Source organism: Motacilla alba, chromosome 9 (genome assembly GCF_015832195.1).
Source record: "Motacilla alba alba isolate MOTALB_02 chromosome 9, Motacilla_alba_V1.0_pri, whole genome shotgun sequence".
NCBI lineage: Eukaryota > Metazoa > Chordata > Aves > Passeriformes > Motacillidae > Motacilla > Motacilla alba.
In genome coordinates this window covers 16,256,499-16,821,256 of record NC_052024.1, presented here as the reverse complement: position 1 = coordinate 16,821,256, position 564,758 = coordinate 16,256,499, and the positions used below count along the sequence as shown (strand labels likewise).

At 46.9% G+C, this 564,758-nt stretch overlaps 22 protein-coding genes and 1 long non-coding RNA gene across 45 annotated transcripts in view; 13 read left to right on the top strand and 10 right to left on the bottom strand.

Annotated features, from left to right (window-relative positions):
• EIF2B5 (eukaryotic translation initiation factor 2B subunit epsilon) overlaps positions 1–8,431 on the bottom strand; it is an 18,375-nt gene extending 9,944 nt beyond the window's left edge. The window contains exons 1-12 of the mRNA XM_038146234.1: positions 8,279–8,431; positions 7,073–7,197; positions 6,516–6,701; positions 6,244–6,421; positions 4,993–5,073; positions 4,230–4,307; positions 3,837–4,149; positions 3,008–3,153; positions 2,580–2,715; positions 2,023–2,124; positions 1,278–1,385; positions 302–392 (exon numbers count right to left, since the gene is read on the bottom strand). Coding sequence (XP_038002162.1) covers positions 302–392; positions 1,278–1,385; positions 2,023–2,124; positions 2,580–2,715; positions 3,008–3,153; positions 3,837–4,149; positions 4,230–4,307; positions 4,993–5,073; positions 6,244–6,421; positions 6,516–6,701; positions 7,073–7,197; positions 8,279–8,431 — 1,697 coding nt within the window. The remainder of the gene's footprint in view (positions 1–301; positions 393–1,277; positions 1,386–2,022; positions 2,125–2,579; positions 2,716–3,007; positions 3,154–3,836; positions 4,150–4,229; positions 4,308–4,992; positions 5,074–6,243; positions 6,422–6,515; positions 6,702–7,072; positions 7,198–8,278) is intronic.
• Positions 8,432–25,706: 17,275 nt separating this feature from the next.
• ABCC5 (ATP binding cassette subfamily C member 5) lies at positions 25,707–70,033 on the top strand. Of its 7 annotated transcripts, none has more exons than XM_038145550.1 (31): positions 25,707–25,843; positions 27,018–27,192; positions 39,634–39,794; positions 40,040–40,195; positions 40,891–41,038; positions 45,706–45,939; positions 46,052–46,225; positions 46,539–46,686; positions 47,150–47,298; positions 47,871–47,978; positions 49,756–50,106; positions 51,594–51,665; positions 51,795–51,919; positions 52,530–52,602; positions 53,130–53,333; positions 53,996–54,139; positions 55,848–55,953; positions 56,618–56,802; positions 57,865–58,011; positions 58,312–58,441; positions 58,981–59,134; positions 59,249–59,377; positions 59,725–59,911; positions 60,873–60,962; positions 63,182–63,371; positions 64,085–64,244; positions 64,673–64,751; positions 65,330–65,443; positions 66,495–66,659; positions 67,361–67,444; positions 69,588–70,031. In XM_038145550.1, exons 2-31 carry the CDS (start codon positions 27,064–27,066, stop codon positions 69,720–69,722), a joined length of 4,431 nt encoding a protein of 1,476 aa, XP_038001478.1. In that variant the 5' UTR covers positions 25,707–25,843; positions 27,018–27,063; the 3' UTR covers positions 69,723–70,031. The 7 variants fall into 7 exon arrangements, with proteins under 7 accessions (XP_038001478.1, XP_038001480.1, XP_038001479.1 ...); XM_038145551.1 differs by having other exon boundaries at positions 25,708–25,843; positions 39,637–39,794; positions 69,588–70,029; XM_038145552.1 differs by lacking the exon at positions 69,588–70,031 and having other exon boundaries at positions 67,361–68,893.
• A 3,017-nt stretch (positions 70,034–73,050) lies between these two features.
• RNPEPL1 (arginyl aminopeptidase like 1) lies at positions 73,051–91,096 on the top strand. Of its 2 annotated transcripts, none has more exons than XR_005258016.1 (11): positions 73,051–73,916; positions 80,295–80,435; positions 81,090–81,241; positions 81,681–81,797; positions 82,976–83,211; positions 83,922–84,035; positions 85,058–85,170; positions 85,858–85,966; positions 87,354–87,581; positions 87,856–88,110; positions 88,674–88,809. XR_005258016.1 is itself a non-coding variant. In XM_038146210.1 (11 exons), the coding sequence occupies exons 1-11, from the start codon at positions 73,194–73,196 to the stop codon at positions 88,944–88,946; spliced, it is 2,349 nt and encodes a 782-aa protein (XP_038002138.1). In that variant the 5' UTR covers positions 73,053–73,193; the 3' UTR covers positions 88,947–91,096. The 2 variants fall into 2 exon arrangements, 1 of the variants encoding a protein (XP_038002138.1); XM_038146210.1 differs by having other exon boundaries at positions 73,053–73,916; positions 87,856–87,998; positions 88,674–91,096.
• Positions 91,097–95,438: 4,342 nt separating this feature from the next.
• Positions 95,439–109,319, top strand: CAPN10 (calpain 10). Of its 3 annotated transcripts, none has more exons than XM_038146265.1 (14): positions 95,439–95,551; positions 95,916–96,120; positions 97,494–97,625; positions 97,856–98,052; positions 99,318–99,535; positions 100,055–100,196; positions 101,699–101,865; positions 102,413–102,696; positions 103,166–103,368; positions 103,723–103,978; positions 105,032–105,231; positions 105,814–105,859; positions 107,227–107,252; positions 107,814–109,319. In XM_038146265.1, exons 2-14 carry the CDS (start codon positions 95,977–95,979, stop codon positions 107,815–107,817), a joined length of 2,019 nt encoding a protein of 672 aa, XP_038002193.1. In that variant the 5' UTR covers positions 95,439–95,551; positions 95,916–95,976; the 3' UTR covers positions 107,818–109,319. The 3 variants fall into 3 exon arrangements, with proteins under 3 accessions (XP_038002193.1, XP_038002192.1, XP_038002191.1); XM_038146264.1 differs by adding an exon at positions 95,738–95,813 and having other exon boundaries at positions 95,491–95,551; positions 107,227–109,317; XM_038146263.1 differs by adding an exon at positions 95,757–95,813 and having other exon boundaries at positions 95,495–95,551; positions 107,227–109,317.
• Positions 109,246–117,273, bottom strand: LOC119704625 (cytochrome P450 2J5-like). The gene is given in 9 exon segments (XM_038146116.1): positions 109,246–109,514; positions 111,263–111,404; positions 111,517–111,704; positions 112,371–112,512; positions 112,747–112,920; positions 113,776–113,936; positions 115,336–115,485; positions 116,000–116,198; positions 117,178–117,273. Coding segments are annotated over 9 exon segments (1,521 nt in total).
• Positions 117,274–121,803: 4,530 nt separating this feature from the next.
• Positions 121,804–133,014, top strand: LOC119704476 (cytochrome P450 2J2-like). Of its 2 annotated transcripts, none has more exons than XM_038145808.1 (10): positions 121,804–122,195; positions 123,471–123,584; positions 124,982–125,144; positions 126,663–126,812; positions 127,416–127,576; positions 128,285–128,461; positions 129,211–129,352; positions 130,702–130,889; positions 131,298–131,439; positions 132,624–133,014. In XM_038145808.1, the coding sequence occupies exons 3-10, from the start codon at positions 125,018–125,020 to the stop codon at positions 132,800–132,802; spliced, it is 1,266 nt and encodes a 421-aa protein (XP_038001736.1). In that variant the 5' UTR covers positions 121,804–122,195; positions 123,471–123,584; positions 124,982–125,017; the 3' UTR covers positions 132,803–133,014. The 2 variants fall into 2 exon arrangements, with proteins under 2 accessions (XP_038001736.1, XP_038001735.1); XM_038145807.1 differs by having other exon boundaries at positions 122,402–123,584.
• A 2,763-nt stretch (positions 133,015–135,777) lies between these two features.
• LOC119704477 (cytochrome P450 2J6-like) lies at positions 135,778–144,635 on the top strand. Its single transcript, XM_038145809.1, has 9 exons — positions 135,778–135,948; positions 137,519–137,681; positions 138,041–138,190; positions 139,068–139,228; positions 141,490–141,666; positions 141,831–141,972; positions 143,308–143,495; positions 143,718–143,859; positions 144,375–144,635. Exons 1-9 carry the CDS (start codon positions 135,778–135,780, stop codon positions 144,551–144,553), a joined length of 1,473 nt encoding a protein of 490 aa, XP_038001737.1. The 3' UTR covers positions 144,554–144,635.
• Positions 144,636–147,972: 3,337 nt separating this feature from the next.
• On the top strand, positions 147,973–160,360 carry LOC119704458 (cytochrome P450 2J6-like). Its single transcript, XM_038145771.1, has 9 exons — positions 147,973–148,155; positions 149,128–149,290; positions 150,220–150,369; positions 152,187–152,347; positions 154,760–154,936; positions 156,995–157,136; positions 158,911–159,098; positions 159,271–159,412; positions 160,055–160,360. Exons 1-9 carry the CDS (start codon positions 147,985–147,987, stop codon positions 160,231–160,233), a joined length of 1,473 nt encoding a protein of 490 aa, XP_038001699.1. The 5' UTR covers positions 147,973–147,984; the 3' UTR covers positions 160,234–160,360.
• Positions 160,361–177,993: 17,633 nt separating this feature from the next.
• Positions 177,994–188,118, top strand: LOC119704457 (cytochrome P450 2J6-like). Its single transcript, XM_038145770.1, has 9 exons — positions 177,994–178,164; positions 179,466–179,628; positions 180,764–180,913; positions 181,962–182,122; positions 184,047–184,223; positions 185,724–185,865; positions 186,067–186,254; positions 186,681–186,822; positions 187,912–188,118. The coding sequence occupies exons 1-9, from the start codon at positions 177,994–177,996 to the stop codon at positions 188,088–188,090; spliced, it is 1,473 nt and encodes a 490-aa protein (XP_038001698.1). The 3' UTR covers positions 188,091–188,118.
• A 14,011-nt stretch (positions 188,119–202,129) lies between these two features.
• On the top strand, positions 202,130–221,081 carry EIF4E2 (eukaryotic translation initiation factor 4E family member 2). Of its 2 annotated transcripts, XM_038146197.1 has the most exons (8): positions 202,130–202,282; positions 203,014–203,128; positions 204,261–204,395; positions 207,357–207,461; positions 210,283–210,435; positions 210,528–210,664; positions 218,018–218,096; positions 220,587–221,079. In XM_038146197.1, the coding sequence occupies exons 1-7, from the start codon at positions 202,263–202,265 to the stop codon at positions 218,061–218,063; spliced, it is 711 nt and encodes a 236-aa protein (XP_038002125.1). In that variant the 5' UTR covers positions 202,130–202,262; the 3' UTR covers positions 218,064–218,096; positions 220,587–221,079. The 2 variants fall into 2 exon arrangements, with proteins under 2 accessions (XP_038002125.1, XP_038002126.1); XM_038146198.1 differs by lacking the exon at positions 218,018–218,096 and having other exon boundaries at positions 220,587–221,081.
• Positions 221,082–225,045: 3,964 nt separating this feature from the next.
• On the bottom strand, positions 225,046–229,875 carry CHRNG (cholinergic receptor nicotinic gamma subunit). Its single transcript, XM_038145869.1, has 12 exons — positions 229,540–229,875; positions 229,016–229,152; positions 228,866–228,910; positions 228,562–228,671; positions 228,312–228,467; positions 227,986–228,083; positions 226,997–227,200; positions 226,594–226,708; positions 226,211–226,325; positions 225,691–225,895; positions 225,456–225,589; positions 225,046–225,378 (listed from the first exon to the last, which is right to left on the bottom strand). Exons 1-12 carry the CDS (start codon positions 229,580–229,582, stop codon positions 225,211–225,213), a joined length of 1,530 nt encoding a protein of 509 aa, XP_038001797.1. The 5' UTR covers positions 229,583–229,875; the 3' UTR covers positions 225,046–225,210.
• A 728-nt stretch (positions 229,876–230,603) lies between these two features.
• CHRND (cholinergic receptor nicotinic delta subunit) lies at positions 230,604–234,729 on the bottom strand. The gene is made up of 12 exons (XM_038145816.1): positions 234,537–234,729; positions 233,706–233,851; positions 233,484–233,528; positions 233,284–233,393; positions 233,013–233,168; positions 232,688–232,803; positions 232,235–232,435; positions 231,796–231,907; positions 231,559–231,673; positions 231,165–231,366; positions 230,941–231,059; positions 230,604–230,854 (listed from the first exon to the last, which is right to left on the bottom strand). Exons 1-12 carry the CDS (start codon positions 234,586–234,588, stop codon positions 230,672–230,674), a joined length of 1,557 nt encoding a protein of 518 aa, XP_038001744.1. The 5' UTR covers positions 234,589–234,729; the 3' UTR covers positions 230,604–230,671.
• Positions 234,730–235,011: 282 nt separating this feature from the next.
• PRSS56 (serine protease 56) lies at positions 235,012–240,272 on the bottom strand. Of its 3 annotated transcripts, none has more exons than XM_038145815.1 (15): positions 240,083–240,272; positions 239,518–239,571; positions 239,014–239,203; positions 238,808–238,916; positions 238,578–238,725; positions 238,320–238,462; positions 238,030–238,189; positions 237,757–237,945; positions 237,509–237,670; positions 237,301–237,364; positions 236,929–237,091; positions 236,563–236,716; positions 236,306–236,386; positions 235,947–236,062; positions 235,012–235,816 (listed from the first exon to the last, which is right to left on the bottom strand). In XM_038145815.1, the coding sequence occupies exons 2-15, from the start codon at positions 239,522–239,524 to the stop codon at positions 235,643–235,645; spliced, it is 1,860 nt and encodes a 619-aa protein (XP_038001743.1). In that variant the 5' UTR covers positions 239,525–239,571; positions 240,083–240,272; the 3' UTR covers positions 235,012–235,642. The 3 variants fall into 3 exon arrangements, with proteins under 3 accessions (XP_038001743.1, XP_038001741.1, XP_038001742.1); XM_038145813.1 differs by having other exon boundaries at positions 235,016–235,816; positions 238,578–238,737; XM_038145814.1 differs by lacking the exon at positions 240,083–240,272 and having other exon boundaries at positions 235,016–235,816; positions 238,578–238,737; positions 239,518–239,734.
• A 3,987-nt stretch (positions 240,273–244,259) lies between these two features.
• On the top strand, positions 244,260–254,525 carry SLC12A9 (solute carrier family 12 member 9). Its single transcript, XM_038146278.1, has 13 exons — positions 244,260–244,523; positions 246,599–246,733; positions 246,894–247,031; positions 247,260–247,559; positions 247,766–247,873; positions 247,980–248,091; positions 248,186–248,343; positions 248,617–248,699; positions 249,026–249,150; positions 250,495–250,687; positions 250,852–251,026; positions 251,737–251,883; positions 252,337–254,525. The coding sequence occupies exons 1-13, from the start codon at positions 244,343–244,345 to the stop codon at positions 253,167–253,169; spliced, it is 2,688 nt and encodes an 895-aa protein (XP_038002206.1). The 5' UTR covers positions 244,260–244,342; the 3' UTR covers positions 253,170–254,525.
• A 4,190-nt stretch (positions 254,526–258,715) lies between these two features.
• Positions 258,716–268,859, top strand: ECEL1 (endothelin converting enzyme like 1). Of its 2 annotated transcripts, XM_038146478.1 has the most exons (19): positions 258,716–258,938; positions 260,433–261,318; positions 262,965–263,033; positions 263,180–263,290; positions 263,873–263,965; positions 264,193–264,317; positions 264,724–264,946; positions 265,086–265,184; positions 265,282–265,356; positions 265,769–265,872; positions 266,084–266,142; positions 266,291–266,342; positions 266,452–266,519; positions 266,626–266,750; positions 266,987–267,052; positions 267,263–267,358; positions 267,879–267,955; positions 268,201–268,296; positions 268,406–268,859. In XM_038146478.1, the coding sequence occupies exons 2-19, from the start codon at positions 260,575–260,577 to the stop codon at positions 268,407–268,409; spliced, it is 2,286 nt and encodes a 761-aa protein (XP_038002406.1). In that variant the 5' UTR covers positions 258,716–258,938; positions 260,433–260,574; the 3' UTR covers positions 268,410–268,859. The 2 variants fall into 2 exon arrangements, with proteins under 2 accessions (XP_038002406.1, XP_038002405.1); XM_038146477.1 differs by having other exon boundaries at positions 268,201–268,859.
• Positions 268,860–268,994: 135 nt separating this feature from the next.
• LOC119704779 (intestinal-type alkaline phosphatase-like) lies at positions 268,995–272,464 on the bottom strand. Its single transcript, XM_038146479.1, has 11 exons — positions 272,264–272,464; positions 271,566–271,682; positions 271,329–271,444; positions 270,958–271,132; positions 270,643–270,815; positions 270,420–270,554; positions 270,267–270,339; positions 270,049–270,183; positions 269,747–269,938; positions 269,516–269,626; positions 268,995–269,427 (listed from the first exon to the last, which is right to left on the bottom strand). The coding sequence occupies exons 1-11, from the start codon at positions 272,325–272,327 to the stop codon at positions 269,165–269,167; spliced, it is 1,554 nt and encodes a 517-aa protein (XP_038002407.1). The 5' UTR covers positions 272,328–272,464; the 3' UTR covers positions 268,995–269,164.
• A 333-nt stretch (positions 272,465–272,797) lies between these two features.
• On the bottom strand, positions 272,798–275,856 carry LOC119704485 (intestinal-type alkaline phosphatase-like). Its single transcript, XM_038145826.1, has 10 exons — positions 275,591–275,856; positions 275,313–275,428; positions 275,063–275,237; positions 274,791–274,963; positions 274,584–274,718; positions 274,435–274,504; positions 274,184–274,322; positions 273,882–274,090; positions 273,624–273,740; positions 272,798–273,346 (listed from the first exon to the last, which is right to left on the bottom strand). The coding sequence occupies exons 1-10, from the start codon at positions 275,766–275,768 to the stop codon at positions 273,060–273,062; spliced, it is 1,599 nt and encodes a 532-aa protein (XP_038001754.1). The 5' UTR covers positions 275,769–275,856; the 3' UTR covers positions 272,798–273,059.
• Positions 275,857–277,665: 1,809 nt separating this feature from the next.
• DIS3L2 (DIS3 like 3'-5' exoribonuclease 2) lies at positions 277,666–459,621 on the bottom strand. Of its 3 annotated transcripts, none has more exons than XM_038145249.1 (22): positions 459,508–459,621; positions 456,417–457,133; positions 441,147–441,305; positions 440,713–440,855; positions 435,458–435,511; positions 431,244–431,345; positions 402,075–402,309; positions 389,715–389,821; positions 388,273–388,520; positions 381,440–381,613; positions 365,895–365,974; positions 350,722–350,834; positions 343,738–343,845; positions 340,122–340,355; positions 314,800–314,879; positions 287,639–287,822; positions 286,392–286,478; positions 282,284–282,431; positions 282,047–282,177; positions 281,715–281,819; positions 280,926–281,027; positions 277,666–278,210 (listed from the first exon to the last, which is right to left on the bottom strand). In XM_038145249.1, the coding sequence occupies exons 2-22, from the start codon at positions 457,111–457,113 to the stop codon at positions 278,112–278,114; spliced, it is 3,390 nt and encodes a 1,129-aa protein (XP_038001177.1). In that variant the 5' UTR covers positions 457,114–457,133; positions 459,508–459,621; the 3' UTR covers positions 277,666–278,111. The 3 variants fall into 3 exon arrangements, with proteins under 3 accessions (XP_038001177.1, XP_038001176.1, XP_038001178.1); XM_038145248.1 differs by having other exon boundaries at positions 456,417–457,179; positions 459,508–459,572; XM_038145250.1 differs by lacking the exon at positions 459,508–459,621 and adding an exon at positions 441,866–442,086 and having other exon boundaries at positions 456,417–456,548.
• Positions 286,867–300,902, top strand: LOC119704301. Of its 2 annotated transcripts, XR_005257923.1 has the most exons (4): positions 286,867–287,068; positions 290,317–290,368; positions 293,730–293,843; positions 294,742–300,902. It is a non-coding gene; the product is annotated as an uncharacterized LOC119704301 (long non-coding RNA). The 2 variants fall into 2 exon arrangements; XR_005257922.1 differs by having other exon boundaries at positions 293,730–300,902.
• A 10,406-nt stretch (positions 459,622–470,027) lies between the features above and the next one.
• NPPC (natriuretic peptide C) lies at positions 470,028–474,910 on the top strand. The gene is made up of 3 exons (XM_038146034.1): positions 470,028–470,574; positions 471,989–472,298; positions 473,692–474,910. The coding sequence occupies exons 1-2, from the start codon at positions 470,482–470,484 to the stop codon at positions 472,283–472,285; spliced, it is 390 nt and encodes a 129-aa protein (XP_038001962.1). The 5' UTR covers positions 470,028–470,481; the 3' UTR covers positions 472,286–472,298; positions 473,692–474,910.
• A 140-nt stretch (positions 474,911–475,050) lies between these two features.
• COPS7B (COP9 signalosome subunit 7B) lies at positions 475,051–492,670 on the bottom strand. Of its 3 annotated transcripts, XR_005258005.1 has the most exons (9): positions 492,477–492,670; positions 490,406–490,581; positions 489,159–489,234; positions 487,537–487,625; positions 486,750–486,952; positions 485,404–485,509; positions 479,271–484,131; positions 478,363–478,468; positions 475,051–475,434 (listed from the first exon to the last, which is right to left on the bottom strand). XR_005258005.1 is itself a non-coding variant. In XM_038146033.1 (7 exons), the coding sequence occupies exons 2-7, from the start codon at positions 490,565–490,567 to the stop codon at positions 483,973–483,975; spliced, it is 795 nt and encodes a 264-aa protein (XP_038001961.1). In that variant the 5' UTR covers positions 490,568–490,581; positions 492,477–492,670; the 3' UTR covers positions 475,051–483,972. The 3 variants fall into 3 exon arrangements, 1 of the variants encoding a protein (XP_038001961.1); XR_005258004.1 differs by having other exon boundaries at positions 475,051–478,468; XM_038146033.1 differs by having other exon boundaries at positions 475,051–484,131.
• Positions 492,671–497,144: 4,474 nt separating this feature from the next.
• PDE6D (phosphodiesterase 6D) lies at positions 497,145–531,755 on the top strand. The gene is made up of 5 exons (XM_038145901.1): positions 497,145–497,317; positions 524,473–524,561; positions 527,745–527,870; positions 528,661–528,766; positions 531,124–531,755. Exons 1-5 carry the CDS (start codon positions 497,268–497,270, stop codon positions 531,203–531,205), a joined length of 453 nt encoding a protein of 150 aa, XP_038001829.1. The 5' UTR covers positions 497,145–497,267; the 3' UTR covers positions 531,206–531,755.
• Positions 531,756–542,661: 10,906 nt separating this feature from the next.
• PTMA (prothymosin alpha) lies at positions 542,662–551,670 on the bottom strand. 4 transcript variants are annotated; one of them, XM_038146224.1, is made up of 5 exons: positions 551,512–551,670; positions 547,354–547,425; positions 546,566–546,662; positions 543,964–544,037; positions 542,662–543,533 (listed from the first exon to the last, which is right to left on the bottom strand). In XM_038146224.1, exons 1-5 carry the CDS (start codon positions 551,554–551,556, stop codon positions 543,486–543,488), a joined length of 336 nt encoding a protein of 111 aa, XP_038002152.1. In that variant the 5' UTR covers positions 551,557–551,670; the 3' UTR covers positions 542,662–543,485. The 4 variants fall into 4 exon arrangements, with proteins under 4 accessions (XP_038002152.1, XP_038002155.1, XP_038002153.1 ...); XM_038146227.1 differs by having other exon boundaries at positions 546,572–546,662; XM_038146225.1 differs by having other exon boundaries at positions 546,566–546,659.
• Between the last annotated feature and the right edge of the window lie 13,088 nt (positions 551,671–564,758).

Genomic DNA, 564,758 nt, shown 5'->3' with positions numbered 1-564,758 from the left:
TGGCCTTTTCTGTTCAGTCCACAGTTATTTAGCAGCAATTCAATCTCTTGTTATGGAGATGGGGCAGGAAAAGCCTAACCACAAAGGTGCAGCTGGTGCTCTCCATCAACTCCTGCTGTCATTCAGTCAACATGTCTAAGCTGCATTTCTCCTGCTCCATACTGATAAAATGTCTAACAATGGGCATTCACGTGGCTTCTCCTCTTCTTTTGACATGCCTGCTGTCAATCTCAGCTGTTCAGCATAAGGGACAACATCCCTAAGGACACCCTGAGGATCCCTAAGGACATCCCCGACTCACTTGAGGGAGTTGATTTCCAGGACCAAGTTGTCACAGGAAATGTTTTCTTCTTCACCCCTTTGTAACGTACCCAGAACCTCATTCTGGAAAACTAATGAAAGAAAGGACAGGCAGTTAGACACGAGGGAAAAGCACAGATTCTCCAAACTGCTCATTACTGAAGGAATGATGCCCTTCACAAAAAAGCATTCTGATACAGATGTTTATTTGTTCTCTGTACACTGACACAAACCCACAGCAACTATACTTATAAATAGTGGGATATAATTCAAACAAAGGAAACTACCTACGTGTCATTGATCTATCCACAGAAACCAGTACAAAGCTATTTTCCTCTGAAGACTTTTACAGCAGAGTTTCTATTATACTTTCAATCTGGCCTTTCCTATTCAGACAAACCTCATCTTCCAATAACTGAAAGTATTAATTCAAATCTAAAATTTATTGGTTTAATTTCCTTTGAGGCAATATTCCAACATGAGAAAGTTTTGGGTTTTTCCAATTTGGCCTGAATCTCTTTCAAATCCAGGTAAGCTTAACACAACAAAACAGAAAACTGAAACATCTCTGCCAAAAGAGGAAACTCCTGCAAGGACATTTATTTCTCCAGAATGATTAAAGTACTAAGCTGTCCATACAGAGAAACTCTGCTGGACCTTCCCATAGTCTCTAAAATTAGGCAATGACACTGCCATTTAAACAGACAGCTCAGAGAAGGTCTCTTTCATGAAGGTCCAGTGATGAGGAATGAGAAAGATGGAGACCCTTTGCTAGTTCCTCAACCTTGACTGCCTTGGGTTAACCAGCAGTGATACAGGGTATACTAAAGAACTCTGTAGAAAATGCAGGAAGTGAGATCAGGAAACAATGTATCACAGAGGTACACAAATTTTCCAATACACCCAGAGAAAGCAGCACAAACCTCACACACTGCAGTGTCTACAGAATCACTGTACTTTCTCAGAGCTCATCTCACCTTTGATGTCATCCAGCTGAGGGGAAGCTGCCCGACTGTCTGGCTCCTCAGAGCCCATGCTCAGGTCACTGTCAGATTCACTCTCTTCCTCTGAGTGCATAGCTGGGCCTGAGGAAGGAGAAGATGCAGCATTCAGCACTCAAAAGCTGCAACCATCACATGCCATGAGGAACCAGGTGTCCCAGGGACTTCCCAACCAAGTCAGCAACTATCTGTCCTTGCAAGGAAGCTTCTATTTACAGGTCCAGATGATTAGATTTGCTGCAGAGGGAACACTACAGCTGGCATGAGGATTAATGGGATTTTTTGGGAGTCTGCAGGCAGACAACAAAGGACACGGACAGAAGCAACTGCATTTTGCACAGACTGCTGAGTCACAATGGAGCAATGTCAGCAGACACTGCCATGGGCAGGAAGAAAGCCAGCAGCACCTGGAATAGCCAAAGCATATTCCCATCTGAGGGAGGGCCTGGTGTCCCATAGTGCAGCATTCCCAGCACAGACAGCTCTGTTTGTTAGTGCAAGGCAAATATCTAACAAACACCTTCCACAGAGCACAGGTAGAGAGAATCTGGTCCATGACCTGCTTTTACCTTCCCTGCACACATGCTGTTATCTGGAGCCAGTCTGCTTCACAAAGCCCAGGTCTTGCTCTAGACACAATCACCAGCATCCCACTTGGCCGGTTTCCCCAACACACACTTGTCTGTTCAGCCCCAGGTGACCACACTAAACTTTTCCTCACCCCATAGGCTTTGCCTCTGCTCTTCTTCATCCTCTTCATTCTTGTCATCTGCTTTCCAGAGATAGCCTCTGCCCTCTGAGCCTACATCCTTTTTATTGTAACCTGAAAAGGAATCAGCAATCACAGTGGGGATGTGGCGAATCTGCTTATGGGTAAACCTGAAATAGACTGTATAACCTGCATGTTACTGCCCCTAAAGAGCCTTCATCAAGAGAGAGCTGGGATTCCTGCAGATGCACGTGGATTTCAGCTTTCATTTTCTCACATGCTTTGACAAGTGATTTACTCCTTCTTACAGCAGCAACATTTGGCAGACCATGTTTAGATCCCTTGACAAACCCACACTGTAGCAACAGTACTTCACAAGGAGAAAGCCCTTGGACACAGCTGAGTATCCTTGCTTGCCCTGATGAAAACACATGGGTTCCAGGTTGAATGCAGCACTAAGCTCCACTCTGGCACTGCAGTGTCTGGAATTGTGCTGGTAAAGACCTCAAAAGATCATGGAAGATAAAACCTTCTGCACAGCTTTAGTGCACTGAGACAGACTCTCATACCTTTCAGTTTCACTTTGCTCTCCTTGTTCACACCAGAATCATCACTGAACTGGTCATCGTCCTCTTCCTCCTCATCTGGGGGGTGCAGAGAGATCACTGTGCCCTCAGAGAGAGTGATGCCAGGACCTACTACTACCTGAAAATATGTGAAACACATCTTAATGACAAACACTCTGACTGCCCCCTTGTACCTCCACCAGCAGCTCCAGACAAGCTGTCACTAGTAAGTGAAACTGAAGACACCAGCACTGCTACTTGCCAGACTATACTGCCCCAGCCAAGCAAAGGGAACAAAAGGGTGGGAGCAGTAGCACAGTCTCCACCTCGGCAAAAAGGCTTGGGGCAGCCCTGTGTTCTGGAATAGTACAATGTAAGATAAGTAACCTGCCAGGAAAGGCAGAAAGCAGAACAGACAAAAATCAGCTCACCTGAGAAGAGAGGACACAGCGGGGCTTTAGCTTTACTTTCTCCTTCACTTCAGCCTCATCACAGATAACAGAATGGTGGATCTCCACGTTATCTGCTATGTGCACTCGGTCCCACAGAACAGCTCCATCCAAAGTGACTTTATCACCTGTTACACACCACCAAGAACAAATATGTTGAGGAAGGCTGTCTGGTGCTCTCTGACACTGCTGAGTCTTATGAGTCTTACTGGCTTACTTAAGTCTTACATCTTAGTGACTCCCAACCCCCTTGATGCACGGTGGATGTTAGATGACAGGGGAAGATTTGCCTCAGAGGCCTACATCCACTTCTTACCCAAAGTTGAAAGACAAATTTGTTCTCTACAGAGACTTGAGAGTAACAACTGATGTCTCAGTTTTGGACAAATTCAGCCAAATCACAAAAAAAAAAAAAAAAAAGAAAATCCAGCCAAGGCTAAGAAAGAGTGAGCTAGGAGGGAGGAAGGTTAGGAATGATCTGCTAGGAAACAGCTCATGAAAATGGGGACAGATGTCCTTTATTTGCAGGATGGTGGTGGTTGATAACTCTAGATCAGTAAAGGTCCTGCATTCTCTGCTGCTGAAACAACTCATTTTCATGAAGTACTTTCCAGCTCCATTACGGTACCCTGAAAACTTTAATCTATTTCCTCTGCTGGAAAACCAAGCTTTTCTCCTTTCTCCCCATTAGCAATCAATCAGTACCCACCATCATTCTCTCTCAGTGCAAAAGGCACTTTTAAAAACTGAATTCCAGCAAATGTGTGCCCTGGCCTGGCAAGGCTGGCACATCCCCCACTCCTGCACTCACCTATCCTACAGTTCTGCCCAATAACACTGTTGGTGATGGAGCAGTTGCTGCCAATGACCGTTCCCTGCCCGATGAGCACGTTCTCCTCCAGCACGCTGCCGTGGCCCAGGCTCACATCCACCCCTCGGTAAATGTTGTGTTTGGAGTGGGTGTAACTCTGGTTCTTGTCATCAGTGAAGTTCATCTCTGGAGTGAGAGGATACACCCAGCGCCGGATGATGTCAGAGCACACAGCTTCGTACATCAGCAGGTTGCATATATGAGCACCATACTCTTCTGTTGTTACATGCATATGGATCTGGTTCCCCAGGACCTGGCAGACAGGCAGGAGCACATCAGAAGGTTCTCTAAGGCAAAGTAACAGGATCTCCCCTGTAACAACCCTCTCCTTACCTCCTCATTCACCAACAGGCCACGCACAAAGTCATCCCGTGTCTGGTAGTCAAAGTTGTCTGTAAACAGTTCAGCCACCTGCCAGAAATAAAGTACATGGAAATACTATAGTTAGAGCCAAGTTATACAATATAGGAAAGTGATGGTCTTGCCTTGAATAAAGCTCTGACTCCTTCTGCTAGGAATACTGACCCTCCCATCTCCTCCCCCTACTACTCCTCCAGAATCCAGGAACAGATTCTGATTTTCAAAAGGGACACGACATTGCTTTAGCATTTCCACGCAACTTTCCCAGCCTTACTCTGTAGTTTCACCCCCAAAGGAAGGCTGCAGACAAACTTTATCAGATCTGGAAGATATGTTAGCAAGCCTTAGCTGGAATAACCCTGCATGTTACCCTAACATGGTACCAGCTTAAAAGTACTGACACTTCTCCACAGCACAGCCATCACCTCTGCTCCACAGATGTTATTATACCCAAAGTGAAATAACTTATTTCCTGAAATAGTTTCATTCTGTGCCAAATCAGCCAGTCTCTGGATGCATCCACCATGTAGCTCTCCCTGGGCTTGAGCAGTGGATGCCAACAACAGACTGAGCCCCCATGGGCTCCACAAAGCAGCACCACATGATCACCCAGGCCCTCAGCTCAGCCATTCCTGTTTTACAAACCTGGTACGCAGGCCACACACACCCTGCACACCAGCAGTACCAAGAGAGCAGTGCAGACTGAATTTTGGACCCTTGGAAGGGCAGGGCTCACCTGTGGAGAGCAGATGCTGATATGACAATCCAGCAAGTCATGGCGCACCTCGACGTTCTCAATAGAGTTCTGGAACAGACTCTGAAAGAGGAAAAAATTCAGATGACCTGAGTGCCTCATACAGTATCAAACCCCAAAAGCCTTCTATAAGCCAGGGGCAGTATTGACTGAATTATTAAACTAGCTGAAGTTCTGAGGATCAGAGAAATCTACAATCTACACTAGACCAAATCTTAGCAGGCAAAGACTGGTCACACAAAGAGCTGAGTGTCAGCCAGCAGAGACTGTCCCTGCCTCTACACAGTGCAGGTCTCCAAGAAACAGTCTGCACTTCCAACAATCACGTTTCCTCCAGGAGGCTTCTTACTTCAGTCTCTGGGAACTACAACTGTACAAAACCACTGACAAATCCAAATGCAATTTTTACAGCTGGGAGTCAGCTTTGTATTGTTGTGTTTTGTTTCTTTTTTGTTTCCTACAGTGGTTTGTACTTCCATTTGAAGACATGAAATAACCTCCTGATTACTGATTTGGGGATGAAAATATTATACAATCACAGCCTTAGTTATGAGTTGAAGAATGAAACTGATCCATCTATCTCATGGAGAAAGTGCCTCCACAGACATTTACAGAGCATTTACTACATTATTAGGTGAACAAACAGGTAAAAGGAGATGTAATTCCACCCCATGTCAGGCTCAACAACACTTCAAAAAGGAAAAGGTTGTTAAACACTGGAATGGACTGCTCAGGGAGGTGCTGGTGTTCCACCCCGGAGGTGTTTGAGAAATGACTGGACATGCCATGGTCTAGTTGATAAGGTGGTGATCAAAGGTTGGACTCTGATCTCAGAGCTCTTTTCCAACCTAAATGATTTGGTAAAAATGGTCTATGTATGGTAGTGATATATGCACCCCAAACTGGGAGCCCCTGCAATAGCACACATAATCTCCCTCCCTCGTTTTACATCATGGAAAGGAAATAAAGGTCAAAACCTGAACTCTGAGAAATCATCTACCTCATGCTCAAACTGGAATGAAACACAAACATGCGTGATCCCAGCATGATCTCACCAAGCCTCAAATAAAGATCAAGGAGGAAAAAAGCCATTTACCCCAAGTTACTGCCTATCATCTGCTCCTCCAAGAGGAGCAGCTAGGACAGTTCCCCAGCCCTCATTCAAGGAGCATCTCCTTGGGTGGGCTGCCTCACTACCACAGCCCTTTACCCCCTGCCAGGCTCCAGACGCACCATAGGAAAGCGGAATCGTTTCAGCCCCTGCGTTCTCTGGTAGTGAAGGACACGGTTTGTGGCACTGTCCATAGCAATAACAATGTCATCCTCCTTGCACCTGGCATGGTGGCCAGGCGAGGACTCCTTGAATATCATCGTCATCACGGACACGTTCTTCTTCATCTTCCGACGCAACCTGAAAAAGGAGGGCAGAACTATGAGAACGCTCCTCAGAGAGCTACAGACCGCAGCTCAGCACACCAGGCAAGATTCACCCTTCCAGCACCTACTTGTGCTCTTCCAGGGCTTTGGATATATTGAAGTTGGACACCACGTCGCCAGTGACCAGGATGAAGTCGGAGCGGACGAGGGACTTGGCATCCACGTCGCGCAGCACGTCCCCGAGGGAGCGGTACAGGTCCGAGGTGACAAAGCGCACCGTGTTGGGAGACGTGTGCCGGCACCACTTGGATTTTCTGGGAGAAGGAAAAAAACCCATCAGGAAGGCATAAAGAGGCTGTTCCCACAGACACACTAGGACGGTGTCCCACTGTGTGCCACACCTATAAAGGGGTGCAAGGAGCATCCTGTGACAGTGTGCCTGCTATTGCCAGGCTCAGGTACACCACGAAGGTGAACTGAGGAGCAGCCCCACAACACTCAGCCCTTCTAGCACACTGCACAACCACCCTCCTGCACAGCAGGGATGGTCCTTTCTGAGATACGCTGGGAGACCACTGCTGAAACGGTGCCTCTTACGGTTTTCAAAAGAATCAGTGAGGCCTTTGAGGCTTGTTGGAGACAAATACCTTCCAAGATAAAACTAAAAAGGTGAAGAGATTCTTACTGCAAATGCTCCTTTATCTCAGCTGACTTCCAACAGCAGAAAACAAAGGTTTCTTCCACTCCTGTTGCTGTTAGGAACTCCAAGGTATAATCAATCATGGCCACATTTGCCATAGGTAAAAGAGCCTGAAAAAAAACCAAAACCAAAAAAAACATACAGATAGCTGAACAAACACTCAGTACCCCAACATCAGCAACAGCCCCTTCCAGCCTGGGGATATAATGACATTAATGGTACAAGAAACATAACAAAGGCAACTGCTCCACCAGGTTTTACAAAAATCTTTTAGACTTCATCTAAACAGTAAGAGCTAATTTGTGATACTAGGGGCAGATCCTCAATTCAGAATGGAAGGCATAAACAAGTGAAGTTATCACTGAAAACTCTTCAAGAAGACTCAGATAAATGACAGACACTGGAAAAGTGCTGATTCTGACTCGGGCTTTAACTGCTTCAAGAAAAACCTGTCAGACATGAATGATGAAGCCACAGGAATACGAGTGTCCAGAATTAAACAAGGGGAATAAAACCCCAACCTAAAGTGAAGTAAGTACTCTCTTAACTTGAGATTCAACTCACACTTATTAAACTGAGTTACTGAGTCACACCTGAATGATGGCATACCATTCCTTAATTCTTTTTTTTTTTCCTCTTTCATTTCAGGCCTGAGCTCGCGTGTATAATTACAAGCATCACCACCACTTAATCAGCAACCGAGGTGAGATAATTATTCAGACCTGAAGTCTCCAGAAGCCTTTTATGTTCCTTTAACACAGAGCCTTTTGAGCTGGGTATTTAAAGTACTGCCCCCATCCATTTTTCTGGCCATATTCTTTCACGCATTACAGCTGGCAAGGGCCAAGATTTCGTTTCTCTATCAGAAGCAAGCCCGTCCAAACCCGCCGCCGGTCCCGCACCAGCCGCAGCCGAGGAGCCAGCAGCGCAGCTCGCCACGCCATATGGAACAGCGGAGCGCCGCGACACAGCGACCGATCCCCGCCGCCTCTCCAGCGGGGACACGAACTCCTGCGAGCGAGAGCTGCCGGAGCGCAGGAGGGCGGGAGAAGCCTCGCCCCCTCCCGACCCAGCCCGGCCTCTCTCCAGGTCCCTGCGCACCCCGGCCTCCCGGGGACAGCGCACACCGGACAGGCGGCCCCGGAGGCACCGGCGCGGCGCAGGCAGCAGCACCCACAGGGGATTTCTCACCCGCGGCCGGTCCTTGGAGATCGGGAAAAAGCGGCGGTTGAAGCTGTCGGCGACCAGCACGGCCTGGAGAGGCGGCGGCGGCTCCTCCTGCGGGTCGGGGCCGCGGGCGGACCCCCCGCCCGCCCCGCGCCGCGCGGTGCCGCGGGCCGCCATCGCCGCACGCGGCCGCCGCCGCTTCCGCTTCCGCCCGCGACGGGAGCGGCGACGGGCGCCCGGCGGGGACACAACAGCGCGGGGCGGCGCGTCCCGGCGGGAGCGGGGCGGGAGCGGGGCGGGAGCTGCTCGTTGCCTCCTCATCATCTCCTTCCTCCCGGCACCACCTCCGTGGCGAAGATCCGCCGTTGCACGGCCTGAGGAGCGGGGAGAGGCGTTTCATCGCCATCCCCCGAGGAAGGAGCGGAGGTAGAGCAGCGCAGCTCCCTGCCGTGGCCGGGCACGGTCGGGACCCGGCCTGGGGGAGGCCTGAATGTCCCCACAGACAGCCCCAGGTGGCCTCGGTGTGTGTGTAGTGCTTTGATGTCACCCCGGTAGTGTCTGGTTTTGGGAGCAGTGATGTTTTCTGATACTCGTGTTTGTGCTGCGTTCCCAAATGTCCGGACGCTCTTCCTACAGAGGACAGCCTTGATGTGAAGCGGCCCCTCAGCGCACAGCTCACAGCTGCCACCAAAAAGCTGTCCCCGAAACCCGCAGCCCCTGAGGCACCCCTCGGAGCCCTCTCAGAGACCCTTGCACAATGAAGGGGATTAAGGAGACGTGGTTTCTGAGGGCGGGGGTGGCATTTTTCTTCCCCTCAGCTTGGTGAAGCAGCTGGGATGCTGCAGTGCTGGTGTCTGGCTGTCCCCCTGCTCGGACGCTGTCGCTTCCACGGATCCCGATCCCCTCCAGCCATTCCTGCCCTAGCCCAGACTCCGTCCTAGCACAGCTCTGATTGTGCTTCAGCACGATCCTGGTCCTCAGAAGGGGATGGCCATGTACAGCTCTCAGCACAGAAAACCTGCCCTCAGCTGGGTCCCTCTGCTGCCTTTCCCTGCCGCTCGTCCCAGGGCTGCAGGACTTGCCTGGCACAGTTCACACAGCACTGTCACCTGCTCATTTGTCACTCAGGAAAAGCTGTGTGATAAGCCTGCATTCAAAATCAGGGAAACAGGCTGAAAGACCTCCCTAGGGAGCTCCTAACTGGATGGCAGCAGAAGGGTTATGGAGAGTCCTGAGCCTGGCAGCAGGACGGCCCTTTCCAGTGCTGGCTGCTGCAGGACCTGGTGCTCGCTGCCTTGCCCCGTTGTGACATTTCTTCCCCTCTCCACATGGGACGGGCATTCACAGCCCCTGCTCTGTCACCTCACCAGCCTCTCTTGCTGCCCCTCGGTCCCCACAAATTGACCCACTGTGACACCCTGCTCTGGTCCTCGCTGCTGTCATCTGCTACTGAGTGACAAGCCAAAGACTCAGAGAGTCTCAAATTCAATTGTGGTCTGAGAGAAACACAGGGCATTTGCACCCCCACCTCTGTGGCAGGGCCTCTCCCAAGGGCGGAAGGTGGCATGTGCTTATCAGCCCAAGGCACACAGTATGGCCACAGGGAGGGCAATTAAGGGAGGCACCACTTAACCACAGACCTGGAGCACTGCCCCAATATCATGGGCAGTGCTGCACAGCCCTCGTGGCATTGCTGAGAGGTCTTTAGTAAAGGGAAGAAGCTGTAACAGACAACATGCAGTGTTCCTCCCCACCAACTGAATTGCAGGTCCGGGACTGATGTAGAAAACAAAGTCTCCTCTGTCTCCTGAAGGACTCTGCAGCATTGGGTATTCCCTGAAATTTCCCTGAGCAGTTAAAATGTTCAGGCATCACTTAGGTGGTGCCATCTGTGCCTGGTGACTTGTGACTGAGCCCTTGCTGTGCCGCAACTTGCGGCTGAGTTGCTTGACCTTAGCTAGTGGTCTGGAAAAAAGCAGCAAGGATGGACACAGCAAGAAAATAGAAATGAGCTGCCCGGGGGATGTAAATAATCCTCATCCTTTTCAAAAATAGGTATCTGCATACCCTTGGGAATTCTGTTGCCCTGGCAGAGGAACTAACCCCAGAACAAAAGCTCCCAGATGGTTTCAGTCCAGGGGTTACAGCCTGAGGAGTGATCCAAGAGGTGAATTTGTCATTGCCTGAGGACAGGACAGCATCTTAGTTCCTGCCTGTGTGGCACTAAGTGCATAAACAGCACCAGAAATCAGGTCTGATCCAGCCTGCACAGCCACTGCGTGTGTTGGGACCGGGCACAGAGAGGTTGACAGGGGAATCAGCAGATTATCTGGCTAATTACATCCTGTCCTCTTCAAATGAGGCGAGTTTCCAAGACGTTGCCCTGGTAAATTGGCAAGAACAGGGGAAGACAAATCAAGGTAATTGCTAATGAACTAAACTCAAAATCAGCTTGATAAATATTCCTCAGGCTTTGCAGACACATTTTCCTTTGGTCTCACCAGGAACTTGCAGGCCAGCAGCACCAAGGCCAAACATTTTCTGAAAGCAATATAATTCCAGGGGAGCTTTTAAAACTGAAATTACCTCAAGAAAATTGAAATGAGATGGAACTGGGTTTGGCTGGTCTGTCAATCCCACAGTGGCTGGGCAGGGTGGTGGGAAGACACAGAGACTGTGGGACTTTTCCTTGCTGTCTCATCCTTGGATATCCCAGGACAGAGCACACACCCTGGACAGGGCAGCATACAACGACTCTGGGAATGATGAGCCTGGTGGGGATGCTCTGCTTTCTGGGACATCTTTCTGGTCCCTGATCCTGCATTTTAAACCCTTTTCTCTTTTCATTTGGTTCTGAGCATTTGGTTCTTTCCTGGCTTTTCCTTCTGCAGACACAATGGTCCATGAGGCATCTCCTTGGCAGGTAGCTCTGGGTCTGGTCCTATCTTAGACAGCTTTGGGGCCCCACAGGGGCTGAGTGGAATCAGGGGGTCCCCAGAGTGGTGAGACTTGCAATGAGGTGGATCACAGGCAGTCTACATGGAAGAACCATGTACGGAACACGATGCTCATTTCCCCTCACATGTCCTGCCTGGTGGCCAGCAGCTCTGATGCCCTTAGAGCATCCTTCTGTGCCTTCAGCAGAGCTGTGAGACTTCTGTCATCTCAGCTCCAGGTCAGAGATGCAATTAGTGCCTAAACTCAGCTCTTCTTGGCCTGCTGCATGCTGGCAGGGAGCCTGGTTTGGTTGGGGCTATTCCCACATAGTGGCAGAGGTGACAGGGGCAGGCCATGAACCCTGGCACACAGAACCCTGGGCACGCAGGGCAGTGTCCTGGACTTACCCAGGACAGCTGACGCTCACTTGGCAGGTCTAGAGAGGGGTCTGCCTGCCCCAAGCACCCTTGGAGGAGCTCCTGCCCCTGGGACAAGAGGTAGGCAATGGCCAGGACTTGGACATTGTCCAGTCCTCTTACACATCTGAATGACTCTGTGCCTGGCACAAGATTTACCTGAGCCCTGAACCAAGTTCTGCAGGGAAAAAATAAAACTGCAGACCACAAGTAAGTCAGTAAGCATGAAAGCCAGACAGATTCTACACCCCAACCCTTCTGCCTCCCTCCCTCCCACGCCCTGAGCTCTGGCCAAGTAGGGACAGCAGGGATACTGACTCACAGGCTATTCATCTACTCTTTGCTCATTTGGGCTTCTCCTGTGCTTCTCAGCAGAGGGTTTCTGCCAGATGAACTGCTGGGCCTCTTCCACTCTTGGCTCCTGGGTTGACAGACTTGAGAAGGTGAACCAGACATGAGGCCACCCTATCTGCATCCCCCTGGGTTTCCAGCTCCTCTGGGGTAGTGCTTGCAGAACTCCCTGGTATTCCTTTCCACCACACGTGCCCAGCATCCCTCACCTGCTAACAGGGAGAATGCATTACTGCTGCCTCAGCTCTCAGTGCCACAACTCCCTGTACTCAGCTGCTGCTGTATCAGCTGGGACATGCAACGAGACAGGAGCTGCATCAGCACTTCCCCAGCTGCCAGAATATGGAGACAGGGCAGGAGGGGTGCATTTGCAAGGAGCAAAGCATTCACAGCACAGAGGTGCTGCTGGTGGATGTTCATCCCTGTCTCTGGATACCACACAGGTATGTTAAGCTGAGCAGGTTCTCCACAGGTGGCACAGGTATCCCTGGTCAGGGGACAGCAGAAGTGCCCCTCTGCTTACTTAGAGAAAGGACATCCATGTGACAGTCTGTCTGCCACTGACTAGCCCTACCTGGAGCTCAGGAACCTGAAATGAGAGGGAAGGCACAGCAAGGTCCCAGGGTAAATGTCTCTCTAATTTACTTCTTCCTGGGACTTTTCCTGGTCCCAGGCTCTGCCCTCACAGACACAGGCTGAGCAGTAGGATATACTGCCTTGGATATTTTAGCTGAGATTCCATTCTAAACCTTGCTCCAGTTTCTCCTGCTTGCAATGGTTTTTCTCCCTTCACATGGCCTCAGTAAGCAATAGCTCCTTCCCAAGTTCTTAGGCAGCTCATGGATGAATTCTGTGTGATGTGATTCATCCTTCAGGACACTGCTTCCATTATCCCTCCCAGCACCTCTCCTGAGGAGAAACACCAACCCCAGAGTGATGAGACATGATGATGCTTGTGTTCAACTAATAGACATGCTCTTGCCCAGGTAACCTTGGTGCAGATGCAGAAGCACCTGTGTGCTGCCCTTCTACTCTCGCTGCTCACACTCTGGCTCCATTCTCTGCTGATTCATCCCTCTGGTCACTCTCAGAAATTCGGGAGGCTTTGGCCATGGCAGGCACAGGCTCCTCAGTGAGCTCAGTGAGGACACCCTGTCCACGGGTGGAAAATGAGTCAGCGGCCATCTGAGCTTGGCATGTGCTCCAGCCACAGGGACAGCAGTCCCTGGAGGCAGCCACCCTGTGTGACCCCAGAAGCTGCTTAAGCCTGAAGAGCAAAGCACATTTCCCGTGGGGGACAGTGCTGGAGCAGTCACAGGGACGGGCACTCCCAGTCACATGGGGACTGCCTGAGCATGAACCCCCTGGAGCAAGGCTCCTCAGTCTGCAGAGTTCCCCTTTCTGAATTCCTTATTCACACACAATGTTTTGCACTGTTGCTGCACCAGCAACACCTCCTTCCCTAGAGTCTCTGGCCTTCAAGCCCTACCTTAGTCAGGGTTTACCCCCTGCTTTGTGCTCCTCTTTGTCTCTGCACTGAGCCATGTGAAATGGGGTGGCAGCCTCTGAGCAGATTCTTTTTCCCAGTTCAGTGGTGCATAAGGTGGGAGGTAGCAGAGCTGCCTCCTGTTTTCCCAGCTAACCCATTTCCAGCTCTGATATGTGTGGATATGTGTAGCAAGAGAAGCTGGGAAGAGCCCTCCCCAGGGAGGTATAGCAGGATAGCCCAGACAGGCTCACACTTCAATAATCTCTCCTAGGAAGAGATCTGTGGGCTGAGCCAGAGAAAAAACAGGAGCTGGGTAACCACAATCTTGGGACTATGGAGATGGGCAGAGAAATGCCATATTGCACAGCAGTACAGGGACAAGGCCTAGTGTCACCGGTATCACAAGAAGGGAGCCCATGGTGCCAAGTCGGGACTGCCAGGGGCAAGGAGGCAACTCCCTGTTTCTAAACAGGCAGGACAAATACCCAGGAGAAGGTTGGTTGGCCACTGTCTGACCCAGGCCCTCATTTCCAGAGCAGTTTATCTGACTCTAGCCTGTCCCTCTACTTCCTCCCACCTGGGGCCTTATGTCACCAACACAGAACAGGCACCAGCCAGAATTGATGCTCTGTTCCTGCTCTCTTGCTCTGAGATGGGGCTGCTCCTCCCCTGTGCAAGGGCAGGGTTACTCCTCATCCCTCAACTTGTCCAGAGGACGAAAAGGGCTCTTGCAGCATTCCCTTCAAAGCCACCCCAGCTTTGCCTGGAGAAGATGCTGAATGAGGAGGAGTCCATCCCTCTGCCTTTTCCCCGCTGCTGGCCCCAGATGCATCATTTCAGGAAGGAGACAGCTCTGCTTCCCACTGCCTGGTCTGCCAGAAGTGAGGGGGAGCTTTGATCAGGGCAGACTATCTGTGCTCTGATCACTGCCTTTCCTGCAAGGCCCTGTTCAGAGGAGAGGGCACATTTCCTTTAACCCTTCTCTCTCTGCGAGCCTGGAGCTCCACAAGAAAGACACATTTATTAGAACTTTCAGCCCAAAGGGCTTCACATTTCTAGGGAAGTCCTGGAACTGAGTGATGTTCAGTAACTGTGCCTTTTCAAGGATCCATTCAGTTGTTCATGCACCCAGGGTTTTGGTTTAGAAAATCTTTGTGCTGAGGCTGCCTACAGATCTAATTAATAGAGAGAATGAAGGCAAACTTTCTCAGGGGAACTCAGTGGCCCCCTTCCACCACATCAAAGCTGCTGAGAGATCACGTTATCTTGACAGATGTTGTACACTACAGATCTGGTTACTGAACTTATGTTTCCCATGGACTCATTCCAACACTTCTTTTAATTTGTCAGGGATATATTTCAAAGTGCAACATGCACATGGTTGCAGAAAAGTTGAAGGAAGTTGCTGATTAATGACCTTTTTCCTGGTAGTGTAGATGTGGTTGTTCCAGCTGTAGTAGATACTAAAGAAAAGGTAACACACTGGAAACCAGAAAAGATAAAGTATCTTAGATTAAAGATACTTTTTTTCTGTTTCTTCCAAGTCAAAGCAATTAATAATGCTATAACGCAATGTGCTCAGCCATGTGAGGAGAGTCTGTACCTAAGATACATGGAGGAATTCATCTCAGTGCTCCCATCACTTTTCTGTCACATCAGTGGGAGTATTAGGCACAGGCAGCTGGGATGTTTTTTCTCTGGGAACAGCTTCCCAGTCTCCACTTGTCTGCAGCTCTCTTGTTTCAATGCTGGTTTGGGTGCCCTAAACAGATGTGTTATTTCTACTTCTTTTCACCCTTTTGCAATCAATCACAATCTGAAACACTGGTGATACCACCAATCACAAGCTTTGACACCTGCTACCTTACAGTTATCTAAATCGTTTCTTGTCACAAACCTGAGATGAAATTATGATCTCCACCAGGTAGGAATGCACCCCCTTCTCAGAATTCAGACAGCTCCTGACCCAGCCAGATTTGATGAATGCTGTCAGAGGCAGTCTGGATTGCCTCTGGGGCTGTCTGTCCCCACCGGAGGGCCTCTACTTCCAAAGAGGAACTCCAGACACGACTGCAGTGCCAATACTATATATGGGAATAAACACACTTAGCAGGATCGTAATACTCAGCTTTGATCCCTGGTCCTTGGAGATAACAACAGCTCTGACCCCTGCAGTTCAGGGAATCGAAACCTCTTGGGTAGGGGGATTGTAAAAACCCGGCTTAGACTTTGAAAGGGTGTTTGCAATGACATAAGTGCAAAACAGGGCAAAGGTAAGCCCAAAGGTAAGCCCAAGTTACCATGGCTGCAGTAACTTCTATGTGCTGATGCAAGAAGAGAGTAGAGCCCAGAGCATGCAGCTCTAAGTGAACAGGCAGGGCCCAGCTCTTCCCCCCACAGCTGGATGCTGCAGGGATTCTCCCTGCAGAGACATTACCCAGGCCAACTCTTACCTACAGGTGACACAGGTGTTCGGCCAGAAACTTGATCTAAATCCTATCTCTGCCTGCAACCAGGACATCAGGGTGTTATCTGACTGATCTGATAAATGCCTGCAGTAAAATCTGTTTCAAACCATCTCTGTGCATCACTGCAAACACGCTGAGGAAACAGAAAGGTGACAAATGAACACTGAGACTTGAACTTAATTTAGACCAGACTGTAGCCACAGTAAGTGCACTGCAGAGTGCAGAGCCTGGCTCTTTTAAAGACAGAGGAGGCAGCAGTAGGATTCACAAAAGCTGCACAATGCTGGAGCTCATTTTTTCCCACCCACATGAGGAACTGCTGTATTTTCAAGTCAGGAGCAGCTGGTGATTGATGGTACATGTGCCTCACTTCAACAAGGAGCTGGGTCTGAATATTGTGTGTTTCTCTAGTTCAAACTGTTCAATCTTTTGTCTTTAAGAGGAAGCCAGAAGCTGCTCCCTCATGGAGAGGATCTTCTGCCCAGCAGTGATTTGAGACCTTGCTCTGCTGTTCCCACAGTGACTGTCCTTTGCCTCTATCACATGGTTTCCAGCAGTCACACATTTCTTAACAGGAGGAACTGAGCCACAGTTTGGAGATGTGGTACAGTTGTGGTCACATAACAAGCTGCTGACCACCCCAAGAATTCACCACTGTCTCCCTGCTTTCACTCTGTAATTGCATTCTGGAGGAGGTGGTCCTGATGCTTCAAGGGCTTTACATCCCTCAGCTCCCACGTGCTGCACTCCCAATCCTGGGGAGAGGGCAGGGGGAGTCTGGAGGCTGGCTATTTTCTGGTTGTCAGTATTAGGCTGTTTGTTATTCTAAGCGTTGTGGGGTTGTGGGGCTGTGCTTTGAATTAACCAGGCTGCGGACCCTTGAGCTGCTTCCCACTCCTCAAGCGCTGTTCTCATCCCTGCAGCCACTGCTGGGAGGGTTCCTGTCCTCCCAAGTTGTGATGGAGAGCAGTGCACAGCAGCTGGAGTGCTTTGTTTCCAGTTGACCTAAGCCATGATTACACAGGGGCCTTTTCCTATTTGTAGCTCAGAACAGCTGGGGGATTGTCCCCGCCTGCAGCACATGGGACAGGCACATGACACGGCTCTGTGTGGCAAAACAAACCTACACCAGACATATGCCTTCCTTTTCAGGGATTTCTGCAGCCTCAACAGCCTCTAAGTTTCAGACTGACCAGTATTTCCTTTTGGGGTAACTTCACTGCAGGCTTCACCATGGCTATCCCAGGCTTCTGTCTAGGCTTAGTCCCAGATTTTTTGGTGTCCCACAATGGCCATCCCCATGGTCCCACTAGTTGAAGCAATAAGAGGAGGTTTGAACGAGTGCCACGGCCACCCAGACTGGGAGCCAGCCTCCTTGCTCTGTGGCACTAATCCACAGCTCAGGGGCCAAGAGTGCACCAGGACACATACACTCATCCAGCCCTCATTGTGCCAGTCCCACACAAGCCCTGAAGGAGCTGGGGTCAGCAATGCACAGAGGGAAGCATGGGGCTCCTCAGGAGCCTGGGGGCTGTGATGGCAGTGCAGGGTGGCTGCTGGTGCTCAGGCAGCACTTCCCAAGGAAGCAAAAGCAATTAGCTCAGCAAAACAAGATGTACTCAGTGGGGTTGTCCGAGGAACCGCCAGGAAACCTTGTACTCTTTCTGCAAGGGGAAAGCAGGAGACAACTGTCTCTTCTGCTTTCTCCCCCAGCAGCAGAACAGAGCAAGTTTCCCAAGCCCTGACAATTACTCACTGCTCCTTAGAGTTCCCATCACCTTGCTTTCTGAACACAGAACTGCCTGCCTTCCCCTGCAACCCCAAGCAGGAGTTTCCAAAAAGCCCCAGCTTCTTGTCCCCATTATCCCTGCGTGCAGCCAGGCCAGCCTGGGGCCTGGCCACCCTGAGACCTGGGAGAGCCCAGCCCCAGCTGCAGCAGCAAGGACAGAGCTGTGTTGACCTGCAGCTTCCCCTTTTTCCCAGTTTTCAGCTGCACCGCGGCAATCCCAGAGGCCCAACGCTCCCTGACCTTGGCTGTCCTCATTTGCTTCTAAAACTGGCTGATCACACTGGTGAGCTCCAAAATTGGCATCCCAGACGGCCTTTTCTCCACCACGTGGGATTCCAGGCACCGCCAGGGGCTCCCAGCAGTTTTAATTATTTCTCTCCTTTTTTTGAAGCCTTTTTCGTTCATGCTGCTTATGCTGTTTCCAATGGGACAGAATGGCCCTCTCCCTACAGGCTGATTGCTGTGTGCTTGCTCAGGCTGGCTCATCCTTCCCATGCATCTCAGAGGGACACCTGGGAGCATGAAGGCAAATATAAGCTGGCTGTATCACCACTATGGAAAAGCCCTGGGGTTTTAGGACACATGAGGAAACAGAGACCTTGACTCCAGCTGTGGTGGCAGTCCTTGCAGTGCCTTCCCCCTGTATGTAATGACCAGCTGAGCTGTCATCAACAAGCAGAGGATGAGAATAGGTGGTGAGAGAGCTGATGGCACCCATGAACTGTGTCCTGGGGGAGGAGAAAGCAACAGAAAAAGGTGTTGGATGTCACTGCTATGCAGCATCCCCAAGACCCTTTGCTGGCAGGGTCACATGACAACAAATAGGAAATGGGGAGGATTTGGGGTAATGGGAGTGAAGACGTGGGTAGTGGTAAGCTCATCATCTGCTGGAAGGTGAATGAAGTGGTGTCTGTCCATGTCTGATTTGCAGCTCATGAACCAGGAGCTGCTCAGAGGAGCTGCAGTGTTGTGGGTGCTGGCAGAGAGAGCAGCAGGAGGCAGCACTTTGCGCTTTCACACAGGGCTGTCACTGCTGCATCCACACATTGCTTTTCCACGGTACATCCTGATGGTGCCCATCCAGCAGGCTCTGCACAGCCACACAAGCAGCCAACCAAAAGAAACCCACATCCCAATACTGGCCAGCCAAGTGACCTTGCTGCTGTGCCTGGCTCTGCTCTTTCCATGCAGCTGGAGGCAGTGACACTTTCACCTCAGTGGACCCACAGCTTTGTTTTCACAGAGGCAGATGAGGAGTGGACAGAGGGTGCTTTGCCCTGGCAGCAGACTGTGACCATGTCCCTGGGAGCCAGTGGGAAGGTCGTGCTGCTCTGGTCACCAGCTCTGGGTTTTGTGCTGTTTAAACCAGTTCCCCCGCCACAGCCTACATATGGCCCCAGCCATGGCTGCTTGGCCAACCCAAAAACTGTTTCAGAAAAGCAAACTGAACTGAGCATAGCATTCTGATGTGGCTCTTTCCCTTTTCCATGCCTTGGCTTGGGGACAATCCTGGGCTGCTTTTGGAGAGGGGTTAGAGGAGTTTTCCCTTGTGTGCCTCAGGCTAACCAAAGCCACTGCTGCACATCTGCAGACTATGGGAAATGAAGCAGGGGTCCAGCTGAAAGGACCTAACTTCCAAAGCCAGAGTGGTATAGTTAGAATGCATCCCAGCCTGTTAATGCTCATCCAGACACATCTCCAGCTTTTTTATCACAGCACTGTTTGTCCTTTCCACTAATTTCATCAAATAACCAGCCATACAACAGTCTGCTGTGCCAGTGAGAGCAGGCAGGCTCCAGCCTGACCCAAGCTGCTGACTTCTATCGATTACTCATTAGCCGTGGGTGTGGTGCGAGGCGTAGGAATCCCAAAACTTGCTACCCGTGTAGGTCTGCACCGCCTTCTGGTCCCTGGGCAGTGATTTGCCCTTGAATTGATCTTGTCCTTTGAATTATCAGGTTTATAGACCAAAAATCGAACAATCAGTCCAGGTACGAACTGCCTTGAACTGGCTTTCTGCACTTGATTACACTTCAGACGTTGCAACAGCTTTGAAACCTTCTTGCTTTTCCCTGTAAGAAAAAACAGTTCTGAATAAGTTGCTGCTAATTGTGTTGGAAGGGTTTTATTTGTATCCCACTTTCCCAAAACTCAAAGAAAGTAGCATATGAGGTAAGATACTTTTTCAGTGCTTTCTCCTCCTGACCTGAATGATGAATTACAAACAAATTTAATCTATGTGATACAGACAGCATTGCACCTTTTACTTTTGCACTTTCACAAGCATAAATGCTGCAGAAAGAGGGCAGGATGATCAAAACCTGAAAAAAGAAAAATAACACCAAGAGATATTTTGCAAAAGCATGGCTATTTGTAGAAGCTATTGAGAACGAGAGTAAAACACTGTTAGCTTGGCTAGGAAGGTTCATCCTCCTACCCGAACTGATGGGAAGGCCATGGGTGGTTCTGCTGTAGCCTGGAGTGGTGTCTCTGCCTGGATCAGCTTAAGAGCCTCATCCTCTGAAACATAATCACAATGCAAACACCCACACTACCAACAGCTTTGCACAAACATCAAGCAAGTACAGTTTGTTTCCAGGAAAGCTAAATGCACAGGTATATTAAGATGTTAATGAACTCCTGCTAAAACAGGTCAGGGGGAAAGAGAAAGATTCCTGTTTTCTCTAGTTCCAAATACATCATATCCCTCTTGAGTATTTTTCTGGGGAAAAGGTGGGGAAATAATGGCTCTCCACTGTGCTGTGTGAGCTGGCCCTCACTCTCACCAGTTTCTGATCAGCAACACAGATTGTTCAGCACTGAACCAACAGAAAGCACATGAACTTGAATGCCTGGATGAGTCATTTGCAGAGCTGTAAGCACAATGAAACTGCAGTAATGAAAAAGTGAGAGCTCAGAGAGTGCCCATTCTGTGAAGTGAGGGATGCCTGTGGTGTTGATTAGGTCTTGAGCATCCCACAAGTTCTTGTGCCTCACATGCCCTGACAATCAGAGCAGCTGCAAGGAAAACGCTGAGTTCCAGGAAATGTTTGGACCGTGGCACTGGGTGTCAGTGCTGCGAGCGTGCTAACCCCTCTATGCAGCTATGACTGGGATGGGGAAAAATTTTGGTACCATCCATGTAGGGAGGTTATCAGCCCCATGCTGTGTGTTTGGATGGAACCAGGTAGGCATGAATGGTGTATGGTTGCTGTGTGCATAGTCTTGTGGACAAGTATCCACGTCCAGCAGACAGGGAGACGCCTGGCACAGCATGGACAGTTGTGTCTATGCAGGTGTTGCTACAGGCAGCTTGGAGGGCGGTGCTCATGACCCTCTCCAGAGCAGTGCAGAAGGATATTTAGGAAGACTCTGATACTAGCAGCACTAAATATGTGCAGGGAGTATTTGTGCCTCTAGTTCTTCAATTGCAAGCTATGACCAAATCCATTGGACACCATAACTTTACTTGAATTGAAAGCAACCGTACCCAATTCTTGCTGTAACAATAACGACATATTGTGCAATGTTACTGATTATTATTAACGTCATTGTTTGCAGGAAACTGGACTGTGGTTTTCACGTGACAAACCCAGCCCACTGATGTCCCCAAATTGTATATTTTCTAGTGAGATTGAAGAGGGGAATGATTGAGCAAGCCACAGCAGTCTGTGACAGCCCTGTTACAAGTACACATTGACTTCTGTCCCCCTCCCTGTCTCCACAATGTGATGTTAACTCTATAGCCTAAGTATGATGGATTAAGAATGACTACCCTCAGTGATCTTGTTGATGGTTTTGCTACAAAAATTTTCTTTCCTCTGGAACTGTGAAAGTAGATACAAGATACAAAGGAAAATGAATAGCAATGTCTCTTTGCCCTCCAGTTGTTGGCAACATATACCTGCCTGTGTGTTTCAATCGGCCAAGCTGCCCACATGGATTGGTGGCTCATGTGGCCCAGCTGAGGCTAAGTTATTACTTTCCAGAAGAGTGATGTGAAATAGTTGCAGTGCGATGGGAAAATTTTCAGACTGCTCTGGGAGCTCAAAGTCCTGAACGGGCTGTGTATGGGAGGGAGACTTGGACACGATGGACAATAAAAGATTGGCCACTGCACAGGGATGGGGAATCATGAACAAGCTGACAATGCAGTCTCTTCAGACCTGCCTGTTTCTGGGCTTGTTACGGTTTGCAGTGCTACAGGCTAAATTTGGTCATGGGACTTCTACTTGAGCTGTCCAATTAATCTGTGAGTTCTGCACTTCATGGGTAAGAGCTCTGATCAGCAAGAGACTAGAAAACCACTAGCAAGCATAACAACTGTCAGCATGCTCATCAGGAGGGACACACTCAGGAAGCTCATGCTGAAAATGCAAGTGTCAGCACCCTGCACCAAGCATTCCAGTGGGGAAGGGTAAGAAGATGATGTCCTCTGCATATGAGGTACATAGGAAAGGGGATTTGGGAGAGGGGGAAGAATTGGTCTTCCCAGTGTCCAGATTTGTGTCAAAGGAAGACATCTCTTCAAGGACCATCCACACTGACCAAAGCATATTGTGTTCCCCAGACAGCTCACAGAGCCCACAGACCTGAAAGGAAGCAGTGGGTGCATGGCAAGTCTGGCCTGACAGTTCTCCACTCCTGTTAATCCTCCTGGTACTCTCCATAATTCCATGGACATCAGTGCAATCACATTGTGCTGCTTCTTTGGGGAACTACTTTTCTTTCAGGGCAAAGAGAAAAGCTGTTTTATCTCAGTGCCTCATTGCAATATTTTACCAGTAGTAAAACACTGACTGCACCATCCCATTAGTCACTCACCCAGCCTGAGTCTTCTGGGCTCACCAGGCACTTGCCTATCTTCAGCACATAAGAAACTCTCTGCTTCCTAGTCCTGTGTGTAACAGGGTTTTGCATGGCTAGTCTTAATTGCAATGATATGAACTCAAACACTGAGCACTGAGTGCAGCCATGCTCCTCAAGCTCAGATGTCCTGAGAAGTCTGTTTTCATCCAAGGTTCAGATCAGTTTATTCACCTGGGCAGTACCTGCTCCAGTTCCCCAAAAGGCAGAAGCATGTCCTCAGGTCCTACAGGGAAGATGTAATAGGAAAGACAGATGAACAAAGACCAGCACTCCCACAAACTGAACCTTGGTTTTCCTGATCGATCTGGAGAGGCTCCATTTTCTGCTCCAATGGCTCAAATCAGTTTGTTTCAAGCATTGCTTTAGGTTTGTTGCTGATGGTTGTTTTGGGGTGGAGGAGAGCAGCTCCCGTACACCTCTAAGAAAACTAATTGTTGCCTCCTCACCCTGGTCTGCAGGCCTTGGCTTTGAAGCTGCTGTTGGCTCTTTGGTTTGGCTCTGCTTTTCTTTTGCAGTCAGGTCTGATTACAGCAAATCCCAGATCTTGAATCAGGGCAAGTTTTAATACTGTACAGGCCTTGTTTATGTAACAGCTCCCATCCCTCAGGGATGAATCCAGGACTCGCAGCACTAAAAGCATTAGCTGCTGCCACTGGAGCTAAAGATGTAACTCCTCTGGCTGGTAGCACCAGTACATTTATAGCCTTTAGAACAAACGCTGGAGGAGACTTGTGACACACTAAAAAGCAGGTTATGCCTACTTAAGCATTTCATCCCACCGCCGTACTCAGGGAGAATGTACTCGTAGGACCACAGGTGTGAAAACACTCCTGATGCTGCTGCCAGTCCATTGCCCAGAGCTAGTCTGAGTAGAGTGTACACATCATTACTTACCAGCAGTGTTCTACTAGCACTCATGTCCTCCCTTTTACTCTCAGACCTCTTCCAGCACTGGAGAAATAGAGGACAGAACGAGTGTAGGCAGGGCTCTGGCTCCGTTGGCTTAAACAACAGTCTCTGCTCATCTTTCTGAACTCATTTTGTAATGACTTTGCCATAATGGAGGTTTATATTCTTCCTTTACAGGCATGTGATGCAGAGCCTTTGGGCTTCAACATGTCAGCAGCTCAAAAAACAGCCAGCCACCTCCAAACAGCAGCTCTGTTTGCCTCCACAGCCCAGGGCCCAAAGACATGCTCACACTCAGAACAATTTCAGGTCAACACCCGAAAATACCAGTGATTCACCTCAAAGCTTCAGCACAGCTTAATTTTCCCCATCATTCATTCTTTGTCCTTTCTGATTATGCTGTTTAACTACCCAGCTCAGTATCTGGACATCTACTTACCCCTACATTCCAGAGTGTTTGGTGCAAACAAACGTCAGTATAATGACTGTTCAGGGATTTACTGTAAATTGCCTCCTGGCTTCTGTCCTAAAATCCACATTTTGCTGGGACATAGCATTTATAAAGCATGAAGTGCACCTTGAGTGTCTTCCCCAACAAAATGCCAGTCCAATCTGAAACTGCATGATTGTGATTGTGCATGATTCCCCTGTCTGGGGAAGAGATTGCAGAAAAATGCAGCAGTTACATTTGTTCTTGCTTCCTGTATCTGGGTAAGGTATGTCTGTCTGCCAGTTCTCCTGTCCCAAAATGTTAAGAGCACCTGCAATAGAGCTAATTCTCATTTTTTCCAGAAATAGAGTCAGAGATCTGCAGGGTGTGTGACCATGTGTGTCAGGGACCTCTACAGGGATTCTCTGGTACCTTAAGGGTGTCCTTGTTACTTGCATGGTGACACCTTTTACCTTTACCTCTGGCTTGTGGGCTTGGAGGGAATATTCTGGTCCACTTTTATTTCCAGATTCCCATCTCCCTTGTTCACCTGAGGTCATTTCAGCATTTCTATCAAATTGACTCTCACACACATTCCTGACAGGAGAGCAAGGACTGCGGTGCAAACAGGCACTCGTTACATAAACCACTTAAATGAGACATCAGCCAAATCTGGCTGGTGGAAGGAGGATGTCAGCTGAGGACAGGGTATTTAAACGCAGCAGGGGAGAAGCTACAGCTCAGGGTTTGTTAAGGATATTTACAGCCCTTTGTGAGAAGAAACGCAGCTGTGTCCGTCTCCTTCACTGACTCCCCTGAGGCGGGGCCGGACACCCTGTGTCACTCTTTTGGGCAAGCAGGGTTGCTGGCCCTCAGCCACCGCCACGCAGGGACACACAGCCGCAGCTCCCATCCCTTTCAGCCGCCAAAGCTTGGCTGTGAAAACCCTGGGACAAGTTCCCCGTCCCTTTAGGTGGTCCGAGGGAGCTGGAAGGGCACGGTTGGGGCTTGGCAAGGGAACCATGCCCGGCTCCGTGGGAAGCGCGTGGCAGGCCTGCGGCACCGGCTGCCGGGGCACGGCCGCTGCGCACGGGAGCCGCTGCTGACCGCGGCCCGGCCAAGGTCACGCCCCAGAGAAGGGCACGCCGCACTTTCCCCGGCCGAGGGGCTGTACATGGCCGGCAGCGAGGGACCGGCTACTGCGAGCCGCGGGCCGGCCGGGAGGGGCGGACACCGAGGCCGCCGCCGCTGCTCTGTCCGCCGCACCGGCCGCCGCTCCGCCTCCGCAAACCGGGCAGCGCCCTGCGGCACCCCCGCTGCCGGGAGGGAACCGAGACACCCCTCGCCCTCTCCACTACCGAGACAGCCCTTCGGCCATGCGTGCCGTGTCTGAACAGAGCGGACCCCAATTCTTCCCACCGGCACTGGCTCGGTGGAAGGACCCGTCCTTCCCGCACTGCACGGTACCGCCCGGTACGGCACGGCTCAGCACGGTACTGCGTTGTACTGTACTGCACTGCACTGCATTGCATGGGGCTGCCGCTCTCCCGCGCGGCGAGGAGCGGCGAGGTGCGGTGCCCGGTGCGCCCGCCCCGCCGCAGGGCCGCCCCGGCGGGCGGCGAACGTTCCAGACCCCCCACGCTGCGGCAGCGGCGGCGGGACCGGGCTGGGCGGGGCGCGGCTAGACGGGGGAGGGGCCAAACGGAGCTGGCCCGCGCGGGGCCTTGGGGGAAATGTAGTTCACTATCGGTACCAAGTGAGCGCCTAGGTGTGAGGGATGGACTACATCTCCCGTGGGGCAGCAGGAAGGAGCGGCAGCCGCAGCGCCCGGCCGCAGGCGCAGTGGGGACGCCGGAACCGCTATAAGCGGCGTTGTTTGGGTTCGCGGCCGCGGAGCGGAGAAGCTGCGGCGGGGCCGTCGGCGGGTGGAGGTGAGTGCGGCTGGTGCCGGGCACGGGCGGACCTTGGTGTGATGGAGGGACGGCTTTGCTGTCCCCTCTCCTGTCAGGAGCCCGGCCGAGCAGTCCCCTCACGTCGCCCCCGGTGAGGGGGCTGCGCGGTGCGCTCTCCCGCCGCGCTCTGTCCCGCCTCGGCTGCGGCCGGGGCACCTGTCCCTGGGCGGGGCGGCTCCCGTGTTTACGGCAGTGCGGCGGGGACACGGGGCAGCCGGGGGAGAGCGAGGGGGGGGCTCCCCCCGGGCTGCCGGGGGATGTCCGGCCGGAGGGGCTGTCCCGCGTCCCCGCCGCGGGAGGGGCGCGGAGCCCGCGGGTGCCGCATCCCCGCCCCGCGGTGCTCTCGGGGCGATGCTGCGGCGGCGGGGCCGGGGCAGCCCCGCGCAGCCCGGCAGAGCTGCTGGTGCAGTCTGAGCAGCGCAGCGCAGCCAGGCGTCTCCCATCGCCTTAGTTGCAGGCGGGCGGCCGAATGTGCATAAGCTGAGTTATAAAACAGAGTCTCGCAGAGGGGGGTGATTTTTGTCCTCCAGGCTCTGGTTCTCCTTCTGACCTTTCGGTGCAGTTTGATAGACTGGGTGGAAACCTGCAGCACTGAAGGTGTGACTCATTCCTGTGCATGTCTGTACTTAATTATAGCTCAAGCCTATGGACTAAGTGAGCAATGCTATGGAGAAGGGACTTAGTTTTCTCCAGATACTAATATTATCAAGTGATCAGAGATGGGTTTTGCAAAACTTTGTGCTGATAAATTATTGGATATATGCAATTTCAAGCCCTTTACAAAAGATTTTGGGGATTTGGTCTGCCCAGGCAAGTTTCTCATGGTTTCAGCTAAATGCTGTAGCTTTTACTTTAATCTGTCAGATTGCATAATTGTATTTCAGAGATCTAAGGAAGGAACTATGACAGCACTCCAGTGCATTGAGGATCATTGTACTATTTGATTACCTCAGGGTATGTTTAAACTAGTTCATGAGAAGTTAGTCTTGCATGGACTTCGAAAGCCGTGTCATTACAGCTCTGTTGTAATATAACTCATTAACAATTGCTTATTGATTTTGGTTTTGAAAATTAACTTTAAAAAATAGGTGACTAAAAGTAACTGGTGTATTGGGCACAACACATAATGAAGGGAAATTTAATTATTTTTCAGATACTTGAGGTGAAAGTACACGTGTAAACCCTGGCGTTTACAGAAGATGAAAGACATCGACATAGGAAAAGAGTACATTATACCCAGTCCTGGGTATAGAAGTGTGAGGGAGAGAGCTGACTCGGTGCAGCATGAAGAGCAGGAAGAGTCTAATTTTCAGCATTCTAAACTTAAGGTCAGTTTCTTTTTCATTGTTTATTTTGCAGTCTTTATGCTTATTAAATTGCATGCAGCAACCTTTTTGCTGTGCCAGCTGTATATAGATTTGCTGCATTGAAGGTCAATAATGAGTATTGCCTATTGTGTGGAAGAGGTCATTCCAAAGAGTGCTGTAGCTATTTTGATAACAGGTCTTAGCACCTATTAAGCACTTTTCACTCTTAAATGTGGCTTTTCAGTAGCCTTTGAGCAAAACTTTTTTCTAGCATTCAGCTATTGATGTGAATCAAAGAAATTTTTTAAACCTTTGTTTTAGAGAATCATTACAGCCAAGGAAGAGCAGTGAAGCACTCGGCACAAATCATGCACCATTCAGTGTTGGCAGCTGAAAAAACTCTTAATCATGCCTTGGTTGTTTCAAGGATTAATTTTCTAAAACAGATGTCTAGCTTGCTCTACTAGCATGACTTTTTTACTTTTCCTCTCAGATGAAAGTCATTATAATTGATCACTATCTTGAACATCTGTGTATTTAACATGGTGAGGTACCATCATAATTCTAGTTTATTTTGAGAGCTGGGTCTTGAAATAACCACTGGCTTAGAGCTAGCCTGTCATTGTTCAGAGTGTCTAATTTTTAGAGCTTGTTTTCACTGCGAAGAGTGCGTATACTACCAAGTGCTATAAGGAAAAAAGTCTCAGGGAAATGGAAACACCCACGCGGATGAAAGATATGGTCAGAAACTAATAACCTCTGCCAGCTGAAGAAGGTTAAAGATATTCCAGTGCTAGCATTCAGAGCAGCTAATATTTTCTTGCATATCCTGTTCTTGACCTTTTCTGAAATACTCCAAGGACTAGTATATATATGTGTACACACAGATACACACTGTAGGTTTTTCTGAAGACAAAGTTAATAGCGCTTCTGTCTGATTTTTCACAATGATGAGTTCCTTGCAGATGTGCTGCTGGTCATTCCACATAGATTCTCTTTGAGAGGGTTGGAAATAGGGGAACTTGCTGTGTTAGTATGGAGGAATTATGAAGACCTGTAAAAAGGCTTAATCTTTGCTGCGTTATAGTAGATGCTTCTCTTGTTTCAGTGGGTTTGAGGTTTTCCCAGCGCTGTGCTGCTGAGCTGGGGCTGGGGAGCTGAGCTCTGCAGCAGCTGAGAGCAGCTGCAGGCCCTGCAGCTCCGGTGTCCCCGCAGGCTCCATGACTCAGCACAGCGCTGCTGCCGGAGTGCAGCAAGGTGCTGGCTGATTGCACTGGAGCAGGCGCTGATGCAGAGCCGGGAGCCCTCCCGAGTCACCGAGTGTGGGTTTTTAACGGCGTTTGTGATGTTGATGCCGTGGGCTTGCCACCCACCCTTCCCTGTCCAGTAGCAAATCTGCTCTGTCACATTACTGGTGACAACAGTGATGCCATTGGTGGCCAGCTCTGTTTCCTGACCAGTGGCAGTGGAGTTCAGCAGTAATCATTGCGTGTTATCTCTCCCTTTTGGTCTACATCATCTAATCAGGATTTAACTTCTAAAGGAAACAATCCTTATCTTACCTGTAAATTTTTAATTAAATGAAATTATGAAACCAGCATATTTGTGGGTACTTTTATTTTTTTATTCATTTTTTTTTCTTTTGTGGAGATGGAAAGTAAGCCAAATCCTGCATGTCTGTAAAGCCTGGAATGAAAATCTCTAACTCTGAGGCAGCTTCAGGTCAGCTTAACTCTGTTGCTGGTCTTTTTTACCTTTCTACCCCTACCATTTGATATGCTGCCTATGACTACAGGGTAGTACACACAGATAATTGATTGCAAAACAGGAGTTCTGTAAACTTATGATTACTGATGTAAGAGAAGGGCTTACCCAAGTTCATACATTGAACTTTATCTTGTTTGTTCTCTTTGAGTAGAAGAATGAACTGAACTTGTTTTGCTAGTGGAATCTTGTGGTTCTGATAGAATGCCCACTTTACTTGGTAGTTACCTTGTTCAATATGCCAAGGTTGTGTTAATTTCTAGCTCAGACACTGGTACAATTTTTGTTTTGCTAGCCTTGCTGCTCGGGTCTATATAGTCCACAGACACAAACGGCTCTGAATTTGTTGCTACATGTCAGTGAGATTAAATCCTGCTTGCTTGCAGAATACTAAGGTTAAGTAAAAGGAGAGGTATTCATAACACCTTATCTAAGTTAGCCATTCATGTTTGTGTACTGAGTTTTTCCCTTTCTAGTTGAAACAAGCTCTGGTTTCAGCAGCATACTTGGCTTAGGGGAGAGCAAAGACTTCCCTTTCATAAGGCTGAGCTTTGTCTGTTTGGTTAAGCACTTTCCCTCTGCATGTAAGAAAATGGAAGTAGCTGTGAAGAAAACGTTGTTTCAAGGGAAGAGAAGGAACACTTGTACTTTGCTACTGTATCTTTTATAGAACTTGGATTGGGTTAGATGCCTAAATTGGTCAGGCACAGCTGGTGACAGAACACAACGGAGGGCTGATGTGATGAGGAAGGGTAGGACCACAGCAGTTCAGATGGAGGGATAAGCTGTACTGGAACTCTGTCACTTGGGCAACAGAGTCCAGTGTATCGTCAGCAGAGATGTTGTGACTCTCAAATTTCTTGCAGAAAATCTGGCTCAGGATTTGAATTAGGGTGACCAGAAAATGACTAAGCTGTAAGCATGATCTGTATTGCCAGGAACAAGCTGCAAGCAGATGTAGGCTGTTATTTCACCACTGCCTTCAGATCTTTGTGGAATGCAGGTTTAAGGCTGTTTTGCAGCAGGCTTTCACTGCGTGAGGTAGCCTTGCTAACGTGGTGCACCCTTATGGGGTGAGGCAGGATCCTCAGTGCTCTGGGGACAGTAGTCAAGGGCCACTGGTTCATGGGCAGTGCTGATGACTGCTGCTGGCAGGGCTACAAGTACATTTGCCTGATCAATAATATGACTCATTGGGGGGTTTTGTTGCCTATATTGCTGCATTTTCTCCATCCTTCTTAACTTGAAGCAGACAAGTCTAGTTGAGTTTCTGATCATGATCTGTATAGGTGAAAGACCTGTTTTACTTTTGAGCCGAGGGCCCAGAGCTTTTTTGAATGTCTCTTGTTTGCATTGCATAAAGGCTATATTCAGCTTTCCATTTTCTGTCCTGAAACCTCCATTCTTGTGTTTATTTCCTGCTGAAAGGATGCTGTTTCAAACTACCACAAGTGTGTTCATGACAATAGTGAAAAAGAATTTGCAATTCTTTCCTTGGAAGCTTAAATGCTGCTTGGTCACAGCTTGAAAGATCACATCTCTGAAAGACAGGAGCTTTTTCAAATAGGCTTCCTGGAATCATAATTGAAATAATTCTGCAATATAAGTAGGTCTAATCCAACATTTCCTGGTACTTAATGGGAATGTTGCTATAGAAATATGGACCTTTGAAATAGGCACATTGGGACTGAAATTCAAGAAAAAATTTATTCAGCTTGTGAATACATATATTCACCTCATGAATAAGTGTCTGCAGTGTGTTCTGATAACAATTGATTTTTTTAAGTCTTTGGAGACCTTAATGTAGCTTACAAAACAGAATCTTAACTACATGTTCTCCCTGCATAGTACCATACTAATTGGGCTTATTGTTTGTGGGGACATGCCTCTGCTGGAGAACTTGTAGGTGCACTTGCTGCCTAGCACTACAGTGAGTGGTCTGCATCTGTAAAAGCTGTTACATGACCAGTGAGTAATAATTAAGGGATGTTTTGAAATATTGATTTGTACTTACGCCTTTAGGACTTTCTGTTCTCAGAATGTGCCTGTGCCCTTCAACTTGCAGCTGAAGCAATTGTAGGTAGTTTTTTTTTTTCATGAAAGCAGTGTATTCTGGGGAGGACAGACCCCACTGTCCATGAAATGTGCTATAAAATGACAGATGAGAAGGGAAATAATTTATTTTTGCTTTTGGAATAGGCTTGTCTCAAATGTAGATTTTGTTTATTTGATGGAATAGCAGGCAATGAATTTGACTTTCCTACCCCATTTCAGTTACATTAGAGGAGGATATGAGAACAAGCTGCTTCTACAATATACAGAGCTTATGAGAGCTCAATTCTTGGAATTCAACTTCCCATGTTAACGATGCTACAGCACTTATTTACAAATTGTACTCCAAGCTGTAGTTGGTTCTGGCTGGAATGTACTGTTCAGGATTAAGTTCTTGCTGCTGAAGGATCATTACTGCATCTGTGGTGAATCTCAAGTGCAAATTGCTGCATTTCAAGGCACCAGTCAGGGGAACTGTAGAGATCACTGCAAACATGCAGGAGATGTGTTACTAACTTTAGCTATCAAAAGTCCTACTAATATTCCTGTTCTTACCTTGGTCTCTTGTTTTTCAGGTTTGTTTCTGACATCTTTTGCCCAAGACAGCAGGGAATGTGATCAGAACTTGCTGGAATTGATGTAAATCCTTCAAGCACTGATAGCTTTGAAGTGATTTATCACTGAGTATTTAAATAGATCAATTCTGCCTCAACCTCTTTGAAGCATCTGAGTGTCTGAGTCAACTGAACAACAGGTTAAAAATAGGGGTGTGAATGTAGCCTGGGTACTTTTGCCTGTGTGCTCCATGCTCAGCGCAGTCCTAGGCAGCTTAACTATAAACTGTTACTTGTAGCTGAAGCTGCTGGATGTGTCTGTGTTTTTCGAGATGATTGCATATTTTCATAACCAAGTAAACATTTTTACTTTTTCAAGTCAAATGAAAGCAAAATTTTAAAATCTGGTGTTTGGTTTTTTTTTTTTTTTTCAGCAGTGCTGTTATCTTTGAGAACTTTGAACACAATTAGACTAGGTGCAGAAGCAAACATTTGTGGTGCTTTCTAAAGATACATTGATTCCATGATATCCCCAAAGAGCTGAACATACTGGTTACAATCATGTTTTGTTGTTTTACCATTGAACTTCTGCTAGTAAAGCAGTCACTGGCACAGTAATCACAGAATTAAGTGATTCTGTCAAGGATCACTTGATAGAAGATCCTAGCATTGTTTGTTGGTGAATGCATTAGGATGACCCTCTAACCATGCTGTAGAAGGGCTATCTCTACCTAGTCCTCCATGCCTAAATGCACATCTCACCGTCTAAGAAAGGAGCATATCCACAGCCAGTCCTGTATCAGAACTTTACCTGACACTTGGAGGGGGATTTATGGTATCAGAGAAGCCTTCCACTTAACAGGAGGAACAAAAAGGTGGGGTCTGTGACTGGGCAGAGACATTTTCTAGAGGACCATCAATATTCTGGGTAATTCACAGCTTCCATTGGAACTTGACTACCTTCCTTAGTGCACAGCCATCTTCTTTCCAAGTCTTAGCCACATCATAAAACCTCAGCTCTGACCACAGGCTGGTCTGGTCTTTGACTACTGTGGGTTGCTGTTCCTTTGTTCAGAGCAGGTTTCTAAATCAGCCTGCTCGTGACCAGAAGTGTGTAAGGAGTAGATTAGCCATCAGTGAAGGAAATCTTGCAGTGTCTTTTCCATTGTGGTGTTCTGTGTTAGTGCTGCAGACATTCTGCTCTATGGCTGTTTCAGAAACCCGGTGTACAGCTAGAAGCATTTCCAGAAATATTTTCTGCATCTATCCCAAACTACTGGTGAACTTGGCTTGAAGCAACTCAAAACTCACATATATGCAGGGGATTCTGATGTCTTGGGACACTGAGATGGTTATTAGTTTCTGAAAATTCGTATCCTAGTGATGAGGAATAGTCAGTTGTGCTCTGAACCACAGACGGCAAACAAGCTGTTCCACAAACAAAATCTGCGTTTCAGTTGTTTTTGAGGATGAAGGTTAGTGAATTTCAAAGTCAACATGTTTAGAGCCCTGAGATGTTTAGTTTGAGTCTCCTAGTTTACCGTTTGCTTTTGGAAGCATGTGTTCGTGCAGGAAGGTGAGTTCAATACCAGATTGTTGTATTAGGCTTGATAAATGCTGTGGTGCCAAGGCTTCTGCTGTCACTCATTGGTGATTCCACTCAATAGCAGTTGAAGTTCAAAGCCTCCCTGGATGCTCCAAGTGTACATTGTGGCCTGGATAAAGATTGTTACTGCAGAGCACCCCCAGCATATGGCAGGGTGTCGGGGTGGTTCAGGAGAGCAGAGCTTACCTGAGCAAGGCAGGAGCCAAATTCTCAGCCTGTGCTGTGCTCGGTTGATCTGCCTAGTGAGGAGTTGGTATCCCATCTCCATAGGCAGAGACATGTAGGGTGCCAATTCTAAAGCTGGTTATTAGCCATTCCACAGGAGTCTGCTGTCACTGCATGAGCTGTGTGGCTCCAGTGCTGGATGATCAATGCACAGCCTTAGTTTTGAATGAATCCTAGAACCTTTGCTTACAAGATCATGAATACTGGTTTTATTGCAAAACAAAGGACAGGAATTAATGGAGGCCACAAGCCTAAGCACATGCACAGCTGCTTGTCAGGTGCATTCATAGCAGCTGCAGTTGCAAAATCCTAAAACAAACACTTCGTGCCAAACTCTGTATTTCTTGGATTGCAGGAATAAATGGATTTGCTAGGAAAGAGTTGAGAACATCTCACCTCAAAGCTGATGCTGGCCAGAATTCAAGGGCAAGGTAAAATAAGAAATATTCCTGTAAGAAGATGATATACCTGTCCTCACCAAGGACTTCCTGTGCCTCAAGTGGAAGTGCTCAATATATGTGACTAAAACACTCAGGCTTAGCAGATGTACATACCCTGACCTTGTTTGGCTACAGAGCCTTGATATCAGCACCAAGTGCTATTGGGAAACTTCTGCTTTAATCTGAGGATGCATGAACCCAGGCTAGCTTTGAAACCATGGCTCCAGTGTTAATGCAACTTCTGCTAATCCTGGCCCAGAAAAGTAACAACAGATCTGATGTAATCAAGTCACATGTAACTGTTAAAGTGGACTTCAAGCTTTCCATCTCTGAACTGTTGTGGTGAATCAGAGCATGTTTCTGAACAGGTAATTTGTATCTTTTAAGAGAAAAATGGCACAGCTGTACTTATTTCTGCATTTGGCTATGTGTTGGTTCTGTGAAGAGCTGTTCTTCCAGGTAGCAGAAACTGGGAAGGCAGCAGAGACATGAGGTTTTATTTATAACCCTCTTTTCAGGAGGTTGAAGAAAATGGAGTCTCTGACTTCTTGATTTGATTCTTTTCAGCAGTTATGGAAATTGTAACCATAATTTCTAGGCATCTGACACTGTCTGATGGTCTCACCTTGGTGCTGTGTGAATGCAGCTGTGCTGTCTGTACTTTGCAATCAATGTGTGCAGGTGCCTAAAGGATCAGAGCCTCCTTCCTGAAACCCACTGTCTCTGATCTCCCCCAGTGCCTGCTCTTTGTTGCCCCAGTGTCAGGGAGACAGCTGGTATGGGTGGATGATACACCAAACTAGTCTTAAATAGGCTCATGTTTTAATCAGGCAGGGTATTATAAAGTATCCTAGCTACAGAGAAGGCTGGGAGACTAATGCTGCAAATCCCCTTGTTAATATTTTTATGGATTGTGTACTGCATCAAATCCAGTGAAAGGAGAAGAGAATTGTCTTAGCAGACCCTAAAGTTCATGGTGCACTTGCTGCTTCACCAGGCAGCTGCAGACTTGACAATGTTTGGACCTGCAAACCTATTTGATTTTCAGATGCTCTGGGGTTTGATGACTTGCAGTCTGGACAATGCTTTAGGAGTTGCTTGTGCTACCTGCAGAAGCAGTGTATATACCCCTTACTCCTTTCTAGTGGGAGTATTCTTGGACCCAGAGGAATTTCTGGGAAGAAGAATGTAATTATAACTTCAGAGAATCTTTTCCTAGACTCTTGTTTTATTTTAGTTGTGCTTAAGCTGAACAGAACACTTGGTTCTTATCTTCCCTTCCCCACCCCATACAAGCTAATCACTAATCTTGTTTTGTAACACCAATCTTTTAATGAAGTCCTAAATATTTTTAAATTTCTCTTCATCTTGGAGTTGTAATATGGCAAATGCTTTAAGCTCTGAGCAGAACTGGTGATGATATAATTCTCTTTCTCATCACATGCCCACCTAGTTCTGAGCTCTGCTGTTCCAGTCTCTAGGTTTCCCATTCGCCTCTCCTTGCTGGGGACTTTAAAGGCATGAGGAAGCCTGCTGAGCTCTGGCTGCTAAATGCAGGAGGTAGGAGTTCTGTTCTGCAGTGCTGCCAGCTCAGAGACCTTTACGACTTAAATCAAACAATTTTAACTTTGTAATAATAAGTCAACCACAGTAGCTTTAGTATTCTGTGTCAGCTGCAAGGATTAGTAAAAAAGTAGTTACAGGTCTGTTCTAGTTTCCTGTCAGCTGCTGGTAGGACCTGAAGAGATGCAGCTTCTTCCCTGCTGTGATCTGAGCCCTGGAAGATGTTCTGCCTTAGGGAAGGAGGGACAAAGCTGTTTGGTGGGGTTTGGGTTTTATGCACACATCAGATTCTTCCTCTGCAAAATGAGTAAGGGATGGCAAAATCTGTTTTGCTTTGCCCCTCAGTCTTGTCTGGCTTTGCAGTTGTGTGATGTTACAGTTGTCAAACCAATAATTGCTACCTTCTCTTAAATAGGAGATTGTTATAGGACTGAAAGGCTAGAATCTCCCTGGGTGGCTTTCTCCTTCCCATCTACATGACAGCTGCTTCCTTTTTCTTTACCTGTTCCCCATCCTCAGATGCCCATGTTGCCTGCTTAGCACATTTTCAGAAGTGTGCAAGTTCACATATTTGAGTTTACTTGCCTTTCTGACTAAGTTTCCTCAAGCCGTTCTAGCTTGCTATAGAACTTCTGACATCATGTGTATGTATATGACAGCTTTGTAGCTTGGCTTCTAAATTTCCTGCATTTTCATGACCTTGGATTGTGGATTTGGTTTGTCTGTCTCTAATTAAATGAGCAAATAGTTTCCCTTTGACCCTAAACCACTCATTTTCCTCACCTCACTCAGGCTTTCTGTCATATGCCTTGAGCCAACCGTGAAATCTTTCTGACTCTCTCATTACCTTAGGTGCTTACCATTGCTATGACCAATTTCTTGACAAGGAATTCATGCTAACAGGTGCTTGTATGGTTTTCTTGTTTTCCTAAGCTGTAGAAGGTCAGATGGGGCAGGTGTGCTTTGTGGTGGCAGCAACAACTGTGCTTCTCTTTCTCTGCCCCTCTGTGACCCACCCATGAAGGAAGATCATGTGCGCAGTGGTGCTTCCTTGGTGCTCACCCCACTCTTGGGAATTGCCCCACGATTAAAAGTTTAACTGTTTTCTTAATCTGGTAATTCTTATAGTCATCTATTGAATTGTATCAGCCTGTGCTCAGGTGTGCCAGAGCTTCATGGCATGTGGAGTGCATAACTGTTATGCTCTGTTAGGAGATGCCTATGGCTGCAAAAAATTTATTTGGCATGCACCAGCTATTAAAAAGATGCTGAGTCAATGATTGTTCTTGCCCTCTGTCATGTGTTTAGTAAGCCATGATATCCTATGTGAGTTTATTTTTCCAGTGTTTAGTCCATTTATTTATTTGAACCTTACAGCATCCTATGATAGAGACTTCTGAATTTAAGTGTGCCTTGTTCTTTTGTTGTAAGAGCGGTTGGTGGTCACTCTCTAGTTCTCTTTCATCAGGCTTTATGTACCTCTCAAATACCTGTACCTTTATTCCTTTTATCGAGCCAGCTGAAAAATCTTAACTTTATGCTGTTCCAAGCCCCATTGTTGTTACTGCTGAAGGAAAGTAAGTTGAAGTATAAATACCCTTTTTGAACCCAAGTGACAAGGGGCACAGTCTGGTGTTCAAAAAGGATGCAAACCCCTAGTTTGAGTGTTATGGTAATGCTGTCTGCTTTATTTATCCTTTGTGTCTTTTGTAACAATTTTTCATTGTTTTTTTGACCTTTTGTTGCTGAATAGTCATCTGCTGTTTCTCAATAAATGTCTGATTGAATCTTCCTCTTCCAGTTAGCAGTATCTGATTTAGATTGTTTCTGTGAGCACTTCTTTTGAGTTATCAGTACCATGTTGTATCACTCATTTAATTGCTAGTTTTCGCATATAAATAAGTTGATGAATTAGAAAAAGTGCATTTTAATTTATTTTTAATGTTTATTAGACACTTATTTCAATAGCAAAGCTGGAGCCTGTTGTAGCACATTAGTAAGGACTCAAGGCATTGGTTTCCAAGAAAACTGTGCCCGCATGCAGGCAATCAGAAAACCTAATCAGAAACCTAAGTTAAGTGTTGGGGCTGCTTTTTTTTTTACTTCAGTCTTTTGTTCCTGAAGTGCATTGTAGAACAACTTAGGAGCCTCACTTCTTCCTGATAAACTCTGCTTTGAAGATTTTCTAATCTTCAGAGAACTACACAGACCTGTGGAGTTGTTCTAAAATCTTAATTGTACAGTGGTGTGATGCATTTGTTTCTCGATAGTCCTACATGTGGGATTTTGACAATCTCAGCAAGATGGAGATGAGCAGTGCTCTCAATGAGGGGTTTGTGCTTGTATTTGTCTCTATGGCAAGACATTATAAAAGCCTTTCAAAGGCAGTGCCCTCATCTTTATCAATACAGCTTTTCCACATTTGCTGGGAGAACTCTTGAGCAGCTCTGGAGAATTTATTTTTCACAGTGATTGTTCATGAATATTATCTTTGGACAGCCTAAACCCCTTGAAATTGTGCTTACTTATTAAAAAGCTATTCTGGTTTCTAAGTGGGTGAAAACCTATTTTTATGCTCATCAACATAGTGTTTTCTGTTTTGGAAGATTTTTTTTTTTTACTTATAGGCACTTTTTTGTGTGCTCTGAAAATCGATGTTTATACAACTAGTTTATGGCATCACTTAGAAACAAGTGTGTTATCAGCAACAAGATGTTTGGGCAGATCTGCCCTGGGCCTCTTGTGAGGGTAACACAACAAGCCAGTTAAAAATTCCTCTGCTGTATCCAGAAAAGAGGTGGTGCAGAACTCTTCCCTGCTGCTGACTCCTTTGGAATGTTTATGGCAGGTCCTTTATTAATGCTGATTTGCATGGGTTTAGTAAGGCAGCGCTGCCTTAGTGAGTCAGTAATTCAATATAAATTGAGTGAGAAGTCTTTTAGTTCAGATTTCAAGTACTGTGTATTTTTGAGTCACTCTATGTGTCATAAGGTTTTAATGTTCTTTTGTTTTCATGTTATTTGGCTATCTTTTGTTATCATAGCTTTAGGTGATAGGTTAGCAAATATGTTTTTGGAGATAGAACCATGGATTATTGTCAACGTGCTGAGGCACTATAAGTACTTTGGTTAAGTAAATAAGGGACAGATTTGACATTTTGAGTTTCCTGTTCTCACCCTTCTCATGGGTGGAAAGTGTCTTAGTGTGCTGTACTATTACATGTTAACATAAGGAAAAAAGCTTACTTGGCTCTGATAAGTCAACTAATAAAGGTAGAATCATAGTATCTTTGTAAGACCCTCAGGAAGATTTTGACCTCAGAATTTTTTTCTTTTTTCCTACAAAGTAGCTCTGTTGCAATAAAGTAGAATACAAGCAGGTAACATGTTCATGCAATAAATGGCACATCAAGTTAGCAGAACCAGGCAGAGGGAGGGCCCTCGTGCCAGTACAGATTACAGGCTCATCTCCTCATATACTTTTGCCACATCTGGCTGCTCATCAAAAGATTTCTTTGACCTCTGCAACATTTTGACTATCTTTCTCCTCTTGGATTAGCATTTAAGTCTGCCTTTCACTGAGGCTGTGGAAACTCTCCCTGAGATAAGGTTTGCCTTTTAAGTAGGTGGCTGTTACCAAAGTTGCTGAGCCTTTGAGAAACTGTGTCTGGGAGCTCAGAAAATTGTCATCTTTGTTCCATTTAGATTAGGAAAAAGAGAAAAAACAGGAAACATTATAAAAGTAAGTACAATTCTGTTTGGTGCAGATTTTTTTAATCTAAAGTGCTTTTGAAGAAGGGATTTTAATAGCATTCTGAAGATACCTTGTATTTTCTGTGGATAAGAATATCGAAATTATACTAAGAGGGTGTAAATTTATCAAGAAAATGTCTTCATTTCACTGCATAAGCCTGTCATTGACTTCCTGAACTGATGCCATAGGTACTTGCTGTTGTAATTTTTCTCCATGGTTTTCCCTGTGGCAGGATTAGTCTGGTCTGTCCATTTATCCCTTGAGTGCACATGTGCAATACTGGTACTAATTTATGTTTTACAAATGCAGCAGTCTAACACAGATCTGTAACCTGTGCTTTCCATGGCTTTGCTGCCTGGATGAAGCCTGTGGTCTAAGACATTGAAATGACTGTGATTGTTGCACAATAATTTGCAGAAGAAAGAGGTGCAGAATTGCTGCAGATGGGAGTCATGGACTTCAAATGTAGTTTTGAAGTCTGAATCTGTTGTCTTTCTTGTAAAAGCAGATTGAATGCCAGGATGCCTTGGAAGCAGCAGCTCGGGCAGAGGGCCTGCCACTGGACATCTCTGTGCATTCCCAGCTGAGAATGCTGGATGAAGAGCATCACAAGGGCAAATACCACCATGGTCTGAGTGCACTGAAACCCATACGGACCACTTCCAAGTACGTCTTTAGGCTACCGCAGAACTCATACAGCATTTGCTTTTCAAACCAGTGACAGAGCAGAATTGCAGATGTGGGTCTGCTGACTGGTACTGGAAACATCAGAATTTGTTTAGCAAGTGTGGCTGGCATGGACCATTTGGTACTCTGAGTGCTTTCAATGAGAGGAGGCTTTGTTTTTCTTGAAGATTGACATTTCCTGTTTCCTTTTTCATTTGTTTGTGGTTTGTTTTATATTCTTTTAGACACCAGCACCCGGTTGATAATGCTGGGCTTTTCTCCTCCATGACCTTCTCCTGGCTCACTCCTCTGGCCCACAGAGCATACAAGAAAGGGGAATTGTTTATGGATGATGTATGGTCTTTATCAAGGCATGAGTCTTCAGATGTCAACTGCAGAAGGTAAAGACATGTAGTTCATTATTATTTTCTTGTTTCCATTTGTTACATGTTATTACACGCAGGCAGTGGTATAGTGTTGCCCTAGAGCAGCACTGACATTTTGTTTTGCCTTTCTCAGAATGGTGGAATTCACTTCCATCTTTCAAAGACAGCTTTCTCATTCAGTGCAGTTTCTGTAGCCTTGTCAATTTCAGTGAAATTAGGGGATTATATCTTTAGGAGCGTTTTACAATTATTCTGATTTTGCATGTCTTTAATATGTTTTTTTTTATGAAAACAATTTTTTTTCTCAAGGCTACAGTGAAAAATTCTTGAGCTAAAATGAGAAATAATACTGTCAGTAGCAAGGTGATTTGAATGTGTATAAGATCTTCTGATCAGGCTTACTTTCTATGGTTAAAGAGCATTTCTTCAGGTTTTGACTCTGCAGCTCTTCAGTCAGTTCAGCAGAGAAGGACTGTCATTATATTAAGATTGACAAAGAGACTGCAGGCAAAGAAAAAGCTTTGTGTTTTTCATCCCTCTGTCCTATGGAAGTAACACTACATAGATATTTCTCTTAATATTATTTGTTGTTGTTCTGAGCTAAGAAGCACTTAGAGTTTTAACAAAGAAGTATGTTTGAGACAGTACCTTCTCTCATGGTGAAAAATTTATGACATGAATAAATATCATAAATCTTCTGTTTTTATTAGGCTGGAAAGACTGTGGCAGGAAGAACTAAAAGAAAATGGGCCTGATGATGCTTCTCTCCGGAGGGTTGTGTGGATTTTCTGCCGCACCAGGCTCATCCTTTCCATAGTGTGTCTGATGATCACGCAGCTCGCGGGTTTCAGTGGACCAGTAAGTAATATCCATCCTTTTTTTAACACCCCCAGAGGGCTCCATCTCATGGCCAACTGTAAAATCTTAAGGTTTCATTGCAGAATCACTTAAACGTTTTGACTAGCTAGAAATTTTTGGGGTAAGATTCAAGAGCAATTCAATAATCCAAGATAGGACTTCTACAGCTGATGGATCAGTTGCTGTATACCCAGGCAAGTTCTTGGGGAAGGGAGGGGGAGTTTAGGTATCCTGGAGGAAATGGACTTTTTCTTTTTTCTCTTTGGTTTTGAGTATAGTTTCAAGTTCTTCCCTAACTGCATAAGCTTAACTGCATAACTTGCTTTTTTCATAAGATTCCTATGTGCAGGTCTTCTAATTGTTTTTCTCTCTGAAATTCTGTAAATTTATCTTGGAATAAAATTCAGTCTGATAAAACGCTAATCTTAAATTATTGGCACTAATAACAGTCTTCGAGAAGTGGACCGAATTCTGTGAGAGCACTGCTTAAAAACTAATGTGAGCAGGTCTCAAGAAGTCTGTGGGCATAGTCTTTACTGATCCTACAGAGAATGGCCAGACAGGTTTCAGGTAGAAGTGTTAGCAAACGTTGTTGCCTCTAGGAACGGCTGCTGTTTGTTGCTAAGGGTCGTATTGGCGATAACAACATGGGACTTGACATTCACACCATTTTTTGTCACCTGTTTGTTGCACATGCTGTGCAGATTTAAAGTTGAAATTTTGACTAAATTTATTCTCTACACATTTCCCTTGAGGAGTAGGAGCAGTATTACTGCTAGTAGTACACGTTTCAGTGTGCTGGTAAGCTGGAGGTTCATTTCTTGGGTAAGTACACTTGGGTGCGCTGTTAGGTGAAATGTCTTTTTAAAATGTTTTCCTGCTTTTAAATGTCTTATCAAAAAATGATGTTCTGTTTTTTAAGTCTTCTTAAAGTTTGCCTTGTTTCATGTAATATGAATAATAATGAATGTTTCTGTGGTGTTTTCTTTGTAATATTTTATAGTTGTCTTTATTATATAATACATGAACATACTTTGGTAATTAACAATACATTATGATTAAGGTTTTAACAGCACTAGCTTTTCCCAAGAAGAGCTTCTGTCATTGTTTCACTACAGGGCTTGAGGAGCTGCTTTTATCTTTAGCAAAGAACTTGCAGCAGGGTTACCCCTAATTTCTGTAGTGTAATGATCTCAATTTGTCTCAGCCAAACTGCTGAATGAGAGAGAGCCAGAGGGGAAAGGAGAAAACAAACCAGCTTGGTTATGTTGGGGGCTGCTGCTGCAATTGATGCTTGATATGGGTAACTTAAAATTATCTATAGACAGTTGCCCATTTACAGACAACCTTATTCATTTTTCTGAATAAGGCTCAATTCATTTTTGGTTCTACAATTTGGCATGAAACTAAGTCTTTACCATCCCTCCTCCCTGTTTTTAAAAATGGCATGCCTCAGGGATATGCCTATGCTGTCTCCTCAGAAGTATCAGTGCTTTCTTGTATTGTTACACCCTTTCAGTCACCTGAAGGTGAGAAGGGAGATCAGGAAAAGCACTTGACTTGACCTCATCTATTGGAGGAAAATTATGAAAGTGGAGTTAAATCCTATATAAACTTCAAAAATTTTAATTGAATGTGTACGATCTTGAAATGCCAGCAAATGGCTGTGGCTTTGCTAATGAGCATTGTGATGGTTATAACTGGAAAGGAATTGTTCCAGACTTCTTGTGAGGACTTTTTTGCTTTGGTTGGTTTTTGTTTGGTTTTTGGTTTTTTTTTTTTTTTTTTTGGTATCAGATCCTTCAAGGATCTTCCTCTTTTTTTATTTTGATACATTTTGCATCTGGCACAGAATCTAATCCTACAACCTGATGAGTCAGCTGCATATGTCAGACTGCCTTGTAATAACCATCAGAATGTACAAGTATAGGTGATATATTATTTATCTCAAAGAAATACTTGCTGCTATTTGATCAGCTACCAAAACTTCTAAGTTCTGGAGGAGCAAACAGGTTTCCTGATTACTAAACAAAATCGGTTTAACTCCAGGTCTGAACAATGTACCTGTTTGCTACTGTTCAGAGCTATTCTTCCCATCTGGGAGATGGGGAAACTTGCTATTTTAGTGGAGCACAGCTTGACAGTTTGGTCAGTTACTGGAGGGGGGAGTGGTAAGCTGTGGGAGGTAAGTTTTCCAGTTTCCCCGTTGGCTCCAGCTGCAGCCTGCCCCGTGCTGGGGCGCGCTGGCTGCAGCAGGGCTGCCGGCACTGCAGTGGGACCAGTGACAGAAGCTGTTCTTCAGCATTTTCAGGATGGCTGTTTTCTGCATCAGGATGAGGCTTTCCTGCTGGCCAGAGCCACCGCCAAGAGCAAAGGTAAGGTAATGTTTATTCCATGGGAATGCTTAAGACAGCCGAGCAGCTTGTACCAACCACTGCGGTAATAGCCACAGGAGCTCTTTCCCCCCTTAGCTTAGTTTATATGCTGTATTGTTTTTGTTTTGTAAATAACTTTATGCTGGATTCTTTTCATTAAACTAATATGAATTTCAATAGTACTTGTTCAGATGTAAATGTTAATTTTCTGTGACTTTTTTCCCCTCCCTTTTCAAAATTCTTTAATCTGCTGTTTCCTCTTTTCTTTCTTCCGGAACAAAAATAAATTGGGGTGTAATGTAAGCTGGTCTCTATTTCATCATGGGAGATGCTGAATCTATAAAATAGTGCTGCAAAATTGCACTAAAGTTTTGGGAGGAATAAGACCCCAGGAAACATCTGCTATCTTTATGCATCCTCTCTTGGAGACTTTCAGCAATGCTGTGGTGTGTGAGAAAATGCTTGCAGTCTGCGACCATGCTGAGTTACAGCTCGTGAGGAAAAAGGGGGATTTTCACCCCAGTTGCTCAGTGACTCAGTTGCATATGTTGGATTGAATACTGGAAAAGAAGTCAGTAATCTCCACAGTAACTGCAGACCAACTGTATGCAGTTGTGATCCAAACAGTCGATGTAAAATCAAATACAATCAGGAGAAAGTTGGAATGCAATAGATCTGTGAATGTGAGCTCCTCACATTTGTTCAGTGATCAGTATGTAAACTTTCTCAGTGGCCATTCTAGAATCTGATGGACCTCTGGCTTTAATTCACACCTGTGAAAAAGAGCAAAATTATTTACAGCATGTTTCCTTGGTTCTGATGTGCAGAATTATTTTCCTCTGAACAGATGAATTTGATCTCTTTTTTTGTTATTTGGTGCTGGGCTGTAGCTATCAAAACCTTTGGAGTTGTGGGGTTTTGTTTTTTTCCTCTCTCTTCAAACTATACAGAACTCCTACTTGCAAAACATGATTTAGCCAAGAGGACTTCAACGGACTGTGATGTGAAAGGCTTCTCGAATATTTTCTTTGGTCTCAGATTTTTTTGTTGGTTCTTCTTGTGGGTGAAGGTAGTTCTCTGTACTAGTGTATCAAAAGCGCCAGTATCTTTAAACATCATTTGTTGAAAAGCTCTCTAGGAAGTCTCTTGCTGTCTGTGAAGCCTTACTGTAGAATACTTTGGAAACCAGATTTCAGAATTTGTGCAGCCTCAGAAGCCTCCTCTGTTGGTACCTTCAAGTTTGACTTCTTTTGGACTCCGTGAACAAATACCATTTTGTTTTTGTATCTTTATGATTTTGTGTATAGAGTTAAATCTAATTTGCTAAGACTGACTGTTAGATATTAGCCCTTTATAATCATGCTGTATGTGCAGATTGTATGTTTATTCGATGGTCTACCTGTTGTATAGTGTTTTTGAGATGTTACCATTTAAGATGACTTTTCATTTCAAATAAAAGCCTATTGTTTCGCAGTTAATAATATTTAATGCTGGTGGTTGTGAATTGTATGATGCTATATTGTGCCATTGGACCACAAAGTGCTGGAGCTGGGAATTGGTGGTTCTGGGGGCTGTCCTCTTTCTGCAGGTGATGTTTGAAATGTGATTCCTGAGGTAAAGTGTTTATGTTCTTGGGGAAGAGGGTATGGGGTGGGATTGAATGGTTAATTTTTTTGTCTTTTTTTTTTTTCCTCCCCATCCCCAATGATTTGTGGTATTTCGTACCTTGTGCTTTCTGCTTGTTTTTTTCTTTACTATTAAACTGCTGATGTTTATTTCCAGGAATGTTTTGCAAATGTCCTTCTCACTCTTCCCCTCTACAACTGTAGGTACATTGTTCCTTTTTATCAAATAAGCACGTTTGAAGCAAACCAAAGATAAAATAAAAAAGGTCTTAATGTCACGTAAAGGAATGTTTCTTAATGTGTGCAGATGTATAAGTAGTGACTATATTTTAAAACTCTTCTATATGATAATGCATTGCTTTCAGCTAACTGACACATTTATGTTAAGTTAGAAGACACGGAGGATTAGGAGCGTGCTGCGAGGAATATGGTTCCAAATTAAACTCTCTTTACTTACTAAATTTGACTCAGTGCTTGGCTCTCAGCAGGGCTTGTGTTACAGTACTTCTTGTATTGACACCTTTTACTTCTGGAAAGAAGATGCTTTCTATTTCAAACGGCTCTTTTAAAAGCAAAGTAGCCTACTTATTTCTAACTTAACATAAAGTTGTTGTACGGTCTTCTGGGGTGATGGGGTGTTCATGCAAGCTTGCATTTCTTCCTGTAGGCATTCGTTGTGAAACACCTCTTGGAGTATACCCAGCAGAGTGAGTCCAACCTGCAGTACAGCTTGTTTTTAGTTTTTGGCATCTTTATGACGGAAGTGGTGCGCTCGTGGTCCCTGGCGCTAACGTGGGCGCTGAATTATCGCACGGGGGTCAGACTGCGCGGGGCTGTCCTGACAATGGCCTTCAAGAAAATTCTGAAGCTGAAGAACATCAAGGAGAAGTCTCTTGGGGAGGTAAGCTGCAGCCTTGTTTTGGAAATGGCAATGTGGAAAGGGATGTGTAATATATTCCTTTGAGAATGAGCTGTGCCTTAAATCTAAATTATCTCGTCTGTCTGTTTTTCAGCTCATAAATGTTTGTTCCAATGATGGTCAGAGGATGTTTGAAGCTGCAGCAGTTGGCAGTTTGTTGGCTGGGGGCCCTATTGTGGCCATCTTGGGAATGGTTTATAATGTGATTATTCTGGGTCCAACAGGCTTCTTGGGATCTGCTGTCTTCATCCTCTTCTACCCAGCAATGGTGAGTTGGAAAGAGTTAAGACTTGCTTCATTTTTCTGAGGTCAGACAAATGTATAGTTCTGAATAAAAGGTGTTGAAATGTGCTAGATTTAGCCAGTTTATGGCATTGTATTTTATTGAAGGCATTTACAGATGGGGCGGGAGGAAATGAGTGATGTTTCCAGCCTGAGTTTTATGTTAGAGTAGCAGTTGCCTGGCCCTATCCCTGAATCCCCTTTTCAGATTAAAAATTAATTTTCTCTGGTATTTAGGAATTGAAGGTACTTGCTTTTCCTGAGTTGCCATTAATGATTCGTGGCGTTTTTTGTTTCAGATGTTTGTGTCACGCCTCACAGCTTATTTCAGAAGAAAATGCGTAGCAACAACAGATGAACGTGTACAAAAGATGAATGAAGTTCTTAATTACATTAAATTCATTAAAATGTATGCCTGGGTCAAACCATTTTCTCAGAATGTTCAAAGTGAGTTCGCACAGTCTGGAAATGTCTCCTTTGCTGCAGGTGCCCCCCTGCTTTGTAGCCTGCTGCATCCTGACTTTGTGCTGTAGGTGCTGCTGCACAAGCAGTGTAAGAACTGTCATCCTTCAGGCTCCTCTGTTATGCACAGTGGGTTGGACAAACAGACTTGCTTCTAAAATTTCACCTTCTAGTGCAACGATGTTTGTGGCATGACACTAATCTTAAGTTTTTCAAATTTGTTCCTCTTCTATACTTTTAAAAAATCCCTATATTTGTGTGGAGATGAGACCATTATAGTTTCCTCCTCTAGAGTTGCTTTCTTGATGAAAATGTTTATAATGTGATAAAAGCTGAAGTGTAGAGTTAGGCCTCTTACTTACTGCTCATAGTGCTGTGGTTCTGTCTGTTTTGTGTGTGTGCCCCCTGAATCACAGTCCAAACGTGGTGCCCCTCTTTGTGTTTCTAGAAATTCGTGAGGAGGAACGCAAAATCCTGGAGCGTGCAGGCTACTTCCAGAGCATCACCGTGGGAGTGGCTCCCATTGTTGTTGTCATTGCCAGTGTGGTGACCTTTTCTGTCCATATGATCCTTGGCTATGACCTTACAGCAGCTCAGGTGAACTGTTGAAAATATTCTTTATGCTTTTGCTTCTGTAGCTTTTCTGCTGAGCCGTTTCTCGTGTGGCTGTGCCCATGTGGCCAGGCTGTATCCTGGCTCACAGAAGTGAATATCTGATGGCTGTGACAGCAGCAGGTGGAGTCTTGCACAAAAGGCTCTCGGTGCTCTTTTGTCCTGACCTTCTTCAGAACAGGTTTTGGGCTGAATGTAAATAAGTCTTCCTGTTTGGATGGGGCATTGGGGATTACTGGATGTTTTTGTTTTGCAATGTGCTTGGATGCAAACAGCACAAATGTCTAAAAATAGGATTTGAATTTGTGCCTTCACTAGTAGGTTAATGCAGAATTTGACCTACAAACAGAATAAATCTGTCATGGTCTCATAAAAGCACTAGAGAAGGAGTTGGGTAGACTTGCTGTTTGAGAATATGTTGAGTATGTAAGTGGTTGTTCTTGGACTGGGCCTCTTCTATGATTTTGACTTGCTGCTGTGCAATTTCAGCTGTTAGAAGGCTGGAGCTGTTAGAATGTTACATCCAAGTGTGATTATTTTCCTTGTCTCGTTTTTAGGCATTCACAGTGGTCACTGTCTTTAACTCAATGACTTTTGCTCTCAAAGTAACTCCATTCTCAGTGAAGTCTCTGTCTGAGGCATCTGTTTCTGTTGACAGATTTAAGGTAAGCAGTCATTTGGCCTCATGTTTTTCTCTAAGTGTGGAGTGTTGTATGTGTTCAGTGGATGCAAAGGGAACACTTGGAAGGTAATATGACTTTAATGGTAGAGAAGTTGTATCTTTTTACACTTAGCATTCTAGATTACTTGATTCTGCAAGAGATGCAAGTGAAGTAAAGGAATATTAGCAGTTTAAGAATAAAATTATACTAGTGTGAGATGCAAAATAGTCTGATTAAAAAATTTTATGATTTTGAAGTTGACCACAGGAAGAGATAAGAATGAAGCACTCAGTGGCTCACTGTATAATAATTTTAACTCAATTTTAAGAACATCTATATGAAAAGACTACCACATGTGTACAATGAAATTTTATGCTTTGCTAATAAAACTTTTTAAAAATATCAGGTGCTAGGTAAGCAGGTTGACAAAAACCAGTGGAGTTTTTTTATCTGTGGTCATAGAACCCTGAGGTTTTATATTTCCAGACCAGATTAAGTGACTGAAATTCCTCTATATCAGTAAAATGGAGTTGTGATCTGGCAAAACAGATCTATGGCAGAAAAAGTAAAACCCTGATAATGAACAATCTTATCTCCCATCATGGGGATTGGAGGATGAATCCACTGTGTGTACTTTATGAACTCAGAGGGGAGACCTTGGCTTTGTCTTGTCTCTTGAAGATAACAGTGCATTACACATTGTGGAAATTTCCAGAATGGAAAATAGCACTTTCCAAATAGAAACCTTCACAAGCATTGACAGATACATGGCTTCTGTGTAATGCATTCATGAAACAAACCTCTGTGTGAGAAAACCAGGATCTGTTAGAGTGATTTTGAGATTCCATTGCTTTTGAGCAATTTTGCTTCATCTTCTGAGTCAGCCTAAAATCAGCCTTGTTTAAATCTGAGTGCACTAAAGGGAGTTTTGTGGGAGGGATGAGAAGGAAAAGGAAATTGATTTTCTCCCAGTTTGCCTATAAATTGTGTAGGAAATGGAACATAAGGCAAGGATACTGTGACATTACAGTAAAAATTTGACTTTTTGGCTCTGTAAATGAGCATGAGCTTTCTTATGAATGTGTGATTCAGACATAGCAATTGCAAGAATAAGTAAGGCTGGGAATTGAGAAGTTTTAGTCACAAAAACTACTTGGTTCAAAACAAATTGTGTAAGTGGCAAACATTTTATCTTGTAATTAAACTGTGTGAAAAAATGTCTTCCTAATCTGTTGATTGTAAATACTGATGGATGTGGTGGAAAATGTGATACAGTTGACTGACATCTTGCCAAGCAGCTGAGATAGATCAGCTACACTTGTGCAAGATGACTTTTTCCCAGCAGAAAAGTTGATGGGTAAAGGCTCAAGTTAAAAGCCATTCTGTCTCCTTCCATAATGAGTTGGTGTGCAGGAAAAGTCAGTCACTTGGTCTTAAGTGACCTCTCCTCTCCAACCTGTGTTCTGCTCGCGTGTTTTTAATCTGGAGCACACAGAGCTGCAGTTGCAAACAGTGTCAAGGAAGAAGTGCCTGTCACATCACATCCAGAGTATTGCAGTTCTGTGAAAGTCGAGTGTATCCAAGTGCTTCCACCACATCCAGGAGTGCCCCAGCCACTTAGCAGACCTGGAGTTAGTTTACACTAATGAGCTACCTTTTGCTCTTCAGCTTCCTCCTACTGTATAGCCTGATGTGTTTTGCTGCGTGAGTGTGCCGTAGGCTTGTCTCCCAGTCTTGATCAGGTGTCTCATCTTTGCACCTCTCTCACAACTCCTATCAGAGTTTATTTCTAATGGAAGAGGTTCATATGATAAAGAAAAAACCAGCCAATCCTCACACCGCGATAGAGGTGAAAAATGCTACCTTGGCTTGGGACTTCTCCCATGCCAGCGTCCAGAGCTCACCAAAGTTGACCCCCAAAGTGAAAAAAGACAAGAAAGTCACCAAGAGCAAGAAAGAGAAAATGAAGCTGCAGAATGAGGGACAGCAAGCTGTGCTGGCAGAGCAGAAGGGCCATCTTCTAGTGGACAGTGATGACCATCACAGCCCCGAAGAGGAGCACAAAATCATCCACCTGGTTAGCCTTCGGCTTCAGAGGACTCTGTACAACATTGACTTGGAGATAGAAAAGGTAAGAAGAAATGAAAGGAGGAAATATGAGCTTTTCAAAGGCTTCATTATAGCTGCCCCCGGAACGGAGCTGTGTGCTGTTTCATTTTGCATGAAATGGAGCATATTGCTTTTGTGCACTCCTGTAATATCCATGGCAACTGCAGTATCCAGGATGCAGTGTCTGATCTTGCTGTAAACAGCTGTGCCGTTTTAGCAGCTACATCTTTGCAAACAGCTGTGAAACAAGGGCAGGCTGTACAGCTTCCACATCCAGCTGAGGGGTTTGCAGCTCCTAGGACAATGTGTGAACCACTGAGCTCAGAGAATCTGCAGGGCACCAGGTACCAGTGGGCTGCTGGTGAACAGTGTGTTCCTGCAGTGGTTTGATATTTTCCAGTCTCATCTGTGTTCTGGGTGAGCATTTTAGGTGATTAGGTGTTCCAGTGGAGCATAATAGTGCTTTTCATTGAAGAATGTGCAATTTTCTTCCTTGAGAATTTTTGTACAGGTGGATGCAGGTTTTCAAGAATTGTAGAAGCATTTGGAGCTATTGCTCCAAGGTGGGTAAAAGCATGTAAGATGTCAAAGAAAAAGCATTGAACTTAATACATGACATTACCTACACATACAAAAGCTTGGCAGTCTGGCAGTTGGATGCTGTAATATTGGGATCCATATATTTATGAAGATATTCATGGTTAAATTGTCTTATGTAGTTATACAAATAGAGGGATAGTTTAAGGTATTTTAAACATTAAAAATACCTATACTTTAAACTCTGGGGGAGAATGCGTATCGTTAAAAATATGCCTCAAATAGGAGTATAGTTAGTTGAAAATGTAATGGCTGTTTTTATCTCAGAAGTCAAAAAAAGCTGGTTTTGTCTTTCTCTGCTATCAAGAGATGGCCAGCAATGTGGTCCACAGGTGTCTATATACCTTTCTTGTTCACTTTACATTTTTTACAAAAGGAATAAAAATAGTTTTGATAAATTAATTTTTAATATGCGTATTAACTCACCCATTCCATTGCAGAGAAATTCTTCAAAGTGACTGAATTTTAGTATTTTCTTGGTGCATGTTCTCCAGCAAATATGTTCTAATTGGCCAGGAGTTTGACTGGACCCATATATGCTACATTCTCTTTTCTTTCAGACTTTTCCTCTTATTACTCTCAAAAGCATCTTGGTGTATTCTGTTCAGGCAGGCCTTGGTGCTTTTGGTTTATTGATCCTCTGGGCCTGTAACCCTAGTAAGAAGGAAGCTGATCTTCAAACACCTTTATTTTCACTTTTAGAGTTGATTTTGGTTTTATTTCACTGTGGGATTGTGTTCACTCTATACAATTTGTGCGTTGAGATGCTGACTCTTGCTTTTTCGTCTGTTATGTCACGTTAGAGCTGTCATTTATATCCTGCTGTCCTCTCAGAGGTACTAAAAGTATAAATTCTGAAAAGGATGATGAATGTAAGTAATTAATACCATAATTTTTTTCCTTTCTGCGTAGGGAAAACTTGTTGGAATTTGTGGCAGCGTGGGGAGCGGAAAAACTTCACTTATCTCGTCAATTTTAGGACAGGTGAGAAATCCTGTTTTGAGCATTTCTGCTCTTCTTTCCCATCCCCTGTTTCACTTATTTGTTCTGTGTAGCATGCAGTGTGTTGTAAGCATGGGGTAGCATGATCTCACAGCTGCTGTGTGACTGCAGATGACGCTGCTGGAGGGGAGCATCGCGGTGAGCGGGACCTTCGCCTACGTGGCGCAGCAGGCCTGGATCCTCAACGCCACTCTCCGGGACAACATCCTCTTTGGCAAGGACTATGATGAGGAAAGGTTTGTCACACTGCTTGCTGATTTTCAAAGCTCACTGGTTCTTGGCCCAAGTGTGGGAAAGCTTTAGTGCAGAGTACACTGCAGGTAAAGCCTCTGTGCCCTTCTGGAGTCTGTCTGTGTCTCCTCTGAGTCCCGTTTAGGATCTTGTGTCTCTTGCGTGTGGCCCTGTGGCTGGTGGCTGTCAGTGTGCCTGGCCCTGCTCCTTGCAGTGAGGCTGGGCCTCATCCTGGACCTCTGGTTAAAACCAGCAGCTGCTGTGAGCAGCACTAAAGTGATATTTGCTCTTGCTGTCCTGGCCTTGCCCTCTTCAAACACAACAACTGCTGTGTGCAATGTACTGACATCTTCCATGGGCCCCCTCCACTTGGGGACTTTTCTGTGGCCCTTAGCCAACTATCCCTGAAAATAAATGATCTCTTTGTCCTCACAATGCTTTTGAAGTAGGTGATTAATTATTACCCTCAGTTTTCTCCTGAGACTCCAAGACCGATGACTTGTTTTAGGCTGCTGGAATATCTGCTATTAGTGTAGAAAATGACATAATGCTGTACTAGTTAAATAATTGTGGGGAAAATCAATGTTCTTAACTATTTATCTACTTGTTTTTCAGATACAATACTGTGCTGAATGGTTGCTGTCTAAGGCCTGACCTGGCCATCCTTCCAAATGGGGACCTGACAGAGGTAGGTTTTGCTTATACTAAATTAATTAGTAGATGGAGAAAAGAGTTTTGGTTTGGCAGGGTAAACTAGAATGAGGGTACATCACTCTGAGGTGCATGTGAATCAAGCTGTTGAATGCATTCTCTTGAGCTGACCTTAGTGGGCCCTGGACTGTTAAGAGTTGTACTCTGTTTTTTACTCAGATGTTGACTTTTTGGGAATTTTTTTATTGTGTTGTAAATTTAGTTGCCTTAACAGCACCTAACTGAACTTGATTTAAAATAGCTAAGAAAAAAAATTGCTATGTTAATTCATAAAAGGTAAAATAAGCAAAGCAAGTGCTGTCACATTTCAAGCATATTAACCTTGAGTTTGAATGTATAACACACGTCAGAAAGTGGACACTTGAATACGTACGTCTATTAATATAAAATGTTCTTGGGGAGGATATATAAATATATAAAAACAAATATTATGGTCTGCTTTATTCTGGCCATCTGTGTTGCACGGTGCTGAAGAAATAAAATGATGGTTGTGTGTCTCTGCAGATTGGTGAGCGAGGGGCTAACCTGAGTGGGGGACAGCGTCAGAGAATCAGCCTGGCTCGAGCCCTGTACAGTGACAGGGACATTTACATCCTCGATGACCCCCTTAGTGCCTTAGATGCTCATGTTGGAAATCACATTTTTAACAGTGCAATAAGGAAGCACCTGAAGTCAAAGACTGTCCTTTTCATCACACATCAGCTTCAGGTACTGAATCTCCCATACTTTTTCTTGGATTTTCTTGAAAAGGTTTGTTAATCAGTTACCTTCATACTGGAAATCTGTGTCCTGACCTGTGACAGGACAACCCTGTCTGTCTATAGAATGTGTGGTTTACATTTATAAACTAGGTTTGCAAAGGTGCACTGAGCACAATTTAATTATTTGATACCAGTGCTGTTTGGTGTCTGATTAGGACTGGTAACCCTTGGGTAAAGAAAATTTACTAGGGAAATAAGTACCTGTTTGAAAATACTTTTGCTAACTTGCTGTAAAGCTATTTCATCACAGCAGAAAACAGTTACATTTGGTGTCAGTAAATCAGAATTTATGTACCAGAGATTTTTTTTGCTGTCTTCTGTGCACAGAAATATTAGTGCTTAGTCTATCAGTATTTGCAGTGTTTAAGTGTCCTGAGTCATGTCTTCCAGAAGAGATTGGTTTTATTAGGACACAAGAACTTTTCATTTGTGTAGTGTGAGTAATCATGGTGCTCTAGTCAGAGGAGGACCTCTCAAAATCAGCTGTCTGTTGTGTGGGCTTAGGTGTGCTGTGTGCCAGTGTCTACAAGCTGCTGAGCAGGGTTGTGTGGGAGTATTTGGTTATTGAAGATCGTGATAGAGACTTGTTCTTGCTGCCCCTTTCTCCAGTATCTTGTTGACTGTGATGAAGTGATCTTCATGAAAGAAGGCTGCATTACCGAGCGAGGCAGTCATGAGGAACTGATGAACTTAAATGGGGATTATGCAACTATTTTTAATAGCCTACAGCTGGGAGAAACACCACATATTGAGGTACTTGTTTATTTTAAAGTGCTCTGAATCTTGACTATTCTGAGGTGAACCAAGTGATGTTGTTGGAAACATGGAAAATGGCTTTGCACATTTTTGTGTGTTGACCTGACCAACAGATTTCCTATAGAGCAATCTTTGCTTTATTAGTGCTTTGTCACAGTTTGTTTTTAGGGAATGTGTGCTAGAGAGGACTCTGCCCATGAGCTGAGTTAATAATGAAAATATTGTAGTGTCTCCCCCGGTGATGCTCAGAGCAGGAAGTTCTTCTCTTATTGTACACTCCACTCCTTAATTTACCTCTGAATTAGCACAGATCTTCAACAACTCTGCCTGAAAAAATTCTTACTGTCTTGTTACTATGTTTTCAATGGAGAGTGACTGAGGCACAGCAGGTGTGACACAACTTGTCAAAAGTTAGATGTGACAGTATTTTGGAGGCATAACTGAAAATGCTGTGTTTTGGGGGAGTTTGAGAAAAAAGGTTTTGCCTTGACACTAATTCTGTTATGAAAAAAGTCTGTAAATGCAAATTTGAATATGAGTATTTCAGTTGGTGCAAAAATTGTAAATGTAGAAAATAACAAGAAACATTCAGTAGAACAACATGTAAATTTTCAGAATTTTAATCTTTCCCACCCTTCTGCTCTTTGTTTCCTGAAGTTAATCTCTAGAGCAGGGATCTCGGCATTTTGATTTATAATAACTTGTCTAAATTTTGTGTGCATTTTCACTTAAAGATAAAAAATACATCAACAGTTTATTTTTTAAGAGATGAGAAGCTCCTTACTCATGAGACATTTAAAACAAAACATTTCTGAGAAGGAAGCCTTATGAGAATTACAGATATAGAAGGAGTTTGATGACACATTCTCCTGGGAGATATTTGTGAAAGCACCACAAGGATATAATGCATTGCTCTGCATATCTTTTGAGGCATGAAGATAATAGTTCTGCCATTTTAAGACTAATATAGAATGATAGTGAACAAGAGATTCTCCAGTCTTCATGCTTCACTGACCTTCAATGTCACTGTAAACCTTAGCTGATGGAAAGACCATTAAATTGCATTCCCTATGGGATAAGAATAAAGGGATCATCACTTGGATTCTCTGTGGTTTGATCTCGTGTAAAGTGTGGGAAGGCAACCCTGAGCATGGTGTGTAAGGGGTTTCAGTCCATGTAGGCTGACTCTGAACAGGCAGTAACTCCCAGTTATGGGAAGATGGCTGGGTTTAGAGCAGTGCTTGTGTGTCACTTTAGTGTTTGGATATTGGATTTCTGGAAGATCAAGTTGACCTGACTTAAGAAAGAGACATTTCATGAGAGCTAAGTGCTAGGGTTCTTGGGGACAAAAGCCTCTTTAAAAAAATGTGAGCTATTTTTACAAGGGATAGGGAGATTATATCTTTCTTGCAGTAGTGGGGATATTGTTCATCTACCATGTACACTCATAATTTCACTGATCCTGGAAATTACCCTTGCACTCTACCTGTACAGGTTGGTAGTAGTTCAGATTAATAGAGAAGGAGAATTTAATCCACCAGAGTTGGCAATCATCTGTAATAACTGTGAAGTTAATATTCTCCTTGATGTGAATGCTGAACTATTGAAAGCCTTTGTCCTTAGGTGGCAGATAAATAAAAGTTTGTGTTTAGATATGAAAATGTCAAAGCCAACTCCTCTGTTTGGTGTCATTGTTTTCCTGCAGATTAATATAAAGAAGAACACAAACAATTCATTGAAAAGGCCCCAGGATAAAAGTACCAAAACAGGGTCTGTGAAGAAGGAGAAAGCTGTAAAGAAGGAAGAAGAGGGTAACTATGTAATCAAATTTCTGGCTGTAATTATTTTGTACTCCAATAAGCTCAAAACATGTGCTTCAAAGTATATTGTTAATGTACCTCTCAGGTTTTGGAAGCTGTCTCAATCCTAATCACTTAGTGTGGTTGACAGGAGACAGGCAGTGGGCAAAGAACATTCATTAATTCATTAAATATGGGAGCCTGTACAATGTTTTTAGTTCAGCCAGATGCCATTAGCACAAAGGAGGTGGTACTGCCTTGTCTCCCACACCACCTCTCCCTCCTGTCCTAAGAGGGCCATGTGTACAGTTTGGCACTCAGTCCTGGGCAGGACATGGCATTTACGGATGAAGGGAAGGTCTGACCTCTGTAGTTCTCTGTTTAATGTTAGCTTTGAACTTTGGGGTTTAGAAAGCAATAGTGAGGCTGATCCCAGCCTAACATTTAAGTCTGTGCTGATGAGGCTTTTTCAGCTGTACCATGACTTAAATGGTTCTGCAGAAGAAATGTGACTTCTTGAAAAAACTGTTTGAACCACTGAGTTCTAAGTGTGAAGTAAAATGTGTGTTTCTGAAAGTACTCTGCACAGTTTGAAAGACTAATTTGAGTGTTCACAAATTTATAGGAGTTTCATGGAAGAGCTTTCCTCATTCTCTCTTCATCCTCTGTTTCACAGGCCAGTTGGTCCAGCTGGAAGAGAAAGGCAAAGGCTCTGTCCCCTGGTCTGTTTATGGTGTCTACATTCAGGCAGCTGGAGGCCCCTTTGCATTCCTCATCATCATGGCACTGTTTGTGCTAAATGTGGGCAGCACAGCCTTTAGCAACTGGTGGCTGAGTTTCTGGATCAAGCAAGGCAGTGGAGTAAGTTCAATAGCTTTTCTACTCCTGTGTCTAATGGGCTCTGGCTGTTCTGCTAGACTACTCTCAAGTCCTTTGAGACCAAATGGTGCTTCCTAATTTAAATAAGTTGTAAGGCTTCCCAGGAGATGGTCTCACTAGGGAGTTCATCTCCAAGAATAAGAGAGCTCCAGTAATAAGGAAGATATAATAACTTATGTGGTTTAATGCTGCCCTCTTGTTCATTTTTTTGCTTAGTCTAAGAAAAGGAAGTGAAAATATGGAAGGAGCCAACAAGCTAATTTTAGTGTTGTTATTTGGTTTTTTTTTTTTTTTTTTTTTGTTTTTTTTTTTTTTTTTTTTTTTTTTTTTTGTTTAAATGTGATCTTATACCTAACAGGATAATTTTTGTAAATTGAGTCAAATAACTTTTGGAAATTGCTTTGAAGATTCTGATGACTTGGGATGGTTTGAGCTTTTTTCCCACTCTCAGGGCTTTGCTTGCAATTCTTGTTGCATTTAAAAATCCAAATGTAACTTTAGGAGTTTCTTGTGGGGGCACAGAGTGCAAGGTACTAATCTCAGAGATGAAATAATAAAGTGCAGATGGCCAACAGTATTAGAATCAGCAATGAGGTCCTTAAACATACTTGAAGAGCAAAAATAAAAGAATGAGAATGTCTAACAGTGTGACAGTAAAGAATTTATTGCATAGTGGCAGAAATAAGTGTTTGATAAAGATCTATCCAAGGTGAATATGGCTGTGTGGTGGTATCCAAGTATCTGACATTGTTCAGAAGAACACAAGAAATAAGCATGAAATGAGAGATTAGGAATCAAATGAAATAGGCATTGTGGGAGTATTTTGGAAGATCTTGTAGGAAAAAGATCAAGGGCTACAAATCTACAAGTCAAGCTTCTCTGCCAGGGAAAAGTTTCTGGTGTATTCAATGGCCACTGAAGTAGTTTAAACAAGACATCAAATATCATGGGAGAAGACACAAGGCAGTTAAATTCTGCCACATGTAGTGTATACATGCTTCATCCTTGTCTTAACCAACCTCTGAAACCTTGAATTTTCTGCAGAACACCACGGTAACTTTGGGAAATGAGACTGTCATAAGCAACAGTATGAAAGATAACCCTCACATGCATTACTATGCTGGCATCTATGCGCTGTCTATGGCAGTTATGTTGATCCTGAAAGCTGTTCGTGGTGTGGTCTTTGTAAAGGTAGGTGCCAGTGCTGGTGTTTCTTTCCCCCTCCTCCTACTTCTGCAAGTTGCTGTCACTGTGGTCTTCTCTTTTGAGCCAAAGTCAGTCATAGATTGTAATGTTTCCTTAGCCAGCTCTTGAGGCTGCACCGTGTTTCTGCTGAACTTCTGGTCAAATTAATAGCTTCCTCCATGGGGTGGAAGCACAGAATGCAGTAAAAAACCCTCTTATGGTTGGAGAGAGAAACAGAGTAGAATATCTGGGTGGCAGGAAGGCAAGCAGTGCTTTATAACCCTGCAATATTTCCTGCATTGTCAGGGAACTCTCAGAGCATCCTCAAGGCTCCATGACGAGCTCTTCCGACGGATTCTGCGTAGCCCCATGAAGTTCTTTGACACTACACCCACTGGGAGGATCCTCAACAGGTTTTCCAAAGACATGGATGAAGGTATCTCACTGTGCCCTGTAAATCCCATATTCAGACCTCCCAGTTAAGCCCTGAATACTCTCCAGTCTGTTGCTGTTGGGGTGATTGTACCCTGTGTCTGTTGCCAAATGTGCACCTGCAATAAACAAAGCAGGAATTGGGATAGACCTGGGTTATGATTCTAGAAGGCAGCTGATAGCTCAGGTCTGAGCATCCATGTATGAAGAAGGAAATGTGCTGCTGCTTTTGTACCTCCAGGCTGCACATGGGCTCTCAGCAGTTAATGCAGGAGCAACTTAAAACATCAGAGTGAAGCTGATGTGCAGCAAAGGTGGTAATTAGGCCAGAGTTACATCAGTGCTATTTCTGCAAACGGGCATCATTAGACTGTCAGTAACTCAGGAGGTAAAAACATCCCAATGAAAATCTACATTTTTAATTTGTATAAACTAAGAGAAATCTGTGTTTGTTACTGAGGTACAGCTGGACCGAGTTGATTTCTATGGGTTGTTTTAGTTTTCTGTTCTCAAGATCTTCCTCTTTTCCTTCCATTTCCCCAGTTGATGTTCGGTTGCCGTTTCAAGCGGAAATGTTCATCCAGAATGTCATCCTTGTGTTCTTCTGCGTGGGGGTGATTTCTGGGGTTTTCCCCTGGTTCCTGGTGGCAGTGGGGCCCCTCATTGTCCTGTTCACAGTTCTGCATGTTGTGTCTAGGTAAGTGCACCAGCTGCTTTGGCTGGAAGAGCAGATACTTTCACCTTCAAGTACAACATAGTGGTTAGCATGTGGTGGTTCTGCATGGAACTCAAAGTGCTTCTTTCCTTTCAGAGTCTTCATTCGAGAGCTCAAGCGTCTGGACAACATCACACAGTCTCCATTCTTGTCTCACATTACATCTAGCATCCAGGGTCTCTCCACAATCCATGCCTACCACAAAGGACAGGAATTTCTGCACAGGTCAGTGAAGATATCCATCTGGGAGTGGTGGAGCACAAAGCTGGATGCAGCAGCTTCTGGCATTCAGAAGGATTTATTACTAGAGTCTGATGGATCATTGGTTCTGTGACTGAAAGTTACTTTTCTGGGGAAAAAATTGGGAGAACAGAAGGAAGGGTAAGGGGAAACTGGGAAGAGCAGTGCTGGGGAAAGTTTGCAAACCCTGCCATCATGTTTTGGTTTGAAATGTGGTCAGTGATGAGTCTTCCCACCCTGGGTCCTGATACTGGAACAGGAGTTTAAGTAGGTCTCATATTTGTAGAACGTTGGGCTCATGGAGTCTATAACCTTTGCTGTGTTTGTTCCAGGTACCAGGAGCTGCTGGATGACAACCAGGCCCCGTTTTACCTGTTCAGCTGCGCGATGCGCTGGCTGGCCGTGCGCCTGGACATCATCAGCATTGCTCTGATCACAACCACTGGCCTTATGATTGTCCTGATGCATGGCCAGATCCCTCCTGCCTATGCTGGGCTGGCCATCTCCTATGCTGTGCAGGTGAGTGCGACCACATACTGTAATACTTAATACTTAATTTCTCTTTTAATGTAGGTACTGCTAATGAGCAAACAGCGTCCAGCGCTGGCTCGGAGGAGCTGCAGGGCTCCGAGCACTCGTGTTGGAGCTGCTGTTTGGCCTCTTCTGCCTCCTTGTGGCGCCGAGGGGAAATTAAAGAGCTTAGACACCTCATACTCAAAGCTGTTGCTCTTGGGACAAGTTTCTAAGCTGCTGGTTTCTCAAGGGATTCATAAATTATGGTGATTGTAAAATGAACTATTTAATTAACTTGCCTTGAACACTTTAGTTATATGTTGCCTGATGTCAAGAATATCAAATATCATAGAATTCTTTAGGTTGGAAAATAGCAATAAAGGTCATTGAGTCCAACTATTACCTCAGCAATGCCAAACCCAGCATTAAACCATGTCCTCATGTGCCACATCTACACAACTTTTAAATACCTCTGGGGATGGTGACTCTACCACTCCCCTGGGTAGTCTCATTGCTTGGCAACTCCTTTAGTTAAGAAGTGCTCCTAACACCCAATCTAAACCTCCTCTGGCACAAATTGAAGTTGTTTCCTCTTGTCCTATTGCTTGTTTGGTGGGAGAAGAGAGCAAACCCCACTTGGCTACACACTCCTTTCAGGGAGCTGTAGAGAGTGTTAAGATCCCCCTGAGCCTCATCTTCTCCAGGCTGAGCCCCTCCACCTGCCTCAGCTGCTCTTCACAGGACTCCAGACCCTTCCCCAGCTCTGTTGCCCTTCTCTGGACATGCTCCAGCACCTCAATATCTGTGCTGTAGTGAGGGGCCCAAAACTGAATACAGGGTTCAAGGTGTGACCTCACCAGTCCCAAGTACAGGGGACAGTCACTGCCCTGATCCTACTGGCCACGTTAATCTCTTAATTCAATAACAAGTCACAGCTCTAAAAATCTGTTTTCTTTCACCTCTTCAGTTAACAGGGTTATTCCAGTTTACAGTCAGACTGGCTTCAGAGACAGAAGCTCGTTTCACCTCAGTGGAAAGGATTGACCACTACATCAAGGTAGGACTGCATTCAACTGCCTGTTGTGAAATTTTGTTTGTTACGTTGCTGGCCTCAGCCATAGTCTGCCCTAGTACAGAATGTGCATTCCTGATCTTGGAAAGGCACTAAAGCCTGTGCTGTAACACTACAGTGAGTTTGTTTTGTGAAGCACATGTATCAGCACTGGGGGGCTGAATGGCCCCAGAGCTGGTAGGGAACTAAACTTAGAGGCATTGCTGGGTTTACATAAGCTATTGGAAGTTTGCTGACACTCACAGTGAAGAGTGGAGTGTGTGAAAGGGGTGACTGGGGGATTCGAAACATTATTTTACAGCAAAAGGATGGTGTTCTGGCATCCTTCATTCCAATCCTAATGGAATTCCTTCATTTAAACACAGATAACTGTTTGTTACTTTATCTACAAGTAATTCCACTTCAGCCTAATAAGCCTACTTTTCCACAGCTGTCTTATTTAACATATTTCTGTATGCTTGAAAAGTCAAGGGAATGCTCTTACTGCAAACATGAGAAATGTGCTCAGCTGAACATGATGAATGTGCCAGGCTAAATGCTTAGCAAGCTGCTCTGGTTATCTGTAACCCTTTCTTTGTAACTGGGATTTGTGTGTGCAGAGCTGGGCATAGGTCAGTGGGGAAGGCGTAGCCAGGAGAAAGCCTTCTACCGGGTTTGGTGTGTGAGGTGAAAGGCTTTTCCATTTAATGTTTCCTGTGACTCAGAGGGAGATATATTTATTTATTTGGTAAATCTGGGCTATTTAGTAGTTGATATTTGTAGCTTTTTTGAAGTGTGTGGGTTCAATCTACAGGTTAAAAAACAGAAGACAAAAGCCCCAAACCTGCCCACTCCCCCGGTTAATAAATCCTCTGCAGGCATCTACGTAGAAAATTTCTGGATATGGAAGACTTGGTGACCACACAAATTGACAACTGTGCCAAATACTGTATCTCTCACTGGGCTGAGATGGGGTTTATCACAGTCAGGCCCTTAGTGGCAAAACCTACAGTTGTAGGCTGTTGTTTGGGGTTTTTTAAAAGTTATGTGTCTCATTCTATATCACTATCAAGCAACTATCTGTGATTTAAAAAAAAATTCATCTCTAGACAGCCATTTATGAAACTGTAAAACTATTTTGAAGCTGAAGTGAAGGGTGGGTGGCCAGTGAAACACCATTCAGGTCCTGGGTCTTACCAAGGCCCAAGCTTGGCTTTTTTCTGTGGGGGGTCAAGGTTGCTGTTTTGAGCACCAAGCTCAAAGAATGGGAGCACTATCATAGCAGATGGCTGTTTTTCTCTCAAACCCCTGGTGTGTAATTAATCTGCCTCTAACTAGATGCAGATGTCCACAACTGCCATCCCTGTGGGATCTCTCTATGGTCAGTGTAGGAAATGGGTGTCTCTAGAGGGCAATTATTACCTGTTCCAAGTATTTATATTAGAATGAGAAAAATCACACTCCAGAAATGCTGTTTCACAGCATTTGTAGAGATCTCTCTTTGTAGAGCCTATAAAGGAGTTGTCATGGCCTGGTTCAGTTACATGAGGTGAATCCCATGATGGGATTGCTGCCATTCCTTGAGGGTGCTTGTGCCAAGTATGGGAAAGTGACCTTGACTTCACTCTAAACATGCTATGAAGCCTTGTGTTTGGCTTTCAGAGGTTCTGCTTTTCTTTTAATCTGTGAACTGCTCAGTAAGGGACAGCATGAAATAGCAAAAGTGAGCAGACTGGAAGGGACTGACTCAGTGATTCAGTAGGACAGGGGAACATGAGAAGGAAGAGAGTGGCATTTAATGTGTTACTTGGACATTCTCTTCTGTGTCAAAATCAACAGTGTATAACCCTGGTATAGCATAGCAGATGAGGCACAGAAATGCACCAGATTCTGCATCAGTCTTTGGAGTGCTGTGAAACTCAGTAGGATTGTACTGATAAATAATAGGCCTAAAATACATTTTGAATTCCATTGATGAAAACCACTGTTGTGTAGAAAGACTGATGTCATTACTGAGGCAACAGGAGGGGAATTAACAGTGTGGTCAGTGTAATACAGCAAACTTCTGGACCGCTGGGCCCACATCCAGCCAAACAGCTCATCATGAAACTGCCATAAATGATCTGGGCTGAGTCTGCAGGGAAGAACTGCTGAAAGCTGCAGCTGATAATTTTCCTTTGGTGCTTTGTTTACTGGAAACTGAACTTCTGTATCTTTGTTAAAAGACGCTTTCCCTGGAAGCTCCTGCTCGAATTAAGAACAAAACTCCTCCTCTGGACTGGCCACAGGAAGGTGAAGTTGTTTTTGAAAATGCAGAGATGCGGTACCGAGAGAACCTCCCTCTAGTACTTAAAAAAGTGTCCTTTACCATCAAACCGAAGGAAAAGATTGGCATTGTGGGGAGGACAGGCTCAGGTAAGGAAAAACACCAAGAGCTAAATTATTACTTTTACAGAATGGATTGGGGCAGTCATATTGGCTCTCCTGTGTTTGAGTAAGTTGGTTGCACAGGAGGGGTTGAGCACTCTGTCAGTGGACGTTTTCATTCCTGTCTGTACATAAGCAAGATCCCTGTAAACAATAGTGAAAACAAATTTCCATTTAAAGCACAGGGATATCCTACTGTGCTTGAGCCACTATGTTGATTGTAACAACTCCCCAAACCACTGACCAGCACAGATTGGTGCCTACAATGTGCTCGTTGCAGCTTCTGACTCTCTTGAAGGATTCTGTAGTGATGCTGCAGGCGGGTTTGGCTCTGAGCCATCTCAGAACTCTGTCATGTGAAGGTTCCAAACCCCTGTTTGTGAGATGACTTAAATCAACTTCAAAACGAGTTTCTAAATAAGTAATTTATATTGCTGTATTGGGTTTTCATGGCAGGGTTTTGGCAGTGGGGTTGGGGCAGAACTCCAGGCGTGGCTTGATTGAGAGATTAAGAGCTGCCCCCATAATTGCTCAGAAGTTTAAATGCTGAGCCTCAGAACTTACCAGAGCATTGCTTGCCAGGACTTTTTGGTATTTTAAAACTTTTCTTAGATGTGGGCAGCTTTTAAAATGCTTTCTTATCTGAAAAACAGTTATGATTCTATAGGAACACCAGTCATGTTTTCCTGTCTCATTTTTAGGGAAGTCTTCCCTTGGAATGGCACTCTTTCGTCTCGTTGAACTGTCTGGAGGCTGCATTAAAATTGATGGGGTGAAAATAAATGACATTGGCTTGGCAGATCTTCGGAGTAAACTCTCCATAATCCCTCAGGAACCTGTGCTGTTCAGTGGCACTGTGAGGTTAGTGAGACCATAAGAAGCCAAGAAGGGACTGAGCAGTCTTTCTGCTTGTACCTGAAATGCAATAGGTGCCTGGTGAGGTGGTAGCTCTCAGGCATCCTAGCTTCTGTTCTGATTTTGAAACAAAAAAAAAACCACAGGTGAATGATTTTTAGCCGGCCCAGTGCAGCACTGGGTGTGATCATCCGGTATGGAAGTCTTGCTTCCCTTTATATGTGGTTGAAGTTTTAGTATCTTGGTTTTCCATCTCTACTCTTGTTTTTTTGGCTCTTCCAGCCTCAGTGTGCTGGGAACATCTGATTTCCCTGGCAAGGAAACTGTTAGTGGAAGGCCAGATGGGAATCACCTGTCTGGATAAATTAGCACACTGTTGGTTTGCCATTCATTGCTGAGTTAAAATTCTGCTTGTTTTCTGCTTCCCCTTCCAGATCAAACTTGGATCCTTTCAATCAGTACAGTGAGGAACAAATCTGGGCTGCTTTGGAAAGGACTCACATGAAGGAGTGTGTAAGTATTATGTGCCCTGGGAGATTGATGTTTGCATTTGGCTTCCAAAGCAACATAATCTGTTAGTGGCCACTTTAGAGGTCTTTATCTAAGCTTTCTCTCTACATTTCCCCCCTTGTTCTCTATGCTGTATTTGACCATTTTTTTCCCTTTTTTCCTATGATTTTATCAGACTCCTATTTTTGGGTTTTTTAGGGACATGTCATAGTCTGTGGGGTTTTTTTAGTATATAGAATAGCAGAGTGCTGCTTCATCCACAGGATTCTTAGAGTGTTAAAACATTTCAAGTGATATTTTTCTGTATGTGCCTGAGGTGTGCATTCTACATTTCTGTTTGTGACTGTACATGTCACATGTGCAAACTTATACTGGACTTAAAAACCTGCCCTCTGCAGTAAGTCTTGCTGCCATGACATTTCCAGTTCTTCATGTAAGTCAGGTGGCAGCTATGGCTGCAGGAATTCCTGCAGGGACTAGGTTCACTCTTCTCCTGGTGACAAGGATTGTCAGGAGCTCTGTTTGTGTTCATATGATTTTGTGCAGTGCTCTAAGATTTTTGCCTCTTCTTTCCCACACAGGTTGCACAGCTGCCTATGAAACTTGATTCAGAAGTGATGGAAAACGGGGAGAACTTTTCTGTTGGAGAGAGACAGTTACTGTGTATAGCTAGAGCTCTGCTGCGTCGTTGCAAGGTGAGCACAGCAGGGAGAGAAATAGCTAGAGATAGTAGAATTATAGGATGGAACAAGCCTTTTTTTGTGCTGGATTCCTTCTGTCTGTCAGAGGAATCACTCCAATGATTATTGCAACCCAGAGAGGTGTAAGGTTAAAACAAACAGGAAGGTATCTGTAGCCAGCTCCTGCAGTGTCCTGCCATAGGAAAGGCATTGCTTGTGAGTGCTAACAATAATGTGTCATATAATCATTTCTTCAGTGTCCTGTTACTGGGGAGCATCAGATTCTTCCCTTCTTCCACCTTGTTGTGAATATGAGCCAAGTGTTTTTCTTCTACATGGTGCTCCACTATGGTCTCCAAGTGGAATTTGGGACTGTGCTATGCCAGCCAAGTGAAAGATTTTGCCAGAATGGAAAACAAACAATAATTACAGTGAGAAAGGAGTTTTGGATTGAGATTGATCAGGATTGTGGTTTTAACAACCTTTTTTTTTCTGAAATGTGACATATCATCATATTTTAAAGTTCACTCTGCATCTATTTTTAAAGTCAGACTACTTAGCAGAAGTCACTGCTGTCTCTGCAGTACCTGTACAAAGTGTGTCCAGTTCAGCTTTGACAAGAAATCAGTCCAAACCAGTTTATGTCTGAGGGGAAGAGACTTTTTACCCAGTGTAAGAAAGCTATTAAGCCTAGTCAGTATTGACTCATCCCAGGAGGAATGTCACCACCAGGGATGTGTCAAATCAATTTACTGGTAAAAATTCTGTTTGAGATTCATCTATGGAATATAAAAGTGAAAGCAGTGGAAACTTGAGGCCCATGTCATAACCCACATGTAGCTCTAGGATGTGACAATAAAATGTAAGTGCCATCTGTAGGCTTTGTTGAAGGCGATTACATAGAGGAAACTGAAAGGGTAAAACCTGTGTTTGTGCCCACAACTCTGTCAGGACTGCCAGCTGTGACAACACTTGGCTGTGGCCATTCTGCCCACCCATTTATTTTTATATTCAGGGAAGGAAGGTGTGACCATGGGTAACAGCCAGAATTCTGTGCTGCTTTCAGATACTGATCCTGGATGAAGCAACAGCTGCTATGGACACAGAGACAGACTTACTGATCCAGGAGACCATCAGAGAGGCGTTTGCAGACTGCACGATGTTAACCATCGCTCATCGCCTGCACACGGTCCTGGGCTGTGATCGGATCATGGTGCTAACACAGGGACAGGTGAGCAGGGAGGCCTCTCTGCCCCCGGTCTGCTGGTGCCATGTGTGCAGACTGAACTGAGGGAACAGCTGCACTGCAGGGTAGAAAATCCTCTATGTTCATTCATATCCTTGGTAATAATAGTCCAGTAGAATCAGTTGATCAGTTGATGCCCGTGACAAGATCAAAGATGGCAATTTTTTTTTTTCACACCAAGAAAGTACCATAGAATAACAGTCTGTCTTTAAAAATTTTTTTGAGACTTCCTTTGTAGCTTAATTCTGAGATGGGTAATAACATAAACATCTCTGCTGGGGCTCAGTGGCAGTTTCCCATTACTTTCATAAGGCCCTGTGCCATCAAGCACACCTATGGCAGACACTTTACCTATTTTTCAGCCTTCCATTTGGAAGCCATAAACAGTTAAATGCACAAACATTGGGCAAGGCTCTTAAAGGTAGAGAAGGCAAAAGCCCATAGCATCTGCCTCTGCCAGAACCACCAGAGGTTGCTTCCTCTGGGCTAGTTCCAATTTTTGAGCCAGTTTGAAGCATTCCAGGTTACAGTATCCCTAAAAGCAGGTACTTTCACTGCCTGGTGTCTCACCTAAAGATGAATGCTATGTTTTCCACTCTTTACCATCACATCACAAGTCCAAGGGGTGGAAGTCAATTCTCTGGTGAATTTTACTGACATACTTTACCTGCCTTGTTTGGTTTCAGGTAGTGGAATTCGACACCCCGACTGCCCTTCTGGCCAACGAGAACTCGCGCTTCTATGCTATGTTTGCTGCTGCAGAGAACAAGGTTGCTGTCAAGGGCTGAAATTCAGGGCAAAGTCACTTTAATTTTGGAGAGCTACGCTCCCTGCCTGTGGCAGGCCAGCTCTTCCTCCTCCTCCTCTCAGATTATTGTCTTCTCATCTTTTAATTTTTAGCACAATGTGTCAAGCCAGAGAGTTTTTAAAATCATGTCAGAAGATCTCATGTTTTTATTATTGTATTTATTCCATACTACTAATTTTTTGTTATTAAATGCACTCTACAAATGGCTCAGGGAGCCATAGTTATAAATGTATCAGAGGCCTATAATGAAGCTTTATACATGTAGCTATATCTATACATAATTCTGTATATAGCCTATATTTACAGTGGAAATGTAAGCTGTTTATTTTATATTAAAATAAGCACTGTATTAATAACAGTGCATATTCTTTTCTATTTCTATCATTTTTGTACAGTTTATGGTACCAGAGATCTGGCTGTGTTATCGGACTGTATCAGACAATGTTGTGTCTTTTACAGTTCGTCTTTTCCTAGTGCCGGATTTTCTGCGTGTCTGAGTGGAAGTGAAGCTTTGCAATAGTGTCCTTTATTGTCACATCTTTGTCTAGCGCAGCAGAGAAGAGCTCTGTGGTGTAACTATTGCATTGTAATTTATCAGAGCTATTTGGGCCATCGCTAGTGTTCACCACGGCAGCGGCTGCTGCTGCCCATGATGCTTTTCCAAAGCAGGGGTTTAGTGATCTGAATGGAGAGCCACTCCTGGGTCACATTAAGGCCTTGTATTTTCTCAGTGTCCTGACACAGTATTTCTTACTGTATCAGCAGAGTTTATTTTAATGCAAGCAAGCCCAAGCTCTTCCTGCTTCGCTGATCTAACACAACCAAAATCTTACTGTTTGTGGAATGATCTGTAACAAATTAATCATAAGGTTCAAATTGTACCCTGTATGCTGGCAGGAAAGCCTTTTCAGAGTTGCTTCAGCTGACTGACTCTTTATCTTGAAGCTGCTAACACTCCTCAGAGGTTTAGGTTGGCTTTCACTGGCATGGGTAACACTAACTTTGTTCTGCTCACTTAAACTAAGATTTATCAAGATCGATATTTCCTGTTTCTTTCTTGCACACTTGTTAAGGAAGCAGTCCTCGACCCCACGTCTTCTGGAACCTTAGAGGGGTTCCTGTTGATCAGGATGTAACACTGGTGTAGGACATGGTTTTCTTACTGTAAATGACCTACCTCAGGTTACTGGGTCCTGCGTAGTGCGTTGCCATGATCACTGTACACCATCCCTGTTTTTTGGGACCTGTGGCCCGGGGGACACAGTCGTTCCTGTGGTAGCCGTGACTTATTGAATGGTCAGCGTTGCATGTCTTTGTCAACTTGGACATTTTGTAGCCTTAGCATGTTTGCAAAATGTCTCATTGAGGCAGAAATCTGAAAAGTAAATAAAACTATTTTGGGTTTTGTAAATTTTATTGGCTTAAGTGGTTTGTTTTGGGCACATGAAGAACTTTGCACCTTTTTGAGCCCTGGGGAGCAAGTTTGCAGGCTGTTGGTTTATTTTTTCCTCTTGTCATGCATCATGGTCTGATCTTTCTTCCTTCAGAGTAAAGGTGTTTCTTTAAAAGTGAAGTGGGTGATTTTTGTGCCCTCCAGCATGGGGGTAGCTTGCAGTACATGTATGTTGAGTAGTACAGGCAGTAATAATTTATAGTGCAAATATTCAAGCCAAGTAGAAGGGCTGAGGGTCAAGTGGAAGACCTTCTTAGGCTCAGGTTTTCCATTTTCTTTACCTGAAAGCACTACTGTTTATAGTGTGACATGACTGCAAAGTCACAGAAGCATTTCTACCTACGAGCACCACAGGCAGATTGTGGCATTAACAGAGCTTGCACTGTAGCTTGAAGTAGCACAAAAAGCATTGTTGTGGGTGTTCTTAACTCTTGTCCAAAGCAAGAATTAACTAGCACAGACCTTACCCTGCTCACAGGCCTGGAGTTTACCCCATGGACTGCAATATTTCCCTTGAAGGAAATGGGCTAATGTAGCTGGTTCTGTGTGCTGCTGGGGTCAGCGTGTGGCTTCACTTTGCAGCTAAGGCTGAGCTAATGGCAGTCTAGGCAAAAGGGGAGCTATCCTGATCTTATCCTCCTTCTTCTTCCAGGCTGGGACTTCCTCTTCCCTTCCCGATGCCAGCAGTGGCTCTTGTGTGGTCCAGTTCAGAAAGCTAAGTTGCAGAAAGCAGGAATGCTGTACAAAGGAGGAGACAGGAAGGCACCACCCAGAGGAAGGGAGGTGAAGTGGGGCTGCTCTTTTCAGTAGGTGCTGGCTCTAACAGTAGCGTAGGTGTGAGAGGGAGCTGCTCAGCATTCACTGCCCCAAACTGCTGCTTCCCAGTTACACTCTCCTAAAGAGCTGAATCTTTGCTGCAGCTTTGGCCGGCTGAAACAGCTCAGCAAGGTGTCAAACAAGGGTCTGTGATGGAGAAGGTGAACAGTCACCTGTGAATAGCAGGGATTAGCTCAACCATTTTGTTAAACCTTGGCTGCAGCACTGTTACTTTGGAATTAAAGACAGAGACTGACAGAAGGAAATGTTCTTTCTGTTGTGATCACTCCTGCGCTTCATTTGGCACTTGTCTCACAGGTGTCCTGAAGTATTGCTGCTCACAGGGGGAGCTGTAATTTTTGTAATGAACTGACTTTCATCCTGAAACACAGCAGCAAGCTGAGGCCTGGCCAAGAGCCCTGTCACTGAAGTGGAAGGAAGAAACATGAATATTTACAAATCTGACTGAAATATCTGTATTGTTGGAGCATTCTGCAAGAGGTTGATGATGATGATTAGAATGTTCAGGAGTTGGATTCTGCTTTAGAATTTATAGTATGATATCCAGAGAAGACTTCATCCTATGAGGAATAGAGTAAGACACTGGGATTGGGACAGAGACTTTCTTTAAAGAGATCCTACCCAAAATAGCATGGAGATAGCATATGCTTCTGTTCTGGTTTAATATCAGCTGACAACTCAGCCCCACACAGTCCTGTGGGATGGGGGAGAGAATTGAAAGGGTGAAAGCTAGAAAACTTGAGAGTTGAGATCAAGACAGTTGAACAGGGAAAGCAGAAGCTACAAAAGCAAAGCAAAACAAGGTATTCATTCCCCACTTCCCATGGGCAGCTATCTCCATGAAAGCAGGGCTCCACAGTGTGTGATGGTGGCTTGGGAAAACAAGGACCATCATCGAATTTCCCCTCCTTTCTCTCCAGCTTTTTGAATGCCTTATGGTCTGGAATATCTCTGTGGTCAGTTGGGTCAGCTGTCCCTGCTGTGTCCATTCCCATCTCCTTAAGCACCCTCAGTCTCCTTGCTGGTCAGCTGGGGAACAGAAATGTCCTTGTCTCTGTGCAAGCCCTGCTCAGAAACAGCTCTACGACATCCCTGAATTATCAACACTGTTTTCAGCACCAACCCCAAACACAGCCTGATACCAGCTACTGTGAAGACAATTTACTCTAGCCCAGCCAATGTGGCCCAAGACCAGCAGGTGTGCAAAAGGAGAGATTTGCCTGGGATAACTGGTTACTGTATTGTTCTCTGGAATTTTCATTACATCTGTTTTGCTTATTCTGTCCAAACACTGTGAGTGCAGCTGATCCTGATTCATTATCAAAAGCTTAGAGCCTCTTCAAGAGAATGTGTTCTTCTTCATCTTATCTGTCTGATGAGTGGACACACTGCACTTGCTTGGGACTTCAACCAAAGCACAGGTAGAATTCTTCTGAAAGCACTGTGGAGTTAATGTGCAGTTAGATTGGTGTCATCAGGCCCTAAAGTTGTCCTGGCTTTAACACCCGAGGACATTTCACCCTTATCTGTGGTGAAGGTCGTGCAGGGTCAGATCCTGAGGTTGCTGGGGCTGTGCTTTGCCCACCACCTGTAGATGAAAGCCATGCCAAACAGGCTTCGTGCATCACTGGAAACAAAATTGGAGGGAGCCGAATTTTTTCAAAAGACAACTGGTATGAGTGTCAGAAGGATAAAAGCAGGACATTTGATTTATTTAAAGGAGGATGTGGACAGCAAAAATGGCAGGACAAAATGTTTTTCTTAGTTAAAAGGGGATTTATTGTAAAGACAAAATTTCTTTTTGAAGGTGCTTGAAAAGAACGCTGAGAAAGTGCAGGGTGCTGTAGGCAGCAACCAAAGAGCCTGAGTGCTATCTTGTTATTTTTTACTGCAACTGTAGCATATGTTTTACTATATATAAGTGATTACACAAAGGTTTTCTTTAGCTTCAGGTCGGTGGAGAGTGATATTGTGATTTGTTTAACCCTTGGTTGAGCCAGTAACTGCAGCCACAATGTGCTGAGGCCAGTTTGTGCCTCTGGTGTGATGATACAGTGGAAACTGAGTTGGAATTTAGTGCAGATGCTGCACTTGTTAGTGTAAGGCTTGGGAGGCTTTCAGAATTTACCACTATGGATTCATTAAACCCACAACCATGTGAGAAATGTTCCTGTCTTGTCTAAAATATGTGCCTTGAGGCCTCATCAGGCAGTGAGGTAGGCAAAGCATAACAGTGAAAATTAGAGTGAAAATAACTTACAGAACTGTCAGTGGGGCAGAGACTGCACTTCCCTTGGGCTGGTGGGAGTGCAAATCACAGTTACTTGCACACACCTCCTTCCTTCCAGCTTGCTGACTCCTGCTGTTGCCATGCAGAGAAACAAGTGCTTGTACAAAGCTGATAACTTTGTGATTTCTGCCCTTTCCCATTTAGGAAGGCAGCAGTCGAGGGTATGTGATTGATTATCCCGAGTTCTGGGGAAGATAAAAGTACATTATGTCTGACCTGGGCTCTGGGGCCAGTTTGCAGTGAGAGTTGGAGGCAGGAAACTATGGGCAGAGCAGCTGGGAGAGAAGGGATTTGAAAAACGAGTGTGGGGGGATGCAGGGAGAAGGGAGGCTATTTAGGGTTAGCTGTGAGCTCGATGTGGGGGTGTCACCAGGAGGAGTGAGGAAGCCAAACTCGTTACCGGGAGGATGAGGGTGCAAGAATCAGCGCTGCGGGGAGCCGTGGTTGGAGGGTTTGGGGGTGTTTGTGGCGGAGCTGGGGCCGGGACGCTCAAAGTGAGGCATTCAGGCGGACAGAGCTGGCTATGAGGGCGCAGGAGTGATCCGAGCGGGCTCTTGTGGCCAGGCCAAGGGCCGTGCCCAGAGCAGGAGCGCTGGGATCGGCGTGTCCGGGCCAGGCACCGGGGCTGGGCTGTGGGGAGGGGAGGGAAGCTCTGCGTGGGCCGGGTACAGCTGCCCAGTGAAACGGGCACGGCTGGACGGAGCGGCTGGCGCGCAGGGCGCGGCGGCACGCGCGGATCCCCGTGCCAGTGAGGGGATGAACGGGTGAGTGCCGCTCTCCCGGGAGCGCGGCCGGGATCCGGGACTGTCCCGGGCCCGCCGGGTGCGCGGCCGGGCCGGGCCGGGCTGAGGCGCCGGGGGCGGGGCGGGTGCGCGCGCAGCGGGCGGGGCGGGGCCGCCCTCGAGCGCCCCCCGGCGCCCCCGCGGCGCCCCCCGGCGGCCGCGCCCGCCGCTGCTGTCCGGGCCCGGGCCCTGCGCTCCTTCGGCCGGTCCTTTCCGCCTCCCCCTCCCCGCCCCGGCCGCTCCGGCCGCCGGGGCCTCCCTCCTCCCCGCCCGCCCATGGATTTCACATAGCAGCCGCCGCCTCCGCCGCCGCCTCCTCCTCCTCCTCCTCCTTCTCCGCCGCCGCTCCATGGCGGCTCCGGCTCCGGCTCCGCGGCCGCCCGGCCTGTGCTGCTGCCGCAAGGGCTCCGCGGCCGGGCCGGAGGCGCCGCCGGCCCCGCCGCCGCCTCCCGAGCCGCCGCCGGACGTGGCGTCGGCGTCCAGCTCGCAGCTCTTCAGCCTGAGGCACCTGCACCTGGGGCTGGAGCTGCGGCCCGAGGCGCGGGCGCTGGCGGGGTGCCTGGTGCTGGAGCTCTGCGCGCTGCGCCCGCAGCCCCGCGCCCTGGTGCTGGACGTGCACCCGGCGCTGCGCGTCCTCTCGGCCGCTTTCCGCCGTGCCGCGGCCGGGGAAGCGCCCTGCGCCTTCGCCTTCTCTCCGGCCGAGGCTGCCGCCGCTCCGACCCCGCCGCCCCCGCCGCCCTGCCCGCCGCCGCCGCCGCCCTGCGCGCCGCCCTGCGCCGCCAGCCCGCCCGCCACCGCCACCTTCCTCTCGGCGCCCTGCATCGCCGCCGGACCGCTGCCCCCCGTCGCCCCTCCGGAGGACCCGCCCGCCGGCCCCCCGCCCGCCGCCGCCGAGCCGCCGCCGCCGCTGCCCCTCTTCGCCCAGCCGCCCTGCTCCGCCTGCCCGCTCGGCTTCAGGGTGGACCCCTTCACCGACTACGGCTCGTCCCTCACGGTCTCCCTGCCCGCCGCCCTCCAGCCGCACCAGCCCTTCCAGATCATCGTCCGCTACACCACGGCCGACGGCCCCGCCGTGAGTACCGGGCGGGGGTTGGTAACGTGGGAAACCGGGTCCCGGGGCGGCTGGCAGAGCCCTCCCGTGCCGCCCGCGCCCGCCGCACGTCTTTGCTCCTGTTCGAAGCGACCGTCGGGGAAGCGCCCCGGCTCCTCAGCAAAGGCGGCGGGAGGTGTCTCGGTGCCAGCCTCTCCGGTCCTGCCCCTGGCCCCATCGCCTGGCAGCGCCAGCCCGCCGGGCAGCAGCATCTGTCCCCTGCCCGCAGGGGCTCTCGGTGCTGCCAGCCCCGCGGTCCCCCGCCGCGCTCAGCAGCGGTGCCCGTACTGATCCGCTCTCAGTCCTGTCTTTCCCCATCGCGTCGACCCCAAGGCTATTCATCCCCCCTCGCTCTAGTAATTTGAAAGTTTTTCGTTAAGGACATTGCAGTTGTTGGCAGGGTGAGTGAAAATTTGCAAACTCCTGCCGCGACTTAGTCCTTCAGGATAAATTATGTCATCCACAATGCAGGAGTTTCCCTGTGGGTTTTTCCAACTGCTAACAAAATCAGGCCTTGCACAGCTAGGCTGGTATTCCAATGAGCCACGGTCAGGAACTTTGAGAAGAACAGGGGTGATTCCATAGGTTCCTTCAAGTTTTCTGCTGAAAAAAGGGATGAGAAATGGCCCAAAACACCCCTTTGGATATAGCCATGGAGGTGTTTCCATGTCTGTGGGTAAACTTTCTTCAGCAGTGAAATGCTTTGTAAATTCTGTCATTTCTTTTAAACCTCTAGTATTTAGAAGCACTTTATTCCTTTATTCCTTCCTAAAAGAAGCCTTTTAGGTGCTGCTTATCACATCTTGTGTTTTTAAGAAGTTATGACAGGGAAAATATGAAGTTCCAACTGGAACATCAGTTGGAAATTAAGCTGAGGTGATTTTCATTATGTGGTTAATGAATCTACTTACAAAAGAGATGTATTTTTATAAGAGTCTTGCAACTTTGTTGCATGTATGTTGCCTAGAGGAATCGTCTCTCAGTCCTCGGCGTTGCCGTTGCACTGGTCAAAACCAGTAAATGTGTGGATCTATTTGACTTTTACAATGTATTTAACAAGAGCAGGAATTGAATAATAAAAGCTTCTTGCAACACAACCCACAGGAAGTAAATAGTAGGCCCTTCCTCTTGATAGGAAAGTCTTGCTGATAGAATGTGTTTGCTGGGTGTTTCTCTGTCTTCTCTGTCTGATTTTAATACTACATGGAAGATCACAAAAGTAATTTCATCCTTGGAATGATCTGGGTAGTCTTAATACATTGGCTCACTCGGAATAGTGAGTTCCACATGAAGACTTTTGTTGACAGAAGTTTCCTGTGGTCATATGGTGACTTTTTAATGTTCTAATCCTTCCCTACAAGTGCAAAAATGAAGGAAGATTGTGTCACTTTTAAAGTTCAGATCCACTTGGATATTGTTCCTTTTCACCTCTGGAATTCCTGACTTTAGTATTTCCTTGTACAATACTCTGCCATGTAGCTCACAGTGTGTTCAGAGGATTCCGTTCATTATTTTCCCCCCAGGTTTATGAAGAAGCCTGTTTCTTTTGTCCAGTCTCTGCCTTGTTTATGGTGAGAAGGCTTTAAAGCTAATTTGGCATTGCTGTGTGCTCTGTAATCGTTCTCAGTCTGGCGGAGCCACACCTCCCAAAGTACATGATAACGTGCTTTCCTCCTCTTGAACAAATTGTTTTATTTTAGGCCAGCCTGTGCTTTCCCCTGTGCTTTGCCAGCCCTGTTGCCAAAGGGGCAGCCTTCCTGCTGAGTCTATGGAGAAGTGATCTCAGTATGAGTGGAATACTGATCTGGCTTTGGGAATGTGAAAACCACTGGAAGGTTCAGGGCACTGATTGATGTGATATTCCTTTAGTCTCACCTTGTATTTATGTGTTGTCTCGTTGGTCCTGTGTGGATGCTGGAGGAGGACATTGCTTCCATTCCCTCTATTGTTGTCTTGCTCCCCATGGATCAGAGGTGAACTACCTATTCTTTATACTGTTCTTTGGAGTCTTTATTGTACCTTTAACAGCATGTCCTGCTTCAGCTGAACTGAAGCTGCAAGGGCTCATGTCAAGATTATTGATGGCCACAGCATTGGGGACATGCACTGCCCTTCCCAAGTGATCCTGGAAAGCAGGAGCAGGCATGCTCACTGACATAAATCCTACCGTGTTTGTTCACTCTCTGTTGTAGGTTTTGGCTGGCAAAATATTTGTCCTGGAGTAGCACCTGTTGTAGCCCTTCATGTTCAGCATGCTGAGCTATTTTGTTTGGATCCAAAGTGATTTGGTGCTATTGTAGTGCTCTCTGTCATCGCTGGTTTTTGGCCCAGGCCTGCACTTTAACAGGGATGAGTAACCCGTATGCGTATAAGGGTCAAATGGTTTATACTCATGTCTTGTAAATATTCTGGCAGTCCCTTTTCTCTGTCAGTGAGGCACAGATTTACAATGTCAGACCTCTCTCTTATAAAAGTTCTATTTTCTTTGGCCATTCTAGGAATGTATTCTCCTTAGGTCAGGGTTTATTTTCTGTGGGACCTTTATCATACTTGTGGGACCTATAAAACAGTAAATACATGTTACAGTGCAGTGTGAATGTGTTGGCAGTAAGATCAGCAGCAGAGATAGTCGTGTTTAAAATTGGAAATCTGTTGTCTTGATAGACTTGCTTTGAGCCATCTGGACATGTTATTTGACTGTCCCATTATTTCTCGTGTGGAGGAAGAAGCCAAGATCTTTGGTTGTTTGATGGACATTGAGAGACAGCTGAGAGATTAAATCTGCCTTTCACAGAGCATTCCAGCTCCCTGTGCTGTTAGGAAACCATATGCTCAGTACATCACCAGTTTCCATCAGAGGCAAGCCTGTCACAATCATTGTGTGTCTCTCCTGGTGTGGGCTGAAGGCACACAGCAATCAAATATATCAGGGACAATAGTCCTGTTCTTCCTCTCCATCTTCTGTCTTATCCCTTACTTATTGGTAATACTCTTGTGTGATATTTTATTTTTTCCTTCCCTAGAGAGAAAAATCTGCACCTATCTCTTGCCCACTCTGTCATTTCTCTGATTTGGCAGTGCACATCTTAACTGCAGTGCTATTTTCTTTCCTTAAATGCAAATCCTTGTCTGGGTTCTGGTACAAAAATTGTAACATTTCCTCATCTTCAGGATTTAGCAGAAAGGACAGCTCTCTTTGCAGTGCTAGAAAACTCCTTGTAATTCTTTAGATTTGTCTTGATTCCTCAGTCCCCATAGAATGACTTGCTGCCCAGGTGTGCCTTGCTTCTGTCACGTGCTCTGCATCTCAGATGTCTTGTTTACTTTGTCATCAGATAAAGCAGCTTGTTTGCCTAGAACAGAAGCTGTGGCTTTGCAGCTCTTCCTGCCACCTTCATCAATAATGCATGTAGAAACATGGAGAGGTTTAAAATTAAAAGAGGCTTAGCTAATTGCTTTTGTCATTTGCCAGATTTGGGCAAAAGATTATGATCTAAGTCAATAAAAATTATACTCTTGGCAGGTGTCTTATGAAGTGTGGACGTCTTTGCAGTATGTGGGCAGGGGAAAGCCTGGGCTGCCAAAAGCTTTTGTTCAGCAGAGGAATCATGCAACAGGTCTCTTTAATTGAAATGCACCACAGAACAGCTTTAATGTGTGAAACAGCTTTCCTGTATACATGAAAAGCTAGATAAAAATGAAGAGCATGATGATGATGATGTCATGTGTATTTCCCAAGGGGAAGTGCAGGAGGGATTTGCATGTGGAGTAGATGATCCAGCCCCCAAATACTGCTCTGTCCCTATGCTCCACCACCTGCCCCAGCAGCACCCTGCGCCTCGCACTCCTTTCTGGGGTGCTGCTTATACTCATTTTCCCCAGCCCATAGCCCTGCCTCTGTCCAGCAGCATAGCCTGGTCTATTTATGTTACAGATCTATTTATATTGTTTCAGGATAACTTTCATCATTGTTCCAAGTGTGTCTGGAAAGAGAGACAGAGGCTTGCCATGTAGCTGCAGACGTTAAAAAACAGGGGAAAAAAATACTTCATCCTCTGCAAATGTTTTCCCTCTTGGCTTGTGGGGCTGGTGTTTCACTTAACTTCAACCAAATGTCAAATAAAGCAGGACTGGTTGAAAAGAAGTTGTCCTTAATTTATGGAGTTTCTTGTAAACAAGAATCAACTCTTAGTTCCCCTTCCCTTCCTGCTTGTTTTCCTCCTGCACTGCTCAGGGAGAACTTCCCCTTGTCTCTCTGCTGTAAAGACATTGTCTGTCAGCCCTTTTTCCTTCCTACTCAAGTGTTGCAACTTAGGTGTGGTGGTGCCTTATCTCTCTGTTTTCTTTGTTAGCCTCTTCTGTCTCTAAAAAAGCAAAGGAAACAATGTTTAGAAGATGAGTCTCTTCAGCAGGGCCAGCGATAAGATTGGAAGTCAGACTTTGTGATACAAGCACAAAGCCACTGATCAGATGAGTGTTTTTAAAAGGCATTGGGGCAGATCTTTGAAATTTAATTTCTGAGCCTCTTCCCTGGATCGTTAGAAAATTACTACCCTGTATTAAATACAGCACCTTCATTTTTTTTTGTAAATATGTGTTCTGGGTGGAAGTTCCTAGTTATTGGTGACATATGTCCCCAAATGCCTTCTGGAACAGCTGTCTCTAGTTCCATAACGTGGCATTGCAGAAGTTACATTCATTGCTGTGAAAAGCAGGTATCCATGAGAAATGCAGTGGAAATCTCTGTAGGTGCCCCTGGGCTGTGACCCAGGGTTGTGAGCAGTGCTATGCTGAAATGCAGCACATGGATGTGAACAGACAGGGCTCCTCAGAAGTCCTGCTTTAGGCTTGTTTCTGGCCCTACAGGCTTGAAATAGAAGAGGGTAATCTTAAAACAAATTTCAAGAGATTAATTTTACTTTTAGATAAAGGTTTTTAATTTTGTAATGTCTCTCTCCTAAAAAGCCCCAAACATTTGCCAGCAGAAGTGTGAGACTCCATGGGAACAACTGAAAGCTGCTGACTCTGTTTCCTGTCCCCACCTTTCACTGGTCTCCGGGGGTGCTGCTGCAGTGCGTGATTTGGGAGAGGAGCACACTGGCATCTGAGGAAAAAGGTCTAAAGGCAAGGGAAGAAGATATCAAAAAGTAACCTTATAGGACAGAAGGAGACAGAGAAAACTTTAACTTCCAAAAGTTAACCAGGAGACAGAGTAGTAATATGTTGTTAAAACGTGAGCAGACTTAGTACCCAGGCTTCTCTTGTGTGTTTCGTTGCTTTCCCTTGAGGACCAGAACGGAACTAGTATTTGCACTAACTGCTGTTCCCTGATCTCAGATTTATTGGTTGCTTTGATCTAAGAATTCAGCAGACTCAGAAGTTTTATTCCTTGTGCTTGACTGTTTCCAAGACTTCCAGTGGTTCAAATTTTGTTGCAAATTTCACAATATTTGATATTTTTCGTCAGAGTTCAGCTCCAGAGTTCTAGTATTACAAGGAACTCCTTATTTAAAATTGCTCCTACACTTCAAAGTTTGAGGCAGGGAGCATGTGAAAGCACAAACATGTGAAACAGAAAGACTGAAAGGCAAATAATTGGACTTCTTCTTATTATTCTTAATCTATTCTAATTATTTGCTGAGGGTCTGACTTGTGATTTATTTGCTGCTTGGTACTGAAAATTGACGTGCTCAGTGGTGTGTTTTGTTGGTTTTTCTTTTGTGACCACCCAGAATCTCCTTATCCATTCTGTAAAAAGGGGCCGTCAGTGTCCTTGACCAGATGTTTCTTACATATACCGACTTTTTTGCATAGTGTCAAAATGTTTGATGCTTCAGCCAGGAGGGCAGTGTCAGGGTCACAGATAATATTGTGTACACTGTTCAGCTTCAGGGGTTTTTGGTTTGTGGATTTGGATTTGTTTTGGGTTGTTTTTTTTTTCTTCTTTTCAGCTTATGTTACCTGGCCCCTTTCTGTTCATATTGAGTTATAAACATGGAGATAGCCAGAGTACTCCCCTTGAGAAGAAGGTTGTGTGGATGTTTGTTAGGGACCTGTTATTAACCTAGCAAATTGATATAACAGAAATAGTGAGTGGCTGGAAGTCACTGTTACATGTCACCACTCAGTGTTCAAACAGTAAGAAATTTTTCTGAGCATTCCCAGCAAATAAACCAGAGTAGAAAGATGGATTGTTAGAGATGGAAATGTGCCCTGTGCCAGGTGTTCATCTGGGGAGCTAAACAGCTGAGCTGGTGCTTCTCCCCCACAATCCTCTTGATTTCACGTTTTGTTTTTGGCAGTTCAACCTTGTCACGTTGTCTGTTTCCCTCACCTCTTCTTCCTGTCCTATTTCAACAGATCTGGTGGCTGGATCCAGAGCTGACATATGGCAATGCCAAGCCTTTTGTCTTCACACAGGGACACTCAGTGTGCAACCGTTCCTTCTTCCCCTGCTTTGACACCCCTGCAGTGAAATGCACCTACTCAGCTACTGTCAAGGTAAGGGATGCCTGTGGATGGTTCACAGAGCTCTTAGTTGCTGTTAACTTGTGAAAGTGTAGTTACGTCATGTATTTTTAGCAGTTTACATCTGCTGAAAATGTTGTGATTCAGTGTTATAAAGAATACTGAATTTTTTAGGTCTAATTCTGGTTCTTGGGCCAGAATCAGGGTAGTGCCGCAAAGGTAACTCTGTTGTCTACCATGCTTGGGTCTTGCCTTCCTTGTACTCAATGCTGAAAGAGTAATTGTGAACTAAAAATATGAGAGAGAATTTGGCTGGCCTCTTCCAATAGTGGTTATTGATGATGATAATACTCAACTGTATTGTACCAAACTTTGAAAGAAAAAACTTGAAGTCTTTTGAAATGAGCATCAAATTATGTTGCATTTTGTATAGATGGAATAATTTAGTATGTGGGTGCTTTTGGGGCAGCTGGCATACAGGAGGAGTAATACCTTTGGTTGGTATGTTTTCATGTGTTGGGCTGATTGTAGTATAAAACCTCACAGAAATATTACATTTTGTGTTTTGTAAATGATCATTTTTAATGTACATCATCAGGCATAGGTAAAAATGAACCAGAGATCTGTGGTTAAGTCATTCAGCTGTGATTATCTGGTGAGTTGATGTGTATGATGATGATCTTCCAGGCTCCAGCAGGCATACAGGTGTTGATGAGTGCCACCCAAAGTTCCTACCTAGAAGAGGAAGGTGTATATCAATTTTACATGGAATATCCAGTTCCTGCTTACCTAGTGGCCCTGGTGGCTGGAGACCTCATACATGCAGACATAGGTCCAAGGTAAGATTTGCAGTGAGTTCATTCTGCATTTTATGTCTCTGTACAGTGCTTCATTCTGTAAAGTAGCAAGGATGTTGAGTCATTGATAAGGGAACAGTTGGGTTCATGAGCTGTGAGCACAGAGAGAGTTTGAAGTGTAGTTGGGTATAAAGAAATTCATGGCACTGCGCTGGCAAAGATATGTTCCTCTTTCATAAATGTTGCCTACTGTTCCCTGAAGTCATTACAGCTGCTTTCTCATTGCCTTGTTGAAGGGATTTTTGGTTCCCTCTTGCCATGTTCCATGGAGCATTAGTCTAGGAGGGCCTGGGTCTGGTGGGAGGTCTCCTTGCTCTATTACCATACATGGAAGTGTGGTAAGCAGTCAGGCTATTTTTTTTTTCCTGAGAGATAATTCAGTTTGCTGAAGTATCACCTGATGTTTTCTGTTTTCTGACAGGAGCAGAGTGTGGGCAGAGCCTTGCCTGCTGCCAACAGCCATCAGCAAGCTTTCTGGCATTGTTGAACGCTGGTTGACTGCTGCAGAGAGTCTGTATGGCCCCTATATATGGGGAAGGTGAGTTTAATTAGTCTCCTGGGAATCTGCAATGGGAACAAAATAAAACAGTATTGAGAAATGATCATGCTTTCTCCCTATAGCAGGGCAAACTAGCATTTCAGCTGGCAGCATTGTAGTAGTTGAAAACAGACTCTGGAGTTTTGTCTCCACAAGTGGCAGGAAGGACCATGGAGGCATGGAGGTGTTTTAGCTGGTTTGCAGTGGAAAGATCCACTGTTTAGGAGCTTCCAGTTTGAACTGGAGGTTTCTAAACAGCAGATCTTTCCTGAGGAATGAGGGTTTTCATACCACAGTGTTTTGTGATGTAAGTCCACCACTGGGCCAGACACTATTTAAAATATATGGTTGTCTTATTTATCTCATTTATTTCTGCATTTATTGTGGCATGCCTGAGACTACTGAAAATCTCAGTACAGACTCATTGAGAGTCCAAGTGCCCCAAACCAACATTAATAGCTCTTGAATAGCTTGACTATATATTAAAAAAGAGCGGTTTTGAGAGAATACTTACTTCTTTGGATGGGAGAAAATGTTTACAAAGGTTTCCTATATTTCTTTGCTAAAGGTAAGCCGGAAGATTGCCTTGTTGTTGACTTATAAAGTATTGCTTGAAATAATCTGAGAACATGGCCCAGTGTGCCAGTGCTGATTACTGGTAAAGAAATTTAGAAAACAAAACAAATATTACTATTGTGTTCCAAAGCATACAAATAAAGTTATTTTGATGACACTGCATGTGTAGGAAATTGATTCCTTCATTGACAGCTTCCTAGCCTCTGTCTTTCCTGGGAGCCTCTGGGGACTCAACACTGTCTTACACTACTGTTTACAGTGTAAACAGTTTTTGTGGCTCCCAGATATACAACTTGTGATGAGTTTGTGTGAGTGAAGAGAGCACAGCGCTTCTTTTGATGACATCAAAAGACTGTCAAGCCTTTATGTCCAAACATAAGCAGGTCCTTGGCCAACAAAATAAATTGTGATCCTCTGATCAGAAGAATTAGGCACCACTGCTATAGAAAGTGTTTTCCTGAAGTCACAGGAAGGTCTCAGAAGAGCCTTCCCTAAAGAAAGAAAAATGTAACTGTGTCTTCTGAAAACAGAAAATGTTACTGTGTGTCTTCTAGCTGCAATTTACTCATCTCCTTTCTTCTTTCTTCTCTCCCTAATTTTAGATATGACATTGTTTTTCTTCCTCCTTCCTTCCCTATTGTTGCCATGGAAAACCCATGCCTGACCTTCATCATCTCTTCCATTCTGGAGAGCGATGAGTTTTTGATCATTGACGTCATTCACGAAGTTGCCCACAGCTGGTTTGGGAACGCGGTCACCAACGCCACGTGGGAGGAGATGTGGCTGAGCGAGGGCTTGGCCACCTACGCGCAGCGCCGGATCACCACCGAGACCTACGGTACGGCTGCAGAAACTGCTCCTTGTGCTCCTTCTTACCGTAACTCGGAGCTGCCTGCTTGGAGTATTGGCCTTGGAAGCTCACAAGTCTGTAGGGAGCTGGTTTTCAGTTAGGTTTTGTTTTATTTCTGGAACACACCCCCACACAGAGCCCCAAACTTTGTGTTGCACATCTTGCCTACTTAGAATTTGACGTTTTCTTGGCTTTGGTGGGCTCAATACCTGATATGGTACCAGGGGCTTTGAGTGAGGTGTGTTAGCACAATGCTGTGGGGACTTGGAACTACTGTTGGGTACCAGGCAGGTGCTGATATGTCAGAGCAAGGTCAGCAGAGGATGCTTCAGAGAAAGATGTAAGAAATCTTACCACAGTTATATTGTGAAATAACTGTCCTCTGAACAGGTGTCCTTTTAATTCTGATCAGTTAGTAGCTACCTACTGTTAAAAAGAATGATGGCAGTAGCATTAAAAAAAGTGCAGATTTCTGTAGCTGTTTATGTGCTGGAGGCTTCCTGCAGGATTGTAAGCCTTGCCTTTGCTTGTGTCAGTGAATTTCACAGGTCAGTTTTATGGTGCCATCTTTAGAATATATAAGTAGTAAATGATTTCTTTAAGTTTAAGCAGCTTTTAGTTTGTCCCTGTGCCAGTCCTGCACAGATCAGCTTTTGCTGATCATTTGCTCACAACTAATAAGTTACTTTCTGGGTTAGGAGCTGCCTTCACATGTTTGGAGACTGCATTCCGCCTCGATGCTCTCCACAGACAGATGAAGCTCCTTGGAGAAGACAACCCGGTCAGCAAGCTTCAGGTTAAACTGGAGCCAGGTATTGCTTTTGGCTGAGGCTGCTCTACACATAATTATACACCTCTGTATATCCATGGTGGAATATTGACAAAAAATGACTAATATTTACATATGTTTTTTGGAAAAAAAAAAAAAAATTTGGTTTGTAAACCAGTCTAAAAACAAGTAAGGAAGTTTTGCTTTCAAGCTTTTTTCAAGGTTGGATAACTCATCTTTATAGATGTTGTTCTGTGTAAGAACAGACTTACTGAGTAGAAAGAATGTGAAAAACTGCCTTGAAAGCTGTGTGCGTTTGCAATTCTGGATATGTAAAATAAAGTATTTTGAAATGGAAATGTTTGGAAACGTAATATAAAATCCTCTGCTATTCAATCTTCCTCTCTTTATGTGTTCATGTAAGAACTATGTATATATTTAGCATGCAGATAGACAGGTACTTGCTTTAAGTTGAGCTGTGCTTATTCCCTGCGCCAGATGCATGACTGCAATCCAGATTTACCTGTCTCCTTCACTGGTAGTGCTCTAGTTCTCTGGTCACAGTTGGGTGGGTGAAGCTGTTCTTCTATCTAGATGATATTTAAAACAACCTAAAATGCAAGTGGAGATGATATTGGAGTCAAATGGAATGGAAAAGCATGTGTGAAACCCTCAAAAAAGGAGCAAGTGGTGATTAGCTTTTATTGTTATCTTTGAAAATTTGTGATATGGTGATTCCCAGAACCTGGCACTGAAAAAAGAAAAAAGGATTTGTTTTCAAGTTCCAGATCTGTTTTCAGTGACCTCTAGTTTGAAGTGACTTATTCCATTGGGAGTTACTACTTACTTTACAATGACTGATTTTTAAAAAACTGTTATTTTTTCAGGACTTGTCTTTGGACTGTATCTATTTATTTACTGCAGTAACTTAAATATACTGACAACAAGTTTAGGATTTTTAAAGTCACTATGTCTCATCTTGGTGATCTCTAAGGAGTCTGTATAACTCAGAAGGGCTGGAAATCGCTCTCCTCATTAGTTTCTTATCATGTTGTCTTCTTTCAGGTGTAAATCCCAGTAATTTAATGAACCTCTTCACCTATGAGAAAGGCTACTGCTTTGTTTACTACCTGTCCCAGCTCTGTGGTGACCCCAGACACTTTGACTCCTTCCTAAGAGTGAGTGTAAATATGTGTTTTCTTGAGATTTAGAGCTGGTTTTTTGTTGTTGGGGTTTTTTTTCCCCCTGATTCTTCCACTGTGGCTAATTGTTAAGGGTAAAGTTGAATACAAGTGTGTCAGAGATGGCGGAATGTTGTGGGCCTGTCTGTCAACTTACATGAATCTTTCTACAAGATTTCTGAGATTCTGAGCTCACGAGGTGCTAGATACAGAGTAGTAGTATATATTTCTTATCACTTGTTCTGTCCTCCAAGTAAGTAGAAAGCTGTTCCAGCACAGATTGTGTGTGACTGGAAAGATGTGACTTGATTCACTACTAAGAAGTGTTAACTTGGGTTTTTTTACCCAGGGTGACAAGAGGTATGGGTTACTATATTGGGGCAGGTTGGTGCCTGGAAGCACACTTGCAAAACCTGTAGAAAATTGTCAGCTATTGCCTCGTTTTGGAAAAGGAAAATGAAATGATACTCAGCTGTCAATGTATTTGCAGCTGCTCTCTTGTTTCTTGTTTCTTTATTTAACTGGGTGAGGAGGGAGAATATTTTTCTTCATTTTTTTAAACCTTCAAATAATTGTTCCTATTCTTATGCTTGTATTGTTGTTATTGTTGTGGCATGCAGTGATTCTGCAGCAAAAGAAAGCTGTCTTGCTCCTAATGATAATTTGAATGTTTTACTATTTTAGGCCTACATTGAGAAGTATAAATTTACCAGCGTTGTGGCTCAAGATCTTCTGGATTCCTTCCTGAATTTTTTTCCAGAGCTTAAAGAGCAATGTGTTGAGAGCAAAGCAGGTAGGAGATTTACTAAGTTAGCTGTAAGCACTGTAGAAAACCTGGATGATGAATTTTGTGCTTGGCTTGGAGGATGCACAGGGAAATGCTAAGGCAAACAAAATAGTTCAGCAAGAACCAGATGTTCTTGGCAGAATTTGTGGCCACTGCCTCTACACTGGGGAATGAGAACCTCTGAAATTGCTGATGATTTTGGCATTAATTAGCTGAGTGTCCCTTGGTTAACTTTTTCACTAACTCACCTTTCAATCTGCAGACAGAATGATCAGTGCTTGTGAGTTTTACACATGCTTAAATGCAGGGAAAAGGTGAACACACTTTGAAATGTTGTCTATTTTAATAACAGAAAACATGCTTTGAGAACTGTATCTTCCCCAAGATCCTACCCATACATATAAAATATCTTCCAGAATGTTTCACTTTCCCTTATATCCCCTGTTTATAGCTGTTGGTGGATTGTGGAAGGTCTGTGGCCTACCAGGTGCTTATTATTTCACTTTCTTAAAGAAATGAAACTCATGTTATCCTGCTATGTGTCCTTCCCTGTGAATAGCTATTGAGCCCATTGGACAGCTTAAACCAGACCAGCAGAGTACAGCTCTTCAGGATACTGGGTGCCTGCAGGCTTTGTGGAGAGGAAACTGCCTCTGGAGATGAGAGATTTTACTGTGGGAAAAGCTGCAGCATGAGCTCAGCAGTTCTGTGTTTGATTTGGCCCACTGGTAGGCTAATGAGTTAACCACATATGTTGCTAATTTTTGCCTGGCTAATATTCAGGGGATGCAGAAGGTAGGAGTTTTAGCATAGATGGTGTGGAACAGGAAGTATTGCCATGGGTTAGAAAAGTACAGAGGTGGTAAAAGGTCAAGAGGAGCAGCTCTGTTGGAAAGCAGGCTCTGCTGCTTGTGAAGAAACTTTTTTTTTTTTAATTAGTTGCATAAATAAATATAAATTGCTTGGGTTTACTGGTGGGTAGGAGGAGTTTAGTCATCCCTCTCACCTCCTTTTTTTTTTTATAAAATGGGTTTTCTCCATATTTGTCAGTCTTCCTCAAAATTCTGAGAGAGAAATGCAGGCACACAAATATTAGAGCATAATTTGAACATAGGTACTTGTCAGCCTGGCTGCCTCGAGAGCATGTGTGTTTCTTGTACTTACTGTATTGCTGAGCTCTGGAAAACTCACAGATTTGGAGCAGTGTTGCTAGCACTCTTCCAGGTGCTCCATAGGCCATCCCAATGAGGCTGCTAAGACTGTTGTGTCCTATAACTATTGGTTGCTGTTGTTACAACCTCCCTTAACTGTGCTAGAAACAGTCCTGAACTTTGAGGCAGCCAAGCCACCTGCAGAGATCTCTGCTCCACTTTTTTGGTGCTCCTCATTCCAGGACTGGAGTTTGAACGTTGGCTCAATGCTACGGGACCTCCGTTAGCTGAGCCAGACTTATCTCAGGGATCCAGTCTGACCAGACCAGTGGAGACACTCTTCAAACTCTGGACCACAGAGCCTCTGGACTCTGTTGCTGCTGCCAGCAGTGTTGACCTCACTAAATGGAGAACGTTCCAAACTGTGCTTTTCCTGGACAGATTGCTGGATGGATCACCACTGCCACATGGTGAGTACTCTTTCCAGGATAGTAGAAAATTATCCGTGGAATTAATTGATTGAATTCTAAAGATCCCTGCCTCTGGTTGACATTATAATTCACATAAAGTCAGGTTGATGTCCCAGGCCATGTCACAGAGGGATTGGAATAGGTGATCTTCAAAAGTTTTTCCCAGCCCAATGGATTCTATGATTCTGTGATTGGATGAGCTGTTATTATCTGATGACCCTCAAAACTGGCAAAATAGGTCATAGTTCTTTCTCTGTATATGTGCTTTCTTCAGAGGTGATAAAAAAGCTCTCGGAATGTTACTCCTCTCAGCTGGACTCCATGAATGCAGAAATCCGTATCCGCTGGCTGCAGATTGTAGTCCGAAATGACTATTACCCAGACCTTTACAAAGTCCGTCGCTTCTTGGAAAACCAGGTACTAACTGCTGGATTAAACTCACTGCACCTCTCAGTGCATGAGACATGTGCATGAGACATGCGACGTGAAAGACCTTGGAACTTCTGCTTCCTGGCCAAGTGTAGCCCAGGTGTGTTGCGAAGGGGCTGAGCATGGCTCACCTGCTAGCGGTGGGGAGGAATGGGCAGATGTAATTTCAAATGCCTACAGATAATCTCTGCTTTTCTAGCCTGACTCAATACCCTTGTCCCAGCTCTGCCCCGTGCATTTTATGTATTGCTTTGCAGCAGCCCTGGCTTTTCCAGACCACAAGTTTTTGCACTATTAAATCATGTGATTATTTGAATATTTACACTTCAAGCAAGGCTAGGGCTCATCGAGTTTTTTTCAGTAGTTGTTATTGTGCTGGAGCAAAAGGTTAATGCATGTGTTCACTGTGGCCTCTTCTATTTGGCCCTTAAAAATAGTTCTGTTATTTGTTGAAGTAGCTCAGTCTCAGAGAGCAAATTTTTTTTTATTACCATTCATAAAAATCCTTGCATCAGACTTAGAATAGACTCATCTGTCTTTTGAAGAAATGTATTGCTTGTCTCCAGTCTGAAGTGACTCAGGGCTGTTGGCTGTGTAGCTGTAGAAGAGCTGAACTTCTTGACTTTTATTGAAATGTTTTTATCTTGTTTTCCTTTTTTTTAGATGTCTCGGATGTACACAATTCCACTTTACGAGGACCTTTGCACTGGCACTCTCAAGTCTTTTGCCTTAGAAATTTTTTACCAGACCCAAAACCAGCTGCACCCCAATTTGCGGAAAACGATCCAGCAGATTTTATCCCAGGGCTTGAATCCACTTCCTGCCATAGACACTACAGCAGTCACTACAGACACACCAGCAATGGTGCTTGAGGACAAAGTCTCAGAGGCCACAAATGGTGCCATTTCACTCAGGGATGTCAACGTGTCTGCTTAGATCACCAGTTCATGCCAGCCACGAAGCTTGAAAATGGGGACAGGAACAGAGGAAAGATACCAAGCGTTGCCTCCTTTCCCGCAGCCTTGCAGCTGCAGTGTGTTGTAACTGGATTTCTCTCCCAAAACACAAAGCAAATGTGCCTTCAAGTATCCAGTGTGTAATACTGCCAGGTTTCAGAGATCTCCACCATCTGCGTGACAAAATATTTTGATTCAGTTTTTACTGGGCAGGGACTTCTGGGCTGTTGCTTCTCTATGGAAAGTGGGTAGTTCCCTTTCCTGAGGCTCTTCTGGATGGTTTCTTCAGATTTGTTGTTTGGTGGGAGGGTGTTCTTTTTCTTCTTATTTTTTCTTTTTTTTTGTCTGAGGCCACTGAGGCTGTGGAGTATGTCCTACTTGCTGTGTGTATGTTGCTGGGGAGTGTGTATGTGTCAAGCTGTCATTGTCCTAATATTTGGGCTAAAGTTCTGCAAAGGAGAGACTCAGGAATTGTTAGTGGCAGCAAACATGTTTTCATGTTATGCTCCTTCCTGTGACAGAGGTATTGTGATTTGGGAGGAAGGGGACTAATGCTTAAATGAGAAACTAATTTTACATAGCTCCCATTCCCCCCTGCCCATAGGTGGCTAAATAATAATAATAATAATGATGATGATGCTCTTTATATATATTAAAAATATATATAAAAAAGAACAGGGAAACATTACGATGGGTTTGAAATCCTTCTGCTAACCCTACCCTCAGTTTTCCCTTTGCACTGGATGGGACAAGCAATAAAGAAATGTGTAGGCTTGAATTTTCAAAGTTAAAATTAGGTTCCCAAATGCCATCAATTCTGGTACTAGCTGGATGCCTAAATCTTCTTAACTGTTTTGACAAGTCTAGCTGCAACCTTTGCTAGCGTGTCAGGATGTATGGCACATGCATCAGATGCACTCTGTGGGTTTTCTATTCTGTCCTTTTGGAGGAATTACCAAAACCTGTAATTTTTTTAAGATCCCCAGCGTATCTTGGCCTGTATGTCAGCGGTTAAGATATCCATGCTAAGATTTTACTGCCTTGAATAATGTTTGCCTGAATAACAGTGGCCCTGTCATACAATAATCTGAGGGAAACACCATCTTTCTCGATGTGAAACTTTTAAGTCCCGCTTTACCCAAGTCTGTTTTCTGACTTATGGTGGGAGTAAGGTGCCATTTCATTTCCCTGGCATGCTGTTTCCCTGGATCACTGGCCAGCCATGCAGGATGGGAAGACCCTCTGTGCTGTTTGGTCTCAGGAAGCCAAGGGCAAAGTGTCCTGGGGTGTTGCAGAGTACAGGCAATGGTTCTTAGACTCTGTGCCACAAACTTCTTAACATGTGGGTACCTGTGTGCTCTCTGTGAGCTCCCACAAGGCATCTCTTGAGCTGATGCATCACGAAGATAGTATGAACAAAAGGCAAAACATTTGGAATAGACTCGGCTAACAGAAATGTGAGAGAGAAATTGTTTTATACTTCAGGGCAAATTTTAGCCCTGCTGTGGGGATCTGCATAGACAGGAAGAGGAGGAAATTTGGGAGGGCTTTGTTTTCTTCACCAAAAGTATCTGTTTACACCCATGTGTGGATGGGGACTTAGGTGCTGTTACTGGATCTGCATTTTCTGGCTTTAAATTAATTTGGACTTCACCATAGCCTTAGCCTGGGCTGAACTGGGATAAAGCAATAATAAACTCAGGCCTCTGTAGTGCTTCATTAGTTTTAAAAATGGCCATCAGCATTTTTGGGCTTCAGAACTCCAATCTCTGCTCTTTGCTCCTTGAATGGGATTATCTTTTAAATTCTGTTTTGTTTTCCCAGAAAGGATGGAGAATGATGTTTTCTACACAAATCTCTTTCCTTTTTATTTGTTGTTCTATTGAAACAGATTTGTACAAGCTGACTTTACACTTCCGGAGCTGCCGCTGTTGGTGCTGCGTCTCCTGGACCCCACTGCCAGCAGCGGCAGCCTGGTCGAGACCAGGAACCACTAGCGTTTTTTGGAATCACGGGCCTCTGTTCTAACCTATTTTATTTAGTGGGAGAATGTTTGTGACCCTGGTGGGAATTTTTCATTTACATGGATGCCTTATGATGATTGTCAAATTAAACTAAGCTTTGTGACAAGTTCAGCCTTTTGGGCAGTTTTTTGGCGTCCCTGCTCTAGCTGTGTGGAAGAGCTAACTTGGTACAGTGTCTTTGTTTTGTTCTTTTCTGGGGTGCAGCATAGAGGGAGTTTGGAAGCTCTTTCAAAGCCACACAGGAAGGTGCTGGAGAGGTGGCAAAAGCAAACAATCAAAAATAAATATTACCTATTGTTACTAGAACTGACTGAAATACATCAGATCAGCTCTGTGTTTGCACAGACACCCATCAGAGCAAGGAAGTGCTGGCTGAACTGAACAGACTGTTTCCTGGTTAAAGAACACAAGATGTGTGTTAGTGTTTCTGCTCTCATCTCTGTGAGATCCCATCAAATGGCTTTTGACCTAGGACTTGTTTTCTGAGACACTGAAGCAGAGCAAGATTTTTTGAACATATTCCATGCATCCACCTCCAGGTACTTCTGTTTCTCCTGTGAGTGAGGAGTGCATTTTTTTATTTTGTAGAGACAAAAAACTGGCAGCAAGTTTGTGGAGATAAGCCTTCCCTTCGTTGACAGAAAATAAATTGGTGCTTCAGGCTACTTGCCGTCTTGATTTTTAGTAGACTTCACATTGACGGGCAAATTAGACTGTGATGAAATAGAAACTATTTGCCTTATCTTTGGTACATTCATTTCTGATCCATTTAAGTCAGATTAGACATCAAATCGGTTTTCTTCAAACAGATGCCAAGAGATTGGGTTATCTTATTTTTTTTTTAAAATGAAAACTATTACTTTATTTCATTGCAGTTTTGAGCAGGGCAACAGAGGATGTAGAAATATCACTTGTGGGAAAGCTCTGATGAGCCAAACCGTTTAATAGAATGGAATAGTTCTGACTTAATTTTTTAGCATTTCATAGCCATGTTGGTTGATACATTCAATATATTCTTGCTAGCTACAATGTACTGTGTTAAGCTTGTATCACTAATTTTGGTGTCAAGTTACATTGCAACATTTTAACCACAAACTCCATCAATCAAGAACAATTCTATGAAGTATCCCAAACATTCTGCTTCAACCAAGACATGTTCTTGCACTGCAGTGACCTTGGCCATTACCTTTTTTGGATAACACAGGACCTTCTGTACATCTAAGCTCATGAGCTGCACAATTCACGTAGGTCTAGTACACATCTTCAGCCTGCTCTCCCTGTTTGTCCAAAGATAGAACAACACAGTACAGTCAACACACTAAAATCATGTCACACTTATTTTCACACTTTTTACTATAGATTAATGAAAGCTGAAAGCCACTTTGAGCACAATATCAGATTTGGTGTATAAGAGAAACTGTACTAAAAATCACTGTATGAGATTTATCAAGCCACTGTCCTCTGAGACACAGAATTATTGTCAGTTGTGAGGACACAGTTTGACACTGATTTTGTTGAAGCCCCAAGAAAATTGGTTTAGCTGTTGATTACATGCATTCCTGAAATGCATACCTAATGTCTAGTTTGGATTTGTCTACTTCTATCTTCCAGCTCTGGAAACTACTGCTTTGTTTGTGAAAGTTAAACTACTTACTCACATATAAACTACTTACCTCTTTCTCATGTAAATACTTTTTAATTCTTAAAGAAAACAGATTGATTGGTCTGTTAGTGCAAGCTGTCTTCCACAACTTCATGTATTGATTTTGCTTGGGTGGAGCTTGATGTTTCAATATCCTTTTAAACTAGAAATTGCACATTGTTTCTCAAAAATTACCTCAATTGCTGCTGTATATTCCACATCAACTTTAAAATAATTTTTTACTAATATTGTCCATCCTGTTTTTTCCATTAATAACAGTAGTAATTTGGGCACCTGTTAGCATATGTCTTACCTGGATATGAGAAGTTTTAAAGATAAAGGAGGGTAGAGGAAAGCTATTCCATATTCTGGAGGTGACTTTTCACTCTACACAGAGGGATACTAGCTAGCTGCAATACATGATTGAGCCTGTGTGAACCCTTCCCTTTAGTCCTCTTCCTGCATGTACCTTCTGCACTGGAAAACTCAAGCCTTAGACCTCTAATTTCTTGTCCAGAGAATTATGATTTTGTTGAACATAATATGCTCTGTGTCCAACAAGGAAGGTGTTCTAATATACTAGAGACAAGTCTTTCTCTAAAAAGGGAATGGCATTAGTGGGGTTTGCAGAGCACTAGACTCTTCCAAAATCACATTTACTGAGGTGCAGCATCTTGTGTGCTGTGGTAGCCAGGCTGAAAATTTGGAGCTGTGCTTTGCCTCTGTGTGTGCCTGAAGCAATGAGAGAGGTCTCTAACCCCAAATACCCACTCCAAAATCTCCCTTAAATAAAAAGACACTCTGTGCTGTTCCTTTGATAGAGCTCTGATCACTGTCAGCTCAGTATTGCTGTGCCTTCCTAATCCTGGTATCAGGATTCAGAGAATTGGGAGAGCTCTCTTGCAAACAGCTTCCATGTGTCAGCATTTGCAGATACAAACACACACATTGGGCCCAGCCACTGCTGCTCCATTACTTTTACTCCTCTGCCTGTCCTTGAACCACTGGGAGTTGGAGACAAAAGCAAACATGGGATTGATGAAACCCCAAAACTGGCAAACAACCATGAAAATATCAAACACTATTCTAAAGGATCATCTTTGATCACATGGAAATGAGCTGGTTATTAAGCTGGACACAAATCCCTCTTAAATTTCTGTAGCAATGGGACTCAACTCCTCTCAGTCTTCTTTCTTCCTTTCCAATGAGAAATTGAGCACCTACATTAAAGTGCACTGAGAAACAGGTTGACAAAAAGGCAAGTATAATTTTGTCTTAAAATATTACCTTCAAAACATTCTGTCTAAATAGACCTGTGTTTTATCTTCAAGAAGAATTTAATCCAGCAGGATTGCCAAGAGGCAACAGGGAAAGTTCTCTTCTGCTCTCATTCCAAAGAGTTTCAGGTTAACAGTAAAAAAATCATTAATTGCATACTGTATTAATTCGCTCCATTCCAACCTTGCAGTGGGGCAGGGAAAGCGTGTCAGGTATCTGAGAGACCAAGATAATACCTATCTCTTTCCTTCTTCTAATAGCTTCATAAATAAATAGTTAGGTAGTTAACTAATTAATTGTTGCAGGCTGGACCTCCTGTATTTACAGTTAGAGCTCAACATTTATCCTGCTTTCTAGAATTGGTCCTCTAATGGAATTTATGCAGTTGTGTGATCGCTGTTTCTTAAAGAATGCAGGGGTGAAATCACACAGATCAGAGCCTCACTGTTCCTGACACAGAGGCCTTTTTTTCCCCTTTCCCTCCCCCAACAGAGCTCTCCTGTGTTGCTCCCTCGCAGCTGCGCAGCTGCAGCTCCCTCGCATGAGCCGTGGACAAGAGGGTTATTCTTACTGCCAGCAATGTTTCCTTTGCTCCCAAAAGGGTCAAAACTCCAACGTGAAAAGTCTTGTTTGTTGATTACATTTGCAGTGCGCAGGGGAGAAGCCTTGTGTCTGTACAACGGGCATGACCAAGGGGCAGAGAACCTATTTCTGAATGTCAGGGGGGTAGACAGCTGCCGTAGTTACCTGAGAGCATTTCCATCTGCTAAGGCTGGCTTGAGAGGAGGATTTCTGCATTAATGTCAGATAAAAACCAGTCAGACCAGTGTTTTCTGTGGCTCTCTTGTTCAGATGACCTCTCTACCCAAGGACCGGGTGACCTTAGACTCACCCAGCTCATCACAGCCAAGTGTGATGGCAGATCTTTTGGTAAACACCTCGTCCTTCCAGTGGCTCAGCAGCTTCTTTATTGATCACACCTGAGCTCCTGGAGAAACCCTGATGTGAAAGGCCCAAACATGAAAAAGACAGCAGCCTCCTTCAGCGTGCCCTGAAATCCAAAACCCTGGTGTGCTGAAGGATGGCCTCGTGGAGCCCTTATTTCTGCATTTCTGTTCTTTTTTCCTGAGCTAGGCAATATTTTTAAGGCAGTTTTTATATTTCACTGGTCAGCAGTAGCTATCAGAATATGGAAATGAACATATCTCCTTTGACGGTTTAGCCCGTGGATGACTATATGGTGATAAACTATCCGCAAATGTGATCTGTGCCATTAGGTCAGGAAAGCACTCGATGAGGGCCAGCAATTTCTCCGGGTTTCTCTGTCGCAATCTTCATGAAAACACTTTGGTTTCATTTTTCTCCGCCCTAGGAGCCCGTACCTCCGGTGCCCACGGCCGGTGCCCCACACGAGCAGGTTCCCGTTTCCCCCGGGTATTCCCGGCCAGGGAACCCCGCGCATCCCGGGAACCCCTCTGCTCCCCTCAGCCCGGGGGGCGGGGCCGCCGCGTGGTGCGCGCGCAAGTAGCGTCTGCTGATTGGTCGACGGCGCCGTCCGTCATGCGCGGGCTGGGCGGGGCCGCCCGTGCCGGCGTTGCCGGGTGACGGCCGCCCGGGCAATGGCGGCGGGGCCGCCCCGCGGTGAGGGGGAGCGGGAGCGGCAGGGCCGGCACCTCCTGTGGGGACGGGGGGCTGGTGGGCTGGAGGAGGCGTGTGCAGAGGGGCCCTGTTTGGGCTGGGTGTGAGGAAAGGGGTGGGGGGTGAGCTTTGTGTGGAGGGTGTGCGCAGAGCGGGGTAAGGGACCTAAGCGGGTGTGGGTCTCCTCAGAGGCCCCCTTCTCTTGCAGCTGAGCGGTGTGGGGTGGCTTCGGGTGCTGGAAGAAGCAGCAATGTGGTGGCTTCAGGTACTCCATGTTACAGCGAGAGGCTGTCCATCCCTAAATAAATCCGCCATGCCTGTTTGTTTCCCTGTTGCAATTCCCCGATAACACTCGCTTCTGTTGCAGGTTGGTGCCTGGCGATATAAAGTAGGAATAGCCGGCAAAGCTGCTTAGGACTCTGTTGAAAATGCTGGGAGAGAAAAAGCAGTTAATGGTGGCAAGAGACCTTTACACAGACCCCACGTTTCCGGCCAGTGATACCTCCATATTTTTTAATTATTGTACCCCACTTGCCCAATTCAGAGGCGAGATATCTTGGTTGAGACCTAAGGTGAGTTTTAAGGTATAAAAGGCTGATTTTAGCCGAATTTGGCTTTTAGGTAGTAAATGCAAGTTAGCATTGAATGACTGCTTCTGGGTGTTTTTGATTTGTTTGGAAATACAGAAGTGATGCAACTAATCTATGTCAGTGTTAACAATACATGAGTTACGGTTTTTAGTCTAGGTGCTTGTTTGTAGGCTTGATTTAAATCCTCTTGCAGAGCTTTCAAATTTCATGGCAGTAGGAGAAATTCTGATATTTTATTATAAATATGTTTCATTATGCAAATTATGTGCATACCAAGTTAGAATACAGCATTATTTCATATTTTTTGATATATTGCATAACGGTCTTGAAAACAAGTAGTTGTATTTTAGAATTTTTTAGAAGCCTATTGCTTTTTTTTTGTGGTTGCTTTCTTTGATAACAGGAAAGAAAACTTTTCAAGTTTATAACTTGTCATATGACTCGTATTGCTTTTAAACTTATAGCTGGGCTGCAGAGCAAGCTTTATTAGAGCTAAAAGCATTAGAATTCATTTCTGCAGTGCACCCATTTAAGGTGAAGTATTTATGATACTGCCTTTGTGTAGAGGGGAAAAAAGGCTATAAAAATGTAATGGAGGAAAAAGGCATGTTGTCTTGAGTTGTATTATTTCCCCTGTGTCTGGGGTTGTCTGTAGGAGAGTGACAGATCTGTTGGTTATCAGGTGTAATTGGCAAGCAAATGATTTCATGGAGTTGGGTGTGCAGCTTCCTGCTTTTCTTCTTTACACCTTGCTTGCTGCTGAGGGCTGATGAGTTAATTTGCATCTCTTGCAGTGTTTACATATAAGGAGAACCATTTAACAAACTCACTTTCAGATCAGATTAACTGTTCAGAATTTGGCATCTGAAATTTCCTCTTGTGCTACCAACTAATCTATTTTTCTGTTCCCTAGGAAAGGTTCTTCCCTTGTTCTAATTTTGAGAATTTTGTAACTTGGGATGTGCAGTTTAATGTGGATAGCATCATCCCTGTCACAGTTGATCATGAGTCTAGCAAGGAGCTGATGAATTATGTTGTCTTTCACTTCTTACTGCTTTTGGTTAACTGCTGATGGTGACAGTTGTGTACTAAAATTCATGTGGGAACTAGGTTTACATTCATTGAGTAGCTGCAAAATACTGCCAGAAGCCATTTATTTGTTACTTCTTGCTTGGGCTGTGGATGAAAAGGAAATTTTCTAGAAGTAAAAATTCCCTTATTTTCTGAGAGGTCTCTGAAGCCCTCCCAGTCCCTGAAACACTTCCTTAGAATGTCATGATTAGATTAAGGATGTCATAAGACTTCCTTAGAATGTCATGCAGGATTTGGCTTTAACTCCTCTTCTTTAATTTTAGGACATTTGTTCCTCTCCTCGGTTATTTTCAAACAATCTGCAGGATGTGCAAGTAAAACAAGGAATTCTGGGAGACTGTTGGTTCCTGTGTGCCTGTGTAGCTTTGCAGAAGAGCAAATACTTACTGAACAAGGTATGGGGAAGTTTCATGTTAGAGAAGTTTTCTTCACCTAATTGACATTTGTGTGTTGTTCTGCAGTCCCAAGCTGCCATGTGAGTATTGCCTTCATTATGGTTTTGTTATCATATTTTTTTCTGTGCTTACAAATGGTTCATATTCACTATGTTTTAAACTAGTTTTGTTTGCAAAAAATAAAATTCATTCATTCATTGTTTGCCTTGATTTTGGCTTTTGCCCTGCAGGTAATCCCTCCAGGCCAGCCCAGCTGGACAGACGAGTCCTATCAAGGCTGCTTCACGTGCCGGGTCTGGCAGTTTGGCCACTGGGTAGAAGTGACCATTGATGATCGCCTGCCTTGCCTTGGGGGCAAACTCTGCTTTTCCCAGTGTCAGACAGAGGATTTGTTTTGGCTTCCACTACTGGAAAAAGCTTATGCAAAGTATGTGAACACTGCTATTGATGGAAATAGAACTACAATACTTGTGTATTTCTTCTGCTTGCTTATTTTACCCAGCTGCTTTGGGCATAGATCTGAGCGTTGTGACTGCTGGTGGTCCCATCCTGGTATGTGCGGAAGTTGCTCTTTAAACTGTAGGTTTGGAAGGTGTGCTTCCAGTTGCAAATGAAGTAAGATAGTCTTAGGGAGGTAGTTCTGGTGAAAAGTAAGCTGCAATGAATTTTCAGGAATCAAATGATGTCTGGTAAGTCTCTGTCCATTAGTTATCTAATTTGTTAAAGGAAATTGTTTTACTAAGGAAGATGAGAGCTCAATGAAAAGCAGAAAGCATGCAGATATTTTCATGGAAAGCAACAACATTGAGTGAGTTTGTGCTAGTTGAGGCTCTGGTTGTGTGAGTTTCACTGCTCTTTTGTATAATTTGTTAGTTTACTGTTTTAGAAAGAAAATGCAGCTATTTAGTGGTTTATGGCACATCAGCATAAAAGCTGTTCAGACAGACAAAGCAATTTGGAGACAAAATGCACTGGTAAGATAGGCATCTAATGTCCCAAAGAATCTGAGCAGAAGATTTTGTGGTTGCCAGCAGAGGGCAGAGGCAGACCTTAATGATGAAGTAACTTAGTGAGCTGTAGATTGAGCAGAAGCTGTGAAGTACCAATATCATATTAAAGCTCCTCTGTAGGTTTGAAATGTAATATTTGTTGTCTGCAGAAGTCTTATTGTTCAATCTTATACTTCTGTTTTAGTCTTGACTTCTTTTGCCTTATTTTTGCATCTGCTACATCAGGTGGGGCAGTCTCTTGGTTTGCTTAGGTTGTTGAGGGATGTGCTGCTCTAGTTATTTGTGCAGAGTGAATAAAGAACAATTGAAGAGGAAGAAATAGTTTTATTTATACAGAATGCAGTTAGTATATCACAAAAGATAATGTAGAGCATGGATAATAGGGTACAAATGATTAATACTGGACAACAACAGGTTTTTGAATAGAACAGAGAGAATGTAAGAAACTTCCCGTCAAGCAGTGGAATATCCAATGGCTTACATATTCTTGAGATGTTGTGTTCTATAGAAATAAGATAGTATGTGCTTTCTCTTGCCTACTTTGGGTTATGAGGTCAGGCACAGTCATGATTGTGATATAGAGTAGGGTTGCAAGTGTGTAGGAATTGTGGTTTTTTTGTACTGCCGTGTGTAAAAACTATTTCTTCATGTTTTTTCTAATTTTTTTGTTTAAATTTTTTAGAGTGCATGGATCTTATGAGCAGTTGTGGGCAGGACAGGTGGCAGATGCTTTGGTTGATCTGACTGGAGGAATTGCTGAAAGATGGACCCTGAAAGGCCCTGGAAAAAATGTGGAGAAAGAGAAGACTGGCATGGTTTTGGAGAAAGCAGTGTTTAGAAGATTAATGAATCTGAAGGAACAGTGTGTAATAAGCTGTTCAGTCCTCAACTCCAGACAAGGTGATAGTAAATGTCTCTGTTAACAGGCTTCAAAGCACAAGGCAGCCAGCAAATACAAGTGCTGATTCTAGCACCTTGCCAGTTTCATGGTACAATTTGAAACATTTGGATAAATGAAGACTTAAGGATGTTACTGAGTTCAGGATGGGGGCTGCTTTGGAGGAGTGCTTTTTACATTAGAAGGTAATATAGTAAATTCTCAAAAACAAATGCATACCCCCCAAAATGCACTCCTTTGAAAAAGCATCTCAACAACAACCTTGAGAAGCTCAATTAATTTTAGCACAGTGAATTTGTAGGGACTTGATATTAAGGAGCAAGTTAATACACTTTGCAATGTTATTTTATTTCTTTATAGTCACTAAAATGAAGTGTTTGGAGTTTCTTTGTGCTGTTCTAATACAGATTTAAAACCAATTTCATTTTATCGCAAAATTGCCTTCTTTCACTAATGTGATTGTAAAATATGGAACAGATTCTTTTCTTTTCAAATTTTTTTTTCTTTTTTTTTCTATTCAGGTGCAAGTGAGCTAGGAGAATTTCATGCCTTTATTGTGATAGACACATTGAATCTCTCTGAAGTGTCAGGCAAGGAAATCTTCCTGCTACGAATACGAAATCCTTGGGGGAGGCGATGCTGGAAAGGGCCTTGGTGTGAGGGGTGAGCAGTTTTATATTCATTTGGAAAACCATTTGTGTAAGTTCTGAAGCACAAAGCTTATCTATGTATTACATAGGCAAACGCTGCTAATAATCTCTGGCAGAGGAGAGAGGCTTCATGTGTATGCAGTTCTTTAGAGAGGTGGGAGTTCACACAGCTCATTGGTTCTGAGGCTAGTAAAGTTGATCTAGTTCTCACAATCTAAATTTTTAATAACTTTTTTATTTATCAAATCATATCTTTTTATAGAGACAAACTTAAGGTGTTGGCTAACTTTCTGTTTCTGATTTTTGTGGGTTTTTTTGTTGTTCTGCCATTGATCTAAGTATCTTTGATCATGTTTGTTTCTTGCAGTCACTCAGCTTTACTTGCCTCTTCTCATTTGTTCCTGGCTCAACTGCAGGAAACAAGCAAAGGAGTAATTATAAAACTGTAGCAGAAGGAAGGATGCTTACGCTTGTTGCTCGTGTGATCTCATTTCTGTAGATTGATAGAAGTAGGAGTAGCTGGAACTGAGTCCATATAAAGTAGAAATAAAGAAGAGAACTGTTTTAAAGAACTTGCAGAAATATGTGTAGCAGCTCAAATAGAAAAGTAACAAGAATGAAAGGGCTGACCCTACTTGCTTATTTTGGAAAAAGTTAGCATGTTTTGACTATACAAAAGAACATGCAATTCTTGACCCAAGCAACAAGCGTTCAGCATTAAAATATGTTAACAATATGGTGATGTTCATGAACATTTTTGTAGAAATATTTTTCTTTCCTGAGTTAGGAAGATAATTTAATTGCATTTATTGAGATTTCAGCTGGTATTTTTTTCTTTTGAGAGTGTTTTGGTTATACACTTGCTCTCTTGTAGTTTCTTTATCAAAGAATAAATTGCCATATAGTTGCAAGAGTATAGGGTTTCATTGGATGGCCATAGAGCCCTGTTTTATTCAAGTGGAGAATTGTTCTTTTTTGCTAATGAAACAATGGAAAATGTTGAAACTACTAGCTTTTAATGAGCCCTAAATAATGAGGCGTTTAAATTCTTGGTTTATCAAGACTTGGCAAACAGATTCACAGGGGTAGTCAGTTGCTTAATGCAAATGGCAGTTTTTGTTGTAAAGCATTACCATTTTTTCAGAACAATGACAGCACAGCTTGTTTTACTTTTTTGCCTCTTTTTTAAACAACAGTTTAAAGCCTTTATTTTGCTCTCAGACTTCTTACTGTAGTGACTGTTGTAAACAAAGTACCTATTTCACCCAGAAGTCTGGTCTGCATCCAGTCTGGTGTTAGGCTGTTTCTAAGTTTTCTTTGATAAGTTATGACTTGTGTTTCCTATGATCCCTCTCACTGACTAGCAATGTGCAGAGAAATTTTCAATGCAATTATTTCACAATAAAATGAAGAAATCTCTTCTTGCTGTCCTGCTCCCTAAGATATTTGGTAGAACATTGTTCTTGAACTCTACTGGGCAAAGAGCTGAATGCTAATTTCTGTCTTAATGTGCAGTGGTCAAGGATGGAACCAGTTAGATCCAGTAGTTGCTTCAGAACTCCTCTCACAGATCCAAGAAGGAGAATTCTGGGTTGATGAAGAGGAATTTTTCAGGGAATTTGATGAGATTACCATGGGCTTTCCAGTCAATGAGGAAGGACAACTTCAGAGCCTCTATACAGGTGTGATATGAGAAGACATGTTTCTCATGCAAAAACATTATGTCGAGGGGAAGAATTGATTTGAATTGCAAATGGGTGCAACGAGACCATAATTTCTCTTTCTCAGTTTTCCCCTCTCCTGTAGATCCTTAGGTCTTTTCTGTCTCTACTGAAAAACAGAAGGACAAGAGAAATTAAAAATCTTTAGAGAAACCATTGATATTTCTAGGAAATCTAATTACTTGCTAGTTGGTTGAAAGATCAGGGTCATCTGTCTAGAAGGCTGTTATTCTGGACAGTCCTGTGATGTTTTGTTTTTAATGGTATATACACCTGAGATTTCTAGTAACAGTTTCTTGTAAAAATTATGTCATTAGTATTTCATTACCAACTGTGACATTAATTCTCATGCCTCTCAAAATCTTGGTCATGAATTTCTGCTTTGGGGAAGTGTCAGGCTATCACAGCTTGTTTTCTTGGGCTGGGCAATCTCTGCCATATGCCTGTTGTGTAAAATAAGCAGCTTCCCACGTCTGAAATCCTCACCATGGTTTTCTTATTTTGTTAGAGAAAGTGCTGTATCACTCTCAGAATCTCTTTGGATCCTGGGTGAGAGGCCAGTCTGCAGGTGGCTGCCGCAACAACAGCAGCTTCCCTACCAACCCCAAGTTCTGGCTGAGGGTCTGTGAGTCGAGTGAGGTGTGCATTGCTCTGCTGCAGAAACACAGGAAATACAGCACTGACTGGGCTGGAAGGATTCAAAATCCAGCTCGCTTAGCAGAGGGAAATCCATCTTTGACTGAAGGCATACAGGGAAAGAATTACCAGGCTGTGGGATTGCATGTCTGGAAGGTAATACAAAAGTGACATTTTTCTCTTTGCAAATAGAAGTTTAAAAGCAATACTGAAACGTTTGAGTAAATTAATTCATTTCTCATGCCAGTGATACGATTCAACTGCTCACAAATTTTCTATCTCTGGTTTATGCTAGAATGATTCTGTTTATCTCAGTTACTGACTGTACATACTATTACTGGACTAGTACTTTCTTCTTATCACTGAGCCCTTGGGATTGTTCCAAACTAGTGCATGACATTTTGGGCTGATTACTCGAAGCCATTCCTGAATTTACTCCTCCTGAATATTAATTCTTCCTACTTCTCTTTGATGTTCAAGTCATCTGCTGATACTCTTGTCTTTGTTTAATTTCTAAATTGATGCATGTTTAAAAATGTTTTAAACAATGTTTGATAGTTTTTAGTTTTATTACAAGCTAGTCATTTTTCTTAAACCACCACACATCATTATGCATCTATTCTAGGTGGAGAAGAAACGATTTAACCTTCCAAAGACCCTCTCTGCTCCTCCAGTTGTAGGTACTGTCTGCCATTCCTATGATAGAGAAGTCCACGTGTGCTGTGACCTTTCACCTGGCTTTTATCTTGTTGTTCCCAGCACTTTTCTGAAAGATGCAGTAGGGAATTTCTTGCTTCGTGTATTTTCAACGGGAAGGATCTCTCTCAGGTAGGTTTAAAACAAAACAGAACATTACTTAAAATTGTTGACATAAATGCAAGTGTAGCACTAAGTGGGAACGTTCAAAATCTTTTGAAGAATTGTGCAGAGTGCTGTGTAACAGCATTGTATTGTCTTTGAATTTATGCAAGTTTCCCAGCTCCTTGTTTTTGTCATGAAGCTGCTACTACCTCTTGCTAAAATACTAACAAGAAGTAGCATCTTGACTCTAAACTGCAGCTTAGTGCTATATGCAGAGGCAAATGTAGTGTTGGCCGATGTTTAAAAGCTGGTCAGATTTGTTTATATTCTGGTAGTATGTGTTTTATACGTTTTGTTTCTTTGCTTTCTTATGTTTGATAGTGAGCTAAAGCCACCACCCATGGATGCTGCCCTCTGTGAAGAACTCCCAGCTGGTGAATGGGAGACAGTGCAGCTGCACGGATGCTGGAAGAATGGGCTAAATGCTGGAGGTAGCAGGAACTTCCCCTCCTTCCATACCAATCCCTGCTTTCCCCTCTCCATTCCTGCAGGACCAGGGAAAAGCAGTGTGAAAGTCACCCTCCGTCAGCACTGCCTGGATAGCAAGTGCTGTCCGATAGGTTTCCATATTTTCCAGGTAAGGCTTCTGGTCAGTTTGGTTGCTTGTTTGCCAAGGGTGAAGTTCAGCCTGGCAGCACAGGGCTCCTTGCAGTTTGCAAGGGTCATGCTGCTTCTGGGAGAAACACCGGCTGACTCTGGAAGTAATGCCCATGAAAGTTATGGAATAACTTAGGTAGTTACATAGCATAGTAACCAGATAATTGGTTCCACTGAATTCTTACAAGGTTCTAAATTAGTTTTAGCAATGATGAACTCTTTTGAGGATGAGGCAAAGAATTCCTGGTGCCCTGGTAATTGAGTACCAGACCTTTTGGTAATTCATCATGAAAACTTACTTTCTTTGTGTCTAATAATTAAATGTCCGTAGGCAAATGATATTAGATCAAAAGGACTGTGATATCTTGAGCAGGTGATCAGAAACAAAACAAGATTTGATTTCTTATGGATAGGTACAGATTCAACATGTGTGTGCCAGTGTTCAACTGCATAAATCTAACCAGAGAAGCTGCTGCTTAAGTAACTATTTTGCAGAGAAAGGTAGCTTTATTTTTAGAAAACATGCTTCAAAAAAAGGTGTTGCTTCAGTGGAAAGTCTGGAGTTGGGCACAGAATTAATCATAAAACTTCAAGTATACTATATGTGAAGAAAGATTGGCATTTCTTATATTCCTATAGGAGATTGAGATGAAGTCCAATACGACTTTTTAGTACTGGAAAGACTACTAGATGTAGGAAGGACAGTTTGTTCAGCAGATCCCTGAGGCAGAAAACAAGTGCTTTAGGCTGCAGCAGGGAAGAGTGAGGTTAGAAAACAGAGAGAAAGCTCTACAGCTATGTGAATAGTGGGTTCCATACATTGTCTACAAACAGGCTAGGAATGATTCATCTGTTCTTAGTACTGCCATCTGGGTTTTCTGTAAGCTTTTCCATTCCTCTTCTCTCTAGCTCTGTACAGCAGAGTGAGTATTTGGAATAGAGACGGTCCATATCACACTGTGGTGTCCTAGGAATGAAACTTTGTGAGACTGAAACAGATACAACAGTAGGCATGTTCACATTCTTTTTGCAGGTGCCTAACAGCAGCTGGAAACCACAAACTACTTCTTTTGTACACTTGGAGCCACTGGTGAGCTGTGTTCCTCACTGCTATTCCCAGGAAGTCAGCCGACTTTGCAGGCTTCCTGCAGGAAGTTATGTCATTATACCTTCTACATACTTACCCAATACAGAAGGCAATTTTACAGTGGTCATAGCAACCAAAATAGACAGGTAAAATTGTTACTTCTCATTTGCTTTTCTAGTCTTTATAGTGCATATATTACAGGATGCATGGAAATGACTGCAGTAATGTGTTCTCTTGATGGAAACATTTTGTCAAGTCTTTGTATTTCTGTTGTTTGCATGCACTGCTTACCACTTTATGTTGGAAGAATGACTAAAAAAGGTAGTATTTGTTAAATCTTCTTGGATCGCTTGCTGAATATCAGATGTCTCTTGCTGGAGGAGATGATACTTAAGTAATTAATTACCAGCTGCATCATCAATGTTAGGATTTATGTTGAAAGTTACCAATGCCTTTTAAAATTCAGGGTTGTTTTTGAGAAAATGCGATGAGTAGCCAGCCTTATTCCATAGCTCTAACTATGATGTGAAAACAACAGCTCTGAATCAGAATTGTAAATTCCATAAGACTGCAGTAAGACTCAATAGAGTTGCAGAAAGACTTGCTAAGGGAAAGGATGCGGAACGAAGCCTGATATAACTTCTCTTTTTGAAGTGGGATAAATACTTGATATTTGCAAGATTCCCAATGCTTTGTGCAGAAATAAGTGTGGTTTGGGTTTTCAACAGGAAGCGCATTCACAGCCAGGAGACACTTGGACAAGTATTACAAGAGGTGAGTGATATATTTTGATGGATATATTTTGATGTATTCATTTGTGGTGTCACCACAGATCTGTGCTTGTTTTAACTATATATGTTGTATCCTTCCTCCATCTGATTGGTTTTGATAGTTGGTATCCTCTGTATTGCAATTTTAAAATTCTAATGATGTTATGGTGTTGTAAAGGCTTAAGAAACCACAGCAAAGTGAGAAGATTGGGTTTTTATTTGTTTCCCTGCAGTCAGCCCATACAGCACTCCAGGAGGGATTATAATGGTGGGATAAAAGTTGTTTTGATCAAGTAAATGACACCTATTTCAGATTCTGGTTTTGTTTTGCTTGATCAGATAGGCATGTAATATAAAAGGGTCGGATGTGAATACTGAGTAAGTAATACTTATGGTGTTTTTATTGGGTGCAGAGGAAAACTTTGGTTAAAATATTTTTAATTACAAAATGAAGTATTATTTTAACAGTGGTTTGAAGATACATTATTTGGTGGATGGATCAAAACATGTCTTTGGTAACTCTAAGCTTATTAGGTGGAACAAGACCATCTAGATACTTGGGTCTTTCCCTTTGAGGTTTGGACAAAACAAAAATTGTAGGAAAAACTCTTCACCCAAGTTTAGAACTGGCTTACTTGTTTTCTGAATGTGGGTCATGTTGACCCACATGTGATTACATTTTTTTCTTAAAACCATACAAACAGTATGAATTGTGCGTGCTTCACAAAAGTGGGCACAGACCTGTGTGTACTTTCCATATGGCTGCTGTAACTTTAACATTTAGGAGCTGAACTATGCAATGAAGGTCCTTTGTTACCATTGTTTTGAGAACAAAATGTTGCAAGGCCATTATATCAAAAGGAATCTATTCTAACTTATGTTTCTTTATATTATTTATTGAAACAGAATCAAAGAAACAAACCGTTTAGATTCTTCAGGACAGCTTCAAGAACCTGGAAATTGCAGTTATATTTTTCTTATCAGTGGGAGAAATTAATGTCTGAATCTAATCTTGAACAATATGGGTGTTTCTAAAGACTGGACTTTAAACTTCCAGGGATTTAGCTCCTGAGGGTTCCGGGCAGTCTGCCTTACTTTGGGCTAGTGATTTCTAGAAGATTAGTAACAACAGCAGAGCTGGAAGTCAGTGTCTTTTTCTAAAAGTTTGACTGTGTTCTCTAGTTACTAATGTGATGGGATTTTTGAGTTTTAAAGTTTTTGGATTTTTTAAAGGATGTTTCAGATGAAAAGCTTTTATTTTAACCTTAGTTTCTAAATCTTTCTTTTCTCTGATTCACTTTAATTCCTTCTTGACAAAAAAAAATCCTGATGAAATAGCTTTTTTTCTCTATATTGCACATTTTCTTATAGGTTTCCTTTACAACTGTGATGAAAAGGTAGTGTGGAATTCTGACATTGTCATTTCAAGAGACATCAGGAAGCTGAGGAATGCCTCATCTCTTGCTCTTCTCAATTTTAAATGGAGTGACAAGATGCTCTTAGCCCAGGTGTTTTTCACTGGTACCAACTGCCAGGCCTGTAACGACTTCTTTGTAAAAAATACCTCTTTTAATCATGAACACTCTGAATATTTGGTCTTCCCACATTTTTAGAAGGAGTATTGTACAGCAAATTATCATGTACCTCAGTTCTTCAAAAATGAAGGTGAAGAATATGTGCATGTTTTAACCCAAGCTACGGTTTTGGAAGAAAACCATAAAACCTATGTGTAAGGCCAGGTTGGATGGAGCCCTGATCACCCTGGTCTCATGGAATGTGTCCCTGCCCATGGCAGGGGGATTGGAACAATATGATCTTTAAGATCCCTTCCAGCTATAACCATTCTATGATTGTGAAATAATATGTTATTGGGGAAAAAAAAAATCAACCTGACAGAATAACTTCATGTGACTAAAGGGGTGGTGAACATAGAGGAAAAACTGGAGTATTTTTTTCAGGTAGGATATACCTCAAGAACCATCAAAATACACTGGAGTAGAAAAAGTCCAAGCTTTTATCTGACACTGCCAGTCCTGCTGCTGAGCACTTTACCTTGGGCCCTCTAAGGAACCAAGCAGATGGTGGGTTCAAAGGAAAGATTTTTTTTTTTTTGGTGAGTTTTTCTTTAATGAATGCCAGAAATAAAAAAGACAAGACTTGAAAACTTATGAACTATCCTGTCAGACTGCTTTTGTAAATCTGAAAGAATGTGTTTTATGGAAGAGCTGCCCTTGCTGCAAGAAATGTGCAGTTTAAGAGTTTTTTCTTAATTTATGTTTGAAAGTGTTTCTTATTCAAGCAGGATTTTTTTAATGTTATATTTTCCTCAATAAAAATAAAGTGACATTGAAAGTTTTAAAATGGCTTTTATTTAAAAAGTTAAATAATTCAATGATGTCAGATATGCATTGGTTCTGTGGTAGCAAACATTACCATGTGTTAGAAACCTGGGGTTAGTGGAAGGGAATAATGGGAAATACTTGCAAGGAGAATCAAGTCTTCCGTTAGTCCCAGAAATATGTAGTATTCTGCTTTTGCTTTTAACTACATCCTACCACAATTTCTGCTAGCTCCTGTTGAACTTTGAGAATTGAAAGGATTTAGGATGCTTTTGGCTGAATTTTAAGTGGTCAAAACCTTCCACATCTGTTGATGTAGAAAAAGAACAAAAGAAAACACCGTGAGTAATAAATCTTTACTGTACCTACTAAAACAACTGTTGACATCTTTGTTTATTTTCTTAATTTCTTGAAAAGCTGTTCCTTTCTCTTCAAATAGGAAATTATTGGATCATACAACAGTGATTCTAAGCAGAAGGAAAAGTTTGTGAAAGGGCATGGACCCGAGTTGTGGTGAAATAGGAATTGGATACTGAGGAAGTAAAAACAGGTGGTAAGGATTTCTAAAGGGGCTGTGGTTATGAGAGGCCCCATACTACAAGCATTTTTGTGTGTGTGAAGTTTATGCTACACTATATAATGCTTTTTGGGAGAGTGAAAGGCAAAGGAATCAACACTAAGTGTGTGTATACTCTGATACCTCCTGCAAGAAGATCTAAGGAAAGATCTGTCAACTCAGAAGTGTAATAGCTTACTGAAGAAAATTTTATTCAGGGATCCTTACTGAACAGTTGTCCCATTTTAAGAGTGTGATACCTGACAGAGCACACATGCAGGAAACTACTTGATACAGGCCACTTCTCTAACATCCTACAGCTAATTCACTGCTACTGCGAGTGTGAAAATACATGTATTTGGAAATATTGTGTGTTTGTGTATGCCTAAGACTCAATTATGTGAGTTTTGCAAATAGACTTACATTAATTTCAGAAAGTTCTGTAGATGAGGTCAGGCCTCCTAAATAAAAACACTATTAATTTGCTGTGTTGAGCTATCTCCATCTTAATAGAATTGAAATAGTGAAGTATGTTTTTGAACGATTTGCACCGGTTGAAGTCTCAGCATTGTAGTGTGTTGCAGACTAGCGTGGAATAGCACAGAGTTTATATGGATGTGGCTGCAGTATTGCACCCAAAATGTACTCCAGATTGATTTCCTTCACCCCCTCAGGGAGCTGGAATGTAAATGCCCGAAGGAGATTGGTAAAGAAGATGAACAGTTCAACTCGTGCCATTCGTTCCCCCAAACATACACGGTGCCCTGCGGAGGAAAATTAAGAGAGTTGGTTGAGTAAAGTTAAATTCTGTAAAAGAACTTTGCACAAAATTCTACAGAGTTCCATAAATTCTGTTAATGTAAGATAACGATCTATTTCCTTCTGTAAGGACAGAAGATGCTTTAGGAGGAGGGTGGGGAAACATTTAACTGAGAATCTGTGCACCTCTGTCAAGTGTTTGATTTGGTGTTTTGATTTGGTTTGTTTAGTCTTTTTTCATCCCTGGAGCATGTATGCAATTCTCATAATCAACATTTCCATTGTTGATTCTTTTTGTGAGAGCCTTTTGTGAACTGCTTTTTGTGAATTGCTTCTTAGCTAAGTCAGATTTTAAAAAGATTCATATACTTCAGAGTCTTATTTTGGTTGTCGAGAAGGGAGGGCTGGAGCATTGTGGGATGCAGCTCTGAAGCCAAGGAGAAGAATGTAATCAGGATTTCTTTAACAGAAATTCAGAAGGGTATGTTGGGTCCTTGTAGCCCTAACACTGTCAGAGGCAGATGTGTGAGCTAAGGCAGTGAAATGTGCAGTGATATATAGACTCAGTGACTCATTTTCCCATATTGTTTACACAGGATATTTCAGGCTATCTATATATTCCAGGATAAAAAACCCAAAGATAGATATTCAGAATATCTAAATACTCGGATTACATAAACTAAAAACAACCAGAGCAAGTTTAGAGTCCTATGCCACAGTTGAAATGGGAGCCCAAATTGGTTGTCTCGATTCATAGCCATTTGGTGAGTGAAGGAGGTAAGGTGATAAATACCTGTTTTGCAAAGATGATTTTAGGATTTACTGACAATTTAGAGAATTTAAAAAAAAAAATCTAGATTTACTACATTTAATCTGACCATACGTTACTCAGTACTTCTCTACAAGAGGTGTGTAGTAGTATAATGCAACAGTAACACAAAAAAACCCCTCAGCTGTGTCTGAGTGGTTCTACTGTGAATTTTTAGTAACTTTTGCTCTTTTGTGCTGCTGTTTTTCATAGTCAGTTTGTTGGAGAAACTGGTAGACTAGAGAAACTCGCTAGAGTTGTTGCATGCTGCTTTTCACTCTTTTTTCCCCTCCCTCCATGTCTTTGAATCCCTGCATTTTGCACTCTAAGTTAGTTAAGTTGTACATTGTAATATGCTTTTGAAAAGTTAAATTTTTTTTTGATTGCCCAATAATATTTTACTGAAGACCTACAAAATCTACTGGATTTTGCTAGTTTTCTACAGATACAAGAAAACATGGTGCTAGACTATTAATGTAGGATTTTGGAGACTGAGGTTTGGTTTCCTGCTTCTTCACAGATTTTCTCTGTATGTTTTGAAAAATCATATTCCTTTTGTCATTGGCCTTGCTTTTTGTAAGGTGAAAATAAATAAATTTCCTGACTTAGGGTAATTACCTTGATTTAACAGGGAATTACCTCGATTTAACACATTAGGAGATACGAAGCTCGGATATCCTTATGGTAGGAACCCTGCATATGCCAAGGAAAGAGCATTTTGCCTCCCAGCCATACTTATCCTCTGTTTGAATATATGAAAGATACAAAATGCACAATATTTATTGTGCTTACAGCAAAAGACCTGACTTTATATCGTTCAAATCAGTCAAATAGTCAATCTAGTCTAATACATTTTTATAAATGTGTATTTTAGAACTTAGAAATAGTATTTTTAATCTTGCTGCAAAACAGAGCAAGCAGGAATATTCAAGGTCAGGGTGTTACCTGCTGAGAAAGGCAAGAATGCCTCTTTGTTCACAAAGTTGCCATCCAAATCTAGGAAATGATCTGGGTTGAACTTCCAAGGGGTTGCCCAGTGCTCAGTGTCATACACCACGGAGTGCAGATTTGGCAACACAAGCGTGCCCTGCAAGGAGCAGCAGAGATCTTATTTTCCATAGATTTTCCTTCTTTCTATGTCATATAAATGGCAAATATTCACAGCTGAAAGATGTAAGAAATGGGAGTATCCTCTGTACCTTTTTAATGTGAAAACCCAGCAGAGTTGTGCTCCTCAGGCACTGTCGAGGGACCCCGACAGAGGTGACGTTGCTGTAGCGCAAGGCCTCGTGGATCACCGCGTTTGTGTAGGGCAGCTGCTTACGGTCTTCGTAGCTGATGACATGGGAGGGTTCCAGTACAGTCTCTATCTCTCTTTGAACCTTTTCTGCAAGACAAAGAAAATACTTTCATTTCCCACTCCACACCCATCCTCTTCCCACCTTTATTCCAGCAGATTTTTATGTGAGAATGTCCTGTCCGAGGGAGATAAAATAAATTATGTTCCTGTGAAATGCTTTGGCACGTGGTTTGACTGCTGTGTAGGTTTCAGTTGATCAAGGAAGTGCTTCTCCTTGAATCACAGGATGATGTCTCATTTAAGACACCTACTTGGTGATGAGGATAGTACAATTTTGTGTTTCAAAAAATGGATTAAAATTTGAAATGACAGGTATAATTTCCATTGTTTATAAATATGTATCCGATTTGGTATCTTTTAAAAACTTTTCTGCTTCGAAGGTTAGGAGGTGACTAGGTTGCATATGAAATGTCTTTAACTTGTTATTCTGTCTTGCTAACCCATTCTAGTGAGGTAAAACTGTGGCTACTACTAACTTCTGCTAGTGTCGCTGGTGAACCAAATGGGGAAGCACCTGTTTGTTTCATTTATTGACCTTCCATTTTCTGGATCCTAATTGCTCATGTACCACCATTCACGTGCATAGCTAAGGGTTTTTTTTTTATGTTTTGCAAGTGATTGATCTATATTCTTACACCAATGATGTTCATTGTGGTGTTGAATGCAGCTCTCTCTGATGGTGCTTTTGCTCACCTTGTATTTCTGGGTATTGTACCATGTAGAGCAGTGCCCAGAGAAGGGTGGTGCTTGTTGTTTCTGTCCCTCCCAGCAAAAGATCAACCACAGTCTGAACCATATTTTCTTTATTGAATGTAGAAGTAGAGTCGTCCTTGGTCTGTAGGGTATATTCACAAGAAGACTATGAAATAGATCATTTCAGATATTTCACCAGTCACATAGAAACTGTCATTGTTTGATTTGATGGGCTGCTCATTGTTATCATCAAGCACCTTCAGTGCTGCACAAATAGAGTGTGCGTGTAAAAATCCTTTGGCAGCTATTGGAACAGCAAGTGTTTGTAGTAGGCATTGAAGCCAAGGAAGGGAGAGTGTCATAAACAGATACTTACTTTTGTTATTTGAGCCAGGTAGAAGTCAATGAGATCCCGTGGATCACCTGTGTTCTGTCTCTCATGAGCCTGAACCTCCTCCATGACTAATCTGTGCATGAAGTCGTTGTATGCAAACACCTCCTGATGAGGCCCTGGGAGATGGTGCATGAGCCATGGGAAAGCATCGTACAGCTGTGGTGTTAAACAGAAAGCAAAAGTGTCAGATCCCACCTCTGGTTTCCTGGTAATTGTGAAGTCACCACAACCAAACTGGGATGAGAGGCAACAGACACAAGTAGGAGAGATTACATACTGGAAACATGATATATTTTACTTTTTGGATCAGTACCTAATAATGTAACAGGGGTTCTGAAAATGGGTGAGTAATTGAGTGCTGAATCTGACTCACAAACAGATTTTTCTCAGCCATGAATATTTTACTGTAATTTTTTTAGGCATCCCTTTATGAAGAACCTGCTAGTCTTTTAGAATGCCAGTGTGCCAAAATCTTCACAAGTTAAGCAATAGCTAGGGTTTCAAGAACTTAAAAAAATATTCTTCTTGGTGTGATGAAGTAGTAACCTGTATCTAATAGGAAGCTCAGAATAACTCAGATCTTGATGGTAATATGAATTATGAATTGAAGCAAGATGTCTTTTCAAAAGAGTATCCATTTGAAGACTTAGTTCTTACTAACTGCTTTCTGGATTTGCAAGACTAAATGAAATTTTAGAAGCTGCTTTAATTTTAAGAACTAAGAATCTTAAATACACAGTGTTCTGCAAATGATTGCTCATTGGAAATCTGTGAAAAGCAGTGATGATCTAGAATTTTAATTTTAGGATGTGATTTACAGACATAAAGAAGAATTAGAAGCCAATAATTACATATACAAAGTATGTATTGATTTATTACTTCACTGTGGCTTGTAGAACAATGATATATTTGGAAATGAAGATGCTTGTGAATAATCATCTCTGACTTTTAATTTCTTTTGACTTGTCAAGTGCAAATGCACCTGAAGGAACAAGAAAAATAGGTTCTTACCCTGCCCCAGATAGTCCCTTGAAAGTAGATCACAGAATAAATAGCTTTGATGAGTTTGCTGAAAGATTCGTCCTCACTGGAGAAGCAATGACCGAAAACAACAGCACAAATGATATTTGCAATTGCATGGATGATGGAAGTGTGGGGATCAAAAGGTTTGCCTGTGAATATGGGAGGTGCTGTGAGAACTTCTGAACAGACTACAGCAAGAAAAACGAGGAAGACTTTTTTTAAATGGTAAAAACAATAAGGGATCAGACTATTTTTAGAAAAATTTCACATAAATTAAGCCTAGTTTACTATATATTAACTGCATGAATTGTAAGTGCATGGAATCATAATTTTCAGTCTGCTCTTTCCTATTGTAAAACACAGTGGTAATCAGTTTTGAGTAGACAAACATAATCTCCCCTTCTTTGACTTGTGGTCTGGGTTGTGTGGATACACAAACAATTAATTAGGGCATATGCCTTCAAATATGGAGGTAGATATTTAAGTTTTGCAGTTCAAAACCAAAACAATTCTCACCAACCCCTCCCCCCAAAAAACCCAAAACCCCAAACCAAACAAAAAACCCAGGAAAAAAATTAGCATTTTCATTTCTTAGTTCTGTTGAAATTATCTCTTTTTGGTTTTCAAGTATCAGCTTAACAATCCAACCATAGATGTATTTTTTTCCACAGACTGAGAAGGCAAAGCTCAAATAATAGAGTCGAATACATCTCCCATTAGAAGGATTAACTACAGAAAAAAATAAATTAAGTACACATTTCAATGGCAAGGACAACCTTTGAAGTATACTTCTATGGAAAATACATCCCTGACTTCAGTCCAATGCTCTTGGTTGTTCTTGGAAAGAGTAAATACATTTATTGAGTTTAAAATTGAGAAGGGATTGCATGGTAAGTAAAGCTTTGGGCTGTACAGGGACTCGAGGTAGATGATTTTTTTCATCTCCTACATTTTAAAGATGTGTAAATGTTGCTCTCAGAAAAAAGACGGGTTTGGTCCAAGGAGAATTGGAGAGAGACCTCAGGCAACCTCTCTGTGTTTTCACATGGAAGAAGATGTGGGTGAGGGATTTGGCTGCTCAGAATATTTATATTTAATTGCTTTATTTTGGCAGCTTGCTAAAATTCTATTGGTTTTTATTTCATCCAAACCTTGAAAAGATGATTTTTTTGGATAACTGAATGATACATTCCTTGTTTTGAGGTTCTTTCTCTGCCAAATCCTGAAAGCCTGCTGTCCTAGAATGACTTCCAGCAGGTCATACATTGTGTAGTTTAAGGAGGGTTTTTCTATACTCCTTGAGTGTAAGTATCATTATCAGCTGTGTTGATAATAAACATTTTGTAAACTCTCCTTATTTAAAAATAAACAATTTTATATTGCCCACTGTGCAGACAAAACATTTTTTGCAAAGAATGCAGTTAAGAAGCCAGTGAAAGTTCTACTAATATCGACAATATCTATAGCACTTGTAAAAATGTACTGTGAAATTCACCAGCCCCAATCTTTCAGGAAAAGCTCTAAGTGTTGTTCTTCTAGTGAATTTACCTTTTGTATTTGTGAAGATATCCACAAGGTGACAGGCCTCTCTTTGAATTTGATGCTCCAAATTGTTCTTACCAAGTGCCAGACTTCTTATAACTGTCATGCCAAAGCGTCTCTGCTGCTTCCAGGTGTGGCCATTTGTCAGGAAAATACCTGAAAAACACACAAACATTTAGTTCATTGCTGGGAGGGGAAATCTTTTCACTGCAGGAGGCAAATTTTCATTTAGATGAGGTTGTATTTCACTAACAAGATACAATAGTTTTCAATTTTAGAAGCTGAGTTTTGGTCTCTGAGGATTTTATGACACCCAGCTGCTCCTAAATGCATCCTTGTAAACTGAGTGGGTTTTGGTGAGGGCTGAACAGCTTTGTCTATGGATATCTTCCACATGAGCAGTTTCCTGGTTTAGAAATGATACCATTGAAAGGCAACTTCTCCAGGCAAGTGTTCCTTTGGATCTATTGGGAAGGAAAAAGCCTGAGCGATGTGCTTTACAAGACAATAAATTTTTGTTTTTTCCTTAACGTGCTTAGCACTGCATGAAACATTTTTGCAGTGAAAGCCCAGTTATGCCCTGGTACAGCAGTAGCTGGTGTGTGTGCACAAGAAAACATCTTCGTTCTTTACACCTTGTTCTATCTCATTCTTGTGTAGGACTTTGTACCTTTCTCGCCCATCATATCCCTGTAGAAAGGGGTGAGAGGTCTTCCAGAAACTTCTTCTGAGTGGGTGACAATGCCATCTTTTACTGCTTTGTATCCATTGAGCACAACCAGAGGTGTCTGTCCCATCCACAGTGTGTAGATGTTTCCGTAGATGTTGGTTAACTGAAGAGTTGATAACAGGAAATTTGTAACTATAAACTAGGGAAAGCGTGCACTAAAATATCAATTTATTTAAGAGTTTTCTGTAGTTGTAACTAATCCCATTTGTTTGCATCAAATTAAATTGCAGGGTTTAGAAAAAAAATTATCTTTCTGTTATTAATATGCTTTGGGAACAGAAGATAGTTGTTCTTTATGGAATAGATGCTAAGGACATCTCTCAGAAGAACACCTCTGTAAATTTCACAGAAAGAAAACCAGCAGGTTACTTTGTTAACTCTGAATCAAAAAAACCAAATTATTACAGGCAAAATCCCAGAGCTTTTCTCTTTATTTTATTAATGTACCAAAATGATGGTATTTTCTTGTCTCTAGCATACAGAGAAAGAAATGTTCTTCTTTCTTTTCTATAGCTTCCACAGGATTTTTCTTATTTTCCTCTGCTATTAGTCACATCATGCTTATATTTTTCCTAGTAATAGTGGGAAACAAATTTCTTACTTTTTAAAAATAGTTTTGATTGGTTGTGCTGTAAACATAACAGTAATCAGATTTTCCTGCTTTGTTTTAGCAGTAACCTGTTTACAGCAGAGAAGAAATCTTTTTGTTGTAAAAACAAGGGAAAAAAGTGTCTGTTTAAGGTACATGTTTGGTTTTCTAATGGAGATGTTCCAGTGGCATTGGTGTCAGGAAAGGAGAGCTCTGCTAGAGGTGCCTTGATATCAACAGGGCTGGATATCAGCGCAGAACAGAATGAAAGTGCCAATGAAATGCCGTTCTATGACAGTGCTTGTGAGAATGTAACCAAAAGAGAGAGAAATTACCAAGGACTAAAGCAATGGTGATGTTTATTACTCAGAAATATTTTTAATAGTGCAGGGTCCTCAGAGTCTTTGAAACTGGCTGATAATCAAGCCTGAGGTTTAAAAAAATAGCATTTTAGGCCGTTTCTATGCCATGCACAATTTAAGTTAAAATAGATTCAGACTGATTTGCAACCACAGAGATAAATAAATACCTTACTGAGAGTTTCTCGGCGTAGTTTGAAGTCCAGCAGCCACAAATTTCCAATGATGGGGAGGGGAACTGGTCCTGGAGGAAGCTGGGTACGCATCCATTGCAGCTTGAGGAACTGCAAAATCAGGAGACACACTGCTAGAGCTATAAAAATCTCAGTAATCCCCAACATTTTATCAAATTTTAACTTCACTGGGTTCAGGCTTTTTTTTTTTTTCTTTCTTTTTTTTTTTTTCTGTGACTTCTGAAAATTTGGATTTGTGGAGATGTTTCTTCTACTGAATCCAAATTCTTTCTAAGGATATGCCTCCTGTAGCCATCTCTGGCAATCTACAGTTTTCCCAAGCTGAAGTCCCTAGAAAACCAAACTATGTGATTTTTTTGTGGTTAGCCAAGCCACACCCACTCTTTTTTTTATGATCTGTAATTGTGACCTGTCTCTTTTTTCACTTAGAATTTTTATTTTCTTCTTAGTCTTGATAGTGGGTCAAAGTTCCAATTATTGAATAGTTATCCAAGGTTTTCAAAAGTTTTGCATAATGAAAACACCTCAGGAAGTTTCATGTCGTTAAACCTTGAAATGCATTAGTTATTGTCATTCTGAAATATTACAATTATTGTGTGGTTACTTTACAGGAGAAGAAACATCTACACAGTATCTGAGGTCTCTGAGGTGTAAAAGAATGAGTTCATGCAGCATAAAGCTCAATTGTCTTTATTAAGAAAAACAAAAGGTAATTTAATAATTTGAAGAGTATCTTCTTTCCCCTTTTTTCATACGCTAGGTTACGATATTATGTGAACACTAGTGAGAGATTATTTTTCTATCCATCAGATTATATTATATTTTCTAACTTTTCTTTTTAAAAATTTTTAATTTTATGCTAAGTTTTAAAATCTTCTGGTTCAAATTTTGCAGATAAAACCATGCACAGGTTCTATTAGATCTGTGGAAAAGAACAGATAAATGGAAGAAATAGGCAAAAACTTTTAATCCTTTCTGATTTGTGGTTCCCATAAGTTTACCAGAGAGGTTTGTACCAGTGTGTAGCAAACTTTAACTGGAGACTTACTTTTCATACTTACTAATATATTATACAGTATTTTTCAACACTTTGTTCAAGAACCTAGCTAATGTTATCTTCAAGACTAAATAGGAGATTAAGGAAATCCATACAACTGTACAAGTTGTCTGTTTCAAATTTTATCATAATTTCTCTGAGCAGGCTTGCTGAATTTTTCAGCTCATTTCTGCACTTTTCAGCTCATTTCATCTGCACTTTTCAGCTCATTTCTGCAAAATCAAGGTTATTGATTGGAATCAATGTATGTTATGATCCTGAAATATAAAAGTTTAATGCTATCCATGAGCTTCTTAAGAACTGAATTAAGCTTCAAGAAACTGAGAGTTACAGGCATGCACACTCATTTCATTTAGATTTCTAATGAGCTCATATTTTGTGTGTGGGGGGGTTAGTAAAAGAAAATGTGGTAAATACAGTCTTGCATGATTCAGTCTTGAAAAATGTGTAGATGACAATTGGTGTTTTTTTCTGCAGTGGATTGTAATAACTTCAGGTTCTAAGAGGAAACCCAGGGGCAGTTTCACAGGGCAGCAGTGACATTGCAGCATTTTCTTGCTTTACCTTCCTGAGCAGCCACCTCTTGACTTCCCTGTGCAGTTCCATGCAACACTTCTGCTTTAGTGTGCTGCATGTGCAGATGCTTTTGCAAGAAGTGTGGAAGTGGAACAGCCAGCAGAAGCCAAGGACCATGCCTGTGTGCCTCTGTTATCTGTTTGTTTAGGTTTTTTTGGGCAGAGAAATGGAAACAGAAAAATTTGGTATAAGCATCATTTCCAGTAGCATGGTTCTATGAATCTTACAGTTGAAGAGTTAAATTGACAAAAAACTGAGGGAAGGAATTTGAAATTCAATAACTTTTATGGCTTTTTCAGCCAATTCTGACAGTTCCATATGTATATCAAAAATTGCAGTGTTACTGAGCTATGCTATTGAGCAGTTATTTATCTACCCATTTTTTCAGATTTTGCTGCTATTTGAGATTTTAAAATGACTTGATGAAACTATCTAACTTCACTTTCTGCTGGTGTGCATCAGAACTTCATTTCTTCTTTTGTTTTATTTCTTCCCAACTCATCCAGCTGGTCCTGTCTGGTTAAAAGGAAGTGAGTGCTGTTCTACTTCTTATTTGTGCACAGAATCACTTGTCAGGTTTGCAAGTTTTGCAACAGTTAAAGACCCCTGAAATCTCTTGATGTCTCATGCCCATCAAGTGAGGGTAGGATTTATAGACTTAAAATTACCAGAATTAAAATGAGTTAAGCCATGAAGTTGCCTATTAATAACAGTGATTATGATGTAACTTAAGAAAAGAAAACAAAAAGAAAGAAAAGGGCTTCATGTGAGAGAAATCTGGGTCCAGCTGAATAAGTCTGGGCCCACCAAGAGCATTAGTCTGAGCCTGACCCTTTGAACACTGTGGGCAGTGTGTTTTCCTGCTGCTAGGTGAGAGCTGTGGGCAAACTGAAATACACTGAGGCAAAGTTATTTCACAAAAGCTTGGGCTGAAGTTCACAAAGAGAGAAAAAGCAAGGAAGCTGTTCCAATACTGTGCATTTTTATATTTTCAGTACCTGTGAGTAGTAGCTGTTCACATAAATCTTGCTCAACCTCCTCTGACACAAATACTATTGCAAGAGCTGCATCTCCACTTAAGATGACAGGCATTAAGTTTGATTGTTTTGAGCAGATGAGGAAATCTGCTTTTGTAATGAAGGCTTCAGGCCAGAGGAGTGGGAAGCAAAGAAGAGGATCTTTAGGATGGCGTGAAGCAAAGGATGAATGTGTGTACTGGGGGTGGAAAGGGCTCCTAGCACACCTCTGCCCAGAGTTGTGTGTCATCTGCTCTGACAGAAAACCAGGGCTCATTTTTCATCTGTTGCAGGGACAGATGTATTAGGAAACACAGCTTGGTGTTCTTGCTGCCTGGCCTGGCCTCAAGCTAAACAGCACAGGTATTGCTAAGCTGGTTTTGGGATTTGTTTGTGGGTTTGTTTTTTGTTGTTGTTCTTTCCCCCCTGCCTTCCAGTGGAGACACTAATTTGGATTTCTCAACTTAGCCGTCTCTTCCTCCCCTGCAGTCCCTGATCTTTCAAGAGCTTCCTTACAGGAGCTGTTAATTGGTTGGAGGCATCAGAATTTCTCTGAGGGAGGAGAGTTACACTGACACTCTGTCCAGACAAGCACTGAGAGAGGGAGAATGTGGCTTGCAGCACAGCTGGAGTGAGCACAAGACTGGGAAATGCGAAATTCCCATTCTGTGTTCTGTTCAGGAAAAGAGAACTTTGCTGACATGTATTATAAATAAAGTATAGAGGGTTTTGCCTTCTGCTGTCATCTGTTTTGTTGGGACTTGAAGATTGATGAGCTTTTTAGTTTGCATAGACAAAGTACTGGAATGGGACTTGAATTTCAGATTCTGTTCCTAGATTTGTTCACAGCTTGTCTGTGACTCTCACGAACTTGCTTTATCTCTCTGGGCCTAATCAACCCTGATGTTCACTTTTTGAAAGATCTTGAAGGTTGACTAATGAAAGTCAAGTTGTAGATGGCAGGTGCGATTGTTTCTGTTCTGTTCTTTCCCTGTATTTTCTTCCTACTCCTCAGCTCTGAAACCTTTGTTAGAAAAAAGGGTTTTCTGAGCTGTCTAAACATCTTCCATCTCTGCCAAGCTGCCAAGGAGCTCTTGTGACAGTATTTGTCAGATAATAATGAGTAAGGCTTGCATGGAGAGGTGCTGTTCACAAATAATGAAGATATTGGAACCAGGAAAACTGTTTTCCCCCAAAACAATTTGCAGAAAGCTTCTCTGTAAACACCTGCCCCTACCTGCTTGATCTCACAATTACTTCATTTGTATTTTAGTCCTTAATTCGTGCACTTAAGTCCTGCAATTCACACACATTGATGGAGTTAATTTAAATTCTATGACTCTGCATTATAATGAATTGTAGCATCCATCTCTTTCTCTTCCTGCTAGTAATACATAGTCATCCCAGTCATCTCAAAATAAAACCAGTTGGTATATCTAATTTTATGGACATTTACCGACTTTTTGGCATCACTGGCATACAGTGAGAGCAGAACTAGAAAAAGCATGAGCTCTAGCTATTAGGAAGGAAAGTGACTGCTGTAAAATTTCCTCTTTTTGTTTTCCCATTGTTTTCGTTGTTGTTTGTTCTGTTTGGGCTGTTTGCTTGTTCAGTTTTGCCTGTTTTGGTGTTGTAAGGCAGTGCTGTTTAGGTGAAAGCAATGCAGACCTTGCAGCAGTGCTGTGGTGCTGAATGTCCTGATGATGTGGGAGCTACCAAGGCCTTTCAGTCTCCCTGGCTTGTGAAGTGCTGTGTAATCTTGGCAGTGTTCTGCAGTCAGCTGCAGAAGAACTGAACCGAGACAAGAATTTCATAAATGAACCATAGCACATACCCTTTTCTCACTGAAGTGTCAGGAAGAAATAATTAATGTTGTACAGACAGTTTTACTTCTGGCATTTCCTAATGTTTGAGTATTTGCAGCCTCAGCATTCTTTTTGACAATTTTCCAGAGCAGTATCTGTTAGCCCAGATGCTGCACTTGGAATGTCAGAAGCTGTGGACAGAACAGAAAATTTGAGCTAAGATTTGTTCAGATGAATTTTCCAGGGACAGAGGTTTAGAGACAGCCTAGGACCAACTCTTTCTTTCCTGGAGGACAGTATGGTTATTGCAAATATATTTGATATATATTGCAACTGATTCCTGAGCACTGGAAGAAATTTCTGGAATCCAACCCAGATTAGTTACTGTGTAAGGAAGGATTTATTTCTCCAGGGAAGTGTTCTTGCCCTTGTCAGCTGTGGTTGAGATAGGTGCCTTGAATGCTACTGAAGAACTTGGATGAGTTGAATAAAACGTGAAAAGAGCTTTCAAAACATGCGTGATGTCCTTTCTGCCAGGTGGTAAGTGACACCAGTGGATTATGCAAGTGGAGTTGTGAGGATGAGTTGAGTTTTTTTAGACAGCAAATCCTGAGACAGAATGACAGCCTGCAGGGACATTTCTGCTGTGAGAGGAGCAGCAGCCTCAGAGACAGCACAGGCAAGACAGCAGGGGTGTGGTGGAAACAGCAATTAAGATCAGTAATTGCCTTGTGTTTTTTCTGCAGGGCTGTGTATATTTTTGGGCAAGCAGTCAGCACAACGTGGAGTTCTTTGTCTTCTGCAGCCTTTTGCAGGTGTTTAGATTCACCTTGTCTGATGGAATTAAAGACATTCCTTTGGGGAGCACTGCACAGTCCCATCCCTCTAAGGTCTGCTGTTCTTCATAAGGCAGCCTGGTACCAATATCCCAAACAGCCTATTCCACCAGATGTACTCTAGAAATCTTCAAAGAACTGCTCCTCTTTGTAGGGATTTTTTTTTTTTGTGTTGAGGATGTCTTTGCATGTGCTGCTTCAGGTGCTGTGAATTAAAAATAAAGCAAAGAATTACAGGCTCTGGAATTAATTCTGCTGAGGTAGGCTCCTGCTACTGAGACAAGGCAGAAACTAATTCATAAAGCCTCATAGGGGACAAAACCTCAGCCCCAAAAAGGAGTTTAATGTGAGATCTGTTACACTTTTTGCCAATAGCATTAGTTATGTTTGATTCTTCACTGTGCTATTTGCAGTTCATTTGTATTGTTTACTGTGAAAACTCAAATTACAACGCTTCGTTGGTCTTGGTTCCCAAGTCTGCATCTCCACTCACTGTTGTACAAGGCTACTGGTTGCTTCCTTTTACCTCTGCCCCAAGAATGCTACCTGATGAGTATTCCTGCCCTCATCTGACAGCTGCAGCTTTGTACCTGAGTTCTTGGCATGCAGGTAGTCAGTGTTTTGAGTGACACATTCCTCAAACTGATTGCTCAAAGGGATGTTTCTGGCTGAGGTTCCCACCTTCTCTGACCCAGCCTCTGCTGGATCTTAAAATAATGGCATCTATTAGCATATTGCAGCATAGTGATGTATTAAATAACACTCAAGAATGGAAATAATCCTCATTTTCTTGGATCAGGAAGAGTGGTAGGAAAGAAGAGAGGGGAAAATTCAGAAATCTTCAATGTGACAGGGAAGAGTGCAGAAGAACAATTTCAACAGACAGATTTGTAGAAATTTTATAATACGAGTTTGGAAGTGTGAAATGATGATAAGTGTAATTCTCATATCCCTGGTTTTGTTTCTTCTGAGTGCACAGTTCCTGAATTTGCAATGGAAGAGTCGTGGATTTCCTCCTGGACCAACCCCATTTCCCATCATTGGAAGTGTCTGGTGGATAAACTTTAGAGCTGATCACAGGAGCCTGAAAAAGGTATGTATTTGCAGATGTGAACTAAAGAGCTATTGAGGCAAAACCTGGGAAAAAATGGTGATGGTTGTTGATAGGCTGATGTGGTAACAGGGAGGACCCTGAGAGAAGGTGATTTGTGGAAGTGAAGTGCCTAAACAAGTTAAGGTAAAAATCCTGCAGACAGTCTAATTCATATGAAAGCCTAATAATTTCATATGAAAGTCTCATTTGTATATGTGTGCAACTTAAACAGAACTGAACATAGTAATTTTGCCTCAGAAAAGACGGGAATCTTTTTAGGGGAATCTTTGGCCTTGAATGAAAAAAGTGATTCTCAGATTTCCTATCATAGGCATATATTGAAAATAATTTTAAACTAGGTGTCTTAAATTCAGAGGATGTGAAAAACACACCAGAATATTTTCTGTTCTCATGGAATGGAAACAAGATTGTATCTCATATGCAGCCAAATCCTTTCATCCATTGTTTCTCTGAAGTCCAGTCTGGGATGTGCTCTTTGCAGATAAACTAAAGATGTAAATGATGGTGAAAGGGAAGAAGTGATGGGAAGAATTAGGTCCATGCTAAGCCTGTTAATACAGATTCTTTCAGTTTTCAACATCCTCCACTGAGCCAAAATTTCATAAGAGAACCCAGTGTGTTAATATATTTTTCAAATTGCTGCCTTTCCTTATGTGCTAAGTGCAACTTGCAGGTCAGAGGGTACCTGGCTGCAGCTGAAGGGTGCTTAAAAAAAGCATGATGCTAAAATTTTCTGATGGGTACATGTTAAGGACTATGACAGGACAGATCTGTACTGGTTCTTGGTCTAGCATCAGGGACTTTGTCCTTGCAGAATACCCATGGCATTGCCTGAGAGCAGTCCCCATCAGTACCCAGAGATGGGATCTATGCTTAGATGCCTCAGTTGACAGTATTTCAGTATAAGATGGGAAGAGTTCTTGCCATTGAAATCTGCAGTACTCAGAACTCTAGAAGGGGAGTTACACCTGGAATTCATAATTTCAAGAAACTTCGGTGGTTGTCTGAGTCAATGAAATATGGAGTTGAAAAATGTAACCAAGAATGGACAGGTGAAATTTCACAGGAAACCTTGTACCAATCCATAAGTACTCAAGGACATTTACCCTATGGTTGGTATTGCAAAGGTAACCCAGGCCAAATTCTAGAAAAGGACCATTTATTCTTTCATTGCTCACATTTCTGTGGGTAGTGTGTTCCCAGAGAGAGCCCAGACCCTTCCTGTGGAAAGCACCCCCACCACAAAACACAGCCAACTGTCCCTTTCACTTCCTGAACCTCTGAGCAACGTTGTGCTGAAGACAGCAGCCCATCCTGTGTACATGTTCTTTGATGTTACTCCCATGGGTTTTTTTGGGCACTGATCTTACCTGCAGCTGGCAAAAACCTATGGCAACATCTGCACCCTGTGGATGGGTCACAGACCTATAGTGGTGCTCTATGGGTTCCAAGCTGTGAAGAATGGTCTCACCAACAACTCGGAGGATGTTTCGGGGCGACTGCAGACCTACATTTTCAACCAAATGGCAGATGGAAAGGGTAAGATGTTCATGTCTGTGGAAGGACTTCACCCTTGGCTTTCTTTGTCTCCTCTCATGTTTTTCCTACTGGAAAACCCTTAGTTCCCAACTGACTTTTTCTGTCTGCTCAAGGTGAGTTATATAATTCTGAAGCATCGTCCTAAGTGGTCTCCAAATCCCACTGTCACACATGTGTTTGAGAATCTTATCAGAGCAGCATGGGCAACATTCTTAGTGTTGTCTGCGTGTCTGATTTGAAATAATCCTGAGCCTGCAGCCTCCTTTGCAAGCTGAGACCAAAGTAAATCTTTATGCTCCCAGTTGTTTGTTTACAGTAAAGGCTGCTGTAAGGAAAGCACATACAGAACTTTGTACTTCGGAACAAGACTAGGTCAAAGTCACAGGAAGGTCAGTGGAGCTTTAAATTTATTAACCAGAGTGCTCAAAGTTTTGTATTGTGTTATCAGAAACACTGCTGAATCACAGTGGAGGGAGAATAAAGAGAGTGATGTGTTTAAAACAGGAATAATTGAACTTGTTTCCATCAGCCTCTTATCCAGAGAATGTACAGCAGATGCCTTTACACTCAGTCAGGATTTGTTTAATGTGAACTACAGTCTGGAAAGCTTTAATTTGTAATATTAGCTAATTTAAGTAGAGAAAAACCACTTAAAGGTATAGAGATGATTAAGTCTGGGGCCATTTCAGTCCATTTGGAAGGATCTGTATTGCCACTTTTTGTCGGAGTGCTGTGGAGAAAAGTAGCTGGGTTGTGACACTTGCCCTAAAACTTGCAATTCGTAGCAGAGATGGCTTTAACCAACAGCTGCAGCTCAGCTGCAAGTTTGTGACTGTGGCACAAATACCACTTGCCTATCCCTGGTTCCCAGGACAGCAGAAGGAATAGGGAAGAGTTGTCCCAGTCTTTAGAGAAGCAGCTGTCTCAGGGAGCGAGCTGCCTTTCCCAGGGGGAAGTGCAGGCTAGACTTGTGGAGGGAATTTCCCCACCAACCAGATTAAATGGTTCATGCTGGGTGGTCTCTGCTAGAGCACAGACTCACAGCAGAGCAGCCTGGGATTCCTTTCTGTCCCACGGGAACTCTTGATCTTAAGAAGCTCTTTGCAGTTTGGCTAAAGCCTATTTTTCCTCCTCGTTTTGGCTGGGTGGTTCCTGCCCTGGCTTCATTGTCTTTCCCTTTCAGAAGGGACCTTTTCAGGATGAGAACTTGATATTTGGTATAAAGATCCTGGTAGAACAGGATCCCTCAAAGACCAGAGACAGATGCTTCAGAAAAAATAGGACTAGGTTTGAAAGGCAGGTGTGTGAGTCCAGAGGTCCAAGTGGGTTTTTTGCAGGGATGGTAATGTCTTAACCAAGGTGTTTTCTCAGCCTCTAACAACATTCAATTCAAAGAACACTGCCCTGATGTGTCCCTCCTCTTTGAGTGACAGCATGATGAGATGACTCTTGCTGTGTTTATCTTCTACAATTGTATGAACTTCATTATGACATACAGTTCATTCTTGATGGCTAAAGGTATCTTGGTCTCAAACGGTCTCATCTGGAAACAACAGAGACATTTTGGAATTGGAACTCTCCGAAAACTGGGAATGGGGAATAAAGGAATGGAGCGTGGGATACAAACCGAGGCCCGTTACCTGGTGGAGTTCTTCAGAGACAAGGAGGGTATGGCATTGACACAGTGCTTGGGGGCAGACACAATACAGACTGCTTGACTCTAAGGGTTAACCCTACTTTTGTTACAGAATAGAGTGGATTTGGAGCACACCTTAGATTTGCAAATTTAGGATATGGTGCTAAAGAACTGCAGACTACACATTCTATGGCGTCTGCTAACAGACTGGAAAAAGAAACATGAAGGAATACAGCAGGGAAATCCCTGAACCCAAAATAATGACGTTTCTTTGCTTATTTATTTTTTGACCAAAAAACCCCTCAGAACCCTTGAGATTATTGTACAGTTGGACCTCAGCAGTTTGTATTTTGGGATCAACACCAAGATTGAGCTTAAAAAAGAAAAAAAAGAAAAAAGAAAGTAAAAAGGAAAGCAAATAAAAAATACAAAGCCAGGAGTTAAAGATTTGAGGTTTTTCTGTCCTCATTTTTGAGTGAGATTTATCTTTTGTTACATTTCCCAGTGAATTTTGGGTGTTTCTGAGTAACAGTATAAATATCATAGAGGACATCTATTACAAAATGTCACTGTAATCTTGTTCTCCTAAATAGCAAAGAAGGAAGCACTTTGAAGATCTTTTTCTCTGTCTGCAGGAGAAGCTGTGGACCCTTCCTTTCCCATTGTCCATGCTGTCTCCAATGTGATTTGTGCTGTGGTTTTTGGACATCGCTTCTCCCTGGAGGATAAAACCTTCCGCCAGCTGATTGAAGCCTTCAATTATATAGTGGCTTTTGGGAACAGCCACTTTTATTATGTGAGGATATTAATTATGAGATTATATATTAATTATTATAACATTACTAACATGCAACTTATTTGATTATTGGGCTCATTATTTGTTACAATATAATTATATCAGTGTGTATATTATTAAATATTGCATTATTGGATGCTGACAAATATTCTGACTGTGAATATGAACTGGACCTGCAATGCTTTGGGTTTGACATGATTAAATTATGAATATTGTATTAATAATCTTTATTAAAATGTCTTAGTAAAGGTAATATGCTTGGGATAATGACCTTTTCTGTAATGGAAATACCAGTATGGTTAAGGTGAAAAGATGATACTCTGTGAGAATTAAAGAGAATGATTTTTTGTTTTAGTTTGGTTTTTTTTGGTGCTAAGGTGATAGACATAAATGTTTATTAACATTAGATTTATTAATATTGATACATCTATCTGCAAAAGTAGATTATTTTGTTGGTGAATTAAAAGGGCAAATACAAATGGAGTTATATAGTAAGGGTGGGGAAAAATCTAGGGTGGAAACTGTGCTGTCCCTAATTTGTGATTTTAATGTGTGTTTGTGTACCAAACATTTCTTTTGATGCCACAGGATTTTTCTCAGAGAAATTAATTCAGCAGTTTAGCACCAAAAATGTCCATGCTATATCTCTATTACAAGGCTTCTCTGCAGTCTCACTAACTGCCTCTGTGCTGAATTCTTGCTCCCCAGATGTGTGAAATGTTCCCGTGGTTTGCAGAGCACCTCCCAGGACCTCTACATAAAGCAAGATTTTCCCGGGATTTTGTTCGCTCCTTTGTAAGGCAGGAAATCAAGAGCCACAGGGAAAAAGGCAGAATCGATGAACCAGAAGATTTCATTGACTTTTACCTGAAGCAGATAGAGAAAGTGAGTGATTAATACTGTACCTGACACAGATCCAACCATAATGAGTTCCCTGCCCCTTCCCTGCTGTTGTCTGTCCACAACATTACTGCAGAGCCCTGCAAGCACAGCCTAAAAACTCTGCTGCCAAACTCAAAATATGAACTTTGAATAGTTAGTTCAATAACTTGTTCTAGAAGTACAAATTATTTACCTTAGTTTGTTATCATATTTTGGAATCCTTCGTGATGGCTAGGCAGTAGGGAGGATCTTGTAAAGGTGCAGGTATTTAGATGGCTGCTGAATTCTGATTATTTTTTGCCTTGTATTATTTTTGTGCTTAAAGTGCTGTATGAGTATCATGACCATCTTAAAATGTTGTCAGTCTCTGCTCTGAAAAAAAGCCTAACTCTTTAAAAGGATCACATTATATATTAGACAGATTGCTGAAATCAGCAAATGTGCTGAAAATGGCATGGGTGGGATAAAACTACCTAGAAATGTGCTTTTCTGCTGTGGAAGTTAACAGAAGTCAACATGCCACTTTAGAAGGTAGCACAGCAGGACTTATACACCTGACACATTCAACAGCACCTGTAATTTAACAATATCAGTCTACTCATTTGAGTAAAGTCTTTGCCTATATCTGTGTTCTGCTCAAGTATCTGTATTTTCTTTGTCCTGTAGAAATCTTGTTCCTTTAGATACAGCAATCACTGTCAGTGCTGTTACACAGCTACACTCCATTTTACCTTTCTCACTGACACTTGTAGACTAAAAATGTCCCCAGTTCTACGTTTGATGAAGACAACATGGTGCAGTCTGTTTTTGACCTTTTCCTGGGTGGCTCAGAGACCACAGCCACCACTCTGCGCTGGGCTCTGCTCTATATGTTGGTTTACCCTGACATCCAAGGTGAGTAGCACACAAGAAACATGGAAATTATTAAAGTAGAGCAATTTTCTGTTATACTTTTTTTTTTTGGCTAAGATCAAGGTTTTTTTAAGATCAAGCTTACTTTAAAGACAATTTTTGAGCTTTGCTTTTAATAAAACAATGTAGTAAAATTTTTTCAGTCAGATTTTAAAATAATTTCAAGGATATTCAACTTCTGATACTGTATTGGATCCTGCTGATTTTTGTCAGACTCTTTCAGCACTGTAAGCATATAATGTAAGATACAGGCTGAAAATACACAAGGTGAAATAAGGGTTTGAGTTAGGGCAAAGTGATGCTTTTCTGGTATCCAGAATGTGTAATAAGGTTATATTATTTGAGTTCATTAACTGAGACATCAGTCAAATTTCTGTAAAATAGATATATTTATTCTAATGCATGGGAATGTTAAACAGAGAAGGAAGACAATAATGGGAAGACAAAAAGATGATCCAGAAATTCTGGACAAGAGCACAGTTGCACACCAGTTTTAAAATTTTTGAGTGGTTTGGTAGAGGATTTTCAGAGATGATGAATTACTAAGCCAAGTACATGTTCTTGACTCTCAGGCTGAGGGCTAGAAATTCTTTTCATGCTTGTGGTGCTAGAATGCTTGAAGAGCCCTCTGCACACACATGCACTTCAAATTCTGATCAATTATAAAGAAAAAAAATTCCTCTTAGCTTACTAGCCCAAGTTAGTATGAAATCTGACCCCAAACCATCTGAGACTGTATGAGGTGTGTTAGTAAAGATAGCAGCCCAAAGAGATTAACACTGGGTGATGATTTAGTAATATGATCCTAGTTCAGTTCTCAGCATTGCACATGTGTCAGCTTGATGTGATGGCTTGCTTGCAACACCCTCATTAGTGTGCTGTGAGTCTGTATTTACCTGAAGTAAAATCAACAGCTTAACTGAATTGATGTCTTAATAACTGTTATACTTACAGTTTTCTCCCCCTCCTTTAAATATAATGTTCCATAAATCTGCTGGGTTTGTGGAAAGAGGGTCTGAACATAAAACCTATCAACTAGAAAACAGAGTGTGGTAAAATCATAACTACCTGGTTATGATTTATACAAATCATACATTTATACAAATGCATTTGTATAAATGTATGATTACACTAATACATACATTTATATTAATATAAATGCATTACATGTATACATTTATACAAATGCATTTAAACTTTAGGATATGGTAAGTATAAATTATGAATATATTGTAATTTTTTCTATCATGACTATACCCCAAAAAGGAAATGAAAGCTGTTTCACCCAAAACAGCGTTCTTACATCTATAACGGATATTTAATTATTTTAGACAAAGTCCAGAAAGAGCTGGATGCTGTTCTGAGTCCCTCCCATCTCATCTGCTACGAGGATCGCAAGCAGCTGCCGTACACGAATGCTGTGGTTCACGAAATCCTCCGCTTCAGCAGCATTGTTTTAATCACACTTCCCAGAGAAGCTGTGAAGGATACCACTGTTTTGGGGTACCATGTTCCAAAGGTACAGATGTCCCCTCTGTTCCAATGATCTTTGGCCACCAGTAAATGTTTACCATTAAACCCTTTCCCCTCCAGCTCAGGACAGGAAGATCATTTCACTAGATTTAGGATACGGTGCTAAAGAACTGCAGACCATACATTCTATAGCATTTGCTAACAGACTGGGAAAAAAGACAGGAAGGAATACAGCAAGGAAATCTCTGAACCCAAAATAATGACGTTTCTTTGCTTATTTATTTTTTGACCAAAAAAAACCCTCAGAACCCTTCAGATTATTGTTTTCCCCTAATTATGTCATCTTTCATTTCTGCTGTCTTTCCATGTGCAGAATTATAGCTGGAATCTGTTTGTGTCCTTTTATTCTTGCTGTGTGAGAGACAGAACTCTGCCAACAGCCTCTTCCTTTCAGGGCACTCTAATCATGGCAAATATAGACTCAGCTCTTTTTGACCCTGCCTATTGGGAGACACCTCACCAGTTCAACCCCGGCCATTTCTTGGACAAGGATGGAAATTTTGTGACCCGAGAGGCCTTCTTGGCCTTCTCAGCAGGTGAGTGCACTGAAAACTGAGCCCAGGTGTGTGGGTTAGATGAAGCTGTGTTATTTTCATTGTGGAGAAGGCCAGAGGGGAGTGTAACCCTAAACTGCAGGAGCACATGGTTTTTCCAGCCCAGAAAATTGTTTGACTGCAAAAATAAGTTGTTTGGCAATTGTATAAACACTTGATCTTAGATTTTTGTGAAAATGCAGAGAAGGTAAAATGAGTAAAGTCCCAGAATTCCCAATCACTTAGGAACTTGAGTCTAAACACTGTTGCCCTTGCTCCTTCTCTATATATGCTGGGCTATGCCATTACAATGGATATTCTGTGGCAGGCTGCTGTGCTGGAGCTGATTTATTTTGTATAAATAATTCAATATTCATCAGTGCAGAGAGATGAATGGGAGATCCAGAAGCTGGATCAAATACATCCAGAAGTCTTTGTCTTTCCTGTGGAGTTTCTGGAATCACTCTTTCACCAGTGTGTGAGTTTATAGAAGCTTAAACAAACCAAAACTCTTGGGGATCATGCCAGGAGGGAATAGCCTGGTTGTCAGAGCTGTCAGCTGAGATGGGAAAATGTCAGGCTTAGGTTTCTGGTCTAAATTGGGCAGAAGAGGAATTGGTTTCTCACATCCAAATTGAATGGTCCGACCGCTGCATTTCAGAGTTTGTCACTGTCTCTGGGAGTTATATCCTGGACTGAGTTAATTGATAAATTGGGAAGAGATTTTTCTTTAACATGTTGTTTTCACTGAAACCATTATGTAGAAAAATGTTTCATCAGGTGTAGAATGTTCTCTGTCTTCTGATTTTTCACTGTTATTAGGGAAGATAAGTCAGCCTGTACTAAGCAGAAGCTGTGAGGGAACCTAAAGGTGCTTTCTTGTTTGTATTTGGAATCAAAAGACTGAAATTCCTTTCATGAAACTAGGGAGTCCTATAGATTAGGAAGGAAGAATGAAACTTCTGAGAAGCAGCATCTCTGGTATCTTTTCCATAATCTGGGCAGATCTTGCAAAGATGAATTGCAGACATCTCGGTTGTAAGTCCAGTTCAGTCTGAGATGAAATTGTCAAATTCAGCAAAGCTCTTTGTTTCGTGATGAGCAGTGCTCCTGAGAAAAGCTGGGAAACAGGTGCTGGTTGCAGACCTCAGTGGGGACTGACTTCTCTTTCCATTCACCCCTTGCAGGTCACCGTGTTTGTCTGGGAGAGGCTATGGCCAAGATGGAGCTTTTCATCATGTTCTGCAGCCTGTTGCAGAAATTCAAGTTCACTGTACCAGAAGGAGTTAAGGAAATCAACACAGACATTATCTTTGGGAGCACCATGAAACCCCATCCATACAAGCTCTGTGCAGTTCTGCGCTAGGTTGCTCAGCATTAGAGATTTAAGAGGCACAGACACAGGTTTGGTAGTGTGCTGGTATTTGTGCAACTTTATGGTTCTCATTTTTAGCTCGAATTCAGTGCAAATCTCTCCTTCTTGTGTTATATGTCTTAGAAGCCAGCCCTGACAAATACTCTGGTTTTCCTGTGTCTGGAAAGTGTCTGTATTTCATTTTTTTTTTGCTGTGTTACAAATGAAATAAATGTAGACAATTACTGCTCTGTCTGGTCTCACTAGAAACTCAGCAGACTCTTACTGGAGGGAGGAGGAGCATCAGAGCCAGGCTCTGAGCAGCCTTCCCCTACATTCTCAAATCCAGAATGGTGTGTGGGAATGCTGTTCCCACAGGTGGTGGCTCTGGACATTGCCAGAGCTCCCAGGTGTGGTTGCATGGGAGCTCAAAGCTGTGGAGGGGCATCTCAACTTGCTGGGAGCAGCTTTGTCTATTTAGCCAAGAGCCAGGGGCAGATGGGTGCTTGAGACTGGAAGTAAAAGAGAGACAGCAGCGCAACTCTTCATTTGGCTGTGAGGCTTGTGACTCAGGCCAAGAGCAAAGGCAAACCCCTCCTATTGCCTGCTGGAAGTTGCAGAGGGAAGCCCCACTGCTGGTGAAATGCAGTGGGTGGAAACAGGCAAGGACCAGTGGGCTGGCCTGGAAATTATTTTTTTTTTTTTGACATATACTGTTGTGGTGAATTTGAGAAGCATTTCTGTGAAGGTGGGAGTTCTCTCACACACCAGGGTTTGTAATGACAATGATGTACAGCAGATTAGGTTGGCCATGTCTCTTCATTGATGCCCGAAGCACAGTTCAGGGGGCAGCTTGCAGTCTTTGCAGTCTTGAGCAGCAAAGCTTGTTGCCTGCAAAGGAGGGGCAGGGTAGGTGACATTGATATAGTGTTCCCCAAAAGCTGTGGGAGAATCTAATCTCTTGAGAGTTTCCTGTGAGCAGAGGGGCAGCTGCACACAAGCAGCCTTCTGACTGCTGAGCTGAGCCTGCTGAGTCCAAATGCACACTGAGGCAAGAGCTGTGCAAGGTGCAGCTGGCAGGAGCAGTGCCCAAGCAGGGCTAGTGGATGGCAAGTGTCAGTAGCCACTCTCACTGTGACACTGGCCTTGTTACCCACCCAATAAGATTCAAAACCCAAGGTCAGAGTGAGGGTTACTGTTGCTCTACCAGCTTCCTTTCTTGAATAAAAGACTACAATTGTTATCACAAGCATGCTTCAAGGACTAGTTGGCATTGCCCTGTTTATCCATTGTGTCATAGGCTGAAAGGAAGGGGGAGAAGAGAATGGGCCAGCAAGAGTGAGAGGAGGAGGATTCACTTGTTAGAGGGATACCTTTCTGTTCTTCTGAGCTGTCAGGCAGCTCTAAGCCCTGCTTCCCCAGGAATTCAATTCTCTTCATGGAAGCTGTGGCAAATACAGTTTACAAAACCATATCAGGCTTCTCTCTTCCCAATCCTCCAGCACCATCTTGTATGAGGAGAAAAGCAATTTGTATTCCCTTGACATCACTCCCAAAGACTTGGCAAAGCTGTTTGGCAGCTGCCTTCCTACAGGCAGGCAGTTTGTGTCTAGGCTGAGAATGTGGCTAATGTGTGTGGAAAAGTCAGAGTGAGCCTGGAGAGCCAGGGGAGATGCAGAGCAGCCAGCCAGGACTGTGCAGGGGCCAGATGGGGCTGCAAGTGGGCAGGGCAGGCAAGCCTTGGGGCTGTGAGTCTCCTCTCAGAAACACTTTGGAAAATACTAAACTCAGAGTTGGGAGCAGTTTGAGATACAGAAGATGCAACACCAGTGAAGGAACTAAAAGTCCCAAAAGTGGTCTCAAAATGAGTAATTCAGTTTTTCAGGTTGATCCTAGCTGTCAGTTTGATCAGTGGCCAGCAAGATGAATAAATGTTATTTTTCTACTCTGTTTGTGGGGTAAACCAATGTCCTTCACACCTCACAACTTTTATTTCTAGCTGTGCCAGTTCTGTAAGTTTGGTACATGAGCAGCAAGGCCTAGGTGACTTCCCAGAGGGCCACATGCTGCTGTCTCAGTCAGAGCCAAGTCTAAGCTAATGCTGTTCCTGTGCAAGTGCCAAGTCTGTGTTGATCACGTTCAAATGCCACCCTTTGCAGAGCTGGAGTTGCTCAGTTGCATGAGAGCACTTGTGAAAGAACTCAGAGGCAGCTGTATGTCATCTTTGCTCCTGCTGCAGGCAATCCAGGGGGATTAGCCAAGGCAGGTGGAGGGGTGAAGAAATTTCGCTTTGTGCTTGGTCGAGGAGACTGCAGCCCCACTTCCCTGTGCAGCTGGGCTGGGAGTGGGAGGACATGTTAGCCAATGATCAGTTGGAGTCTTTTATGGTCTGTGTGCGTCCTAGGCACAAAATTGAAAGGTAGAGCCATCCCCCAAACACCTTTCAATATAAACTGTGAGGAAAAATATTAAAGGAATAGCAGAGAACATCAGAATCAACAGTATGGGGTGAGTTAAGTAGCAGAGCACGTGGTTGGTGCATATGATGGCTGTTGATGAGCCTGAACTTTTCAGTAACCCCACTGCCCTTGGGTGTGCAGCCAACCCTCAGGAAATTTTTTATTTATTTCTCATTCTTGCAAGAGGTTTTTTATGAACCCAGGATCTTGGGCAGAGATTTTTGTCACAGCAGGAGTCATGGCACAAGGAGGTGTATAATTAACCTACATTTTGTGTCCCTTGAAGAGGCAATGATTGACAGATGTGTAGCTGCAACATAAGGATGTTACATATGCTTAAAAATAAGAACACTTAATTATCTGGGATGGGGAAGTAGAAGTGATAAAGAGGGAAAGAGATGAGTCACAGAAGCATCAAGTGTTTTTTCTCTTTTTGGGGAGGTACCCTAAAAGCAAGATAAACTGATCTCTCCTCTGTCTGCAGAGCAGTTGTAGAGAGACAACATAGCTGTGTAAATCAGAAGTAAAATGTTAACAATGAGTGAGGTGCTGGTATTTTTTGTGGTGTCTCTGCTGTTAATCCAGTTTCTGAAATTGCAATGGATACGAAGACAATTTCCTCCTGGGCCAACTCCATATCCCTTCTTTGGAAATCTGCTGCAGATGAACTTCAAAATTCATCATGAGCATCTTAAAAAAGTATGTATATTCTGGCAATGTATTAATGGGCTCATAAGCTGATTGAAAAGTAAATGTGTTTAATATAATCTTATTTTGAATGCTAGGGAGGGATTTGTTCTCAATTGCCTAAATGTGGAAATAGGTGGAGATAATTAAAATATCTGTTTCTTTGTGAGAAAATCTGCATTTACTATGAAATAGGTAGTTTATACCTTATGTGCATATGAACAAAACCATAATGATGACAGTAGTCCTATCTTACACATAGGAAGAAGATGTATTTTAAAGTAGACTCACTAATTCTGTGCAGTCTTTTGGATGTCTGTGTTTTGACTGTCGTTGCACTGGCATTTTCTAAGTATCCCATGAAATATCTGCCGAGGAGATGTGTGTTTCCAATATAGAAAGGATGATTTTTTAATACATTTATTCAATGGATTTTTGGAAAGATCTTAGAATAAATTATTTTCTGACATACCATTTGGTCAGATTTTCACAAGAGATTTCAGGCTGCTTAGCAAGACTGAGCTTCTAAATGGCTAAAATAATTCATAGTATGCTCAAACCTTTCTATGTCCAAGTGTAATATGCAGCACTTCTAAACTTTGAATCCTGTTGTTTTATAGTTCTTATACATCTATACTAAATATTTAACATTTAAATATGTAAGTAATAGCACCTCACTCTTCCTCTTCGTTCTCAACCTTCCCTTTTCCTGGTTTTTCCAGTTCCATCCTCCTGAGCTGTATATTTCAAGGAAAAGTGTTATTATTCCATAACATTAAATAGTAGCTCGTGCCTGTCTGCTGTGTTTTCTTCTATTTCTGACATCCCAGACATGAAGAGTAGTACTGGTCATCCCAAGGTTTCAAAAGCCATGAACCGGTCCTTATGAAAATGAAATTAAACACAAATGTGCAAGTACAAACACATACATTTTTGCTCACTGTGCATAAGTATTCCCTCTTGTTTGCTCCCAGGCAGCAAAATTTTGTTATCCTCTGGTCCTGCATTTCTTGGGATGTCTTGGCAACACACCACTCTTTCCAGCCTGTTCTGCTGCTTTTCTAGTTCCAGATTCAACAGCCAGGGGAAGGACAGTCCTGCCCACTGCCAGGGATGCCTGCGTGCATGGCAGCTGAAGAAAAGGCTGTCACAGCTGAGCTGGAAGGGAAAGGGTGATTCCTGCATTACTCAGCTCCTCGACTGCTTTTGCTACACTTGACACACAAAGGGGAATCTGTAGATGGTTCCTATCAAATTCATGAGCTACTTCTGTCTTGTAGCAAGTGGTGAGAATGGAAGAGTTCATCTACAATGAGTTTGAATTGTAAGACATAATAAATGACATCACAGACTTTGACAATATTGGCTGACATTTTAGAAACATCATGATCTTTAAAAAGTGAGACTTTAGATAGAAACCTGACTTCAAACTATATTGTATGTAAGAACATACCTGATGCTCTGTTCTCAAAGTCAATCACTCTCTTAGGGCATCTGCCCAGGGAAAAGATCTGGCTCATTTTGTTTGATTTAAAAGTACCAGTTCTCACTCCTGTTACTCTGATTCTGCCTTGTTCTACAGATGGCCAAAATTCATGGCAATATCTTCACCTTATGGTTTTCAAACACTCCTGCAGTTGTCCTGCAAGGGTTTCAGGCAGTGAAGGAAGGTCTGACTGCCCGTGCTGAAGATGTTGCTGGAAGGCCCGAAAACAGAATCTTTCACATTCTGACACGTGGAAATGGTAATTTTTATTCTCAGAAATTCTTTTAATGTGTTCTATCCCTAGTTTTGAATACTGATTTAGAGCCTCAAAGTCCTTCATTTACATCAGGAAAAAAAAAGTTTCTATTTTCACAAGTTTTTTAAAACAGTTCTAGTCTATATTCTGTCAGAACAATAATGACAGCATAGAGTTAATGTAAGAGCTTCTATATAGAAGATAAATGGCTAAAATACAAAAAGAAAGAAAAGAGGAATGTTGCCAGACTGCTGGAAAAAAATTTGAAAAAAATAGAAGAAAAGAGAAGCTTCTTGGCTGTATCAACTTTACTAATCCATCATTTTTAAGGTATTGACAGCATTAATTTGTTATGATTCTAGGTGTTTTGTTCTCTAATGGTCATCTCTGGAAGCAGCAGAGGCGTTTTGGAATGGCAACAATGAGGAAGATGGGAGTAGGGAAAAAAGAGCAGGATTATCTGCTGCAAGAGGAGGCTGCTCACTTGGTGGAATACTTACAGAAAACAAATGGTATGTGAGGTGGGCAGGGCAGTCTGTGCAGTGGGAGAATGGGGCACTGGGAACTTTTGAAACGATTTGATTACAAAAGTAGATTCAAAGTGTATGTGCAGAGCTGAGTCTTAAAAGTCTGTATATGCTACCTGCATGAGATACTAACTTGTGGAAGTGTGAAACCCCACAACAAGATCTCAGAATTAGAGATTCCTGTCTTGTTATATATACATCATATACATGTCTAGTTATACCTTTATAATATACCAGTATATATATATATATATATATATATATATATATATATATATATATATATATATGTATATATATATATCAGTGTTATTACTTCTGAGTCAGTTCTATGTTACTTATGGTAACAGCATCAGGGTAACAGCAAACAGTAAAAAAAAAATCAGTGTTACAGTGCCTCCTATTCCTGTGTAGAAAAAAAAAAGCATAAAATATGCAAAGCTTTGGCCAAGGATGCAGAGGGTAGGTTGAAATATTCTAATGCAAAATGATATGAGCAAAGAATAGAAGGTGATTCTTTTCTCAACTCATCTGTGTATTTAATGTCTCAGCTGGTTTTGTACCCTGGTTATTGCCAAATGTGAGATCTGCTCATGCCAAGGTTTGATGAAATCTGGGTATTTTTATAATTAATACTACTAATTCCATTCCCACCAGCAGTTTTTCATTTTTTTAACCAACAGTGTTTTTAAGATGCCTGAAGTTCCTTTTTTACTCAGGCCTTTTACCAATAAATTACAATTTGCCATTCAGTGATCTAATTAATGTCAGAAATGTTGATGAAATTTTATCAGCTCTCCTGTCAGTGGGAAAAGCAGGATCAGTAAGTGTTAATGGTGAATGCAGTCCCTTGTGTTTACAGGAAAACCTCTGGACCCCACTATGCCTGTTGTTCATACAGTCTCAAATGTAATTTGTTCCATCATTTTTGGACATCGTTTCTCCAGAGATGACGAGAATTTTCACCGCCTGATTGAGTCCTTTGACACCCTGGCAGCATTTTTGAACAGCATCTCCTTTTTTGTGAGGAAAAACAATTTGTTTGTTTGCTTGGTCTCTATAGATAGTGCAAAAGGGCAACTTGCTTGTTACTTTTGTAACAAAAAAACCCCAAAAAACAGAGCACATCAGAACAGTGCTTCAAGATGCCTAGTTCAAAACTTGTTTCAATTGCTCATGCTTCACCGTAGCACAGAAATTTCCTGTGTACAGGGGACAGGGGTGAAAATGCAAAGATTTGTTACGTGGCTGAGAGATGTACAAAGCACTTTCTTGTAAAAGTGCTACCTGTACAACTCCAGGGTTTGAAACTATATCTGAAATCAGTAGTAAAATATGGGTTAAATTATCTGAAAAGCTCTGAAATAGGCTTATCTTAATTTCTGTCTGGCAAGCTGGCTTTCTTCACTCTATTATATGACATGGCTGTCAAAAAATGTCAAGAGTAAATGGGTTTTTACTGCCTCCTTCTCTACTGCCAGCCAACCTCATAGAAACTGGAGTAGAGCAACTGTTTTGTGCAAAGGTAACATGGCATGAAATTGCTTAATGGCAGCTTTTCCCTACAGTTTTTGGCAGCAACCCCTGTACCACATCTGCACATCCTTACAAGAGTACAGTGACACTGCAGGTCCCCCTCCTTCAGCTGCTGGATGATATCTGTCTCCATTCAGGGCACAAACTCCCAACTTCTCATCTGGTCCACTGGAGAGAAAAATTCTCTCTTGCTTCTGTATGCGTATCTGTGACTGCAGCAGCCAAAGCAGCAGAACAGGTGGCCTCAGACTGGGGCAGTTTTGTTATGAATCATTTATGAGGGGGAACCCCAGTACTGTGTGTAGTCAAAAAGTGATTTTACCCATGCACGAGGCAGCTGCTTCTGCAGAACTTGTGGGAACTCATCCAGTTCTGTGTCTTGTATGATTTCCACTGGAAACTGCTGTAAGCAAGGTCCTAGAGAATGTAAGGACTATTTTGATACTTTGGCTAGATAAGCTAAAATAAAATTACTTATTAGTAGCTATCCCAGAAGATGGCAGTGAAATGTTTCCTAAGCTACCCTTCTAATCAGGGTAGACACAGGTTCAGCTATTTCCAAACTGCTCTCAGTAGGTATTTGTGTAAGTTTTTTTTAAAACACATTAATACTGTGTCCAGAGCCAACAAAAACATTCTAGTCCAACATTTCATTGTGTCCCACTCTCCCCAGTGTTTCCAAAGGAATGTACAACCCCTCAATGACTGGCTGTACTTTACCTGTTCTCCTGGTAAGTGGACAGGAAGTGCTGAGGAAAATGATGCAGTAGGGCAAAGAAGAAATAGGACTGGGAATCTGAATAGGCTTGTGGGGAGATAAATCTTTGTAATGCAGCTGCCACTTAAATAGGTGAGCCCAGAAGTTATGGCCGAATGGATAATTTCAACTGCAGTAGTTCTGTAAATGGAAGGACATGATGCAGTCTGTGAAAGGGGGAAAAAGAAAGTGAAATGAAGTAGAAGGATGGAATGGATGTAAGAACTGTTTTACTTCTTTTCTGCTGATATGTGGCTTTTTAAGAGTATAAGGACAAGAAGGTGAATATGTTTAGAACAATGAATAAACAGGAGGGAATCCACACAGCTCAGTATTTCTGGGTCATTGAGTTGTTTTGCCCATCACACAGATGTGATCGATTTGCTTCTTATCTATGAGAACACGAATGTGAGTAAAATCTCCATCCATTCACTATACTACTGTAAGAAAATAAACCTGGGTTTGGATAGCTCTATTTTCACTTAACAGATGTGTCAAGGAAGTCAGCCTGGATCTGTTTTTTTTAGTGACAAAACATAAATTATATGTGTGTTGGATAAAATGAGACTAGGGAGAGGTTTCATGGGAGATCCTTGGTTCAGCTGACCAAAGTTCAGCCTAGTAAAGAATTGGGGTAGAGAGGAATTTCATTTATTCTTTCTACATCACATTTATATTTATATAATCTCTCTTTCTCTCTCTGTACATATATATATGTGTAAATATATATGTATAAAAATAAATATGTAACACTTTATAGTATAAAACTGAGGGACATCTTAATTTTGCTCCAGGGAAAAACAGAATTAAGAAAGGCTTTAATCTTTAATGAATCATGGGATAGGCACTATCCCTTCAATCTAATGCTGGTTCAGTCATCAGTCTTCTACTTTTTCCACTACCCAGAAGCCTGTATTAGGATTCAAATTTAGTTTGCTAAATGCCACATATTTATATGTACTATCACATATCTAAAATATCTCTTTTACAGATGTATGAGTTGTCTCCCTGGCTTGCTGGTCACTTTCTGCCATCAGTTAAAAAGATGAAGTCCTGCAGAGATTTTGCGAATGCTCTGTTAGCAAAGGAGCTTGAAAGTCACAAAGGAAAAAGAAACCTTGATGAAAATCGACATTTTATTGATTACTATTTGGATGAGATAGATAAAGTGAGTACTTCTGAACTTCTCTCACACTTCACTAACAACAAGGGATTTTAAGTGTTTTATTGATTATAATGATGTCTAATATAAATTTAGAAGTGTATGATTTCTCCAGGTGGTTTACTTCTTCTTTTGTGCACCATAACTTTCTTTTCAATTCATATCTGCAGACTAAAGGAGATCCTGATGCAACTTATAATGAAGAAAACCTGATCCAGACTGTTGGTGACCTCTTTGTAGCAGGCATAGAAACTACAGCCACCACTTTACTGTGGGCATTGCTCTATATGGTGATTTATCCTGACATTCAAGGTAAGAACATCCAAAGAGGCCTGCAACTCTAGCAATGATACAAGTTCAAATAGTGCTTGTGCCTGTTTAAAGAAAAGTAGAGGAACTAATTATTAAAGTATGAATCAGGTGAACTTTATTAATTTGTTTCTTGCTGTATCCTTTCTAACATACAGGCTAATCATTCCAGGTTTTGGGGTTTTTTTAACAGGTCTAAACAGAATGCAGGGTGTGATTAATTTAATCAGCTGCAGGAATTTAGTTTCAGATGAGATGAGATAAATTACACCATTACCCCTTGACAGACAGTAATGTTAGATTTCCACTAAGGAGTCTTTGGTTCATCCTTTTAAATCCCTGACTCCTACTCTTTGGTTTGCTCTTGGCCTCTTGCAGCAGAAATAACCTAAATACAGTGTGGGGTTGCTAATATTGGGGTGAGTACCTTGAAAATATGTGCTTTTAATAGTGATATTCACAGAAGATCGTTACAGGTTGGCAGAGTAAAACAACTGAGGAAGAAGAGACAGAGTGTATGGGATAGAAATGATTAGAAGGTACAAAATTCACTTTAAAGGCCTCATATTTGACAGTTTAAGCTGAGTACCAGGCACAGCAGGAGCCTGGCAGTAGAAAATGTGGAAGTGTTAAGGAGAAAGGATCTCCCATTTTTATTACCTTCAAAAGACTTGAAACTGGGTTGCACATACTGAATTTTCACATGATTTTTCATCTTCTCAGGATATATTAACACATTCTTAAGTTTTGTGGGGGTAATTCTAATTGCAATGACAGTCTCTAGTATTAATAAAAAAGAATCAGAAATTACCATTTCAGCTTGGACTATAAGTGAAAAAAAGAAGTCCTTGGGAAAAACTAATTTGTATAAGTGCTTCCCAAGGCAAGTAATTACAGAATAGCAGTTAGGAATCTGTAGATGACAAGCAAAATCTATGTGCTTCTTAATGAAGAACAATCCTTGATCAATTACTAAACTGTTCCCCTAACACACGATTAATATTTTTTCCAGTTGACTCCCTGCCTGTAGAAATAACTATTAATAAAAGTCTTTTAATAAATTACCTTGGAGCAGTAAATGTAACAGGAACCCACATATTATTATAGAATGACCTCATCCACTATCTTATTTTAAAAGTATATATGCAACCTATAAACAACCTCAATGTCAATTTTTTTCAGGTCATCTGTATGGGAATTTGAAGGCATTATTTTTTATAAAGTATCTTTTTCATCTGGTTGGATGCCATTCTGTCTGCAAAAAGCAACAAGAAAAATGATGACTATAGAGTTTGTAGATTGTTTGCTGTATATTTAAAGCTGAATATTCCTCCTCAGAGAAAGTCCAGAAGGAGCTGGATGCTGTTGTGGGTTGTTCCCACGTATTTTGCTATGAGGACAGGAAAAGGTTGCCCTACACAAATGCTGTAATTCACGAGATCCAGAGATACAGTAACATACTCTTAATTGCACTGCCCAGACTGAGTGTGAAGGACACCGAGCTGCTGGGATATCACATTCCAAAGGTACAAATGTGCTGCATATTTGAATCAATTTGATCTTTGGTCCATTAGATGATTTTAGAAAGGGTTTTGAGTTTTTTTTTCTGACTGGGGATATGAACTGTTGTTCTAGAAGTGCCTCTAAGGTTGACTCTTTCTCTGGATGACCTTTCACAAGGCTTTGTCCTAGGTATCAGTAGACGCTACAGTCACAGTTTTGTAGAAACCACTGCTCCTTTTTTCCAGAACACAGTAGTTTTAGCAAATATTGACTCTGTTCTGGCTGATCCTGGAAAATGGGAAACACCTGATCAGTTCAACCCAGGCCACTTTCTGGATAAAGATGGAAACTTTGTAAACAGAGAAGCATTCTTACCCTTTGCTATAGGTAAGTGCACTGAACAGGGATTTATTTACTCCTTGTGGTAACAACTTCAGATCCATTCATTCCCCAAAATAACTGGGAAGGCACCTACAAATGGGCATATACAAACTGTTTTAAATATCTCCAGGAAGAGAGAAGTCTAGTTGTGTGAGGAAAAGATAAGAAGAGAAGGAATGACACATAGAAAAATCTTTCTTGGAAGACAGATCCAGTTTCTATCTGAGAAGAGATCTAGCTATCAAAGCAGTAGCAGAAAAATGCATGTTGCTGGGAAGACTGTAAATGTGAACTATGCCACCCTGGTGACAGTTTCTATAATGTCTTACTGCCTGCTGTAAATGTAGATTAAAGCTTCTTGGGGAAATACAAGCAGCCTTTCAATTATGAATCATTAAATGACAAACTTAAGAGAAAAGGATAAAATCTGCAGAAAACAGGCAAAGAAAATCCCAGGCAGTTTAGAAAGGAAGGTGTGATAGAAATCCTTTGGCTGAAGTGCCTTTTCTGTTTCTTCACAGGGCACCGTGTGTGCATGGGGGAGCTGTTGGCAAGGATGGAGCTCTTTATTGTCTTTTCCACCTTGCTACAAGCATTCACATTCACCCTGCCAGAAGGAGTGAAGGAAGTCAACACCAAGTTTGTTTTTGGGAGCACGATGAAGCCACCTCCCTACCAGCTCTGTGCCATTCCTCGATAGGAAATGGCAGATTCAGGGAAGAATCGCTCTGTAAAACTGCTTCTGTATGTGAATTCCTTCTCGCGTGTCCTAAGATTTTTGCTTTCCTCTTCATTTGCTTAATCACTACCCTGAAAGATTCTTGATAGACAGTTGCATCCTGAGCATTATAATTAAAAAGGGTTGATATTTTGGGGGTTTTTTTTCTGTTTGGAAAATATTGGTAAATTTCTTGTGATGTGTAACAAATAAAAGAATTAAGGGAAGAATTAGAATTGGGACTTATATATTACCAAATGGAAAGAGGTTTTACAGAGAATGATCTTGAAGTGTGGTCTTATGAATTGGAAGTCTCATAAATAAAGATTCTTTCTCATAAGCCACGGTTGCATTTGTGGAGATAGGCTTAGAGGTATTCCAGTCTGTCTTGGGATATTAGTGGGTGCAGGAGGTAAAAGAAGCTCTTGGAGGAAGTTTTCTAGAGGCAGACAGTATGACCAGTGATAACATATTCCCTTAGACTGATATGGTTTGCTGTTGAGCAAGTCTGTTGTATACAACTGTCACTTGGGAAGACATTCAGGGTTTCACCCACTAAACCAGGTAGCATTTCAACCCTTCTGATGAAAATAGAAGAGTGGCTTCATCAGGCAGTTGTGGAGAGCTTTTCATAGCACAAGCAAAGAGCAAGGACAGGAAGACAAATTCCAACAGTAAGCAGTTACAGAGTGTTGATAATTTATCCTTTTTTATGAGCCCACTGGTTGCCAGGGCCGTGGGAACTTCATGCCAAGTAGTCTACTTGTGATGATTGCTCCAGATCCTCCAAAAATTTATTCAGCTTAAGTTATTCTTTCATTTTTAAAAATGGATTCTTTATCACAGTTAGATGACTTCACTTAGCACACCATGACCAAGAGCACATTTGGCACTACTGAAGAATTCTGGAAGCCTTCATGAGCCAGGTGCCTAAGGACTTGGCAGAAGTGCAGGTTTTTTTGCTGGTTTGCTCCCTGGCAGTTAACAAGGGATTTTCTTTTATGGCATTGGGATACATTCTTCTTGTATGAGGTACAAATTGGATACTGCATGCCAACACAGGAAGGATTATTTTTATACTCTGATTAGCTGACAGTGCCATCTCCAGGAATGACATCATCATCACAGCTGTATTTGTTTCAGGTGCCTCTGCCCACCTTGTGTTTTAAAGCACCCCAGCCTAACAGGCAGGGATGTGCATACAGGAGGAAACCTGGGTTGGCAGTTTCTTCCCCCACAGGATTACCTTTATGGGATTGTTCTACCCATGTCCTGGCATGTAAGTGGTTGGTATGAAGTCCCCTCAAGCTGGACCTACAAACATCCCCCTGGCAGTAGCTCCACACTGGTAAGAGAACAACTCGTTTGTATCCATCTGGATCTGGGAGGGGAGGCAGCAGTTGCTTGCCTTTGGCAAGTTAAAAATCATTAATCCTAAAGAATAGCTGGTAGATAGTGCTGAAGAAATGCTGCTGCTGGCTGCATTTAGTAATTATTGAGAAAATGGAGCCTTGGCTATCTCATAAATACATTTTCCATCAAATAAAGTAAGATAAATCCCGTGCCTCAGATCTGAACCAACCCACAGTCATCTTCCTTTTCCAGTGTGAGAGAACTGTATTCCAGGCTGGCTCCAGCTGAACACTGGCTAAAGTTGTGGGACTGCAGCCCTTGTGGGGTGAAGGCACTGGGGCTTAAATTCCAGTGGGCAAAAATTACTTTTCCTGATGAAAAATCATTTAGATGGGAAATTTTCTAATATCTAAAAGAAAAGGAAATGTATTATATTGATTCAAAATGGAAAGTTCTCATAATTTGGGGAATTTGAAGCAGAGTTTGTGAGATTACACTGGAGACAGAGAAGGCAAAACTTAACAAATTTATTTTCAAAGAGAATTTCACTTTTCCTGTTGAAGGGGAGAGATAAATTAGAAATGATTGTCTTGAAAAATCACTTTTAGTGTACACAAAGAAAGCCTTTGTGGAAAACCATAAACATCCCTTGGTTAATACACATGAATCAGTTATGCATTAGTGGTAACGAAGGCTAATTGATCTGGAGGTTTGTAAACTGTGTGCTGGCAGACTCCAGGCTGTTCTTTCTGGATAATGGTCTTCTGTGTTCCAGAGCCACAAAATCTGGAAATAGTTTCTGTCCCAAAGTCAGCTTGCAAGAAGCGAGCCGGTGCACAAGTCTTGGCAGTTTTCTCAGAAGATTAGTGAAAACATGTTTCTTTTACAAGTGCTTTGCTCTCAAGGGATGGCAATTTTGAGAGGGAAGCATTTCAGTCTGGATCTGTAACAGGTCATGGTTATGTGGTGCCCGGAACCCCATCTGCAATGGTCATGGTTATGTGGTGCCCAGAACCCCTCGTGTGAGGTTTCCACGGTCTGATTGCAGCCTATGAACTCCCCTGGTGCTGTGTTTGCGGTTCCTGCAGTGCTGAGGCTTGGCAAAGAGTCTTGGCTACAGAGTCTGTTTTCAAGTTACCAAAGATCCACACTCATGTCATGACTAGTTCTTGCTGAGGCCCTTCGTTCTGGCAGTAGCTCAAGATCCCTACTAGGTTTTTCCCATGTTTTTTGTTTTTTTTCTTGTAAGTCTGTATATTTAACACTAGGTGTACTTTCTCCATGAATATGCATTATTTATCTCACATACTTTCTGATGATTTCTCAAATCATGAAGGGTACCCACCTTATGTCAAGATTGAACGGGGAAATGCAGAAGCAGACAAAACCCACTGTGAGTTTTCCTAGTGCTAACATGTTAGGCAAAAAAGTGAAGTCATACATTAATCCAGTTATGTTTTCAATTACATCCAAGAGTGTAACAAATTTTGCTTTTTGTATTAAGCATTAGATAGTTGCATATGTATCTTAAGATAAATGTGGGCTTTTAACTTCTATCAGCCTTGCCATTACTAGATATAACGTGTACATGGAATATATACAAAGCAATTTAAAAACTCCAAGATTTAATATCCACTTACACTTGCCTGCTTAATTTGTATGTATGGCTATTGCTTTTCTAAAAGCATTCCTGGAGTATTTGTAGGAACACATACCATTCAAAATTGGCTCAGAAAAACTAGATGGAGAATTTACGCGCCTCTCCATTGCCTGGAAAATCTTGGCCCTAGTCTTTTAAGATACCATTCCTACAAATCCTGTGATCCATATTGAATAAGTATAATCTGGAAGAGAAGAAGAATCTATTAATATGCTGAAGCATGAGAATGTAATGAGTGGAACAAAAAGGGAGTGGTTGATAATAAAGAGGTAGGGTTAGAGGCGGGGAATATTTATTATGTGAATTCAAGCTCTTATGAAAAAACTGGTTTAGCAACCAGCCTTGATAGCTTCAATAGACAATTTTGAATAAAGGCAAGCTGGTAAAGGCAGGCGCTAAAATGTTGAGCATGAGTGAAGCTCTTGTGGCAGTGGCTGTATTTCTTCTAATTACACAGTTTTTAAAGTTGCAGCGAGTGCGGAGACAGTTTCCTCCTGGACCAGTCCCTCTCCCAATCCTTGGGACACTGATACAGCTGAACTTTCAGTTTAATCGTGATCGTCTCATGCAGGTACTTATTTTCAGATACTCCTAATTGTCTAAAAGTCTTTGTGATTTCTCCTTTCTCATGTGGCTTGCTATGTGAAAACATCCTCTTCCAAAACTTTATTGGTAGTACCATAACTGTTAACTGGCCACTGTGATATCCAAAAGATATTTGCAAAGTAAGAAAAAGATATTGCAGTGTAAAGTAGTTTGCCAAGCTAAGAAACCTGGTGTTAGAATTTCTGAATGTGTGAAGATCATTCTGGTTTTTAAACCTATCTCCTTTTAACACTAATTTTCACTGAAATTCATGTGAAACTTGGTATCTTTCTGTCACCCCTTGCCACTAAATTTTATGAATTCATGTGAAAATGTATATAATTTAGGATCAAATATCTTTAGGGATTATTTATCAGATTTGGAGTTAGGGAAAAAAAACTTTTTAAAATAGCTTTCACAGCATGGATTTGTAGTGTTCTGTGCACTGGCACTCTCTAGCTCGGGCAGTAAATAGATACTTCCCTGCACTCTGTGTGTATCAGCTTGTTTGTATTGACAGGATCAAAAACAGATGGGAGGAAAGAAGAAAGTCCAGTCTCTAAGCTAATTACTCCTCTGACAGTTCTGTGTTTTTTTGTGCTACTTTACTTGTACAGACCATAGAAACCCTCTTGAAATAAATTAATAAATAGAAAATACCCTTTATCCCATGAATGATTGTGAAATGAGCCTTGGCTTATTTACAGTAATAAAAGGTACGTAAAGTTTCTTGACATAGGCATGGCTCTGAAAAGTGGGAATACACAGGTGTTTCCAACAGTGAATGTTGGAAAAGACATTCATGCTTTCTCAGTGATAATTGCAGTCTGGTGGGAAAGATGGAGAACATCACTCCACCTTAGGGCTGGTTCTGTAATCAGCACAAAAACAGGTTCATCCTCTGTTTGCAGTGTGTGGGATTTCATCTGTGCTTTCCTGGCTTCTCTCCCATCTCTAGCTGGCAAAAACTCATGGCAACATCTTCACTTTATGGTTTGGATGGGCCCCAGTGATTATACTGAATGGATTTCAAGCAGTGAAGGATGGTATGACCACACACCCTGAAGATGTTTCTGGCAGGCTGGTGTCACCTCTCTTCAGAGCACTGGCCAAAGGAAAAGGTGAGATTTTCCTGGCATAAATAGTGCATCTTGACAAATTGCAGTATCTTTTGTAGCTTGTGACCACCTTCAGAGGTAGCAGGGAGGCAGGGTTTGTCTGTGAGGAATGACTGCCAGGTGAACGACAAGGTACAGAGAGGAAATAGCTTTTGAAGACCAGCAGGAGGAAAATACTAGCAAGAGGAAAAGGATTCGTAATATCTTCTATGGAATATTCACTGGGGCAGATTCAGAGGTGATGAGATGAGGCAATGGTAAGTTGTGCCACCGAGAAATTGAGGAAAAGCAGGACACAACCCAATTCCTTGTCCTGGACAAGCTGCCTCCCACTATGACATTTTCCATGAAGAGTGAGTTTGACAGTGGGAATCTTCTTCCCATTCCCTTCCTTTTGGGAATATTTTCCTGATGGCACAGTTGCACCTAGAAATTCAGTGTGCTTCTGTTTCAACATGCTGTAGGTCTTATACCACCAACCACACTAGAAATTCCCAAAGCCTGTCACAAAGCCTAAATACTGAACTTTCCTGCCCTGCAGACAAGTACTTTTCTCCCTGACTGTGGACAGTCAGAACTCTTTCCCATTTTCCCTTCATGAGAATCATTACCCTGATTCAGGTGAGCTTCAGGCATAGGAGAAAGTGTGAGACAAGCAATGCAAAGAGCACCTAGAGAAGCAGCTGAGATGTCCTGGGGTACCTGAATGTCTGGGATCAAACTCAATCCTGCAAGTCATCTTATATCCAGCTGAGTTTGCCCATTTCAGCCCTACCAATATGATTACAGGTCAGAGCTGTTCCTCGGTGCCTTTGTGTTCACAGGCAATGCAACAGGTTAATTATGTTCTCTGGCTTAGCAAATCCTTTGATGTAGTCTTTGTCTATGATTAATATTAGCATGATAAAGAGCTCTTCCTTTAATGGACACAGGAATTATGTTGGCAACTGGTCACACCTGGAAGCAGCAGAGGAGGTTTGCTCTGAGGACTTTACGCAACCTTGGTCTGGGGAAAAGAGGTCTGGAGTACCGAGTGCAAGAAGAAGCTCACTACCTGGTAGACTTCTTTGCAAGTATGAAAGGTATTTCTGCAACAAATATCAATACATTTTTGCCATTAGTCAAATGTCTTTAGTGTATGAACTTCTCTGTCCTGTCCTGAAACTGAAACTCCCTCTTGTTCCACAAGGGAGTGTGCAGGGTCTTACATTGTCTGCGTGGAATGGACTGAAAGTGCAAAGCCACCAGTCCATCTTGTGTTTTCAAGGAGACAATTCTTGCTTAAAATTATTTATAAAACTACTAAAATTGAGAAGAAAGAGCTTATTGATTATAGAGCACCCTAAGTGGATAGGGATCTCTGAAGATGGTCTAGCCTAACCCTCTAACCCCTACTCAAAGAAGGCTCAATCTGAGCAGGTTTCTTAGGGGCTGATTTTAAATATCTGCAGCAATGGAGACTTCACTATCTCTCTGAGTAACCAGTTCCACTCTTCAGTGAGCACTATAGTAAAAGCATTTCTTGTGTTTATGCAGAATTTAATGTATTTACATTTTTTCCTGTTGCCCCACTTGATACCACTGAGAAAAGCCTGGTTCTATCTTCTTTATATCCCTCCACCACGTATTTATACATATTTAGATATCTCTCTAAGTCTTCCCTTCTCCAGACTCAATAGTCCATCTCTCTCAGCCTCTCTCATGCCAGATGCTTGAATTCCTTAATTGTCCTTGTGGCCCTTTGTTTAACTTGTTCTAATACAGCGATGTCCCTCAGACTGGGGAGTCCAGAGCTGGACCCAGAGCTTCAGCTGGGTCTTGCCAGTGCTGATCAGACCTCCCTTGGCCTGCCACCAATTCATTTCCTAATGCAGCCCAGGATGACATTGGCCTTTGCCTCAAGGGCACATTTTTGGCTCTTTTATGGTGCTGGTGCATAAAGAGACAAAATCAATGCTGATGAATTAAGTCCTGTAATGCCATTTGCACACACTCTGTAAAGCACTGACTAGAATCTTGTCTTCATTACAAGAGTCTACCCTGATCAACCCAGTTAGGATCATGTGAGTTGGATTTCCTAATACTGATCATTATGCAAAGGCACAATAAATCAGGACATGCTGTGGCTAGTGTTGTATAAATTAAAAATAATTGTATTGAGCCCAATCCCATGGTTTAACAGCTAGGAGAGACTGAGATGTAACCGTGTGTGCAAAGAAAAAAGCCCAGAACAGTAAGCTGCTAATCAGAACCATGCCTTGGCTGCTGGGCAGTTGCATCAATACATACACAAATGGAATTTTTTATAGCCATAAATTCCATAATCACAAAATAGTTTTCTTGGGATTAGGTTTCAAATAACTGCTTTAAAATTAGTTATTATACTGTTGACACAATTGGTTGAAAGAAGTTTACAACATTTTATAGCATTTTATCTTACTGGAGGTTGTATGTCTCTAGCAAGGTCAGACAAAACAGTAGCCTTGCCTGCCTCTGTGTCCTTGCTGAGAAAAGCTGCCTCTCTTCTTGCCCTTCTACCCTCTGGTTCCCTTTGTCCATAGTGTTCTCAGTCATTCCCAAGCTTGAGACATATTTTGATCTTGCCAGAAAGCAAATTTGCATCGAATTTTTTTTCCTTTACCTCTGAATTTTCTCTATCATATGATGCAATATTTTTCACAGCTGGCATTTTTTTAGAGTGCCATACATTCCTGGGCTTAGGGGATTGCAATGTGGTTGTGAGGAATCAGTTTGATATTACAATTTTGAAAAAAATATTGCTGCTTCTCTGTGAAATGTAATGCCTTCTTGAAAGTTCTGTGGGCAGCTTGGAGGACTCTCACATTTCACTAAAGCAGGAGACATTAACAGTGATATTTATTATTTATTATGATTGCAGGGAAACCTGTGAATCCTTCTTTCCCTCTTGTCCATTCTGTCTCAAATGTAATTTGTGCTGTCGTGTATGGACATCGTTTCTCCAGAGAGGATGAGGCCTTTCATGAACTGATCAAAGCTACAGAACATCTTTTCAAGTTTGGGGGCAGCTTTATTCATCATGTAAGTCAATGATCTGTTGTATTTTTCTGAGTAAGACAGAGAGAGTGAGAAATGTAGACTTGAGAGCTCTCAGGCAAAGTTTTAGAATGGGTGAGTGAGGCCCCATGCAGTTTTACTGGGCAGTGAACTCTCTCAAAGTGTGATGGTGAAGCTCCACATGCCAGCCTCGGGCATTTGTGTTCATTCTCCTGCCTTTGGGTACTGTGGTAGTTTGCCCCTAAATCTTTGCAATAAGGCACAGGTCCATGGACTGCTCCTGGGTCATGTTTGTTACTTGGTTTCTCAACCTCTGCACACCCCAGGGGTTCCTGCATTGGACATCATGATCCCTAAATATTAAATGTCAGGTCTGAAAGTGTGACTCACATGCTGAGTTGAGACTGTTTTTTATACAGTCAACAGAGAGGGGAATGAGTTAAATACCAAAGTGTTTTGCCTGTGGCTACTTATCTCCATTTCTCCTGGAAGACACAGACTTAAAGACTTCCCAGAGAAATTCCACTCCTTCACCCTGAGTGAGGAGCAGCTCCAGGCACAGGCAGCAGAAGGCAGGAAATGCTAAGACAGCAAATACACCTGCAACCTTGGCAATCAAACAGTCTGGGAGTCAATGATCCATCTGACACTGGAAGCCTACTTTGCACAAAAGTAATTAAAAATTTCCTTGGAGTTCTGGTTCTCATTCCCCTGCTAAAGTTGTCCCAGACATTTTATGAGTACCTTTGTAATACAGAATACATAAGCAATTCCCAGAATACAGATGTATCCCCATATCCCATGGAACATTCTTCTCACTGAGTCATGCTCAAGTTGCCTTTTGCTTAGTTTAGCTTTGGTCCTGTAAGTTGAGTGTAGTAGTGGCAGGTGACACCTGCTTTTAGGACAGACAACATACCTCCTTTTCTTCTCTGCTTCCCATCCTGGCTTTGATTTGATTTAGTCCAGTGAATAAAATACTGTTGGGGAAATAAGAACAGGAGTTCAAACCATTCCAGAGGGATGGCCACCATCTCCACACCTCCCAGATGTGACGAGTACACAGTACTATGCAAAAAAAGTGCATATTGCTGCATCCATATCCTCATTTCTTATGTGGATCTCATGCTGTCAGGCACTGAACAGGGGGACACTGGATTGAAGGAAGAGTTTTGGCAGGAACCCAGGAAAGTGGATGGACACAGTTCCTGTCTTGAGCAGACAGCTAAATTCCACTTACAGTTAGAGTGCCATAGTGGGAGAGAGGGCAGACATTTGGGAGTAGGAATGCCTGTAATCTTGGCAACTTTATGTGATTAGTCAGACCACAGTTGTGTCTAAGGCTTCTGAACACATTTTGCAAATAAAAAAATAACGGAGATGGAGCTAACCAAAAAGGATATGAAGTTCTAAGTGAGTTTACTAAGGACTGGACAAGTACTTCTTTTTTTGTGATGAGGCAATCATTAATGGATAATTGGATGTCTGACAATAAGAACTGATTTCCCAAGAAGATACAAGTACACTCCAGTGAACACCTAACAACGTGCTTTCTGTAATGTGATTAAAAGAGTACAAGAAGAGCTCAGCAAAATGAAGACTGAGAAAGGATAAAAATTCTGCTGTTAAATAAACAATGGAATTATATTTTGAGCAGAAAAAGAACTATTAAGAGAATGTTGTATCCTGGATATACAAGAATAGACAGATTACCCAGACAAAAATGTAAGCTGGAAACCAGAATTAACATTCTAGCTACCAGAATAAGTCGAAATCAGCTATTTCTTAGGCCAAATTTTCCCAAATGGTAAAACAGAAGGAAAAAATAATCTAGTTGTGCCAGATAACCCTGTCTGTCTTTCTAGAGGAGAGTACTCAAAATTGTCAGGTAGCTGTTCCTTAGTTTTTCTGGGTTTCAATATTTGCAATTTCATGAGAAGTCGATTGAGAAGTCGATTGGGAGAGAGTACTTTGGGGGTTACTCAGCCTGTAAAGCAGCCACCGGGAGCCAGTTCTTGCTTTGGCAAGCATCCTGGTGAGGAGTTTCCAACTTTTGCTTCTCCCTTCCCGGTATTCTCCACTGGAGGGCAGGAGCTCACTTTTAAAATGCCTGAATGCAGTTCATAGCAATTGAAGTTATGAATAACTGTATGAATAACTGCACAGATGAATACCATTCATTCTAGTTACAGTAATTCCAATTTGGCTTGTGATTGAGCTGAAAGCCTGTGGAGCTCTGAATCTTGCCATCAAAACTAGAAATTATATAGTTTACTTTTCACAGCTTGAAAGGCCAAGAGCAGTCTTTGTCAGGATATTTTACTGAGACCCTAATCCCAAGCTAACATGAACGTTACCTCTCTTTGTAGCAGGCCTCCCTAGTGCATTTTCTCGTGATAGAGACTTTGCAGGACCTCTTGTGTGTCACTCCCACAGCTCTATGAAATCTTCCCCTGGCTGATGAGCCGCCTCCCTGGGCCTCACAAGAAGGCCTTGGCTTGTTACGATGTCCTGAGCAACTTCACACGGAGAGAGATCCAAATGCACACAGAGCGAGGGGCACCAGAGGAGCTGCAGGATTTCATTGACTTCTACCTGGATCACATTGAAAAAGTAAGTTTTTTCTGCCCAATCATACAGTCGTGGGGAGAAAAGTCAACATGGACAATTGAATCATCACAACCAGTCTGAAGTGTCACAATCTCTTGCCTTTCTAGATATGGTAATGTGAATCCAATAACCAGGATCTTCCTAAATCCTTTCTGATTATTGACATGCCACAGCACCTTGCAATCTTTTCATTAACAGGCAGGTTAATACACTGTATTTTTTTTCATTGGCACAAGCTGAAAAATTATTGAAGGTCTCCAGGAAAGAGTCATGAATTACTGAGTGAACAGCAAGAGAGCTGGGAAGGCCTTTGGAAGACAGAGTGGGATGGTCTGGTTACAATATTTTCTCAGTAAAGGTTTGCCAAGAGAATTTGCAAGAGGACAGCTGGATTTTGAGAACATTTTATGGAGAAATAACTTAGGAGTCAGAGTGTTTCAGACAAGATTGGAGAAGAGAAGAGTGCCAGGGTCAGTGAAGTGTCAACCAGAGAAAAGAACTGGGACAAATAAGGGCATTTTGGTCAGGCAGGCATAGTAGACATAGGCGGGAATCCATAGGGCTGTGGGAGGTGTGCACAAGATCTCTCTGTTTTCTAGGCCACACCAGGATCACTTTGTATGAATCTCTTGGGTACTGGATCCCAGCCCTGATCCCTGGACTCTCACTTGCCCTTCCCCTCTGTGACTCTAAGCTGCACTTAAATCACTTTTCCTTTCTTCTCTCCTCCACTGTGGCAGGATATTTTCCTCTTCCTGTTCTGCTTGGTGACAGGAAGAAAAAGGAGAAAGAGGAGGAAGTGACAAGATAAGACTGGTCTTACTAGGGTGTGGCAAGGCAAGAGTGGCCCAGAGAGCCAAAGGCCCTGGGAAGTGGGCAGTGACTGTTGTTCCTGGTGGCAGTGCTGTCCTGCAGGGACAGCCAGTGTCCCTTTCACCACTCTCATGTGCTGGTAGCAGCAACAGAGGCAGCCACAACCTGTTGGGCTGCAGCACTCACCTACCTCTCCCTGATAATTATTTATTGATCAATTCCCACATCAGCTGCTATATTCTTATGTAGGTGTGGATGTCAGCCTAAATGGCTTCTAGCCCCTTGAATCCTCTTGTTTTAATTTTTTTTTATATCAGCACAGTACACACCTGGCCTTCCAAAGCATTTGACTGTTTCTAAAGCTTTTCATTGCTGTTCTAGGAATTTATGAGACTTGAACATCAGTGTAGCAGAAATTGTTTCAGTGAGCTCTTCTGGGACTCTGCTGGGTGGAAATAACCCAAGTTTGTTTATTAAAAAAATTGAACTGTCTGTAATAGGTGAACAGGGGCAATAAAAAAAGATTAGATGATATTACAGCAGGGAGAAGCATCTTTCCTTCTTTTCAATTGCTCCACTGGCAAGAGAAATATTCAACACCCCTGAGCAAAACCTCCCTAAATATAGACAATGAATTCCCCCAAACCATAGCCGTGTTTATTCATAATTTCAGTGTATACATACACATCCTCACACTCCTAATTGAAAACTGTAAAACCCCAGAGCAGCTGTACATGAATCATTGTGTCCTTGTGTAGAAGAAACCTGAATGCCACAGGTAAGGAACTTTACTCAGCCCAGTGTTCACTGCCTGGTCACTGTATTGCTTGGTAGAACAACGGAGTGGACTTGAGAGATGAAGAATGACACACTGGCACACATCTTTAGAGCAAAATTTACTTATGAAACACTCTAAATTAACCACTGTTTGCACATTAATAATTATAATAATTATTATCAATACTAATTAATAATTGCACATTAGTAATCCCCCCCCCTTTTTTTTTTTCAAAGAACATGATTTAGCTTTATGATTAAGAGTGGAACAGACATGGCTTGTCTGTTTGTGAAAGGTTAATTTTTGTGTTGATAGCCATCTGTGGTGTCTAGCACTCCTTAGCAGTCTTTCTGTATCGTCCTATAAGAAGACACTGCAGCTTGTAACCAGTTATAAAATCCCACTTAATCTGATTCTGTTTTTTTTCTAACTGTCATGTGTAAGCCTCTAACTTTTTTTATCATTTGCAGACCAAAGATGAACCCAGGTCAACATACAATGAAGACAACATGGTTTATTCTATAAATGACCTTTTCTTGGGTGGATCAGAGACATCAAGCACTACTTTGAACTGGGGCCTTCTCTATATGGTGGCAAACCCAGACATCCAAGGTGAATATATAAGCCCATCACAGACATCTGCCATACAATAGAAGAAACAATTTCTATAACATTCTCATGGATCAGAGATTATTCCTAGATATTGATATGTGTCTAGTGGCACATGTACCTTTTTGTACTTGTAGGTCTGCCCTAGGCAGCATCAGTAGATCCAGGGATTAAATTAACTCTGTGATGTGTTTGAGTTTCTTGTAACAGAAATTATTCTAATTAGAAGTGGAAACAGATGGCTCCTCTGTTACATCTATGTGTATTTAAGAAGTTTGGTTTTAACTCTAGTTTTTAAATAACAACCAATCCTTTTCATAGAGCACTGAATGAAAACCAAAGGAAGAAAGATGTCTTGTGTTGGATAACAGAAATCTTAGTTAGGTTGCAGAATATGTGCGACTACCCAGAGGAGAACAGGATTTTAAATGGATGAAAGAGATGAAGATAAGAAAAATTTGGTCACCTTGTAGCTGTCAGACAAGAAATTCTGCTTAATCTCATGTTATCACATGTTTTGTTATCACTTACCCTAATTAAGCACTGTTAAGTTATGAAAGCACTGACTCACCTGTATAATTTTATGTAGCTAAATGTTGCACATATTTGGGAAAGCAGAGCATGTGCAGAGTGATTCTTCCTGAGCTTCTTGGGAAATACATTGCATCAGGGCTCTAAGAATGAGCTGACACCAGTATGTCTGTCCTCATTTAATTAATTGGTGGCTTCTTTTTGAACCCATTCATACTTTTCCTGTGTTGACATCTAGTAACAGTGTTCCATTCTGTACCATAAGGAGAAGTTTGGCCTTTTGCCTCTTCCCTGAATCAGGAATAGAAATGTGTGTTTATATGATGCAGTGACTGATTACTTCAAACTACCTGGATTCTCAAGTGCTTCTGCAAGATAGTTCTTCATAGAAGGAAGTTAACTTAAAAATATTTCTGAATATACATTTTAAATTCTGTAAGGTGCTTAAATCTCTGTTGTCAGTTTAATGAAGGACTGCTGGCAGTCACAGGGCACGCTTGATGTGAATGGGCACAGACTGATCAATGCAGAATGGACTTCCCTGCGTCTTACTGTTGCTTCAAAAAGCCTGAAAAAAGACAAGATCATTTATTAAAAATCTAAGGTATTTTTATTAGGTGTGTACTGCCTCTCTTGAAGTTTATAAATCAAAGGTTTTATTTTTGTTAATGCCCCCAAGACTACTGTGCAATAAGTAGTTTAAAACATGCTGTTCTTGATTAAAAGGCAGATGCCAAGCAATAGATCAATTTTTAAATGGTATTTGGACCTTGTTCTAGTTGGCATTGCTTTACTTAACAGATGCCCTGTGTAAGAACAATGTCCTTTTAACAGGAATTAGACTTTTAAGGCTCAGACTCACCTGGCATAAATTTCAGAGAGCTGTGAGCTTAATATTCTAACTGGCTGCAGGTGTTTGAGGCACCTAGGCAAAAGAAAACCCAAAGATAAATCTGTTATCTCTTGGATTTGTGGTAGTAAGGCAACACTTAGTTTTAAATTTTTGAGCAACAAATGTCTTTTCTTAATCTACAATCAAATTACTTCAGACCCTGAAGCAGAGTTCTCATAATGTTTAAGCTTTTGGAACATTCTGCTACTTTATTTTTCTTCATAAGAAGTTACTTACTTTTCTAAATAAATTGTGGTGTTGTTCTCATAGTTCTAAGTTGAAAATATCTTTGAAAATGAAATCACTGAAAATACTTGATATGTTGTTCTGCCTGAAACTGAGTATTTTCCACAGAGAAAGTGCAGAAGGAGCTGGATGCTGTTCTGGGTCCCTCCAAGGTAATCTGCTACGAGGATCGGAGAGAGCTGCCCTACACAAACGCTGTGATTCATGAGATCCAACGCTTCAGCAACATTATTTCAGTTGGCATGCCCAGGGTGTGTGTGAGGAACACAACCTTGCTTGGCTTTCCCCTCAAAAAGGTACAGATGCAGTTTCTCAGTTGCTCCAGACTTTTCCGGCATCAGTAGAGCATGGTGTAGATTAAAATCTGTTTGTGCCAGGGCATTCTCCTCAACAGAAGGGGAGCTGGATGCCTTTGGGTCATGGTCTGAATGTGAGCAAGGAACAGAATGAATGTTTTTCTCCTTTCAGGGCACCATAGTTCTTCCAAATATTGCTTCATCTTTGTATGACCCAGAGCAGTGGGAAACACCTCGACAGTTCAACCCTGGTCACTTCTTGGATAAGGATGGAAACTTTGTGGCCCAGGAAGCCTTTTTACCATTCTCAATAGGTAAGTGGGCTACAGCACAAGCATCAACAGTTTGGATTGGGGCTGTAGAATGAAGATGTCTACTAAAAACCTATTGGTTGTCTATTCTAAACCTTTTTGTGGAAAACAAAAGTGCTTAAATCAACATGATTCTTTTCATTAACATATGCTCTACTGAACAAATAATAATATGGGAAATCAGAGGTGTCCTGACAAACATATATATCTAACTTGCCCTATTTGTGGAAGGATATGCTCCGCTAATGATTGTGGCTATTGATTTCGGGCACTCATTTCATACCAGATATATGTATGGAAAGCACTTCCAAGCAGTCCTCTTGATTCTTTATGCCTTCAACACTAGAACTTGACATCTCCCAGGAAAAGCAGGTCCTTATTCTTCATTTACACGGCGGAATGAGTTCCTTTAAAGCTGTCAGTGAAATGAAGATGAGGCTTTTGAGGTAATTGAAGGGAGCAGAAGGGTTACATGGATAAAATTCTTTGAAGGAAGAAATACATGAAGCTTTGTGTCATTGATTGCACTAAGTCCTACAGAAATTCCGGACTCGGCAAAAATACCTTTGCACTGTGTGAGGATGAAAACAGCTGCTGGTTGGGTCAGGTTTGTTTACTCACTGTCCTTTCCTCTTCCCTCTGCAGGGCACCGGGTGTGTTTGGGGGAGCACTTAGCCAGGACCGAGCTGTTCATTTTCTTTGCCAGCCTGCTGCGGGCGTTCACCTTCCGCCTCCCCGAGGGCGTGACCCAGCTCAGCACGGAGCCCGTCATGGGGGGCACTCTGCAGCCTCACCCCTACAGGCTCTGTGCCATCCCTCGCTAGGCCGCCCGTGTGCGCCGTGTCACAGACCGTCCAGGAAACACCTTTCTGATTTTTCTGAACGTATCTCTTGAGACCATATAATGCTTTTTATATTGGATTTGAATTTCTAGTTTAAAAGCCGCCTTTTGTCTTCAGGAGGTAATTTTATTTAGACTCTGTTACCTGCTCATGAAAGTGATCTTTTTTTGTGGTAAAAATTCTTTTGATCTGTAAGACCTCATTATTCTCAGCTATTAAGGCATCTTGCAGTTGCTGTCTGGCCTGGCAGGTATAAATCTGTGAGCATATGACAAAACTGACTGCCAGACTTCAAAAATTCATTCATTTTATCTGATAATGAATTATTTAATTATCCTGTTTCCAAAAGCAAATTGGGAAAACATACCTAGAAAATTCTGCATGTTGATGTCATTATCATCAATAGCAACATTTCAGTCAACTTTTTGTTGATGGTCACTAATAAAAGATATGAAGGAAAAATTAACAACTGATTTTATTTATAGATGACTTACAGCTCACTGAGAGTGTCTAGATTTGATGCAGCAGAACATGTGTAAGGCATCTTTAAACCTGGCAGAGAATATCTGAGTCCAGCAGTGAAAAGCTGCAGGCTGAAACCTGGGCAAGAGTGAAGATACAGAGAGAAGATTTCTTTTGGGGTACATACTTTCAGCATTTTAAAAGTCTGACAATCAATTTTTGGAAAGTCTTTTCTAACAACTGTTTACTCCCATGCCTGACTCCTTTTAGGATCAGCAATGGGCAGCTGCTATACCAGGTGCAAGGAACTTCCCAAGGGACAGTTTGGGTGAGGAACCTGCTTTGGTTTGAGATGAGGGTAAATTGAAAAATGTTCATGGAAAATGCCAAAGATACTTTGTAAACCCCTCAGCAGCTCGGCTTCCTGAAGCCACAAAGGGTTGCCATGTACATAAATACTAGTCAAATGCAATTAAAGAGTCTATAATTAGTGGAAAGGAAAAAATTGGTTCCTATGTTAAGTATTTATACTGTTTGGAAAAGTCTTGTAAAGCATAAGTGAACTTGTCCTTCATTAATGATCCTGTTTCTGGGAGAGAGGACAGGACAGCTGAACAGATGATCATCTGTTAAATCAGTTATCACTCGATGTCATCCGCTGTGTGATTGAGATTAGTTTGGGCAGTTCACCATGAATCACAGTTTTAGATTTGTCCCATTATTTCTAATTCAATGGCTGATGGAGCACAGCATCAAAATAGTAACCACTTGATATTTAGCTGTTATTAAATTAAATGGCAGGGTAGCACTAGTGAAATATGGAAGATCACATGCTGACATTTTATGTGACAGAAAACTGTGCCCTGGTAGAAACTGATGTCAAAACCTGTGTGGATTTGCATGTGTGCATGGGGAGATAAGGCAAAGCTGAAACTTTGTGATTTGGGGATGTTGGAGCTGTCATTGCTGCTTAGAAATGAAGTTGGAAACATCAGTAGCATTACAAGCATTAACATCTCTGTTTTGTGATGCTGTCACCCTGATGGCCACGTGCTTCCCCAGATATCCTTCCAAAAGGGAAGCTCATAAAGGAGCCTGGGATGGGTTCATGGCCAGGAGAGCCCTTACGCAGCTGGAGCAGGTTGAGTTGCCTGAACCCAAGGGAATGGCACAACCCAGAACCAGGGCCAGGAACACACTGGTGCAGTGTGCGAGAGGGGACACGCAGAGCACCCTGCACCTCATATTGGGCAGGTTACTGGTGCCTGTCTGTGACAGGAACTGCTCGTGGGTGGTTTCTATTCCATCGTGCAGAAATGTCCAAGAGATGGAGCCCAGCACGTGAGCCCTGGCAGCAGCAGGATGTCAGAGGGAAACTCACAGCACCAAGATGGGAGAGCTGGGCTTTTCAGAGCCTTTGCATTTCTGTTCCTGCCTGATCTTTTTTTTAAAGTGAGTCATTTTAGCTCATCTTCTAATAAAGCCTGGTCTTTTTGAGCTTTAGAAAGCCTTTTCAAAGCCTGGCTGATGATGCCACAGAAGGCCAACGAAGCTGAGAGCAGATTTGAGAAAAGCCCAGCTCCCACTCATGAAGTGCCAACCCTCTCAGCTTTGGCTGTGTGATGTCACCTCCAGTCAGGCTGCTGGGCTTTAAGGGGTGTCTTGGAGACACCCCCTCACACGTACATCCTTCATTTCTCTTTCTTATATCCTTCATTGCTTCTATGTTATTTCTCATGTCTTCCTCAGGCTCCCTTTTTGTAGTGGTGCTTGCACCCACTCAAGCATACTGGAAAAGATCTGGCTAAAAAGGAAAATACAGAAAATGTAGAGAGACAAAGCTGAATTTTGGGTTCATGCAGCTCTTGGAGAGGCTTAGAGCCTTGTGAATTTGTGATGCTCATCCGACACCCTTTTCACTTAATGTTTATACACAAAGCAAAAAAAAGAGGTAAAGAAATAAATTTGTATTTCTAGTAGTATAATGAGGAAAAAGGAAGCTGGTGGTTTCTCAGAACTGCAGTATATCAGGAAGGCTCTCTGGCAGATGGGAAACTTGATGGCTTTTTTGGCTTTTATTGTCAATGAAAATGGCCAATGCATCCAACACCACTGGTGTTCAGGGAAGATTTCTGTCAAGGCTAGGAAGGAGAAGTTAGAAAATAGCTTTATAAACATGATATTTTCAAATTGGCTGAGCTGATTCATCCCAGGGCACTTAGGGGAACAGTATCAACCTCAGAGCTATTAGCAATTATCTATGAAAACCTGTGGAGGATGGGAAAAGGTCAAACATTTTCTTGTCTTCAGAAAGTAAGAGAAGTTGCAGTGCTATAAATCAGTCAGCCTGATTGCACTTCTCAGAATATCCTGCAAATAATCAGATTGTAAGCACTGGAAGGAAAGCAGAGTCAGTACTCACCAAATAATGTCAAAGTTACTTAGTTCTGTTTGATGACATTGCTAGAGGTCTGTTTTCAGGAGAGAAGCTGTTAATGTCATTTACTGCTCTTTAATGTGGCTTTGACACTATCTCACAAATTCTGTGGAAATGTGGGGTATCTGAAGCTTGATAAAACTTGATGGAAAATTCAGGAAATGCATATGAATAGTGCCACGTCAAGCTAGAAGGATGCACTGAATGGGATTCTGTCCTGCATCTAACACTGTTCAATATTTAATCAAGGACCTTGACAGTCAGTAAAAGCACCAGACCTGGGCAAGGCCTAATTTCTTGATGCCACCAGATCCAAACTGATGTCTGCAGCAAGGTAAGAAAGAGGTATTCACAACTTGTCTAAATTCAAAGAAACTTAAATATAGGCCAGTTTTATTTGGATTTCTTACCTTTGTAAAAGTGTGAAGGTGCCATAACATGGATACTTCTCCTTTGTAGTTTTCAATGTCACATAGCTGAAGAGGTGAGAGTGACCCTACTCCAGCATCTCTCATCATTCCCTCCTTCCCCTCTTCCTGGAGTTACAATTTTCCCTGGGAAATTTCTCTAGGATTTTTATTTCTTGATCATTGTGGTTTCCACAGAGCAGTAAGCTGCAGCAGAAGGATACATTTTAGTTTTGCAAGGACTCAAAATGTCTCTAAAAGCTATAGAATTCAAATTCAAGTTTGCTGTCCTGAACCAAAGTATTTCCTTTGGATATTCTTGAATAAAAGACTTAGTGAAAAAACCAGAAAGTTTTCATTAGGAATTTCTGAGACAGGTTATTTTAAACTGTATTAATACATTGAAATAATTTGACTAAAAAAATGCCAATGAACTGTATTTATTTGAAGTAATATTTCAGCTAAGTTTGGGATATCTTTCTCTTAGTGAAAAGCTTTTGAACTCCCCCTAATATCTGCAAAGAAATCCCAGCCTGTGCTATTTTTAGCCAAACACTCCAGGAACTATTTCTTTGCTGTCCTGCAGTGTGAGATTGTAATGTTAAAGGAATAACAATAAGAAAATTGCAGCTCTTTCCCTGAATAGTTTATGAGACACAGCAGATGAGACTAGAGATGAGCTAATAAAATGAATAATATTAATATATTCCATGGTCAGCTGATGATATGATGGTATTCTACAAAGCTGCATTTTAAGGAGCTTTACAGAGAAAATTGAAAGAAAAACAATTGGAGTGTTTTATATTATATTCTTTTTAAAGTAACTTTTTTTAGCACTTTTTTAAAATGTTCTTATTTCAGTGGTGCAGTCACATGAGCATTGGCACTGCCTTGTAAATTCAGGTTGGGCTGACAGCTACAAACTGTGGGTGACTCTGGTTTTTCAGGCAAGACAGGCAGCTTCCTTTAGCCTGCTTGTGGGTAGCTTTGGGAAGGGACAGATGCCACCACCCACCCCTAATATTGAGAGTATCACTAGTTTCAGCACTCACGGACAGCCAAAATCCTAGAGGAATGCAGGCCATTATGGGACCTGCAGGCTGAGGGACATGGGATTTCAGGCTTGCCACTCTATGACATCATTGTGGCATTGGCCCGTCCTGGCAAAAGCGAGCACAGCTCTGTGGGATCTCTCCTGTTTGGGGTTCTCCCCTGTTTGGTGATCTCTCCTGTTTGGGGATCTCTCCTGTTCGGTGATCTCTCCTATTTGGTGATCTCTCCTGTTTGGGGATCTCTCCTGTTTGGGGATCTCCCCGGTTCGGTGATCTCTCCTGTTTGGGGATCTCTCCTGCATGGGGATCTCTCCTGCATGGGGATCTCTCTTGTTTGGGGATCTCCCCGGTTTGGGGATCTCTCCTGTTTGGGGATCTCTCCTGCTCCGTGAGTTGGGTGATGCTGCAGCTCAGGGAAGCTGCCTGTCCTCCTGCAGAGCACCAGGAGTTGTCAGGAGCCGTGCTGCCTAACTCAGCCTGGATCAAGCGGGAATTGCACAGCACCAAGGATCCCGTGTGGGATTTCAGCAGCTCCGAGGCGCCAGGCAGAGGGCAGCAGAGGCTGCCAGCTGCTGGCAGGAGCTGCCCTTCCGCACGCCCGGGTTACCGGGGCATGCTGGAGCCCATCACGCCTTCATCTGCCGACAGCATGGGACTGGCTGAGCACGAGATTGAAATGCTACAATACAGAGGCATAAAAAGATTTCTTGGACATTTTGGTAGAGCACAGTGTCTGCGTGGTTTTTTGATTATACGGATATTATTCACCGTGACCATGCTCTTCTGCTCTCTGATCAAGATAAAAAGTTCATCATTTTCTCTGTACTCACAATCTCTGCCATGAAAGGGAATGCAGTACACCAGGGAAGCTCCAAACAAATTACTGTGTGCCTTGCACTAACTTTCATTTTCTCCAGGTGAGATAGTGGCATTTGACCAGGCCCAGACATTGGAAAAACAAAGTAATTATACAGTTTGAAATGTGGGAATCACATCCATGAGGCTTAGAAGCAGAATATTGATTTCATTTGCTCTGCCTCTCTCCTTTCCTTTCTGTTAAGTAAGAGAAAAAAGGCAAAATTAAAACAAATCAGGAAATATTGAACAAAATAATTATGGCTATTCTCCATCAATTTTAGCTTGTTGTTGGTCTTTATCCAGCTTGAGCTTCTGCAGCAGGGGAGTCAACTAGGACTAAAATTGACTTTTATCTTTATGATGTCTTTGACAGGATGCTTTACACAGAGCTGACCAAAGTGATTCTCCTTGAACAATATCATCCTCTGATCAAAGAAAGTCCTGTACTCCATAAATCTGAGCATTACAAAATGTCTCCCTACTTTTCCCTAATTATAGAATTATGGATTTGTTTAGGTTGGAAAAGACCTCTTAGACTATTGAGTCCAGCCATAACCAGAGCACTGCCAAGTCCACCAGAAACCCATGTGCCAAGTGCCAAATCTACACATCTTTTAAATATCTCCAGGCATGATGACTCCATCACTTCCCTGGGCAGCCTCTGCCAGGACTTGGCTACATTTTGAGTGCAGAAATTTTTCCTAATGTCCAATTTAAAGCATCCCTAGCATAACCTGAGGCCAGTTGTTTCTATCCTGCCGCTTGTTACTTGGGAGAAGAGGCCAATCCCCACCTGGCTACACCCTCTTTTCAGGGAGTTGTAGAGAGGGATGAGGTCTCTCCTGTCCCTCCTTTTCTCCAGGCTGAATAATCCCAGCTCCCTCAGCTGCTCCTCCTCAGACCTGTGCTACAGAGAAGTCACCAGCTCCATTTTCCTTCTCTGGACACAGCCCAGCACCTCAACCTCTTCCTTGACAATTGTACAAGAAGTTCTGCAGCCTCGGAGGGCACTTCTTTTATTCTCTGTCTCCAGGTCCAGAACTGTGACCCTGTGTGTTTGACATCCCCACTCTCTTCCATAAATCCTCACTCCAGCTGTCACACATAACCAGAGGATGCAGAGAAGCTGACAGGGACAATATGTAGAAGTGATGGATGTTTAGCAGGATACAGATTGTTCTCTGTGGTAGAAGATGGCTTTCGTGGTTTATGTGAGAAACTCAGAGGTCTCTCTCAGGAATATTAGTGCAAGAAATAAAATTTCTGGCAGCATAATATCTTCAGGAGGAATAACAGTTGTGACCTCAGGTGGTGTAAGACTCTGCCCAAGATTGCTTTCTCATCTGCCTCACGATCGTCGTGAAAGAAGACTGAGACCACCGAAAGAAAGAGGATCCTACATCCTGGTTTGGTGGGGGTTCGCCAAGTTCCCGGGACTGGAACTTGAGTTATTGTACCTCACGCTACACTGCTCCCAGTGAAAGGACAAGGAGCATCTTGACCTTCCTTCGCCTGCACCGCTCTGTAACAATGGCCTGGAGTTTTCCACCCCCAAGCCTGGCTGGACTCTCTTCTGGAATTACCCTTTGGTGGTCTCCACAGAAGACTCTACAACCACCGTGGCAGATGGACTGAGATGGGAGAAACCACTCCCTCTAAGACTGAGACATGAAATCCCTATGTGGACAAGACTCTTTTTCCTCCTCAAGGACTGAAACCTGTAATCTGGGGGGAGGAGGGCAGTGTGTGTGTGGGGAGAACAGCTAACTGAACTGATCATGTTTGCCTGCAGGCAGTGAACCAGGAAAACAATAGCTCTCCCCACTGTTGAGATTACAAGACTATTGTGCTCTTTCTCCCCCTCCTTCCCAACTTTTAACATAAAAGGCCCCTCAAGTCAGCTAGCCTTTCGAAGCTTCCCCAACGTAAAGGCGACTCCTCGACTGGACATCGACTGGACTTCGAAGAATTGCATCGCCTCTATGTTGGTAGATATACCTACTCTGTCTTTCCTTCCTCTCCTATAGGGTTCTTCTTTCTCTCTCTTTCTCTCTCTCTCTCTCTCTCTCCAATTCCCTCCAATGCATTTTGCTGTGATTGTTCAATAAAGTACACTGATTTTGTTGCTGCAAACCCCCTTGCCGTGTTGGTGTTTTGTACCCTGAGATCAGATAACGAACCATCACAATCTCGTCCATAAGGGCGGATCGTGACATAAAATTGGCGTCACGGACAGGATCCTGGTTGACAGACTCCACTTGGGACTCTGTCTCTGGGATTTCACAAAAGATCTCTCGGTGCAAAAGGGGGGAAAACTGTTGTTGTTGTATTTGTCTGTATTTGGACTGTTTGGGAGAGAAAGGGGCATCTGAGGAAACTAAACAGGGCCTCCCAAACAGGTTAGCCCCTTTGCCTACTCAGGGAAGTGAGGGGAAACACGACAGAGGTTGTGTGTTTAATTTCCCTGCAGTAGTTTTGATCCTCTCACAAAAACCTGCTTTTGTTGTTGTGTTTGTCTGTATTTGGACTGTTTGGGAGAGAAGGGGCGTCTGAGGAAACTAAGCAGAGCCTCCCAAACAGGTTAGCTCCTTCGCCTACCCGGGGAAGTGAGGGGAAACACGACAGAGGTTGTGTGTTTGGTTTTCCTGTGGTAGTTTTGATCCTCTCACAAAAACCTGCTTTTGTTGTTGTGTTTGTCTGTATTTGGACTGTTTGGGAGAGAAGGGGCGTCTGAGGAAACTAAGCAGAGCCTCCCAAACAGGTTAGCTCCTTCGCCTACTCGGGGAAGTGAGGGGAAACACGACAGAGGTTGTGTGTTTGATTTTCCCCGCAGTAGTTTTGATCCTCTCACAAAAAACTGCTTTGTGTGCATGTGCATGTGTGTGTGTTTGGACTGTCTGGGAAGGAAGAGACTCTCCTGAAGAAACTAAGTAGGGCCTCTCAGACAGATTTTGTCTCTTCAACTACCCAGGGAAGCGAAGGGAAACACAGCAAAGGCTGTGCGGTTTTTGTAACTTAAGTTGTACCTCCCTGTCGTAGTTTTGGTCCCTTCACAAAATGACTGAGAACCTCAGTGTAAAAGGTAAAGCTGAATTTTATGCTCTGCTTGGTAAATACAATGCCGCACCTTCTACAGAAGGAGAAGAATGGGCAAACTGCAATTGGTCTAATTTAGAAAATGTTATTAATAAAATATGCTCTCTGCAACATGAGAGTAGGCTAAAACTGGGCAAAAATAAGACTATCCTCTGCTCAGTTTTGGGAGCCTGCCTCACAGCAGCTGTAGATACTCGCTTTAAGCGAAAAAGTGAGGAAAATGCAATAATTGAATCCCTCCAAAATCTAGTTGAAGTTTTGCAAAAACAGTTAGATGAAGCAAGAAATGAAAAAAATTTATTACGGGCTGCCTTGAGAGAGGAACGTGTTAAAATCTCACATAATGCTGATTCCTCAAAAGAGACAGAGGAGAAGGAAACTCCTCACAGTAATCAAAATTACCCTAAAAAAGAATTAGCTCTGATGAAAAATTGTGGGGATCACTGCTGTTCTAGTATGGAACCTCTAATTAAAACAGAATATAACTATATCAATGATGAGGATTTTGACCCGCACATAACCACCAAGGAAAACCCATATACTGCTACTGAATTAACAAAACTTGCAAAGGAGTATGGGCTTCTCTCCCACAAATCAGAAACAGAATACATATGTCAAGTGTCTCTCCCTGGGGGAGATCAAAAGTCCCTGACTCAGTGCACAGCTCATCGGGCAGAGGGACTTAACCCCTTGGAAAGGGGAGACCTTTTAACCATAGCTGGTACCCCTGACCAACTCCCGGAAAACATTCACAAAGCTGGCTGCCTGCAAATGATTCATGAAAAGAAACTAATTCCTAGTTCTGAGTTACCAATGCAATCACCTGTAAAGCCTGAAATTATGGCCTCTTTAATGCAAGGGCTCCCAGGAACATTTGAACCTATAGCAATTTTCCCTCAAAAAACTATAGCAGCCCTGGACCCTATCCATCCTCCAGATCCCTACCAGGTGGAGTGGGAACTTGCCTCTTCACAACTATCGGTACACATCTTGCAGTGGGGTTCTGAGGGTCCGACAAAGCCTGTTTGTTTCTATTCCCATGGTTTCAAAGATGCTGAGAAAAGATACTCTACCTGGGAAGGGGGGTTGTCTGTGGTTAGCTTAACTCTTATAGAAGTGAATAAAAACTTAGCAATACCCAAAACTGAGAGCCTGGGTAGCAGCCAAGACAGACTTGCCTCTGTGATTAAAGCAACCCCTCCTTTCTCCCCCGCTTCTGCGAACAGAGAGGAAGAAAGCAGCGCACAAGTTAAAATACTGTTAACTATTTGGAGTATTTTCCAGCATGAGGGACAAAATTATTTCCTTGTCTGTATTTATACTGAGTCCTATGCTGTGTTTTTATTTGTGTTGGTCCAGGCCGATGCTTTCAAAGGAGTTACCAGAGATAATACTGTTAAAGCATTGCAGGGATGGTTTGGAATTTTCCTAAAACCACAGGAAATTCAATCTGATAATGTTTCTCACTTTACTGTCCAAGATGTGCAGGATTGGGCAAAAGGTGAAGGGGTTAAATGGATTTCTCACACCTCTTACTATAGATGGGGGGTTAATGGGTGTCCCAAAATCACTGCTTTTTGCCCAACAGCTCCAAGCATAATTCCTTCACTACAGGAACCAGATGACTTCAAGAACCCAGCACATTGCCCTGGACAACCTGTTTGGGTGGACTCCCCTGCTACAGGGGAAGTACCACTGATATTAAAAACCTTTCTGACAATTCCATCGTTCTAACTTTTCCTGCCTCTTTGTGGCAGAGCTTGTTGTGTTTGCTTTTACAGAAGAACTCCGAGGGACAACATGAAGACCTGATAAACCATGACAACACTGGCACTGGACGACAAAAATAATGTTTTCCCTTCCCTTTATGGTAACACCAGGTGATGATATTACATATAATGTGTAAATTATTTGAACTTAATTAAATTGGCTGCCACAACCAAAGATTTGACTAAAATTCAGCAACCACTGCAGTCATCCTTATTGGCTCTGGGAACGCATCAGTAGCTGCTATCAAACATTTTGCCGAATTGGGAAAAGGTAAATATAGATGACCACAGATTGGTGATTGATGTACTGAGTGCTACACAAAACAATGTTTCTTTGCTCTCAGCTGTATCCAGGCACAATTATGGATGCAGTCCGTTTCTGCCTCAATTATAAGAGAAGGGGAAGAATGCATCTTTCCTACTGAGATTTGGAAAATAATTTGGGAAAGTGCCACTGATTTTGAAAGAGAATTCCAATCCTGGTGGAACCTGGTGAACTTTACCTATGACCCCATTACAAACACAGCCACAGCTTTTGTGTTAACGATACGCAATGCTTCTGTACATTTCATATTCCCTATTATCCCATTAGGGCTGAATCACGACGGAGCCATTCTCTATCCTTCTGGACATAGGGAATGGGCCCGCCACGTTGGTAACAAATGGCAAACTGTTAACCTGGAATCTTGTATTGTCCGAGAACAACAAGGGTTCATCTGTGAAAGCAATGCAATAACCGCTCAAGATATTTGTTTAGACACAGAGCAAAACATCTGTCATTTTGAAATTCATCCTAACGAGACTTCTAAAACAGTTTTAATATACATAGGCAACGGATGTGCATGCTTTAGAACTGCTTGTGATATTGTATTTGTAGAAGATGTATTCGTAGATACCAGTAATCATTCAAATTTTTGTGCTTGTAACTTTACTAAGATTGCAGGATGTGATTTTTCCTATGAAGCTCCGGTTACGTCTCACTACCTTTTGCAATCCAACTACACGCTGATCCACAAATTAGAACCCACTCCCATCGGGATGAACCTCACATTGGTAAGACAACTGTTGCTCCACCAGGACCTGAACGAGATTTTGGAAAAGATCAAGAAAAATGGACAGAAAACCTTGGTGACTGTTCATCACAATGTAAAGCAGATACACCGTGTCCTGGAAAGAGTAAAGAGAGATGCCGAGCACCAGTGGTGGAACACTCTTTTCGGGTGGTCACCAACTGCCACAAGTGTCCTGAATACCATGTGTCATCCCATTGTTGTTCTTCTCATTCTAGTTTTGATTGGTTTTGTTCTATCCATAATTTTGTTTGTAATGAATTGGAGAATGATGAAACGGCTAACTAGGCTGACAGCTATAATCAATGCTCACAACTTGGCTGATGTTTTCAATACTGTAGACATTCCTAAGACTGTTGACACAAAATGGGTATAAACTAGAACATGTATTTTGGAACAATCATTAGTTATCTTTTAATGATTTTGTAAGAATTATTCTGATTCATAGTAAATTATTTTGGATAAAATCATTTTAGAGATTATTTTTTAAATCAATTGTGATTTAATTTTGCTTTTGCTTTTTAATTGTTTATGATTTATTGTGATTGTTTAAGAATATTGTTTTGAATTGATATTAATCATGTTGAACAATTGTTTCCCTTCTTTTTCTTTCTTTCTCTTTTCCTATTTTCCATTTTCTTCTTTTCCTCTCTCTCCCTCTTTCCCCCTTCTGTCATACTGTCTCTGTTTTCCGAGGTATACTACCGACATATGAGCCCCACTGATGAAGACAATCGTGAGTCACGGGGTGGTGTAAGACTCTGCCCAAGATTGCTTTCTCATCTGCCTCACGATCGTCGTGAAAGAAGACTGAGACCACCGAAAGAAAGAGGATCCTACATCCTGGTTTGGTGGGGGTTCGCCAAGTTCCCGGGACTGGAACTTGAGTTATTGTACCTCACGCTACACTGCTCCCAGTGAAAGGACAAGGAGCATCTTGACCTTCCTTCGCCTGCACCGCTCTGTAACAATGGCCTGGAGTTTTCCACCCCCAAGCCTGGCTGGACTCTCTTCTGGAATTACCCTTTGGTGGTCTCCACAGAAGACTCTACAACCACCGTGGCAGATGGACTGAGATGGGAGAAACCACTCCCTCTAAGACTGAGACATGAAATCCCTATGTGGACAAGACTCTTTTTCCTCCTCAAGGACTGAAACCTGTAATCTGGGGGGAGGAGGGCAGTGTGTGTGTGGGGAGAACAGCTAACTGAACTGATCATGTTTGCCTGCAGGCAGTGAACCAGGAAAACAATAGCTCTCCCCACTGTTGAGATTACAAGACTATTGTGCTCTTTCTCCCCCTCCTTCCCAACTTTTAACATAAAAGGCCCCTCAAGTCAGCTAGCCTTTCGAAGCTTCCCCAACGTAAAGGCGACTCCTCGACTGGACATCGACTGGACTTCGAAGAATTGCATCGCCTCTATGTTGGTAGATATACCTACTCTGTCTTTCCTTCCTCTCCTATAGGGTTCTTCTTTCTCTCTCTTTCTCTCTCTCTCTCTCTCTCTCCAATTCCCTCCAATGCATTTTGCTGTGATTGTTCAATAAAGTACACTGATTTTGTTGCTGCAAACCCCCTTGCCGTGTTGGTGTTTTGTACCCTGAGATCAGATAACGAACCATCACAATCTCGTCCATAAGGGCGGATCGTGACAGGTGGTATTTCTCAATCCCTTTTATCACAACACTCATGGAATTTTTTTTTTGAGAAAAGGACTTTTCTGGACATTGCTACTGTATTGCAAAAGTAATAATATCATAATTGGAACAATCAATAAAAATTAGGCATTTTTTCATATACTTTTCTTTCTTAATTTTGGGGATGTGTCTAGGTACTGCAGTTATTTCATGTAAAATCAGTTGGGAAACTTGTGTCTAAAGGCTTGCACCGACTTTGCCAGTACCAACTGCTAATCCCTAGATACTGTATAACAAATTAATATGTGGTCACTGCCACCCAGCTTGCCCTCTGGTCCATAAGTAATTGTCAAATGCTGAGAGCTGCTGAGTGTGCTTGCCATCTTTCCTGAAAGTCACACTAGCAGAGTTGCCATAGGTGCTGGAAGTTATTTCCTGGAGCAGGCGCTGGATGGCAGAGCTGTGAGCAGCATTGTCCCAGAGCTTTCTTCCACAGGAGACTCGGATAAATGTGGAGGGGCACTGGTTACACGTGTCCCTCCCTCTCTCAGGGAACTGGTAAAAAGCAACAAAGAACCAGCAGAGAGGCAGATGTTGAGACAGGGCAGATTAACGGGGCCTGTCAGGGCACAGTCCCAGCTTTAAGTTCAATTTTGAAGGGAATTTCTTGCCACACACAGTGTGTAACTCTAAATACCCTTGTTCCCTTCATATTAGCTCTATTGCAGTGCGAGTCCCCACCATTCAGCTTTCCTTGGAAGTGAGGAGGAAAAGCTTCCCTGGACGGGGAAGAAAGGCATGAATCAGACTTCTGGCCCCTGCACTTCACGCATGGCTAATTGTCACTTTGCCACTTTAATAAAACAGATGTTCTCTGCTAGCAGCTTACTGCACTTAGTGTCACACTTCAAAGGGCTGCTGCCCCTGCCACATGCTGGAGATTGAGGAGTGTGTGATGGAGGGTTATTGACCTTCTGGGCTGCTGCTTGGGGTTTCTGTCCTACTCAAGCTATAGAAAATCAAATACCGAAACGTCCCCTAAATCTTTCTCCAAAGTATTTTTGGATGCTTATTTAGGTTGCTAAATCAACCTCTCAAATCTAAATTGTTACAGAAAAGAGCTCTGCCTGAGAAAAAGCCTGTGAGGAACGATGGTGTAATTGAAGGCTGAGCTGCCAGTCACAGTTGGGCCAGAGGATGTGTTACCTCCTGTGGGTTCTGAGCCATCCTGACCCTCCATCATGGCCATGTGGCTGCTCCTATTTCAGTCTTCCCTTGGTTCTGCCTCATGTCACTACACTGAGTGAATCCCCAGAGCTGTTGCTTTCAGACTCTATTCTGTGAAATTTTAAGACTGTGGAATGACTACATAATGCTTTATTTAGATATCCTTGGGGTGAAAAACATGGGCAGCCAGCTACTGGTCTTGCTTTAACTTTGCCTTGACCAGCTCCTGACCTATGTTCAGCATTAGGTTTCAGTATTTTCTCAGCCATTTGCTCTTTGATTGCAACTCCCCTGGATTTGGAATTGGATGTATTTTTGGTGACAAACTGTTATGACACACACGTCTGGGTGCTTAATTTCTGTCAGACTTTGTGGGAATCACAGAGTTTGTTTATTTAGGCTGACTTCAAAGTGCTCTGCCATCATTGTCCTGTCATTGTGGCTTTCCTTTTCTTGGCAGTCATCAGTTGTGCTGAGAGGAAACCACTGAAAGAGATTGAGATGATAAACTGCTCCAGCTCATAACATCACCATTGCATTTTACAGTTTTTTGCCATATTTTTGCTGGTGCTTCTTTCAGACGTTTCTGAAAAGATGGTATTTGTGGACTTTGAACTTCCATTTTTACCCCCACAGGCCTGTACATCTTCCCTTACTCGCTAGCAGGAGTAACACAATGCTGTTGCCCTACAAAAAAGCTCCTAATGTGAAAATATCAGTTTCAGCCTCTTTTTGTGAAAACAGAAACCAGTTCTTTATGTCAGACTTGAAAATATATCCTCTAACATCTTTTTACTGTCTTTTCCTGTTGATTTTCTTAACCCTTTGAGGGCTTTTGTTTGCATTCTCAAGCTTGTTATGCAGAAATTATGAAGATGATCCCAGGTACTTTGCATTTTCCAGCATTATGAAAAACTCATACAGCTATTTCTTACACAGAGGTATCATGCAGTTCCCAGTAACCTACCCAGAGAACACCAAGTTACTCTTCTCTTAGGCAAACTCTCTGTGACTAAAGGTCTTGCAGCAATTAGGACCAGGGGTGCCAGTCTGGTTTCTGTTGCTTTTCTCATTTTTATTTTGCATATTAACATCAATTACATAATTTTCCCCCCACTCTTTGTGCCACTGAATTGCAGCCTTAATGCTCCCAGGTTTTAGGCTCATTCCACCCTGGGAATTTTGCAAGTTCCTGAAGACAACTGTGGGCAAAGATTTAAAAAGCATAGCAATGTGTTGTGCAATTTCCACTTCTAAATAATATTTATTTGAAGCCACATTCAAGGCACTTGACTGCTTTTTTTGTGCCCAGTGTATGAACAGCTCCTGTGCTTCAGAGATCCTAATTCCGATATGACATACCCTCTTGGCAAACGTTACAGTTTATTCTTCATATTGAAATATTGATGTCCCAGAGCTGAAATTAAACCTTTGCTTGCTCAAGTGTTTCAGGACCATACTTGTTTGATTGTTGCATTACATGCACAGCTTTACTTTTGCAAGCATTGTGCTAATCTTCCTGAGACTTACTTCACACTGTGCTTTTAAGTCCACTAAAAATCTTCACTTTGGCTTCCTGATAACTCTCATTAAAACTCGCTGGTTTTGCCTCTGTGTTCACGTCTTTGGACTGCCCTTTTTTCAGCTTACCACCTTTTAGGTAAGCTGAGCTTTCTGCCAAAAATACAAACCCAGCAAATATTGCTGAAAGTCTGTCCAGAAGAGGATGCAGCAGACAGGAACAGGTCCATGTGAACACAAGATCCTGATTTCCTTTCCAGCACAGCTCATCCAGTGACATCAGGTACTGGTGGAAGTAACTATTCATGCACGGGGCTTCAGACAGTTGGGGAAGTTTAAAAACACTGGAAAGGGAAAGCTAATGGTAACATCTGGCAGGATAAATTGCTGGCTGGTTCATTTGGCTTTGTCCTGCTTCTGACGCTGGTGATTTGATTCCAGTTAAGCCTAACCCATGTTCTGAAAGAACTCAATTCATTTACTGACATCAAAATACTAATACAATATCAATATGAAACATCTAAAATTAATTAATGGAATCTGAACTAAACAGAGAAGAGATGAACATGGCTGCATTTAGTTTATTCATAAAATGTATGTAATTTATTCTGGCTTTAGTTGTCTGCAACAGAACTATCTTTCTTCCTTTTTTCCTGCATTTTTTTAAATTAAAAACTGATATTTTGGTTTGAAGAAACAATTTTTTTCTGATTTCATGTTTTGCTGATTTCAGCCTCATAATGGGCAATGGTACCTAATTAGCACTGGTTTTAGCAAAGCCATGGAACCCACCACAGCCTAATTCCCACCAGGTTGCCCATTATATGCACACATCAGGTGATAAAAGATACTGGTCCGTGTTGCCTTCTCTGCATAACACAGGCACTTCTGTGTACCCACAGAAGCAGCAAAGCCTGGCCAGCTGAAGGAGATGGAGGTCTGTCACTGAATCACATCACTTTCTTCACGCTGCCAGCTTTGCAAAATAACACATTGATGTCTGCGTTGGAGGGCACAGCAGTTTCTTGTTCAGACTTGAACTCATTTTTAGTGAAGACACTTTCTGTTTGCAATGCAAGGTGAATCCTCTGGTTGCTGGCACACAGAGCTTTCCCCCTGTCTGTGCTTCAAACTCAGTGTGAATCCCTTCCTTATCAGAGGACAGATTTTTAATGTGTCCTGTAAACTCATTGAGAACTAGGAATAATAGCCAGGATTCTGAAACTGACTAAAAAAGTAGAAAATTAATCAAGGCGTGTGAAGCTTTCAATTAGGTTACATTTTTTAAAAAGTGTATAAAGAATTGGAATTTCATATTTTGTTTATTTTTGAATATGAAAACTGTAATGTTGTGATTTTTAAAATTATTTCATTGTGAGTTTTTAAGCACTGTGTCATTAGTGCTCACTTGGTGAAATGATTATTTTTTCCATTTACTGGAAAAAAAAAGTTTGAACGCTCAAGGCCAATTTTTCAGAAATCACATGTAGCAATCTCATCTTCTAATTGCATCTTTAGTCTGTAGCTACACTTGTTTTTGCCTGTGTAAACTGTGTGTACTGGCAGGCAAATTTGAATGTACAACCACATTTAAATAATGCTTGTGACTAAATTGCCTGGAATATCTTACCTATTGTAAGTACATACCATATATCCCATCTAATCTATTGCAAATATATACTCTATGCTATTGTAACTACATTCTATGGAACTGTGTGGTCTAACCTAAATGCAACACTCTTATTCTGAATTAAGTCACTGTAAGGCAAATCTCTAAGTATGTTTTTCAAGTTCCCAAAGCTGATGAAACTCATGTCCAGTGGTGAGCAAGGGCTCTCACCTGGTGTCACTGCAGTCCAGACCTCCCAACAGACACCAGCAGTTCCCTGACACAAGCTTTAGGAAAAAATACCTTGAGTACAAGGGATTCCACATTTCGATACCGAGGCTTGCTGAAAGCACAGAGATGTGCTTTTGATCAGGATCAGTTTGATACATCTCAGTATGGCAAACAGCTGGGGTGCAGGAAAAGGGCAGGCATTGATGAAGAGGGAGGGACAGAGGGAGGGAAAGGAGCTGAGACTTTGTAGAATCCAGTCTGCAGACAAAACTGGTGGAACAAGAAGCAAGATTACTTTTTCCCAGTTCCAGTACCTACTTTTTTGATAGAGACAGCTATAAATCAGCTGGCAAATTAGCTGAGAAATGCTAACAATAACTCAAGGTTTTATAGTCCTGATCATTTTTTTGTTAATTGTTGAGTTTTTCAGGCTGCAAAAAGCTTGCAAGCAATTCCCTCCTGGACCAACTCCTCTCCCATTGCTTGGAAACTTGGTGCACTTGAACTTTCAGTTTCATCGGGATCTTCTGATGGAGGTATTTCTTTTAATATGCCTTAATCAGTTATTTTTAGCCATGACTTTAAAAACTGTGATTAATTGAAGATTTTAAGTCTGTGAAAGTTACAGAAAAGGTGTGGACATATAAAGAGCAATTGATTCCTGCTTCTGAGTCACCTTCTTACATGGAATATGTCTTCTTCATGAGAAAGTTAATGTCCTTAAGAATCAAGTCAACTTGGGTACAGAGTTTATGACTTGTTATTAAAGTTGGAGAATACCAATAATCTAAAAGATGCTTCTGCACTGCTAAGTGTGAAGCTGTATTCACTATAGTGATAGTTATATCTGCTATCCTGATATGATACTTTCTAAAATTCTCACTGGCATTGCCTAATTTGATCTCAAAGTGGGTAATATGGTGCATGCATGCTTGTAGTACAGGAAGGCCATTTGTTCCCCATCTTTGCACAGCTCCTGAAAACTCTTTGTTGTTAGTGACAGCTGCAGTAACTCCTCTACTGGTTTGCAGCTGACCTCTAGTTCAGGTGATGCCTGAGAGCACACATGGGCCAATGAGTGCAGAGCAGACTCAGGCTGGGACGCTCTACCAGGGAGAGGAAAGCCACAATCTAAACAAATATGAGGAGAAGCAAGTGTCTGGTGTGATCAACTGGATGTAATTTTCATGGTACCTTAGACACTGTCTGCCACCTTTCCTGTATCATTGTGGGTGTGCTGGAGCAGAGTCCATGCTTGTACAAAGATTTTTCATTTATGATTGGAGTTCCTCTGCCCATCCCTGTTTGGATGCCTCTGCTGTGTCCAATGGTAAGTGCTCTCCTCAGTGCTGTAAGGAAACCCTGGACTCAAATGCAGCCCAGTGGCACTTCATGGCTGTTGGTTAATTTCTGTGTCCATGTCCTCTCCTGGAGCACACCGATGGTGCAGGTTTTATCAGCTTGTGTCATTTTGCAAAGGCAGGACTCGCTGGAGGCACAGAGCCCCAGGGTGATGCAGAGTGTGGCTGTTCAATTAACAAGGTACAAAATGTTGGGGTTGGAGGCAAAGCAACATAACTTTGTGCTTTATGTTGCTGTACTTTTTCTTTCTGTTGCTGCAGAGTGGCTGCAGAATGTGCTTTGAAAAGAAAATAACTTCCCCCTGGGGTAAATAAAATTGGCTGCTGAAAGCCTTATTCTCAGCAAAACAACTGCTTCTAGCTACAATTATATGCATGGGGATGATGTTTTTGGCACAAAACTGTCCACTGGGCCAGTTTGAGATCTATATATGGGGATTAATCTGTTCTTTTTCTGCCACCTTTTCCCCTTACAGCTGGCAAAAACTCATGGTAGCATGTACACTCTATGGTTTGGGTGGGTCCCAGTGATTATACTGAATGGATTTCAAGCAGTGAAGGATGGCATGACCACACACCCTGAAGATGTTTCTGGCAGGCTGGTGTCACCTTTCTTCAGAGCACTGGCCAAAGGAAAAGGTGAGATTTTCCTGACATTAATAGTGTAAAGGAATGTTGACTTGGAAACTACTCTGCCTTGTTAGACTCTGCCCTCCCATCCAGAATGATCTTCCATCAGACACTGTTCAAGTCCTCCACTGGCTTTTGAGAGTATCTTACTGTCTGCCATGGTGCCTTTTGCACTGAGCTTTCCCTAGCCTAGGAAACACTCCAGCTTGTTTCTATATGACCTTTTTGCTGTATTAAAGATGTAAATATGTGATCCAACCCAGAACCCAGCAATCTTGCCCTCATCACAGACTAATCCCTTGTGGTACACGATTTTGGTGTACAGCACACGAATGCAATGCTTGTTGGTAACTGCAGACATTATGGTTGCTAAACACTTCCGATTGTGAGCAAGAAACCTGTAAATCCCTACTTCAGAATTCACATTTCTGTACTTGCAGACACCTCCCAACATTTTGTGAATACCTTTTGATTGTGAGAGTGCCTGCAACACAGGATAGCCCGCTTCTTCTTAGAGTATTCCAGCAGTTTGCAGTATTTTTCCCTGTCCCTGCAGTTGCTTGACCAAAGCAGACACAGATTGTTTAAAGCTGGGTGAAGCCTCAATGCCACAGAAGCAGTTCAGGGCTCTTCAGGTGACCAGGAGTGGAATCTAACAATTAATGGAGTGTTGTCTCTTCCAGGGTAGAAACAGAGCCCAGATGTCACTTATCTTTCACCTTCATCACCTCAACCTACAACCATCCCATTAATTGATCTAGATCTCCACAAACATACCCTGTCCTGAAGTCTGTGCTGTGGGAATTCATCCAGTTATTCCTGTCTTGAGAATGATTATTTGAGTATGGCTAAAGCAGATTTTCTAAAAAGGCATCTTAAGGTGTTTCAGAGTTTTTTAAGACATCAAGAAATGGCACAGTCAGACAATCCTTAGATAGCTCTTTCCAGTTATTAACTATGTTCAGTGTTAAGAACATGGGGTCTAGTTATAGTTTGGATGTGTTTGGCTATGATTTTTTATTACCAATAATTTCAACTAAAGATGCTTGTATTCCCTGATTTATTCCATGTATTTTATAACATATATTTAAATGAACGGTTCCATGTCTGTGGCAAATATTGACATGCCAGGGAACACCCTCAGGTATTATACTTGCCAGTGGTCGCTCCTGGAAGCAGCAGAGGCGTTTTGGAATAATGACTCTACGCAATTTGGGAATGGGGAAAAAAGGCCTGGAGCATCGAGTGCAAGAGGAGGCCTCTCATCTGGTGGAGTTTTTTAGGAACCTCAAAGGTATTTTACCTGCTAAGAAATCAGGTGCTTTTCAGTCTGCATGTGGATCCATATCTCAGTATGCAAACTTACCTACCCCTTCTAGGGGATGTATCCAAACTTACCAAAGCACACAAGCAGATAGAGCCTGGAATCACAAGTGTTTCCTTCTTATATAGCTCTTCATGCACCTAGTGAAGCTGGAAACTTCTGAAATTCCCCCTCCATGGGTGGATAATTTGTGATTATATTGTGCAATTACGCAATGCTGCTGAACTGCACAGCAAGCCATTCTCAGGCTGCCTGCCATGGGTATCTGAACAGTATTGCAGGGCTTAGTAATTTCCTTAAATTTCAATGACACTGGGTGCCCTGCATATTTTAACGTCTATCTCTAAGCAACTATTGGCTAAGTAACTACTGGCAAGAGAAACAAAGCAGGAGGTGGGAGGGAACTTCAGTGGATTATCAGGTTAATCCTAGAGTCCATGACAGGATGATTTCTATCCAAATCACTTTTTATGAATATCTGTTTCATAGCTTTAGAAAAAATCATCAGACAGAGATATAATTTACTGCTCACAGCTGAGACTGTAATAGTTTCATTATATTTACTTTGCAGTTCTTGTCTGTTTATTCTTCTTAAACCTTCCCATATTCCTCCAGGTTTTCCTTGTAATTATTTTTTTACATTTTTGAACATGTCTGTCACTGACTTCCCTTAGTTCATGTCCAGTGGCACTACTTCCTTCCCACATTCTCTCCTCACAGCTGAAGACAGCAGACTTGATGTGATACTCTAGAACTGATCTTAGCTGTACAACATTATTTCACAGGAAGGGCTGTGAAATTGTTTTAGACCTATGAGGAAACTGTTTAACAGCATTCTTTATTTTAAGACTATGTTTTATTTTCATTAATTCGTGTTAGTGCCACATCTCTGTCCTCATTCACCCCCAGCTGGATAAAGAGAGCATTTTATTAAATCTTTAATAACATCAAGTCCTATCTGTATAAGGATCACCTGAAAAAAACCACTGAGAGTGAGTTCCAATTACTGTGTTTGCAGGAAGACCTGTGGATCCTTCTTTCCCTCTTTTCCATTCTATTTCAAATGTAATTTGTGCTGTGGTTTTTGGATATCACTTCTCTGATGAGGACAAAACCTTCCATGAACTGATCCATGCTACAGAGAAAATATTCAGGTTTGCAGGCAGCTTTGTTCATCAGGTGAGTAAATCATACGCTGGTTTTTTGGGTTTTTTTTCTGAAATAGGTAGAAAGTGAAAGAGCAGATACAAAAATGGGTCTTCACTGAATACAGAGCAACAGACAAATGTTGGCTGGGAGCTAAGAAGTGTCCTTGGAGAGGGACCTTATGACCGCATCCTTGGTTTTAAGGCCATTTTTAAGAACTCTCTTGGGTTTTTTGCAAACCTAAGGTCTTTAATTCCTTTAGTATTTCTGGAACTATTAACAGAAACCTCTAAATTTCATTTGAGACTGGAGTTGGTAATATATTTGAATTCTGAAGTGCTGCTCCTCCCACTTCTATTTACATCTCTCCTTCAAAAATGTATATAATTGGACTCATTCTTCTGTTTTTTGTCACTCTGCAAATCATATGCTGATTTTTTCCCCCTACCTCACAAATGATAAAATATTAATTATTAATTTATTCCTTACTGTGTTACAGCTCACCATTCACACATTGCAAAAACAATAGATGCATTTTCTGACAGTCTCACAATTCAAGTTCTGTCAGAGATCTCTTCATAGCTCCTTCCCACAAAACACCATAAAGATGAACTTTGCACTTGAAGCATTTTGCAGCACATTTGAGGCATTCCTCATGAATTAGACTTTGTGGTTTAGACCCTTAAAGAGGGACAAGGTCTGTGTAATGGGGAATGAGGATGGCATAGCAAATTTAATTGGCATTTGAGTTTTATAGGAAAAGGCAAACTAAAATGCTGATGTGGCAGTAAAGCTATTCAACAAATCTGTCATATAAGACTAGCATTATACAACTTTCCCATAATTAAAAATATAAAAGTAGAATAAATTTGTGGATGACCAAAACCAGGAGACCTTAACATACAGAGGAGGTTCAGGATATCCTGCTGCAAGAGCTTTTAAGCACTGTGGAATGAAAAAATTGTTATAGTACAAAATGAAATTACAAAGCATTCTAGGAAGTAATGAGATTAATTAATAAGATCAATTATCTAAGCTCACTTATTATGAGTTTAGAACATTTCAGTGCAAAGGTTAAGAGGAAAGGGATTGGTGTGAACTAACAGATAACAGGATGAAAAAGGCAAACAGGATCTTAGGGTATTTCCACCACTATTTTCCTTTTAGATCCAGTGAAGTGTTACAGCAGGCTCTGAAGTGTAATCTCATCTGTGAGACATTTTCTAGGGTCTTGGACATCTTTTGTTGGGATTCTGAAGGGAAACAAAGGTGAAAAAGTGGTAATGAAATAACCTACAAAGTGTCGCTTAAAATTAGAGAGACTTTGCTTGTTAGGTCTGACAGAGCAAGGAGAGGAGACAGAGCTGTTCTGTGCTGGGCCGGGTGGAATGGCAGATGCTGCACAGACAGAACTGTCCAAGGCAGAGGACAGTACTTAGAGCTGACAAATGGGTGTGTAAATACAGCAGGCTGAGGATGCAATATTGTTAACCCTGAGAAGAATTATTGCTCCTTAGCAGTCATGAAGACTCTGACTAGGAAAACTAAATTAGCCCTTATCTTAGAGGGATGCCCAGACCATCATTCCTTTTGTGAGCTCTGAAAATTCCAGCAGTTACTTGAGGCTGCAGGCCTGTTAATCTTAGCAGCCCCAGGGTATCCAGAAAGGATGTGCTTACATGTTGAGTGTGTGGGAGCTGGGGTCTCCAGCTGTGCAGGAGTGAGGTCACACAGTGATCTTCATTGGCCAAGCAAACTTAGAGGCATGAGCAGAGTGTTGTCAGAATTGCCTTGATCCCTGGAATTGTGTCAAATTTCTATTAAAGCTTTCCTACATGACAGCAAAAATCTGCTCAAAGCAATGCTAATTTGTTTATTCCACTATCAACATTTCTGGGCAGGACAATTCAGCCTTTTGGTGGAATTCATGGTACCTCTTGTGTGTCACTCCCTGCAGATGTACGAAATCCTGCCCTGGCTGCTGTGTCACCTCCCTGGGCCTCATAAGAAGGTGTTGGCTTGCTATGATGTCCTGAGTTCTTTTGCAAGGAAGGAGATCAGAAGACATGTAGAGAGAGGGATACCAGCTGAACCACAGGATTTCATTGACTTTTACCTGGCTGAGATTGAGAAAGTACGTGTTCATTCTGGCTGACCATGCTGCTATGATGCATAAGGTCAAACAGATCATCAAATCATTCAGTGTGACCCTTCCACCATAGCTTCTTACATTTCATAAGCTTCTTAACATGAATACAGTATCTTGGCACTTACTAACTCACAAGTCTCAGAAAGGCATCCAGCTTTGTATTTTGGTAACACGAATGAATTACCATCAGGTATGATGGGGGAACCCATGAGCTCTTACCTGCTTTCCAGAAATATCCATGAGTATACTTCAACCCTGTAATGAACATGAGACAATTTATTCCTTTTGGCCACATAACTTTGGTAGACTACCTCATCTTCTACAGCAAGGCTCATGTTTACAGTGGGATTAAATATACATGCTCAAATCACAGCCCTGAAATAGCAGGCATGCTTCTTTAGGATCCAGTGTGTGTGCTCCAGCGCTGGTTGCGCTTGTGCCACACAACTGGCTGGTTTCTCCCTTGGCAGGCAATCATTATCCCTCTGTTACCCCTAATTTCCCCACTGTTTGGGGCATGGATGGCTTGGCCCCTATAGTCAAATTGGACAGCCTAGAAAACAATTTCACAAACAATGCCATAATCAGCATTAATCTTCTTCCCTGCCCAGGCTATTATTTTCCATAGTAGGAAGTGACTGAGCCAGAGAGGCTCTGCCAAGAGCACTCTGGTTTCTGTTTCAAACTTTTCAGGAGGTAAAAGAAGCATCTCTTTCCTAGGGTAGATGAAGTTCATGTAGTTTCCACCTCTGGTCATAAGCTTTCAGCTAGTCAGGCTGCTGTGTCCTCACAGTGTTGGCTCATGGGCTCTGAAAGGAGCTGATACACCATCTTACAGTTAGTATCTGAGTGAGTATGATAAGATTTACTAAAATAAATATTTTAGAGGCAAAGATGCAGCTTTCTCTGGTGTCAGTGGTGCAATTTATTGCCGTCTATTTGTTTGAAAATGTTTTTGCCTAATGTATTTTCCCTAGTTGTGTTTTTGTTTTACTCCCTTATTATTTAGAAGGAAATACATGGGTACCTCTTACCTATCAGTTCACATTTATCCTGAACTGAGAAAAGAAATTACTCCCAAAATGATCTGTTGAAATCCTTTTATTCAGATATGTTTTCCTTTGGCATTTGCTGGCACCATCAGACACCAAGGTCAAGGAGTGACATGTTGTAAGGCATTTGCTTATAAGTGCACTCTAGGCCAACTGCAGACTTGTAGTGTGCTCTGAAGTTTTTGTGATTAGGTCATCAAGCATAGAATTGCCTTTTCATGATGCAAGAATAATCCACCTCATGAAAGACAGCAATGCAGAGTTACTGTGCCTATTTGGGAAACTTCTAAACTCTTAGCACACATCAAAACCTGTAATTTTGACTGTTCTTTGTGCACATGCCAGCTGTGGAACTCTCACAGCTCTCACACAGAGGGCATAGAGGATAACCAAATTTTCACACTTTAACTTCAACTTTTATCACCATCTACAGTCCAAAGAGGGGGCCAAGCCCAAGTATGATGAAGAGAATTTGGTATATGTCATAAATGATCTTTTCCTTGGTGGATCAGAGACCTCAAGCACTACATTGTACTGGGGACTGCTCTATATGGTGGTGAATCCAGACATCCAAGGTGAGAGTGGTGGGGTTTTCCTGTTTATTTTTATTATCCTATACTAAACTCAGGCATTAAATATTACTGGATCACAGGGTATAAACCTAATGTACGATGTACATTGAAATAATGTTTTTCTGTTTTCTGCTCCAAGAAAAGTGACCACCTGAAGTATTTAATGCATTTTTCTCCTCTGAAGTGGTGAATATTTCTCCACAGCGAAAGTGCAGAAGGAGCTGGATGCTGTTCTGGGTCCTTCCCAGTTAATTTGTTATGAGGATCGGAGAAAACTGCCCTACACAAACGCTGTGGTTCATGAGATTCAGCGCTTCAGCAACATTGTCTTTGTTGGCGTTCCCAGACTGTGTGTGAGGAACACAACTCTGCTGGGATTCCCTGTCAAAAAGGTACAGAAACACTTTCAGCTTCTGTTCTTTCTTCAGCAGAAGGCATTTCAGTTTTGTAACCAGTTTTCCATCTATAAACTACTCTCCATTAAACTCAGGAATGTGGTGCCTGGGGAGGAGTTACTATCTGTGGCACCAGGAATGAAAGAAGTCTTTTACTGAACACGAAGGTGGTCACACAGCTGATAAGGCCTCTGCCAGGGATGCCTCGAGTTTGTGCCCATCATCACAACTGCAGAAACCAGCTCTGCTTGGCAGGGGATGGACTGAGAGGAGAAACTGGTTTGCCAAAGCACTGGTTAAGGCATCCCTGCCCATCTTGGCACTCGCCCAAATGCCAACAAGCAACAGTTTCATCCTTTAGGCTTAAACTGATGGTGACGGGCACTACTAGTAGGAACTGAAGCAACAGTTTCTTCTTTGCAGGGTACCATTGTTATACCAAATATAGCATCTGTTCTGTATGACCCTGAGCAGTGGGAGACACCTCGACAGTTCAATCCTGGCCATTTTCTGGATAAAGAGGGAAACTTTATACCTCGAGAAGCTTTCTTACCATTCTCAGCAGGTAAATGCATTGACATTTGAACTGACCTGGCAGATGAGATGATGAATAAAGTATGAGGTCATGGTGTTTCCTCAGATAACATCTTCTATCTCTGCTGTTTGCTGCTTTTAAAGAACATTCCTGGCTTGTTTCTGCCAAAGGAGAGGCTTCTGTGCTGTCAGACCCCAAACTGTTCATAGGACACTGTGGTGGGAATCCCACTCAAACTCCCGAACTCTCGGGCTGGCTGCATGCTGCAGTCATGCACAAGTCTTGTCTGTAGTATTCTTTACACCTAGCTATTTTCCTGAGAAGTAATTTGTCCTCTGTGTACTGGAGTTATTGCAATCCCTTTTAAAGAAACAAGTGGAAAGAAAAGCAGAAGACATCCTGATAAACACAGGATTAATTCTTGCTTACAGAACTGAAAATCCAGTTGCAAAAGAAGGAAACAAGGTAACAATGCAGAGACAATTAGCAATCATAGCTAGCAGTAAAGCTCCTGCTGACAGCTGTTAGTTTGTTGATGGTCACTTAAACGTCCACACAGAAGTGGTTTCTTAATTCAAATCGCTTTTTCTTTCCTTATATTTGTTGCTATCTGTAAACGTGCATGTAATATTCACCTTTTCTGCTCACTCCATTGGTGCCAAGGAATGGGAATCCTGGGAAATTAACAGTAGGCCCCATGCTTTGCCTATAAAGTGACCAAGCCTCTGTTTAACTGCAAATGCCACTACTAAGTAACTTTGCTCTGCTGATGTTAACTCACTAAAGCATGTGCAGACAGCTGGCAGATTTATTGTGTGTGGTCCTGAAGTTGAACATCTTCTGTAATAGCAAAATGTTTTTTTTCTGTCAGGTCAGAAAGAAATTATGTTTCCACCTCATGGGTTTTCATTGAAATTTTCATTTTTTTGTCCCCTAACCTAGGACATTGGATGGGATCTTTTTGAAAGGGAATTCACACAGTTTTAGTTCTGTGGCTTTCATGTTGTTCTCCTTCAACAAAAACCAAAACCCACCTCTGCTTTCAACAGGAATGAACTAAGTGATTATGAAACTGAAAAATTCCTAGACACTCACTGTCCTTCCCTCTTCCCTCTGCAGGGCACCGGGTGTGTTTGGGGGAGCACTTAGCCAGGACCGAGCTGTTCATTTTCTTTGCCAGCCTGCTGCGGGCGTTCACCTTCCGCCTCCCCGAGGGAGTGACCCAGCTCAGCACGGAGCCCGTCATGGGGGGCACTCTGCAGCCTCACCCCTACAGGCTCTGTGCCATCCCTCGCTAGGCTGCAGCGGCCTCAGGCCAGCAGGAGACAGCCGCCTTTAGCTCCGTCATCCGTAAAAATACGGTTTAGGTTTTGAAATCAGGTTGCAGGTGTCTGTTCCAGGGAAATATGTGCAACTGGGTGTGTTACTTTTTAAACCGCTGTGATTGCTTCAGCTAAAAGCGAGTTCTTGTCACAGAACTGCAGAAGGGCTGCTGTGTTTTATATTTGCAGGATAGCAGGAGTGTGTGAATCCAGAAAGCCTAAAATATTTAATTTTGATGGATATGAAGGAGCTGCCTAAGATTATATGGTGCTCAGCTCTGCTAAGTTAGGGTACAGGAAAGCACTGGCAAGTTGTCTGCCGCCCAGATCCTCTGCTGATGTCTTTCTTGTGCTTTTCTTTCTCTTTCATGATGGGCCTCTCCTGGGTAGCAATATTCATGCCACAGCCGTAAGCAGGACAAATGCCAAACTCCGGGGAAGCTATTTACCCTGGCAAAAGGAAAAAGCAGACACTGGAGACAAAGACAGCCTTGTGTAAAAATTGGTAGATTCTGCATCCATCCAGAAATTAAAAGCAAGGGTTGATTTTTTCATTTCTTTTCGAATAAGTTGTTTGGGGAACTGTTTTGTTTCAAAGGCCAAGGCAAATCTGTCCCTGTGGAGGCTTCATGGAATGACCCAGTGAATCATTGGTGTTTAGTGGGGGAACCGCACATCTGTGGGATTACATTTTGAAAAAAAAGAAATTACTTGTTGCACCAGCCTATGCATTTGGGGAAACTATTTCTGTATTTGAGGAAGTTTAGAAACTCTTGAACAAACAGGAGGTGAAAGAACAGGTAATTTTTGCTGTCTCTCTGGCAGGTGACAAATGCAACAAAAAGGGAGATGAGTCAAAAGAACCAGAGGGGGTTGCACTGCACATGCTGTGTTGGTAATCTGAGCCTCATCACAGGATTTGTACTAAACCTCTCTTTCTGTTCAAGAAGCACTTGGATATATCTTCAGCAGGAAAATTACTTTAGGGTTGTTTAGTAACAATACAGTGTTTGGTATTTGTACTATTCTTACAAACTTTTCTAAGGCACCTGCAATCATGTGCTGTCAGGACATGAGACTGGCTGAACTTTCACCGGACACACCATGCCTGTGCTTGAGTTCTGTAACAGAATTAAAATATTTTCATATTAATCTTCATCTTGAACATTTATTGTCATTATTATGTCACACTCTTATATTTTCCATTTGAATAACTTCATCTTACTTTCAGACAGTGCCCTGACCAAGTGCCTGCTGAGACATAACTTGGAAAACTAGAAAAAGATGCTCAGCCAAGCAATTGTAATTCTGGAGTATGAGCCAAAATGCACTAATTCATTTCCCTTTGATGAAAAGTTGTGCCTCTGGCACGTTTCAAAGCTTAATTCATTCTTTTGCCAAATGCCTTCAGGTGAGAAAAATGCACTGTGAACGGGAAATCTGATTTTCTTCAGTACTAAAATGAAATTTCATGTTTAAAAAAGACAGATAATATGCTAATTGCATTGGTGTTACACACACTTCCTTTACCACATTGTTAAGGAGCCATTTGTCATTGTGTGTGAGATCTGCATTTAAGTCCATGTTGTAAGGGCAGGCTTGAACTGGGAACAGTGGGTAACGCAAGACAAGGAAATCCTTCCCCATAAAATCCTTGTGCTGAAATGTTATCTTCTCACTTCTTTTTTGTCTTCATTATATTTATATTATTATCTCCATTATATTTATAATTGTGAAATAGTACATTAATAAAATTTGCAGCTGAATTAAATTGAAAGTAACAACAAACTTGAGGGTGACACAAGAACAGATTTATGGATATTTGTAGACAGTTGAGTTTCAACATGTGTAAAATACAGTTGATGTACCTGCAAAAATCACTCTGAACTCAAATAGTCAGTGGAAGGGAGAGAGAAAGAGAGGTGTAGGGCTGCACATGCCCTGCAGAATAAAACAAGGGCAACCTTTTAAAAGTAGAACTGTGTAAGGAATACTGTGTTTATTTTGGGTGTTTGTTACAGCCAATGATATAAGCCAGGCAGATGAGATGAGCCTTGTCACACAGAGATTGGAGCACAGGAGATGTCAAACAAGGGGTCTGAAGAACAGCTTTGCCATTTCACTAAAAACATGACTAAGGCAGCTTGGTGTGTAAATCAAATGGTGGGAGATATAAGGACCATGATTTGAATCAGCAAGTCATGTTGATAGAGTTGTAAATTAAACTAGTACCTAGGAAAAGGTCAGCTCTTTAACCTTTTTCCAATATGCATGGGCAAGTTTCATTTCACCCATGTCACCCAGTCCTTTGAGATGTCTCTCCAGACTGAAATCACACTGTTAGAAATGGTTCTCATTTGTTGAGGTGAATAACACCTTAGTTTTAACAGTAACTCATAACCAGAGGTCTGGTCTAACCAGTTCTACCAAGAAGGTGCTTTCTCTGAGAGCAAATCCTACAAAGTCAAGAGCTTTTGCTTGTTGGTTTGGGGTTTTGGGGGAGTTTTTGCTTGTTTGTTGTTGTGGGTTTTTTTGTTGAGTCCAAACCAGTTCACAGTCATGATTTATGGAAGAACAGTAAGGGCTGAGTTTATGATTCTGTGCGTGTTAAGAGGGTATAGCAAATACCCAATGCACAGGCAGCTAGCCAGGCAGCTTGCAGGAAGCTTGTTCAGAGCAAGAAACACCAGTCAGAAGATGGAATGCAGCTTTGTTGAGGAGTCCAAATACCCCAAAACATCCCTCACGTTATTGGCTGCGTGGTACCCAAGGTTCCTGGCTGACTGCAGAGTAATTACAAGACAGCATGCAAGATTTGGGTGTCCCACCAGTGAACATCGTAAGAGGTAAGGTCCATGTAGCTCACTTACCAGTGTAACCATTAACAAACTGCCAATTTTTATATCTTCATTTATCCTTCTGATAGGGCAGCCTTAACCTTCTGATCTCATTCATCTTCACACCCAGCAGGAGTATCAGAGAGCTCAAGTTTAAGTGTTTACATGTACATTTGAGAAGGGAGATGGGGTAGCTGGTTCTTAAAAAGGTGTTGTACCACAGCCTGAGGGGGAAGTCTGCTTTCAGAGCACCTCCTGGCATCTAGATTCTCCTCCTTTACTGTATTCAGTGCTATGGCTAGCTTTGTGTTGGCTATTTTGTAACATTCAGTACATGTGTGGAAAATTAATTTCAATTAATCTCAGTAAAACTCACAGCCACATCTGCAAACTCACTGAATGAGGTAAGGTATATTTGCAGGGATGGTACAAAGGGATCTAGCATTAGGCTTGACTTGATTTACCATCCTCACTGGTGATTAAGAAGAGTTGAAGAGTAGAACATGCTTTGGAATGTGACATTTTAAAATTATTCTAAACTCCTTGCAGAACTCTTAGAGGAAAAAAAAGGGGTTTATGGGTCTGACTGAACATAAAAATGAAGACACAATGTAGAAAATAATTCATATAATAAAGCATAGACAAATGTGGGCACAATAAAACACAGGAAAAATAGTCCTAAATTATCTGGGTCATTCTCCAGGATGCTCTGAGGAGCCACTATAAATCTGTATGAATGATATGTTAAGGTGATTTCACAGAGCTCATATTAGCTGGGCAAAATCAATGCTTTATATGCACGTGGAAACATATCTTACAGAAATGAATAAAAAAATTTTGGGTTTCACTATAGATTTCTCCTTGCTCCGGAGACATCCACAGGAAATAAAGCAATCAGATTAAAAAAACACAGCAGCTATGAACCCTATCTTTTAGATTGAATCAAAAGGTTTTAAAATTTTTCTTCCTCTTCCTCCATGTACTGAGGGGAATCATTTGGATGAAATTTCCATTCAAAGTAGCTTTTACAATTTCCCCCTCGGGGAAAGAGGGAAGCCTCAGTAGGAGCTGAGAGACTACAGTGTGCTAGGTGAGAAATAGCTGGTGGGAAAGTGTCATATATTAAACAAATTTCATCTCAACAGCCCCTGCCCTGCTGAAGGTTCCAGAAAAGAAAAATTACAAGAAGTGCAGCGAAATGGTAGGAAGGAGAAAAACCTCTTTCCTACTGCTGGATAAAAGGAGTTCAGCTTTTGTCCTGAGAAGCACAGAGGACAGACAGGGAGCAGCAAGGAGTCAGGGGAGCATTCAGCTGCTCCCTTTTTAATTTCCTCAGCAGCAGTGTCACAGCTGTGCTGAGAAAAAGGAGACCAGACCCCCCCAAGCCAGCTCCTCTCCCCACCACTGGAAAGTGGCTGTGCTGGCTTCAGATAGCATCACAGCCAACACAACATCTGCAGGAAGTTACACAGCTTGGGTATTTAAAGTAGCTAGCAGATAAACGATAAAATAATCCAAAGATGCCATGTCAATAAGGGGTATTATATGTAGAGTAATGCTTTACCTGTAGCTTACTCTTGAGAAAACAAACATCACTGCCAGAGTCCATGGAAAAAAGCGTGGATTTAGGGGAAACTTCTAAGTCTCAGAGGGAATGGTGCTTTAGCCACGTATTTCTAAATGCTGCTAATTAGTGTCCTGAAACTGAACCATGATCATTGTGTCAAAACATATCTCTTGAAAAAGTTAAGCAGTAGATCTTACAGCCAAAATATACCTTGGATACTTCAATATTTAGAGATCTTCACAGGAAAGTATTCAGTTGTCAGGAGCTTGTATGTTTTGCATATTCTTTGGTAAAGAAGGAACGCATAATTGCTGCTTTTTCTGGTGTCACCAAGAGCTCTGTCCTGCAGGAGGGCACGGGAGGACAGTGGTGGGGGAATGGGATTCTATGAACTTGTCCTAAAGCTTTCTGATATAGGAAAATCCCATGAAGTGTTCTGAATTCAGCAGATCAGAAGATCTCTAAAAGAAACATCTGCCATTGAAAAACTTCCAGCTTGATCTTTTGCTATCATTCAAATCTTTTTAATGCTGCCTATGAGAAAGAGTGCTTTTTCAGACATGAGGAGACAGAAACTTATAAGACGCTACTACTTTCTACTGCTCTTCACATTTACTTGGTTTGGAAAATCAGAGATTCTGCAGACTGTTGTTTGCTGAAGTCATCTGGAGTTGATGACTGTATATGTTGTAATGTTGGCTGTACTCTAAACTCACCCCTCTCTTGCCTGAAGATTAAAGGTAACGCCAGCTCTGCAATATGACGAAGACAATCTGGTCTGGGTCCTCCACGTCCTCTTTTTGGCAGGAACAGAAACCACAGCGACCACTTTGCACTGGGCACTGCTCCATATTTTGACTTACTCCAGAAAAGATGGGAGACTAATGAAGTCACATGGAAAACTGCTTGGATTGTGCTTTCTCAGAGAACACACCAAGGTCAGCACAAAGGTAAACACTTGTAAAACTGCATCCAGTTGGAAATTCATACTCTCTGTGAGCTGACAAACACACCTGATTTATTGATCATTATGGGCTCACCCAATCCCCTGAGCTTCATCTTGCTGCCTTGCACCTTGGCAAGGAGTACCCACTCTTTCCTCCTTCCTTGAGAGTGAGGATGAATGCAGGGGAGCCGGGCATGCAACAAGCCTGTGTAAGATAACTGGAGAGTACAGTGTCTCTGCAGCTGTGCTGTGAGCACAACCAGTTCCCCAGGCCTCTCCCAGGGTGGTCCTGATGAGACAACAGCGTTGACAAATCGCACATTCACTGAGAGAGGGAAACTCCCATCCTCAACATACAGCTGCAACATGGGATCAAAGGATTACCTTCCTTACAGGCCACCATTGTCCTTCTCCAGTACAGCCTGTTCCAAGCAGTGGCAGACCCCCTGAATGTCCTTCCGATTCCTGATGCTGAAGATTCTGAGAGAAAAGTTTTATCTGGGGGAGAAAACAGTACTGGCAACTCCTGGGCCTTTGTGAAGTATTTTGCAATGCTTCATTGTCTTTCATAATGTTTCTGAGGAATAACAAATTCAATAGATTTGTTTTCAGTCTTCCATAATGTTCTCCCATTATTATGTCTCTCCAGTCCTGAGCCATCCATACACTTTATACCTGCAAAATCTTATTAGGGCATTAGCTGAGGATGTTTTAGTGCATTAGAAGGAAACAATCACCAGAGAATGTAATATCATTTCTGTTCAGGGTAGTTCTCTGTTTACTGTCACTGGAGTGGTTAACTGGGAATGTATTTGTGACTGCAGCAGCCCAGGGCTCTGTGCTGCAGCTAAAATGATCAGTGAGTCTGCCAAAAGGGGTGGTCCTGCCCACTTTTGTCCTTGGCCATGTTCTCACTGCTTAGTGAGGCAGCAGCCAGCAGGTGAGTGTGTTCAGACTGCTGAGCCAGCAGAAAACTATTACTGCAACTAAAACTGAAATGCTTTCTCCCAGATCAGCCAAATGATAGGCACTTCGTAGCTCTGTGCTGCTGGATCCAACCCTGGTGAAAGGGAAAATGAGGGGATGGGATTCCTTGTTTTCATGGCATCTTGCTTACAGGTAGATTACAGGCTATTACTTGAAGCTGCATGAAACACCTTGTCCAGGATCACAGAGGAGATCTGCAGCACAGCAGGGAACTGAATCAGGTCTTTAAAGTCCAAGCCACTGTCCAGAGCAGGGCACCAGCCTTGTTCTCATTGTGGGAGCTGAAGAGGGACCCACCTCAGGTCACTTGGTCCATTCTCCTGCTCACTCTGAGCACAGTGGAAGGGACACACTCCATTGCTGCCCAGATGCCTTTGCCTGGGACTAGATGTGGTTAATTTCCTGGGCTGTCCAGGTGCTCCAACATGGCTAAGACCTGTGGGAGTGTGGATCTGTGGGGATGCAGGCTCTGGGGCTAGCAGGTCACAACTTAGTGAGGAAGGACATGAGAACAGCAGTGTTTTCTAAAAGTCAGCTTTTTGTGTCTGTTTTTGTTTTTCTCTGTATCTGGATTTCTTTGACACTCCTGAACATCCAGAGGACCTAAAGGAAACTGCCTCCAAGACTGACACCTATCTCCTTAACCAGCTGTGGACACTGGAGTTTCAAACTCACCATGAAACACTCTTGAAGGTATTGGTGCTTTGTACAGTTTCGTTAATATTTCAGCTGTAGACTCCTAACATATTTTTGGCTAGAATGTAAAAGCAGTTTTTTTGCTCCTTCCTGGCTTCAGTCTGAGCTATGAGCTTTCCAAGGCAGAACTCAAACCCTGTGTCTCCTTAATAGTCTTTAGAGAGGACTAGTATTGAGTGGAATGGGCCTGTAGCAACAGCTGGAAGTGGTGTAAAGTAATGAATAGTCACTTGGCCAAAAATAATGCTTTAGGAATCCTGTTATTATGGCACAAGTTACAAAGAGGAAGGAAAGGAAACAGGAAGAATCAGCAAAACTCCTCCATGAGAAGCAGAAAGCAGAGTTTATTTGCTTAAGGAAGTTAATTCTGTAGCCTTTATTTTGGCAATACTGCTGGTTGTATCTTGGCACAACAAGGCCGTGGGATGCCCCTTGGCAGTGGCCTGACCTGGCCAGTGCAGAACCAGTTGAGCAGGTGAGACTGCAGCTCACTAGAGGTGTTACTGCTCCAGGCCAGTCTTTGCTGTTGAGAAGAGGAATGAAGGGAAAAGGATGTGGAAAAGTGATGTTGCCTGTTGTGTTACGATATTGAAGGTCGTGTTGAGACAAAATTTCCTCTTCCCCAGAGTTCTGCCGGTTTTGGGAGTGTTTTGCAAGTGTCAGTAATCCCCAGAGCCACTGTGCACTGCAAAACGACCAAGTGGATGGATTAAAGTCTTAATCCATTTAACTGCATAAATGAGCAGCTGCAGAGACCTGCAGCCAGGTGACATTGTCTGTACTCTTTGGTAGGGTAGGGTATCAACACACTGCTTTTCTGGCTTTTGTTGTTGTTGTTGTTGTTTGTTTGACAGTGTAGAGGCACATTAATATTATTACTGACAATCCTTAATATGGTCTACACACTGCATCTGCCAAGATGAGCCAGGAAGGATTCCTGCTCGGGATTCAGGCTATGCCCCCATCTCTGTCTGTCCTGGGAAATATACATATATTGATAAAGAGTTGAGTCCCTGAGCCAAGGACATGAATGAGACAAAATGCATTATTGAGGCTTCCTGTTTTTCTGTGTGTACAAAAGAAAAAGCAGGTTCTGTTGTTTCTTTGGGTACCGACTGGAATCCAGTTCAGGGATTCAGGCACTTGTTTCTTCTTCCCTTTCCACCTTACTTGGGCTATTAAGGTTGGACTCCAACTGCTGTGAAAACCATAATTCAAATTACTGTTCCTTATGGAAAACAGCCATTGTTCCTAGCAAGTGACATCAACCCGGTGCCCATTCATATTTGCATGCATTTTCAGTGTGGTCAGCATATTCCAGAATCCCTGGCTACATCTTTGTTTCCAGAAATTGCACATGCATCTAGAGAGATGCAGTCCTGGTTTTAGATGTTCTGAGTTCAGCAATACATTACCAGTGGATTCCTAACAGCAAGCTGGAGAACTCAACATGTGCTGAAACCGTGCTCAACCTCTTAACAGCTTAACAAATGCCATGTTTTCACCAGTTCCCTGAATATCCCTGGAGCAAAGAGGTGCCTTTTCATCTTTGAAGTGTCCAGCATATATTATCAAAGTGTTGCAACTGCCAAGAAAAAGGTCATGCTTTATATAAATATAGTGACATAAATATGTATATGGTTGTATATGGTGCAGGGATAGTCTTTATTCATTCCTCTGTTTTATACTTTAAAATTCCTAAAACATGTGTTTAGAAATCCTTACCTCCTATCCCATACAGTCACAGGCTAGCAGATATTGTTCCTATCTGAAATCACAAATCTTTGTGCAAGGTAACGCTATCTCGTCTTCCCTCCTTCTGTGCAATTAAGTCTTTCTCAACTACCTAGGTCAAAGAGTTTAAAATTGGTCTCTAATTTATAGTTGCCAGAGATTTGATTTTCAGAACCACTGAAAAGCGAGTGGCAATAAGAAGGATCTGTAAGAGTTAAATACTTCCCAGGCTGTTCGGGTGCTCAACACGTCTCCAAAGAGAATCTCCAGATCAATGACTGATTGAAAAGTTTACCCCACTGGCTTCACCCGATCCTCCAGCATAGCAGTGAGTGAACATTACCATCTAATGGCTGTGCCTGCTAATTACAGCTATAATTCCTATTTTAATGGTGGAGGGTGGTCCTTGTGTAAGTGCTGATGCACTGAAAAGGCTGTAGGATTGGAAAACAAATAAACATGGAAAGATCATAAAAGCAGAATTTATGATTTTGCAGTATCCATCAATCACCTCCGGTGGGCAAGGTGAATGGAGGAATCCTGCTAAAATGTTTCTGGCTAACATGTCACAGTGGCTGCACTGATGGCTACACGTGCTGCAGACACATGAAAAATGAGCACCATAAATAATAATCCAATGCATTAGTAACTGTGAGAGCCTTTTAAGATTCTAATAGTGAAACATGATTCCGGCCTCTTTTTTTCCCTGACAACAGGATGAAATTTCTCCCATCACGTCCCCAGCCAATGCCAAGGGTTGCACCAGTCCCAGGCTTCTCCCCAGTCCTCCTCCATTTTGTTGCAGATGTCATCTGCACCAGTGGGCACATCTAGAAGCAGCAGAGATGATTCAGGATAATGTCTGAGAAAGTTAGGACTAGGGACGAAAATCCTGGAAGCCTGGGTCCAGGATGAAGCTTGCTGCTTCACTGAGCTCTTTGTCAGAGGAAGAGGGGAAACACAGATCTATATGTGCTCATGACATAGACTCATTCTCCTTATTTCCAGCCCTGCTTTTTCTGTTGGAAGTTGCAATTTCTGCAGTAGGTTTGATGAGAGGTTTACACAGCTGATACTCTTACATTGGAGCCTAAAACATCACACCTGACTCATTGCTCTCCTGCTCCTCCTCCTCTCCTTTATGGGAGAAAGTGACAGGTGAGAGATTCCCAAATTGTGCTGATTCCGCACTTTCCTGTAGGATGAAGTCTTGCCCCCACTCATTCTAAAGGTGCTGGAAGAATAATCACCTAGTTTGTTTCTTGATTCCTGCAGTCTCAGCTATTTGTGTAATCCCATGCAAATCAAGAGCTCAGTGTAACAAAGAGTCAGAGCCTACTAAAGAAGTTAATTATGCAGCTTGCTTTGTTTGTAGGCATGGATCTCTCTGTTCCACTCCCTCCTGCCATCAAATGGATGTGCTTTCTGGATATTGCTTCACTACAGGGGCTGTCGAGTGCCAGAGGCTGCTCAATGATCCCACCCAGGCCATGGTAGAATTCCATGGCATCTCCTGGCCTCAGGTGAGTAAGGGCTTCCCTGTGATTGTATCAACAGCTGGCAGGATTCCTCAGTGAGCTGTAGCATGGAGTGATTGTTCTTTGCCAAGGCACAGAGAGGAAGAAGAGCTCTAAAATGAGCACTGAGCTGTGCTGCAGCCAGCACTCACCGCTGTGCCCTTCTTTCTCAATAATGATCCCTCTGCAACCATTCCTGGCTTACTGTGCCTACAGACACTTCAATCTCCTGTAACAGCTCTCTTCAGAGAGACTTACCCTGACTTTACATATATAATATACAGCATCAAATTTGCCATGGGGCCAGAATCAGGTTTTTCCTCTTAGCTTGTGCCTTGGAGGGTTTCGTAATAGCCCTATTTCCTGTGTTAGACTGGGCTTCAAGAACCATCCAGAATAAACAGGACAAACTGACATGAATGTGGCTTTGAGAACTACAGACAAGTGTTGACTTAAAATTTAGAAAGGAACAGGTCATTTGGGAAAGACTTCACTTAGAAAACTTAAGAAAAATTGTATTTAGGGGAATTTAAATCTGCCAGATCTGAAAGCTACCAGTGGAAAGCAGGCAATCCAGAAGTGTATGGTAATGGTCATCCTTAACACACTTCCCTACAAGATAATATTTTTAATAATTAAGTGGTCACGCATTTCCTATAGTCAGACAAGTAACAGTTGGGAATCACTGCAATGGTTAGGCACAGTTCAGCTGTGAACATTCAGCCTGTAAGTGCTCTTGAAGCCAAGATGTTCATGGCATTCCCCTGCTTGTATTTCCAGGTGCAGCTCCAGGACACTTTCCCATCATTGCTGAGGCCCTCAGGCCCTTTGTTGATGAGAAGGCTGCTGGCAGAGACGCACCTGCAGGATCTGTGAATTCTTACTAAGGCTGAGATCAGGCACCACCAGAAGAGCTGGGTGCCTGCACAGCCACAGGACTTCATTGCTGCGTGCCTGAATGAAATGTTAAAGGTAACTAGTAATTGTCTCTTAGGCAGCTGCTACATATTTCAAATGCTTCTAGTTAAAGTATTTCCAGCAGTACTCCTCCTTCCTCGCCTCCTTTTCTTCCTGAGAGACTGCTGAGCTATTTCTTTCTTTGAATTCAACCTAAAACACAAAGAGAGTGATGTTTTTCCACTCTAGACTGAAAGAAAACTTACTGTGTGCTGTCTTCCTGTTCTGCAAGATCATATTTTTTAACAGAATGATAAGGCTGCCGTCTTACCAGCTCCACCAACTCGGTATGGAGCCTGTGATAAAAACCAGATCTGTTGCTGGGAATTTGCTATGCTGTTAAAACAGTCTTAAATCTCAGTGCCTGTCTCCTATCTGCAGGCAGAGGATGGCATGCTCTCTACATTCAGAGTGCAGTGATCACAGATCTCTTCAGAGCAGGCTCAGACACCACCTTCACTTTGTGCTGAGCACTCCATGATGGTGTATCTGGAGGTGCAAGGTGGGAAATGTGCGTAGCTGCACTTAGATGTGACACGTCCTTGCTCATGGCTCTTGTTGATTCAGCTGCCCTGATCCTCCACTGTAAGGTGGCTTGGGAATTTCGAGGTTCTGCATAGAGTCTGCACATCAACAATTCTTGAATGCTCATTATTAGTCCTTTTTTTTAAAATTCAGAATGACTCCAAGAGGTGTCAGACACTGTCATTTTCCATCCTGTGGAATTGAATATAAGGTCTGAACAACCCTGCCATATGCAAAAGCAGTTTTACAAGAGCCGGTGTGCTACAGCAGCACGAGTGAAGCCAGGGTTTGTGGGGAGCCAGGACACCACACTGCAAGGCTTCCCTGTCACTGAGGTCTCTTAATGCCACTAAGGTTTGGGTACAACCCTTACACAGAGCACAGCCAGGCATCACATCTTGTGTTTACATTTTGTCCCAGGCTGCAGAACTACCCAAAGGTGAGTTTGAACAGCTCATGAGGAACTCTTCACTGGGAATAGGATGCTGGACGTTATCTACGTGCTATAATATGAACAAATCTGTTCTCAGTTTCCCTCTCTTGTTGCAGAGATGTTACTTTTATCATTTTTCCATACAGGATTTCAAGAGTTAGGTCAGTGTATAAACGTACCAGTATAACAACCTTTGTCTTTTAAACTGGTACAAGCTAAATATAAAACCCACAGAAATTTCAGAAAGACACTGCCTGTATATGCAATGTATTGTATTAGCAGAATACTTTAAATCTGTATCCAACCTGATGCAGGTGATCTTCCCAATAGATAAGACCTAAGTGGCTTTGGGGGAAGGTGGCTTTGAGAAAATCAAGGTCCACGTCAGGGGTTTTGATCAGTGTGACGCCTTCACTTCAGTGGGGTTTAGTGGCATTCTTTCTTTTTTAAGTTTGATAACTGTAATTACTGCATCCTCTGGTGCTCTAAAAATCAATCTTTAGGAGTGCCTAATAATTTCTAAATAAGCTATTAAGTAGGAGATAACAGAGTCTGACCCTGTTTCTCACCTCATAATAATTACTTGGCACTTGCATTGTGCAATTTCAAGAGAGTGATTGATATCTTGGCAATTTAAGTCATTAGTTTTTGACTCTGTGAGAAGGATCTTCGTATAAGCAGGTCTCCATAGTGATTTGTGTTACACATTCTTTCTGAAATATTTTGGTAAACTGCTGGTCTTCAGAGCACGCAGATCCCATTTAGGGATCCCTTTTGTTATCAACCAGGAAATTCTTCACGAGTTTTTGAACTATTTCTGCTACTATTTATTTCTAAATAATTTCCACGTCTTCTAAGGTTATGAACACAGGTTTGAGCCCATAAGGCAACAGGATGGGAAGGCCAGTGGTAAGGATATTTAGCCTAGGACTTGGGGAGCCCTTTCCCTGTTCTGCCATACTTCTGGGATTTCAGGGATATTGCTGAGACACCCATTGCCTTTGCTTTCCAATAGTAAGGTAGGAATACCAGCATTACATTACTGTGCTTTACAAGGATGAATACACTCACACACTATAGAACAGAGGATATGTAGTGCCTTATGTATGCTCAGTACCATTTTTTCATGTTCTTGATCGACAGACTTATGAGAGATGTTAGTATAAATAAATTTTAAGTAGACTGAGTTACACCGAGTTATAATATTGTGTGATTTAATATGGGGTTTTTGCTTTGCTTACTTAGCATGAGTACCTGGATTACATAGGCAATGAATTTTTTTACTCTTCCACATCACAAATTGATGAGAAACAGAGAGAAACAGAAACTACACTCAAACTATTTACTAACTCTGCCAGATAGCAGAAATTACTGGTCAGAGATTTGCAAGCCCTGTGAAAAGACACTGTGCTCATGGTGTAATGTGGAAACAGATTCATGAAGTGCAAGGAGATGCTGAAGGAGGGACTATGCCCTTATCCTCTATGAAGTGTCCATTATCACTTCAGAAGCTTGCAGGCTCTTAACTGGGACATTTTTCCCGTTTTCTGCAATCCCTCACTATACATGAAGGAACGAGCAATGGGGAGGGCGTCGAGCAGGGGGCCGCTGTCGCCACAGGAGGCAAGGTAGGAAAACTCTTTGAAGAGTAACTGCGTGAGTTTTCAAACTGTATTTACCGGAGCAAAATTTATTGCGTGAACAATTTGTAACGCTCTGGCTCGCTCCCCAGCGCCAGCCGCGCCACGCCCAAGATGGCGGCGCTGCCCTGAGGGGCGCTCCCGGCAGCGCGTGCCCTTCCCCGCCCGCCGTGCGCGGCGTCACGGCTCCGGGGGGAAACGCGGGAGGCGATGGCGGAGCCGCCGGAAGCGGCGGAAGGGTTTCGCGGTCGGACTCAGCAGGGCGGAAGTCGCTGAGGCGAACGGGGGTGGCGGCGGCAGCGAGCGACGATGAACAACAAATTCGACGCGTGAGTGTCACCCCCGAGCCCCCCGGCCGGCCCCCGGTGCGGGGCCTGCACGGCCCCGAGCCCCGCCGGCGCCTCCCGCCGCTGCCCCGGCGCCGGGCGGGCGAGACGCGATGAGTCACGGGGCTACGCACAGCCCCGTCCTGCAGCCGGGGCCCAGCCTGGCCCCCGGGGGACGCGGGACCGCGAGGTGTGGGCGGTGGGCCGGTGGCAGGCCCGCACCGGGGAGTCGCGGGCTGCCTCGTAGCCCCGCTTGTCTCTCGCCTTTTCCGGCCCTTGGCAGGGAATGGGGCGGGCGGAGAGACCTGTGGGGTGCTGGGTGCTGGCGCGGTGTGTGCCTGCCCCAGGCGCTGCCTCTGCAATGCTGGGGGGCGTGGGGAGCGGGGTGGGCAAGAGTCAGCAGAGGCGCGGTGACAGGTCTTCGTGTGGGGCCCCTGAATGGCAGAGAACCCTAACAAGTAACTGGGGTTTCCTGTGCCGGATCAGTATCCAGCACAAGCTAGTTGAGTTTGTTCCAAAGAGCTGTGTCATTGTTCTCTTCAGCTTAAAGTGCTTGCCCAAGATGCCTGTGATGGGCATGAAAGCAGAAGCAGTTTTTACCGTGTGCGTTGTCAAGTGTAGCTGTCTATGGTGGCCCTTGTACCACGGAGGAGCTTTGGAGCAGAGAACTGCCTGGGCTTGGTATGAACCTTCTCAGCTGTGCGATGGCTCTCTTTGCTGTTTTTCTTTACCAGATTGAAAGATGATGATAGTGGAGACCATGACCAGAACGAGGAAAATAACACACAGAAAGACAGTGAGAAGGAAAAGAATGATCGTGAGAAACCACAGAGTACTACCAAGAGGAAGGTATGGTGCTGGCATCTGCACTCCTCTGCCAGAGCATGGTGTGGCAGTGCTGGGGAGGCAATCCTCAGTTCAGGGATAAAGAAAATATGTCTTGGAGGGCTGTGGTCTCAGTGCATTGTTACTGCTGCAGTGAAGACAGAGGGACTGTGTTTGATTTCAGTAATTCAATGTCACTTTTGGAGGTCTCTCATCTGAGGGGTGAATGCTCCCTTCACTAACATAGCTGGTGCCCTGCCAGGCTTTGAAATGGAAATGAGAAATTAGGCTTTATTTTCATGCAAAAACAAATTTGGAAGAGGACATGGGGAAAGGACTCCTGTCTGGCAGAACAGAAGTGGCTTGAAGGTGGTTTAGCAGGCAGTGTTTGTGACACTGTTGAAATAACTTTTAAGATGTATCCCTGTGTGTAATGCAGCCTGGTAAAGAAGGCATAAGGCATATATCTCCCCTGGTTTGTTTTTTTGTTTTTTTTCATCTTGTCTAAGAAACAGTCCTTGTTTAGGATGCCTCCTGTGCTCTGTCTGAAGTAATGCAACCCTTGTAAACTTGGTATAGTTAAGAGGACAGTAGAGATTTAAGCCCTGGTAACCCCTGTAATGATATCAAACAGTACAAGATAAGGGTTTTGATTGGGGTTTTCTCTGTAAGTTTTGATTCTGTAAGTTTTGAGCTCTCATTAGCCTCTTTTGTGCTCATTAGAAGTACTTTAAATCAGAAATCAGTGTTTTGGAAATTGAAAAGTGATCACTGCCCACTGCTGGTGATGGGTTCTGCCAAAGCTGACATAACAAGTTCTTAGATTAATCTTCCCAGAGCACTGGGGTGTTGGTTGCTTGAGGCAGTTGGTGTCACCAAAGAGTTTTAATTGCATTTGAATCATGATTTATTATAAGTGGGGTTTATCCTTCCTAGAGGAGGAAAGGTTTTTTTTCCCCTTAATTAGAAAAAGTTAAAGGTCTCACATTTCCCTTTTTAGTTTGTCTTTTTTTTTCCTTTGAGACAGGCACAGGACTAAAAAGAATTCAGCCACGATGGCTTGAATGGTTGCTTTTAGATGCCGTAAATGCAGTTTTTCCCCTTGCCCTTTTTTAGAGGAGCATGGGAGGGCTAACCGAGCCTTTGTGTCGTGCAGGCTGTGGTGCCGGGGCCAGCTGAGCACCCCTTGCAGTACAACTACACCTTCTGGTACTCGCGGCGCACGCCCGGGCGGCCCACCAGCTCCCAGAGCTACGAGCAGAACATCAAACAGATCGGCACCTTTGCCTCCGTGAGTACCCCTGCTGTCCCCTGGCACCGCGCTGCTGCTCTCCTGGCCTGCTCCCTGTGTGCTGGCCCCGTGCTGGTGGCAGGCGGTGATTGGCCCAGTGTTGGAATTTACCAATATTGCTGATGGGACGTGCCTTGGCTTGCCTGGCCCCTGCGCCTGAGCCAAATAGCGGCAGCTGTGGTGCTTCCCCCAGAGACACTGTTGGCTAGCTGGATGGTGCAGCAGGGCACGTGAGGGCAAGTTCAGGCACGGCGGAGCTCTGGTGGTGTGGCTGGAGTTTCCTCTCGCAGGGGGTCACTCCTCAGGTTCCCTCTGACGGAGAAGCTTTAAGGCGAGGGGAAGGAAAGGAGTCGGTTCTGATGGAGGGTTTTAATCCAGAGCTGTTATTCTGGCCCGCAGGCCTCTGAACGTAGCAACAGCTCCAGCAGAACTCTCCACCGTGTGGTTTGCTTGCCCTTTTACCTGGGGGAGAGGGGGAGGGGATGGAGAGGAAACCCAGCAACCAGGCACGGGAGAGGAGGTCCCAAGGGACAAAGGACACCTGGATGGCCCAGTGCCCCCAGGGGTGTAGGGCATCTGTTGAACCTGCCCAATCACTCAATGCCCTTCTGGAATTCCAGGATTGATAGACAGTACTCAGCAGGGGTCATGGTGTGGAGAGGGATGGGTGATTGACAGACCTGGGGCAGGAATCTTCAGGGAGAAACCTGGGGTATCTGAGGCAAACCATGACATCACACCACAACAGCCAAGGAAAAGGAGTGCTTGAATTTCAGGAGGAGATGTGTCTTTGGCACTTTTCCTCTGCCCTGTGCCAGACCTCTGTGCATGGTACTGGTAGCTGATATAATAATAGAAAAAAAGAGCAGCCATGTAGTTAATTTATGGCTATAGCAAGAGAAGAAAGGAACAGCTTTTCTGTTCCATTTCTGTGCTGTTCCTCACACACTTCTCTCCACCCATATTCCCAGCGCAAAGACTGTGTTTGGAATAAGCATCCTGCATGCTGTATTTGCCAGCAGCTGGTGGCCTGTTGTCTGTCTCTGAATGATGGACAAGGTACAGTTTGATGTTGCAGTCAAGCTCATTGAAAGGCAAATTGTAATTCCTTTCTCCTTCCACTCTGTGGTTGCTTGTTCCTGGAATAAACTTGAGGGTGTCCTGGACAGGCTGTGTTGGGTTTTTGCATGGTGCTGGCAGAGTAAACCTGCCCTCAAAAGCTCAAGAACGTAAGCAGAATGAGTCCCCATTACTGTTCTAGAGGCCAGGAAGTCTGTTGGCTATTTTCTTCCTTTTTCTTCTAAGTCTGGTGTTTGCCCAGTTTTTTCAGGGTCTCTTATAAATGTTAATTTTGCTCACCAGTGCATATACTCTGTAATGTGATAATTTATAAAAGCAGCCCTTTATTCCTTCTGGAGGCTGCATAAAAATATGCCTGCCTGAGCAGCTGGGTTGTGTTACTGTATCCACACAGGATAAGGGTGGGAAGAAGAGCCTGTTGTGGGTAGTTGCTGCTCCTATTAGCCTGTGTGAGCAAGTGCTTTCAGGTCAGGGGATGAAAAATGTGGCTGCTGCTTGATATTCTGGCAATAACTTTTCAGTCTGATAAATCAGTGTGGACTTAGCATTTATTTTTAGCTCCTTAGAGGAAGAACATCCTGTTGAATATTTTGTTTTCTGCTCTTTGCTACAGAGAATTTGTATGCCATGATTGGCTGCAGTTCTGTTAGGATGGAGAGAGACTGGCCAGCCTATTTGATAATGTGTTTGGGGCCAAATTCTGCTTAAGGAGATGGAAGAGTACCCTTCAGAAAGAATTGTCTTGCTGAGTCTGTGTTCAGATTTATTCCTGGCTTTTCAGTGGGAAGCTCTAAAAGCTGTGAAATGTGAACCACTAGAGGGCACATTCCTTCACTGTGGGAGTGTGATTTCCCCATGGATATTTGCACGTGCCTGACAAAAATAGATTGCTTCTGACCCCTCCTCAGTCTTAGTTCATCATTTTATTGGCTATAAAAGCAAATTCCAGCTTGGATGGCAGAGGTCACAGATTGGAGTGGAATTCCAAGTGCTGACCAAGTCATTAAGGTCTGATAAAGTGTTTGGGGTGATGTCTGCCCCCTCCAACTGCACTGCTGGTCTGCTTAATAGCTATTGTCTTACTGAGTCTTCTAAAAATATGGAAATTCCACTTCCACTGCCTTGTTTTGTTTTACAGATCCATCCTCTCTCAGATCCTTTCTTACTCAGAGATTCTCAAAAGATAAATATACTACTTTTAAGAATTATAAAACATAAATCCCTTACAGTCAGATTGTCTCAAGCAGACACAGGGGTTCCAGAATGGAACTGGTCGAAGTGAAGTGGTCCAAGTGTACCATGGCAGTCTGTAAAAGGAAGCAAGAGGTATTTAAATAAAAACTCTGAATAGTGCTTCCCGATCTTAAACTAGCACCAGAATTTATATTTTGTCTTAAAATTTGCATACAGTAAAATAAAATTTAAAAAAATAAATGTCTTACTTGAAGGCTTCTGCAGTTTCCATGGTCACAGAGAGCAGTGGTTAAGCAGGTAAAGAGGCTTGGCTGTAGCTGATGCCTTTGACACAAACCCAGTGATTGAAAGTTTGGGCAGTAGGAGTTAAAATATATGTTTGGAACTGTTTTCCAGAGCAGCTGTTACCTTAGCACAGATTTCTTCAGACGAGCACTGAGTGACTTTAGAGGCTGTTGAATGTTTCAGGTGGTCACCTGGTAATGGAGCCAGTCAGAAACAGGCACCCAGGCTCTGACACTACTGTTGCCTTTCGTGTTGCCTCATCAACACCCTGGTGACAGGGAGTAGAGCAGAAGAGAGGAAGGTGGCTCTGGAGAGTTGGTGTAAAAATGGCAGCCTGTTTCTATAGAAATCTTGACTGTGAGCAGTGTGAGCAGCCTCACTGTGTGCTTGGTATTGTTGCAGGTGGAACAGTTCTGGCGGTTTTACAGTCACATGGTACGTCCTGGGGACCTGACAGGCCACAGTGACTTCCATCTTTTCAAAGAGGGCATCAAACCCATGTGGGAGGTGAGTTGGAGCTCTCATTTCTGCCTTGATATTTTCCCCACAATATTTTGGAGGGAGTCTTCTACAGTAGAGGGACTCTTGTCATTAAATGGCACTTCATTAGATTTTCTTGGGTGAAATCCTTTTGTCTGGGTTTCCTGTGAGCTTGTCCTCAGAACTCTGCCATGTACCCTAACAGTCCTGCTGCCAGAGAGGGAGGACGGGGAAGTTGCTGGCTGCACCCCCACAAAGGTTGCTGAACTGCCATTGCCAATGGAGGGAGTACCCATAGCTGCCCCCAGTGACAGCAGTGCAGGGATTTCCTCTGGAAGGACTGGACCTCTCCAACAAAGCTTATAAAAACCAGCCCTCCTTTTTCAGTCAAGGAGGTGCATATGGTTAAAAGCCTGCACACAGAGCTGGAGATAGAGAAACAGCTTTGCCTTTTATTTACTATTTGCTTTTTTTGTTTGTTTTGGTTTTGTTTTGTTTTGTTTTGTTGTTGTTTTAGTTTGGTTTTGTTCCAGGGCACTTTAATTTGCTTCTATTTCTATCCAAATCCATTAAAAGAAATTTTAAAAGAATCTTTGCCCAGCAAATCATTCTCCCAGTTCCTGGCCTGCTTCCAGCAATGACCAATAGCATTCACAATATGAGGATTTTATGTGTTTCTCTGAAGTACCTAATTATACTGCTTGGTCTTGAGAAATTTATATGTGACCCTCATAAGCAATTATTTTAAGCAAGCTATTTTATAGCCAGTTACTGCACATACTATTTATATGAAACGTTTAACTCTCTTTGCACTTCTGGTGAGCAAGTTCCTCAGACAATGTGTCGACCAGGGAGTCCCCAGGTTAATGATAGCAGAATTTCTATAAAGCATTTCCCAGCAGACATTTTAAGATGGAGGTGGAGAGATTCTTTAGTATTTTTACTTCTGGCCCTACTTCCTTCTTGTATTTCTAGAAGAGGACCTGAGATCTCACTTCTGGCCTTGCATTGCTGCATGCTTTGTAGGGCTTTGTTGATGCTTCTTTCTCTTCCAAACCAGTCCTTAGCTACTTTTATTCTTATAGGTACATATGTGCCTGTGTGTAGCTCTGATCTTTTTCTGCATCCATCTGTGCCTTTTCTGGTAAAGTCAGAAACACCAAGCATAATAATCCCTGGTGATTTACTGGGCTGCAGATCATTATTATTCTGGTGAAGGAAAATCAAATGCTTGACTGAACTGAAGCTTGTTTAACCTGAAAGAAAACTAACAACAACCATAAAGCACATGATGCAGCATCTGCCTCCCAATCACTGCTCTCTCTCTAGCTTTGAACCTGCTTAAGCCACCTTTGAGATATTTTTAGCAATATCACTCTCTTCTGATGCCCGCTAGTCATTGTGGAAACTTTGAAGAGTTAAACCCAGCTCCCAGTCTAAAGGCTGTGATGTTCACAACTTGGAAAACAAAGGTACTTAACAGGAAGCAGTTTGCTTCTCACAGGATTCTGCCACGTTCCTAGAACTTACGTTGATTTGGATGGCTCCTGTCATGCTTTGAGGTTTGTCTGGAGCTGACACCTTCCCCTTTCAGTCCAGCACATACCTGAAAAGTAAGAGTCAGGTGAATGATGACACTTTCACATTTCCTCAGGATTGCTTTGTTAGCACTTGCTGTCTCTGAGAGAGCAGACAAATGTTTAGTTTTATTTGAGCCCTAGAGAAGCTTTAAGGCTAAAACGAAATTAACTTTATTTCATTAAGAAGGGTTGGGCTGCCTTGCCTGGCATCTTCAAGGTGTGTCCCAGCTTGGCAGAGGGGATCGCTGGGGATTTGGAGAGGGAGGTCCTGTTTTGTGCAGTCCCCTCTGAGTCATTCTTTGTTCTCTGTTTCTGTCCTAGACCTGTCTTCCCTTACCCTTCCTAACTGCCACCTCTTTGACTTGTTCCTACCTCTCTGTCTTCAGCTTTGGACGGAATTTGTTCCCCTCTCACCTTGTAAGATTTCCCAGCTACAGTGTTGTACCAGAGAATGCCACAGTGTTCTGCACAGAGGAGGAGCTGCTCTTTGACATAGCTGTGCGTTCTGGGGAGCAGGGGAGGCTGTAGCAGTTTCCAGCTCTTTGTCAGCTTCAAGATGCAGAATCACAATATTGAGGTGACAGACTGGGTGCTTAGCATTAAATTTTTCTTTTACTTTCTCCCCTCATTTTGGTTATTTCCTTGGGTCACCACAGTCTGGAGCAAACATTCAGCTGTATGATGTGTTATAATGTCAGAAAACAAGGTAGTCCTTTCTGTGTTAGCACAGCTTGTGAGCCCATTCCAGGAAATGCGGAAGGAAAATGTTTATCAATTTTTTGCTTGCTTTTAAAGTACCGTTTTGCAAACTTTTTACTGGCCTTCCATGTCCTATGATGAGGGGCTTCTCCTGTATTACGGGGATCTTGTTTTACAAGCAGAACTACATAGACAGGGGATTAGACAAATGGTGACTCTGTCTCAAGTTTAGCAGTAGTTTTAAAGTCCTTGCCTCTGGGTCTGTTTGTGCAAATTGGTAGGTGTTAGTCTTTGCTAGTGGGATCAAAACACTAGAACTCAAGTCATCAGAGCACAGAACTTGGTCTGGAAGGCTGAGGGCCTTTGTTTCAAGTACTTTGTATTCAAAGTAAGTGGTTTTCCTCTGTCTCTGCTTATATGGGGGAGAAGTGAAATAAAATGCTTTTGCTTGAGAACACCTTCCTTGTCCCACCTAATCAATATCTGCTCCTGTTTGTGGCTCTGCTGTCTTGTGGGTAGCAGAAAAATAGCTAGGAGAAAACAAATCAATTTATTTCCCCTCTTCCTAGGATGATGCCAACAAAAATGGTGGTAAATGGATTATCCGTCTGCGGAAGGGCTTAGCATCACGGTGCTGGGAGAATCTTATTCTGGCCATGTTGGGAGAGCAGTTCATGGTGGGGGAAGAAATCTGTGGGGCCGTCGTCTCTGTCCGATTCCAGGTGGGTGCTTTTGAGAACCGGCACGTGCTTCCGTGTGGCAGGGCTGCAAAAAGTGCCCTGTGCTTACCCCTCCCTCCCATGCCGTTCCGCAGGAGGACATCATCTCCATATGGAACAAGACAGCCAGCGACCAGGCCACGACAGCCCGGATACGGGACACGTTACGAAGAGTGCTCAACCTACCTCCCAACACCATCATGGAATATAAAACCCACACCGACAGCATCAAGTACGTGTGCTGGCCAGGGGGGTGCTGCAGGTTGCATGCGTGCTCGAGCAGCTCGGTGCACAGCACGGGCCTTGGCAGAAGTGCTCGTGTGCGTTAGGGCTGTTCCTGCAAACTGAAGTGCAAACAGCAGCAGTTGTTGCCAGCGCGCTTTGAAAGCCAAATTCCTGTGTTGTTGTCGTGGGTGTTTGGTTCTATGAGCAAAACCTTTTTATTTTTTAAATGTGTGATCCAGGGTTATTTTAACATCCACCCAGCCTGTCACTCGGGTGATGGGCAGCCCGGAGTGGGACTGTGGCTCGATGTGTTCAAAGACAAGATTGCAGTGGGGGGAGTTGAATAATTTGAATAAATAGAGATTCTGGGGAATAAAGTGCGGAAGCTAACAGGGATTTATAGTGCCATTAGACTTATAAATGGTCTTGGGAAAGTGCTGTGTGAATTTACAGTGCTGTACAAATGATTTCTAATCATAATAAACGTCATATATTAAGTCTTCCAGGCCCTGGTGACAGAGGCTCTTTAACAAGACTAGAAGATCATGGTACCCAGAGAGCACAGCTGTATTTTTAAATAAATGTATTATAGCTTACCATATCAGGCCATTCAGGGTGACTTTTATTTCCCACAAAGTGACGAAAAATTGCATATATAGGTATTAGTTAGAGGTGAGTAATACGTGGTTTTCCTTTTTTCTTAAGTGTATTGTAAACTAATAGGTCATAACTGATTAAACTGTAAACTGATTAGGTAATATTGGTTAAATTAATACTTGAAAAGGTGCACACAGAAAAAGAAGTGAAATGAATAAGACACTGATGGGGCAGAGAGCTTTCTAATCTTGCTTGTAATGAAGGTGCAAGTATCTTTCATGACCTTCTTTCATCATGCTGGCTTGTTCCACGTAATCATGCTGTCATCAATCTGCTGTCAGGCAGTTTGATGGGATCCATCCTGGTTCTAGCAGACAGCTGGCTTCCAATTTGGAGTGTGGGTCACTAGTAATTATACAGAAATCTCGTTGAAACTGCCTGTAGGCATTTAGTGTTCCATGTGGCCTTCCCTCCTGTGTGTGTGGGAAAGAGAAGGGAAAGAGATGATTTTTTTCCATAATTTTGCCACTAACATTTCTCATGCCCTTTTTGCCAGGAGAGGGCACTATGGACTCTGTCCATGTAGGGAGATAGCAGCCTGCTCACGTGGACACATAGCAGAGTATTTTACTCCTGTTCAGCAGCAGCAGACTGCGGACTGTGGTGATGCGGCTTTGTGGTGAGAGCAGGGAGGTGTTTGACTTTTCTCATTCTCTGTAGTAAAAGCTGTGTGTGGAGCCAGCAGTGCTAAGCTGTGGTGGTGGTTCATGTAGCACATGTAGACTGGGAACAATGTGGCCTTTCCCTTGTGAGCTATCACCACCAGCACTTCCTAGCTCAGAGAATGCTGCTATAGCAGTGTTTGGTTTTGCTCTGGCAGGTGTAAGGCCTTGAGTGATGGTGCAGCCAGTAATGTGGCCTCATTTCCCTACACCAGTGTAACATGCTGTGCTTGCTGCCCTCTCTTCCTGCATAGCATCTGAGTTTCATTTTGTGCTGCTGACGTGTGGTGCAAAATGAGCTTGTCTGAGAATAACAGGTGTTGGAGGTATCAAGTTTAGTAGCTCAGATTACAGCTGGGAGCAATTCTTAAATAGAAGCCAACTGGCTTGTCTCCCACTCATTCTTCTGTGGGTAGGAGGGTTAGTAGGAATTGCTTTGATGATGTCCCAGTCAGGTAGGTCTAAGCAATTAACCTTCTGCCATGTAGGGCATCATAAAAGCCCCTTTTTTCCCACTGCCTAGCTTAAGCTGTAGCAGTCTGATTGCAGTGCTCTCCAGCATCTCCTTCCAAAGGCACTGGTGTAAATTCAGAGCAGAACTGCTGTCAGTGAAGTTTCTGTGTAGTGATGCACAGACCAACTTCTTGTGCCTCTCTTGCCTGGTACCAGCAGGCAGCGAGGGGCAGCAGCTGCAGAGAGTTGATGGTGACTGCTTTGTGCCACAGAAGAGCAGGACAGCCCCAGCTTTCAGTCTGACTCTGCTTGGATAAGCTTCATATCATTAAGGTTCTCTCGCTAATAAAGAATCTCTTGTGTAACTAGTTCTATTCTCCATGAAGTCTGGCTGCTTTTCCTCACCCATCTATCAAGTCCTGTTGAAATACTGTCCGTCATGAATAAACTCCACTTATGCTGCACATGTACCATGTGATTTATGACTGGGGAGGGCTTTCTAGCCAGCACTCTATATTCACACTCTGGCTGTGTTTCATGAAAAGCTCTAATGGAAGAGCTCTAGGCTTCGTCAGGGCTGCCTTTTGAGGGGGGCTCGTGGCATTTTTCATTTGTATGGGCTGCATCTCTCCACTAGAGCTCTGCTCATGTGCAGGGTTTGATTGGCATTGATTGTGCTTCAGGGAAGGGAGCATGCTTAGCAAGAAAAGAGCAGGCATTTCTCAAAACCTAGACTTTTAGGTAGTGAATTGACCTGGATTAGCTTTTGACACACTGTAAATGAATGCTTCTGTAGAAATTGCTAGCATGCCTCTCACTGTGGAACCTGAGCCCTGTGTTTCAGGTTTTGTATATTCCTTTTGTGGGGATGCATTTCATATTAAATCATTTCTAGACACCATTTTTCCATGAGTTGTCAGTGAGGCTGCAGCTCCCTTTGTTTCAGAAAGTGGTGGTGCTGCCAAGCTGCATCTGAAAAGTACCTGTTGGGTCACAGCTATTCCAAGGAGCTGTTCTGCATTCTGTCCTTCCTGCTTTCGGTGGTGGGGCTTGTGCATTTAGCTAGATAAGCAGATCTTTCATTGCAATTTTCCTGTGTTTGTCCTTTCTCTTGCTTGTGATATTGACAAGCTGCCTAAATCCCAGCGAGTAGAAGGGTCAGCCTAGTCTGTATGAATTTCCAATCTTGCTAGGAAAGCTAGAACAATCTCTGCTAAATCCAGGGGATTTATAGTACCTTAGACGTTACAGTGCTGAGCACCTGAAGAGAACATATGTGACATTTTGTGGGCTACCTTGTTTCAGTAGCTGGAGAGAAATTGCTTCTCTTTGTTCCCTCAGAGGTGCACTGAGAGAGGAGCACTCAGATGCAGTGAACCACTTAATAGGTTCAGTTCATCAGTGTTGTTAACCTTGGAGGTGACAAGGTCCAGAAGTGACAGTGACTTATGGACAGTGGTACTTCCTGTGGCTTGGAATTCAGGGCAGAATACCCAACCTCTTTTGCTGCCACAGCAAGTGCACTTTTTTTGAAAGCAGAGTGTTGCCAACCACGGCCTGGCCATGTCTCAGCAAAGCCACTGAAAATATTCAGGTATCTGCAGTTGGGAGGGGGGTGGAGGGGAAGTGATCACTTTCACATTTGACTTTGAGCATTGCAGCATGAAGTTCATGGCTGCCTTGCCCTGCCTGGGCTTATCAGCCTTTCTTTTCCGCACTGATAACTGTGGTCAGTGACCATCTCCTTTCTTGAGAGCTCTCACCCACAATATTGTCCAGGAATCCCAGGCAAATTCAGCAACACTGCTTCCAGTGCCAGGAGAGACCAGAGCAGTGGCCATCAGCAGGTTACCACTGAGCAGGCTGGTGTGAAAATGTTTTGGTTGCTGTGTGACGTTACAGATTGTTGTGTCAGCTCTAAAGCAAGGCTGCTTTTTCTGGAAACAAAGCTTTGCTTATTCGTGAGTGCCTGCTGCAGTGAGAGCTGAGCAGGGTATAAAACTATCCTTTCTTTTCAAAGTCACCAGTGATAACTAATGGGATGGCTCGAGTAAATGAGAAGAATAGTTGATCTTAATAGAGCTGGCACTGGGTTCATTTCACTGCAGGCACTTGGAGGAAATGGCCTCAGACTATATTGTAGGTAGGAAACAAGAGGATATCCTATGGAGGGAATAATGCACTATAAGAAGACTGCAGGGGGGAGGTTCTTAGCACAAAAAGAGAGGAATGGCAAAAAAAATGAGGAATTAAGAAGAGAAATCACTGTGGAAGTGACAGGCGTTGCACAAGAAGATCAGTGTTTACGAGACAAGTAAGCTGCTGGTAGGCTGCTTGTGAGGTCTCCCTTGTCACAGCAGAGTTTAGCTAATCCTGTGACTGTTGTGGTTTCAAAGCACTGGTTTCCCTTTGCTTGCTAATTTCCAAAACCTTAGGAGAACTCCTCAGTGCTGCTGTTCTACTTTTGTCACCTATGCCTTTGACTGGGTCTTAAATGGAGTGGGCAGGGTTAACCTTGCCTAAAGAGAAATGGTTTGCAGATGGGACTCTCACATATTGTCTGATGGCTGTCAGGGGAAGGCAGGGTGCCTTGGATCTTGCCAGCTCCAGAGCTGCATTGTTTCACCCTCATCCATTCAAGTCTGAGAGCAGGAATAAAATCTAGAGGAGAGCAGTGAGGTTCCAGATCTGATAGCTGTCCTCTTCTGGGTCTCTGCAATACTGGCTTCATTCATTTAGCACTCCATTCTCCAGTTCCAGTAATGTTTCCAGGTGCTGAAAGTCTAAGAGCACTTGCACAGACCTGGTCTTTGAATTTATGAATTCAGTGATTGGTTCTCCATCAACATAATATGTTTTACTCAGAAGTGTCCATAACTTTGTGGAAGGCTTCCTTATCTTGGTGGCCTGTCTCTTACCAAAAAAGTGCCTATAACCTGTTTATTTCATGGTTGGTTTTTTTCAAGGAGGTCAGTTTGGTTGTGTTTATTTAATTGTGTTATATTGCCTTTGCTCCAGGTACTGCCAGACAGGTGAAAGAATTACTTCAGGCTAGAAGACCACCCTAGATGTTTTTTTCAAGCTGTTAGTCACAAAGTTATTGTCTGGCCGTGAACAAATCCCAGAGGACTCACCCAGAAAGAGGTTGTGCTGCTCTGGACACCTGCAGAGTGTAGTGAGTGGTCAGTGTGCTGGGAGAGTCCACATGGGCTGGTGAAAGAGACAGACCTTGGTGCCCTTTGTAAGGTACCATAAGTGCACTCTGAGCTCTGAGTCTTTTTTAGCTGGGGAAGGAGAAGCTGAGGAGCAAGGTTGCACAGAGAAATACTGGAGGCAAACTACTGGGACTTAAATGAGGATGTTTGCAGAAAACAGCTAGTGATTGCACAATAGTGATTTGGAAACCCCCTTGAAGCAACTAAGACTGCCCTTCCTCTTTTTGATGGGGTCTTCATCTTCCTGTTTTGTTTTGGTTTTGTTTTTTTTTTTTGGAGATAGTGGCTTCTTTCCTCATTTTTTTTTCTTCCAACTTACTTGCTGGAGCTAAAGGGAGCTCTGGCTGTGTCCTGACCCTGGGCAGTGGGGAAGAAGGTGGGAAGTTTCTGCAGTTGTGGGTCAGGAATGAGTGTGGAAGAACAGCTCTGGCTGGCTTCATTTAGCCTGCTAGCGTTTCCATTTCCCATCTGTTCAGTAGGAATAATCTAAGTGTTGGGGATCAATTCACTGCGTATCTGATCGCTGTGCAGACAGTATGGCAATAAGGTACTAAAAATGTCTATACATAAAAATAACCTCTTAGACGACTCTCTGGCACTGTGCCTTTGGCATGTCACAGGTCATAAAGATTCTGCCAGATGAAATTAACTGGCAGCCTTGTTCAGTGTGGAATGAGAGCAGTTTGCTCTCCTAGCGTAGTTTAGGTACATTAGGGCAGACACAACCTAGTGGATTTTTTCAGTCAAGTCAGCAGATAGTTGGAGTCATTAGTACTGTAATACATATGAGGGTCTTGAATTAAAAATTCTTGGCTGGAAGAGCTTTTTCTCTCTGTCTGTGAGGACAGAGATGAAGGACTGTGCACGATGTTATTGGGATGTTGGAACAAGGAACTCCTTAGTGTGAAAGGGGTAATAAATTATCGATCATGTTGACAAGTAGTCTGTCCTTGTGTTTCTTCTGCTGAGAAGTTACAAGTTTGGGAGAACTATGGGAGAGGAAAGAGATGTGATTGTGGATGATGGGAATGTGGTAGAGATGCAAGGGAGGTTGGAGGGAAGACATGAAGGTGGAGACTCTTTGACAAGTCTGGAAATGTGCAAAGATTACCAGCAACTGAGAGGGCTTCAGATTCAGGGTTTCTCTTCTCCCTAACTTTCTTCTGGAGTAGGCTGTTGAATCCCAAGGTCTTTGTGTTTATTTGGGCTATGACTTGCTGGGAAAGAGCATGTGACACCTGGGCTGCATTTGCAAATGCCGTTTGGGAGCTTGACTGTGAGGCTCAGATAAGAGCCAGGCTGGTGGTCCGGTTGTGGCACAGGTGCTGACTAATACAGGGTTTCCATTTCTGGACTCTCCTGTTGTGTTGCAGTGGCCAGATGAGGCAACACACAAAACAAAATGTGGAGTAGCTGAGAAATACCAGCAAAAAAATCTAGAGGGTGGTCTGAGTTTATGATTGACCTGGGTTCTCTTTAAGGTCCCTCCAGCTCCATGGGATTCTGTGGCTTCAGAAAATGGCTTGGCGTGTGCTGTAGGCACCAGTACTGTTTTGCTGGGCACGGAGAACTATGAGGTTCTTTGATGTCTCTGATCCTAGAAGATAATAGCCATGCTCACATTAACCTCAGCATGTTTTCCCTGAGAGGGTTTTCAGTATGCTGCCTTCATAAAACCAACAGCAATTTTTCAGTCTGCTGCCTTCATCCATCAGTAACGTTCTCCACCAGGGAATGCAGTGTTGGACCTGCCCCTCTAACTTATCAAAAAACATTTTCATTTCAAATAGTTGCAGTGTTTTTACTAGGTTGACATTAACAATGCAGGTTTACAATGGGAGATGAGACTTCCTAATAACAATTGGGTTCTGCTGCCTGATCAAAGAATTTCCTAAGAACTAAGCTGTGTGTCATTGAAAGAAGCCCCTTTTGGGGGGATTACCTGCATATGCAGTATGTGGCAAAGCATGAGGCCAGTAACTGGCTGAGTTTAACCAGCCAAGGAATGTGATAATCCTCCAGAAAGACGTAACATGGGCTATTTTATGAGCAATAGGAAATGGATATTCCTTTTGAGACTAGGAAGGTCATACCTGTCTCTGGGTATTAATGTGGCTTTATCACCAGCAGCCAGTGGGAACGCTTCATGTCTGTGCAGAACGCTAAAGCTGCCTTGTGCTGTCAGATGTTTGGCTGGATTTTAAGGATGCTTCTATCCACTAGGGCTATCAGAGAATATTGCCTTGCTCTCTGAAGACAAGTGCCTTTTAAACGTTATTGAATGTTTCTGCTCTCGTTAAAAGTTAAGAAGCCTTTGATCTGAAGTGCTATTTTTTGGTTTTATTTCATTTTTTTTTCCCTCTGGCTTGCCAGGGCCTGGGAGGAGTTTCATGGCCTGGTGAACAGCAGTGGCCGCTGATCGAACGCTCCCCCTCCCTCTGTCACACCCAGGGTAGGGCCTCATCTTTCTTCCTATGTGACTTCATGGCATACCTCTCAGCTTCCAACATTCTTCCCATGGGCTGGCATGTTCTCTTGCCTCATGGGCCTGATGGTGGGCCCATTCTGCTATTTGTTCTTTTCCAAAGGTCAAAATTACTTTTAATTTTTTTTTTGACCAGACACCAGCATTTTCTGTTGAGGTGCTGTGTGCTATTTTGCTAATGTATCCTTCCTGTGTATGAGGCACTTGTATCCCAGACCTGGTCCCAGGAGGCTGAGAGGTATGTCTTCAGCTTGGGTGTGTTGCCTAGGGTTGACTGTAAGCAGGTATGGAGTGGTAAATGAATCCTAAGCACATCCAGAGGGTGGACACTGAGAGAGGCACCTGGGGCTGACACACAGCTCTTTAACAGTGGGCTGAAACAGAATAAATTAATTGGTCAATAAAAGCTTGTTCAGGAAGGACAGCCAGTAGCTACTGTTGGTAGAAATAATAATGCTGTGGCTAATGAGACAACCACCCTCCACTGCTGGTAGTCAGCCAAGATGTGCAGAGAAGATAGGCAAGGTGAGGCCAGGGCTGCTGGGAGCCCCACAGCTCAGATTGTTTTTCCCTGCAGTGCCCAATTCCCTGACAGCAGGCCCTTAAGAAGGGCCAGCAAGAGGCCAGGCCATGAGAGTTGGGTTGATCGTAGCCGAGTGGGATCACTGGATTGCTGAGTGCCAGAGCAGAGGAATCTACTGGAAGGAAGCATTTACATTGCCCAGTTCCCATAACTGGGCAGTGGAATGTAGCTGCTCCAACACAGCTGAGCTCTGAGGAGCTGCTGGGGATCCCAAAACCTCCCTCAAGAGCACTGGGCAAGCAGTGTTATCATACCTTGCTCTGAAGTCATGGGTGAAAATAACACCTCTCTCTCCTCACTGGTTTGGTTTTTTTGTGAGGATCAGTGTTTACAAAATACTGCACGGGCACTTGGTAGTGTTGTTATTGTTAGATGACATTCACATGTCCTTCTGGAAGAGGAAATCAGCTCACTTAATGATGTACCACGCTCTGAAGGCAGCAAATGTGCCAAGGGTACAGGAAAACAGTGGCAGAGTTCATTTAGCTCTCAGCTGTATTGGGTGGCCTGTGCTGAGCAGGGATGAGCAGAGGGCCTGGGGCACCCCAATAAAGGCAGAAGGAGGGAAAATATAGGGAAAAAAATCTGTCCTCTAAAGAGCTATCTGAAGTGTGCTGTCCTCCTGAGGCAGATGGCACAGGTGAAAGTCCAGTATGGGATAGAAAGCCAAAGCATCGTTTCAAATTAACCAGAATCCAGTTAATGAATCTTGAATCACATTCCCAAGTGGCAGCCTAGCCTGCTCTTCTACCAAGTGCAAAGGTGAGCCCCAGTCTTCTGCAGCATTGTTTTTGCTGTCAGGTCATAGCAGAGTAACTTTTTAAACTCTGAAAAGTGGTTTTTACTTCCTTCTGTTCTTCCAGTTCCCCAGCCCACCTCCTGGAGGTGTTCCAGCCTGTGCTGGTACTGCTGCCATGCAGCTGCTGGCAGCACACGATGATAGCTCACGGGTTTGAGTGGAATTTCACAGTCCTGCACAGCACCTTGCTGCTGAAGTTGCTGCCTTTGCTCTTCAGCTATTTGATGTGGTATGTCCTGGGGCATCACTAAATGTTTTGGCTTGGGCAACTTACAGCCCTGTCCCTGTTTATGGGAAGAGCTGCCAAACCTATCCTCTCAAAGAAATTGTAATCTCCTTTTTTTCAACGCACTACGTATTATTGTGGGAGTATGCTTTGCCTGTTGCTGCTGCCCATAGGCTGGCAGTAAGCAATAACAGATTTCTGTAACCTGCCCCATCTTCAGTTGCTGCAGTGCCATGAGACTGTACTGAGGGAGCTTGTGGACCAGCACTGCTTCCTTGGTCAATAGCCCCTGAGGCTCGTGGCTGTACTCTGAGTGAGTAGAAGCTGCTGAAGAAACTTGTCTGTTTAAACTTGAGAAAACACCCTTTTCAGATTAGATACTTTTAAGGTAGGAGAGATCAGAGAGCTAAACTTGTTGACAGTATGACTAAATACAAGGGACAGAGGCAGGGGGAGGTTGGTCTGATAGTATATTTGTGTTCCAAGCAGAATCCCCAAGATAAATGTTTGCTAAGGGAGAGACCTTGCAAGTTGTTTAAACAGCAGAATCCATCAGGGAGGTTTCCACATTCAGTCATGTGCTTTGCTCACAGGAGATGACAATTTTTTCTTCTCATTGAATGGGGATGAAGCAGGATCTCCCTCTGTTCCAAGGGTTCTGGAGTGACAGCTGACTTGTGTGAGAAGTCTGTAGTTAGGAAGATCTGCATGGGTGGTTTAGCAAGTGTTGATTTTGAGTGATGTACTGGGATGGCAACACCGGTAGCTATAGTGGGGAGAATGAGAAGGTGCTGTGATCTGAAGGAATGCGCATCTGTAACCACTTTTTTTCTTCCCTCTGTTTTCCAGGGATAATTCAAGCTTTCGAAACACAAAAATCACATTGTGAGAACAAGAGTTGGCACTAAGCTCCTCTCTCCGTGTTGAAAGCACTGGGAGTGGCCTCCGACCTCTGAAGGGACTCATGGGCCACTCTCGCACTCCTCCCTGGGGGAAGGATCCACCTGAAGCCCTCCAGCAGCGGTGACAATAGAGGCCGATTTTGTCTTACACAAACTTTTTTTTAGCAGTGGGGCGGGAGGCAGCCTTTCAATTAGCGGCGGGCCCTTGGGGCCGCATCTTGCAGCACTTTCCTGTCTTTCTCTACGTGGCACGCAGGATCTCTGGGATTCTGCCCCAACATCAGAGCCTTTTGCTGAGGGATACCAGTATTATAAATCTCTCTGCAGCTGGGAGAAGCATCCCAGTTGAGAGTCAGCCCTGTGGTTTTCAAATGCCCCTTTTCAGTTCTGCCAATAAATTATTGGGTCTCTTTGTTTCTTTCAGTCTCTCATTTTTTGGCTGTGTCTGAAATTCAGTGTGGTGGTATTTCTCTAGGCTGCTTGCTTTATCTTTGCCTCTTCTTTATACTCCCAGGTTAGCAGTGCCTTGTACCCAGCCCTGTTTGTTATGGAGAGGGATTTGAGCTTCCCTTAAACCAGGACACAGATGTTTGGTGTCAGTTGCGTTCACTCTGTCTGTCTCGATGGAGAGCCAGCAGCACTGGCTGAATTCAGGGCCAAGCCTGCTTCTGGTGTGCAATGGGGTTTGTAAGTCTCTGGCCACCTGGGAAACTGGGCCCCCAGTGGGTTTAGCAGAAGAGGGCGATGGCCCAGCCTGCTGCTCAGAGCTGCGTGACAGCTGTGACCAGAAGAGGGGCTGGGAGTGACCCCCTGTCCTCCGGGGTGAGCCTCAAATGATGGGCTGCTGCCTGGAAAGCCAGCACGGCTGCAATTTGGATGCCACGGAAACAATAGGAGCTAATTATTTCCTCTGATTCTGCTTGACTACAACACTAATTGTACTCATTAACAGCTCCAGCCTTTTCTCTTTTTCCTTGGGGAATCGCACAATTGCCTTTCATTTTTAATGGAGCCTTTGCCTTGGGCCCAGGAGGGGAGGCTGTGGCCAGTGATGGGGCACATCTCCTGCCCTGTGTGCTCTGTGCAGTCCCCCAGGAGAAGGGGCTGCTTGGGCCAATCTGCTTGTGACTGCAGAACCAGCAGCCCGTGTCTGGGACAATTACCAGCCTTGGGGCCTGGGAGACATTCGGCCTCATGACTCCAATTGCAAATTCCTTGTCTTACTATTGAAGTCTAGACTGAAAGCAGCCAAGACTGGCAGAGAAAAGAGTTTAAACTATTCTGTCTTCTGAAGGGTTTGTTTTCTTGGTTGAGAGTGTCAATTCTAGGCTGTCTCTAGGGACATTCCTTGCACTGACAGCAATGACCAAGTGCTCCCCATGGTCAGGCAGTTAGCACCTGGCTCCCCAAGCTGTAGTGGCATCCATCTGTGTGTTTCTTGAGACACACGGTCCTGTTCCTGCTTTTGGCACTTGTCACCAGCTCTCAACCAAATGCTCTTTTCCAGACACGGTTTGTTTTCCCTGCTGTGAGCAGGTACTACTATGGCTGCTACTTAAGATTCCTTTTAAATACAACTCTCCCCTGCTGCTCTCCAGTATTTGTTAGGGGGGGATTTAGTTGTAATTGCATTTTGGCAGTCTAAGCAAAAATAGCCTTACAAGGCAGGGCTGAAATATTAGCTGCAGGTACCTTTTATTCTCAGCACATTTAGCTTTTCACAGATGACATCACTTAGGGCTTTATCCTGTTGTTGTGCCCAGCTGTGCGTCATGTCCACCTCTGTTATTTCATGTACTCGCCCACTTCTCGCCTCCCGATGCCCCTTGCCTAAGCTGGTGCTGATGACTGCAGGCTTGCTATTAAATCTGAAAATGCTGTGGTCCTGCTGTGCTCGCCCTCAAATACGCTTTGTGAGTGAGCTGTGGAAGAGCCCTTCCCAGGGAGGCTGTTCCTCTCCTCCCACTGCCCCCGTGGTTGAGATTTAGAGGAACTCGGCAGAGCTTCCTCTTGCTCAGCCTTGAAGAGAGTGAGCTGGCTGGGTGTGGAGTTTGTCCTCTTTCAGGCTACTTTTCCTGAGGTCAGGAAAAAAGCAGTGGTTGATCAGTGCCAAGCCAGGGGCCTTCTATAGCCTGGAGGGGGATGGAGCCAGACTGGTTTTTGAGCTGGACTTTTTAGTTTGTGGTCCGCTGTGTCCTGCTAATGAGAATGGTGAAAACACCGGTGTGAAGTTGGTTGAGAAGGGAAGGAGCTTCTGTTGAGCTCTAGGAAAAGGTTTCAGATCCTCTTTATTCAGGAAGGAAGCCTCTAGCCATGGGAGCACCATATCTGCAGTGAGTCAAGACCTTTCCCGTTTTAATTATCCCAAAGGCTTTGAACACCCTTGAACTTTAAATCCCTGCAAAGTGGCCTTTGGGGAAACTGGAGAATCTTTGAGCCCTGGACCTCAAAAGAGAGCATTCCCTTGAGTTCTTCTTTCCTAAGGGGATGCTGAACTGTGGTGGGCTCATGGGCCCTGGTGACTTCAGCTACAGCTGGTCTGATGGGGCCTGATGGCTCTTCCCAGCCCACAGAAAAGAGTTGTGTCTCTGGAGGGGAGCAGTTGGAGGATGATGTTGCTTTGTCTTAGTGCTTCTTGATGGTGTGGGCACAGGAGGCTGATCCTGGGCTGAAGAAGCTTTTCCTCTCACTGCACTCCCCCCATAACCTCGGAGGGACCTACAAGGTGTTTCCCCACCAGATCCTGCAAGGCGCATCTGCTGCCCAAGATCTGTGACATACAGCTCTTGCTTTTGTTCTTGTCTCTGGAATGATATAACACAGAGATTTCCTGAGAGCTCATAAAACCTCTGCTTGGAGATGGTGGAGTGTGATCTCAGTTACGTGCTCTTAGCAGGCTGGAGGAGCTCATCCGTTTCCACTTGTGCTGTATGGACATGCTGGAGCCTGAGCTCGCTGGAAGAAGAAGCATCCCTAGAGTGGTAAGAAGTAGGTGACAGTACCTGGCCCTGGAGACTGGTAGCAGGGCAATAGTGACCCAATAATCACTGGGAAATGGCCAGGCAAAGACAGACCAGAGTGCATTAATTATGCATCTTCTTGGGGACAGAAGAGAGAGCCTGGGGGCTCCAGATATGCCTTGTGCTCTGGTTTGGGCAGCTTATGGCAGCTCCTGGCCCTCACAGGGCTGGCGACGCTGGGCCAGGAGGGTCTGTCCCTTCAGCCACTGAGAGGACATGGCTGTGGCAGGACAGAGTACTGCACAGCACCATCACTCACTGGCAAGACTGGCCAGGAGTACAGTGCCCCAAGACCTGGTCACCTCATCTGGGTCATGGCCATGGGAGGTGACCCAGGCAGGGGGCAGGACCCAGCTAAGGTCCTCTGAGCACCCCTGCCTGACAGGGGTGAGCACCATCCCCACCTCCTTCAAGGTGCCAGCTGGGAGTTCCATATTCACCTGCTGTTGGTGCTTGGGCACTACACATTTTGTAGGGATAGGGCAGGAAAAGCCCCTTGTAGAAAGCAGCAGCAGGCTGGCACAGCCCACAGGGGTTCCAGGCCGTGACCAGGCTGCAGACACCCAAGAAACGATGTCTCAGCTGCTGTGTTTTCCTCCCTGCCCCATCTGTGCCCACAGTGCCCTCACCCCTGTCAGGCAGTGCCAGGGGCAGTTGTGGGCAGTAACCACCTGGTTTTATCCCAGCAGCAGCAGAGGCAGCCAGTGCTGGGACTGTGAGGCTGATGCAGTCCTGGAGCCAGGCGCAGGTGACATGAGCTGGATCACAGAGGAGCAGATGCTGCTTGCCACCATTCCCAGGCTGACCTCTCTCATCTCCCCTGCCAGCAGGGACAAAGCCAGGGGGCCCCAGAGGTCACGGAGGGGCACAGGGGGATGCAGCATTGCTAGCATGGGGGAAGGGGCTGTGCTTGACAGAGATGATCCCATAGGGCAAGGAAGGCTGGTGGGGGAGGGAGTTGTGCTGATGCTCCCAGCAGGATGGATGCCACGGGGCACACATCCCTGAGGGTGTTTGGGGGCCTGGTGGCCCAGTCTTTCCACCTCAAGCTGCTTGCTAGGAATCAAGGGACAGCACTTCAGCTGTCCCCAAGACCCACAGTCAGGGCATAAATTGAGGGAAGAATTAGCTGTCACCAATCCCATCCATAGCTCCATTGTTGCCCCAGAATGGGCAGCTGTAACTGTGATTCCTGACCCACTGCCATGACAGGGATGGATGACAGTATTCCCATTTGTCCTGGGCTGGGATTTGTAAATTTGCAGTGGGGTGGTGTGGCTCTTGCTGCCAGCACTGCTGCATGGCCCGTTAGATGTCTGACTCTGCTCCGGTTTCCCCATGCCTCATCCCACAGGACTGTGCAGCCTTAGAGGTGTGTGGCCAGCCTGCACAGGGTGCACATCCAACCTCTGAGGCGGGTGGCCATGGAGCAGAGATGCCATGGAGGCTTGCAAGACTCACGGGCTTTATTTCCACACTCAGCACAGCATGAGCATGCCATGTTCCTCCTTCCCGCATCTCCACCACTTGGCTGGTGGGCACCTCTGAGCATCACTGTGGCAGGTACTGCTTGGGGTCCCCAGGGAAGGGCAGGGCGGGTGCCTGGTTGAAGTGAGCCACGAGGAAGATTCCAACAGTGCCGCACACAAAGAGAGAGGCCATGATGAAGAAGCAGACGCGGTCGATCACCTGTCCCACCAACATCCACTCTTCGCTCTCCTGCCAGTGGCACAAGAAGGGTGAGGGCTGTGCCCACTGCCCCCATGCAGATCCCTCTCCCCCCAGCCCTGACTCACGCTGCTGAAGTCATTCTGCTCCCGTGTGGCATTGGCGATGTAGTTGCAGGCATCCACGCAGGCGCGGATCTCAGGACCTGCCTCCTCCAGGCTCTGGCAGAAGTCCTGGGTACTGCCACTCTCCAGACCACGTCCTGTGAGTAGCAGAGCCAGCACAGCGGGCACCAGCAAGCGCTCAGCCACCTGGCACAAAGCCCAACCTCACAGGGAGGTGCCAGACCCCGGGGTCACTCACCAATCTTCTCCAGCACGGTTTTCATCAACCCATCTCTTTCCTTCTGCTTCTCAAAGAGCAGCTCGGTCCTGGCTTTCCAGAGCATGTACTCATCAGCTTTCACTATGAGCCCCAGGGAGCTGCGTCTGCGGATGGCTCGTGGAGGCCCTGGAGTCTCCTCTGGCACGGGCATGCCCAGGTAGTGGGGCAGGAGGTGCAGGAACACCTGGGCACAGTATCACCTGTGGGGATCTGTCCCCCTCACACTGCCCAGAGCACCCAATGGGTGTGACTGGTTTCCCTGGCATTGTTTGGAGCACGGTGCTATTGGGCTGTTGGCACCTGCTGCTCCCCAGTGTTGGCAGTGGCTTGGTGGTACAGTCTGGTCCATTGGGGACATCTGGGGCCTTCTCTTTGTGCCAGGACTTGCACTCAGAGGAAGGCATGCCTGCCACCTTACTGTGCAAGGGACATGGCCTTGGATCCCCAAATACCCATCCCATTCCCCCTGTATAAAGGATGGGGGGATGATGGCAGGTACCTGGCGCACTCTCTGGGACATGGAGTGAGTGTTGGGCGTTCTCAGGGAGACGTTGAGGACAATGACAGCATTCACCACAATCACCACTGTCACCACCATGAGGAAGGTCAGGTATCTGGGGAGGGGTCACAGAGCCTCAGTAGGGCTGCTGGGTCACAAGCTATGGTCGTGCAAGGTCCTTCTCTGTGCCCTCCTGCTGGTGGAAACTGGTGACAGGCAGTGAAACACGGGCAAGTGGCAGCCCTGTGTCAGCCCCATCTGGGCTGGGGCTTATTTCTGTACCAAGGTCCTGTCCCTGGGCACTGTCTGCTCCACAGCACCTGAGACCCTGATGGCACAGTGTGGCAAGAGGGCTGGCACCCCTATCCCAATGTGTCACTTACTTCCCGATGAGAGGCACAGCCTGGGAGGTCTCAGGCACCTTCTGGGCAATGAGGAAGAGGAAGACAGTCTGGGCCAGGAGAACATTGATGGAGACGGTGCATTTCTGCCCACCCGCTGCCAAGGAGGGGGAAAGGCAGAGTTTGGCACAGGGTAGTGCTGTGGGCATTGCCCTCTTAAGGCAAAAAACCCCCACCCAAAAGCTGAATTAGACAAGTCCTGCCTTGAGGCATTAACTATGGGATACCTAGAAATTTACAAACTCTCCCCAATCCAAATACTACAGGAGTGGGTGAGAGATGATACTGATGGCCCCCAAGCACAGAGGGGACAAGGAGCCCTTCCTGGAGTGTTGCTGTCCCATTGCACATCCCCATGCCTGCAGTGGGCACGGTCCCATTGTACCTTTGGCAGGCAGGAAGTAGACGAGCACAGCCATGGCGGAGATGAGGACACAGGGCACGATGATGTTGATGATGTAGAAGAGTGGCTTGCGCTGGATGATGAGGTAGAAGATGACCTGCTGGTACTGGATGTCATCTGGGGTGAAGTGGTCCGAGTTGATGATCTTCCGAGCGGGGCGGTGCTTGATGGCCCATTCGCCGTTCTCTGCATCGTGATGGTGCCGGGTGAGTCCCACTGCCCCTACAGGGGTGCTGGGCCTCCAGCCCCTCAGTCCAGGGAGGAAGGGGAGGACTAGTGATTGGCATGGGCCCCACAGGGCACCCAGGCTGTGCACAGTGCTAGAGCCACTTGTGAGGGAGATGAGCACTGCGGAACGTGCCAGGTACCTGGGCAAAATACTGCCAAAAACAGCTGGATGGGACAGCTGGGCACATATGGGGTGCCTTTAACCCCTTGGGGGCTCCCAGGGCTACAGCTGTGGGGCTGGGGTCCCCCCATCTCCCCATTTCCACAGTGCCACAGAGGGAAGCCAAGCATGACGCTGGGTGACAGCGCGCTGCTCGCTCGTGCTCTCCGCAGGAGCGATAGATTTTTTCCCAGTCAAGATCGCAACTCAGGCCGGTAATGAAAAAATAAATCTCGCTGCCCGAAAAGCATTTTGTTCCTTCAATATGCAATTAAAATGTGATGGAAAACGTCATTGTTTGGCCATGACAGCTACGTTCCCAGCATCAATCAAGCTTGCAGGAGCCGTGCTCTCCAGCAGCAGCTGCCAGGCTGCAAGAGCCCCGAGCTGGGGGGGGGGGGTTAGAAAAACAAATCTCTCCCACACTCCCGCTTCCACTAATAACTTAAGTGCCCATGTAATGGTGGGAGCTGCTAATAGTCCCTGAAGCCCTGCTTTTGGCAGCCAGCAGTGTAGCAGCAGACCTGCTGGATGTCCCCTGTGGTGGGACACCCTTGTGCCGTGGCTGTGGCTGCAGTGTTACCTGTGAAAGCCTCGGGGTCGATAGAGATCCACTCCACAGTCTGGCCATCCTCCACTGTCAGCAGCAGGTTGATTTCATTGGCACTGTACGTCTGGGACCTGGGGAGAGACAAGGTGGTGGCACAGGCTGGCATGCAGCAAGCTGGATGGACAAAGGGTGCCAGTGTGGCACTTCCAGCTCTTCCTTGGGGTGCTTGGCTTGTCTGTGGTGCCTCCCGCTATGTGGCAGGGGACAGGCAGGTGGCACTTATCTCCCCAGGGGCAAAGGTGGGCATCCCACGCTAATCCCTGTGTCCCAGGAGGAGCTGCCATGGTGCCCATGCTCACTGGAAGACCATGGTGCAGTTCTGCCAGTCGAAGGGGAAGTAGGTGACGTGGATGACGCAGACGCTGCGGTAGATGGCAGGGGGCAGCCAGTAGATGCTGCCATCAGGGGACACCAGCACGTTGGCATAGAGAGTGATTTCGAATGTCCCGTCGATGCTGGGGGAAAAAGGATGGGCTCAGCCCCAAACTGTGCCTGGGGGCCAGCTGCCAGCCCTATGTGGGGACATGTCCCCATTGCCCTGTCACCTACTTGTTCTCCAGGACAATGTCTGGCAGCCAGACCATGGTGGAGGGCACCCGCAGCTGCTGGATGTTGTCGTATTTCTCGGGGTCCCAGCTCAGGCGATAATCAGACCATTGCTGGGAGAAGGAGAGATGAGGAGGAGGGGTCATGCAGCCCCCAAGATGAAAGGGATTGTGAGCTGCCTCTACTATGCTGCCCGCAAAACGGGCTCATTTGGGGGTGCAGGTTACAGTGCCAGCCCCTCATGGGGTGCCACCCTGATATGCAAGCATAGCTGGGCATGATCCTGCCTAGAGGGGAGGGGTCTCACCATCTCGATCCAGACGTTGGTGGTGAGGGTCTCCTCCCGTTCATTCTGGCAGGGAAGGAATGAGGGAGATGGCTCTAGTGCCCTGCCTTCTGCCCCCCACAAGTGGGGGCAAATTCTGTCCCACTGGGGCTACCTGGGGGGGTCTCTCACCAGGGAGATGAGGTTGGTGAGGGTGAGCTTGAGGGACACATCGATGATCTCATTCCCCCGGGCCGGGCGCAGCTGTCGATTGTAGTTGGACATGAGGTCCTGGAGCAGCTTTTCCTCCTGGTTCCTGCAGCTCACACCTGGGAGGGCACACGCCATGCGACACCCCGGGGGGAAGGCAGTGGGGTCACTGATGGCCCCCAGACCCGATATGTTGAGGGGGGAGGCACAGGGGTGGGTGCATGGGAAAGAGATGCCCGGGTGTGTGTGGCTGCGGCTGTGTGCGCTCCGCTCCGCGATCCCGACGGTCCCGCCGGTGCCCCGGCAGGGCTGTGTCCCCGGCACGCCCTCACTCAGCTCACCCGGGGACCTCTCCAGGGCAGGACACGGGGGCAGTGGGCTGCCAGCACAGGGACAGCCCGGTGCCAGCCTGGCACTGGACTCCCAGGGGTGAGAAACCCCCCAGGTGCAGAGGTGGGGGGTGGTCAGGTGCCCTCCAGGCCTCTCCCTGGCCGGGCAGACCTTACCTGCCAAGGTGCAGAGGATGAGGAGGAGGCCGTGGCCGCGCATGGCGGTGCCGTGGGCGCAGGGGCTGGGGCTCCGCTCGGCCGCCTGCGCCGACGCCTTCTGACCCCGCTGTCCTGGCGCCCGCCGGGACAGGACAGCTGTCCCCTGCCACCGTCAGCTGCTCCCGACAGCCGCGGGGGCCCGGGAGGGACGAGCGACCACCCACTTCCCCCGCTGGTGGGGCGATGCCAGTTTGCTGGGAAGCTCCTCTGGCGTTTTGTGCCGGAGAGGTTGGAACTGGGGCAAGGGGCAAAATGAGCTCTGCGCCTTGGGTTCCCCGTGTCTCCCATAAAGGGGTGCATCTCCTTGCAGGCTATGGGAAAGGGGTGCCCCCCTGCCAGCACATCCTGTCCCTGCCACGGCAGTAGCTGCCCCCAGAATGTAGGGTGGGGAGGGGGCAGGCAAGTCCCATCACATCAGCCTGGGGAGTGATGCCCCCCGGGGGTTCAAATCCTTCCAGCCCCTGTGTAGGAGGGTCATGGAGAGGGGGGGATGGGGGTGTGGGGGTGTGGTGAGATTCCTGGCTCAGTGGAGAGGATGTGACAGCTGTCCTGGGCCACTGCCGGTGGGGGGACGTCAGAGGTGTCCCCTGAAACCAGAGCCCTGGCATGCCGCTGCTGAGCTGGGGAAGGAGACACCTCTCTGGGCCCCCTGCCTTGCGCTCTGGGGTGGGGTGTGCTGGGGGGAAACTTTGGGTCTGGATGGAAGATCAGGGGGGCAGGGGAGAAATGTGGGCACTGATAGCATCTCTGCCAACCGCAGTGGGTCTGCAGGGATGGTGGCATGTTGGGGGGGCCAACTCCTTCCCCAGCCCATCCTGCCCCAAGGGCTGAGCCCACAGGGGTAGCAGGCCCAGTACCACCACACCCCTTCTGGCCACAGCTGGGATCCACCACACTCAGGACATCCAACAACACCCATTTCCTGGGTGGGCATCACCCTCCCCAGGACACACACAGTGTTCAGATGGGCATCGTGCCCATTGGGGCACACTGAGGCAGCCACCAGTTCAGTGCCCCATGCCAAAAAGCTTTATTTTCCCAAACCAAGACAGGTGGGGGAGAGGCTGGCACATGGGACTCCCACAGCCCCCTAGATGAAGCGCTTGTTCTCCTCCCGGTAGTCGTAGGGGTCTCCAGCAAAGGGCAGTGGTGGCGGGTGGTTGTAGATGCCCATGAGGAAGATCCAGAGGGTGCCCACCACCAGCGTGGGGGTGATGAGGAAGAAGCACAGGCGGTCCAGGGTCCGGGCCACGCGGTTCCAGTTGTCGATCTCCTGTGGAGACAGCAAGAAGCCAGGCAGTGCGGAGGCACAGTGGGCACAGGGAGCTCCCCCTGCCCTCCTGGTGCCCATGTCCCCACCTCATTGTAGCTGTTTTCATCCCTCATGTGCTTGACAATGTAGTTGGCATTGTCGATGACGGGTTTGATATGCTCGTAGGGCTGCTCCTCACCTGAGTCCATGCCCAGCGGAACGAAGCCTGGGGATGAGAGGGGGCGGTGAGATGGGCCCCAAAAGGCTGCCAACCCTGGAGACCCAGCCCTGCCACCCTTCCCTCTGTCCCTGTGGAGGGGCCGTGGCTCACGGGCAGGGGTGATACGGCTGGTCAGCCCATGCCGCTCTGACTGCTTCTCGAACATGAGCTCGCTGCGGGACTTGACGCTGAAGTATTCCTCTGCCTTGGCGATGTAGCCGGCCGAGCTGCAGCGCCGGATGCACGGGGCGCCCGCCGGGCTCTCGGTTGGCTGTGTCATGCCCAGCAGCCGGGGCAGGCTCTCCAGGAAGACCTGGGACACGAGAGGGGGTGTCACGCCCCTTGGCCACCTCCCCAGCGCGTTGCTACCTTGTCCCACTTTCTGCCCACAAACTCCATCTGGCACAGGTGCAATGCCCGGGCTCTGTTGTCCCATGCCCTCTGTGGGGTACAGTGTGACTCTTGTACCCAGCAGTGCACCCACCCTGGCACACACCCCGCTCACCTCTCTGACCCAGTCAGACATGATGTGGGTGCTGGGGGTGCGGAAGTGGAAGTTGAGGACCACGACGGAGATGATCACCACGGCTGTCACCAGAAGCATTATAAAAAGCAGATACCTGGGAGGGAGCATGGTCTTGGAGCCGGCATTGTCGCAGGGACTGGGCACAGGCAGAGCTGCCCTCTGGCACTGAAGGACCCCACAATGCCCCCGCTGCACTCAGTGGTGCCCAGGACTCACTTGCCGATGAGGGGGATGGCGTGGGAAGTGGCAGGCAGGCGCTGGGAGATCAGCAGGAGGAAGACAGACTGAGCCAGGAGCACTGAGATTACCAGGGTCATCTTCTCACCACCTGGAGAACAGGGCAAACCTTGCCCCAGGTACCTCTAGCAGAGTCCCCAGTGCCAGGGTTGCCCTTCCAGGGTCCCATGATACAGTGCCCCATAAAGGGTTTTCTGTTATGGGAGCACCCTGGGGTCCCGCGTGGGATATCCTGTGCCCAAATGCATCTCTGCCAGGATGCCTGGCTGGGGTGATGGTGTTCTACATGGGATATTCCAGTTCTAGGATGTCCTCATGTTGGACAATGGGGTGTTGCCTTGCGCAGGTGTGGGAGACGCAGAGGTGCCCCGTGGATGTGACTCCCATTACTGGCACACATGTCACAGGGCTCACTCACTGTCGGCGGGCAGGTAGAAGACGAGGATGACCATGAAGGCGATGAGTATGCAGGGTATGACGATGTTGATGACATAGAAGAGCGGCTTGCGCTTGATGATGAGGTAGAATGTGATGTCCTGGTGCTCACTGGTGTCCAGGGGAATGTCAGGGTAGATGTTCTTACGGGCTGGGCGGTGGATGATTTCCCATTCCCCATTCTCTGCCGGGACACAGGGGACAGCACACAGCATGGGGGACACCTGCCATGACTGTCCTTACCAAGTCCCCTAGCACCAGTCTCCCCCCTCAGTGTGTGGATAGCATTCCAAGGTGGAATGAGTGCCAGGACACCAAAGCCCCAGGTAGTGAAGTTTCTCCATGGCAGCATGCCCCCACTCCGGAATGCCCCCCGCCCCTGACCTTTACAGGGTGTCCCACTGCCACAGGACATGACAGAGAGCACCAGCATTACCTGTGAAGCCTTCGGGGTCAATGATGATCCACTCCACTGGGTAAGACCTCCCTGTGTCTGGGTCACTGTCCGTCTTCAAGTGTATGTTGATCTCCAGGGCACTGTATGCCAGCGACCTGGACCACAGCCAGGGGGTCAGACAGTGAGGGGCTGCTGGGTACCCACCACCCAACCCACCCTGACCTCCAGCATGATGGACTTAGGCCACCAAGTCACCTACAGACCCCCACCTTGCTGCACCTCAACAGCAAGGGGAGGCGCTGGCAGCAGCAGGCACCCAGGCATGACATGGCCACATTGCTGCCCAGACCCAGCCACCCAGCACCTGAATCTGAGGGAGCAGTTCTGCCAGTCAAAGGGGAAGAAGTCCACGTTGATGAGGCAGGTGCTGCGGAAGATGGCGGGTGGCAGCCAGTAGACATAGCCCGTGTCGTAGATGAGGACGTTGCAGTAGTAGGCGACCTCGAAGAGCCCATCATTGCTGTGCCAGGAGGGAGACCAGGTTATGGCATCGCTGGGAAGGAGCCAGGGGAGTCCTGGACATGCACTGGGAACAGTTTGGAAGGATTGGGAGGGGAAATAAAGGCACAGCTCACTTGTTCTCCAGGACTATCTCCGGCAGCCACAGCATGTCTGGCGGCAGGCGGAGCACCTCAACGCCCCCAAACTCAGACTTGTTCCACTGCAGGCGGTAATCAGTCCAGCCCTGGATGGCAGGATCCTCAGGTCACCCCCTCTCCATGCTGGGCCACCCCATGGTGGCACAACTGATGCTGTGACACCTGTCCCTACTCACGTGCTCGAGCCATACGTTGGTGGTGAGCGTCTCGTCCACCTCTTTCTGCAAACAGCAACATGGGGCAGTGTGATGCCAGGGTGGCCCCCCAGCCCAGGAACCCCAACCTTCACCAGCCAGGGATGGGACAGCAGCCTCAGGGTTCCCCCCCACTCAACCCGCCCTGGGGGTGAGGCGTGGCTGGGGGACACCCCACAGTGGGCCCTGCCCTCTGGGGCTCACCAGTGAGATTAGGTTGGAGAGGGTGAGGGCCAGGTAGACATCCACAACCTCGTCAGTGGAGACCACAGGGCGCAACTCTTTGTCATAGCCCTTCTCCTCGAACAGGTGGTGGATGAGCCGCTCCTCGTGGTTCACGCAGAGCCCACCTGGGGGTGTGGGGTCAGACAAACCAGGGGGCTCAGGGGTTACTGGGCCCAGTGCCACCCCCTAGGATGCTCGGCAAGGGCAAGGTGGTTTAAGAATAGAGGGGAGAGGAACAGGCCAGGACACTGCATGTCTGTGCTGCACAGGAGAACAGACATGAACGTGCAGGAATGACAGACACGTGGGAGCACATGGTCACACATGGTCACGGGACAAGGACGTGGGCACAGACACAGAGGGACACACAGATACAAACCCAGCACAGAGAGGGACAGAGACGTGAGACATTTGCATACAGACGTGGTGGAACTGTGCACCTAGGTGGCTGTACACACAGAACACACATGGACTCATGGACATGGACCCGGTGTGTGCAGGGACACGTGGTCAGATTTGAGACAAACAGACACTTACAGGGACACATGGACACAATGACATGGTGCACTGACAGCACATAGCCCGGTCAGGGACATGGCTCTGGGTGGCACAGCCAGGAAAGAAGCATTAAGGACATGCAGTGAGCGGACTCTGCCAGGTAATATCCAAAATGCAGCCCTGGGGACCCTGGTGCCCAATTTGGACCCTGCCACCATCATCCCCCACCAACCCTCTTGAGGGGGCCCATAACCCCATGGGCACCCCATGCAGCAGAGCAGCAGGGCACCCCATGACCCAGACCCTGCTCACCCGACAGCATCAGGGCCCCGAGCAGGGCCAGCTGCTGCAGCAGGTTCCCCATGCCGTGCCCGCGGTGCCCTCACGCCGTGCCAGGCCCTGGCCGCTTCCCTGCCTGGCCTGGCTGAGCGGATGTCCGGCTGCCGGAGGGAGCGGGAGATGGATGACGCCAGGTGCTGAGGGGGAAGGGTACCGGCACCAGAGAGCTGCTCCAGCCCCTCTCTTCCGGCACCCCCACGTGCAGGGAAGGGGAGATGGGCAGGCACAGCTGGCCTTGCTGGCCCCACGGGTGTCAGCCCATCACCCTGAGCCTGGGTATCGCAGCACAGGCACTGCTGGGCACGGGGAGCAGCCGTCCCTGCCCTGCAGCTCAGCAGTTCCAGTGATGTTGTTCCGAGTGGCAGGGTCCCACAGCAGGGTCCTCAGGGCACCCACTGATGGCCAAGCACAGGGCTGGCACCCACCACTGACCACCGACCCTGGGCACACTTGGCCCCTGCATTGGGAGGTTTCATGTTGGTCCTGAAGAGTGTCACCAGAGTGAGCACCAGTGCTGTGCTGTGGGTGCTGCAGGGACAGGAGGGTGTCTGACCCCTGGGGAAGGGGCTGGAGAGTCTGTGCCAGTGCGGGCACAGCAGGAACCAAGGCTGGAGGCATCACTTCAGAGTACAAGGGGAATAGGAAGGGGAACACAATGGGATATCATAGCTCCCCTGGAAAGTCCTTCCACTGTCACCCAGTTCACCAGCACTGTGTGGCACAGCTATTGCTTCACATTCGCCAGCTACTGGAAAATAGAGCCCTTCTTTATTGAAAAATAAACCTTCTCTGTACAAATAAATAACAGCTCAGGTGCCTCTGGGGAAGATGGGGTGAGGGTGGGCTTGCCAAGGTGGGGTTCCAGGGGAGAGGAGGACTGTGATTCCTGGCTGAGATGCTTCAGGTACCCGCCAGGGGTCCATTGCCCTGGGGAAGTAAGGGAGAGCTGGTGCAAGAGAGACTGACGTACAATTGGGGAGAAAGGGGTGGAAGAGCCTAACACTGGGAGTGGAGTGTATTTGAAGGACATAAGGGACACCTGCCCCAGTGCCCTCTCCCCATGCTGGCACACTGCCCTATTAGGTTTTCAGTGCTTCGAGCGCCAGAGCGACGAGGCCGGGCATGCTACGGGCCAGTGTGTCACTCTCCAGCCCCACAAGGCCAGTGAAGGCCGTGGGGCGGCCCCCAACCGTGGCCCGAACCTGTGCCCGGTACAGTCCCTTGGTGTTTTTGGAGCCCAAGTCCACCAGGATCTGTGGGGAGACAACAGCACCATGAGTGCCAGGGGAGCCATGGGCAGAGTGGGACAGTGGCGCTGCCTGAAGGGGGTGGCACCGCCTGGCTGCCAGGGTGTGGCCTGGAGAGGCTGGATGGGGCACTCACCTCTTGGAAGGTCATGGCCAGGTCTGCCTCGGGCACCCGCAGCACCCAGGCGTGCAGGTCCCGCACAGCGCCCACCCGCAGCGCCGACTCGTTGAGGCCAGGGCAGGCTGCAACCCCTGGGACAGGCGGGAGAGACATAGAGGGACATCAGGGATCAGTCGTGGGGGCACCATGCTGCTGCTCACCACAGGGAGCACCATCCTTGCTCTGGGGACACCAGGGGAGCGTGGGCAGAGGGGGGGAATATAGCAAAAGACTGTCCCAGTGAAATGGGACAGCCCTGAGACAGGGGCGCAAGGCTGGGCTTGTCGCCGTTCCCTTGGTGATACCTGGCACCCCGTGGTGTCTTGGGAGCTTACCTCTGCCCACACCTGCCTCCTCCTCCTCTTCCTCCTCCACCCTGGGCAGCTCCGAGGGCACCAGTTCCCGTTTCTCCCTCCCTGCCACCGAGAGAGGTGTAAAACGCCAGCGGGCACTGGCCGGACACAGAGCTGCCCTGTGGATGGACACCCTGCTGCCCCGTGGATGGACAGCCTGCTGCCCCGTGGATGGACACCCTGCTGCCCCGTGGATGGACACCCTGCTGCCCCATTGTCCCCAGTCCCTTCAGGCTCACGGGGTTCATGGCTTGGCATGGGGGTCCCTGCCAGCTCTCCAGATGCCCGTTGTGGCTCCATGGCTTCCAGGGTGGTGCCAAGGTCCAGCTCTGCCCGCAGCTGGGTGAGGAAGGCTCGTCCCTGTGCCACCATCTCCTCCACCACATCCTCACCCTGATGAAGAGTGGGACAGGATGGGTGATTTGGGGAGGGTGAGATGCCCCTTCCGTGGTGGCAAAGTGAGAGATGCCACTTCTGCAGCTGCACAGAGGACAATGGACCCAAGGAACGGCAGGAGGGGACGCAGGAGAACTGAAGGGGTTTGGTCCCTGGTGGCCCAGTCGCAAGAGGACAGGGGTTCCCCCAGCCTGTCCCTCCCCACATACCTGCAGGAAGAGCTGCATCTCCCTGGAGAGCTGCTCCCTGTCCTGTGTTGTCACCAGGGGGCTGTCCCCTGCCACAGTCCTCAGAGCCTCCACCCAGTCCTGCAGCTGGGGTCCCACTACCCCAAAAAGCTCTGCAAAGGGGGGCAGCCGCCTGCCCCCCCACCTGGAAGCACAATGGGGCGAGCTCAGACTGGGTGGGCAGTGCCACCCTCTGCACCACACCTGGGCACCCCGGGGGAGTGCCCTGGTAGCAGCAGGAACAGGATCCCAATGCTTCAGGCTGTCCCCAAAATGCCGTGTCAGTGCCCACCAGTATCTGGACCAACTCCCCAGCCTCTTTAGCCCCTCATCCTGTGGCCCACCATGCCTCACCTGCTGAGGGGTCTCTGGGGTCCCACTGCTGTGGGGCTGGATTGGCCCCCTGCCACAGCCAGGCCTGTGAGGACAAGAAAAAGACAGGACAAAGGATAGAGGAGCCCTGTTGGGAAGCCAGGGCAGGCTGCTGGTGCTCCAACCACCAGCATAGGAGGGTCTGAGGGGACCCCAAGTGGGCACGGGGTGGTCCAGCCTGGGAAAGTACCTGGGGCATCCCTGCGGACACGGGGAGGGAACAAGTGCCCGTAGATCTTGCCCAGGAGCTGGGGCAGAGTGCGGGTGAGGAAGGAGAAATCAAACTGGTTTCGGATGAAGTCCCCAGCCTGGTGCAAGAGATCTACCAAGGTCTGGGCATAGGAGTGCAGCTCTGTGGGCATAGAGGGAGAGACGTGACCCTGGCTCCACGCCAGAAATGGGGTCCCTCCCCTAGCTCTGGCATGACCCCCAGCTCACCACATCTTCTCGTCCTGGCGTGGCAGGTCTCCTCGGCCAGGCGGGCACAGGCGGCCCGGCCCTGAGGTGCCCGACAGGACCCGGCGTAGAAGGCACAGAGGCGGGCGCGCTCCGGGGACTGCTGCTCGGGGGGCAGCTGCGCCACGGCCAGCAGGTCGAAGCAGCTCGGTTCTCGGCTGCCAGGGGCAGCTGTAAGAGAACCGACGCTGCCATGAGTGCTGAAAACCCCCTGGGCGTCTCCGTGCCCCCTGCGGAGCGGCCAGGAGCACTCACAGTCCATCTGGAGACTCAGCCAGTCCCTGAAGGCAGTGACACGCGTGTAGACTCCTGGTTTGCCCCGCTCGCCGCAGCCATCACCCCACGAGGTGATACCGTAGAGGACAAAGTGGTGAGAAGTGGGGTCCTCGCACGCCAGCGGCCCCCCTGAGTCACCCTGCAGAGGAAATGCCTGTGCATTGGGCTGGGCTGGGACCCCAGCCGTACGGACGGGCTGTGTACGTGCCCGGCACTGTGTGAGGGATTTTTGAAGCGGGGTGCTGACAGTCCCTCAGGCACGGTGTTACCTGGCAGGAGTCGATGCCTCCAGACAAATACCCAGCACAGAACATGGCACTGGTGAGAAGATCCTTGCCCAGGGCACCCCGGCACGTCTCCTGGCTGAGCAGGGGCACCTGTGCCTCCATCACCACGTCGGCTGCTGGTCCCTCTGCCAGGCAAGGCACCTGTTACGGGGTCCCCTGTGCCCGGACATCTCCCTTTTGGTGCGCTGGGGCTGGGCACCAGAGAGGGCACAGAGGGGAACACCCCGCGGAGTCTCTTACCTTCGTAGAGGGAGCCCCAGCCCGCGATGTAGCAGGGGGTGCCGGGGCTGGGCTCCGCGGAGCCGCTGGGAAGGCACACGGGGCTGACGGTGGATGATGGGGCCAGAGGCACCGCCAGCTCCAGCAGCGCCAGGTCCCCGTGAAACGTCTTGGGGTTAAACTGGAAGGAGATGTGGGGATGTCGGTGGGGGCCCCTGGGGCATGCACAGGGAGGTGGGGGTGGTGCCCACCTTAGGGTGAGGCAGGATGCGCCGGACGGGCACCGCCCGCTTGCCCGCTCCCGGCTTGCCCAGCTCGTGGTCGCCCACCACCACTGTCCAGGCCAGCTCGTTCCGGTTCCTGGCGGGTGGGGGGCAGCCAGTTACAGGGGTGACGGTACTTCCCCGTGCCCGCCTCTGCAGGGCATCCTCCCCGCGCTGCCGTGCCCCCACCGTACCCGCCAAAGCAGTGTGCCGCCGTGAGGACCCAGGAGCGCCCCACCAGCACCCCTCCGCACATCAGCTCCCCGTGCAGCCGCACCGACACCAGCCAGGGCCAGGCGCCCCGCGGGGCCACGCTGCCGCCCATGATCCGTCCTCGGGGGGCTGTGCCGTTGGTCTGAGGGACCCCGCGGCGCCCACAGCTCCCTGGGGGACAAAGTCGGGATGAGGAGGGCGTCCCGCTGGCCGGCTGCTGGACACTCCGTCTCCCAGGTGGGCTCGGGTGGCCGGGGATGGCCGTGGCAGGTGGAGGGGGTGGCGGGACATGAGGCGCGTCGGGCGCGCTGTCAAGCCTCATCGTGCTCACGGAGGCGAGCGGGCGGAGGGCCGGGGGCACCCCGCAGCCCGGCAGCTGCCGACGCTACCTCTGCCCCCCGGCCCAGCAGGCAGCCGGGGGCCGGGGGCGCCCGCCGGCGTGGTGGGGGGGGTGGCGTGGGCACGGCAGGGCCGCCCCGGCTCACCTGGCATTGTCGCCTCCGCTGTTGCGTCAGGACTCGGGGCTGCGGCCACCGTCTCTGCAGGGACAGGCTGTCATGGCATGCGGAGACACTCTCCCCAGATGTCACCACCACAGCCCTGCTGTCCCCAAGTCGCTCCAGTTCCTTTCGGTGCCCCCAGACCCCCATCAGCCCGAACAAACATCCCTGTACCACCCCAGGGAGTACTCATCACCCTCAGTGACTCAGTATCCCCAGTCTCCCCTTGCCCACTTCTCCCACTACAGATTGTTCATTGCCCCTCAGTGTCCCAGTCCCAGCCCAGCCCAATTTGTTCATCGCTCCAAATAGCCCCATCCCCCAAATCTCCAATTCCCTTCCCAGATCCATCTCCCAGCCTTCCATCCCACCAGAGATCCCTTATCACTCTATCATACCCCCACCTCCACCATCTCCCCACTCCATCCCAACACCCTCTGTCACCCCAACACCCCATATCCCTTCCGAGCATCCCCTGGGGATACCCCATTTGTTATTGTAGGGTCTCCCATCTCTGGGAGGAGCCGGGGGGGTGCGGATGCCCACTCACAGCACTCCTGGAGGCGGTGGCGGCAGAGCCGGGCGCTGAGCGGGGTGCAGCTGTGCAGGGCCCCCTCGGGTGGGCACAGGCGCTGGTAGGGGGCACAGGCCTGGCTCAGCGCCCAGTTGCGCTGGGGCAGCTCGGGCAGTGCCAGGGCATCCAGCAGGGCCTGGCAGCTGGGAGCATGGCAGGGGGCACAGCTGGGGCTGCAAGGACAGCAGGGCTGTGGGCATTGCCGTGTCCTCCCTGTGCTCCTCTGCCCAGGTCACCCCAGCCTCTGCTTCGGGATGAGTGGGAAGGGAGCGTGATGGGCTGTGAAGTCAGCATGTTTTGGTAGGTATGGGTACTGGGATATGTTTTTGGGGTGAATAACTGAAAAGTTCACAAGGGATCAGGCAATGATTTGGATAAGGCTCCAGGTGATTGGGTAAGATCTAGATACAATGGGAACTGCTTGGGCAGGGTTGTTAGCAGTTAGGGATATATTTCAGGAGTCAGGGCACTGTTTTGGTAAAAGCCTGTAGGCTAAGCCTGTAGGGGATGAGTATGGTTTGGGTAAGATCTTGCGGTATCATTTTGATAGGATTTCTAGGGAATGATGTAGCATCCAAATATTTGGGTAGAGTCTCCAGGCATAGGTGCAGGTTTTGGTAGGATCTTCTGGGCATGGGATGGTATTTGGATAAGACCCCTGGGCTGCGTTTGGCTGGGGATCCTGGGTTCTATTTGGATAGGGTCTATCCTGGGGACAGGGTAGGGCAATGGGGTAAACGGGGTTATGACTCACGTGGGCAGCGGCCGGTGATGTTGGCGCAGGGTGGGAAGAGGCAGGGGGCACAGAGCCCACAGGCACTCTGCTGCTGCTGCTCTGACAGCGCCCGCTCCAGTGCCAGCAGCGCGCTCCTCAGCGCCGCCTCCAGCACCAGCGTCCCCCGGCTTGACAGCGCTGATGGGTGCACACAGGGTGCTCAGACCCCAGAGCCCCCATTGCTGCCCCCCACCACAGCCACGGGGTGTCCCCATCCTGCCTGGTGCCTGAATTGCCTAGGCAGGTGTCAGGCTGGGAATGGCCTGTCACCCTTTGGAATTGCCTAGAGTGACAGCCACTAGTGTCACCTCCCTGCTGGAGCTGGCACATGCACACCTGGGTCTTTGCCCAGGTCTCTGTGTTCCTGTTTTACATGGAGACAGGGTGTGAACCCAGGCAGGTGTGCCCACATGTGTACCTCTGTGCACACTTTTGAATGAACACTTGTGTGTATCAGGGTTCTTCCGCCAGTGTCTGTGTGTTCCTGCATGTGCCCATGTGTGTGCAGTCCTGTGCCTGCCCTGGATGTGTGCATCCCCCCGTGTGCCCCTATCTGTGACCACCTGTACCCATGCAGAGCCACCTTCCGGCCGGCCATGCCCTGGCAGATTGTCCCCTGGAAGTGACACAGTGCTGGTGCTGCAGGGCATAAACCACAGCACTCCCTGCACCCCCTGTGTCCCCTAGTGCCACCGGCAGTATTTGACACTCAGTCCAGGCAGCACAGACATGCCCCGAGTTTTAGGGGGTTTTGATAAGGACCTGGCCATCTTGCTTGTGCTGCCACCCTACCTGAGAGTGAATCCAAGGGTCCTGTCTCCTACAGCCACCCCATCTGCAGCCAAACTCTCCCGCAAAGACGCCCCCGTCCCTGTGCCCCACTGACCTTGCAGGATGCTGGCCGGCATGGGGTACAGCCTCTGGCCCAGGGGAGCCCCCCCCACCAGCTGCAGCAGCGGCAGCAAAAGCACGGGGGGAACCAGCCGGACCCCGAGAAGACCGTCCCGTGTCCTCTTCCTTCTTTGCTCCATCCCCGGGCGGGCAAAGGGGGGCAGGCGGGGGGAACCCCCGAAATGCCCGAGGCAGGCAAGGAGAGATGGATATATACGGTGCCCCCCGGGCGGTGGGAGGAGAGAGGGGCCGGGGGAGCACAAACAGGCGAGTTCATTAATGTCGCGCCAAGATGCCAGCTCGGGGCGGGGGGCGCGGGGGGGGGCGCAGCCGGGGCCTCAATGCCGCCTTTGTTCGACGAGGCCTCCGGGCGGGCAGCATCAGACGGGCGCTGCGCTCCGGCGCTGCCCGCGGCCCTTGATCATTTTCACGCCAAGCCCCGGCCGCGCCACCCTCCCTCCTGCGGGCCCCGGGCGCTGGGAACGCACCGGCGGCTGCGGGCGCGGGGGGCCCGGGCTGGGCGTGGGAGCCCCGCCGGCGGTTTCAAAGGCGGGCAGCGGGCCGGGAGCGGCCGAGCGAACAAGGCGGGGGAAGGGAAGGCGGGGGGGCCCCGGGCGGGGGGTCCCCGCTCTCTGTGCCAGCCCAACCTTGGCTGAACAGATCGCCCCGCGTAAGGGCACTGCACCCCCGTGCTGAGCAGCGGCTCTGGGAATACCCCTCCGATGCCTCCCGCCTGAGTATGCCCTGTCCTGCCTGGGGTGCAGGAAGAAGGACGTGCCCCGGCCGGGGCGGGTGGGACCGTGTCACCGGCTGTCCTTCTTGCTTGTTCTCTTCTTCAGCAGCCGGCCCGGGCTGGGGGCAGCTTTGGCCCCAGGGATGGGAGGGCTACACTCACCAGCCCAGCTGGACGGTTTGCTACGTGCCTGCCGCTCGGATGGTCACTGGCGCCAATTTTTGGGATGACATTGCCTTGCCCCAGTTACCACCCTCCCGTGCCCACAAGCCCAGCCTCAGCTCCTTTGGTGAAAGTGCAGCTGCATCTCCATCACTTCTTCGGAGTGCAGCAGATGCCCGTGCCCCCTCCTCTGTAAAAGGAAATTGGGTTTTTGGATCCCATGTCCATTTGTGGGGTGCCCATCTTTGCTAGGGGGAAGAGATGGGTGCCCGTGTCCAGAGCTCTGTCTTTGCTAGGGGTAGGGGGTGTCCGTGTCCTCATGTCCGCTGGGGAACAGGGGGTGCCCGTGCACAAATCTCTGTACTCCAGAGGGGGTACTCACGCCCCGCTCTCTGTCCCCAGCAAGTGCAGCAGGTGTCCGTGTCCCCATCCCCATTTCGAGTCCGGGGTTCTCGTCCCCATTAGGGGCAGGAGCGGCTCCGTGCCCGCGCTCCCCCTGGTCCTCCCGGCCGCGATGGTGCCAGCGGGGCGCGGACAATGCCGCTTCAGTGGCACATCAAAGGCACGGGCTGCCCGCGGCTGGCACGGCGACAGGCCCGCCGCAGATGAAAGCCCCGGCCGCCCGGGCTCCCACCTCGGCCGCGGGGGCACGCTGTGCCTCCGCCCCACGGGGGACGGCGGGGCCGAGTGGGGGGACACAGCACCACGGCACACAGGGGAGCGCTCTCCCGCCCCGTCCCAGTATCCCCGCACGATCCCCCCCACCAGTGACACGCGGGGGTCCGATCGCTCTGCTGACCGCAATCGGCGCCCCTGCGGGTACTTGAGGCCGGAGTGGTGTTCGCCCCCGGCCGCACCGTGCCCCCCGCTCCCGGTGCCGGTGCCAACCCCATTAACCTAATTGGCGAGGCGCTCGGCCGCCCCGGGCGGCGGCGGCAGTGGGACCCCGGGGCCCGGGCAGATCCCAGCCCTGGCAGCGGGCGGGGGGGGACGGTGCCCCCGGGGCCCCAATTGTCCGGTAATTGGCGCGGGCAGCCGAGCCCGGCCGGCAGCGCCGCGGGGCGGGGGGAGCGGACATCGGCGGGGGCCGCACCGGAGCTGCCGCGGGTGCCCGGGGCTGCACGAGTCGGTGTCAGGTGTTGGCCACTGGGGGGTCGGGGACAGGGGGAGCGTGGCGACGCAGGGGCGGGTTTTGGGGTGCGAGAGGAGCGGGGCGAGTTCGGAGGACGCGAGTGGGGGGACAGTGCCGGGTACCAGAGTGGGGAGACCCCGGAAGGGCCGAGGGTTGGAGGTGTAGAGTGACTCGGGCTGGGGAGGAAGTCACTGTGGGGGTGTTGGGGTGGGGCTGGGGGGGCGGTGGAGGGGACCACTATGGGAGAGCATTTTGGGACAGGGGCCGTGGCAAGAGCGGGGGGCTGTGGGTGGGGCCAGCCAAGGGGCGTGGCCAGGGTGCACGGTGGGGCGGGGCCTCAGCGGTGGGCTAGCACGGGGCGGGCCTAGAGAGGGGCGAGGTCGGGGGCGGGGGCCTGGGCGGAGGGTCGTGGGCGGGGCCGTGTGTGGGGCGGGGCCCGGCGGGTCGGGACCGGGTCGGCGGGCGGGGCTGCCGGGGCGGGGCCGGGGCCGGGACCGGACGCTTTTCGGGATCGGCGGGGCCCGAGCCGGGCCGGGCCGGGCCATGGCGAGCTCGGAGCGGAGCGCGCTGCTCACGTACCGCCTGTGCGGCGGCTCGGCCGAGGAGGAGCGGGGCCGGGAGCGCGGCCGGGCCGCCGCCGCCCCCCGCAAGCTGCCCACATTCCTGGGCGTTGTGGTGCCCACGCTGCTCTCCATGTTCAGCGTCGTCCTCTTCCTGCGCCTCGGTGAGTGCCGCCGCCCCTGGGGCACCCCCCGCTCCCGGCCGCGGCCCGGGGCCCCCCGAGAGTCACCAGCTCTGCCTGGTACCCCCAGCCCGGCCCCCGTCTAATCCCGGGGCCCCTGCCTCTGGAGCCCGAGCCACCCAGTCTGGGTCGCCAGTGCCCTCCCAGTGCCCTCTCCTGGGCCTCCGTCTGTGCTGCAGTCCCAGTGCTCCTCTCCAGTGCGTACCCCAGTGCCCACAGTCTGGGGCCCCCGTGCCTTTCCCCTGCCTGCTGAGTTCCGGCCCGGGCTGGGGTCCCAGTGCTGTGTGTCCCCACCTGACCCCACTAGGCTGGGGGCTCGGGTCTCAGGACCCAGTGACAGGAACCTGTACTACAGGAACCCAATTAGGACCTTAGGGACCCGCGTAAGGGACCCTAGTTCAAAACCCTGGTGTTCCGGGAGTAGAATCCTGTGTCTTCCCAGTGCCTTCCCTAAACGGAATTCCAGTGCTTTCATGTCCACCTGTCCTCTAGTGATGAGACCCCGCTGCTTCCCAGGCATCCTCCAGTGGCAGGCTCCAGCACTCCAGTTCTCTCCCGCATCCCATCCAATGTCCCAAGGGCAGAACCCTGGTGTCCCCCAGCAGATACTCAGCTGTCCCTCTGTGTGTGTGCAAAGGGCGCATATTGTTTCCTGGTCTGCCCCCAGTTTGGTTATGAGTCTGATAGTGTGACCCCTGGAAGACGTAGGGGGCAGGATGGGCATGGATTGCGGCAGCTGGCAGCCTTTTGGGGAGCCTGAAGGGGTAGGTGCCCCAGCATGGCCCGGGGCAGGCGGGGCGGGCAATGTTTGCTCTGGTCCGGGAACGGGAAAAGCTTTTCCTCTTTCGCTTTCCGCCCACGGAAAGCCCAGGGCGGGAGTTGGCTGCGTGCCCGGGGGCCCCGCCGGGCCATGGGGGGACCTTGAGACCATTCCCCTGTCTGGGAGACCCCCAGGATGGGGGCGCGGCGCTCCCCTGTCATCATTCAGCCCTTTCCCACTGCCCTGCTTGGGGACTTCGTACCGGCTCTGGCTCCCCCAACCCCACAGCGGGCACCGGCCTCCCTGCCTGACCTGCCCCCGCCCGGGGCTGCGTTACCCGGGACCGCGGGGCTGCAGAGGAGGTGTCGGGTGGAGGGGAGGGAAAGCTGTCAGGAAGAGGAGCTTTCCCACTCCGGGGGGCCGAGGCTCTCCCTGTCAGCTCCCGGCTTCCCCCACACCTCACATGCTCCCCAGATCTCCTCCTGCTTAGGCCCACAGTGCTTTTGGGGCATCCCTTTATTTCCACCAACACCCCCACCCAACCTTGCGTTTGGCACTCAGATGCCCTCCGGCTCTCTGGGGACCACAGCGGGTGCCCTCAAACCCAGCCTGTCGCCCCAAGGGCTCCTTGCGGTGCCGGTGCCCCGGTCACCCCCCCTCGCCTCTCCCGCGGGCACATCCGCGGCCTGGCCTGTGGCTGAGATAGGGCATCGCCCACAGCCGCGGGCAGCCCCTTCCTGCCCGCAGTGTCGCCAGCCGGGATCGCTGCCGTCACCCCGGGCAGGCCCGGGGGGGCTCTGGGCCCTCTCTCTGCGGGAACACCCACCCACCCCCCCACCCCCCTGGGAGCGGTGCCGTGGCTGGCAGGGACACCCGGGCTGCTTCTACTTCCTGCAGTGTTGTAGGCAAGCGGGGCAGCAACGCGATCCCTGCGGGGAGCTCCTGACTCCCCGCTCTGGGGAGCAAGGGTGGCAGCAGGGCACGGGGGTCCCTGCAGCAGAGCCTCTTCCCCGTTTGTTTGGTTTTTGGGCACACCTGGGCCAGACACGGGTGGAAAATGGAGATACCCTGAGAGAGGGAGACACTGGTGTGTGCTGCTGTGGGTGGGAGGTGGAAGCATCCTCATCCTGGAAGGGAGGGGGCTGGCAGGACCTGGGGGAAGCTGTGGGCACAGGGATGGGAGTGGCTGCATGCCTCAGTGGGGTGAGGTCTGTGTGGTGGCAGTGCCCGGGGACTCTGTCCTGCAGGTTGTCCATGCTCAGCTAATGGGCACACTGGCCTCTCCCATCCTCGGCAGGGTTCGTGGTGGGTCATGCTGGGCTGTACCAGGCCCTGGCGATGTTCGCAGTGGCATATTTCATCATTGGCATGACAGTGCTGTCTGTGTGTGCCATTGCCACCAACGGGGCACTGGATGCTGGAGGAGCCTACTGTATCCTTTGCTGTGGGTGCTGCTGGGACAGGGCATGTGGGACAAACCCAGTGGCCTTGGGGTGCCATGCTGAGGCTGGGACCCTTTTGGCCTGGGAGAGAGGGGTGGGAGCATCTGATGGTGGTTTGTGCTGCTGAGATCTTCCTTTAACTCGAGCAAGATATGATCAGCCGTGCTTTGGGCCCGGAGTTTGGGGGCAGCATCGGGATCATGTTTTTTCTGGCCAATGTGTGTGGCAGTGCCCTCTATGTGCTGGGGCTGGTGGAGGCAGTGGTGGACAGCTTTGGGATCCCACCTGGTGAGTACCGCCCTGCGTGGTGGCAGGGGACGGCAGGTGTCCCTTACCTGAGCAGCCCTAGCGCTGTACCAGGCATGCCAAGCACCATGCCCGGCACAGCCAGCCATGGCTCACCCAGCCCTCTGGCCAGTGAGTTGGTGCCCATCATGCCTGACACAGTGCTAGTAGCTCTCAGCTCCCAGTGATGCCCCCTCCAAGCTTTGCTGATCCTGACTTGTCTCTGCCCAGGGCAAGAAACGGGCACAGGCGTCCACGTCCTGCCCCAGAGCTACTGGTACGAGCTGCTCTACGGCACCGTGCTGCTGGCGCTCTGCCTCCTCGTGTGCCTCGTGGGTGCTTCCATCTATGCCAAGGCCACCTTCCTCATCTTCCTCATCGTTGCAGCTGTCCTGGGCACCATCCTTGTCAGCTTCTTCGCCACACGGCCGCTGACGGTGCCCATCCACCTGCCCAACGGCAATGGCACTGAGACTGATAACGGCTTCTTCACCGGCTTCTCCCTCAGCACCCTGCGAGACAACCTGGGCGGTGAGGAGAGGCTTCTCCCACCGCCTGCTGTGCCCACTGGCACTGCCACATCACATGGGGCTTGCTCAAGGGTGGGGGCAGCGTGTGGGCACAAAGCAGGTGCTGTGGGGTGGTTTCTCCTGTAGTTTGTGTGTGGGGACATGGAGGAGAGGGCCTGTGGTGGGGCTGTGCCACCCTGTCACAGCCCCTGCCTGTGTGTCCTGCAGGTGAGTATAGGGTGGACTACACCACCGGGCAGATGATGAGCTTCAGCTCCGTGTTTGCAGTGATGTTCAACGGCTGCACTGGCATCATGGCAGGCTCCAACATGTCAGGTATGGACAGGAGGTACCTGGCAGGGTGGCACCAGGAACAGGAACTGTGAGAGATCAGAGGTGTGCTGTGCCTGTGGGCACTAATGCTGCCTGCTCCTGCCCACAGGGGACCTGAAGCGCCCGAGCTACTCCATCCCACGGGGCACCATCTCTGCTGTGCTCTTCACCTACCTCGTCTACAACGTGCTGGCTTTCCTCATGTGTGCCACCTGCAACAGGTATGGGCGCCTCTCCACATGCCAGGGTGTGCCTGGTGCCAGGCATGCTGGCCTGGGCCAAGGCAGATGCCAGTGTGTCTGTGTCCCTCTCCAGGATCCTCCTGCAGAAAGACTATGGATTCTTGCGTGACATCAGTATCTTCCCACCACTGGTCACTGTGGGCATCTATGCTGCCACTCTCTCTGCAGCCATGAGCAACCTCATCGGGGCATCCCGCATCCTGTATGCTCTGGCCCGGGATGATCTCTTTGGTGAGTGCCCAGAGTGCACTGGCACTCGTTGGAGCCCACTCAGCAGGTTGTCCCTGCTGGGGACCAGCTCTGACACCAGGGAACTCCCTTCTTGGTGTGGAGGTGATGGTTTGTGGGTTTGTGGGTTGGTGTGTGCCCATTTGGGTCACCTGCGTGTCCTGGAATTTGCCCCTGCCCCAGCACTCAGGGTGGGGATGGGACTCCTGGCTGGTGGTTGAACCTGTGGCTGCCTCCTGGGGTGTCCCAGCCCAGCCTCCCTGCTCTGCCTTGCAGGCCGGGCTCTGGCGCTGGCCAAGAAGACATCTGCCAGTGGGAACCCAGTGATGGCTGTGATCCTCTCCTGGCTGGTGGTGCAGGTGAGTTTGTCAGCCATGCTTCTATCCTGGCCTCTCTGGGTGAAGGTTGGTTGTCACCTGGGCTGGGTGTTGTGGAGCCTGGCATGTCCCCCTGCCCTTCTTCTCCCAGCCCTCCTGCCCTGGGTGTCCTGCTGCAGTTGTGCCCTTCCCTCCCTGAGGTAGGAGGTATCCCATAAATTAAGGATAAATCACAAAAAGGGAAAGGGATTCCTGTCTGTACCCTTACCCATCATACCCCTGGGATACACCCCTGTTGGACAGCGGTGGCTTGGGCACATGCCTGATGTGCCATCCCAGGGTATGCATTCACCCTGTGCTCTCTGCAGCTTGTGCTCTTTTCTGGGAAGCTCAACACCATCGCAAGTGTCGTGACAATCTTCTTCCTCCTGGTTTATGCCACTGTCAACCTGGCCTGCCTGGCACTGGAATGGGCCTCGGCCCCCAACTTCAGGTACCCACTTCCAGAGGGGAGAGAGACTGTGCTGAGATGCTTGGCAGGCACCCATCTCTCCGTTCTTCTATCTGTGATTCCCCTGCCACTCCTGTGCCTGAGATTTATGATGAGATGGTGGGCAGAGATGCTGAACACCCCTCTCCTGGGCATTAGAGGGACAAAGGCACTCCCATCCCTGGGGAGAGAGAAGGGGACATGTCCTAGAATGGCACTGGCTTGGCACGGTTCTTGTGCACTGGCACTGCTTTGCTGAGTGGATATGGATAAATCCAGCACCACTGGGTACCACCCGCCCCCTCCCCTCAGGCTTTCCAGAGGTAATTTATAGCCTGGGCCGGCCGGCATCCCCCGGGCGGTTTGCCAAGCAGTGATGGAGCCCACTTTCCATTAGCGCTAATTAAACCAACGGAGAAGGGGGAGGGAGGAAGGAGGATTCTGGGTGGGAGGAGGAGAAAATATCTTCCAGGAAGAAGGAGTATGTGTAGCAGGCAGGCCCAGCCCGTGGTACAAGGTGTGGGGTACTTTGGTGTGAGGCTGGGCTCGTAGGGCTGCCCAAATCTGGGGTGCAGGGAATGTATGAGGGGAGCCTGATCTCCCTCCTGGGTGATGCCCACTGCCCTCAGTGCAGGATGCTGACTCCACAGCAGGGAGAGTCCCCCAGGTGCGCAGAGGTGTTGCACAAGTAAGGCTGGGTGGCACTGCCTGGGAGTCCCCCAGAGGCCCCTTTCCCAAAGGATAGCTGATGTCTGTGTCAGGCTGTGGCTTGGCCCCCATCTGCCCTGCCCAGCTGCTTCCTTGACTTGGCATGGAATGGAGCAGGATCAGTGCCTGGGGGGAGCCTGCTGGGATGGGCAGCAACAGGCCCCTCACCCACCTCACATCTGGTGCCTCCCCCCTCCCCTCACTGAGGTCTGCATCTAGCACAGCGGAAAAGGATTTTAATTACCTTTCAGGAAAAACAGCAATTAGAGAAAATAACAGCTTCTCGCCTCCCCGCCTCTGCCTCCCCGCACCAGAATGAGCGGGCACCATGGCTGGCAGCGCTGCCATGCACTGCCCGTTACTACCTGGGTGTTCCAGGACAGTGCCAGCCCCGTGGCCATCACTGCCCTGTTTGCCCAGGGCTGGCAGCAACAGGCTGCCCACTGCCCTGGGAGATACCGTCTTCCCTCCATAACTTCTCCTCCGGGTGCATGGGGTGCCCAACATGCCCTGGGCTGGCACAGCAGAATCACTGGGGGTGGGTGGTATGGCCGTTTGGCACAGCTCCCCTTGCTGTGCCCTCCCCACAGGCAGCATGGGCACCACATGATAGCAGGTGTCCCCTCCTCCCTGCTGCAGGCCCACTTTCCGGTACTTCACCTGGCACACGTGCCTGCTGGGCATTGCAGGCTGCTGCGTCATGATGTTCCTCATCAGCCCTGTGTCAGCCTCGGCGAGCCTGGGCTTCCTCCTTCTCCTCCTCCTTGCCCTTCACTACCTCTCACCCAGCAGCACTTGGGGCTACATCAGCCAGGCCCTCATCTTTCATCAGGTAAGTGCCGTCCTCCTGTTGTTCCCTTGGGGGGTGGAGAGCCGGTGTCCCCATGGCAGCTCAGCTGTGTCCTGGGCAGCATGTCCTCAGCACTGGCATCCTCAGGGGGTGGTTTGGGGAAACAAAAAGGGTTCCTCACCTGTTTCCCTCCCTCTGTCCTCCAGGTGCGGAAGTACCTGCTGATGCTGGATGTGCGGAAGGACCATGTCAAGTTCTGGCGCCCGCAGATGCTGCTGATGGTGCAGAACCCGCGAGGCAGTGCCCGCCTCATCGACTTTGTCAATGACCTCAAGAAGAGCGGCCTCTACGTCCTGGGCCATGTGGAGCTGCAGGACTTGGGTGAGGATCTGCACTGTCTCCTGTGCTAATGGCTTCTGCACTTTGCTGTGGTGCTAGAGGACTCCTGAGCTTCTTGGGTTGTTTTGAGCACATGAGTGGCACATTGGGCTTGGCTGCTATGGGGGACATCAGTGAGTTGTGTCTGTCCCATGCCTCCTGTGCACACACACTTATACATGCGTGTGCACGAGCCTCCATCCCTACATGTGCACGTGGGGCTCCTGCATGTGTCAGTGTTGGCGGGCACATGAGGCATGTGCTAGCCAGGTTAGCACCTGTACACACCCAGCACACGCATGGGCACACACTTGGCACAGCCTTGCACACGTGTGTGCCTGTGTCCATCCTCACCTCATGCCTGCTGCTGTGTGTCCAGGTGTCTTGGGGGTGTTTGCACTCTCATGTGTGTTGGTTTGCACACATGTGCTCTCCCTGGCACATGTCATGGCTGATGCACAGGCTCTGTTCCCCCTTCTCTGCTGTTGCTGTGGTGACTAATGGCCTGAAATTGGGGAGTGGGGATGGGGCTGCCTGGAGGTTTTTTATACATTTATGTACAATTTTATATCTCTCTCTGTAAGCACCTACATCCCCCTCTCCATCTCATGGGTGCTGGGGTGGGCACAGGGTTTTGCAGCAGGGGTGGACACCAGGGTTAGCCCCGGTATGGGCTATCTGTCCCACTGATGCTGGTTTTGTTCCCCACCCAGACATGCTGCCCTCGGACCCGCTGCAGCCCCAGCAGGACTCGTGGCTCAGCTTGGTGGACAAACTGAATGTCAAGGCCTTTGTCAGCCTCACCCTTGCACCCTCAGTACGACATGGTGTCCGGCAGCTCCTCTTCACCTCTGGCCTTGGTAAGTGGTGCCTGGTCTGGACATGGGTGAGGGTCCATCCTGCTGTCCCTGTGGGTTGAGAAGTGCCAAGTGGTTTAGAGGAACCTGGGTGGTTGATGCCAGAGCCAGGTTTGCTCTTGGAAGCATCTGGGGTGATCTGTAGGCTGTTTGGGGTTTGGAAGCATCACTGTTGGCAGCGTTGAGGGGCTTGAAGACACCTGGATGAGATATGCCAAGGGGTTTGGAAGCACCCAGTGTGGGCAGTCCCAAAGCCAAGTGGGAGAGATATTGAGTGGGCAGTGCAAAAATCGAGCCAGGACTTGGAGCTGTCTAGGTGTGATCCTGAGGGGTCTGAAACTGGCAGGGCGATGCTGAGGTCAAGCTGTGGCTTGTTGACACCTGCAGTGCTAGGAGGGCTGGTGCAGCCTCTGCCTCTGCCTCTGCTCAGCTAGGCTGGCACGGTCTCTCTGGCAGGCGGGATGCGCCCCAACACCCTGGTGCTGGGTTTCTATGACGACGAGGCACCGCAGGATGGTCTGGCCCGGCACCCCGCCTTCACCAGCTCCCGTGAGGACGTTCCCCTGGGCTTCCCCCCGCTGCGGGCAGCCACCACTCCCAAACTACTGTCAGCCCGGGAGTATGTGGGCATTGTGGCTGACGCCCTGAAGATGCTTCGCAATGTCCTGCTGGCCCGGCAGCTGGAGAGCCTGGACAAGGCCTGGGAGCTGCGGCGGGCCGCCAACCCTCCACCCACCATCCACGTCTGGCCAGTCAACCTGCTGCGGCCCGACAGCGCCCGCTACGCCGACACCTGCAGCCTGTTCCTGCTGCAGATGGCCTGTGTCCTCAACATGGCGCGGGCCTGGCGCCGGGCCCGTCTGCGCCTCTTCCTCTGCGTGGAGGCGGGCACCATGCCCCATGCCCAGGAGGAGAAGCTGCGCCAGCTCCTCAAAGACCTGCGCATCCAGGCCCAGATCCAGCTGGTGCCCTGGGATACCATCACCCGCCTGCACTGGCAAACCAGCCAGGGACCCCCAGGAGGGCCAGCGGAGGAGGAAGAGGAAGAAGGGGTTGTGAACTTCCCGACCAACACCACCCAAGTGTCAGATGAGTACGTGTGTGCCGCCAACAAACTGGTCCTGGAGCAGAGCCCCGCGCCGGCTGTGCGCTTCCTGTACTTGCCGCGGCCGCCGGCTGACACCAGCCTCTACCCGCTCTACCTGCACCAGCTGGAGCTGCTCACCCGCGGGCTGGGCCCCACCGTGCTGGTGCACGGGGTGAGTGCTGTCACCAGCACCCAGCTCTAGGTGACCCCCAGGTCCCCCTCTGCTCCCTGCACACTCCTTTGCCCAGTGCCTTTAGCAGCCTTAGCCTGAGGATGGCCCCAGTGTCTCCATCATGGTGGGCGAAGAGGGTACCCCACAGTGAGAGGTGGGTGCAGGGAGGGGGTTTGGTATTCGGGGATGTCTCCTGCGGAGGATTAAAGCTGCCCTGGCAGGATCCTGGCACAGCTCTGGGGCTGGACGGGCAGCACGGTGCATTCACGGTGCCTTTTCTTTGGAGCAGGGCATAGCAGGGTCCTGGGGGGGGCAAGCCCTGGGTGCCCCAGTTGTCTGCTGGGAGCCCCTTAGTTGCACCCTGCAACCCTCTCTGTAGTTCCTCCCCTGCCGCAGCCCCCATCCTCTCCTCCGCCAGCTCCTCCGGGCACCCAGCCAGCAGCGGGGATTGATTAAAGGCAGCCTCGACCTTGGTGCCCCAGCTCCCCGCCATCCTCCTGCCTTTCATTAGGAAAAATTAAATGGGAAAGGATGGGGGAGGGGAGCCTGGAGGCCTGGGCTCCCTGTGTGAGGTTGGGTGGGTGAGGGAAGCAGTCGGGTGCTGGCCCTAATGGCTGCAGTGTATGGCACCTGGATCTTGCTCCGTACCCCCAATGCTGTTGGATGGGGGCCATCCAGATGCTTTCATCTGTAGTCCCCCCACCCCTATGGCTGCTGATCCCTTGGTGCTGGCAGGAAATGGGGAAATTTTTTGTGGTGGGGTCCTTACCCACACACCTGGGTCTCCTGACCTGTTTCTTGGGGCATTTTTATTTCCCCACACACATTATGACCTGGAGGGGGAAGCTGGCCTTGCCCCCTGCCCTCCCTTATTGATTAGAGGAGGGCAGGAAATTGCCTGGGTGCTGAACGATAAATCCATCGGGTGCCTGCTGAGTGGGCAGTGTGCCCAGTGCTGCCTGATGGATTGCTTCCTATTAGCCCCGGCACGGGGGGCTGCTCCCAGCCAGGCTGGGCTCCAGCAGAGGTGACAAGTGTGCTACTGCTGCCTGTGCCTGCTCTCACCAAACTTGGCATTGCCGGCTGGCAGCTCTGGTCAGGCAGAGGGCTGGCAGGTGCTTGGGTGCAGCTGGGGGGAAAAATGGTGGAGAGCCACATTTTGCTGTGGATTGTGCCCTGGCTGTGGAGGAGGGGGCTGGGGCTGGCTTTGCTCCCTGCTGCAGGAGCTGGGTGCCCTGGGGCAAGCACCACGCATCCCGCGGGATTTATTTACAAACAGTCGGAAGCTGGCACAGGGCAGCCTGGCACCAGCGGGACCCGGAGGCCTATAATGTTAATTATCACCACGTAATTAAAAGCCCATAAAAAGCCTCACACTTCATTAAATTAAAGCTTCCCCTCACTGTGCCCATGGGCTCCAGCAGAGTTAACCTTGGCCAGGCCGGGCACCAGCACCTCTGCAGGTTGGGTCCTGGGGCTAGGGGTGCATGGGACCCCAGGCTCAGGACCATGCAGCCCCCCACAGCATTGTTAGGGGGTGCAGCCTTGCCCATGCATGAGCACTCTGCAATGCCGTTAGTGTCACACCTGGGCCACGTGTGCCTGGGCACAGCCAGGGCTGCTGTCCCAGTCAGAGCTGCCCACGCACAGACGTGGACACGTGTGCCCATGGCAGCACTGCAGACACACTGTCACACACACCGCGGCACGGGCAGGGGCTGGCACGGGCACGCACAGGCACAGCCGGGCACAGCCAGGTGTGTTCGTGCAGCATCACGGCCGCTGCACAGGCAGCACCACACGCCCGCACCGCCGCTCCGGCAAACCAGCTCTGGCACGCAACGCCCACGCGGCACACACCTACACAAACAGCATTTTTCCTCTTTCCCAACAGCCAGAGGTGCAGACAAACAGCCACACTCACACCTCTGCATCTCCTCCAGACTCCCACCCATTGCTGTCTGTGCCCAGAGGGGATGGGCTGTGCAGAGAGCACCCATCTGTGCCTGCCCCCTCTGTGCCTTGATTTCCCCACGCTGGGCTGTGCTGGGGTAGAGCCTGGTGAATGGGGGACCCCCAAACCCTCCTGGTGCTCTGGATCAGGGGTGCTGTGCCAAGGTCTGGGAGGGGATACAAAGTGGGGAGGGGGCCTACCAGCACACGAACAGGGATGTGTGTGTGACTGTGTGTCGATGTTCAGCCAGGGATATGCATAAGCGAGGAGAGTGTGTGTGCATGTGCACATAGGAAGGGGTGCTGTGCTGGGGGCTGTACACGTGCGCAAGGAGTGTCTGTGTGCACACACGTTGGTGTGGGTGTATATACCCACCCCTAGGATAACACCCTGATGTGCACACAGGGCTCCAGGAAGGGGGAGCCAGGGGACCATACACCCTTGTGCACTCGGGGTGTGCAAACTGGCACATGCATCTGCCCAGAAGCCCCGGACTCTGCTGCCAAGTGGGGCCATGGGCAGGGGGCTGAGGGGGTGGGTGCCCATGCCCCGGCCCTGCGGGGGTGGGCAGCCAACAGGGCCTCGGCTATTTCTTGGAAATTTTGCAGCATTCATTTCAGTGCAAATAAAAGCTGTCATTGCCAGAGAAATGATACTGATCGGGGTCTGAAAAGACAGCAAATTACCCGCCTGAAAATGCACCGCTGGAAAAAAATGCATATTAAACACACAAAAAGGCACTTTGCCATCAGCCGCGCTTCCCCCGCCGCTCCAGAATAACCACACTTTACATAATTCTCCCTCTCCACCTCCGAATTAATTTCGCAGACAGAGGCAGAGGCAACCCTCTGACAATAGCAGAGGGGAGACGTGGCGGCGGCAGGGGGGAGTGGGGCTGGGGGCTGCTGGGGGAGTGCCGTGCTCTGAGCTGGGGGCACGGCAGTAATGGGATGCCAGGTTTGGAACTGGGGGAAACCGAAGGGTTTCCTGGGGAGGGGGGATGGGGGGGGGGGGAACGGGACGAACACGACTGAGGGGTTTGGGAAAGGTGAATCCACGGGTGAGGGTTGTGGGTAATGGGTGGATGTACCCAGCTGTGGGGCGGAGCACTCGTATCCCGCCTTGGGTGCTGGGGTTGGGCCTCCTTGGGGTGGGACTTGTGGGCTGATGCCCACCCTAAACAGGCAAGTCTTGGGCCAGGTGTTTCCTATAAGGGACAACCCCTCGCTGGTGCAAGCTTCCGCCAGGCACGTGGGTGCACCAAAAGGCCGTGTTGCCCACCCAGGCTGGCACTCCCAAACTAGCACCCCTCTAAGAAACCCCCGGGAAGCTGCCCTGTTTTATTGGGCGTGAAGGCACCGTGCCCTGCACCCCAGCACTGCCGAGGGAGCACAGCGGGCGGAGCGGGGGTCTAGAGGTGATGGTGGGGGGGCTCCATCTGGCCGGGTGCTCGGCACTGAGGGGCTGACCGAGGTGAGTGCGGATGGCGGAGGTTGGCACCGCGCTGCTTTGCATTTTCAATGACAGACCCATGCCGGGTGCTCGGGAGAGTGGAAAAATCTTATTTGTCACCTGCTGGCGATGCGCGGAGGCTCCCGCGCCGCGGCTAATCTTGGGGAAAATGAGGATGCCGGCGGGGTGGCCCGCGGGATGGGCAGGCGGAGCGGGGCCGGCGGGATGGGTGATGATGAGCACCGGGCCACGGGATGCTCACACCCTCCGGATGATCTCTGGGTGTGTTGGCCCCATGGCACGGATCCTGCTGTTGGGTGTGCGTGGGCTGGGCAGCGCTTGGACATCCAGAAGCAGGTGCCCTGTCCCCCAGCCCTGTCTGCAAGGGGGTAAACTCTTTTCTTCCATTCCAGCACCAGCAGCGGCTGCTTGCCTCGCAGTACCAGTTCCACAGGTTGGCATTGCCTGCACATCCTCTCGGGGCACTCAGCGAACCTTTTTTGGGAAAGCCAGCATTTGGAAGAGGGTGCAGGCACTGCCTGATGCCCCATATTTACCCACAGGTGCCCATCCCACAGCTGCTGTACTCTGGCTTTTTGAGATGCCAACACCTGCGGGACACCGCAGCGCTCTGCGGCCAGCTCAGATTTATCCATTATTTTATATCCACACGCCTTTAATTTTTACAGCCCTGTTGGAGCAATACCCAGGGCTGTTAATAACACCAGGCCCTCCCTGCCCCCCATGTGCATCCATCATGCTCCAGCCGAGGTACCAAGTGTGTCTCAGGGCTGGGTAAGTGCAGGCATGGGGACTCCCATGCCCCTGTCTTCCAGCCAGCACCCTCATGAGCAGCAGGGTTGGATTCCCTGTGCCCACTCATGAAGCAGCCTGACTGGGTATCCTTGCATCCCACTGGGGTTGGTGATACCTGGCTGCTTAGGGTGCCCGAGCCTGAGGTGTCTCTCTCGTGGGATTCATGATTCTCTCTGCCTTGGTGTGTGCCCCATGAAAGCTGAGCTGCAACACCTGAGCTTGTGTTTAGTGTGCCAGGGCACGCGTGGATGGCAGTGAGTGCTTGAGTGTGAGAATGTCTGTGAAGGCACAGTGTGTGTCTGTGCTGGTGCATGTCTGTGTGTGTGGGTGCACACATGATGTACTTGTGTGTCACTGCCTGTGCAGGTGGTGCTGGGTCTGGCTGCTGCAGAGGGCACCGTGCCCGGGCCGTGCCCAGCACCCCAGCACAGAAAGAGCAGCCTCAGCAGCCCCAGGCACCGAGAGCTGTGCCTGGAGCCAGCCCACAGTACCCACAGGACAAGACAGCAGGTCCCACATTGCTGAGCCACCTGTGCCATGACAAGCAGGGCCCCATGCCACAGCACAGCACCCAGTATGTGCTGTCCCTCCCCAGCACCCAGGAGACCCAGAGCCCCCTCTGAGCACCCAGGGATGTGCTGGCACGGGAGGGTGAGGGTAGCAGGGTGTCCCTGAGCACAACAGGCAGGACGGCCGCGGGGGGCCAGAGTACCCAGGCACGGCAGGGGGCCACTGTGGGAATTGCTGGCCTATAAATCTCCTTGCTGGGCCCCCCCGTGGCAGAGCAGCTCACGATATTTATGTTGGGGATTTATCTGCAATGCAGTTTAATATTCCCGGACCTTTGCGTGTGTGTTCGAATGCACGGCTCCCTCCTCGTGCCACCCCTGCCACCCCCGTGACCACCGTCTCACCCGGAGCCTTTCAGGCAATGTCTGCTGCCCACCCACAGTCCTGTCCCCTTGTACCCGCTCTGGCAGAACGGGGCCGGGCCGGGCCGGGCTCCCAGGGTGCCCAGGCAGAGAGGGGGTGCCGCGGGGCCGGGATGCTGCTGGCACAGGCTGTCGGCCGTGCCCACCCGTGCCCCTCCTGGGTGTCCGGCTGCTGGGGGGTGGCGGCAGGGTCCCCGCAAGGGGGGGTGCCAGGCGGACTGGCACTGCCAGCCCTGTGCCAGAACCCCCCCGGGGTAAAGGGGCCCAGGGACACCCCTGCCCTACCTCCCCGCCGGCGAGGATGAGGTAAGGCTGGCGGGTGGCACAGGGCTGCTTCTTTTGCATAATAATCTCGTTAATGGAGCCTGGCCTGCGGGAGAGCCGGGCTGGAGACACCACCCCCTCCCCGCCCCGCCGCCTCCCTCCGGCCCCGCCGCTCCGCCAGCCGCGGCGCGGGGCGCGGAGCGGAGCGCGGGGCGCGCAGCCGGACGGGTGGCGCGGGGTCGGCCAGCCCCCGGCAGCCTCCTGACACCCCCTGAGAGAGCCGGTGAGCACCCCCAGGGCCCCCCGAGCATCCCGGACAGCGTCCCCGAGCATCCCGGCAGCGTCGCCACAGCATCCCGGGAGCATCCTCCAAGTATCTCGGTGAGCAAACCACGAGCGACCCCCGAGCACCCGCGTACTTCCCCGGCAGCAGAAGGAAGATCATCCCCCCAGCATCCCTCGAGCACCTCGGTGAGCAGCCCGGGGAGCAGTCCCCGTGCCTGCCGGCGAGCTCTCCCCGAGAATCCCCCGAATATCCCGGGGAGCACTTCCCGAGCATCCCTCGAGCAACCCTCGAGCATGGCCCCGAGCACCAAAGGCACCATCCCGGCCGGCATCTCCCTAGCACCGCCCGAGCATTTCCCTACCATCCCGGCAAGCACCTTCCCGAACATACTGGGCGGGCAGCATCCTCCGAGCATCGCGGGCAGCATCCCCCGGGAACCCCCGAGCATTCCCTGAGCATCTCGGGCAGCGTACTGAGCAGCATCCCTCGAGCTTCCTGGGCAGCCCCCTGGCCCCCCACGCTCTGCCGTGCCGGCTGCCATCCCCGCTAACTTTCCGACGGCAGCAGCTCCCTGGCACGGGCACTCCCGGGCTGCGGCGCCGGGGCACAACTTTGCCCAAGTTACGGAAGGAACGGGGCACGGGGGAGCCCCGCTGCAGGGATACTGGCCCCCTCCCGAGCAGCTTTTTGTCCCCAAGCCGTCCTCTCCCACCTGCTATTCCGAATACCATTCTGCACCAAGCAAGAAGTAGGGTCTCCTTTTGAAGCGCCCCCCCCAAACCCATCTATGTCCCCACCCTCCTTTCCCCGTGGGCAGACCCCCTCCTCCCCAGCATGTCACCCTGCCTGTCGTGCACCAGCCAGTGGAGAGGGGTCGGGTGGATGGTGGTGGTGATTGTGGGGGAATGCTGTGATGTGTCCAGGGGGTGCAGGGTTCCCCCCAGACTGGAATTAACTTTGTTCACACATCACGCACCACGCCACAATTTGACACAATGCAATGCAACACGGCGCACCCCCACCCCACACAGCACAATGCAACACCGCCCGCCACAGCGCAGCGCCACCCATGCAGCCAGTGTGGGGCCACACAACCTGACCCAGCCCACGGCACCCCAACCCCACAGCTCCCCTCGCAAATCTCCCCAAAGCCCCTCTTCCCCAAGCTGCTCACCCCATCCATACCCCACCCAGAGAGGCCGGGATCCCTGTGCTCCTCCTGGTTGGGAAGGGTTCTCACCGTGCTGAGTTTGGGTTCACTGGAACACCTTGGACATCCACCCAACATGGGTGCTCTGGCTGGAGCGCTGTGTGGGTGTGGGGGGTGTGAGATTAGCGGTGCCAGAGACTGAAACTGGCCATCATGCAGGTGTCCTGCATGCAGGTGACCTGCCCTGTCACCAAAGGAACTGGCAGAGGGGGCAGCCATGGGGTAGAGGTGCCACTAAGCTCCTGGCAGTATGGAACAATCTCAGTGCCAGCAGTGGGGCACACGTGGGGATGGATATACAGGCAGCAATGACGACAAGAAGCAGCCCCCCCGCCCTTGCTCCTCCCAACCCCCCCTTATCCACCTCTGCCTTTTCCAGGAGCTTCCTTACTCACCCGAACATCACCACTTCCCCGTGGCAGGCACATCTCCGGAATGAACTGTGGGCTGCCTGAGCCTGCTCTCCACCTGCCCTGAGCCCCCCGCACCAGTGCTGCTGGCAGGGAGCCCCATCCCCGGCCATGGAGAAGACCTACTCGTTGACAGCACACTATGATGAGTTTCAGGAGGTGAAGTACGTGAGCAAGTACCAGAGCGGGACGCTGCCCAACGGCTTCGCCCTCCAGCTGGGCGCAGGGGCCAAGAAGCGCCGTGGGGGGCTGCCGCGCTGGAGCCGCCGCGAGGTCTGCCTGCTCTCGGGGCTGGTCTTTGCTGCGGGGCTCTGCGTCATCTTGACGTGCATGTTGGTCCTCAAGTACCTGGCGACCGAAGGGGACAGCTACTGCCTGGAGGGGTGCCAGGAGAAGAAGGCCTTCCTGCGGGCATCCCGCTTCCTAAGTGCCAACATGGATGCTACCATCGACCCTTGCCAGGACTTCTACTCCTTCGCCTGTGGCGGCTGGCTCCGGCGACACGGCATCCCTGAGGACAAGCTGGTGTACGGCACCATCGGGGCCATCGCCGAGCAGAATGAGGCCAAGCTGCGGGCGCTGCTGAGCCGCCCCGTGCGGCGCCGAGCCCGCGCCTCGGCAGAGAGGAAGGTCAAGGAGTTTTTCCGCTCGTGCCTGGACCGGGCTGAGATCGATCGGCTCGGCCCCCGGCCCATGCTGGAGGTCATTGGGGAGTGCGGTGGCTGGGATGCCCCTCCGGACCGCAGGGACATCAACGAGCTGCTCTACAAGACGCAGGGCGTCTACAGCGCTGCCGTGCTCTTCTCCCTCACCGTCAGCCTGGACGAGAGGAACACTTCCCGCTACGTCATCCGGGTGAGGGCACCGTGCCCCTGCGGCTGCCCCTGGCCCCAGCCACCCAGCGGTGCCGCTGACACCTGCCTGATGTCACTGTCCTTGTTGCAGAGGCACCGAGTGCCTGCGCGGTGTCTGGGCTCGGCTGTAGCAGACGGCTGGGGTGGGGACCCCTCCTGTCCCTGGGGACCCTCCTGTCTTTCCGACATGGGACCCCTGTGTCAGGCTACCCTGGGCTGAGGGTGGTGCCTCCAGGACAGGGCTGGGGACACAGGCAGAGGGATGCACCGAGTGAGGCAGTGACACCTGCCTGGGTGCTGAGGACAGCCCAGCAGGGCACCAGGGTCTCCAGAGTGCTGGCAGCCAAGCCCCTCACCTTGGCATTGTGGCTGCCACCTGTACACAGGGGGCAAACTCCAGGCAGAGGCAGGGAGATGCCCGCCAACTTCCCAATACTATGCCAGGGCATTTTCCCATGGATTTCTCAGTCTTTCCCACCCCTGCCAGACCACGTCACTCACCCTGAGGTGCCACCAGAATACAGGTGGGCTTTATCTGGCTGGCCAAGTCTCTTGGTGGGTGTGGGGGTGCAGTGGTGGGCATGGAGGGAGCACAGCCATGGCACAGTGGGGATGCCGTGGTGGGCTCGGTGGTGGGCACGGAGGGTGGGCGTGGGTGCGCATGGTGGCGGCGTGGTGGGGACGAGGTGGTGGTAATGGCGAGGGCAGCGGGGGGCACAGTGGTGGAGACGAGCCGCCCCGCTCCCTGTGAGAGGGGGGCAGTGGGATATGAGTGTGAGCGGGTGTGCGGGCCCGGGGGCTCGCTGCCGGCTCCGGGCCGCCCGTGTGTAACACTAGAGGGAGCGTGTGTCACAGGGAAAGGGTGGGCGGGCTGAGCGGGACCGGGAGCGCGGGGGTGGGACACCGTGGGCGTGGGGGGGAGATGGGTGTGACAGCCAGGGCTAAGGGTCAGGGCTTGGGGTATCGGGGGGGTGTGATTGGGGGTGGGTGTGCGATGGGTGTGAGTGGACAGGGTGTATGGGGAGCTGGGGGTGTGTGGGAGGGCTGCAGGCTTCAGCACCCGTCCGGGAAAGCAAAGGGGGCAGGGGTGATGAGGGTGCTGGGGGAGGAAGGCTGGAGGTGCCCGTGGGTGTGCGGGCAGCGCTGCGGCTGTGTGAGTGGAGGGGGGCTGGTGAAGTGAGTTGCGGGGAGCTGAGCCAGAGAGAGAGAAGGAGAGGGTGTGTGTGTGTGTGTGTGTGCACAGAGCAGGGGGACCATGGATGGTGCCTGGGTAGGGATGTGAGCATCCATAGGTGTGTGTCCAGAGGGGCGAGTTACCTGTGTGCTTGTGTGTGAGTGAGTGTCCACGTAGGTGCAAGTGTGCTCAGGTGTGTGCATGGCTTGGAGGCTGTGCCTGTGGTTACAGCAGGGGCCTGCTCTCTGCCCAGCACTCCCAGCCTGTTGCATGCTGCCTGCTGCAGCTCCAGCAGCCTCTAGTAGGAGGGAAACTGAGGCAGCAATGTGCCCATTCCTGGCGCTGCTCCAGCACACTGCCATCCTTCGGCTCCAGGGACACCAGGGCCACCCAGCGACACGGGGGAGGCGAGGGGTGCCTGGCTCAGCACAGCGCCCTCCCTCTGCTCACCCACTGCCCATCTCTTGCCCCAGATCGACCAGGACGGGCTGACCCTGCCCGAACGGACCCTCTACTTGGGGCAGGATGAGGAGAGCGAGAAGGTGAGGGGGGCACAACGATGCCTTGGGGATGCCAGGAGAGCCAGCATGGTTGGCAGACAGAGGGCACCCCACTGCCAGCAGTGCTGGGGACTGGGGTGCCACAGGACAGTGGGGGATGGCCCTGAGCATCCCCTCCCTCTGAACAGATCCTGGCTGCATATCGAGTGTTCATGGAGCGACTGCTCACCCTCCTGGGGGCTGAGAATGTGGAGCAGAAAGCCCAGGAGATCCTGCAGCTGGAGCAGCACCTCGCCAATGTGAGAGGGATGCATGCCATGAACTTTGGGGTGCCCTTGTCCAGCCCTTGAACATCCCAGTCACAGATTTTTGGGGACATCCATATCTGCTTCTGAGCAATCTCATTCCAATCCTTCCATGGGGACTTCCACTCCCAGCCCTTGGGGACCTTCATATCTGGAGCTTGGGGATCTCATCCTCTCGAGGACCTCATGGCAGAGCTTCAGGCACGCAGTCCCACATCCTGAGAAACCCCAGTCCCAGCCCCTGGGGCAACCACTCTAGCCCTGCATCTACTCCTTGTGAGACCATTCTGGGCGCTTGTAGACTCCATATACAGGTTTTGGGGACCTTAGTCTGGACCTTGGAGGGATATGTGTGCCCATTCCTCAGATAACCCAGTTCCTTGGGACCTTCTGACCAGCCTTCAGGGTCCCACTGGCAGCAGAGGGTTCCTGGGGCAGGGGGTGGGAAGGATGAGGATTGGTACCCACATTAGAGATGCCCTGTTGCCCAGTCATGTGCCCCATCCCAGTGTACTATCCCTGTGTCACCCTCGAGGCGGGCAGTGGGGTGGTGACAGCCATGCCCACCCTGTGCAGATCACGGTGTCCGAGTACGATGACGTGCGCAGGGATGTTGGCAGCATGTACCACAAAGTGACCCTGGCGGAGCTGCAGCGCATCACTCCCACGGTGAGTACCCTGGTGCCAGCCTGTCCGCCTGTCCCCCATCTGCCTGTGCCTCACATTTGTCCCCGTCCCCCTGCTCCACGCCCTCAATGCCCACCACCTGTCCCAGTTAAATCCACTTGAGGATAATGCACTCCTCTGGTGGGAGGCTGGAAAACCTGGAGGGGGTCCCCTCCAGGGTGGCATAGAGTGGGGGTCCCCATGCCCCCTGACAGTGCCTGCCCTGGCAGCTCAAGTGGAAGCGCTTGCTGGACCGCATCTTCCATGACAACTTCTCGGAGCAGGAGGAGGTGGTGCTGCTGGCCACTGACTACATGCACAAGGTGTCCAACCTCATCCGTGTGACACCCAGCAGGTGAGGGGGGCTGGTGCCCCCTGTGCCCCTGGCTCCTTTCCCAGCCTGGCAGGGGGCACAGGACAGCTGTGCCTGGAACCTCCAACCATCACCCTCCTCCTGGTGCGGGGAGCCTGGGCTGGGCACAGGAAATCTGGGAAAGCTTGTGGGAAAAGGCTGCTGTGAGCCCCACAGCATCCTGGTTGTGCCCGGACACCTGCTGAGCCACTCATGCCAGAGGACACCAGACTCATCGCACATCAGGGAGGGACGTGGTGCCAGACTGTCCCTGTGCCCCCACCAGCCACGGCCCCCTGTGTCCCCGAGCAGAGGTGTCCCTGAGCAGGGGTGTCCCCATCCAGGCACATGCTCCCACTCGCCCCTGTGCCTGGGGACATGCTGAGGGCTGGTGCTGTCCCTGTCACAGGATCCTTCACAACTACATGCTGTGGCGCATCGTGGTGGTGCTGAGCGAGCACCTCTCCACCCCGTTCCGCGATGCCATCCACGAGCTCTCCAAGGAGATGGAGGGCAATGAGAAGCAGCTGGAGCCGGGTAAGGTCTGCCTGAGCCAGGCCAACAAGCACTTCGGCATGGCCCTGGGAGCTCTTTTCGTTGAGGAACACTTCTCCTCTGCCAGCAAAGCCAAGGTAGGTGATGCTGCCTATGGGCAGGAGGCACCACGATCTCCCATCACCTTGGCAAAGTGCCTACTGCCCCCACCAAGGGCTGTCTGGCCGGTGGTGGATGGTGGGAATGCTGTGCCAGCACCATGGTGACCCACCATAGGTGCAGCAGCTGGTGGAGGACATCAAATACATCCTCGACCAGCGCCTGGATGAGCTGGATTGGATGGACGAGGAGACACGGAGAGCAGCCAGGGCCAAGGTAGTGGCCCCTAGCATGCACTCCTGTCTTTGGCCCCATCACCAGTGCAGGGGCGCATGGCATAGGGGCCTGAACCCACCTCTGATTTTGCCCACAGCTCCGGTATATGATGGTGATGATTGGGTACCCTGATTTCCTCCTGAAGCCTGAGGCCATTGACAAGGAATATGAGGCAAGGGATAGCCTGGGAGCATGTGAGGACATGGGCACATGGTGGGGGAAGATGGTGCCCACATCTGCATCAGGCTCTGTGGAGATGCCACCTCAAAACAAGCCCCCTCCTGGTGCTCACTGCTGGCAGGGTGCCCGACACCAGCAGTGCCATACAGCCTGGGATGGTGTCTCCTTCCCCAGATTGCAGCTGCCAGAGCTCAGCCCCATCCTTGGCAAGGCCTGGGGGTGCTGGTGTGGCCCAGGGACCTCATGGAGCTGACAGAGAAGCAGCTGCCCCTGTGGGCACACTGTATGGGACATGAGAACACACTTGTGACACATCTACACAGTCACCAAGGCTCTCAGGGGTGGGAGGACACCTGCACACTCTTGGGGCTGGCATCTCCCCTGATGTGGCTGTGTCCCCCCAGTTCGAGGTGGATGAGAAAACCTACTTCAAGAACATCCTCAACAGCATCGCCTTCGGCATCAGGCTCTCGGTGAAGAAGATCCGGCAGGAGGTGGATAAGTCTGCGTGGGTATCCCCTTGCCCTGGGGGGACATGGAGGGGCCCAGCATGGTGCCACCAGTGTCCCCTGTCCCCATGCCCAGATGCAGCCCACAGGCTGTAGGCAGAAGGGCACAGGATGCCAGGAGTGCCCCCCCTGCTCCCCAGCTGTGCGGAGGGATGGCACTTCCATGTCCCTCGGTGTTGTGCAGCCCAGCACCGCTGTCTCTCCTTGCAGGTGGCTGCTGCCCCCCCAGGCACTGAACGCCTACTACCTGCCCAACAAGAACCAGATGGGTAAGTGCTGCCCGCCCCCGATCCGCCCCCGGGGCGGGAGCGGGAGGATCTGGGATGGGGACAAGGCCCAGGGTCCTGTGGTGCTGGGTGATGCTGTGGGTGCATACAGGGCAGGGTGACACCCAACAATGTTCTCCTGCATCCCCAGTGTTCCCTGCTGGCATCCTGCAGCCCACGCTCTACGACCCCGAGTTCCCGCAGTGAGTGTGGGGCTGGGGGATGGCCGAGGGGTTGCCATGTCAGGGGGTCACCCCCATCCCTGCCAGCACCGTGCTCTCCACCCTCTCACCTCTGTTCCCCACCCAACAGGTCGCTGAACTATGGTGGGATTGGCACCATCATTGGGCACGAGCTGACCCATGGCTACGATGACTGGGGTGAGTGTCCCTCCTATACCCTGCCCAGATGTGAGGATGGGCTGAGGCAGCCAGGCAGGACGCCTGGGTCCCTTGGGACTCCTGGAGGTGGCGGTTGCCTCGGCAGGGGGACAGTACGACCGGCACGGGAACCTGGTGCACTGGTGGACGGAGCGGTCGTACAGCAAGTTCCTGAAGAAGGCGCAGTGCATCGTCAACCTCTATGACAACTTCACTGTCTACAACCAGAGGGTGAGACCCCCTCTCCTGCCCCAGCAGGGCACAGCTGCCCTGCTGTGGGGTCCCTGCTGCCCCATTGCTTAGGGCTGGGTGCCTGCAGGAGAACTGACTCTGCCCTGCGCAGCCCTGAGACCAACAATTCATCACACCTTAGCTTGGAAATTCCTCAGGGCATTGGCTGCAGCCTCGGTGCCAGCATGGGGATGGGGACACCTCTGTTCATGCTGTCGTTTCTCTTCTCTCGGCAGGTGAATGGCAAACACACACTGGGGGAGAACATCGCTGACATGGGGGGGCTCAAACTCGCCTACTACGTAAGTGTCCCCCCACCCTGGGTGTCACAGCCATGCACAGCTGCTTGTGCCATCCCCATGGAGTGGGAGGAGATGCCCCAAACCCTCCTAACCTCCTGCAGCCAGGGGTGGGCACAATCCTGATTGCTGGTTGGTGGGGGCTTGGGGGTGGGTCCAGGGTGGGTTTGGGGGAGTACCTGGGCCATGCTGGGGGCACTCCTTGTTCTCCAGGCCTACCAGAAGTGGGTGAGGGAGCATGGCCCCGAGCACCCCCTGCACCACATGAAATACACACACGACCAGCTCTTCTTCATCGCCTTTGCCCAGGTGAGCTCCTGACCTCACATGTAACAGCTATTGGGGCAGGAGGGTCACCTTGTGTGGGGCCAGCAGCCCAAAGGGATGGGGAGAGAGCCCTGTGGGACCCAGGGCCAATGGCCAGGAGCTGGGCTTGGCTGCATCAGCAGGTCCGGGGCTCAGGGTACAGAGCTCAGCCCTGAAGGAGCACCCCACTGTCCTGTGTTCCTGTGGACCCTACAATAATAAATCAGTGTGTCGCCCATGACTCCCAGAGGCTCCAGAGTGACATTCGATCACAAAATTCTAGGAAACCCTGCAGCCAGGCAGCTTACAACCCCAGAGACCCTACAATAACAAACATGACTCCACGCTCTCCCAACCCACTTAGACCATGCCCACAGGCTCCTGGGAGACCCCACAATAACAAATTGAATGAGGGCATCACTGCCCTCAATCCCTAACAGCCAGAAAAGCCATGGTGTCCTGGTGGCTGCCAGGACCCAGGGTGCCCCATGTGGCTTGTCCATGGAACTTTTGTCCCCTGTAGAACTGGTGCATCAAGCGGAGATCCCAGTCCATCTACCTGCAGGTGCTGACAGACAAGCACGCCCCGGAGCACTACAGGTACTGGGTGCTCCCAAAATGGGGGGGCTGGGGGCATGGTGGGTGCCAGCCTTCCCCACAGATGTCAGTGCTGTGCGGAGTGGAATGAGCACCCTTTGGAGTGCTGGTGCCAGCAGATTTTTGGTGATAGCCCTGGGGCAGGGGTGGGGTTCTGCTGGGGTGACCATGGGCTGTGAGTGGAGTGTGAGGCAGCAGTGTGGGGGGCAGGGTGTGCCCAGCTCTGAGGTCCTCCCCTCTCCCGGCAGGGTCCTGGGCAGTGTCTCACAGTTTGAGGAGTTTGGACGGGTCTTCCACTGCCCCAAGAACTCGCCCATGAACCCAGCGCACAAGTGCTCAGTGTGGTGAGGCTGATCCCCCTCCAGCAGGCTGGGACCCGCCATCCCCTCCCCTGCCTAAGTGTGACACATTGTGCCCACTCCCCAACTTCCCATCTCCCTTCCTATTCTCCAGGTAAAGGCGGCACCCTCGGGTGTCACAGGGGGTCACCCCAAAGGCAGGCACCTGCCATAGGGGTGTAGGCAGCAGAGACATTTTGGTTGGGCAGCTGCTTCCTGCCAATCCCCCTGCCATCCACTGCCCTGTGCAGTGAGGGATCCTCATTGCCCGTGGAGAAACGAGGGCATGCCCAGGCACCCCTGTACCCCCTTTTCTGTCCACCCAGCCCAAACCCTTCACCCAGCCCTACCACATCCATCCCAGCGTCAGTCAAGGCAGGGGGAGGACTCCAGTGGCTCCAAAGGGCTGCCCCATGCCAAAAGCCTCCCCTGCACAGTGCCCTCCCCACGCCAGCCCCTCCTGTCCATGCACCAGCCCCGCCAAGGTGGGGCACAGCGGCGCAGCCGGGCCGGGCGATGCCAGCCTGCCTGGGAGCGCGGGCACACGGACACTGCTGTATTTTCCGCTGCTGTTTCTGGTCAATAAAGCACTGGATATGCTGGGTGGCTGCCAGGGGCCATGGCCAGGGGATGGGAGCAGTGGGCAGCACCCCCAGCTCTGCCCACATGGCACAGGCACCCCCACTCCACGGACACCCCTGTCCCACCAGTGTCACACTGTGTGTTTATTCAACCCCCCACTGCCCGGGACTCGGTGTCCCCAAGGCTGCTGCGTCCAGACCAGGGATGCTTCAGAAAGCTGCCTGCAGGTGCCACACCGTGGGAAGGGAGGGGAACGAGAGTCTGTCCCGTGGGGTGCCCTAGGGACACAGGATCAGTGGAAGAGGGGCAGAAGGAGGGCAGGCAGGAGCAGGGCCAGGGAGGTGCCGCGGATGGCAGGGCCAGAATTCCGCTGGCGGCAGTCAGTGTAGGGCTCGATGCAGGCGGCGTAGGCCATGACATGCGCTACATAGGTCTGCTCCTGCACCCCGTGGAAGAGGTGGGCCATGGGGCCCTTGGCCAGGATGGCCACGTCCTCACCACCATGGGTCTCCGAATCCAGTGGCACAGCCGCCTGTGGCAGGTACTCGAACTGCACTGGGGAGGGGAGAGAAGGAGGTGAGGGGGGGCAATGATGGCCCCCAGCCCCACCCCACCACCCAAGCCACGGTCTTTGTGTCCTCACTGGCTGTTTCCTGATCCACGTTGGGCCGGTCAGGGCCAGGGTATCCTGGCCCATTCCCGTAGAGGATCGATGTGTAGTTCTTCCCATCAGTGGCTGTCTTGGGTGCCAGACCTGTGGAAGGGGTCATGGAGGAGGATGAGGAGGATCAGCCAAGGAACACCCGTATCATCCCTCTGGCCACAGTCAGGGTGCCACAGGGCTGGCAGTACCCAGGACAGGGCAGAGCCCCACCGAAGATGGAGGAGCCACGTAGGGTGTAGCCCCCGAAGGAGAAGACGTGCGAGTGGTCAGCGGTGATGACGGTGAGGGTCTCAGCCTCGTCTGTCATGGTGCCTGCCCGCTCGATGGCCCGGTCGAACTCCACTGCCTCCGTCAGTGCCTTATGGGCTGCACCGTCATGGTGGCCGTGGTCAATTCTGCCGCCTGCAGATGGACACCCATGGTGGGCTGGGGACCGACAGCAGCACGCAGACCTCCTACCCCCATCCCACAGCCCTCTCTCACTGGCCCCAGGGGCACGAGCCCCAACTTATCTTCCACAAAGAGGTAGAAGCCTTTGGGGTTCCTGCTCAGGATGGTGATGGCTGCCTCTGTCATCTCGGTGAGTGATGGGTCCAGGGTGGTGTTACGCACCAGGTTGTACTTTGTGTCCACGGGTTCAAAGAGACCTGTGAGGGAATGTGTTGGGCACAGCATCAGTGCCTGAGTGTCCCAGTGCCTGTTGGGTCCTGGCACAGGGGTCATTTGTTACCCATCAAATAATTCACGTTGGGGTCGGCAGCAGCAGCCAGCATCTCTGTCCTGTTCCAGACATAGCGGGCACCCTGTGGGCAAATCCCCCAGTGGGTGCCTGGCCCTGTGCCAGGGGCAGTGGGCAGAGGAGCGTCCCTGACGCGTCACGCACCGGCCGTGCCTCCAGCCACATGTCGATGAGGTTGTTCCCATCCTTGCGTATCCCGTTCTGCCTGCTGTCGGCAGGGTACTCAGGGTCCGGCGTCCCCACGGGGGTCATGTATTTCCGACCACCACCCAGGATCACCTGGATGGGATGAAGTGGAGGAAGTGTTAGTGGGGGTGCCCTGAGAGGGCTCCGTCCCTGCTCTCCTCCTCCCGTGTGCGGCGCTCACGTTGATGTCGACGTTGTGGACCAGCTGCCAGGCGATGTCCTTGCAGCCCTGCAGCCGCGCCTCCTGGGGCATGCTGGCGTCTGCGTACCAGTTCCGGTTCACCACGTGAGCGTAGGTTCCCGAGGGCGACGCGTGCTGCACCCGTGTCGTGGTCACGATGCCCACCGCCTTCCCTGCCAAACCCCGCTCATCAGGCCCCACCAAGGGCAACACAGGCTCCCCACCGCCAAGCTATGGGATGCTCATGGGGGGAAAGCCCTCAGAGTGCCACGCCGTGTCCCCACAGGGTCCCCCCAGCCCTGCATCCCCCGTTACCAGCTTTGCGGGCTCGCTCCAGCACTGAGATCACCTCGTTGCCAAATGTGGTGCTGCACTCCGAGTGGCGGGCGGCCGCGCTCACCCCTATGGTCTGGTAGTTGCCCTTCACCCCGCAGAGATAAGCTGTGGCTGTCCCTGCACTGTCAGGGACCTGCCTGTCCACATTGTAGGTCTGCCAAGGATAGAGGGACTCAGGGCAGGGGTCCCCAGTGGGGTGCCCCTCAGCACCCCGTGCCATGCTCCTTCACTCACACATGAACCATGTGGGATGGGGAGGGACCCCTGGGCTGCCAGGGCTGCACGTATAGGATAACCAAGGCCCCATGCCCAGGAAAACCATGGGCCCTTTCCAGCAAGCTGGAATTTACCTTAGAGAGAGCCACGTAGGGGAAAGCATCCAGGGCAAGAGGGGTCTCAGGGCCAGGCTTTCCCTGCTGCTGCCCCTTAAGGATGCGGGTGGCTGTGATGGTGGGGATCCCGAATCCTGGGCAGAGAGAAGGTCCTGGTCACCCTCTGGACCCTCTGGACCAGGTGCCCTGCACACATCCCACTCAGCAGAGTACTGGCCATGTCAGCCTGCTTGCTGGGGTGCCAGCTGGACTCACCATCCCCAAGGAAAAGGATGAGGTTTTTGGCTTCGTGTATCCTGGGCTGGATTTCAAAGGAGGCCTCGATGGCTGCAGTTGCCTGCTTGTTCCAGAAGGATGGATTCTCCTCCTCCGCTGGGACAGTGCAAATGCCCATCAGTCCCAGCTCACCAGCACCTGCATGCCTGGGGCACCTCTGAGGGGTACCCAGAGCCCAGGGATACTTGTTCCCTGCTGGGGCCTCATCTCACATGGACCAGGTGGTTCGGGGCTGTTTGGGGTAGGGGCAGACCATGCAGGCTTGCAGTGACTGACTGGCCCCAGGGTCCTGGGGCAAGGAACAAGGCGGGACAGCAACACCAGACATGATGGGGAGTTATCTGGTGAGTGGGATAGAGCCAAATCCACGGTAGGGAGTGGTGATAGAGGATACAGGCACTTCCCCCAGACCAGCCCCCAGCACAGAAGCGAAAACCTGGGGGAATACAGGTTCAAAAACCCGAGAAGGGCAGGGGTAACTAAGCCCTGTTGTTAGCTGGGCAGCCCCAGCTCCCCTCCCCAGTCCCTCCTTGTGGCCAGCCAGGCTGACACCCTGCTTCCCTGGGCACCCCCAGCTCCCCTCCCCAGTCCCTCCTTGTGGCCAGCCAGGCTGACACCCTGCTTCCCTGGGCACCCACCGCAGCCAGCCAGGCACCCAGCCCCGTCCTTGTCCCCACCTGGAATGACAGCGGAGCCGAGCCCTGCACAGAGGCAGAGGGTGAGGGATGCCAGGAGCTGCATGGTGAGATCTGACAGGCCAATGCTGCTGGCAGTGTCAGTAAATCCAGCAGATGAGGGAGGGACTTTGGACAGGGATCAGCCCCAGCAGGGTGTGTAGGGGTGTGTGTCACCAGATCTCTGCTGAGTGCAAAGGCCGCGGCCTGGGCTCGTGTCACCTCCTTGGCACAGCTCCCCGTGCCTGCTGGGCACAGATGGGCCTGGGGCATAGACAGGTGCAGGGACAAGAGGAAGTGCAGTGCTGGCAGTAAATCCTGCCTTGGCCACGGTGCTGTGGTGCCAGGCAGGCCAATGCCCTGTCCAACACTGCCATGGGCAGCTCTGAGCTGGGATAACAGTGGGTATGGGGAGCACCGGGGGTCACACGTGCACCAAGCACCCTGCTCTCTTCCCAGGCTTTCATGAGCAATAAATCCATGGATGTGGACTAAAACTCTGCTCCTTGCTCAGCCCTTGATAGGAATGAACCAACCCTTGTGTACAGTGCTCCAAGCAGGCAAAGCTGCCGAGGACATTGCCTCCCCTCACCCGCATTTCACCCTCTCCTGCACCCCAGTGCCTCCAGTGCTGGTCCCAGGGGAGAACCAGGAGCCACAGCCAAGTGGGGAGGCAGGCACAGGGCAGCACCTCAGGAGACGACCGCCACTGAGAACATTTGCAGGGCAGATGGAGACAAACAATCTGTGTTTATTGCATGCCTTGGTCCTGCCCACAGTGGGACTCAGCCAGAGCCTCTCAGCCCCTCACTGTGAGGGCAGCCATGCAGAGGGCCAGGAGGGCGAGCAGGGGCTGTGGGGAGCACCCTGTACCACGGGAGGCCCTGCGGGCTGCCCTGCACCCAGGCTCTGTGGCATAGGGCTCGAGGCAGGCAGCGTAGGCCATGGCATGGGCGATGTAGTGCTGCTCCTGCACCCCGTGGAAGAGGTGGGCCATGGGGCCCTGGGCCAGCACCACCACGTCTTCCCCACTGTGAGTCTCTGTCTCCAGGGGCACAGCTGCCTGCTGTCTGTAGTCCTTGTCCTCTGCAGGGGGAAGAGGACAATTGAGGATGGGGGTCTGGCTCGCTGACATGTCACAGGGTCGGGGGGGAAGCTCCCATCACTCCTGCATCAGTGTGATTTCTGCAGTGGGGTGGCTCCTGAGCCTCACGTGGCACAGGGACCCTGTGTGGCATCCATGGCCATGCCAGTGGGACACTGTTCCCAGCCACCCTGTGCCTCCACCCAGTCCCCAGCAGGATCACTGGGAATCTGTCCCCAGCCACCCCATGGCTCTGCCACATCCCCAGCAGACTGGTACCTGCAGCAGGGAGGCTGGCAGGTGGACGGGCCCCATCACGGATGCTGTAGCCAGGACCATTGCCATAGAGGATGCTGGTGTAGGCTCGCTTGTCCTTGGCTTTCTTGGGGGCCAGCCCTGGCACAGGGAATGACATTGTCACCCCCGTCCCAGCTGGGTCCCCCTCCCCAGCTCCCTGCCTGGGCAAGTTGAGCCTCCCATGGGAGCAACAGGGAGAGGTGGAAAGAGGGATGCTCACTGCCCTTCTACAGGACCCACCAAAGATGGAGTTGCCACGTGGTGTGCTGCCCCCAAAAGTGAAGACATGGGAGTGATCGGCCGTCACCACGGTCAGAGTGTCAGCAGGGGAGGTGAGCTCTCCTGCCCGTGCCACCGCCCGGTCCAGCATCACGGCCTCCATCAGCGCCTGCTTGGCTCGGCCGCTGTGGTGGCCGTGGTCGATTCTGCCACCTGCACAGGGAATGTGGCTGTCACCCTCTCCTTGGTGCCCTTGGATGGCCACCTACTCCCAGGACCTACATCCCACCTCAGCCCCAGCCACACTGCCCGCCTGGAGCTACTCATCTTCCACAAAGAGGAAGAAGCCATTGGGGTTCCTGCGCAGGATGCGGACGGCCTTTTCCGTCATCTCCACGATGGAGGGGTCTGTGGATGTGTTGCGGTTCAGCTCATACTTCATGTCCTTGGGCTCAAAGAGGCCTGCGGGAGGAGCGTGAGGGGGTCCGTGCTGGGGCTGCTTTGTGCCCCTGCCAACACGTCCAGAGAGGGGAGGAGGAAGCATTGCCACTGGGGCAGCCAGTGATGCTCCTACCCATAAGGTGGCTCACAGAGTCATCTTTGACCGCATCCAGGCCCTTCTTGTCCCAGACATAGTGGGCACCCTGCCAGCGAGAGCAGAACCAGTGCCAATGACACACACCCTGTGCCCGGAGTTCCATCTCCTCTTCCCCCAGACACTACCTGCTTGGCACTCAGCCACTCGGCAATCAAGTCCCGGCCGTCCTTCCTGGTGCCATTTTGATCCGGGTCCTCTGGATACTCAGGGTCCGGAGTCTGCTTGGGGGTCATGTACATCCTCCCGCCGCCCAGGATCACCTGCTGGGGAGCTCAGCAGACCCTCCCAGTGTTCCTGTGCCCCCTCCCTCCCGCTCCCGCTCCCCAGCTCACGTTGATGTCAGTGTTGTGCACCAGCTGGTAGGCGATGTCCTTGCAGCCGTCCCGCAGGGCCTCCTTGGGCATGTTGGCGTCGGCGTACCAGCCCCGGCTGGCCGAGTGCGCGTAGGCTGCGCCGGGGGACGCGTGCTGCACCCGCGTGGTTGTCACGATGCCCACAGACTTGCCTGCAGCACGGGCAAGGGTTTACAGGGAATCCCTCCAGCCCTGCGCGGCACCGGATGGCTGTGCCCGGTTTTCTGACAGGGTTTCCTGCTGCCCCGTACCCGCCAGCCTGGCCCGGTGCAGGACAGAGTCCACCTCATTGCCAAAGGTGCTGAGGCATTTTCCATAGACCGCTGCCCCGCTCAGTCCCAGGGTCTTGGCGTTTGCCTTCACCCCACAGAGGTAGGCAGTGCCCGTGCCAGCGCTGTCGGGCACCTGCCGGTCGATGGTGTAGGTCTGGAAGCAAGATGGGTGCAGTGGGGTTTCAAGCAGGGGCAGCATGAGTGTCCCCCCCGGCCCTGCCCCACTCACCTTGGCCAGGGCCATGTGGGGAAAGGTCTCCATGGCCAAGACGCTCTCCTCGCCCGAGCCACCGGCCAGCTGCCCCTTGTAGATCCGAGCTGCTGACATGGTGGACAGCCCCATGCCTGTGGCATATCTGAGTCACTGCGGGGCAGGGGGCCAGAGCAGGGACTGCCCTGCCCTCCCCAGGCACTACCTAAGGGCTTGCCCCAGCCCCATCTTCTCATCAGCCACATCCCCTGGCTGTTGGGGAGCTGCAGGGCCTGGCCATGACCCGGGGCACTCACCGTCACCCATGAAGAGGATGATGTTTTTGGCCCGCTGTGCTGCTGGCTGCAAGGCCAGGGCCAAATCCAGCCTCCTCCTGGCACCTCTATTCCAGTAGCCCGGGGTCTTCTCAGTATCTGGAGGTGACAGTAGAGCTGGGAGCCTCCAGGTGCACCCCTGGGGGTCCAGCATGCCCATCTCTACCCGAGGTGAGTTTAGCTGCTATAAGCCCCCCCATGGAGGACCAGAAAACCTCAGGAGATCAGCATGGTCTTTTGAAGACCAGCATTGCTCAGAAACTACCTGCAGAAGGGAAACTGAGGCACAGTTTGGCAGGGAAGTCCCTTGTACCTCTTGGCAGAGTGGATGAGGAGCCTGAGGATGAGCCACAGCGAGTGTGCCATGGCTGGGTAACCACGGCTGGCCGTGGCTATTGGGCCACTTTATCCAAAGTCAGGGATGGGGGTTGGGAGCAGCAGGGATGGGGGGGCAGAGCATGCTGGGGGGGGGGGGGGAAGCTGAGACCAACCCATTCAAAGGCTGTGGTCTCAGAACACCCTGAGGCGGATGTGAGGGTTCCAGTTTGCTGGCATCTCAAGGGGAGGTGACATGGTCCCTAGAGATCCCCAAGGAAGTGACACCAGCCCCAGCATCCCCCACCAGAGGTTCTTACCCCACTGTCCCACACGTCCCCTGTCACCAGAGGCTGCAGCAGCGAGCTGGGCGAGGAAGCAGAGGAGAAGGCAGGTTCCAGAGACACGCGGCTGCCCCATGCTGCCCAGCCCTGCTCCCTCCTGGAATGCTGCCTTAGTCCAGGCCCAGGGGACAGCCCTTTATGGCTCTTCCCGGTCCCGTGAGAGACGATGGGCTGATAACATTCACAGACTATCTCCCAGCCCTCCCAACGCCCTCGCCCCACCCTGGGGCCATCCCTGCCCCCCACCAGCAAGGCAGGACCTCCAGCCTGTGCCTGAGGACCAGGGCACCTCTGGGCCCCAGCTCCCATGGGGGCAGCTGCCTGCAGGACCCTGGGGAGTGGGAAGGAGAGCACAGGGCAAAGGGCTGTTTTTGCAGACAGGCTGAGCTGGGCCAGGCTGGATTTGCCTGGTTTCTCCTGAGACAAACCCGAGGAGGGGGACACTGGGCTGAGGGGTAGGGAGTGGACATATTGGCTTTGGTGTCAGTCTCCTCTGGTCCCCTCTCCCAGCAGAGTCACACGCCGCCTATCAGCTCCTGGGACAGCTGGTGCCTGACATCCTGGGTGCCCTGGGGCAGCCCATGCCAGCACACTGCACAACGGGGTATCTGAAGTGGGCAGGGAACAAACCCCTGTCACCAGCATTAGGTGACATCCACTTTTTACTGCACCAGGCCATCTGGAAGGACACTGCATGAGCACAAGTCCTGGGGACTACAGGTGTCATTGATGGCTTAACCAGCTCCTAGGAAGTGTGCTGCGCCCAGCCCTGATCCCTCATCCTGACCCAGGCAGTCAAGGTTTGGCCAGCTCCTGGCTCCGGCAGATGGCTGATGTGCTGGTGCTGGCCTTGCTGTCACCACTGATGGGGCAGAGTGATGCAGGGCTCCCTCCCTGCCTGGCACAATGGATCCATTCCGTCTTGCCAGATGTCAATCCCTTTACCAGCCACTGCTTGTGATGATGTGGAGGCTGCCAGAGCAGCCCATGCCCCCAACACATCCTCAGAGTGTGGGTGGGAGACGTGGGGACAGAGAGCAGGCAGAGGTGGCTGGAGATGGCAGAGGTCAGTTGGTCAGTGAGGCACTGGATGCAAGGACATGGTGCCATAGGGCGCCTGAGGTTAGGCTGGAGGCCAAGGTGTGAGGGACTGGAGCAGACACACAGGAACTCCTGGTGAAGTCAGAGGGACTGATGGAATAGCTGCAGGATCAGGAGCTGGGAATACCTGCCTTGATCTCACATCTTCTGGCCAAGCATATCTGAGGCTGGAAGAGGCAGCGAGGCCAAATTTCATAATGCCTGGGAAGTGGCAGGCACGGGAAGGCAGGGGCCTCCCCAGAGGTGAATTACTGCTGGGAACATGGAGGGCACAAAATAAAACCTGCACGAGCTCCACACAGCTGCTGACCCGGCTTTTATTACATGACACACAACCCTGCAAGAAACTCTCCTGCATGGCACCATGGCTGCATCCCACTGCATCCACATCCCACCTGGGATGGTGGAGCCAGCCCCTCTCTGCTCCTGGGGACACATATCCCCTCTCTCAGCCCTCACCACGGGCACTGAAGCTGCAGATGGACACCACTGCCTTAAAAAAACATTAAGAAAGCATCATGCTAAAAATACCCAAGAGTAGAAATGTTCTGCCTGGGGCAGGCTCAAGCCCTGAGCCTTGCTCCCAGGCAGAGTTAAAATCCAAACCAGAAATAAAACCACAATGGTTTTAAAACTCAAAACCCCAAAGTCCTTGTGGGTCCCTTCTGTCTCCAGCAGGTGCCGGAGTGGGGCCTGGGAGGTGAGGGAGCATCAGCAGTGGGGAGCACACACAGCCAGGGCTCTCACTTGTCCAAGCTTGGCCTCTTGAGCAGGGCACTGTACTTGAGGGGGCCACCATCTGCTGTCAGCACCACCTCCACCAGCGTGAAAATGGTGATCACCTTCATGAAGAGACAGAAAGAGAGAAAAGAGAGTTTTCAGGCAGCTTGGAATCACACCAAGATTTGCTTAAAGCTGTGTTGGCTTTTGCTGCCTCCATCAGTGCACCCAAGAGGAACAAAGGAATAGGGCAGGATGGATTCAGACAGCTCTGCTGGGGTCCAGGGTGCTCCTAGGGCTGGAGGCAGCATCCTCAAGGGCAACACCACGAACTCTGACACCAACCAGCGCACCCAAACCAACCTGAATGAGCCTCCCAAAACATCCTCACTTATCCCAGCCTGATCAGGCTCTTGCTCTCCACACAGTCTGGGAAGAATTGTGAGCATTTGTGCCCTTGGCTTTGGGTCCCAATCTCCCCTCAAGGCCACCCGTGCCTCCCCTCTCCAGCCGCAGAACCGTCATCCCTTAATGGAGCTTGGCCAAGAGCCAAGGCTGGCTGCGGTGAGAAGGGTTTTCCTCATGAAGTTGAGCATTTCATCAACATCCCACAAGGAGGGAATAATCTGCCTGCGCTCCCACAGTGAGAGGAGACCCAGGAAGGGAGCACAATAGATGAGAGAGAAGGGAACGAAGACCCCAGAAAATCAATCCCTCCTGTTCAGGATCTGCGCTGCCATCTCCCTGCTCCTCTGACCCCAGCTCTTCCCGTGATTGTATGGATTAGAAGTGGAAAGTATTGATCTGGTCTGTCCTTGAGGCACAGTAAAGGGGCTGGCTGGGACACTGGGACGGGCTGTCCTGGGGTCGTGCACAGGCATTTGGGGACTTTGCATGCTGGAGCCTGTTCCCTATGCTGTAGCAGGGCTCACTGGGGCCATCTGCTCAGGGCTGGCCCCATGAGAAGCAGGCTCAGAGCTCCTGGTGTAACCTTGTCCAACCCTTCCCAGCTCATCCAGCGCCGGCTGCTCCAGATTAATCATTCAGAACAGGAAAATCTCATTGAGACTTAAATGTACCAAAGTGGCCAGTGAGGAGCAACCTGCAGGAAAATCCTATCACAACTGGCTGCCAGAGAGCTGTGGGCTACTGAGCATCAGCCCCTGCCCGCCTAGCTAGCTGCAGTGCAGGGGGTGGTGTTCAGGGGAAAGCCCCCCACATATGGGGGAATCAAAGGGGGAAAATCAAGACTCTTCCTTGCAATCCTGCCTTATCCCTTTGCTGAACTGCCGTGAAACAGCACAATTTCACATCAAATATTCTGAGTCTTAGATCCACTTCTTCTTCCACCCCTGAGTGATGTCCACTGAGGTCATCTCCCAGAGATCAGAGAGAAATGGGGGCAACATCTGCACTCTATGGCAGGACCAAACAAACAGCCCAGACCCCAGACACCTCACTAAGAGCCTTCCCTGATGCTCCCCCTGCCTGGCCAGGCTCAGCTAAACCAGGAAGGGCTGAGGCCAGCTGGGGAGCTGGGGTGCCTGGTGCTATGAGGTGTCCAGGTGACATCTACCAGAGTTCAGCAAGACTCACAGGAATCTGGCTCATCCCAGGGCTGGAGATTTATAAACTCAAGGATATGCTGGCTTGGAGGATAGCTCAGAGCCTGATCCTATGGGAGAGCTCCAGTATTTTCTTAGGAGGTGTGGAAGGTTTGTGGAGGAGTTTCCTCTACCAACTGTTTGCTTAACCAAAATGGGCCCTGCTCACGCTGGGGCGTCATTTTTCATCAGTTCCCTGCTAGGGTGTAAGTGATCCCTGCTGCTGTAGGAAAGGGGGAACTGAGGCCACTCCAGGCTGCATCCACAGGGCTTCTCTGAGCCAAGCTGAGAGAGGAAAGCTCAGCTTCAAAGGGAGGGAGGCCTGCAGAAATGTTTGCAGAGTCAGATCCAGCTCTGATCACAACATCCACCCTGGGAAGGGAAGGACTCTTCAGCACATGCATCACCCCAGGTGGGAGGGTCAGCCCACTCCGTGTCAGGAAACCTGAGTGGGCAAGGATGGGATGTGCTGGGCTTGGATGGAATTGGGGCTCAACTGCAGAGCCCCTGGAGTGGTGCAGGGAGAGGCTGGGATTTAGCCCTCCAGGCAGGGATAGCAGCAGTCAACACAGCTGGGGTTTTACAGCCCTGCCAGACAAAAGCTGGCAAAGAAGCACCACTTAATCAAGCCAGACAAATGTGATTGCTCCCTTTGATTGAGTTACCAAGTTAATAGATGACAGGGACACAAGAGAGAGATATCTAGATGCTGTTAAGCCATTTGAGACTGCATCTCAGGAAGTCTGATTTTAAAAATTTCTCCTAATTGAGGCTCAACCCTGTCACAGGGATGGAAACCCCAAGAAAAAGCCACGTCAGGGGCAAAGAGTGCCAGGATGGGGGGAAGGGTGTAGACAAGAGCTGCCTTAAGCTTGATCTTACTTAACATCTTAATTGATGATCTGGAAGGAGGAAGTAAACAGCATGTTAATTCAATTCCTGGAAAAACCTGAATTGGGAGGCAGGGCACACAGCAGGCAGGGCAGAGACTGAAGGCTGTGGAGGGGTCAGATTGTGGAGGGCAGTGATGGGACTGGACTGGATGGCAGAGAACGATGAGGTTGAAGATGGGCTCACTGGGAAAGGGACACAGACAGCAGGACCTGACACCCTGCGAGGCAAGTCCTGCCTCCCAGATCTGTCCCTGCAGACATCACAGGATCCACACGTTGCCCACAGCCTCCATCCAGCCCCATGGTGTTGCGAGCCTGTCCCATGCTGTGGAGGTCTTACCTGGGGCACAGATTCCCCCTCCAGCTCCTCTGGTTCCCACAGGAGTGTCAGCTCTGGCTTCTTCCCTGCCTTCTGGAAGCGGAAGTCCACCAAGGGCAGCGCCTGCAGGCAGGGAGAGTGTTGGGAACGTGCCCCCCCAGCTCTCCTCCACCTTGCCTGGGGATGGGGCTGAGGCTGCTTCTGCCCAGTACAGCCCAGCTGCCTCTGCAGCTCTTCAACAACTGGGATGCAGCAGCCCGTGAGCCTGAGCCTAGCACGTAAATCAGGAGCTGCTGCCATACACCACCAGCCCATATATCACGCTCTATGTCCTGTTTAAAGATGTCATTGCCAGACATATAACCAGGTTATTAAGAGAGGATGCTGTCACCAAGCGCAGGTGCTGGCCCACAGCACTGCTGTCATAGCCCCAGATAAACCATCTGATTAAATGAAATGAAAACCAGCCTCGCTCCCTGTCCTCGCTTCAGATCCACGCTTATCTCTGTTCCCCTGAATCTGGCTTTATTCCTGTTCACCCAGCATGTTCACCCAGCATGTCACAGGGAGGAGCTGATCCCCAGGGACCGGGCTGATCCAGATCCCCCAGTCCCTTGTGCTTGCCTGGGCTGAGGGATGGAAGGCAAACTCCAGGAAGGTTCCCTCCCCTCTGGCTGGCCCAGCTCGGGCACAGCTCTGCCTGTTGCAGGACTGGCACAAAAGGGCACCAAGGCAGCCACTGCCTGCAGTGATGCCAGGCTGCTCTGGGAAGGCAGTGTTGGCACTGTCTCACACTGGTGAGGTACTTACATTGCAGTAGATGCGCTTCTGGACTCCAAACTTCAGCACCAGGACATCAAAGGCCTTGCTCAGGACACCCATTACCATGGCTTCTGACTCCAGAGGACCACATTCCTGTCAAGAGACAGGGCTGTCACTACACAGGAGATCTCATTCAGCAATCCCCAAGGGGAAACAGTGTCTCAAGGTCCTGGGATCAAGCAGTGGTGGTTGCTGAGTGTGTCCTCTTACTGTTTGCCTTTCTTAAAGCCAAATGGCAGACATAGCCCCCTGCCCATGTAGGCTGGGCCTTCACAGGGAAATACAGAGATGCCTTGGGAGAAAAGAGCCTTGGGTCTTACCCTGACAAAGACAGAGAAGAAGAGGTCAGCGCTGAGCTCCTGCACCCTCTTGGAAGCCATTTTCCGGTCATTGCAGTGCTCTGCCTGTTTCTGGATGGCCTCTTTCTCCATTTTGATGGGGGATCTGGCACCTGCAAAAGGGACAAGTGACAATAACATGCCCACGCTCGCTCCTGCTGCAGAGCCAGGCCATGGCCCCTGTCCCCAGTGCAGCCCATGGGGGTGAGCAGCACCCACCGAGCGAGGCGGAGAGCAGGCGGTGCACGACGATGTCGGCGTAGCGGCGGATGGGGGAGGTGAAGTGAGTGTAGAACGGCACGTTCAGGGCGTAGTGGTGAAAGAGGGTCTCGTCATTCAGGACGCCGGTGCAGAAGTAGAGAGCCATCTGAAAGGGGGAGAAACCAGGGAAGGGCGTGAGCAAGGGTGGTGCCATGGTGCCGGAGGGGTCTGGCTCTGTGAGACACAGCACCAGCAGCCAATGGCCCTTCTGAAGACATCCTGTCTGCTGGTGATCCTTCACCTGCTGCTCAGTTTGGGCTGCACAGGCACTGCAGAAACTGAGCACAGAATAAAAGGGGCAAAGCTACTGCAGGGAGCTGCTGGCTGCCAGCTGTCCCTGCCCGGCCCCAAGGACTGCATCAACTTTCACATCACCCATGGGTCTAAGCAGCTTCCTGCTTCTGCTCAGGCCCTGGGGCTCATTTGCCTTCCTCTCATCTTGCAGAGGAGAGCCCAGCTTGTTCTGTGCCCATATCAGATGCTCTTTGGTTCTGGGTCTGGCTGCAGGCTTTACACACCCACTGAGCATGCTTGAAGAGCACTGGGGGCAGCTATGAGTGGCTTCCAAGGAGGAGAGCCCTGCTGCTATCCTTGCTGCTCCATCCTACCACGACAGCTGGGGAGCTGAGCGGCTGAACCGCCCATCTAAACCAACACCAGGGCAACAGCGGCACCACTGCTCAGCAGCCTCTTCAGCAGGAACTGCTCCCGTGTCACCCCTGTAATCCCACAGGTCACAGTTTTTATTTTTACATCTGTGAAACACCAGCTCTTGGCGCTGGGAACACACTGGGGGCTGGGCCCAGGCGGGGAGGGGAGGCTGTGCAGGTCAGGGGGGTGGCGGCAGGGTCACGGCACAGTGGCGATTGAATGAACTCATTTAAAAATAAGAGCAAGTGATTTAAAAAAACAGGAGTAGCCAGCTCTGATTACAGAACCGTCCTGGGTTCCTTGGTTTGGGCAGCTGTATCCTCCACTCTCCAGGCCAGTGGTGCAGCCAGCTCCTGCTGAGCAGCAACACACTGATCCGGGCAAGTAAATAGAGCAGGTTAAAAAAAGCAGCATCAGTCCCAGCCTTATTATGAGACCCAAGAGCTGGGATAGGAGCTGTGGTGGCTGCCAATTTCCACAACCCAGAATTAAATTGTTTCTGATGGACTCCATGAAGTACGGTCTCCACTCAATTAGCTCAGCTCCCACAGAATGAAGCTGGGCAGGGAGACACACCGAGCTCCAGAGGCTGCTGCAGGGGGGGACGAGTGCCCTTGTGCTGACAGACAGCATGGAATCACAGGGAGCTTCCAGGCACTTGTGCCAGGCTTCTGGGCAGAAGGCAGGAAGGTCCCTACAAAGCCAGGCAGGCAAAAAGCAGAGCACCAGTCAAAATCCCTGCTCTGAGAAAGACACTGGGAAGGGCCCATCCCTGCCCTATGCCCAGCAGTGTTTTGAGTTATACCCCACCTTGTTTAAAGTTAGAAAAGATGCTGAAGGTCCTGTGCTGCTTGATGTTGTCTGGGGCACTTTGTCTTGAGTGATATACTGGCCACTGTGGGGACCAGCACCATTTAGACACCCTTTTGGCAGCCCATGGCTCTCGCTGACATTTGCAGCAGCTTGAGTATCCCAGCAAAAATACTCCCCTAGGCCATGGTAGGGCTGCAGGCTGCAGGGAGCCCAGTCCAGTGTGTATCTGACACCCATCCTCACCACTGTGACAGCACAACCCAGTGACATCAGCCTGGCATGAAGCAGATGTTTTCTCATTAACAGATTGGACTCACAAGAGGTCTCAAATCCCCAGAGTTTGCTGCAATCCCCAGAGAACTGCGAGGAGCCTGGAAATAAATCAGCCCCAGCCAACCAGGGGCAGCTTTGCTTTCACGGACAGATTGAACCCCTGAGTGACTGAGCCCCTGAAAAATGGTGTGTCACTGCTCCTTCATCTGTTACGAGGCTCCTGGCACGCCAATCCAGGCATTCCCTCAGGCACATGCATTACCAGTTGCTTCCCATCTCCCTCCTCCTCCAAGAGGCTGATGTCTTGACCACTAGCATGCAGTGAAGAGGGAAGACATAGGCTTGGCACGACCAGGGGTTAAACCTGTGGACGGGTTGTTTAGGCTGATTTAGCTGCAGCCTTGTCCCTGAAGCATCAGCTCTATCACTGGGAGCTGTGACACGAGCAGGGATACAGGTGACTTCTCAGCGCCCCGACCAGACGGTCTTGCTGCACCATCTGCCAGAGCAATGGCCCAGCCCTCACCGCCAGCCTGGGCCCCTCAGTGGCTGTGCTCTGCAGCTGCCAACACTCAAATCTGTCCTCTCCCCCATGAGGGACCACAACATCCAGCAGGATGGGCCTGGTTCTTCCATCTGTTCTCATGCTGGTGGCAGACAGCAAAAAAGTTACTCCTCTCAGGGAACACTCCTTTCTCCTGGAAGCTGTTTGCCCCTTTCCAAGTGTTTTGCCTATAATGGAAGTGTGCCAGGCAACAGGTTTGCCATGTATGGGTGGACTGCACAGCACACCTGAACACACAGGCACCTTTGTCTTCTGATGATGGAATGAGACTAATTCCTGCCAAAATCATGTCTCGTGAAATATCTCCTTCAAAAGTGCCTCTTTCTCTGTCTGGTATCTACTCTGCAGAAGACTTCATCTCCAAAACCTTGGCAGGTCTTTCATGTAATGAAATCTAACGTATTCACAAGGCTAAATCTTAATTACAGTCACTGTGTGGTATCTGAAAGCACTCCTACCACTTCTCCAATCACAGTCTCAGGACACCACCAATGGCAAGATCTCAGCAAGTCTGTGGGCCCCCAAAAGCCCATCTCCTCCTTGGTGCCACTGCAGAACTTTCTCCTTGCTCATCCATCCTGGCCAGCAGCCAGGCTTGCTCCATGTGCTGCTACTGGCAAAGCCCAGGCTTGTGCCACAGTCAGCAGGACCAGAGCGGGAATCAGAGGAACTCATGTCACCAGTGCACCTGCCACCAGAAAAGGACGATGTGACAGAAGGGAACTGGATAACCCAAAGCAGGATACAGGACCTGGGACGACACATCCAGCTCCATAGGACACTCCCTGCTCTTACAAAGCAGCCCTCCTGAGCTGGACACACGTGAGAGGGTGGTTTACTAAACAGCCTCATAGCCCAGCCCCAGCTGCAAACAAGCATTAAGTCCCAGCAACACAGCGGAACTTCAGGCAACTGCTAATGAGTAAATGAAGCAAATAAGCTAATTACAAGAGTGACAGTCAAATGAGTGATGTTGGGAAGATGATTCATTCCTGCAGTGATAAGCAGGCCACAGCAGAGAGATCATTTCAGGAACGTGCCCCTTCTCCCCACGGGGTAGGATTTTCCTCAGAAGAGGTTGTGCCGTGCCCAGCTGCAAATGCAGCTGATGCCTCACAAAAAACTTTTTACGATGGTGATAAACACCCAAGTAAGTGTCCTGAGCTACAGATGCACCAAACATGACAACTGGTGTGAGCAGCACAAGCCTCCATTGCAGAGACTGTCAAAGAAAGCCACCTGGGCTGGAGGGAGACTGAAGGGTTTCCAGAACTTTCCTTCTTCCAAGAGCAGGTACCAGACTGTGCTTATGGCCAGCTGCACACCCCTACTCTTAATTCCTTCTTTGGACCAGTCATGATACCATGATGTGAAGAAATGACACAAACATGAACCATGGAGCCCACCACCAGCTGCTCACAGGGCTGGGTCCTTGGGAGTCTGCTAACAGCCCTCATGCAACTTCAAGGGTGAAATATCCCAACCAGTAATAACAGGGACACTGTGGGCGAGGACAGACTCAGCCTGACCTTGCCATCCAGTGAAGCTTTGTTGCTCAAGGGATACTCCCACTGCCAGCTGCACAGGGCTGGCTGGAGGCACTGGAGGAAGCTGCTGGCAGCCCTGGAACACCACATTCAGTATTCATTCACTCTCTCTGTGTGCAGCAGCCAGCCTGGTAACTCAGAAGGGGCGAGGATTGAAGGTAGAGCCACAGCAGCAAGCTACAAGCAGACATGCCCAACAGCACAGTGTTGTTCTCACCTGCATGGGCCTGGAGAACATGTAGGTCAGCACTTCTTTCCTTGCTCTGGAATATTTGTCAGCACCAAATGTTTCACTTAAGCTTTTCTGGAGGAGAAAAGAGAGAGCATTCAGTGTTGGCATGTTTTGGTGGTAAAGGGACCCAGGCAGACCTTAATGGTGCTAACAGCAGCCATTCAAAGCCAAATTCCCCTTTTTCCTGAAAATCCCCTTGTAAGCCAAAAAGCGCACATGAAATTGGGCTTTGCTGAAGTACCAGCAGCCCCAGTAGGACTGCATACACACTCCTGAGCACTGGCTCTCCTCCTGGGGTCAGTGGCAGGGAGCACCAGGGCATGGGGACTGCTGGCTCTGCCCCCAGTTGTGCAGTGTGACAGAGAGGCTGCAAACCCTCTCCCAGCCTGTGCCTGGCTCCCATCCAGCTGCTGAGAACTTCAGCACAGGGACTAATGGGACTCTGGGGAGACATGGCTATGGGAGGTCACTGCCTGGGGGTAGCAGTGAGGAAGGGCTGGAGGGTTCAAAGTGCACGAGAGGAGCTGAGTGAGCAGCCTTGCATCTGCTGATATAGGCTGGGCACAGCCAGCAAGCAGGGAAAGCAGTCCCAGCTGATGGAGGGGTGTGTGGGAGGCCAGCAGGGATGGGATTAAAGGAGGATTATCCACAGTCCAGTTGTGGTGAGTAAAGAAAACCCTGGAAGCTGCGCGGTGCTGTTCAGCTGGAGTTCAGCCTCAGGACATGCTCAGCAGAGGAGTGGTTGGACACTTCTTGCACTGGCTGCATCTAACCTTTCCCAGCTCTGCTCTCTAGTCCTTCCCAGTCACCCCATTCCCCATCCTGCCCTCCCTGAGACCTGCACCAGCCCAGACAGAAACAGCCCTGTGCAGAGCTACTTTCCTTGTGCTAAGGAGCAAATTCCCTGCCCAGAGAAGGAAATCTGGGTGTCTCAATGAGTGCTCCTACACTGAAACATCCTTCCCATTGCAGGGAGGCCAGTGCAGGCATCACTTGCAAGGTCCTTCCCACCCTGCTCTACTCTGTGCACAACATGGCTGAGCAGGCCAGGCTGGGCCGCCCCTGCCCAGTGCTAACGGGATCAATAGCGAGTGAGGGAGGTGTTTTGTTTTGGCACGGCATAGCTGTGCTTGGGCAGAGAGGGCCAGGGAATAAAGCACACGCTGCCACGAACATGCCATCACGCAGCTGGCCACCCTCGCCCCCGTGCCCTGCCGGGCCAGCGCACTCACGTGCAGGGTCCCCGCGCTGCTGAAGTCGATGTCGAGGCCGACTTGGTTGCAAAAGTCCATGAGGTCTTTCAGCAGCTTGGTTTGGGGCGGGGGATGGCGGCGGAGGAAGGCCTGCTCGGGGAAGGAGCGGTAGATCTGATGGGCCACGGCCATGTTTGCCAGCAGCATGAACTCTTCCACCAGCCTGTGGCACAAGAAAAACAACCCCAGGCCCAGGTTAGACAGGGGAGGCCCCTGGGAAGCCAAGCCAGTCCACAGTGATGGGAACTAATATGACACAGGGGGACAGGGGAGCAGCTTGTAGCTGCTAACATAAGCACAGATTAGCTGTGAGACTGCAGCAAATCCCCCCCAAATTCTCACTTTCTAGCGGAGGTTTCCCCAGAGACTCAGAGTAAGTTGTCCTGCTGGCGCAGACAAGCAGAAGTCAGTGATAAATTGACAGCTTAAATTAGGATAAAATAATCTCCCTTTAGGTCATTTTATCTCCTGAAACACTTGACAAGCAAAACAAACGCCGTGCGAGAGATAGCACAGAAAACAAACACATATCTCTGTCTTCCCGAGCCAGAGCAAACAGCGTCTCGCTCGCTCCCCCATCCCCAGCTCGACACGTGTGGCCAGGCCCAGGCACCGAGCCCTGCCCCACGCCAGGGCCCACCCACAGCACAACACAGCACTGTCCCCAGGCAGGACAAGCCACCAGCGCTGCCCCAGCAGGGCTGCCTTGGCATCCAGGGACTCCACAGGCTCCTCCATACAATCTCCAGAGTGCTGGGGTATTCCAGGCTGGGGTGAGCCCCTCACTTTCCATCTCTGAATGTACACGCATTGAATGGAAACCTCTGGGGCTGCCCAGGGCTCAGGAAAGCGATCCCAGTGCCAGAGATCATCTTTGGCGTGTGTATGGGCTGTGCTACCAGCGGCAGGGCTGTGCCACGGGGGACTTGTTTAACTGGGCTTGATAAGCAAGAGATGAGCTTAACTGGGCTTCCTGCTATTTCCTGCATGTATTCCCAGGGCTCCTAACTGGTGCTAATTGCCAAAAAAGATAATAGATTTACAGAAGTAACCTCATCCTCCCAGCAATGCCTGAGTGAGCTATTGCTGACTGTGCCAGCTCAGCCTTGTTGCTCCTGCAGGCAAAGCAGTGATTTTGCAGGGCTGCCTGGAGGACCAGGGCTGCAGCCAGTGTTCCTGCAGCTCCCAACCCCGGCTACTGCTGGGGAGACTGGCCAGGAGAGATGTGCAGGGTGCTGCACTCCTGGGGTACTCCTACAGCAGTCATTCATTCTCAGCCCGGGAGTGCTTGCCAAGAACTAGAAAGAGAAAGGAAGTAAAGACAAGCCCAGAGGAGAAATAAGCACCTGACAGTGATCATCAGCAGTAGAAATATTAGTCTTATATTGAATATATTCAATATTGAATGGGAAGGAGCTCCCTTATTAAGAGCCCTGTGGATTCTCACAGAGGGTTTTGTCCCAGAGGCCAACACTTCAGGCCCCACAGGGAGGGCAAGAGGGACATCCCGGCCCAGGGACAGTGTGGGCAGGGCAGGGCAGGAGCAGCATGATCTAAATGGGAATGGGCTGCCTGCCCTGTCCCTTGGAACACCTGCCCATGGGGACATGCCACCAAAGGCCAAGGGCTGGGTCGCAGGTGGGCAATGCTGAGCAGGACCAGGACACTCTCCTGAGGGGCCATTTCCAAGGGGGCTGAGCCAGGCTCTTGCTGTTCCTGTGCAGCAGAACCGGCAGATGGCAACCTCGGTCCCTCTATGGCCACCGGCTCCAGGGGGTCCGGGACAGCATGGCCCGGGGGCACTGGGCATCCTGGCCGTGGGACAGCCAGTGGCAGCCAGCGGGTCACAGCATGGCCATCCCCATCTCCTGAGAGTGGGGGACACATCACCCTTTCCGAGCAGAGGAACAGTGGCCTGAGGACAGGGGTGAGGCTGTGCCAGCCCATGCTCACACCTGGGAAGCCCTTCCTGCCTGAGCCTTGTCACAGCGAGGACAGAAAACAGGGCAGACTGCAAAAGGCTGCACCTCTCCTTCCCATGGGCTTTGGTGCAAGCAAAGAGGGAGCATTTTCAGCATTAGAATCAGCTACACAGCTGCACGCTTGGGCAAAGGTTGGCCATGGAGTCCCCCTGCATCTCCCTTGAACTGCGGCCTCTGCGGAGGGAGATGCCAGCCCATTTTTAAGAACAAAGCAATAAACACCTGTGAACAAAATCTCCTCCTTGTCACAGGCAACATGTGCTCATTGCATGTCCCAGAGATGAACACTATGAGCAAATGCTGCAGCAGACCCCGGCGTTTCTGCTCCTGTTGAGCACTGGAGTGTAAACCCTTCACCTCTCATCTACAGTGACACTTTTGGCTGGATGCAATTTCCACCTGATCATTAAGTTCTGCATTTTGTTTTATCATTCTGTGGCTTACAAATTCCAGGAGATATCTTTGTTCTCATGTTGTAGGTACTAAATGGAAGCTCATATCTGAGCACCCTCCTGCTAGGGATGCTTTTATTCTTGAAGTAAAACTAACAGCACATACTACCCACTCTGCTCTGCAAAATCCCATCCTGGGAAACTTTGCTCCCACGACAGGGTGTGCAGGCTGTGACCATGGATATTCAGAATTAAAAAGCTATTCTTGCTCTCTCACCTACAGGCAGAGGCAGGCTCTGGGAGATGCATCTGCAGTGCAGGCTTTGAAGGATCAGGTAACATGGATAAGGTTGGACACTCCTGTATCTGGGGGGGAAAGAAGCCCCAGGATCTGATGGGTTGGTTTGTGTCAGCTCAGGGTAACAAACCAGAGTGCCCTGGAAAGGCTGCAATGCCCTGGGGGCTGATGCCAAAACCCCCTGCAGGGACAGAGGGTCCTTCCCAGCTCTGGATCACTGCAGGGTCATAGAGCTGCTCCCCAAATACACCCCACTGCAGCACTCCTGCAAGCTGGAAAGGGAAGAAGAGTCTGGGGCTGCTCTATAACTCCTAGTCAGATTTGCTCTAAACATTAGGAGTTCAGGGAGAGAAAAGGAGCTTCCAGTAGGCACAAGTCACAGCTGGGGTAATCCAGAGCATGTGAGAGCTTGCCAGGTTCAGAGGGAACAGGCTGGGGACAGTGAAGGAGCTGGCACCTGTGCCTGGAGTTAAGCCACACTACCTCTTCCAACAGAGCAACGGGGTCTGGGGCTCAGGACACAGACAGGAGACAAGATCTGCATGAAACAGCTTAATGTGGTGACCTCACTGCACCTGAAAGGAAAACTTAGTTTGAAGTGCTCACACTGAGACTGCATGGGATGTTGGTGACTCAGGAGGATGAGCCAGGGCTAGGACTGCCCATGAAGCCAGCAGAGCTTCAGGTGCTGAGGAGCTGGAGGGCACAGCAAAGCTGCTGCCTTCCTGCCCTCCCCACGTGGCCTTTCGGTTGCACTTTTAGCTCATGTTCTCACCAGGGCTTCAACTAAGCAAGCACTACACTGTGGCTTGGAGAAAAGCAATAAATGCTGGGCTGGTGGGAGCAGAGGCTGGCTGGCAGAGCATGGACCCAGCCCAGTGGCTGCTGCTGATGTTGCTGGGAGCTGTGCTGAAGCCCTGCTAACTTGTCAGCAAGTCAAACGACAAGAGGTTTTGGGGTTTCTGTGGGTTTTTTACTTAAAACAGCCCAGCTTGGAGTCTGGCTCAGTGCAGCTGGCAGACAGGAGTACAAAGAAAAATATTTAATGGCTAAAAAAACGGAGACAGAAAGACTGGTCCATCTGAACGCACGCTGAATGAATCCCATGTGAAATGCATTCTAACGCCATCGCTACAGTTTCCTCTGGATTAGCTGAGCTATCCTTGGCTCCTGGCTCCATAAAATCCCATAAACAATCTGATCTGAACTTTTGCCCTTTCTGTGCTGATGTGAGGTTTCCTCTGCCATCCCACAGAAAGGGCTAGGGGTCAACAGGTGGCTGTCCCTCCCATAGGTGCCTGCAGATCCCAGCTGTCCTGCTAAGCACGGTGCAGGAGGGAGCATTTCCAAACCTGTTCCATGCATCACTTAACATGTGCACGTGAGGGCAAGGTGAGGGAGGCATGGGATGGCTTTTGAGCTCTGTAATATGTACATCTCCTGTCAGCTCTTTCAATATCCAGATTCTGCTTGTGAGTTATGTGGATGAAACTCATCCTCAGCCTGCCTTATGCAAGACGTCAGCTGGAGCATATGGGCTCACACTCACCCAAGTTTCAAACGTGACCAAGGCATGCCAGTGCCTAAACCTCACCAACTTCTGTGGAGATTTCAAGCTCCTGAGATACTCTTAAACACAAGTCTTGATGCTTTTCAAAGTATTTTTGATAGTCATAGCTTCTGTAGGGAAACAGGCACCTGTGAAACCATCCAGCTGAAGAGGACTGATGACATCCTGATTACATCCCCAAACACAAGCTAGTGGACTGTAATTCCTCTCAGACAACTCCTGCCAGTGCCAAACATCTATGGGATGTGGAAAGAGAAGCTACACATTCAGACCCTTGACCTGCTTTAGTATCAGCATTACTATCTGCTCCATTAAATGTTAGGTAGACCCATCCCAATCTCCAGATAGCAACCTTGAAAAACTACTGACGCTCTCAGCAAGTTTGGTTGATGGCAAATAAAACAGTGTTTTTTCATGGCAAATCTGCAAAGAGAGGCAGGGCGAGTAAAATGCCTATTTGGCTGCTTGTCTCCATGGCAATGCAGCTAGGCTGCACAGCAGCCATCGAAGTGTCCACTCTCCCTGATTAACTTGACAAATGACATTAGCTAAGAAGGGTTTGCTGAAAGGGAGAGACAAGGAGTACTTTGTGTGCAATCCAGTAAGTGCAGGAAGGAGGCAGGCAGCTTCCTTAAAGCAAAAGGACACTAAAACACCTGCTGTTCCAGCAGGGTAACAGATCCAGGGGCTTCAGAGCAAAGGGCAGTGAGGTGGAGCTGGACAGATGAGCACAGCTGTTCCCCCGTAATGCCTTCTACACCTCCGTCCCCTCCTACAAGATGTAACTGATGGGTATATCCAGGTCTTGGAAGAGTTACCACAGCTGAGGCGTGAGAGATAAATCCAAAACACCCCACAGCTATTCCACGGCAGGGTTCTTTGCTTTTGAAGGGCTGGAGAAGTTGGTCTTTTCTTCACGTGTAGCTCATTGTGGAAACCTGCTCCCAAAAGGACAGAGCTGAACTGTTCTGAGCTGGAGTCTGAGCCCCCCTTCCAACCGTGGTCCCTCTGGCTGGGTGAGCTGCCACCAAGCAAATCCCCAGCATTCTTCCAGCAGTTCAGACTAGAGCCAAATGTGACCAACCTCTTCTACAAGGGTTACCGAACTTCTTTCTCCTAACCCATCACAATATCTCATCTGCTCCTCTCCATCTTGTCTCTCTCTCATACTCACTCCCTCCTACAAGAGGAACAAGACTTCTGCTATTCAAATTTCTTCCCATCTACTGATAGATTTACCATTCCAGATCAGCATGGGTTAGTGCTTCACCTGCAGTCAAAGGCCTCTTGTTTCTCAGCCCGTATCTATGTGCCTGCCTCAGGTGTGTCCAGCTCCATGCTGAGTCCAAGCAGGGTTAGGACAGTATAGCTTTGACAGCATCACACTCAAACCAAACAGTGTCATGGAAGGCTGGTGCTGAGAAAGGCAGCCCTGATGTGTCTGTGTGTGTCTGAGAGAGCTCTAAAGACACTGATGGATTTATGTCCCCTTGCTAAGGGCAGTACACTGCTGGGAACCCCTGCTCTCTGCTGGTTTGGAAGGGATTATTGTTACAGCACAATCTCATACCAAACAGGAGATCTACAGCCACCCCCTGCGAATGGGACTCTAAATCCTGCTGCATTCACCCTCAAAGTCACCTTCCACAGAAGGCTGCAAATAGTCCTGTTCATATCCAACAGGAGCAGCATCAGCTGAAGGAAAACAGTAAAGAAACAGCACCACAGCTCAACCAACAAACCCTCTCCAGGGGTGTTAGGTCCAAAGATGCTGGATGTGGTATGACTTTTTCTTCCTTAAATCGTGTTCGCTTATTTTTGATTACAGCTCTTCCATGAAGCAGAGGAACTTGAGAGGTTTCTATAAAAGCTCTTCTAAAACCAACATTAGCTAATCCCACATCTCCTGAGAGCGCAGCCAATGACACAATTATGCTCTTTGGTGAGTAGCTGGGCCGGCACTTGCAATGGCTCTTTTCCATGCAAAATTATGCAAGAGCAGTGTGCTGTTTTCTTGGTGACACTCTGCCTATCCAACAAACAGGAGCATCTTCAGCCATCCACTCTGGAACAGCACTGCTGCCTGAAGAGCCATGAAAATCAAATCCCCTATTATCCAAAAAAATTGGATGACAGTATTACATATGAGCCTCGCAATGTTGGTGCGGAGCTCCCGTTGCCAATGACAGTTGCCAAAAGACCAAAAGACCTACTTTTTTTTTTTGAAAGAAAAAGTAGTAAAAGGCAAGAATGCTGGCGGTTCCTGGCTTGATGAAAGTCATTTGTGCTCCTCTCACAGCTAGCAGTAGCCTTGTACAAAGCATAGCTGAATAATGGAATTACTCCACTTTCTGAGATTGCTCAATTAACTCTTGGTTAAAACTGCTACCATTGAAACTTGATGAGAATAGCAGCTCTGAGGCAGTTTTAGATTCATTTCTTACTAAGCTAGAATGGCTTTTCCCTATAATGAACACCCTTTCCGGGGTATAAAGAATGCCCTTTATATTAGCTATGGTGCCTTCCCAGTAATAGATGCCTACAACACAAATGCATGGGAGGGTTCTCTGAATACAAATGTCACTTATGGACCACTCTCACACCTTGAAGCTGGGAATGCCACAAGACTGCTCTCTTTGCTTTATCCAAATTATCTGTGGTGCAGTGGAAAACTGTTTTAAGTTCTCAATGCTGACGCTGGGCTCCTGAAGGCATTTGGCTTGATTAGGAATTAATTGCTTAAAGCCTGATGTACTGGTTTGCACACGGGGATTTAGCTTGCTAGAAAAACCTCAGCCATTTGCCTGAGTTTCTTTGAAATTATCAACGCCACTTTGCAGCCCTGTTAAATGAAATTGCTGACTACATCTGGCAGCACAGCGTCAGGCCAGACGTCGCAGCGCTGGACGGCACAAGCGGCCACAGAGCCTTTGGGACCCTTTGGCTCTCAGCTGTGCGGGTGGAAAAGGCCCCTTGCCCAGCCTGGAGCTTCTCACCCTCATCTGTGGTTCATATGGAAGGGATAAAGTCAATACCTGCCCGTCCTACCGTCCTCCCTCCTGTCTTGATTGGAATGGCAAAGGAGGCATCCTTGGACTGAAGTGTTGGTGTTGCAGAGGACGCAGTCACTGCGGGCTGTGCCTCTTCATTAAAGGTTAATATGACTGCAGTCTGCTGTTTTTCATGCTAATTGGTGACAACCTTCAGAAGTGCCCCTCTGTGCCAAAACAGTGTCTTCAGCTGCTGTGGGCCAGGGATGAAAGCTTAGACCTGCATGCATGTGCTGGGGCACACAGGATGGGGAGGCACAACTTCAGCAGGCTCCCTCAGTCTCAGCTCCACTGTTCTCCACAATTTTCTCAGGACTACCACATTTTTGAGCCCAGGGCAGAGGACTTTACTTTCAGCATCACACACAGAGGACGACCTCCATCCAGAAATGGCCTTCCTAGATCAAGACATCCCTTTTTTTCATGGGCCCCAAAGAAGCCCCAGGAGTGCTGCTCACTCAGAGTGGGCTCACAACCTCATATACGTCCCCTTCTAGGAACGTCTCCAGTCCTCGGGGCTGCCTGGCACTGCCACAGACCTCCCACTCGTGCTGGGTGTCAACATCAAAGTAACAGCAATGTTAAAAACCTTCCCTGAATGCACAACCCCTTCACCTTTGTGGGGAAGACAATGGGAAAGAGTTTGCAGTCCTTGCATCTCCAGAAGCTGTGCAGTTTGGGAATCCCAGTCCTGCTTTCCACAGATCTGTGTCAGATCCAGTTTGTCTTCCCAAGGAGCCACCAGGTCACCAAGATCTCGGCTCTCAGAGGCAGCTATGATGCCAAAGGCCCAGCTCCCACTCTGCAGAGCCACAGGGAAGGGATAAGGATGGATCACTAATGCACAGTGCTGTCCTCAACTACCAGGTCTCACGAGAGCAATGACCACCTGGGCTGGCAAGCCTTACATCTGGGAATGCATTAGGATGCTCCCAAGCAAGGGTACAGCCCAGCCACCTCAGGCCAGAGCAGCAGCCACCTGAGACCTGAGTTTTCTCCAGCCCATGGTAATTCTTGGTGGGTGAATGAGCTCAGAGACAGGCTGGGGCTGGGACGGGGCAGAGGAGAGGGGAGATACCTCAGAGCCAGTGTCCAAGCCGGGCAGTCCACATTCCTGAGACGTGCAGTCTGATATGCCACTGGCTCCAAAAGCACAGCTTATGACAAGACACATAATATTAATGTCATCCAGAGTCTGGCTAGGAGGAGAATGGAAAGAATTCCTGAATGAACGCAGACAGCCCCTGTGCTGACGGGAAAGTCTCCAGCCCCACACATCAGGCCAGCACTGCCTGTTATCAGACTGCCTTTCCCACTGGAAGGAGGAAACAGGAATGAAAGGCACTTTTCCTCACCATTAAAAGTTTATGCAAGTGATTTATGGGTCAGAAAAATTAGCAAGTGCGTTGCTGAGTGCTCCATACAGCAGCATGTGTTACGTGGCTGCTGACCAGAAATGCCAAGACCCATTAGGTGGAAGCAAAGGGCAGCATGATGGAAAGTTAAAGATGCTTTTTGCCGATTTAATTAATTAGCCAGGTCTTTTCTCCATCCCCTGCAGCCTTCATTAATGTAATGTTGAAGTGAAGAAATATTAACAATTCAGACAACACATTAATATTAACACAACACCTGCAAAATGCAAGTGTAAGTCCATTAGGTAAACATGATCTTAAGCCATTGAGGCAGAAATAATATTCTGACATTTCCTTGCACAAGTATCCTGCAGAGATACTGTCCATCATTTATGCTCCCTTATAAGCCATGGCCCCTGGCACATGGGGGGCTCTTCATCTGTTACTAGTCCCTGAAATGATGAGAAAAACTTACATTTCTATTAAGATATTTACCCGTTCCATATGGAAAGTGTCTTACTAAAGCCATGTTGTGAACCAGAAAGATCAGAAGGGATTTTTAAAAGGATTTTATCTCTGTGCCAGCAAGGGATGGAGATAAAACCTGAACCTGATAGCTTGTAAATATTAACCTACACTTGGGAATGCTCCAGAACATCAGCTTTCTATTATGGTGGTTTCATCTGAGACAAGTTTTCATTAAGGGAGGAACAAACAGTTAATCACCCAGAGAACTGATAGCACCACAGGGAGTCACAGACTGCTAGAACCAGCCTTCCTGTTTCACATTCCCCATCAGCTACTGTTCTCCCAGACATTCCTGCTGAGAAGATATTCACATCCTGTGTGTGTTACACCCTTCAGCCTTTGGACTTGCTTTCTCCTAGTCTACCTGGCATTAAAGAGTTGATTACTTCCAAAGCAGGAGATAATCTGATGGTCAAGGGGGAAATAAAGAATACTGGATGAACATTCCAGACTAGAAGCATACTCTGAGATGGTCAATGACTGGGAGAGCATACATCCACCAACCAGGATGTGACCCAGGGACAAACAAGAAAGAGCCTGCAGAAACTCATTAAGAGATGAACAACAAAAGATAACAAAAAAAGAGATTAAAACACCAAAACCATGGAAAGTAACCTCCATAATCTGGCAGCCAAAGGCAGCGGTGGCACAACAACTCAGCATACATCCTTGATGTTCATGAAGTGGAAGTCAGGCAGTGACTTGCTAAGTAATGCCCTCTTCTGGTGCAAGTCTCTGATCCAAGCAATGCAGAGTGACTTCAAATTTGGATTAGGCTGGCCTTTCCCCGTTGGGTTCTAGCAATCCCCACCTTCAACTTTCTCACAGCCTCTCTGGGTGCTTGTTCCAGTTCTTAACCATGCTCACAAGTGTTGTTTGGGCTCATGGGAAGAGACCTCCAGGAGAAGCAATCACCCAGACTGGCCAGCCTTCAGCAAGGGCCTTGCCAGAGGAGGACTGCTCAAGAGAAACTGGCTGCAGATCAAGGGAATCAGAATGACCTCTGGGACCACTGATTCTGAGAAGATCTGTGTCAGAAAAACACATGTAACTTAGCAAATTCCCAAGGTCCCCAGCAGACAAAACCCAAAGGTAGCTGCTCCCTGGCCATGGGATGCTCTGCTGGGGGTGCTGCTTTCCAGGCAGGGCCATGGGTCAGGGCTCACAGCACTGCCCAGCATTGCTCTGGTTCAACCTCAGATTTGCAGTTGTAGCACTGAGTGTGGGCAGGTTAAGGGGAACAGTTGTATCAATACAGAGCGAGGGATCCAGCTGGCTCTGGCTGTATTATTCTTGGTCTGAAATTATTGCAAAGCAATCGTGAACCTTCTAGTTACCAGGACTTTCAAAGACATGGAAACCCAAGGGGGAGGGAAGCAAGGTGCGGGGAACACTGACAGCAGATGGGGGTTAAAACAACCAATAAAAGTTGGCAGGGAAATGAAAGGGAAATGGGCAACAGAGAATTTGGGGGTGATGTTTTCTAAATATGCTACTGAAATACTCTGGATAACTTCTGCTTTCAAGCAGCCTCTTGGCAGATTACAATGTCCCAGAAGGTTTTATATCCAGCTCCTACGATCTTAAACTAAATATTAGGTGAGAAAAACATGCTTCTAAGGAAAAGTCAAACATAGCCCTGAGTGAAAAACAATGATCAGGAGAACGAACATATTGGGTTTGTTGAATATACGACCAACATCCGTTTTCTTGCCCAAAAAATAAAGCCAAGGGAATAAAACGCAGAGATGAGCAGAATGGAAAAGCTGCAGGAAATTTAGGCAGTCTCCCCCCACCCCACATATTTCCCCAGGCAGGACTCTCACCCTGCCTGGCCTCAGCCAGCAGGCTTGGAGCTTTGCCTTGAATTCCTAAGAGAGCCTTACCCCCTCTGCAGCAGGATGGGCTCAAGGTACAATGGGTCTTTTCCATCTGTAACTTCTCTCCCTTGACTTTTATGTGCATCGATTCAAAAGCTATTTGATTTACTGATGCAGGGGCTGTGAAGAGTCTAGTTTGGTCTAAGGACAGCCTGAGGTTAAAGGCAGCAGTGCAATTTCACCACCCTGTCCATTACAAGAAAATGTTCAGATCTGGATTTACAGTCATGTTCCAGTGAGCCCACACATCATGGCAGGCTGAAATTAGCCTCATTTTCACAATAGGGTTGAGTAAAAATGGATAAACATCCCACTGGAGGTGGACACCCCATGGAGAAAGCCATGGGAGCGGGTCCTGAACAGCACCTTGGAGGGCATGTGGCTGTGGGTGACAGAGAGCTCTTTGTCTCCAGATGGAGCTACTGCCAGCCAGATGGCAGGTGAGGATAGATGAGGCAGTTTCAATGAGACCATAACAGGTGAGGATGAGTGGCATGGGACCTATCACTGTAAGCAAGGGAGAATCGTATCCTTCAGGTCCAGAGATGGATATGATGACTCTCCAGAGCTGCACTGTAAGAAAGGACTTTGTAATATGTCCTAGTCCCTCTACTGTCTGCAAAGCCTCAAATGCTGCTGGGTAAATTTAGCAAATACCTCCATCCCTGACTGTCACAGTCATAACCTGGTTACTCCAGCTAGTTCCTCCATTGACTTTTATGGATCCCTCAGCTCCATCTAAGACCAGAGAAACCAAAGCTAGATCCATGATGATTTCCTGGAACTGCTCCTTTGGGCCAGGGTTTTACTAGACGAAAGGAAGCTTGGTTAAAATTAAGACCTAGGTGCAATGAAGAAGAACTCTTGCAACGTTATCTTCCAGCTCTTCCAGAGTTCAGCAGCACAGATAAACCTCCTGAAAAAAACCACCATGACAAGAAAGCAGACACACAGATCTGTCAGCACATTTGTGCTCCTGAAACTGACAGATCTCAGCACTGGATCATGGTAAGATTTGCAACACTGTCATCTTGCAAAGCCTTGGCAGTGCCTTTTAATCCTTGGAAAAGGAGCACTCCAGGCATCAGTTCTTGACTTTGCATTAGAATGTTGCAAAGCCAAAACAACAACGTCTCTTGGAGCATAGGGCATATCCTAAGATGCCCTGGAGCTTTCTTGTCCTACAGACATTGAGTAGCAATCTCCAAATGACAAAACAGAAATAAAACTATATATCCTCACGCTTTGGTGAGCCTCCAATCCAAGCCTGACAGATACCTGGCTAAGACTACTGTGTCTCTCAGACTGCTTAACCCTTGAATAAACAGGGGAAATGTACATTTAGAAGAAGCCCGGGTTTATCCCTTTCTCTTCCAATGAGCCCTATTAACTCTTGGGGAAAAATCAGTTTTCCCCTTTGAGACGTGTACCCTGTCTGTCACCAGCAGGCTTGGTGTTGTGTAGTAACCTCTCAGCAGGACAACCCCAAATTCTTCAGTGACCCCAGGCCTGGAGCCAGGAATTGACCTGCTGGTTCTTACTCTTTCTTCCCTTATCACTTCCTGTAACTGGAAGAATAGGGATGATATTGCCTGTTCTCCTGATCCCCATTTCAAACCACTGAAGTATCTCTTGAATGCCCTTGGACTTCTTGTTGCAACATCATTGCTGCCCATGTGAAAAATCAATAATGGGTCATATCTGAGGGCCATACCAGGGTGGGAAGTCTTCACTTTTATAACTTGGCCCCAGGGAGGTAGCAGACTTCCCTAAGGACTGGGTCTGATCTATCCATTGGGCCTTTGGCTCTCTACCAAGGGTGACTCAGTGTAACATCCAAGTAAAAGCTTTGGAAGCTTCCTCCAGCTGATCAACCTGTTGAATCTGGACAGCTGAGAAGGATGGTGAAGCTCCATCAGATACCCTTCCCTGACCAGTTTCAGCAGGGGACAAACCCACTCAGAACCACTGCCTGCAGCAGCAACATGACCGTGCCAAGAGTTGTTAAGAAAGGGGACACACAATAGTTAAAACAGACAATCCAAGTACCTGGAAAAGGGCAGGGATTACAAGAATCTGGTAACTCACCACAGGGGACACAACAGCTTCTGTTACTGCCCACACTTCATGTGCTCACTTACTGCTGCCTGGACATGACAGACACCAGCAGCTTCTGTGGATGCTTGTAGGAGCATGTTCCTCCACAGCAAGAGAGGCATCAACCCCATTTCAGCCTGGGCTTGCTCCATATCACACCAAGACAGATCCCATATGGAAAGGAAACAGCTCGGGAGTGAAGCATGGATGGGCTGAATGTCAAAGCATGGGAAATACAGCTTAGGGTACGTGCAATCCAGGCACATTATACCCTCTTTGAAACTCACGCTCCCATTGTTATTTAACATCCTGCAAGTTTCAGCCAGAGACTCCCATCCGCGCCCCAAACTGGCCTGGGTATGGCTGGGAAGAAGAAAGGGAGCTTGAAATGAACTGTGGAAAGATTTAAGTGCTCTAACTGCTGCTTTCCAATACAATTTTCCACTTGGGGGAGGGGAAGGGAAGGAGGAAAGCCTGACAGTAGTTTAGAGCCAGTCACAATTGTGACAGGTTCTTCTTTTCCATTTCCAACCAGCTCACAGGCAGAAGGAGCACTTTAACTTCCATTAATTATCACAGCCTTATTCCAGCCCAGGCTTTCAGAGCAGCAGTGGCAAACTCTTAGGACCTGTGAGGAGCAGGTCCTGCCTCAAAGTGTGCTACACTATGCAGTGCAGTAAAACTCTGTAATTCATGGAACCAAGAGCTACTGCAACTCTTCCTAGAGTACCTCAGTTTGCAGCTAAGGGCATCTCCTGTAGGTAGCACCAGTTCTGTCAGAGAAGAGGATCACACAAACAACTTCTTGCACTCCAGACTCTGAGAACAGGTTAACAGCCATTTAACAGATGGATCTCTTGCACACCCAAGCTGTACACACAGAAAAAAGGAGATTAACGGAGGAGTATATTACTTCTGTCTCCTCCCTGGCTACCAGAGACTCCTGTTGTAACTCTACCACCACGTGAAGTTTATGGCAGTTATCAGTACTGATCACTGGATACACAGCCTCAAAGCATGCACATGGTGTTTAGGGAGATGCAGGCAGCTCAAACACACAGCTCTCATGCAACTGGGGCAAAGCTCTTATGAAATATTGCTACGTGGTTTCTCCCACTTTTTGGCTTCATTACAAACTATCAATGAACATTATTTAAAAATAGCTGTAACTGAGATGTGTCTGTGCAGGGACTAGGATGCCCTAGCTCAGCATTTCAGCCCATGCTGCCCCATGTCCCTTCCTGCTCCTCTGCCAACAGGGCTGGTCCACCCTCAGCTGGTCTCCCCTGCTGAGACCCAGTCCCTGCTTCTACCCACTCCCAGCACTAGCTGCAGGTACCATTCCTTCATGCTCACTGATGACAAGATGTGCCATTTTCCCTTCCCCAGTTGATACCAGACCTTTCCAGAACTGCCCCCTCTGACACTCATGGCTTGCAAACCACTCACAGGTATTTTTGGCACTGAGTAATGAAAGCAGGGAGATGCTGCTGCTGCTGCTGCTGGATGCAGCCAGGCCTGCTTCCCAGGGACCCCACAGTCACCCCAGCAGATGCTGGTAAGCTGTCTCGAGATTCAGGTGCTTCATGGCTCTGAGTGGAAAACGAGCCCAGCCACAAGCATAGTTTCCCTGCCTGCACCACCTGAAGAGCTGATGCCTCCAGCTGTGGCAAATCTACCAGTCTGGAGCAGGTGAGGGGCAAGCCTACTGCTGCATGGACACATCCAAAAGGAGCAAGGAGGACTGACTATGAATTCAAATTTAGAGTGACTGAGACCTACTGCAGAGGTTCAGACAGAAGCTCCACATTCAGCTCTGAGTCACCCAGGAACCAGCCAGAGGAGCAATTAGTGGTGCACAAAAGCTCTTGAGCTGCAACAAAAGAATGGCAAGGAGCTTCTCATCAAAACCCCTTGAAATCTTTATCTTGCCCACTGAGGCTTGGGAGGATACTTCCTTCTGCTAAGACAAGTGAAGCCTCAGCAGAGCATTTGAGATGCTGGAGAGGAAATGTCCAGTGAAGTGAATCAGGGGTGAGCAGCAGCCACTGCAGCACAGCAGCAATGACAGCCCTGACAACAATCACCCCGTGCCAGCACTTGGGACTACGGGAACTACACTCCATTAGGAACAAGCTGTTCCCCCAATTCAGTCCTCCTGACTTCTCTATTAAAAGATTTACCTGAAACTGTGTAGGACATTTAAGCAAATGCACTTTGGCATCTGACTTCAGCCCTCTAGCTGCCAGTGCATCACGCCCTGCAAGCCCAGCCTGGGCTACTGAGAGCCACATGGCGAGAGGAAATCTCCAACTTTGAGAGCCTGCTCCCAAATCAGGTCTGCAGCACCAAGGAGCTCTCCACACTTCAATCCTCCTCCCTGCATCCTCACCCACAGATGAGCTTTTTATTCTACAAACCTCACAGACTGCTCTAGGACTGAAAGGGAATTACATTACAGCAAGCACACGCCCAGTTGTTCATTTTGTATGTGCTGACAGTCTCGTTTTGACTCTACTTTCTACGTTTCAGGTGTTAATGGGAACCTTGACGCATTTCAGAGGGAACGTGCACAGATAGAAGACAGATGCAGGAGGCTAAAACCTGGCTCCCAGGTTTCATATCAAGTGCTGGATTTGTTCATATCCATTTGACGCAATCTCCATAAATGCAATCAACTACCACCAAAAGGAGATGTTTCAGTATCTGCACAGCCTTCACACACTAGGCATTAGGTTTGCTTTTATGATGCAGAATAATATAATGGATTTCTTCCACAAGTTCCCAAATGCTGTTATTAAGTGCTGCTTCTCTAATAAAATATGCTGCAACATACAGCAGTACATGATGTGGCATTTACACAAGCCTTTTCTCCATATAGGACTTGCTGGCTTTTAACAAATCTGTCTCTTCTATACACTACAGAAGCACAAGATGAGTAATTATGTTCTCTGCTTAATAATGTTTTTGCACTGGCCAATTTAACAGCTAATCTCCACAAACCTATGAGATAGTCCCCCAGCAGCTACATTTGCATGTTGTAATCAAGTCTTGCTATTAAATCATACTTTGCAACAATAGCTGAGCTGTCAACGACAAGCAGCGGCTCTCGGCTCTTGCACTGGCACCATGCAGGCAAAAGCCCTGGATAAACACGCACAAAGCCTCACTGCTCTGCCAGCTAGGACAGCATCCCTTTGCAATTTTGGGAGCTTGGAAATGGCTACACCCATGATGGATCTCAGGACAAGCATCCTTTGTCTCGCTCAGCTCTCTGGTCAGTCAGCTTGCAAGCTGCTTTCTCCAGGCCTGCCTGCTGCTCTCTGCAGTGATGCAAAGCCAAACTGGTTTGGCTGTGGTGTGCTCTGTCATACTTCTCTGACTGCTTTTTATGGTGTCCTTAAAAATTGAGCATACTGTGTGCAACAGAGAGATCCCACTGTGGCAAAGGTCCTGCCTTGGCTGCGTGGGCAGAACAGCTTGTGTAGCCATGCTGTGATCAGAGCCCTGCACCCTTCAGGGTTAACCACGCTCCTCGAAAATGCCCTGCCCGATTTTCCAGTTTCTTTGCTGTCCTTGTTGATCACAGTGCAGCAAGAGGATGTGGCTGATAGAGGGGGCAGACCAGAACCAGTTCAGTTAAATGACCCTGTTAGTGTCATCACAGTTTGGATGAATAGCTGGTGTGACACACAGCATTAAACAGATGTTTGATCTTCCTTCACTGGTTTCGACCAGGGACTGATCCCCTGCTTTGCACTTCCCATTTGCCCTCACAAAACCTCATGCCCAAAAGACCCACATAAACTCCAGCTTAGCTCAGCACCATATTCCTGCTCCTGTACATTCACTGAAGCAACGTGTCCCTTCTCCTCTGCTTTCCCACAACCTCAGTTTTCTCTCAGTGACTGTAAACATCTGAGGGACCTGAGTGCATCTGTCAAAGACCAGTACCAAGAAGCAATTGCTCTGAATTCCTACAGCAAACATCACTGCTCTGGTCCAGGCTGTTACTGGTGCCAAAAACTCTTACTCTGAACCAGATTCTGATACTCTGCAAAATGCTGCAAATGTGCAATAAATAGCATAGTCCTTTTGAATCCTGCCTTTTGCAGTACCCTTACCAGAGGCAGAGTTTCAACACAGCGATGTGGATCAGCCCCAGCCCAGCCACATTGATGATGTCTTTCTGTCCTAATGATTCTTCCTAGGCATTAGCACAACATTTATTTCTACCTTGCCCTGTTCTTCCCATTTATCCACAAATCTGACAAGGTCTCCTTCCTTTTAACATGGAAACACAGGGAAAGGAGAATTTCTTGCTGGAATAGGCTCACTCTGTGAAAGTAGAAAGATCAATCTAGATTCAATCTGTCTCACTAATTGTTGGAGGCTGGAACTGACCTGGGGCTGGCCTGGCTGCAAGTGAGCGTGTGAGCACAGTCAGCCTGCTCCCAGCTTCTCCTCCTTTATGCTGCAAACAAGTCACACCAGACTTCTTTGTGCATGGTGGACCCTGTCTGCTCCTGTTACCTGGACACTTGTGCCCAGCCACACATCACCAGGCGGTGCCTGTCTGTCAGCAAGACTGCAAATGAGCACTGAGCTTAAATAAAGCATGAACCACTCCTTAACCATGACTTATCCTCTCCTCACTTTAGGTCCTATTTTACCACAAAGTCCTTCCCAGGAGTACTTCCAGAGGGGCTAAACCAGTGTGGTCCTTCTTGAAAGTCAGGACAACTGCACGTGTAGCTGATCACTGAATTGATTATGTTGAGATGAGCGGGGTTTGCATCAACTCTTTTACTACATCAGACTGCTTAACCTGGACTGTCTCAGCAAAATGAGATTATGCCAGAGATGCAACATGTACAAGAGCTCTGCCAGGGCTGGTTTTCACCAGGGGGATGGTGTGATGAGCAGTCGAGATGTCGGTCTCTGCTCAGCTCAGTGGAGACGGAAAGAAATATCTGCAAGCAGCCCAGAGGCAGGCAAGAGCTCTGCTGTGCAAGGCAGAAGTGAGCAGTGATCTGATCAGCAAGAGATGTACAGGAACAGCTCACCACTGCTCTGTTCAAGTGTCAAAGTTACTGGAGGAGCTGAAGGGCAGAAAGCAAGGAAAGTAGGAGGGGAAGTGGGGGATCCTGCATTGCTCAGCTCACCAGGCCAGTGTCCAGAGTAGTGTGGCCCTGCAGAAGCAGGAAAGCCAGACAAGACCTGAGCCAGGCTAAAACCCAGGCTGGGCTCTGCACCTGCCTGTACCAGCCAAACACCATGGGCAGGTTATTGTGCCCACAGCAGCAGAGCTTTGCAGAAACTGAGAGTTGAGTGGCAATGATAAGAGTTCACTCTTCTCTATTCCCTTCTTTTTGATGATGGCAAAGTGCTTTATAAATGCTAATAAAAAAGTCCCTGAGGATTCTTGCTCTTTTTTGCTCTAGGGAGGGTGGTGGAGCAGAAACAGATGATGACTTGCCAGAGACCATGCAAGGAACAGCCTCTGAGTTGGGAGCTGACCAGGGAGCTCCCACCCCATGTGTGATGAGCTGGTGAAGGGTCCAGTGGGATCAACAGAGAACAGGACATTCCCAGAGGCAGAAAAAGCTTGCAGAACATCTTGGCCAGTAATGAGGCTGCTCATTTAAGAGTGCTGCATTTCAGATGAGACAGGTGAAGGACACAAAATTTAAGATGTTTAAAGCTGATCTGAGGTATTTCAAACCAGCTTCCATTAAAATTAATGGAAACATTAATGCAAAGTACACTCAGATCCTCAAGCAGGTTCTTTCCAAGCAAGATCTTTCCATTAACTTGAAAGGAAGTTGTGCCCAAATCCTCTTACATCGCTGGGAACGTCTGAGACAGGCAAAGTCAGGTTACAAATCCATTAGGCTCCAGACTGAGTAATGCATGGCCAGCTGAAAGAGATGAAAGTGCTAAGCTGTAAGAGGAACCCCACTCGGGGTGACCTTGAGTGAGGAGCTGAGCACACAGAGCATGTGACTTGGAGTTCCTTTTTTCGACGCAGAGGAAGTAGGGAGAGAGTGGAATCCATTACCAGACTGATGTAGCTGCTCTGAACCGTGGAAAAAAAACCATTGAAAAAGCAGCAGGACCAAGAACAACGCACAGCAGTAGCTGGAAAAATAGAACTGGGACCTTAGCTGCTCAGGAGAGGGTAAGAAGAGATAGTTCCACTCTCATCCACAAATTTGTGAGGACATAATTTCAATAAGGTCCATGGAATGCCCAACTTAGCAGAGTATATGGAGAGAGAAGTGGTGTCAGTGCAAAATTGGTCTTTTGCATTAACACAGAGCAATGTGTCAGGGATTTAAGACTGGGAGGATTATTTCACCAGCTGATGCCATGTGCCTGGAGGCCTTTAGGTAGCTACTACTCCGTTAAAAAAGACTCGCAGGGTCTAAAACAGATTCCAGAAGTGCATTTGTCCTTGAAAGAGAATTCACTGTTCCTCTCTTGGCCCAATTTCCCAGTTAATCTCTCTTGCCTTTCAAACGCGTGTTTTATTTCTAATCTGAACCCTTCAGCTTTCAGCCAGTAGCTCTTTATGAGAGAGCAATCCCAGCTGGCTGACAATCCACCCAGTGACTCCAGCTCACACTACCCGTGCCCTGGGGAACAGAGGCACTCAATGCTGCACAGACTACAGGGGTCCTGCCTGTGGCAAACCAAAACCCTGGCTCCCTCTGGGCAGTCAGCACAGATCCAACAGCAAGCTGTCAGCAGGAATGGCAGTTTATCCCCAAGCAGAGCATCCCTCATCACAGCCAGCTCCAAGCACTCAGGATTCCCTCCATCACCTTCGGTCTTACCCCGCTGTCCATCCCTGCAAGCAACTCTCCATCCTTTGTACCAAAGCACCTCCTGACAAAGCAAAAGAAGGCAGCATATCCTCTCACCCACTGTCCCAGCATTCCCTGATTGTAACATCCCAGGGTGGCCAGCAAAACCTGCTACTGGCAGAGAAGCCACTGCACTATGCCTATACATTCAATGACACAGAGACCAGGCCAAAACAAGGACTCCGTTTCCCTAATTGTTAAGAAAAAGACATGCCTAGAAATCCCACTGGGAGAGGGATAGCTAGGGAGTCTGGTGATTTTTCCAGCCAGATCCCTGCTCAGGAGAGTGCCTTCCTTGACACAAAATCAATTCTGCAACTTGGGTTCATGATGAAATTGAGAGGTGCCTCTTGTGGAGGGATGATTATTCATTCTTTCTCACGTCACATCTGTCCTCTCCCATGTTCGTAAGGGCTAATCACAGACTCATCTAATTCAGGGCTGCTAAGAAACCCATATGCACAGGCTAGCAATTCAAGTCCAGATATAGCTCACTGCCTTGAGCATTAGTCAGACACATACAGGCCAGGGAAATGGTGCCGAAATGCTGCTGAGGGCTTTCAAACATATTGTTAAACAAATGGACATGTAAACAGATCTCTGGGATGACACATGGAGACAGCATCTCTGACTCAATTACAACTGCAGCTGATGTTCTCACCTACCTGACTGCCACCAAATACCCAGACACCTAACACTGACACAAGGAGGTTTTACAGCTCCTTCCCAAGCAAACACTGAAACAAGTAAGATAACAAACTCCTTTGATTCAGTCTAGGGAGAGAAGAGAGGTCCCACACTCACTGGGATTTAAGAGCCCAGTCCTTCCTACTTCTTGTGGGTGGGAGCACACACTGACTGCTCTGGAACCCTGTTGAGGATTTAGAGGGCTACTGGTCACTGTGGGATACCGTGTAAGTCACCAAAAAAAGCTTCAAACATTTGTTTGTAAGGGATACGGTTGTGTTCAAATCCCATCTGCCTGCTCAAGAAGAAGGTGAGTTTCCTTGACCACCTTTTCCATCTGCATCCTCTTCATTGCACTGACACTCCAAGGATTTGGCAGTTACTATTTCTACAGCTCTGATGGATTGGAAAACTATTATTAAGCAGCAGGGTGGCAGGAGGAGACAGGCCTGTGTCAAGAAAAGCAGCTATGTAGTACCTGTGCAGTACTTTTGCAATAGTCCTCTTACTCCAGCTAGGAATGGCCATAGGGCCCCTTTGGAAGGAAAGAACAACTCTCTGCTCCTCAAAGTCTCAAGTGACAAAGGCTGTTTTGCAGCTTATGTCCCAACAGCCATTGGAGGTGCAAGACAGAAAACCGAGCTCATGCCTTAGGCAGGAAGGATTACATACCTTTCAAAGTTTTAAAGGTCAACCTCCAGACTTATTCTCCTGGACAATTTACCCTTCACTGAACCAATGCCAAAACCAGGAGAACTGGTTTATCTCCATGTACAGTGACAGAATAATTCACCAGCCTTGCTGGCAAACTCCAATGCTCACCCTTTGGCAGGTGAAGGGTGCACTTGGCAGTTGAAGGGAGTACTTGAGTAAAGTTTAGCGTCAACAGTGAAACAAAAAACAACACATGGTATAAAAAGAAAAATTCCAGCGTGCTATTCTACCTTTTTTTGTCCTGGTAATGGCAATGATTTTATTTTGTTCTGAAATCTAAACAAAGCATTTCACAAGTTTCACCTGAATAACTGCTGCAAGAAAGCATCTGTCCAAGCCTGTGATGTCAAGGGTTATGTACATGGATTTTCCCCATGAAATCCCCATCCACCAGACAAGACAAATAAGAGAAGATGCCACTTTCAGAGACTTCTCTAGCCTTGCAGGTTGGATGGGGCAGAGCATGATCACTAACTGGGAAATCAGATGCCACCAGGGGAGTTCCTTTACACCAACAGAAGCAGTGCTGATTCACTGGGATGTGTACCATGAAACAGCCATGTAATAAGGCAGGTCAGGCACCCAGGGACCGTGTGAGCAGTGCAGCAGCTCCTTGTGCAAACAGCCCACTCTGCAAGCCTCAATTTCTCAAAAGGAACAAAAACATGGTAAACCTGCCAGCTCACTGCAGAACAACCAGGTCCATGCTAAAGTCCAACACATGAGCTGTATACCTGGGAAGTATCTCTGAAAACAAATCAGCAGCTGTGTCAGCTGCTGTGCATATTTTCTTTCTAGCACTGCCAGACAACATCTCTTCTAGCAAAAAAGAATAAACTCTGAACAATTCTGCTTTGCTCTTTTTCAGAAAAACAAACCCTCCCAAACCTCGACCCAAACTCTGTTTACACCAAAACTGCTGCAGTCCTGAATAGGAGCAATAAATGGAGTGAGCTAAAGTGTTTGTGACAAATAACCCATTCAAACGATTCCAGCATAATTATAGGTTGGCCCTCTTGATGTCACATTGGGTACATCACTGCAGATATTACATTCACCTTATGAAAAGATTGCACAGAGGAGCTCAGTTGGTAACCCAAACAGCATTATGTATCATGAGTCTGTCAGCATCAGGAGTGCATGCACTCTGGCATTTGAAGTCCTGGTGTTTCAAGTGATAATCCAATGTACCAGACATCACTGATCTCTATATAAAAGGGGGCACCACTTTTCCTTTCAACTGGAGCTGTTTTTCACTTCTCATTCTGAAGAGTTGTGTGGTGCTGCCCGCAAGTGGCTACACTGCACAGCAGCTCAATCTGCAGCACTCTGGGTCCCCAGAGAGAAAAAGTGATCAATACTCCAATGCTGCTTTTGTATGAGGTCTCTAAGTGCTTCCATGCAAGATGCTGCTCCTCTGGGTTTTGAAATTACTCTGAAGAGAATGTGAAAGCCCCCACTGCAAATTCATAATCCTGACACAAACTGCAGCTGCAGCACAGAATGAAAATGAAATTCATTGGTGAGCTGTAAGCTGGTCTATTGGCAAAGGTGGAATCTGGGATGTGGGAAAGGGACCTCAAAAACAGACCAAAACCTCGACGCTGAGGGAGCAGGAAAATCGTATTAGAGAAGTACCAGCTGGGGACAATAAAGTGTCATACTTGACAGGGATTTACCCCTCCCTGGTGGGTCTGGGATGGCAAAGACCCTGAGCACTGCATCATCTGAGAAAGGCGGCAGTAATCAGTGTTGGGAGGGAAGACAAAGGCATTTGAAGGATCAGACTTGCTGTGGGTAGATGGGCAGAGCCTAGAAGGTCTCCAGAGCAGCATGTGGATAGTGATGGTGAGTGCAGAGAACAGATTGCATTTTCTATTTCTTGGATACAGCCAAAAGACACTGGACTTCTCGCAATTAATTTCTTCCAGGGGGATCTCAAATTGGCTTTGGCTCTTCCTGCACACAGGCTGGAAGAAGTCTTTCATGCTGAGCCTTAACCTTTAGGACCTCATCCTTCCTGCTGCCTGGCAGCCCACAGGAGCAGGACCAGGCACGCTGGGCAGGCTGGCTTCAGAGTGGGCACAGCTGGCACTTCCTCAGCACAGCCCATAACACATTCCTGGAGCAGGGACATGGTGAGTGCATGTTGTAAGACAGGATTCATGAGCCATGGTGGATGTGAATGAACTTGATGGTCTTTTACTGCCTGGCTGGGTTTTGCAATTGGATCCTGTGCAGGATCAGAGAAATCCAGCCTATGTTAAGTGGTAGTGAAAGAAAGCCAGTCCCACTGTCAACATCTGACATGTGCTGTGTCAACACCTGACAGGACATCTGGCAGGGCCGTCCCTTCCTTGATGTCACTGCTCTAGGGCCATCTGAGGGTTGACAGTAGGCTCCTGTTCCAAATGTCACCCAGCACCCGTCACTGTCTGTCTGTGTCACAGCACAGTGCTCCCCTTGCAGGACAGCACCAGCCTGGGGCTCTGGCCACTACACTGACTGATCTCCATTAGGGAGAATTTAAGCAACATGGCTAAAAAATGAGAAAGCACACTGCTTGCCTCTGTCAGGTCAAGCCACTTCCTCTGGGGCAAGGAAGGACTGACAAGCTGGAAAGGACTGGATGCCCTAGGTCTGAGCAGGAGGAAGAGGAGAAGTGATGTCCCCTGGTCTCACCCCTGTGACTGCAGGGGCAGTAACAGCCCCGTTCCTCCATACAGCTCCAAGCTGCCACTGGGACTATCAAGTGCCACTGGATACCTATCTATTATAGCAGGGGTTGGAAGGGCAGGGCAAGCAGCTGGGTGCTCAGCACCTCTTTTGCTCTCAATCCAAGACTTCCAAGGTTCTGCTGAGTCCAGTCCACCCAAAGTGCTTGGCACAGAGGGTGGAGTGGTTGAGTGCTGTGCCCATGAATGTTCCTGCAGACAGGCAGGCAACAGCTGGCGGGAGGAGGAACATTTCCTTGGAAGGGTTTTATCATTTTAAAGGGAACAAATTCCAATTGATTGCCCTTGTAAGAACCTGCATGGTACTTGCACTTCTAGCCTAATCAATAGAAATTTTAATTGCTCTGGTAATTACACTTTCAGCAATGCTGCAGTCCTTTGTTCTCCAAGTGGGAGACCAATATCCGCTGTTCTCCGGTGGCCCCATCTGGCTGCAGCTTGGAACAGCATTTGCCACTTGGAGGGGAAGGGACATTCCATCAGTGACCAGGGTGACACCAAGCCTTGACACGCACAGCCTGGCTGGTGCAGATCTCTGGGGCACTGGGCACACTCCCCAGGTCAGAATGGGTTTCTGCCAGCCAGAATCACCTCAGCTTCCACCTGTTAAAGCTGCTGCTCAAGAGCTTCACACACCTGCACACCTGCCATAAGTCTTCCCCTGGAAAAGGTCCTAGGTTTGATGCTGAGGGCACTGGGCTCTAGGGTGCACGTTTCCAGTCCTTCCCATGCATGAGCTTGCAGTGTGTCACCAGTATTTCTCCTCTGGGCTGTAAATGGTTCCAAAATACAATGTAGACACCAAGGTTATGTTGCTTTAGCTTCTGGCTACATCTTCAGGAGGCAGAAGAGCTGTTACCCTCTGAATCCTGATGGGTTCTGTCAAAGCCTGACTACACTTGGGAGAACACCGGCCCTACAAGTTACCCTGGAAAATTACTATAAGGAAGAACCATCGTGACAAGTGCCATGCTACTGTATGGACATCAGATTAACCCTATGACAGGCCCAGTGCTTGAGAGGAACAGTTTCTGCTTGGCTGAGCAGGAGCCATGTCTCGTGCTTCCCAACACTATTCAAATTTAAAGTTCTTGTGCTTGGTTCCAGAACCAAGCACATGTTCAGCTCAAGGGTATTTTACCTGCAAGAATGAGTCAGCCGTAGCACAGACCTTCACGCTTCAGCTCCCCAGCCAAGGACTGTCAGAGCACTGGGCTGCACACAGGCTTTAGGGGGGGTAAGCGTGTGTGCAAACCTAGCAAGGCTCTCCCTGGGAAATGGGATCCTGCTCCCCCCAGGTTGGTCAAGCAAGCTATGAAATACAAAGTATGGGGGCCTGCAGGAAGGTGTAACTGCAGTTTGGATCTGTCAGGCACACACAAAGTCTGGATTTACTTGCAATTGCACTCATCCTGCCCACAATGTATTTTTTCAAGCCATGATCCTGGCTGGCATGGCCCAGGGTGGCTCAGCTCCTGTGCCTGCCAGAATCACAGGACACAGCCATAAATCTCTCAATCAACAGCTGTTAACGTGACACAGCTACTTTGTCACACACTGGGCCACTCACAGCTAACAGCAAGGTTTCCAAGAAGAACTGCTACTGGCCTTAGCACTTAAACAGAACAGCTCTACTCATGTCCCTGGAGCTTCCTCTAACAATGGCAGAAAACACCCACTGCAGCCTGAGGAGAGGAGGGTCTGTGGCAGAAAAACCACAGCTGCTGATTTTTGAGATATACACCACACAATTAGAAACACTGGTCTGTAAACATCCTCAACAAAGCCGAGCAGGTCTGGGGGGTTTCTTTTCCTCGCTGTTCATTGTGTGCCACTGCCTTTAAAACCCTCAAGAACAGACGCTCCTCCCTTGTTGATTTTGTGCTTTGGTGCTGAACTGCACGTTGCCCTGTGAGCTCAGTGGTGCTGGAGGCACCAGCTCTGCTCATACAAGGCTCTGGGCCTGGGATACTCGGGATGGGACAACATGTACCATGTACCACATGCTAATCACCCACCCAAAGGCAGGAAGGAGTCTGCCACATATGACCTCCCTTCTTGTTTAAATGTTAAGATTTCTCAGCTAAGACACTGCTCTGTGCATTTGCAGATGTCCCTCTTCCTTGCTGGGACTGCTCTTGTTGGCCTTTCTGAGAAGATCTAATTACAGGCTGTTCTGTTCATTGACAATTTCATACACTCTCATTTTTTAGGTTAACTTGAATAACTGGCAAGAAGCAGAACTACATGGGTGGAGTAACAAGCCATGGATTTATGACATGCTGGTATTCAGGGTGAACACAGAAATATCCTGAACTCTGCTGCTGCTGTCAATTTGATAATGAGAATGTGATTTGAAATAAAAACATCTTGGGTGCCAATTCACTACAGCAGCTAGTAAAAATAGGCAGAATACCTAGAAATAGAGGACTCTGTGCTCCAAACACATCCAAAGCTTGAATATCATATAGTATCTTACAAAAACAGAGCACGTGGCTGCACTGGGGCTGTGATACCACATAGGCCATTCAGTAAACCCCTGCATGAGCTTCAGCAGAGAGAACAGGGTGCTCTGTGGGTCTAGCTAAGCACAGGTGAGTGTGAGTTTCAAGTGCTCTGCAGCCTTTGGGTGCTTTCCCCCAGGCCATGCTCCCGGAGTAACCCCAACAGTGTAGAGTGTGAGTCTCAAACATCCCTGGGTAAAGCCTGGGTGAGCTCTGTCAGAGCCTGAGGTACCCAAGAGCAGGCCTTTTAGACAAATAAAAGCAGCTTTTAAAAGATAGAGAAAAAAAAAGGGCGCTGCAGGGCCTTGTGCATTTTAAGGAACCTGGCCTTTACAGGAGCTGCTCCCAGTTTCAGGTCAAGCCTGAGGCCTTCTTTGATCTACTTTTAAGTGGTACAAGCAATTGTGATCCCTTTGGCAGGAGGCAGGGCAGTCTCCTTTCACTGCACCTTCCTGAGTGCGATCTTCCACAGGACTCACCTGTTGCTGTCCCGGTACTGATAGATATAACAGCCCTGGGGCATCCCACTCTCCTGGTCCAAGGTAAACGAGAGCTTCATCTGCACAGAGGAGAAGGGGTGTGGGACAATGAAAAGAGAGAGAGCAAAAAAAAAAAGAAGCAACATTTTAGGCTTTTGGTCATTACAGCAACTTCAAGCAAGGCTTGTGGGAGAAAGCTTAACTCACCAAGGCTGACACGCAAACACCGTGGCCTGGAACATACTGTGGGGTTCCAAACCTCAGGGAAAAGTCACATGCGTTGCAGAAACCTCTTGCTTTTTCCACCCTTTGTTACTATAAAGTGTTCGTGGTTGCTCTGAAATGCACGGGTTGTAACAGCTCAGGCCTCCAAACCCACCCACACACACCAGCCTTCAGCAAAGCGGCTGCGGTTCCCCTCAGACACTACAGAAATGAGTTTCTCCATCGGCAGCTGGAGTTCCCACGAGTCTTTCTCTGAAAACTTTCCCGGCTCCATCTCATTCCTCCAGTGCATTAGAACAGAGGAGAAACCACAGAGAGAAAGGTGACAGATTTTTCCTTCTGTGCAGAGTTATTAAAGAGCTGTTAGAAGGGTTTGCAGCTTGGACCCGCCTCCGGCAGCAGGCTATAATGGGACCTGGAAGCTGCTTTGGTTGCAGCTCCAAGAAGGCATTCAGCAAGGGTTTTTGGATTTCAAACACAGCTTGTTTTATTAAGGGGGAAAAATTAATCCTCTTTCAACAAGCAACAGAATGGTTCTGTGGGGGGACTTTCTTGCTGAAAATGTCTTCAGTGATTTTATACACTGAGCTGCCTAGAAAACAGCAGAGAACTGAGTTCTGCAACAGCCCTGCCCATCCAAGCAGCTCCTCATTACCCTGGGGAAAGCTGCTGGCCCCCAGGTCAATGTCCCACCACTTCTCACAGCCATGAAGTGTGGCCCCTGGGCTCAGCTAAAGAGCTGCAGACCTTGACCAGGAGCCAGCAGGGAGGGTAAGAGGCGAAGCATCCTTTAGAGGAGGTAGCTGCCAGTCTTCATGCATGTTTTTGGGGTCACAGAGATTACTATCAGCAGGGCTGTTGCTGGATTGTGCAGGACTCCTGAAATGGTCTGGGTAGATGACCACAAAGGCTAAAAGTCAAAGGAAGTTTGTTATGATGAGCCCGACCTTTTTAAGCAAGGAAAGGAGGAGAGCAGTGTTGAGCCACTGCATTTGATCACAGACTCCTCTCCTCTGGGCTCCAAGAAAATTGCTAACTCAAATTAATGGCTTATTCAGGAATGAATACAGAATTAAAACATCTTTCTCCTTTAGGCTGTAAAGGAACCCTGTGTGCTGAATCACTAGATGATGCACTGATTTTCCCTTCCCTAAAGAGTAGCAAAGTCACACACTGTGCTCTCACTGACCCAAATAAAACTGCATGCCAAGAAATCATTGAAAAATTCACCACCTTGAATACTGAGTTAAGAACCAAGTACTAGGCTGAGGCCAAATTCAGCTGAGCTCCCTTGACATCCACAGCCCTACCAGTGTAAGCCATTCTGAAACACAAGCTCGTGTAACACCACATAATATGAGTGCCCATGGTACACACATCACAGTTCATAGACTGTCAAGACAGTGACCCCTTAACACTCTCCACAGCTCCCCTTCTTGCAAGCCCTGACCTTGCACCAAGCAAGATCAGTCAGAGCCACTCTGGAGAGCAATGTTCCTGGCAGGACCAGCACGGCTGGCTGGGGATGCTTCTTCTGGCCAAGATCCATGAAGCCTGGCTGTGGATCCAGCCTCTCCAGATGCTCTGATGGCACATGGCAGCTACCACATGGGAGCAGGAGGTCACCAAGAAACAAAGGAACCTCCCCAAGGGACACAAGCAATCAGCTTGCTGGCCATACGTGCTCTATAAGCAGAGTCCCTGGTTTGGGGAACTGAAGGAGGAACTGGGAACTGCTTAAAGCCATTTTTTTCTGGGCCACTTTTTCCAGAGCTTTCCTGCTAGGATATAAGGAAGCACCTCTGAGGCCAAAGGGACAGCAATTACTGCAGACACAGATCCACCAGATCCTTTTCTTTGGAAAAGGCACTGCACCAGAGAATCAGTGAAGATGACGCACAGAAGGAGTGCAAAATTTGGCAAAATTGTGGCTTTGGCAACTTTCAACAATAATTTTGATCAGGACAAACTCAGGAGTGCCTGAACCTCTTGCTTGCATCTCTCAGTTAAGTGAGCTCTGGGGTTGCACTAATTGAGCATCTCTGGTCATAGCTCACCTGGGCTCTGGGTGCAAGCTCAAGGGTGGAACCACCTCTGTGCAAGGACACAAGTCCAGGGGGAGGGAAGAGAGGAAGCAAGGAAGGAAGGAAGGAAAAAGGCTGGGAAGGAAAACAGCCTTGTTTTGAGAGGCTGCTAGGGAAAGCCTTGGGGTAATCAGGTATGGGAAGGTGACCTTTCCACTATCGGAGGGCATGAGGTCCCATGGAACCTGCCGACCCCAAAAGGAAAGATCACAGCTCCCAAAGATATCTGGTTTTCAACTTTCTGTTATTTTAATCCTTCTTTGTCTGCTCATGGTATTCCAAACAAATAAAACACACCCTGCTTGGCAGGCTCAGCCATCTCTGCATCATCTATCAGTGCCAGCAAGGCCTGCATAGTGGGAACTGTACATGGCTCGACCATCTGGGTCAGTGCTGTCAGGAAAGAGGATGTTGCCATCACCCACAGTGACAAGAGGACCACACTCAGAGAAAGGTCAGGGTCAGGCTGTCACACAGAGAGGTGTGTAACTAAAGATCTGTCCCAGTAACCAAAGCTCAAGGCAGATGTGCTGTCACTGATTCCCAATCCATGCTCTTCTGCAGATCTGCCCTGCTCATGCACTGTCATGGTCAGCCAGGAGGGGGAAGAGGGGACCTGTGCTTGTCACCAGGAGTCCTTACTGACCCCAAATGAACAGTCAAGCTCTGACTGTGCAGCCACCAGCAATGGTCTGGCTGCCTTTGCTCCTTTGGTGGCATTTGGCCTCTTCGGAGAGCACAAAGCCCTCAGGCAAAACTCAGGGTGGAAAGCCAGCAGGTAAGGCAGCTAGGGAAGAACCAGCTGTGCAGGGAGCACACTGGGAATGCAGAAACTATAAGCTTCCTGCTAAGCTTAACAAGGTTGTCCACACCTACTCAACACCTTGCAGTTGGGTCCTCTCTGCCATTGGAGCCTCAGGAGAGCTCCACTGACCAGACTCTGTCACTTCTTCACTGCCCTGCTCACTGTAAAGGCACTCATGCTTCCCAGCACATCAGTGCTTTGGAAGGTCAGCACAGATTTTTTTCTCTCACGCTAAAGCTATTCTATGAAGCTCCTGCTGTCACAGACTTCTGAAAACAAAACTCAAGTGTCCTTTCCCAGCTCTCTGCACCCCTACAGTGCTGCTTCTCTCTGGTCCTATCTTCTCCAGCAGATGCCCTTTCCTTTTGCCTTCACTCACAACACACAAAACCTCTGGTTACTTCTGAATCCCAGAAGGCTGCAGGGCAAGGCTGGGACAAATGTCAGGAGCTGATCAACCACTTCATCATTCTATCTGACTTTTGCCGCAGCAATGTCATGAGACATCCAGAACCTTCTGCATACACAAAGCCCTACAAATCCAGCAGCCTTTTGCAATTACCCCTCTGGCACAGCTTTAACTCTTAAACAATTTGACAACACTGCTCCAACACCACATTGCTGTTTGAAGCTCCTTTTTGTGTGTGTCACTGTTCCTTGTCAGAAGGGGCTTGCTGTAAAGCCAGCAAACAGGCTAATACCACAGCACAGGGAAAGGCACCGTTCCCAAAAATACTGCATTTTATACCTGCAGGGCCAATGGGGGACTGAAGTATCTTAGAGAAATGCAAGTGCAGGGTGACCCCCATCACAAGGGAGGTTCATCAGATCAAGGGATCTTCGCCATTAAACATATGAAATCATTTCATTTTACAAGACTCTGCTGGGCTTCCCTGGGAGAGGAAAGGGAGAGCAAATTTCCCAGCACTGAACTGCAGTGTGATTTGGCTTGCACTGCCCCTTTTGGTAGTGCAGCCCTGAAGCTCACATGCTAATAAAGACCCCTTTCCACTCCACTGGCACTGCACATAAAGGAGCGTTCGGCATGGTGTGTGCATGAACTCAGTGGGAAGGGGAGCTGGAAGGCAGCCATGCTGAGAACAGAGTGCTGCCTAACAGGAGAGCCCCATCAATAATTGTGACATCAGAGGCACAGGGAGGTGTGTGAATAAGAGCTGTCAAAAGGAGTAATTTGGATCTCTTTGGATACAGTGATGGATAGGCTCGCGTCACCAGACACAACTGCAGTACACCCGAACAGAAGAGGAGCAGAGCACTGAAATTCAAAGGGGCTGGGGAAGGTTGTTTGATGGGCAGGACGCTGTTGACTCCATGGATGGGAGTATCTCTTTTAAGACACCAAGCAGGTGTGAGCACACTATCCTGTGACTGGTCAATGGAGCAAGAGAATGTACTCACAGCACACAGAAGCCCTCAAAGATCCTTCATGCGGTTTGGTGGCACGTACTGCAAGCTCAAGGTGAAGGTAATGCCACCTTCTTGAGGAAAGCCACCTTGAGGAAAGTCATCTCCTGAGCCCACAGCACTGAGGGCTGTACACTTGTTTGTACAATTACTCTACTCTTTGGATTAGTAACATACTCCCACTCTCTATCCCTACATCCTTAAACCCAGCTGAGAATGCAGCTGGCTGACAGCAGGATGCTCCTGTTCCCCCATCTGCCAGACATTGACGTGCCTCATCTGCACCCAAAGCTCCCATCCCATCCCCAGCAGAGGTGAGCAGACACTAAACCAGTGCACAGATACAAGACACCAGTGAAGCAGAAGAAGCAGCTGCCCCTCAGTGCACTCTGTGCTGCCTGAGCCCTGGGGGGACCCAATGCCCTGCCCAGGCAGACAGGCCTTGGTGGGGGTGTTGGAGAAGCTCCCTACGTCTTGTGGCTTCTTCCACCAAGGCTAAGAAGAGATTTTCAGAAAGAGTGAACAGTGCTTCACATTGCCATGGACCTCCAGACTTGCCTGAGTTTCAGTGCAGGCAGCAGCCATCTTCATTTTAAAGGATGTTTTAGACCAGCAGCAGTTGGGGGCTCAGTCATGCGATAAAGCCTGGTAGCTCCAACAAGAAAAGAGGATGAGGAGCACTCTTCTGGCTGCTGAAATGCTGCCAGTCCCTACATTGACCTGACCGGGCAAATTCTGCATGCCCCTTGAGTAAATAGCTTGGCTTGGATCCTCCGTTCCCAGTCTTGGCTCTGAGCATCAAACCTTTGTCATGAGATGAAAAGTTTTCTCTACACATGCACTGTGTCAGAGAGGAATTATCGGTTCAGCCGAGGAACCAGGTCAGATCTGAGCTGTCCCAGTCATAGGGCGATGTAAGGGCAGCCTTGGTTGGAACTGGTCAAGGTAATTCCACTGATGTGGGGGGAATTCAAGCAGAAAGAGTTCACCCAGGGCAAGGAGGCGAGGCAGAATATGAGCCTCTGAGACAAAAACCAGGGAACTGGATCTAAAGATCACACCGAAAACAGTTTCCTGAAAGGCAGGGCTTCTTTTTCACCCTGGGTATTTAATCAGTTTTTACCCCATTTGCACGGAAGTCCAAAAAGACTGGTATCTGCTCTGAATTGGAATAAAGGCTCCCCTCTCCAGCAAGCTCTAGAAAGCTTTTTAAGAATAAACTTAGTCATCAAGCAGGTTTTTATGCCCCGCCCAAACTTTGGTTTTGACCCGAAAAAGAAATAGTCCTGAAGTCCTGACACTCACTTTTAAAACCACAAAAAACGAGCCATGCTCCAGTAACGTAATCACAGAGTTTTCTGGCACCTCATCCCTTAAAAATACATCCATCTGCCTCCACGCAGGCCATCAAACTCAATCTTGTTCACAATGGATTTCCCAATTCCTGCGTGCTGGAAGCACTGCAGCGGTGCTGGCTGTGCCGGCTGGATGAGCCCTTACAGCAGCACAGGCTGCAAACCTCACAGCTGTGTTTTCACTTAAAGAAGCTGCTCTGGAGACCAAAGCACTTCTTCCATGAGCTTTTCTATTTGTGCTGCAGCTGAAAATTGTTGGAGAAAGACCCTGGGTAGTGGATGAAGAACATGTGGTAAGGACAGGATGGGGGTAATAAAGGACAAACCAAAAGTCCTACAGTGGAAAAAAGAGGAAAGACAAGGAAACTTGCAACCAGCTCAACGAGTTCCTCTCACACTGGGTTGGAGGAGTCCTTTCCTTTTGGCTTTGTAGACAGCAAATCTCAGCACCTGATTATGGGACTGCTGTTGCTACTGGTTGTAAGTCATGAATTGGTCCTAAACTGGTACATCACACCTACTGCCTCCTCAGTGAGGCTCCTTCTCCCCATCCCTACAAGGACAATTTCCAGGTGAAGGTTTAAATTCTCAGAGGTTCCTGAACCTGTCCCTGCTGCCCCATTTCCTCAGCACATTAGCCAGCAAAGTGCCTCTGTTAACAGGCTACAAGATCCATGCATGGAGCTAAGGACAATGTGAAATCAAACCCCAATCCAGCCTAGGAGAAGGAGCTGAAACACATTTGGGGTATTACTCTGGTCTGAATCCTGCTGCTTACTTTTATTTTAAAATCCTATCATTTACTTAGCTGCTGCCTGCATTATACAGCTGCATAAAACATGGGAAAAGTCAGTGAATTCCTGACATGGCAGATGGAAAAGAGAAGAGAGCTCTTCCCTCTTAAATTAATCTGGAAACCCAAAGGTTCCCAGCCTGGGACCCAAAGCCACAATAAGCTATTACTAAATTATCCCACAGGCTGCAAGAGCTCTTGCTCTCCAAACATCAGCCCTGGGATGCAGTGAGGGGGTCTCCCTGTCACAGAAGTGAAGGCACCAGCACTTATTCCCTGGCACATAAGAGGGCTGCCCTATTGATGGCTAGTGGCCCCCAAAACCTCTGCTATGGGTGGTTGGGCAGCACAGCAAAACCAGGAAGAACTGTGGCTGGATCCTTTGCAAAGACAGGCAGATGCTGTCACCAAAATGACAAGCTGGCATCACACCCTTGGCTTTCATGTCACAGCTGCAAGTCAAAGCTGAAGAGCCTTTCCAGAAAGACAGGGCACAAGACTACTTTCACCACTTGGCAAAAATATAAACTGCAAATGAGTTTATTTTTAAGCATTCACACTTGCCTGCAACGGAGGTTTCGGATGCAATCCACAAAAGAAATGGATCCAGATTTATTTAGAAAGAAGAGCTGAATACTTCCGTTCATTTCATAAACTGGATGAGCTCATTCTCTACATGCACGATTAAGAAACCACAAAACTAAAATACAGATTATAGAATTGTGAAGAGCTTGAATTTGTGGATTAAAAATACCTTCTTCAAAAGCTAACAAATTGTGACACTGCACTGCATGCCCTAGACCACTAGGGAACTGTCAATGAAGTTAAAAGTATTTTCTACACATATACCAACTTGAAAATAGAAGCAAAACATCCCTAGGAAATGCCACATTAAAAAAATGTGACACTAACAAGACATATGCCAAGTTTCACTGCTTGGCTGTTTCATTTTCTGTTACTCAGAGCTTGTCTCCCAGCCTCCCTTTAAAGCATTCCCTGATCTTTTGTGTCTCCCAGTCCCATCCATGCTCTGACAAAAAACAGTTTTTCACTCATTTTGCCTTGTGCAGTAACAAAACCCTCACAAGCTGGGCTTTGCCATCCTCGGTTGAGACAAGAGATTTTGGGCTGCAGAAAATTCTTGCTTTTTGAAAACTGATGATGACTATAGGCTTAGCAGGAAACAGGGGAGCAATTTCACCCTGCCCAGCCCCAATGGTCTCTTCTTTACTTGAGAGATTTGGGAATTCACTTGGGAAAGCAGGAATTTGCGAGAGGAGGACGATCTAGTAAGAAGGTAGACAGCAAACAGGAATCTGAAACAACCCCAGAGACTCCTGGGGAGGTAAGACTGCCTCTTCTCAAACAATTAAGAGTTGATGGCAAATGAAGTTTCCCTGTCCATGAAGAAGTTGATGGCTGGAGGGAAGCACTCAGATCTCATGTACTTATCAGAGGGTTGAAATTCCCTAGGAGAGATCAGAGGCCAACAGCCAAAGGCCAGAGAGCAGCACAGGGACCTGTAACTGGTGTTAACAGAAACAGCCAAGAGCTGGGTCTACAGTTCCACAGCCCACAGGCACCTGCAGTTGGTGCAGAGCCTAGAGAAGGAGAATGACACCAGCAGCACCCACTGATATCCAGGACTGACACAGATCCTGGGCTCAGCCAGCAGGGGCTGGCAGAGCAGCAAATACATCCACTCCTCTGAAAATCCTGGAGCAAATACACCAACCAAGTTAAAGTAACCACATGAAAAAAAGGAAATACTTCTCACCATTAACAAGGAGAGGAACTTTGGGGGTACAGCTGACATAAAATTTCTCCTAACCTGACAGTGCCAGCAGCCAAAGAAAGGGTGTTTCTGTGCAGCCATGGCACCTGTGGCCCATGGGTCAGTCACAGCCAGAACCTGAGGGTTCTGTGGGACCAACACCAGCTTTGTCATAGGTTGGGGGTGTGGAAGTTGGTATGTATGCCACCTTGAGCTGACAGAGAAAAACAAAGGCTGGTCAGAAAGAGATCCCTAAGGCATTTCTGCCCCAAAATGGTATGTGAGAGCTTGAAAGAAAAGTAATTAGTGTGTTCTGCATTTGCTTTAGATGAAAAGTGACACAACCAAGTAGAAACCCTCTCTCAACTCGCTGCTTGGTATGCTGCTATTAGAGAGTACTACAAGGTAACAGGTTATTATCCCAAACTGCTATGATTTTAGACACCTGACAGCCATGCCTGAAAACAGGTCTTAACACTGACCCCAGGTTTAAACAGGGTCAGTGCTCAGCCCTGCTGTTCTGTGAGAGCCTGTGGCCAGTAGAGAACAGCATTGCAGAAGCCAGCAGCTCTCAAAGAAAGGTCAGATCCAGACCCTGATGGATGAACAGCTCTGCTAAGGCACACAGCACCACAAGGGAAACACAGTGGTCCCCACGGGCAGTTTTTTAATGGAAAACAGATCATGAACACCAGCAACATTAGATGAAAAGTGAGGGGGAAAACAGCCCTTCCCAAAGCACCACACAGTCTTTGAGAGCTGCCCCAGCCTCACGCCAGGAATAGAGCAGACAGCAGTGGTTACCTGGAGGAGGATGTGACACTGTGCTGTCCTCAAATGGCTCAAGGCATAAGGTAGGCAAGTTAAGAGCCCTGGGTGCAGATGTGTCTAGGTATGTGGCAAGAGAAAGAAAGGTTTGGTGTATTTTACTGCACCTGACTATAGCACAACTTTCCCTCACCCCACAAGCCTGGAGGATGCTGATACATGTTTTACAAATCAGCCTATTTTATGTCTTCCCTATGACTATTTTGTGCCTCCCTGTAATGTGCCCAGTCTTTGTCATTGCTACTGGGAGGATACAAGGAACCGAGGGCAGATCAAACAAAGCAAATCCTATTTTCTTAAGTTTGTTAATGGAAACTGCTTCCCCTGCTAAGCCACTAATGGGGCTGTGAGAATCTAGGAGCACAGATTAATTCAGTACCCAGGTACTGCCTCATGCCTGGAGGGATTTCCGTGGAGTCTCACTGGAGACAGATAAAGCTTGTAATACCCTCCATACAAGAGATAAATCCATTAAAATATGAACAGCCCCTGTGCTGACATGGTAAGAGCTCTACCAGGTAACAAGAATGATCACAACAGTATTTCTAGGTTTAGTTATATCTGCAACCCATTAACTGGGACTGTGAAGACCAGAATACCCTGATTACACCACACTGATCTCAGTTTGACAGACACACCATTCTCCCCCATCCCTTGGGGTGCTGCTGTGAAATACCTGGCAGTCCTGAAGTCCAGACCTAGTGCTGCTGACTCAAGCTTTGCCCAGTCCCTGGGGACATTCTGGACTTCCTTGCAGTATGTTACAACCTGCCAGGACTGCAGGCAGCTCCACCATGTCCTTGGCCAAACCTGTTCCCCCTGACACTGTTACAGCACGGGGATGGGAAGACATCTTCTGCCATACACACTCAGAGCTGCAGAGCATCTTCTCCTAAAGCTGCATGCCACAGAACACCACTCCACATCCCACCATGGCAGTGCTGGCACGCTCCTCCCTGGGCACAGGTCAGCCGTGTGCCATGACCTCCTTTCCCTGACTTCACCAAAAATCCCATGGTGTGTCTAAGCACAGTGGTTCAGTGCATGAGTAGGAGATCCAAAGCTTTCCATAAACACTCCTCTCCATTCCCGTGGACAGCACGAGTTGCTGCTGTTAGCCCAACTGCCGGGCTCCCCTGGGAAGAGACTGGTTGTGGCGTGGTTGAATTCTTCTGGCAGCAACCTGCTCCCGGCCCACATCTTCCTAGAGGCTCCAGGCTCCTCTGTCACAGGAAAAGAAGGAAGCAGGAGTGGACAGTGGCCAGGAGACTTGTCCTAGCAAGCCCAGACCCCATGGCAGTGAGACAGGTACCCTGCCCTCCAGCTAACCCATGGCCAGCTGTCCTCTGGCTCCAACACAGCTGTGCTTCAGCGGAGAAGCAATTTCTGCATGCAGGCACTTCAGAAAGGGCTCTGGCAAGGTTCACACTGAAAAGGTGTAAATTCTATAGCATTTTTGTAGGGCCAAATTGATGTCAGAGCCCATGATCCTGCTGTGGATCCCGGAGTTGGAGTGTGGGGAGTAGGATCAGGGAATCCTCTTCCAGTGCTAATGCACAGCAGGCTGTTACAACCCTCTGCTCCACACTGTGACTGAACATATGTAAGGGGCTCAATATGGTTTATGTTCAGTAGCTGTGGTTTCCAAGCAGTATTGCATTTCTTTAAAATAAAGATACATAATATTTTAAAACTATTTTTAAAACCAGCCACAAATCTGCAACCTTTTACGTCATTCCTCCTTCCTCCCATCAAACCTAAAACACAGCACACAGTCAGAGAAGATCAGCAAGCTCATGTGTGAGAACTTGGCTGCAGGGATCTCATGTGTGCCTGTGCACACTCATTCACAGAGGGAAACTCAAAGCTGTCATTCAGGTACAATCCATGTTTAAGCTTATCCAGGATGTATTCCACTATTTCCAGTGTGGGTACTAGCATGCTGTATGCAGGGCAGGAGGCTGTAAGAGCTGACCCAAAGCACGAGGTTGTCTATGTAACAATCTGCCTCAGCAAGTGTAAGGTTTCCTGCCTCTAGTTCAGCATACAAGCAACCTGATTTTGTATCACCCTAAAATCTCATCACAGCCTTCCCTTGCCAGGACTGCTCCCATCCACACCTAAGGCAATTCACAACACAACCGAATCTCAAATTCCCATTTTTAACATACCCCTCCAGAAGGCAGCATCAGCTGGAGCAGGGAAACCTTACCAAAATCCGTAGAAATTATCCTTATAAGACATTCTGCAAAGGTTGCTCCCTAGAAATGCCTGTCTGTGGAGTACAGCAGCTCTTGCAGAGCTCTCTGAGTTTTGCAGTAGTCTTGCATAAATCAGTCTTTTCAGTTTGCCAGCTTGATGGACTTGGGTATTTGTTGGGTTAATTTTGTTCAGTCAGCCCTGGAACAGGAGTTGTCCATACCAAAGCAGTAAGTTTTAAAGGCAGAAACCAACATCGTATTTTACAGACAGAGTCAAGTTCTTAAAATCAGTTATTTATTCCAACAATATTAAAAGGAGACACACCACTTTCTCAGTCATTTTTCCATTCTAGTATTTTTATTTTTTTTAAACCCATGAGCTTAATCCCTAATTTTTCTACGGAAAAGCTGGAAGGAAAAGAACACAGGGAAGAAGGATCAGCTTGCTAGAGCATCCACTGTGCTTGCTCTCCCTTTGGAGAGGTTGTTGGGCTTATGGCTGAAATTAAATTTTTAAATACTTTCTGAAAGTAAATAAATAAATAAAAATCGCTCCAGGCATCGGTATTAGCTTGTGAAGGAGACCCAAACAATGCATGGGAGGCTAGAAAGGAGCCAGTAAATTCTAAGGGTGTAGAACAGGAGAGGGGATTAAGCCTGGTGATTAAATTAGGCGACGCATGAATACATTCCAATGCACAACATCACTCAAGCACTGGACAAAACATATGGCAACAATGGAGAGGGCTGCCCACGAGGTCACCTTTAATATGATTAGCCATGGACGCCTGAAAGGAGATCTCTGGAGTACCAGCGTGGTAACCCCGCTTTGTGCAGCCTGGAGGAGCTCCCTGTGAAAGCCTTTGAGGCTCCCTGAACCCACACAAACGGCTGCTGTGTGTTCAGGGATGTGCCCAAGTCCACTGAAAGCAGGACACGGACAAAAAAAAGAGCCTTGAAGCCGGGCGAGCGTGCTGAGAGTTGTTTTTGTTCCCCACTCCCAGGGCAGCGGCGGGAGCGGTCCCCAGGGTGTCCTGCCTGACAGCTGGGTCACCACACGGGCTCTCCTGCTCCACTTGGACTTTTCAACTCCGCCGTCCCGCATTCACCGGCACCGCTCCTCGCTTTGAACGGGGGAGAAAGCGCCTCATCCATCACTGACACCAAGGCAGTTAATTCACTTCTTTACAACTGGAAAGGCTTTTGCTGCGAGCAGGAGGGAGTGCAGGAAGAGTAATGAAATCCAAAAGGGAGCCAAATGATGCTTTCCTCTGCTAGACGCCAGCGCTGGCAGTGCTTGCTGCTGGCACTGTCCGTGGTGGGTGAAAGGAGACTCTTTTGTGGTATGCCATTAGCTACATCCAAGGCCCCAGTTCATGTTTACCACAGCCACTGCCTTACTTCACTTGGTATTTTTTTCCAGTCCTGTTGATCATACTGCAGAACTGACCAAGTCCCTTTGGAAGCTTTGCTCACAGAAAGCAGAAACAAATTGCTTTTCGAAAAGACTATTTTTTTTTCTTTTGTAAACCAAACCTCACGCTGCTTTCCATAAACCCAACCTAAAGCTGAAATCCTCACTCAAAACTAAAGAGCAAAGGTCTGTGCTAGGCTTTGCCCACACTGCTGGGCTCAACCATGCCACTCGCCCACGGAAATGCCACAAGCCATGGGAGCATCCAGCTGTGCTGCCTGCCCAGACTGCACAAGAGGGCATCTCACACTCCAGCACTACTCTGCAGCCCCAGCAAGTAAAACCCCATCACAACTGCAGCCAGCAGGTTGTCACAGGATCACAGAATATTCTGAGTTGGAAGGGACCCACAAGGATCACCAAGTCCAACTCTTAAGTGAATGGCCCATAGGGGGATCAAACCCACATTATTACCACGCTCTGACCAACTGTCCTGTCAACTGTAATGGGAAGAAACACTCCATGACATCAAAGATAATCTCGTGTGAGTCACTCTGCATGACAACCTTGCTGTAATCAGGTGAGCCCTTCAGACTGCTGAACTCTACCCCAGAGGACCTTGGCACACTCAGCTGAGTTTCCTGCAAGATTTCTCCAGGCCTTTAGCATTTCAGATTCCAGGCAATGACTAACTGGGGACACGTGAGGGACAGGTCCAACAGCAACTTCTTTCACACACTTTGTATCTGCATGGCTGGAGGGTGAAAGTCGTGGAGACAACCCCGGGAGCAACTTGCTCTGGCTCACAGGTCCCAGCAGCTACAAAGGCTCAGTGACAGAGCAGCAACAAACACAGCACAGGACTGCTACCAGCTGAGCTCCTGCTACTGCCAGGAAAAGGATCATCTCCTAAAGCCCTTTCCAGTTTTACATTTCCAGCATGCCGTAACTGCAGAGCCTTGACACAACACACGCCAGGCACTGCACTGTCACAGCTGACATTCAATAAGCTGCGAGATTCCTACCCTCTCATACCATAGAGTCACCCTTGATCCTTCTAATAGATCTCTTAGACTCTCATGGAATCTGCCAAGACTGAAGATCAAGCCAGTTTCTAATGAGACAAGGCAGACCGTGCAGCTGCACGCTAGTTCTAAAAATATTTGGGGCAACAGGGACATGAAAGGTTTGGGGTTTTTTTATTTCAGACAAACAAAAAACCCCTTCTCCAAACCCTTCCCTCTTCCACAATGGAAATTAATGAGGGTTGGGAGAAAAGCCTATGGTAGCTCCCATCTCTTGGCCATTCAAACTCTTTTCAGTAAATCTTCCTCCTCTGAACTGTGTTTTGTACCCATTGCTGTGCTACCACTATGACAAAGGCTACTTGAGGCAAAACCACTGATCCTCAGTGCAGGGTCTAAAGTAAGTTACAGACAATTTTCCTGAAGGGATGATGCCCAGGTGATGTTACTTTGTCCAACTGCTCGGGGTTGGGGCAAGTCCTCTGTCCTCTGCAGAGCTCGGCTGCAGGTGGCAGCTGTGAACTCTGAAGAAAGAAGGTCATCCAGTTCACTCTTGAGGAGTATCCATGTCTCCCTATGAAGTGGGCACACAAGGACAGCTTTGACACATCTCTGCCTGCTGGATTTCCTCATGCCAAGAAAAATGTACATCTTGTTGGTCCCAGCATGTGGAGACCAACTGGCTTCTGCGCTGGGCCTGGCCCGTGGAAGCTCCATTCAGGTACCATATTTCTATCTGGCATCTCCCAGTGCTCACTGTGTGCTCTAGTCTTTACCTCAGAACTCCTGGGATTCTGAGCAATAGCATTCTTCCAGCGTGGAGAACCTCAGAGTACTCTCCTGCACTCTTTTAAGGAAAGTCACACCTGTTTATACTCTCTCAGCTGGTTGCAACAGCACCGTGTTCATGGTCTTTAAACTGATTTCAAGGAACCTCTATAAATGCTTGAGAATCTGAAAAGAGATGATCACACTGCCAAAGGATTTCAAGGTTGTCCCCCTGAGTAAAGGGTATTTGTCAGCAGCTCCCCCTGGAACAATGTTATGGATCCATCAATATATCTGCCTTTTACTCCTACCTAAACATGAGAAACCAATAACTCCCCAGCTCATTTAACCACCCGCATGTTGCCCATTGTCTTATTAAAAAAAAAACCAAAACAACCAAAACAACTAAACAGCAAGGCAATGTGAGCACAGAATTCACTTTCAGTAACGTTTTAAAATAATAAAAAACAGAGAGCTGAAGTGAGAATTCAAAACCTCAAAGTAATTTCAACCATACATACACGAGTAGGGAAAAGTTTATACATGATGCAACAGAAAAAATGACTCACTTTCTGAAATGCCAAAGCCTGTTTTAGTTCATTTTGTCTTCCATACCTGCTAAACACATCAATGACCAAGAAATCATTTAATAAATTGCATTTTTTCAAATCCCATTTTAGCTATTTAAGTATTTTATTTCCCAGTATTGTAGGTCAGGTTCTACTCTAACATGCTAATCAGAAATAAAGTGCAAGCTGGATCACAGGGTTTGCTCCTCAGAAAAACAAGGATAGTCTTGAGATTAAAACAGAGACCTTGAAATTGAGGTGAAACTACAACCCTAAAGTTAATGCAAAACCTCCTGCTGACTCATGGGACTGTGAATTTTTCAGCATCGCCATGAGACACCCAATGAGCAACAGCTCTGCAGCCCCCCAGTTCTGCAGGATCAGGCAGATCAAACCCATGACAGGGCAGGTTTACTTCAACTGTCAAGGATGCCACAAATTAAATTTTGTTGTATTCAAGCTAGGCTGGTTTTTTACAAAAAAAGCCAAGCAAGAGTGACTGCTTGGTTAGTTTGTATTTCTGTGACAGAAACAAGTTTTTCAAGCGCAGTTAAAGGAATTATCCACAAAAATCCCTCCACAGTGATTTTGCATGGCTGGTTTCTTCCAGATGTCTCCAGTCCCTCATGCCACTCAAGTCCAACAAACGCTTGAGGCTACTTTCTCGGTGCCTCTTGCTCAGTTTCCAAGTGACCACCAATTTAATGGCAGCCCATCACAGATGGGCAATGGACTGTGGCCAGCTTAGTTGGTAACTAATTAGCACAAATTCAAGATATTAGCTATCAGATGAGATCCAAAATAGAAATATGTTTCCTTCAGAGGGCAAAGTTTAGTAGTGTTGGCAGGTTTAAGGTGTTGACAATGCAATAACTTGTGAATACACATCTTTGGGGAGAGATGGGTGTTTGTGCCTCAAGATGGAAGCAGGAAATGACAGGAAATGTGTCTCCCACCAGTGAAGGCAGAGCTGCACAAAGGAGGAGCACACTCAGGGAGGTCTTCCTCAAATCCCAACTAAGGAAATAAGTGCAAAGTGGACAACAACCTTATCTGAGATGTCATGCTTCATGCTGCCATTTTACGCAATTTCATATTCAGGGGAAAGCCATACTCTGAATTATGTTTGTTTGCTTAAACAACTTCCCTGTTACCACATGAAGATGCAGAGAAGGGCAAGATAAATGATCCAGACTACTCAAGACAGATTCAAAGCCCCTTGCTTTCAAAACAAACCCAAGAGGTTGCTCAACAAAATGCACTCCAAATGAATCACTGCAAACTTTAACAGGACAGGTCATTTCAGAAGATGTGAGCTTGGACTTGGAACATTTAAAGATAAACCCAAAAGTGGACTTCAGCAGGCACTGGTTTCCTCAGATGGGGCAAGATCAGGTCTGTCCTCAGCTGCTGGGATCTTGGCTAAGATCTTGGCTATGCTTGGATCCTGTAGTCTCATTTCAGAGGGCTATGAAAACCACAGGTGCTTTCTGAGCTTCTTTGTACTGCAGCATCCTTATGCTATGAATGACAAAAGATAAAATACCCCAGGACTCAGAAGGAGTGATCATGCCCAGAAACACCTGATAAAATGAGTTGTGGCCATGAATATTTTCCCTTCTCACTTTAGAACTGAAATGAGAAATCACAGAACTCTAATGTCAGAATCTTTCATCTCCTTCCAAACGCCGTCTTTTGTTATTGTACAATTAGCCTTTCTTCTAGATACTGTTGGGTGAAACTGAGATGGCTCTGACGAAGAGCTGCTACATCTTCACCTATGGCAGATTGATCATATTTGCAGTTATATCAGTCAACACCCAGTGACTCCATCCAAAGAGGATGATGGATTAGCCTTGCAGTCAACTATAATTAATACCTGAAAAAAAAACCCTTGTCAAGTCTTTGTTCAAATACGTGATAAACAGAATCTGGAACAACAAGAGACTTTCTGATGACGTCTGTTCATCACCAGGGAAGAAAAACACCATTAAGTGGAAGGCAAGACTCTCAGAGCAAGATTGTTTCCTCAGCAGAAAATATAAAATAAGAATTTCCTCCCAGCACTCACCCCACATGCACCTCTACACAAACGTGTTTTCCTGGGTTTTATTTGTCTTGCTATCAGAGACACTGAAGAACCAGTTTGTTTCTGCTTCATCAAGAACCAGTTTTTCCATCCTGAACCTTTTTCAATATAGCCAGCAGAAGCCACTACTCTCCCTATCAACCTCAAAAACACCAGGGAGCAGCTTGCTCAGCTGGATCAAGCGCTGACTCCTCTGTTCACCTGAGCTATCAGCATCACGTTTGGGACACATTCCACCACACTAAGCCAACACAGATGCCCTCTATTTCCCCTAGACGTGCTATTTGGCACTGTGTGAGCAGATGACACCAGGATGTTTATCACAAGGCAAGGGCAAGACCCATCTGAGAGCAGTTAATCCACGGAACCAAGAGATGTGTACTTCATGTGTGAATCTGGAGTGCTTGCAAACAATTTCAACCTTGCTTGCAGGTCAGCATGCAACAACTGCCAGCTTCTACAATGCTCCTTCTACAATGGCTGATCACTTACTGGATTCAATCAACAGAAAATGCCAAGCAATTTGGAAGGTCTAATGATGTACTGCCCACTGCAACTCTGTCCCAGGCAAGCAGGAGAGACTTCCATGGGATAGCAGCCCACTGGCTTGGTCCTGGCACACAGAGGCAAAGCCCAAGAACTGAAAAGAATGGGGAGAGAGGCTACTTGTGAAACACACCAATTGCTTCTGCACTGCAGAGATGTTCTGGCCATAGTTCAGCCCTCATGTTTCTCTGCTCTGAATTGTGAGACATATCTGCTGGGGAACCAGAATAAAAAAACCCTGTCCTTAACTGGGCCAGCAATACACAGCAGAAAGAAAGAAGCACCGGTTCTTATTCAACAGGAGTCAGTAATAAACATGAGATGGAGAGAATGGTCAGCACTGGCCCAAGGCACTGGATTTGGCAGGGGAATCAGCTACAGTCCTGCCAGCTCTGCCACCAACACACCATGTGAGCTCGGGCAACTGCATCACCTCTTCATACCATTCTCATTGTCTGGAAGGATGGAGCCAGCCTCCCCTCTGATACTTGCTCTGAGGCTAGCAGGAGAAAGAACCACTAACACTTCTGCTGTGTCACACAGCACCTCAAAATTAAAGCAAAAGACCTGGTTTTCACAGAGAAGTTTCTCAGCTTGCACATCTGTGATAGTTTTATTAAAACTCAAGGGTTAAGTGTTTGTTTAGAAGAAAACCACTCGTACATCACCGGAGGTCTTGAATTTCTGAGCTAGTGGCTGAAATACTTTCTCCAGGAAGAATAAAGTCACCCACTCTTGCATTACTGATGGTAAATTAATGCCAGAGCACCACTGTGTGGGGAGCTCCTTCCTGGCTGTGTTTGCCCAGACATCTGGCTGCAGTGGCTCCCAGCACAACGCTCCACAGCCGAGCCCTGTGCTCCAGCGTCCGACTCTCCCCTCCTGCCAGAGCCAGCTCGACCATTTCACCACCTGCTCCTGCTGGGACACAGCTGCTCAGCTCCTGCAGAACCATCAGGGAATGGCGGGATGTGTGCGAGGACATCAATCCTACTCACACCCCTGGGAAGACTTCATTAAAATCCCAGGGCAAAAGACTAGATTCAGAGAGCTTTCCACTCAAAATCCCAATTTAATCAAATTATTTTAAAACCTCCTGGCAACGCAAACATCTCCATGCAAGCAGAGAGATGCTCAGCCAACACACATCCCCTCTATAACATGATCCCAGAACACCTCCATCCCATGTGGATCCTCGGGTGTGTGTGGAAACTTCCCGACCTAAGCTGTAGATGCTCCTGACCGCAGTGGTGACATCTCATATTCTCCTGCCAAGCACCATGTTCCTCTGTGGTATTGCAGGGAAGACATGCTGAAAATCCTCCCCACTTTGCTGACACACCTTTGTACAGGCATTTTGGGTACTCCTGCAGGAGAGCACCATTCTCCAGGAGGAAGCTGCGGCCTCAGATGCTTGTTTTGATGTATTAACTGGGGCTACACAAAAGACATAAAATCCCCAAAGGAAATTAATCTCCAAGTACATCCAACATTCTCCCAGCTGCCTTTTGTATCACACAGTATAAGCAACTATCCATAATGATCATATAGCACCTGCTGTCCCCATTCTGGGCTTCAGTGATGTCTCTTTAACCAGACATCAAAGAGAAGGAGCAGACAATGGTGGAATTGTGATAGGAAGTGAATAGTGAAAGCTGCTTGTCAGTCTGAGTTTCCATTTATCTCACAGCCCCATACATACTGCCCACCCTGCCTCTGCTGGCATGTTCATGCACTTTTGCTGTAACAGCCTCTTTAGGGAGGTATCATAGCAGTTTTCAGGCTTTTATAGATGGGCCTTTTGGATTTTCTCTTGCACCAAAGCCAAGTGCCCAGCAAGGTACCTACTCCTCAACCTACCCTGATGGAACCAAATCTGAGATGAGTTTGGTACCAACGTCACATGCCATGCAATGAGCACCACGACTTTGTTTTTGAGACTGACCAAGAGATGCAGCTCCAGTCAGGGGCTGGAGAAAAGCCATTTACTCTTCCCTTGACCAGTCCACGCACTCAGTGTGCAGGAGTAGCACATACAGCAGCCTTGGACAGAAAACGTAAGGATCACTCCAGGGAGTAGTCAAACCAGGATGAACCTTTCTGCCCCAACTGCATTTTAAGACATAAATTCAGAATATGCTATTAAAGGAAACACATCAGACTGAAGTCTGTGCAACATTATAGCCCTTTTCTGTCCCATCTAAACACTTCTTCCAACCTTAAGTCTTCCATTCATATACTAATTAACTATATTTTGCACACAATGACTGTTTAAACAGGGTAGAAATATTTATTACTTTCACAAAGCAAGAATAAAAGACCTGAATGCTTACTATACAGATATGAGGCAGGAAATATGACAAAACAATTTCCCATAATTATTTCCAGCAGTTGCTCATATTGGAAAAAGTTAATAATGAGAGTAATTCATTTGTGGTTCTTGAGATTTACAATTAACTAGCATTAGCAAGGACAGCTGTCTAAAAATATGTATTTCTGTGCTATCCCATTAGCCACAACCAAAAACTAAATTTCCCAACATACAGTGTCACAGGCAGTGTCCTTTCTCCTCCTTGCTTTCCATGAGTGAGTGCCCTGAGTCAACTTCTCAAAGCCATTTGCACCAAGCAGGCAGACTAGGTTCTGAGGGCTTCAAAAACTATACAGAGCTGGCTACTAAATCCCAGATGTCACATACCTGGGTGGTTTGGAGCTGGCATTCTGCACACATCTTGGTGTTTGGGACTTCTATGCTTGTTTCCCTATGTTTCCTGAAGCTCTATTAAACGCTCTCTTACTTTAGCAGTACCACCAGCCTTAAATAAACAAAGCTATTCTTGAAGATCACTGATTTCCTTATCCTCAGCAGCCATGGCACAAGATCATAGGCCTCTAGTGTGCTACAGAGCTACAACAATACAATTTTTACTACCTCGAAGTTACTGAAAACAATACAGACCCACAGGGAACAGCAACCCTTGCTCACATGACAAGACAATGGCATCATACACAGGCTGGGAGCAAGCAGAAGTGAGACCATTTCACTACCAATACAACACTCAAATTCCTGTAGCACTCTCACCTTTGTCATTTTTGTTATTTTTTTTCCTTCCCTTTTCCCACACACCTGCAAAGCTAAATATCTGTTTTGCAGAAAACAAGGAGAAAAGCTCTTCTAGCAAACAATTCAGTGCCATTAACTGGTACAATGCAAATGCACTTTGGGTTGTTCTCACAAGGATCTTTGGTCAATGCTGATGTTTTGAGCACCCAGGTGTAAATGTGCTGGTAAAGGTAGAATCACTGGCACAACAAAAGGAAATGCTTAGCTCACAGAGAGTTGTCATAGAGACAGATCAGCATCCCGGGGTATTCTCATTTTAAAAAGGCACAGAAATCCTTTTTAACCTGTCTTCCCGTAGGCATCTGTCCTCGTGATTCATTTCTAAACTGCTGAGGCCAAAAGAGAACCATTTATCAGCACGTCTCCTCTAGGCAGGCTGGAGCTAAGAAGCTTTTCCGCAAACTAGATGGTTTTTGTTGAAAGCGAGTTTCTATCTGATTCTCTGGCTAGTGTTTCTAAAAGCTGTGGGCTGGGGAAGTGATCCAGCTTCAAAGTAACCTGGCCAGGAAAAAAAAAGCAAAGCTGTGGGTTGCGCTCACTTTGCTTTTTAAACCAGGTCAGATCTCTGTTCCAATTTACAGACTGGGTACACCAGGAGCTGTGAGAGGACAGCACAGAGGTGGCATTTCATGGTCCTGTGCAGGAAGGAGGTATTGGGGGGGGAAGACAATATCGTAAATACCTGAACATTTTTTCTTAGTCACATACAAGACTTCTTGCCTTTGCACCTAAAAGCTGCAGCTCTGAATGAGAAGAAATACATTAATCTCTGTCTGTGTGGACAAAGTTTCATAAGCTTCTTAGCTGTTGAAGGTGCAAAGTCTTTAAACCTTTAAAACTCAGCTCAGCTGCTTTTTGGAACTAGGAAGCTGGTAGGCAGCACAGGAAACCATATTCTAGGGAAAAAGCCCCAGAAGGGGCCTATAGGGACAGCTGGATCCCCACGGAATGACTGATGTGTGGCTCTGGTTGCAAACATAGTCCTCAGACCCAAGGTCCAATGCAGCAGGATTCCCTGCAGTCCCAGCAGGATTCCCAGACCTCTGCAGAGGCATGAAAGGAACTGGGGAGTGGGGAGAAAGAATGGGTCACAGGTATGTAGGTTAAAGTCACAGCCAGGATTAAACTAAAGCAAGAATTCAAAATTGCACAGCCCTAAGAAACACACATATAACTGACACTGAACCCACAAATCCTTTCCAGACTGTGTACATTTTCTCTGTAATGTCTCATGGTCTTCTGTGTGACCCAGATATGTAATTCCTAAGTTATTAAAATATATATATATCTGTATATTCTTCATCCATTGAGCTATGGAGATTCCTGCTTCTAAAATTGCTGCTAAAAGATAAAACTATGGGCAAGCAGATGCTGCTCTCACTTTAGGTCATAAAAATTCAGCAGTGACATTCAAAGAGGAAACATTCTTCTCACCCCAGCAGGACCAGCCTGACACTGCTGCATCCTACTGGAGCCATCCTGTGTCACGTCCAAGGAGCTCCTTGGCCAGCCAATATTTCTGCTGTTACAAAAGATATGCCCTTGAATGGCTTCATCTGAGAAATGTTCTTAGTTTTGGAGAATAAATCCTAAACTACATGGATACTATGGGAGAGATCAGTATCAGCCTAAAGAGAAAACTGAGGCAGACAGGGAGAGCACCAGCCCAAAGCCACCACAGCCAGTGGCAAAGGAGGATGGGAGATTCTTTCTCCCAGGATTTTCTTAATACCACCAAGAAGCACAGGAACACTTCACACTGAAAAATGGCAGGGTGGAAGTAAGCAAAAAAAGTCATCACTGTTCAATCAGGAGTTATCTCATGGTAGAACTCCCAAACATAACACAATGTATAGGAAGAGGGCTCGCATCCCTTGGAAAAAAAAGCACAGGAGTCACCCATGCTCAGCCACCCCCACCCTTAGGACTGTGAGATGATCATTTCCTTCACTCACATATTTATTTGGAATCCGATAATTCACTGCCCCAAGCTTCCTGCTGGAGTTTGTCTTCCATTGTTCAGGATTGACATTACTCAACAGGAAATCAGCGAGAGGTCCAGTGATTAGAAAGGTGTGTTTCCCATTTGGACCCACCCTGGCTTGCTCACTTGGGGCTGGAAGTGGGACATGGCACACAACTGTGCCCATGGGAACTCAGGGAACTGGGGAAGCAAGAGTAGAGGAATTTGTTCCCTTCTGCTAAAGGACACAGATTGCTTTGTGCTGCCATATGCCACTGGCCACGTCCGCCAAACCTGTCCCTCGCACACTGCTCATACTCAGGCCTTGGAGCAACCACTTCCTCCATGGGCTGGGGAGGGTGTAGTTAATCAAAATAAAGCTATCAGGGCAGTACTTGACTCCACTAAATGTGGTGAAAGTGTCCCTTGATCTAAAATACGCTTCTTTCTCAAAGACCATTACTTTGACATTCTTGCCAGGGGAGAGAGATTCTGCACAGTGTAAAGTGCCACTTGTGACACATAACTCAGTTTATCATGATGGCTGGGAACTAGGCTGAGCAGGAATCAACAGCCTCTGGTGCTCTTAGCTGTGGCTTTTAATCCCAATCTCACAAATGATGCTCCAATATATTCTCTTTAATGGCTCCTCTGTAGGAGCACAGAGCAAAACAAAACACAGCTAATCTTTTATGGGCTATCACTGGAACAGGATGCTTCCCAGGCCAAATCCTCCCATTGAAAATGTCACAGCTGGTTTAAAACATATTTCCCCTGAGGTTAGTTTGATAACAGGTAACTCAGCTCAGGGGCACACAGCTAGCAGTCAGCACTACACTGTAACAGTGACTTGTGGAAGGCAGCTGGTGACCTTTCTGGGCCACAGCTCCCAGTCACCATGGACTCTTTTTCCAAACCAAATACCTCCAAGGCTTCCCAGGCAGCTAATCTCATGCAAAAGCTGTGATTTTTATGTTTCTCTAGCATTCAGGGTGTGCTTGGGAACAAAGGCCCAGTTTATTAGCCATTGTACACTAAACCTCAAAGAAGGAAGTCTCTGTCCCAGAAGAGGTTTAAAAAAACTTCAAAGTGGAAGTTTGATTTCCAAAAATAATTTTCAAATTAATTTAGGGAGACCTTAAGCAAATGTCCTTGCTCCAGGCTCACTTATGTGTGCTGAACCAGTCCTCTGAGACCTCCTACAACAGATGTAGGCAAGACAGCCCCAGACACTACACTGCCTACAGCAGAAGCTTTATCCTAAAATAAAAACTCCTCTGCTGAAACTCAAGATACAAATTTGTCATTCTGTCCACCTTAGAAATGGGGGAAAGCACATTGCCTCTTCTTCACAACAGCTCCACCAGAATGTTGGGGAAGGTCACAGATTAGAGACACTTCTTGCTCCTGTTGCTCTGCAATGACTTCTCTAAAATTAGACTTTCCCGCAACTGGAGACAACACTACAATGCTGAATAAAATAGAAGGGTTACAACATATGTCTTACATACAATAGCCCTGTTTACACCACTCCCAGCTTCTTTCTAAGCAATATCCTTATGTTGACTCACACTCGTTTTGCAAAATGAAACAATAGAGCTTCCTTATATTAAAAGATTATTTTGTCTCCTGCTCAGGAAGACCACTGGGTTCTACAAATTACTGGAACCTCCTATCCAAAAAAACTATCAGAAGCCACCTCAGAGCAGCTGAACATCATGCAAAAGTATTTTTTGCTGTGATAGCCTAAAATATCTGGATCTCCTTGTAAAATAGAAATGACACATACCACTACTGATACAAGATTATTTAAATCACCCCAGACAGAAAACCTCCTCACTAGCATTTTTTCCTCTGAAACACACCCAACACTTACAAGTATTAGCTTAGATAACATTTAGCCCTCTTCCCAGCAAAGAGAAGTGCTATGAAAGCTGTGGAAAACAAGAATATTGCAAGCACAGAAAGAAATGTGGAGGATGAGCCTTTCCCAGTGAAATGTGCACTAATATCTGAACCGCATGATAATGAATGACACTGTCATGATTTGTTTCACTGTATGAATTACTTACCCAGTCCAACAGGGTTTTAGGATTTTGAAAAATGCTGGGAAATGGATCACTCCTTAAAAACCAGGGATTTTTTTCTTTTCATCCTACTTACTGCTTATGGTACATAATTTGATGCCGCTCTTGAGACAACATTGGCGCTCAAACCTGCCTTTCTATTCCAGCCTTGATTTTACCCTTTGAGTTTTCAGACTGGCCAGGAATTTCTTAGACAGTACAAGGTGAAATTGCTTTGGTGAAGCCTGAAGGGGCTGGGCTCACTCACCTGGTCTAAGTGCAGGGCACCCTCGGTGAAGCGCTGCTTGCGCAGGCGCTGCGCGACTCGATGCAGGTTCAGCACAGCCTCCTGGATCTCGGCTATCGAGTGCTGGGGTGAGACAGGGGGGAGCTCTTCAGGTGACAACACCTTCCCAGGGCTGTCAATCATGCTCTGTGCATGGTCGTAGCTGAGCTTCACGCAGGAGCAGATCACCGTCCGCCCAAACCACTCATCAAGGATCTGCAAAATTGCCAAGTGTAAATTGATCTGAGGACGCGTTCTTGTGGTGCACAAAAGCTTGGGAAGTTGTACAAACACTGGGAGGAATGACAGCAGACTTCCCCACTAGCTGTGATCTCTGAGTGAACATCTTGTCCTACTGAGACCATCAGGCCTTTCGCCCATGCAGATTCTCTAGCATCTAGTAAGGTGTATATGCAAGTGACAGGTAACAATATATCCTGCACATACATAGGAGACTGCTCGGATCTCCCTCCTCTACCTGACTTCTCTCCTCCACAGATCTCCAAGAACTACAGACCATCTGGGAGTTGAACCCAGTCTGCTGACTCGCAGGTTATCAGGTGCAGGAGGGACAACAGGCAGATACACACATGCCAGAGAGGTTCTTCTGCCTAAAACACAGCAGAATGACTTAAAGTCTGGCCACCAGGGCACAAGGAGCTGGCCTTAAAATACTGTTTTCAGGAGTACTGCAGGAACCCCAACGTCTGACTAGCACTTGTGAAAGTGCCTGAGTAGGACTTCAGGGAGAGACTTCTGGAGGACTGGGAAGAGAGATGGACAGCCACTGACCCCTTGCTTCTCTGATCATGTCCATGGTTCTAGGTCCAAACTCAAGCCAGGAACCTTTCTGGGCTTCCAAACTACTTTGGAATTGAGAGGAAAATATTCAATAAATTGCTTATAAAATTATTTTATTTTAAACCAGAAGCTACTCCCATTTTAAACTTCCTTAAAGAATACCATTGTAAAAGTAGGAATTCAGAATTATTTCCTCAAGCAGACAGGAAAACCTATTTTCAGCTGAGATACATAAGTGAATCAATCCAACAGCTCATCAAGGCAGTGATAAAGCACTGAGGGACATGGGCAGGAGGATTTTCACAAAAGTAAAGAGCATTGGCATGAGGGCTCTGGAGACAGATGCAGTTTGTGATAAACCATTCAAAGCACAAGTGCTCAGAGAATGATTGAAGAATTGTAATTCTGCCTTAGCTGCCAGTGCCACCTTACCCCTTCATCAGCCCAACAGGACAAGGTAAATTCTGCAAGTGACAGTGTCCAGGGAGAAGGGCGAGCTCTCTATGACAGCCTCGTCAAGGACACTGCTTCAGAGATAAACCTTCCTCTTAATAGGAAGGGACTGATTCCCAAAATACCTTTGCTGCCTCCTTCCCTAATGCATCACAGATGTGCTGCATAACTCAGCAACTCAGAGCTCTGAAAGTCACAGGGCTTTTAAGGTTATTTCTACTTCGAAAGTGCTTTAATAGCAGAGATGCAGCAAGTAGCATCTTGCAATGTACAGTGCTCTGACCATCAGCTCATGGTTGTTCTCCATGGCTCTTCCTCTGTGCTGTGGAGAAAGAAAGGAAGAGAAAGCCACAAAGCTGGACAGAGATGTTGTGACAGTGGTGGCAGCACCTGCTCTGTGCTCTGCTGCATCTGTTCAATGCAGTTCAGCTTCTTGGGGTGATAGGGGATGCACGTCCAGTAGGTCAGCAGCCTCTGCTTTGGAAACCCCACCAGAAGAATGGGCTGGCCCATGTACCATGGGCAAGGAACAGTGGAGGAGCAAGATTTGGGGGTTGTGAGCTGGGACCTAGAGATTACAGTGAAAGGCAACAAGATCAGTCTGCAAAGTTTCCTCATCACAACAAACCTGGTGCACCCAGAGTCCACACAGAGCACCAGCATCTAAAGGATTTCTAAAGTTATGATAAGGTTTCCCCAGTCCTGCCTGCTTTTGAGAAAAACCCTCAGTCCTGAGCAACACCCTGTCCTCACTGTCAGTGCTCTCACGGCTCTCCACCAACAGCTGAGGTTCAAGGGCTGTGTTGGGGCCTTTGACTCACCTCCCTTTCACCCAGCAGAGCGTGGAGGAGCATGTGATCTTGTTTGCACTGAGATACAGGTATACTAACACCTAGAAATACCAGCTTTTAGAAGAATGCCCTCCTGGGCAAAAGCCCTACAATCACTTTTTCTCTTGGAAAGAATAAATTCTTCTCCAGCTTTCACCTGACATCCACATCAAGTGACCTTGAGTAAGGCTGCAACCTGAAAGGCCTTGTAGGAGAAACCAGTTTGCTGAGATGGCCACAGGCAGTCTGCTCTCCCAGGGACAGCACGGCCACAGCCCAGACCACTCCAGAGGTCTGCTCCCTGAGCTGAATGCTACAGCTCCTCGATTTTCCCTCTGGTCAGACAGGGTTGGACTGAGCACTGCTTGAAACACAACGGATATATCACATGGGACAAGAGACAAGATGTAATTAAAGGCTTATTTTAATTAAGACTTGAGTTTTAGCTGTTCAAAGACAACTCAGTCAATAAAAGGTCTACCTAGTAGCTACTCCTAGAAGGCCTCATGAGCAACCATGCTGTTGCTACAGGAAGGGGAACACTTTTCACAGCAGACAGATACGATCCACCTCAGTGCCAGATCAGGGGTTCACTGCAGAAATACAGAGTCAGGACTGCAACTGTATTTTGCAAAAGCATAAAGATAGATTCAGCATCCTTTAGAGCATCAGGGACAATAATAAGGAGGTGAATCTTTGTGGGAAATTACCAATTGGCACAAGAAATACTGTCCGCAGAAAGAGTTTTATATGTAACAACCATGGTTAAAAAAACTCTGAGTACAAAAAGTGTATTTTGCATAGACTAACGAGTGCTCTGGTACTGCCAGTCTATAGTCCTCCCTGATTAGTAAGCGGAGATTAGTAAGGGGACCCTGTGATCACCAAAGAGGAGATTTTAGGGTAACAAAGAGTGTGGGAGAGGAATGGGGAGAGAAATGAAGACCTGGGGAGTGGTGGCAGGCAGCTGAAGACAGCTCGGTGCACCAAAAGACAGCCTCCACAACTGCTCCCTGGAAATAACACATGCAGAGGGGACGGAGCCATGCCTTTGCTGAAGGGCTATCATGCTTTATTTGGATTGATGTAATTTGCAGCTCTGAAGAGGAATTAAACAGTCTGTTTACCAGAGAGGCCACAGAGGCGCAGTGCCGCATCCGCCGCACTGCACAACTGCCTGCGAGCTCGAGGGGCACATCTCATCCCACCCAAAGCATTAGCTCTGAATTGCTGCTGGAGGTGAGACATTAAATGGTTGGGTGACCTGGCAAGGAGTAGGACATTCTCCATTCCTGAGATTCATACAAATATTCATTCTTTCCCAGCCATGTTGAGGGATTATTCCAGTTAGAAATTCCACAATATGTATACAGGGACAGTCCTACATCCTCCAGTATTGTTCACCTTTGCTATCCACCTGAGTGTTGAGGGATGACATTTTTACCACTACGTGAGTAGGGGCTGGCCACGAGGCAGGACTGATTAGCAGGATGACTGCCTGCTGCCTAAGGTACCTTGCCTTCCGGAGTCAATTTCCAAATCACAGAGAACGTCAGTCTGTCTCGCATGGGATTGAGACTGCAGAGCTCCTCACAGAGCAGCCTGGGAAGCATTGGGATCACCTGCAAGAGACGAGAGCCTTGGTGAGACACAGGCTTTTAGTGTGGACAAGCTTCCCTGACTATCTGTTAAAGAGAAAATATGTTAAGCTGTCAGCATCATGTTCTCTGTGGCAGGAGTGGCCACGTCAGAGCTCTGGGATGCATCACCCATGCCAGAGCTGTATCACATGGCAGACAGTGTGCTGGCATGGAATGAGGAAGTAAACCAAATCCTCTGAAATGAGAGGATTTCAGACATGGCTAAGGCCACCAACAACCACACCAGCCCCATCCCTCAATGAGACCAGAGGCAGTTTTAAGTCTCCAACCTGGGAATCATTCCCAGTGCTCCCCTCTGAAGAATGGAGTAAGCATCCTGGAGTAATCTGCATCTTTGGTTATGCAAACACTTACACTGCAACTTTTAAGGTCAAAAAGTTCACTGTGTTTTCCCCTTCTTTGCCACTGCCACTTTGGCACTGGGAAGAATGAGGAAGGGCACATCAGGAAATTTAATGTTGAAGAAACATGGTCCTGGCAGTCAGGAGCTGAAGGGGTTGGATTGGGGAACTGTGTTTCTTGCTTTCCCACTGAATACCATGTAACCAAGAAGTAAAAGCAAGTCTGCTCTCTGCAAAGCATAAATGAAACTTCTCCCATGCAACACAGGAGCCGTGCTTGGCTTCAATGAAGATTGAATCATGCTTTACAGCACAGACAGGAACTTGTAGATGCAGGTGAGATAAACAAAAGTACCTGTGTTATGACTATTGACCATGCTGTTTGCAAATGGAGAACAATTACTTTATTATACTCAAAATTTGAACAAAATGTCAGCCAGCATAAATTTCTGCAGGATTTTTTAACCCGTGTCCTAATTCCTTACAACTAATCAATATTTCTGCTGCTGAACATTGAATTACCAAATTCCAAATCACTCACCTGACTACACCAACAAAGCTAAAGTTTTTGAGCATATTCACGCTAGAGCAAACTTGAGCAGCTGCAAGTGTTTCCACCATCCCTGAGTTATTTCCTAAGTGGTCTGTATTAAAGATAATCTTTAGCAGCTGCTTAATGAAGCAAAACTCATTATTTGAGTTTCACTTCTGACTTCCCTTCTCATTATTTACCTTCGTGAAGAAGCAATAACTGCCCTCAAAAAACCACTACTTTACTCCTCTAGTTTATTTTGAGTGGCAACATGGAATGGTGCTTTTCAGAAAAACAGAGAGAAATGCTCTACTCATGTGCCATAAAGTAATTTAGCTATTTAATTTACTTTCCGTTTTGACCGCTCTGTGTGCCAGACTGTAAATGTAGGACCAGCAGGAAGCTGACTGGCATACAAATCCCAGCTCTTCCAAACACTGACACCTATTTAGTGATTTCACAGATAACTTTTTCTACCTGGAGGCAGGAGAACCACTGTTCTTCAAAACAGTGTCAGGGGCCCATTTTCTCCTCAGGTGCACACACTTTACACTTACCTTTTGCTCTGAAGGAAAGACTTAAAACATTTAATCATATTTGTGGTTTGGCACCAGAAAATGACCATAAATCTCTTCTAACTGCGGTGCACACTAGTGCCAAAAGGTTAACTGTATGGTCTGGGGCTCTCAGGGAGTCACACCATGAATCAGCAGCCCTGGTTCTCCTGGAAGGTCACAAGGGCACAGCCTGTGATAAGCTGCTTCCCACAACACAAAGGCTGCCAACTCTGTTATTGCAGTTGCGAACAGAATGTTAACAATACTGCCACATTCATAACTCACTGCCCCAGTACGTGAGCTTGCCCATGCTGCCTGCAAGGACCAGCACCACAAGGGTATAAATTCAGTGTAAGTGATGCCAACCCATTTCAGAAAAGAGAGAAAATAGCTTTACAGACTCTCGGAAATCCCCGCCTGCCTAAGATCACCCATGACCACCTTAAGACCCCGAAGTTCAGGTCACAGTGAACAAAGTGCTGGTAATTTAATGAAAGCTCCCATGCCCCTTCCTACCCAAATTAAAAGCTGCTTTTCTTTCTCTCCCCAACTCTGATCATCTGATAATGGTCTGTACTTACTGATTATTAGTGTGCCTTTGCACATCCTCTTTCCCTTCACATCTCCTGGAGCAATACCAGTTTGCTAGAAAAATGCCTGCATGGAACACGAAAGCCCATTCTCACTTTAAGAGTACTTGAGCAGGATTAATATCCGATTCAAGAGGCTGTAATTCAATAGAAGGGCTTTCAATGATGTGAAACATAAGCAAAGCTTTAACTCAGATCATAATTACAGCACTAAACACTCACCAAGCAATTAGCTGTAACAAATCTACTGTTAGGGAAGCATCAGCCTGTGTTACCTTTGTTTTACAGGAGAGAAACTTTAGGCAAAGTAACTTAACCCTAAGCCATGGAGGAAGTCTCATGGGAGAGTAAGAATGCAATCAACCTTTTCCTGGGCTCAGCAAACACATACATAACATAACCTGACCTTGCACTGAAGGTATTCTAATTTATTCTACCTTACTGAATTAAAAGAAATCTGTTTCCAACACCACAACAGTCTTGGCTGACTGCCTCCTGCTTTAACATCATGATTCCTCTTCACCTTCTACATGGAGTATAAACCTACTGTCACAAGGCACAGGAGTTTAAGTTATAAATACACATTTCCTTTTTCTTTAACATGATATGGTCACAGCCTGAAAGGATTCCCAGTAAATGCAAGCCCAGCATTTAACACACAAAGATGTCACAATTGTGTCACACTCAGAGAGCGAGATGTTCCAGGAGTGATCCCAGGGGCTGCCCAGAGGAACTCTGGCAATAGGATTATCTCCATCTCTTTCTGACAGAGACACGGGATGAGAGATTTCCCTAAGCACATCTTTAATGTCCAGATTTGCAAAATATCAGAGCTGTGTAGAATTGCCTTGAATAATCCAGAGGTTGCCCGGCACCTTTTTAATGCTCTGCCCTTCCCATGACTGTCTGCCAAGAGGCAGCAGTGTCTGCCAGCTGTCCTGTGGAGTGCCAGGGCATGCAGGAATCCAGTGAGTGAAACGCTGCCGAGGGATAGAACCTCCAGTGGGAAGCGGTTTCCTTGGCAAATTGCAACGGATGTGCCTATGCTGGGGATCGCATCATTCAGCTTGATTTTACTGCAGATGGAAATCAAGTCACCTGGGCTTATACAGGGGTCATAAACCTGGAATAAAGGGGTTATATATGTAGCTGAATCTACAGCTGAAATGCAGTTGGAGAGGCCCAGCAGGGCTAGGTGAAAAAATTGTACGATATGAAAAAGGAGCTACACTCCCCAGGAAATCCTTTCTAATGAATGTGTCACAGAAACCAGGGCTCGGGTGCTAAGAGCTTGTCTGGTTTTAATCCCCCTCTATCAGTCAGACTAATAAAAGACATCATCTCTCCCCACAAGCCTAGCAGTGCCCAAGAGATACTGGAAAGGGCACTTCTTTGAGTGGAAGGCCGATATCAATGCTGGCAGCTGCAGGTCTGCATTTCAAATTACACCACAGACAGAGGATTTCTCTCTCCCTATTTCCAAGTCCTAAATGCAAGGTCTTCAGCACTACCCTCGAGACTCAGCAGTCCAGCACTGCCTGACAGCCTGCTCCATGCTACTGGTTCTCCCTGCAGGCAGCCCCACATCCCAGAAAGCCAAAGCAATGGCACCACTGGAAAACCAAAGTGAGAGAGAGCACTTCTGGGGCTGGGGAGGTCCTACACACCATCATGCTGGCATTATCAAACAGATGGACCTGTGACCATGGCTGGTCACACTGCTTACCAGCTGGCTCCTCTGGAGGGGAAGATCCAAATCCCTGCTCGTGAGTGCCCTGGGGTTTGTTTTGTTTTGTCTCTTCAATTAATAAAGTGCTTCCAGAAACCAAATGCGAGTTTCCAGTCTCAGACTCATTCTTAGGGAGCTGGGCAGGGGAGAGAGCAAGCACATGCATGCTGAGATGATAAAAGTTCTTGTTCCCTATAAAATCAGAAACATCTGCTGCAGCCAGGACTAACTCACTGGCCAGGTTCAGAGCAGGTTAGCCCAGAGCAGCTCTGATCAATGGACTCAATGCAGCAGCTTTTCAAGGAACAGAAGAGGAAAACTGGTCAGCCAACCAAAGGGAAAAAGGAACAAGCATAATCCCTTATCTTCCCAAAGTTCCATGAGCAGTTTTGCTCCCTTCCAACAACTTCCTTCTGCTGGCATCCTGCTTTGGCTGCCCCTTAATTCTTGGTTTGTTATGACCACCACTGACTCCCAAGGTGATCATTCTCCCATAATTAATCCAATGGGGAGAGATTGTATTAACCAAGAGTTTCCACTAGAGCTGGTAGGAGAACGCTGAAGTTCAACAGTGGAGTGGGCTCAGCAAATCTCTTGCTTGTACACTAAAAGACACTCAAAGGAAATAGGCAATTTATTTATGAGCCAAGATTTCTCCTCAGGAGTTGTATCAACACTTCCATGAATTCAGAGTTCGAGCAACTCTTTGTTACTCAGCCTGAAATTATCAAAATATCAACACCCTGACAACCTGCTGGTGTCAAAAGTGAATGTCTTGAAGTCCTTGGACTCAACATGAAGACAGGCTTACAGTTCTGATCTTTGATCTCCAGTAAAATAGGACCAATAAAATATTATAGGGATTTATGGCTGAACTCTCACTCAAGCTGCTTCACACCTAAAATAACACTGTGAGATGTGCCAAAAAAAGAGGAAACTGTTTAGGTTTTCTTGCTTCTTAAAACCCGATACATTCTTATTTCAAAAACTTTTGACTTGTATTAAATAGACCACTAGCAATTACACAATAACTCCCCTTCTGGTTCAGGAAAATTAAATATGTGGCTTTATTTAACTTCTTTTGGAGGATTAGCATGGTGCTAACCTCTCGCAGAATCACAGCTGTCTTAGGAAACAATTTCATCAAAGGAAAGCATATTTTCTACAAGAGTCATGCTACCATCTTGTTTCAGACAGCCTGGCTGCTTTCCTTTGCCCATCCCCTCGCTCCCTTTTATCTCTTGCAATTAAAATATTGAAAATTTCATCATCCAACCTAGTAAGCTGTTTTAAAATGTGTTTTCGGCAGGGCAGAAGTGTGGGTAAACACTGATCCTGAGTGCTGGGCCACAGTAGGTGAAGATGAATTGAAGATTAAGGGCAGCAGGTAACTTATGCTGGCATTGCACAGGACTGGCGGTGCTGGAGGGAAAAGGCACTCTGAAAGAAAATTCAATTAGCTTCTGCATCCAACTAGATTTTCATGAAAAATGTCTTCTTTCTTTATAAAAATCTTCCTTCTTCCTTGACTAAAAGAATCACATGGCCGCAAACCACAGTATTTTGACTTGGAAATACTACCACAACACCCTCCTGGAGTACAGCTTTGCTGTCCCCAGTGACATTCCCCCTGGGCCAGCCCACACCTCCCATCATCAGGTCATCCATCAGAGAGGGAAGCCAAGGGCTTATCACTGGAGAGACTGCAGGATTGGGAAGACTGGTGCCAGAACTGCTGCTCCCAAGAGATACACACTGCTTCCCACCTGCGGAGAACAGCAAGCACAGGAACTGGGGTCTCTCAGCACAGAGCAACTGTGTGCTTTTGGTGTCACTACCACTGACGCGGTAGGGACACTTTGGTATTGCTGTCACAGTGGTTCCACAGGGAGCTGAAACCTACCAGACTCCCTGAGAGCCCCCAAAGCTGTGCCTTGCTGTTTCTACCCAAAGAAAGCTATGGAACAGCTGCTGAAGGTAAACAGGTTGATATCAAACCATTAATTTGATTCCACTAGTGTAACATAAATAATTTTATCATCCAGAAAGTGAAGAGAGGACACAGGAAGCTACTGAAACAAGCATCATTACAAAAACCTCCCCAGATAACAACCCTGAATACATCCAGGAAGGGAAGGGACAGGAAGAATCACTCCTAATCCTGAGTACCAAGTAGGACATGTTTATTTACTATAGAAAAGATGTCCTGTCATTCCAGAAGGGGCTGTGGAGACAAGGACTTCAGCCTGACTGAATGGGAGTGTGGGGAGAGGCAGATTAATCTGCTCCATGAAACTGCTTCAACACTCCTCTTCATGCAGCTGATGCCCCAAGCCTGCACAGGACACTGACAGCCAAGTTTTCCAGCTTCCCTACATGCACAGTGCCACTGGTATCTGATGGGCTATGAAGTGTTCCTTCACATGCAACTGAAAATGAGACACACACAGACAAAGCCTACTCATTTCCTTTCCAACAATGTTAAACCTGAACCTGTTCATTTGTAAAGCTTAGAAGTCAACTTTAAACTTGAGCTTAACTTTTGATTCTGCTAAGCTAAAATCAGTATAATTTCAAGCACCCTTTCATTGCATGATGAAGGAACACTATTCCTCCATTATTTGGGATATCCAGATAAAGTAAGAGTGCAAACCTTTTGTTTTACCTCAAGATGTTTGTTTGTTTGTTTGAGTGTTTTACGCCCTACTCTGACACAAATCCATTTTCTCTGAGGGATTAGTTGGACTCTTGCACCAAAGGCAAGACAAAATCCTCCACATCTGCCAATCTGAAGCCCCCAAAGGCAAAGCAGAAGAGCCAGGTTGGGTGGGTCAGGCTTGGCTCAGGTCAGCACTGACCACAGTCAGAGGATCACAAGCTGCTGCTCCACCCCAGCCTCTCTCCATAAGCTCCAAGGTAGTGAGCAGCTCTATCAGCTTCTGTGTTTCCATCAACTTACTCATTTTTGGAGATGTCCTCAATAACAACCAGATTATGATTGTGAGCTTCTGAAAACAAACCTTGAAAATGAATTTTTGGTAAATGGAAGGCACAGTCATCAGACAGACAAAGGAAAAGCTGTCCTTACCTTCTGCACCAGATAGACACTGGTGGCCCTTTCGCTTGCTACTTTATCCAGTGCTGTCTCTTCCAGTACGAAGTAGCTCACATCTGCGATGTGGACTCCCACTTCCAAGTTCCCTGGAATTGCACAAGGAAGTCAGTAGGCTGCGAGCAGAAATGAACTACTGACATATTCAACTCTCTCCCCCTCCCCCAACCTTTTTGCTTTATGCCAAAATCTCACAAAACCAACACTTCTTTCTACTTCTTCCACCTGGGATGAAAACCGTGGTCTCTCAGGGCGCTCTCAAATTCACCATCACTTTGGCTACAACATACAAGCGAATGTACATAGAAGTGAATCCTCAAGTACAGAGGTGGAAATGTGAAAACTCTTCAAAATCATAAATCAGAAAAGGATAAATCTTTCCAGTTAGGAGCCTGTAATAGTGAGCCCAGTCCTCATCCCTTTGCTGCCAGACAACACAGGAAAGAAAGACGGAACCCCACCTCACAAGCACACAGGCAGTGCAGGATCCCATTTCCCTGCTATGGAGCAGTCCGTCCCACATGCTTTTGGGTTATCAGAACTGCACCAACCTGGTTGAGCCCAGTTTGCTGCTGGGGACATGGGAAGCCTTCAATTACTTTGGATCAGGCTATGCAGAAGTGCGGCTTTCCACTAGAAGAATATTTCCACCGTTACCCTGCTTTTCCTTTAGATTTGGCCTTTTATCCTTCAATTAGAGTCCAGTTTAAAAGCATCTTAAGTCAAAGTTAGGCTGGAGAGGAGTACTACTGAGGTTTATCATGAGGTTTTGGCAGTAATTTGGATTTGGAAGTAGCGATCATCCTCTGCTTTGGAAGTAATTAGTACCTGGGTCCAAGAAATTCGGGTTTGCTAATCCTCAAAGCAGCCTATTGACCTTTGTTTTCTCTGGAAGGACTAGGCTGGATTTGAGGTGCTTATTTGTGGAATAGTTCTAAGTGCAGCGGGTTCCTAATTATAACACTTGGTTCTTTAGAGGAATTCACTAACCTCTTGGTATCTATAAATATTTTTTCTTTCCTTAATTTTTTTTAAGAGACAAAGTAATAAGATCCCTCACTGGTGACAATCCTGTTTATTTATACACCTTGCTAAGAACATTATCAAAGCCCTTCTCTGGAGTGTCACGTTTTTGAAGGATAAATGGTTCATAGCTGTTGTCATTAAGCAGTACATGTGCCTGTGTGCCCTTCTGATGGATACCAGAACAGCATTTCAGCAGAGCAGGAGTGCAAACAGATGAAGAGGAAGCATGAGAGGGTTCAGCCTCCTATTAGTGGGAGACACCCAGCCCACTGTGGCCCAGCTGGGAACTCAGGGAAATGAGTAGCAGCCCACCCTGCAGAGCTGCTTGACTTCACAACGATTTAACCTCATTAAGCCATGTTTGCACAGCACTGTGAGTACGTAAAGCATAATCTTGCTTTTTGAGCAGCCTTTGTGCACTCGACAGCGCAGATGTAAAGGCAGCAGAAACACACACAGAGGGCATGGGGTTTAGATGTGCCCACATAACCTCCAGCACTGGAAGGGCCTGCAGAGACTAAACATGATGGCAGCAGGGAGAGAGGGCAGTAATCCCATCGCACACCAAGGGACAAATTCCACCGCTTGTCAGGAAGCTGGGAGCAAAGACTGCAGATTAAATGGTTCACCTCAGAAAGCTGCCTACAGCTGTGTTGTGATATTATCACATGCCTTGAAAGCTGCTCTACATGGATTAGGCATCCAAGCCTGAAACTACTTAGACAGTAAGTCTTAGACCAACAGTTCAACCAACAAGTTTAATATTACACATACTCGAAGCCAACACACTCAGAAGGTAAAAAAATATTGAATACTTTGAAGTCAATATTGTAACGTATTGACCCTGCAGGCAAATATTGACTAAAGGAAAAGGAGAGGGGGTCATTACATCATGCCTTTAATCGCACTTTAATCCAATATGTGCACTGTTACATACATGAACTTTTTGTCCTCAATAGAAAATCGACAAACCAAGAAAGATCTCATGGCATGAGATAATAAAACATGGAGTCAGCCAACGAAAACACACTGAGAAGAGTTAAATTTCATTCAGGTTTCCCACCAGAGCTTCTAAAAGCTGGGGTCAAAGTGAGCCCCTCGCTTTTGAACTTTTAATGGAAATTTTATCTAAATATTTTCTTACATACATTGACATAATGCAAACTGGCAGCTCTCGGGTTTGTCTTGCTCGTGTATGAATCACCCCATCTCCCTCACCCCCAAAATATTCAGACCAAGAGAACTTGAAGATACAGCAGAGTGATCAACCAATCTGACTTCTCTCAAATCGTTGCTTTTGAATGTGCTAGACAAAGTATCAGCCTAAGCCTGCACAAAAATACCTGCCTGCTGTTCTCTCCCTGGTTTATTTGCTAATTAAAGTGAAAGAGCATTGTGGATAGAGAAATACTATTCACTAGAATTCTGTTCCAGGTCCACAAACTGTTTTTCTAGTCTCATTAATTTTTATGACAAAATCACAAAAGGAACATTTCACTGTAAGTCTCATGTTATTTCCCAAGGAAAAAAAAAAGAGAAAAAGTGGCCTGAAAGGGAAAGCAAATTTAACCAGAAGTCATGGAGTAAAAAAGTCTTGTCAAAGAGATCAAAGGAAAGGGATAGAGGGTGGACACCACAAGGTCCACACACCATAGGCCACTACACATGGTCTACTTGACCTCCATTTTGTTGAAAAAATATACTTTTCCAGCAAAGAGAGGCTACAAACCTTGCTGTGTAGTTCTCCATTGTGACAGACTTTTTATACCCCAAATTTCTTAGAGAAACAAGTACTTATACAAACTACAGATTTTTTTTCATCCCAAATTCTCTAATAAGGAACTTAAAGCTGCACAACAACTCCTTATGCTCGGTATACACTACCAGTATAAGGTTAGGGTTTTTTAAAAGGAATTTACATAAAAATGTACAGAAGATTAAGCCAGACACTTCATATGCTGCCATTAAAGCAATAGCTGCAGGGAGCATCTATTGCAATGAAAAATGCTGAAGGCACTTGGATGGCTTCTTTAACTCAGGATCTCTGGGACTCTTTCATTTAAAATCATTTCATCTGAAAGAGGATGCAAAACTGTCATGCCATTCAAACTCTACCACTGCAAAGCTGCTCTTGGGAGATGTTTAGCAACGGGGAATGCAGTTTAGAATCAAGCAAGGCGTGTTTTATTAACCAGCTGAGCCCTGTAAGCTCCTCTCTGCAGCTACAGAGATGGAGACAGGAGCATTGTCTGAAATCACACCCCAGCACTGCAAAACCCAGTGAAGAGGCCCTGTGCAATGAGGAGATCTCCTGAGATCTGCAAGCAGAAAGAGACAGGGATGGGCACTCAGCCACCCAAACCCCCTTGGGCCAATGCTCTGTGCCAACTTCCCTTTCATTTACCATCACGTGCCTGTGAGAATGGCAGAACAGAACAGACCTGTGTCTCACCAACTCTCTGGAAGCCTGGACCCTTCTTGGAGCTCACCAAGTGACAGAGCCATGAAAGGCAGGTCTCCCCCAGCACGATGGGCACACAGTTGTTTTGGAGAAGTCCTCCTTGAGCTGAGGATCTGGCTTGTTTGAACCCACCCCAAAATCTCCTGTGCGTCAATGTGATGCTAATATCAGAGGAGAGCAGTGGCACCTTGCAGAAGAACAAAGAACAGGCTGTTTCTTTTTTTTCCTTTTTTTTTGCTGATGATCTCATTCTCTATGACAAAACAGTTCAGAGAACTTATTTCCTTCTTTATTGAAAAAATTATAAACAAAAAGGGATTAGTAAGGAGCTGGAAGAGAAGGAAAAGGCATTTTCAGCCTGTAAGTGCTTCATAAGAGCTGTCAACCCAGCAGGTCACATCAAGCACTTGCCCCTGTAATTAGAAAGTTGAGTTGAATGCATTTGAACAGTATGTGAGGGAACACACACTGGAAGCAAATCCCTCTTCTCTGTCTTCAGCAACCCTACTCAGTCATAGCACAAATCCAGAGACGAAGCAATTTCAATTCATACCCTAGCATATGTGAATTTTAGGGCCATATAACTGAAAAACACAGCTCTTCAAGGATAAAACATCAGAAAGTATTTCTCTACCATGCAGACACACTCCCATTTATTTCCATCTCACCTTCCAGCATCATCATTCTCAGGAGGGAAGTCAAACATGAGCAAACGTGTTAAGTCAACTTAAAATCAAATGCCAGGGTTTTTGGTATATACTGTTTCCCACACTGTCTTCACCCTTCAGTGAGATACAGAAGAGTTCAAAGCAAACTGCAAAGTGTTTGCTCTATCCAGAAAACAGCCAACTACCCACCTGCTGCCAGCAGTTCAAGGCAGTCCCAAGCTGTTCCCTGGTTAGACCAAACTCTCGCAGCAAATAATTACAGCTCTTTCCCATTCCACAGCCCTGGGGGTAACATGCTGCTGCTCTTATCTGCTAAGCAATATTTAGCACTTTGTAAAAGGATGAAAAACTTGCATAAAGAGAGAGAAATGAGGCCTATAATCTACATGCACATTTTGGTGCTATCGGCAGTGCTACAGAAGATCAGGAGTCTTCATCAAGGGGAAGGACAGTGTCTGCCACAGAGGGTCACAGTTACAGAGGGGACAGCCAGAGGAGCTGCAGACCATAAAGGGGTGGACACAAACCCAGTGTAAGTTGCACTGAAGCAGAAATTGGCACCAAGACTTGGGGAAGCTGCTGGAACCAGGAAGGGGCCATCACAGACCTTTAACACACACACTTTTAAATGAATGACATGACCCAAATATTTCTGCTTCTCTTTGGCATGTGTATGACCACATACAGCTCAAGGGTTCTGACCATCTTAGATGGTCATAGAAAGATAGAGAGAGAAGAGAGAAAAAATAATGACTGATTAGGAGAGAAGAGCAAATGGGAAAGCAAAGAAAGTGCAAGATGGAGAAGTGGAGGAGAAGAGTTTAATAAAAAGTAAAAGCAGAATCACAGAAAGAGCAAGTTTTTTGTCTGCTCTGGAGTCTCAAGACAGAGGTGGGTGGCTTTAATTCTCAGTTGAGGTTACTTTTCCAACAAAGGAAGCCAAGTTGTTGTTCAAAAAGATAGACAGTAGTGTGTTGTACTTATTTTAAAATAACAAGGACAGTGCTTAAATTTTACTTGTGTGCCCGAGGGCCATTTTGCTTTTTGAAGACACAGAGCAACTGAGCATAAACCCATTAACTTGTTTACCAAGAAACCAAATTTTTTTAAATTATCACATGATGGCCCTTTAGCCAACTGAAATGCAACTAATTGCACCCTTTTTTGGGCAAGTAATAGCTTTTTCCTTCTCTAAAGGTCTCTTCCTTGACATAACCTCACAAGAAGACTGGCAAAAGGACCAGATCCTGTATCTCAAGAGCAGGACAAGTGCCCAGGGCACAGAGCAGCAACTTTTCCATCCAAACACGTCCATCCACTTAGTAAATGTTGCAACAACTTCAAAACTGAACAACTGTCTGCCCAAACAAACAACAAACACCTCTAAAGGGTAACAATCAAAAAAATGCTGCATGCAATCAAACCCCTCTGCCACTGGTTTGCATGAAAAATGTCCCTCAGAAACAACCCACTTCACCTACCAGTGAGAGAGAGACTGAGACCACCAGGAACAGCCTGGGCAAGGTTTCAAGAAATTTCAACTCTTTGAACTATGCTTGGTCACTTTTTGGGGTCTGTAGCACCTGGAGAGGTGGCCAAGGTCAGACCCTTACCATTCATGTGACACACTGTGGGAGGTGGCACGTGCACTGTGTCAGCCTCAGGCTGCAGAGCACTGGCTGGGTCTGGGCTTTTGCTTTGCTCCTTAAATCCCAATTAAAACCTTCAATGTTCATGCTCTCCTTGAGGAGTCAGGCTGATGTAAAGATAATAAAAGCTGCGACTTTCCTCATTTAACTGCTGAAACTCAGGGATTGGGAGATGGACCAAATCCCCAATGTGAGCAGAACTGAGAATGGCCCCAGTTACTCCAAACTGAGGAACAGCATGAGATCACAAGAGAAGGGAGGGAAAAAACCCAAAAACATCTTTACATGTTAACTCCCCCCATACTGAAAGTCTAGGCACTTCCTCAAGTTCCACAAGCATCTGAGAAACTGCTGACAGGAATGGTGACATTGCAAAGTGATGCTTTTAGCAGTTCTAAGAGAACCAAAAAATATTCAGAGTTTTTCACAAAAAATAAACCATAACAGGGTATTTGTTACTTTCTTTTCTTCTTTAAGTTAAAAGGTCAATGTTGGACATCATTGAGTCTAAAATCCAGAATAACATGATTCTTCAAGTATTGTTTTACTCTGGTCAGCTACTCTGACCTTTGGCCATTTTGTCCCTTGCATCAACTGAACATTACAGAGACAACTACAATTGTGCAAACCAATTTGTGACTGGCTCTAGGTGAGGTCCAAAACAAAACTCATCTGTTCATTAAGTGCAGCAAAGGACAAGTGAAGATGAAAAGCAGAAATATTTTCTAGAGTTCTCCATGAGCTATCAGCAATCCTTAAAATAGTTTCAGAACCATGAGACTATATCTATTACTAAATTAAATTCTGGAAGCAGGTCTTTCATGTGAATTGCATAAAATTTTTGTCTGCAGCAGCTAATAAATTCAGCAATGTCCTAAAACCACCTTATATAATTTTAAAGCCACATTTTTACCTCAAAACAAAGCCAGGACACCTTCATAGGGAGGCATTTCATGCATTGTGCACTACAGAGACCTGAGTTTTACACACAAACCAGCACAAGATCCTGCAGGAAAGGTGACCTCCCCCCCATATCTGAAGGGGATGCTCAGAGATGGCTCTTGGTCAGCATGAGACTCTCTCAGGCTCTCAGGAGATCAGGAAGGTCAATCCTCCCATGGGAACACAGGGCAGATCTTTGTGCTGGTGGTGTTCTCCCAACTTCCAAACTCCCATGAGCTGGAGACAACGATGCTGGCACCAACCAGGTCTCCAGATCTCACAGATGATTTCACATCAGCGAGGCAGAGTAACACAGCGAGCTGCTTGATGAGCAAACCCACAGCAGCTCTTCATCACCTTGTGACAGAAGATGCTGCCACCCAGAAGGCACCTACTACCTACACCTGTCCTGAAAACTACCTTAAAACTTGATGCAAGAACTCTGGAGAAGAATGAAAGAGCTCTTCTGTGCAAGCACTACTACTGCACCATTAAGTTGGATACTTACATGAGGAGGGAATTCTCCTGAGGGAAAAACACTAAATACTCAGGACAGAATCCACACAGCATGTACAAGATAAAACATTTAATTGCAGACTGAAGGACACAGGCAATGATATCCAACAGAATAAGCACACCCAATAAGGACTTTTTTCACACTGCTGAGCAAGATGTAAACAGAAAAATACAGATACAAGTGGGGCACAAGTATTGCAACAGTAAAAATCAGGAAAGAGCACAGAACAATTGGGGCCAGACAGTATTATGATGGTAAACAAAGGGAATGTGACATTCCTTTGATATATCAAATGTCCATTGGAAGACAGACCAGATACAGTGGTTCCAGCAATGCCTGTGTCCCACCTTCTGGCCATGCAGGTTTTGTCCCCATTCTTGTGCTGGTACCTGCTTACACTGCAGAGGTTCACAGCAGAGCTGGTTTCCTCTGTGCCTGCATGAGTGATAAACAGACCTTGTGAGGTGCCAAAACAGAAAGTTCCACTGGGAGCTATTGTAAACTGTATTGATTTCCTTGCAAGACTCCAGTAACGAGCAACTTAAGAGGAGCTACAAACCCCAGACACATCAGATTTATCCACTGAATGCCATTACTAATTACATGGTCAGATCTGGGAGAACCTCTAGATGACTACTTACAACTTAGACCCAGCATGAATCTTTGTCATGCAGACTCAAATTCAACATTTGGAGGACGGATCTTCCACCCTTCATAAAGACAAGATGTCAAGACATAAGCACACAGAGGCAATGGCTGTGCTGCTGTGACTCAGATTCCTGGGCTCAGAAAGCAATCTCTGCTGGTGGGGAAGAGCTACCAAGGCAGACTGCCCTCAGCTCTCTCAGCAGTGAGGTTTACAGCCAACATGATGAAGGTAAAAGGACAATTTCTGGTATTCACGTCATCAATTGTTTGTATTCCAAGACTGATTCAAGAGGCTCTATCAGGAAATCAGCAGCCTTTGAATTTAAAGAGATGGGAAGTGACACCCAGCAGCTTTCGAGATGTACTTTTGGGTGTAGGATATCATCCTGTTCCTGAAATGAAGGTTTAGAGTGAGGAGGGACCAGCCTCTCTCTACTGTTAGGTCAGTTCCTTTTGTGATATCTCTGCTGTACACAGTAATCCAAGGCTGAGTGAGCATTCCAGGCATTCAAAGAGACCTTGGGATGTAGGGCTAGGCCAAACACATACAATGTACTTCCACAGAACGGCCTTGACATTTTTTCAACTTTCTGGAAATAGAAGGAAGTCACTGAGATTTCAATTTTAGCCATCCAGCTGTTTTGTTTATTTTTTGGAAAGATTTCCAAAACATTTCCATCTGCACCTGGTTTTACTCTTTCTGTGTATCCACATAATAGCCGACTATCAAGAAATACTGTAATGAATTACAGTGTGAGATGTTTTTCCTGTTCATCTGGGTTCTGAAACCCTGCATTGCAATACATAACAAGTTCAAACAATAACCCTGGGATTCTGAGGGATCCTGCCGCTTCATAAAGTTGATAATGAAGACAATATACAGCAGTAACTCCTTTGCTGCCTACATGTAACAGAACATGTGACTGAAGATAGCAATGTGGGAATGTACTGCCAGCTATTTGTACCCTTCTAAAGTTTATCTGCCTCACACAGCTTCTGACTTTCATTTGATACATTCACTGAAAAGTCCTGCTCTCTCTAGGTCTGTCTGGTCATCCCTTATCATTTGTGGTTCTTCTCCAAAGACTCTCCTGGTCCTTGGGGTTCTTTTTCATGAATGGACATGGCAGGCAAAATGCTTTTAGATCTGTTTGCACAAGAATTTCTGGATCTTCTTTCCATTATCCATCTACTTTAAGGCATTTTCTTTTTTTTTTCTTCAATACACAATCAGACACTCTCTTCTTTTAAGTTTGTATCCACAAATATCAGTGAGATCCACCAGGACACAAAACCCCGCGCCTCTAAATCTTTAGGGAATTGTCCCAGGTCCTGAATTCATGAACTGAAATGATCCGGAAGGCGACTTTGCCCAGAGCATCTCTCCTCCCTGCAGAAAAGTAAACTCACTTTTATGAGTAATTCTACTGGTATTTGCACATCTGTTTGCATGTTCTGCAGTCTTTGTTACCTTAGTCCTTCTCACACAATGTATCTTTTATTTTGTTTTAATCCCATGCCTCTTTGCTACACGGCTTTCTTTGCATACTGTAAAAGAAACAAAACAACTTCTGGGATAAGGATGAAATATTTATAAAATATTTATATATGGATTACTAATCACAAAACCTGCCCCAATTTTGCTTAACCAAGCTTTTAATCAACCTTCTCATAAGCAGCTTTCAAATATATGCAAAAAAAAAAAAAGTTTTAACAAATTATGTTCTAGCAATCAATGCTTTAACTAAATCCAAACTTCCTTAATCACCCCAGTGCCTTAACTCCCAGTTTAATGCACTTGTCTGGGGATTTGGCTCTTCCCTTTCAGCCACCAGCAGTTTGGAGCAACCTGCTCTATTCCCAGGGGAACTGAGGGGAGCCCCACATCAAGTTGTCCCACCAGTTTCAAGAGAGGTGTTTGGTGGAGAAAAGCTGACTCAATTCAGCCCTGATTCCATTCAACCCTGCACTTGGAAATTGGAAATGATGTGTGCTTCCACACACAACCCCACGTTACCTCAAAAGAAGAGACAAAATATACTGCACACACTGCAGCTCAGCATTGTGGGACACAGCAGGGATCTGGATTTGGCAGAGATCTGAGAGAATTTTGCATATTTCAATGAATCTGCAACCACAAGCCCTCAACAGGAAGAAAGAATACGTACCTCTTTCTATCGCTGCAATATGTCTTTTTCACTCTCCTGGTGACACAACAAAACATCCCCAGATTAACCAGCAGGTAACAGGAGAGATGAGCTAATTATGTCTGATACTGAAGTAAAATTTGACCAAATGTTTCACGCATTCCCACTCCTGGTGGATCTTATTTTACCCACATTTGACTCCTGCAGTAAATCTAAGCAAATTGTAGTTTATGACCATTTGACATTTGAATCATATGTCAATGTGTTTCTGTCATTTTCTCTGCAGGTCTGGTGTCTGTTCAGCTTAAATAGCTTACAAAGAAGGAAGCACAGTAATTTCATAAATTATTTTTGATAAATAAGTCCATACTCATTTCAAAAGTAACTTTTGATCCAACACTGGTTTGTTCTTCAGTGTTTATCTTAAGCAAAGATTTACAAACTTAAAAAAATATTTACTCCATTTACAAACTCTCCTGAAACTCTGCCCTGCGGGCGCCAAAGGGATTTGCTGAAGGGTCCTGTACCACATTTTGCAAGAGAAAATTTCACCCTGCAGTCCTTAAGTGCCCAGGGAGACAAAGCTGAATAGAAGAGGGAATGTTTACATCTTAAACATCAAATATAAGTGCACAGAACTTTGCAAAATTAAAACATTCTATGTGTTTGCAAACTACACCAGGAAAGAATGCGGGTCAAAGGAGAGGAAGACCACATGGTCTCCTGAGATGGTAGAGGACATCTTGGGGCTACCAGGGCTCTGCAGGCGTTTTTCAAGTGCAAGATTCTGGAGCTCACACACCAGGAGATGGCTACTAAGCTGTCCAGGCCTAAGAAAAGCAGCCCCAGAGCCTGGAGGCTTGCAGTGGACAAGGGAGAATTTTATCAACATTTGGCAAAACATCAGTTGGCTTTACCAAAATGTGTGAAATAGGCTCATTGAACAGAGATCTAGGTCTCAGTCTCTGCAGATGTGTTCCCAAAAACTACAGCTCCCAAGGAACTTTGTGCTAAGCAGAAAGGTCATGCTGCACTCTTCCCAGATTTGGGTCACAAAGAAAAGTTCTCTTCTTTGCTTATACCTCATTATGACACTTGCAGAAACATAATTGTTTGATGCCTTTATCCCATTTCCCTTAGGTACATTTGATTAAAATTCACCAACAGATTGAATGGATTTAAGGGAAACAGAAAAAAACAGGGGGCTGCACAGTGCAGAAGTCTCATTTCTTTAGATCATCAGGCAAACACTGGAAAGAGTCAATGATTGTATCTATTTATGGCCCCACTCCAAAATGCAGCCAGCCAGTGTCACTAAGGACATGGAAACCAGGGCAAAGAGTCTGTAGAAAATATTTCTATTCTGCAGTACAATAATTCCTCCTAAAAAAAGACGTAAATTACTTGAACTTAAATTACTTTGTAAAAGACTGTAAGAATATTGGAATGAAAGAAAAAACACAAGTGAGAACCATGTTAGCGATTAATATACAAATAAGAGTTGTACAGAAGCTCTGTCAGTACAGCCCAAAGCACTGCTTTGAGATCAGCAGCAAAAGACAACCCCTCAGAAATACTTCCCCATAATTTCTGCTGCATCTTTTCCCATCATGGCCTGACCTTTCACTAGAAGGAACTGTCTGCCTTGAAATGTTCCAAATTCCATTTCTACTCCTACCAGTAAGCAGCCTTCAAACATGACTGCATCAGTAGAGTACATTACCAGAAATACAAGCACCACTGGCAGGTAATGCCCAGAAGAGGTTTGGAAAGTGTGAGAAACATGCCTGGCATCACTGGGACTCACAGGTCACCTGCCATGCTGGGATCAGAATAAATCTTTAAACCTCTGCACTCTGGGTGAAAATATTCAGGCTTGAAAATAGTACAGCTGTTTTCTGCGACACCCGTACGACCTGAGAATGGTTCTGCTGTGCCTTCCTGGCTGCACAAATTTGCTAGAAGACGTGCAGAAAGAATCACAAAAGAGCATTGACTGAAATGAACTTGTTCAAAACCTCAAGCTACCCTGAAAGCTCCACAAAGGCTGTAGAAACTAGTGCAGGCCAGAGCCATCTTTTACTCCAAGGTTATGCTGAATCATCTAAATGGAGTACAGTTTGTTCATATTTCTGCAGCTGTTACATAAATAACCCTATTTTCCTTCTTTATTGGAGCTGATCTCTTTTAAAATATACACTCACAAATGTGAACAGCAAGCTCACCTCCCTACTGCTATCATTAAACAATAACGAGGAGCACGGCTGTTAATCAGAAACAGACTCCAATATAAAATCCTCTCAAAACCAAACTGGCCCACTTAAAACATATATCCCTGGAAAAGTTTCCAACTGCTGCAATATCCTACTGCAAGCTCCATTAAAAATACAGCTCTTCCCACAGCCATCCCATGCTTCCTCTGCTAGTGACACTCTGCTACTGGGTAGTTCTTCGTGACAGATTTGTGAACTACTTCAGCTAAGAACTCCTTTCCACCTTTTACTGAGGATGTAGCACGGGTGAATCCTCCATCCATTGACCAGATCTGATAAGAGGAGGCTGGAAACTCCACAAAGGTGCAAAGACAGTAGCTTATCTCTCTGCTTGTTGCCTAAGATCCTTCAAAGCATAGAAACTGTCACAGTCTTGAATAAATTAGCAATGAATGCTCAAAGACAATTTAATTCTCCAAAATCTTCTGTAATGCTCTGATTTAGCTGTCTGATAAAGGAAGTGTGGGCAATTAATGTGGTTTTTTGCAGAAATTCAGTGTGCTATACACCAACAGAGAATTCTGAATTAGGTTCTGCATTCTCTGTTGATTTTTGGAGATCTCCTGACATCATGAGGATGCCAAGATATGTGGTTTGCTCATGTTGGGATTTTTTTGGTGAGGTTTTTTAAAGTGTTTTACATATGGGCAAAAGGGATGGAAAAAATAATAATTTCTTGTAACCACGTTTACATTTGGAATAAAAGCTGCGTTAACTCTTAACACAACTTTGCCCTCATGAGAGATTCAGCCTTGCCAGACCTGGACACGCTCTTAACTTATAAAACAACTCTTTGTCACAATAATTGCAGCCATCATAGCAACTTTTAGAGCCAAAAGTTCACAGGGTACCTCCAAAACATGTCAAAAGACTCTACAAGCACAAGATTGAGGTTCCCATAGGGGCTCTCCTAAACACCAAAGACCTGCAAACAGCCACAGTTTTGCAAGCAAGTGAACACAAAAAAGTGACCCCAAAGCACTCCCAGCACTGGTTTTGGACCTGTCTAAGTCTGGAAATTCCTGAAAAAAATTTAAGCCAAAGTACAGATATCCTAGAAAATCTTACATATGCTGATGGACTTATTACCCCTGCTTTCTCCAGCCACATTTCATGGGCTTATAATAGAACCCTACATAGTGCCACAGGGGCCAGTGCACCACAGACTGAAAATCACTTGAGCAACATGCTCAATTCACACCAGCACAAAAAAGTAACAAGTCCAGAGAAATTCAATTTGCATGCAAGAAAATGTCCTAGGAACTTGGGACAGGAGATAGATCTGGGTGTCTTCTGCCAGCTGCAGGTCTGTGGGCTGAAGTCTCCTGTGCCAGAAAGTGAAGAGAAGCATGTTCCCAGCTGGACAGAGCCCATTCCCAGTCAGGAATAGGCTGATGGAATGAACTATTTCTAAATTCCCCATCAGGATGCAAATTAAGGACTGTGGCCACATCCCTCATCACCACCTATACCCAGAAGCCCCAAGCACGAGTGACAGGGCCGCCATGGCTTTGCAGGCTTCCTGGCAGAAAGAATTCTGAACAACTCTTGTTCACACTGATACTTTCTTTGAACACTTTCTCCAAATGGCTTATGGGCATGCACCACAAAGCAGCTCACTGAGTGGTTCCTGCAGCATCCGAAACCCACATGTATCTGAACAGTAAATGGTCAGAAGCCAGAGTTTCACCACTTTAGACCTGAGGACCTGTGGGATCACAACGCTGTCATAAACCTCCAGTGATTCAGATGACAAAGTGGAAAGAGGGAGAACAGAGCTCAGCTCAGGATCTCTGAAGAAGACTCTTTCAATTTTCTGTGAAACAGAATGGCATTTTTTTCTTAATCTTGCCTCAAAACTGCTATTGCAGAGTACAATTAATTTTATTGGCTTCAAATTGTCTTTCACCTCTGCTTTTTTATCCATTTTATAGCACTGTTATAGTACTCTGTACTTGGGTCTAAATGACATTACAATTCATTGGCCACATTGCACAGTATGAAATCAACTTTAAAAAATGGAAATCATGTCTTGGATATCATCATACTGTGATGATAAGCAAGAGCAAGAAAAACTAAACCCACACCAACAAAACCCACCAACTTTCATCTTCATTATTAGGGGTGGATAGGCTAATATAATCATGTGCTATTTCTAACCAAGCCTGTCACTGGATCTTATCAAACTAAATGAGCTGAGCTTGGATGGCAAAGTAAGCTTACAGGAGAAAAGTTCCTTTGGTCATAATCATCAAGATTTGGCTTCTGGAGCTTTACTTTCTGTTCTGTTGGCTTACGGCATAGTAAAAGTACAAATAAGGCAGAAGAGAAAGCTCAACAGGCAATGAGAAGAAAAACACAACTTATAAGGCACACTGTGCTCATCTGACAATTCCCAGCATCCCATAAACACCAAAAAATAATCAGCCAGTGACCTTCTAAAGACTGGATTCCTTTACCCACGGACTGTGTACACAAGGTCAAAGTTCCACTCGACTTTAGCCTGCAGAAGTGGTGCATTAGCTATTCAGCTGTAACTCCTGTAATGACAGGAGACAGCTGAGATCTGCTCAAATCAAATTACAGCTCTGATTATGCAAAACACCGTGGCTCTGCATTTTCTAACACCAAGTCTGAGTGCAGTTTGAAGACGTCTGCTCCAAGATGTCTAAAAACAAGCAATTAAAACAACAGGAGAAGAACTAGTTTATTACTATACTTATATTTGGCAAAGAATACTTCAGGACAAATTATGGATACAAGTGTGTCAACAGCTGAATACAAACACTAGAAGTATTTTGTAAAATATATCTCATACCGTCAGGGAGTTGTTTACAGGACAAAGCATCATCAAGATCTCTGGCAGTTGATGGGTCGATGGTGAAAATGCATTCTTTCCTATCCAAAGAAAAAAAAAGAAAAGAAAAATTTATCTCCCAGTCATGAAGAAGGTATCAAAACACAGAGCCCATCAGAGACATCCAGACAACAACAACCATGTTTTCAGAAGACTCTGCTGAAACATCTTCCAATCTAATCTGAATTCTAAATCTAATCTATTTTTTAAAAAACAGTTTAGACAAGTGAATCTCCTTGGGTATTTTTTCATTTTTCTTTGTGGTTTAACTGCTTGGTCTTAGGAGCTTTCATTTCATTACAGATATTTCCTCACAAAAACTAAACAATTTAGCCCATCAAGTTCACTCCAAAGAAACAAGCAGGAAAAAAGTCTAGATGCCTTGCAGCTAGAGTAAAAATAGATTGTTCCTAATTGCTAAGTTAAATGGAACACAAATAACCCTCATGCCCATGCCAAAGAGTAGATGTCACACCATCTGACACTCCATGCTAGCACAGAGCAGAGGCACTGAAACACGTACAAACTGAGCTGAATGTGACAAAACTGAGTGAGAGTTTTGGTCCCAGTAAAGACACCCAGGAGATGCAAGACTTCATAAAACCTACACTGCCAATTACAGACCAAAGGGAAAGGCAGATTCAGTAGGAAAAACTGAAAGTTATAGGAAGGGCGAGCTCCAAATCAGCTCATTGGATCTTGGTGCTCAGGAAAAGCTGACCATCCTTTTGCATGTGCTGTACCAGGTGGCACCTGGAATTTGCAGCCCTGCCCTGGAAGGCTCACATGTGTATGTCCTGTAGCAGTGGGTGGCAGAACACTGGAACACACCAAGTAGGACCACAGATATGGTCTATGGCCACACAGATGGGACAAATAAAGCACCTGACTCAGGAACCATCATGTTTAATAGAGGAGAGACTGGCACCAGTGAGACACAAAACCTGAAGCATTCAGCAAATAAAACCTCCTGAACTCCTCCTTCGGGGCCTTTCTTCATCCTGGGCTGTCCTACAGCAACTTCTTTCCCAGACCTCTGGACTACAGCAGAGTTTTCCCAAGCACTGTGAGGAATGTGAGACCAGAGCTGAGGAGCAATGAGGTCAGCACAGTAATGGGTTTGCTGGCTTATTTTGATTTATCTTAACTTTTAGAGTAGGTTCAGCCCCTCCCTAGCTAAAAGATCCCCAAGCACAATGGTATAGGCTGAGGCTGCCATGGAAGAGATCAGAACACTGCTTTTCTTTTTTTTTCTTTTTGCCACATAAAGACTCATACCATGATGGCAACTCCCTTCTAGAGATGTATAATGCAAACACACATTATTTTTCTTACAGCACAACCATTGGTATTATTCCTGGGGTAGGAGAGATGGGAGGATGGGAGGAGAAAATTACAGTGAATTCTTAAAGGAACAAGTGCACATGAAATTAGAAAGTCTTTTTGTATGGGTGCTATCTCAGTGAGAGCACTGTCTCCAGCTTTGCAGACCTACCACTTCCATACTGAAATGCTCTGAGTGGTATCTGCTGGTGTCAGACAGCTGGCAGCATTTATTTATGTGATTCCACCAGGCACACTAAATAGAGATTTTCAAAGACATAAAAATCAGTAAAGCACTTCACTGCCTTCTGAGACTTTGAAAATCTTTTGGAATATGCTGGCTTTCAGATTGGATAGCAAAGCTGCCTTAATCTCCAGAGGCACATTAGTTTCTGATCCTTTGCATGCATCTAAACAAATTAAGAGACTGTGACACTGAAAGATATAAAATCTTTCAACTACACTGGGACTTTGATCTGTTGGTGCCAGCACTAAAAATCAACCAATTTTTAAAGGTTTGCAAACAACCTTAATTCCATAAATATCTATTCCTTAAAATTCCACGTAAGGATGGAATTTCAGGATACCACCATTCCAAGGCACCATGCAACTCTCTTTAGGGAGCTGTGCATATGCAGATAGACACTCCTATACTACAAACAGTATGGGGACACACACATGTGCCAGCCTGCATGTATATACACCAGGTCCCATTAATGCACAGGGTATAAAGTGCCCTCTCCAGCCACATCCAGTAAATCTTCAAGTTATTTCATTTAAGAGAGTCAACTGAATGGACACAAATGGCTTGCTTCATCTTGCAAGTGAGCAAGGAAAAAAGTTAAGACCTGCTTCAAAGAGAATGTAGGTTCCTGTGTCAGGGGAATACAGAGCTTATCCCAGATGTTCAGGGCCTGCTACCACAAGCATCTGCCACCCATTATGAATTGTAGCTCCAGGCAGTTAAAAAATTAGCAGATTGGTTTCAACAAAGTGCATATTTGCAGCCTGCCCTAAACTGAAGTGAGCAGAAAAACAGGGGTACCAAATATTTTGCCACATTTATACAAAGGTAGCAACGAATGGGCTGTTTTGCTGGGATGTATTTGGCCAGTCAAGTCTATGGCAGAGGCCAATGGTGGTCCCAGTTCAGAGAGTCCAAACCTGTAAGTCTGGCGGGGCAGCCTCAGCCTCCCTGAGTGCTCAGCCCTTGGGGACATGCTGGCTGGCTCTGAGCTGTCTCTCAGCACAGGCATGGCCAGCACAGGCTCAGCTCACAGCTGTCTGAAATCCATGAACTCACAGGTGCAAAGCTGCAGTGAGGTCTAAATTCTGATCTAGCATTTCTCACCAGCTCGGATATGTTTAACCACCAGGCTCAGACCTGTTTCTCCTTTAGAACTATTCAAAGGACTTGGACTTGTAGCTTGTCACAGGCCGCTTATTCTGGGCACAGACTGCAAGGTGAGGTAAGAACGTCACTGAGCAAGTAAAACAAGGCATGCTACTCCTTGGCATAAGGATACTGCAGAAGTGTTGCAGAGCCAATGGCCAGGTAGTCAATGGAACAAGAGAAGCCAACCTCAAAGCAGAGCTCCAAGTCCACAGCAGTAAGATAATCCTGGCACACGGGCCTACACCGAGATGAAATTTTCTGAGTGAATTCAGCTCACCAGTAACAACATTATTAAGTGTGACAAGATTATTAAGTATTCTGGTTTTCAGTTTTTATTACTGAAGAAGTTTCAGATGACCACAGGAACAAGGGCTGGCATGTGAGATCCATGCAATGATGGGACTGCAGCTCTGAGCCTGAGGGCTGCACCCTGCACATGTGCTCCTTTGGGGCACGGTCTCATGTTCTCAGCTATCTCCTCCTGCTTTTCCTCCAGGCACAGTGGTACCACTTTTATCTCCAGGATGCTGCAGAGAGCTGTCTCTCATCCTGGAGAATCAGGCAATGCAGCGGAAGCAAGGGTAGGAAAGGCTGGGTGTGGGCAGCACAGCTTGCCTGCTGCTCTGCAAATTGTCCCCTCCCTTGGCACCTACACCAGCCACCCCTGCACAGCTGAAAAAAACCACCTGGGTGAAGAAACAACACTGCTCTCAGCTATGTGGCAAGTATGCCCTGTGAAGGGGAAGGGGCTGACCAAATTGCTGCCCTGACCATGCTTCAGGCTGTGCAATACCCCAAAGGCTGTGGCAGGAGGGATCTCAGAGAGATCAGACCACATTTCTGACTGTAACCAGTAACCAGAGAGAGCCTGCAGCAAATTGTTTCACTAAACCACAAGGGACAGAATGCTTCATGCACCTACTGGGGAAGATGTTACTAAAATCCACAGCTACATGCACACACATTAGCACTGATTGACTACAAGTATATACAAACTAACAGTGTCTCCAGCTTCTGGAGGGCCACCAAGGTGACCTTGTGGGTTAAGAAGTTTGGTCATCCCCCTCTCACCCTTCTTTCAGGGCCTCAAAGGAAGCATCTCTCATTGTCATCACACCTAATAAAATCCGGTTTATTCATTTCAAATTTTCAAAACATACTTGCAAAAGTAATGAGATGATCAAAGTCCACTTGTTCTAACATACAGGCATTTTGGTTAAAAGAAAATGGTTTAAGAGATAGAGACACACAGAGTTAAGAGATTTTCTGGTCCTCATGCTGGAAAAGACTGGAGATATTTATGTGCCTTTAAGAACCCCTCAGCACTGGTCCAAAAAAAAAAATCAGTGTGGAAACTTCCACTTTTTACAGGACCATCTTCAAGTAAAACAGATGTCTAATGCAGGTTTGCAGAGGTGAACTTGCTCTGGCATGGAGTTTCTGCCAAGGGACGAACAAAACCTTTCCTCCTTTCTCCTTGTTTCAGAGGTTTCAAGCACCAGATCCAGGCAAAGCCTGCAAGACTTTGGGAGGATCAGGGGAACTACTCACAACTGACCATGGTGGACCTGCAAGCAAGAGTCAGGAAAGCAGGAGCCACCCAGGCTGCCCAGACCCTGCCAGCCCCAGCAGCACTGGCCAAGCCACCCCATGGCAGGGACAAGGGTCCTGCTAAAGCTGTCTCTGTCTGGCATCTTGCAAATCAACCACCTGGGGAAAAAGAATTACAAAACAGAGCACTTAGTTTATTACACAGTAATGACAGTGTCAACCTATACAGGTTGGTATATCAATCCTAATTTAAGGAAAGCTAATTAAGTGCAGTGCTCTTTGCGCAGCTTCAGGAAGACTAATTAAAGCAGACAAGCATGTCTGCAGAGCAGTTAGTCTTTTTACCTTTAACAGGACCTAAAATAAATGGCTGGTGCAGCAGTAGAGGTAAGATAAGTAGTCTGTTGGTGAGCTGGAATTACCGTCGTGGTAATTAAAATGTTCACAGATCACAGGACTGCAACAGCAGTTTGTTTTACTTTGTGCAAATACATATATCTATGTATACATCTATGCTAAGGTATTCACAGGAATCAGCAGAGAAAACACTGCACAGTTGGTGCCTCAAAGACTGGTACAATATATTCCTTTTTGCCAGTTAAACTGTTCAGAATTAAACATACCACTTAGTTTAACCATAAAATATGAACACCTACGACATCAGGAGATTACAAATTCCAGTGGTCAGGGCTCACTCTTTGCTCAAGACAGAGGCCACCTGCATCAGGATGAAGCATTGCAATGGTAAGCCAGGAGCTCAGGCTGTATTAGAGGCAAGGTTTCTGGCATGACCCCACAGCTGGGCAAAGCTTGGGTGTTAACAGTGTAATTTTCTTGCTGCTTGGAGAAAAGTGCCAGCTCTGTACACAGGAGACAAAGCAGCACCCTACACATCCTTCTGTATAACTCGATGATCTTACCAAGCAGCAGCACATAGATCAGCCAACTCACCACAGATTTTCAGCACTAATAAATGCCAACAACATGAAACACCAGTCCAGAGAACTGCATGTACCCACCAGAGCATCAGAAAACCCTTCATTGTCCTCACCAGCTGGTGTAACCTCTCAAGGCAGGCAGAGGCCTAAAGAAGCAAAGTATGACCCAGCTATTCAGGAACCAGGCAAAGCAGAGGGTGGAGGAATTTCACCCCAGGCAGCACAAGCACAAGTCAGCTGGCAGCCAAACCATGTCCATGCTCCCGTGTGACACAGATCACCGCTCCTCCTGGTCCTGGCAGCAGCCACCACCATCTCAAGTCACTCGGGCTGAAGCCCCAGCTTTGGCATTTGTCTGAACCCGGACTGCTCAGGAATGAGGCTGTGGGCAGAGCTCAGACTGCCAAGTCTCATGGGAGAAAAAGAGAGATTCTTTTCAAGAAAATCAAAGCACCTAAGGAAGGTGCTGAGCAGGAAACCACTGGAAGTCCTCCAACTGGAAACCCAGACACAGGGGCTGGAATAGAAGGAAATGGAAGGGAAGTGAATGAAGTGGAAGAGACTAGAACTGTTTCAGTTGGAAGGGACCAACAACAGTCATCTGGTCCAACTGCCTGACCAATTTAGGACCGACCAAATTAAAGCATACTGTAGTTAAGGGCTTTGTCCAGATGCCTCTTAAACACTGACAGGGTTGGGGCATTGACCATCTCTCTAGGAGACCTGTTAGAGTGTTTGACCACCTTCTTGGTACAGAAAGGCTTCCTAATATCCAGTCTAAACTTCCCCTGGTGCAGCTTTGAGCCATTCCCACATGTCCTGTCACCAGGCAGAAGAGATCAGCACCTCTCTCTCCACTTGCCTGTGTTAGGAAGCTGACAGAATTAAAGCACCTGAACTTAAACACCTTATTTATCCCCCACCATTCTGACTCCCCTCCCACGGGCAACTTTCAGACCAAAGCAGTCTCCTGCGATGTTCACTGGACATTTACAAAGACCAACACATCCAAAACTACAAAAAAGAACAAAGAACACACCAGAAGCCTGAAGGTGGCTGAAACCTGCTGTCTGTGAATTCCAGCATTCAAGACTCAACCAGCTCACTGACACCCTGCCCTGCCCCAGGCTCAGCTGTCATGGCCCACAGTCCCTCCAGTCATCCAAAGGCTCCTGAAGCACCAAGGTGAATCTTTTGCAGAAGCACCAGCCCATTTTCAAAGTCCAGGCTGCTTCAGCTGGAGGTGAGACAGGAATGACCATTGTTTATTAAAGCTTCAGCAGCACAAGCCTTCTCTAAACCTGAGTAGGTCAGTGCTAAGACACAGTACGACTGACTGCATGTCTAGACACTGGCAGTGCATTTACATTCTTCTAGGGACTCCTTCGATTGTCCTGTTCTCTCCACTTTGTGAATACATACAATAGCCTGGTGGGAGTGAAAGCTCAGCCTCCTGGTTTACCCTCATTAACTCCAGCTCGAAGCTGGCATTTTAAAATTAAGCATAGCAAAGGCACTTTTTAGAATCTTAAAGCTCTTCAGGTCACTTCTAAGACCCTGCTGAGCACCATCTTGCAAAAGCTAAGCAGACACCATTTCTCAGAGCTGGAAACAGTTGTTTCGATTTGAGAACAGGCATCCTGGAGCTGTCAACTCACGCCAGTGAATGCTACTAACATTTTTTCACACAACAATCCCATTGTTATGGCAACCACAGAAATCAATCTCGTTCTTCAATCACAAGTAAACCCAGCTTGACCACAGTGTCAGTGCAGGTCTGTTACAAAGTGCCAATAAGCAAAGGATCAATCTGCCAATATTCATCACTCAAATGAGGACAAAGTACCCTTTCTCCAAGAGAAATTTCAGAGACCAATCAGTGCCTGAGCATGTGAGACTTCAACATCTCATTCCTAAAGACATTTATTACTTGTAGTGTCTACCACATTTGTCACACTTGATGCTGGCAGATTTTAGTTAAAACCCAAGAGTGGCTGCTTCCAAGACAGCCTCTTAAAAGGAATATATTTTTAAAATACGCCTGCAAGAGAAGTACCCTGACAAATCTCTCATGGCACACTGAATGCCCTGTAACAGACTGACAAAGATACTTGACACATCACAAAACTCTTCTGGCATAGTGCATAAATTTAAAAATGAACTATAATTATAAAATAATTGGAAGCAAAAACTAATCCCTCCAAACACTGAGTGTTATAAACCCCCAAAAAGTCCAGCAGAGCACAAAATGCATTGAAAGCCCAACTTCAAACCAGCACTACTCTTTAATTTCTCTGTGTTTATGTTTTAGCTAATGTCCTGTCCTGGTTCAGAAAACAGACCTCGGTCCAAGAGAGCAGCTGACAATGACTCCTGGTGTATTACACATCTACAACAATAAACTTTTACATTTTCACCAGGGACTGCTCACTGGATTGCTGAACCAGAACCAATTATTCCTTCTATTTATCCCTCTATTTCTTTCCTCCATATTTATGGCCTCCAAGTAAGAGGGAAGACAGAAAAAAAAAGCGCTGCAGTCTTATACCTATATAGCTTGAAAAGCCAAAATGTATTTATAAACGAGATCAGAGTCCCTGGGAGGCCAAGGACCAGCAGTATTTCCTACAAGCCACACTGTAATTGTGCCACAAATATAATGAGCTCTCTGCACCACCACTATCCCACGCAAGAAAGCAAAGTGTAATTGAAAATGCACTTGCATTATACAAACTATTTTAATCACAGATGCACAGGGCTGGAAATGGAAGAGATACTAGGTCATCCAGCACCCATAGGTCAGAGCCAGGCTGCTCATGACAATACATTTGCAAGGACTTTCTCCTGTATGGAGTCAAGCATCTTTAGTGATGGAGTTTCCAGCCCTTTAGCAGTCTACACTACAGTCTATTTTGGGCTGGACAGGAAAGGCTTCCTCTTTGTTTTACCTTACTTGTCCTTATAACACCCCTTTCTACCCTCCCACCATCATAAATGATTTTAATTTTTTTCATTTTGGTCCACATATTTTTAACTATCAACTACTATATCTTTCACAAACTTCTAGTTTCAGTGTTGGCAGATACACATTGAACAGTTAATCCTTCCTTGTAAATCAATCTCTTATCTCCCAGAATATTTTTGCTAGTCTTTTCCAGACTGTCCCACTTCTAATCCATGCTGTGATATCTCCAGGACAGCTCTGCCTCATACACTTGGATTTGGGCCATCTATGTTACAATTTATGAGTTGGTTGGTTTTGTTTTATGGAGTGATCTGAGAAAAACCTAGTAACAAAGATCCAATCACCCAAAAAGTGAGACAGATGGACAGGCTAAAGCATGTTTCAGATCACTCCATCAGAGTGGAACCACAAGGAAAATACTGTTCCTTGTAATGACCAGCCTGTCCTTGTGATCAGCTCTGAAATACCACAGCAGGGATACACCACCTCACCCGCTGGAGTAGTTCTGGGTTTCTTCAGCTACAGCACCAGAGACAGATACCTGGGTTGACACCAGGATTTGGACACTTGGACACTTCATCTCTTGTGCACCCTGTGCTATCTGACCTACAGTGAGAGCAGGGCACCAGCAAAGCACTGTGATATCAAGCGAAGAGGCAGTATTTGGCACACCTGAACTGCCCCACTTAACATATATAAACATGAGAGGCTATGGCACTTTCCTCTGCTCATCAAAACCCCACCTTGTGATCCAGTGGAATCCAGTAAGAAACACAGACACTGTCAGACTTAAGATTTTATCCTCATCTCCTTCTGTTATTCCCTCCACTTCTCTCCATAAAATAAATATCCAGGCAAGAACAAGACTGTATCATAACAATCTAGGTGCAAAAGTTATTACTTTTTTTTGTTACTGTTTCTTTTTTTTTATTACTGTTTTCCCCAGCTAAACAGATTTCTAACAAAGCAAGATTAGATGTGATGGCCTACAAGATCAGAAAGCAAAAATCCTATCCAACCACACACCATCAATTCTGCTTGAAGCTGCACTTCCAGTGATCACATGCACCTTGCTATAAGGAAAAAGGTGAAGTTGCCCTGTGTCTCTCTACACCAGGCACTGGTAAAAGCATCTGAGAGCACAGAACATGCATCATTTTGCTCAAAAGAGGGCCACCATAATTGTTGTATCTATACTGTGGTAGAAAATATTATGAAAACAGAGAGGAGGACCAAAAGAAACCAACCAGAAGCAAGGAGCTGAATCACCACTGGCAACAGCACCTTGAGCATATTTACTCCAGAGTTTTACTTACTCAGCTAATGGTAGGGAAAGGAGCTAACATGAGCTCTCCTCATCAATCCAAGAATGATACAGTCCCCCAAACTGCCTAGAAAGCAGAAGCAGCCAGAGCAGGTACAGTCACCATCACCAGGTTCTGGAATCAATCCTATTACAGAGGAATCTGATATGCTTAGACCCCACTGAGTAATCCTTTGTATGTCACCTGTGTATCTAATCCAATGTATCTCTCTATGGAGAACATTTAATCAGTTACAGAACAGCTCAGTGAGAGCAGAGATCACAATCTAGCCCTTTTTGTGTCTCCACTCCAAGATAACAGTCAGTTCTGAAGCAATGTTGCTTATACATTTGCTAAACAAGTCATTTCTCAGTTTCCATCAGAAACCAGAGCATATTTACATATCCTATTATAGCTGAGTAAGACTTGCTCTACTTAACACTAGCTTTTTGTAGTGGAAAATCTCCAGGAAACAAGCTGTTGAACAATGTTTTATCTGCCCTGCACTCATTCCTAACTAAAGTTGTCCACCTGCCTTGGAAAGACATCTGTTTCAGAGGCTAACTGCTTTCCTCCAACACCCCTTGCACAGCTCAAGGCTGCCATTTTTACCATCATCTCTAATTTTATCAGCCTATAATCTCCTCGGGCATCTACAGCAAAGACCATGCTGTCAACCCCTTACTATACACAGTGGTAATCCCTGTTACCAGCTGTAACACTCCTTGAGAAAGAAATAAATGCAAAGTAGAGCTGCAGTGCAGGTACCAACAGCGCTGCAGAGCCTCCCTCCCCAGTGGGCAGAGGGACACAGCAGAGCACCTCTGCTCTTCTTCCCTTATCAGCCAAAGGAAGGATGCCACATTTCTGAAGGGGCAGCCAGAATTACAAATTTGGCCTTCAACAACTTGGATCAGTTGCAATTGAGGTCCTGTGCTGAAAAGCAAGATGCAAATTTTAACTGAAAGCTTCATTGCATTCATTTGCCTGCAAGAGCAAAGTTCAGTAACTCTGGCCTGCAAGGGAAGCAAGTGAGCACTAACTGTCCCTGCCAATGCCCTGGATCCTGGCTGGGCCCCTCTGCTGCCCTTTCAGCCTTGGGGGAGGAGCGGCCCTTCAGAGAGACCCTGGCAGAGAAAGGGTCTGATGGGAATCTCATGAAGCTCAAAGGGAAAAACAGAGTCCTGCACGGAGGGGAGGAATAGCCCCATGCACCAGCACAGACTGCAGAAGAACCAGCTGGAAAGCAGCTTGGCAGAAAAGGATGTCCTGACGGACCAGTTAAACATGAACCAACAATATGTCACTGCAGCAAAGGCCGCCAAGAGTCTCCTGGGCTGCACTAGGAGGAGCGCTGCCAGAAGGCCAAAGGATGCATTCCTTCAATCCTTCCCCTCTGCTTGGCACCTGTGAGATCACAACTGGAGTGCTGTGTCCAGTTCTGGGCTCCCCACTACCAGGGAGATGGGCTGCAAGTTTGCTTAAGTGCCCTGATGATGATTAAGGAATCAGAGCATCCAACCTACAAGGAGAGGCTGAGAGAGCTGGGACTCTTCAGCTTTGAGAAGGGAAGGCTGAGGCAGGGAGATCTTTTCAATGTGAAAATACTCCTGATATAGGGAGTAAAGACAGCAAGACAATTTCCAGTGGTATCCAAAGGACAAGAGACAATAGGCACAAAACACAGGAGAATCTACTAGAAGGAAAAACCACACGTTTTTCTGAACCCCAGAACATGTTCCTCAGAGGGGTTGTGGAATCTTCATCTTTGGAGCTATCCAAACCCCAAATGGGCACAGCCCTGAGCAGCCTGCTCCAGCTAACCCTGCTTTGAACAATGGGGTTGGAGTAGATGATCTCTAGATCTGCCTTCCAAGCTGAACAAGCTGATGACTCTTCAGAGTTTAGCCCTGCTCAGCTGAAGTCAGTTTCTGCTCCTCAGAACACATCCATCTTTCAGATATTTCAGAGTTCCCTGCCACAACACCCTTTCTCTGCTCAGTATTTTTAGCTCATTGTTTTGTATTTTGCCAGCTGAGAAACTGCAGTTTGTAATTTTACCTTCAGCTTCATATTTCTTCTTAAAAGTGAATACAATGTCCTGTTTATAATAATAAAATCACTAGTTGGCAGGATGACATCAAATGGAAAAAGAGAAAGCAACTGGAAAATTTAGAGCAAGCAATTTTGAGTGCCAAGTTTCACATTTGTAATAGTCCAGCGGAGGTCAACAGGCTCACTTATTATTAGGCAAATGGTAAAGAAATAGATATCCTCTAGTTCTTCCATGTTAGACTATATAAACCATCTCTACTTGAACAGGTTCTAACACTTTCCAAAAAAGTGATGTTATACATTTTCCACAGTAACACCAACAATGGGAGACAAGCAAAAGGCAGAACTGCTTTGCAAAGAAAGGCCTTTTTTCTCTCTCCAATATTTAGGTTTTTGTTTCCCACTATGATTGGACTTTCCTGGCTTTACTTTCTTGTCCCAGTTAAGCAGTAAAGGAAACAAAAAGATATGAATGAAATTAGAAACATTTGGAATGAGTCTTAGAAATAGCTTTTGGGTTTCTTAGATTCCTGGCTAGACCTCTTCAAATGGCCTCCTCCTCCCTCTGCCCCCAGCTCCTGCACCCACCTCTGAAAGTTGTATTTTCTTCTTTGCCCTCATCCCTCTTTTCTACAGGGGCTACATTTTGTCCCAAAGCAAACATGGAAATGAAAATTACATGTTGTAACACTGGAAAGGAGCGGAAAGCGGTTGAAACTTTGCACCCATCAACATTTGTCTCTATGACATTAATCCTCCAAAGTTTCCCTAAAAGCAGAAACCAAACACTTCTCAAACTTCTAATGAAACAAATACCAACTCCAGTCAACCTGAATAAGAAAATGAGCACTCCAGTCCTATCTGTATGATCATATTTAAAGTCTCTGGAAGGGAAGTTTCCTCAACCACACATTCTGATACTTCATGAACCTTCATGCTGCTCTCTCTAAAATTCAACTGCAGGATGCAATGCCAACACCTAATATTTGCCCAGTGCTTTTCATTACAAGTTTTGGGTGCTCTTTAGAAACAAGTAAGCTGGGAATGCCTGTGAAATACTTGTCTAATTTTACAAATAAACCCGTGCAGGTGAGAAACAGATGTCCATGGCAAAACTGTGTAAAAGTGGCAGAGCAGAGTGTTAAGCCAGCTAAATCATGTCAAAGCCATCCACAAGGTTTGGATCTTTTCTGCCTTAAGTAATATTGAAATATTACGTAAACCTTTCTTTGTGAGCTATTACTGGAGAAGTGAAGGAAAAAAAAATATCTCTTGGAAGCAATTCTATACAGGCTGTGTAGGTGAGATCACAGTTGCTGTCCAAATAGAATATGCATAGCAAGAACAGGCTTCCTGTAAAACTGGAAGACTTGCAGGAAGATCAAGGAACATATTTACAAGATGGCATGGATAAAATGTTTTTCCCTCTTGCCCAGCCTCAGCAGCTTGGTGAAACACATTGTCTCACTTTCATCTATACCCACACTCACAAACACCTCTGGTGCAGAGTCACTCTCTGCACGCTCCAAACTCTGACTCCCAGAACACATCTCGGACACTGGTCAGCAGAACACACAAACTGCCTTTTGAGGAGGAAAGGGTCATTTCCCAAGATGAAAGGAAAAGTTATCTCAGGAGGAGGAAACACACAAAAATACAAGAAATGTTTTGGGCGTGTCAGTTCCAAATCCCACAACTTTTATACATGACACTGGAAAATTTACAGTCCTGTATTACAGAACTGCAGAGGATTTACTAGAGGTGAAAGTACTTTAATCTAAACTCTAACATGTGTTTACTCTAGGCAAGCAAGAAATGTGTAAACTGAATTAGGATGAGGTATTTACAAGTGTTAACACGGCTGTTTTAGGAGAAAATACGAGTTTTTATTTCACTGTAATGAATTTATATCATACTCTCAGACTACTGTACAGTAATCTGGGAAGCCTGACAGACCACCATGCACAAAGAGCTGCAAAGATGGGCACTCACAGAGGCAGGTGTGTGAGATCCCCTGGGAAGCAAGGCAGAACTCACATGTGCACCCAGAACAGACACCCAGGTTCAGGTGTGTTCCTCTGGATGCCATCCTGGCCCGTGTGTACTGGCCCTTTGTAGGACAGTGCAGACCACAGCACACTTACTGCTGACAATATGAAAGCTGATATCTAATAACAAGTTAAGGCCAAGCTACCTTGGGACTTGTCAAAAACAATCTCAAGGTCTTCTGGTCTCACTCATCAGAGATGCCAGCCAAGTCTCCAACTACCTGACACCACCTCCCTGTAATTCACACTGCATTTACTAATAAAATTCATCTTCTTTCTGGGTAGAAAAACCCCTTTCTGTGAGGAAACGACAAGTAAGACTCACCTGTATTTTATTTTCCATAACTAGAAGTCTCATGTTATCTCCATATGTGTTTAAACCACAGACTGATTAGTCAGCAGTGTGGCAGTTGACATTAAAAGGATTAGCAAATTAAGCTCAAATAATTGTCTTAAAAATTTTGACTGTTAAATGTTTATATTTGAGAGGATCAAAAGGAAACCTACTTTGTAGTGTGCACTGTGGTCAGGAAGGGGCAGAGAGGGATTTAAATGGCTTAACCGCAGAACTGTTATCACCTTGATAAGTCCCAGTGTAATAATTCAGCAATAAAAGCAAGAAATGCACTTGGAATTTGTTTCCAAAACTGACTGTCTGACTGGAGACAAGTCAAGCTCTTTATTTGCTTAAAAGAACTCGGTCAGAAGAAACAGAGAAGGCTACTGAACTGTAGTCAAGAATATAAAAATAAGCACTTTCAAGTGACATCTGAGCAGCAGCATTCAGGGTCTACTTTTTTTTAATGCTACCTGAAGCCTGCAGTCTGAATCTGGTATCTGAGTGTTAGCATTAGTCAATCAGAGTGTGATTCTCTGCTGAATTATTCCACTGTATGGCAGTGGAAATCCAGAGAGCTGAAACAGTAAGGAGGCTGCAGGCTCCAGAGCAGAATTAGGTCCAGAGTAACACCTGAAGTACAGGTGCAGATACAAATACATTTTCAGCCTTGAAATAAAAACGGCTGCAGTTTATCAGCTTACCTCCTCAAATTGTTAATGTCCATACCAGTAACACAGATAAAAGAAGAGGAAGAGGAGCTTGCTGCAAATATACAGTTGCTTGTACCAGTGCAGTGTCCAGAGGCATCAGCCTCCTAGGGATGCTACACCTCAGCATTACACAAGACACTCAACAAGACAGCAATGAGTCTGCCAGCTGAGTCGGGATGCTTCAGCATAAGCAAGGCTGGAAGCAGAACACATCATGTCTTCTTAATATTTTACTGTTTGCCTGCATCATCCTTTATTGCAAAGCGAGGTTCTCAACAAATCATTTTTCTTTGGTCTTTAAATCTTTTTTAGTAAGGATGACTCTGAAATCTGACACTTAGAAGTGTAACAAGTCCACTAGTTTTGGGTAGTCCAGCAATGTCAATGTCTGCCACTCAATAGGCTGTGAAGTTCCTGAAAGCTGGTTGGGAGCAGCACTGAATTGCAGGGATGGCTGAGATGAGGTAGGTGGACAGTCCTTATCTGTCTTAAGTCTCAGAGTAACAACATCCCAGATCATTGATCTGCCAGGCATTCAGAAAATCTCTGCTATAAAATTACCACTAAAATGCACAATACATTCCAGACAAAATCATAAAGCTTTCAGATTAGGTGCTGAACACCAAATTTTCAATTTTCAATAGTTCTTCTGAGAAAAAGCCTCTCTGTCTCACAAAATACTTCTCCAAGTAACTGATCTTCTGTGTTTGCCAGTACTTTCAAAAGTAGTTTCTTTCTACGCTTTCTAGCACGGGTAAGGTATAACATGATACACGTTATAAAGTCAGTGCCTTTACAAAATGTGATGAAAGCAAAACAAAATAGGACAACCCTGCACCAACCCAAGAAGTGTCAGACCATGCTTTTTGCTGTTACCTTAAATCTCTTCTTTTGGCCAGCTCTCCTGGTGAGATAACCCAGGGCAGGTTCTGGGGAAGACATTCCAGGACTTCAGGGGAAAAGTCAGAGAAATCCACACCATACTCTGTCAGGATCCCTTCTGATTCCGGCTCGATCTCTCCCGCCTGTCCAAGACTTTTGCACAACTGCCTGCAGAAAGAAAGGGATGCTTTTTTAAAGTGTAATTACTACTGTCATATTGTTACTGTCCCTGCAGAGAGGCTGCTGGGCCCTCAAATACATTCTTTCACCCATTCACTCCTCCCTGAGTTTTGGCAGAGGACTTGGCAGGAATTCAAACCATACCATGACCTGTGTCTGCTGGAGACACGAAACACTCACCAGGCACTACCCTGGGCTGTTTCTGTGTATCTCATTTGAAATAGATGTTTTAAATTATTAGGTTTTGCGAAGGTAGAAAGTTTCCAATTTTAGAGAAAAATGCATCCAAGAGGGATAAGAAAAGCACAGCTGTCCACACAGGCAGCTCTAGCTTTACACACGGCTGCCTTGAGACCCTCCCTCCTCTCCTCACCCTCCTCACCACTGAAAAAGGTGACTCACCTCTACTACCAAAAATGAAGAATAGATTCACACCAAATACCAGAGAGCTCCACGGGGAGCTCAGTACACTGCTCTCCATCCCAAAGGATACACAGCTCTGCCCCGGCAAGCCGAGGCCCTGTGAAGACAGAGGTGTGAAGAACCCACACTGCCTCCCTGACAGGAGTCACACAACACGCCCACAGATCATCTTTCCAACCATTTACCAGGCTTCTTACAGAACCTCAGCATTCCCAGTCATTTGTTCCTCCTCTCATGGCTAAGCAGAAGCCTCCGTACCCAGAGCTAACTGCAGAGGAGCCAGCAATCTAGAAACAAGTCCCAGACAGGGGAAATTGTCCCCCCATGCTAACAGTGCTTGATGAAGTACTCTGCACATGTGTGGATGACATTGCTGCTCTTTTGTGCTTGGAGAAAGTTTCCATCTGCTCCAGTGCAAACCCCAGCATGGATGTGTCCAACAGCTCTGGTGTCAGACAAGGCTCAGCTCTGGACACTGTGCAAGGCAGGACTCCAAAGGAGCGAGACATTTGTTCTCCCTCCAGCTGATTACAAATATCCCGTGAGAACCTATGTCACAAGGTGGCCCCCCCCCGTCCCCTTTCTCACCTTTAGATTGCTCTACAGTACACAGAGTTAAATTACTTTTTATTTTTTTAATATACTGCCATTAGGCGAATGCACATTACAGTCAATAGAGATAATGTTCCTGACCCAAGAAGATTACAACTGAAATTAAGGCAAATCGATCAAAATATGACACAAAAGAGAGGGGTAATAACACAGCACAAAAACTGCCACTCTAATAAGTGTTTTTCCACTGCATAAAATACACAATCATTATATTGATCCTTCTGCTTTCATTCCAATGAGTGAGAACAGACACTAATTACTTTCCTAAATTAGGGCCAAAACAGTGCACTTGTTATTTGGACAAGCAAGACGGTCTCAAGGCTTCAAATGTGCCATAAACCCACAGAACAAACCCCAAACTCTCAGCACAAGCGAGCCCATCTTCTTTATGGGAGCAAAGCTCTTTCTTCACAACGGGAAGGGCTGTGTAATAAACCTGTCACATTGTGTAATATGCTGGAAAGGATTGCTCGCTTCATGGTGTGGTAAATTGTAGAGTTCACATCGTCTAGCTTTAAAATAAAAATGAAAACAAGGATAAAAGATATTTCCCTTTATTGTTTCAATTTTATGTACAAACTGTATGGCAGAAATACGTGCGCATTTGGCATCGTGGCTGAATTCTCTGTTCCTGCAGCTGGGTCCCAGTCTAATCCTTATTTTAATGTAAATAAATGAGGCATCAGTTTTATCTCCCTCTCTCTCAGCAGTAACAATAAAACAGAGAAATCACCACTTCATTTCCAACGTCTGGTGCAGAGCTGGGACTGAGCAAGGATGAGCCTGTGGGTCTACAGACCCTCCAGCACTGCCAAGGATGGAAAAAACAAAACAGGAAAAGAGAGGACACATTGCCCTACCCAGGAGAAAGGTCAAGAACTTGAGTCTTAGGTGTCTCTTCTCTTGGCAGGGCAGATCTGGGAAGTGCATCAGGAAGGCGGCTGGACATCTACACGACAAGCCATGGAAAGCACCTCTGAATGCCAGAGTGCTTTCCAGCTCGCTCATGAAACCCATGCTCCTCTTGATCCGTTTACTGAAATTAGATTACCAACCATAAGGGGTTTACCCAGAGGTTTGATATAGGACTAATATTTTTTTAATAGTAATTAACATTTGATTTACAGTGTTCCAGGGAACATTTCCCAAGTACCTTGAAATAAAAAGTGTATAACTGACTTTAATTGGGGCCATGTTACAGTCACGCAGGCATGATGACTTGCATCAGAGCAAAATCTGACAGGACAGCATGTGATCAAAGGTAATGCATATAGGATCACCGATGGCCCCGCAGTGACAGCCAGGCTGCAAAACCGTTCCTGGGGCTCCACGGCCACCAAGGGTAGCAAGAATAGTTCAAGAGGCTTATAAACAACCAGGGGCACTGGGCCCAGCAGTACTCAGACGTTCACTCCCAGGGAGCCACGGCGTCTGTGACACCCTGGGCTTGCGTGCATCTCTTTTTTTTTAAATGTCAAAAGGTAAAAAAGAGTTACAATGGTTACAGACGTAAACATTTCTTTTCTGTGACGCTGATGGGAGAGCATTACCTCGAATTCCTTGAATACCCTTGGATTGATGTCAGACATGGTGTAGCTTGCACTGACTGGAACATGCCATGGCTGGGGCAGAACAGGGTATTTCTCCAAATCAGCCATAGCTGCAAGATTGCTGAACTGCTCCAAGGTGCCCACCCACCAGAATCTAATCTACATGGATGTGCACCTGGGGCAGAGCCATCCTCAAGCTGCCATGTTCCCTCTCATGGTGACACTCATCACATCTATTCAGCCACCCATCTCTAGGAACATCTGAGCTCTCTCCACTCCACTTCAACTCCACTGAGCTGAAACCGGCCAGTGTGTTCAAAGGTTACATGACAAGAACTCTCCAGAAAGACATAGCAGGATTACAAAAGGCTTGTTTCCTTTGAAAAGCCAGGCAGGCTCCCACACTGGAGCAAATAACTTCCATTGGGAATGTAACACCCTTGCTCAGTTTCTCCTGGAGCAGATTTGTCCAGTCATCCTACACGGAGGGTTTCTTTCAGCAGCAGAAGAACATCCCACACTAAGCCAGCAGTCCTCAGGAAGGCTTGTACAGAAGAGGTGACAGGGAAGAAGCCCCACTGAGTGCTCCCACTGCCCAGGGCCCGGAGCTCACAGGCAGAGCTGCACAGGCTTGACGAAGGCCACAGGGGCCAGTGGAGTCGGTGAAAGGGCTGCAGGGCTGAGCATCAGAGGGACAGAGAGCTGTGCCATGGAACCCCAGTGCTTGAGAGCACAGTCCAGCCCTGCTCCACAGCACACAGCTGCCTTCCTGCAGCTGCCAGGCCACGTCCCATCGGAGCGCAGGAGCAGCGCGGTGCTCCCCACACGGATGGGGCTGTCCCACAAGTTGTGGCCAAGGGAACAAAGCTTTACTGAGGGACACTCCCATCTGCAAGGAAGTGTTTTTTCAACAGAGCTACACTGCTCTGTTGAGAGGATTGGACTTTCCCTTGAGCCTTGCAGTGAACTACCCAAGGTACCTAGTTATTACCCCTCACACGAAATACACTTTTGAATTGAAAAAAAAACAAAACAACAGAATAAAATACCAGAGATGAAAAGAATTCCAACCACTCAAGTGGCTTTGGAAACAGCAGCAAGTGAAATAACACCCTGCAACATTTCATTTTATTGCAAAAGCTGGAACAAATCATGTCACCTTGACAGACCAATATCTAAGACCCCAAGCTAGAATGGTCACAATGCCCAATGTGACACAGAGGGAGTTGGTGATTCCATGCTTCTCTATTAGTAGTTTTTTTTTTTATACAGTCTCATCTCTATCCCCACATGTGGGGACAAAAGAATTCCACCTTAACCATCTGCAAAAGTGCAGAGACATCTGGACTAACACTCCAAACAACCCTGGACTCCAACACTGAAAACAGTCTCCAGAAAATAATGGTACATGGCAGTACTTGCAATATTTCTCTGGAAAAGGAGAATGTTTTGGAGCTAATTTGCTTTACCTGTTACCTGAAGCAGGTACAGTTATACAGCATTTCACTGCCAAGGTAAAGTCACTTCACATGCAGGAGGGAGCACAGCAGCTCAACTCAGGGCATGGCCAGCATGACCTGGAGCCATGAGTCCCTCCTCGCTCCCTTCCAGCACAGTCGGGGTGACAGGGTGGCCTTTGGAGGGGACAGTGTCACGCTGGTGACCACCAGGTGGCAATCATGACACAGAAACGCACCCCCCTCCCCAAGGGACCTCTGGGGACTGGCAGGTTGTCCCTGTGCAGGTGACCACCCTGGGTGGCCAATGCCACCATCAAACTCTTGGCAGGGGCATCTCACTTCTCCACCCACACATGGTCACTGTGAAGACCAATCTGTGTCATCAACTGTGCTTGGAAACCTGGCACTGAATTTCCCAATGGAAAAGGAAAGCTGAGGAAGATGCATGACCAGTCTGGGAGAGTTCAGCTGCAGGATGGAGAGTACCTATAAACACCCAAGGCATCCAGGGGACATGACTGCCAACTCTGGAGGGAGTTTCCCTTGTCACACTTCCAGCAGACAGTGCAGGGCGATGACCAACAGGCTCTCTGTCCAGACACCTTCAAAACCATGGTGGTGGTGCCAAAGGCATATCAGGAATTTTGTGGGCAGAAGTAAGGGGTGCACAAAAAAGTTCACAAAACAAAGCATGTAAACATGCTTTAGATCACCTGCTCTTCTCTCATTCAGGGGGGGCATGACCAGAAACACAACTCATTATAAACAAGGCAACATGGCTTAGAAATGAGCTTAGAAATGAGTCCAAAAGAAAACAGAATCCTTTGGGACCTTCAAGAGGCTTCCTTGTCTTTCAGTGTTTAAACAAGCATTACTTATGGCTGAAAACAAAAGGGGTCACCAAGGTTTTATGCTCCCATCTCCACAAGGCACTTAGTGGAGTGCAACCAACCGCCAGAGGAAACGACTGTGTATGAACACAATCATGGACATTTTCTTTCCTGACAACACCCTTTACATCTTGGAAACGATCAAACCAGACAGATGAGAATCTCCAATATTGTCAGAAGTACAGACTAAAGACACATACATTAGCCAATAAAAAATACATTAGCCCAAGTTCCTAATTTCCCATTTCTGCTGAAAAGGGGGTTGTTCATGACAAGAAGCCAAGCACTACAATCACCCTGCAGTCTTTTCTCAGTTGCAGTCAAAGAAGACAAAGCAAATCTCTGCCAGTAAGAAACTTATTCTCAGTGAAGTTCACAGCACAGCCAGACCCAAGTTAAGTGGGGCTCAAAGGGAGGCCACTGCAGTTCATGCACTGCAGTTTATCTGGGAAACACTGAGTGACTTCATGGTTCACGTGGCTCTCAAGGAGCAAACATGAAACTTGCTATTACTGGGCACACAAATCAGCTACAACTGATAAACTCTGTGAAATGGGGACTTGAGCTTAGTTCATGCTTAGTTCTAGAGCTGATAGATCTGTGCCATCACACGTATCCTTAAAACAAGTTTTCTCTAAGTTTTAAGCTTAACCAGCAATTTGAGCTGAGGACTCCCAAACCTGCAGTGCTGATACTGTACATCAGCTGTGCTACCCCATTGGAACTGCTTTGCAAGGGGAAGAGAAAACTGAACTTTTCGAACAACTCCCACTACTGCACATGCTCCAGATTACATCCAGATGCACCTGTAAAATCTGACCACAGTACGGCCACAGAGTTACCTACTCTGGATTATCAACTAAACCAGGACTACTCAGTATTCCCAAGGTAACTGAATAAATTGACCAACATCCTCCATTTCTTACTGAGACCCATTCAATAGAAACAGCCTGGCCACTCCAGGTGGGAGTTTGGCACCTACAGCAGTTCCAAAGAAAAAAGTGAAAATGCTGAAAACCACTGTCTTCTTCGTGGAGAGGCAAAATAAACTTGCAATCTGGATCCAGCCCAGCATAGGCCATTTGTGTAGCACTGGCTTAAAATTCCCTTCTTCACAGCACTGCCAGCAATTTGAACTCTGGACAGTGATGACTTTACAGTGCCTGATGAAACACACAGAGTGCAACACCCTTCTCACATGCTTCAGGAGGGAATGAATCTTCTCTTGATTTCTACTATTCCTCCTTGAACCAATGCAACTTTAAAACCACAAAAATCTGTGACTTCTTTCTAATTCTTACCAGCAAAGGCGTAAAAACTAAAGACAAGCCTCACAGCCACTGATCTTCCCCTGGCAGGAGGGAAATGTCTGCACACTCTGTACTACTCTTCCACACAGGGAGGAAAGACAGGAAGGCTGCCAGCACCCCATGGTGCTTGTGCTGGTCAGGCTGAGCACGTGTGTTCCCCCTAGACCATGCACTCATCAATGCTGTGATGCACCAGCACTGAAGCAAGCACTCGAAGAACTTAACATTTATGAGATTAACTAGTGATGAGCTGCCCTTCATCCCCTTAATTTACCCACCAGAGGGACACAAGACAAGCAGCTTGTTAACAGATTTCTGTCTCTCCAGTTTGTAACAAATTAAGAAAACAAAAATTTCAACTAGAAATGTCAGTCATCTCTACTTCTGATGGCAGGCACATACCCCGATGCAAAGTTGCTGTCTTCTTTCCAGTCCACGATGCGACAGATGAAGAGCATCTGGGAATAGGCCTCGGGCTTGGTCACAAAGTCTGGAGGGCAATCAGCCAAGGGCACATAGACCCTGGGCACTCTGTGATCCACAGGTGAGAACATGGCACACCTCTTGAAGAGTTCACTGTTCCTGTCAGCCAGAAGTTTGATGAAACCTGTAGCTGCTCGAGAATGCTTCTTTTCCAAAATATAGACCACCTGGGAGAGGCAACAGTTTCTACAATTAACACCTTCAGAGAAACTTACTTTATTTAGCACAATAAGGATACCCAAAGGCTCAGCAGAGTAACTGGAAAAGTCACGAGGTCTATATCTTGTTTTCCCTGTGTGTGTATATGCGTGTGCGCATTTTTTAACTGAGTACCTATTTACAATGTATTTTCCTTGCCATCTTGCTCATGGCTATAGAAGAGCTAAGTGCTTTCCAAGTGCTAGTTCTCTACAGCAATTTTCTTGATTACAGAACAAAACCAGACAAGAAGCAGATGCTTCCAAATGCAGGGAATTAGCCACAAAATACAAGCAACTCCTGTAAAATCTTTCATTTGTATTCTCGGCCTGTGATTTCAACAGTCAGCACAGAACAGGCCAGTCCAAAAACGGTGCTGCTGGCAGATCCAATGCTAACCACAGGAAAGGATGTGCTGTTGGGAATTTGGCAGTTCTCTCCTCCTCTCTGTGCTTTCTGAAGTTAGGGGTTATTTTACCTTTATACAAGATGGCTTTGAAAAGAATAATAAATTACAATATCACTAAATAATTGTTCCAGAGAGGTGTTCATCCAGGCTATATTTCTGTAGACCATAATAAATCACTGGATAACAGAAACATTATAGCCGATTTCCTAAGCTTATACAGAAGAGTCCTTCCAGAAGGTTTCAGGAGCTGCACCTCTGCACAATTCTGAGTGCTGGAACTGCCACACTGGATGAGACCAGAGCAGCCCAGCCAACAACAGGACCAGAATCAGAGGCTGCAAGGGAAAGCACAAGACGTGGAAGAGACCTGACCCAGTCTGACCCAGCAGCCCTTTTCTGGTCTCTTAACATTCAGAGATTGACTCAAATCTTGAATCAACAGTACTAGCAGCCTTTCCAAAGTCTGTAAGAATTAATTCTGACAACTTTGGATATCCTGACACTCATATTAGTATCCAATCTTTTTCCTGAACCTTGCTAAGTAATTTTGCATGACAAACAAAGGGAATTTAACCTAGAAAAATTGGTAAAAATAACAAGTCACTTGATTTTTATCAGATCAGACAATTACTCTCTCTGAAATAGAGAATGAGACTCAAAGATCAACAGATAGAGGCTACAGGGAGGCCAGGCCTGGTCTCCTTCAGCCTTTGGGAGCACACGCGTGCTTACTTGTCACTCTCCATGGATTTACCTTGGCTGTCCTTTGAAGAAACTCATCTGGGAGGAGCCTGGGATCATTGACCTTGGGCCCATCATCTTGCTTTGCTCTGTGCACACCAGTGACCCCAGCAGCCTTCCCTGCATCAAACACACAGGACAGTTACTGTAGCGCATTTCTATGACAAATTTGTCTCAGGCCTTTGTGCTAAGTACAACACAATATGCGCATAGGAGGCTTATTTGAAAGGAAAAAGATCTCTCAGGTGTTAGAATTGCCAAGCATGAAGTAATTATTACTGCAACAGACAGTAGATACACATTCACTTACCATGCAGATGTGCTGAAAAACAACAAAAATCAAAATAAGTCCCAACTTTGTAAGTAGGACTATATCAGTCATAACAAAGTGGTAGAAAACAAGTTCTGTTTATTAAATACTAAGGGCTAAGAATTTTATGGCATTTCTTAGTTGGAGTCATTAACATTATATAAGCAGTCCTTTCTTACAGACATTCATTTAATATTTAATTTCCTTTAAAAACATTATGCAAGGTTATAAAATGTGTGTTTAACTTCGAAACTTAAATTATATCTACTACGCTGACCCTCTTAAAATGTGGACCAGGCTTACAAAAAGCCTTATAGAAGTAATCACTAAATATGACCAAGAGATTCCTTCCCATGAGATCTCTGGACCAGATCCTGATAATATTAAAATCAAGTGTCAACTAATTTCTAGTTTGAAATTTTAAAATATCCAGGTGTGTGAATTTGGGAGCATCTGCCCCAGATGGCTGGCATTTAATGTTTACAAACATCCAAAGTGATCTTTGCTACAGAGAAGGCCGGGACAGGGCTGTTTTTGAGCTGCATCCCTGCTGAGAGCCTCTGGTTACTGCTCCGCCAGAATTTTTGCGATGGAAGCATCCATGTGCTCTTGTCTGGAGGGCTCAAGGGAGATGGCTGACTTTTTCCATTTGTATGATAATCACATTCATCTTGAGCACATGTGCTAAAATCAGGCCTAGAGTGTTCAAAAGAAATGTTGCTTTCCTAAAGAGAGTCCGTGGCACTGACTGCAAGTTTCAAGGGACGCAGCTGTCACTGCTTCTCTTAGAAGACATGAGATAAAGCAACGTTTTGCTGAAGCCTGTGCTGCAGGAGACCAACAGCACTCACCCGTGTGAGAAAGGCTGCAGAGGCTCTGTGGTGACACGCAGACCCTGGTCCCCAGATGAGGCCTGTGTGTCCCCCAGAGCCCCAGGACGGGGCTGGTGACATGAGGGACGGAGGGGCGGCTGCAGCAGAGCAGCGCCGGTGGCGGGGCTGGCGCTCGGGAAGGGGGGCAGGGGGACAGCAGCTTCCCCAAGGGTTTGGCTGTGCCCCACCATCAGCAGGGCACCTTCACAGATGGCTGTGTCCCCACAGAGGGCCTGTACTGCCTCCAGGCAATGCCACCCCAGCAGCTGCTTGACAATGACGGCTTTGCTCTAATGACAAACTCTGGTTCTCATATGCTGCTAATTATCCTCAACTTTGCCTTCTGATACGCTCTTCCTCTCCCCAGAGATCTTTTTCTAAGTGACTTTACTTTTATTTTATCTTCATTGACTTACTAGCAATGCTGAGAGGAGAACGAACAGGTATTCAGGGGTTTAAATAAAAATCTACTTTTCTTACAAAAGCCCCAATAATAGAAGCAGCAAAACCATTTCTGATTTACTTCTACTGAAATGAACTCAGACTTGCCAAAACCAGCATTACTACAGGATAAAACCACCCAGAGTTTCATGGTGACAAACAAGGTAGGGGAAAAAATTGCTTGTAAAATTGTAAGCAGTTAAAAAGTGGGGAATACCAAGGTTACCTGATTTGCTTACCTCCCCTAAGGTTTCTGCCAGCTAAAGGTCATACCAGGCAATCATTTTGCAAAGAATGAAAGCCAGGAGCCATTTTGTTTTCTTATAAATTTTCAAGCGATCAGTTTATGGTGTGTCAATCATAAAGACAGCCTGGGCAAAGAACAAAATGATCTGGAACAAAGGAAAACTGGATAGGGCAGAGAACATGGGGAAGTTGGGAGCCTTCCAAAGGCCATGCCTCCAGGCACACCTGCCACAAGCCCAGGGCTTTACTGGAGTGAATTGTCCCCAAGGAACAGCACATAGTGGTGGGAAGAGAAACCAGAACTAAACGTGTTTTGGAAAAAAGCAAGAGCTGCATTCACTGCTCTCCCAGCGTAGCAGAACAGCAGCAGTGACGCAAGGTTCAGCAGGCAACAATGAAAAAAGCACCCAGAGTCACACAAGGAACACATCCTTGTTAGCACTGCCTTTATTCCACTTATCCTTCCGATGCCCATCTCTCAGAAAAGTCACTTAGAAATTGTCACTGAAGCAGTTTTCTCTGGTGAAAAGAAGCCAGCAGGGATGTCCTGGGGAAGTCACACATACACACATGCAAAAGCACAGGAGCACAAGGATGCAGCTGTCACAGGAGTACAGCAAACAGGTGGCCAGGCCTTCCTGGGCCTGGGCTGGGGCACTGCCCCCCTTCCTGCTGAAGACAAGCCCAATGAGAACCCAGTACAGGTATCAGAAAGCACTCAAATTCCCACCATGGCAGATGATAGAACTTGCATGATAGAACTTCACGGTCAGCATCAACCAGGGCCCTCTGGCTGGCTAGAGAGTGTCTTCTTCAGTAGTCTCTCTAATTTCAGCAACCCTCCCAAAAAATCCTGGGATTATGAGAGACTCCAGCAGGCAGAGTCTGGGATCTACAACTACTCCATCAACAGAAAGAAAAAAGGAAGCTCATCCCAGCCATCTACTTCTTCTTACCCCTCTTTTTTAACCAACTTCAGTACCTTAAATACCATCACACACATTTACTAAGGACAAATGCTCCTGAAACAAAGGACAGGGAAGAAGAGACATGAGGAACTCTCTACTCCTGGAGCTAAGAGATGTAGACTTCCCTGTAGCTTGTAGCTGTTCCTTTTGAAGTCAAAATTCTGTTGGTATCAGGGCTACATCTGCTGCTCAGGGGTCTACAGCAGCAAAGCATCAGCCATGAGGAATCCCCGTGACAAAACCTTCAGCTCAGAAGGGACAACTACCCAGATCCAATGTCCACCTGGCTCAATTGTCAAATTACTGCACAGGAATCTCAGACACAGCAGCAATAATCTGCCACCAGAGTATGATACCCTAGTTCCCTGAACACATCTCTGACAGTCCCTCTCCCTCATTGCACATTCTCCTCCCCTTCAGTGGAGCTGAGCACAGAGGGGCTGTAACAGGGGCACACTGGAGACTGGTGGCCTAGAAAAACTCAGCTGGGAGACACAAACATCTCCCACAACAGGGCAGAGCCATGGAGGCAATCCTAAAGGAGGGATAACTTGTGAGAGGAGCAGGATTTTGTGCTGGGAAGGTGGGAAGAAACTCCTTGCATTATGCCAAACTAAAAATGAATTATTCTGACCCCTTTACTGCAGTGGTTATCCAATGACCATTCAATATTTCCACCCTAGGCAAAGACATGTTTTCTGAGAAAGATTTACTATGTTAGCTTGGGCAGTACTTCATAAGCTTATCTTACAGTGAAAACACACTTCAGCAACCAGGATCCAGTGAAACTGCATTATAATCTCAGTGTTTTCCTTTCAGTGATTATCTGACAAACCAAAACTGCAATAGCCTTACTTAAAAAAAATTAGGCACTAGACACAAAAAGCAACTCAAATTAGTTATGTTATTACCAATGAACAGATCCAGGACACTTGGAATTTGCCTCCCTCTGTAAGAGATCCATTTAGGCAGCTTCAATACACACTTAGATTTGCCTGACAGGCATTCCTAGGTCAAACATTACCTTTTTTTAAAGCCCCCCAAATTTCCTTTTGCAAATCAATTACCATCACATTAAAAGGTGGCCAAAGTGGACCAAAAATCATCAGACTAGAATTCTAATTTTTTAAGACAGATCCAAAATTATTTTCACTAGGTTTGCATTGGTCACTGTAGAAATTTGCAATTCTGTCCAAAAAGAATACAATTAAAGATGCAATATCCATTTGCAAATGAAAATATATCATAGTTTCAGATCTCAAACACGACTTACTGAAAAAAAAAAATCTCCCTTCCTGAATGGAAAAAGCCAAGTTTTTTAAGAAAATAGTTCAATGTTTGCTACTTCAACTAGAAAAAAAAAATGTACTTGAGAAGCTGGGTTACTCTACATGGGAGTATTTAAAAATCCCATCAGAAAATACTGTTCTTCAGCTCAGTGCTCAGATACCAGCAGAGCTGCAAACCTTTCAGTGGCAAAGCCAACAGCTTACTAATGAAGCACCAGCACTCAGCTGGTTCTCTGACGTCTGCTTCAAGAAGCAGTTTTCAGCATATTATGTTTTAGTACCAAATACCTGAGTGGTGTAAAACAGACTGATTTATTATAAATATCTCCTGACACTGTGTGTCACACACACAAAGGACGTGTTTTTGCAATTCTGTCTACATCAGCACACAACAGACACCAGGAAATGACACTCCCTTCAATCCAAAAGTGATATATGCATACCCAGAGATTTGCTCTGGGCTACACTATTCTGCTACAATCTTAATTTTTAGGGATAGCAAGAAGGAAATGTTGCTGTTTAGAAGAAAGTACAAGGACTCTTCATATTCTGCAACTGATGGTTTCTTGGCACAGAACAGTTTTTTTCTTCAGAACACAAACCTACCAAAAGGTTGGGAAGAAGGAAAGTGCAGTTTCACTTGGTGCCAGGTACTATCCAAAACTGGAATCTATTTTAAACACCCTATAAGTAGGGTCACCTAGCAAAGTATCACAGAAAAAGCAGTCCTTTGTATTTATACCTCCCCACCCAGAGCCTTCCACCTGTGATGGAGGAAAGACAGATATTTCACTGCAACAAGACTGAAGCCAAAAGCCTTGGAATTTAACACATGCTGCCTGTCCAAAATCAGCCTAACAGCTCCCATGTGCAGTGGAAGAGGGCTCTGCAGTAAGAAGCTCCAAACCATGCAGCACTCCTGAGCTGTCTCATGGCAGAGCTGTGTGTCTAATGAACAGGACTAACCTCCTCAGAGATGTTTATTTTTGAATACTCGTTTAAGCAAACTCACCCTGCCACAGCTGTTCATGTCTTAACACCTGAGCACGCACACCTGCCTGCCCAAGGGCACACTGAAGAGAGGACTGGGAGACTCAGATGATTAGCATCAAGATTTTTGGAGATGCACAGGCAGGAAGAGACCCTCAGAGAGGGAGAGGAAAGGCTTAATAACAGATGTGTAGAGCACAGACAAGCATCTGTAGTAGCAGCAAAGGCAATGTGAAGAGGTGAGTACAGCTGGCTCCCTCAGACATGCAAGGCAGCCAAGCATGTAATTATTTACTTATATTTAGCCACCTCCACAAGGAGGGATGGAGGAGATGGCAGAAAGATGAGACAACAGTGTCACTTTTCCTTAGAACCCTCCAAGTCTGATCCACAGCAAAGGCCAATATAATTTTGGGAAGCTGCCTTCTAGCCCAGCAGATCAGATCGTAGCTGTCTCAGTAGCCACATAAACATTGCTACAACCATAGCATGGCTACACAGACCTCCTGGCCCTCTCATGTCCTTGAGAAGCACTCAGTCAGCAGAGGGGTTGGAAGCCTTATTGCAACAGAATTAAACATACAAAAAATCAGGTGGTGCTGCAGCCTACAGAAACACAGTTCTGTTACATTAATAACAAGCAAAATTAAAATGTTACAAAAAGAATTCCATTGAGTATTTTGCCTATTTACTTAATGTTCTTCCTTCCTGCAGGTGCATTTGTTCCTGAAGTCTGTGTATCCAGTACTACTATTCCATGGAAAATATGTGAGCTGAATGAATCCTAATCTGCTTCATCCTGGAAATCATGCTGTAACAATGACCATACTCTGTTTATCTCCACACCCACCATTCACTCTCATGCCCTCTCATTCACTTGACCTAAACGTGTAACTCGAAGGAGAAACATAGGTGAACTCAGGAACATATGGTAATATGCTGAACTTAATCTAATTCCTGTTACCTAATTGCCTAAGTAATTTATTTTTTCCAGTACTTAAGAAGTCATTTGGGGGTCAAGACAACTTACTAGAGAAGAACAGTGTAAGGAACTTTCCCAACATTAACTCCCATTGTAGGGTTCAGCTTCACAACAAAAGAAAAACTGGAGCTTTTTCAGCCCATAGCATTTAATCAATGCAACCATAAAGCCCAGTTTGTTCAATACCAGTAGAACACTTTTCTTCAGCTGCTATACTGTTTATTCTGCTAGAAATGTATGCTGTCATTTAAGAAAAGTTACAGCAACAACCAGAAGAGCTAGATCCAGAGACCCACAAACATAAAGTTAGGATAAGCTAATCCAGAGCTGTCTCGAACCGCTGAAACTGCTCCAGCTTCTCTGCTGGCTTTCCAGGCTTCAGCAGAGTGAAACTGATCCGATTTTTGACAGTTCCACCTCAAGGATTTCTATTAAAAGCCATGTAACTGAGAAGATTTCCTGGTGAGCTTTCGCTCTGCTGTGGCCTAGAAATTTTAAGAGCTATGCAGTGGAGATGATCCATCTCCAGAAGGCTGCAGGCTAGGAAAGAACAGTGAAGCTCCTTAAAAGCACTCAGAGTGAACAGGAGCCTCTGGAGAGGAGGGAGAAGTGCACTTGTTTCTTCCAGCAGCCAGTGATGTTGGTGGACTCTAAATTCACCAGACTTCATGGCTGCTAAACTGAGAGGGTGAGCCTGAGCAGAGCTGAGGTTCAGCAAGTAATCCAGATTTTTGTCACCATCATTTCATCTACCAGACCTGGTCAAGGAGAGGAATAGCAGAAACTCTCTGAACTCTGCCTAGGCCAATATGAGACACTGGTAACTGCAGGACCCTGGGCCAGTATGAGACACTGGTGCCAGAGGAAGGCACAAAAGGCAAGTAGGCACCTTGTCAAACTTAAAAGGAGAGAGAGGACACAAAAGCACTAGAGGGTACATGGAAGTGCATGAGAAGTACAGCAGAAGTGCAATACAGAGACTAAACTCCGCATTATAAATGCATTTTTCTATTTTGCTAGAAAGATCCAAAAGCCCTTCTAAGCACTGACTCTAGAAAATCACCTGGAGAAAAGAAAGGCTCGATGTCATTATTACACAACCATACAATGAACTTACCAAACACCACCATTTCAGTTAAGCAATCCTGAAATACTCAAAATACAGCCTCCAGTCAGCAGCAGTGTGGACACCAAGCAATTTTAAATTATCATTTCTGATCTTATCAGGACTACTAGAGACTGACAGTCACATTTGACTTGACAGAGATCGACCTCTCCAACTGGTGAGTGCTGAACAGACAGGGAGACACGAGCAAATTCTGCAGCAGCTTCCAAATTCTGTTGACCCTACCCATTATCCATTGGTTACTCAGTTCATGTGAGTCTACTCTGCCTGTAAATGAACTATTTCTGTTCAAACTTCATTACGCCAAGGCAATGAGCAAGCTTCAGACATTCACATATCCAAGCTCTGATTTGCAGTAGGGTAGGTGTAAGTGGAAATCCTGAACAAACACAACTGTCTGATTGCTGCCAGGGCAGCCAGTCCACCAGCTTGATGACTTCCACCCCCGTGGGAAGCAGGATATTTTGCCTATCTGGTGGAGTAAGATCTCCCGTGAGAAGAGCTGAAAAAAGCCGAGCAAACGAGTTTGACAAGGATAGCTTTTGGCATAGTGACACTGTTTTACAAACTTTTATTTGAATATCATTTTGCTAAAGAAGGGCTGAGGCACTTTTATGAGAACAGCTGCCATTCTCATGAGTGCAAGTAGCTGCTACTGTTCAATTGCTGATGTTTCTTTATCAGAGAAATCTGATTCCAATATTTAACAAGAGACAGCTCACATTTGTAGGAAACTCAAGTGACTCACAGTCTGTGTAGGGATACAGTATCATAAACTATTCTGTACAGAACATTTTGCACTTTTCCCAGGTTGAGAGATACAGAGTTTCCATTTTTTATTACAAATTGAAATGGAATATAAAGAAAATCCTCCTACTGCAGTGAAAAGTCACAGAAGTAATGTATTCTAGGTCAGCAGTAAGTGATAAAAGTTACATGACCTCTGTTACAGTGGTCAATGTGAATGAGGATTAACAGTAACAGACCTGGCAAAGGTCATTTTGACAGGTGAATGAGTTCTGTGGACAGTAATAACCCAGAGTAAGCTGAGGTCTCAGGGTACAACACAGAGGACTTGCCTGTCAGTACCAAGCACTACAGGGAATTATTTTTTTCTGTGTACGCACTGGTGATTCAGACTACTGCCAGGATGCTATTGCCTTGCTCTCTGCCCACATTTCAGCAGGGCCCAGAAATCCCAGAGAGGGATTGAAGGACACTGCTAAGGAAGATGAGAAACTTTATTCAGGGTGCTCATTCTTACTGTCTTTTTAAGGAAAAAAAAAAAAGCAGAAAGTTTGTTCAGCATATAGATATTGACACTTTGGAAACACAGCTGAAAATCCAAGAGAAAAAGATGTTTTCAACTTTGCAAGACCAAGTACCAAAGCTTAACATTCAGACAATTTAACTGTGGAACAGGACAATATTGGTCTCTGTGCAGAATCAGGTGCTGGAGAGGAGAATGGCTGTCACTTCCTCAGCTAAAGACTTTTCGAAGATGATCTTTAACCCCAGCTCTTTGCAAGAAAAGTCCAGATAAGCAAAGTCATTTGACCAGGACATCTTCTGGCAGAGTGAAACCAATTATGAATTTCTATTTAAATATCCTTGAGCAAAGCAAGACCGACCCACTTTTATGAGCACAAGAAAGTACATGGGCTGAGAATTAGGCTGAATGCAATGGTCTCTTCACTTCCATGGACCTCCCTCTTGCTTATCCCATCCCTTCTAGGGACTCAGGAATAGAAAGGCAGGAAGCACAGCTCTCGTAACAGCAGCACTTAGTGAAGACAGATCCAACATGTGAGTCTAAGGCTGCAGACTTGTGCAAAATAACAATTTCTACCAGTTTGCCCTAAGCCCCACAGAGGCACAGGAAATCCAAGGTACAATGACTTCAGGGAAATTCAGTCCCTCAAATCTAGGCCACAATCAGTGTACACAATGTTTCATGCTTCAGAGCTTCTGACAGCAAGGGCCAACCCTAAAATTCTTTGCCCCAGCGTGTAACTAGAGATGGAGAGGGTGACTGTGTTCTGAAGAGGAACAGAGCCGTGAGAAGGGATGGGACACAGGCCAAGGAAGAAAAGACATCAAAACAGTCTGCACTCCCAGAGTGCTCTTATTCGAATGACACGTCTACTTTTATTCTTCATGGTTGATTCTGACCATGGGCATCAGAACAAATGAGCCAGCAGAGATATTGTGCAATCCTACGCCTGCATCAGGAAGGACAAAAGGCATCTTGCAATTGAGAGCAGAAGACTGCAGGGCTTGCGTTCAAAGATTTGAGCACACTGTCAACCTGGCTCTGGGTTTTTAGCCCAGAATAAGTAAAATGTCCTTTTGACTCCATTACAGTAGTTATGGATATTTTTCACCTCCAGAAATCTTGTGGGTTTTTTTATTTAGTTTGAATTTTGGGTAGGTGTTATATATATATTTGGATCTTTTTATAAATATACACATACACACACATGTATGTAAGCAAATACATACAATAAGTGCACAGGAGAACATGATAGCCTGTTTCTTGATTTTGTTTCACTAATAGACTATCTTCGATAGAATCTTTGGCCAGTTTGAAACCTTCAAAATACCCTTCCAAAAAAGGAAGAAAGCCCATCACAAGTGTTCATTTAAGACTTGTGCTGGTCACAGAAAATTCCTCCTGCTCCCTTCTGTGCATAAGACCATGCAATAGGACCGTGTGATAAGCCCTGCAAAGCAATGCTCTCAGGGAAAGCAAGTAAAGCACTGGGTTTGGTGGGTCAGGAAGAAATCCCCCTGTGAATCCCAACTTCCATCCACCTCTCTGCTTTACTGCAGTAGCTGCTTCCAGCAGAAGGGATGTAACATGAAAGAAAAGGCTCACGTGCAGGAAGTTCAGCTGGCAGCAGCAGCCAAGCAGCTCTCCCAGGAGAGGCCCACGTTACCGAGGGAAGGGCACCTGCACCCACCACAGCCCAACCCTCCAGTGCTCTCTGCCTCCAACACCAGCACCACCTTCCAGTGGATGGCCTTAGCAAGTCCAACCGATTTTACCCTCTCTGAGGTTCAGTTCTGCCTTGAAAAAGCATATGTTTAGTGCTTTTAAAAAAGCATTTTGAGCCACACCTGTGAAGGCTCAATTTGCCAGGAGTTTTTCTTTTTTTCACGACAGTTATCAGTGATGCTAGAATAACTATAGCTGTTTTCCAGGCAAGACTGAAAATCTGGGTAAGTGATGATATGAGAAATTGTATGAAGGACAGGAAACAAGCCAAAACAATCATCAGCTACTCAAAAACACCTTCAGAAAAATAGCATCATAAACTTTATATGTATAAAAAAGGATGGTATTAAAAAGCAGAGAAAGAATAAAGCAGGGAAAACTCCATATAGGTTATATGGCCAAAGAAGCTGAAGCAAATATTAAAAGAGGTGATACCAAAACACAAACTCAGCAGAAATCTAACTGGCACATCCACACCAGCCACAAAGCTTGTTAAGGAACAACATGGAAAGACTTTGAAAACAAAAGAAAACAGTTGGCTTAGGCAACTGCAGTGGAAAAGTTGGATTTCAACTGTGCAGACAATAAGCTGATCTCACATTTGTTCAACAAATATTCTCCAAAGACAAAATCAAATGGCAAAACCCACTCAGATGGCACAGATTTCTAGAGATGACTTGATAACTTCCAACACAGGTCACTCAAGAGCATCTCAAGGAACTATGATGCACCAAAAAAAAAAAAATAAGTCTCATCAACTCTTTAAACTAAAGAACAGTCACACAACTAAAGTAAAATACTGGCTCAAGCCTGTATTTATTTTAGATGCTGGTATCAAACTAGAATGTACTTCTACAATGTTTAACTTGGCACTGCTATCAGAAACAACAAAGATGCAACAGACACAACATGTGACTCAGGAGAATTGTTGAGTCAAAACAGCCCAGCGGTGTGCAGCTGCAATAGACTGCAAAACAGCTGGGGTTAAAAACCACCTGTGTACAACATCCACAGACAAGATGAGTAACTCCCAAAGCAACCTGTATCCTGGAAAGGAATAGAACAAGATATGAGTTGGTTCACGTGCCTTGGCAGGAACTCAACCGTGGAGATACCCAGAAGGAAACAGCATCACAAACTGGTGAGGTGGCAGGTCCATTCATGAGGTGAAACCAATGCTTTGTCATAAAAACTACAACACTTCCATCCAAATATTATTTCCTGTTTTATTAACAGATGGGTGTGAAAAATGGAAGTCTACCAACAGTACAGGCAGGGATCTGTGCATCTTCAAATATCTCAGAAAAACGCAAGGTATTAAATAGGACAGCTTTATAACCACCACCAAGATTTGCCAGAGTCCAACAACTACTTGGTCCTGAGTTACTGCCACCTCTTCTGGACAACTGGGGCAAGCAGCAGGAACACACCAGAATATCTGCCCTGGCAAACCTTTCATGAGCAGCTGAAGGCATACATTAAATGTGCCAATTGTCAGAATCCTTTCACCACACAGCTCTTCAGGAAGGGATTTAATACTAGAAAGGACATGCAAAGAGCTGCCTAAGCGTTAGTTTTGGGACAGGGGAGCCTATTTTATTTTGCCCTAAGCAACACTTGATGGCTTGGATGGAGTTCAGATTCAGAATAAAATAGATTTGCCTTCAAAACACATCGCATAATTGGCTTTAGGTTTTAGTGCAATTTTCTTTTTAAACAGACCAAATCTTTAAGTTGCTCATAACTCAACTGTTTGAAAACAGCAACAAACTTAACTGCCCCAAGGAAATATATTCTTATCCCCAAACTGAGACACATAGATTGGCCAGCCAAGCTGCAAGGAAGGAAACCGCTACAGCAGCATCTTGAATTGAAGAGCAACCAGCAGTCCCCAGACAGCCCCAAGAACTGCAAATCTAAAGGTGTGACTTCTGTTTCGCAGATTTACTTTGCATCAATCAAAGCTACATGAACCCCAGCCATTAATATCCATTCAAAACCATGAAGACAGTTTAGCAGAAAGGGATTGAAGTGATAAGGCATTAAGCTTTTATGCCTGTATTTTATATCGTGCAGCAGTCGAGGCAACCAAGTAACACTTCAGCTGTTTGCTCAAATAAAGGCCTAAAATCAGCAATCTGATCTACTCACCCTTTTCACCAGTATCCAGGGAAAGTTTCTTAATGTCATCAGTCAACATATCCTGCAAGTGGTCTTGTCCATGCTCTGCATCATTATCATCAAATTGAGCTTCTATAATGACATCCGGACTTTGAGCATCGCCTTTCGCTGTCTCTTGTGGAACGCAAGTCCCCAGCATATCCTCAGGGACGTCTGATTCATGTGTGACTTCTGTTTCTTTGTCACTACCATCTGGCTTTATTACCTGAAGGAACAGGGGATTAAAAAAACAGAGGCAAGCTAAATCACTGGACTGAAGAAAGAAAACATTATCTTTCCTTTTTCATTTGCATCCCCAAGGAGCTGACAATGAATTGTGGGTGGCTGGTGGCACTCTGCAATTGCCGTGTAATTAGCCACAGATATTGCACAATCAAAAGAGGTACCTCAGTAGGATAAAGACTGGAACAGCATAGCTTTTGCAATACCTCAACTGTGACAATAATGTATCCAGAGTGTATCTAGAGCATAACCATACAGTTCCTGCCAAGCCTCTAATCAGCTCAGCAGAAGTTAGGAGTAAACACAGGCAGGGAGGAGGATACACTACAGTTTAATAGGTTGCTCAGACCATTGTTCATTGAGATAGACTAATCATCCTGGGTTGTCCCAAAACTTAAGCAGTTCCAGTGAATGCTGGGATCATGTCAAAGCTCCTCCACACAATCAGGAACAGACTGAAAAAGCAGAGATTAGAGAACGTGGTGCTCTGTGACCTATGGAAGAACTGGACTGTGGCAGCTTGGTAATGCACCAAACTTTACATTTATTTCAGGCTGTGATTTTATTGTTAAAGGCACTCAGTTACTGCCATTACTTATACAACTGTCCAAATCAAATCACTGAAGAAGAGCCCAACTACCAGTGAAGCAGACACCAGGCCTTGATGGCATCCCTCATTGCATGTGACGGGGCAGAAACTGTTCCAGCTCAGAATATAATGACCAAAGTGACTGATACCTTGGACACACAAGGCTTTACCAGCATCCTTCATGCAACCAACAGTGAGCTGCAAACACCTACACAGCTGGAGTACCTGGATCCAGGTTTCAGTTTCCAAAATGTTTATGTTCAACTCAAGCTATGGTACTTCAGAGTGAGATGAAAATCAGTACAAAATAAGAAATAACCTACTAAATATTAAAATCACAAAGATACTGGGTGACTCCATTCCAATGCCCTCTGACTGAGCTCCCCTCCAGCTGGTACTGGTGTTTGCCAGGTAGGTAATTCCCCAGAGCTCCTCCAAGGTCCCCAGTCCTCAGCATCATAACCCAGTACATGAGAGCAGCAACTCATGCCACCAGCAAGGCAAGTGAAGGGCCCTTTAAATGCAATAAAACAAGAGAAACAACTTTTTGGTATCATACTTTATAGTTGCTAGAAATAAACATAAATAACCTCAACAGGTGCTACCTGAAGGCAACTGTTCCAAGTAAGAAAATGTAAGTCAAAAAAGCTCCACAAATTATTCTTTATTAACTAAAAAACAAATAAATCAAAATCAGACCTGTACAGGGAATACTTTTACAGCTTTACATACAAAGAGCTACAGTCATGCTTTCAAGCAGTATCCATTTCTTTGTAAGCTTTTCACAATACATAACAGAAATCAATTTTAAAATGGGGCTGAATTCAAGTCTTTAAAAATAAAAAACTCAAATGACATTGCTTTGAACTCTTGTTACCTTTTGTGACTCTTCTTTCCATCTTTATTTTCAGTTTTTAACATGTATATAATTTGTTACCATAGCAGATTTTGACTCAAACATTAAATTGTGACAAAAAAAGGGAAAAAGTTTGGCAGAAGGTGGGAAAATGGCCGATTATTAAACCTGGCTACATTTGGTACATAAAATACTGACACACAATGGTCTGGGCAAGAACAGTCTATTAGATTAGAGAGCTGACAAGGCTCCACACGCTAGTGACTCTGCCAGTGTACCTATCCAAAAAGAAAACCAGTGTCAACAGTAATGTTTGGACCCTACCATGGTCAGATGTGGATCTCTTCAGCTCTTAAATTTCAATTGCACCAGATGTGTGCAAGTGTGCAACTGCAGCAGGAGTTCATTTCCTTCAACCCTTTCAAGTTTTGCCTGCATTTTTTTCTCTCCCAGTCTTTCTTTGGAGAGTGTGAGATGTGCTTTGGGTCCTAAATTAGTATGTTTTCTATATGTAAAGCAGCAAATAACATCAAACAGATCTTAGGAAAGGAAACACTTCTCTAAAATGTGGCACTGGAAGGGTTATGCTTGAAGAGTTTATGTGGTTATTAAAGAAGGCAGCAGATACTGATTTCATTTTAAATGCTCTCTGCTAAAATCGCTGCACTTCCCCCAAGCTAGAGGACACACAGTGCTGCCACCAGCAGCACCATGATACTCCAGCTGTGACTACCTAAATCCCCAGTCACACATTTCCTTATGGATTTTCAAAAGGATTTTTCAGTAAAGTTTTCCAGAGTCCACAAAATCATAACCTCCACACACAGTAGATCAGCAAAATGTCCAGATGCTGGCAAGCCTGGATGATAGGATTTGTTTTCTTTTTATGGCCAAGATAGATCATTAAGACTGACCTCATACATAACAGAGCAGGGAACTTCAACCAAAATTTCTCATATCACCCCAAAAATTAAGGGAAGCTGTACATCAGAAGACTGGAAAGCTGCATAAGACTCTACAAAATCAGGAGCTCAGTGGATACAATTACTCCATTTAAGATGATCAGAGCTGCTGGCCAGCATGAGCTCATCACACAAATTCCAAAAAGCAGGATCCTTCTGTCTGTGAGCAGCAGAAAATCCAACCATGACATATTAAGCATTTCTTACAAGAGGCATCGCAGACTCAAGAATCTGGTGATATTGCACTCTCCTGTTTCCTCTAACATCATTGCAGCTTATCCATGGCATAATGCACACAGCTAGAACGGGTCAGTTCTGATCACAGACACAGAGTAAAGCAAATGCACAATTGGCTCAGTCTGTCATGTAGTCATATGTGCAGTACAGAGTCCCATTCCCTGGCAATGCAGCTGACCCTGCATGGATCTAAAAAAAATGAGATTCGCCCTTTTTACATATGCATGAAATGTATGACATGCAAACATCATTAAAGACCTTTAAAGGACCTTAACTTCCTGGTCTGGGAAGTAAAATGTCAACCTAATGGTTGTTATTTTTACATGCTCTTTAACAATAATTTAAAACAAGTTTGAATAAACATTTTGATGAAAGCCAATTGTTTGTTTGAATGCCTGATCCTGAAGACAGTGTCCAAGTATGTTTTCTTCCAGCTTAAAACAGACATCACTGAACAAGCACCAAGTGGAAACTCGATGCCCCACCGGTGATTGGTTTAGATTGTAAAGCCATAGCTGACAGAACACAAGATATTTGAATGAAAACCCCATTTCAACCATAAGTATAATAAAAAATAGCTAGTGGGCAAAACCATCCTGGCATGGACCTGTACAATCTGGACAGCAGAGCATCCAGCCCAGTCTTGAAGTAGCAATTGAATGACCAATTGTCCTTACTCAGGAGGAATTTGTTCCAACAGAAAACTGAACTGGGAATCTGTGCATCTGAAAGCATAGGGGTTACCTCCTGTGCTACAGAAGAAATGGCCTCCTCTGCCAGAACCAATCTCATATCTGTCCTGTTAGATCCCAGCTTTTCACAGACTTCCCACCTAAACCTCTACACAAAGACAAAGCCCAGGCCTGGTTACTCTCAGATCAGGTAGAGAGTTTTTGCTGTTGCCTCCTCAGTGCCTGTAAATTGAAACAGCTGAACATGACCAGTGATTTTCAATAATCTTTGAGCTATTAACCCCAGGCTCTTTCCAATAAACGTACCGAGCCCCCAAAGTGTTTAAGCCTGACACTAATAAGTTTGCTTTTTGTTCTTATTCACCTCTGATCCTTACAAGCAATCCATGAATCCTCAAAGATCTGAAGCAGTGACATGACTGCTGGATGACTGCTGGACTAGACACAGCTGTATGAATGCACCTTGCATGGCTAAAAACTGCTCAAAACTTTCCATGTAGGGTCACTGCTTTCAATGGAACCTTGTGCAAAGAGACCTCCTTCGCTGAAAGCACCTGGCAGGTAAGGAAGCAGAATTATCTTCCCTACTGCCAGTTTGGACACAGATTCAATAAAAATCAAATTCTTCATCTCACTCAAAAAGCTGGTATTAAAAAGAGCATTTCTAGAAGGATGCTGAGGCAGAATGGAGATTGTATTTCTACGTAGATCAGTCAAAACCCTGTAAAGTGTCTTCTAATGAGTACTCAAACCCAAAATGTGTAACTTGCCCAAAAGATTTTAGAAGTGACAAGCCATTAATGGTTAACTCTCTTCACTAGGACAGACAGACAAAGAGGCTCCTCATGCTTGTACAGAAAGGTGCAGTCAATTCATCAGCAAGTGAGAGCTGAAGAAGGTTCACAGTACACAAAGAACTCACATTAAACAGGAAGGACTGAATAGGAGAACAGTTAGAAGAGAAATAAGGTGTTAGCCCTAGTCTACCTTCTGAGGTTTGCAAACCAAGGTGAGATGCCTTTCTTCTGAAAAATACTTTGATCAAACACAAGTCCTGCTTTAGCCAAACAAAGTCATTATGCTCAATACTGGGTAGGGAGACAAAGTTAAGCTCAGAGCTGCTGGTCCTCTCTGCAGCTGAGCCTTAGTTAAGCAACAAGTCTCAGAACCAAGTTAAAAGCAGTTATTTCAAAAGGAGGACAGCTGAAAACAGGGGCTTTGGACCAAATTACCATCCCCTCGTTAAAAAGACTGTTGCTACCACAACACTAATACAAACACCACATTTTATACCAGGGCTGTGAACACCTGCATCTATTTGTCTCCCAGCTTTTGCCATATGAAACAGGCTCCACTTAAAAGCTGGTTCCCTAATGTTCTCTCACAAGAGAGTGGGAACTGAGCCTGGCTAACACGAGGAGGCTGTCACAGCTCCTACATACATACCAGAGCCAAGCTACCATAAATATTGTGAGGAAGAGCTTTGTTTTTCTGAAAAGAGTAACCAAACAAAGGCTGTCTCACTCTAGCTCCTTCTTAGATAAAGAAAGGATGGCACTTACAAGAAAAGAAACACCTGTCCCAAGCATCCTTCCTTCTTTTCATAATCCCACATACACCAAACAGTACTGGGAAGACAACAACTCAGTCAAAGTGACTAGTCTCAGTAGAAGCAATTATGGCATTACTTTTAAAATAACAATAATGTTATACTGAGGATGTTTGTTGTGGTTTGAGATTGGATTTTTTTCATTACAATCTTTTAATTCTAAATCACTGGAAACACTTGCTAACAGCCCCCAGGATAGCTATTTTATATTAACAGCACATTATAGCTTACATTTCAGGCATCTCATCGGATGCAATAATCATACAAACATCCATATTAAAATCTCTCCCTCTTGATTAGGAAAAGACTACTTGTTCCTCCCCGATGGACTCTGTTGTTCCCAGATGTCACACACAGTTTTGCCACAGCAGTCACTACAATACCATCCTGCTTGAGGATTCAAAGGGTAAATGATCTGAGTACACAAAGGCTTCTTGGAAACAGTGACTTTTCAGAATCTGCTCTGACTTGCACCCACTGCAGCAAGAAGTGGAAATGAGAAGTGAGAAAGAAACAAATGAAATCTAAGGCTTGTGTTTTGAAAACAAAATGCTGAGACAGATCTTCAGTATGGCCTTCAAACCTGTGGAAACCCCAAAGCCATCCTGCCTGCCCTGCCCAGAATCCAGCAACTCCTCTGCTCAGACTAACCTGCAAAGTGAGTTTTTACTGCAGAGTTAATTCAAATAATCAAACTGAACATCCATGTTTAGTCCAACCTGAGCAGACAGTCCTACATCCAGCCTTGTCAGGCAACTGCACGAGAAACAGAATTAGCTGCAGAAAAAACCCTCATACCTCGAAACAGCCACTTCAACTCACTACTTCTTTCTGCTTCTACCAATAAACCTCATTCCTGAGCTGTTCACTCATCTCTCTGTGCTTCAGGCTATACCAAAGCAATCCAGGTTACAGCATGTTCCCTCCAAGTCCATTTGAAGTCTTTCCCCAACCATCTTGCACAAATAACCAGAAAAACAAGTGGAAAAGCATCAACAAGGAAAATTCTCAAGACTGACCTTTCTGAATCCTAAAGCAGAAACAAGAACTGTCTCTTCACCATGTATTTCCACTCCCTATCTGGTCTCTGACCTGTCATTTGCCTCTGAAAGCTCCCCATTCCCATTCCCTGGCCCTCATCCCACACCTACACTCTGCTTCCAAACATGTTTATCTACACCTCATTATCACTGACCAGGAGACAGTTGCCTCTGCCCCTGTCTCTCCTCAAGTCTACTCCTGCCTTCACCTCCTTCCTGCCACTTCGCTCTGGTCTCCCTGGACCCATCCCTCCCAAGACTGGCTCTTGCTCTGGGATCAAGATCGGGTCCATTTCATCTGGTTCTCCTAACGGATAAACAGCTCCATCTGCACGCTCCTGCCTTTTGTACTCTCTAACAACTGCTGGGAAGCAGGAAAAAGCTGTCAGAAGTAGCTGTCCCTGCTCAGCACAGGTACCCACGTGTCGTGGACCAACCACTGCTGAGGGTAGCAGTGTCAGAGATATGGGGAAGAACAATGTCCTTAATTCCCTTGCAGGGAACACTCAGCCACCTCCTTTGTAGGCAAGCCAACCCTGTTGGGAGTTGCCACCAAAGAGCTGTGTATTTCTATAGCCAGATCAACAAACTTGTTCCACACTTTCCACTCCTGCTGCCACCCCCGGGATTTGATTTGGTGCTAAAAAAACAGCCTCTATTTTCAGAATACCTCCTTATATTGCACTGACCTTCCCACACACATTTCCCAAGGCACAGAAGTCCCTGGAGCAGAAGTGATCCAACAAACACCTCATCTCCCAGCTTCCCAGCCCACACGCTATTCTGTACAGCAAGATGTCACACTGATGAATCCTTAGCTGCAGCCCATCTCTCCAGTGACAAAAGTTTGACCCCGGAGAAGCACAAAAGGTTCACTTCAGCACCCAGCCTTTAACACCCAGGAATCAACCTCCCCCTGCACACTCACAAAATTCAAAGAAGCACAAACAGCTTCTTCATCTCCTACCAGCAAATTCTTTTCATAAAAGAGGCCCTAAAAACTGGCAGTCTCCCTGCTGGACCCCAGTGAAATGTTCCTTGTACCTTGGGTCTTTGTATTGCCTGCTCCTCACAAGACCTCCCACTTTGGTGCATCTCATGAGCTGAGTGTTGCACTCCAGGCCACAGCGAACTGGAAACAAGAGTGCAATGCACAGGGCCCAGCTCTGAGGTTGCCAGAACATATTGGTTTGAAACATCACAGAAAATATTCAGCTCCATATTTTCAACAGTAGCCAGGAAGAAAATGCATGGAACAGTTTTGAGAACTGTTTTTCAAAAGTCATTTAAATCAAATTATGCCCCATCCACACCGGCAAGCAAAACCCTCTCTACTAACTGGAACTGGTTTTCTTTTCTTGTGCGTGTGTTCTTTTCTTTTTGGTTTAACTTTATTTTTTTCAAAAACTGTCTCCCAGCCATCTTTTTTCTGGTAATGTGCACAGGCACTGCAACACTACAAGAAAGGGTGCCAGGACAAAACATATGATGCACAGCACCTAGAATAAATCACTCAAGAGGGGTGAACTAGAAGAAGAGAGTAACATAAGGTTACATCTTCAAAAGTATGATTCTCTGAAATCCCTGCATTTTCAGCAAATTACTGCAAAAAGATACCCAGTTTTCATCTGATGTAAAGAAGCAGACAGGCTTTTGGCTCATTTACAACTTCAAGACAATACCATGAATCAATACATATTTTTAAAGATGCAATAATTACACAGAGCTTGCATGTAATCAGAAAAGAATCTACTTGTGCTGAGCGTGTATAATTTGAAAGCTGCAATGCCAAGCAAATCCACACCGTTGGCTTGCACAAACCAAAGTATTATCCATTACTGCCTTTTTTTAAAAAAACAATACAAGCATGTATGAAAAACATATTTCCTGGAAACAATGATACTCTTTGAAGATTTATTCAACATTTCACAAACCGAACAAGCCTGTACCCGCACGTGCCCGTAAGAAGAAAGCGGGCTGACAATGCAAACTAATCAAAAAATACTGGAAGGGCTATCCAAGATATTTGCATACCTATACTTCCCAAGGGTTGGAAGTTTTCTTCAGAACTGTAAAAAAATTATTTCCCATGTGTCTAAAAAAATCTCTTACTGATCAACACTTTAACTCATCAAGGCAGGAAACAAATCAACCAACCATCTACATGTTGGGGCTGACACCTTCAGCCCCTCACTTGCAGCTTTTGTTCCTTTTGATTGGCTCTTAAGTGCCAGCTCCCAGGGGTCTCAGCCCCAGGCATGTTGTGACACAATTTCAAAGCCCAGAATGGGACACCCTGGGACAAAGCACATACTCTTCAGGAAGTCCACAAGGGCCAAGAAAAGCAATAGAAATTTCCACAGTTAACTTGCATTACTGGTTGCCAGTAAGCCTCTTATTACGAAAACCTACAATTGGAAACTGTCATATTATAGAACAATTTATGGAAGCTTTAGGACTATGTATACCCCAATGGGAACTTCCTTTGACTGGTGTGTTCCATCAGCCCAGGTCTGCCTATTTATTCCCACAGTGGGATAAGAGCATCAGGAACCTAAACACGTCATTGCTGAAGCGTCACTGAGACTCCCACTCTAGAAGTGCTTCAAATAGTTCTTCATTTCTTAGCCTTTCCAGTCATCCATCTTCATGGCTGCATTCAGTCAACTGCTGGACTGTCCTGTCTTTATTTCTTTTCATCTTCTACAGGAACATTCTTGCACTTGTTTTGTGTTCCACTCGTCCTCTGAGGATATGGAAGGCAAAACACAAACACAGCTGCTCTGAGCTGAGTGCATCCCACTATGCCCATCTCAACCCCATCAAAAGGGCTTGCCAAAATTAGTTCCTACTCCTATGGTTTCTACCTTGTCACACCAGGGAAACTGGCATCTACATTAACTTCTAAATCAGATTTCAATTGCATTAAAATATGGCTCCAGCCAAGAACAGCCTCCCCCACTGCCAGCACAACACTGTTAAAGTCACCCACACAAAACCACCCAGTGCTTCCTTTGCAAATAGTCGTGGCTTGGTGTGAAGGTAAGGAGATCTGGTAACAGGTGATGGAGACACATTCCAGGAAACTTTTAGCAACAGAAGACTGTAAATCCACTTTAACACCGTATTTCCCATGCAGGAGCCAGCAGGTACAATCTGACAGAGTGGTTCTAACCATGAGCAGCTCCATTCCCTAGGAAATGGGCTGAGCCATAACTCTACCTGTGTTTTGCCATGCTGCTCTGCTGCCACTTCCAGTCATGCATGCCAAGACCTCGATGAGTCCAGCACCTTCCCCATCACCCCAGGACAGGCTGGAAAGGATTTGTGCTCAGGGGAAGCTGTGGCAGAACAGGGGCAGCCAGGCTGAAGAGGACCACCCACAGATGAAAGGACTGGAGGAGATAATCCCTGCAAGCATGGTAAGTGGAGGAAAAGAAAAATAGATGATTCACTGGGGATTAAAGGAGAACAGCTTCCTCAAATGTTGAGACCTTTCTGTGCCCCTTTAAAATTGCTTCTGAAGAGAAGAGAAGCTGTGAGGTGAATGTACTATTTCATTTGACTTGGTATCAGCAAATTCTGTCCCTGGACAGAATCTCACTGCAACACAGAGCACCAAGGGACTGTGGAAGAGAAGAGGGAGATGCCAGCAGCACAATTTTGCTCAAAGATTCCTGCAAATACAGGAAATACAGGCTGGGTTATCAAACTGGGAAGGTTCACCTGTGAGCTAAAACTGCTACAAGTCCATTTATTTGGGCAAGGAGTCTTTGAATGCCAGTTAGAAAGTGCAGGTGGGACTGATTTCATATTAAATCACTATTACTGGCAGGAAATCCCAGGCTTCCATATCCATCTTAGACTTTCAACAAGTTCCTTACAAAGTACATAAGGAAAGTAATCCTGCTCAAGGAAAATAATCCTGCTCTCAGTTGCCCATGACTTTTGGAAACTCACTCAAGCCAAGTTGCCCAGTTTGCAGCACTTAACACTGTGCTAGGCAGACCTGCACACTCTGTCCTGAAAATGTTACACCTGAATTTCATACAGCTGGCAAGGCAAAGTCCAAGTGTGAAAAGAAGGCTGAAAGTACCAAAGCATGCACATGTGGCAAGGCAACAAACACAAATATCTAAACAATTTTCATATATTAAGTATTTTAGGTCACTCTGCTCCATAGGTATTAAAGAAAAAACAGGCCAAAAAAACCCACATTAGGCAGTTGGGGGAGGCAGGTGTCCCAGGAGAAATGAGGGTGTATTTCCTCACTCAGAAAATGGGGATGATATTCAGTTTACATGCACATGTGAGGATGAATGTTTTCAAATACTTCAAAGCATTACTTCACTCATGAGGCCTTATCAGAGACAATAACACATCAGTGAGGTTTCTATGAACAGAATAAGGCTTTCCCTCTTCTTCCCACCCAGGGACCAAGGCTTAATCACAGATCATGCTCAGGGTTTCAGATCCCCAGATTTCACAGCAGAAACTCACATAATTAAAGACTAGCATTAGCTTATTTACAACTGCTGCTGCTGCTTGAAATCAGGACAGAATAGAAAGAAATGTCACACAGCTCTAAAAACAAAACCCCAATTATAATTTATGTTGGGATAAAAAAAAATTCTTATTTCCACACACAACGCTAACAGGCTCATCACTAAACAGAGCAATTATTGAATTCCTATTTGAAGATGACCTGAGACATCATTCAGTTGCATCACATCTGGAAATATCATTAGAACAGCAAAACAGAGGCAAATCATTAATGATTCCACGCTTATAACCACAGCATAGCTATCTCTTCATAATTTTCAGGAACTTACTAATAAGAATTTTTGACAGTTTGGTTATCAACGCCTTTCCAAAATTAGTTCATACCTTGGACAAAACATTTAAAACCAAACTTTTAACTAGTTTAGAACCAAATTATCCGATTCCAAAATGTTTAGATAATTGTCTGTTACAATAACAAAAATCATTGTAGTTTTCATAAAAATTTATTCACTGAACTTGCCTCCAGCAGCAAAACTATTTCACCATGGTGTTCTCCAGAACCTTTCTGTGTGATTTTTTCTTATGCAGCTTCATCAATAAACACACAATAGTGATGGTAACAAAAACCTGATCTCTTTCTAAAAGTGAGCACAAAACCTGCCACAGCAGAAGACATTCTAGAAGGAAAGGCACAAGAGCACCATCACTGGTCTGTCTCCAGGGAATTGGTATGTCTGCCTATTCCTGCTGGAAGGCACAGGTTCCACACACCCCTGCCTCTGATAGAACGCACCCTTGCCAGGGTTATTTGATTTTCAGTTGTGCTCAGCTGCCCCAGTCAGAACAGGCACACACCATGCTGAGTGCTGCACCAAACCAGCAGCATCCACTACATAGGGGATGCTCAACAGAACTCTTAGGAAGCTTCTGTTAAAGACAAAGCACACGAACAGAGGGGAATAGAGGAGCACAAGGTGACACAAAGATTGCATTTGAAGGGAGCCCATCTTAGTGGAAGTTAAAGCTAACTAGGATCTCAAGGCATAATAAAGATGAGCGATGCTCAACATTTTGCCGAGGACTTATCTTGCTGCAGTGTTTTTTCTTCTTCCAGTGAAAACGATCAGTATCACCAGGTGTCCTCCTGAAATAGGGCAGGGAATGACTGCTGGCATTTGCGTCACCAGGATCTGCTCACATTACTCGGTGACGAATCTCATTAACCAGCAGCACCTCAAGCTAAGAGTCTACAGCTCAGTTTGTTTGCGTTTACCTTTAGCAACATGGCACACTTCATTAAATTTGGAAGCAGTGTTTATTAGAAGAGTAAAATGCATCAGCATCCACCAGCAGGCTTCTCAGCTTATTTTCATGACGTCAATAGTCAGGTTTATTTAATCCAGTGAAAATATACATTGATTGAACATGGTCTCAGATCATCTTCTGCAGCACTGAAAAATGGACTCAATAGGAATGGCATATTTTTACTGCTTTCCTTCAGAAATAGATTTACCATCACCATAAAAAAGTCTTTCCCAGTGGTGAGAAGGGCTGACCACTACAGAGTTCCCTACTTCTTGATGCCAGGTACCTTCTGGTCTGTTTTTCCTACCCGGCAATGAATGCTGTTCTGTCAAAAGCTTTTCCACAGAATGAATCAAAAGTTACACTCAATTGTTATAACTCAATTTAAAATGTAATGCAGGACATGGGACTAAAACTGGGGGTTTCTGTTGTGCTACTTCCTTACGAGCTAAGTTTCATCAACAGGAGATTTCAGGGTATACTTCACCTGTGTAACCTCAACTTACAAAGCAGTTCAGGTTTTCCTTCCCTCTCTCAAAATTCATTAAAATGTCTTACTTGAGCTGAGATGTTGTACACAAGTTCTCTGCCAAGAACAAATTTTTACAGCTTAGTTTTAAGCTTCTTTAAAAAAAATCCAGAAATTTATAATGGAAACACTGACAGTGCCCATAATCACAAGTACAGAAACTTTATTGCAATAGGTAGTTTGCATTCCATCCAAAAAGAAAAGTTGGTCTCTCAATCAAATTCCACATGCATTCTGTAACAATGGCCAATTATGAGATCAGTAAAAACAGGTGCAAATAAAAAAATACTGGGGATTTAAACAGTGACATAAAGCCATCACCTTGGTCATTAAACTCTGATTGCGCAAGAGGCTTTTTTTTTTTTTTAGAAAGTCTTGAATTACTTTATAACTCACTTCTCCTGGGCAAACTCTTCTCCTAGTGATCATCACAGGCTAACTTGGCAAATCTTTGAATCATGCTTCCAAGTCCTAACAGCTTGGCCATTCCCAGATATTAGTAATACAGGATTTATATTCAGTTTTGTCCGTTAGCCTCTTGGCTTAGCCTGATGAAGCCCACCACTACACAGTTCAGTCACACAACAGCCAGATATTTACACTGACAGACTCTACCCTACACCTTATCCTGAGTTCTCCCCTCTGCCTCAGGAGACCTTCTGTGTGCCAGTAGGAAATGGATGGCTGTACACTTGTTATTAATAAGCAGAAAACTGCATCTCACAGGCTATGCAAAAACAATGATGAGCTTCCCACATCGTACATGCCCAGAAGAGTGAGTTGTACTTCAAACAGAAAGCATCAGGATTCACCTTCAGCTATATATTCCTCTCAATATTCTGAACACACTTCCAAGTCTCTTAAACATGCAGCAAAGACTGAAACACAAAATGCAGAAATACAAGAAAAATTATGCACTTGGTTATACGAAAAAGGTACAAAGCCAAGGTGCTATTGGGCCATGTGGGGAAGCAGAACAGCAACAAGTGTTAAGCCCATTCAACACTCTTACAAAATAAATCTGAGAATCACAAAATTCAGAAGCGTGGCTCAAAAACATGTGACTGTGAACTAGCCTTGACACCTGCTTATGTCATTAATAAAATATTTAATATATGAAAAACACTGGGTTTTCAAAAGTGCCTTAACCAGTGCCGAAATGGGTTAGTCATCCAAGAAGAACTCTCACTTGAGCACTGGAAATTACAGAACAAGGAAATCAAATCTTCACAAGGAAGCCAGCTCAAATGCTAAATCTGGACTGTGCCTACCTGCAAACATTCATTACCAACAATGACAGATTGCTAATCCTTTTAACCAGAAGGGAAAAGACTCTCCCTCCCCTGCAATACATTGTGTACAATTATTGGATCTGAGACAGGCAGCTACACTGGGCTTTCAGTACGTTCATTAAAAAAGCCCAGGAAATTCAAAGCTGCTTCATACAGATCAAACTAACTCAAAGCAGTCTTCACTTCTTCACTCTCTCCCTCTGGGTAAAAGTAAGTATGGGATGACATTTAATAATTTTCCTTACCTATAAGTAGTTATTTGAATAATACTTACAAAGTTAAACTGTAATACAGTAAATATGTTAATGATAAATTGTTTAAGCAATTTGACAAAAGGAAAAAACCACCCAGCAAAAAAAGGCAGGCTGTTCCAAGAAATTAAGAAAGTAAATTTATGTTCATTACAACTATTTAAATATAAATTAAATAAGCTGATTCCATAACAACTTCTCCCATGTAACTTAAAATGTCTTCAAAAGTATATTCTTATAACTCCACAAGTGACAGCACTAAATCTCAGTTTCACTTCATCTCAGGAAGTTTGGAAAGCAGCCTCTGGAAACAGTACTGCTGCTCTGCAACTCACCAATGAGTTTATGTTTATCTTGTTAAGAAAGAAAAAATTAGCCCTTTCATACACACATACTTCTAAGATAATAGGACTTTCTTCACAGCTTCAAGTTAGTCACTGAAGTACATTGTTATGATTAGTTTTATCACATTGAATCCAAATGCTTTGGATTATTAACCAACTCTTCTGACAGGACTCCAATAATGAAACACACCATACAGCTTACACTGACTCACCATTCATCTTCGCTGATAAAACAGGAAAGGAAGATGGCCAAAACCTCAGAGCCTACCCAGGCAGTCCACAGCTTTAGGAAACCCCTTTCATTTGCTTTCTCACCAGCAAAAGCAGTTTATTTGTTGGCTTTAACATGGCAAACATCACACTTGCCTGCTCCCATTCCACCCATCGATGACAGGTACCATGTCTAAGACTATCAGTACCCAAAGCACCTGCACTGTCTTAAGAGCTAAGGACACATAAAAAGCAAGTTAATGTCCTCTCAAGTAAAACATTAGGTCCACCACTTCCTTCTTGCTTAAAACCTCCTTCATCCTTAAATTCCCTGCCTTGTTTTATAATACCTGTTGAGCCTTGAAGCTGATTTGGTGGTTTACCATGTACCCTGCCACAACTGTGCCATAACACCATCAGGAAAAGAAAACACCTCATGCAGCAGTTTGTCCTCAGGCTGCTCAGGATCCAAACTGAAATCCCACTGCTCCATTTGGGACCCAAGTTACCACCTCCACCTCCGTAGTTTGGCCACATTGGGCCCTGGCACTCTGACATGAGGGATGGAGGATGTGCAGAGACAAAGTAAGTGAAGGAAGTCACGGAGGGATGGAGATCGGCAATGTGAAGGTTGAAACATGTACTCCCACCTCAATCTACCCATCCTCACCCACAGACTGTGGAATAAAGCACTCTATAACCCCTACTGCAATTACACAGCACTGGGTGAAATCAAACGACAGGAGGAAGTTGCATGTAAGCCACTGGGAGCAACTGCATTTCTTGTGTTTCAGCCACTCTAACAAGCTGGGGAATACTTGCTCCATCCCTGCAACACCCCCTTCCAGACACCAGCTTTTACAGTCCCTGATCCAAAACAAATCAAAGGGACACAAGGTACACAAAATCATCCGGTGATAAGCGTTTGTTCACAGTGAAACAATCGAACGGAAGGATTTGTCTCTTTAAACACACAAAAGGTTATCAAGAACCCACCAGTTCACACCAACTCTTCCAGCTCCAGGGAGGGACAGGATCCCACCCCACAACAATCACCTGTGCTGCCAGCCATCAGCAGACACGGCCAGGCACCTCCACCAAAGGCATCCTTCCCCTAAGGACTCAAACATTCAAACCCTCCCAGAGAGGCTTCTGCAGAACAAAGAGTATTGGCAACACAAACTTCACACCAAGTGCATGATCAAACCTGCTTCCTTGTAAAATATTAACAGCACTCCACCAAAATAAAACTAAGCAAGTTCTCAGTTCTTAACTAATAATTTTCCTTCTAATTTGACCACACTGTAAAGTTGCCTTTAAAACCTCCCACAAGTTATTTCATTGCACCTTGCAGAGTCCTTGAAGTACAATTAAAATCTTCTACCCAAGCTCTGGGTTTGAATGGGCTTCAGAATTTCTTAACAGAATATTATTTGATTTGCCTAACACAATCCATACAGCCCCAATTTATCAAACCTTTAGTCTAGGCTTGTTAAAAATAAAGCCAATACTTCAGAAACTGGATGAAAACCAGTCTCACTTCTCACACCATTCAACTGTGTGCCTCTTGTTTCCTTCTCTCATCGTGGCCTTACGAGCTGCTTCCACCAAATTACACTGCAAATGACACTGAAGAAAGCTGTAATTGAAATCTGTAATTGAAAGATGCAACTCAGACATTTAACAGCTTAAAAACTACCACACTATTCAACAGTGAGCTAGGATCCTTGAGCCCTAGAAGCACTGAGACCTGACCTAAAGAAAAACAGAAAACTACTATGGTGCTTTAGGGGTTAAGGTAAATTAATACATAAAACAGTCTCACTGCAGAAACTTTCTCAGCAGTGTATTTGCAACAAGTCATATAAAATATATGGACATTGTAACTGAGGTACTGTGAAACAAGCATGCTACAGTCCTCCCAGTACAAAAAGTCGTCTGTCTTTGTTTAATGGTAAAACACTGAATTTTTAGTAGCTCAAGTTAGTACAGGATACGAGCTCAAAAACTTGCAAGCTTCAGTTCATGTAATTATGCATTGTTTAGGAATTTAAACCACCATTGTTTTCTTGGAAGAGTCAAAAATTGCCACAGAAACACCAGTGTACTCTTGACCTCCACAGGGAGTGGCTCATTCCCATCTAATATGCCAACAAAATGCTCAGGATGAAGTTTCCTCATCACTGGCCTGACACACTTATCTATCATATCAACACTGTCACGTGCATTTGTATGATTTACTACATCCTAAGGGTATCCACCTCTAGTGAACATTAACTTTTCCAAAGCAACCCCCAAAAGTTTAAATACATCCAAAAGACTACAAGTATTTCCTTTTCTTCCCCTTATAGCCAAGTGCAAGTACACGTGTTAAGATTCCACCCTGCAGTCACCAGCTGCAGTCTCATAAGTAAGAGAAAAGTCTTCAGGTAAGTCCTTCCAGAGGTACAACATGATGAAATGAAACATTTCAACAACAGACAGAACAAGAGGACAGTCTCAAGCTGCGCCAAGGGAGATACAGGCTGGAATTAAGGAGGAAGTTTTTCACAGAAAGAGTGGTTAAATACTGGAATCATCTGCCCAGGGAGGTGGTGGAGTCACCATCCCTGGATGTGTTTAAAAAAAGACTGGATGTGGCACTTGGTGTCATGATCTAGTTGAGGTGTTAGAACATGGGTTGGACTCGATGATCTTAAAGGTCTCTTCCAACCTAGAAATTCTGTGATTCCGTGATTCTGTGACAGCATTTTACTTTAATTTGAGAAAAGTCACAGAGTAGACTTACCAAACTTTGTCCATAAAACACTGACTTCAAAACAAACCTCTGAGTTCAGTTTGCTGCCCCAAACAAGCTTTACTGAAGACCTGCACTTACCTCTTTAATCTTGTAACACAGAAAGGTTGGCTAACCTCAGCTTTAACTATGGTGTTAACACAAGCATAAATATCCTGTAATGTGTAATGCAGTAAGGCATGATTTAAACATTTTTCAGCAAAAATTTTAAAAAATAATCTCTGTCTATATTAGTTTTCAATTATCAATGATACATTAACAGCTCACTCATTTATTTTGTATTTATTTCTGCACAGTGAGAATATCAGAGCAACTGTGCTGGAAAAATCTGTGCTGTTCTGACTAACCCTGAAAAACAGACCTGAAAAATTTTAAGAGGTGGCAGCAACTAATAAAGAAACACCTATGGCAAATTTATAATATAAGGTTGATGTTTTTCATCATTTGTTTTTTAGTAACATAACCCTATAATGTACAGTACATCCAGCTATGGATTCAGCTGGAAAAACATTTTACACTGTAAATGGTCAACAGAGTTTAAATAAAGACCATTTCCTGGGGTGCCTTGCTAGCCAGGACATAGGAACCATGCTACACCCTCTTCCCATCTGCAAAGGGAAAGAGGTTTTTTCTGTAAGAGACTCAAGGGCACAGAGCTGCTCATTAGAGGCAAATATTTTCTCTCATCCTGGTCCCTCATCTCACCCAAGCGACACGGACCAACCTGTGCAAGCAGCTATTTTATGCCAGAATTTAAGACTGAGGCACAGCGCAGGGCATGGTACTGGGGCCAGGAGGAGGGGTTGGAGGGAGCACACCCAGCCTTCTGGGAAGCAGAGGTGTTGAGGCAAGTCATGAAGACAAAAGGATCCGGATGTCAAGCATCCGAAGGAAGAGTATTTGACAAATACTTAATGCTTTCTAAAGTAATCAATCCTGAGCTGGTGAAACCACAGTGTTTAATCAGAGGCTGATGTGCCAGTGTTGGGAGCTGTATTTCCTAATACCTCAAAGCCCTGCACAAAGAGTTATGTCTATTTTGCTGTCTGTCATTTTGTACAACGCCCTTCCCTCAAACACCGGTCCTCAGAACGCATTAGACATTGTTAGAGGAGATTAATTTAACTGCAGATTATTTTTTGATTATTTTTTCCTTTCTTTCACAAAGCACTTAACAGAAATCAGTGCTTGGGAACTGCAGCTGTGAAGCACAGTCTATCCGTTTATTTTTGATCATAGCAACTAATTGCTCAAAGACAAGCCTCAGGCCCCAGGACCATTCCCATGTCACTGAAGTTGGCTGCTGCAATGATGTGCCACTCATCCCCAAAAAAACAGTGTGTTAAAGTGCTTGAGTGGCTTTGCTGGTCCAGAGGGCGGATAGCTGGAGAACTGACCACTGGATAATGCTGACTCCTTCAGTGGCAAAAAGACAATGGCGGGAAAAATAAAACATCAATTCAGACATGAGGTAGTGGTTTTTGCTAGCAAAACGTTTGCCCAAGGCCTCAATCAGCTCATAGGAAATTCCTGTGTAGCTGGAGACACTGCCCTGACAAGGCCAGCCTTCCCCTCCCAGCTTTTCCTTTACTTGACAGCCACTGCTGCCACCACACCTAGTCTTTGGACTCCGTTATATCTCAGCACTGATAGGAGTCACCCCATGGGAAAGTAGGATAGTGGGACTGATGTCAGGTACCATGAAGAGCATTTTCCTTTTCTGCTTCAAAAATTTTGAACCTTACAGGAGCCACCCACTCCTATGCTATTTTTTTTATTTTTTGAGTTCCTACAAATGAATTTTAACAATGCATATCCTGCCAGGAAACGTTACCATGCATTAGTGATAAAGCATTAGATAAAAAGGTAAATTAAGTTTCCAAGACACAAATCTCAGCTGATAAACATTACATCCACAGCTCAACAATTGTGCAGAGAAGAAAAGGAATAAAGCATTTTTAGAGAAAGCTTCAGGAATATGGGCGGGGGGACAAGAACGAGTAGATAAAGTAATGCCACCCTGTCAAAATACTGCTCAGACTATGCATGAAGCACAGCTATGAAATTAAACCAGATTAAACTAATGGCCATCCATTAACCTTGAGTATGTCTACATGGTACAACACAGACCTGAAGAGCAGCTCAGGCACCAGATGTCTTGCCAACACAGCACTCTCTCATGGCACCAGCTCCCTGCTCAGCTGGATAAATAAACTAGAGCCAGACGAGCCATTTATTCTCCTTCAGTGGTGATGCTGCTCAACTCTGCAGTCCAGGAGGCAGCAACTCTGCTCCCAGCCAGGTGACACAGCCAGGCACAGTCACCAGAAAGGAGCATTGGGACATTCCCTCTGGATGCTGCTCTAATAAGGAGATAGTGCAAGGAAGCTGCCTCTCTAACACTAGCAAGCCAGTTGTACATTTAAGGGCCAGCTGCAGGACAAAGGCTGAAGGGAATGGCATTGCAAAGCTTTGCAGCTGCCAGACTGCTCTGCCCAGAGCACGAGCACAAAGGTCAGGGCAAGAAAGAGACTCTTCAAATGGGCAGAGAGCTGCTCCCAAGGCAGTCGAGCTGTGCAGGATATTGGTCCCACAGGATTGTCAGCCACAGCTGAGCTATGCCCAGATCTGTTGCTCATAGACCCTTTAGAGAGGATGCTTGTCAAGGGATAAGCTCTCAGGCTCGCACCAAAGGGAGAAGAGCTACAAGTCCAAACCTAAGCCAGACCATCACAGCAGTTGTAGTTACTGCAAGAGGCTACAGCTGCAAACCTGATCTTCACAGAAGAAAAAAAAAGCCAACCTAGCCAATCTGACACCAAAAGGGATGACAAAACCTGGCGGAAATTTACTTTACTGCAAAAAAATTCAAGGAGGCCACAGAGGTGAGTGACCTAGCTACCGTCCTTGAGACTTTTACCAGAACTCCCCACGCCCTGAACAGTCATTAGGTCAGGAAGAAAGAAAAGCTGCTGAAATATTCCTTCCACTTCACACAAGTCCTTTGGACTTTCCCCAGACAGCACCAACCTGGCAAACATTACACCATGAGGGATTGAAAGAGATCACAAGAGAGATGCCAGTTTCTATAGAGCTTGCCAGCAAAAGTAGCCAGTGTTCATTCCAACAAACAAGCCAAAAGCAAGGAGACTGAGAAGAAAAGGACGTCCTGGCAGCTAATTAGCGAAAGCATAACAGTCAGGACTTCCAAGCACCAACAAGAACTAAGCAGGATATACAACTTTATGCAGGATTATTTTCAGACAGAATAGAGAACGTGTCTGGGGAATTCTTCACCAGTCACTTTTTGCGACCAAAATACACAAGCACTAATTAGATCGTGCCAAGACTTCATTTTCACACTTCCAAAGCTGCTCAATTAAAAGTATGTGTTTTGGCACTGCTCTCTGTTTCAAAACAATTTAGACAAAGCTAAAAACAAAGAAATGCTTCAACCCCAGGAGGTGACACAGCTGAAGATGGATGAATCAATAGCATACTGGAAACCTAAAAAGCTCATAAGCAACACAGACAGACCTACTTTCATGAAGCAGATATTGCCTGATATGACAGAACACAGAAAACAAAAATAAACCAACAATGAGAAAGAAATAAAAATAGTGAGAAAGTAAAGAAACCGCTTTTTCAGCAAAGTTGGTAGATCAGCTCTGCCTTGCAGTATTTTCTTAGATCATTACCAACACTTTTTAAAGAGCCTCCAGGTAGTTAAGGCTGGGATAAAAACTGGAAAATGCAGGTAGAACCTGGGACCTTCAAAAACCCACACCAGATGTCTTACCAGCAAGCACATGCTGGGGAACAATGTCATGTCCACAGCTACTGAAGCTGTGAGGAATTTGCAGGAAAAGATAATCAGGAGGAATTTTAATTTCTCTTTCAGTATTCTAAGTGACACTTTTTAAATATGAAACTTGATTCAAAGTATCAGTTGCAATTCTTCAAGATGCTGCAGAAACAGAGACTGTCACAGCTACAGGTTCCAGGACATTGATTTGTGTATTGAAGGATAATACCAAATAGGAAGCAAGAAAGACTTCCTGTGTTAGCAGTGTTAAGAAAACTGCTATTGATGCACTAAAGTCACTGACCACCTTCCACTGCATGACAGTGCACCAAGACAACTCATTCCCAGTTCCTGTGATGTGCACAGCAGTTAGGACATAAGCTTCAGAAATCTGAGGAGAAGAGATCCCCCTCAAAGCAAGTAACATCACAAAGCCAGGCCAAGAGAAAGTGGGAGGCCAGGAGATCTCCTCAACCTGGCTGCACTTCACCTCATCTGGAGAAAGACACAGGAACAGTATCTGCGAGAAGGCAAAACTGTTCCAGATCTCTGAAGGAGCAGCATGCTGACTCAAAACCTACCTATCAGACTGCAGATACCTTTATCTTAGATGGTTACAAATTACCAACAACAAATCTAATGCATCCCATCCCTGATGACAAATATCCTTCTTATCTCTGAGAACCACGTGGTTATAAATGAGATCCCACATCCTACCCCCAAGAACCTGCTGTAGAAAAATCCCTGTCACTCCTCCAGCTGCTGCAATTCTTCATTTACATAAATCACCTCTATTTTAGATTCCTTGTCCCTCTGATTTATGGCCTTAAGAAAAATAAACATGAGTGAAGGAAACAAGGGAGAAGAGTTAATGAGCCAACCTGAGTAGCTTTGACCACATGTAAATACTGCAGCCAATTGCTGTTTCTCTGACAGCCAATAACAAGAGCAAACATGCAAATAGGTATGTAGAAGTTTTCCTATTCTTCAGAACTGAGGGATACAGTCCAAAACCACATCACCTCAGGACTTAAAGATCATCAGGTTTTCAGTGTCGTAGGAGCTCTTCATTTCACCAGCTATCAAACTAAATTAGGAATATAGTCTCCTTAAAAAAACCAGAGTATGACATTCACTGTACCAAGTTTAGGCCAGATGAAACTTTTAGTATCAGTACAGTTGATTTAAATTTATTCCTAATTATGCAGATCAGAAAGAAACCCAGACTACAGAAAATCTGGACAGTCTCTCAAGAAAGCATTTATAAAAAGTTGAGTTTAATGTGCATGACCTTCTAAAAACCAACCCCATCACAGCAACAGGTATCCTGACTCTCATAAGGTGCAGGCTCCAAATACTCATGTGATATCACCAAATAAGTCTCCAAACTGGCAAAAAACAAACAGTTCTAAGAAATACTAATTCCACAGGAACCAAGAACTAAGAAAAGTCCAAAATGATAGTGGTTATATAAGAGATTGGATTAAGAATAATCTACTGTGATGTGTGCATATTTACAGAAGACTTGGAAGAACAAAGTTTAAAACAATCACTTGAAGAAAAGTTAGTTGTTAAAGGAAACAATTTGCTGTACTAGATTATATTTATGTGACCAAGAAAAAAGTAGTGAGCAGGAGCAGACACCAGGTATTAAATGCTGGCTTGACTCCTCTTCTAAAGTAAGATCAGATGCCCCAAGAGCATTCCCCTCAATGCAAGATGAAGCTCACTGAGCAACACACACTGAAATTTAGCAGTATCTCACACAGCCTAAACTCACCCCATCTGCTATTATTACACTGGGGATATAACAACTGACCACATGTCATGAATGATTATTTAATGTTTAATTGTTCACCTAAGAGAAACGTTTTTATCTTATTCTGTGCCTGTGCAGCCAAACCACAGCTGCAATGTGACTCTGTCTGCGCTGGTAGGACAGGATGCAGACAGTCAGTAAAAATAAGTTTGTCTTCCTACCTAACCAAACAATTTGCCTTTTAATATCACTCTTACTCAGCACAGAAGGATAAAAAGAATATTAGACTCTTCAAAAACTCTGTACTGTACCTTTTTTGTGATTTTATTATTCAGGATCCTGATTTTGGCTTTACCATCAGAGGGGCAGGAAAGGCCCTTCTCAGGAAGGCAAGGTTGCTCTCAACATCCAGAAGGCTGGTGTTTCTGTCTCCTTGTTTTCCACATGCAGGGGGAGCAAGGGCTAAATGCAGCACTGGGTCATGGCAATCTCACAGAACCCAGATCATTACAGTAATTATATCATTATACACCATAAAGAGCATGCCAGTGCTTGCTATTAAAACTGACTGTGTTAAGATGTCAGTTGATTCACCTCAAGTGATATTCAATTAACAAAGTGTGATAACGACATCTGTGAAAAAGCAAATGCAATGCCACATATGTCTCAGTGAGCAGCACTTCCTATTCTCTCAGCTTTTCTGCTACCAATCAACTGCATTGCTACTCCCTACCCAGTCAGTCTGCAGCTCAGCAAAGCCTGGGAAGAGCCATGCCAGCTCACAGTGAAGGCCCAGCAGTGTGGAACAACATGTGACTGTCCAAAGAATGGCACAATTAGAAAGTTAGCATGTAATGAAGCTTTTCCAGATTCCACCAATTTGTGGTTTGGGGTTTTGCCAAGGTGGGGAGGGATATGCACACACTTGTGTGTGACCATCAACTTACAGCCCTCACTGTAAAGCCTACAGCAAAACAAATTAAAAAACCAAAACAACTGCCCTTCCTCCCTTACAGCATCCATCAACCTTTCAGATTTGCTAGAGCTCTGCTTTTCTGGACATCTTCCTAGCTGGCTTCTTAGGCTTCCCACTTTACTCCTGAATATCATGAATTACACTTGAATGCTTTTAGTGTGCCAGGACACTTACTATTTCAATAATGACTTCTCCAGAACTTTTTTTTTTATTATTATGAATGTAATGTTTCCAAACAACATTCTTGATTGTTAGACTCAAACAGTGTTGCTGTGATAACCCTCTAAGAACCTCATCTCCTCCTGAGTTACTGTTATCCTTACATTAGCTGCAAGATTTTGAGAAGAAACTGAGTCTCAGAAGAATTTGGTTGAAATGAATTATTATTCAGCAGGGCAAATCCAAAGCTAGCATCCCCTCTGGACAGCTAATGCTTCATAGGTTTTCACCAACAGTGGGAGGCAGTGACTTGCCAGGATACGTAGCTTTGTTCAAACTATACGTGGTGATATTTGTGATGACTGCTTAAATCAAATTGTTCCTTCTTCACATTTGTTTGTAATTATGCCAATAGCAGTCACAGCTGGGAAAAGTGAATTGTACTTTATGTCTTCTGTACAGAAAGTGTTTAAATATTTATCTGTGATGTATGGCTCAGAAGAGGCAGCTTGAAGAGCTCCTGCTGCACTGTATCGCATCTGACAGCTCAGTGTTGAACAGAACATGTGCTTCCATGAGCTATGAAGCATTGCTATTTCTATCACTGTTGGACACTTTGTGACTAAAATGTTGGACCCATTATCCTATTATCCAGCAACACACACTGTACATAAGGAACAGCTCTATATCCTTGGCCTTAGAGACCTTCTGTCAAGATCAAAGGAACTGCAAATTGTGCAAAGAAGTACTGCAAGCTGATAAGGAAATTATTCATAAAACAACAACAACAGAGGCACTGATTTGCACTAATTTCTGAGAAACTGCAGGTTAATCAGGAATTATTTTATCTACATATACTGTATATTTATGCAAAACTGGAGACCTCACTGGCACATTGTAGCAAGCAATAGGGAGTTAGACCCCAAAATTCTTTTTTGTAAGTTTTGGGCAGCACCAAGTCCTTGTCTGGGTACTATTTTCAGACTAAGACTAAAATTTCAGCTGTAGCGTGCAATACATGAGACGGTTGTCATGAAAAACATTCCACGTTATAAACTACTACTCTAAAAGCACCAGGGATTGGGCCAGGAATCCAAGCCCCAAGTGATATCAAATGACTTATTATGCTATTTCCTTCCACAAAAGAAATTACATCTTGCAAGAAAAACCAAAACAGATACCTGAAATTAAACAAATTCTGTCTGGCAATTAAGCAGGCGGCAAAAGAAAAAAGAGGCTGTAAGGAAAAACAGGTTAGGTTTATCCTCTATACTGACACACTGCTTCCCTCCTTAATGAGCCTACAAAATATTGCTGTAATCATAATATCAACATATTCTTTGACTTCAGTAATTATACCACTGTATAACTGAAGCTTCTGAAATTGATGTAAGCACAACTCCCTAAAATATACTAAGGACCCAGGGGTGGAAGTTAAAGCAGTAAAAATCAGTCAAGAAATAAAGCACCATTTTTCTTCTTTATCAGAGTAATTAACAAGGACTGAGGCAAATCCTGTCACTGGCTATCTTTTATTGTTCTTCCAGAAGATAAAGGCACAGACTCAGGGAAACCCTACAGCTTGAAGTCGGGAGACAGCTTTGCAAACTGCAACGATACTGTGACTTCATTTGCTAAGAGTAGGTTAAGTACCTGGAAAAACAGCCTAAGTCAAATACCTTACTTTGCAAAAGCTAAATATTTGAAAGTTACCATAGCACCTCAATATTCCCAAGATGTAACACAAGAGGATAGGAGAGGAACTTCTGAAACGCAGACTCCAAATGCGGTCACCGCAACGCAGACCGCCCAAGCCTGGCAGGAAGCTGATGGGCACTTCCTTCAGGAGAGCAAGATAACAAGTTTCAGGGACAAAAAGTCTCTCCTTCGAGTCTGTGATGCCACACTGAAATTGTTGGCTCCTGATCAGAACTAATGGTAAGCAGAGAATTATGAACTGACAAACTGATCGTCGCTGAACAGTGCGCAGCTCTCCCAGCAGACGCGTGAACAAACAGAGCTTTAAGAGCAGACAGAAAAAGCTCAGGGAGGACCACGGTAGCTCATCCAAACAATTGATGCACATGCTGGGAAGGACACAATGTTGAGAAATTCAAGCCTGATAAATTTCCCACCACTGAGCCAAGAAGTAGAAGGCTGGAGAGAGAAAATATTGCTGTCTCTCTCAAGAAGGTATTACATAAAGTATAACCACACATCCAGAGTATTTCACCATCCCCTTCATTTCACTGTGGCATTGATACCTGTGTAGAGGGTAGCACAATTGTAGCTCAGTGGGACACAGTATGTCCATGAAGAAACTGCTCTCCAGTTGGTGTCTCTTCCATCACAGGCACTTCACCTGCAATGACCAACTCACCAGGGACAGGGCAGCTTCTAATTCTCTCAGCAATTCAGACAAACACACAGGTTTTTCTGTCCAAAATCCAGAGTTACCAGTCACACGTTTTCCCTTTTCCTCCCATTTACACATAAAAATTGAACGGAGGTGCCAGCTAAGTCCTGCCTTTACTGGAACACAGCAATACACTGCGACTGCAGGAGAAGATCCATGGAACCACCTCCACCAGCCACTCCCTCAGAGCATCCAGAGGCCATCCAGGGTGCTGGAAACCCTGAAGGCATAGACTGAACACACTGCTGAAACAACAGCCTTATCCTGTGCAAGAAACTGGTACAACAGCAAAAAGCCCAGCTCGAGTTCTCAGTGCAGCACTGGGTAATGTGTTGGGAATAGAGAACCATAAAAATAATCAGCACACACATCTCAATCCTAAGAAACCAATATGTACAGAGCCTGTAAAGCCTCCTCTGAGAGCATCAGTTGTACCACATATCTAATTTACATTTTTCAAAGAAACAACTGAAGCTCTTCAGCTTGTTCCAAAGGCCCAACGGGAAGGAGAAAACCCTCAATACACCTAAGTGGCAGCTTTGCAGCAGCATGAGACTAAACAAATGGAAAAACCTAAAATAGGTTGTGACAGTTTATCATTAATCAGTATGAATTACTTGGCAGAAGGCAGTATCTTTCAGTGCAATTTAATGGCATCTTTCCCAAAGAACTAATACAAACATGAGTACATAGCAAGAGATTTGGGGAGCAGGGGAAAAGGGATGTCATCGCTGATTGAGTTGTTGATGGCAAGAAACAAAAAATGAGACTACACAGGGCAGCACCTGTGTGGCTGAAAAACATGACTGGCATGTTCCAGCTACTTCATTTGGCAAGGGTAAATTCACCACAGAGGAATCATAATCATATTACAAAACACTCAAGTCTTTTGAATAGCTTCCTTGCAGTCAGATACCACTTCTCTAACAGTTCTATTTATTCACGCATTTTGCCAGAACAGGGAAAACATTCTGAATGCTTCCTCTTGTATTCATAAAAGATCACTACTGTTGAACATATGAAGGTATAAGAATAGAAGAGAGAGGGAGAGGCATTATCTTTGTTTAGAAATGGATATAAATGGAAAACTGCAGACAAAGCTTCCAGCTCAGGCAATCTCTATCAAGCCTATGAAGAAGCCTTTGTGCTGGCAGGTCCTGGCAAAGGATCCAAGCATCCAAACTATTCCATTTTTCCATCTATATGAAATGGTTCAATACAAAAGATAACTTACCTATATGGAATTGGTGACTAAAACACATAGTTATCAACATAGTTTTGGTGAACTCTGACTTGAAGTCTTGAATAGCTATTGAAGAAATTTTGTTTGACCCTCAAAACTGGTTCTCAGAGATTACCAAGATAGCAGCAGAGCTCTTTGTTTTATTTGTACATGGATATACCTGTAATACCTTAGAACCCACTTATGATTGCCTTTTGTATTAGGTTTAGTTTTGTACTTACGTGTGTCAATAAATACTCAGGTCATTCACTCATTTTATGCATACTTAAAAGGAAGAGACAAATTCTAATATGTCTCAAACCATCATTTCAATTGTTATTAGATTTAACAATAACAGGTAGAAGATTCAGCAAATGACCAGACTTGGCAAGAAGTCTTGCATTTGCAAGTCTAAAATCACACAGCTTCAAACAAAGACAGGCAGAGAAAGTAGCTAGACTGAATAAAAGCACCAGGCCAAACTAGCTCAGACCAGCCCCCATTCTGCTGGAAACATCTTCACGACAGTCTTTAAACTCTTAAGAAGAGTTCAAAAACCATGTTTGGAAAAGAATTTGTGGTGATTCTGTCATGTTTACATGTAAAAAGCCATGTTAAAATTGCTAATGGTAGCTTCACCTCCCAGCAACTAGAGAAAAGGAGTAAAAACTGTCCTTGCATAGTAGTGTTAAAAAATGAACCTGCAAACAAGATAAAATTATCCAGATATTTGAAAGGACAAAGTTTGATTAGGGAATGAAGTTTAATCAGTGGGGGAAAAAATAAAAAAAACCCAGACAGTGATCTTACTGAAATCCTCAGACATGAAAATGAAAGCAATTGTCCCATATTTGTATTGCTCCAGTCATTTCACACATGCTTCATTCATGTTAAGAAGGGTATTACCACAAAATCTGGAGCTGTGACAAGATAAGCTTTTCATGGACTGAGGACCCAAAAATTAGAGAGAGTTAATCATAACTAAAGCTTTGTGAACAACACTTGTCAAATACATGAGCAATTGCAAACACCTACACAGTGCTATCCAAAACACCACAGCATGAAGACAGCCAAACAGCACATACCAAAAGCCACCTCTGACAACTGTGCTTGAAACCAACTCCATCAGACTTCCCCATACAGTGATAATGAAGGCCATTCCATGCAAAGAATGAGGTGTCAACGCCTCAGGTATCACTTCTTCCAAACATTGCAATGTTATAATCAACAGCAGCATGAACTCAATTTAGCTAATGTGATTTGTAGGAAATTTTCTGTTTTCTGTCTCAGGCCTTACAAGTTCAGTCAAGAAAATTGTAATAAACTCTTTCTCTCAAATGACAGCAAAAATGTACTGAACTGACCTTCCACTGATCTCTGGGAAGCAGCTTCACCACCACGATGTCACCGTTCAGGGCTCTGTTGCGAGCAACCACTCCGTCAATAAAGATATCGCGGCTCCCATCCTAGTCAAAGAGGAGGAAAAGTAAGTGCCAGACCAAAACATATTAAATCATGGCTGTTATGAGGTTTAAAACACTGCCATCAAGAAAGTCACACACCCTGGTGAGGCAAACATCCTTCAGTTGTGCACAGGAACAAAATGGGTTCACCACATGCCCTTTAGCATGCAGGATCTTTTAGCAAGTGAGCACCTTTGTATGGATGTGCCAGCACAGTAGTTCCACACTATTTACACAAGACAAAGCCAAACCCTCAAGATGTGCTGTCTCAGTTCCTCTACAGTTACTCTTGGGAACAGGTAGAGAGTTTTCTGCTGCCACAGCTCTTGACACATTAATTTCCCACCTCTAACATTCAAAGCCAGTGCTCAGAACAGACAAGTGTTCAGAACTGTTTACAAGGCAGTCTCTGCAAAGTGCTCCACGCAGAGCTCCTGCTGCTCTCCTGGTGAGCTGGGAAAGCAGGGACATGCAGCTCCTGGATCAGGGCACTCTGTGAAGGTGGTCTGGATTGTGGTGAGGGATGCAATCTCTTCTTTTTCAAATGAGTTAACACCATATATTCTGCATTTGGCACAATTTATGTTAGAAGGTATCCCAAATAACGACAACCACAGATGCCAACTGCAAGCCAGGAGATCTTTTACTGTAACAGACATGTCAGGACACCTTCTCTGAATATTCTGGGCTAGCATCCTTGCACAAGAGCCTCTACTAATTGCACGCACCATGATCATCCACCCCAGACATGTTTGGCATTTGGTTACTCTAGATTTAGTTTGGGAGATTTTCTTCATGGCATGAACAAAGTTTCCTGAAGATGCCAACACAAAGATTTTAGTTTTTAAAGGATTGCCAGTTTTGTTGGGATTTTTTTTTTTGATAATTATTGACCGTGCTCTTGCTGCTTTCATTCCTGCTTTCCCATAATTCAGGATACAAAAAATCCCATGTGTCTGTTTACAGTGCAATGAACATGTCAAACAATGTGAGCACTTAGTATCAAAATAACCAGTTTAAACAGTTTTTCTGAAGAGAGTTATCTTTGCATGGTTTTGAGATACAAAAAAGGAGGTTGAGCTTCTTCAGATTAGTACTTCATTGTCTTTCAAAGGAAAAAAACTGTCTCACAAGACTTAAAGTCTTAATCGCAACTTCAGCTGTTTCTCAGACACTCCTGAGTTTCATATGCATGAATAAATCCAATCAGAACTACCAGCATGCTCAGTGTCCAAGAAAAACTTCTTTTATAACCTGAAAACATTAAGCCCAAATATCACATAAGTATCTTACTCTGCTTTGATACCAAAACAATAAAAGGAAGAACCCTGCCATGATGTGAAACTACGGCCGTCCTCCAAGAGACCAAATTACTCTTAGAAAGAAAAGCAGCAGCAGCAGCTCAACAGCTGTGTGAAAGCTGCCTCCCATGACAAGATGCAGAAAAATTGCAAAGCCTCTTGGACCAACATAATTCAAATTGGAAACCGTTCTCTTCAAAAAGCCAGATTTTTTACACATGGCCTTATTCCTTATTCTCCCCACCCTTTCGCTTCAGCTCCAACTCTTTACCTAAATCCATCATATACATAAAAATGAAATGTTCAAAGTCACTTTCTAAGGCAAATTCCTGGTTTGGGTTAGGGTTTTTTTTTTTTGGTCTGTACCTGTAGCTGCTCTGTGCTGCAGGACACAGGCTGGCACTCACAATAATTTGCTCTAGACTTTTTTTCCTCTTCTCCTGTGTCCATGAAAATACAAGACATTTTCTTCCACTCCCTGTAAAGGTGCCTAATCTATCACATCATCTGATTAAAGCTTCATCTCCACACTCTGCAAGAGTCTTGTCTTTAATTGCACCCACACACTCTCTTTCCAAACAGTACCTATATATATACATATACACAAATCTAGATATGTGTATGCACACCTATTTTAGAGCAGTTAATTTCAACATCTGCAACAAAGCTGTAATCAGAAAATTGCCATCAGTTTGGACTTTCCCTCCAAAAAGAAATATCTCTATATCTTGAGCTCCAGGCTCTCAACTGTTGGGTGAACTTACGCACTTCCAAGAAAATTCGTGCACTTTTTCCTCTGCACAGCTGACACTTCAGATTACTAATGCAATTAAAATGGCACTGAATGACAACAGAACACAATCACTTGCAAAGTCTCAGCTGTCCCTGGGGTGCATCTACTGTAACAGCCACAATGGCCTCAAGACTTCCCCAGCCCCCACCAGGGAGCACAGTGCTTTTTCTCGGCAAATATCTCCAGCAGTGCTCCCTATCCTACTCTGACAAGAGATCTGCAGTACTTCCATCTGCTCTGGAAGTGTCTCCCACAAGCACAGCACAGCTCCAGTCACTGTCATTCATGCTCAGCAGCACCACCCTTCACACTGACACCTCAAACCACACCACCCTGCACAGGGAACACACGAGATGCAAGGCAGAGATTTCAATTCTTGGGGTTCTCTGGGTAGCTTCAAGAAAAAAGCCCTGGGCCTTCCCCTCAGCTCTTCATGCAACAATGAGACAAGCAGACAGAGCACATGTGCAGCAAGAAACATGCAGGGACTTCTGGTGTCAGAAGGTGAACAGCTGTTGCATTGAACTCCGTGAAGCCATGGCCAAGCCATAGCTGAAGTGAAAGGGGTATAGTGCCCTCCTCAACAGCAGAAAAGAAAGGGTGATTTTTCACAGCTGCAGCTCTTGCAGCATCTGGCAATGATGGGAAGTGCTGCAGAACACCAAGGCTGCAACCCCTCCATTATGGTAAATCATGTTATACAAAAGATAAGCTTCCCAAAGCATCTGTCTTAAAAGACTGTGTCTACATAACCCAGTCATCATCATCCAGGTGTTGATTCTGCTGGTTCTGGTATTCATCTCCACAAAGGGCAGAAAGGTAGAAAGATAGTTGAGATAACCACCTCTGTTAGCCCTCCTTAATGTATGCATTCCTGCACACAGAACAGGCACAAGGCAACAGCTGGGCACCAAAAGGGCGATTAGGGGTAAAGCCTCACATCCAAATAACTCATGAGAGCAGCTAAACTTCTCTTTTAACCTTGCATTTTGTAAATTCAGAGAATATATTTAACAGCTTACACTTACCACACCTACAAGGACACCTGGAAGAGGAAGGATCAAAGTTCCTTTCACTTACACACTTTCCTCCTGATGTGCCAGAGAGCTGCTCTGTACTCCTTCCTTTAGTTAATGCTAGTGTATTCTGTGCAGCCCCAACCTTTTCACATCCCTGTAATGCCAACCTTCCCTAACAAAGCTCCAAAACATTGCCCCAAATCAACAACATAAACTAAAAACCACCACGAATTTCAAGGCTTTCCCAAGCCCCAAAACAATAGCACTGTCAGTAGCAGGGAGAACAACATAATCAGTGTTTCACTGTCTCAGGGCAGGCTCTGCCTTCCCATCCCCACACCAGCAAAACATTTCAATATAAAACTCTCTCATTAGCAGCCACACTTTGACCAAGTCAGTTCCAGATAAAAAGCTTTGGCTGTGCCAGCTGTGAGGTCACCTTCCTGACTGGAAGGCCCTGAAATTGCAAGAGTCCTTCTTTTCTGTCAGAATAAGGAAAGAAGAGAGAAGAGGTGCAAGGCAGTCCCATGTGGCAGAAGTACATCCCAAGCCAACCAAGATACAGCCCGTGCCAAAGCGGGCACATGAAAAGGAATCACGCGTATTATTTCTGGAATGACTTTTCAAATTAGCTCATGCAGCAGATCGAAAATGGAGAGCATATTTGTTTAGGGAAGATTAACTTAAATCAGTGGAAAATCTATAAAACCTCTGCAGCCATAAACCAAGGGTTTCTGATTACGCTATCTGGTGGTCCTCAAACCTGACTTCAGCTGGCCTCTGTGGGACCCTGCAGTATCCCCAACTTCAGCACAAGCAAAGCGTTTCTTAGAGGTATGAGAAAGGGGGATTTGGTTGGGAATATTTGATATAAAAGAAAATCCTGATTGTGTTCATTTATTCCAACTCATTCACCTCTGAGTGACCTTCTGTGCACAGCATAACTCCTATCTTAATGCACCTTTACTTATGAACTTCAAAGCATTATAAAATTACACTTACTGGAGATGGAATGAAGGCTTCATGGTACTTCTTAGGATTTATTCTCAAGGGTCCCTTAAAAAAAAAAGGAAAGAAGGAGAAAGATTATGCCTGAATCTTATTAATTTTATTTAACACCAGTTAAATTAGAGAACTGTGGGTAATATATCTACAGTGAAACATAAGAGATACATCTAAATTTCCATTATACATTTCAAGTCTTGACAACTTAGCATCCAGGCAATTTCAAGCCAAAAGGCAGTTTCATGATAGGCTTAAGCTGATCTACTGCAGTCTGTCATCAAAGAGATGTTGAATCATTAGTTGTTGCTGCTACTGGGTGAACTGAGGATCCAAGCTCTCCTGTTCCTTTCACACATTTTCTGCTGAGCATCCACCAGCTTCGTTAACAACTGGATAATAGAAACAATTTGGCTTGCTCTGTTTTGGAAAAGGAGAATGTTGGGTTTGCTTATTTTGGAGGATGCAAGGAAAGAGGAAAAGAAAAGCTGAGCTTGCATGGCAGCAGGTATCATTCTTATGGGGCTCTGGCTGCTTAGGCTGTTCCTGCAAACACACAGCAGCAGTAACTGTGATAATAAAGTACATTTCCAAAAAAGAATTTAAAGGATTTTCCAAAAATAAACATTTAAAGTCTACAGGATTAAATTCTGTTTAAACATACTTAAAGGCAAACTATCTTAAATACATTTGAAAATTCCATGGTCTATCTATTTCTGCTTTGTTATCTGCCAACTTAAAGACCAAGTCACCTGCAACAAATTCGTATCAACCTTCCAAAGTAAACCAACCAGTTCTGCTGCTTGCACTCATGTCCATCCAAGAGAAAGGCAGAGCCAACCAAAGCCTTATAGGTTACACATTTGCATCCCAGAAGTATCCTGGAAATTGGGATTCAGGTGACTGCAGTTCAAACTGACAGCATTTTAATCTTATGGGAATACAACTTAGGTATCATCTGCCTTCCAACAGGCTTCTGCTCTGGGAAGAAACTTTAGAAATTTCTCCACTTGTGTATTTGAAGAAATGTTAGCCAATTTATTATATGAACAGATTCCATCTGTTTGCACTTCTGTGTTAAGCAATCATAGGAGCATCTCACAGGAATTGCTTCTTTAAAACTTTACTGCAGCAAATAATTTTTTATGTATTCTGGGAAACACTCAGACAATAAGGAAATTGAGCTGATTACATGTGAAAGTTTTGCTGCCTTGAAGAATTCACAGATTTACGAAGATTTTCCATTGCACTTACTTGCTAAAGTTTACCAGCAAATACAGAATACCAGATTACCAGCAGCATGTATTCCATACTCTTTAGATACTATTTGAGTACTTTGCTGCAATATCTAAGGTCTCACATAACTTGTACTAACAAGGACACTCGCCCCCATGGCAGGCATAACCCAGGACAACAGCATGAAAACAAAGATGACCCACTGAGAGAAACCCTGGGGTATTTTATGCTTAAGCAAAGTGAGAGCTGACTTGCTGTCATCAGTTTCTATTAGCACTGGTACCCATTGATGGAAAACTCTCAATGGTTGCCCTCCACTTATTTCCCAGAATCAGTCATCAGAAGCTGCTACAGAGGGAAAGGAAAAAATGGAAAGGGATTGCTGCTCTGTTAGAGAATGAGTCAATTCCCATATGTGCCTCTACCTACCAGCACTAAGCAGATGAGGGGATGTCCTGTTTTCCTCTGCACAGTCCCCTTGAATAGTGTGGGACAGTTGTCAGTCAGTCAGGTGTAAATGCCAATCATGCACATGAAAAATCAGGGTTTGTGCCCATGGCCCAGAAGGCACCAGAGCAGCAATGTGACCATGGATGCCCAGCTTCAGCAAGCACACAGAGGAGCACGGTGTTACCACATTTATTGTGCAGCCTGTTTATCTGCATTTTATATGCACTACCTAATTATGATCAGCATTAGAATTCTTACGTCAAGTAATATTAAAAAACTTCAGCTCTTCCTTTAAGCAAGAAACTCACAAAATTTATCTTAGAAAGCAGATGGGCCCTATTATCTGTGCCCATGAAAATCCTATTTACAATGTTGTACATTTCACGCTGTGATATCATATCTGGAACCAGTCACTCTCCCCATCTGCAATGAACAACTGTTCTCATATGTGTATTAGGGGGTGAGGATCTGGCTGCAGAGTCTCATGATGTCACACTAATGTTGTATTATTTTACAATAGCTTGCAAATAATAGCTGCTATATTTATCAGTGTTTTTCTGCCATTAGGGCTTTTGTTATGAAAGGGAAGAACAAGGTCTGCAGGAAGGTTTCTAAAACATTTTCTGATGATTCAAGGCAGCTTCACAGGCTCTTGCCAATAAAGTTTCTAACCTTATTGAACTTTCCCAGTGAGACACAAAAGGGTCACGATTTCTCAAGCTGCTTTGCTAAAAGCAGGGCAGGCAGTACTCAGACTAAACTTCAAGCATCCCAAACCAAGCAGTTTATAACAACTATTGTAACACAGATGCCTAGGTTTGTTTGTATGTACAAAACACCAAAAAAAGGTCAGGGTTCACAAGTGATTGCCACCAAGGCTTCCTTCGAAAAAATAATCCATGAAAACCAGGGAAACCCCAGCTTTCACATCCACAAAAGATCAGCTTTCCAAGGAAAAACACCCTTTTAACAGCAAAGCAGGCTCTGCATCTCTGTTCGCTCCACCTGACCCCAGCAGCCCTGCAGGGAGGGTCTGGGAGACACTGGAGGCGTGGAGCAGACATGAGTTTCTGGCTGATGCTTCAGAGGATGATGAGAGTCCTTTGGGTCAATGCTCTTTCAGACACAGCCTGATTTCATCTGTTGTGTATAACCATCAGTGTGCGCTCACGGAAGGATGCCGGAGTTGTTCAATCTTGTTTGCCTTCAGGCTATGCCGTGTGATTCCAACCAACCTGACACGCCTGGGGTTTGCTCCCTGCACTTTGAAGGGCAGGGAAGTGGGAATTCTGTGCACTCATAAGCGCCTGAGCTCAGATCCCTTTTCTTGCAGAAGGACGCTTCCGGACACGTCGCATGACGAAATGAATCCAGGAATCTGCAGGTCACACTTCTGCTACTTATCAAAGCATGACTTATGTCACATACAGCACCAGAAGCCATTAAGATCAATATTACTGACAGACGTCAGCATCCATAAAGATAACCTTTCACTCTTCCTGATCTAGGGCTGCCTAATCGTGGCACTTGTGTCATCTGAGCAATCTCCAGGTCTGTCAGGAGTTTCTGTGGGTTGGACTTTCAGGAACACTTCATTGCACAGCTGCCTTGCCAAGGTCCAAGAATCTCAGTGTTATGGTAGGCTCTTTTCTCCCTAACAGAGCTCTTAAATTCTCAAACAAATATTTCCAGGATGCTCCAGGAGACAGCCCATGTTCAGAGAGTCATGCTGTCTGGGAGCACTCCAGTTTCCTCAGCACCATCAGATTCAGACCAATAGGTTTGTCCTCCCCTTCCACAGGCTCCTGTGGAGCCTTTTTGCAGGTTACCATGCCAGAACAATGCCCTGCTTCTGGGGATTAACACAACAGAGACGTGTTCATTCTGTCTCTTGCCATTGTAGCAAAAACCACTGAATATTCATCCATTCACTAAAGTTGCTCTCAGGATCTCACCTATCCTGGTTGAGGCTGCAGTGATGAATGGTCTTGATGAAATCATAAGGATGAATGAACTGAAGATGAGAAATACTGAGCTGGAATGCCCATGATCTAACACTCAGCTCTGAATTATTAAATCCAGCTTCTACACTCTCCATTGTTTCCCTGAGATGTGGAACTGGATGAAAGGAAAACAGACAGAGCCTAAGAAAGCACATATGACTCTTCCAGTTACCAGCACACGACCTGGAGCAGACACTACACATTTACAAGAATTAGGGATTCTTTTGCCAGGGATCATGCAATCACAGGTCCGTGGGGACTCAGCATTTCAATGGGATTCTCAGGTAGTAGTCACAGCCTGACGTGCCTCATCTGCAGCTGCACTTGACCTCATAGGCAGTCTACACACACTGCACTTAACACTATCAGGCTGTGTTACCAAAAATGGTGCCAAAAGCACTCCTGAAGGTAAGGCAGAAGCTTTAGTTGATGCCATATGCCAGCACAGCCAGGAGAGAAGTCACAGCCTAAGGCTCCCTCTTCCGCTCTCACCATTTGCTTCCCATTGCAGACATCTGTGATGGTCTTTAAAAATGCACTGGCCTAAGGTCCAAGTAGTCCATTGGACCATGCTGATCATCAGCAGGGATATGATTTCTCTCAAAGCTAAAAGTGCATGAAATTGCCTGATTCCATCCTGTAGACCAGTCTTTCATGTAAAATCCTCATCACACCTCCAGAGATTATGCCATTATAATGATATACAAGAATTACTATAAAATTGTAACAAAAAATCAGACAAAAATTGAGGTGATGTCATTTGAGACTCCAGTGTACTGATGAAAGTAAGTATCACAACCTCACCAGTACTACAACACTAATTAAATGGCAATGGACCTGTGTGTGTTTGGGTAAACAAAGCCTCAGTGTGGATGTCATGCCTTCATTGACTTCCACCTGACTTTTTTCTCCAGCCGGTCTGATCTCACTGGGATGCCAGGTGTGTCCTGAAGAACATGACACCATGTTGAGGACTACTATCAACACGGTGCAAGGACACTCTCTTCTCCTCCATCTCAGCCCTGCCAACCTCCACGTAAATCTTCTCTATCCAGCAGATAGGACAGCAGGTCCACCCCCACATTCTTCAGAAAAGAATTGCTGCTGCCTACTGATGGCTGCTGTTTTGCTGCTCCAAAAAGAAGCACAAACATTTTTGTGAGAAATTTCAGCAAGAGGTATCTTGCTAAGGGCATTTGGTCTTGCTTACACTGACACAGACAGAGGCTGCCAGCAACTGCTGCTGTTTTGAGCATCATTCGTAAAAGGAAGTGTCACCCCAGTAAGGACCACCATGGACAGGAGACTATTCAACACAAAATCTGCAATTTATCACTAGAGTGGATCAGGAATTTTACAGAACATGCAATCAAACAAAAACTAACTTCAGAGGAATGTAGAAGATACCATCCCACTTGTAGAACACCCTGAGAAAGGGAAAATATCTTCTTCTGGCATCTACAAGTGCTACATCAATTCCCTGTCATCAACTGCTGCTGATTTCCAGCAACTGCCTGTGGTTTCCACACTTATCACAAGAGCATGGACACTGTACATTTCAGGCACCTGAATTAGCTCTCCCCTTTTCAGTCCTGCTGAAACATCTTCCTTTGATGCGTAGGCTTCAAATATACTCTTCTTCCTCCCTCGCGTGGGTTTATTTAGATTCTTTCTGTCACTTGATGCTGGGACAGTAGCATAGGATCCTCCTGCAAACAAAAATTTGTAAACGTTACCTTGCCCACCAAACATGTCTGTGTATCTTAACAGAGTCTGTACAGAAGTTTTATATTCAAAGTTGAACTTCTGAACAGTTTGCCTAGAAATACTGGCACCCGACTTCAGAACACCGAAAAGCCTGGAATAATTATACTTTACAAATAATCAACAATCTTTTACAGCTCATTTTAAAGTCAAAAGCATTCATCCCAGCCCATCCTTTAAAGCACAGACTTCAAGGCAGCTTATTCCTGAAGCGTGTACACACACTGCTTTAATACCTCTGGGAGTTCCCAGTTGTCTGGGATTTATTCTGCTGTCTGAATTGTTCATTGTTTCTGTCTGCGATTCAGAGAGTTGCCTCTTCCTATCGAAGTTCTGGGGAGTTCTTGCAGATTCAGAGTTGTTTCTGGTCCTTGCAAACCCTCTTTTTTCTGCACCTGAAATCAAATACAGGTTTGAAATAACACGGAAGGGAAGAGGAACCCCAGTGCCAGCTTGTGGTCCTGGTGAAGCTCACGGTCTCTAGTTCTTCAATACAAGTTACAACCATGAGTCACAGTCTTTATCCAAGAGAAACAATGTCTTCATTAGTTCATTTGTAATCTGTCGGCTCTTTGGGCCTCATAATACACCACTAACTTATTTTAGCATAAATAAAACTCTGGAAATTACGATGCTAAAGTTGGATACAACCCTTCCAAAATCCTGGGAAATTCATTAGAGCATATAAAATGAAAAACTGTTAAACTGTTTCCAAAGTCTCCACCCCATTAAGCCCCCAAGTAGTGAGAAAATATAACCTCCCTACAACTTAATTAAGCAGGTCGGGAATCAAGGAGGCAGAAAAAAAATTAACAACCCACACCGGAGTTATTAACTTGGAGCTACCAGAGGCAGCACGGTACACAAGGACACCAGAAAGAAGTGCCAAAGCTCCAAATGTCCAGCCTGCTCAGAATAGGCCACAATCATATGAAAATATTCTTCAGAGACTCACCCCTTACTTCCCTGCCATCACCTCAGCCCCTTCCCTACAGCCAGGAGAGCAAGCAGCAGCTTCCAAAGCGTATGCCAACGCTGTTCCACGGATCAGCACATTGGAATGCAACCCAGCGCCGCGCAGCTGCCCTCTTGGCCCTCCACCTGGATACTGAACATGTCATCACAGCTTTGCCTTCCAGCCCCTCCTGGCTACGCTCCCTGGGTCCAAGCTTGTACCTGCAAGTCAGAAAACGTGCAACGCCAACTTATTTGCTACGGTGCTATCCAAGTTACAAGGCAAATTTTTTACCTATGGTATCCTTCTCAAATGAAATAGCAGATTGCTTCACAGCAGCGAGAAAAAAATGCTTTAAAAGCTGTACTTTAGCAGAGATCTTTAAAAAATATGGTGCAACAAGAGAAAACTGCTACTTTGTCCAATCACAGAGAAAAAGCAATTTTCATGTATATAACAAGAGGCAAATCAGCAGGAGGGAGGGGATCCTCCTAATTCAGGAGGGAAGACACCAAGACGGGCAGAGGGACAACTGAAGGTGCCAGCTCAGACCAGTTCAGGAAGAGATTACACACCACAACAGTGTCTGCAAAGGGAAGCTGAAACAAAGAGGAGGCTTCTGTTTTCAGTCACAATAACATAACATAGTTGGGCCTTTTTCTACACAATCAAGCTTTTCACACTCTGAGGGTGCTTCCAGGGTGAAGTCTGTTTGAGGAGGCTGCAGCTGTAACATGGCAAATTTAGCACAGCAGCAAATCTAGAATTCAGTGAGGCAATGCAACCTGTATGGCTCACATAATGAGATGGAACTAAAATTAACTCATTTGCAACTGCCTAATGAACTGATTTACAAATGTCCTAAGGGTCAAGTTAAGTTTAAAAACAGACACCAAAAGTAAAAATACAGACGAGAGAACTGGCAACACAATTTGCTCCTGGATACGTTTTCAGAGACATTTTGGTGAAGGAATCTGACTTTAACTGCAACAGGCGGGATTTTAGGCTGCTCACAGAGAGGTCATGCAATCTGCTTCGTTGGAGGTTCTTAAAAATAGGTGAGACAGATGTCTGCCAGAGTTGGTCTAAGAAGAGTAGTTTTTTCCTTGAGGTAGTGAAATGGATTACACGAGCTCGTAAGGTCCCCTAAAGCCTTCGTTTCTATGACAGCAAGTCACAGAAAATACTACTATGAATTAAAGAGCCCGGGATAAAAAGGAGGCTAAATCTTAACATGTAATTAAGAAGGAGCTGAAAAGAAATAAGAGAGCATAAAACTAAAATGCAGAGGGGGAAAGCAAAAAATATCTCATGAATTGGGCAGCAAGCTAAGAGCCAGAATTAGGCACTGCAGAGAAGAGTTGTCCAGCACTTGGCTTGTCCAATGGTTCAAAAAATCTGGGGCCCCTACAGTCAAAAATAATGTACAGCAACAGCAAAGGGTGGAGAGGCATCTTTGTGTGATAAAAGGTAGACATGCAGAAAGGCATCTGCACATTTTCAGCACTTTAACCTTGGGCTTGCTCTGTGGTGGGATTTTTCATTTGCTCAAACTCAAAAACAAAACTCAAAGACAAAATTCACTCAAAACAACAAATCGTGCTTCAACATGGCTGGCCTGCATGGCAGTTCACACACAGCCACTTCAGATAGTATTTGACCCTCCTGGCCATGACATTTACGGCTAAACAAAGCTACCCCTGTTACAAAGCCACAGGCAACTGTCACAATTAGCATTCAACTGGAACACATCAAATTCTGCATGACTGTAATCTCTTGTATTTCTTCTTTTAAAAGAAAGAGACCTAACTACAGGTCACCATCTGTTTCAACTAGAGTCAGTATTTGTTTCTGCAATGCACCTGTCCCCTAAAACTGGAAGTTAAAAATACCACTCAAGATGGGCTTTCCTGCTGCCCCCACTGCCCAGCATGGATATTCTGATGCATAAACAGACAGCATCCCACAAAGCAAACTGTAACTTGACTACTCTACAGCATAGGATATATTGAGACAATTCTTTCTGAAAAATTTATCACAAACATGGTTAAACCCTATTCCAGCACCACATGTGTCAATCTTACTTTTTCCTTGGTGTCACAGTTCAGTGATTTGTAAGACAGAACTAATTCTCTCATGGCAGGATGTCACACAAAGTAGTAACACATTCTAAGCATTAAAATAACCAAATAATAAATAAATTATTAAGCAATGAATACAAGAAAAAAATTGTAAATAATTTCAGTGGAAGGAATACTAAAGTGCAGAGCTGAGGTTGGCTGATCCATCCCAAAAGGAGACTTGAAGCAACCACAGAGCACCAAACACATCTGCTGTGCAGAACCACTCAGGCCTGAACACAGAGTAATTCTAGTGCACAACATGTAAATATTCACAACATGCAGCAAATGCAACACGTTGGGGTGTTTATCTGGCTGCAGAGATGATGCAGAGATGCTCCCTGTGGAAGAAGCAAACACTTGCCTGGGATTTCTAGATATTCTGCCATTTTCAATGGGACATGACAAAGGACTAACAATTTGAGGAAAGGTAGTTGACTTGAAGTCCTCTGGAGGGAGATTTGGGTTGAAAAAATCCCAACACCTAAATAGGACCAGCAGTGCCACCCAGGGAGCAGGGAAACCCTTCAGACTAGCCCAAGGGAAGCACCTGTGGGAAGCAGAAACACACAACTCCCACCTTCACAGCAAGAGAGGCGTGAGGGAAAAATGGGTGCATTCATGGGCTTTCAGGACAGTTCCCAATCAGTCACTCACTTTTATTCTCATCATGGACACCAGGAAAAGAAGCAGAAAGGATGCAGGGGCTGGTTGAGTTATGCTGGAAGGACAGCACTGGAGCGTCATCTGAAATCCAAACCACCTCATTTCATCTCCATCACAACAATGACATCACACAATGGCACATTTTGGTCTTTAAACCTAAGTACCTATTAATCTTTTCTCATTTGGGGGGAAAAAAGCATGCAGGCAGCTTCCCAGAATAATTGATCTGGCTTACAGTAAGAGAGGAGGCTAGATGTTTTAAATCAGCTTATTTGGATATAATTTATACAAAATCACTCTAGAGTTTAGCTTTTGAAAAGTACTGCATTTAATTAAATTTACATCTATTAGTCAGTTGATCAACTAGATGGTCATCTAAATCAACTAAAATGCTCAAATAAACATGAAGTTAGCAAGGCCAGAAAGTCTTTAATTTTATATTAAAATTTACATATTGCTTTACATGAGAAAGAATCAAGACCCTCAATTTTATTTCCCAAAAATAAAACATTCTAACTGCCCTCTCACACCTGACAATCTCTTTGATTACTACCGGCAGAGCAGGAAAGTATAGCTGAATCTTCATCAGCACATCCATGACAATTCCCACCCAGGATCCAGCAAGAACCAGTTTTACTTGAGAGATCCAAGTGAATTTCAAGATAAGGAGACCTTGGTATAGTTTCTCCCTTTCCTACCAAAGGGCATCTACCCTTTCACCAGGCATTTTCACCTCCCAAATTCCAGCTTTCCATCTGTATTATTTATGTAGATACCTACAACAGTTAGGCAGTTCCCTGGGATGGGCAGGACTGTGAAAGCATCACAGTGGTGCTGGGAACACCTCTGCAGCATCTTACCCCCCTAGACACTATCTCAGCATGTAATGGCTCCTTTTACATTAAAAAAAAAAAAGGAATTTATTTTGAAAGCATTGGACAGAACAATATTGTTACCATTTTTTCCAATACAAAATACTTGCATCTGCTATTTACTTTTATCAGTCCATGATTGGACACCAACATGTACACTAACTCTGCTATTGCTAAGAGGATTTTCCATTGCTTCCCAGCATTAGATCATGGTCTAGATATGGCAAGGAATCTTTGGAAAACCCTGTTTTCCAGTTAGCATAAGCATGAGAAGAAACAGAAGCATACCCCCAGAACTGGTAACATGCAATAGAACAATTTGTTATCAGTTAATGAGACGCTCTTAACACAAAGTTCCTAAATATTTGCCCATATTTCTACAATGTTCCATTTCACTGCTGACTCATTTTAATGACTTAAACCAATTTCCTTCAAAACTTCCAAGTAATTCTTCAAGACAACCCAGCTGTGCACTTAGTAAGACATGATAAGGACACGCCCGTGATCTTGAAGACCCGGCAGCTACCAAAAGAAGCATCACCCAACACTGCTCTAGCCCCAAAAGCAGAAATCAACCAACCAAAGACAACAAGAACTACCCTGATACCAGCCTGTGGTTAGTCCCACACTCCCATTTAAGTCAGACTAGGTTAAACACAGCAAGAAAGTTAAATAAAGCATGTTCCTGCTCATCCTTACTAGAGATTTAATGAATTAAGTGTCCAACCATAAGGCAGACCAAGGCATCACCTCACAGATCTGTCAATTCAAGTTGGCCCTTGACTCCTGGCAGAGCTGACAAAGCAAATTTTAGAAACCATCAAATTTGGTCTTTTAGCAAATGAATACTCTCCAAGAGCTGCCAGGAAGTTCTATCTGCAACTTTATGAGGCACTATGGATGCTGATGTGTAACAGGGTGTATTAATAGTCTCAATACCAAAGTTCAGCCAACACAAACTCTGCCTTGTTTTGGAAAGACATCTGGGACATTAAAAAATCCACAAACCTACACAGCCCCTGAACAACTCATCTCAGGTACTTTGGTGAATCTGTCTCTGCACAGCTTTGATGAGCTGGGGGGATGCAGCTCCTGGCTGGGAGCTCTGGGCAGGCACAGACCTACTGTTGGCACTGTTGTACCAGGCAACTGCCCCTCTCGTTCTCCAAAGGCAAATCAACTCTGCCAGCAGAAGATGCTTTGCCAGTACAAACTGCATTAACATCAGGGTGGTTTTGCTAGGATCCCTGTGTCTGCCCCTTTCATATACTTGAGCAGGCAATTTCAAAGCTATTTCATATTTTCTGCAGCTCAAAGAAGCCTCTAGAATAATTCCCTCTCAAAATTTTAAAGCCAAAATGTGTTTGTTAGATTGTTTTTGAATTTCTAATTCACCAGTGACATCCAGTAGATGCCATATTATAGAAGTGATGAAGTCAAAAATCTCCAAGCACTTAAATGACTACTACAATATCCGGGATCAAATTACCACACACAAGCAAAAACAACAGACAAAACCAACAAACACCATTGAAGTGATCTCAAATGTGAGTTATGTCAACAAAAACACTGGTCACAGGCAGGCCAGAAGTAACAAGCTATTTATGTTTTGCAAAATATTTTGCGGATTTAAGAGATTAAATGCCCAACCAATGGTAACAGCCAAATCCTTTTTTGTTCTATTTAGTTTTAAAAGGGAAAACACAAAGACAGCTGTTGGTGTAGTTGCTCAGGGAAGGAGTTCTGTACCAGCAATTAAAAAGACACTCCTTGGAACCAATCTCTGTGCTAGAGTCCCAGTAATACACATGCAGGACCAAACCCCATCCACCACACTCACTGAAAGCACAGCCCTGCTTCAACCTAGGTAAGGAACAGTCGAGCTTCCACATTTCTCTGAACATGAAGTAAAACAGTTCAGAGCTCTTGGACAGCCTTGGAACAGAACCACCTCCATGCATTTTACAGTATCTTGAAGCCAAGAGCTTAAATAAAGTAGATGGCTCAAGATTAAAGACAAAGCAATAGAGACAAATGAGGATGTCATGGGAAAGAATTCATTAGGGATGTAGGAGTGGAAAGGCAAGACTTGGTGATATGTTATCAGTTCAGTGATGTTTCATTGCAACAGAGACCTGCGGGAGATAAACGTGGTAGGCAATATTTCAGATGCTCAATCTGGAGTCCAAGAGAAAATCTGAGAATGTGTTCTCCTTATCACAAGCAACTAAAAGAAGATCCTTCTTCTCTCATGAAATGTAAATTCAAAGAATCTTAAACTGGAGGTTCTGCAGCACATTCCTCTGCTTGGTCCAAGCCAGACCATGATCAGCTGCAGCTTGATCATGATTAAAGCTACGAGTTCCTACAATGTTGCTCTGAGTCCTCCTCAAAAGTAGCCAAGGAAGTGAACAATTTGAAATTACCTTAATAACTGAAAAGGAAGGAAAGCTTCCGGGAAAGGGAATATCTTGGTGGAACTGGAAAAGAATGGTAATATAACAGCACCGTAGGGATTTAGGCAGATGGCAGATTGCATAATTAAGTTTAAAGTTAATTAAACAGTCATTCAAAGAAGAGAGACAATGCAAACCTACATTTACATGCAGGGGCTCAGCCAAAATGCAAATTCTATGCAAATGTCCTGAACTGAGTGGATGCTGTCTTGAAATCCAGCTGTCAGAAGAAGCTCCCAGGCCCCCAGCCTCACTAATTGACCCTTATGACAGGCCACCAGGGTCTAGCCACAGCATAAATCTAAATGTAACTTTCCACCATGAAGACAAATCAAAATAAAATGAGAAGGCATCGCGTTAAGTGAAGGCCTGTCCACACAGCTCTAAAATGAGTTCAGCAGTAATTCAAAGGACTGGAAAAGCCCAACTGGTTACCAGCAAGTCTCTACAACATAACACAGCTATGCCTGAGCCAGCCAGCAGGTTGTCTGTGGGCATGGCTGTGTTTGTGCACCAGCACACTGTGAGCCACGGGTGCAGCCATCCAGGAACCAACCCAGAGAGCTCTCTCACCCTGCCTCTTTGGAGAAGGTGATTCTCCAAACAGCTTTGGCAGAAAGTCTGCCAAAATCTGCACAGAAGAGTGGAATGTCCAACAAAAAAAGGAACAAAGGGAATTCTTACCACATGGGGAATAAGTTGGCCACAGACAGGCAGCCTATCCCCCAGCCAGTGACTCCAGGTGGGGAAACACAGGCTATCATGGTTTGTGAGGGAGTTCTTGGGGCCATGAGCTGCCTTTGGAAGTGACTGAGCCACTGCAGCTGATCATAAAAGATTCAGACATCCAACATTCTTAGAATGAAATACTGAGGAAGAAACACTCTGACTTAGGAATGAAGGTAGCAAAAAAGTGGCATGCCCACAGATATTAAGGAAAGTCAGGAGTAGAGACAGATGCTCATTGCCAGACTCATGAAAATGAGGTAGGAAGGACACATATGGTGGAAGGCACATGTTGCCACGGCTCTTTTGCTTTACGCTGCACATACTTATGAAAAATAAAAACCCTTGTGCTGCATGCCCCCAGATTTCAATATGGAACTAGGGAAAATGTTCTTGCTGACTCTGGCTTACAGAAAGGGCCTAGGCTTTGAAAAACTGAAATGAAGAAAAATGCACAATGGATTCTTTCTGCTGCTGAAAACAATGCTGTGGAAACTGCTCCTGGTCGCCAAGATCATGTGCTCACGACACCATGCTTCCACTTCCAAAACACTTCCAAGCATCCTCATGCTTGCAAGCTTTTGACTTCAGTAACTCTGACAGTAATTGCAGTTTTATTCAATTCCTCAGCAGGGTATGTGTTGTAGGAGTACTACAGGAGTGCAGGAGCCAAGGATACCATTCCAGGCTCTGAAGGAAGGGCTGGTGACGAAACTCATTTAGTAGCAATAGACTAAAAGTTTATCAAAATAGTTACTGTGCTCCAGCTGCGTGCAGCAGCGCAGTGGTGTTGTCAGGGAGGGGGTACATCTCTTTTGGTTTTCAGGACTCTCTGTGAACCTGCTCCACCCTGCTCCTGACCTCCTCACTACCTACTCCGCCTGATGACTGCACTCCTCCAGGCTTCCACTCCTGCCTTGGGATGTGGGTCAGGTCTGCTTCCACTCCCCCACATCCTTCCATCTTCCCTAAGCATGTTCCACAATGCCTTTTGCTCTTTGTTTTATCCAGCAACTATGCTGTGAAAAGGGTTCTTCAAGACTTCAAGGAAAACACTTTAAAAACATAATATTGTGGAAGTTCTGACTTTGATTTTTCTGGGCTTCAGTAGTTTGAGAGAAGCAAGTTGCTCAAAGATCAGAAGAAGGTAAGAGGCTTTGAAAGGCAAAATACCTGACAGGAGGTGCTAACATACTAGAAGACATTAACAGCTGAAGAAATCAAAGAACTGCCTTCAGATTCCTACATATCCTGAGGTAACCTAAGGTGCTGCTGAATGTATTCTTCTGCTGGTGAACCATTCCCCATACTATCCATTCAGTGCAGTAGGTACATAAATCACAATCCCTAGCAGTGTGGGGGAAAATGCCTAAAAACATACAAACTGAACAAAACCACATTTTGGCTGCTGGCTTTTATTTGCAGAGAGCCTGGAATATTCTCCAAGGCAGGACATGCCCCATACATACATCTGTGGGCTGCAGCTGCTAGTGTTGACATTTTCCTTCAGCACCCTGGAATTTTTTTTTTTTTTTTTGTCACAGAAGACATTATTTTGTGCAATAGATCACAACATTTTGTTTTCCACCCTGCCCCAGCCAAGTCTCAATTCTCTGTAGCTTGGCTTTCCCCACAAGAGGGAGTTCGGGACATGCAGCTCACAGCATTTCATGGTGCTGGTGAGCAGGGGATTGGGCTGGGAGGGCAAAAGATGGGCAACAGCATTTGGGACAGGAGAGGTAGGAGCAGAGTTAGAGAGGAAGGCAGCAGAAAAGTCCACAGCAGCCACAGGCTAGAGAGGAACCACAAGAGCAACTGAAATCAGCTGCAAAGAACCTGGCCAACATACCTGGATATCCATGGTGAAGGAGACACTTGGACATTACCTGAATAACAGGCCAGACCTGACCAGGGTGCATTGCCTGACTGACCTCATGGACAGCAGAGGACAGAGGGCTTTTACAAATTAATTCCTGTTTGAATGACAGCATTTTTCAGATGTGGAAATTGTTATCAGGGCTCCTAAACGTGCTGGTGACAGCCCACATACCACAAGCCTTGGTAAAACTGTTCCAATGGTCATTCACCCTCACTGCTAAATTGTGCTGTATTTCAAGCCTGGATTTGTTTAGCCTCAAATGCATTATATCATAATCTGCTCAACTGAGTAGCCTATTATTGAACATCTGTTCCCCATGTAGGCAATTTACTGAAAACTCCCCTCCCCCAAGCATCTCTGTGATAACTAAAGCAGGGTTCCTCCAATCACTCACTCACGATCCCAGCGTTTTCATCTTCCCTATGGCTGTCCTCTGAGTATTCATCAATTCATCACCATCCGCCTCAAACTGAGGGCATCACCACAGGATACAACACTGCAGAAGCTGCTGCTGCCGTGCCAGAGTCACACAGAGTCCATACTCCATCTTCCAATTCCCATGCTCATACATTACCCTTTTGGCCACATTTCACAGGAGGAGGACGTTCAGCTGATTAATCCATCAAGAGCTCAAAACTTTTTTCCAAGCTGTTGCTTCCCACACCAGGTTCCTCACACTGCTATCATGGCTCTGTGCTGGCAATCCAATAAATGGATTTTGTTCTGCCTGCTCCCAATCCACCAAGTGATCCAGATGGCTGCCAGTAACTACCCCCATTAGTCAATACTCTGCAAGTCATCAAAAAAAAACCCTCTTCAATCCTACTTATATATTTTCTTACTGATGACTGACAGACATATTAAAAAGCACAGGGTCAGGACATGACACTGCAAGAACCAGACACACCTGTTGGTAACAATTCTAAATTTATTGCTGCATTTAATTAGTTTGACTAAACAGGTTTTAAACCATTGCACATGCACTGTGATTTAATTAAGTCCACACACTAACATCCATATTCACAGCTTTGGCACCAAAACCCTGATCTCATAAGAAACTGACATTAAAGAGCTCAACAGGACCTTTGATAAATAAACTGATGACAAGTCACACAAAAGAAAAGATTTTAAATTAATTTTAAATCAATTCAATTCTTCCATGAGCATATTATTTTCCTAGGACCAACACCACACTGACAGGCATAGTTACCTCACTACATAATGGGAGCTAGTGAGTAGAAAAAAAAAAAGGTTAAAAAAATAGCAGGTTAACAGCAAGAAGTATTTCCACTGAGAAACATTTTCACCTAAGCACTAGTAGGTGAAAGAAGCTCCTTCATTCACAGAGGTGAGAGCTTTGCTGCTAAATGCAAAGGGCTCCTGCTGCAGCATGGAGTGCTCAGGACTCTGGTAAAGGGCACGGAAGACAGTTATTAGATCACACATAAAAAACACAGTCCCTGCAAGGGCAAGATCTCATCTCCCCAAGAGAGGATACATCAGATATTAACTCACATACTATAGCTGATGATGGCCAAAAACATTAGTTGCACAAGATTCAGGAATGCAACATTTTTTTCTCTCAAAAGCGAGAGAAATTTATGTTTGTGATGACGTTGCTAAACCATTAGAGAAAGGAGCATTCTCTTTTCCATATTTTTCATTTCTCAGATGGGGCCATACAGTAAATCCAGTTTTCCCTTCTCTCCCATATCTTATTACTATGATTAACGTCATCTAAGGAACGTTGCATTGAACCTGGCAAGATTAGCTACATTTTAAAGATTTCCACAGCAACCAACATTCTCCATTTATTGAGCCGATTCCATGGCCTTTAGTAGATTGCTGGCTCATGTTTACTGGTGCCAGATAGGGAGATAACAGCATTCTTGAGAGCTGAACTTCACCACACAAGCATTGGAAGACTGGCCACTAAAAAGTATCATTATCCCAAATTAGCATTACAAGAAAGGAAAAGCAGAAGCTGTGGTTCTTCCTCCAAAGTCCCCCCAGAGAAACAAAGGCAAACACACAATTATACTGCAGCGTACCATGGGAAGACAAAATACCTGAGATTTTGCCATCTTATTAAAGCTGATATTCTTGAGCAGCTGTGCCCATCAAACACACGGGAAAGCCAGTCCAGGATATTTCCTTTACCTATCCTGAACCTTTTAAATGTCAGGATTTCAGCCACAAGCACAACACCACCATCCAACAGCAACAATTGTTTTTAAAGCTCTGATGCTAAACACCAGCCTGCTTGCCAGCACCACTCCTCCGTGGAAGCTGCCCAAGTTGGTTAAGTACCACAGGCTGGGCAAATAAATGCCAAGTGTCAGACAGATGATAAATCAGAAAGGGCTGTGGAAATCTTCCACTGTTTCATGTTGTTACCCAGGAATTGTCTGCTTCGACTCAGGGGGCATGCTGACCCTAACAGATGGGCAAGATACCTCCATCACATCATAAACCTATGAAGATTTTACCTAGAGGAGCCTCAGGAGGATACCTAAGGAAGCTGACAGGGTTCTCCCCAAGGAAGCTGTCTGCAGATAGAGACTGAGACAATATATCCAGCCCTGCAAAATCTGAACCTATTTCAGAGCCATCAGCCTTGACCAGCATCCTGCTCCACTCAAGTTTCAACATCAACAAAGCCACCTCATTCCCAGGTACTCCAGCTCCCAAGATCCTCTGAAATCAAGCATGGCTGGGAGATGGTATTCCACATTTGGAGGACAGTCCTTTCCTGGAACTGTCTGATTTCTAGGCTTTCCAGCAGACTCGGGAATGTGCTATCAAACAGCAATTCTCCCTCAAAAAACAGGCTAGCAAATGCATGTCCTCAAATTGCAACTGAAATCTTGCTGTTCCAAATAAAACGCAGCACTTGTTCTAAACTACTTATTGACAAAGCAAAGCATCACAAATATTGAAGTTCCACATAGCAGCCATGCAAATCTCAACTCCTAGCATGTGATGGACAGATGCTGCAGAGTCCTCGAGAAAAAGGAGGCTTTAAGCCCTTTTATGACAACAATTTCAGTCAGTCTGAAAGAAGATTTTGATTACTAATTATGGATTGAGATGGAAAAACCTTAAGAGCCTTTGATCAAAGCCAGAAAACAACCCAAGGGACTTGATAATTTTCTGTTAAGGAAGTTTAAACCAAATTTAAGCACCCAAAGAATCTAAAGCATTGGAGATTTAAGTGAAAATACCAGGAGGAAAATTGTATTAGATTTAAAACTCTAAGCATCACAATTTAAAGTGATATTTTAGTATTATTTTCTGGTTTACTGGGTTTTGTTTGGGAAGAAATCTGAGAGCAGGAGGTTTTACGGTGATGCTCCTTGCAAAGGTTAAAACTGCACAGAAGGGAGCAACTGTGGGGTTCCTCTATCTGCAGCTTTGCTTTCCCAAATCCAAGAGTGCTGATGCCACAGAGGGAATCCAACCTGCAGTCTCCTGACTATGTCATGTTTCATACAAGGGACAACAAAGTTCTGTTCACACTCAGCTCTCTCAAAGCCTCCAAGAGTTAGGAAAAGCAGTTTCTATATGGAACTCCAGACGGGAACACATCAGCAAAACTGAGCTCCAGGGCTCAGAGATACCTGCTTGGGGCTCCATAAACCACTCTGCTTTCCTCTAAGACCACAGCAATCACTCTGCCACTGAAAGGACTTCACAGGGACCAGTCCCTTGCTGCCTACAGCCTGCCCCAGGGCACTCAAAGGGTTTTCACTGATCACTGTATCTGCCTTCACTATTAGCTCTGTCAGTTTTAGAGTCACTGCAAACCCTACCACAGCTAAGCCTGAGCTGAAGAGCTGTTAAGAAGAGGACAATGAAATGAAATGGTATAAAGAGAGATGCTTGCCTTTGAGATTAGCTCAAAGAGCCTTTTGGAAAGCCTACAACAGTGTGAAGAGAGCTAATTTGTGAGGAAATGTCACTCCTGAAAAGATGATACGCCTCGCTCTCATGACAGAAGCAATTCTTGCCTCACAGCTTCACAAGCCTTGATTTAAACTGATCAAACCAGACACCTGCCTATGCAAAATAATATGACTTATATCAGCATCAAGAGAGAAATACAAGCTTTGAAGTGAGCAAATACTAATCTGATACTGTGATGTGTGAGTTCTTATAACTAAGCATTTGCCTACTGCAAAATCTTCATTTCACTTAAACAAGAGTCCTAAAATACACTCAGACTGAACAGCAGAAAAGACATTCCTCTGAAACAAGTGACATATTTATTTTTTCCTATTTCTTTCCTCCCCAAGAAACTGTTTTTACATCCCTGCAAGCTTTCTGGAGGGTAACCAGTTGCAGCTACACAGGAGGGTGGCTGGGGAGGCATGCAGGGGGAAGAAGAGGAAAGGTGTCACTGCTGAGCAAATAACTTTCTAATAATCTTTCCTACAGTGTGGGTTTTCCACCTGGGAAGTCAAACACAAGGGTCAACATTTTCTGCTTTAGGTGTTTACACTAAACAAACAACCAGTTTTTAAAGGGGTTGTGCAACCTCACTTCCAACCAGAGCAGGAGGTCACTGGGGGTGTTTGCTTTTGAAAGCCAGGCTATTTTTACTTTATCCATGTAGGCACCTGTAATTTTCCTGGATATAAACTGTATGCCTTTGAGACTCTTCATCTGTCATCTGCTCTTCCTACGCTTCAAAAGCTGAAGGAAGTGTCTATTATGACAGGCTAGCAAAACAAATAATGTTACAATGAACCATGTAAAAAAAAAAAGCCCTCCCAAAAATCAAGCTCATCAACAAATTTTACCATAATCTGCATTAAATCTCTATCTGTGATCAGTCTCGCAAGCACTCATGGAAGTTTACCAACTTTAGCACATTATGTATCACCACAATCTCAAAAATAACCCAGAAAAAGCATATTACTTGCCCCTCTTGAGTCTTAGGGCTTAGTTTTTAAGACTGATTTAGCTGAACAGTTATTTAATTTTCAATTTAAGAGTTGTGATAGGCCTCAGGCTGATCTTACCCAGCTGAGAAATCCATCTCTCTTGTACTTGTTACAGAGAATTTAACATGGTGACATTTATGAGTTACTTCAGTAGTAGCACAGATCACACGATCAAAATATTTCAGTATAAATAACATTCAGAGAAAGTTTTAAACCATTACACTGAGAAAAAAAATTTTAAGTGTCTGGTTTTGGTTCTTTGCTCATGCTGTGTTCTGAGGTTCTTTTGATAAAAATTCTACTTATGTCCCTAAGTAGGCTTTTTGCCTTAAACATCACATTTAAGAGGCACATTCACTTCAGTACTGCAAAATGTGGTCTCTTTGTTACTAACAGCAAAATTTCCTGGAGTCAACACTTTCTATCAGGAATTGGCTATTATACAGACATCTTAGCCCCTGAGTGTTGGATTTACCTGGACCAAAAGCAAACCAGCACTCCAGATTCAAAGAAGCAATGCAAAGAAAAGCATGACTGTGCCCTGAGTCAGCTCAGATCCAGTGGTCTTATTAATTTGGACTCTACACCACAGAAATTGGGCTCTTCTAGACCTGAGCTGATCCTGGAAGCAGCACAGCCACAGTCACAGAGTTTAGGCCAGGGAATTAGGTCCTGCCAGCACAGAGTTGGCTCCACATGAAGGCATTTGCACATGCCACATGGCTTACTCGTAAACCAGGACAAAGCCACCCACAGGTAACCAAGGGCTGACTAACTTGGACAGAGCAGGACTGGCTCCTATTAACTCATTCATGACTAACACGTTGCATTCAATTCCACAGTAATTGTAGCAAATGGACCAAACAATTCATCAGAGTGAACTCACCTTGGGTCTGACCTGGAGACAAGTGACTGTTTTTTCTGGCATTCACTGCCAGCACATCCTCACCAAACTGTTCAGTCAACAAGTGTCCAGCTGCTGTATCAGTGTTGGCAGGATATCTGCCTCGTTTCTTCTGTTTCTTCCTCCACATGTCCTCCTCCTCCCTCTCATCAGAACCAGAAGATTTCTGCAGAGCCGCTCGGTGTCTCAGGCTGTTTGATGCTCTCCCACCAAGGCTGTCACTCACATTTAACAGGCCAGATGCGGCTCCACGCTGATACACATAATAGTCTTCCTCCACCTCCAAGTCTCCCCCTGGACTAACAATGGCATTTTTTTTAAGAGAACATCTGTTCAGAGCACTTTGGGGTTTATCGTTCTCAAACCCAGGCAGCGGCTGTTCCAGGTGAGATGTTCTGACTGGTGAATAGCTGTGCATGTTTATCCCATTCCTGACTGGATTATCCTTCACCAGGCCTCTCCTCAGAGGCAGGTCCAGATCCAAGCTGGGCTCATTGGAGAAGCCTTCTTCCAGCTGCATCTTCTGTGCAATGTGGTTCAGGTAGGACTGGAAGCGGCCGCTGTGGTGCTTTTGCACGAGCCTGGCGTAGGCGCTCTTCTGGGAGGCAGCAGCCTTGCTCAGTCCCTCCTTGGCACCTTGGGCAGAAGCTGCACTTCTCACATGCCCCAGCTGATCCATAGTGCAGTGAAAGGCCCAAACTTCTGAGAGTTATAAACAGATGCAGAGGGAAAAAAGTTTATTTTCCTGAAACAAAGTGTCGAATAATTGACTACACCAAATGACAGAAAAGTATAACATTTTTGCAGAAAAGGAATTCTGGGTTTGTAGATCATTCCAGTGTGGGGAAGGGGTTTCATAATGTACTCAACATCTGCCCTGCACCAAATCCCTGTCCATAACCTACGAGTGACCACAGCCCATAAGCTGTACCTGCTCACACACTACATAAAACAAGGATTTTGTCGCACCCCAAATACGCAGGATTCCTTTAATGTGCTCTTCCTTGCCTTTGAAAAAGCCAGGAAAATAAAAGCGGTAACTGACAGACTGACCAGAAGCATCAGTTTAGTGGTTATCAGAAGCAAAATCTTGTCATGTCCAGCCTGGAGTCCTCAAAAATAACTTCATCCTTACTGAAGCTCTTCACTGTTGCTGTCAAAAGCAAACACTGCCTGTCACCTCCCTCCCACAGTGACTGACACTTCTCCATTGTACAGGACAGCTCCTTCAAACACCAGCACTACCCATTTCAGCTTGTCTTTTTAGCCATGAACTCCCTCCCAGTGCAACAGAAGTAAAACAATAATTATCTTGCAAGAGCTCCTAATTCTGACTGACTGAGACACCCTGCCTGCAGCTCCATCCAGCACCAGTTTCTGCAGATGGTGTCACATCTCCACCTTTGCTGTACAAGTATGAAACTTAAGCAGATCAAGCATCTTTCAATCCTTTTTCAGGTGCTTTAGCTTTTAAGCTTTGGGAGCAAAACAATCTACTAAATTATGCTCAGCTACTTTGAGATAAATTACAGGTATAGACAGGACATAGCAAGGATTTTTGCTGTATGTAAAACCAAATAAGAATATAAGAATTTCTTGATAATGGAGCCCTGTGCAACTGCTGACTTCTGCATGTTTTCATAAAAATACCTCTTTTTCACTTCAGGACAAGTTTGAAGCTGAACAGCTGATTTTCACTCCAGCTGGTACTTGAAGAATTTCAGGGCTCACTGTCATGTCTGCTATCCTAGAACCGTGGGGCACTGGACTCTAAGTTTAAATCAAGGATACTGCCTGTTATACCAATCCCTTCCCTTCTCTAAGCATAGGGATGTTGGCAGGACAGAATACAGAGATCAGCAAAAGTGACACTTATATTCACTTCCCTACTCCCACCATGCTTGGAATTTTTTCTTTGCCCTTACTAAGCCCTCTTCTCCCTTTCACTATTGTTGCAGAGAGGATAAGCACCCAGGCAGTGTCCTCCACGCCCACCCTGCCTGGGAATGGGGCATTGCCCGGCAGAGACAGGGGCTGCAGAGCCAGCTCCTCCTTGTTGTGCCTGCTCCGGCCCTTTGGGAGAAGCAGCACGCATTGCACTGGGATTTACTTCAGTAACTGGACACGGATGTGAGCAGGCTTCACAATGCAAAGCAAAAATTAAAAATCCCTGAACAAATAGGAAAAATTCTTTATGTGGTTTGCGATTCTTGTTCCTAAGATTTTTCCATTGGTGCTGGCCAATAGCTAAACTCTTCTAATAGACTGACCTGCCACCGAGCTATTACCAAACACACACGGGTAGGCCTAGCTTTCTTTGAACGTCACCTTCTCCTGTTGCCAATGCAACAGCAGATAACATTTACAAAAGCCAGTGAGACTACTCTCCAAACAATGGTTTGGTTCCGGGAGACAGGAATTTGTCACTATTATTTACCAGTAAAGAACAAACATTCACAGCTTGCCCTCACTGTATTTTCTACAACTTTAACCACGTTAGCAGTCAGCAACTGCAGCACTGAAAGATACAAGCCCCTACGCATTAGTTTCATTATCAGTCTTCTGCGGGACACCAGGAATTGCAATATTCCCAAGAGAGCAGACGGAAGGCAGAGGTGGGTACAGGTGTATCCGCCCTGCACGGTGATGAGGACGAGTGAAACGCCACGATGGACGTGCAGAGGGAGGACACTCGCTGAGCCGGGCCCGGGGTGAAAGCCGTCCCTGTCATTGTCACCCGGCTGGCTCTGGGATCACCACCGGCCTCCATCACACGCCCCCCGGGCCGTCCAACTCCCCAGCCAACGCTCCAGCTCCAGCCGCACAGAACCCCCGGCACCCTCGCCCGCCGCCTCTCCTGCCACGCGTCCCCGGCCCCTCGGGAGCGCGGCCCGGGCCGCCAGCGCGCTCCTGCCGGGCCCGGAGCGGCCGGACGGGACGGCGAACGGCGGGGCCCGGCTGCGGCGGCACTGCCACCGGGCTGACCGCCGCCAGGCCGGGCTCCGCTGTCCCCCCTGCCCTGCCCGGTCGTGGTCCCGGTCCCGGCCCCGCTGCCGCCCCCCGCCCCGCTCACCGCCGCCGCGGCCGCTCCGCTCCGTTTGAATGTCCCAGCGCCCCGGCCGCTTCCGGGCAGCGGCGCCTACGGGCCGCGGCGGGGCCCAGAAGGGCTCAGCGCGAAGCGCTCGCTCCGCGCCCGGCGCCACAGGGCGGGCGGGGGAGCCCCGGCGGCGGCTCGGGGGTCCCAGCCCCGCTCCCTGCTCTGGAGAGAGGTCCGCGGGGCAAGGGAGCCTCCAGGCAGCCCCGGGCTCCTCTCGGCCAGGCGCAGGCTGTGAGGCTGGGAGCCCGCCGCGGGCTGAGCTGGGGCATGGCGGGGCCGTGAGGGGTAGGAGGTGCCGCCACCGGCCCGGACTGTCCCCGGCCTGCCCGGTCTGCAGCCACCGGGATCCGCGGCTTTGGGCAGCCGCCTGCTTCCAGCCGGGGCCAGCGGAGCCTCCTGGGGTGGGTCGCTCCCGTTTAAGGCCAGCGCTCCAGCTTCATCCAGATCAGCGAAAAAAGCACAGATTAGCTGATCTAATATTGTAAAGATCTGAGTCTGGTGCTGTTCCAGAGGAAATTCAAAGCTTTGCAAGTACCTGTACCTCCAACAGCCCCATGGGGAAACCTCCTTCAGCACCGACACGGCCTCACCTGCACTACAGAGAAGAGCAAGCTCCAGGATCCCGTTCCCTGAGCTCTTTGGGATCCCGTTCCCTGAGCTCTCTGGGATCCCGTTCCCTGAGCTCTTTCTTTGGGATCCCGTTCCCTGAGCTCCCTGGGATCCCGTTCCCTGAGCTCCCTGGGATCCCGTTCCCTGAGCTCTCTGGGATCCCATTCCCTGAGCTCTCTGGGATCCCATTCCCTGAGCTCTCTGGGATCCCGTTCCCTGAGCTCTTTCTTTGGGATCCCGTTCCCTGAGCTCTCTGGGATCCCATTCCCTGAGCTCTTTCTTTGGGATCTCGTTCCCTGAGCTCTTCCTGCTCCCCTGGCACTGGAAGTCAAGCAGCATCCAAACCCTCTGCTCCACTGCTCACCCACGCCACAGCACCCAAGGAGTGACCAGCCCTTGGTGCTGAGCAGCAGTGCCTGACCTCCTCCACGATAAGTCGGAGCCTGTGGATCAGAGGGTGTCATTAAAGCATGAGACCAGAGTCAAGAGCTGGAACTTTTATTATCTCCTCTTTCTGTGACCACTGACCTCTCACAAGGCTCTATAGCAGAGTCAGTCCCAGGCTCTGGCTGACTGAGAATATGTAGTTTGGTCACTCTGGTGTTACTGCAAACTCAGGCTGTGTTTGCCAAAGAATTTCAACCAGAAGGAAATCTGGAGATCAATAAACTGTCCTCATGGCACCCCCAGTCAATCCCACTTGAGCTGTCTGCCTGGAGAATACCCTCAGTAGATGGAGGAGGGATCCAAAGGGAGCTGAACTGGTGTCTCCAGGCAGGGTTCTGATGGAGAAAGGCTCTGTTTAGTCTTCATTTTGGCAGGAGCATCCATGCTGCTCCTTCACTTAGGGTGGGGAAGACACCAGCCCCATGGTCCTTATTCTTCATCCTGCATGCTGCAGATCAGTGCACACTGCCTGGTATCAGCCACCTCTGAAGGCCACGAGGCCACTTCTGCTCAGGGTGCAGCCTCACCTGTGGCTCCCAGACACCACGTGGCCCCTCAGCCATTCCCACAGCCAGCACTGCTGAGCTTCCACGAGGCCGAGGCAAGCCCAGACCACTCCAGCTCCAGCCCTGGGGGGGTCAAGGAGCTGCCCTGAGAAAGCACCGGGCTCTTGTGGGGACCAAGGGCAGCAAGCACAGACCTGCCTGCACAGGGACAGTCACATCCGCCCCAGTGCCAGGATGCCACCAGCAAAGGCAGCGTCTCGTTTGCATGAACCATGCAGAGCCAGCAGCCTCTGCCCACGATCTGCTGGCACTGATGCCAGCTCATCAGCTGCCCCACCCTGGCTGCTCTGGCCACCTCAAGGAGGGGAGTGAGCACTCAGCTCTGCTCTGCCATGGCTGAGAGGCAGAGAGTTGCCCCACGCTGGCCAAGAGGAAGCGAGCAACCATTCTCTATTTGAACAGAGCCACCAGTCACAGAGCAGCTGCTCCCACAGGACCCAAAGACAGAGCAGGGAGACCATTTCTGCTGGAGCTGGCCTCATGGGTACCATGGCCACATGGGATCACCCTGTCAGAGGCAGGATGTGTGCTCCCCTTCTTCTTCCTGCTCTCCTGGCTGCTGATAAGGCAAGGCGGTTGGCACTGGGAAGGTGGGTGCTCTGAAGGCAGGGTGGTGGCACAGCCCCAGCTGTTCAGGGCTCACCCATGCCATCCATTCAGGCTGCCCTTGCTGTATGGAGGAGAGCAGGGATGGGGAGGGGGGACCTAGGCCTCCAGCCCCACTGTCCCTCTCCCTGTACCAGCCAGGTGGGAGCAGCAGCTCCTCTCCATGTTGCTGAGTCACGCTGTGTCTCCGCTCCTCTTCATTCCAGTGGGGATGAAGCCAAACTGGGAGTTTGGCCAGGCTGCCCCTTGCACCAGGTGGTGCCACCAGCAGCAGTAGCTTCAGCATGCCCTGGTCCTTCCACAGACAGGAGAGGAAGCAGGGAGGATTCCGCGTTTGGAGGGGCCACTGCCAGCACTGGGGCCTGGAGCTTGCAGGGATATCAGGTGTGGTGAGAAGGATATGGCTCCACAGCTGGGTGCCTCTGTCACCCTCACCTCCTGCCTCCAGCTGGGGCCCTGCTGCACAAGGGGCCACGGTCTCCAGCAGGTCAGCAGAGCACTTCTCAGCCCTGCTCTCCTGGTAGCAGCCAGGGATTTGGGAATCTTGTCTGCTCCATGGGACAGGGCCTGTGTTTGTGCCCTCTTTTGCTCTAGCCCATCAGTGACCCAGACAAATGGGAGTTACAGCAAATCCTGTCTCCCTCCCAGTACCCTGTGGGCACACAGAGGATTCTGAGTGGCTGGGAGCACATGCATGTCCATCCTTCACACCCTTTGGAAGAGGTCACAGCAAGCTGGTGCCTCATGCAGGATCTCAAACACAATCCCTCCCAGGGAAGGGCTGGACTGCTTCAGTCTCACCTTTGGCTCCATCTTCCATCCACACCATCCTCGTGGCTGCTGAACAGGATGGAGCCATTGCCTCGCTGCTGCTTCCCTGACCCTCCATGGCATGTCATGGGCTTTCTAAAAGGGAAAGGTCCCTGAGCAGATTTTTCCCCTGCACTCTCATTTCCTGGGGTCCTGTAGCAGCAGGCCCAGCCCGGTGCCCTGGCTTGCTTTCCCACAGCACAGGATTATCTCACCATCTTCCCCCAGGCACTAACTGGTAGCTGCTTCCCGGCTTGGAGGCTGGAACGTGTTGCGGCACCTCGGCCGAGGTGAGAGCACCACATGGCTGCTTGGCCGGGAGCTCCCCGCTGACGAAGCCTTTGGCTCCTCTGCTCTGGTTTCAGCGAGGGCCCGCCCGGCCCTCGTTTACATCAGCGTTAATCAGGAGTGACTGGCCAAGGGGCTGGAGCCACCCGAGGTGACTCAACAAGGGGAACCCTGCATGGGAGCAGAACGGCTCCTCTGACGCCTCCGTGCGCTTCCTGCAGCCCACCCGGCGTGAGCCGACGCTGCGCGTGGGAATGCCCCCCTGCAAACCCGAATGTCGCCTCACGGAATTTCAGGTTGCAGGCCGTGGCAGAGGGATGGAGGGCAGCGGGGTGCTCTGCCTCTGCCTCCCTGCTGTTGTCTGCAGGAGGGACCCACGTGGCACAAGCATGTGCTCAAAGGCAATGCGGGGCTGTGAGTTTGCTCTGGAGCCTCTGAGCACCCTTGGAAATGTCCTGATTGCAGCAGCAGCACCCAGCATTAAGCCTGAGTCTGTCTCCTTTTGACATCTCTCAGGCACTGGGAGTCATCTGGGCACTTGGCCGGAGGACATAAGCCATGCTCAGGGAGGACAAAGGGGAGTGTGACAGATTTATTACCATAAATAAGTTAAAAACCATCTCTCTCGACAGTAGATATCATCTGCTGTGTCACAACACGTGGTCTTGTCCCACCCGTCCTTCAGCTTCTCCAGTCTTCTCCTGAGCCCTCCATACCTCTGGTTGGGAAACATGCCACCCAAGATCAGGATTGATGGGTTCCCATCGCCTTCATTGCCTGGAGGAATGTCTGCAACTCACCCCAGACAGGGGGCAAGGTCTGCCTTGGCTTTGTTTGTCCAGTGAAGGAAGAGAGAACTAGACCCCAGCAGAGAGGGACAGGCAGAGAGGAAGCAGGTGAAGGAGGCAGGAGGAAGGAGGTGAGAAGCCAGGGAGGAGCAGGGTTAGTGCCTTGCAACTGATTTAATTGAGCTCACTTGGATTTGTCTTCTGGATACCTTTAAGTCTCTTCCTCAGTAGTTCTGCTTGTTGTAATGATCAAATCTCTTTTACAAAATGTCCTCAGTTTTCAGTGTGGAGGGCCTTCCAGTGGCAGGACTGAGCCTCCCAAAGGTGCTCAGAGTGGCTATGGATGACACCAAAGCTCCACGGGTTACATCAGGAAACTTGGGAAAGGAGCTGTCCTGCGCTTACTGAGCTTGTGGGCAGCAGGGCCAGGGGACAGAGTGGGTCAGGAATGTGCAGTGAGTTCAAATCCCTTGTGATGCTCTCAGGGAACTGGAAAAGATACTTTCCCGAAGGGCAAGAACTAAGGAACCACACTGCTATGCAGTCCCAGGGGTAGGGACTCCCCCCACAAGGCCTGATCTCCCCCCTGCATCTCCCACTCCACACACCGGGATGGGATGGAAAGAGCCCCCAGGGAGACCACGGTGGAGACGGGTGATGAGTGGGGACAGCTCGCCGAGGGCACGGGGGCGATGCTGCAGTGGGGACCATGGGCTGAAGGCTCGGTGGGCACGTCCCAGCAGCTCAGGGAAGGCAGGCAGGGGCTGCTGCTGCGGCTGGCAGGCGGGGCACTGAGCGAGAGCCGAACTTATCAGTGTTAGCTCATGTGAAAGCTCGGTGCCTTTGTATCTCAAGCAAACACCGGCCATTATGCCCCAGCAGGCCGGCATTGTTATTCTGTCTGGTTGCTAAAGGTTAGGGCTGTGGAGCCCTGCACGTCCACAGCGGCTGCCTTGGGGTGGCAGCGGGGCCACCGTGACCCCCTGCAGCCGGCAGCGCTCCCCGGCCGCAGGAGCAGCCACCTCAGCTGTTCCCAGGCACGGCCACGACCCAGGCAGACCCTTATCGTCTCCACAAGGCTGCCCCGCCATTCGTGGTGCTGAAACCTTCTTCTTCCAATGCCAGCCCCCTGCCACAGCCAGGGTCGTTTAGTGCTCCTCTGCTGGCACCTGCACAAACTCCCTCCCAAAAAGAAAAAATAAAAAAGAGGCAAAAAGCCCAACTTGGCTTTAATGGGATCACAGTGGGATCATTTTCTTTAAGGAGGCCAAAGACTTGACCACCAGCACTGCCAAGAACAATACATTTGGCTCTCTGCCTCCCAACACTCCCCTGGGGTTTCCCACATCCCACATCCAGGCGCTCCAGGGCAACACTCAGGAAGCCCAAAAGTTTTGCCCTGAAGAACAGATGCCAAAAGGGACTTCCCACCACCTGGAGTGGGTTCCCAGGAAGCCAGTTCAGAGGAGCTGGAGGATGTTTGTGTCTGGCAGGGGGGCTGCAAGGGAGCTGCTGCTGATGGCTTCTTCGGGGGGACAGGGGTTTGCACAGCCAAACCAGGTGGAAGAGGCTCCTGCCAAGCCAGGACGTGCTGCTGCCAGAGCCATGGGGCTGGTGAGGACCTGCTCGCCAGGCCTGGGTGTGCACTAGCACAGGAGGGCACAGACATCCCTCCCCCGAGGCACTGGTGGCATCCGGCTCCACCACTGGGATGGAGATTCCCTGGATTCAGGCTGGAGGTCCATCCCCACAGGCCTGTTGGATCTCTTCTCAGGATCTGCACACAGCATGGCTCCCTGCAGGGACAAATGTGATATCAATAACTCATCCTGTGGCCTTTCTGGGCCATCACCCCTTTGGGCAGTTCCTATTCCCAAAGGAATGCTCGGTGCCAAAATCAACAAGCCTGGGATGATATTGGGACCCCGAAGCTGTGGGTGAAACACTGCCAGACCCCCGTTTCTGGGGGGAAGACATCTGCAATAAGGAGGAAAAGACAACTGTGGCATTTAGATTGGAAAATCCCAACAACCTGCCCCTACATCAGCTGCAGACCTGAGGCTGCCAGGAGCTGGAGGCAGTGCAATTCATATCCTCTGAGGACTGATGCAGAGGGAGGCTCGTGGTGTGGAGTCACCCGTGCGTTAGAATTGCTTCATTTCATTGACATTCAACAAAACCCTGAGACATTGTGTTCCTGCTCCCACCAGAGGAGTGAGGCATCCCAGCTCCAGAGCACAGATATCCCATTGTAGCCCTGGGAAAAACACCCAGAATGTCAGGAGGAGACTGTAGCATCCTCGGAAGCCCAGGAGAAATGGAAAATCCCAAAAGGCAAAACCCTGGGGAAAAAACACACTTTGCCTGTCAGGATATCAGCACTTCACCAGCAAAGACCTGTGAGTCTCTGCCTGGGGCTTGTCCTTTTCTCCTCAGCTTTGCCACTCTGGGAGGTTTTGGGAGGGGACAGAGAGGCCCTCTTGGTCTCTAACCCTTGCAGCACATGCAGCCCTGTTCTTGCCTGCCCCATCAGGGCAGCTCTGTGGGCTGTCTCCCCATCACCATCCCAGTTTGGGGAGAGGGGATATTGGCCATGCCTGTATCCTCAGCCAGACACTTTTCCAGAACCAAAGGAGATAGGGGAAAGTGCAAAATCCTGTAGTGTTTCCTATAATGCCTCATTTGACAGCAGCAGCATCTAAAACAAACAGCAGGGATGTTAAAACTGGCCAAAATCTCCATCAGTGTTTCAGACAACACCCCAGGAGCATCACACCCCACTGTGTGGAGCCACCCCATCCCCATGACAGCCTGGTGGCTGCTGGGGCTGGGGGCTGGTAATGGCCAGGCCTGAGCTGCCAGGCAGTGCTCCTGCCTCAGGGGCTACAGAGTTATTCCCCAGAAAACCTTTCTTTAAAGCGTCCTCAGGAGGCACATCGCCACAGAGTTGGGACCAGATAGTCCCCTGCATGCACCAGAAGCTGCTCATTCATCCCAATAATGAAAATTGAAATCTCTCTTCAAACTGCCTCTCACTGAGCTGGCTATCATCAGACCCCTAGAGAGGTACTCTAAAACCTGTAAGGAGAAGAAAACCAACTGTAAAAAACTCTTATTTTGGCACATCAAACCCTTGGTGACATTCTCTTGGTGAACACAGCACACATCATATTCCTGAGGATTGGTAGTTGCTGGCTGTGCAAGTAGGTCCCTGATCCTAATAGCTGCTCCATCTTTGTACCTCCTCCATCCCATTACCTGGGATGGTACTTGACCCACAAGTCCTTGGGTTGGCTGCTGGTTATGGGAAACCATCATCTGCAACCCTCTGGCATCACCATCACATGCACTCAGCCTTCTGATGTCTCTTTTTGCAAAGGGATGATTGGCTTTCACATGGCATCAGCTGAAAATCCTCATCCCAGGGTTATCCATCTCTTGGTCAGGAAATGCTCTCCTGGCCCAAGGAAGCAGAAGAGACATAAATCTGGCCAGTGATTTCCCAAATCAATAAGAAACATGCTCCCTAAGGAAAAGTGAGTTGAAGAAAATGGAGATGAATCACTGGCTGTTCACTGCTACAGTAGCAGCTTACTTCAGACTTGAGCCCACATTTCTATCCTGTGAACCTTCTTGACATCATCCTCCAGGAGGTGCCTGGAACCTGGCTCCTAATTTCAGCCAGGAGAGCCACGGCCCCACTGCTGCCCAGCAGGGTGCAGCCTCAGCGCTGGCATCGCTCACCGGTTCCTTGTGATGGGGCCAGAGCACCCCATGCTGCTGTCACACACACCCCCATGACCCATCTCCTCCCACTCTCCAAATCATGCTGGCACTGGTCACACTTTGATGAATCGCTCTCCATCTCAGACAGGGGACCTGTGTCCTCTCTCACACACACAACACAGTCTCTGCTCCCTTCCCCACTCCCTACACACCGAAAGTCCCCGTACTCAGGGCTCACCCCACTTCATCAAGATTCAGCAGCATCTCCACAGCAGCCCATTCCCCATAATCCAGGTCCAACGCTGGTATTTCTCAGGGACAGGCCAGCCCTGGTGCCCCTCTCTCCCCCTGACTCTCTTTGGACCCCTGGGTGCAATAGGGAGGGGTGTCACCCCCTCCATCCCACCCCACAGGTGGGATCCCTCCTTCTGCAGCTGTGCAGGATCCTCTTTGCTCTCCAGTGCCTGGAGAAGACCCCTGTGAGCCCAGCCCTATCTCTCCACTCCTCATTTTCCACACGTGCCTCGAGCCTGCCAGCTCTCATCCTGGGTGATCATCCCACAGGGCTGTGCACTAATGAAGGTCCATCCCTTTAAGGGTTAAAAGCTTTCAGGCCCCCACCCCACCAAGCAAAAGGGTTTCACACTCTTAACCCCTTCCTGCACACCTCTGCTCCAGCTTTGAGCTTTTGCCACCCCAGCAGATCCGATCTGGTTTGAGTTAAGTCTTTGTGTGCGCCCGGCTCCGACTTCGGCAGAGTAATTTGAATAACAAGACTAATTGGATTTATAAAGCAAGGCCCCCCCCCCCCCCCCCCCCCCCAAACCCGAGGCTCTGCACAGTGTGACAAAGAAAACACACTAATGAAAACCACGCTAGTGAGAGCCGAGGGCAGGGACAGCCTCCTGCGGGCAGGCACTGGCTGAGACCTGACCGCCTTGTGGCATTTGTGGCGATGCTCCGATCCTCCGGCCGAGGGGCAGCTGCAGCAGCTCCGGTACCGACCCCACCAACTGCAGCCTGCGAGGGGGCTGGTGGCAAGCGAGGCGGCCCTTCCTGCCCACACTGTGACATCTCTCCGCAGCCATCTGCCTGTCTCCTTCCCCACCCCGGGTCCACCGGGAGAAGCCAGGGGACAGGCTGCCCGCAGCACCAGGGCAGGAGCCAGTGCACCCAGAGCGGTGATGGCGGGATTCTGTGGGGGTTGCTGAGCTGCTGGTGGCCTCGGGCACCCCGACACTCCTGGAGAAATGTCATCTCTCACCCTGTGGAGACCCAGGGCTCAGCTGCTGCTCCCCTTTCCCCTGCAGAAGCCTTGCTGATGGGGGTAGTGGTGCAGAGCCTCCCATTCCTTGCACCCTGGTGAGGCTGGCTGCCGCATTCCAGCTACACTTCGCATGGGACAAGGACTGAACCCCGAGAGAAGGGGCCTCTCTCTGCTGCTTGCCTGCACCCACGGCTTTCTGGCACCCGGGGTCGGCTCTAATCCCGACTCCATCACTTCGCTCTGCCTGCATGCAGACAAATGCCCAAGCACAGCTTCACACTCCAAAAAGTCCAAGTTGTCTCCACCTGGCAGGCACAATGGAAAAAACACCGAGACCTTCTCCTTCCAGCTCCCGTTCACATGGAGCTGAAAAGCCGATCTCGTTTGAAGTGTCCCGTGCCCAGTAGCCCGGGCTGTGCAGGAGGAAACATCTCCCTGCTCTGGAGCAGGGATACTACAGCCCCTCAAAGAGCTGTGGTCCCCCAGCCGGGGCAGCTTCCTAGAGATTTGTGGAGCAGCAGAGCCCAGAAAGACCAGGATACAGAGCAGGAGGAAAGGATCAGACTGAAACAGACTCCAGGGACAGGGGGAAGAGGAGAGAATGTTTCCCTGGTCTCAGGGAAGGGATTTGGGGTGCAAATCCAGCTTAATTCAGCCCTGGATGCTCCTGCAAAGAAAGGGGTGTCTTTCCTCTGCTCTCATGCCGAGAGCATTCCCCCTGGACAGAGGGCCAGGGACGGTGCTCAGCTCCATCAGCAAAAAGCCAGCAGAGCTCCAGAGCTGCCCATTGCCAGCCCCAGCAGCAGCAGAGGCACAAATCCTGCCCTGCCAGCCAGGGAAGGGGAAGGCTGAGAGCAAGGGGCCTCCTCAGAGGCCCTGTGATCCACTGAGGCTAATCCCAGGATCACACCTTTCTCCTGTACCCTCTAGCTCTGGGAGTAGGTCAGAGGGAGGCCAGGCTGCACGTGGGTCAGCCAGTGAGGTCCTGTCCCCACGAGGGACCCTGTGACACTGACTGTGCCCTGCAAAGGACATTCCCAGGGTGCTTGAAAAGCCCCATCTCCAGGGCCAGGAACACCCTTAATATCCTCCCAGAAGCAGAGGGAGCAGGTCCGTGCCCCGATCCGAGAAACCCACTTAGATGCCCTCAAGAAGCACCACTGCCCCCTCCATCCCTTTGTGTCCCCCGTGTCCCCATCACGGAGGGCAGTGGCCCTGCTCCTGCCAAGTAGGGACCTGGGAGGCACAGTGTCTGATTTAATCCTGGATGTGGGGAAAAAAAGAAAAAAAAAAAAAAAAGTGCTCTTTGCGCTCTTTTGGGATGAATCCCGCACCGGGACCACCCCCCGCCCGCCCCGTGTTCTTCCGCGGGAGGTCAGCAGGACAGTGCGGGGAGCCGAGGGGCCGTGGGGCAGCCGGCAGGGGAGGGGAGGGCAGACAGCGTGCAGGGGGGAGCCGGGGGCGTTTGAGGGAGGGCGGGGGCATCAAGCCAAATGCCCCCCGCTTTCCCTTTCGGGTCTCCGGCTCCAGGAGCTGGCTGTCTTGTGTCATTTGTTACTGCCAGGGGAGAGGGGATACCACCACCCCCCCTTTAAATTCCTGCTATTGTGGAGTGCAGACCGGGTTGGACCTGGGTATTTAGATGACATCACCGAGCAGGTTGGGTTATAAAATGAATGAAGCAGAAAGCAGCCCAAGTTCACTAGCTCGGCACTTCGCAGGCGGCAGGAGGGACCTCGGGGCTCCGCTCTGAACTTTGACTGCCGTCGGTCCCGTGCTCTCCCCGGGGCTGCCCTCGGCTCCCCGCTGCCCCCCCGACCCCCCTGCCGCTCGGCCCCGCAGGATGCAGATCTCACCCTTGCTGGCTGGTGGACTTTTACTCGCGCTGCTCTCCGTCAGGCTGGAGGCGAAGCCGGCGTCCCAGCTCCCACAGAAGGTACGGCTGGAGCTTTCTCCGGCTCTTCCTCCTCTCCCGGTCCCGCTCAGTCCTAACGGCACAGGGGGAAACGTGGGGTGCTTGTGGGGTGCCAGAGTCAGTGCAAAGAGGGGTTCTTCTCTCCGCATGAGCTGTTTGACTGCAAGGGGGACTCACTGCTTCTCCAGGCTGTCTCGAACGTCCGGGGACATCCGCCCCAAACCCGAGGCTGGAGTGGGACGCGGTGTGCCCCGCAGCCCGCGGGATCGGGGCAGGGAGGGTGGCAGTGTGCTCCCCGGAGTCACCCTGGAGCCCCCTCTGTGCCGGGCACGGGGGAGGGGGAGCAGAGCCGGAGCGGGGCAGGCAGCAGGTGCACGGTGGGACAGGGTGCGAGAGCAGAGCCCTCGGGCAGCCCTGACCAAACAGGCCGGGCAGGGACACAGAGGTGGCTGTCCCGCCCCCGCGTGTCCCATGGGGAAGGGGTGCCCCGAATGAGAGTGTCCCAGGGACCTGGTTGTCCCGAGATGCTGAGGATGAGGGATGTGCCCGAGGCCACGGACGCTGGATGGTACTGCCCTAAAGTCTGGGCACAGAGATGGGGACACGGTCTGAGTGCCCCAGGGCAGCGGTGGGATGGGAGTGGCGGTGTCCCTGTAAGGCACTGGGGTGCAGACTGAAGAAAGTGTTGATACAGGGGGATGTTGGGAAAATGAATGAGGATGAACATTCCCAGGGCTTGGTGGGCAGCAGCTCTGAGCAGGGAGAGAGATGGAAGGCCTGAGAGATGGGGGAACAGTAAGGAAGGAGGTGTGTCCCTCTAATTGTGGGTCAGAATTGGAGGATTGGGAGGACACAGAGAGCATTAACTAGGGGAGGGAGCAGCAGGGAGGAGGATCCCTGATCTCCCCACCATTGCTAGGGACAGTTTGCAAGGCAGCGGTGCACAAGGAGCTGTGGGGCAGGACCCTTCCCCATAATCTGAAGAAGTCTGTAAACCGGTGAGGGACGCAGTGACTGAAGGGATCTGAAATGATAGGACCTGCCAGCTTTCAGGCCCCTTCAGATTATGGGTGGGGGGAGGACGGGACGGAAGGGGACGACAGGTTAGTGGCAGCAGCACAGGTGAGGTGTGCAGCACCACCAGCCCTTTGGAGGGGCGGTGTGGGTATGCAGTGACCGGGACAGGAAGACACCGCTACGGTGTGGGTCAGGGGGATGCTCTGACCCCAGGGAAGGGAGCACAGATTTAGGGAGGGGAGAAGATGCCCTGGGCACAGCAGGGGGAGATGGACCGCACTGCCGGGCACAGACCCAATGGCGAGTTCGCATCGCAGGGGGGAATACACCGACCCCTCTGCGCGTCCCTTACGGGGGATCCCCAACACCGATGGGGACCGCTGGGGACGGCGGCGCTCTGACCCTCTCCTCCCCACAGGCCTCCCGCGGGTCAGCGGCGGCAGCGGCGGCGGCGGCGGCAGCGGGTCCGCCCGAGGCGGCGGAGCGGGAGAAAGAGCGGGAGAAGGAGCGCAGCAGCGGCGGCGGCGGCGGCGGCTCGGGCCCGCGGGAGGCGCGGGAGGCGCGGGCCGAGGCGCGGCCGCGGGCGGGCTGGGCGCGGCTGCTGCAGGACCCGCCGGGCCGCCGCCACAAGGGCCTCCACAAGAAGGGCCTGGGCAAGGGCTGCTTCGGGCTCAAGCTGGATCGCATCGGCGCCATGAGCGGCCTCGGATGCTGAGGGACCCCTGGCGGTGAGTGCGCGGCCGGGCCGGGGCCGGGATGGGGCCGGCACGGGGCCGGGACGGGGCCGGGGGCTGCGCTGCGGTACCGCGGGGGTTGCGGAAGATGCCCTGCCCTGCGAACGAGAGATGCCAGCGGACGGGACTGCAGGTGTTCTCCCCGCTGAGCCTTGCAACCTCCGGCTTTGCTGGCGGGCAAAGAGGAGGACCCCAAAGGTGGCCTTAGTGCATTCCCGGCCGGAATCCACCGGCCCTCCCGCTGCCTTGCTCTGCAGAAGGGTCAGAGACCCCAGCTGCTCCTGCAGCAGCTCAAACTGGATTCCCCCTAATTTGAGCTAGACCCATAGGCTCCGGGGAGGATGCAGGAGGAGCTCCAGTGCAGCCACATGCTCCTAGCTGCCCCCTCTGCTTGACACACTTAGGTGACCTATGGATAGGTGTTAGGAGGGCAGGGTACCCCCTGTGTACCCTGAGATTTAGGGAGACTCCTGTCTCAGCCATGCTCCAGTGCCTTTAATTTAAGGAAAAACAACACGCAAGTTCCCCAGGTGTCTTCTAGGTGTAGTGACACGCACAAGTAGCACTTTCCTAACTGCAGCTTTGTATCTGAGCAGGTTATGGGAAGCTAGGAGAAATTCCTCCCACGGTGCTTCACAGCCACTGTGTAGCAACCAATGGGTGAAGGAGTGTCCCTTCCCCAAAGTGATGGGTTTGGGAAAAACATGGCAGTGCCTCCCCTGCCAGGTCTCCCTGCGGGTACTGGGGACAGTGAGGCACGGTTCTGGCCTGGCCCTGCCAGCAGGAACACAGAGATGAACGCACACTTTGGGAAGCACTTACCACTGCAGCCCAGGCCACTGTTCTTCTTCCCATGGCACAGCACTGCAGTAACATAACTGGGCACAGAGGAGACTGGATCCAGCATCCTGCTGCTCTCTGGGCGATGGGAATAGCACAACCCAAAGGAGCCTACAGGATGCCAGTGCTGGTCTATGACCTGTCCTGGAGGGATGGGTGCTGTTTCTCTTCCCTCATTTAGAGACTCCTCAATTTTGCCAAGTGTTGCTAGCTCAGGGTTCCAAGAGGAACACACGTACCCAGTGCAGGCAGGTCACATCCTTTCTCTCTCACTAAACCCATGAGAACAAGAAAAAAGACTCCAATAGACACAAGGGCAGGAGGAGCAGCAGCTTCTCTCAGCCTCTCCCCTGAACACCAGCCAGAAAGCAAAGGGTGCACTTCCTTTCTTGCTTTAGCTCAAGCAAAAGGCTCAGGGATGGCTTCTACTGAGTCCAGCATCCCCCAGCCCCAGGCCATGGATACTTTGGCAGGGGTTTTGGCTGGGGATGGGTAAGGGGTGCTGCACGGCAAGTACTAATGGGCACTTTGTTCTTGTTTTTCGCAGGGCTTTGAATCCGTAGTCCACTTTTTCCTACCACGCACAGCCAGGCACGGCCATCCCCAGGCAACACCTAGAGAAGCAGAGACCCCCTTGGAATGGACAAAAGATGTGGTTGTGTTTTTCTTTTTGGTACGAGGAGTCATGGCACCAACTGTTTTGGTTTTGTTATTTTTTTAACAAGTGCTCTCTATCTTATATATATTATATATACAAACACTCACCGAGACAAGGGACAGTGCTTTTCCAAGAGACTGATGAAGCCAGCTGTATAACATTGCTGTTTGTAAATTCATGTCATGCATAAATGTATTTATGTTGTAAAGCTATTTATATATTGTTTATAAAGAGATATTTATAAAAAATTATTTATGTAACTAAATGAAAAGTCAAGCATTGTAACATTTTTTGTCCTAAGTAGTTGAAAAACTTTAAAAAAAATCATTCCATGTGGCATTTTGTAACCTGTCTTTATTTATCAAATTCACATACAATTTAAATGTCAGATTGATTGATTTTAACAGAGCTAAAGAAGAAATTGTTCAGATGTTTTAGAAAAGTCAGGAGTGAGAGAAAGGCCAGCTGATATTTTGAGCTTTGATCCCATATGCAAAAGTAAACTTGTGCCCAATCCTGTGATGCTCTGATGGACTGAATCCTGCCTGGCGCTGCAAGACTCTGCAGACCCCAGCTGAGCTCCCTGCGAGAGCACACAGCCTTGGGCAGCACAGCTATGCCCAGATCCCAAATGGCACCCGTGGAAATGAGCCCACCGTGGTTAACAGCCGAGCCCTGGATCCACAGCAGCGTGACAAGGGCAGCATCTGTCCCAGACGTGCTTTAACTGCTTCTAGCCCAAGCTTCAGCCCTTAACTGCAGTTCTATCACTGGTGCTGGATGGAGACGCCGTCCCTGCTGACAGCAACAAAGAGCCCACGCTGGATCTGGCCCCCGGCTGTGCTGGTGGGAGCAGAGCTTTGTGCCAGAGGCACTGCTGTTCCAGGATCCAGTGGCCCACTAATTGTCTTGTTGATATTCTCATCCGCCAGCCCTTTGCCACTGAGCTGTAAAGTCCCTTCCTCCAGCAGAGATTTATTTAACTGAGCCAGGGACAATACATAGACAGACCAAAATATACCGAGAGCTGCCTGGTAAGGATTCATGGACACAGCTGTTGCTACAGCTTCTTGCTATGTAAAGTGCATGAAATAAATCGTTAAAATGACTTGGAGCTCCAAAGGAAACAGCAAGTGAGGGGGCGGGGAGTGCAGTAAACACGCAAACTCCTGCTTGAAGGCTCTTTGGTCTCATTCTTCAAAGAGGCCTTAGAAAAAAAGAGAGTGGCAGGCGCCCAGCCCAGCCGTGACAGGAGTCACAAATTATGCCCTGGCCATTGTAGTGGGCTGGGAAACAACGAGCATTATGTTCTGCTGGGCTCCGGTGCCTAGGACAGGGCAAAGAGAAAGTCACCAAGACCCAGAGGCAAAGCGATCCTTTTCCTTAGCAACCACCAGGAAACCATAGAAACCTCCAGCCAGACTCACCCCAGCTCTGACACAACACTGGGTGCACAGAACAAGAGGATTCATCCCGACACCCGACAGCTCAATCATCAGGTTAGGAGCACACAGGGGGGCGTCTCTGACCTCGCATGAGCACGGCTCCGTCAGAGACAGGTACCCACCTCGCAGTGCCCACAGGATCCAGCTGGACGGGGAGCAGCGGCTGATGGACCACATAAGATGTTGCCTATGGGGAACAAAATCAAGACCCTGGCAGGGAGGGAGGCAGGACGGGCAAATGGCAGCTCCCATAGGGAATGGCAACCCACTGTCAGGGCTCTGTAAGGCAAATAAACCTGTGAAGGTCACACTTCCAGCTCCACACATCTTTAGAGGGAAGGAGGGGCTGTATCAGGAGCTCCTAAAGAGATGCCCATTAGAGGGGACTGTCCACTGTCACCCAGGAAACCTAAAGGACAACAAGGAATCGCTTACTGTGCAGACCTTGCAGAGCCAGGTCTGAACAGAGGTGTAAGAAGGGGGTGCTGCAGGTCCTGTTCAGAGTCCTGGTCCTTGAGCATGAAGCCAGAGTAGTGACCATGATAGAGTGACAGGCTCTGACCAAGGTGGGGACAATTTGCCTTCCAGTTTTGGCTTTTTGCTGCAAGCCAGAGCTGAAATAAAACCACTTGCCTAGTGACAGAGGGGTTGTCCTCAACACAGCAGCAGGGACTCAGCCTCAGGAATTCAATCCACACAATCTAACCATATAAGTGAGGCAGAACCTGAGATAAGGTTGGGCGATTGAAGATCACAGTCTGAGGCCATTTACAGTCTGGATTCCTGTTTCTCCTCGGCAGCATTGTCCAAGAATAAAAGCACAGCCCACAGCATGGGTCCCTTCCATCCACTGGGCTTCCTGGGAAAAAGCAAGCCCAAAGAAAATGGCAAAGCTGTACAGCAAAAGGCCATTAGCTTGGCAGAGAAAAGCAATCAGAGCTAGAGCTCCTGGTGCAGAAGGAGAAGATACCAGCTTGTTTCCTCACTTTCCTGCTTCTGGTCTGACCAGAGAGCCACCTGTCCCTTAGGATGTGGATTCCCACCAGCAGGACGGGAATATCGTGCCCATGTGTGGTGATGATGTGCAAGAGAGAAGGCAGCACTCAGGGGTGAAAGAACACCTGGGAAAGCTCAGATCCACTCAAGCTCAGCCCCTCCGTGGCACAGCCAGGCCAGTGGGTCTGACAGGCAGAGAGTGGCACTGCCAGCAGAGGTCAGTTCTCAGAGCACTGATGAGCACTTTCCTGCTTCACTGGACAAACAAGAACGGGAATCAGAAGTGGCTCATTAGAACACAGCAATCACCCGAAATGGCCACAACTGGGTCTCCCTGACAGGGGCTCAGTAGAAAACAAGGGCAGCAAGAAAGAGGGGCCACAGGAATGTAATTAAGAGGCAAGGAGGCATCTTGTGCGGCAAAAACAAATTCATCTTGCATCACTGCCTCCCCTGATGGCCAGCTAGGTCAGATCCTCACAACATCCCATGAAAGGATCCATGGCCAGCCCTGGAAAACTCCCCTGCCACATCCCAGCCAGCATAAATGAACAACAGTTGTTCTGGATGCAAGGTGCAGCCTCGGGAGGTGGCATCTGATAGCTCAACCACGGCCTCAGAGAATGGCCTTTAGCAGAGGAGTGCACACACACCTGGAAGTGAGGGGAAAAGGAGTTCCAGGGTCTCCTGTCCATACTCAGGTCAAATTAGCACTCATGGGACTTAAACATTTCCTGCACTACCAACTGGATGAGCAGTAGCCAATTCAGCTTCCAAATGGGAACACTTGTGACATGATGTAGGAACAGCCTTGATTTCTCCTCTCCAGGAGCAATTCCTAGCAGGAGTTGAGCCATCAGCTCCTAGTCTGAAAAAGCACACAGCTTTCTAGTGGAAAAGGAAAAAGAGCTTCCTCCAGTGCTGTAGTACAAGTGCCTGGCAAAGCCCAAACAGGCTGGAGCAGACCTTGGAGCACTCACAACAGGGACACTGTTACTTTCTAATGTGTGGGAAACCCATTCTGTTCCCCCAGCCCATATTCCATGTTTTTCCCTGGTACCATTCATGCAACTCTTCCCAGGTACTTATTGCTGAAGGGTTCCAAAGCCCAGCTCTGGTGACAGCAAATCCCAAAGCAACAAAGAAAAAAGAGAAGCCCAGAGTCCCAGAGCAGGAAAGCAAAGGAATTTTCCATCTGGAAAGGGACTTGAGGCATGGAGCAGGAACTGCCAGGGGCAGCAACAAACATGCCCTTGCCTCTTGCTCCAGGACTTCTCCAAGCATGGGCTGCTTCCCTCAGAATGCAGAAAAACAAAGGGAAGGGATCACAGGGTGACTTCCAGAGGGAGCCTGCACCTGACACAAGTGTGAGTTAAAAACAAGAAGGGAATTGAATTCAGGCCCCTTCCTGTCAGTCAGCAACTAACCTTGTCAGGAGGGATGGCAGCACTAACTGAATCAGGCAATTCATTAGGTTGGGGCATGCAGCAAAAGCCCACGCTCTCTGGAGCAGAACTACAGTGAAAATCCAGGGTAATGAGTTGCAAACTGCCTTTGTAAATGACACTTCTGCAGCGACTCTGGCAGGGTGGGAAAAGAGCTAATAGGAAAATCATTAGGTAGCATCCCTTTGATATAGTTGAAAACTGCACAGGCTATTTTTCCTGCTCCCTCCATAATTAACCAGGTATATTACCCATAATACTCCAGCCTGATAGTCCCACAATGGGACCACCTTATCTGCATCAGAGGAAAAGAAGGGTATGCTACTTAAAAGGAAGACGACTCCTGGAAAAGCTTAGAAGGTGTTAAGATTTCCCCCCTACCGCACACGTGCATCTTCTTCAACTCCGTCAGCAACCAACCTCTGCCCAGCCAGGAGACCAAAAGCCTGTCACAGTCAGCAGGCAGGAGCAAGGCTGTCCTGGGAAATGCAGCTGCAGAGGAACTGACCTGCCCAAGGTTGCTCTCTGCAGCTGCAGCAGAGCTGGACACAGTTCTGTGCTTTGCCCCTTATTTACAACACTGTCCTTGTCCTTGATGTCCTTTATGCTAAACCAGGCTACAGCCTGCGCCTCCTGAGATGCAGAACAGCTCTGAGGAAGCAATGCCTACCCACCTGGCTTGTCTGCCAGCAAGGAGAGGTGTCATCTCAGAGTCGTGATGTAAAAGGTACAGCATCACAGCTGGCAGGTGATCCTGAAGGAACTGCTGCTCTCTACCAGCTGCGAAGGTGACAATGAAACACCGAGACGTTACTTACAGCATCAGCACAGAGCAGCCTTAGGACTGCACTAATCATGAGACAGCGAGTGAAACATGAGGGCTGGTGAGATAAACAGCATCTTTGGGAAGAATCTGGAAGGCAAGAGAACACTACTTCCCAACCTCATACCCATGAAAATACAGCCTATGGTCAGACAAGCCCCAAACACTCACAAAGAGGCTGATCCCTGATGGAGCGAGGCTTTGCTTACCCACCACAATCAGCTCTTTTGGAAACACAGAGCTATCATGTGTGACTAGGGCATTTCAAAAACACCCTAATGATACAGATTCCAAAGGCTCTTTGGAGATCTGGAGATGAGGAAGTGTGCCATCTTCTACTAGAATCAGAGCAAGCAAGGACTACTGGTACAAATTCTTTTGTTCTCTGTGGGAAAATACATATTTCAGGACGGTTAAATGACCTTATGGCATCCCATTACTGCCTGGAATTTCCAATGTGTATGTATGCACGTTCACTAGAGCAGGGACATCTCTTCTTATCAACAAGATAAAACTGTGGTCACAGCTACCACGCTCAGGCAATTTGCAGTGGGGCATGTCATGAGATGTACACACTGCACAAAGAAGCCTCCGTGCCTGTGGATTCACAGACAGGGAGCAAAGTGCTGCTCTGCCCATTCCTTTGCCTGGCTGACCAATTGGAGAGGGGAGTAGCACCACGGGGATGCAGAGAGGCAGGGTCAGCCCAGGCTAGGGGGTAAACACACACTCTCTTAACAGAGTACAATTATTACTTACCTCTGGGAGCTCTGTGGGAGGGCCAAACTTGAGGAACTACCAGCAAAATGTCAACAGTCCCTGAGAGACACGGACCTTCGTCATGGAGCAGAATGAAACAATGACATATTCCTAAAAACTCTGCCAAGAAATTCAATCAGACTGTCAGGCTAAAATTCCGTATTAAGAATACAAGGTTGAGGTTACAAGTAGGAACTGAGATATCTCTAAACTTTAATTTACCTTTCTTGATGCCCCTGGGTTACTCTCTTTCAGTTTATACAAAAATATGCTATGCAGACTCAGGTTTTGGTTCCCTTGCATTAGGTCAGGTGTTATACAGGACTTAGTGGGGTGGAAAAAAACAACAGGAAACTTTGTGACCAGGTGCCCGAGATAGGGCTATCTGGGTCTATTGTGTTTGTTGGGCAGGGTCTTAGATTTCTCCATTTCCCCATTATTTAGAATAATAAAGAGCAAGGTTGTTTTTCTGCATTGCAGTTTGCAGCAGGCTCAGACCAAAAATAGGAATCCCCAGCACCAACAGCCCCACAAATGCACAAGTTTGGGCTGCTTTAGTGTGCAGGGGTGGGCTTTCTGTGGTTTCTAGCTTAGCTGAGCTCATATAACCCTGTACAGAACTGAAAGTGTAGGAAAAGTCTGGTTTGCCCATGGAATTTATGTTCCAATACAGCTATCAAAGATAAGGGCACTGTTTCTTCTGCCTTCCCTGCAGTGAGTAAGCACAAGTCTGCTTGGCACACATGGACCAATGCATTTTGCCCTCATAGGATAAGAACACTAAAACCAAAAACATCCTCTGGGGTCTGCATCCTTTTACATTCTTTCAGGAACTGAAAGATGTTCAGCAAAATTCACTTTGCAGGGCTGGTGGGAAAATCGCCACTTTTGACCACTGTCTTCTGTAAAGAACAAAAGCTTTCTGCCCAAAAGCTTCACTCTGGAGAGCAGCTCTGCAGGTTCTACTCCTTTACATGATCCATGGAGAGAGACCTGCAAGCCTCAGAGCAGCTGCACAAGCATCCATGGGACTTCCTAGGGCTGCACAAGATTGATGGCAGGACAGGTCTCAAGTCTGAAGACAAGAAGGGTCTGTCAGCATCACTGATTTTCCCTCCTGCTCTCAACACAGGAGTGAGTTAGCAGCTAAGAAGGTGAGGAGGGAAGTAAAATAAGAGATTTTAATCCAAAACTTTTTTTTTTCCCTTTTGTTAAAGACTGACATCAGCACTGCTTTATTGTGTTCCAGAATTGCCTGGTGTTAGCTGCTATCAACCGAGTCTCGGCAGGAATGCCAGGGACATTTGTTAGCACGAGGCACAGCTTTAGGGCTAGGGCAGCCTACCAGCACTGCAATCAGCTGAGATCCTCTCTTCCATTTTCCAGCTCAGTGCTCAATTCCATATTAAACAAGCACTAGTACAAGTGGAGCTGCAGAACACAAAGCTAGACAATAAAGCCCTGAAGAGCAGAGGGAAGGCAGTTTCCATCCACTTTCTCTCCCTCTGGGTGGAAAAGGCAAACAGAAGTTCAATAGCTCAAAGTCTGTCCTGCTGCAGTCTTGGAGCGAGCTGCAGCTGGAGCATCCCATCGCTGCCATAAACCAAAGCAGGGCAGGATGCTCACCCTGCACCAGGGAGCAGCGTCCAGCAGTGCTCAGACAAGCTGTGTTAGCTGCCTCCAGCAGGCACAGGCAATCCAGGGGAGTTTGCATAAAATCTGCCTCTGCTTCCACCTCCCTCTCGTCCCCATAGCAGTTTAGCTCCCTGGGCACTCCCCACACGATTCAGCCCCTAATTCCCACAACTCTGCTCTGAGTTGCTACCCTTCCTGTAGTCAACAGGATGTCAATACAGTCTTTATCTGTTGTTCTTCTCAAACAGCACAGCACCTCCTGCATCCTTGCCCGTTAACAACTCTGCCTTCTGCTTCATTTCTGGAATAGCTTCTAACTCTTTCCTTCAAGCCAGATTCATTAACCAGCTGCTGCAGAGCTGTTTGCCTCCCCCAGGTACTCTGTGCATGTCATTTGTTAATGACTCATCTCAGCCTGGGCTCATTGCAGACATCCCCCTCCTTTTGCAGCACCAAGCCCTTCGCTGGCACACCAGGAAAGCCAAACATGCAAACAGCTCCATCCCCTCCAATACAGCAGTCCCTTCTCTGTCCTCTGTCACCATCAGACACGGGACAGCTCTTTATTCAAAGTGCTATTTCCTCTCTTGCTCCTTTGCTGATCAAAGGCAATGAGAACCAAAGCGTAAATAAGATCCTCACCCCAGCCAGGCTTTGAGAACAGCAAAAACATAAGAACAAACTCAAAAACTTCCAACCACTAAAGAAGCTTCAGTAAACTAATGTGACTCCTGTAACTGGCAGGGAATAAACAGCAAGGGCACCAAACTCACATCTACTTCCCCAGCAGACTGTGGCTTGATGAGGAGCTAAAATGATTCCCAAAGGCATTTGTATTCTTCCTGCCACTTTGCAGGACTGATATTAAAAATGGAAAGGACACAGGACCATAGAGCCTCACTAGTCAAATCCAGTGAGGAAACGGATGACCAGCACATTGCAGCTGTCCACACAGCAGGCTAGAAATAGACAGAGTCCATCTCCATCACACAGACTCGGGAACACAAGGTCCACCTGCACCTCCCGAGAAGCTGTCAGCTGAACACTGTGAGAAGCTGAAACAGGAGCTAATACTGCCACTGCTTGGGAAACAGTCCCACTGAGTTACTGGTGAAGGCTTCGTGCTCTGGGCTTATCCACTTAATATCCTTGTTGTATTTCTAGGGGGAGAGAGAGCTGGTAAAGAATCAGAAGCCTGACCAGAATCAGAAGAGTCTGGGACTTGACCCAGAGGAAGCTGGAGGGAGGGTATTTAGATCTTCCTCTCCAGACTGAAAGCTGGTGTGCCTGCACTGCAGGAGAAGAAAAGGAGAGGGATTTACTTTCACAAGTGAGCAAGTCCTGTGACTGAGGACTGCAAACATGCAGATGGCAAAGAGTCCTGGTAGCAATAAGAGGAAGGCACGTGCATTGCACGAGCAAATGCAGGTGACAGCTGGCTGCAGGACTGGAGCATTGTCACAGTCCTCTGCTTGAACAGCTCCCCTGCCTGCTCAGGGAAAGAGCTTCTCTTTACAGAAGTGAAATGCTGGAGCCAAACTACAAAGCAGCACTCTGCTACACTAAAAGGAAGGAACTGACTGGCCTAAGAGCACAACTACAAACCTTCCACAACCAGGCATCAAAGCTGTTTAGGCTCAGGACACAGAGCTCAGCTACCAGCTTTGCCACACATCCTTCTGCACAAATCTGGACAAAGATGAACTACTGACAAAATGTGAATAGGCTTCCCTGTCTCCAAGATGCATCAGAGAGATCAGTCAGACCTTTGGTCAACATACACCAAGAATCAAATAAATGCTCAAGTGAACAAGAGCCATTGGACAACAAGCCTAAACAGCCTCCAAGTCAAGACTCCAGACTCTGACATTAAATCAGCATTTTTAATTTTTTTCTAAAATGTACTTTTTTATGAATTGCTGTTCCAATGCTTCCCCCTTAAAAAAAACCCCACACCGTGCCAAACTAGGTGCAAATCACCTGAAGTTAGTTTGTAACAAATAAAAAAAAAAACAAAACCACAAAACAAAGGCTGAAATGCTTTAGAATCACAACAATGTACAAAAAAAAAAAAAAAGGAGGAAAATACAACCTGAAAATGTTCAAAATTCAGAAAAACTGGTCAAGTCCATTGCTTCAGCAAGGGGATGCTGCTGCGACCCCTGCCAGTGGATCCTGGGCCACCAGCCTGCCTCCATGCCAAACAGGCTCCTCTCCCACTGTCGCCAGCATCCAAGGAAGAGAGAATGCATTACCCTTTGAAGGTATCAATGGGGGAAACAACTCACAAGCAGCTCTGGGAGGTCACATCACATTCAGGAGGAATAGTTTCTAGCACGCCCCTAGCCACCTGCAAGGTCTGTGTGAAAGGGCAGCCTGCTTCCTCCTTATTGTACTGATGCCTCAGAGATGCAGAATAGTGCTTTAAATCTGTGAGAGATTAAAGGGCTTAGTAAGGGCAGTAAACAGACAGTTAAGTAAACAGCCCAGCACTGGAACTCATCTTCACAGAGCGAGGTAGTGTGAATTTCACCCCAGTTTAAAATAGACAGGGGTAGCTGAAAGGCTGAAGGCTTCCATGTAAAGCAGTTCCTGGCCTAGAAATCTTCCTGTGCTCCCTTTGGGAATGAAAAGATCTGTGTTGATGGCTTCCTCGCTCCCAGCCTGGCTTTGGTAGCCACACTTCAACCCTGGGATTCAGATGCTTGCTATAGAAGCTCTCCCATGATCTGATTCAGTAGAGCAGCTTCCTCAAGGTTAAGCAGCAATGAACTAGCTGGGAGGGAGCAAAACGGTCCACAGATATTTTGGTTTTTTCCTGCCCCTTTTGGTTAGTCCCATTCTTTAAAAGTCCCTATTGACAGGACCAGAACAGGGACACCCTGAAAACTCATAGGAGCTGCACAGTGTAACTTAGCCAGGTGCTGCTAACTGGGAGCTGTTCAAACAGGGCTTTTACTTGCCAGCTGGGAAGGGACTGGCCCAGAACCCACTGAAAAAGGAGACGCAGGCCCTTTTTGCTCCTCCTGTTGTCATTCCTAACTGAATGACATTTAGATGGCATGTTCTAGTGACGGCTGGAGACCAGCCCTTTGACTTTGGACATCTTCTTTGTGGGCTGCCTTTGTTCTGTGTGTGGAGGGCACTCTCGCTCTACCAGCTGCTGTTCCATCTCCTGTGCCGACGACGAGGCTGTAGCTTTTAATGTTTTCTTTATGTTTGTGACCTGGCCAAGAAGAGACAGTGAATCAGCACCTGCTTCTTCCTCCCCTCGCAGCAGACACTCTGCTCATAAACATATTGAAAAACCCCTGGAGTATAAGAGTGGAAATTATAAAAGAGATTCTCCCAGCAGTAACATGCTCTGCATTTGAGTTTAATAAAGGTAATGTTTCATCCTCATTTACAGACAGAGCTGATAGTATTTCCAGTCTGGAATAACTAGGGATTACTTTTTTTCCTAAGAGACAGTGGTACAATATTGTACCACCCTTCTGTCTGGCTGGAGGGACCTACTACTGCCTTGGTGGAGAAGGAGCCATCCTACCATTCTGTTAGCCAGAAGCAGGAAGGGGAAAGGAGACAGTGAAAGAAAAATTTACTCTCAGGACAGAACTGAAAAGCAAAAATGCCATTTGGTCTACCTGACTACCTGAGACAAAGGTTATTTGCTAAGAAGCAGGAACAGAAATTGGTTTTGTGGGAAGCAACAGTAATGTTTCTGCTACTCTGGCTGAAAAGGAGAGATACAGCACTAAGCACCACCCTTGATCCCTTGGAACTCTGCAGGGCTCACCACAAATACAGTGAGCAAACCTTCAAAAAACCCCCAAGGTTTGCGAATCAGGCGTGCCAACTCCAAGCCAAAGGCATGTGGCAAACCAAATGTGCTATGGATACCGATCAAGCCTCCAAGCAGGGAAGCCAGCCCCCGCTGCAGTGTCTCGGGAGTTCCATCCCCACCTCCCCTGCGGCCGGAGCCGGGGCGCGCAGGGCCGGGCCGCGGGCTCGTGCTGCCACCTAGCGGCGGGAGCGCGCCAGGGCCCGGCCCGGCTCGGGGCAGCGGCCGCGGGCTCTTCCTGCAAAAGCAATTGAGACTCCAGCGATTTTTAACTACACTTCCACGTTTAACAAACAGAAGTGGTTTTTACCCCCTGCCTGCCTTGTACGAAGGGAACAGAGTTGCAGTGAAGATTTGTGGTAAAAGCAGAGTTTTCCTAACGAATCAATATAGGAAACCACAATTAGTGCAGGCACGTAGCCTAAATTTATAAAAATTTATCAACAGAAGGTCCACTCTGCTGGATGTCTGATGTTTGTGGTCATAGTAGCACTCAGAAGCAGATGTGTTTTCTTTCTACCCCATGCCTGATTTGCATGATTGTTAGCCTTCTTCTGAGAGCCGTGACCATCAACCACGTGTTTACTATAGATTATTTCCTTCAGCAAACACACATTTATCCAACAGCACAGAGGCCTGAGATTACTCTGTACCCACCTCCATCTCTACCTGCTGCTGAGTTCGGTGGTGGTTCTCTTTGTACTGGTTGGCTCTAAGTACTTGCTGCTCAATTCCTAAAAGAACTGCTTCACAGCCATCACACCTGCAAGATACAAATGATGTCAAACAGTGTTTACAAATTCTCCCTGGAGCAGGCAATCGGAAAAGTCATGCTCATCTGAAAGTTTAAGAGATTATTAAATTTATACTTCCTGCCTAGAGTTGCAAAAAGCTGGCAAGAAAAAGCTTTGCTGTGTACTCGACGCATTTCTCAGCACTCTCTAGAGAGTCTGTGTTACCCTTACCATCAGAGAGTAAGTGCAGGTTGAATGCACTTTCATCTTCCTTTTCAGACAGGATTACAGCTCAAACAGGATGCAACACAGTATTCAAATGCAAGATTTTAAAATTATAGAAAAAAGCAATATTGAGATAATCCTCCTGCCTGTTAAGTGTTCAAATGACAAGAGCACTCAGCATGGAACTCAGAACTGGAAAAGACAAAAAGGGAATTGGCAGTGGGTTCACTGTTACCTTCCAAACAATGCTGCAAGGTCCTGGAAGCTGTCAGAGCCCTCCCACCGTGATGGGACTGAGGGAGCTGGAGCAGAGAAGCATAAAACCTGCCCCCACCACAGGACAGCATATTTGCCCAGCAGTTTAATTACTTTTCATGCACTCATTACCATAGCAACTAGGAAGCATTTCCCAGTCAGCTCAGGACCTGCCATGGGCTCCACAGTCTATGCGGGAATTTCTTTAGGTGGGAAGGGAATCCTACAGAAAGATGAGAAACAGCTTCCTGGCAAAGGTACAAAGAGATAACGCCACAGCCCCACTACAGTTGCAGACAGGCTGCATTTGCAGGAACAAAGAGAAGACAAAGCCACCTGAAACTTCAAACTTGAAGAGATATCCCATCCAAAGAGCTGTGATTCTCTAGACTTTGCCCACACAGTTCTCAACACAGTGAAAAAGGCTGAAAAGTAACAGTTCTGTCTTCATTATTAAGTGCTGCAGCTCCCACCATAGAACCATGAGTCCAGTTTGGCACCTCTTTCTGCAAAGTCCTTGACTCGTCACTGGGGCTCTGCCATGTAAAAGCTACAGTGAGAGCAGAAGCTCACAGTGTGGCAGAGTTTGGCTTGATACATAATACAAATTGAATCCCAGATGGGATCTTGGAAAACTTGCCCAACAGACTCCTCCTCCAAGTGCCTACTTATAGCATAAGACTCCTGATTAATGGAACATGGTGAAATTGAGCCAGCACTTGAAACTGTGAGGGGGAAAACAGGACAAGCTATGTACAAGGAACAAGGAAGGTGGAGAGACTGCCTCACCATTCCTGAAGTGTTTTGACAATGTTACTGATGTCCTTCTTCTGAATGTCTCTGCCAATACAAAAATCCACCTCTAACACCTGGTTTCGTTGATCCAACTTCCCCTGGATAATATCTGTGTAAACCGCTTCAATGATGAGATCTTCCAGCTCCCTCAGATTCCTCATATCCAGGTCCTTCAGCAACACAGAATAGGGAATGCACTAAAAACAGCAAGACCAAGAGTAAGTTAACAGTCCTAGAGCAAAAATGAATGGCTAAGTCTCAAAAGGTTGAGATTCAAATGTTTATTGTATCCTACACTTTGACTTGCAGGTGCAGCAGTGACTGATCATGGCAGAACAAATGCTTGCCAGGCTATGAAATACTGTGACACAACTTTGGCAATTCCTGAAGCTTTGGTATAGTATAGCACATTCTAGAAGAAAAAAAGGTAAATGGGATTGTAATAGGAATTAAGAGTGTGGCATCATTTTCTCTAGAACAAAAAGTCGGTGTTTTAAAGAATGATTCTCCATCTCCAGCAGTAAAAAAAGCCATACAAAGTTTCCCAGACCTTCCTGACTGATCTGCACGTCAGCTCAGACACCCCCACACTTCACCCATGGAAGTGCACTAAGTCAATATCCCAAATGCACAGGAGAGAACACTGTACCCCACATGTACCTTCCCAGTACAGGATTTTTTTGTGAGTACCCATGCAGTCTGATACAATTGTGCTCTGGAGTGGATGCCATTTTTAAAACAAAACCAAGAGACAACAGCTGTCAAACCCCACACGCTTTACCTTCATTCGGGAAGCCAGGCTTACGATCGTCAAGTGTTTCAGCTTGTTTTTCTGAGTCACTGTTAATTCAGGCAGGTTATCTTTGTTTGCTGTTAATGTCAAAAAGACAAGATTCAGGACTTTTCTTTGAAAATGACATAATCCAGGCTGCAGAACTTCAGGCTAGTTATGCTACACTACACCCTGAAATACCAAACACCTCCAGGTAATGTGGGTGCTGGCTGGTGAGCAGAGCGTGCTGCTGCAGATAAATTGGGACAACCAGGGAGAGAAGGGAAAAGTTAAGAACAACTTGGCAATTCCATTCTTATCTGCTTCTTTAGTAATTCTGGCTCTGGAATTATAAGGTAATTCATAACTGGTGCCCTGCTGAAACAGTTGGTCAATGGCTTTGTTTCTACCAAGTAATTTTTATTTCATTAACAAGCTGACAGAAAAAAATCTTCCCCCTTTGCTGATCTGGTTGCAAATACAGCTGGTTTTATTTCCCTGAAGAGCTGCAGAATTTAAAGTGCAAAGTACCAAGCTGAGGAAGAGAGCAGAAATCATTAATCTAGATGGTCACACTGTCACTGTATTATATCCATGTGCCTCATGAATATTTAAAAAGAAAAAGGAAACTGGCAGTCCTCCAAAGCAAAGAACTCTTTAAAATATCTACTTTAATGGAAATTGGTGTTTCAGGGCCACTCAAGTTCTCCCATCCATCCCACCTCATCCAATGCTCTGCATTTTGACTGCTTTTCCCCCTTTTCTCTTTCTTCACTAGAAAAGGAAGAACGAGCTGCGCTGTCACACAGTGACACAAGAGCCATGGACAGCAAGCACATCCTCTAATCAGTCACAGAATTCATGAGGCTCGTGTTGCTCCACAGACACTGGAATTTCCAGTCCTTGCACTTACAGATGCTACTGCTCCTTACAGGAACTAGATAGCTCATCCACCACCCTGAGAAACAGCACTATGACAGAATTATTTGTCACACTCTGTAATGGTCTGGATGAGGCTGCTACCCACAAATGAAGCATTAAATTGTAGCAGAATGGAAGCATAAGCACCAGAGATAAAAGCACATTTCAACAGATACAAAGATGATTCACACATAGTCTTTCTAAAGCTGTATAAAAGTCATTATTTCAACTTGTATTCTAGCTAAGAAATTATTCACTTTGCTTTAGCAATGCCGTCACGGAATAAAAGGTTATCTCACAAACCATATAGGTTTTTATAAATAATGCACAACAATTTTGTCTAAGTTTTCTGCAGTTTCCATAACTGGTGTCATCTAAATTTCTATAGAGATGTCTGAAATTTCCCTCTACAGAGGTAGGTGGCCTGTGAACGTCAATGAGCTCTGCTGCAGACCAACTCAACCCAGCGCTGCAGTCCCATCCAAACCAGCAGCACCCCAGAGTCTCTAACCCCTCCTTTCATTTTTAGCAAGCAAAACACACACATGACCCAGACCCCCTACAGACAATTCTCCTCCTAAGCAACTCCTGTTCCTGGATGCTTTCACCCAGCCACACTACACCAGGCATCTGAGAAAGCAAAGAATTGCCTCTGACAATCCTGAAGGGCAACCCAGTCCCACCCTGTGCAAATGGCAGCAGTCTCTTACCTACATAGTCCCGGTAGGTTCCGTATGCAAACAGGTTCAGCAGCTGGAAATAAGCAGCGTTAGAGCCCTCAGCAAGCTGGATGGGGAGAAAAGAAAGGTCACAGAAAATGGGCAACACAACCCTGAAAGGCACCTTCTCCAGAGAATGGTTTAAGTCTGCACAGGACTTAAGCACAAAAGCAATTAAATCCCAAGCTGGACCCTTTCTAAGGCCTCAAGAGCAGGAAATTTCAGCAGTTTTAGAGTCAAGATGATCCAGCCATTTCTATCACCGGAACTTAACTCCAGTTTGGACTGACAACTGCTTCGTGTGGCAACTTGGGAGGTAAAAGAAAAAAGCAAATCCTAACTTCAGCTGACAAGCTACAGGGCCAGCTCCTCTTATCAGGTGATAAGCAAGCAGGTAATGGTGATGGCTGGTGAGGATCCTGTGAAAGCTTGGACAGCTCACCTGCAGAGCCACCACAGCTTCAGAGCAAAGCAAGCTGGGACACTGTAACTGGAGCGCATTTGAAGGTAACAGCTCTTCTCCTGCTTGCAAACACTTCACTGGAATAACAGCAGCACCAAGCAGTGATTTTTATTGATTGGGTTTTTAATCCCATTAGCTGCACACAAACCCAGGAAAAAGCCAGCACTTGTGATTTGATACTGAATAACCATTGAGGTGCTTTTATGCATATTTAAGAGCCTGTCTGGAAAGCCAAACTCACTGTACACTGTGTTACTCCAGCTGCAGAGATACTCAGCTCAGATTCCTTCATGTAGAAGAGGTAGGGGCTGGCAAAACACTCTCAGCAAAAGCTCTGGAACTTGCTTTCCACCTTGGTTTGCAATGCTTTGGATTTGGTTACCACCCAGGCCTGATACACTAGACATCTGTTCACAAAGACTTTTGGAGAGCACTGAAGTTCTGCTTTCCAGGACAGTAAAGAAGTAGAAAGGGATTTTTTCCTTGTTGGCTGCCAAAGTGCCTTCTTAAAACTGCTACTGTGCTGCTGCCAGGTTTGTGCTGCGTTTGCAATTGCCTTAAGGTAGCAAAGCTTTATATAGGGATTCTTTAACACCTAACATATACAGGCAAAAGCAAGGTCAGCCTCTTATTCAAAAACATCTCTCAACCCAGGTAAGTTGCAACAGGCCCTCCTGGCACAGAAATTTCACCCACAGGCTGCCTGTGGAAACTTCTGGAGATCCCTTATATGGGTAGTGCAGAAGGGGCATTAGAATAAAAACTCAACTCTTACCTCTTTCACATTTGTTAACTCCAACAGCTCTCCAAAGACATAAACCCCAGGAGCTTCCAGCACTTGATTTATAAGAGCAGTCAGAGCTGAGCCACTTGTTCCTTTGGCTAGTAAAATGAACTGCTCTAGAAGATTGCAGGATGGCTTCTGTTCTCCTGCCATTCTAGGTTTTCAATCTGTCAGTAAAAGAACATCATGTTAACACATCCTTTCTCCTCTGCTGAGTTCTGCCCCGCAGGGGACCAGAAGGTGCTCAGCATAGCAACATTTCAGCTGCCAGCCTCTTCTTCAGCATTCCGAGGGTAGGCCAAAAACCCAGCAGGTTCAACTGCTGATTTAGCTGGGGAGCAAGGATGACTCCCACAATTTCTAAGCAAAATTTCTGTCTGAGCAGTTCCCTAAAAGGACCTGCTCTTGCAGATCCTTTCTTCTAAGACAGGAGTTTAGATTTCATGCTGTTTTCAGACTTTTCCTTCTAGTGATGCTGCCAAATAATGCCAACTGTAAAGATGCTTATTGATACACTTGAGACTTCCTCCTTCCTCAGGACACAGCTCCAAAGCAGCCAACAGAATTCCCTGTGAAGCAAGGATGCACACTACATGCCCACACATCCCACCTTTTCCCTGGACTCTGCCTATGATACAGTGTGCATCCACAATTCCCACTGCTTTCTGAGCCCAAAAGGCAAAAAGAACTGGGGCCTGTGAGCAGCTCCCTGTCTGCACCGTGCAGCTCCAGTGTTTGGGGTTAACTGGGAAGCTCAAGTGATAAAAATACCCTTTCTACAAAGGCTCTATTTAGGTCCCTGTAAAGAGAGGTCTTTGTCTTCAGCTGCTGCCTGACATTTCTGGTGTGCATGTTGTCTCCCAGCACCAAGATGTTGCTTCTGAAACGTAAACCACTATTTATTAACAAGCTCCACAAAATGAGCTGTTTGTTTACAAACAACTAAGACAAAACTTCCCAAGCATGTTATTCAGAAACCAAACAAAGGACTTAGCAGATAAGGGAGGTTTTGTGCTATGTTTGTATGGGATAATTATCAAGCAGAGGGTATAACCTTGATGAAAACCAAACACCAGAGAACTTGTCTGGCTCTGTGTGACCCACGTGGGCCGAGCCCACATCCACCCTTGTGGGGGCAGCACAGTCATACAGGGGCTTGGCTGTTTCACCAGGCATAACCAAATTAAGGCTTGTGAAGGCATCACAGCTTCCTGTATTAGTCAACTTCTAAAAATACACTTTACTTTGTTCTATTACACCTGCAGGTACAAATGGTCTCAGCTTTAGAGAGCAACCTTTAACACTCTCCACACTGAGCTATCTCAGCCCCCCAAGTCTCTCTGGGGTTCTTTCCACCAGAGGCACACGTGCAGCCTGGCTGAACAGCACCTCAGCTCTGACCTGAAATCCCTGCACTACACAACAGCCAGCGTGCCTGCCTGACACACCAGTGCGCTCCCTCTGCTCACAGAGAGGACGATTTCCACACAGAGAATATGGATTGACTGTGCTGGGAATGAGATTCAGATTTCACAGTTCTATTGTCCTCCCTCACAGGTGATCAAACCACACGCTGAGGTTTTTAGGAGGTCACAAAAGACTGGCGGGCTGTATCCATGCCCTGGTAGGGAAGAGGAGCCAATTCTCTGCCCCTTTGCAAGTAAATGTTTGGACAACTGCGGTGCTATTGCAACCTGTATGCACACCCGTGTCACAGGGAATACCTCGCTGCTTCCACAACCGATTTACCCCGGTGAGAAGTGACTGAAATACAGCAGACACTCCAACGTAGCTTGTCCAAAGGCTACAACAAACCAAGGAGAGGGACGAGCCGGGGTTCTCTGTCGTTCAGGCTTTTCTAAGGCAGCTCTAGGAGTTTCAGGGCGGGAAGCGGCCCGCAGACCCTGCAGCAGGAAGGCGGGGGTTTCCCGGCCCTGCCGTTCTCCCCAGACCCCCGGCAGAGCCCTCGGGCCAAACCGAGCCCTGCCGCAGGGGGTAATTTACTGGGGGTCCCCCACCGCCGCCTCTGCTCCCGGGAGGCTTCTCCCAGCCCCGGCATTACCTCTCCGCTCCCGGCCTCCCGTCCCGCCGCTCCCGGCGCCGATCCCGCCGCGCCTCAAGCCGCCATGATGGCGGCGCCGGTGTCCGCTGGCGGCTCCTTCCCCCCCGGAACGCGCGGGCCGCGCCGAACGTTCCGGGCCGATCCCCGGGGCCGCACGGAGCGGGACCCGCGCCCCGGCATCCCCGGGACACCGGCATGGGGCCGGCGGGCCGGCACCCGCAGAGCCACGGTGCAGCGGCCCACGGAGCAAACCGCACGTGCTCGTGCTGCAACAGCTGCTCCGCTGCGTCCCAGCAGCTGTTCCAGCATCAGCAAGTAAATTCCTGCCTCTCTTCTAGGGGATACGAGGTGCTGTGGCAGCATCACAGGGGTTTGCACCCCAAAATTACCCGTGCAAAGGGCTGCTGTTGTAAGGCCACTTCGTTATTAGAAGTGGGGCCATTATTAGATTGAATGGTTGCACGGGGCACTGGAACAGACTCCACAGGGAAGGGATCAAAGCCCCAAGCCTGGCAGAGCTCAAGGAGTGTTTGGACAACTCTCAGGCACACGGTGGGATTCCTGGGGCTGTCCTGTGCAAGGACAGGAGTTAGGCTCGATGATCCTTGTGAGTCCCTTCCCACTCAGGATATTCTATGATTCTACCAGCTGAGCCTCTCGGGCCAGTCCTCCTGGGAAACAGCAAGAGATGGAGTGAAGATAGAACTGATTTTGAACTCCACAGAAAAATGGTCCATTCAAATGATAAACCAAAGGGCAGAGCTCTGGCTGTGACATGGGGAAGCAGGGAGAGAACTGGAAGAGTTAAGATCCTCCCCAGGGCACACATCAGGAGCCAAAAGATGCTTGAAGGGGTATCAGAATGAAGGTGGAAACAAGAGGGAATAGGGGGTTGTTAACCTCCCCAAGGTTTGTAGGCTCATCCGTGCCATGTTGTGAATAAAACGTGCCTCTGTTAAAAATCCTTCAGCTGGGAGCAAAGTGCTTCTGGCTTTCAGTCAGCAAGTCCCTGAAGATCAAATCATGGACCAGCATGGTCAGGAGGGAGGAACTTTCAAGGAATGAACATCAGAAACTATTAGGGAAACTGCTGGGGCTTAGCCTGTGTTTCAGAGCCATCTACAGCAGGTCCCTAGGGTCCCATCATCCATCAGAGAAGGGGCGTCAGTCGAGTGCAGAGATGCAGGTGTTGGAATGCTGTTGTGACACTCTGGGCTTCAAAGCAAATTGGATGTAAAAAACCAGGCCCTGCGCAACAAGGGAACTCAGCCAGGGCTATAACGAGCCAGTCAGTAATTTACTTAAGCCACACTTAGCCCTCATCTGCACAGGGAGGGAGAATTACCTCTTTAATCACATCCTAACCAGGCCCTTCCCCACGGCTCCTGTCATCCTGCAGACATTCTGGAACAGTTGTCTTGGACAAGCAATGTGTGGCCTCCTTTTTCCCAGCACTCGCTAAAGCTCAAATTCCAGGCTGAAACAGAAATGGAAATAGATGATTGTCAGCTATTTTCCATGGATTCTGAAACCTTTTGCTAGAGCCTGAGGGTAAAAATCATCTGTTAGCCCCATGTAGGTCAGCCAGGAGTCCCTGTCCTGATACCTCCCAACTGCTGACAGCCAGCCTGACTGACCTGGACTTTGGAGGACAGCGTCAGCTAAGCTCAGCTTTTAGGACGGATTTTTGTTTTTAAGAGGAAAAATATGTGGATGTCCAGCTGTCTCATTCCCTTTTAAACAGCTATTGCAACCTCTTGCTCCACCCACGCAGCTCTCTGTGTGCCAGGAGATGTTAATCCATTTTATCTTTTAATGTTGGCATTATCTCTTGACTCGCCCCACCTCTTCCCCTTGTGATTCTGCAGCTCAGGTCCCTTTCAGGCAGCACATAATTCAACTTATTTCCCTGCACTGCCACAGTAATGTCCCCAAGCAGTGGGGTCCTGGACCCCCAGATTTTGAGGACACCTGACCTCACCAAGGAGAGAGCCAACAGTGAAAACACTTTTGTGTTTCTTGTATTTTTCCTTATTTTTAATTACTCACCTGTGTTCGCTTCCACAACCTTTCATCCATCCATTCATCCTCATTCCCTGCAGCTGCCAGCCCACACCTCCAGAGCACGGTGCAGGGGAGCTCCCAGGCCCTGCTGAACAGTTTCTGAACTCTCTTTATTTCCCAGGATCCAGGGACTAAGCTGCTTGCTGGACTCTCATCTCAGCCAGGCAAGGAGTGATGTCTGGGTGGCTGCAGATGTGAAGCTGTACAACCTCCTCCATCAGGTGTGGGGTGGGGTGAAACCCCAGTTGGGGCTATCTAAACCATCTCCCAGTCATGCTGCTCTGCAGAAACACCAGCTCCTTTACCTGCACCTTGAGAGAACAGCTGCTGGAGAAGCAGAAAGCAGGCTGGAGGCACCTTCTTGCCTGCAGTGGTAGCTCAGAAGCTGCCACACCTGCCAGAGATGTGAAAGAAAAGTTTTCAGTTCCAAGTGGCACCAAAGGATAGAGGGATTTGCAGCAACTTTCTTGCAAGGAGATTTTAAAGATGATGTGCTCAAGAGCGCTGTTTGTGTTAATGCAGCCCAAGGACTGTGAGAGATCCCAGGGGTTTTGTCACTCTGAGTTGTGCTGTCACGTGTTCCATGGCTGCTTGCCCTGCACTGCTCACAGGAGCTTCACACTTCAGCTATGAGCTCTTCTGTGATTTTCAGAAGTTCATGAATCAGAGGCCTGTGCCTCCCTGCACAGAAAGGTGAATTTGGGAATTCTGAGACTTGGCCAGGAAATGCAAAGGCTCCAGCTTGAAACTCCACAAATATCCCTTCCCCTGTGGTAGAGAAGCCCTTCAAAGCTGCAAGAGTTTCCTTCTATGAGATCCATTTGGTCTCTGGCTCCTTCATCTCTGAGGAGCCTGAACAAAGACAGGATGGATTTTCTTCTGACTTCTGTAAACCAGCATGTCCTACTTCCACCTGGCAGGCTCACTTCCTACATACAACCATTTGTCTCTGCCTTTTCCAGGTCTGCTTTTGTCTTGCTTGCCTTTTCTCCTCGGTAATCTTTAGTCCCTCCTCTTTAGACAGCATGCAATTCCAAAGCCTAGCTAAAATGCAGGATGGACTCTTAACAAAATATAGATATATATTTGCACAGCTCACCCCTGGCACTCTGCCCAGACTCAAAATGACCCCTTCATACACTTAAGCTGATGGTGGGAAATTGAGCATGGATGACATACATCAGGAAAATAAATGCTGCCTATTTTTATTACTAAGATCTCTTAGTGATACTGGCAGTGGCCTTGCCCTTGTGCATTAAATGCAGCCTTTATTAACACTCACAGTCTCCACTTTTGTACAGTGGGCGATTTGGAGGCAAGTGGAGCCATGAGTGAGTGTATTGATGGCACCCTGACTGTTCACTGGTTCTCATTTGAGGACTGGGTTACAACTGCTGGCTTTATTTTATCCATTACTTAATGCTTTTATCAGTTGCACTCAGATTGTTAAGAGGGGTTAATTTGCTCATGTTAAAGAGCAGCCTGGCTCCTGGGATGTGTAACAAACCTGAGACTTCCCCCCTCACAATCAACTCTGCTACACAAACATAAAGGCCATGAAGATGATTAGAGGGCTAGAGCACCTCTCCGATGAGGAAAGGCTGGAAGAATTTGCGTTGTTCAGCCTGGAGAAGGTTCCAGGGTGACATTATTCAGGCCCTTCTGTACCTGAAGGGGTACAAGAAAGCTGGAGGGGGACTTTTTACAAGGTGATAGTGTTCTAGTGACAGAACAAGGGGCACGGCTTCAAAATGACAGAAGGCACATTTAGATTAGATAGAAGGATGGAATTATTTCCTGTGAGGGTGCTGAGGCATCAACACAGGTTGCCTGGCAAAGCTGCGGATGCCCCATCCCTGGATGTGTTCAAGGCCAGTGTGGATGGTCTTTAAAGCCCCTTTCAACTCAAACTGATCTGTGATTCAAATTTCTGCAGCACAAAGAAAGCTGCCTTTGTTCCAGGGAGTAGCACAGTATTTATCTTAAACCTTCTCCACAATGCTGGTCCCGTTGGCTCCGGCCTCGGGACACACTCAGTCACAGAACTGCTGGGTTTGGGAGGGACCTCTGGCGATCATCCAGCCCAACCCCCAGCCGAGGCAGGGTCACCTGGAGCAGATGGCACAGAACTCGTCCAGGTGGGTTCTGAAGGTCTCCAGCAGAAGCTGCTCCGGGTCTGAGCACCCGGGTGCCCGGCACCAGCCGAGGCCACGGGCGGAGCTCCGCCGAGCACCCCAAAGGCGAGACCGGGGGACCCCCACTGCCTGGGGAGAAGCGCCAGCCAAGCTCCAGCCGCTCGGGGCCGTTCGGCCGCCGTTGACTGGGCCCGGGGCGGCTTCTCGCCCCCTCGACTGCTCCTCGCTGAGGCGTCCCGGGCCGGGGACCGCCCGCTGCCGCTGCCCGGCCATCCTGCGGCGCCTCCATCGCGGCCACGTCAGGCCCAACCGAAGAGTCTCGGCGACCGCTGCGCACCCACCCTCGAGTGAGGGAGAGCGCGGTCTGATTGGTCAGCAGCGCTGACATTCCTGCGCCAGAAGGCGGGGCGAGGAGGGGACAGCAGAGGCTGATTGGTCGGCGCGGCGGCGGGCGGCCGCTGGGGTTGGTTGCGCCGGGCAGTGGCGGGTGCGCGGGAGGGAGGGGCGGGGGGTCCTGAGGCTCCGCTGTCACCGCCGCGCTCCCGCCAGGCCCGGCCCAGCCCCGTCCGCCCGCCCGCGGCGCGGCAGGACCATGTCGGCCACGGACGAGCGGGCCAAGGAGATTCTCCGCGGCTTCAAGCTGTATCCTCCGTGCGGGGGCCGTGAGGCGGCGCGGGGGGCGCGGGGATCGCCGCCCCGCTGTGGCGAGGCGCCCGGGGCGGGAGGGAGGGTTGCCGTGGCAACGCGGTTCTCAATGGCGTCCGCGCTCCGGCGGTGGCGTGAGGGTCCCTCAGGGCTGGGACCGGCCCTGAGCCGGCTGGGGCGGGGGACGGGCGAGGAGGCCCGTGACGCCGGGGCCGGGGTCCCGTCCCTGCCCTGCGGGGTGCCGCGGGTGAGGGGGTCCCCGCGGCCGGAGTCCTCAGCCGGGTGGCAGCGACCACCGCCCCTCCGGCCCCTGAGAGCGGCTGGGCCGGGGGCGGCGGCCCCGGGCAGCAAGAGCCCCCCACCCGCGGCGAGGACAGCTTCCAGAGGGCAGGTGAAGTAGCTCTGCGCCAGGATGATCTGATCCCTTTCCCTCCGGCCTGCGCTTAAGCACTTCTGCTTGGAAAGGAAATACCTGGTCGTCAGGTCCAGGAGCTACTAAACAGCTTGTTCCTTGTCATACCGTGAGGTACTGGCACATGTGTTGGTCGTGCAGTGTCTTTTATTGCTGACGTATTCTGCGTGTAAATGCCTTTCTGTGCAGCTCGTTTAAAAACTTTTCATGTCGCGGCTTTCAAAATGCATTCTGATTTTTTGTCTGTGGTACCTGGATGTGAATTTAAAGCTGATGAAATGAGGTAGATCTGAGCTCGGAAAGGAGGCGAGAGCCTTTGTGCACCTTCCAACCCTGGATTTCAGCAAAGTAGAGAAAGACTCGACCTTAAGGCCCATGTTCAAACTAAGGGTGTGAGAAATAGTGTAGTTTTATTTTACATGTGGAATATTTTACTGAAGTAAATTTTTCTAAGCTTAGAAGGCAAATGCAAGCTTGCTATCTTGACCTTTAGACATCAGAATATTGTGAGTTGGTTTATATTTCTTTTTTTTTTTACAATAAAAAGGACAGAAGTGAAGGAAATATCCTCTTGATCAAAACCTGTTATTTCTAAACAGGGTGGTGAAGTTTTTTTGTTCTGTGAGATGTTCATAATCTCTATGCCAGCTGTAGCAGGATCTGATTTTCTGGGTTGGATTTAGACAGATAGCTTTTATCAAACTATAAGCAGATGCTTTTCTTTACTTTTTATAGAATCATTGCAGTCTCCCCCAGCTGTTAGTACTGCATCTGGTTCCTTTGCTTCTGCACTGGCACTATTGACAGTTCTTTGTATTTATGAAGATGTAGAATTTTAGCTGTCAAAACATAAATTAAAAACCTTTTGTGCTGGCAATTAGAAGAATAAGCTTCTGACAAGACCAGACTAAGCTGTTGGTAGAAGTGAGGAGTGCCTTGAAAGTTAAGTCTAGGGAGCAAACTTTTACGTGCTTTTTGCATGTGTTTGTACATAGTCTTTATTGGATAGCAGAATTTACATAAAGGCCTTTGTCCAGCTCTGAATGAAATAATACTTTTGGTGTTTGCTGTCTCAAAGAGAAAATGCTTTTTGCTCTTTGAGTGGAAGGATGTCAGACAACAAACTATGATCTCAAGCAGCCATAGCATGGACAAGAAGCTTTATTGGAAGCACTCTGCAGTCTGTGTTGGAGTGTCTCAAGCCTAGTCTTCCTTTGTTTGTCCTTGCAAAAAAAAAAAAAAAAATTAGTTCTGTAAGTCAAAATCTGGACCACACTTCTCCAGAAACATGGTAGAGTACATTGAGAGTTGCCACAGGGGCTGTGTAGTGCAAAGTCTGACAAACAGGAAAGTCTGGAGAAGCATTTCATAACTGAAACTTTTAGCGAGTTGAAATAGTTGAGAAACATCTATGTTGCCTTTAGTAAACCAGAAGAGAGGCTGAGCAGACATTCCTCATTTGTGAGGAAGCCTTGAGACGCCACACCATCCCCACAGGAAACTGCTCATGCCCAGCTGTGACCACGCTCCCTGCAAGGGAGGCATCAGCTCAGCCCTCCCTTCCCCTGTCCAGGGCCAGGCGTCTGTTCCAGAGACAATTGCAGGTCAGAGGTGCTTTATCTTCCAGCCACCCTATTGCTGCATGTACTCATTTAATTAACAGAAAGGAAGAGAGAAACGTGTTCTGAAAAACTGTTCAGTTCGTACTTTGAGTACCTGAAAACTTTCCCCTCTGCTCCCTCAAGGGAGGGAGTTCAGCTCCACCAACTTAAGCACATCTGCAACCTTGGCACTTCAAACTGGGCTTGCTTTCAGCACAAGAGAGGAGCATGGCTTTGCACCCAGGGGCTGTGTGCAAGGGATTCCTGGGGAGGCAAGAATAGTTGCTAGGGTCAGAAGCATCACTGAGGAAGCAGGCTTCCAAAATAATCCCTAATTTTAACACGACAGCAGACACTCTAGCTGGAAGTCCAGTTCACATTGGGTAATCAGAGTTTCCTCAAACGGTTCTGTTTACTTGTGGTTCCTGAAAAGGGGTTAATTACGAGCTTTCCGACTCATTGGGGCATGCTGGATGATTGGGGCATGTGGAAATTAAATTATAGCCTAAATCCACCCTCTAATTTCAGTGCAAAGATAGGTTTTCCTTCCTCTATGACACTAGTGCAGAAACATGTTGTGACTAATGTCCCAAAATCCAAGCCAGGAACATTTATTCCCTCTTCTCATGGATTTTACTATTTTAAAAGTACTAAAACCAAGGGAAATATATTTAATGCTTGCAGGAAAATGAGAATGCTATACCTTATTACACTTACCCTAAGAATTTTTGTGGCACCAGTTAATATTGAATATTAACACTCCAATAAATAGGGTGCAGAAAAATTTTGAAAGCAGACAACAAACAGAGCTCATCACTTGTTGAGGAACAATATTTGCTAACAGAGCTTGTGTGTTTGTCAACAAACTGTTCTGAAGGCACTTGTCTGAACAGCAGTTGTTACACCCAACACAATATCTACAGGTAGTTTAGTGCTATGAAAACGCACTTGTTTGGCTACAGGCAACATCAGTCCAGTTGGTAAGTGAAGATCCATTTGTGTGAAGTATTAGCCAAGTCTTATTTCTGCAAGTATTTATGCACATCTGGTCCTGTGATATCAAATGCATGAAATTTGATTATGCCTTTTTTTTTTTTTCCCCCTCTGGAAGATGGGAGAGTAACTCTGTCTGGCTACAGAAGGGCATTTTACTTGACTCTCACCCTTTCAACACATTCTTCAGATCTTGTTCTGTCATTTTATCTTCAGTGTGTACTATTAAATGTGTGTATTTAGCATCCTTTATCAAAAGAAAGTAACACCAGTGATGTACTTCCCCAGCAGTCAAAGTTCAGGGTTGTTTTATTTTGATGGCTCCCCCTTAACAATTTGTGGGTTGCCTCTTTACCTTTGTTCTGAGATCAAGTAGCACAGAATTATTTTTTTCAAAATGTGCTAGAATAAGGACCCTGTAGATAGTTACCCTGTTTAGTTTGGTTTGCCAGCATTTGGAAAGCATCCATGCTGTAGGTTAGAAATACCCAGTCATGGTTTGCAGCAGCAGATTCACATCCAGCTCTTGAGGGACCTCAGTCCAACTTCTTTAAGCAGTTCTTACTGTGAGATTTCAGTCAGAACAGCAAGGAGGAGAAAACCCAGATAAGCTGGTTGATTCTCACAGGATGGTTAAAGTGCCATGTCTTGCCTCTCAACACAGAAGTAAGGACATCTGCTTTCTATTTTAAATCTTACAAGTCAAACAAGATACCACCTTTTATTTGCTTCTGTACAGAGAAGTCTTATCAAAATCTCTGTAGTATTAATTGTCCTGTAGCTGTTTATCAGTTTAGGGTAAGTTTTTCCATGAACTTCATTTTTAGGCTGTGTAGTAGCCTGTTCTTCAGAAGTCTCCCGAAACAAGGTAATACAGTGAACATAAGCAAGAAGAGACAACATTAACTGACAGTATTAACTCCAGAACAATTACAGAGTTATGAAACTCATGTTTGTGGTCAGTGTAAATATACACCTGCAGCTCAAGCACTCCAACACTTGCAGGCAAAACTTCTCATGCCAAAGGCTGGCCTACTTTCCTACAGTCCTCAAAGTTCCCTGTGCAACATCTTCCCAGCTCCCAGGGCTTTGTCCAGCTTTATTCTCACCATTGTTTTTCTGCCTAGGAAGTCCTTCTAGCAGAGTATTATTCTCTTTGAAAGATGGGTAGAGCTGTAGTGAAAATACAGTTATACCAGAATCACTAGGAGTGTCTATGAACTTTATATTACTCTGCAGACAGGAAAACTTCTACTGGCAACTTCATCCTGGTCTGCTGTACACACAGGAGCTGAAGTTAATGACAGTCTTGGCCATCAATTTCTAGAACAGTCACTGGAATTTTGAACTAGTTTGATGCAGCATTCCAAAGTTGAGCAATCTAATTGGAAGCAACATTGAAATAAGTTTCCAGTTTCATTGTTAGGCTGGTAGGTGTTTGGCAGGTTATTCATTTGAAATGCTTACCTGCTGTGGTGTTTACAAAACTGACAAGGGAACAGCTTTAATTGGCTTAAAGATTCCCCTTTGTTTTGAGGTTTCCTCTGTGCACTTCCTCAAATCTCACTCTCTTAGACTCCTTACAGTGGTATAGAAAGACAAACGATCAATTTCATGGGTTGAAAGGAGACACTGGCCAGCCAAAAGATGGAACAGGACTTCCCAGAAGCTGAGACATGTACTCTGTAGAGACTCAAAGCAGAACTTGCACGTAGCTTGCTCTAATTCAATTTTAAAACACCCTGGAAAACATGAGTTTGTTCTCCCTCATCCATCCATCATATTTCTGGTTTTTTGAACCCTCTTACTTTCTACAGAACTTAAAGTACTTTACAAGCAAGAGTTGTCCACATTCCCAGTTAGTCTGACTGGAACAAATTCCCACCCTGGCAGCGTTGAGAGATCTTTGTTTCAGAGACCAGAGTTTCTCACAGAAGCTTTAGGCAGGTTGTAGTTGGTAGTTGAATGTCATGGTAGTCAAGGTACCTTTACCATATCAGAATTATTTCCAGCATTTGCAGAAGTCCTGCACTGTGCAATGATCTCTAGTTCTGGCATGCTGAACACAGAGTCATCATGTTCCTTATGACTGAGCCATGAGGCACATTTGCAAATAAAGCAAGAGCAATTTTACCAGGTTTGGTTTTACCTGCCTGTGTGAACACCAGTGAACACCTGTGTGAACACCAGTTCATTCCCGAGTGAACACCAAAAACTTCATGTCCTCGCCTTGTTAACTTTCATTAAAAAAGTGTAAATCTTTAATTGTGCTTAACCTGTGATTTGCATTAACTTGCTATCTGAGCTACAGTCAGATTTAATGCAGTCCCTGTGTAGTGTTGGAAGTGGGGGTTTGTGCCCATGACAGTGGAAGGAGCATCACAGGATCCAAATGAGTTGCCAGGTGCCACAGAGAATACATCTGGCATCAACTTAAAAGGGGAGGTTGACGTTGGAGTTGGGGTTTTTCTTTTTAATCTGCGATATTGCTTTAGCACTTTGTAGTTACAAATTTATGTCTAAGATTTATCCTTTGATCTCTCCAAAGCCTACCCATCCAGCATTTTACTGGAATTATGGTTTCAGTATTTTTAACTGCTTGCTTAGTGCCAGCCTAACGAAGTACTTAAAATAATGCAGTTGTCATTAGCAAAATTATTTCCCCTTGTTTCCTTTGTATCATATTAAGATATCAGTTACTCTTTGCATCCTTGGAAGTCATTGGTGCCTTATGCTTCAGCTGTTGTTACAGTATTTGAATTTCCACAGAGCAGAAGATAGTAATTTAATCCATCAAGTGAGAACTGGTAGAGCTTCTTCCCCCCCCACCCCCTGCATTTTCACAGCCAACATACAGGATAAAAGCCAAGCTTACACAGACATAGACAAGTAAGGGAGGTATCCAAAAATCCTCAAATTAAACAGATACTGTTCAGAGGAGGGTTTTTTAATATAGATGTCTGATGTGGTTCTTGTGTCTCTGGCAAAAAGTTTTCTGTTAGCTGAAGCAGCCGTAGTGTGGAAGCTGATTTGACTTGTTCTTATGTGTTTATCTCTGAATTTAAGCTGATCCTAGAAATAAGTTGAGTCCAAATTTTACTTGAAATTTCTAAGATAGTAGGCTACTATACATCTTATATTTATGTAAGAAAAGCCTCTTCTACTTGTCTAAGTTGGGAAATTAAGGCAACTTGAAATTTGAGCTCAGAGTCTCCATTAAAGATAAAGCAGTGCTTTGTTTACATCTAGCAGTCGGTGTTTGAATACCTCAGAAGTAGGAGGTATGCTGCATTCCCAGGTGCAGGGAACAAGCAGAAAACATCATGATCTACTAAGGTCCACATGGCAACATTGAATTTTGTCCTTTTTTCCTGCATATTAGTTTCGCAGAGTTTATAAAATTTAGTTATTTAAAAGGTGATTTTTGCATATCTGTTGCTCTCACATCTTAAGGAGCGCATCATATGTTGATTCTAGATGTGAAATAAACTGCAGCAGCAAGCACAGAATAGTAACAGCTTTTCTCAAGTGCTGCCTTTTTGTCCTGAGACTACATCAGGAGCACTCACAGAAGCAAGTTTGTCATCTGTGTAGCATCACTCCCCGAGCAGTTTGAGGGAGTATCCCCATGCACTCACTGGCCATTACTGTGAGGTTTCCAAAGCCATTTGGCCTCATGCCCAAGCAGACATTGTAGGACTATTGGGAGGCTCTGTCCAGAAGACACCTGAGAGTGTTCTCTTAGGAACCAGATCTCAACTGCACATTGCTAAATTCTAGTTGACAGCCAGGATTTTCAGCTGTGATTATGAACTCGAGATTCCATTGTCATCTTTCTCCTGAACAGAGTTCTCATTGTGACAGAAATGTTATGCATAGAGGAGACTTAAGGGAAACAGTATCAGATTAGTTCAGTCATGAGTGAGCCTTTGAGTTGATTATGTTCATGACTAGAATTTCAGGCAACATTCTTCTGGAAGAATGGCAGGCTTAGGTAGAATGAGGAAGAATTTTTTTTTTTTATTATTTTCAGTCAGCATTTGGGATAGCAGTGCAGAAAAGAATATTATTAAATTTATGCTGTATTGAAGGGATTGTAACTAACTGGGAGCAGGAGTCTTCCATTGGAGATTGAGAGTGCAGGGTCTTATACTTAGCAATTCTACAGAGGACTATTTCTATGGGTTGGTCTGTATGCTAACTGTACATAACCTTCAGCTACTCTGTAGCAAGGCAGAAGCTTATTTGGTCCTTGGGACAGCTAATTATATCCCATCTTTTCTTATGGATAGAAAGCAGGGAAGATCATATACTTTACTCACCAGTGAAAGCAGATTGCCTGCATGCCTCCTTCCTCCTCTTCACATGACCTAATTTAAGCCTTTTGAGAAGAAGGCTGCACGTTCTTGGAATCAAGAGTTGATCTGATGTTTTAAAGTGTCAGAGACTTCTGATCAGGGACAGCCTGCTGAGGAAGCAGAGAGTTAATGTCAAGTCACTTTGGTTTGGAAGGTCAAAGGAAATTGTATTTCAGGAAGCAGTGGAAAAGCTGGCTATTTGCATGACTTTATTAAAAAAAAATATGTGTGGGAAAATTCTTACAGAAACCCTTACTAAGGGGGACCCAGTTTTGATTCAAGTGTTGGCATGAACTGTTGCTAACGCTGCTTAAGGGAGTTCTGCAACACTCTCAACTGCTCTTGAAGGAAGTTTTGAAGAGAGAGAAGGTAAGGGAACAACCATTGTCCCCATTAATGTACTGCCATGTGGTGAAATAGACCAACCTATCTGGAAATTGGACGCCAAGAAATACCTACCAGCCTTTAACACAGGTGGATCTTCTGAAGGTACTTTAGACATTTCACTTTCAGTTTAGCTCCTTAGAGTACATTTGAGTGCATTAGAATACTGGCCTGTCAGTTAGAGTCCAACTTAAGATTTCACTGCTTCTCTAGTAAAGTTACTTCCTTTCCCAGAAGCTGAAATAAAGAGGGGGAAAGTCCTTCTGTTTGTGTTACTTTGCTTGAACCTTAATAGCCCTAAAGTGAAATTTAAAAACAGCTTAGTCCAGGAAGTGGCATCCTGCTTCTGAGCAAAGAGACATCCAAAAATACCTGCTCTTGCATTCTTGCTGCTCCATGCTTCTGTCACAGCAGCTGTACAGAGCATGGATTGCAATCCCCAGCTGCTTGTTGCCTCCTTTTCTGAGTCACTAGCCAGGCTGCTCAGATGAGCCCTGCAGCCTCCTGCATGCTGGCTTAAACAACTTCAGCCACAGGCTGAGCAGCAGGACCTGGTGCTGCTTGGCAGTCCTACCAACAGCTCAGCTGTTCAACTTGAGGGAGAAGTTAAGAAGCAGCTGGGGAGGGCTGTAAGCAGAGTCCTCTCCAGGCACTGCTGCTCTTGGATGTTATCCCCCCAGCCTCAGATCAGGTGAACCCAATGCAGCCTCGTGCTGTGTTCTCCAGCACTCAGCACCACCTTACCTGAGGAGGCTTCTCACTCTCCATGTTTAGTTATCCAGCACCAATTCTAAAAACCTAGCTTACCATTATTAATTGAGCATTTTAGCTTCAATATGATGAGTCTGTGGTCACATAATTTCTTTTAAGAGAAATGCATTTGAGATGACCTCAGTAAGGTAGTCATTTTCTCTTTGCCCTTGACCTGTGCAGGAAATCATCAGCATTACTGTGTGAACAGTTACTGCCTGGTCACCAGGCAAAGTCACAAGCAGGGTCTGGAACCATGCAGCAAGTGCCATTATTCTGTGCAGCTCTCCATGAACCAGACAGAGGAAATCACTGGCTAAAAACCCCATGCAGCCTTGGAGAGCAAATGCATGTTGTTTTTAAATATTCTTTCCAGGAAGAGACAGAGAAGCAAGCCAGTGCATTTCTCAACCCCATTTGGGCTGTTCATTTATGGAACCCTCATTAATCCACAAAGCATTGTTACAGTTGTATTGTTGCCATAAAAACACAGTATTTAAACAGCTCCAGAAAGGAATTCTTCTTTGTGCTTCCCCCCATAATTCCTTCAAAGGCAACTGCATTATTCTACTGCCACACTGACCTGAAGGGTTAGCTTCACAGGAAGGAAGAAACACCGGTTTCCTGGTTTTCTAAGCATCTTCCATTCTACCACTGGAATAAGTTCCTTTCCTCTCACCACTGGCAATCCCTCCATGACCAAATTAGAGGGGAGGCATTAACCAGGCAGCTGTAGCACAAACCTCTACTGCTGATCCCCCAGCCATGCTGCCCTCTTCAAGGTTCTCTTTCTCATATAACTACAGCCCTGCCAGTGGCCAGCTGAAAATGTTTCACAGTTCATGATGGTCTCTTGCATTGTTTGCACTGATAAAACAGTACCTTGTTTTCCTGCTTAGTAGCATTGTCTACATCACTCCTAGTGTTGCCAGTTCTGAAATAGTAAATGCAGTGAATGAGGCAGTCGAATGTTTGGAAAGATGCAAATTCAAATAAAAAAGGACTATATTTTAATGTAGGCACACGTGTAAAGGGTGCAGATAATGGCAGTTTTCCAGCTTTTTGTGTCTAACTTCTCCGCATTAGCATTCACCTTAACGCATGCTAATGAATGAATGCTTATGAAGTCCACACTTTGAAACACCAAAATAATATTTTATGAACATGATATTTGTATTCCCTCTAAGTCTAGCTTTCCAATAAGCAAATTTTTATTTTATTATTATTAATACCTATATTGAAAGAATCAACTTGTGAATTACAGCTGATTGTATTTATACATTCTGTCCTTTTTCACAGCAGAAATAAGATTGCTTGAGCTGAAAAATATATTAATATATTTTTACTGAAATTGCAAAAATCTGATTTAATGTATTCTGAAAATTTAACATACAGCAACAAGCATGTTAAAATAATAAAGTTTAAACCTTAGTGTAAACATAACTGTAGATTTTATTGACAGTGAAAACTGTAAGAGCTGCTTGGAAGCAGAGTAGAGTAATAGAGGTCATTGCCTTTTTTATTGTTTCAGTGGAAGTTTCATTACTCTGTCTCCGCTATAATGTTGGGGTTTTTTTTTTCTGAATTCTGATGCATGCTACAGCAGAGAGATGCTGGTTTGGGCACAGACCCTCTGTCTTCCAGATCATGGTGATCCTGGTGACATGCTCAGAGGTTCACATCAGTGTAGGTCATGTTACTGGAGCTCTAGAGGTTGGTCAATGTACAGCATTCTTAACTAGTTTTGGAGAGGAGGTATTTTTCCTCCTCTCAACTATTTGGAACTGAATTGTTTCCTTGTACTTTCCCTGTTTTGCTGTAGTGCTTTTCCAAACAACTCTCTCTCTTTTCAGACTGCCGTTCTGTTGAACACTGTGTAAAATGTTGGGATGGTTAAATTGTCAAATCACTAGTCCACACTGCCAATTGAAGCACTTCTCATATTCTGGAGATTCCTAAAAAAGCACAGTGGTTCTGATATGGAGTCCTTGTTTTTTGAGAGTTCTGCTTCAATCTGCATAAATCCTTGTTTATTCCTCTGCTTTGCATCCACTTTGAGCAGCCTCTGGTCCATTTACAAGATTAGTTTCCTCCTGCAACTGCCAATCGTTCCCTCCTGACTGTATTTTCATTTTGCTTTCATTCTCCACTTGGTCTGTGCACTCTTAAGTTTTCCTCCCTTCCTCAGAAGAGACAAGATAATGAACTTGTTTTCCTTGAATAATCGTAGTCCTGTCAGTTTCGAGTGGAAAACCAAAAATTGTTTGATCTGTATTTGCAGCATGTGATCCTGCCAGCATAGTACTCCAGAGATAAAACCACTTCAGTGTCTCAGATCCATGACTTTTCTTTCTCTTACACATGAAATAATTACATCACTTTGGTCTTGTCCTCTGAGTCTAGAGGGCACTGACATCCACCTAAGTATTCACATCTTACTGACTCCCTCAGCTTAGCATTGAGGCATTTGCTGCCCGTGTGCAAGGCTAAAGCATGCCCACTTCTCATGCAGACATAGTCCAAGTTAAAAAAAACATCTATCAAAACTGAAGTATTTGTAGCACCAGTGACATTCAGGCCAATACTATCCACAGGGACTGTCTATCCAAGGAACCATTTAAGCTAATGCCCGGAAAAGTGTGGCTTGTTCCTCTGCTGTGCTGTGTCAGCAAAGAGGAGATTGGCATTTGTCATTGTGGACTTTATGAAAGTGCTTGTTGTAGCTGTTCCTCTGGCTGATTTGAATTTTTATTTTGTTTATTAGGTGTAGAGTGTGAGTGCCAGGGCTAAATGCTGTTTTATATGAAATCTCAATAAGATTAAATCCCCTTGCCATTCTGTAATTAATTTCAAGGATATTGTGTTGTTTTCCCAGAGAACTTGTAGCGATCTCTAGATGCATTCCTGGTTACAGAACAGCTCTGGATTGAAACAGTGAGGGATGTGCTCTGTGTGACATACTGTGGGGCAGTTAAAGGTTGCAGAGGTTCAAAAAAAGCATAAAGTGCTTTGAGTGAACCACCTTTAGGAGAACTGAAGTGACTTGAGTGTCTTCTGCTCTACCAACTCTGCCACCACATTCCTGCCAGCACAGGTCCACTGGGCACAGCCAGGAGACTGAGCAAAACAGCAGTCCTGTGTTCAGCCAGTATTACTTCTGCTGCAATAGTTAGTTTTCACTCCTGTCATAAACAGAAACCCTTACAGACTAATTACCAGATGTACTGCAGCAGCAGCACTTGTCCTCTGAAGGCTGCAATTGGCATTTGCTTTCAAAGCTGTGCAAAGAGGATCTTCTTGGGATAGCATTCATTTCTGTCTTTTTCCAGCATTACTTGTGAGAAAGGGCAAATGAGCCCACCTGGAAAATGAAGTTCAGTTGTCTGGCCCATTTTTCTGAGTAGCACACATAGCTGTAATCTCACCTTGAGGGAATACACACCATCTTTATGCCAACTGGCTTGGGCAATATGGAATTTATTGGTGCCAGGATGAACAGATGTAGCTCCACAGTGTAAATGTGCTGCACTGGATAAAGCACTGTCTGTACTTTTCTTCCCAGTGTCAAAGAAGAGGTGGCTATGTTGTTGGAAAAAGCTCTAGTCTAGGTAAAACTACATTGTTCACATGCTTAGAATTTACCCCAGTTTAACCATTTCTGCTTGATTTCCCCACTGTAGATACCTTTATCCCAGTTCCAAGTCACATCAGTGCTTTGGAATTGGACTCTCTTGGTGGAGAATAAAAACATTCAGGCAAAGGTTAAATAAGGGATAGTTAGCTCAACTCTAAACTCACTTTGTGCATTAATCTGGATTGACTCGACTGGAGTGACAAAATCCCAGTTAAATCAACTGCCAGAGAAAGGTACTGTTCAAAAATCAACATTGTGGTGAAAAGGTGTTCAGTAAGGGGAGTTCAGACAGAATCAGTGTATGAATGCGAGAGAAATCCAGTGCTTGACCTTTTGTTCCTGCTTTCTCTTGAGACTGCCAGCAAGAATCTCTTTAAGTGCTCCCTTTGCAGTTGATTTTGGTGGTGTGAACACCTGCCTTTTAACAATTAGAATAAAACTCACAAGCTCATTTCCTGGAAGGCAGGAGCTATCATGATGACTGCAGGTTTTATTGATCTGATGGGGAGGATTTGGAGTGCTGACACACAGCCTGAAGTTTCCATGGCCCAATAAAAATCCCTGGGTCCCTGAAGTCCTTTGCACAAATGAATTCTTCCTCTTTTACAGACCTCTCTGAAATTGAGACCTGGTATCTGAAGACTGAGCTACAGATTTTCCCTAAATGTTTTTACAAAGTGTTTTTCAATAGTGATTTTTTTGCTTTGTTCTGTATAGGTGGAAACCCTACTTGACAGCAACACTGAAATCTCCCCTGGCCTAGTTTCTGTTCTCAGCAGCACAAAAGCGTGCTCTCAAGCACAGTTTTATTTCTGCTCTTTCCTGATTCCCTGGAAGACCAAACAAAAGCAACTTTATATCAGAAATGTAAAAAGTCAAGGGCAGAACTCTCTCTGTAGGGACAACCATCTCTCCTTCCTGTGAAAGACACCATTGAACACCTCTTGATATGAAGATGCCTCCTTTCATGTACCAAACATTCACCAGATGTTTAGGATTGCTGGAGAACAACAGGGTGTCATTTGAATCCCTTAAAATGATGGCTCTTGAAGACTTTTGTGGTAGCTGCAGTTGCTTGTGTTTCCAGAGTAGAGGATGTCTGCCCTCCTGTGCACGGAGGGGTGTTTTAAGGGCAGCTCAGAACAGGATCTCTCCCCAGTAATAGTGCAATGTGCTGTAGACTCTTCCAGCCTTTGAGCAGTTGACCAGAAGTAAAAAGTCTTTCAAATGTACAAAATCCTTGATTCTGCCCTGGCCAGTCTTTTGTTGAAGATTTTTAAAAATCACGGTTCCTCTTGTTGGCTGAGAGTGATGTTCAAGGACCTTTGTCAGAGTCCTTGCTAATACAGGTTGAATTGTCACGTCTTATACACTAAATCTGGGGGATTTTTTGTTTGGGTTATCATGAAGACTGAGAAAAATAATTCCATAAAGAGATGGAATATATATTTGTTCTTTGTGGAATATTTTTTGCCAACAGAAATTACAATAAAATTCTTGAGTAAACTGTATCCACCTGAGAGGTAACCAAACTAGCAGGGCTGTTGACTGCTAACACACTAATCACCTACTTAATGTTAATATAGAGCAGTAGAGGAATGATTAATAGGAGGCTTTACAAGCACAGGTGTCTGGGTAGTGCATGCATCCTGGGTGTGTGCACAATGTGGTGCTGATCTCTGACATGGGCAGCAGTCCAGAGGAGCAGCAGGAAGAGCCTGATGTTGTTGAGCTGCTGGACATGCAGTGGTGCTACTGTACTGTGCCTTTTTTATCCTTGGAAATGGAACAAATAAAGGCTCTCTAGAGAGGAAGCCCGGTTGAGTTGCTTGGAATTCAGGCACAAAGAATCCAGAAGAATTTTTGCACTATTGAGAATGGCAGCCTGGTAAAATTGTGGGTTTTGAAATAGAGCTGTTTTGGATTAATAAAGGACACCTTTATGCAAAGTATTTCTGTAATTGCAGCTCATGTTCTGATTGCCTTATCAGGGGAGATGCATCCTCAATGGCATCTTTGTTTGTGTTACAATGAAAAGAGATAGAAAATAAGCAATTAAAGCAGACTTACTGAAATACCATAAATCTGAGCATTCAGCTATGCACTTCTACCTAAGATTGTTGGTTAGTTTTTGTATTTAAAAAAAATTATTGCTGCGGTCTGTACTTGCTTTGTAGTATGGTCAGACTTATGACAGAAGAAAAATTTTCTCTTTTTGTTTCAAAAACAAAAAGATCTTTTCTTCTGTGATCTTTTCTCTCTTCCTGCTTCTCACCCTAAAGCAGTCTTTTATAATTGTGCACATACAAATTAGAGGTTAATTAACTCTGTCGTATATTTGGGATCCTTTTTATTGCAATGAACCTTGTAAAGAAATACTAGAGAATCTGACACTAGTAATTTTGAAAATAGATGGACTTATCTCTGATTGTGTATCAGCTGATATTTTAGTAGTGAATAGTGTATTTTTATTGAGCTTTATGAAAATGAAAAACAAACCCGTTGCTCCCTATTTTGTGGTCTAGTGCCACCTAGACATGGGCAAGTCCAACAATAAATTTGTTTCTCCCAGGAACAGAAGATTCCCAGGGAAAAATCAGCAGACATCTTTTATATAGTGATAAGCAAATATATTTTCAGAAGAAAATGGCCTTTGTTTATCCCGTAATACTTCATGACAGCAGTCTAATATTAGTAGAAGATTAACATTGTTCAGTCATTTAAATGTGAAATCCTTATGGCAAACCATCATAGATTTTGAGTTAAATCTCAAAGACTCTTGCTTTCTAGTTGTGTGTGTGTGTGTGTGTGTGTGTGTGTGTGTGTGTGTGTTGCTTAATCTCCCTGGCCAGTACAGGGGATGTTGTGATCTCCTCGTTAAAGACGTCACACTGAGAAGATTGGAATAGAGGAATAAATAGAACAAGTGCTAGAAAGCCAAGAAGCTCATCCTGGTTGAACTAAAATGCACTCCACACAAACCACCATCCCCAGAGATCTGTTTCTCCTTAGTAAAACTCAGGTCTCATTTTGTAGAGAATGAAACCAGCTCATTTGAGGCTCTGCTAAGTATGTTTACATGGCTTTCTGAAGTGTTGTTTTACCTAACTGTGCAACTCAGTAGCCAGTATTTTTTACAGGTTACTCCTCTGGTGGAGAAAGCAGACAAGGGCAATAGCTCCCAGAGGGCAAGAGGCTCAGAATTTGGCTGGTGAGTTTCAGTATGCAGCTGAGCAGTTAAAGTTCTGCTGTGTCTGGGCTGGCTGCGTGCAGCCCCATCTCGTTATCATTAGCCTGTGTTCCTGACCTGTGCACCAGAGTTAATCTGTCAGGGGCTGCCGGATTTGTCCAGGCTGACTCTGTATCTCCAGGTGCCAGGGGCACAGTCACAGTGTGTGTCCATGAGACAGGTCTGCTGCTTCTCACTGGAGGTGGCCTGTGTGGAGCAATAGGGTGTCAGATGTTCAGACACCCTTCAAAAATGGAGGAGATCCAAAAAAACAAATACATGTTTCTTCAGGGCATTTTGTGCAAAGAAGAATGGGGCCCTGTGTTTAGGAATTCAGTGACAGGTAGATAGCTAGGATTTGAAGGATTGCCCACTAAAATGTTTTAATTGTTTGTGATAATAAATTGCATAAAAAGAATTGTGCATTGCACAAGAATGAGTGGAAAATGAATCCTTGCCCATGCTCAGCAGGATCTGGTGAGGCTGGAACTACTGGGAAGTTTTTCAGGCAAAGTTAAGTTGGGAAAAGCTTGCTGCTGGAACTTACTGCTTTTTTCCAGAATTTTTTTTTTATTCCAGCACTGTGCTTAGTCTTTGTCCTCCTCTGCTCCCAATAGATTCTGAAAGAATATAATGAAAAAAGGAAACAAGGCAGAATGCAACAGCATGGACATTTCCACACAGTCACTGCTTGCAATCCAACTCTGGGAAGCTTTAGTGGATACGGAAACAACTAATCCCAAAGTATTACAGTGCAGTGCAAGGGAATGTCTCAGTGTCACAGGGCCATTTGTGGATCCTTGTAGAGCTGGTTGGGCATTTGTTCTGAAAGCACAACTCTGCCCAGCACGGAGTTTATTTTTAGTTTTTTAACCAAACAGCTTCAAGAGTTGGAAATTTCTCTGAAATATAATTTCTCAGCCACTGTCATCCTGTGTTCAAGAAGTCTGACTTGAGGCTGATGATGGGGTAACTCTGGTACCAGGCTGTTTGGACTTACTTAAGCAAAACGTGTTTACATTGGTTCATCTCTAGGAGTCCTTTAGACTCATAGTCCTCTCTGAATGTCATTCTGTGCAAAATTGATGGTCTCTTTGTACAAAATGGAGCCTGCCTGTCCCTGCCAGCAGCGAACAGCCATAGCATTTGTCCCAAGAATTTGTCCTTTTAGATTTACCGCTGGCTGCCTTTTGCAAAATTATTGCTGCAGTTCCTGGAGCTGGCAGTTGTGAGGACAATTTGAATACATGGAAAAGTGCTGTGTTTCTGCTCATTCACTGGGCTCTCTTTTACTCCTAATGAGCTGTGGAAGGAAACCTTGTCTATTAAAGCATGTTAGAAACTTCGTATCAGGGGCATCACTAGTTTTCAGAGCAGTGGAGATTTTTAAGCTTAGGTGGCTACTCGCCTTAAATCAGCAAAAAAGAGCTTGTGGTGTTGAGCATGACTTATACACTGAATTCATTGAAGCACTTTGAGCTCAAAATATACTAAATATACTTGAGTGTCCAGACTTAGAGCAGAAAAAGAAAAGGAAATTTCCATAGGAGCGGAGCTCTAGTTGAATTAATAGGAACTAAGGCAGGAACAAATGCTATATTTTTCCCCATGACTTTTCTGGTTTGTATTTCTAGTGTTTATTTAAGTTGTCTTAAAGAAAAGAATATTATTGATAAGTTTCAGAGGCTTACACATTTTTCTAATTTAGAACCATTTTCCTTCTGTTGTCAGAGGCAATACAGCCATTTTGCTGTCCTGCTTTAATATGACATTTTAGACACTTAAAAGTCCTTCTAATTCTGCAAGCAGTCCTCTTTATTTCCTTCCTTCTCCCCACTTCCATTAGCAATCCTTGGCAGTGATTCAGAACCACCCTGCATTCGAGATAGGGTGACTGAGAAACCAACAAAAGCAAGAGAAACAGAGTGAAGGAAACCACTGGCACCCACCCCACAGCATGATGGCAGCAATCTGTGCTCCTGCAGTCACTCCAAGGTACAGTAAGAGTTTCCATCAGCCACGGAGCACAGTTCCTGGCTGCCTAAAGAGAGAGGCAGTATTGTCTGTTGAAGCACAAGTCTTGAAGCCAAACACCTCCTGAGATGTCTTTCCTCCTCTCTTACTGATTCATTGTGTGGCTGTGGGCAAGTCTTCATGCTTATTTCCCAGTGTCTACAGCAGGCAGTTATTAAAAAGCTGCTTTGAGAGCATGAGTTGAAGTTTTTGAAGCACCATGTAGTACTAGGCTTGGTTTAAGTTACTGATCAGTGAGCTGTACTGTACTGCCTGTTCAGGGGGGCATCCTGGCTCTCCAGTTAATTGCTGAGGTTTGCCTCTTGTCTGGGGTGGCACTTGGTAGATGACAATGACAATGTGAAGCTGTGCACTCTGGTAGCACAGTTCACACCAAAGCCAAATCTCTCACCAATTTCCAATCTGCATATCTGTTCTTAGTAGTATATTATATATTAGTGCCTCCAGTAAATGACATATTCTTTTCAAATATGTGAGACTGATAAATCTGGACTATCAGAAGCAGTCTTCAGAGCTCCGTAGGCTGGTGTGCTAGAGAGCTCTGTACGAAGAGATGTGAAATGAAGGAGAGAAAAAAGACATTAAACACTAAAGGGGGAAAAAAGCACATAGTCACTACATAAGCGCAGGCAGCTGGAAGTCATGGAGGCTTTTTGTGTTGTCAGTTGCTTATTTTACCAGGGGGACACTTTCAGCCCAAGATACTGCTTGGAGTTGGATGGATGAACGGAGCAGCGGGGGGACCTGCTGATGCTCAGCTTTGCCATTCTCCATAAACATCACTTTGCTCAATAGAGAAATTATTGCAGGGGCCTTCAAGGAACAAAGGCATCGACTGGCCACAAGCAGTGCTGATAAAACTGCCTCTTTAGAGCCTTTTAGGTTTGCTTTTTCTCTACTTTTCACACAGGGCTACAGGTCATTCAAGTGAAACTGTATGAAAATGCCAGCTAAGCAGCCATGTTTATCCCTTTTAAAAATTTGGTCAAAGAAGTCATTGTTCCTCTGCTCAGGTCTGTGCCCTTTCAGTATGGAGAAGTGTGAAGATCCTTTTAGACATAAAAATTCCAATCCTTCAGTGTTGCAAAAATGACATGAAATCAATCCAGGCTTTCTTTTATAAGCAAGCCAATATAATGCATATTTTAAAACAGCTGAATAATTGTATAAAATAAAGAGGCATATTGAGGTTTAAAATGCCTCATTCCATTAAAGCTGATTTTATTGCATGACTGTCGTGACATCAGCTCTGTAAAGAACAATAGTCCATAGCAATTTACAGGGAGATAAATTCCTGTGAGGGCTTCTAGCTGCAACCTTATCTATGAAAATGAAGTTATGCACCAGAACCCCTTGATAGACTGTTTCCATGAAACTCCCTCTCGTTCACTTATTGCTGAGAACCTTGAAATGTTACCATAATAGTTTAGCTGTGAAGAAATTTTTGTTTTGAAGTAGTTAAAACAAAATAAAGTTATTTCAATGGCTGAATCACTTTCAATGCTCACTTGCAGAGAGGAAAATTGTTTGATGTGCTAAAATTAAAAAGTGGACAAACTGATTGCAATTGTTTTGGGGTTTAAAGAATGTAACTTAATTTTAAGCATTCTGGATGTGGCTCCTCCATCTGTCCTGCAACCTGTCTTACCTTTTGATATAGGCCAGGCATCTTCTCTAAGGAAGTTCCAGTGTTTTAATTGTATTTTTAGTTTCTCTTGTATACATGGGGTCTCTGTTAGCTTTCTCTGTACTTACATTCAGTTTTATTCTGAGCTACAAGGAACCCATTTTAAAATTATGTTCTGATAAAGCCCTGTGGATTTTAAAGGTCACATTCTTTTCTCAGATGAATACATCATTCCCATTGATTCACCTGCTGTTTCTACAAACTCAGAGTATTACTGATGACATTAATTATGTTAATATTCAAAGGGTTCTTAGCACAAGCTCAGGCTTTTCTAACATGCTCATTTGTGAGATGCATTTAAAATGCAGGGAAGATGGGAGGAGTTGGGTGCTACTGCACTGGAAAAGAAAAAAAAATCATTTTCTTTGTGCAATTCCTGGTCCTGCAAGGAATGATGAGTTTTTCCAAGTTATTGATTGTTTTACTACCTAGATTGTAAAGCAATTTCCAGATGTGATCACGTGTTGTTTTTCCTGCTGCGGCGTTGGTATAAAGGAACTCTGTCAAGGCTATTGAGATAAGCCAAAGAAAAGCCTAAAAAACACAGGCAGCAGAAAACAGCAGAAAGCCACTACATTGGTTCATCTTGCTTTTATTTTGGCCCTGGCCCTGGTTGTCTGGTTCTAGGAACCATTTTAACATCTGTCTCTAGAGGAAACAAAGCACATTTTTAATAGTAGCAAACAGATCTGGCACAGAAGGCAGCATGCTTGCTCTGACAGGGGAATTTGTCCCCCAAGCCAGTTTTAAAATTTTTGGTTAAGGATCTCAAATTTTAGGGCCTGGGGTTTGGTTTGAGATTAGAAGTTGTTTAGTCTCCTTGGGTTGAGCTTAGTTCCCAGAGAAGTGCCTGGCATGCTCTCCAGGAGCCTTGTCTTGAAGGCTTTGCTGGTGTGCCAGGGTAACAAGGCAGTCTCTTCGTCTGCTGCAGGAGGAGCTGCTCGGGAGTGTCACATGCTGCTTTTGTCTGAAGATATCAAAGGTTACTTGCAAATGCCTAAATCGGTTCCTATTGCTCAGGAGTGATAAAAATTGCTGGACTTTTTAAGAGTTAAACTTCTTCGGACTAGATTCATCTGAACTTCATCTTGAAGCAATAGTGTCTACATCCCTGATCAGCTGCTTGCAAACCATTGTAATTTATTACTTTTTCCCTTTTTCCCTCCTGATGACCCTTAGCTTCATCTTCAGTAGGTCTGTAATTCTTTCCTTTAAAATGTACATCCATTTGTTTCTTGCTCCTGTGGTTTGAGGAAGAGAGGAAGAGTCAGTGCAATGGAAGTCTGGTTTAGTTGGCAGTACTTGCAGGTATTACCAAAAAAACAAAACACATTCTCTCACCCTGCCTGCCTATGCTGGACGCTTCTCCTTCCAGATCTAGCAGCTCTCCATCTTCATTTTGTTTTATTACAGGTACCTGCTTTTGTTAAGACTACTATAAGTGTCACAAATTCTGATTTGAATATTTAAGATTTGGAGAGATTTCACTGAATATTTTCAGACAGTTTATTGCCAACAGTGAAAATTAAACATTAATTTAAACTCTGCCTTATTTTACTACCTGATATCACTAGGATGCTGTGGTGTAGAGATGGATGTTAGTTGTTCATTTTGATGAAAATACTGAATAATATTTGTGTCTTTCGGCCTAAACTGTTTGAAAACACAGATGTTTCACTGGATAAAATTTTTATTAGCAAATGCTGGATGTAGGTTTACTTCATTTTCAGTGTTTGTAGAGGTAAACAGGTTCTGTACTTCTCTAATTTATTGGCATCCCATTGCAGCTGATCTGGCTGTGAATGGACCTAGGCTGCATTTTTGTTGCAGACTTCTGCAGTGTGCCTCAGCATGAGCCCTGCTAAGGTGAAATGTATTCAGAGATTCAAGCAGGAAATACTTGGTGTGAACGTAGCTCAGCTTCAAAATGGTCACCCAAGGTGCAGGGAGGATGTGACACACAGCAGGGAGTACTGGAGCTTCACTGCCCAGTGGGAATGGTCCGAGCTCTGTCTGCTTTACACAATAGAAGGGTGCAATATTATTTTCTGCCCTTTTAGCCTAATCTATTGCAGCTAAGGTGAGGTTGGCATGGTGTGCAGTAACTTGTGTAACTGTCTTTCCAAATATGGGCCAAGAGCAGCTTAATCCAGAACTGTCTGATGGATGTTAGATGGAAATTCATCGTGTGATACCAGATCTGCGCAGAGACACACAAAGATGTAAGGCAGAAAGTATAAAGGGAAGTACAAAGTACACGAGTATATGATATTGTGTTGATCTTTTTGCTGTGATGCTGTAGCTGTTAAATATATCCCTCTGATTACATAATTTGCTGTGAAATTACTTTGTTGGTTGCTGAGGATTTTTGCTGCATTTTGTCATGTGGTTCACATTAATCTGTGGATCTCCCTGGCTTCTGTTGTACAGCAATTCGTTCTGTACAGGAGACTTTAAAAGCAGGCTCTTTTACAGCAAGTGGAGGAGTGCCAGGAGTGCTTTGAAGGGATAATTGGCTTCCTTCCATTTGAAGATTTAATAGAGCACCTTTCCAGCACCTCCCATCATTTTGGGAGCTCAGTAACCCATATCTTGTGCATCACTCCAGGAAAGTTGGTTTATAATAGATGAGTTTTTAAAAAGTTCTGCCCCTGTAAGACCTGTCATAGCATGTTTTCTGTCTAATCAGGAACTCAACAAAGTGTGCTGCTTTCTGAAAGCAGAAGTTGACAGTACTATACCCCAAGGCTCCAGTAATGTTTGAAGAATAACTTCCAGTTTTTGTGTTGGTATTCCTGTACACAGAATGGATGGGTGCTCATTCAGGAGATAGGATTTTGCACAGAATCTCATCCTTAGGCTAGGAGGAACACTGCCAGCATGTGTACTTGTGGCTTATTAAACAGCAGACAGCAGCATTTCTCATGAGTGTGAACAGAGTGAATTCAAGGACCTGAATCAGCAGAACATCTGTGCATATGCTTAAATTTAAGCACACAATTAAGAGTTCTGTGGAAGAGTGATTTGGGAATTGTAATAAAAAGTGAGATGGCATAAGATTACAGCATGAATGGCATGAGTGGAGAAGTGTAAGGCCATTTAGGTGGGCTGCTTTGTAGTCCTGTAGTTTGGTAGTTACTTTGCATAATTTATATCGGTCCTTATTTTTCAGACTGGATTGAAACAACTGAGATGAAAATATACTTCTGGGAAAATATGTCTGATATAAATATAATCCTAACATTTGATCTTTACTTCCCTGTAAGGTAACATGCTTTCCTATGCCATGACTGCCTGGTTGTGTCTGCTTTTTACAACAGACCCTGTAAAATCAGGAGTGAAGGTTGGTGAGTCCTGATCAGAAGCTTTTCTGGGTCTGCAACAGAGATTGTTGTCTGAATTGTTCAGGGCTTTCAGCTCCACCTTCTCCCAGAGGACAGGTCTCGTTAACATGTTATTGTTGAGATGTTTGTTTGCACCTGACGGGTAGTGAACTGTTTTTAATGTTGCATTTCATGTGGAAAAAAAAAAAAAGAAGCTGGCAGAGATGATGAAAGACCTTCCTTCTAGGAGTGGTTATGAACATTAGCCTTGTTTTTATTACAAAATGTAAGAGTACAGCAGTTCCTGAGGTTTTAGAATGATGTAGACAGACAGCAAGGAATAAAATGAAAAGGGGATCATTTTAACAAGAGGAACGATACCTACTGTTTGCCACTGCCTTTGAGATATTCAAGAAGTGCTGAAGATTCCAACATACAAATAATAGTCAGGGAGATTGAGGCAGAACTTCTTTTAATCCATACTACTTTAATGATAGATTTTGTTTGTACTCATTCTCTTCCTCAAGGCTACTCTTAATTACAAGTATGGTAATACAAGGCAATCTTTTGCAATGCTAATACACTGAAAGATAAAGGATGTACATTCTGATTTGTTTGAACCAAGTGATCTCTATGACAGATACAAAAAAGAAAGAACTCCTGACATCAGAGGTATTAAAGAAAGCAAAATTTGAATTTTGAAATGTACAAACCATTTCCCTTCATCAGGCTAAGCAAAATAGGTCTGTGAGGGAGCTAATTCATGTAATGTATATAAAGTGAGTCAAGTTCCAGCTACTACAAAGCTTTTATGTAAGGCTTTGCTGACCCAATAGGTGGTGGAATATAAATAGATCAACATACACCCTTCCTTCTGCTGTTCTACCTAATCCTTTCTTGCCTGCAGGATTGAAGAGCATTTGATCTATTGAGTGTTAAATCAGACATCGTTTCCAAAAAAACCCCACCCCAAGCCCCCAAAATACAAGTGAATGAAAATGTAATGGTGTAAGAGTGAGAAACTGAATTAGGAATACACTAATGTTTTTCCTTTCCCCCCCCCCCCCCCCCACTTATACAAACTTCACACAGCTGGAACTGCCTGCCTTCCTACTTGTTCTTAGCCCCCCCTCCTAAATGGCTTTTCAAAAAGAGAAATTGTATCAGATCAATATGATTTTACTTTCTCCTTTTCAATAATGCTTAAAATGCCCTCCTCATTCTGCCTGCAGGTCTCCACTGCTGCTCAGGAGGTGGAGCACTCTTTATTTTTAGTAACAATGTCTCGCATGCTGGGGTGGAAGAATCTTAAACCAATTAAACACATTAGAAGATAATAGTGTGTGTGGGTTTCGTTCAGGATCTCCATTTTCTTCACTCTGGGGTATGTCATATTACCAGCCTTCCTATCCAAGATGACAGAAATAGTGTTGATAAGCTGCTAACTAGGTAAGCAGTACAGCTGCTGCTTTGTCAGGTATTCCCATGTCAAGAAATCACTTGCGATGGGGTTTGCCTCTTTTTTTTTAAATTCCAATAAAGTTTTATACATTATCTCAGTTTTGACTAAAGCTTTTTTCAGATGCCTGTTTCTTTTTAAACGTTTGTAATTTTTAAAACAATTAACCTCTTGTACCTGAAGTGTTTTTTCCAACAGAAAGAGATTGTGTGTGTCTGTGCTTTTAAGATCTGATGATTTGTTCTTCCCTTTTAAAAATGTTTAGTTACTGGGAAAAAACTTGTGAACTGGCTAGTGTATTCTGATCCCTCCATATATGTCTGGGTCCACAAATTTTTACTCTTTGTATACACTCTGATTAGCAGGTTGATTTTGTTTCTTCATTTGCAGAAGTTGTAAAATCATGCCCTGAACCAGCACATGGACTTGTCAAGGTCAGAAAGCCTTTGACTACACTGACATTAAACCTTTATGTATTTGATAAGGAATTTACACAGACTAGCAATGTTCAGATTGTTTAAATACAAGATATTTTCTAGGAACTGTGGCATGCCTTGCTGCATGCATGAGGCATGGTGTCATCAGCAGGGGTAGAGCCTTCAGCTTTTTATTTGTTCTTCATCTTGAATTTGACAGTCATAATACAAAGCATGGGGCAGGCTGTCCTGCATGGATTTCCTTTTACAGTGGAACACCCATAAACAAAATACAGCCAGACAGCACTTTAGAGATGTCCAACACCCCAAATGTTAACATACATTTTAAATGTTACCGTTGTTCAGCACGGCAGCGTAACTTGTATCACCTTTCTTGGACTGGACCAAGAGAAATCCTGATAGGGAGAAGTTACAGAGGTCAGTGGTGTACAGCAGTGTTTTCTATCGCCAGAAATAGTAGGTCACCAACACTATAACTGTGTATTTCAAGTAAGGATCATAATTAAACTGTCAGGCTACTTCTCACTAAAGGGCACTTCTAATATAATACTTTTGAAACTGGGGAATGTGATTTTAGAGTGTGCCAAAAATGGACAAGGGAAGAGGGATGGGAAGGCAAGGCAAATCATGGCAAGGAAAAGGAATGGTCCATTAGTCAGAGTACTGATAGAGCAGCTGAGAGGCTGGATCAGTTCCTTTACAGTGCTGGGTTCGCTGTCCAGGTCAGTGTTTCATTTCCAGTTCAGTGGAACTCAGCTAGTGCTCAGTTTGGCACTACTCAGGCTGTGGCCAAACCTGGGAACTCCTAACTCTGACTGATATTGATTGTGAATAAACAGCAAATAAATACTTGTGAGAGGATAATTTTTTAAAGATAGTACAAGTTTTTGATAATCAAGTGCCCAATTTACTAAATTACTGTTCAGCTAATAGTTAAGAGTGTTTGTGTGGCAGAGTGTTGGGAAGATAAATGATTTTGTCAGTGAGATGCTCAGGTTGTCTCATTTGTTATTTTCCCCTCGTACATGGCATTTGATAGATGGCACACTGCTTTCTATGCAAATAGCTTCACCCTGGCTGATTTGTATGTTTGCGTGTGGGAAGATGTATGGAAAAATGGTGGATTTTTTTGGCATTTTAAATGACTCTTGGGGCAGTTCCATCCTGCAGGTTGTGTTGGCTGAGGACTTGGAGTTTTTCAGCCAGCACTACATGAAATGCCCAGCCCTGCTGCAGGTTCTTCTTGCCATTCTGCTGCTCATTTTCTCTCTCTGACTTCCCTGCCAGCCCCTGTCTCCCTTGGGTTGCTGGTCGGGGACAGCTCCACTTAGCAGCTTCCTGCTAGGATATGGAGGTGCCAAATGGAGCTTTCAGAGGATGCTTTTTGTCTTCTGCCCCTTTCTCTTTTGCCTTAATCCCAGAACAAGTGGTAGATACAATGTGTTTGGAACCAGCTTAGAAGGACAAGAGCAGGCTGCCCTGTGTTCCCTCTTTCCATTCTCTAAGTTGTTGCTAAGCTTTATGTGAACAGACTCTGTGCACGTATCCCTTTGTCTTTTCAGTAGGGCATGGAAAGTCTGACCAGCCTTCAGCAAGGGAAAGAATCCTCACATCTCTGCTGAAGCAGCCATCTTCCCTTCCCCTCCTCCACACACAGAATTTTGAAACAAATGTTCGTCTGTGACGCAAAATTTGCTAAAGCATCTGTTTCTTCCTGGGAACTCTGGAAAAATGTGATCAGTGTGATGAGTTTGTGTGAGTCTGCCTGGAAATTGTGTGTTAGAGGATGAGTTCAATATGCAAATCTCCAACAGCTCTTATTTATACCCATGTCGAGGTCCATATTGTCCCTCTTCTGTCTCTCCACCTCCCCAGGCAGTTCCTCGAGCAGTTGTTGTCGGCATTACTGCCTGCGAAGGGTGTGCTGCCATAAAGCAGCCAAAGGGAGCTCCTGGAAAGGCTCAGGTTTATGTGGGCTCATCCCACAGATCCTGCTCTGTTCAGTCTCTGGTGCTGACACTGGTGAATCCTCAGAGCCACCCTGAGGAGCTGCGGAGCAGGAGAGCCTGAGGCTTATGGATGGCTGTGCTCAGGATGGCATCATGCAGGTGTGCAGGCTCCTTGTTCTGAGCTGTCAGTGTTGAGTTACCCGTGAGAGATGTTTTCAGAGGTGTACTTAAGATCATTATTAACTGTTCCTTTGGAAATGTGAATATTTCCTACTTGCCTATAGATTTATTGACTAATTCACTGATCAGGGCGTTTTGGAAGCTGGCACAGCCTCATTTGCTAAGAGTGAAAAGAGAAGATCTCTCTTTGCTTAGCACTCAGCAGCTGAAGAATTCCCATGAGTGGCAGTTACGAGGTCAACAGCAAGAGAACAACCCTTGATATTAATACTTTGTAAGCTAAGAAAACAAGCTGGATTGGATGTTACTCTTTTTCTCACGTTATGTAGAAAGGACTCCTTTTCCTAGGGATTTTCAAATGCTGGAGAAGAGCAATTGTTTGTGTAACAATCTGTTATTATTAGCAATGGTCTTGCTTCTCCACAGCACGGTGACTTTATCCTTTAGAAGCAGTGGAAAATGATAAATGAGGTTAACAAGCTCCAGTCTAAAGTGAAAACTAAATCTGTGGCTATATAACTCTTGTTGGATTAATTCTGGTCAGGGGTTGGTTTGTTTATTTATTCTCAGGGAAAAAGCATCTCTTTTCCTTGGCCTCCTGAGAACCAGAAACCATGACTGAAACTCAGCTGGAGTAGCCTATTTCAGAACTCAGCAAAAAATGCTGCACACAGCATTTAGGGATATAGATAGCTTGTTTTCCTTATTTGCTTCCCAATCAGAAATTGGATGAACCTTCGGGATGCAGAAACAGGGAAAATCCTCTGGCAAGGAACAGAAGATCTGTCTGTACCTGGAGTGGAGCATGAAGGTACCGTGTGACTGCACTGTGCATTTGGGGCTGGGTGGTGCTGCGTGTCTGGGTCACCTGAATTGCAAACATACCCCTGCTTTGAAGGACAGATGTCACCTTTGTCACTTGGGCAAATCATATCACCTCACTGTGCCTCAGATTTTCATTGGAAATAAAACAGGAACTGTCATCTCCATCAGAGGAACTTGGGGAATTAATTAAAACATACTCTGGCCTGAGATTAATGCCCATTGTACAAGGAATTGTTAAGATCCTATCTGGTGCACAGTTCACTCATCCATCTAGAAGATGGATGACTGCAAACTGTGGCAGATGCAGAGGAGAGCTGTTAGGAGAAGCCACTGAAAAGATTACAGATGGGAGGATGGTCTTCCTTGGGAGAAGAGGCGAAAAAAGCAGTTCTTGTATGTCTTAGCAAGAAAAGAAATCTGAGGTAGATGGGTGATGCTTAATAAATAGGCTGAGAAGGGGGGAGACATCCAACCAAGCAGGGTAATCTGATGGTGAATTAAAAGGTGTGGGAAAATGCAGTTCTACAGTCCTGCAGTAGAAGCAGTGAGGACAAACAGAATAATTGCTCTAAAATTAAATCCATATGTATCTTAAAGTCATTATATAGTGATGTGGCAAACACACTTGTGTGTGTGTCTATGTTCTGTGGCCATTTGGGGCAAATGACAGTCTGGACATAGCAAACGAAGAACCAAATATATAGCAGAGTGAATAAAATACATTTTCTTCAAACAGGACTTCTATTTGCTTTTTAAACATGACTTCTATTTTATTTAAGTACAAATTTCTTTATAAAATGAACTCTTTAAGTTTCAAATCATGATACTGTATTACTACCTTAATTTACTATTACCACTTAGATGAAATAAAAACAATATTAATGTGGTGTTGGATTGCTGCCAAAGTCTTAGCATTAAACTGCCTTAAGTAGTAAAAATCACAGCCTGAGCACCTGAAAGTAGAATTAATCATCTAAACCAGCATTTGACAGCAGGAGCTTTTCCAGTCATCTCTCTTCAGTGACAGGGCATTTGAAACTGGGAGGCAATTTGGAAGATGCAAATCTGTAAGTTTGGTTTCTTCCAACATAGAAGCAAATCTCGGGTAAGCTGCTGAGGTGTAGCTCTTAGAGAATCTCCACAGCCAGCTTTCATTCATGACATACAGTCCTTTCATTATCTAAGAAAAGGTGTAGTTGAAAATGTAAAATCAGTTTGGCTAAGATAACTCGCTTTCTTCAAGGTTCCAAATATTTAAGGTAGCTTTATTTAAACAAAATGAAAACATAATTATATGAATATTTTAATTGAATTTCAGTTTCTAACTAAATGGCTGGACCCACAATGACTTGTGAGTAAATAAGATATGTGTCATTCAACACTTTCTAATCTAATCAGCATTAAGCATCTGACTAAATGTATGTTAACCATGGAAGTGCTTAAATAAATGTGCAGGTATAGTACATCCTCCAGTTAACAAAAAGCACTAGTAAATTTAGGATTAAGTCTATGCTTTTCTGCATCCCAGCATGTTTTAAAATGAATTTCACTGATGAGAATCAAACTTCCTTCTTTTCTATTTTTGATAGAAAAAAGAGAGAAATATAAGCAAAATGAGCTTAAAATAAATAATTTCAATTAAAATTTTTGCTTGATGGCATAAATGTAAATTAAAATGTCTTAAATCAGATGTTTAAAGACAACGCAGTCCTACTTTTATTAAAAGTAACTATTTATTTGGTAGTTTTACAGTGTTAAAGCAAACATTCTCAGGACTCTGTCTTGGGGATGAAAGAAATGAAATTACTAAATTGCAGAATAGTTTTAATGAGTCATTTTACACTTAACTGCAAAGGGATGTTTATCCACAATGGTGTAGTCTGTACTGGTGAGGACAGTACAGGATGGTGCCATGCAGGTTTCCATGGTGCAAAAAACCCCATTAAAATAATTAGAGATCTTTAACATTTAAAACTCTTGCCTTACACTTCTAATTTTCTTTTTCTTTTTTCTTTTTTCTTTTTTTTTTTTTTACCAAGCTGTGTATTTCTCCTTGGGGTAGGATGCTGGCTTACATTCCCTAAGCCTCCAGCTCTTGAGATTGGTGTTGTATCAAGGTCCTACTCCATAGAACTGTTCTACATTAGATAGATTTGCCTGGGGTTTGGGAGACTCCTGCATTTATTAAACACCAGCCTGCTCCCGGCTCATGGATGTTTTGATATGCCTTCCATTTTGGAACAGTCTGGCTCATAAAGCACATGCCAGCTGTCTTCCCTTCCCTCTTTATTTTTAAAAAATTCACAGGAAACATTCTCTAATATGCAGAAAGGAATTATGCACAATCACACCACTGAAGTATGACAGGCTTGGGATTTTTACTGGTTTGACTCCCTCCTCATATTCTCCTGATTAGGACTATTAATCAGTGCTCTCTAGCTGTCCCTTCTCTTACTCCTCCACCTCTAAAAAATCATCCTGTGAAATATCTACCAGGCACAGTTTGCCACTTGCTGTTGCTGTCTCACCCATTGCAAGAGCCCAGAAACCTGGATTGTCAAATTGCTTTCTTAAACCTTCCAGTGTGGTTCTGGCTTTGCAGCCCGGGCAGGTCTCAGTGTGAAGGGAACAGGCATTTACTTCTACAGGACACTTCCCAGAGCTCTGAAATGGCTCAGGAAGTGCTGCTGGGCTGAGAAACACACGTTTGTGGTTTGCTCTGGGGATGCACAGTGTGAAAGGGAAGGAAAAGTGAGAAGGGCTAAGAAGCTTGGTGTGCTAAGCAGCCCTTCGGCTGCCAGTGATCCTCAGCACAATTCTTAAAGCAAAAATTTAAATTGCATCTTGTATTTCAACTTAAAATATTACGGGGTTTAGTAACAAACAGCTAAGAACCAGGAGTCTGGTTCTGAGAGATCAGTATTGTATCCCTGGTTCTGTCATAAATTTCATTCTTGGCTGTGGGCAGGGTACTTAAGGTATTTGCATCTTGGATTTCACTCTTGCAAATGTAACAACAAATGTAAAAACAAAGTCCTTTGTGTTTGTATTTTTCCTGCTGCCGTGATCTTGTATTAGTTCTAGTCATTATTTCCAAGTATATAATAATAGTACCTGCAGAAGCTGGATTTTATTGTGTCCAAATAATGCTTCTTTATCTGTTTCACAGCTCGAGTTCCTAAAAAAATCCTGAAATGCAAAGCAGTATCTCGGGAGTTAAACTTTTCCTCAGCTGAACAAATGGAAAAATTCCGTCTGGAACAGAAAGTTTATTTCAAAGGGCAGTGTCTAGAAGGTATGGATGTGCTCTGTGTGCTGCAGCACAGGGACTGACCCCCAGCAGGGCAGGGATTAGAGTGACTAAAATGGGTTGAATGTGGCGATTTTAATTTTTCAGAGTAGCACTGAAGCACTCGTCAGGACTAATGGGCCACAGTATTAAGGATGGCATTTCATAAGTGTATTAACACTTCGTTATGTAAGCAAAAAAGCTGGGTAATCATGCCTGAGGGCATAAATCCACCACAGGCTGCCTGAGGCAAGGAAACAGGCTATTTCAGAGTCAGCTATTACTGGTATTCCTGAGTCTTCCTCAGAGTGCCAGGCTGGAGCCTCTGGTTTACCTGGGTTTCACAGTGCCACTGACCCCACAACTGCACCTCTGCCCCCCCTCCCTGCAGCGCTGCTCTTGCTCTGGGCTGGAGGAGGGGCAGGTAAAACATTGAGCTCCAGGTGCACACTTAACCTCAGCTGGATCCCAGGATGTCTGCAAGAGGAGGAGGGTGGTTTCCCTGTTCCCAGTCAGGTATGATGAAATTCTCACCGAATGACACGGAAGTGGTGTGACCTTGTCAGTACCATCAGCTATTTTAGAAAAGGAGTATCTGCTCTAAGAGGAGGGCAGGGTTCAGTGCAGTTTAAGCTGTACAAAGTAATTTAAATGTAAAATGTTGGCAGCCCAGCAGGACAGTTTAGGGAGTTCCCCAGCCTGTCAGGTAAAAAGCAAAAGGACCATTTGTGAATTTTCTTCTTTGAAATGCCTCTGGATCTTTTTTTTTTTTTTTTTTTTTTTTTTTACTTTGCAGAATGGTTCTTTGAATTTGGTTTTGTGATTCCTAACTCCACAAACACTTGGCAGTCCTTGATAGAGGCAGCACCTGAATCACAGATGATGCCAGCTAACGTTTTAACGTGAGTGCCTTGGGCTTGCAGAGTCTGAGAGCAGGCAAAGCAAAAGCAGTGCATGGCATTTCCTTGGGGGCAGCGGTGGGAAGAAGAGGGAACTGCTACCAACTCTGAAACACCTCTCTACTCTTAGTTGTTGAGAGATAAAAGGGGTTAAGCCAACCTCATTACCTTCCTTCCCACAGGTCCAATTTGCACTAATACAGCAATAAAGGTTTGGAGAAAGTGAAACTGATTCTTTAATAAAGTTGCTTAATTTTTTGGAAGGTGAATCGTGAAAGGATTTTAAAATGTTTTACAACTTAATACCTGTTATATCCAGGGGAAAAAAAAACAAACCAGCAGATTCTTGGTCCGTTTTTAAATCAGCTATTGATCATTGACTCTTGTCCAAGGTAGTTCAGTTCATGCAATATATCACGTGTAGTAGCTGCTCTAGTGTTTGTTTCATCACTGTAACATTTTGCTGAGCTTTGTGTCTTTAACACTGGTTTATACACATTTAGTGTATATGCATATATACACATTTATATACACTATGCACGGAGTTGTATCTGGGGCTAAAGTACCCTTAACAGGTAGGAATCAGTCATTTCACAGTCACCTGCAGGAAGGTTCACACAGCCTCCTCATGAAGTCTGCTCCTGGCTCTGTGTGCACATGGCTCCTGGGCAGGGCAGCGGCGCCTCCGATGTGTCCCAGTGACACTGCTGGGCATTGCTCGGTGTGGGCAGCCAGGCTCCAGCTTTGGGGGATGATGGAAAAGGCTCCTGGAGGGAGGCTCTTGGGAAGGGTAACCATCCTCCCTGCAGTGCTGCCAGGGAGTGCACTGCCAGAAACAGAAGGGTTTGGGAACCCTGCTGCCAACAAGAGGCAGACAGGGAGCAGCAAGGTCATGGTGTCCTCTGGAAGATCTCCCTCTCCAGCACTTTCCCTCTCATTCCCTGTCTGGAGCAAAGCCAGTCGCATAGAGGAGGCACTGGGGTGGGAGCTACCGTCACCGATTCCCATTCACAGCACGTTTCAAAGAGAGCAGGCTCGGAGGAGAGCTCCAGTGTTCCAACAGTGCTCCTGGCACAGCCTGCTCAGAACCTTGGAGGTGCTGCACACGCCCTCAGCTCCCAGAGCTGGGCACTGTCAGTACAGGAGGAGCCAGATTTGGGAACCAGAATAAAGAAAAAGACATCTGACAAGTTGCTTTTGATCATCTCAGGGATTCAAGACGTTTTCAGGACTGGGAGTCAAGAAGTTAGTTTTCAAATGACCTTGAGTATTTTCCAATGTCCCATTTGTTCCCTGAAGTATGTCCACTTGCAGTGGGGAGCCCAGATCGCTCTCTCCTATTTATAGAGGTATCCTAAAGTCATGCTTGAGGCTTTTCAGTAGAACCCCCCAGCTCAAAGAAATCCAGAGGGGAATTTGTGGCCCAAAGAAGTCATCATTTTACAGCTGCCAAGATTTGGAGACCCCCTCATTTTCTAATATTCCCAAAGACACCGCATGTTTGTCTTGGTGTTTCCAAACCAGGAGAGAATGGAGATGTGATACTTGGTGCTAACCAGGGCACTGTGCATGAAGAGTTCCCAAGATGACCAAGTATCACATTGAGGACATTCCCTGACATTTAAGTTCAAGTGTTGTCCACAACACAGCAAAACCACACTCTTAGCAGGTCCAGTGTTACAGACACCAAAAGCCACAGTGGAGGTAGAACTGCTGCTTTGCTTTTCAAGATCCAGGTTGTTTAAATAAGGTCAGATCACACTGCTGAGGTGTCCAGGTGTTGTAATGGTCCCAGAGTTCTAATTTTATGTACCAAAATCTCAGAAGTCAGCAAGTTAAATCCCCAGAGCTTCTGTCACACCCAAATCCACATTTCCATTGCTGTTTGTATAAAATATGGTTGTGTCTTTGCATTTAAGCACTTATTAAGGGAAATGACATGTTGGTTGATGTAGCTTGCTCAGCACTAGAGGACAGAGAAGGAGAATAAAAAAAAATTCCCATTGGTTTTCACAATTCCTGCAGGAGACAGGGGCCTAAAGGTGCTGGGACTGCTAGTTTATTTTTAGCAGTAGGAGTGAGCAGGAGTTTGCTGTCTGAGCACTCTGCAGCCTGAGCAGTACTGTGCTCGGACAGGGGAGGGATGGGAGAAACATTCCACACAGGAATGTGTTTGGGAGATCCCTGAGTCCTGGCTGACCCTGACCAGGACAGTGCTCACTGTGCACAGCTCCAGACCAGAGGGGTGAGGTTGTGGGGTGGCGAGGGTGTGAGCCCAGGCTTGTGAGAGTGTGGAGAGGAGCAGTCACTGTCCATGCATCCTTCTAACACCTCTTCTTTCTCCTCCTTTCCTCCCGCAGTGGTAATGTTATTATAGAAACCAAATTCTATGATGACGATCTTCTCGTAAGCACTTCCAGAGTGAGACTTTTCTACGTTTGAGATGGGGCTTTTTGGAGCTGTTTTAGTTTTCCTCCATACAGTTCTTGGTGCAGAACCCCCCCGACTATCCAGTGGAAGACACTCCTGTAGGCAGTGACCCTGGGGACCAGCTCAGCGTGGGTTGTGACCTTTGCCCATCAGTTCTTTTGCTTTCTTCTCTGACAAGACCAGACCAAGTCCTCAGAGACGGGGCCATCTGCTTAGCGATGCCCTCCGGAAGAAAGGCTGTCTCTGAACACAGGCAAACGATGGTCATGCAGAACCAATACTGTAAATTTATGTTAGTCTCATCCTTTCTACTTCTCTGGACCCTGTATAATCTCCCATTTCCACTCACACCGAACTCTCAATGCTTTTATTTTGGGGTTAAGTTAACCTTTTCATTTTTCTCATGTTGTAGATTTTTATCCTTTCGCTGGATTTCTGTGTAACTGGTCCACACATCCTCTTACCCCAAACTTGTAAAATAGACTGTGATATCACCTAATGTAATTAAAACAAATTTCTCAATTAAAACATTCCTACCGTCCAAAGAAGGGAAGAAATGTCAGTTTTGTGTGTTTTCCTTTCTGTTACAAAAATGTACCTCAGCAGGCACAAACTCCCATCGCTCAAGCCAGCGGCAGAGCAGGGCTTTCCACTGCTCTGCCCCTTCCACAACCCCCCTCTGTGCTCTTCCTCCAACTGGTGTCCTGACTTCTCTGACCAAGGCTTCTCCTTGGCCTCCCCTCTGGCTGTTCATCCCTTGGGGCCGATTGTCCCCTTGTCACTGCTTTCTCGAGCAGCACTGCACACTATTGTGCTTTTCCAAGTGCCTGGGGACACTCGAGCCCCTCTGGAAAACCCACGTTCCCCTGAGCCCAGCAGCATCACTCCCGTGCTGGGCTGGGCTCCCTGGAGCTCCACTGGGGCTGCAGTTGTAACACCAACACTCCCCACGTGTGGAGGCTCCAGTGACACAAGCAGCACTTTTTCTGTGACAGATTCCTCCAGCCCTGCTGGCACTTCTCCCTGCAGTTTGTAATCGGTTCTAGCATGTGGACATTGTGGGAAGGGGCATCTCCAGCTGCTGCTCCTGAGCATCACAGGCAGCTGTGTAATCACTCAGTGCCTTGATCAGCCCATCCTGTGGCTGGGCTTGAGATCCTCAGAGCCACAGGGAAATTAAAGGCATCATTTCACATCCTGGATTCAGCCGCTGGGTGTGTGTGGGAGGGACACAGAGTAAATATTGTTTAGGGGGTTTGCAGTTGGACCATTAATCCCCATTAGCCACAACAACAATTTTCTCGCCAGATCTCACTGATGGATCTCAGCCTGGAGCGCCTGCAGGGCAGAGTCTTGTCAGCAGCATGACATCCTAGGCCAGCCTTCAAACAAACACCAACCAAAACTGCACCCAGCACGAACGACAGCCACTGAGGGTGGGGCCTCTGTCCAAGAGGAGACACAAAGGTATCCAAAAAGGAAAAGTGAGAAAGGTTGAAGGTCTTGAGAGCAGGTGTCTTTGTGTTGTAGGGCAGACCCACACAGGAGGTGTCCAGCAGAGACAGGGAGCAGGCACCACCTCTGCCAAGCTCAGCTGCAATCAAGGACTGACCCAGAGCACAGGGACAGATGCTCCCGGTGGGTCTGAGCCTACCCTGCCGCCTTTTCCTTCTAATGGCCAATCGTATCCAGGGCTGCATCCAAAGCAGCACAGCCAGCAGGTCAAGGGAGATTATTCTCCCCCTCTTACCCACTCTTTGCGAGATCCCACCTGGAGTGCTGCATCCAGCCCTGGCAAGACATGGACCTGATGGAGGAGATCCAGAAAAATGATCAGAGGGAAGGGTCGGCTTGCCAGCGAAGATGGGCTGACACAGCTGTGGTTGTTCAGCCTGGAGAAGGCTCCAGAGAGACCTTTTTGCAACCTTCCACTGTTTGAAGGGGCCTGTAAGAGATAGGAACAGACTTTTTAATAGGGCCCGTAGCTATAGGACAAGGGGTGATGGCTTTAGAGGAGGGTCAATTTAGATTAATACAAGGAGGGAATTTTTCAGGATGAGGGTGCTGAAACACTGGAACAGGTTGCCCAGATCAAGTCAGATCAGTGGATCAACACCTGACCTGGTTGGAGATGTCCCTGCTCCTGGCAGGGGGGTTGGTGACTAGGTGACCTTTAAAAGTCCTTTCCAACCCACGTCATTCTGTGGCAGAAGCTGTGAATTCCCACACTCGCTTAACCTCCCCGGCGCCTGCGGGCCGCGCTCCCTGCGGGGCCGCTCACGCTGCGGGCTCCGCGGGGCTTTCAGAGGCCACGGACACGCGTGGCTGAGGCTCCCGCCGGGTGAGCAGCCCTGGCAGAGAGTCCCGGAGGGACACGGGGCCTGAGACGGCCCGGGGGCACCTCCGCAGCCGCGCCGTGCCCGGGCTGGCCCAGCTTGCCCAGCTTGCCCGGTTGGCCCAGTCGGATGGCGGGCCCCGCTCTGGCGGGTCACTGCCGCCCTCCAGTGGCTCCGTGGGGAGCAGCCGGAGCAGCTCTCCCGCTCCCGGTCCCGAACCGCCGCTCCAGAACGCGCCCCGGGCCGGCAGCAGCTCCCCGAGGCACCGCAGGAGCAAACGGCCGGGCCCCAGGGCAGGGAGACACCGCGGGCTGAGCAGCCACCACCCAAAACCCAGGCAAAGGGCCCCCGGGAGCTCAGAGCAGGAGCTCATTCTTGACCCAGGCAGCTGCGGGTTCCCTTCCCTGTGGGGCTGATGGGATTTGGGAGCCCTGGGAGAAGGGGCAGGAGACGGGTATGTCCTATGCCCGGGGCCCAAGCACGGCACAGTCAGATCTTGGCTCCCTTGCATGGGACAGCAAAGGAGCCAGTGAAGGGAAAAGCGGGGCTGGAAAGTGAGAGAGGGGAGCAGGAGGTCAGGGGTGCATGTGTCACCACTGCCACCAACCATCCATGTCCCTGTGGCAGTTCCCGCTGCAACCTGAGGGCAGCCTCATGCCACTCTCTGTGCAAAGTTTGGGGGTCACAAGCGAGTGCAAGGACCAACACAGCGATTCCCCCTCTGATTTACCAAATAAGTTCCCCCCGGAAGTTCACAGGCTTGGCAGGCATCTCTGGGCCACAAAGCTGTCCCCAGCCGGGTCCACATGCAGGGCTCTGCTCGAAGGAAAAGCTCCATGGTGGAAGAGAGGCAACTTTGGCAAGGGCAGGACCTGGCTAAGGCCCCTGAGGAGCCTCTCACTACGCAGGGCCTTGCCCAAAGCTCAGCCCACTCACAAACCCCCGGCTCACTTGGAGCTGCTGCCTCCAGGTCCCTGCTGGAGCCTTTGGCGTGGGCCGGCCACGCAGCGCCGGGGAGAGGACCCGGCCGGGCTCAGCAGCCGCCGCTGCGGGTGACTCCCAGCCATGAGCCACCTTCCCGGCCCGTGGCTCATAGCCGGGGGGTTCCAGCCTCCATAACTCCCACGGCGGGCACCGGTGCCTCCCGCCCAGCGGCACACACGGGGCATTTGTTCCTGCGAGAGCCTCGGGGCAAGGTGCTCGGGAGCTTGCTCCCTGCCAGCTGGGAATCGCCGCAGGGGTCTCGTCCCCCTCCTCGGGAGGGCTGTGAGCCGCCCTGGCAGCCTTGGAAGCCCGGCGGTGAGAGCAGAGCCTGGCAGGCAGTCAGGGGCCACAGAGGCACATCGGGAAGTGGAGAGAGCTGTGCACAGCTTGGGGGGCTGGAACACAGAGATCTGGGGGGAAGCTCCATCCTCACTACCCTCCAGCCATGTCTTGGCCTGGGGGCACTCCAAGCTGGGCTGTTGCACAGCAGCAGGGCAGCGAGGGAGGAGGGTGATGCACTTTTGGCTTCACGGGAGCTCCCTCTGCATAGTTCTGGGGTCCAGCACACCATAAGGCTCCCTGGAGCACGGCTGATGGCAATGGAAGCACCCTGCGGTGGGCTGCAGGGCTGGCTGCAGAGCAGGACCCTGCCCTGGGTGTGTGAGACTCTTCCCTGCGTGCTGCCATGAAGGTGAGGGGAACAGGGCCGGCTCCTCCTCTCCACGGCAAGCACCAGGCTCTCACACCCTCGGCACCCATCCAGCAACCCCCCAGGCTGTCACCCACCCTGAGGGCTGCTGTGGGAGCCCTCCGCTGCCCTCCCGCCTGGCAAAGCCCCCGGGGCTTCCGCTGGCCCGTGCCCCAAGGCTGCCCCGCCCAAACAAGGCTCGGGCGGGGCGGCAGAGCCATCCTAATGTGGTTAATGAGCTGATTCATGACAGTTGCTGCCGAACAAAAGGCGCACAAACAGCCCAGGGCCACGTTATGTTCGGTGTCTGCTTTGCTACTGTTACCTTCCCGCAGGTGCCGGTGGCGCGGGCAGGGCGCGGGGACAGCCAGCAGAGAGCGGTGGCAGCGACGGGGTCAGCAACATCTCGTCCCATCTCACCCAGTGCCATCCAGTTCAGCAGCACTGGGAGGAGACAGGAGGCCTAGGAAGGTTCGAGTCCCTCTGCTCTTTTTTGGGGGCACAGATCCTATCCCTGGATTGCCAAATCAGAGCAGGCAGAGCCCCAGGCAGGCACTCGACCACTCGCACACAGGGATTTCACTGCCAGGTGACTTCCATCTCTCCCCAGTGACAGGCAGGAGGGCAGCTGGAGCAAATACACGATTCAAAGCACCCTTTTTTCAGTCCAAGGTGTCCAATTCCTCCTGCCCTAGGGAGCCTCTGCTCACCAGCCCTCAGTGCTACAGGACCCGGCTGCAATCCCTGCTGGGCTCAGCAGCTGCCTCACCCCAGTGCAGGTCTGACATGCACATCCACAGCAGTACTCCAAGAGAGGGGCCAACCATCACCACGGCCCCTTTGGAGGAGCATTCCCTTCTTACGGCATCCAGCTCTGAGCCAAAATCCTTCCTGCACCACCCCCCTAGACCAGAATCCTGCCTGCTCTCCCAGCAGCTCAGTGCCAGGCAGGGTGTGGAGAGTGGCAGACACCCAGAAGGGGTGACAAGCTGAGACAAGCAGGGGACACAGAGCAAGGGAGTGAGAGGACAGTGAAATGGTGCTGGGGTCCTGGTGTCCCCAAAGCCAGGCTGGAGAGGTCTGACATTGCCCTGAATGTGAGAAAGGGGAACAGCGGCAAGTTGTGGGAAGGGGTCACGCTCTCACCAGGGATGGAAGATGGGCCCCAGGAAACCGCAGGGGTGGCAGGAGTGACGCGCAGGCCCCGAGGGTGAGGCACTGACAGAGCTGGAGTCACCTGGCTGATAGAGAAGCAAGTGTTCCAAGGAGAGGGCAGAGGCCCAGTTTCCATGGGAGGAGGTGGCAAACCCGGCAGCTGAGGCCAGATACATTTGGCTCAAGAACTGGGAACGTCTGCGCCCCTCGATATTTCCCGGAATCCCTGCAGGAAATTCCCTGGCACGGAGCAGGAGCACGGGGGAGGCAGTTCCGGCTGCCCCGGGCCAGCAGCCACGCTGTGCCGCCTGTTCATCCCCATCACCACCAGCCTGGCCGCCTTTCCTGGCGGGATGGCCTTGGCAGCAGGACCCGGGACGCGGGACAGCCGCGGCGTGTCCCCAGGGCGCTGCCGTGGCTCTGGGGGCGGCGCGGGGCTTGCCCACCCCGCAGCACTAGATGGTGCTGCAAGACAGCTCTGCTGCTGCTGCTGCCGCTGCTGCTGCCGGGCCCGAGGGCGCTGCTGCGGTCACCGCCCCGGGAGAGCCACCGAGGGCCAGCTCGGGCCGGCCCCACAGCAGGCAGGCTGGCGGGACAGCCGGGATGGGACGTGCCACCAGCCGTGCCCCAGGAGAGGAGCGGCCCCACCTCTGGGCTGGATATGCTGTTCCTCGGGCCAGCCCGGAGCTGGAATGAGGTGTCCCTGCACCTCCACAGGCACCGACAGCTCCGTGCCTCACGCCTGCTCTCATCCCTCTTTGGACCACGTTCCTGCCAAGCTGGGGATGCACAAGTCCCCAAGGCCGCAGCAAACAGGCCGGTGGGGCTCCCCACGGCCACACGGTTCCCAGCCTTTCAGCGCCGAGGGGTGCCCATGGCCATCCCAGGGAGCTGCACGGAGTGCAGGGAGCACCAGCTCCAGACCCTGCTTGGTGTCCCATGCTCATCTCTTCCCCGGGCAGAGTCCCACAGTCCCGCTCCTGCCTGCTGCTCACTTGCCCAGACTGCTCCAGAGCTGCAGCCTTGTTCCACAGTCCTTCCCAGGGATGGAGCTTTAGGCTGGGGGAGTCCCCAGGGAAGCAGCACACCCTCCTCACCTTGGGAGTAGGGATAAGGGGGATTAGCCCCAATATGGGAAACCAGCCAGCCCCTGCAACTGCTGTGGGTTGGTTTAACCAAAATTGGCCCTGCAGCCTGCACTGCACCATCCCTGCAGGGGCTGCACCCCTCAGCAGCTGCTCTGCGCCTCAGGGCCTCACCTGGTGGCAGAGAACCCAGTGTAAGGTGTCCAGCCCCATGCAGGACCACATTTACAGCCACATCCCTCCTCTGCCTGTGGATCCAGGCTCTGGCAGTGCCCTGCAGCTGGACAGGGAGCAGGTGCCTTGTTCCTGCCATGGGGCATTGTCCTCCTCAACGCGGCCTGTGGGTCACATGTCCACAGAGCACTAGGGTCTCCAGCTTTGGGCACAAGCTGCAGCCCCCCTCACACCTCCTGCCCCAAGCCCTGACACAGGGTGCTGCTACCCAGCTCCCTGAGGGAGCAGGGCCAGGAGCCTGCTCTGCCTGCAGCAAAGGAGAGGAACCCAGGGAGATGCCCACAAAGCCCAGGGCAGAGTGAGCTGGAGGACCCACATCCACACCAACACCCAAGCAGAGCCTCTCGCCTTCAGGCCTCTCTCTGGGTAGAAAAGGACACAAGTAAAGATCCCATCCCTGCTGGTTCTCCAAGAGCAAATCAGATTGTGCTTTCTCAACCCCCAGCTGTTCCTCTTGCACTGTGCTTTCTTAGAAAAGGAATGCAGGATCCTCTCCAGGTCCACATCTGCTCTGAAGGACAGCACTGGACGCTTACTCCAAGGTCTCTTCCTGGCCCACGCACAGCACAGCACTGTGGAGTGGCCTCTGAGCCCACCAACGCCTGCTTGCCCACCACCCCTCCCTCTGGGGCTCCCCAGTCAGCCACGAACAGGAGCCCCAGCCCTCAGCAGGGTTTGCAAAGCTGAGGGTCTCTCTCAGCCCTTCCTTCTGTTCTCCTGCCCTTCGGAGAGGACCAGCTCAGCCAGAGAAGATGGAGCAGCCATGGGCACAAGGATGGACACACGGAAGGATGGACACAGGGTCTGCACAGGAGGAGCTCCAGGCTGCCCAGCTCTGCTCCCTCTTCAAGGGTCCCAGCCCCAGAGGGGGTAAGGATTGAGGTGGTGGCCCCAAGAAGACCTGGCAGTGGGGGCAAACATCCGGCTGGTGTTCAGAGCTCAAGGACCTCTACTGGGCTGGGGACAGCCAGGACCCTCCAACTGCCAAGTCAGGGCCAGGGACAGAGCTGCCCTGGCTCGCTGGGAGGGACAGGCTGTGGGGACACAGCAGCCAGGGACGAGACAGGAACAAGATGTCCCACTTCTGCTCTTCAGCCTGGGCCGGTCTTTGCTGCCCACACCAGGCAGCTCTTGAGGCAAGTGCACAAACATTCCTGAGCCATTTAGGAGGCACATACTTGTTGGGTTGAGCCATGGCTGGCCAAGGCCCTGGGCTTCCACAGCCTGCTCCTAGGGAAGCAGGGACACCTGACATCATGAGCCAGGTGGCAATTGCTCCACCACAGGAGCAGCTCTTTGTGTCTATTTTCAACAGCAACCACTCAAAATTACTTCTGTGTTTGAGTTTGAGGAATCACACCTGGAAGGCAGTTTCACTCATCAGTCTCTTAAGCTGATGCTGATTATTTGCCCAGACACAAACTGCAGCAGTAACCAACCCCAGCCTGTGTCTTGCTTGCAGTCCCAGCCCTGCATTCCCCACAGGCAGGTTCTGCACTGAGCCCCCGAGGCGCTCCAAATTTCATGAGGGTTGTCAAGATGCAACAAGACGTTTTGGATGAGGCTAACCAAAAGCTACAGCTGGTGCAGGTCCACTAACCCACCATGGGCAGGTCAGGACTGGAGGCAGCCGTGCCAGCCCAGGCTCAGCCCAGTTCTCCACAGGGCACGGGCTCAGCCCCAGTGGTGCTGCTGGCCGTGAGCTGTGGCAGGACAGCTCCACTGGAGGCACGTGCATCAGGCCAACCACACGGGAGTTGCTCTCAGTCCACCTGGTTGCTGAGCACACAGGTGGCTTCAGCTGAGGTCTAGACACAGCAGAGTCCCTGGGAAGGGCTGGCCTTGGTTAAGTGGCCTCTGGAGCACATTGGCACAGCCTGAGTCCCTCCCGGCGCATACGAGGCTCTCCTGATTCTCCCTCCTGCAGCTCTCCCGATAGTTCCTGTGGGTGCTACCTCACCCTTCTTCAGAGGGCAGCAGCCACCTTAGGACAGCTTCATCCCTTTGCCTCCGCAGTCTCCAGGACCCGTGTGATCAGCAGCTCAGCAGGATTCGGATCCCTCACGACATGAGGTGTCTGCAAGCGAGGGGCGGCACTGGCAGTTCTGCTCTGCAGGTGACAGCTGGACGTGTGACCTGTGACACAGCTCTGGGTGAGGGCCCCAGCGCCACTCTGTTCAGGCACACCGTGGCTGCAGGCTCTTCACCTTCTGTCCTGCGGCGTCAGCCCCCTCAGAGCCCAGCTCTGGCCTCCAGGCAGAGCTGGGATCATCTGAACATCTGAGGCAGATGGGACTCTCCAGCTCCCAGCAGACAGACCCTGGCACAAGGCTGACTCCTCAGGAAGACAATCTCCAAAATCTTCACAGGCACCTTCAGCTCGCACGACTCCTGCAAAGCCTTCTCCTGCTGGGGGGACCTGCTGCTCCTGGTCCCTGTCCCACGACATTACCCAGGTGAGCAGTCCCTCAAGCATTTTGAATTCGCTCAGCCCCTGTAGCATTGGGCACCAAAAAACCACCGCGTTCCACCTACATCCTCCCAGGAGCCTGCAGGCGGGAGCCTTCTCCAAAAGAACCACCCTCAACAGGACCCCGACTCTGGCACAGCCCGGGCCGCAGGGCCTTTGTAGCTCCGGGCAGGGAGCGGCTGCCCCGGGCTAGCCGGGCCAGGGGCAGGCGGCAGCTCCTGATTGGCTCAGCACAGTCCCCCTCGCGCTCTGATTGGTGGGCCGCGGCTACAGGGGGTGAGGCAGCAGCACGGACAAGTGGCAGCACGTGGTTGGCTGTGGTGCAGTGCAGGTGGCAGCACATGATTGGTCAGACCAGAGTGTTGCTTGGTTGTGATTGGTGGAAGCAGCACGAGGGAGGAAGGGCCAGATGGCAGCACGGGATTGGCTGGTTGGCTGGGCTGCCACGTGGGGATTGGCTGGGGCTGGCCGCCCTGCGAGGATCCACGCACCGAGCTGCGCCCCAGCCCCGGCCCCGGCCCTGCCAGAGCGGCCCCAGGGGCACGGTCAGCCCCGGCCCCGGCCCTGCCAGAGCGGCCCCAGGGGCACGGTCAGCCCCGGCCCCGGCACTGCCAGAGCGCCCCAGGGGCATGCGGGGCAGGGGCAGCCAGCGCCACTAGGACCCAGCCACCAGAGGCAGAGAGGGGGCGCAGAGACGCCGGGGCATGCAGGGGTGAGGAAGTGGGGCTTGCCCTCTCCATCACCACGGGCTGCAGGGCTCACAGCAGCCGGGTGTAGACCAGGGGCTGTAGGGGTCACTCTGACCTACCCCCACACCGCTGGCTGCTCCGTGTATTAGTATGCACCCCTGGGAGGCTGGGGCAGCCTCCAGTTTTACCCCACACCGAAATGGACCCTATGACCCAAGACCACCAGGTTTTTGGGGGCTGCAGGGCAGACACATCCTTCTCTGCCACAAGGACAGTAAGACCACTGCTCCCCCTCTCCACCCCCTTGGCCCTCACACCAGCTTTGTGTGTGCAGAGTCCCCACATTTCAGGGGCACCTGGAGCCAGCTCTTGTCTACGCAGCTGCAGAAGCTTATTTGAATAATTTGCCTTGCAAATCTTCAAGTACCAGCTTGAGTCTTGCACCGTGAGCACCCGTTCCATCATGATGCAGGCATGGCGAGGACACAAGGATGCGGATGAGACTCCCATCACTGTGCAACAAAGCCCCACCCACAGCACGGTGACACTGAGCAGCACCGTTTGCCACTCCCATAAGGTCCCATCCCATGGCAGGACTGGGTGACCAAAGCCAGCGCTGCCTCCAGCCCTGCCACACGCTCCCCTCACCCGGCAGGGCTGGATGGGGCCTGTGCGCCGAGGCAGTAAATCTGATAAGCCATCAGCCAGCACCACTGCTCCGTGGATAATTAAGGTGTAAGTGCAGAGTAAGGGACCTGGCTGCGCCTGGGGATCAGGAGAGGCTGTGACCCTCACAGCCACTGCATTAAATGCACATTGGTTCCTCTTTAAAAAAAAAAAAAAGTAAAATATGAATCATGTCCCAGCATCTGAACACTGACTGCTGGGATTGCAGCGTGAGAGGAGGAAACGAGACCATCTGGTGAGGCTTTGGCACAGCCTGGATCAGCAGGGAAAGGGGACTCCCTGGAGCCAGGGCGAGGGTTTGGGAGCACAGATACAAAGCAGGTTCTTGCAAACGAACTCCACACACCTGGCAGGGCAGGCTGAGCTTTTCCAAGCTCCAACACCCTGGAGGAGGGAGGAAAAACGAGTTGGAGGAAGGTTAGGAGCAAAGCAGCAAAGGCTAAGCCTAAGTCAAGGCCATTTTTGTTTGTTAGAGTGCACGGACAAACTTGAGCCAGTCTCCCCCAGGTCCCACTAACAAACCTTGAACTTGGCACCCCAGAAATTGCTGGGTGACCAGTGCAAGCTGGAGCATCCCCAGGACCAGTTCTGGCTGAATCCAATCCCTGCTGACACTGACTCCTGCCCCACTGCCAGCAACACAGGCCCCAAGAGAGGGAAGGCATTTACATGGCCTGAGCTCTCCCCACCCCACAACCAGGGGTCCATCACCTGCAGCACATACCGCAAGGAAGGATTTTGGAGATAGGTTTCTCATCCCCACTAAATAAGCCAAACAATCCCCAACAACTTCGGCTGCAGACAGAATTGCTGAGCAAACCATACCCAGGCCTCCACACTCCCTGTTTCCCAGTCTAACCCATCCCTACCTCTTGCCAAGGGCAGCCAGGGCATGCAGGATCATGCAGAGGCCATGCTGGGGACACTGGGGCAGCTCTCCACAGGAATACAGCCATGGAAAAACACTGCCTCCCCTACCACCACAGCCCCCAGACCCTCCCCATCAACACTCTGCACCCCTCTCTCTCTTCCCAGCCCAAGTCCAAAGCAAAGAAAGAAAGGAGATAAAGAAGGGAAGAAAGAAATAAAAAACTAAAACAAATGAAAACTAAAACAAAAAGCAGCAGTTGGGAGGCAGCCTTGTTAGGACAACTCAGCAAAATAAAATTCCCGTTTATTGTTGGACAACATTGTTTCACACATACATCAAACAGGCCAAAAAAAAAGAAAAAATAAAAATAAACAGCAACTTCATAGACAGAAAAAAAAAGAAAACCTTTTTATCTTTGGCCTTGCCACCTCATACAAACCACGATCTATGGTACAGCTAAAGTACATACACAAAAAAAGTTACTGGAATGCTCAGAATAAGATTGTAATTTCTTTTTTTTTTTTTTTTGCATTTTTGTCTTTTTTAATTTTTTTTTTACAAGGTTTTGTTTTATTCTCCTTTGAGATAATGGTTTGGGCCTGGTCACACCACAAGTAAAGTCAGAGATAGGTAACAAGAGAGATATACACTTCAAAGCCCCCCTTTTGGTCAATCCGAGATCACTTAAAAATGGCGGACCTCCTAACAATATGTACAAAAATATAAAATGTAAATAAAAAATACAAACAAATTCTCCTTTAAAGTACTTTTAAGAAAGAAAGCAGGGCCTTGAAGTTTTGGTGCTCGGGGGGGAGAGGGTTTGTGGGGGAAGGGGGGTTTCTCTCCCCGCTAACGGGCGAATCATTTCCATGTTCGTTGAGTGGCAGCGCCGCGCCGGGGGGCGGGGACGGGGTTCACTCTACTTGGTGAGGATGACCACGGCGGAGGGGGGAGGAAGGGCGTGTGTGAGGGAGAGGGGGCTGCAACGGGAGTCCCAAGGGGAGACCCAAGGGTGAAGAGGACGCGCTGGCCTTTTTTGTTGGTTTGTTTTCCTCCTTATTTAAAAAAAAAAAAAAAAAAAAAAATTTGCTGCCTAGTCGTCTTCATCGGTTTTCTGCTTCTTGGGATCGACATCGTCATCCTAGGGGGAAAGCAAAGCCGTCAGGAGAGGGGACTGGGGCTGCTGGGGGCAGGCACGAGTCACCTCAAGGCAGGGAGTGAGGCAGGGGAGTTTGGTGTTGCCTCTCCTGCCTCAAGGACAATGTCTGAGCACCACAGGTGTTTCCCTCCCTCAGGCAAAATCCTTTCTTCTCAGGGAGCCCCCATCCAGGCCTGCCATGAGCACTGCAGGTCTCCCCAGCCCAGGGCCAGGGCTCTGCTGGGCAGGAGCAGACACCCCCCTAACCAGGCCAGGGTATGAACAGAACTGGGCTGTGTCCCTGGAGAGACATGGGGAGCACACAGGCAAAGCATTCCAGCCCCGGAGTGAGGCCCAGCCCCGCTGACACTCTCCCCCCTCCCAAGCCCTCAGGGGACATGTGTGGCTCTGAGGAGCTGCCTACTCTTCCCACCTCATCATCCTCAGCTGCCCGTTTGCCTGTGGCTCCCTCAGCTTCGTCGTCGTCATCACCATCCTCTTCCTCACCTGCATGGAGTACAAAGGGAGGAAATGTGAGACCCTCTGGGAGAGTTCCAGAACCACACACCTTCCCTCTGGGTTTAATCCTGGCACACCCCCAGGCTGTGATGTCATGTCCCCACCTACCCAGGCGGCACAGACCCTGCTCAGGACAAGAGGTGACAGAGGACACTGTGGCTTTCTGAGCATCCCCCAAATGACCTGACCCACCAAAGGGAAAATAAGGATTGGCAGCCTCAAGTTTGATTCACACTGCATTTGTAACAGAGACAGTGAGATGGCAAAACCACCACCTACCACAAGCGCCGAAATCACGGCAAAAATGGGGGGAAAATAAAAGAGAGAGGAAAAAACTCTTTCTAGTGGCTGCTCTGCCTAACCACTCCAGATTACTTCTGCTTCCCTTCGCAGCTATTAGTCCATCTTTAATGAGTTAAGAGAGCCAGAACGCATTAGTTCTGAGTCAGAACACTTTCTAATTATCAGAACAGCAAACAAATGCTTCCAACTTATCTTACAGCCAGCCAGGAGGATGAGCAGCGAGCTCTGGGCTTTGACCCACTTTGAGCTCAAATAGGCCAGTGGATCAGAACGACTGAGTCAATCACCTTTGGCCAGTTTTGGGGGCTCAGGGGCAAGCCCAGAGGCAGAACAGCTTCTCAGCTGCCGAGACAAGTCTCTTGTGTAACAGGAGACCCTACTAAAACTTGGAGTTAAGGCCAGTAAGCTGGCTTTAAACCATCGCCGTGAGCTACACGTATGGACAGCCGGGGGGATTAGGGTCAGCCCATCCTCCCTTCTCCTCTCCTGACGTGTGCCCAGCTGCAGTGTGGCCCATGCAGCAGGAAGGGCCAAGATTAGCTCCCAGCAATGGATCAACACCCCGGCAGCCATCACATGCACTGGGCTGGCCGGCAGGTCAGGTGACAGTGCCAAGCTGATTGGGAGCATTTTTAGTTCTTTGAGCTGCTTTAAGCAAAGCAAATAATGAGATGGGATGGAGAGATGCGAGAGGAAAATATACCCTCAAGCTCTTCTCTGCTGTCAAACCCCAGGAGTTTGGCTGCAAGTGTTGGCTAAAAAAGCTGATGCAAGCTGGACTTGCTGCCTTTAAATCTCTCTCCTGCAGTGCTCAGGTGCAGCTCTCAGGCAGGGATCGCCCGAGGGCAGCGAGCAGGACAGAGCCCGTGCCAGCAGTCAGAGCCTGTGCCGGATCCCCGCAAGGCACTGGCGTCTCCAGGCACCGCGTGCCAAATCGTGCCTGTGTTCGGTGAGCTGGGAAGAGCAGGGCTGGCACTGCGGGACCAAAGCTCCCCGGGTTTGTCACAGCAGTATCCAAGCAACACTTCCACCCCACACATGCGCCTGCAGCACATGCATCCTCCTCCCTGAGAGGAGCAGTGAGAGCCAAGTATGGCCCCATCTCATGCACCCTAAAGTAAGGCTGGGGGTAAATGGGCTCAGGACAGCACATAGTAGCACTGCTTCTGTCCTCAGGGGTTAAAACCACAAGTTAAAGAGGATCACAATTCCCAGTTGTTCCTAGCGAACCAATTCCTACTGAAGGGCACAGCAGGCTGCCGAGAGAGTGCTACCCCATAGGAGGTGGCTTTCCCGGCTCACACTTTCAGAATAAGCACTGGTTTAATGGTCATTAAATTTTCAGCCCTGTCCTTATCTCCCAAAACTAGCCAGCAGGTTAGTAGGTCAGCACGTAAACCAAAAATTCACAGGGGATTAACCTAGTAACAGATGATCAAGGGCCCTGAGTTCATCTCAGCATAACAAGAAAGGTTTTTTCCCAGCCTTAACAAGCGATAAAAATAAACAATGTTATACGTCCAAGCAGATCTTGGGAAAAAAATAATAGCAGGGAGGGTGAGATGTGATTCGGCAAGTCACTGCTGCCAAAACCCATTTCTAGGCTTCGTCAGGTCAGGAAGCAGCAGAGGGCAGGGAGACACAGGACACTGCAGCCACAGAAAGTTCAAAGCAAGCCTATGTACGGCAGCTGGAGGATCAGGTAAGAGCCACAGGTTCCTCTGCTCGTTTCCACATGGCATCCAGCCCAGGAAAGAGGGCTACATGGGCCCCTCAGCACGCTGCTCCATGAACAAGCACGGTGACACACCCTGTGTGCCTGGGCCAAGGCATGGCCACCCAGGGCTGTCCCTGTCCCACTGGCCAGTGCTGGTGTCCGCAGCAGCGGCTGTGCTCACAGCAGTCAAGGGCAGATTTTACTACTCGCACGGAAGGGCTAATGCGCTTATTCAGCGCCGCGGTAAGGTGCCGTCTGGCCAGAGGGAGGGAGGAAGGAATCTGCCCTCAACCTGCTGGAAGGGATTCAAGGCTGACTTCACTCCGAGCAGCGGTGGCTCGGGCAAGCAAGGAAGGAGCGAGCCTGGCTGGTGGGAGCTCTCTGCCCACAGCCGCGAGGGGGAGATGCTGCTCTCCGCTCGCCTCCGCTTCCTGGGAGTCTGCTGTCCAGAGGAGGACACCCTCTTGGCATGGGGGTGGGGAACAAACAAAGTTACCATCACCCTCTTCCTCCTCGTCCTCTTCTTCACCACCTTCCTCCTCCTCTTCGTCTACTTCGTTGTCAGCCTCCTGCTCTCCGTTTTCCTCGTTCTCCTTGGCAAGACAAAACATCACTTAAAAAAAATGCACTGGGAAAGGGAGAAGGTGGAAGAGACATTCAGCACAAGTGCACGTTCCCACCTTTCCTGCCGAAAGCAAAGCACCAGCCCACCGGAGCTCTGGGCGCACATCCCGCTTTCCGTCTGCCTCCTCACAACCCAGACACCCCAGGCACAAAGAATCAACCCTACAGTAACGTGGGGCTGCAGCTTCAAGACAAAGCCTGAAATGGCTCTCACAAAACATTGAAATGTGGCACAGTGATTTTCCCCCGGCACCTCAAAAGAGGAAACCAACCAGTTTACTCGTACATGATGTATTTCCTGAGCTAAACTGGTTGTAACATTGTAAATCCTAGTGGGTTTTAAGTTTTTTTTCCCTCTTTATCCTTGCCCAGGCAAGAGTTGGTAGTGGACAGCCTCACACAGCTGTCAGGGAGGGAATCCAAGCCCAGCCCTTCTCTTCTGCACACACATGAACAGCCCACAGGCTGGGAGTGTCTGTGTACTGTGAAGCACCAAAGGCTGAAGGGCTTTGCAGGGCTCAGGGCTGCCATTTACAGGGATCCCCTCTCAACACTGCTAGGGACAAACTTGCAGTAAAAGCAAGAAGAGGAGAAGAAAAAGCATAAAAGGCATTGATGGTGTACAGAGTGCCTCTCCCAGCAGATTGCAGCCATACTCACAGCATTGCCGTTGGCTGGTGCATCTCTGCCATTTTCTGTTTCTTCAACAACTTCCTTCTTCTCTTTTAGATCCTGGAAGGAGCAGAAAAGCAGAGAAGTCACCCCGATTCCAGGTGTCTGGGTCAGAGAGGCTGCAGATCAGGTGTGAAAAACACAGTCTGAGAGCGAGAGCAGGCGCTGGTTTCTCTTCATACAGATTTGTTCTGTGATTTGGTCGCCACGTTCTGGCTCCTCCTTGGGAACGGGAAAACATGGGGGCGAATCTCAATCCAAGTCAGCCTTGCCAGAGCAGCCCTCTAAAAAAGAGGCTGCTCTGTTTCACCTCTGAGCTCCCAAACAGACAGAGCTGGCTGCCCGCATACACGCTCAACAGCAGCAGAGCTGGCCGACTGCCCATCTTAGCACAGTCCACGCAAGCTCCTGCAATGCCATGGAGAGCCGGCAGCCCTGTCCAAAGGATGGGCTCTGCCATCCTGGGGCTGCGGGCATCCACGGCTGCTCAGTCCCTTCACAGCAGCAACAAATCCCAGGCACTCATTAGCAGAGGCTGTGGTCTCTGCCCTGCCTAGCGAAAATCATACAGCAAATATTACACGCCTGGTCTTTCTCACAGCAGCAGAGAGGAGGCTCCAGCATCCAGCTCACAGCCTAAAGTGTAACAGGATGGGGTGGGGGAAGAAGTCTATTTTTACACTGCTCCAAGAGCAGTGCCTGGCTAGTTCGGTTCAAGCCTCCACCGCGAGCGGAGCGGGAGCTTGTGTGTTTTTGCTATTGATCACTGTCAAAATGTCATGCCAAGTCGCTCAGCAAACAGGCTGAAAGGATCCAACTTTATGTTCCCGCATTAAGAACACTTGGATTTAACGCTGGCATCTCTGCTTGCATCCTCCTCCCCTTCTGTTCCTCCATCAACTGGAGCGAGATCCTTCAGCACAGTGAGCGCTACCCCAGCCAAGGAAAGCAGGGAGGCCCTTCCCCAGGGCCAGCAGCACAGCCACAGCCGGCTTCAGCAGCGACCACGAGGTGTTTAAAAGTTGCTGGAAGCTCCTGCTCCACTGCGGTGGCTTCTCCTCCTCCTGCCGGCCCTTTGCAGCTGCCGGTGCCGCCCACGGGCAGCGGGCACTTTCACTCCCGGGAGCCCTGCCTCGTGGGAATATGGCAGGGAAGAGCATGGCCCTGGCCCTGCTAGCGTGATCACCGCTCCCTTCTGGAGGGGGTTCTACCGCCCTGCAGGCCCTGCAGACTGCGCAGGGGAGGCAGCACAGGTGCTTTAGAACATCAGGTTACCTAAATAGACAGATGCCATTTCCAGAGGCACCCACAGACTGCCAGTGCACTGAGGAAAGACTTTTCCTGGAAGAAAGCTTTGAGGGGGGGACAACACCTGTTGATCGACCCTCACCTAAGCAAACCAACCCAGGAATCTGGAGTAAAACAAACCACAAGCTCCCTCCTCCTTTCACAGCTCACACACAAATCCCAGCCCGCTTCCTCCACACTGCCCAGTTCCACCACAGTTTTACACTGTCAGTGGCTTCCACTGCCCTGTTCCCTGGAGACTGATCACAACCATTTGGCCTCTTATGCATCACTGGGCTACAGCTGCTGCATCACACCAGGCACATGGGCACGAGGGCAACAAAGCATTTCCCAAGTTAAACACAGAGCAAGACAAGCAGTCAGAATTTCCACCTCTCAATGTGCCCAACAGTTCTTTCTAAAACAAGTTGTTCACAAAGTGCAAGCAATTCTCCCAGTGAAGGAACAACTCATTCTCGGGCATTTCAGCTGGACAGATCTACAGCCCTGACCTTTTCTGCATCACTGAAAATGCTCTCAGTTTAACCACCATCACGATGCCAGGTCATGAAGTTTGTGGTAGCAACAGGGTTGCAGAGCGCATCAGATTCCCCTTTTTCCTTTCCCAGTCCAACACAAACAGATATGCGCAGGAGCGTCCAGACCAAGGGCCGGTGCAGGCAGCAGGGCTGCTCCGGCGCCAAGACCGAGACACAGCCTCTAATTATAGGTGTGTCAGGGCTGTTTGTCTATGGAATGAATAGCAGCGGTGTAGAGCCGCATACCACCGGCCCGGAAAGCTCTACCTTCTCCCGGGCCTGCCCTCGGCAGGATCCCTATGGGAAGCGGGGGCAATCAGGACCCGGGGACCGGCGGCACCGCCGCAGCCCGCGCCTCCCGCCGCCAGGGGGCTCACCCGCGCCGCCACGCGCGCGGCCGCCATTCAAACCGCGCGCCACTCTCCGCGTCCCGCTGATTGGCCGCCGGCCAGCGCGGCGCCCCGCGGGCTGCCGGGAGCTGTAGTCCCGACGGGGGCGGTGCGGCGGACTCCGGCTCCCAGGCCCGCACGTGGTGGGCGCCCCGCGGCACCGGCCGGGGGCGGCGCCCGGGCGGGGCGGGAACCCCCTCCCCCCCCATCCCCGCCTCCCGAGAGCGTTCCGGACGGCGAGGCGGGACGAGAGCGAGCGGCCCCGGTGCCTCCGCGCTTCTCTGAGGTGTGGGGGGGTCACCTTGCCGCCGTGCGCGTCTCCGCCCGCCCTGCAGCGCGGACCCTTGTCCGCTCCCGGGAGGGTGAGGCAGAGACGAGGCCCCTTTCCGCACGCGGTAAAAAGGGCAGGGGAAGGTTAACGGCAAACTTGGCCCCGTTCCCCTGGGGAAGGATGGGGATCGACCCGCCTCGGCGCTTCCCGGCAGCGGGAGAGCCGGAGGCGGCGGGGACCAAGCCGCGGCCCCGGAACGGAGGCTGGGCAGGCGGGATGGGGGCATGGCTGCGGGAGCGGGAAACAGAAGTGAAATCGAAATCTGTCAGAAACGGCATCTTGTTGGTTGTTTTTTATAAACCGTCCTCCCGGTCGGATTTTTTTTTCTTTTTTTCCCGTCCAGCCGCGCTTCCCCCGGGAGCGGCGCGACCCGGGGCCAGCCGGGACGCAGGGTGAGGAGGCCGTCGGGCACGTCCCCCCGCCGCCTTCCCACGCACTGGCCCGGGTCGGGTCCCCTCGCAACTTTTCCGGCCGTGGCCCCGGGCTCAACGGGGCGCACCGCGGCCGCTCGGGGAGCGTAGTCCCCCCGGGGGACGCTCCGCCGCGGCTCGCAGACAAAGGCGTGCGCCGGGAGCCGCAGCGGGGACTCCCGGGAGAGCCTCTCCCGGCTGGTACCGGCGCTCCCCAGCCGCTTCCCATCACCTCCAGCAGCGACTCGCAAAGTTATCCTGGCTGCCAGGAGCTCGGGCCAGGGCCGGCGGCCTCAGCCCCGCCGCCCCAGCGCACCGGGGCATCTCCTACTGTGAGGTGGCCCCCATCGGGGTAACTCCAAAAATAATAAAAGCCTCCCCCCGGGACAGCTCCGGATCACCCCCTACTCCCCCTCACCTCCGAAACAGTAACTCCCAATACGGGGCAGTACCTAAACCGCAACTGCCCCCCCCCCCCCCGTCCTTCCGGGGGGTAACGCCGAAAAAACAACTGCCCCCCCCACACTCCAGGGGTAACACCGCCACAGCAGACGCCCCTCCCGCATCAACCGGGCGCAACTCCGAAATAGCAACCACCCGCCCACCCCGCTTTTTGGCAGCAACTCCACAACAGACACTGCCCCCCCCACCCGTGCGTGTTCCGGAGCGCTTCCCCCCACATCCCCCCGCAGGGACGGGGCCGAGCGGAACACAAGTTTGACGGGGCTGTCAAGCTCCCGCACCGCGGATTGAATGAGCGAGCGCTGCCGGGTGCCGAGGCACTGCCGTGCGTATACCCCCCCGGCTCCCCGAGCCCCTCCGCAGCGGGATGAGCAGCTACTGTCCCAAGGAAAGGCGGGAGGGAGCGGGACGTAGAGCGGCGGGGCTCGGCAGCACCGGCAAAGGCGGCGAGCACGTTTCCCGCACACTGTAGACAAAGGAACGGCGCTGGCAGCCCCGCACGGCGAGCGCGGCGGCACCGGCTCCGCACCGCGCCGCCAACTTCAACGCGAAGGACGGAGAGGGAAGGGGGAGAAACGAGGGGGCGGGACGGGCGGGGGGGAGGGGGGGGGAATTCCGATGAAAAAACACCAAAGGGAAAAAAAAAAACCCGAAATCGCACGGAAAAAAAAATTTAAAAGAGGGGGGAAAAAGCCGCGGAGCGGGGCGCGAGGCGGCGGATCGCTCACCTTGGCGGAGATTTCAGCGCTGGTGTCCACGGCCGCGTCGGACATGGCGGGGGCGTGCGGGGCTGTGTCGCGCGGGGCTGCGGCGGCGCGGGCGGGCGGGCAGAACAATGCCAAGATGGCTTTGCGCGAGCCAGTGGGAACTCACGCGGCGCCGCCGGCCCTCTTATAGAGCCGGGGGGCGGCGCGCGCGCTGCCCCGCGCCGCGCCCCATTGGCCGCGCGCGCCGCGGCCGCCGGGCGCCCATTGGCCGCGGTGCAAACAATGGGGCACGGCCGCTTAAAGGAGCCGGCGAGCGCCGCCACTGCGGCGATGAGTTGGGCCCGGCCTCAGCGTGGCGGGCGCCGAGGGGAGCAGAGCCACGCCCCCTCCCCGCGCTACCTCCGCCCCCGCCGCCTCCGCCCCGCCCCTCCCGCCGTGTGAGGCGGCGGGCGGGAGTTGGGGGGGGGGGAAGCTCCCGCCGCGCCTGCGGAGGGGCGGAGGGGAAATAACAAGAGTTAAAAATAAGAATAATAACAGTAATGCGGGAGAACCGGCGCTGCCCTCCCCCAGCCGCGCTCCCACGGGGCCGCCGGTGGTCCCGGGGCAGCCCCATCCCTTCGGTACCCCGCTAGCCCCCCTCGTTCCCTGTGTTTTCGGCGCCCCGCGGAAACTTTGGCCACAACAACCGCGGCCGCCCCTGGGGAAAGCGGGGAGGGGCGGTCCGCCCAGCCTGCCGCGCAGAAATGCGGGATTCCCACCCGTTTGCTTATTTTACAGTAAAAAAAACGTACCCACGCTGCTTCTACTTCCCTGCCCAACCCCCCAACCTTCTGCGACTTCAGGGTTTGAAGCACACCAGGAGCTTCCCTATGCTCCCCATCCGCAGCTCCCCGTTATATACTGCCGTTCCCCTCGAGCCGCGCCCGCGGGCACCGCGGCCGCATCTGTCCCCCCTCACACCGCGGGGTAACCGGGCACCGACGCAGCGAGTGAGGGGGCTCAGCCACACTCAAGATGGCGCCGAGAGCCCTTCGTGGGGCAACCACACGGTGTTACCATCCCCTGGGAGCCGCTCCGCCGCCCACAACGGCCCCAGGGGTGAAACAGAGCCGCGCGTGAATTGCCACCGGTGCGGAAAGCGCGAATCAAGGGGTGAAGTGGGGGTAAAAACGTCCCTCCAGACGGAGCACAGCGGGACTGCCACACTCAACATGGCCGCCGGACCGAGGCAGAACTTGTCCTCGGAGGGCGGGATATAGGCATCGAACGATGTGGATTGGTCAGCAGCGCCAGGCGAACGCTGTACTGACGCTTTGCGGCTTCTTATTTGCTGAGCAGCCTGTCTGTCTACGGCGAAGTGGATTTGAAAACCCGGAGGCGGCTCGGGGCGGAGCTGTGGAGCGGAGTTGATGCCGGTCGGCTGGGGGCCCGGGGTGGGGGCTGCCGCGGGCGGTGGCCGCTGATCCTGGCTACTAGGAGCCGCGGTGACCCGGGGTTCTGCCCTTTACGGCTTCAGGAGAGCTGTGGAGAAGCCACGGTAGTCCCCACACCGCCTGGCACCAGGCGTCGCGGCACGAGGTGTCATGGCCGGTGTCCGTTGCCCATTCCCCACACGCGCTCGGCGGCTGGACACAGACAGGGCCCCGTTTCCAGGACAAAATGTCCCTCCCACTCAGTGCAGTAGCACAGCAAACAGGCTGGTCTGTGCCTGGGCGCACCATGCAGCGCTCTGCTCCTCAGCCTCTGCGTCCTGTCCCTCGTGGGAGCAGCACTGAGGAGATGGTGGCGTGGGCACGGGGATCAGGCCCGCAGGGCTGTGGCGGGAGCGGGAAGCACCGGCACGGCCGAGACCTCACGGCGGCCGCTGACCCTTGGAGTGACCTCGTACCAGGGCCAGCCACCCCCTGCCCTGGCCGTCCCCTGGCCCCAGGGGCTGCGACCCCACCAGCAACTCTCACTTTGGATCACGGGCACTCTCGACTCAGCGGTGCCCCGCTCACGAAGGTCGGGCACTGCTGGCGTTTTGTCGGGAGGGACCTTTTGGGACGATGGATTTCTCGCGTTGGGACCTTTTGGGGATGACGGATTTCTCACGTCGGATGTCCCGCTCTGACCTGGTGGCAGGACTGGGCGGGAGCAGGGCGAGAGCTTCTCCATGCACTCAGGGGAAGGAGAGGGTTGTGGAAACCGGGATTTCTGGTTGCTTCTGGCTACGCCTCTCGCTTGGAGTGTTCGAGACAAGGGCAGCTGCTATTCCCGGAGACAGGACTCAGTGGGTTTGGGGCAGGTTGCTCGCAGTGCTGGAGGCTGGAGCGCCCTCTGCCACAGCCCGGCCGGGAGCTGGCGGCCGGCGAGACTCGAAATGTGTCCGAAAGAGGAAAGAAAAAAACCCACCCAAGCCCAAAAAAATCACTTCTGCTATAACTTGTCTTTCATGCGTGCCTTCCGCTCAAACTAGGGATGTTCCTTCGGGCTTGGGGTTCCCACGTTTCAGGAAGAGTTAAAAAAAGAAAATGAGATGTGAGATATTTCAGGAAGAAAATTCGGAATTTAGGAATCCTCAAGGGATGGTCACACCAGGATCTCACAGAGGATAGGGGGCGGGGGGGTGGTGGTGGGAGGGCTGGAGATTTAAAAAAAACCAAAACAACAAAACAACCAAGCCTGCAGTGGAAGCAAAACTGCCTTAAACCACTCAGCGTCGGAAATCCATGTATAGCCCTTGGTGCCGTCCCTCCGTGCAGCGGGATAACCGGCTGGCGATTGCCTGTGAGCGTAAGGCAGGGAGAAGCAGCCTCAGCTCGGCGCTTTATGCCTCAGCAGTCCAAAAAGAAACAACAGGAACTGTTGCCTGTAAAAGGCAGCTGCTTCTTTACCTCTTCTCCACCCCTCCGGACTGCCGGGGCTGGGGAGCGGCTCCTCAGGGAGCAGAGAGAGAAGGAGGAGGGTGGAAGGGGACTTTGCAAAAGTGCCCGAGCATCGGGGACAGAAGTTTCCAGGGCTGAGCTCTCTGCCTGGGACCTCGCTCCGTCTGCGGCAGGCGATTGCTTTGGCACAGGAGCCGAGGTGCCGGAGGAGGAGGTAGGACTTTTCCCTCCTCACCGGCCGTTTCCCTAGCTCAGCAAGTAGCAGCCTCTCTAATCCCCGGCGAAGATCATGCTGCTCGGGCGATTATTTCATCGCGGCAAGCTGCTCCTCGGAGGAAATTCTCATTACGCTCTTCGGAGAGGCAAGGGAGGGGCGACTGTCACTCAGCTGCTCTGGAAAAAACAGAGGGATGAGCCTGCAGCATCCCCGGGCTCCGGCGCACGAGACGTGGTAGTGTTTCTAGGTCAGGCTGGTGATGCGGGACGTGATGACATCCTGGCTGTGTCACCTTCTGTTCCTCGATGGGCAGGGGTTGCGCACGGGGGCCAGGTTTTCTCTGGAAGAGCAGTGATGGGGGGGGAGTGGGGGTGTGAAGGGCGATGGGGAGGTGGGAAGGAGCTTCATGTGCACTCCCAGGAGGGAGGGGAGGGGAGGTGTGGAGAGAACTGGAATCAGCTCGTGCTTTCAAAAAGTGTCTTTGAGAGACGGTGGGGTCAAGGCTGAGACCTGGCTGCTGGAGCCAGAGACTGTGCTTGGGAGCACCGGCTGCCCCAGCCCAGGGAAGGGCTGATGAGGCCACCCTCCTCCCTGTGTCCCGGGCTGCTGCTCTGCTGTCCATCCCCACGAACCACGTAAACAGGCAGGAGCGGGGCCCTGTGGCACACTTTAATTAAGGGATGGAGACACTGACTTCGCCTTTCCCCAGAGGATTGCAAAAGGCCCAGGCGGGCCCCACACTGCAGCTCACGGCCATCCCTGCTCCAACACGCGCTCTGCCCCCCACGTTACAACACAGGGCTCTGACTCACCAGCTGTTCCCAGCCCGCTGCTTCCAAGCCTGTAGACATTGCAGGGATCCCTCAGATGGATGTAGGGAGTCTGTCTCCTCTGCACTCCACTGGATGGAGCTGGATGTGGTAGAAAGGACATGGCACAGTCCTTGGGCCTCTGCAGAGAGCCCCAGAGTGAGGACAGCGTTCTGGAGAGTTATCTCCTGTGAGTGGAGGGTGTGGGAAAGGGAGTGTGACCTCTCCAGATCCTCTGTCCCCAGCAGGCAATGACACCATGGTCCCTTGATGCTCACTGGCTTCGCTGTGGCTCTGGGAAGCCACTGCCCCATCTGGCTGAGAAGTGGGGCCATGGCAGTCCCTTTTCTGCTGCACGTGGGTGCCGTCAGGAGCTGGGGCCAGGTGGAGGGGGCAGTACACCTCAGCACTGCTGCTAATCCTGCTCCTGGCTACAGGCAGAGTGGGAACATGATGGGGGGACCAGGAAAGCCTCCAGTCTGGGATGCTGACTGTTCCAGGGAGCCCACAACATCAGGAATGGATCCAGCATCTCCTCCTGGCTGCCAAGGGCCAGCACTGCTGATGTCATGACCCAGGCACTCATACTCACATCCCCGTCTTTCCTTGCCTGTGTTTTGGAACAACCTCAACTCATCCCTGAGAGATGGCCAGAGCCCCATGGCAAGGTTTAAAGGCAGAAAAACTGATTATTGCCTTTCTCTCAAGGTAAGGGTGAGGAGGCCATTGGGGCAACATGCTCCTGGGGCTGAGGGAAGAGACCTGTGTTCTAGGGTGTGGGCTCTGTGAAGCTGGAAAACAGTTGCTTCTCTCTCATTAATGTTTTCTGGTTTTCCCCTGGTTTGAAGGCTGGTTGTGACTACGAGCTGTGGATCAGACCCAGAGCAAGGGCCTATAGCATGGCGTTTACACACCCACATCCCGCCCCAGGCCCGGGCCTTCGGCCAGAGACCAGGTTTCGCTCCTCAGGGCTCCCGTCCCACTGCTCAAATGATGCATGGAAGATATTTAAAAGGAGAGAGGAAGGTGGGAGGGAGGAGGCGAGTCAAGATTCTCTTCCCTCCCTCCCTCTTCTCAGCACTTTGCAAACACGGTATCTTTGCAATGTCTGCTGGAGGAGGGACAGCACCTCCTGCACGTGCCCAAGGCTGGATATGTGTTTGGGCAGGGATTGCCCCATGGTGTAACCAGCCCCAGGCACGTGACCCTGATTGTGACTCTCTGTCCCCCTTCCTCATGCTGTCCCCAGCAGGACACCACCCAGAGCCACCCCATAGAAGTCCCCACCCAGCCAGGCCACCTGTCTGCCCCAAGCTGGCCCTGAAGTGCCAATAGCTACCATCCTGCGAGGACAGATGTGGAGAGCCACCACTCCTTCATTTCATCCCTCCTTGGTGCGTTAGCACACCTGGGAGAAGACGGACACAAAACGCGCACGCACACACTCACAAAACCAACCCCAAATCTGGATCAGTATCAGAGAGAATTAATTACTGGCTCATGCATATTCAGATTAGAAACTCAGCTGAACCTGGCAGCGCCTTGGGCGGCCCTGCAAAGGAGAATTCCTCTGGAGAGATATAAATCACCGCTCCCTTCTATTGCTTTCCCCATGGAGCGCTACCTCCTGGGGAAGAACTGAACCTTGATTTCCTTTTTTCCCCTCCTTCTTCTTCGTTTTCAATCTGCGCGGGGCCCCTGTAATTACAATGGGCTGCTTTAGGGCTTGAGTTATTTATTGGGTAACAGGGACACACCTACCCAGCTCCAGCCGCCTGCCTGCCCGCGTGTCGCAGCTTGTTCTGCCTACCCAGCTGCGCCTGCCGTGCCGTGCCGTGCCACGCCGTGCCGTGCTGCTTTCGCTTGAGCCAGCACAGGCAGCAGCAGCAAATGGGGACCACCAGCCTTACATGATCCGCTAAAGGCACATTGGTGGTGTAGCCCCTGCGAGCAGGGGAGAGAGTCACACTCTTGCTTATTGCAAAACGCTGTCTTGCACACACGTTTGGGATGCCACTGGAGCTCACAGCACTTGTGAAATCCTTGGCCCTATTTTATACGTGGGTAAAATGAGGCATCGAGCAGGGAGGTGCTTTCCTCAGGGTCATCCCCAGGGATCAGAAGAAGAACACATCCCTCCAGCCAATGGGTGGCTGGGAAAGAAGGTGCCAGCCCAAGTGCTCTGCTCAAGACTTTGGCTGGTGGAACCTGTCCCCTGTGCCTCTGCTTCGCTTCCCAGTGGGAATCCTCCACCCAACCCGTGCTCTGCATCCCCCTTCCCAACCCCTTTCCCCCCACAGGCAGGCCTGTGCGCTCAGAGGAGACGAGCACTCGGGGCTGGAGACCACATGGCTGGAGGGAATTAAATAATTGATGGACCAGAAGTCTCAAGCAGATACCAAATCTCCAGGGGCAGCATTCAAGAGGCAAAGCAGAGCCCTGGACAAGACCCTTCTCTCTGATATCATGCCAACATATCTCATTCCTGCCTGGGGCTCCTGGTGGGCCGAAGATGTGGGGTGCTGGGGATGGGAGTGCTCCTCCACTCATCTCCCAGCTTGCCCCTCGCGCTGCTGGAGCTCTGGAGGGACTGGCCACCTTCCAGCCCAGCAGGGAGGAGCCTGGGGAAGGAGGCTGCTGCTTCCAGGCTGAAACCCTCCTGCTTGGGGTGGTTCCCATTGAACAACACCTTTGGAAAGAGTGGGCTGAGCAGGGAAGAGGAAAGAAGTCTGCCAAATCAAGGTGGGTGCTTGGCTCTTCCCTGTACGAGAACGTGGGGCCAACAGATAGCAGCAAGCTCCACTCTGGTGAAAGGGAGAACTCTCCTGCCACAGCTGAGCTGTGGCCTCCTGGCTGTGAGAGCATGGAAAATGGCTTTAAAAATTACAGGCAACAAGCAACTGGATAAGTTCAGCAGAGAAATTGGTAGCGGTTAAATCCAGTGGTCCCACTCTGTATTCTGGAGATCCCTCAGTGGCAGAGCCTCAGTGTCTGGGAGAGGGTCACTGCCTAACAGTCCTTCTCCTGCTTTCTCCCCTCAGCATCATGGCAGAGGTGCTGGTCACCTACTGCTGGCCCAGCCACGATGGACATCAGTGGGTCACAAGGTGAAAGGACTCCCCGTGCAATAGCCATGCATCCCAGGCATCAGCCTTGCAGGGTTGCAGTGGCAGGAGGAGCAGGTTTTCCCACCCAAAGCACTGATCAAGAGCTGCGATGGGATTTGCCAGGCTGCAGCATGAAGCATCTCTCTGCATTAGATGTATTTGTCGATATTTTATCCACCAATAAAAGCAGTGCATGACCAAATTGAATATTTAATTTAATATACACTAACCAGGAGCCGGCTGGCATTGCACCCTATGGAAAATGTTTGCTGCCCTCTCTCTCATTTTTAGCAGATTTTTCATGAAAAGTTGTTGATTTTTTTTTGCTTGTAATTTATTCTTTTTTTTTCCTTTAGGTAATAACAATATGATCTGAAAATGACAATTTTCATTTCCCAACTCAGGATTTTAATGAACAAGCTGTTTCAATAACCATGTGGACAACTATTGGAAAAAAAAAAGGGAGAAGAATGCATTTGAAATCCTCAAAATAGCTCCCCCCTCCACCAACTTCAGTAATTTGCAGAAGAGCAGTTCCTTATTTTTTTTCCCCCAGCATACTAGATGAAACATTTGAGACTGTTTGAAGCTGGCAAGAACTGCATTTCTAGCTACTGATGTCATGAAAATATAAATTGGCAGATTTTTCACGCTGGGTCAACGTGGAGCGATAAGCAGAACGCCATACCTTTAGGAGCAGTATTTGTTGGTAAACAGATGGGGAGCAGCCCGCAATGTCCATAGTCAATAATACACAGCCAACGTGCAGTGCCGGGGTGGCTGTCAGAGCAATAAACTGACGATCTTCCTGGTAGAGCCTGGGCCATCCTGGGCTGTCACTGTTGAGCCTGTTGTGGGGAAAATACACAATGTGGAGAATCACAATTAATAATTTAGGAGAATGTCCTTGTCCAGCGTTCTTCAACTGCCCATTGACTCATTTCTGCTGCTCCCGTTTCAAGCAACTGGAGGAATCCTTCCTATTTTCCATGCCAAATATAGCAGTTTTTCCAGAAATGCTCAAACACACAAGCCAGGAAGTTTCCCTTCTCTGGGTGAGTCACTGGAAGTTCAGGCTGCATTTTCATGATTGCTTCAAGCCGATCGAAATCTGTGCCGCTGCCAAAGGAGCCGTCCAGCTCTGCCGGTGTGCGGCCTCCCTCGCTGCTTGTGCAACAAAAGGAAATTAGGGAATGGACTCTGCTTTTTTCCCTTTCTTTTCTTTTTGGTTTTTTTTGTTGGTTTTTTTTTTTTTTCAACCAGTTTATTTGGCCAACTTGTCTCATGGCTGTGCAGGCTTTAGGGAGCTCATCTAGTCTAGGAGATCAGAATGCTCCTTACAGCAGTAGCTAAAAGCAAAGGGGATATGGGGGAAATGCCATCCCCATGGGGTCGCAGTGTCACTCAGCTCAGCTGCAGAGCTTATGGGGTCTGTGTTCACACTCCTAGCCCCAGGATGGGAACACATGGAAGATCCCTGCCAAGAGATTTTCTTGGGTGGCATTTCTGAGATTCTGGACAAGGACTGGGGACATCGTTACCAATCTGTATCTCTGGACTGTCTTCCACTTGTTAAGGATGCTCAGGAATCCCACTTCAGTGGAGACACCTGTGATAGGCAGGATTTTGGAGAGAAGAGATGTTTTAGCAGGATCATTCTCTTCATACTTCTTTCCTTTACACCTTCCCGCATCCCTCAGCATTTATTTTAGCTACTGTCCACATTGGTTTCCAAAGAAAAGGAGCCTTTCTCCCATTTTTGCTGCTTATTCCTTTCTAATTGCTGCAAACCCATGGGACCAATTTTAAACAAATTTGTAGCGATGTGAGGGGGAGATTCTAGATCTTCTTGCAATGTCCTGGAAACAAGTGGCTCAGCAGATGGGGGACACTCACTGGAACCCATCCCAAGAGATCTGCCACTGCAGATGCACTGTCTTCTATTAGTCACCAGAGAATCCACAGCAAGCACCACCTCTGAAGCATGGCTTGAAACTGCAATGTCCCCAGTGCTCCCCAGGTGTGTGCCTCAGCTTTTCCCAGCTTCACTGGGTAACCTCCTGCTCACTCCTCAGTGTGAGTGGGACAAGCATTGCTTTTGCAACACCGTGCCCTGGGATTTTGGGGCTGCAGTCCATTTCATGGGGCTCCCATGAGGGTAATCAAGCCTGGTTTGTGTTTCCAGTGCTCTCGGGAGCTGCAGCTTTTGCGGCTGGGGGATCCCCATGGCTCTGTGGCTGCTTTTAAGGAAGAGTAACTGAGGCCAGGAAGTGTCTTGCCAGGTGGCGTGGGTTTGCTACAAAGGAACTCGCATCTCTGGTGGGATATTTTTGGAGATCAGCAAAGCAGAACAGGTTGAAAATCCCTGCTCTAGAAACCAGCATTATTTTTTTCTTCCTCACAATGTTTGTTCTGTTGTTTTTCAGAGATGGTGCTCACCTCTTTGCAGAGAAGCCTTGCTAACAGCCAATTCCTCTTCCTGCTTTGGAAAGGCATCTCAGCTTGCCTCTGGTCTCTCCCTCCCTCCTCTGATGGAGCCTCATGGCCAGAGTTTGCTCTCACTGGCCCTGATCCAGGCAGGCACTTACACAGGTCACTGCTGCAACTCGAAAGCCAGTGGATCACTCCAAGGCTGCCCTGGGGACTAACAGGTTTTCCTGCTCTATCTCCTGAAGAAGCTGGGGAAGGAAGGGAGTGTCCAAGCTAGGCCAGAGCTGGCTCTGGTGCGTGTCTCTGGGTAAGCAGTTGGAAGTGCTGGGGTAGTTAGCCTACCCTATGTGGCACTGCTGTCCCCAGGCAGTGGCACTGCAGGGTAGCAGAGCCACCAGAGTGGGACATGGCAGCTCCTGGTCAGTCCAGGCTGGGAGGGTGCCCGCAGACAGCAGCAGACAACTGGGCAGCACCAGTGTTGGATGTCCCAGCTCCGTCATGGACTGCTGGCTGCTACTGAGGAAAGTTCTTCCTTCTAATGGCTTTGGTTTCTATGTCCCATATTTCCCATCTGCCAGGGAAGAAGGGAAGACTGGAGCCAGGACTCCTTGCTATGAAAACCTCCAGGCAGCACCCACCTCCAGGCAGTTGCCACCATCCCTGCCTGCCCTCCTCCTCCCCAGGGTCCCGAGGGGATATGACAAGGGACAGCCACCATTAAACTGTGACTCCCTTGGGTCCCTACAGCTTCTGCCCCACCTTGTGTGCATCTCCCTATGTGGAGCCAGGCAGGCTTTGGGACACTGATAGTCCCTCCCCATGACCAGGTGACTCAGGGGATGGGGAGAGAGTTTGAGGAGGACATTGCTCACCTGCAGCAGCTCAGCTCAAGCACTTTGGCCACCCTGGTGCAATGGGGACCCCATCTTTTGCCCCCCCAATAGGGGCCTGGCTGAGATGCATGAAGAACTCAGGCTGGACACCCAAAATCCCCAGGTGAGAGCTGCCACAGGCTGGGCAGTGGGTGCTGCAGGATGCAGCAGACATGAGGCAGCCAAGCCCCTGTGGATCTGCTGTTTATCTCCACTCACACGCCCTTGGTCAGGCTCTGGAAGTGTAAATCATCCTGGCCCTCCCCAGATGCCATGTGCATTCTGGCTAGGACAATGGGGTCCCCACCAGTGCTTTCTGCACCCCACACATCCTGCAGCAAGCATGCCCTGACTGAGGTCTGCTCCTTTAGCACAGCCAGGACTCTGCTCCCATTCCCCAGCTGAACTGCACGGGCTTTGCCCCAGGATGTGAATTTGGGTGCTGGAATTTATCCGCGGCTGTTTTGGCTGTGGCTGAACTCCACCTCCGGGCAATGACATGTTGTTTCCATAGTAGCTAATGGACTGGAGATGGAAGGGGGAAACACATAGCTGCGCTAAAAAGGGACTCGTGAGTAATGTGGTTTCTCCCAGCGCAGAGTAGGAACAACTTTCTAGCACTCGAGGAGCCCCTCCTTCGCCCCTCCTTCGCCGGCGCCTGTGAAGTGTCAAGAGGAGAGTGTGTGTGTGTGCAGAGCTGTGCACGGGGCAGGAGGACAAGGGGGTTCTTGTGGCGGCTTGGGGGGCTTGGGGGGCCTCGTAGCGGCTGTGCAGGGGCAGCCTGTGTGAGCAGAGGGGACACATGGCAAGCATGAGAGCCCGTGGGGAGGGTGCAGCGCAAATGCTGGGGACACATAAGGAAAGCACGTGTCTGTGGGGGTGTCTGCACCCTGTTGCGTGCAGAGGGCAGTTCCTGGAGGAAGGCGGGAGCAGCCTGGGGCAGCCTGGCATTGTGGTGATCTGTTGGAGCTGAGGCTGTCACAGGCAGCTGTGTGGCTGGGGCGAGCCAGGCCGTGGGTGTCTGAGGGCCCTGCTCACCCAAGGGATAATAAAGAGTGACAAGGGCAAAATCTGGAAGATGCGAAGAGGCAATGGGAGAGATCAGGACTCTTTGTCTCTGCTGCATCCCTTATGCAGGCACTGGTGGGTCTTGGTGTAGAGCAGGGGGTCACTCCTGGCTCTGCTGCCAACCCACGCACTGCCTTCCACCATCCCTGAGTCCAATACCTCTCTAGGAGCAGAGAGAACTGAATTTTCCTCTGTGCCACAGCCCTGGGCTTCCCCCTGGCCAGTCTGGCACAGAACCGTGGGGCTTCTACCCTTTGACGTGTCCATGGACCAAATCTACCCTTGGCAGGAACACCTCCACGTGCAAACAGAGGGCAGATCCTGGGGACATCCTTGTGCCCATCTGTGGCTGGCAGCCCTGGCCGGATCCCTGCACCCTGGCTGCTGTTCCAGCATTTTTCTTCCACTTGCACGTTCCCCAGCTTGTTCAGTTGTGTAGCTCCTGCCGTGTCCGGCTCTTTGTGTTGTTTGCTGTTAAGTAAATCACTGGCAGCTCCCCAGAGCGCTGGGTAATGGCAGGATAATTCCCAGCAAGACCCTGGTAATTCACTTGAAGGAAAGCAGAGCAGAGGAAAACAGCACTATTAGCCATTATCCTGGCCTCTCAAAGGCCTCCTCGCCTGCAGAAACGCCGCATGGTGCGGCAGGCATGCCTGCCACAGCTCCCAGACACCGTGGGCCGTGGGAGGGCCAGGAGCAGCACAGGATGCCAGGATTCAGCTTTCTTTTGCCATCCTGGATGAGCAGATGAAATGTGGTCGAGTGCCTCCACCTGCCATGGTTACAAGAAGGTTGATGTCAGTCCTGGGAGAAGCACCCCGAGGACAGGAGGCAGGCGATGCAGAAGTGCCCATCAGATGGTGCAGACCACAGGATGCTCCAGCTTTGGGTCTCCCACCAATAGCATGGGAGGCAAGGCTTAACTGAAGTCTCAAGCTGCAGGAGTGACCCTTCAGCCAAGAGTCACCACACAGCTACCCTGCTGCTGGCAGGGGTCCAGTAGCCAGAATATGGAGGAGGACAGTCACAATACTCTGGCTTCCACAGCTCCTGGCAGTTTCTCTGGAGCTGGGGGGGGGGGGGACTTTGCCACCCTCGTAGGCAAAGATCATGTCCCTTCCAGATGGCCTCAGCACCTTTCACACCTCCCTGTTGTTGGAAGCCCCCAGTTCTCTCTGGGGCTCAGTGGAAACGAAGAGCATGGTTTCTGATGGGGCCTTGCCAGTGGTAGCTCAAGCACCGACCCTGCCCCACTCTGCACCCATAGGATCCGCATCCATGTGCTCGTGTTCACCAGGGCTCTCCAAAAAGCTCCAGCAGTGTTTCTGAGTTGCACAGGCAGGTGTGTGCCACACTGGGGGCAGACCCTCCAAAGAGCCTGGAGGGGGCCTCGAGGTGACAGGCTCCCTTGCAGAAGCCACTTGCTTCCTTCCAGCTCTGCAAAGAGGCACTGAGCTCCTCTGCAAACCTGCCCCTGAAGTGGCTGTCGGCATTTCTGAGAGAGGCCTCTGTTTGCAGAACTGCTGAACTTCCCCCCTGAGCCTCCCAGCAGCGAGAGGGTGCCTGGAGCCGCTGGCTGCCCCCCGCCTGGCTCCCCCAGCAGCACCCGGGAGGGCGAGGTGAGCTCCCGCCCCACCCAAACCCACGCTCAGAGCCCTTGGCATGCGCACACAGACAGGCACCCACACACCGAGGAATGCACACAAAGGTGCACCAGGCTGATATATGTGGATGCAGGTTTTCTGATGCTTCCCATTGGCTGGCTCGAGAGCAAAGTCCTGACTTTGCCGGCAGCAATAGAGGCTTCCAGGCCAGGCTAGTAGTAAAAGTAGTAAACTTTAAGGGGAAAGGCTTTTCTGACTGTTTCCGCTGTTGCCTGACAAAGGCTTTCCGTCTGT

Excerpts from the sequence above, each read along its gene's own strand:
- RNPEPL1 (XM_038146210.1), top strand. The coding sequence starts at position 73,194 with ATGGCGGCTCCGGCTCCGGCTCCGCGGCCGCCCGGCCTGTGCTGCTGC. Across the intron at positions 81,798-82,975 it reads GGCCCCTATATATGGGGAAG|ATATGACATTGTTTTTCTTC; the intron begins GTGAGTTTAATT and ends CCCTAATTTTAG. Across the intron at positions 87,999-88,673 it reads GTCGCTTCTTGGAAAACCAG|ATGTCTCGGATGTACACAAT; the intron begins GTACTAACTGCT and ends CCTTTTTTTTAG.
- LOC119704779 (XM_038146479.1), bottom strand. The coding sequence starts at position 272,327 with ATGCAGCTCCTGGCATCCCTCACCCTCTGCCTCTGTGCAGGGCTCGGC. Across the intron at positions 269,627-269,746 it reads ACGTGGCTCCTCCATCTTCG|GTCTGGCACCCAAGACAGCC; the intron begins GTGGGGCTCTGC and ends CCCCTTCCACAG. Across the intron at positions 269,428-269,515 it reads CGTGGATCAGGAAACAGCCA|TGCAGTTCGAGTACCTGCCA; the intron begins GTGAGGACACAA and ends TCCCCTCCCCAG.
- LOC119704458 (XM_038145771.1), top strand. The coding sequence starts at position 147,985 with ATGTTGAGCATGAGTGAAGCTCTTGTGGCAGTGGCTGTATTTCTTCTA. Across the intron at positions 148,156-149,127 it reads ATCGTGATCGTCTCATGCAG|CTGGCAAAAACTCATGGCAA; the intron begins GTACTTATTTTC and ends TCCCATCTCTAG. Across the intron at positions 154,937-156,994 it reads ACCTGGATCACATTGAAAAA|ACCAAAGATGAACCCAGGTC; the intron begins GTAAGTTTTTTC and ends TATCATTTGCAG.
- ABCC5 (XM_038145550.1), top strand. The coding sequence starts at position 27,064 with ATGAAAGACATCGACATAGGAAAAGAGTACATTATACCCAGTCCTGGG. Across the intron at positions 47,979-49,755 it reads TTTCTGTTGACAGATTTAAG|AGTTTATTTCTAATGGAAGA; the intron begins GTAAGCAGTCAT and ends AACTCCTATCAG. Across the intron at positions 65,444-66,494 it reads CTCTGCTGCGTCGTTGCAAG|ATACTGATCCTGGATGAAGC; the intron begins GTGAGCACAGCA and ends TGCTGCTTTCAG.
- NPPC (XM_038146034.1), top strand. The coding sequence starts at position 470,482 with ATGCAGATCTCACCCTTGCTGGCTGGTGGACTTTTACTCGCGCTGCTC. Across the intron at positions 470,575-471,988 it reads CGTCCCAGCTCCCACAGAAG|GCCTCCCGCGGGTCAGCGGC; the intron begins GTACGGCTGGAG and ends TCCTCCCCACAG.
- EIF4E2 (XM_038146197.1), top strand. The coding sequence starts at position 202,263 with ATGAACAACAAATTCGACGC. Across the intron at positions 207,462-210,282 it reads GCATCAAACCCATGTGGGAG|GATGATGCCAACAAAAATGG; the intron begins GTGAGTTGGAGC and ends CCCTCTTCCTAG. Across the intron at positions 210,665-218,017 it reads ACCCACACCGACAGCATCAA|GGCCTGGGAGGAGTTTCATG; the intron begins GTACGTGTGCTG and ends CTGGCTTGCCAG.
- SLC12A9 (XM_038146278.1), top strand. The coding sequence starts at position 244,343 with ATGGCGAGCTCGGAGCGGAGCGCGCTGCTCACGTACCGCCTGTGCGGC. Across the intron at positions 246,734-246,893 it reads GGATGCTGGAGGAGCCTACT|ATATGATCAGCCGTGCTTTG; the intron begins GTATCCTTTGCT and ends AACTCGAGCAAG. Across the intron at positions 249,151-250,494 it reads GCCTCGGCCCCCAACTTCAG|GCCCACTTTCCGGTACTTCA; the intron begins GTACCCACTTCC and ends TCCCTGCTGCAG.
- PTMA (XM_038146224.1), bottom strand. The coding sequence starts at position 551,556 with ATGTCCGACGCGGCCGTGGACACCAGCGCTGAAATCTCCGCCAAG. Across the intron at positions 547,426-551,511 it reads GCGCTGAAATCTCCGCCAAG|GATCTAAAAGAGAAGAAGGA; the intron begins GTGAGCGATCCG and ends TGCTCCTTCCAG. Across the intron at positions 543,534-543,963 it reads GGGCAGCTGAGGATGATGAG|GATGACGATGTCGATCCCAA; the intron begins GTGGGAAGAGTA and ends CTTTCCCCCTAG.
- CAPN10 (XM_038146265.1), top strand. The coding sequence starts at position 95,977 with ATGCTGGGAGAGAAAAAGCAGTTAATGGTGGCAAGAGACCTTTACACA. Across the intron at positions 98,053-99,317 it reads CTGGAAAAAGCTTATGCAAA|AGTGCATGGATCTTATGAGC; the intron begins GTATGTGAACAC and ends TAAATTTTTTAG. Across the intron at positions 102,697-103,165 it reads TGGGATTGCATGTCTGGAAG|GTGGAGAAGAAACGATTTAA; the intron begins GTAATACAAAAG and ends CATCTATTCTAG.
- LOC119704477 (XM_038145809.1), top strand. The coding sequence starts at position 135,778 with ATGTTAACAATGAGTGAGGTGCTGGTATTTTTTGTGGTGTCTCTGCTG. Across the intron at positions 141,667-141,830 it reads ATTTGGATGAGATAGATAAA|ACTAAAGGAGATCCTGATGC; the intron begins GTGAGTACTTCT and ends TCATATCTGCAG. Across the intron at positions 141,973-143,307 it reads GATTTATCCTGACATTCAAG|AGAAAGTCCAGAAGGAGCTG; the intron begins GTAAGAACATCC and ends ATTCCTCCTCAG.
- LOC119704476 (XM_038145807.1), top strand. The coding sequence starts at position 123,417 with ATGATGATAAGTGTAATTCTCATATCCCTGGTTTTGTTTCTTCTGAGT. Across the intron at positions 123,585-124,981 it reads ATCACAGGAGCCTGAAAAAG|CTGGCAAAAACCTATGGCAA; the intron begins GTATGTATTTGC and ends TCTTACCTGCAG. Across the intron at positions 129,353-130,701 it reads GGTTTACCCTGACATCCAAG|ACAAAGTCCAGAAAGAGCTG; the intron begins GTGAGTAGCACA and ends TAATTATTTTAG.
- LOC119704457 (XM_038145770.1), top strand. The coding sequence starts at position 177,994 with ATGCTAACAATAACTCAAGGTTTTATAGTCCTGATCATTTTTTTGTTA. Across the intron at positions 179,629-180,763 it reads AGCACTGGCCAAAGGAAAAG|GTATTATACTTGCCAGTGGT; the intron begins GTGAGATTTTCC and ends GAACACCCTCAG. Across the intron at positions 182,123-184,046 it reads CAGGCAGCTTTGTTCATCAG|ATGTACGAAATCCTGCCCTG; the intron begins GTGAGTAAATCA and ends CACTCCCTGCAG.
- CHRND (XM_038145816.1), bottom strand. The coding sequence starts at position 234,588 with ATGGGGAACCTGCTGCAGCAGCTGGCCCTGCTCGGGGCCCTGATGCTG. Across the intron at positions 233,394-233,483 it reads CCAACGTATGGCTCGAGCAC|GGCTGGACTGATTACCGCCT; the intron begins GTGAGTAGGGAC and ends CCTGCCATCCAG. Across the intron at positions 231,674-231,795 it reads GCCATCCCCCTCATCGGCAA|GTATCTGCTTTTTATAATGC; the intron begins GTGAGTCCTGGG and ends GCTCCCTCCCAG.
- DIS3L2 (XM_038145249.1), bottom strand. The coding sequence starts at position 457,113 with ATGGATCAGCTGGGGCATGTGAGAAGTGCAGCTTCTGCCCAAGGTGCC. Across the intron at positions 402,310-431,243 it reads TTCCCAGAGATCAGTGGAAG|GTAATAAAGCCAGATGGTAG; the intron begins GTCAGTTCAGTA and ends CTGTTCCTTCAG. Across the intron at positions 388,521-389,714 it reads TTCTTCAAAGGACAGCCAAG|GTGGTCTATATTTTGGAAAA; the intron begins GTAAATCCATGG and ends TGCCTCTCCCAG.
- CHRNG (XM_038145869.1), bottom strand. The coding sequence starts at position 229,582 with ATGCGCGGCCACGGCCTCCTCCTCATCCTCTGCACCTTGGCAG. Across the intron at positions 229,153-229,539 it reads CATCCTCTGCACCTTGGCAG|GTGTGAGCTGCAGGAACCAG; the intron begins GTAAGGTCTGCC and ends GTGCCCTCCCAG. Across the intron at positions 228,911-229,015 it reads TCACCAACCTCATCTCCCTG|AATGAACGGGAGGAGACCCT; the intron begins GTGAGAGACCCC and ends CTTCCCTGCCAG.
- ECEL1 (XM_038146478.1), top strand. The coding sequence starts at position 260,575 with ATGGAGAAGACCTACTCGTTGACAGCACACTATGATGAGTTTCAGGAG. Across the intron at positions 263,966-264,192 it reads TGCAGCGCATCACTCCCACG|CTCAAGTGGAAGCGCTTGCT; the intron begins GTGAGTACCCTG and ends CTGCCCTGGCAG. Across the intron at positions 266,520-266,625 it reads CCATGGCTACGATGACTGGG|GGGGACAGTACGACCGGCAC; the intron begins GTGAGTGTCCCT and ends TTGCCTCGGCAG.
- LOC119704485 (XM_038145826.1), bottom strand. The coding sequence starts at position 275,768 with ATGGGCATGCTGGACCCCCAGGGGTGCACCTGGAGGCTCCCAGCTCTA. Across the intron at positions 274,091-274,183 it reads TTCCTCTTTGTGGAAGATGA|CCACATTCCCTGTGCAGGTG; the intron begins GTAGCTCCAGGC and ends AGAGGGTGACAG. Across the intron at positions 273,741-273,881 it reads ACGTGGCAACTCCATCTTTG|GGCTGGCCCCCAAGAAAGCC; the intron begins GTGGGTCCTGTA and ends TCCCTGTGCCAG.
- PDE6D (XM_038145901.1), top strand. The coding sequence starts at position 497,268 with ATGTCGGCCACGGACGAGCGGGCCAAGGAGATTCTCCGCGGCTTCAAG. Across the intron at positions 524,562-527,744 it reads ACCTGGAGTGGAGCATGAAG|CTCGAGTTCCTAAAAAAATC; the intron begins GTACCGTGTGAC and ends TCTGTTTCACAG. Across the intron at positions 528,767-531,123 it reads ATGCCAGCTAACGTTTTAAC|TGGTAATGTTATTATAGAAA; the intron begins GTGAGTGCCTTG and ends TTCCTCCCGCAG.
- COPS7B (XM_038146033.1), bottom strand. The coding sequence starts at position 490,567 with ATGGCAGGAGAACAGAAGCCATCCTGCAATCTTCTAGAGCAGTTCATT. Across the intron at positions 486,953-487,536 it reads GCCTGGCTTCCCGAATGAAG|TGCATTCCCTATTCTGTGTT; the intron begins GTAAAGCGTGTG and ends TGCTGTTTTTAG. Across the intron at positions 484,132-485,403 it reads AGCAGCAGGTAGAGATGGAG|GTCACAAACATAAAGAAAAC; the intron begins GTGGGTACAGAG and ends CTTCTTGGCCAG.
- PRSS56 (XM_038145813.1), bottom strand. Across the intron at positions 238,190-238,319 it reads GAGGCATCGACTCCTGCCAG|GGTGACTCAGGGGGGCCGCT; the intron begins GTAACACCGTGC and ends TTTCCTCTGCAG. Across the intron at positions 236,387-236,562 it reads CATGCCAAGCCATGAACCCC|GGAGGGAGAAACGGGAACTG; the intron begins GTGAGCCTGAAG and ends TCTCGGTGGCAG.